We start from the raw sequence: 472542 nt of genomic DNA, 5'->3' as shown, positions 1-472542 counted from the left end.
TTACAAACTGACCAGTCAACCACATACCTCATTTGGAACCAGAAGTACGCAATCAGGCAGCAGAGTCCAAAAAAGAGCAAATACTGAACAGTACTGTGTTAAACATAAATTACTTTTTTTTTATTAAGTAGGTTTAAGAAAAAGATTTGACAAGGTAAGGAAACAGTTTCTGTGCTTGTTTCATTTAAATTAAGATGGTTAAAAGCCGCATTTTTCTTCTGCATAGTAAAGTTTCAAAGTTATATTAAGTCAATGTTCAGTTATAAATTTTTGAAAGAACCATAACATTTTGTTTAGAGTTACAGACACTGCAGAGTTACGAACAACCTCCGTTCCCGAGGTGTTTGTAACTCTTGGGTTTTGCTGTACGTACCTTAGATAGACATGAGTATACTAGAAATCACAGAAATAATTCCCATCTACTGTGTTGCAGGAGTTGCTTCATACCTACTTGTGTAGGACCATTTTACTGGAAATGTACTATTACATCAGGTGAGTGATTGGGTGACATCCACAGTTGAGCCCTGCAATTAAATCTAGTTTATTCTAAGTTCATGGATGTTTTATAACTATCTCACTGAAGCTGAAGTGTATTGAAGTGCCAGCATGTAGAGAGCAGCAGGTAAAAGGAGAACTTACACTTCTGCCTTGCTCTCAGGGTTGGTTTTAATTAGTTCTTCAGTTCATATTGCAGGTTTTGCACAGAAACACATAAAAAAGAGTAAATAGTGCTTTCTCCTTCAACAAGGTGTATGTGTCCTCCTCCTTCCTGTGTGCCATGATATCAATTTTTGCCTTTTTTTAGCTGTTTCATAAAGATATATTGTTTGTCTTCTTCAAAGACATTGTCCCCTCCCGTTAGCTGTTCTATTCTTTTACAGATAATTCAGTAGATATTGTTTTGAAGTATTTTCCAGCTCTTGTCTATCAGAGAGCTACGCAGCAGCCTGAGATGCTGTAGGCGATCCAGAAGTGTTCCCTGTTGTTACTGATAAACTAGTACTATTTTTCTCTTTAAAAAAGTTAAGGGCCATAAGCATTGAAACGTGAGGTTTTTGGGGGATTTCAAGGAGCATTTCCTGCATATTTCTCCACAGCCCCTGGAAGCCCTGTACCACTGGATATGGTAATGGACAAAGGATGAGTGTGGGATTTGGGTAGGCAATGCACAGGGTATTCACCCTTAGCATTCAGCCCAGATCTGCCATAGTGCCCTGTATGATTGATAAATTGTTCTTTACATATACATACCCTTTGACAATTATTTTGGATTTATGTAGAACTCGAGTTACTTTTGTAAATAGCTAGACAGCTTATGTGGTCTGAAGTACAAATGCTAAATTTCTCACTTGTATTGGTCGGATTATTAGAGAGCATATTGCAGAACCATTTGTCTTCTGTTTTGTACATAGCTAAATTTCTACGTTTAGTCTAGATAGCCCAAGAGGCCTTCTTTTGTTCATAAAAATGTCAGGGCATTGTGAGCACACGAAAGCCATCCTGCTGAAGATTGAAAGTATTGTATTTAGTAGATTACAGCTAGATATTTAGTTCAAACTATTTTAAATGACTAATTTAGACCATTTTCATGGTAAATTAGACTGAGAATGTGTTGGGTACCCAGCAGTCACCCTTTGTGGCTTTCTAGAGAAGAGTTGGTCTTTAGTTACTTGAAAAACCTCTGACTGGAGCTTTACCTAGAATTCATTATGGCCAAATGTGTTTGGTGGGGTGGTGAAGAAGGCATCTTTATATTCTCCAAAGGCTATTTGATAAGCAATACTATACACTTTGGAGTGTGTTCCATGTAAAGGATTAGCAGTAATGTAATGTATTTTTACTGTAAAATAGAACTGTTCACACTATTCTTGTTAACAGTTTGCAGTGAATAATTTAATTATTTTAACTGTCTGATTCAGATGCCACTCTTGCTATACAGTCTATTAGGGCTATAGCCTGAGCTGTGTTAAAAATGAATTTTTATTTCAGTTTGCTGTGAGGTCAACCATATACTTCTTAGAGGACTCACAAATACATTTACCTTTGGTTTAGCACCCAGCAGTGAAAAAGCCAAAAAAAGCCTGTTCACTGACTGCTCATAAATTGCTGTGGCATTAAATGCCAAACAGAATTCAGTATCTTCCAGTCCCATCTGAAACGACTGTCAATTTTACTGAAAGTCCTCATCCTTATGCCTTTGTTCAGACATTTGAGAGATTCATATCATTTCCATGGTATCACGGATGTTTAACTTGACCCAGAGGCCAAATGTCTACTACTGTAGTTGACATCATGTAAACAAGGTTATAAAGTCATATTTTGACATGCTTCTAGATTTTGCAGGAACAATGTAACTTTTTTAAAGCATGCAGTGGAACTAATGGGGTTAATAGCCATTTTGTCCATTGTAAAGTAACCAGAAAAATTCTACTGGCCTCTCGATGTCAGTTTAATTAGTACTCAACTAACTGATCATGTAGATAACTGTACAGCAGCTCAGCATATTACCTTTCAAATACATAAATCTAAATACTGTAATATTTTCCAATATGAGCACATGCAGCCAACAAACTATCCAAAAATTATGAAATTGATTGCTCCATTCATAATATGTAGCATGCATATTAATTGTTTAAAACCATGTTGATGAATCATGGGGGGGCGTCTCCGGTTACTTTTCATCACTTTCGTTGTCTTTTAAATAGTATTGGAAAAAGAAAAGAAGTGACGAATAATACTGAATTCCAGCATGCATCTACAAAAAAAATTAAATCAGAACTCTAGTCAGAAACTATTTTAAATTTCTCTTTATGCCTAAATGGAGCAGGGATTACCGAGTGGGTTATATTTCTGTGATGGCAATTTAGTGTGTGTTAATGATACAGTATCTGTCTTACCTCTGACTTCTATTGTGAACAGAAAGAGATATCCTCAGCATAACTCTGTTTTGTGCTTTAATGGTTATTAATTATTAAGGAAGATGTCTGGCAACAAAAAATAGTTCAAATGTAATTCAACTTCAGGTTTTTCCTTTGGGTTTTGAATACAATCTGAAGATCCATCCATATATGTTAAGTACTGTAGGACTGACTGATATATTAATTTGATACATTTTAATGTTAATTTCTTTCAAATTACTATTTGTGCTCCACGATAAAATTACATTCCCTAAAATTGCACCAAATAATCATTTTTGAAAATTGGGTTCAAGATGATCAGAAATTGACCCTGCAAACTGTGTTACGAGATTTGTCAAATAATTGAGTCTTAATAGTGGGACAAGCAATTAGATTATAAATAAGGACTTGTACTAAATGGGCTGTGTGTTCATTCTGATGGGAGAGAGAGGTGATAAAGGAGCATATCAGCAAAAAATGTCAAATGTAGTGTTGAGGAATACCGCCTAAATATAACGGGCTAAATTCCACCCTCACTTACGTGCCAGCTTCACTGAAGCTGCATCTGTTCAACTGAGGGCAATCTTCCACCCAGTCTCACTACTTTTATGCTGGTTCAAATATTCTGTGTTGCATCCTCTGCTTGAGAATTAAAAATAAAATCAGATCAAAACCGACACAGACGATAACAGTGAAAACAAACACAGGATCCTGACCTGTTCTGTCGGATGTTCACATAAGGTTGAGATGTATTGTGAACTTCTCTCACATGCATAATATGAAGTGCACTGGTCATGACTTTCCTCCTGATCTTTAGTTTCACAGTGGATAAGTAGCCATTGTGAGAAACAGATTATAGCTACCACAAACCAAATGCTGTTTCATGAACAAAACCTAACAAATCAGAATCCCAGTATAATCAGTTTCATAATGGATCATGAGGACAATTGTCCCGATGTTGCTGATTTTAGAACATACATTTCAAAATCCCAACTGTTTAATAATATAAACTAAACTAAAAAATTACTAGCTAAGTGGGTATTTGACCTAGATATTCCAAGGTAGGGAAGTCAGAGCAAACAGTGGAAGTTCCTTTTTTTTTCTTAGAGGTACGCTGATCAAGGAAGTCGGGGTGCCAAACCTTTCTCATAACTTTTCCCAGACTTTGTTACCCAGATTTTCCTGCTTCCCTGAGACCTTTTTTCCTTTGCTTCAGTGATCACTAACTTTTTATGGAGCAGCAGCGGAAGAAACCAGAAAGAGGCTCTTCGTCTCCTGCTCCAACCCACTTGGCCTGTTTACACTGAGTGCCCTCAACAGGCAATGGAAGTACTACTGGGTTGAAAGGTGATCACACTGCATGTCCCTGCCCAGCTGTGCAGAAAGGCCAGGAACTGACCCTGGCCAGACAAGAGATTCCCCTCGACTGATTTGAAGCTGAAACAGTTAAGAGATTTCCATTCTTTCTTTGGCCCCCTCCCTCACCTCAGTTGGACAAGGCTATGCAACCTTACTACTTTCTCCTGGGGTAGGCATTTTCTCTTCCTGCCGATTCAAAAAACAATTTAACCAGTGCTCTATTCCTTCCACTTAATGAGTCCTCTTCCTCAATCCTTTATTTGTTTTGGTTTGTTCCTTCCTTTGCAGGAGAGAAGACCATCTTCCTTGCAGCCTTCCTCCTGCTCTGCCCTTGCCTGTGGACACTTTGGAAGGAGAAGAGGACTCTGACTCTGAGCCTTCTACTCTGGTTGTCCTTCCCCCTGCCATCTGTGATATGGTTAGTAGAGAACATCAGGGGTGTGTCCCATCTCATTCTCTAAGATGAATTCCTGACATGGCGCTGTTTGCTAGAAATGTCTACCAACTAGATGCTGCCTTCCAAGAGTTGTGACTTGCCAACTCCAAAGTGGGCTCAGTAGTGGCCTCCCATTCAAAACCATCTGACCTAGATTCCAGTACTATTCAGAAAGACATGCTCAGCCCCATGGTGGAAGGTGCTATAAGAAGGATCTTTGACCAAGGAAACTTTCCAATAACTGCAGAAGACTACAGGCTCTATTTATTCATAGCAGCCATATCTCCAGCTCTTTGGGTTCAGCCTTGGAGGGGAGGCATGTCTTCAAAATGTAGACACCTGCTTCTTCCATTCATAGGCCCAAGACTGTTTGAAGATATTCTTAGCTCCATTCTCAAAGTTATGAAGGAAAATACATCTCTTCCTATTTCAGAAGCCCTCGTGAGCAAAAGCAAGCCTGCTCCTTCCTTTGTCGTCTTTCCTAAATAACAATTAATAGCAAAACAAACTTGTCTCAAGTGGGAAAGGAAAAACATGCAGCAGATCTAGCAATATAGCTAACAAGCTGTTACGACCCAACTGGTCTTTAAAATGTAGGACAAAGACACGAACAGGGATACCATACAAAATAATAGGAGATGGCCTTTGTTTCGTTAGCACATCAAATTATCTAGGTATTTATAATGCACCCAGTAAATGCACTTAATGACACAACATTTCTCACATGAACCAATGATGGTATACATGCAAATATTAGCTTTGTATGGGATGAAGGTTAATTTGGGTGTAAGATGTTAATTAACAAGTTGCATGTGTATACTAAAACTATGGTTAAAACCATATAACCAGGCAGGATAAGTAACAAGAGAGTGGTTAGAGCAGGGAGACTGGCCTCAGGGTCTTCCATGTAGGTTTCCTAGCCACTGGACTACAGTGTCTCTCTCTCTCTCTGTCCCCCTCTTCTTTCCCCAATAACAGTTTCACTGTGGATAAATACTTGAAAAGTCACAAGCACTAGTGCTTGATTCTCACGATCATTTTCCATAATAGAATGAATATTCCTGAATTCAAATTTTTTTTCACTGACATTTGCTTTCAGCGTAAAGTGCCTTTAAACAACCATCATCCGACACACTTGCATGACGAATATGTGACTAGGTGAGGCAGCTTTGTAAATGACACCAGAAGATGGCACCATAAACCCGCAATGGTATTTCACTCTTTGTAAACATTACTCCAAAAGGATTTTGCTTTGCTTTTTAAAAGCAACAAGAGTGTTACTTTGCCACACAGTAAAACTCAGGGGATTTTACATAATCATTGAAAATGTCTGAAATAGTTTAGAAAGAAAGGAGGCAGCCTGCTTACGTACCTCCTAGGTCAGTGGTTCTCAACCGGGGTACATGTAGCCTGGGATAATGCAGATGTCTTCCAGGGGTTACATCAACTTATCTAGACATTTGCCTAGTTTTACAACAGGCTACATAAAAAGCACTAGCAACATCAGCGCACACTAGAATTTCATACAATGACGTTTATACTGCTCTATATAATATACACTGAAATATAAGTACAATATTTATATTCTAGTTGATTTATTTTACAATTATATATCAGGCTCCTGAAAGAGGTATAGTAGTCTGGAAATGTTGAGAGCCACTGTTCTAGATCTTCTCTAAAAGAAAATTGTATTGGGGTGCTTAAGAAATTACTTAAATTTGTACTTTTTAAATGTTTTATTCTAAAATGATTAGTAGTAGTAGTAAAATTAAACTAACTCAGTTGTGTTTAATAAGCACAATCACATGTGCAGATGCAACATAACCAAACCTCACTTCAGCAAAACTCATATGGCCATGCTTAATTTTAAACACATGGCTAATCCCATTGAATTCAATATGGCTTATGCATATAGTTAGAGGTTTATTCAAACTTGAAATTAAGCACATGCTTGCATATTTTTTTTCTGAATCAGGGCCAAAAGTAGCTTTTCTTAACTTGCTGCTTAGTAGAATTGGTCAAAATTTTTCTCACTGAACATTTTTCTTTTGGAAAATTCTGTTTTGTTGAAATCTAAACTTTGACTTTTTGCAGATTTCAATGACATTTTGTTCTTTTAAAAAATTGACGTGAAGCATTTTGGAACAGGAATTTTTTATTTTGAAACTAGTTTTTCCATTTTATACTATAAATATACTATAATATAGTAAAGTCAAAATTTGAATTAAATATTTCAATTTTATTGAAGTGGGATGTTTCAGTGGACCCAAACTGTTATTTGAACCTTTTATTTTATTTTATTTTTTGTGTGCAAATTTTGTTTTTCAGAAAATTTTTTTGGTTGTACTCCAATTTGGAGCAAAAACAAGTGTAAAATTCATTGGGATGTCCTGCCAAACAAGTTATGGTTCTTTCACAGCTCTGTGCTTTCCATGGGATTACAGTTTTAAACATAACTAAAGTATTTTGTATTAGCCAAATCAAAACGCCTTGTGATTCGGATATAGAGATAAATTCTAACCTATCACGCTTCTTTCAGAAACAAAAAAGTAAACAACACAGCAACATCTTATGTGGTGAGGCAGAAATTTTTCCTGTGAGCAGGTTATTTCACAACTACTTACTGTTGTGTTAACTCACATGTTACTCTGAAAGAACTTGCCATAGACAGAGGCAAGATACTAGATTAAAAGGGCCACCGTTTTGATCCAGTATAGTAAGTTTGGAGTTCAAGACTCAGGTTGGTTTTTTGTTGTTAACTTGAAGGACCTGTAATTGTATGTGCTCTGCCCTGGGGGATGGAGCACCTTGTGTCATTGTGTGTGTAATGCTAATGTTAGACTGTATGTGCCTCAGGGCAAGGTCTTTTTTCTTTGTTAAGTGCTACATATGCTTATGGTGTTCTGTAAATAATAAACACATCCAACAATGTTCTCAGGCTTCAGAAAGAGCAGCATGCAGCCCTCCTCCATGGAAAGGCAGGAGTCTGGAAGGGAGGCTGGGGAGTAAGTGGTTTGTCACTAAAAAGCAGTATTGCTCCCTGGGCTGGCATTACATTAACATAACTACTCCCTAGTTTAAACGGATATAATCCAGGAAATTAGGAGTAACGGCTAACATTGTGTCATTAACTCACTCTACTGTGCACAACTATTGCAGATCATCGGTATGGCAGCTCTCCCATTTCTTGGGAGCTCTGTTAGTGATCAGCTATAGTGTGCAGGAACAATGGAGTGAGTTAGGGACAGAGCTTCTGCCTTAACTCTGAAGGAAGCATACAAAATGGGTAGGAATTTTCAAAATGCATGTTCTTTATCCAACTTCTAGCCCATAAAGATGTCATAAGAGAATGTTTATTAATGTGAATTAATAATTTAAACATACAAAAACTGTTGACCCATCAGACTTCACCCCCTCTAATAATTGGGTTTATTGCATATTTCTCTCTTGAAATCAGCCATTGTTCTGCTTTCAAACATCATCCTTAGAAAAGCTGAGCATCCTCCAGTCCCAGTGAAATAAGAGAAAGTTGAGGGTGTGGCTCATCTCACAGCATTGGGTCTTGGAAAAATAATTTAACATGATTCTGTGCTAATCATGGCTCTGATCCTGCAAACACACAGAGGGACACTTAACTTTACTACAATTGAAGTCAATGGTATAACTCACAGTAGTAAAGCTAACCTAAGAGTTTACAGAATCAGGGCTTATGTTATCATGTTGTCTGGTTTCTAGGTAAAATAAAAGATTTTTAAAAATTAAGTGGTTCTTAATTCACCAAACTCCTGCTGGCTACAGTGAGATGAGAAACACTTTACCAGCATTATACATTTCTGATTAATTTAGTGAACAAGCACATGAAATTTGTATTTGTTAGTATTTTATCCTCTGATTACATTTGCATTTGATAGTAACTGTTGAAAAATAGTATTAGAACAATAAAGTGCAAACTATACACTTGAAATCATATATTGTACTATTCATATATTGCTTTGGTGTGAATATCCATGCAAATAATATTTTTTCCAGTGCCAGTTAACTATGTAGAAGTATTCTCAATAGATAGATAAATGCCTCTACAATATTAACCTTTGCTGAGATAAACTGTAGTAAATCATTGGCACTTGGGGAAGATACCCCAACACAAACAATTACCTGTTTTAGCATAAATCTATTTTATGGTTAGTAACTGTTTAAACGCAAAAATAAAAAGTAAATGAAATTACAAAGTATAAAAATGGCACTGATTTCTTATTTTACTAAATGTAGAAATACCTGAAATGATCCAACTGATCTTGGCCAAATGTCTGTCTTTGCCCTAGGAGCAGTGTTATTTTAAAAAGCCTATTATTTACCAACATGTTTTAAAGCACCACTCATCTGCTCAATGTACACAAGCTCCTAGACTGGGGAATTGTCAGGCATGCTCTGGTGAAATGGGAACGAGTGGTGCATATTTCAAGGAAAAGCTGAATTCCAATTCTTCTCCCCCCTTTCACGTGCTTGTTACATTCTCAGATAAAGTACTTTGGGCTTGAAATGCTCCATGCTTGGCCCCAAAATGAATCTCTGGAAGCATGTACCAGAGCCATATATATTATTGTGACATTACATAGGGTACAATCCGGACAGATGAACAGCTGTGACCCTTCAATTCTCCAACCTGAGGTGCCTTTTACATTGCTTTGCTGTGACAGCAACCACTCTGGGTCTGCCCACACTGCCTTCAGCATGTAAATCATCCCAGCTGAGTGCTATGTCCAGCCACTCATGAATTACACTGTGGGCAACACCAGCAAACTCCCAGTCCCAGACTTTCCCCCAGAAATGTGTCTTGTACTGCCTAGTCCCCACCCTGGACAACACAAGGTCCTATAAAGTCCATTATTTCACTAATAGAAAATGATATGCACAAATCTTGTTATCCCAAATGAAGTTTCCCAAACACTTCAAAGTTTATTAACTACAGGTAGATTTTAAGTGATTACAAGTAATGAAGAATAAAAGTAAAAACACGAACTAATATCTAACTTAACAAGCTAAGTGAACTTTTAAAGCAAAAGGGTCTTTCTCACCACATGTTCTAGCAGTCCTACTGGCTGCTTCTTTCAGCCAGGATCCCTCCCCAGTGCAGTGAGGCTTCCTTTGTCCTTCAGCTGTTGTTGATGCTGTAAGTAAAAATGAAGGGGTAGGTAATTAAGGAGTTTGCCCCTCTTCTTATAGCAATTCTCTTCTTTGAGACTCAGCTCCAGCTGAGACAAAATCTGTGGGATGGGAACTTGCAGCTGTTTTCTTTGCGAAGATATAAATTTCTCACTCAAACTCTTTTCCCTGCCAAAGAATGGCCACTTAAGCCGGTGATAGTCCATTTGATTTTGTTGACATGTGGCTGAAGTGCTAGCTTGCCTTTTGTCTCTGAGGAATGTATTTGTGCCTGCTTTTCTAAATTTGGTGTATGTTTCAGCAATCTCATACAGTAGAATTTTATAACCTCACATACAATGTTGCCACACGTATTTTACCAGGGCAATACTCAGCAAATTATGCATTTTCTAATGATACCTCACAAGGCATACTTTGTACAACATTTATCATAATCTTGAAACAAGCTAAACATCAGGATACAGTCTGTCACAGTAATACAGCAAATGGCATTATGCGTTTTTTGGTGAGGAAATTTGCAGGAGCCTGGGGGGGGCTGCCATACCCCAAAGGCAGAGACGTCTCTCTCTATGTATCACTGCAGAAACATATTACTCGAGTGGGGACCAGAAGGAATGAATTCAGGGGCCACCTCTGCCTCTCAGTCATGCCCTGAGCCATGGAGTGGCCTAAGCATGCTAGTGGAAGCAAGATGCTGTTGCTTGGTTCCTCAGTCAAGCTAAGTACAGTCTAGCTGTATTGTAACTCCCAGGATGCCAAGGTGCTTCTTGGAGCTACACTATAGGAGCACTGAGAAAAGGCCATAATGTCAGAAAAGAAATAAAAATAAAGGGTTATCAGCTAGAGTGAAAGCCATACTCTATATGGGAATGGAGACTATGGAATGAGTGCAGGCCTACCCTTTACATGTGCACATTATCCAGTCTTCTGCTAAATAGTTAATGCAGAAGCCCAAACTCATGATGCTTGCCCACAGAAAGCATTCTTGCTAAGATACACTGCCCTGAATTGCAGGGTCCAGGCTGTTTCAACTAAACCTCTCTCTGAAATACACTAAAGAGAAACAAATTAGCCTCACAACATCTCATATGAAATGCTTTGGGGAACAGCTAGCAGCACCTCTCTGTGAGAATGGAAAGGAACATTGTTCATATTTATTTTCATCTGGCCACCAAAGGGACTGTGGGCTTTTTTTCAGGGCTTGGATAAACGTGTTGTACTTTAATTTTAGTCACCATAACATACTAAGACAAGGGGGGGCAGGGGGAATTAATGTAAAACCAAGCTGACCTAACATAGACCAGTTCTGGAACATATTCAGGGCTAGCCCTCTATGCCTGCAGGCAGCCTCATTAAACCACATGGGTCAGGGATCTCCCTCCATGGAACAAATTGCAGGATTAGGACCCATAGCCCCCAATTCTGAACTAATACATACAGTGGAACCTGAATGTTATTAACACCTTGGGAATGGAGACTGTTCATAATTGAAATGTTTGTAATTCTGAAGAAAACATTATGGTGGTTCTTTGAAAAGTTTACAACTGAACATTGACTTAATACAGCTTTGAAACTTTACTATGCAGAAGAAAAATGCTGTTTTTTTAACCACCTTAATTTAAATGAAACAAGCACAGAAACAGTTTCCTTATCTTGTCATTTTTTTTAACTTTCCCTTTATTTTTTTTAGTAGTTTACCTTGAACACAATGCTGTACAGTATTTGCTTTCTTAGCTTTGTTGTTGCCTGATTGCGTGTCAGTTTGCATGGGCAGTGGGTCAACCGCTGGTTGGGGGAGGCTAGCCTCCAGTCAGCCCTGCCCTCACCCATGGATCTGACCCCTTCCCCATTAGAACCCTCCCGCCCTCCCCAGACTGCCGAGCAGGTGGGTAATGCGTGGCCTCCACTGAGCGCAGGGCGGGCAGGCAGGCAGGCAGCGCATAGCTCCCCTGGACTCAGTATTTAGACTGGGTGGGTGGTGCGGGCCCCCCCAGCACTCCCATCCCCCTCAAGCATGGGGGGGGCAGCCCCAGTGCCTCCAGCCCCCGCCCCAGTACCAGGTGGTATGCCCCCCCCTACACAGCTGGGGGCTCTTCAGCACTGGACAGCCCCAGCCATCTCAAGTCCTGGCTACCCAGCCCCAGCCCCAGATCGCTTCCCTGAAGAGGAGCAGCCTGCTTGAGCTGGGGCCAAAGGTGAAGGGCAAGCAGTAGAGGGCTTCAGGCAGGAGCATGGCCAGGGCCATGCTGGGCTCTTTGGGGAAGCACAGACTTGCCCCAGCCTATGTGATGCACTGCTCATGGCAGTTTGTAACTCTGGTGTTTGTAATGCTGAGATTTTACTATATGCTTAATTTCACTCATAGGTGCAATTCCACTGATGTCAGTGTCTGACTATGTGCTTTGCTAGGGCAGGGCCTGCAGCAGCGAGAGCTTGGGCCCGTGCTCGCTGCACCTGGAGCAGCCAAGGCGCTCTGCTGGCAAGCATCACATCAGCATCAGCCTAAAGCTCTTCAAGGAGGAGAAAGATGTCCATAGTAGCCACGGACAATAAAAGAAAGTTTAAAACAAATTGAGAGTGACCTATTACCAACCATGGCCCAGCTTGCAGAACAATCTTTTGCTCTGACTCTGTAAGCTGGTCCAAGCATGTGGCCTCAGCAGGCTGCCCCAGTGAACTTCTTTATCAACGTGGCTGCGGTGATTTGCCTGCAGAGAACCGCAGCTGCTCTGCCTTCCTGCTGATGGCTTAGGCCAATTGATTCTGCAAACAATTAAGCATGTGCCCTGATAGTCCCACTGAAGCTAGTAGGACAGATGACAAGCATGTTAGTGTGAGATGATCTGTTTGGGTAAATCCCTGCCCCCATATAGAGCCAAACTGCATGGAGCTGTGTGGGGCCATGAGGGCTACCAATGTGGAGCTCGCTGCAGGATCTGAGCCTTAGTGAGAAGTGACAGAACAGGGACTGGGCTGCTCCCTTCTTATGGAACAGTGAGATGGGACAGCTCACTCTCTCTCTAATACCAAGATTAGTCCTTTATTCTCCTTATTGAACATAACTATCAGCAACCCCTTATATACCCCACAAAAAGAGAGAGAACAGGTCGCACCCATGCTGTAAGACAGGACTCTGTCTAATGCTCCTAAGTGTGTTTGCAGTTCAACAGAGACTATAGCAGGGTCTGTGTTCTAGAGCAATGTCAAGCACTATATTGGTTCTGCAGGGGTAAATGTTTGGCCTGCCTCCACTTACCTAATTTTTTTTTCCTAGTAGGAACATGGGAGAAAATAAAATTGTTGAGACTGTTAGGGTTACCAGATGTCCCTACTTTATAGGGACAGTCCCGATTTTTTAGTCTTTTTCTTATATAGGCTCCTATTACCCCCCACCCCCTGTCCTGATTTTTCACATTTGCTGTCTGGTCACCCTAGACTATGTTGAAGTAAGATTTAGCCAGGGCTCTGGCTGTTCTGTGACAATACTATACAAAGGGAAGGGAAGCTTTATAGTACAAAAGTTTTCAGAAGAGTGTGTGTCTTACTATGGGGTGGGAACTACAACCATCCTAATGAGAAACTAAAAACTGTTCTAGTTTGCTCAAAAATATTCCTTAGTAATGAAGAAACTGGAAATATAAATTAGAACAGTTTTCATAGGACATCACCCACTCGTCATGAATTGTAAATATGCAGTCTGAGGCTAGTGAAAAGCTTGAAGTATATGGGGAGGCATGTTAAATTAGTTGATAATCTGTAGGAACAACTCACACTATACAGTAATAGTCTACCACACACTGAACATTGCGAACTGCCTTTGATGTAGTTGCTTTTTTCCAGAAGTGTACGGGAGCCCACACTAAATTGCCTGCTGAGTTGATGTCAGCCCACCATAATGAAGTTACCACCATCTAAAGAGAGAAATGAAGACGAATCTCCTAAGAAATGTAAAAGAACTGTCCCCTCGACACCCCCCCTCCCATCTCCCTGTTTGCGTGAGTGTGACTCAGCCTCACACTAATGCAATCTGGCAGGAATTCTGATTGAAGGAACCTGACAGCAGAGGTTGAGAGTCCATGCACAGGTTTAGGTAACAGCGCCTACTTACCAGCTGACAAGAATGATTCTTGCTCACAGCATTCAGCAGCCATGATGAGCTTCTTTTGTGGGGGATTGAGTATGAGAAATTTGCTGAGCTTGTGCTTACAGTAAAGCTTGTTTGCTTTTCTAAGACTGAAGATGGCAGGGCCTGAAATGCCAGCCTTTGTAACCATACACATTCCCTGTCAAGTTGAGCTTCATTTACCTCTTCTGACTGCCTAAGGGTGCTTCCCTGTCAGTACTGTTTAAACCGCAAATGACCAGGCTTATCAATATTCTCTCAGTTACTTACAGGCATCCAACATTAGCACAGATACTTCATTTAAGCCTCCCACCCGCCTTCCTCTTCCTTGGGGCCTAATTTTGCCCTCGTAAAAGCATGTGCAGTTCTTATTGAAATCCAGGAGAATTGTGTGCACTTATGTGAGGGAGGAATTGACTTCTAGGTTTTAGGCCTCTTTTGGTCAGTACTTCACCTTGTTATTTTATGTGACAAATTTAATATACTGATGATGGATACCTAGGCAAGGCTAGGTGCACGTGAATATGTTAATGAATGCTATGTGATGAAGAGAGTGTTTGGTGTTTTCTAGTTTATTGTGGTTTACACTCTCTCTCTCTCTCTCTCTCTCTCTCTCACACACACACACACACACACACACACACACACACACACACACACACACACACTTTCTCAAGACATCAGCATGATAAACATTCTGATATTGAATCTCTGCTGAGTTTTTTTTGGAACACGCGTGCATATATTTTGCTTTTGGTTAGTGTCAATATGCCATTTTACTGACAGTAGTTCTAATACAGTTATTGTGGGCAACCACAGCTAAATATTGTATGGCTTAGTCCTGTATAGGATATACAGTGGCAAACTATTGGAGTGGCACAGAGAGAATTCCTTCCTATCCAACCTCTTTGAATGTTTCCCAACTCATATCTTTGTCCTCTTGTATGCTATCCCTTACACTTGAAATTCTGCTACAAAATCTTCATGTTATGTATAAAGGACTTCTAATATACGGGACTCTCAACCTATGTTCTTATCTCTGATTAATTTGTAAGATCCTTAGGCTCAACCAAGACTTCTATGTTTGTACAGTAGTTGGCATATTTATGGTACTCAACAAATAACTACCGTAGATTGGTTAAACTGCCTATTTATCTCCTTGGGCGGGCGGTGTGTGTGTGTGTGTGTGTGTTAGAGGTCTTATTAATGTTTATACAGTGCTTTAGAGAAAGGTAAGTGCTATAATAACTGCTACATCATACTTACTGGCCTGTAGTTTTGGTTTAGTAGTAGATTGTTTATGAATAGGTAGCAAGGAAGGGCATCTACCAGAAAACAAACCAACACATAAAATATAATGAAACTAAAGCACCTTTGACTCGGCCATGCCCTAAGAAGATATGGATTGTAGCAATGAAAACTAATGGATAGCAACTTCCGTGAAGGCCACTTGCAATAATGCTTGTGAGACAAACTGATACTCTGTACAGGTTATATTTAGCCAGAGATACCAATGTTTGACACTTGGTGAAGCTTGCTTCCTGCGGTGGACTGAAAAAGTCTGTAGTGGTGATGATGGCTTTCCATCATTATGGAATAATGACAGTTGTTCCACAGTTAAAGATAAAGTTGCAACAGATGTTCTGTTATAAGTCTTATTTTTGCATATCTCTTCTTAAAAAAAAAAAAAAAAAAAAAAGAGAGAGAGAGACACACACACACAACAGGCTCAAAACTGGTAAGTTAGATCTGAGCCTAAGGTAGAATTGTTCCAAGTGTCAAGTGATTGGCTCAAGCACTGCCTGAGTTATGACACCCTAAAACCAATCCAGTCAGGACAGTCCCAACAACTTAGCACATTACTGCCCTTTTGGAGCATGACAGCTGTAGTCATATATTTGTTAGATCCATGATTAATCCTGCACAATAAGCAGGGTATTGTATCTTTCATATTAAGTTATTAATTGGATCACAATAAAACAAACAGTGATCTGTGTCTAAACACACAATAGTTTCCACATACAGAAAATAGCATCTTTATTACAACATGCTATTGACAGGGGCCTACAGCTTTCAAACCTTTGTGGCTTCCCCTATCTCTTGTGAATTTCACACTCAGATCATTTCAGATGTAGTTGTTTTACTCTGCAATTCATTACTATCTCAAAAAGTAAAAAAAAAAAAAGTAAAAAAGATTTTTGAGCACTTTGTTAAACAAGGAGAGCCCTTCCCATGCTAGGTGTCAGCAAATGAGGGATGACCCTAATCAACCAACCAAATTGAAATAGGTTAGCTGATGGATAGACAACAATGCAGGAGAAGTTTTATTTTCCATGTACCACTTTGCCCCTCCTTCATCACATCAGAGGAGCCTCAATCAAGATAAACTGCTAAGAAACAAAACTACTTATCTTTTCATGCAAATGTATCTAATGACAACACCCTTCCTACTGTCCCTGCCTATGAATTTATTGTTTCTAAGCAGAACTTTTTTCTAAGCTTCCCAGGAATTGATAACAGCCCATTTAAAAACTTTTATTGTACTACAACTGCATAATGAGGAGTTTCCTGTTAGCATTTGGAATAGGCTGCAATTATAGCCTGCTTCATGGCCTCTCAAGCTGTAGAAGGTTGCAACCCATGGGCTAGCTATATGCCTAAAACAGAGATTCCCAAACCATTTTTTATTGTAACATGGAATCACGGTTCAGGCCAACTGCCACTGTGTTTTTCCTCAGTGATTCATTAAAGGCATCTGCAATCAGCCTTCTGGCCTCCTAGCCATTGCCTTTCTTGGGTGGAGACTTACATCTCTCTCGCTCCTGACCTGGATATGTCCAGACTGAAATGTTCCCTGCCTTCAGCATATTATTCCCAGCAAAAGACAATTCACCTAAACACACTTGCTTCTCCCCTCAGAGACAGCACACAGTGTCATTTTCCACAATTATAAGTTACCACACAACTCTTCCTATGCAGGCTTATTTATTATGGTAAAAGTATTAGAGAAAACACATTAAAAGAAGCTACAAGCATGCTAAAAATAAGCTTGCAAGAGATCTCCCCCCAGCATCTGCACCATGCACTCTGGCAGGTGAGCTCCCAAAAGAGGTCTTGTTTATGTTCACAAGTTTATAACAGCCTCAGCTCAGAACTAGCACCTAGTCTTATGGGACCGCAGTAGGCCATGTTCTTCCAACCCTTCCCTAAGGACTGGGGCCCTCCATGGACCAGAGGTCATGTTCATTTGCTGGAATACGAAGAAGCCCTGAGTCATCTTAAACCCAGGCTATTTATTCAAACATTTTCTGCAGGCTGCCTCTCTGAACTGTCCTCAAGTCACAGGTGATCAGCAGAAAAAAGGTTCCCCATCAGGGAAAAGCTTCAAAGGCTGAGTCAGTAGGTGGGGGTTACAACCCCCGCCCCAGTACCTCCTAAGAATTCCACTTCACACATATTGTCTGAAAAGCTCAGTCATGTCTGCTATATTATTTATCATAGTCTTTTGAAATTCACATTATCTTCCAGAGATGATATTAATCCTTCTTCATCCTAAAGAAGTTCCATAAATCCCACAGTAGTTAGGGTGACCTGATTTTTGGGTCTTTTTCTTATATAGGCTCCTACTACCCCCAACCCCCATCCTGATTTTTCACATTTGCTGTTTGGTCACCCTAAAAGTAGTACACAAACATTTCCATTTTGCAATACAATGGACCCTGAAGTTACTAAGTGTAATTCAATATGGTTTTACTTAATTCCATAAGGTTTGCACACGATATTGCAGGATATTGTCATATCTGTCACAAATGTTATGGAAATGGTTGAGAACCAGTGGTCTACTTACACCCATTCATTAGGTACTAAAAGAACCAACCCACCAATAGAACATACAATAATCCAATCTATTGTCACATGGACCTGACCCCCTTGAAATCAATGACAAATTTCCCATTGATTTCAACAGGGCCTGAATTTCAATCAGACTACTACAGAACATGTTACTTCATTTCACATTTTCAGAAAAGCATGGGATACTGACTATAAAGTAAAAAATCCTGTGACATATCTCCCAATCAGGTGTACAGAAGCTCTTTATCATGATTTAATACTATGGCATATTGATTCTATTATATTTTCCATATGCAAAGAGCAGGGGCGACGCTAGACATTTCGCAGCCCCAAGAAGGGCGGCATGCCCTGGGGGGCGCTCTGCTGGTCGCTAGTCCCGCGGCTTCGGTGGACCTCCAGCAGGCGTGCCTGTGGAGTGTCCACTGGACCCTCTGCAGGCAAGCTGCTGAAGGTAGCCTGCCTGCTGCCCCCGCAGCGACCGGCAAAGCGCTCCCTGCGGCTTGCCACCCCATGCACGCGCTTGGTGTGCTGGGGCCTCAAGCAACCCGGGCAAAGAGCAAACACATACTTCCAGTCAGAATGACCTTTATTTTATACTGAGAGTCCAACAAAGCAAGAAGGAACAAAGGTAAAGTCTGCAAAAGAGAGCACAGAGTGTGTGTATGTCTCATATGCAGCAGGAAAGGAAATGTGCATTTAAAAGGCCACGTTACAGAACATATCAGAACATTAACAAGCCACATATACCAAAGGGTCTATTCCCCTTTTCTCTCTAGCTCTCCTTTTTAATTAAGCATAACTGGGGTTTCTGGATTTACGGTTAAACTGATAAAACCCCATACTGGAAACAAAAGTAATAATAATAATAAAAAAGCTAAACAAACACCCAAACTGACATGTTTTGGAGTGTTGAAAATCTTTAGAGGGTGGGGAGGGAGGAGGAGTTATGAAAAATAACTCTCTGAGAGAGCATTCCCTGTTGAGCAGGTGTAATGTTCATGTAATTAACTAAAACGACCAAGATTGGAAATTCAAGACCCTGATTGGAAACAGAACTGCCAAAACCGGGAAAAATATGTTTGTCAGTGTTAAACACTTTTGAGTTGTGTGTGATTTGTGAAACTTTGAAACATTTCACCCTGACCTAAGGAAAAACAGATTTCCTCTCAGCTGGAGAACTGTAATCGGCTTTCAAAGTAGCGCCCATCACCCGTCAATCCTCACCCCTCAGTAGTCAGACACCCAAAGAAAGTGGGGTACGGCCCTTTCCTTCCCCCTTTACCGTCCAGCCCCCCACCTGTGTGCCGCTCGGAGGACTACGGCTCCCAGCAGGCTTTGCTGGCTCCTCTCCCCTCGAGCCCGAGCTTTGCGAGGGGTTGATGTAATGCGGTGAAGTCACAAAGGCTCTGGGGGCGGCGAAGTGTGGTGGGGCTCGCAAGAGGCTGCCGGAGCTGAAGGGGCAAAGGAGCGGCCGCTTTGTCTGGTTGCTGCCCGCAGGGAGCCCCGCAGTCCCCGCGCGGGCTGCGAGCCCCAGCCCGGCGCTCTGCACAAGCGGTTCGGCCGCGGCCGATTGCTGTTTTTGCAGGAGAAGCGGGACAACGCAGGATCGCTGCTTTCCCGAAGCCCCCGCCCCATGACCTGCTGAGGGTGGGCCGGGCGTTTGCGGTCCCTGCCTCGCTGACGGCTGGATGCATTAGGCACGCGGGTTGCAGCTCGCCCTTCAGCATCCCTCCCACCGCTCCGAGATGGCCGACCCCGCCGAATGCAGCATCAAAGTCATGTGCCGGTTCCGGCCCCTCAACGAGGCGGAGATCCTCCGGGGGGACAAATTCATCCCCAAGTTCAAAGGCGAGGAGACGGTGGTGATCGGGGTAAGTCTCGTCGGGAGGTTCCCGCTGCCCCGCTCCCAGCCTCCGTGGGGCTGAGCATCCTGGGGCCGCGGTTCTGCAGCCCTGGCAAAAAGCACCATCCCCCACCCGCGCCCTGGGCACCCGGCGCCCTCCCTGCCGCGGCCCATTGTTCCTGCTCCGGGGTGGGCAGGGGTTATCCCAGCGCGCTGGTGGAGCGGGCGGGGGTCTGTGCCGCAGAATTGCAGGGGACCCCGCTTCCTCCAGCAGGGGGCAGGGCTGGGGCACGCCCCCAGGGGTTCTCTCAGTTCCCCGGACCCCTTTGACTTGGGGTTTACTGCCCCCTCTCCCCCGCGGGCACGCGGCCCCTGTTGGGATGAGAAGGGTCTGGGGGATGCAGGCGCCGGGGCAGGAGGGGAAGTTCCTCGGAGTGGGGCGGGTGGCACTAGCCCGCTCTGCACACCGCGGCTTTTCCCCCGGGGACCAGTTACCGCCTGCGCGACTCCAGGCCGGGCGGCAGAGGGCAGCCCTTGCGCCCCGTTCCCCCCGTTTGTACCTGCGGTGGGGGGGTGACGGACTGAATGGAGCCGGCCTCCTTTCCCACCTGGGCTGCAGCCTCCCAGCCCCCAGCATTGATGAAGCTGATGTCATTCTGTTCACTGGGCATGCTCGCGCTCTCCCTCGCTCGTGGGGAACCTCAAATGATTGGCAGGTGACCACAATTTCAGGGGAGAATTGCAGAGCTCAGTGTGAGTCCTTTCTCCCTGCTCCCCCCCCCCCCCGGGCTTGCCTTGCCTTGCCTTGCCTTGCCTTGCCCCTGCATCTCACCAGCGGCGCTGTGTAAAGCCTGCCAGGCTGCGGTCGGTGCAGGTGGAAGGAGAGAGGTGTATGGGCTGCGTGCGCTCTGCTTATTGCTGGGTTCCCTTCAGCCCCTTTGCTGTCACACAGCTAGAGAGAGCTAGTGGCGGCAGCCGCTGGAGGCCGCCTTTTTTCCCGGGAAAGTTTCCTCGCTTGAATGGATCGAGGAGCCTTCCGCTTCTCTTGCTTTACACGAGGCGCAGTGCTTGGAGTTCTTACGGGTTTCTGAGCCCCCCGGGCACCCGGCCCGTGGTTACTTCTTGCTCGCCCTGTTTTGTGGAACACAGGGTCGGTGCTCCCTGAATGTGCTAGCTTCAATGGTAGTTCTCTCCCACGTTTTGCATTGTGTTTGCATTAGAGCCATGTGAGATCAAAGAGAGAAGCAGGAGGCAGAGATTAAATCCTAATCTGTTTGTTCGAAGCAGGAATCAAAGTATAGTTTTGTAGCGTGTAGTTGCTGAGTGTAGTTTGTATGTAAATCAATCATTACATTTTATTATGCATTCTTTATAGAGGCACCTTGATAAATGGTTACAGATTCTAGTAGAACAAATAGTTGATTCTAATTGTCTGGGAGCACAGTGTAGTAAAATCTCATTCCCTGGGCAAGTTAGTGATATGGTTGAAATGTTCGTCCTTATATAAGTAGAGCTGCACATGGTGTTTCTTTCTACCACAAAGTCTAAAATATGTATTTAAGCATCAGTTCACTACTCCAGGTCCTAGTGACAACAGATTTCTGGACAGGCCAATATTCTTGTTCCACCAACATATCACTCTGGGAAGTAACCTTCATAACAGCAAAGGGCTCTGGAATCATTGACTAGAGCATATTTAACATGATCCCTAAAAAGCAGTCTATGTGGTTATTTTGGTCCCTGTATGGTCTGGGACTAGGGTGACCATATTTCTGTATGCTGAATATGGGATGCCTAGTAAAATTACTCATATTCAAGCAAGTTCAATGAAAATCAATCAGAACTATGCAGTACAAATGTTCAAATTAACATCAACTTGACTGAACTGTTAAAAATAAATACTGAACAATTGGATTCTTTTTATTTACTTCTTAAGGCTTTAGGGTTCACAGGGGGAGAGATCACACACACACACACACACACACACACACACACACACACACACACACACACACACACTCTCTCTCTCTCTCTCTCTCTCTCTCTCTCTCTCTCTCTCTCTCTCTCAAACAGAGGCAGTGACCCACCAACCTGACTTTCCTTTTCTGGGGCTCTCTGCCCTCTGTGCTTGGCTGGGTCCCCAGGATGGACCTGCCTCTCCTGGTACCTGGTGCTGCATCTTCCTGAGGCAGCACATGGGGGCAGCATGCAGGGTCTTATGCCCCCCTGCCCCGATTTCTGCCAGGGTTCACACCAGAAAGTGGCCAGCAGCAGCCTTTCGGCACTGCATGGGAGGGCAGGGGGCTGTGCTGATGGACCAGCAGGAGGAGTGGCTAGTCCTGCATGCTGCAGTTTTGTCCTGCCACCAGCCTTGCACACCCACTCCCATCACTGGTCATTGCCCCACCCCCTCGCCCCCTCACTGCTCGTGGGCGGGCGGTTGGCAAGCAGGGATCTGGTCAGCAGCAAGAACCACGAGTACAGATTTGGGGAGGAAACAGAAAATACAGGACAATTTGCCCGTTTTTAAGAAAGTCAGGACACCTGCAGGAGGGCTTAAATATGGGACTGTCCTTTTAAAAACAAGACATCTGGTCACCCTATGTGGGACTCAACTCTCCTATCATGGCAGTTAAGATAGTCTGGGGAGTGCTTGCTGTGAGTTCTTGGAGTTGAAGTTTTCCAATTGACCGTTTGGCGGTCTGCCAACATGTGGCTTTGGTGATTTTCAGTGCATGATGTAGATCATTTCTGCTTGAGCTAGTATGTGGTTAATTGTCTGACTTGCTGGATTTTGTTTTCACTTGGTGCTTTGTTTTGTATTTTGACCTGCAGTGATCACAGCCATATTTATGTTACTCGTTATAAGGTTTATTTTTATAACCAAATACTTATTTAAGTATTTGAGATCAATAAATAAATAATAAACCACATAAATGGCTAGTTGGTTATTAACAAGGTTCTTATTTCAATTGCTTACAGCTATTGTCAGAATTTATTGGCAGGACAAGCACTTTTTCATTAGAGAGCTGCTAAATGACTCATGAAAGACTAAAATGTTTTGAGATAAATGTTATAGAGAAGTCTATTTCTCTTCTCTTTTTAACTACTCAGGGCATTGCATCAAAACAGGATATTTGCTTTCTGAGCAGATAAACTCTCATTCCTCACCTTGAGTTGTAATCTCCACAGCAATTAATCTGATGTCAAAAACAGAGGATTGTGACTTCAGACCATGAATGTTTAGAATGAAGGAGAAATAACTAGCAGGAAGAGATGAAACCGTATGAAAGAGATCTTTTCCATGCAAATGTTAGTGAGCTTAAAAACCACACAAAGCATATTAATTAGGTGAAACCATGTGCAAATTGTAATTCTGGTTATAGTGCCTCTCTGGTTATAATGTAGTTCTTTGGAAAACATTGATTCTACTGAAGAAAGTGCTCAAACATCACTATAAAGCATTAGCTGCTCTCTCCAAAGACAAAAAGGAAAAACAGATATTTTCTAGTTCTTATGCATTGGAGGTCATAGTGTTTAATTTATGACATGTAAAAGTGTATTTTGACCCTTGTGTGTAACTTGTGGTTTGGCAGAATAAACCTTCACACCTTTAGTTATCATCCTGAAAAGCTTGTCTCAACCAGAAGAGCTTCTTCGTTTCTCTTTCTCTGACATAGGCAGGGTTTGGGAAGAAGACCTAGTGACATCCAATGAGACTTAGGACTTGTCTACACTACAGACTCGATCGACAGGCAGCTGTCGATCCAGCAGGAGTTGATTTATAGTGTCTAGTATAGACGCGATAAATCGACCACCAGTTGCTCTAGCATCGAATCCAGTACTCTGCCTCAATGAGAAGTGCATCTCCCGTCAACACAACACAGTGATCTAAGTATGTAAGTTATTCATGTAGCTGAAGTTGCATAATTTAGATTGATTTCTTCCCCCCGCCCCCCCCCCCATAGTGTACACCAGCCCTTGCTTAATTGTAAGTCTGTCACATTAAACAGAGAAAAAAACTGTGTCTCCTGAGTTGGGTTCACTGCCATGATACCTGTGAGAAATCAGCTGGTTTATACTGGCTTGAGCGGGTTAATGTTTTCTGTATCTTTTTACAGTTTTTGAATTATAAACATACATACAAATATTTTCACACTTGAGGCCTTGACCTTAACTGGAACCTATGGGAACTACTGCAATATACTATTATTGATCTTCATTATTTATTATTATTGTATTATTGATCTTCATTATTTAGTCTGTCAGATTGAATGTTCAGATCCCTAACTAGTAATACTTACCCACAGAAAAATCATGTTTCTGCTAGAAAATATTCCCAGCATGGTCTTCATTTTAGAAGAGCGCTCTCTTTCTTTAACATTCATGAAGTTATTAAGATGGAACTGCAAAGCTAAATTAAACGAATCAACCACAATTTCAAATGGTCTTTTGTTGCTTCTGAATAAAGGCCATGAAGTGGGTTTTTTGTTAGACCAGCATCTTTTTCTTTTTTTCAGCAATATCAGGACTGATTTTTCTATGAGAAGACAAAATTCCACTATTTTCAGTCATCACAAAAGACAAGACTGAAACTTGAATAACTGAAAGGAGAGAAGATGTCTAATCCAACTCTTCTGAACCCTTAAAGAGAGATTTTCTTTTTCTTAACTCAAGCTCCTGACAAACAATTGGGAAAAAATGCTTTCTTTGTGAAATAGTCAACATCATGCACCTCCTGTTGTTCTCTCCTGTGATAGTTTTATTGGCTTCAGAAGATTCTCCAGCAACTTCAGGAAGGGAAGACTTGTAATTACTGCAGTTTCTTTTTTAAAGGCAAATGATTCCTCCTCCTCAACTTCTTTTGAAACATCTTTGAATCTATTTCTATATATCATGAATAAAGCTGTGCATTTGTCATACCCATGACTCTCTGACTTTCAGGATTTGCTTATCTAAAACAATCAAAATCATGGCCCCATTGAAGTCAATGGCAAAATTCCCCTTGACTTTAATAGGAGTGGGATTATATCCATGGTCTTTGTCACCTGAACCAGCCTCCTCCATGAATCTTCTCAGATTTGGCTGTATAAGTCTGCCATTTAGTATGGATAAACTAATTGTAACTAAATGGCTTTAATCAATTTTTAATTGCAAATTGGAGGCTAATTAACTTTTCTCAATTTTCTGTGGCCAATAATATAATGAAAATGTTAGTGTGCCATGACTTATTTTTAAATTCAGATTATGACTCCTGCTTTTTTACTGTGACGTAACCCTTTTTTTTGCCATGATGGCCAGCTGACCTTGATCATAGTAGGGCACTAAGAGGCAAAAGCAATAAATAAATTGCGTTCTTTTGCAGTTCACTTTTAACTAAGCTACTGGATTCCTTATCGAGCTTCACAACAGATATTTCAGTAGACTGCTGCTTAGTTTGTTGTCTTTGTTCCTCTGTACCCTCAAGTTAGCTATTTGGTTTTGCCTGATGTATCTGCAAATGTATTTTCCTTGGCACTTTTTTTCTTGCATTTTGTGAGTGTTAAATGGTGTGCTGAGCTCAGCCAGTGAAGTATTTTGCTGGCTTGGGGACCTGAAAACACTTAACAGCTGCAACTACTGTACTCACATGCCTAAGGGTATGTCTACATCTACAATTTTGCAGCGCTGGTTGTTACAGCTGTATTAGTACAGCTGTATAGGGCCAGTGCTGCAGAGTGGCCACACTTACAGCAACCAGCACTGCAAGTGGTGTTAGATGTGGCCACACTGCAGCGCTGTTGGGCGGCTTCAAGGGGGGTCCGGGGAACGCGAGAGCAAACCGGGGAAGGAGACCAGCTTCGCCGCGGTTTGCTCTCGCGTTCCCCGAACCCTCCTGCAAACTGCAGGGAAGGAGACCTGCTTGCACGGGGGTTCAGGGAACGCGAGAGCAAACCGGGGAAGGAGACCAGCTTTGCCGCGGTTTGCTCTCGCGTTCCCCGAACCCCCCTGCAAACCGCAGGGAAGGAGACCTGCTTGCTCAGGGATTCGGGGAACGCGAGAGCAAACCGCAGGGAAGGAGACCTGCTTGCACGGGGGTTCGGGGAACGCGAGAGCAAACCGGGGAAGGAGACTAGCTTCGCCGCGGTTTGCTCTCGCGTTCCCCGAACCCCCCTGCAAACCGCAGGGAAGGAGACCTGCTTGCACGGGGGTTCGGGGAACGCGAGAGCAAACCGCAGGGAAGGAGACCTGCTTGCTTGGGGGTTCGGGGAACGCGAGAGCAAACCGGAGAAGGAGACCTGCTTGCTCGGGGGTTCGGGGAACGCGAGAGCAAACCGGGGAAGGAGACCTGCTTGATTACCAGAGGCTTCCTCAGGTATGCTGGGATACCTGCTTATTCCACGGAGGTCAAGAAAAGCGCTGGTAAGTGTCTACACTTGATTACCAGCGCTGGATCACCAGCGCTGGATCCTCTACACCCGAGACAAAACGGGAGTACGGCCAGCGCTGCAAACAGGGAGTTGCAGCGCTGGTGATGCCCTGCAGATGTGTACACCTCCTAAGTTGCAGCGCTGTAACCCCCTCACCAGCGCTGCAACTTTGTGATGTAGACAAGCCCTAAGTGTTCACAGGATTGGGGACTGGGAGGGATACACAGGGAAACTCTGTGAGGAAATAAGCTGCCTGTGATGTAAGATGACTTTTTTCTCAGCTAAGTTTGTGAGCCCGCAATATATTTCCCCCCCCCCCAAAATTAAAAAAAATAAAGAGTAAGGAATTGAACTGAACTGAGAAGAATCCAGGAACAAGTTCTTTCTTTGTTCTTCAGGTGGATCTGTAGGGCCTACTCATTTTGAAGCTTGCTGTTAGTGAAAGGCAGAAACTGATGTATTTAGTCTTAGTTGTGATATTTAGCAATGTGGATTTCCTGAACTAATTTCTCGCTATTGTAATGTTAGTGTTTTCTGTTTCCAGGAAGGAGACAGAAATTAACTGATTTCACATTCCTTTTTTGAGATGAAACTTAGGTCTGAACTAGTGCAAAATATTGGCCTGTACCTCTGCATATTGAATCTGCTGAGTTTTGCACATTTGTTATTGTGCAGGCAACATAGGGTTAGGGAGGGAGAGGAATGTTTGTTTTTAGTTGTTGCTCAACAGGATTCATTCCAGCTGAGTATGTGGGGCACTGATGGGCTTTGAAGCAAGTCCTTGCCAGTTGTGCTTGGCTAGAAGGATGATGGCTATGATGTGCGACCTCAAAGTGTGTGTGAGTGTGAGAGAGAAAAACTAGTAAGGAAAAATGGAACAAGCCTAAAGGTCCTTGTGCTAGCATAGTTTGTTCCCCCAGAGGGAAATCCTACTATCTATTGTTTCAGCCTTGAACTGCTCTAAAGATTCCTTATTGTGTTTAGTGACTACATTTTTGTGAAGAGACATTGAATAATTTTTTCTTTTGTTAATCAGACCCTACAGAACATGTAGGAATATAGAGAGCAAAAGGTCAAATGGTGTTTCACAGCATAATACATACAGTACTTGTCAGATGCAAATAATGATAGCCCATTACTCTAGGGAAACAATGTCTATTTTTACCTAGTTTTCTAATGTGTTTACTACTGAGAATTATGACTATGTACTACTGACAATATATTTTCTCCTTAAATTAGCAGGTCAGACTATTCTCTTTCTCTTATGCAGGAATGATAGTGAAGTTAATGAAAGTTGCACTAGTAAGAAGAGAATTAGATCCATAAATTCTTTCTGTTTAAAGATCTTTGCAGACTATTTATCTGGATCATTCATGCCTAATTAGCTTATTTAGAAAAAACTCCTAAAACAAATGGATGGTAGAGCAGTGACAATGTGGCTTAAAAATCCTCATTGGTTCTTGAAAGTCATTTCCATGATTTGGTAGTTCTCTTTGATGCTGCATGGCACGTTGCTCTTTTAATGAAATCCACATCAGTATGTCCACCTCTCAATGCACAAAGGTAGACTATTACATCTTGATGTGAGACACCCTAGAAATACCAGAAATTATACTCTCATAGATTGATGTGGAGTGGGAATGTCTGTATTGCTAGTGAAGTTGATTTTATTTTAAATTAGCAAAATCTAACCTGCCAATTTGTTCAGTTAAATGTGTTAATTTTTTTTGGAGAAAATATATTTAGACATGTGGTGTTGGGATTTTTTTCATTCCTTTTATACAACACACACAAAACAGACTTGATGTACAGTCATTCATTTGGTGTGTGATATTTTGTTACAATTTTTCTAGTGGGAAAACTTAAGCTGGAAACCTTTAATGTGTTATACCTGCAGCAAAGTCTCCTGTGGCACCTTGTAGACTAACAGAAGTTTTGGAGCATGAGTTTTCGTGGGTGAATACCCACTTCATCGGATGCGTGTTATAACTGTGCATCTTCAGTCCATTTCCCTGCCCCCTCCTAACTTCTTTATTTCCATGAAGTTTAAGGATTGTTTCCATAAAAGAGCTCATCTGAGATACCTGTCATGAAATACAAGCAGCTTGCAGAGATAAACATATCATATCTTTGAAGTCTATGATCTCCAAAGGCACCATGGAATGATACAAATGTGTGGTGGGTTCTTCTCTTCTAGAAAACATGACTAATCCTCCCACACCATCAGGTTTCCTTCAATATGACATAAGTTGATAAATTGCAAAGCATGTGGTTCACCCGACGCCTTTCATCTCTCTACTTTATGTATAAGATGTGTCATGCTGTGCTAACTTTCCTGTAATGTTGGGCTGTGTTGTTTCCATGCCTGATTATTTCTAGAGATGGAACAGCAGAGTGCTGGCAAATCTGTCACTTTATTTCTGTGGCGATTTCCCTCCTACTCCAACCCATGAATTAGCTCCAGGTGAATGGGACACATCTTGCATAAATACCACATTTTCTTTCAGTTTATAAGGCTTCCCTATCTGCTGCAGAACAAACATGTTTCACTAACTTAAGGACTGTAGTTGTAGCCATCCAGGGAGTAATTGTTGGAACTGCTAAAAAGAGTAGATTGCTCTAGGTACTGTTATGCTTAATAATTAATTGAAGGGGAAGCTGTTTAGGAGGTGGAGTTCTTACTGCAGTGGAATAATTAGTGTAGTAGAGTTTCTTGTTCTAACAGAGAAGTTAATTGTCTAGTACATGAGGGCTGGATCTGCAGCTACCTTCTTTATTAAGAAATTAATTTTTGCAGCTTCCCTATTTGAAAAACAGCCAGCCGCCTAATGAATTTAAAAATCTAATATATTGCATTCTTGATTGTAATTTAGGGCAATGAGAGATTTAACATTAAATATATATTTGTACAGATAAGGCTTCCTGCAGACATTTCTGTATTCTCAAATTTAAATTTGCTTTCCTTCAAACCACCTCATCTCTGATCCTGACAGATTTCACAAGCTGGGCTGGGTTAGTACATCCTTAGGACACTTCTAAGGACTAGTCTACACTGGCAACACAGCAGTGCTTTAACGTGCCTTGTGTGGTGGTGGCACAGCGCTGGGGGAGAGCTCTCCCAGCACTCTTAAAAAAAAAAAACAAAAAACCCACCTCAACGAGGGGCATAGCTCCCAGTGCTGGGGCACTGTTTTCACTGGTGCTTTACAGTGCTGCAACTTGCTCCACTCAGAGGGGTGTTTTTTCACACCCCTGAGGGAGAAAGTTGCAGTGCTGTTAATTGCCAATGTAGACAAGGAACATATTGTTCTTGTCTGTTTCTGTGAAATTTCCCTTGTGTGCAGCAGCACTGGGAGTTCTGATGTAGACTGATTATTGGTAATATCTTAAACCACTGTGTATGAGCAAGGCTAGATGATGTGATGGTACAAATGCTGGTGGCTGGACTTAATTAACAGTGATTGCACCACCACAGAAGCTCAATGGTGGGAGGTTTCCTGAAGCTGTAGCCTTAGGTGCTGCAGGAAGAGCTGTTGCTGAGTTAGCCATTGGTACCCTGCGAACTGGTATAGGACAAGTTCTCTAACACAGTTTTGAAGCAGAAGTGTTTGCCTTTTAGATGCAAAACCAGCATCATGAACCATGGTGGCTATTAAAGATTCCATGGGACTCTGAGAAAGTATAGGTGGATTGCCAGATTTCAGTGTGGGTAACTAAGTTCTCCTTGCTTGTGGAGAGTCATTTGGAAAGAGTATTCTTTATGTCTTATCCTAAGGTGATGTGCTGCTAATTGAAATTTAATGTTTCAACCCATGTTTGCATTTCAGTGGTGGATGAAGTGATCCTGTGGGTGTTTTGTCGAGGGGAAAAATGAAATGAAAACCGGCTTCCATTTACACTCATTTCAAGCATGTGTTCCTTATAATAATGCTCATTGTTTTCACTGAAACAAGTTCCTTTCTGCCCTCCTCGTGTTCGAATACAGTCTTTTCCAAGCCCCTGTTCCACTTTTATTTTATTTTATAATTCCAATGTCCTATAAACACCAGTATGTGTGTCAACAATGTGGAATTATAGCTAAAGGTTTGAAATTTTGAAGTTCAGATTCTTGGTTTTTACATGATACCTGATTTATAAAATTCTAAAAAAAATTGTAGAAAGAGTTGCAGTAACATATCTCTTGTGACCGGTCAATCATGTTCTGCTAGCTGTTGTATGGTCTCTTTCTCTTGGAGAAACACATTGGGGTGAATTTTTTAATAAATAGAAGCATATGATTTGGCATGACTTTTCCCTGTGATAGTTTTTTGTCTAATTATATGTTTTCTTATGGACAGTCTTACAGTCTGGGAAAAGAGATGATGGTGGATTTTTAATTCATGTTCCAAGTGAAGAACTTCACAAGGTAGACAGAAGACAAGTGTCTCTCAGGGTCATCCTGGGAGTAAGGGAGGAGTTAAATTTATAATTTATAGGGGGAGAAGGGAGAAGAGATGGGTGAGGGCTCCTTTTTAAAAGTGGACACATCTAAGATCTTGAAATCAAGATCTCAGCATTGATGTTTAGATTCCTTGACTTCAGGGAATAGTTCTGTCTATGGTCCAATTTCTAATGTGGGTTGCTTCCCTTTGTCTTGAAGATATGATCATGAGTTAGCTTGAAACTAGGCAATAGAGCTAGCCCGACAGGAATTGGGAAAACCTTTATTGAAATATTTTAGAGGAAGTGGGATTGAGGAATCTTTGAAAGTTAATCTAACATTGTGGTTCTCAACCAACGTTGTGCATACCCCTGGGGGCACTCAGAGGTCTTCCAGGGGGCACTTCGTCATTTAGATATTTACTTGTGCTTTTTATGTAGACTGTTGTACTGACTTTGCCTAGTTTTACAAAGTAAAATTCCATGCAGTGTTTTGTTTACACTGCTCTGTATACTATACCCTGAAATGTAAGTACAATATTTATATTCCAATGGATTTATTTTAGAATTATATGGTAAAAATGAGAAAGTAAGCACAGTAACTTTTCAGTAACATTGTGCTGTGACACTCTTGTATTTTTATGTCTGATTTTGTAAGCAAGTAGGTTTTAAGCGAGGTGAAACTTGGGGGTACGCAAGACAAATCAGACTTCTCAAAGGGGTACAGTACTTTGGAAAGGTTGAGAGCCACTGATCTAACAAACAAAGTGGGATACGACGCGAGCTTGCATTAATGTTTTGTTGGGATTTTGTGGTTCGCAAATGAGTCAGATGCTGGGCAGAATCAAGGGTCTTCAATTCAATTCAATTCAATTCAATTCAATTCAATTCAATTCAATAAGGCTTTATTCAATGTGTACAAAGGGAGAGCCCCTGGTACAAAAATCAGACAGAGTCTCTCCAGCAAGGAGCCCCTCCCATTGTTATTTTATAGCAGATGGCACTTATATAACAACTTACATAACACAAACCTCTAACCAATAATATTTAACCTTTTCATATATGGATTTGTTCATCACATGCTTATACTTCTCCACTCCACATGTTGAGCTCACCCCCCTCCCCTTGGCCTTTTCTAGAATGTTCCTAGGGTGGTGAGCCACAGCATGATTCTTTCTGCATAAGTACCTTGTAAATCACATTTTATTTAAAATGAACACAGTTTATTAAGCACTTTGAAGATAAAAACCACTATATAGGCACTGAATAATGCCGGTCCCTGAGATTGAGTTATGGTTAATAAGTGTGGGTATGTTCATAATTTTTTATTGTCTGTCCAATAGCAAGAGCATCTTAATTGAAACAGTAGAAATTGAAAATATGGTAGCATCTTCTGCCTTGTCAGTAATGTTAAATGCTATCACTTCTGTTTTCCTTGAGTGTGTCATTTCAGAAGATATCTGGGATGTATGGTATCTCAAAGAATAACCATGCATTATGGAGAAAACTAATCAACCTCTTTAGCTGGGCATTAAGAGTATTTGAAACAGATCCTGGGACAAGCTGAACCTTTTGACTTATTGTAGGACAAGTCAAAAACTCTGGACCAGAGGAGCGCAATTTTGGTGACACTTAGTTTCCAGCTTTGTCATATGGGTGAATGCTGAACATGAGCAGATGTGGTGCTAAGGTGCCTGAGTCCATGGCAGAGAGCTAAATTCCCATGTTGCAGCCTGTTCATAATGGGAGCTGTGCAAGGTGCTGAAACACTAACCTTCGGTAAATCTTGGTTCCTCGTTATCATTGACTTCTATCAACCACAAGCCCATTAACCCTTTTCTAATGAAGGCGGTCTGGACACGTTTGTCTGAATCATACCAAAGCAAACAGCTCTGCAGCTACAATATGATCTGCCTACCCAATGACAGGCTTAAACACCCCCCGCCCTCCTGCTCTTGGTGCAAAGAGGAGGAAATCTAACTGATGTGAAGGCAGGAAGCTGGGTATTTAGTCTTTGGCAGAGATGGGAATAAAACTCAAGATGTCCTATCTCACCTTTCCTGTGACTCACCTATCAAGTGAAGATTAACTTTTGTAAAACACTTTGATGCCCTCTAGAGGGTGTCCCTATAGAAGTGAAAATAAGTCCCCCAATTGACATTTAGTTTCAGATGTCTTGACTTGATGTCACAAGACGTGTTAAAATGTGTCAAATACTTCAATGTATTGTGCCTTAGTAATGTTTCCCTTATTTAATAATATATTTACACATTCTTTAGTCACAAAATTGTCTGCATTAAGAACAAGAATTGTCTGTTAGCTTCATTGTGGTTTTGTGACCGTGTTTCTTAGCTGTTGTAGCTATTCCAGCAAATACGAGGCTTCAGTGGATTTTTCCAAGGAGGCTTTTCCATTATATATTATGTTGTGTGTTTACATGCAGCAAAGTTCAGTGTTAATAGCAATGGTAGATGTAAAGATTTAGAGGAATGCTAATTGCTTGCAATGTGTTCAGCAGCTGGGCTTGCCTATATCTTTCTAGTTTGGCAGACTTATTGTGGTGTTAGTACATCTTGGGGAGGCAGTTGATGGTAGTGCTCAAATTGACTTCAGGAGACTCCTGTTCACTCTGGTACAGTCATAATCATAAGAGGAGCTTTCAAAGAATACTGCTCAATCCATTTGGATTTTTTTGTATGGTCAGAGGAGACTTTGTATGAGGTTCTCCACTCCCTCTGAGGTAAACTGGGGAGAAGTGGCTGTTTTGGTTAAGAAGGTGATGTGACGCTCTTATACTGGAAAAATGCAGAGTTGCTTCACACCTTGCTTAACAGAGCACTGTCAGGCTGTCAGAGCACTGATTGGCTGTAGCAAAAGATAAAATGAAAGAGGAAACGAGAGCTGCTGACCGTGCACCTTCCAAATGAGAACATGCTTATTTTTTCCCTATAATTTTTTTCAAGACCTAATATTTCAGTTTTGAGTGTGAGGAATATTGGAATTTCATAATATCTTGTAAAAATGCACTGTTGATTACCATTAAACTCCCCCCGACCCACACTGGTCACCCTCTGTCCTTACCACCACCTGCCAACAGCTGCCATCAAAGTGAGTCACTTAAAGATTTCCTATTTCTTCCTATGTTGACTTGTGTAGTACCTCATGCGTTTCTAGCCATTCATGAACTTTCTCAGCTGTGTAAGTTGCATTGCAATCAGCCTGCTAAAACAACTGATTATATTTAGATATCTACAGCCCGAAAGAGGGAGCCACTTCAGTGTATAAAGTGTCATTTGTAAGTAGATGTCTCATCTTTGTCTATTTTCTTGTTTAAAAGATTTAGACTTAATGTGCATAAGTGAAGTTATGTAGTGGTGGTGGTAATACCTTTTTAAATGGCCAAAAGCATAACTTCCTGATGAGTGCAGAAGGGGAAATACTTTTACTGAAGAAAAAGATGAATTGCATGATCAAGTCTCTGTTTTGGAGCGAGGTGTGTGCATAATTGAAGTTCCATCCATTTAGCCTCCAGGGATTGGAACATTTTGATTGATTTATCATTTCCTTTAGTTTGCTAGCTCTTGGTGTCTGGATTTATTTTTTTTTGTTCAAAGTATGAATGTACAGAATGCAGGCAACTTTCAGTTGCAGCTTTTCTTATTAAGAGCATATTTTGTGTCCATTTTGTTAAATCTCTTAGCTGAGCCTGTAACGCTATATCTACGGAACCTATTTATACCATGCAGCTTCTTACAGACCCTTCCTTTTCCTTCCTTCTTTTTTATCTTGCTTTAGCCTTTCAAAACCCAGAGGTCACATCTAGATGAGACCTTGATTCCACAGTGGTGTTAGTCATGCCATTCTGATCACTTGAAGAAATTGTGAATGTAGAGCTGAATATAGATGCAGAGTAGATTACTGCAATCTGAAGCAGCAAAGTTCAGAGCATGTCTTTCAGCAGTCTCTCTGCAGGATACCAAAAGGATATTGAGTGCAAGTCATCTGAAATAGTAACCTATGTGTGCAATATACAGTAAACCCTGCTTGAGCTGACTGCTTGTATGGAAGCAGAAAAATGAGATGGGGAGAAGGGCAGGAAGGTGGGCAATTAATGAATGACTGGGGGGCAACCAAGGCTTTCCTTAGCTCCAAAGAAAAATCCATGTTGGAATATTAGTGGTTTCCCCATGGGAATATTTTACAATATACTGAACAAGGGACTCTATCTCCCTTCAAATTATAAGGTTTTTAAGAGAAAGCTGTGTATTTAAAAAAAAACAACAAACCCATAAAATACCCCAAACTCTTCCCTTTAAGAATTCTTAAAGAGCTGTTGCTCAGAAGCACACGTCTTTCCCGTTGGGTCTGTCTTCTGGAGAAATCAAAGTCTCTTTGAAATAGCTGTCTGAAATATTGTGGCCCTTTCCTTCTCTTTAAACCTGTCTTCCTGTAATGGAAATCTGCTGACTTCATCTAAAACCACAGTGGTGGAGGCAGCCATGGGCCCTGGCTTTGGAGGAATGTGCATATTACCTTCAAGTGGACGTTGACTTTAGAAGGCTGATTGTGGTCCTCCTTGTAATTCCAAGAAAACCACCTAGTTGGGGTTCAGGATTATTTAAAACCAGAACACTTTTTGCAAATACAGGATTTAACTGTGTGAGTGCTTCTTTAGTAAGAGACATAAAATATCAGAGAAGAGTCTAATCTTCTGCGAAGTGTCTATAGTATTTCTCTGTGCCCCTCTGTCTGCTGAATGAAATCCTATTGCACTGCAAAATTTGAAACACCAGTAAACTTTGCTGTTCATACAAGAGACTATCTTCAACTGCACAGTTAAAATTTTGGTTATTTTAAAACTAGGTACACTGCTGTCGGTGAAACTGGTGGAGGAGAAGAAGATGGCAAGAGAAAATAATTTTCATTATTATCAATCTTTGAACTGGTCCAAGCTAATTTTGAGAAGGAAATGGAGGTTCCAGCATTTGTAAAATGACTTCTTTTGCATTTGTTACCAAAATGCACCTTCGCCTTTGTTTATCTCTTACGAACCTATGTGGTCCCCTCTCTCATAGTATCTGAATTAAGGATGTAAAATTTCTGGAAATGTGAAGGCATGGAAAAATGTATTTTTTCCATGGACATTTTGGGAAAAAATTGAAATTTGCAGTAGTTACTTGCTTCTCCAAACTAAACTTTATTTACTTATTCAAGAGTGAGAAATGTATTCTGTATAATTTACTTGTCAGATTGTGACAGGGTGCTGAGAGCTAGTGGATGAGCCAGCTCTCTGATCAATCAGCTCCCCTGGAGAAGGCTGACTGAGGATATGCAAGCTAATTAGCTGATCAGTTTGGGAGAGCTGATGAGCCAATTCGCCCAGCAGCTGAGGGGTATAAGAGACACAGGAAGGGAGAAGGGGGGTAACCAGGGCGAGGTCAGCCCATTGTGTGAAGAGGCCTCAAGAAAGGGAGACCACTGTTCCTCCTTGGCCCTGCAGGAGAGGGCAAAAGGCAGAGAGGCATTGTTTATAATATTGGTGTACAGGACTGTGTTAGTGTTGATAGTGATGCAACTCAGTGGAGAGAATCTGAGAAGTTCCTGGGGCATCTGAAGTTGAGGATGAAGTGTTCTCATCCCACGCACGGAAAAAGGACTGTTTGGTATATTTATTATACAAATAAGTATAAATTCTTTAGTTTTGATTTTATGGAATAGTGACATCTAGCATTAGGGGTGGGGCTGCAGCTGCAAACCAAGGTACTTAGGTGTATTTTTGCTGTTGGCAAATAAGAAAAGAATGTTGAAAATAAAAAACAGTATTGTTGTAAACAAAAGGGAAGGTTATCCTTAAGGTTCAAATGGTGTGTAAATCACATTTATGTTATCATGCACATACAGATAAAATTCAAATTTTTAGAGAGAGCTCAGGAAATGAACGCCCAGTAATGTAGTTAGCAGAGCTCAGTATTAAAGACTAATGATACATTTGTGTATATATCCTAACTGTATAGTAACAACACCACCAGAGTCTTTAATAGTGCATCATCATTGATACAGTAAGTGTCAGCATACATGAAACTAGCTATACTTAAGGTGACCAGATGTCCCATTTTTAAAGGGACAGTTCTGTATTTAAGCTCTCCTGCAGGTGTCCCAACATTATCTTAAAAACGGGCATATTGTCCCATATTTTGTGTCACTCCCTCCCACCAGTACTGGCAGGTCCTGCTGCTGGCCAGATCCCTGCTTGCCAGCTGCTCCCTTGCCAGCGGTGAGTGGGGGGGTCAAGTGGCCAACGATGGGGTGGGTGTGCCAGGCTGGTGGTGGGGTGGGGCAAAACTGCAGCGCGCAGGCTGGCTGATCCTTATGCTGGTCCGTCAGCACAGCCCCCCACTGTGTGCTGGCTCTTGGCTAGCAGGATCCTGCCCTCCATCCTATTTCCAGGCGGCACTGGCTGTGTGCTGTGAGCTGCCGTGGCTGCTGAGTGCAGGCAGGCACCAGGTGGTGGCCGGTTACTTGTCCCTTCTGCTGCCCACCCATTGGCCCTTTACATGCTCCCCCTCTTGCTGTTCTCTCCCTGCTTTGCCCCTTTGGTCCCCTTCCTGCCCTGATGCTCCTCCATATCCGCCCCCACTCCCCCAAGCAGGGCATGTCCTACTCCCAGCGCCGTGGGGAGAACCAGCCCCTGGTTGCAGTGCTCAGCTCACCAACAGCCTGGCTGGCAGGCTCCTTTCTTGCCCCACTGCCTCTGGTGGGCTAGCGCCCTGGAAAAAAGGGGGGGAAGAGATGAGTTCTGCAAAGACATGGGCCAGGTCATTCCCCCCTCACCCCCAGGTCCCTATAGCTGGAAGCAGCTCCCTTCCCTCCCACAGAGTGCCAAAAAGCTACTGCTGGCCACATTCTGGTGTGAACTGTGGCAGAAATCGGGGGCAGGGGGGCGCATGTGACTCTGTGTCTCCCCCCCCCCACATGTTGCCTCAGGAACATGCAGTGCCAAGTACCAGGAGAGTACATAAAGCATAGAGTGAATTTGTTGGGAGGGCCCAGAGCCTAGTGAGTTAAGTGTTGTCTGGAATCAAAAAGCCAATCTTTGGTCTAGCACTTAATATATTTATGATCTCTCTTGCAAGTTTTACAATGCTTAGAGCAAAGGTGACTTTTCTGAATGTGCATTTGGGACTAACTTAGCTACAGTGCACAGTGAATGTGCGTATCTTGTCAGGTACTCATAGAATAAGACAGGGCTCTGAAGGATTCATTGTTTAGGTTTGGCCAGTGCTCCTTTTTAATTAAATAATTCGGTGAACTTTCTGTTCTCCTTCACCCCCTATAGCTCAGATCTTCCTGCTGTTGCTTCCAAAACACTTCTAAGATCTAACTTGTTTGTTTCTAACCATGCAGCATTCACGCTTGCCATGCTCTTGACTCTACAGCTGGCACCTCCTCTCCAGTGTTCTCAATACTGACTTCATAACCTTTCAGTTGGTTAGAAAATGCAACTGCTAAAATGATCCAGCCTGTTGATCTAACTTTATTACTCCTTCGTTGAAGCAATCCCCTGGCTACCCCTTTTCATTGCATTAAAACTTAATTGTTTATCCCATCGGTAGTGCATAATGACTCTCAACAACAGTCTACAAGTCAGAGTTAAGATGGTTGTGCTGAAATATGCATTTCTTTATACTTGATGAGGATTTACGTTTATGTGGACAGTGCAGAATTTATGTTGTCTTAAGTGCTGCTTAGTTCTTCTAAATATTGTCACATAGCAACTGTAACTGTGGAGTGTGTGTATTTTTTTTTTAATTGTTTGAAATAAAAATGGCTCCTACCTTTTCAGCCTATTACTCTCATGGAGCCTAAAGCACCTTTCAAATGTTAAATTAAGCCTCTCCTCTCCCATGTGAAATGGTATCCTCCATTAACAGACAGAGAAAAGAGGGCATAGGGTGACTTTCCTCAGGATACTCTGCAAACTGACATCAGAACTGGGAATGGGACTTAGGAGTGGAATAAACTGGCTGCCAATTCTCTGCTCTAAGCATTAGACTAGAATGCTTCACTGCTTTCCATTACTTTTTCTCATATGGTATAATCTTGTTAAGAGTGAGTTGTTCTAGGCAGTGATGAGCTGTCAAAATATTAACAGGTTCCCTTCTCCTCATCTCATGAGGGGGTCGTGCCCCATCCAACCCCCCATGTTCCTTGACACCCCCCCAGGACCCTTGACCCATCCCCCTCCTTCCCTGTCCCCTGACTGCCCCCTGCTGCCCCATCCAACCCCTCCTCTCATTCCTGATCCCCCCCCCCCGGGACCCTGCCTCATCCAACCACCCCTTCTCTCTGTCCCTACTGCCCCCCACCACCTCATCCAACCCCTGCTCCTTCCTGACTGCCCCCCTGGGACACTTACCCGCATTCAATCCCCCTGTTCCCTGCCCTCTGACCGCCCCGACCCCTATCCACCCCCCACACAACCCACTGAACACCCGCTTCCTGCCCCATTACCACACTGCCTGGGGCCAGGGACCGGTTCCATTCTGCCAGGACCGCGACCGGCGCCGTGGGGCCCGACTAGCCGGGCCGGAGCCGCTCGGCCGGCACCGGTGCTGTGGGGCCTGAGCTGGGCAGAGTCGGAATCACTGATCTGGGACCAGCCCAAGCCAGGGGTACTTGGGCGGGGCCAGGGGGAGCCGCTTAGGTGGAGCTGGACTGGGCCGCGCGCGCCGTCCCCGTCCCCCCCCCGGCACGGCTTGCCTGCTGCTTAGTTCAGGCTTCCCGCGAACATTTGATTCGCGGGAAGCAGGGGAGGGGGAGGAGAAGGAGGGTGGAACGTTCAGGGGACAGGATGAGGTAAGCTGGGGCTGGAGGTCGGGTGGACAGCTGCCCGAGTCTTTGTTAAATTTAAAAGCTCTTTTAGAACGGTTCTAAAAAGGCTTCTAAATTTAATGATCGATTCCTGCGAACTGGTGCGAACCGGCTGGAGCTCACCACTGGTTCTAGGTCTGTCCTGTAAGTGATAACACTAATTGATACCCAGTTAATATAAAATCAGATTTATCACCATCTTGCTGAGGCAGGCCGTACATTGCCCAAATAGCTCTGTGACTTTTTGCATTTGTCACAGTGGTGGAACATGCATGTTATGTCTGAACTGTCCCTGTCCTTTAATCAAAACATTTTAAATTTGGTGTAAAAACTGACAGTGCTGCACATTCAGAAATGGCTAACTTGTTTGCTGCAGTAACAAATGCTGTATTCAATAGACTTCTCATCTGTTAATCACTCTGCCAGAATGGGCTTCCTGACAGGGAAGCTTTCCCCTTGTGCTGTGTGGTGTTCCTGATGACTTGCTGTTAATCCCGGGGGAATTCTATGCCAAAAAATAAAAAATTCTACATACAATAATTTAAACTCTGCAAATTTCTGCATATTTTATTTTGTCAAAATAGCACAAAATAATCACGCCAGTTTCAATTATTTTGGGAATTTATTTTGAAATACCTGTCAGCAAGTATGTCTGTAATAATATAGACAACAAAAAAGATTCGGGAAATGTATTTTGAAGAATAGGTTCTTTATTAGGCATATTAATACAGAATACAAAACTACAATACAGAAATGTATTTCCCACACCCCTGAGAAGCAGGGCAGTACAAAGGCTTGGTGGGGGTAAGGGTAACAGAGAAGCTGAGGGAGAGGGAAATAATTGCTGGGAAGGAGCCTGGGAGTGAACCTGGAGGGTTGTTGGGTGTGTGTCGGGGGGGGAGGTGAGGGGAGGGAAGTATGGAACATTTTTTTTTTGAGGGGAGGGATTGTAAGGGAGTTGGGGAACCTCCCCCATGCAGACTCTGGCAGACCCCTAGCCTCGCTCATTCAGTCTGGAACATTTGTCCCTGTCCTCATGTGTCCCTGCACCCCTCCTACCATTCAGCCCCTGGCTTAATGCTGTCACCCCACTATCTTCTGTGCCCTGTCCCAGCCTGTTCCTCCACTACCCCGTCTGAACTCCAGTCTGTGTGACGTGCCCCCCCAGCAGCCCAATGTGCCCTGCTTTGTCTGTCCCCCCATACTCCGTGTCTTCTCATCTGTCTCCACAGGCAGGGTGCTGTGAGGAATTCAGCTCTCCTCCTCCATCTCTGCAGCTGGCTGCTCTGGCCTGTGAGCCAGCTGGCCTCTGTTCTGGTGCCACAGCAGCCTCTGGTGGGCAAAAGGGGTAATTGCAGCAGATCTCTGGCAGAATCTGTTTTCTGAGGCGAAAAAAATAATCTGCGGGCAACATGAATTCTGTGTGTCTGCAGTGGAGCAGAATTCCCCCAGAAGGAGTACGATGTGCGAGACTTTTGGAAAGGCTTATTGAAGTGGATGTTTTTTAACTGCAGCCTGAACCACTGATTTGCCTGCTACCTTTATTGTATCAATAGAATTGGTGAATGTCACACCACACAGAATGGTATTTCTGCTTTTTAACCCATCTCTCTGTTACTCTTGTAATGGCTGCATGAGGCATTTACCTTGGATCTTGGATGAAATGCAGAAATTTTGTGTCCTTTGGTGTGTTCTCTACATGCTGTTCTGTCTTGAGGCACCTCATAACCTGTTTAGCTTTAACAATACTTCTGCAATTGAATGGTTTTTATGATTAAGACATTGGACAGGGACTCCGGAGATCTGGGTTTAATTCCTGGCTCTGCCACAGGCTTGTGTGACCTTGAGCAAGTCACTTAATCTCTGTGTGTCTCAATCCCCTTTCTCTCAACCTTGTTGATTTAGATTGTAAGCTCCTCTGGATAGGAACTGTCTTTAGCTATATAATTGTGGTTCTGATGATATGTGGAGGCCTCAACCATCCTAATGCTTCTAATAATAAATTCATTGGCCAAATGATTAGTGTGTTTTTTTTTTTAAATAAACATGCTGTCCAGTTTTGTGTAAGTCAACAGTGTGTATTTTACCTACTGGACAGTGAAGATAGGATCTTGCATTCTGGCAATTAGGATAGGAAATACTGGAAATAAAAAAAAGCTGTGTCAGATGGCTTGTATCTTAATAAAAAGAGCAGCTACTTGTGGCTCTTCAGTGCAAAGATCTTAGTGACTGCTTTTTCCAGGGAATGCCTGCCGGACAGAATGATTTGGAGAAGGATTTATGTAGAATGCCTTGATGGTACAAACAGGATTGATGAGCTTGATGCTAGTAGAGCACAGATGCTAAATTATATGACAATCCTGATCCTTCATGCTCTGGGAAGAAGTTTAACGTGTAAGAGACCTGACATCACAACCACCTGCACTCTGGGCGGTCTAGCTGTTCTGAGTAGCTGTATTGTGAAATCCAGATCTTCAGTGAATATCCTGTGTTTGCTGTGTTCTTGGTTTGGTTGCTTCTACTTCCCTAAGGAGCTACGTATTAAAGCCAGTTGACCCATCTTCTCGTGGGTTTATTAAGGGAGTACATATTTAGGTATTTTTTTCTCCCTGTTACTAAGATTTGGGATACCAGCATTTCCTCATCTGAGAATTTGACATCTTCGGCTAGAAAACCTGGCCGACTGGCCACTTCTTGCACATTTGTCCCAAGTTGTTTACTGTTAATTTTGTGTCATCCTTTCCTCTTCCTCTATCTGGCAGATTCCTTCTGTTAGGTGGAGAAATGCAAGAAGGCCTGGATTACCCATGATGCTATGTTAATAGTCCTTGTTTTGATGACTGGGATTATAAGGAGGTTGCTCTTGTTGCGTCATGTGGACATGGTCCTTTTTTCCACTGCTTTTTTTCAGTGAGAGTGAGAAATTAAGCCTGTGTTCCTTCATCTGAGTCTGAAACTAGTGTTCCAGAGGCTGTGTTCCCATTGTCTAACCGAATCCCACTACCTTTGTGCCCCTAAGACTCCAGGTGCTATTAATTAATTTTTGTATAATAAGAAGCTGCAGAGGAAAAGACTGTAATGGCAAGACGTTGGCCTGGTCCACACTATAGCGTTAAATCGATTTAAACAGCATTAAATCGATTTAACGCTGTACCCGTCCACACTACAAGGCACTTTAAATCGATTTTAAGGGCTCTTAAAATCGATTTCTATACTCCTCCCCAACGAGAGGAGTAACCCTAAAATCGATATTATTATATCGATTTAGGGTTAGTATGGACGGAAATCGAAGTTATTGGTCTCATTCTTTTACTGAGCTACTCAGAGTGCACCGCTCCGGAAATAGATGGTAGCCTAGGACCATGGACATGCACCACTGAATTAATGTGCCCTAGTGTGGACACGTAAAATCGATTTTATAAAACCAGTTTTATAAAACCGGTTTTAATTTCGATTTTATGCTGTAGTGTAGACGTGGCCTATATACAGTTTGAAGGATAAGTCAGGAAATTCTACTCAGTGTGTCCAGTTTTAGCAGGGAAAAAAGAGGCGAGATATATCCAGTAACTTCATGTCAGCCTTATTGCTACACAGCGAGAGAAGAGAACCTAAATATGAACATATTGTCTATGTAAGCCTTATTGCATTTTGAGTGGGTAACCGATTCACAGGAATTGTAGGCCAAAAGATCCATTTCCTACTTTATTTAAAAAGCGCAAGTCCAAGAAAGAAAATTCTAAAAGAAAACAACTCCCCAACATTTTAAATAAAATTCCGATCAATATAGGAAAATATTAGACTGTATATTTTATTTCTAATTGGCCCCATGCCATAAATATTTATCAATCTGGCAGTGAAGTCATGTTGTTTTTCAATTATTCATACTGTTTATGTAATAATTGTTTGGGTTACAGTAGTGCATAGTGGCTCCAGCTGAAATTAGGGTCCCATTGTACAAGGCCCAGGAGAATATATCCCTTCCTGCCTGGATAAATATGTTGATAGGTGGGTTGGCATAGGCACCTCTGTACCAACTGCTAAGCCAGGCAGAGTCAGTGCAAATTTTGGATAAAGTCACACAACTCTGGATTTCCTGGCTTTTGAGTTGCTGATTTCTCAACTTTAATGTTGCATTAATGCTAGTGTGTGTATGTTTGGCTTTCTGGGTGGTGGTGGTGGTGGTGGGGCAGGTTCTTCAAAAAAAACATAATATTTTATAATCTATCCCCTGTTTCAGAAAACTGAAAAAATGTTGTTCTGTTTCAGGCATGCTAGTTGTCTTCATCATGTGCTCCAAAATTAGGAGAAGGTGGTACTTCAAAATTCTTGCAAGCATGAACTTTGTTTCTGCCCACCTCTAGGTTGATACTTTCAAATGAAGACTGACCCTATTTTCCTTGAAATAAGGTTGGTTATACTGAGTCATTCTAAGGACTCAACCATTATATCAGGCTCCACCTCCAATGTTCCCTTTAATTTTTCCCATCAATGTGTGGAATGAATTTTGCTATGTGCACCAATATGGGTGTAATGTGTGGTGGGGCTGGGGCTGAGGGGTTCGAAATGTGGGAGAGGGCTCAGGGCTGGGGAAGAGGTTTTGGAGTGAGGGCTCTGACTGGGAGTGCAGGCTCCGGGGTGGGGCTGGGATGAGGGGTTTGGGGCACAGGCTCTGGAGTGGGGCTGGGGAGAAAGGATGGCCCTGCCCGAAGCAGCACCTGAGTCGGGGGAGAGCACCTCTCCCCGTAGCAGCAGTCCAGGGCTGGAGCCGGGGGAGAGGCACCTTTTTCCCCACAACAGCAGCTCCGGGGTTGGAGGAGTTAGGTGCGCGGCCCTTGGTGGCACCTTAGCGGGAACTTAGTCCACCCCTCCCTAAAGTATGAAATTTAAAAATAATAAATGTTGGGATCTTTTTATTTGCCATCTAGTTTTTGAACTTTTAGGATTCAGATTTTCAAGCTTTTTTTCCTGGAACTGCAAGGGCGAGAAACCTTATATATAGAATCTGAGATTCTAATGTAATCACCTGATTCCAGATGTTGGAGCTTTAAAGACAACACCAAATATTGTGAGACTTGTGTTTAAAATCATGAGTGTTGGCAGTGCTGATGACTCACCCTTAAAATCAACGTGATCTGCTTTCTTTCTCAAATTAGTGAGAGAAGATCCTTAGGGAAAATATTTCTTGAGACTGAACAGCAGAAGCTTATGGATTTCAAAATCATGAATAGAAGGATCTTGACTGCCTTTTACAGGGCAGGAGCCCCACTTATCAGTATTGTCTTGTTAGAATCAAAGTTTCCAGTGACAAACTCAGTTAATGACCACTTTGTGCCTCTCGGTTGGGCTGCTGTTCCCTTGCTTGGATTAGAACATTGATTTGTTTAAAAAGGATAGTCATGGATGGAGTGTGAAATGTTAGGAGGAGAGTGAAGCACACAACAGTCTAGCTGAGAACAGAATTGAAAGAAATGTAGGGTAGCCAGATGTCCTGATTTTTATAGAGACAGTCTTGACATTTAGGTCTTTGTCTCGTATAGCATCTATTACCCCCCTACCCGCTGTCCTGATTTTTCACTCTTGCTGTCTGGCCACCCTAAGGAAATGACAAATGAAATCGAAGTGTTGCACAGTGACAAGAATTTAGCGAACGTGAAGAGAGAACATGATGTCCAACAGCATGTGGAACGCTACACCAAAGAGATGGAAAATACAGCTTTAACAAATAGGTCCTGTGTATTTCTTATTTGTCTCTTGCTCTTATACAGCGAGCTTCTAGGTACAAGTTACATTAATCAAGCTTATACCATGCTGTAATAATATTGTACACAAAGCAGAAATCAGATTGCTGCGTAGTCAATGAAGGGGAATCTTCAGAAGTACCACTACAAAGAGAAATGGCTTGCATGCAATAAATAATCAAAATGTTTACACATGTTTAAGTGTAATAGGATCTCTCTCTAGTTGCAGTCTTCACTCCATCTCGAAAGAGGATTCTGCCATGAACAGCCAGTCTTTGCATTACTTACAGAAACAGGGCAGTACCTGCTTTGATGACACTTGGAATTTGGAAAGTTTTTTGGACAATAGGATTTTAGCCCCTGGTGTAGTTGCATCGGGGTAAGCCCCTACATAAACAATTTACACCATATGTAAATAGACTGAAACTAGGTAAGCTGCATGCTAGAAGTGTGTGCTTGTGCAGCTGTGCTGATGGCTAAAATTCCAGGGTAGACAAGGCTGAAGCTACCATCAGAGTGCTTGCTTGCTTTTATGTCCATGTATTTTTGCATGTAGTTCCCCAAAGAATAGCATTATGGAGAGATGGAAGGAGGTATGCAACCAGTTGTGCTGTAATTTGCCATCATTAATTCTATTACAATTTTTTTAAAATGTTTTTAAAATTGTGTTACATGTGAAGCCGCTGAGGTAGGCTGGTAATACTTAACATTTAGAGCATAATATAAATGCTCAGAGTGTTGTAAAAACATTACATAATTGAGCCTTTCAACCCTTCTCTAAGACTGGAAATTACTTTGTGTGCCAGATGACTTGGTATGTTCAAGTGATTTGCTTATGGCCTCACAGTGAGTCAGTCAGTGATGCAGCAGGGACTAGAATTTAGACGTTCCTGGGCCCTAGTAACATACTCGTTCCACTACTAAATCACAGGCTCTGTTGTCACGCTCTTTCTGCTACCTTGGAACACTAGTTGGTTTTGACTTCTAAGAATCTACAGTTTTTCTCATGTGATGGAAAAAAAAACCCTAAATGTTCCAATGTTGTTTCTAGTAATAAAATTTACTATATGTAGTCGCATGTTAACAGTAATGAGATTATTACTGTTATGGTAGTCTGGATGTTAAACACTTAGAGTTTGTGGAAATATCTGTGTCTCAGTTACTTTGACTTGGCTATATCTTCAGGTTAGCATTGCAGAGGAAATCAGTGAGTGTGGATAACAAGCAATGAATCTCGTGCAGAAATATATGGGCCTTTACTTTTTTATTTTTTATTTTTTTGAATATGGAAGTTTTATATGGAGTTGTGTTGGCTCAACTCCACTGCCAACAGAACAGGTATTGTACAGCACAGGCAGTGGGAGTGCAAGCTTCCATATGTTTTGCTGCCAACGTATGTCTGCCCTGACGGACCACCTCAAGCAGTAAGCAGCTAATTTAGCTCTCCATTCCCATTCAGGCCTTGGTTTTGCTGAGAGTGCCAAGAAGGATACTGTTTATGTGGACCAAGACTGCCATCTCATTTCATCATGACCCCTGCTGACCTGGCTTGGATTTGAATTTGTGACGTAGAATGCTCTGCGTACCATTACTAATCCTCTGAGCCATCTAGTCTCCCATAAATCTGTAAGTGATACCTTGACCCAAGATGGGGTTACAATGAAGGGGGTCACATACTACGGTACTGATGCTGCAGTTCTCTTCCATATGCAGAGTTGATAATCAACAGCTCGTTTTATCGTTTGTGCTTCCCTAAAAACATGTTTAATTTTTCTCAGATAGTGTTTGCCTATCTCTTATGGTTATATGAATGCTTTTGTAATAAAAGCTCACATTAAATAGAGACTTTGCTCCATCTGTGGTTCATCTGAATATGACCATTTTCCATTGATCTTTTGAGAGGGCATTGTGTGTTGTCTGTTGCTATTGTTATGATTTGGCTGAGAATATCTTATTAATAAATTCATTTCCATGTTGTTGTGAATAGTATAAAATAATCTTTAAATTTCTAGTTTTCTTTAAATGGGACTTAGAAACAATATTTGATGCTTTTCTAGTGGTTCTGCAGTGGAGTTCTTTTGTGTTTTTATAAAAAATGGAATATTAAAAGCAATGTAATTCTGTTGCCACTTCAAGTGCAAGGGGAGAATAAAGATGGCTAATTAGAGAAGCACGTGTATTAGAGTGTTAGTTTCAGGCCTCTAGGGTAGGGTATTACAGACAGTAACTTCTCTTCCCCTTGTCCTTCTGTAAAGCTAGGTTTTGATAGTGTCTCCAAGTTATTAACTTTACACATACAAAAACAGACATGGGAGATGAATTGGAACCCTGTCTTTTAATTTTTACAACCCAATGATTCAGGAAAGCAGCCATGTTATCCTTGGCTTTTGTCCTCAAACCCAGTAAGACTTGAGTAAAGGAATGTTGGAAAAATCACGATCCCATCTTTCATTCAACTTGGCAGTGCTTTAGTTGGATGCTTACAAGGGGCCTGTCATCTTGCTGGTCCTGGAATGTCACCATTGGAAGACGGAAAGCATTGAATGTGTTGGAAAAGAAAGCCAACATGTTAATTGTGGCTTGGAATAATGTGTCTAGTGTCCTTACATGACTTTTGTTTACCTAAGGACTTCAGAATGTGGTCTGAGAGAGCATGGCTTGACTTAAGAGCAGTTGGAAAGCAGCATTTTAAATGTTTAGCTCAGACTGACTCTAACTGTGTTTTGTGGAAGTAAAAATGCATTGGTTTGTGACTGTGTGCTGAATGGGACTGCAAATATATTCCATGTCAATAAGGGCATTTTAACCTAAAATAAATACTGACCTTCCCCCCATAATGCAGTAACACAAACTAGTGGAAAACTGTGAGAACAAGTATTGGGTTGGACAGAATGTCTTGCTCTCTCCTTTAGTACTATTTCAACTGCATCTGTAGGTAAAGGAGTAAATCCAGATTCACTGATGTGTGTTGAAATTGTCTGTTTATGCTAGTGGTTCATTTGGTACATACTGTGTGATATAGCGGCACAATATAATAGGAGAGATTTACACCTATTTTAGATGGGTGCAAACTAACATCTCAGACTCGTGTGTGAAGAACGGGTTTCTCCTTGCAATCTCATTTTGGCAAAAATGTACCCTTTTTAATCTGCCTTTATCTACATCTCGATTCGTAATGCAGCAGCCTTTCTGTGAGTTGGGAATAAATGCCTAATTTGTGTATCTGAAATATTTTTTTTTATTCTGCCTTAATTTGTATAATTTAAAGGGAAAAGAAGGAGGAAGGCTGGGGGAAGCCCTTTAACCTTATGAAAACAACTTTTAAGTTGGAAATTCACGATTCTAATTCCGCAGCACATGGTAAAGGACCCAAATAGTGAGGTTGTGAATGTGCATTTTAAATCAGGGTTATACAGGCTCTAAATGAAATCCTTTTTCCAGTTCATTATTAACATAGTTTCTTCTCTGCATGGCTTCTTCTCTGCGAAGACTAAAAATGAAGCTTAAATTATACTGTGGAAAGATAATGCTGCTGTTCAAATGCCTATTGTTTGCTGTGAATTAATCAAGTGCTATTTATGAGAGAGAGAGAGAAACTGATTGTGAGGTGTTACATACACTGAAAAGTAATTAAGGCCCCCATCTGCAAGCTGCTTTGTGTGATACGAGGGTCCCCTTGCATGGTGCAGCTTGCTACATCTGAGCCAAAATTAAGATGTAGAGAAATATTATAAACTATCTCAGAGATGATAAATGGGGGGGAGGAGAGTTCATTTATCTGATTTACAGGTATTTCTTGGTGCTCATCACTTGTAGTATCTAAGCATCTTACAAAATGAATTTATCCTTGCAGTAGCCCTGTGAAGTGGGAAGTATTATGTCCCTCTTACAGCAGGAGAAATTAACGTGCAAATAATAAGTTACATGACTTGCCCAACATCACAAGTTTGGGGAAGAGCTGTGACTAGAATCCAGACCTTTTGACTTCATTCCAGTAACTTCCCTCCCAGCCCATCTAATTCTTTGTCCATTATTGCCCTTAATATAGGCAGTAGAATTCCTGATCATATCTGATAGCGAGAAGTCATCCTACTCTACTGTAGAAAGGTGGTGTTTGTTACCATTCTTTTGGATTAATCCATTTGAGGCTTTACTTTGATAATTTTTAATGATAAACTTGCCCTTCTACCAAAATGCAAATGCAAGAACCAGCCATCTTAGTAAGTATTTTTAAAAACTGGAAAATCCACCAGAGTTTAGATTTATCTTCTCAATCACTGACATGAAGTAGGATTTTTTTTTGTATTTATACCAGATTAATTTTATTGAATCTTATTCTGAATAACCCATGCACCAAAATTGGTTCTAAATATATTTGTTCTCAGGAGAACAATTTAAATTTATCCTAGAGCAGTGTTTCCCAAATTTGGGATGCCACTTGTTTAGAGAAATCCTCTGGCGGGCTGAGACAGTTTGTTTACCTGCCCCGTATGCAAGTTCAGCCGATCGCGGCTCCCACTGGCCATGGTTTGCCGCTCCAGGCCAATGGGAGCTGCTGGAAGTGGTGTGGGCTGAGGGATGTACTGGCTGCTGCTTCCAGCAGCTCCCATTGGTCTGGATCAGTGAACTGCAGTCAGTGGGAGCCGCGATCGGCCAAACCTGTGGACGGGTGGGTAAACAAACCTGCCCGGCCCGCCAGGAGCTTTCCCTACACAAGCGGCGTCCCAAGTTTGGGAAACACTGTCCTAGAGATATGAAGTCACTTGCTGTAAAAAGACATGAGCCTGTTTCATATAGACTAGTTTATTTTGAGCTAGGTAAGCCATCCTAATTCTATCTTTTTTGAACATGAGGCCATGTTGTCATTTGGTAAATTTTGGATCTTGATATATTTTTGCTAAAATGACCAGCAGCATTCAGGGCTCAACACCTAGAAAATGGTTGCTGTGGCTTTCTTTGTTATGGACTCTAATACAAACAAAATGGAAGGTGGAAAAAGAGGAATGGGTATCATAGTTAAAGCTCAGGAGTAGGACTTAGTACATCTGGATTCTTTTTTCGCTCTCACAGACTTGATATATGACCTCTTTGCTTCAGATTTCCAGGTGTAAAATGGAGATAATTCCTATTTGTGCTTTGTTTATTAACTAGTAACTCTGGTAATTTACAATTGATTATACTCCATTTTTAGACTAGTTTTCATGGAAATCTATTATATTTACATCACAGCTTCAGATCAGCCTGATAAACAAGGTAATTATATATATTTTTAAAAGGCTATTTGCAAGTTAAAGTGTGTGATCTGTGGTGTTTTTGACAGTACAGACGCATGTTTGATTAAAGATATAAACTCTGTGGCAAAACCTCTTCTTTTCAAACAAGAAACGTGTAAAATGTTCCTTAGTAAAACTGATCTTATTTAAAGTACAAATCCTGGATCCAGATACCCAGAAAAAAAGTCAAAGGTAAGGCCTATTTGTAATTTAAACTTGGTATGTGTAACTGTTACAATTAGTAAAGATGTTCAGAACTCACCGTATCACAATGAGGGCAGATAAGTGACACTTAAAGCACCAAACACATCTATCTCGGGAATCCTACAAAATGTAGTTAGTTCCTTTCCTCAGGCTTCCCTGGAATTTCCCCTTCCTTCCCCACTACCTTTCTGTTTCCTCCATAATAGGATGGGCACTGTGGCATCCCCAGAATACCAGACATTCCAGTACTTCTGGGAATGGCCTGATTACACCCTGCTGGAGTGATGTGTGAGGTGGGTCACACTGGCTGGGGGTGGCACGCTCTGAAAAAATGGGATCCTCCATGCACGCCTCAACTGCATGTGAAAATACCAGACAACCATAGCCAGTTCTAAATTGCTACTGGACAGGGGTCAGTACTTCAGAAAACCAAGACTGTATGGCTTAAAACTGGTTGATTGGCTTCCCCAGTGGCCTAATGGATAAGGCAGTGGCTTTCTAAGTCAAAGATTGTGGGTTCAAGTCCCATCTGGGATGAAAAACTACTTTCTTGAGGGGGAGGGATAGTTCAGTGGTTTGAACATTGGCCTGCTAAACTCAGGGTTGTGAGTTCAATCCTTGAGGGGGGCCATTTGGGGATTGGTCCTGCTTTGAGCAGGGGGTTGGACTAGATCATCTCCTGAGGTCCCTTCCAACCCTAATAATCTATGATTCTATGAAAGCAGCCTCAGAGGCCCATCTCAAAGGGTACTAAAGCCTGGGCTCCAGTTTGAGCTCAAATGTGTACATTGCAATTAAAGTAGCAGAGGGGTAGCCGTGTTAGTCTGGATCTGTAAAAGCAGCAAAGAATCCTGTGGCACCTTATAGACTAACAGGCGTTTTGGAGCATGAGCTTTCGTGGGTGAATACCCACTTCCTCAGATGCATGTACTGGAAATTTCCAGGGGCAGGTATATAAATGCTAGCAAGCAAGCTAGAGATAACGAGATCAGTTCAATCAGGGAGGATGAGGCCCTGTTCTAGCAGTTGAGGTGTGAAAACCAAGAGAGGAGAAACTGGTTCTGTAGTTGGCAAGCCATTCACAGTCTTTGTTCAATCCTGAGCTGATGGTGTCAAATTTGCAGATGAACTGAAGCTCAGCAGTTTCTCTTTGAAGTCTGGTCCTGAAGTTTTTTTTGCTGCAGGATGGCCACCTTAAGGTCTGCTATAGTGTGGCCAGGGAGGTTGAAGTGCTCTCTTACAGGTTTTTGTATATTGCCATTCCTAATGTCTGATTTGTGTCCATTTATCCTTTTCCGAAAAGACTTGTCCAGTTTGGCCGATGTACATAGCAGAGGGGCATTGCTGGCATATGATGGTGTATATTACATTGGTGGATGTGCAGGTGAATGAACCAGTGATGGTGTGGCTGATCTGGTTAGGTCCTGTGATGGTGTCGTTGGTGTAGATATGTGGGCAGAGTTGGCATCGAGGTTTGTTGCATGGATTGGTTCCTGAGCTAGAGTTGTTATGGTGCGGTGTGCAGTTACTGGTGAGAATATGTTTCAGGTTGGCAGGTTGTCTGTGGGCAAGGACTGGCCTGCCACCCGAGGCCTGTGAAAGTGTGGGATCATTGTCCAGGATGGGTTGTAGATCCTTGATGATGCGTTGGAGGGGTTTTAGCTGGGGGCTGTATGTGATAGCCAGTGGAGTCCTGTTGGTTTCTTTCTTGGGTTTATCTTGCAGTAGGAGGCTTCTGGGTACACGTCTGGCTCTGTTGATCTGTTTCCTTATTTCCTCGTGCGGGTATTGTAGTTTTGAGAATGCTTGTTGGAGATTTTGTAGGTGTTGGTCTCTGTCTGAGGGGTTAGAGCAGATGCGGTTGTACCTCAGTGCTTGGCTGTAGACAATGGATTGTGTGATGTGTCCGGGATGGAAGCTGGAGGCATGGAGGTAGGCATAGCGGTCGGTAGGTTTTCGATATAGGGTGGTGTTAATGTGACCATCGCTTATTTGCACTGTGGTGTCAGGAAAGTGGACCTCCCGTGTAGATTGGTCCAGGCTGAGGTTGATGGTGGGGTGGAAGCTGTTGAAATCGTGGTGGAATTTTTCCAGAGTCTCCTTCCCATGGGTCCAGATGATGAAGATGTCATCAATGTAGCGTAGGTAGAGAAGGGGCGTGAGTGGACGAGAGCTGAGGAAGCGTTGTTCCAGGTCGGCCATAAAGATATTGGCATATTGTGGGGCCATGCGGGTGCCCATAGCAGTGCCACTGATCTGGAGATATATATTGTCATCAAATTTGAAATAGTTGTGTGTAAGTATAAAGGCACAGAGCTCAGCAGCCAGCTGTGCTGTGGCATCATCAGGGATTGTGTTCCTGACAGCTTGTATTCCATCTGTGTGTGGGATGTTTGTGTAGAGAGCCTCTACCTCCATGGTGGCTAGGATGGTGTTTTCTGGGAGGTGACCAATGCATTGTAGTTTCCTCAGGAAATCAGTGGTGTCACGGAGATAGCTGGGAGTGCTGGTGGCATAGGGTCTGAGTAGAGAGTCCATATATCCAGACAGTCCTTCAGTGAGAGTGCCAATGCCCGAGATGGTGGGGCGTCCAGGATTTCCGGGATTGTGGATCTTGGGTAGTAGATAGAATAACCCTGGTCGGGGCTCTAGGGGTATGTTGATTTCTTCTGGAACAACGCTTCCTCAGCTCTCGTCCACTCACGCCCCTTCTCTACCTACGCTACATTGATGACATCTTCATCATCTGGACCCATGGGAAGGAGACTCTTGAAAAATTCCACCACGATTTCAACAGCTTCCACCCCACCATCAACCTCAGCCGGGACCAATCTACACGGGAGGTCCACTTTCTTGACACCACGGTGCAAATAAGTGATGGTCACATTAACACAACCCTATACCGAAAACCTACCGACCGCTATGCCTACCTCCATGCCTCCAGCTTCCATCCAGGACACATCACACGATCCATTGTCTACAGCCAAGCACTGAGGTACAACCGCATCTGCTCTAACCCCTCAGACAGAGACCAACACCTACAAAATCTCCACCAAACATTCTCAAAACTACAATACCCGCACGAGGAAATAAGGAAACAGATCAACAGAGCCAGACGTGTACCCAGAAGCCTCCTACTGCAAGACAAACCCAAGAAAGAAACCAACAGGACTCCACTGGCTATCACATACAGCCCCCAGCTAAAACCCCTCCAATGCATCATCAAGAATCTACAACCCATCCTGGACAATGATCCCACACTTTCACAGGCCTCGGGTGGCAGGCCAGTCCTTGCCCACAGACAACCTGCCAACCTGGAACATATTCTCACCAGTAACTGCACACCGCACCATAATAACTCTAGCTCAGGAACCAATCCATGCAACAAACCTCGATGCCAACTCTGCCCACATATCTACACCAGCGACACCATCACAGGACCTAACCAGATCAGCCACACCATCACTGGTTCATTCACCTGCACATCCACCAATGTAATATACGCCATCATATGCCAGCAATGCCCCTCTGCTATGTACATCGGCCAAACTGGACAGTCTCTTCGGAAAAGGATAAATGGACACAAATCAGACGTTAGGAATGGCAATATACAAAAACCTGTAGGAGAGCACTTCAACCTCCCTGGTCACACTAAAGCAGATCTTAAGGTGGCCATCCTGCAGCAAAAAAACTTCAGGACCAGACTTCAAAGAGAAACTGCTGAGCTTCAGTTCATCTGCAAATTTGACACCATCAGCTCAGGATTGAACAAAGACTGTGAATGGCTTGCCAACTACAGAACCAGTTTCTCCTCTCTTGGTTTTCACACCTCAACTGCTAGAACAGGGCCTCATCCTTCCTGATTGAACTGACCTCGTTATCTCTAGCTTGCTTGCTAGCATTTATATACCTGCCCCTGGAAATTTCCACTACATGCATCTGAGGAAGTGGGTATTCACCCACGAAAGCTCATGCTCCAAAACGTCTGTTAGTCTATAAGGTGCCACAGGATTCTTTGCTGCTATTGCAATTAAACAGCCCCTTAGCCTGAGCCCTGGAAGCCCAACTCAGCAGGCATAGGTCTTTTGCGGGTGTCTAACTGAATGGTGAAGACTGCATGGTCTGTTCACTTAGTGCATTTAGTGGTTGCTGCTGTAACCAGAGGCTTTTGGAAAGGTTAGGCACTTAAAGAATTTATTTTTATCAGTTAGCTATTTAAGTTGGCTTCATTGTACTATGAAGACTTTTTATATTCATGCCCTAATGTTCTAAGGCATTTTCAAAGAGAACAGTTTCCAGGTCTGTTACCTTAACATGAATTCAGGGAAAACTAAAACTGAGGAGTGACTTCTAGAACTTCTATTTCTAGATTGCAAATTATTCCACCGTATCAACAATTTCATGGTGTAAATTTCTGTACTCTTTGAACATGTTACAAAAGGTTAAAGAGTCTTTCTGCAGAGAATGAAAGTTACAAATTGCACTGCAGCTGTGTGCTAGATTCCAGCAACCCCAGCGAAATACTCAAGTCTGCTGTGTGGTCTGTCAGGCTATTTCCTGACTTGAATTTCTCTGCCATGCCTGTTCGTATGTAATTGCTTGGTCTCATTTATTTTTCAGTTGAGGATTAGGATTATTATCAGGATTTAATAGTTCATGGGAAATGCTGTTGGCGTACATTGACTGTGGTATTCCAGAGAGATTATGAGCTAAGTAATTAATTTAGTTATCTGTAAAACCTTTTCTTACACCTGCCTTTAAATCTTATTTATTGTTAGATGTATTTAACATGTTCTAATCATTTTTTAAATAAAGAGCAGTTATGTTCAGAAAATGCCCTGGCTAAAAAAGGCACATCCTTACTCAGTACAACTGCTGGCCTCTTCCTTTTTGTTTAATCAGATCTGTTTGCTTTCGTAACACATACATTTTAAACCTGCTTTTCAATTCTGGTGGCACTCTGAAGCTAATAGAGCTATGGGAGAGTGAGATGGGTTCTGTTTGTTCTTGTGCATCAGCAGGAATTGTAAACTAATATTCAATTGTAGAATCTGTATTATTGGTGAAAAAGAACGCATTTAGACTTTCAGATCCCAGACTGACTAGGAGGGAAGGGTGTTAGCCCTTTCTCCTTGTGAATGGAACAAATTTGATATAGCAGTCATGATGCAATCAACGTGGCCCCTACATTTAAAATTTTGAGATGGCATCAGATGTAATAGTTTGACACTAATATAGGCTAGGAAGATGACATGAAATCATTCTTCTCTTCTTGGCAATAATACCAGTACTAGACATGGGGTGGCTGAATTAAAGATTGAGTGCCTCTGTAACGGGGTTCACTCTGCTCCCCTGGGCCCCCCTGTTCAATGAGTCACGGACACTTCAGTCTGGTGCAACATCCGTGCTCTTTATTCTCAAAAGGTTTCCCGCCACCAGTTCCCAACTATATACAGTTTTCAGAGCTACTTTGCCTACAACAGGCCTGGCCAGCAACAGAGCAGGAGGCTCCCTCTTCCTTCTGTGCTTGACCTTTCTCTCTCCCTTTTCCCCCCTTCTCTGCCTTCCTCCCAGCCTTTATAGCCAGGATAATAAGGCTGGCAAGTGTGGCCAGTTACTGGGCAGGCACAGGGCTATTCACTCAGCCCCAATCCATTCCCCTTGATTGGGGCTGGAGTGGCAGGAGCTGATATCATTAAGGGCTTCTCAACCAGCATCTTGCCACAGCCTCCGATAATACATTGCTTTCCACTGTCTATAAAACTTATGTTCTTATGTTCCCTTTCAGGCATGCAACAAGTATTCTTTTCTTATTAGTGTTGTATGTGAAAGGTGTCATTTTTAAAGTATGCATATTTGAATGCTCTGAGATATTATATGTATAATGAAGTCGTATGATCATCTGTTAGTACTTTCAATATCTTGGTGAATGTACTTTGCTTGATATGTTAAACCCAGTTATACATTATTAATTTTAGCATCAACAACAAAAATCTCTGACCTGAATGATCAATGATGCAGAATAATGACCAAGTTTTCTTAATAGTCATAGTGCACGCAATCTACCTGGTAAAGATGACTATGTGGTCTAAAACAGCTCTGCAGTATTCCCCTCTGAGAGGATCAAAAAGATTTGGTGCCATTAAATGATAGACTGACCGTAATTATCAGAGTCACATCTCTGAATGTCCCTCAAAGTCATTGTATGGACTAGTGGGGGTAGGGGCGTAGGAGGGTAGTGGCCCATTTAAGAGTCCGCTCTCCCTTGGTAGTTGTGAGTGGGAGGTCATTGGGGGGGGGGCCCATCACCTGAGTGGGACGGTGTGAGGGCTGTCAAAGCTCAAGTAAGCCATTGGCTTCTGCAAATGTGGGGGAGGGTATATTAAATCCTGTGCTTCCAGAGTCTAGCCTGAGTCCCCTCACATGTCCAATTAGTAGCTCAACTCTCAGAAGCTCTTTCCCAGCCTAATGGCAGTGACTTCCTGCAGGAATGAAGTCACAAGTGAGAGAGAGGATTCTGAAGTATAAAGCAGGCTGTGGTCTACATTGGTAACTGCCAGTTCTTCAAATCACTAGGCATACAAGGTGGATGAAATTTGAGAGTTGGTGTTTAGAGCCAGCCATCCATTCAGGGGCAGTTAGATCTCTGGAACCTTGGTTCTTGACCAGTTTTTACTTATTGCAAAGCAACTGACATCGTGAACATTCAGGTGTACATTATGGAGGAGTTTACTTAACTTTATTTGAAGGCATGGGTTTGTTCTCTGAGTTGTTGACACTACACTGTGCATTGTCCTGGCTACTGCAAGGACAGCCTCTATCAGGGTTAATAAGGGATCAGCGAGGAAGGATTTAGATAGGGTGTTGGAACTTGGGGATCTGCAATTGAGGAAAGAGGTTTGAAACTCTGATGGCAACCCTCCACCTGGTGGAAGCAATTATGGAAGAACCATGACATGCACAATATGACTCACTGCTGGATAGTTCCCAGATGAATTAATTTACTAAAGATGTGGTCTAATTCAGTGGTTCTCAACCAATGGTGTATGTATCCCTGGGAGAACGCAGAGCTCTTCCAGGGGGGTACATTAACACATCTAGATATTTACCTAGTTTTACAACAGGCTACATAAAAAGCACTACCAAAGTCAGTACAAACTAAGCAAGTCATTGTCTGAAATTTTATACTGCCCCATATAATATATACTGAAATGTAATTACAATATTTATGTTCTATTTGATTTATTTTATAATTATACGGTGAAGATGAGAAAGTAAGCAATTTTTCAGTAATAGTATGCTGTGACACTTTTTTCAGTTTGTCTGATTTTTGTAAGCAAGTATTTTTAAGTGAGGTGAAACTTGGGAGTATGCAAGACAAATCAGACTCCTGAAAGGGGTACAGTAGTTTAGAAAGGTTGAGATCCACTGGCCTAACTAAACCACATCCCTTGTATCTTGTCCATCTTTCCATGTGTCCTGGACAAACCATCTCTTTCCCTGTTCTCGCTCTTTATGCTTGATTAGCTAAAATGCTGCTGTTATCCACAGTCTCTAGATTTGTACATCTGGGAGCAGAGAGCTCTCAGTGAAAGGCACTCTTCTCTGTACTTTCCCCCTTGCTTCAGTCTCGAAAACAGCAATTTGCACATGCTCCATTTTAGCTGCTAAATTCCCTGAAGATTCTGTCTGCACTAGGCATGCCCCACTCTGGAGCTGAATGGGTCTTTCTCTGCAGTTGCAGCTTTGGGCTGCTGCAGGCTGTGTCAGGTCCAAGCACTTGAACTGAGAGCAGGGAGTCTCTCTCTTCTTGCTGGAGGAAGCTGCCTGATTTGAACACATGGGTAAAAAGCCAGATGTACAGGACAGGGGTAAGGAGCACCGATTGGGACCAGAAGCCTGGGATAGGAAACAGAAACTAAGTCTGGAAGCTGGGGTAGGGGGATTGGGGAGGGAAAATGGGACCATGAGTTGGGAGTGGGGTTGGGAACTGGGATTGGGACTGCTTCTCCAGCTTTCCTTGAGTGGGCCGTGTGGGAGGGTGCTCCCACCACTCACTTCTGGCCTGCAGAAAATCATCATTGGTCTTCTGCCCGCGAGCCTCCCTGGACACAGCCAATACGACACCTGAGCTGCCTGCGCAACATCCAGCCAGTCTGCCTCTGAGCTTAATCCAGAGAACATCTGTATGTGCTCATGCTTCATAATATCCACTTCCTCGCCCTTGTGTCCTGCCCCAACACCAAGCGACCAGATCTCTTACCACCTTAGAAGGACAAGGAACCCCAGTGGACCAGTCTGTTCTCCACTCAGGTTCTATGGCTCTCTGGGGATACTAGTTGGCGGCTTCTCTAAGGAGCCATGAACATGGATGTGGACCTGGTGCAATTCACAAAGTCCCCTGACACTCGTCCCTTGTGCTGCATCTATTTAGTGTGCAGTCCTTGTTCTATCTCCTCTAAAACCTTCTACTGAGGTCTATGTACACCCTATTTATGACCTTACAAAATTTCAGGACTGCCTCATCAATTTCTTCCTGGCACTGACTAAGATGGACCTCCATGCAGGAGGAGGAAGCTGCACATGGGGTGCTCTGCGGATGCGGGGCCTATTTCTGACCCCTTGTCTGCGCATATTCTCGCAGAATTCCTCTGGGTAGTGTCTGACACCTTGGACACCTTTGAGTAGTGGTGGGAACTGTTTGGGACTTTCTGCTTGATGTCTCCTTCTAGTTCCTTTATTTTTCAACCATTGACCTCATTCCTGTTCCTGTTTTCTCCTTTGTCCCCCATAATCAGTTGGAACCTGGACTTAGTGGTCCCTCTGCCTTAGATGAGGGGGAGGGCCTTTAGTTATGGATGGGCATAGACCTGCCTGCACAAGTACTTCAAATAGGACAGACTTTCCATCTTCAGGAAGATCTGAGAGGTCCTGCTGTATTAATTTAGATGGAATAAATGGGCCAAAAGTCCTTGCATAACTCCGTCACTGTTCAACAGTATAAAGAAGGTTTGGTGTACAGAGACCTCAGCCCGTTTAATGCCATGGCAAAGACACCATTAAAAATCCTTCTAACTTTTTATTAAAGATACAGAAAAGGAGGGAAACCAGTTACAGCATTTGAAATGTAAAATATTAAGTAAGGCTTTCATTTTAACAACATCCCTTGTTCCTTTCCCTTTAGCTGGAGAGACTTTTTAGATGGAAACTCCCCCTTGTTTGACAGCCTTTTAGAGGGTATCAAGAATGGTAATAACTGTCCTTTTGGGGAGAGAAGGTTTGAGGTGGGCTGGAGCAGTTGTTGCTGTTAGTCTGATCACAGTTCATCCCAAGTTAGTGGTTGAGATTCATCTGGAGTTGGCAGAGGGTGGCAATATTATCTGGGTGCCCCTCTCTGCCCTGGTCTGGTCAAGTTATCTCTTAGGATTAGGATAAAGAAGGTTCCCGGTTCCAGAAGATGGTGAAGGTAGCAGCCATGATGATGAGGCTTGCTTCAGTAGCCTACATCTGTTCTTTTCTCTCTTCCTGAAAAAATTTTTAAGGATGCAAAAAGGGGATGGTGATTGGAATAGCTCATCCTCTCATTATTTATTGTCAACAAATTAGGCCTAATGTTCAATACACCAATTTTGGTTCATTATTTTCCAGTCCCCCATCTGTTTATATTAGCATAATTTCAACACTATCCTTGAATTTGCTCAAGGCCTATGATGTTTGGACTAATTTAGTTTCTCTGTGTTGTTCTCTTGTACCTGCTTATATCATTCTTTATTGAAAATGTCTTGACCTATTTTCCATGGTAAATACCTAAGCCGGTGCAAGGTATAGCCGAATTGTCACAATAATCTTGTGCAAAAAATATATGATCATGTAATTGAAAACTCTGTTGTCATGCATATACTTAAGGGGTCTGAATTAAGGTTGTAGACTACCTTAATTCTTGTATTTCCTAACTTTTGAGTGCTTGGTATTGGAGTCTTAATGTTCCTTTAACATAGGTTTTGTGTGTGTGTGTTGATGTTACAAGTTAAAATGAGCTCACAGTAGTCCATTTTATAAAACATTTGCTACTTATACCTTTTTTTCACATGTGGAAAAAAAACAAAGCAAAGATGTGAAGAGTTTGGAATGTTTAAAAGTATTATATAAAGGCAGGTGTGAACAACCTTAAGATTAAACCTGAAAAACTAACAGGTGTGGGAGGAGCTTATGGTAGGGGATCAATGATAGCCTAAAGAAGGGGTGTGGGGGGGATAGAGGAGTTGGAGAACCCTGTTTACACTACCTTAAATGTAATTATAACTTTTCTTAGAGAGTTCTGTCCATTGAATTGGATATATTGGGACACATTCTTTAATAGCTCCAGAATTTGGCTACCAGTAACAGTGTTTGTTAGAGATTACTTTATACCCAAGCCCTGGATCTAAAGAGCTCCCTGCTGTAGGAGTTTGAATGCTTGCCCAAACTTGTGCCTTAGGTCCATCTCTAATTTTAGTGTGTGATTTCAGGGATGCCTCATAAGGTCAGAAGTTAATGGTTCTAGACAGCTGTGATGAATCTTGCAGTTTAATTTTCCTTAGTTATTTATTATTGCTATTAGTATATCATTTTTGAAGCTCGCCTTTCTAAAGTGCAAGTGATCATCTGGGTTGAAAATTAATGTGGTGAGACTGCTAGAAGTGATATAAAATAAATTAGCTGGCATTTTTTTCAAAAGAACTGTATGAGGTAATTTAACCTACATGGCACTTCTTGAGCTGTTTGCTCACACTCTCTTACTTTTTAGTTTGATCAATAAAACAATTTAATGCTTGTAACTTGCAGATAGTGCTTGTGAAATATACCCTTTCAGCTGTGTACAACAAGATTGTGATGGATCGTCTACCTGAGTTCCTGAAGATCTCTGGCATTTTTCTTGTTGAGTGCTCATGAAAGAGCTGGATTGATTGCCCTGGAGACTGAAGTTCTCTGTGTACATGATAACAGAATGGTGCAAGGTCTGCCGTATTGCTTGGCTAATGGACCTCAACCCTAACCTGGGGCAAATGTCTCTGTGGGTGAGAGGGTAGTTCAGGCTCCATGTACATTCAGTCCTTCCTTGGGCTTTCTGCTCATGGCTCGTGTTACATGGGGAAATTAACTAGGATAGCTATTGTGGATTAAATTGAAGTGGGAAAAGATGCTCTTTTTTCTACTCAGGGAGTTATTCCAGAATAGCTATAGCACTTTAAACTCATACCTACCCTATTACAGAATAACTTCCCAGTGTAGACAAGCCCTTAAGATATCAAAAAAGGGGATCATGCATGTGCATGAGAGAGATGGAAACCTATTAACTAGGAAGTGGATGAAGGCAACTAAATTCATTTCACATAGGCTACTTGAAATCTGTTCTTTGAGAATATACCACACATGCTTTATTGCAACAGGACAATAAATAATTTTATGTGCCTCCAACTATTTAAAAGATGGCTGGTAATACATGTTCTTATCTACAGTATTTCATATTTCAAGGATGAACTTTTTCTAATATGTTTTATATTTATCTTGCTTGTATGTGTTTTACTGTAGTTTAAGAAGTGAATGTTCAGAGTTACGGAAGTGTCAGGTACATGGTTAGCTTAAAATAAATCAGTGCAACAAGAAAATAGTGAGTCAAGCACGAATATTTGAACAGCTGGCTACAGATGGCAGATGTGGTTGTATGATTGACAAGAGTGTGACCCATTATGTCAGATTTAGCCATTGATCAGTTACTTGGAAATCCCTAAAAGCAGCAAAGAATCGTGTGGCACCTTACAGACTAACAGACGTTTTGGAGCATGAGCTTTCGTGGGTGAATACCAACTTCGTCAGGTGCATGAAGTGGAAATTTCCAGGGGCAGGTATACATATGCAAGCAAGCTAGAGATAACAAGGTTAGTTCAATCAGGGAGGATGAGGCCCTGTTCTAGCAGCTGAGGTGTGAAAACCAAGGGAGGAGAAACAGGTTTTGTAGTTGGCAAGCCATTCACAGTCTTTGTTTAATCCTGAGCTGATGGTGTCAAATTTGCAGATGAACTGACGCTCAGCAGTTTCTCTTTGAAGTCTGGTCCTGAAGTATTTCTGCTGTAGGATGGCCGCCTTAAGATCTGCTGTAATGTGGCCAGGGAGCTTGAAGTGTTCTCCTACAGGCTTTTGTATATTGACATTCCTAATATCTGATTTGTGTCCATTTATCCTTTTCCGTAGAGACTGTCCAGTTTGGCCGATGTACATAGCAGAGGGGCATTGCTGGCATATGATGGTGTTATTTATGGTATTGTTATGCCCATAGTCCACGTCATCCAGACCAACACGGCTACCCCTCTGATACTTGGAAATCCCTGTAACGTGGTTTCAGAACAAGTATTGTATTTTGGATTGGAATTAGAGAGAAGAATTGGGTTCTGTTCTTAATGGCATTTAACTGAAGAAATCTTATTTTAAATGAAGATAGCTCAGCATTTACTTGTTTTTACTGATCTGTAAGGATGCTATCTAAGCTTCTGTCTTAAAAATTATTTACCTTTTAATGTCTTCCACATCGAAGGTTTATTTCAGGATAGCTGGCATGTATTTCTCTGTAACCAATCCCATGTTGCTGCCAGAAGGAAGAAAAGCAGATTCCACTTCGTTAATGCATGTGTATAATTTTTCCACTTACTTATTAATATCTTTTCAGTGCACTATTTGCCATGGTATTTAGAATCCATGGCTAACTTCGTTTCTGTGGCAAGATCATCCTCTGCAACCTGATAAAATCCCAATGATAAAATCCCCAAAGCCAAATGTTTTTGCTCCATTTCATAAACATGTGCTTCACATTGTAATCTTATTTGTTTCCAGCGCACAAAAAAATTCATATTGTTCCAGATGAAAATCTTTGTAATTCTTTGAGTAAAAGACCAGTCTACTAGTCTGCTAATTGGTTAGGCCTTCCACTCCTTGGCTTCTTTTCTTTCGTTACTGCTGTACTTCAGCTTATTTGCATTTTCAGCACTTAGCTGAAGTCCAGCTATTTTCTTTCCAAATAATCAAAATGTGCTAACAATATTCAAGATTGATATGGGGTTGGTTAGACAGCAGTGCAGGGCTTTTAAAACTGATGATAATTTGAATTAATTTGGTCTGTCTTCAGTGATCTTTACCCCTACGGTTAGAATGATAGAAAGTTGTGAGGAACTTTGACATAGATTCCTTTTCAATCATAGATTTGGGTTAGAAATATGGATCTTCTATCTTAAATTCTGGAAGAGAAGGGGAAGAGCTCAGGATTACATTAGTCACATTTAAGCCCATTGTTTCCTACCACTTTCTTTAACTTTATCCAATTCAATGAGTTAAATACATAGGAAATTTGAGGGCAACATGTACCACTCCATATTTGCGAATGACCGGGAACAGACTTTCAGACAACACCAGATGTGTCGTTCATCCATTGTTTCTTCCCTGAAATACATCATTTCTGTTGCATTGAACATCTTCCCTAATTTAAACAGCCATGCCTTTTATCTGGGTACCTATTAAGTGGGTTTTGCCTTCTTACTGCTTTGGCTATAGGTTTTTATCATTTTCTAAAACATTACTTTGTGTTTTATTATTTCAGCAGGCAAAACCGTATGTCTTTGATAGAGTGTTACCACCAAACACGACCCAGGAACAAGTTTATAATGCCTGTGCCAAGCAGATTGTTAAAGGTAAGTGTCACAATTGTTCTCTATTACAGCAAATGTAAACGTTAATTATTTTTTCTGGATTTAACTATAAAAGCTGTATTGTCTCATTTTATATTGGAGTTCATCCTCTGGTAGGAATCAGCTTTTAAATGAGTTTCAAAAACAATTTCTGCTAACATGGGTTAAATACTTTTGTTTAGTGAGTGTGGAATCCATTTTAAAACACGGTCAGAAACTATTTCCTCCACTAGATAAAACAATAGGAAAGCACCTCTTCTAGAAAATGGCTTTCTAAGACTGGTTTAACATGTTTTTGTCTGCTGTATTGTGACTAAGGAAACTGTGTTTTAAACCCATGTTAGCAGGAATTTTTTTTGGGAAAAAAAAATTCCCACAAAACAGTAGTAGATACTGCTTTCTAAAAACTTTCCTAAATGTGGGTAGGCCCATAGGACAGGGCCTGGTCACCTATCCAACTGAAGATGATAGAATGGCTTCAAGAAAGATGAGAAACTTCAGTTTTGCTAAAAGGATGAAGATCAGCTGCAGCTGAGGTACTTTACTAGAACAATTTATGGCTTCAAAGATGTTTCTTGTCTAAGAAGAGAACACAAAGGGCTTGATTCTGCTGCTGCTTTGTGCACAGATAGCACCCATTAAAGGAAGCTAAACACACAAAAAAGTACGTCTACACTGTAGCTGGGAGCGTGCCACCCAGCCCAGGTAGACAGACAGACATGCATTAGTTCTGCTCAATCTAGTATGCTAAAAATAGCAATGTGGACTTTGAAGTATGGGCAGTGGCATGGGCTAGCCACCAAACTATGAACTTGCTTGACCCCTGTAGTCTGAGCTTGGTTGGCTAGCTTATTAGCACACTAGCTCATTAGCACACTAGCTCAAGTAGAGCTTGCATGCGTCTGTCTGTCTGGCCTGGGAGTTGTGCTCCAAGTGCAGTGTAGACGTACCTTAGTGACAGATTGCACACCAATATCTGAAAAAAAAATTACTAGAAGTCATTTCAGTCTTATGCTTTAACGTAAGAACCCTGAACTTATTCAACACCCTCTAAGGATGTGATCCAGAAGTGCTGAGCCATAGCAGGTGGCCATGTAGTTGTTCAGTACCTCTCAGGGTCAGCACAGATCTGTTTCATAATGGCAAATAAGACACCAAGGCCGATGGTTGGTTGCACTTTTTGGATGCTGAAATCACTTGACAGCCTTGCTTACGGCTTTTTAATGCTCCTTTAGGGTGTTATAAACTGTCCAGAGGTGCATTGATTTGTTGTTTAATGCAGTGTTACTCTCATTGTGAGGCATGCTCCCTGGGGGTGTGATGGGCTGGCTGGGGAAGTATGGACCCACCTCTCAGTTATTCTCCAGAGTCTCCCTCCCCCCACCCCCCAAAAATGAAAGCAGTGTCTTCAGCTGTTATGGTTGCAAAGGAAATCTTCAAAACACGAAGTGAGTGTAACAAATGGATATCTATCTACCTGAGTTCATAGAGAGCCTGAAACAACAGCTCTGAGGTCTGAACTGCCTCATTCTTTTTAATGGGGTTAGCTCTGATGCCAATGATGTTGTTTTAAATGTCAACATTTAACTATTTCACAGCTCAAAGTATTAAAAAAAAATAGTATACTGTTATGAAGTTCTACACCCAATGTTTTCCAAAGGAGGGAGCACAATTATACGGACTGTGTAAATTAGGAAGTGTCTGCCTTTAATAACACAATAGGAGTTGGGTTGGGGGAGTAAGGGGAACGATTGATTTCATTTTCCTGAGCTGGAGCTCAGCTTTCAAAAGCTTTTGGAAAACACTGATTGAATGCATTGCACTGAAAATATTTACTGATGTTATCTTGCTGGCATCCTGGGTGCCAGACTCATTGTTTTTATGTTTCAGTACCTTTCCAATAGTTCTCTTGTATCCTTAATCAAAATATACTCTTACAGGACCCAGTGGTTTCATTGTGATTAATATAATTGTAGAGAATGCCAGTGGCTTAATGACTGACCACTGGTTTCTAAAATGATGGTTATAATAATTGAATTGACAGTAGAATTTTCTAAATGAGGACTTTTAGCAAAAGAGCAGAAAAACAGCAGTCCTTTTTCATAAACAGCAGTAGCTAAGCCAAATTATTTTCATATCCCTGTGTATATGGACCATATGAAACCATACACTTTTGTACAGAAACAATCTATGTAGTATAATAATCTAGATTTTAGAGGCATTTGTTAATCTCTCCAGTTCGGTGATTCTTGTGAAATCCATTTTTTTGAAGGATTATAATAGGCCGTGGTGGCTCATTTATTTGTTCTTTTTTCTTTTGCTCTATTTTCCGCCCTCCTGTTCATTCCCACTCTGATCTTGTCTTTTATCATCAGGCTTCAGCTTTTTTCCTATACAGAGAGATGATTAGGTCTGAGGTCTTTGTCTTTCATGCACTGTCCTATTGGAAGAATACTGCTGACTGAAAGGAATTAAACACCATGGTTACTAGATGTTGTTAAATTACATGGTCAGTATGTAATGGCCAACACTAGCTATTCAGTGGGCTTTGCTTTTTAGTTGTAGCAATTTTTACTGTGTATGTGCAGCCTTGAAGGAAGAGACAATGAATTGTTTTAACGATTTCTTTGTGGTAATTGCTTTTTGGGTAGTTCTCATTGAATAGCCCATTGACTGTCTCTTTCAGTTATTTGTGTACTTTTTTGAATATTTAATTATAGAATTGTAGATGGAAGAGAAATACTGGATTTATACTGCCTACCTCTAGGATAACTGATTCAACAATATTTTAAAAACTGTATATTGTTTTAGATTATATTTAATGTTTAAAAGTCTTGCCTTAGGATCTTGTATCAGATATAAATATCAGTAATCTGTTTAAACAGAATGAGCAGAACAAGCTCCCCCAACCCCTTTTTTTCTCTTTTTTAAAATGAAAAAGGGCTTAGGAGTTCTGGAGGAAGGCATTTATTCTCCACAGAAAATAAGAATACTTGAAGTTATTTTTCTAAATTTAAAAATGAATGCAAGAAACCTTTCATTATACAGAGTCTACAAACAGGTTTAAGGACACACGTGGTCCTATTTTCAAGTTTAAGTGTTTCTTTTTACAGGCCATTCTTTAACACCACTTAAAAAAAAAAAAAGAAACTGTGGAAAAGAACAGACAGACTCTGTGAGAGGGTATAAATATAAGAGGGCTAAGTAGCAAGGACAGGAATGATAACAATGAAGAAAAATGAATGGAATGGGCCAGAGAATGTGGCCCTATATGACATGATCCTCAGTGGTCAGCATGTACTAATATTTACTACACTGTTATAGCTGAATGGCTAAGCTCACCGTGTCAATAGAGGGAAGCAGGGAGGGAAGGCATGTGGGTGCAGGGAGGGATAGCTCGGTGGTTTGAGCATTGGCCTGTTAAACCCAGGGTTGTGAGTTCAATCCTTGAGGGGGCCATTTAGGAAACTGGGGTAAAAATCTGTCTGGGGATTGGTCCTGCTTTGAGCAGGGGGTTGGATTAGATGACCTCCTGAGGTCCCTTCCAACCCTAATATTCTGTGATTTTATGATCATGAATTAAGGATTAGCTTCATTTGGATTTTAGAGTTTGAAGAAAAGAATAACACTTAAAATGTGTTTATAGAGAAAAGTTGGGTCAGGAATTAATGATGACTCAGAAGAGGGTCACTCGTGTGTGTGTGTGTGTGTGTGTGTGTGTGTGTGTGTGTGTAAATGTGTACAGACCACTTCTCACTCCATAACCCTTTGCAGGAGCTGCAGTCAACAAAGGCAATATAACTGACAAAGGCCAAAGCAAAAATCTCTCTCATGAAGGAAGAGGACATTTTATGTGGAAAGCTTTCCATTGTGGAACCTTCTTTGATTATATATTGCAGCAGAACCTTAAATGTTCTAGGTTCTGTCTCAGAGCAGAGGAAGACAGTTCATGTAACAAAGAGATTACAAGCCAAAAGGGCAGAAAACAGATTGAGAGAAAGGGAGAGAAAACAGAAAGTGATAAGGACCAAGTGTATATATGCGTGTGCACACATCCATCCAAATATGGTGTGAGAGAACCTGAACCTAGAACTGTCAGGGCTGTAGTGGTCAGGACCAACCCCTTGAAGCAAATGCCGTATTTCATTTTGGAGCCAGTGAAGGTTGCGTATCAGTTGTGTAATATGCCATTATGACAGCTGGGCACAATCCAGACTAATGAATAGCTGTGTCACCCCTGACCTGTAATCTGGGGTGCCCCTTATAATGCTTTGCTGCTGTAGCCTCCAACCTAGACGGCTCACAAACAGCCTCCAGCACATAGTCACTCCCAGATATGTTTGTGTGCTGCAGCCAGCCACGTCTTGGCTCTTACCAGCCTTGGCTATGCTGTAAGGTGACCCCAACATACCCCCAGATCCAGCTGTTCCCCAGAAATGTATGTTCTGTGCCGCCCAGCTCTCTCCTGGACATTACCAATATATTTAGTCCATTATACCTTTAAGGGAATACTATGCTATTTTATTATTTTAAATAGAGTACCTAGACACTCCAACTTAAACCCAATAGATTCGATAAAACAGTAAAACAAGTTGATTAACTATAACAAGACAGATTTTTAGTATAAGTAATGAGGCACAGAAGTCAGAAGTGGTTACAATAAAAATAAAATATCTTTTTAGTGATGAACTTGACAAAATGTATTAGATTCAAGCAAAGTTTCCCACCATATGCTCCAGCAGATTACTGACCAAACTATCAGGTCAGGACCCCTCCTCCAGAGTCCAATGGCTGTTTCCTTTTGTCTTCACAGTATAGAGAATAAGGTGGGAAGGGAGAGAGAGAGAGGGATCTCTTGGGCCATCTGCCCCCTCATTTTATAGTAGTTTTCCCCCTCCGTTTCAGAAGCATTTCCACCTGGGAGCCAAGGGCAGAGGCAGTCTGGTGAAGAAGGGAAACTCCATGCAGTATTTTTGCTAAGATGTACATTTTTTGTCCCTACTCCCTTCCTTGCCAAAAAATGGCCATTTAGCATGTCATGGTCCATCAGCCTTGTTGACACCTGGCTGAGGCGTCAGCTTGCCCTTTGTCTCTGAGGAACTGACTTAGCCGTCCCCAGACTTGTCTTGGAAACGTGCTTATGTTCATAACTTTACATATAATGTTGTTTGTATTTTGGCATGATATTGTTGTTCAGCAAATTGAATGTTTAAATATCTCACAAGCCGTACCTTGTGTGACCCTCCTCTCCTCCACCCTCTTCCCACGAGACCTCCTCCGCTCGCTGCATTTCTCCTCCACCCCCCTCCCCAGCAAGGCCCTCCTCCTTGCAATATCTTTCCTCTCCTCGTTATGAGCCCCCCCTCCACCTTGGGAGAGAGAGGGGAGTAGAGGAAGGAACGTTGCGAGCAGTGGCTGCAGGGGCAGAGTGGGGGAGGGGAGGGGCCCAGGGGAAGCTTCACCAGCCACCCTTGCCTCTTCACCATGGCACCCCCCCCCCACCTCGACTATGGCGCCCTGGGCTGTCGCCCACCCCTAAGGTCAACTCCAGTTCTCCCTCCCGCTTTCACTACCACCACAGCTATTTCCCAGATTCTCCTTGCTTTAGGCATTCCTCCCTATCCAGCCACCCACGACAACCCTCCTAGGCTGCCCCAAGCATTGTCCGTTGCCTATACTAACATATAGAAATTCAAATGTTGCGTTTCTAGGGCAAGCCATTTTAAAGTTTTGATTATCCACAAAAGTTAAGAAAATGTTAAATGAGAGAATCCCCCCTCTAACCATCATACCTTCTAAACACCTTGTCTGATGTGCCTCAAGCTTTCTAGAAAAGTGACATTAAAATCTCACCCATGAAATTACAAGTGAATTTGTTTAGTTTTGGTGTAGGCCAGTATAATGGTGGTCAGAATCAGGGCCTATAAGTAATGGAAGACTAGCTGCAACCAGACTTCTGGGAATGCTGTTGTCGCTATAATATTCAGGCTAATACTGTTATAAACATTTCTGTCTGCCTGAGCTCACACTTCATTTAACTGCAAATCAATGAGATGCTTTTTCCAAAAGGGAATTCTGAATGAATATTGTGAAATAATAAAGAAACTCAGACCTGTTTAGAAGCCCTTCGGTAAATGTAATGGGCTGGGCTGAATTCATGGACTAGTTTGTTTATACCAGAGTAGACTTCTTTTAATACGCTTTTTCCATTTGTGAATTTATTACAGGCCTTCTCTTGCTAGGGAAGGGGAAAACCTACATTATATTTGTGTGATATTTTTATATATGGAAAGAGGAGATAAAGAGCTGAGTGCAATGTATTTTAATCTCTTTGGTGCACAGATACTCTGGTGCTCTGTATTATCATCTGATTATTTGATTTCAGGACCTGAAAAATCTACTCAGTACTACTAGCCTGAGTTCTTAAAAATCCATGAGTGTTACAAAGACCTTGAAGATCCCGCTTACATTGCAAATAAACAATTATGTACTGTTGTGTGCTGTATTGAACTATAACATTGTACCAGCAAATCTAATAAATAAAATAAACCACAAATCCTCCAGCTCTCAGGCTGCCCCCTTCCCACTACTCCCTGGAAAATTAATGAAGCTGTAAATAATGCCAGTGCCATGGCTATGGGAAATGGTAGGTATCAAACGTATATCTGAGTTTTTCATTTTCTCTCCAGTACTTGATAAATTTAGGGGGTACAAATGACTATCTAATTATTTAAATCTTGTTGTAAAGAAATCCCACTTTTTTCATTAACATAGTGACTCGGTGGATCTGTGTGCTTTTCTGTTTCTTTCCACAAATGTCTTCATTATTGAATTTTGATCAGTGTAAATAGTGATTTGCTAAACACTCTTCTGAAAAATGCAATATTTAAGACAACAATGTGGATTTTGATTATTTTCTTCTTTCCTGCAGATGTTCTTGAAGGCTACAATGGAACAATTTTTGCTTATGGACAGACATCTTCAGGAAAAACACATACTATGGAGGTAAAATAGCAGTATTTGATTGTAATTGAGTAGGAATTTGGGAATTAAATGGAATTGGTTGCTTCAGACAATCTGGATGCCTAGAAAAATGAATTGTACTTATGTGGCATACAAATGGCATGTAAGAAGACATACATATGTCTTGTTTATAATGCTTACAGAGATTTCCTCAGTGTAGAATTTTCTCAAGGGTTTTTATTGATAAATAGCTGACATAAGGAACAAGTGCAAACTGCAGCTTCTCCAGATTGATCGTGCCAGGTTAGATGTATGTATTTTTAGAGGTTTGGAATGGGATTTGTTAATCACAAAACAAAAGCAGTAATAAGGGTTTGTATACTCATCTTGAATGCAGCATTGTGAAAATTCATCCTTCAATTTTTGTTTTTCTCATTTGCAATCCTCTTATGGGAATTCTACTCACGCATGCTGCAGCATAAAAAGCTGAGCATTTGAATCATTGCTCTTGAAGAGAGGAATGCAAGGCCAAAGGCTGAAGTCCTGAGTGTATCCGTGTTTCCAGCATAGCGAAGTATAATGTGGTCTGCAGCCTCACGGCATCGTACCCTTAACAAGGGGAAGGTACCCTACAAGCAGAGGCAGTTAGATGATATTTTGATCTCTTGATCTAATCCTCTGAATCTCTGCAAACATTTAATTGTGTGATGGGTTTACTTACACGAGATGCAGTCTGAGTGTTGGGCTGAGATCTATCTCACAGCAAGAGCCTCTCAAAGTCAGTATATAAGAGGCTGGATAACTTTTTCCCAGCATATTTTCAGTTCAAGCTACAAACCGTAAATAGAGGGCTGTGAAAGAAGCAGCTCCAACCAGGAAAGAAGTCTTACTCAAACTTGTTTAGCAGCATCAAGCAGATTTGCTGAATGATTAATACAAGTGACCTAATTAACCGAAAAGTATAGGGAGAAAGCCAGTAATATTTTCTTCAGCTTTTTAATTTTTTTGTTTTGTTTTCAGGTGCTTGTAGAATTGCTGTTTGTTTGCCACAACTGTTCCTTTACAGAGGGATGTAATAACTGATAGTTCATGTCTAATTAAGTCTGCCCTTGCTTCCTTCTGTAAATTGAGGGCTGGAGTGGGAGGAAAGAGGAAACATCAGCTCAATCCACACAGATGGTGGATTATTCAGTCATCCCACCAGCTCAGAATGTAATTGAATCAAAATGTCTGCAGGGCTTGAGCTGGTGCTTTCACGTACTATGAGGAAAGATTTCTTCAAGTCAATTTATATTCAGAATTACAGACTCTGATAAGGAAAACTGCCTGCTGTGGAAAAAGGGCTATTTTCTTTTTTTTTAATTAAAAAAAAATTAATAAAGCCACCTGTCACATTTAGAGAGGAATCATGTCTGTTTTCAGCTTTAATCCCTCTTTTTAACTCAACATTCTCTTGTAATGCCATTACAGTACTTTAAAGGGGGAAATACATAAGCTGATCTAAAATAGAAGAAATATTAAATCCTTAAGGTGAGGCTTTTATGGTGGATTTTCTGTAATATATGTGAAGTACATTTCAGTGTTGCACTTAAGAGGACAAAGGAGTACAAAGGAGCTCTGATAAACCCATGTCTTGCATTTATAACTTGTATAGGGAAGCCTGAGAGAGCCACCTTGAACTAGATAAGACTCGTATCAGTCTGCATATGTAGGGAGGTACCTTTTCTTTTGTCCACTAATCTCACATAAGTTTATATTCAATTGATTCATATGGGCTTTGAGCCAAAGCTCGACTCTTCAGAAGCAAGTCTGCCATAGGTCCTCGTTCTTGTGTCAACTGCCTGAAGTAAGAGCACTGTCTCAGATTTACAGTTCACTAGCTGCTGCTTGTCTCCCATGTTAAAATGTGGGAAATAATGTTCTTATTAAAATGAAGGGTTTTAATGAGCAAAGCATTGCTGTTTTGGTGTGTTCACTGGCAGCATGGCAGCAGTAGAACTTTCCTCTAAACCATTCTTGAGGTTACAACCAGAACAAAGAGAGTTTTGTAGCTTTAACTTCTGTGTGACTTAGGCCACTTTGGTTTCTCTTGCCTTCCAACATTGATATGAACATTTTTTTTTTATTCTAATACAGTGGAACCTGCTTCAGTGAACTCTGATTTTAGTGAAACTCGATTTATAGTGAAATAGAATAAAATTTCCTCCTCTTAAAGTGCATCACAATGTGCAAATGTTAATAAATCCAACTATGCTGATCCTCCAGAAAAAAGTATTTCTGTGCGGCAGGAGGGAAAATGTTGTTGTCTTTGTGGGCATGATATTACTTCCATTGAAGAAAGTTCCTATTGACCTCAATAGAAACAGGGCCTGGCCTTAGGAGAGGATTACAAAGTGTATTCTGGGTGTTCAATTTGCATGCACACTTCATTTATTTTTTTTCACATAGACCCTTTGTTTTCATGGACTGGCCTATGTACATAAGGAGAGGGTGGAGCATGAGAGCTTGTCATAAACAGATAACTAAGGGTTAATGTCTCTTTCACCTATAAAAGGGTTAACAAAAACAGTGACCTGAAACACCTGACCAGAGGACCAATCAGGAAACAAGACTTTTTCAAATCTCGTGGAGGGAAGCCTTTGTTTGTGGGTTTGGGGTTTGGCTTTGTTCTCTCTGGGTCCTGGATGGGACTAGAGGTGCAACTAGGTTTCTGCCAATCTCCCTGCTACAGTCTCTTATCTGTTCAGAATTGTGAGTAAGAAAAGGCAGTCATAGTCTTTTTTAAGTTTTTTTTTTTCCATTTACATATGTGTACTTGCTGGAAGTAGCTTAAATTGTGTTTCTGCTGGAGAAAGTTTCTTTCTATTGTCTAACAAAAAAACCCTGTTACTTAATGGCCCTTGCCTGAGGCCATATCTATGCACAGCCAGACCGAAGCAAGAAGAAAAAAATTCTCTGGTTGTAGGTTTGAAAAAAAAACCCCTTTCCCTCTGCTTGTAACCAGCTAGCAGAGAAGCAAATTAATAATCTTACTGGCTTTTGGATTCTTATCTTTCCAACATGCTGCACACCATGTCAAGTATAATTCCCAAATCTGGACCTTAGCGTCCAAAATATGGGTACTACCATGAATTCCCCTAAGCTTAATTACCAGCTTAGATCTGTAGCGCTGCCACCAATCAGGAATTTTTTTAGGGCCTGATACCCTCTGGTCCCCCTAAAACCTTCCCTGGGGACCCCAAGACCGAGATTCCGTGAGTCTCACTACAGAGGGGAATAAACCATTCCCTTCCCCCTCTCCTCTTCCTCCCAGCTCCTTCCCGCCCTGGGAACACTAGCAGATTGCCTGAATCAACTTTTTGAATCACCACACCGAGAGGAGTGTTACCTTCCCCCTCACCCAGAGGCAATACAAGCTGCGTGAATATAACACAAAGAGAAAATCTATCCTTCTCTTCTCCCCACCAATTCCCTTGAACCTTAACTAGGAGAAAAAAATTTAAACAGGTCTTAAAAGCAAAACTTTAATAAGAAAGAAAGAAAAAGTAAAAGGTTTATCTCTGCACTTTAGATGGTAAACAGTTACAGGGTCTTTCAACTTATAAACAATAGAAAGAAACTTTCTCCAGCAGAAACACAATTTAAGCTACTTCCAGCAAGTACACATATGTAAATGAAAAAAAAACAACTTAAAAGACTATGACCGCCTTTTCTTACTCACAATTCTGAATAGATAAGAGACTGTAGCAGGGAGATTGGCAGAAACCTGGTTGCACTTCTAGTCCTGTCCAGGACCCAGAGAGAACAAAGCCAAACCCCAAACCCACAAATAAAGGCTTCTCTCCACGAGATTTGAAAAAGTCTTGTTTCCTGATTGGTCCTCTGGTCAGGTGTTTCAGGTCACTGTTTGTTAACCCTTTTATAGGTGAAAGAGACATTAACCCTTAGCTATGTGTTTATGACAGAGCTCATTAAGGAAAGGAGAACTTTTATTTTATGTTTTTACATTGTCATTTATTTGGGGTGTATGTAAGATATTCTCTTCCCATTAGAGAAAGCACACTCCAAGCAGTGCTATAGGGCAGGTGTGTTAGCTGGTTGCAGACTGATCCAAAGGGCAGGAGTTAATGGCATTAAAGTTCTACTGCAGTGCCAGTTCAGTAATAGCATGTCTTAATGGCACGGACATAGGCAATGAGGCATGAGCCCTTTGGTGGCAAGGTAAAGCATGGATCATCTCCACTCCCTCCCCCCAACCTCCAAAATAATCAGGGATTCAGAAAATATTTTTAATTTAATATATCACCTCTGTTTTCCTTCTCACTGACTGCAGTGAACCACTGTACTGAGCGATGCAGGGTTCATTCTTAGAGGAGCTGAATGGGTTACCATACATATAGGCTTGTCAGAATTTGATTTTTTTCCCCATCAGATAATGCCAACATCTATTTTGAGCATTTCTACTTGCATTGATTAAAATTTTCAGTTGTGTGAAATTATGGGGTTTAAGGTTTTTTTTTTTAATTTATATTGATTTAAACGTTCCAAGTTGCGGGAAATTGAGGAGATGAGACAGATATTGAGATTCAAAAAGTGTAAACTTTATGATCATTAAATCACAAATTGTCAATATATACAGAGTAAATATAATTAAATCAAACACCAAGTTGTCAGGCAGCATTTTTCTTAGCTTGCCTATCTGTAAATTTTAATTGTCGATAGAAATACTTTTACAGTGGTTTATATTTGTATGGTGAAATTGTTTACTAACATTTACCAGTAAAAATCTAATTCTTCCAAGCCAAACTATATAGTGGTTAACATTAACTTTGTATAAATACCAAAACATATACACATTTTAACATTAATTGAATATTCATGGTCTAAATATAGCTGAGTTCTGCTTTTGTAGGAAGGGACATGTAGCAGTATAATTGATTCTATTTTTCCCTGGGATCTGTAATTCAAGGGTGGAAAACTAGTGGATATTTTGAACAAAACCCTTGAGATAGACAACTATATATAGAACGTACCAGTTTTCATGTTTGATTTGTCATACTGGCTTAATGTTTATAAGATGACTTTCACTCCACCTGCACCAGTGTATTTAAATGCAGCAAGTTGTGTCTACAGGGACTGTATCTGAAAACAGTAATAGCTGACTGATTGGTAGGACAGTTGTATATGACAGATCACTAAGATCCAGAAATTTTTACATTATATAAGAAGCTATATAACTAGTCTGTAAATTCACAGTCTTTTCTTCCTAACTTGCTCTGATTTTTGTACGTGTTAGTTTTACAGTTGGAAATGGGTTTTACTCATAGAAATGACTACTGACTATATTTTTAAAATGATTTCTCATGATTCATAGCAACATGGATATCTACCGAATTTTTAAAAGTAGTAGTATGATACTGAAATCAACATCTTCTCTGATGTTTACAATTTTTATTTGTGATGTTAACACTTTTATGGGAGTTTGTTTTTGCAGGCCATATCTTTCTTGAGTCCATATGTTTCAATAATATTTCATAATCACCAGAAAAAATCCTTTCTATTGTATCATCAGGCCCTTTCTTTAACTATGTGTGAATGTACATGACTGCACAAAGTGTGAGATCTTTTTCTGCTGTGTTCATAGAAAGATTTTGTTTCAAGCTCTCATCATAATTCACTTTTAAGGTTGACTCATCTGTATAAAAGAAAGCAACTGAGAGATGTCATGCAGTTAGGGAAACTGTTTTTACTTAATATTTGGAGCTGCTTGATAGGGCATAGGAAGCTGGCTGTGTCCACTAAGAGAATGATCCTGTTTGCAAGACTGTGCATCTTGGCATCTAGCCCGACAAAATCAAGCCACAGTGTAACCAAAATACCCTCCATCCCAGATCTCCTTTTTAGCTGCCTGCACGAGTAAAGTGGTAGAATAGAGTCTGATGAATGCAGCTTCAGGAGGTTTTTCTTTTCTGCAGGTTTCCATACATCTCAATTTAACCAGGACAACCGTTCCATATTTTCTGAGTGGGTTTTGTTTGTGTGTTTTCTCCGAGTTAAATCGGAGTTGGATGGTGTGATTGGCAGTAGGAGAGCATTCTGCACAGAATGCCAGCAACTGACAAAACTAGTGGGCACTTTGTAAAGTGAAGAGTGCTAACACATTGAGTCACTCTGCCACCTTTTAATGTGTGTTTTACATAAGGCAAATCCCTAGAGAGCAGGGGACGTGTTCAGAGGTGCCCACTATGTGAAGATTTGTTTGAGGAAGACCTTCTCTATTCTGACACACAAACAACCCTTTCCAAGTTACAGTTTGCCATTGTGTCTTTAGGGGAAGCTGCACGACCATCAGCTAATGGGAATAATTCCAAGAATTGCACATGACATCTTTGATCACATCTATTCCATGGATGAAAACCTGGAGTTTCACATAAAGGTAAATGCAAAATGACATGTTATGTAATGGGTCAGATGGAAGACAATGAGCTGGATGGTAAAACTCAATCTTGTTACAAAATGTAACCTTTCACTGCAGGATTTTTCATTTTCCTTAGGTGATTCAAAAACCCATTAATATAAAATAGGTTTTTGTACAGGAAACCGATATAGTTGTGTCTGCTGTAGTTCAGCTACGGAAAATATCCTTGCTGAGATTTTTTCTTTTTGTATTTATACTATTACAGAGATCTGAAAGAATGTACTGTTTTTCTATATTGCTTCCCTAACTTAAATACATGGAGTTTCAGATCAGCCTTTGTTATTGGTTATTAATAATTTGATATGCATGGCACTTTAGTGGGAGACTATAGAGCAGGGGTGGGCAAACTACAGGCGGCGTTCGGCCCATCAGACCTTTTAATCTGGCCCTTGAGCTTCTGCCGGGGAGCAGGGTTGGGGGCTTGCCCCACTCTGCGCGTGCCGTGGCTCCACGCAGCTCCTAGAATGAGTGGCATGTCCCCCATAAACATAGAAGCAGCCAGGGGTCTCTGCACGCTGCCCCCGCCCAAACGTCGGCTCTGCAGCTCCCATTAACCGAGAACCACGGCCTAAATTTGTGATCCAAGTTACCCAGTAATGTCAGTAATTACTTGTAAAAAAAGTATTAAACATATTGATGGTGTCAATTAGAGTGCCAGCCTGAAAAATGAGGAGAATGGGGCTTGAGCAACCTAAAGCTTGCTCCCATCTCTGCCACTGATTGGAGCAAGTAATTTAATCTTTGTGTGCTTCCATTTCCCTTTTTCTAAAATGGGGATTCTTTGAGGTTCTCTGATTATAGGTGTTATACAATAACAAATTATCAGTATTTATTTATTTCTACATGGGATAAGTAAATGGTTTGAGGCATGAAGCTTCACGGTCTTTGAAAAGCATGGAACCATAGTCATCTCTCCTTACTCAGGCAAAACTCCCCTGACTGCTAACTGCAGAAGGGAGTGCTGTAACATGGCCCACAGTGACTAATGTGTATGTGTGTATATAAACAGGTATCTTCTTGTTACTCCCAGACACTTAAAGCCATGCCACTAAATTTCAGTTTTAAAACCTGTTTGTTATAACAATCTCTTGTTGAAATGTGTCTAGAAGTCAATTTAGTTTAAATACTGGGGCAGTTAGTTGGGTTAGAGTCACTTGCATGCCACAGTGATAGCATAGTATGAAATATGGGTAGAATCGCTGTAGCTTTGGGTGCAACTGCATTAACAAAATGTAGACCTGTGGTTAATCATTGGTGATTCTCCATCAGTGATAGCAATGATGAACATGCTAGCATGGAGTGGGCTAGGTGCTTAAAGCATTTGTGACTTATGGGTTTGAATATTGCTAGTGTTGGCAAAGCCTTAGAGCAAGTGGGTTGGACAGAATTTCGAATGGCCCAGAATGGAATCTTCCAATGGCTGTTAATATCAGAAATGTGTTTTAAAATGTATGCAGTAAGCTGGTTTCATTAAATAATAAGAATTATTCCATTAAAATCTTTTACCCAATAACGCAACTGCGCTGACTGTTCTGCCTGAATAGCTAATATTTTGAAAGAGATTTAATTTTAAAAATTAATGAGATCTGCAATAAAAAGACCCTAACAGAATGGATTTGTAGTGTATTATCCAGTCAAACAGAGTAAATAAGGAGGCACGTTCTGAACACTTTGCATTTGGTTTAATGGCTTATCAACCATAGAACATGGAGTTTAATGTGCAGCTGCTGACAAAATAAACAGGAAATACTGAATTGGGCTTTTTGACAAATTGTTTCAAACAAAAAAACTTCAGCCAGCTCAGTTGTTTATGATGAAATCTGTTTGTTTGTTTTTCTTCAGTTTTTCACCTCTTGACTTGAATGTGTAAGTCTGACAATGTTGGTGTCCAGGAGGAGACTGTAACTGAGACCTGTGAGCTTTGTTCATGTCTTCTCCTGTAATGAATGATGGCATATCTTCTAGACTTCTTTCTTGCCAATCATTGCCTTATTAAATCTCATCTACCTAGTAGTGACATCTGTTTACCCATTTTAGCCGTTGGCGTGAAATCTAGGAAAAGAAAGGTTTTGTTCCATTACAAATGTAATGGAACTGACCTACAATAGATATCATTACATGTCAAAATAAGTTGACAATATAAAGTTATCCCTTAATTGCCTATAGCACCTATACTGTAGCACTGCTACAGTAAATGATTAAGAAACTTTTGTCACACTAAAACAAATTGGCAACAGAGTTATGAGTGTAGCTTGTATTTTCCTTAAAATAAAATTATGCAGGTAAAACGCAGCCTAACTGTACAAATACTCATTCACTGGACAAAACTTAATCCAGATACTAGTAGCCACAACTCCATTAACTTAAATGGGGTTTTGCTTGTTTATGCCAATGCCGAGTTAGCCCTTTGTTTTGAGGTTTTTGTACATTGTCTCTCCCAATTTTTATTTTTATTTTTAAACAAAGCATTGTTTCTCTTTAGCTCACTCCTCCTTTTGGTACTGATTCAGAAAGTGCTTACGCAAGTGCTTAACTTTAAGAATGGTCTTAACTTGGATTAACTAGTTTAATACAGATGTTGTACTAAACCTGCTAAGTGTCTTCTTGTAAGGTACATCAGTATAGCTTTTACAAATGTCAAAGTGGTACCTTTGCGACAAATGCTAAGGTTATATTTGAGCTTGTTAATTTTCTGCTATCTCAATTTCCATTTTCAATTCTGCCTGTCTCAAGAGACTTTGTGAAAGAAAAGAACGAAGGTAGATATATTCACCTTATTTTGTTGATGGACCAGTGTGAAATTACCCTTCACTGGGTAGTGCTGGATATCTTTTTAGTTGAGTCATTTGCCTCCTCTTATTTTCATAGATATGACAGTGCAAGTAAAGAAGAACACTTTTGAGTCAGTGCTATAAATCTAAAACAAATGCTTGTTTTGCACTAGGTTTCTTACTTTGAAATTTACATGGACAAAATAAGGGACTTACTTGATGGTAAGTAACAGCATGCTTTTTTGTTCCCCATTGGCTGAGTTGTGGGGAGTTTGGGGAATACATTTCTTTCCTGTTTTTTATTGATTCAGTGCCATCATATTGAAAAGCTTGAATTAAATTTACAGCTGAAAGACTGAATTTCTAAATTTTATTTAAACTGGTTTAGGTTATCTGATTATCTGGCTCTTATTTTATGCTATTAGAAGAGGCATTTGAATTGTTGAGACACTGTGCGCCACACCTTTTCTGTGTAAATAAGGATGCTTCAGTGGTGTACAAAATCCAAGTGCCAGAGGTGCATTTGTGTCCAGCATAGCTTGCTTATAAGCTACAGACTTCTGAGATTTTGTACTTTCTTGCCAACCGGACTACTTCTGAGTCCTGAAAACTAACATTATTTTCATGTATGCTGTACATGAAAACTTCATGACTTACAGCCAGTTTGCAACTGAAATGCAGACTTTATACAGTATGTCTCAGAAGTTAGGTTAGATTTACATAGTTAAATTTTACCCCAAAGTATGAGACTAGACCAAGCTTTAATCAGTGTTTTACTATGTTTCTGTTGGTTAGAAGAGCTTGAAAACATTAAAAAAAAAAAAAAAAGAAGATTGTTTCAACTGTAGTTCCAGCCTGAACATATTCAATTAGTCTGGAGATGAGGGGTGGTTGTGAACTGTAATCTTAACACAAGAGCAGTGAAGTTGATTGGAACTCTATTACGCCTTTGAAATATTTGCTTTGTTCAGGAAATCCAAGTTGGTTTCATGTTTCTACAATACATGTTTATATTGACTGGAGCATGCAACAAAAGCTCTCAGCCATAAAAATCATTTTAGATAAAAAGCCCACTCCTGAAATTAAGGGTAACTTTTTAAAAGTAAGGAACAGGAAAAAAATACCCTCATTCTGAATTTGAGTTTTTAATGAGTTATAGTGTGTTCAAATTATACTTTTGTCATTCCTCCAATCGACAGAATTTGTAAGAGAAATACTTCTAAGACATGTAATCTTTCTTCTAGTGTCAAAGACGAACCTTGCAGTACATGAAGATAAAAACAGAGTTCCATATGTAAAGGTATAAGGAAGACTTTCAGATGTTTGATTTGGTTCATTTTCCCCTTTTCCCCACCCCATGGGTCCTTACACCAGCTTCTACTTTTATGTGGGGATTTCCATTTGCACCTTCCTTAACATGCAGTTTGTGTGTGTGGGGAAAAAAAATGAGGAGTCTGGTGGCGCCTTAAAGACTAACCGATTTATTTGGGCATAAGCTTTCGTGGGTAAAAAACTGACTTCTTCAGATCCAGAAGTGGTTTTTCTACCCACGAAAGCTTATGCCCAAATAAATCGGTTAGTCTTCAAGGTGCCACTAGACTCCTCATTGTTTTTGTGGATGCAGACTAACACAGCTATCCCTATGACACTGTACATGTGGAGGCAATAGAATTTACAGAATAAAAACCCTGAACATGTAGGCAAATGTGAGGAAAATAATCTAGAAGAATTTAGAGGTTCTAATAGAAGTTATTTGATACTTCAGCATTTTCTGATTGTATAAAATCCTCTTATTTGGAGTGTTTGATTTGATTGATCCTTTAGTACAATCTGAGAGTAGAATCTTCTCAAATTACCCCTCCATGAACCCTACTGAAGTCAATTTGAGGGCAGATTTTGGCCATATCTCTCTCAAATGTTCATATTGGATATTTATTTTCGCGTGAGAGAGATGAACATTTTACATTACTATGAAAAGATGCAAAGACACATTTTCTGTATTTCTAAATACTGAATGTACGTGTTTCTAGGGCTGCACAGAGAGGTTTGTCTCTAGTCCTGAAGAAGTTATGGATGTCATTGATGAAGGGAAAGCAAACCGCCATGTAGCTGTTACAAGTAAGTGATCCCAAAGAAGTTTATAAAGAAACAACAGTGCTTAGTACCTATATTTTGTGTCTTGCTTAGATTAGGAAATAACACCCCAATCCCTCAAAGCAGGTGGATAATTCTGTTTGAAGTAAATGGGATTACTCGAGTCCTTACAATTAAGCATGTGTTTAAATACTTTACTTACTAACTCACTCTCAGGTACCAGTGTGCTAGAACAGTTGGTGAATGTTGACTTTTTAATGATGACCTGTGATGTGAGAAGATCTTTTAACTTTGGCCCAATAAATGCCTCTTGGAGACCTTTAAAAACCAAGTGCAAATAGACATTTAGGGCTGGTCCAGCTCCGACTATAACAATTTGAAAACTCCTATTGACTTCAATGGAAGCTGAATTGGTACCTCAGTTTAACATGGATTACATACACTGCAATTTCTTGACATAGGCATTGTGAGATTCCTTACATTTTTAGCAGCGATGTATACTATTGTGTAAGTGTGCCAGGAAAGGTATAACTTTTTAAAGAATGGCTTGTGATACTGTTTTCAAAATAACATGGAGACTATTTCTTAGATTATCTTAAAACATAAAAATATTTTAAAATACTATTTTGCAATATTTATTTTAGCAGACAAAAGTTATAGAATGAAAAGTTATGAAATATTGTCAAGCTAGTGGGTTTTTTTAAATCACTGTTAATTGCTGTTTTGTATTGTGGGTGACTGTTGTGTAGACAGTCTGTTAGTGTTGACTTTAGTTATGATGTGTGTTTCATTAAGAAAATGAGCAGAGGATGGATGCACTAACTACATATAGCTCACTATAGTTTGTTTATTCTGTCAGTCATTATTGAATAAAATGTGACAAATTATACCTGAAAAATAATTTCCAAGCTTATATTGGGGAAAATAAGTAATTTCCCTTTTGAGCAAGGGATTTCTATTAAATTGTAATTTAAATCAGTCCAAATTTATAATGCCGGATTTCATAACTTGAGCTCTAAAATGTTTTAGCTTGTCCACAGTTTACTGCTGTTCAATAAACCTCTGATATCTTGAAAATGTGAATGTAGGCATCTGGTGGGTTCCACGCTGAGGTTTTATTTTGTGAATTCTAGATTTTGTTCCATATTCCCTCTGTGCCCCGTGCTCATTTTGTTATTCGTTCTAGCTGTATGATTTATCCCTGCCTCAGTTTACTCATCTGTAAAGTAGAGGGAATACTTTCCTACCTAGATGACGATGAGATTCTTAACATTCACAGAGTGCTTTGGGATACTAAGTGAATGGGGCTTCTGATTTGGGGCTTCTTTGCAGTCATACATTTCATTTGCTACATACCAGATTTTTGAGACCTGAATATAACAAATAAGATTTTAAAAAGTGGAATTGTTTCCTATTCTGTCCTAAAATTCAAAATTCTGGAGGAATCAGTTGGTCACAACAACATATAAAGACAGCAGAATGTTGTTTAAACAGACCTTCAAAATAATTCTGCTCTGTCTTTTGCTTTGTTTCCTTATCACACTGAAGCAGTGGCCTGGACTGAGTTCCAGTAGCTGCAGAGTGAATAAATCTTTTACAACATGTATTTATTATTTTGTATTTTTACTGCATCCTTTACCAGTTCTGTAACTATTGTCATGGTGCATTATACCTTGCTGGGTATGGTGATGAAAAAGACAGATATCATTGACCCAGTCCCCAGACTATAGCACTACTGCCTTTGATGCAACTAGTGAGTTTGGCACAGACAAATCTCATTACTCAAGTATATTTGGAAACTTTTCCCCTAAAAAAGCAAATGACTACCTCCTAGCCAATTCTGGGAGTTCTTTCTGAATCCTTGTTGTTCTTCAGTTTGCTATTACTCAGTGGATAATACCATTCTCCCCTACACTCTCACCTCCTTCCATTTCTAAAGTACTGTGCTCTTCTGGTTTTCCTTTTCCTTTCTTACCACACCTAAAAAACTTCTATAGAACAGATTCTCTTTCTTCCTTTCCTTTTTTTAACTTGGTTCTCTGAGAGTAGTCTATGCTCCTATGCTTCTACTACTTTCTTTAGACTAGACACCCAAATCTACTCTTAACTTCATGTCCAGCCCCACACCAAGGTGTAGAAGTCCAGACAGGAATCAACCAGAGAACAAACTAGTGCCTGGGTTGAAGGTAGGGAGAGGAAGAGGAAAACTCTGGGAATGTTGTAGAGAAAGTGAGGGGAGAAGGAGAGTGGAACTGAAGTGAACACAAGGATTGCAAGCTTGGGAGAGCAAAAAGATGGTAGTGAGGTCAGTGGTGATAGAGAAGGGTGGGTGGAGGGAAAGGAGGTGGTTACTTGTCTGACATCTTGGATATCTCACTACTACCTCCAACACAATGTGGTTAGATCCAAGCTTATGTTGTATGGAAACTTGCACTGCGCCTGACCATGCTGTACCTATTGTGTGGATAATTGAGAATGCCAGGCCTAAGGGCTCTCACTCTGACACAAAAGCAACAAAAATCACTTTAAATTTCCCATACAAATCCTCATGTGCATTTCTGATGAGCACCATGGCAACAATTACATCCAGACCCATTCCAACTCAAATGCTTTATGACTTGCATCATAATTCTCGAAAACACTTGCACTCCACACCTTAACAAACTTCCTTCCCATTCCAATATTCCGTAGTCATTCTCTTGTTACAGTACTATTTTTTTAATAATATATTTTCTAGCCTGTGTGTGCACGTGCAGGGCAATTGTCATGTTCCGGGGATGCAATCCAGACCAGCAAGAGGCTGTGTCACCATCTGCCCCACAACTGTGGGTGCCTCACAATGCTTTGCTATTGTAGCTTCCAACTAGGCCTGGTCACAAACAACCTAACAACATGCAGGCCAAACCCTGAATGTCTGTGTACATCTACACCCCTCGTCCAGCAACTCCAACCCCAGAAGCTTGTCAGTCAGACTCTGTCTTCTGCCAGCCTGGATTACTACTTGCAGGGTGATCCCAAAACACTCTGAGTCCCAGATTTTTCCAAAAACATGTTCTGCACTGTCAAGCCCTTTCCTGGACAGGTTAGATATTAAAATGCTGTTGCCCTTGCTAAAGGGTCAGTATTCAACAGTTTGCTACTCTGTTTGGTAACTGGGTTAGTTTAGATTAAAAATAAGACGCATTTATTTAACTACAAAGAGAAGCTCTGAGTACAAGTATAAGGTATTAAAGTTAGAAATGGTTATAAAAAATAAAGATACAACGCCTCCTGCTACCTGAAACTTAACAAACTAGACTTGGTTTAAGGTAAAATCTTTACTACATGTTCTCAGTAATCAAATTCTCATGTCAGTATCAGTCAGTCCCAAAATCCAAGGGCTAGTTCCTTTGTCATCTTATGTGAGAAGAGAGCGAGAGCTTGGGATGTTTTTGACCCTCACTTTTATAGCCCAGTCACCCTTTGAAATTCATTTTCCTGAGGATTACTCCTAGATAAAATTCATTCCAGCTGTGAAAAAAGAAATATGAAGTCTCTTGAAGAAAGAAGTTCCGTGTTTGCTAAAATGCAGGTAGATCTGTTCCTGCCCCCTTTCATTGCCAAAGAATGGCCACTTGACTGGTGATTTCCAATCCGCTTTGACGACACCTGACTAGAGGCATCATCTTGTCGTTTGTTTACTCCCTCCTCAGACTTGTCTGGTAAACAAACTGAAATTATGACTTCAGTGTATGTTCATAACTCTTAGTATGCATCTCATACATAGATTACACAAGAAGACTGATCATCAGTGTGGTGGTAGTTTTTAAATGATATCTGACAAGGCATATTTTGCATAGAGATTATTACAATAATGTGTAGGGTGTGAATACAGGGGTGCTTTTGATCACAGGAATATCATCTGTAATCTGCTTTGTACTCCTAAATCTCTTGGGTTTTCATTGACTTTTTATTTTAATGAAAACAAATTAGGATTCTCAATTTAGGCCCAAAGTGTATGCTGTTTAAGAAAAATTATTTGAGGGTCCTTCCAAAGAAATGCTTCACATTTTCCACCCCATCCCCCCCAGGATCATGTCATTTGTCATGAATCTAGCTAATTTTTTAGTCACGTGGGTGGAAAATAAAAGCTCATTCTAGACAGCATAAATGTTCATCACTACTCTTGAGGGGCAACTGCTTTCAGAAGGGTTCAAGAAGTTGTCTGAAATTTATGCTTCTGAATAGATTGTGTGGAGCGTCTGTGCTTATTGACTGGTCACAGGCCAACTATGATAAAATGAAATAAGAACATATATTGGCAGATTTTTAAAATCTCTACAAATAGGAGTGTTAAACAAAACTATTAAAAGTATTTTATTTCTTTATAGATATGAATGAACACAGTTCTAGAAGCCACAGTATCTTCCTGATTAATATTAAACAAGAGAATATAGAAACTGAAAAGAAACTCAGTGGAAAGCTTTATCTGGTGGACTTGGCTGGAAGTGAGAAGGTAATGAGTACGTTTTTGTCAGTAATTTTTACTGGCTTAGAAGTATTATTGTATTCCTAAATTGAGTGTGTTTTGGTGCAATTTAAATCTATGGATGTAGCTTATGCAATTTCTGGAACCAAACGTAGCATATCTTTATTATTTATTTATTAATTAAATAAAAGTCTAGTATGTAGAAAAGAATATTGGCTCACACTTAATCTGTGACATGTTTGGAGTTCAAGATGGGGGAAAGCAACAGGTCAGTAGTACTAACTAGAACGAAATGCAAAACACAGCATCTGTAGTTGGTTGTTAATTTGTAATGGAGTAAATTGCAATAACATAATTTTCATATACATTGACACATTCTGTATCGGAGCATGTATCTTCACGTTTGCTGTAATGGAAGACTGGTTTTGTTCACTAGCATCTAGTGAAAGCTGTTATGAGCAGGAGTATAGACTTTCCACCATTTTTTTGGTGTGTGTTTGGGGGGGGGGTAGTTTTAATTCAGACATATCCCATTTCCAGTGCTTCAGTGTTTTAGCATATTAGGGTGTTGAGACATTAGTGTTTAATACAGTTGGTATAGCTGAAGGCTACATGTATGTTATTGAGACTCCCTGTATAACACTAATGGCATAAGCTATTTTTGCTTTCATTTGGATACAGAAAAAATGTTAAGCAGAATGAAATTTGTGTCTCTTTACTCAGAAGAGTGAGCCCAAACAGAATTACAATGGAACAAATCTCCATTTTGTTGCCCAGAATTGATCTAACCATCAAAGAAAATGTTCTTAACATGCAGTCAAACAGAATGTCTGGCTGTAAATAAATAGTAATAAAAAATTCCTTGGTTATGTTATACCAATTATATTAGACCAGTAAAAAAAACCAGCAGGATCTTTTTAAAGGGGACAAGACAAAGATGCCACATTTATTATGATAACAATTTATGACTAATAACTAATATCTTAATTCTTATACACACACATTATACCTATTACCTATACACACACACACACACACACATTCACATTATACCTAAACCTATACACACACACACACACACATTCACACACACATCCATCAGATGTTCTGCAGCTGCTGCATAGTTACCAGTCCTGAAGATAGCTTAAGTTCATAGCTTGATTTTGCAGCTTGGGTTCGTAGCTTGTGGCAGCTAACTGGCCAGGAAAGCTGGGCACAAGGACAAGCTGGATCTCTGTTGGGCAGGCACTGATGTCCTTCCATGTCGGCAGCAGAATGTTACCCAGAGTCTCTCATCTCACCCTTCTTTTTTATAGGCTTTTAGTTTGGATTCAAAGTCTGTAGGTCTTGCTGTGTCACGCTGCCTCTGGGTTTAGATTGATCACCCATCAATCGCAGGCATGACTTTCAGCCTTGAATCTGGCTTTGATCTTCCTTCTGTTGTTCTGTTGTCCTTTTCTTTTTAGGGTGGATGCTTCTTACTTTGTTTAGGGCTGTTGTCTAGGTCTTCAGCCGTTGGTATTTGAACTTTATCTCATCAAGACAGGCTGGGGCTGGAGGTTGATTCTGGCATCCATACATACCTCATTCACACATCTAAACTAAACTAATAAGATTACAGCAGGGTTTGCAAAAATGAAGGTTGGAGGAAGCTTTTACAAAATGGAGTGAGTGTTTTAAAATGGGGTTTGAATTACAATATGGAACAGAAGTTACAGTGTAGGCAAGTGTAGTGAATGGTGAACAGAAGTTACATTAATAAAGTGAACAATTAAAAACAATTTCATTTATCAGTTCTACAATTAGATCGATTACTTCAGATCTAATTTAGGACTCTGTTGCATTTCCCCATGCTCTCCACCCACACACTTCGCACTAAGTGTTTGAGAAATAATCAAACTTAAATAGTATAGATGGCTCTTCCATAATGGTGATAGACTTTATTTTTCTCTCTTCAGAGACAAATGCATAAAATAAAATGTTGTGTTGCAGTATATTGCGTGGTTGGTAAAATAGCCTTCTTCATATATTGGTTGATAATTCAATTGGAGATTGCCTTTACATTGTGGCAGCAAAAAGCACTTTCACTTAAAATGAATTCATGCATACTTTTTTTTATGTCCATTAGAAAATTCAGAATATTGTTATAGCAGTTTGGAAAATGTGTTCCCAGTTAGCTTCCCTTCATCCTTAAATTCACAGATTTGAGACTTGTTAAATTGGTTTGGGAGCATTCAGAAGAAAACCTGAAATTATGCAGCCTCTCAGTAGGCTAGCCTGTTCATGGATGGGCAATTTTTTCACTTGTCCATGAGGTCGCATCCATTTCCCGGGCTGGATGCAGAAGTAATATCAGGCATATATTGTACCTTCAGCAGTACAATTAAAAGAAATATATGGCCTGATCCTACACTTCTTAAAATTTCCATTGAACTGGTCAAGTAAGGACCCACCCATAGACTGTGTTCCTATTTTGAGGGAAGAGAACCAAGAGAAAGATGGAAAATGCCATTAAATAGACTTTCTCTAAGATGCTTTAAAAGTATTAGATACATTTTTAAATAACTTCTTTAGTTTGAGGATAATGTTTTTTCTCTTCCAAGGGTTCTGTAACTTTTTTCCATTGTCTCTTCCTGTATCGTAATGTTGTTTGCACAAGCTCTCATTGACAGTGTAGTCTGACTTATTTCTGTTATCTGGTAGGTCAGCAAAACTGGAGCAGAGGGCTCTGTTCTTGATGAAGCTAAAAATATCAATAAGTCTTTGTCTGCTCTGGGCAACGTGATCTCAGCCTTGGCAGAGGGAACTGTAAGTGATCCTTTTTACTTTTTGTGCTACTAAATAATAATAATAATAATAATAAGATATGTTTGTCAGTCAGCTTTCTTTACCATGGATACATAAAATAAGCTGACATCTCCACTTAGAAATGAGAAAGGGAAATATTAGCTTTGAACTGTAAACTAATGTAAGACTGTCTTTTCCTATTTAATCTAGAAAGTATAATGAAAACTAACTCCTAATGACTACCAGTTGAGCTGTTAGGAGGCACAACACATTTTAGTAGAATTAAAACAAGTATACCTGTGTCACATGTTGCAACTCAGTAAAGTCTAAATCGTTGGCACATCATGCTCTTTCTAATGTGCCTATTAAAAATATTGTTTGAAAAGTAATTTGTCTGTCTTTCAATTAGAAAACCCATGAGACAGCAAAATGACCCGAATTCTTCAAGACTCCCTAGGTGGGAACTGCAGAACTACCATTGTTATCTGCTGTTCTCCCTCCATTTTCAATGAAGCAGAAACCAAGTCTACCCTAATGTTTGGACAAAGGTGAGTCCCAGCATTGGCCTGGACATTGTTTCTTTTGTTTGCTCTGGCAGCATTTTCTGAACCAGTTGAACTGCAGAGTGTTTAGAAGAGAACTGTGTTAGGCGGACATCCGTTTTTAATGGAGGCTGCAGTTTCTGTACAAACTACAGTTAAAATGTTTTAGTTTGTCCTGAAGGATGCTACAGAAATACAAATGGTTTGGTTGTTCCTTGGATTATAAGAAAAAATAAATGTTACGATGGCAGGAAACTACACTGGTCAAGAGTTCAAAGCCAATTCTTGTTCTTGGAAGGACTAAACACAGTAGCATTGCTTCAAAATGTTGTGGAAATGGCAACAGCGCTGTGTTTTTCATCCCCAAGCTAACTAAGTAGCCAACTTCTGGTTTCGCTTCATCTGGGAAGCTTTCACTTGAGGCTACTTTTGAAGCTTCTAAGGTTTAGTTTTCCCTTGAGTGACACGTTGATGTACGTGGTGGGACTGCAAAGGAAGCATTTTCTGATGCCTCTTAGGAGGAGTATAATGTGGATTTGTGTGTAATGTCTATTTCAGTAGGTTTATGCATAAATAGGATCTTGCCACTTTTAAAGATCTCTGGAGAGGAAGGCAAGGATGAAAATGGTCAGAATGAAAATTTTGTGTCACACTGGTCCACAGGAAACAGTTCTGTGAAGTCCATGCTGGGAGTTTGTATTTAAAAAAAAAAAAAAAGCCAGAGTCATTGAATAATTTAGTGTTTTTATTATAATCTATGGAGTCTTTGATACACTACACAAAACAAGTAATTTCCGAAAGTATGACTGATATACAAAACAATATGTGCTAATAATTGCTCTTTGCAATATAATTTACTTAACTATTTGTATTATATATTGGGTTATGTTTCCTGAGGTGCACAATTTGCAACAAAACCCACCCTTCTGAAGGAGCATTTTATATGGGATGGTAGAAGAATGTGGAAATTTTTACCTAGCAAAGCTTTATTCATTATGGCCCCATTCCAGCTTCTATTAAAGTTAATAGGAGTTTTACCATTGACTTCAGTGGCAGAAGGATGGGATCTGTGTTTCTTAATCGGTGCCTGATGGTGATGCCTTCTTTGCATATAGACAGAAAGGGGCATAAAGACTGCAATATATCGGGAGGGGAGCAGGTGAGGGGGCAAAGGAGAAGGTGAGAAGGCTCAACTGCATGCACCCCTCTATGCATTTGGAGCTTTGCTGTGTGGGGCAGTTAGTGGGTGGAGCCAGAGGTGACAATGAGTGGAGCCGTTCTGCAGCACTCTCCCCTTATGGACATTCTGATGCTACTCCAGTATTAACTTGCCCTTGGCATCTGCTAGGACCCAGCCAGGGCAGATAGGACCCAGACATGGCAAAACAGAAACAAGCTATGGAAAGCGTGACTGACTTATGTGAGTTCTGCTGCCACTGGAGAAGGGTCTTTGTCCCCTTCCTGCTCTGTGGCACCATAAACTGCTCACTTTGAATAGGTGCATGTGGAAGAACTCCCCAGGGAAAATTTTATGGGGGCTTTCGTTCTGGGCTTTTGGTGGGAATGGAACATCTGGCCCATTGTAGTTATGACAAAATTATAATTCAAAAATCACTATAAAATGGAGCAATAGTCAGTTCTATGCTTAGACTGAGGGATTATTATTAAAGATTTTCTTGTTCATTAATTTTGTTTTCATTTAAATATGTATCATCATGCAAAAATAAATTACATTTCTTGGAGACATTTTGCTCCTTATTGATAATGTGATAACTGAGTAGTGAAACTGAGTAAATGCAAATATTAGGATGCAATAATAGCAATGTTTTTATAATTATTATGTAATAGATCAGTAGTTGTGGCTTATTGGCTTGCATACTGCCCGCTGTTAGAGGCTGGAAGCAGGGGGTTACTGATAAACAGTATGATGGGGTCACATTGCTGTCATCTTTATATCCGTAATTTTTTCGCTTTCACCAGAATGAACTGAATTCAATGGTTGACCTCCTCATAACATAACAAAATAAATAGTCCCTATTGTGCCAGCCCCATCTGTCTGAATAAATTGCTTGTCCCTGGTCCTTTTTGGATAGAGCCTCAATCCGGTGAAGCAGTTAAATAGGTACTTAACTTGAAGCCTGTGAGTAAATGCTTCAATGGATTGGGGCCTAGATGAGTTTAACACTGAACTGCCTGTTTGTACAGATAAAGGTCAGAACACACCAAGTTGGACACCAAAGAATTTTGCAGTTCAGTTTAGATGAATATAGATTAACATATTTTTAAAGCTGTAAGAACATGAAAGCTACTTTCCCTTCATAAGCGTGTATTAATCCCCTCTAACATTACTGGAAATGATTTTCACATTCATTTCCAGTAATGTTAGAGGGGATTAATTACATTGTGTGTAGATAGTGCCATATATGTATCAAAACCTCATTTTATACAGCCGTAGTGAAGTGCATTGAACATCGATAGTCCAGTTTCTGTTTTTGGATTTTCATCTCTCGGGGGGTATGTCTACATCTACAATTTTGCAGCGCTGGTTGTTACAGCTGTATTAGTACAGCTGTATAGGGCCAGCGCTGCGAGTGGCCACACTTACAGCAACCAGCGCTGCAAGTGGTGTTAGATGTGGCCACACTGCAGCGCTGTTGGGCGGCTTCAAGGGGGATTCGGGGAACGCGAGAGCAAACAGGGGAAGGAGACCTGCTTCCCCGCAGTTTGCTCTCGCGTTCCCCGAACCCCGAGCAAGCAGGTCTCCTTCCCCGCGGTTTGCTCTCGCGTTCCCCGAACCCCCCTGAAAACCGCGGGGAAGGAGACCTGCTTGCTCGGGGGTTCGGGGAACGCGAGAGCAAACCGGGGAAGGAGACCTGCTTGCACGGGGGTTCGGGGAACGCGAGAGCAAACCGCGGGGAAGCAGGTCTCCTTCCCCGGTTTGCTCTCGCGTTCCCCGAACCCCCGAGCAAGCAGGTCTCCTTCCCCGCGGTTTGCAGGGGGGTTCGGGGAACGCGAGAGCAAACCGGGGAAGGAGACCTGCTTGCACGGGGGTTCGGGGAACGCGAGAGCAAACCGGGGAAGGAGACCTGCTTGCACGGGGGTTCGGGGAACGCGAGAGCAAACCGGGGAAGGAGACCTGCTTCCCCGCGGTTTGCTCTCGTGTTCCCCGAACCCCCCTGCAAACCACGGGGAAGGAGACCCGCTTGGGGGGGGATTCGGAGAACACCGGAGCAAACTGCGGGGAAGGAGACCTGCTTGATTACCAGAGAGGCTTCCTCAGGTATGCTGGGATACCTGCTTATTCCACGGAGGTCAAGAAAAGCGCTGGTAAGTGTCTACACTTGATTACCAGTGCTGGATCACCAGCGCTGGATCCTCTACACCCGAGACAAAACGGGAGTACGGCCAGCGCTGCAAACAGGGAGTTGCAGCGCTGGTGATGCCCTGCAGATGTGTACACCTCCTAAATTGCAGCGCTGTAACCCCCTCACCAGCGCTGCAACTTTGTGATGTAGACAAGCCCTGGGATTCAAAAATGAACCTTCTGTTCAGAAGGCAAATCCATTTTTAGAAACTGTCTGACTCAGAACAGTTTGGCTAAGGAGAGCCTTGATTGCTGCTGCATGAATGATAGACGCAGTGCTGTGAGTTTGTTTCACTTACTATGTCATCTGTAAAACTAGAAATAACAAAGTTCCATGCTAAAAATGCTAAGTATTTTTCTAGGAGAGAAAAGCAATTTTATCTCAAGATATATTTTATTTTTTTATCATGTATAATGTTTCTTATTGTTGGGAGACTAACAGGATACTCCATTGTTTATAATCAGTGGTGATGTAGCTGTGTTGATCCCAGGATTTTTTTCATCTCACCCCAATGACTGGAGAGAGAGCTGTCCCATCAACATAATAAAACCACCCCCTGTCATGGTATGACCCCCACTCTGAAACTTAGCGTCCAAAAGATGGGGTACCAGCATGAATTCCTCTAAGCTTATTTACCATCTTAGATCTGATAGGCTGCCACCAACCAGGACTTGCAGTGCCTGGTACATTCTGGTCCCCCCACAACCTTCCCAGGGGACCCCAAGACCCAGACCCTCTGGATCTCACAACAAAGGAAAATAAACCATTTCCCCCTCCTTTCTTCCTCCCAGATACTCCCCTCCCTGGGTTACACTGGGAGATCCTGTGATTCACCTCCTTGAATCCTAAAACAGAGAGGGAATGTCACCTTCCCCCCTCCTCTTTTCCCCTCACCAAGAGGCAATACAGATTCAAGCTCTGTGAATCTAAAACAAAGAGGAAATTCACCTCCCCCCCTCCCCCCCCCGGAGGGGGAGAGAGAGAGAGAGAGAGAGAGAGAATGTGACTAGCACAGAGAGAAATCAGGTTTTTCCTCCCCCCTTCTCTCCTTTCTCCCACCAGTTCCCCTGGTGAGTATAGACCCCCTCCTCTTGGGTCTCACACAAGATAACCAAAAAATCAAGCAGGTTCTTAAAAGAAAAAGCTTTTAATTAAAGAAAGAAAAAAGTAAAAATTGTCTCTGTAAAATCAAGTTGGGAAATGTTACAGGGTCTGTTAGCTTTGCTTAGACCAGGGGGATCTTCCCTCCCAGCCTAAGTATATAAGTACAAGAAACAGAGATAAAATCTTTCCAGCAAAATACACATTTGCAAATAGAGAAAACAATCAAAAGACTAAAACTGCCTTTCTAATTTTGTACTTACTAAATGTGAACAGAAGATTGGAGAGCCTGTATGTACGTCTGGTCACTCTCAGAACCCAGAGAGAACAACAGACAAATAAACAACACAACACAAAGACTTCCCTCCACCGAGATTTGAAAGTACTTTTTCTCCTGATTGGTCCTCTGGTCAGGTGTTCCAAGTTCACTGTTTGTTAACCCTTTACAGGTAAAAGAGACATTAACCCTTAACTATCTGTTTATGACATGCCCCAACTAGCGGCGGTAGCTAGGTCAGCGAGAGAAGCTCTCCTGCCAATATATTGCTGTGCACACTACCACTTATGTGGGAAAACTTTTATGTCGCTCAGGGGTGTGGTTTTTTCACACCCTTGAGCGACATAAAAGTTTTGCCCATATAAGTGGTAGTGTAGACATGGCCCTTCTCTGTCCTGATACACTATGACAGATAACTGCCCCCACCTCAATCATGCATAAGTGAATTAAAACAGGAGCTATAGTGCCCCTGATGCAGAGCAGTTCACTGTGAACAATAACATACAAATGTGATGTTTGCTGCTGTATTGTGTTAAGATCAACTGAACAGAAGGAGCTTTACCCTGCATGTGGCGCTATTCTCTAAGGCTTTTCTAGAAAGGAAATTAATATTAATATTTACAGTGAACATTTTCTATCCCTATCCTTCAGCCGCCAAGGAAACCGGAAAGAGAACACTTTTTTTGGTTGTGCATCTTTTTCCTCCAGTAGGGCTATTTGCAGATTAGGCTATGGATAAGATTTAAATATTAAGGGAAAATTGCTGAATGGATTATGGATTATCATAATTTTCACGTTTCCTTCTTGAGTGTCCTCCAGGCCTTGGTTAGATCCTTGATGAAACCGCATTTTCCCACCTTTAAAACATTTTACATTAAGTGATTACATTTTCCAGGATTAACGGTCATCTACTTAGATCCATCTTACAATACTGAGTAGGGTACAAAAGCCAGCAGAGCACTTGTGTTGCCGGCAGATAACTGCCTGAGGCCAAGCAACAGCGGGGGGGTCCGTCGCCTGGTGTGCCACGCCAATAAACACACCAGGGTGGAGAAGCAAACCAAGTTTATTTGAGATCTCAAAGCGGTGCAGGGAGATTGACTCAGATCAAGCACACCTAAAACAAGCAGTCTGTTCCTTTATATCCATGAGAACTTTTCTCACTGACTAGCAATCCCCCGTTTCCCCTCCCTCCTCCTCCTTCCTCCCCCTGTAGCAATTCCGTAAGCGCAGGTGCATTAAGTAATCTTGGCCGCAGCAGCTCGTTAGTAAGTTTTCCTTCTGCAAGTTATCTTGTCCTTCTGCTAAAGGTGCACAAGCCTCATTATTTCTGCTTTAGACCAGTTAGAACTGTTGCAACTGATAACGGCTGTTACACCTGGCCTTTTAGGTCGATTAAAGTTCAAACATGGAGGGACTCTTGTCTGCTGAGGCCTAAAACCAGGAAGGCTCCATACTCTTGTGGCCTTCCACCCTCCCGAGTTATATAGGGTTATGCTTAGTGACACCAACACTTGAATCTTCCTGGACATTCTATAACAGATTTAAAGGTAGCCATACTTGGAAAAAAAAACTTCAGAAACAGACTTCAAAAAGAAACTGCAGAACTAAAATTAATTAGCAAATTTAACACCATTAATTTGGGCTTGAATAGGGACTGGGAGTGCCTGGCTCACTACAAAAGCAGCTTTCCCTCTCCTGTAATTGACACCTCCTCAATTATTGGGAGTGGACTACATCCACCCTGATCAAACTGGCCCTGTCAACACTGGTTCTCCACTTGTGAGGTAACTCCCTTCTCTTCATGTGTCAGTATAATAAGGCCTGCATCTGTAATTTTTCACTCCATGCATCTGAAGAAGTGGTTTTTAACTCATGAAAGCTTATGCCCAAATAAATCTGTTAGTCTTTAAGGTGCCACCGGACTCCTTGTTGTTTTTATTGACAGTATGACACTAGTAATGGGTGAAGAACAATCCATGGGAATGGAAATTTGAAACAGGCTTGAAAGAATAACAGGACAGTGCTCAGAGACAGCCCTGGAGTATTCATAGGGATACCATAGTAAAAAGGGCAGAGGGTAGTTCTCTGTGCTAAAGATGCAAGTAATAAAACTACTGCATTCAACGTGCAGCAAAAACTGCAGTGAGAATGATAGATTATGTAGTGGTTGGGATATGGAGGAGCAGTGGGAGAGATGGAGGTTGCTGACATAATGTTTTCAGGGTTTTTTGTTATCAACCATGTTTTTAGAATCACTTAATGGAGCCATGAAGAAAGTTTTTGTTAAAAGAATTACAATGATTAGCCTTTTCAGCTAGTAATTATCCTGTGTCTCTGCGCTAGTCATTGGACATAATCTATTTAGAAAAGTAGTTTGATTATCAGCTTTTCTGAATGTGTGCTTTACACGCTGCATCTTTTGATTGTTAAATTGCTTGTCCTAGGTGTACTTAATATTCCTTTGCTTGAAGTTTCTTTAACCTGATAATGTTGCCTTCACCCTGGTTGGCTCTATAGTTGAGCAATCCAAGGGCAGTCAACACTGTAGCTTTCCTAACTAGAGCCTGATATTTGTGTGGCGAATAGTAAATTCACTGAAAACTGCTTTTTTTTCATGTCACTGAAACTATTTGCTAATTTGAGTTGAATTTAATAAATAGCTTCAGCTAAAAAAAAAAGCGGGATTTTTTTTTTCAATGTAAACTGCTTGTTTGGACAGTTTTGAAATGAAATGTTTTGACTTTTCATTTCAAAATGGCATTTTGTTTCCAAGTTTAGATTTAAAAAAAAAAAGGGTTTAAAAAAAAAAACAAAAAAACTCCACAACCACCTGAAAATGATCCAAAATAAAACAAAAACTAACTTTTGTATATGGTTGAAGAAAATATTTGTTTGAACCAAAACAATTTCCCCCCCTTCTGGTGAGGAAAAAACTAATAATTCAATTTTAGGTTCAAATCAATTTTTTTTCACTTTGGCCCCCAAACTGAAAAGTCAGTTATTTGCTCAGTTCTATTCCTAACTCATTTTTATTTTAGAAAACATCTATTTAAAAGCAGATGCCCTGCTAATTGTCCTGCATGTTCTGGGTGGTGGGTTGTGTGGGGATATTTTGTGCAAAACTGCAGTCACTGCTGGAATAAAATAACTGCAACTGTGTCAACTTCATTCATTCTTACTGTTGATATGTGTATTAGGGTTTTGCTTATTTCCTACCTTAGCAGTATAATAAGGCGTATGGTTTTGTTTATAATTGTGGATGCTTTTCTAAGGCACACAAAGGCCTTTAGATATTGAGCACCAACAATTTAAACATTATTAGTATTAATGGCCTGTATCCCTCTTGGAGCACGTCAGGCAAGATCTCTCAAGTTCAGCAGTTTTGGCCCTGGTCAGTATCTGGACGGGAGACACCCTGGGAAAGGCCAGCGTTCTTCATGTAGTTGTGCTGTGATTTTAGTAAGTTCCGAGACAGTGCCATATGATGGCTTTAGGGAGCAGCATGCCATTGAAGGAGCCATCTTTAGAAGGGAAGTAAAGTTATCCATTTTTACTAGCTGTGGTCACTAAAGATTTTTTTTTCTCTTTTTGAGAGAACAGGGTTAGCCATGACATCCCAACACATCACAGTTTGGGTAATTATGTTCTGCCTACTTAACCCCTCCCCTGCAAATTCAGTTGGATTTAATATTTTTGTGCTAAAGTGGTATACAGTGTTACTTTATATTGTCCAAGGTGAATTACAAAATTTACATGAAAATCTGTTCCTAACTCTACTTGCTGAATCCTTCTTCTAACCAAGGAGAGAGAATTCTTCACAGACTTGAGTTTTAATTAACTTGAAGAAAATTAAGGCAAAACTTTCTGATGCTGAATACCTCCTGCAGCATGGTTTTTGTGGGTTTTTTGTTTGCTTTTAATTTAAAGAGTTTTTTTAACTTCTGTACCTCAGAGTGGATCTGCTTTTTGAGACTTGATCCCTTTACTAATCAGTTGCTGCATTTGCTATGTGAACATTTTTTATATTTAAGCTCCAAGGTGTTTAAGAGAAGAGTGACCTGTGGCACTGTACTTTATTTCCTAAGGTGCAGGCATTCCGTGTTTTGGTTCTGTTTTTTAAAATCTGAATCCTTGCTATGTTACACTGAGAAATATTGTGATGAAAACAATTAAATGATCACTTATATTTTCATGCCTTCCTTATTACTGTACAGAGCCAAGACTATTAAGAACACAGTTTCTGTGAATCTAGAGCTGACTGCAGAAGAGTGGAAGAAAAAATATGAAAAGGAAAAAGACAAAAACAAGAGTTTGAAGAATGTTATCCAGCATCTGGAGATGGAACTGAATAGGTGGAGAAATGGTAAGAAACGATGAAACAAAATATGTATTTATTTTTCATTCTAGATGTTTAAAACTTTCTTTGAATTGCAAAACAGTCATACAAGTTTTCAACACAGAAAAATACAAAATTTCCAAATGATGATGAACTGGTAATACACTTCCATGATAAATGATTATTCAGTCTACTAGGTCCATATATATTACAGAACCAGAAAAAATGGAATATTACCTCTATTTGACCATAACTAGCAGGTTTTTTGCTCAGAGGAATACCAGCACTGCAATAGGAAGTAATAAATCAGGATTGAATTGGAGTGACAGTTGTATAAGGAAGTTTGCACAGCATCTGTCTACATTGTACTAGTGTCAGAACTGTGCTAAAGACTCACTTTCATGAGTACCTAATTTCACCATGGTGTCTTTGGAGAAACTTGAAAGCCTTTGAGTTTGGGGATGGATGTTCATAGCAGCTTAATTGACGTATTGCTGTATCTTCTGCCTTTGTTTAATTGATGTTGCTTACCACTTTGAATCACTGTGCTAAAGCAGAATAATTCCTTTCAAGATCACCACTCTGCAAAGTTGGCCATTTTAATCGCTCCTTAGACTCTTTAGATCATTTTTGCCCTTAGGGGATATGTCTACATTGCAATTAAAACCCCTGGCTATCCCAGACTAGTGGACTAAGGGGCTGTGTAATTGCATTGTAGATATTCTGACTCAGACAGGAGTCAAGGTGAGAAGGTCACAGAGCTCAGTCTGCAGCTCGAGCCCATATTTCTGTATCTCAATTACATGAGTCCGGCCAGCTGGCCTGTGCCATCTGTGGGTGTCTAACTGTAATGTAGACATACCCTTTGTGACCGCAGGTGCCTTCATTGCCTTTATGGGGAACAGCAGCCTTAGCTGCCTCTGTGCTTATCTCAGGGCTTGTCTACATCACAAAGTTGCAGCGCTGGTGAGGGGGTTACAGCGCTGCAACTTAGGAGGTGTACACATCTGGAGGGCATCACCAGCGCTGCAACTCCCTGTTTGCAGCGCTGGCCGTACTCCCGTTTTGTCTCGGGTGTAGAGGATCCAGCGCTGGTAATCCAGCGCTGGTAATCAAGTGTAGACACTTACCAGCGCTTTTCTTGACCTCCGTGGAATAAGCAGGTATCCCAGCATACCTGAGGAAGCCTCTGGTAATCAAGCTGGTCTCCTTCCCCGGTTTGCTCTCGCATTCCCCGAACCCCGAGCAAGCAGGTCTCCTTCCCCGCGGTTTGCAGGGGGGTTCGGGGAACGCGAGAGCAAACCGCGGCGAAGCTGGTCTCCTTCCCTGGTTTGCTCTCGCGTTCCCCGAACAAGCAGGTCTCCTTCCCTGCGGTTTGCAGAGTGGTTCGGGGAACGCGAGAGCAAACCGCGGCGAAGCTGGTCTCCTTCCCCGGTTTGCTCTCGCGTTCCCCGAACCCCGAGCAAGCAGGTCTCCTTCCTGCGGTTTGCAGGTGGTTCGGGGAACGCGAGAGCAAACAGCGGCGAAGCTGGTCTCCTTCCCCGGTTTGCTCTCGCGTTCCCCGAACCCCGAGCAAGCAGGTCTCCTTCCCTGCGGTTTGCAGGGTGGTTCGGGGAACGCGAGAGCAAACCGCGGCGAAGCTGGTCTCCTTCCCTGGTTTGCTCTCGCGTTCCCCGAACCCGAGCAAGCAGGTCTCCTTCCCTGCGGTTTGCAGAGTGGTTCGGGGAACGCGAGAGCAAAACCGCGGCAAAGCTGGTCTCCTTCCCCGGTTTGCTCTCGCGTTCCCCGAACCTCCGTGCAAGCAGGTCTCCTTCCCTGCGGTTTGCAGGGGGGTTCGGGGAACGCGAGAGCAAACCGCGGCGAAGCTGGTCTCCTTCCTCGGTTTGCTCTCGCGTTCCCCGAACCCCCCTTGAAGCCGCCCAACAGCGCTGCAGTATGGCCACATCTAACACCACTTGCAGCGCTGGTTGCTGTAAGTGTGGCCACTCTGCAGCGCTGGCCCTATACAGCTGTACTAATACAGCTGTAACAACCAGCGCTGCAAAATTTTAGATGTAGACATACCCTCAGTATCAGAGGTGGTCACAATCTCTTCTAAGGGTTTGAGAGAGGACAGAGATGATATTCTTCAAAAGCTAGCTTGTCACTTTCCCAAACCAATCCAATTCAGAGTAGATAAAACAGAGGTCCCAAACTCTTCCATAGCAAGGGCCATATTTTACAGAGAAAGTCTCATGAACAATCTGCTTCCTCCTCTTCCTAAGTATGTAGACTGCTTCCCTCAGATTTATGATCGCATAATGTCTGTTGCAACTACATCATTGCTTATGAGGAAAAGTAGTATTAAGGAAGTATATATTTTTAGTGTCTCTTAATGCTGTTTAGCAGTTGAGAAAATTAGGAACAGTCCATGAACAACAATTTAGGAGTCTGTATAAGCAATATAAATTATTGCAATATGGATTTTTTTTTTTAAAGTTTCAGGTCTCTTATTGCACACTTTAGGAACATATGTAACAGAGAACTAAAACTTAAAATATGAAAAACCAAAACAACCCCAAGCCTAAATAATCAATATTGCTTTACGTTTATGTTTATCACACTTAACAAACATCTAATTAATGGCACCTTCCACCTCACAGCAACTGGAACTGTTGATCTGACCATCAGGCTGTAACCACTTGCAGCCAAGCCTAGGAATGCCTGCCATTGTCTGGGTCATCCTAGTCTTGCCTCCACTGGTTTAGCTCATTTCCTGGTATGGTACAAATCTCCTGACTCTTTAACACTCAGGTGAAATGTTCATGCTGCTGGAAATCCATAGGTGGAAGGAAGATCCTAGTTTTCAACAAAGCTTAAAAAAAATCCTATATACAGATACTAGTAATATTGGAATTGGACATGTTGGTCATCCCTCTCATGCTCATACTTGTCTGTAATAACTTTAGGACAAGAGCATTTTCTGCATTTGGTCAAATATTGGTATCGATTTTTTTTTTTTTTTTGGGTGAAGCAAGATCTGAAAACAGTCTTTTGTTTAATTTTAACCTGCAAATTTGGTGTGTTCTAATGGCTTGGCTCAAAAGAAATGAAGGAATTTGTGATTAAATGATTTTGTCTATATTAAGCGCCAAATTGAATTCATTTACTGCAAATGAACACAATTTCAGGTAACTTTTCTAGAGCATAAATGGTCATCTGATAGCTGCAATTACACAGTTGCTTGTCTAACTGCATAATGAATGGAAAATTATACTGTCTTTTATTTAGTACTATGGCCTTCAATTAGGTACATCTGGAGTAACTGGGCTGTTGTAGTCATGAAATCGTATAGCATTTACTTGGTAAATATGTGTGAAATTTATGAACAAAAAATGTAACGTTAAGATTTTTTTTCCTGTAGGAGCTCTTCTGTAATGTGGTTTTCACTGTGGTTTGTTACAAAATAATTAAACTAGCAAAATAACAGTACGTACAACTATTATAAGGCATCTAGCTCCAAATTTCGTTTTTCAGTTAAACCAGTGTAAATCTGGAGTAACTGCCTGAAGTTAGTGAGCTGCTTTAGATTTACACTGGTGCAGCTGAATGCAGAAGTTGGCCTCTGGAACTGCTATCACTAATTGCACAGAGCTCTGTTCTCTTCCAGCGTATTGACCACTTCTGGAAGTAAAAAGCTGCACAGCAGATTTTGGAGCGAGACCCATTATTTCAGCTGGCAAGACTGCAAGCAGTTTACAATATCTTTTCATAAGTACTAAAATTCACATGGGGTCACAGGAAGGCACAGTAGAGTAGATACAAACATTTATAAAGAATCTTATTAATTTCTCATCTTTATTTTTATTTTTTTAATTACTATTTTCCAGCATAGAATTCTACTTTCTGGTGCCTCTAGTATAGCTGGCTATCTCCTAGGTGTAAGTTTGGCATTAGAATGAGCATCTGTTAGACTGTATTAGAGACTGTCAATCTGATTGTCTGCCCTCCTGTGACTTTCAGATGGAATTTCTGTGGAGATCAGTAAATGTGCTGTTCTGAGTAGCACAAAGAGTGGAATTGCTATTCCATTCTCTGCATAGGGTTCAGTTCATGTAGTGGGAGAGAGGGTAATTTGGTAGATAGTTTCTGTGATTGAAATTTCAACATGGATTTTATCTACTCCAACATTCTGACAAATAGTGAAATTTTGACAAATAGCTAACTGTGACTATCTTTACTTAATACTTGACTGCAGTTTTTTTCTTATTAAAAATAAACTGTAATTATGGGAAAAACCACTTGAATGGGGTCATTACAAAAACATTTTTTTATTTCAGACAAATCCCTGTGTATTTCTGCAGCTAGTAATCGAAAGGTTAATTGTATGCAACACACAAAAAACGCTGGTAATCTGAAGTAAATGCACACCAGTAATTTGGCATGGATAGATATGAAAACCTTTGAATTTGTGGTCAGAAGATAGATCAATTACACTCATTCTGAGCATCAAATGTAAAATCTTCATTGGGAGGAGGCAACTGCTTTTGATTTTGATGAAAGCAGGAGAAATCAAACCTTTCCATTTATATAAATGTTCTCTTTCCCTAGGTGTTCTTTGTGGTTGTCTTCCTTATTACAGTCAACTGACTGTAATGATAGCTTTCTTGGGCCATCTCTGGAGACTCAGGCCACTTCCGTGCAGGGAATATTTCTCCATTAATGCAGTGAAATTGCCATGGAGACAGTTTGTCTGGTGTGTTGGGTCTTGTGTAGTGCTGGGAATTTATCCTCTCCTAATATGCTTGTATATTTGTTAAATGTAACATTCTAAATCTCCTTTCCATCCTAGAAGGACCAGTAGCATTTTAGAAAAGGGAACAAAGATGCGTGACTGCATGCAGAGTAACCAGCTCTTAAAGCAAACGTGATTTTGTTTTTTTGTTTTTTTGTTTTTTTTCATGTATGCACTTTCTCAACTCCAATTCTGTCTCACTGGCCTGGCCTACAAGCAGATTAACTGCAATCAGAAATATATTATTGGCTGGCTGGCTGACCTTCTGAATAGCATTGTTTGGTGGAAGGCTCCGTAAAAAGTGACTTTCTCTCCAAATGAAGCTGTAGTAGAAACAAAGATGTGTGCGTAAATCCCAAGGACAGTCAGTCAGTGCCAATTAAGTGTGCACATACCCAGGGACAGAATCTGACTTGTGTGTTCCAGTAAGAAGGATAATGTCATATAATTTTAAGATCCAAATTTTGGTGGTGGTGGTTTTTTCCACACAAAGCAACATGAATGAAAAAGTTTTTCTTTTTAATTTTCTTTTTTGGCTTTTAAAACGTTTGAACTTTTTTTGTAGATGTTATTTATACACTTTGGGAACCCAAACATAACAGCACTGTTCTAGTTCCCAAGGGCAGAAAGTATCTGCTTTCATTGTTTAATATGAGCGAAATGCAAAAGCTAAATCAATAGCATAAATGGTGCAAAATAAATTAGATTTAACATTTTCAGTATTAATTGTATAAAGTGATCTCAGCAATGTAGACAAGGAATATTTTTAATGTAGGATTTCTATGTTGCTTGATTTTGTGTTGTATGTCTAATAATTTTGTAATTTTTTTAAAGCTTGAGAATTTTATTTTCTCACTAACTTTGTCTGATTACATCTGGGAAACATTGATCATTACACTCTCAGGCCCTATTCTTTCTCCAAGGGTTGAATTACCATGTCTCCTTTTGTTTTGTTACATTTGCATTATTTACTTGTTTACCTAGCAGTGTTATGGATAGTGTCTGCAGAGTTGACAGGGACTGCTAGTTTTTTGATCTATGGAACAACAGTTTGGTAGGTTCTGCCTTAAACTGTAGATATTCTCTAGATTTAAAAAAAATCTTCGTGCAGATAGTGGAATTTAACCCTCCCAAACCCCATACAATACACACAGTATTTACCAACTAGAGGAGTGTTCCCACCAGATTATAATGAACATCAATTCAATTTTTGGCATTAACTACTTTCCTGTTCCTGCAGTGAATTGCACAGACTAGTAATTGGAATGCACATATGTTTTTGTAAAGAAAATATTCTTCAGAGAAAATTCTTCTGAAGAAAAAAGTTTAAGAACATCATATCTAGGTTTATTCTGCAACTGCATACCGATCTAAATTATTGCATGTTTGATGCCCAGAGTTACAATTTCCTGGTTCAATCTCTGTGACTGTATTGGAAGTTTGCTGTTTTCATGCAGCTGTTTGATCCTTGTATTCTAGGGTGACCAGATGTCCTGATTTTATAGGGACAGTCCTGATTTTTGGGTCTCTTTCTCATATAGGCTCCCATTACCCCCCACTCCCATCCCGATTTTTCACATTTGCTATCTGGTCACCCTGTTGTATTCCTATAGCAATACATAGGGGTGAGAAGGAGAGGACAACAGGAAAATGAGGAAAATAATACTTAAGCCTAATACGCTTTAAAATTAGTCTAATTTTTTCCTCCCTCTTACTTACCATAACTCCTCCTCCTAATTGCCAATGGGGGTGTGTGGCCATCCCATCCCTGAATCTGGCTGAATAGCTGTTTTTATGGTCTCTTCCTTCACGCTCCTCTGACTTGCACTAGGGACCAGTGTGACAGCTGAGTTCCTGGCCTCTTGTCTAACTCTTATTTTCAGAAGTGCCTCTATTTCTCATGGATCTATTGACATGCTTCCTGTAACTGTTTCCTCTCTGCCACTGCAGGAGAAGCAGTGCCAGAGGATGAGCAGATCAGTGCTAAGGAGCAGAAAAATCTGGAGCCATGTGACAACACACCCATCATTGACAACATTGCACCTGTTGTTGCCAGCATCTCAACTGAGGAGAAGCAGAAATACGATGAAGAGATTACCAGTCTCTACAGACAGCTGGATGATAAGGTCTGGAAATTGTTTCTCTGAGTCTGCTCTGTGTACGTAAACTGCTTCCCAACAGTCAATGGGTACATGTCCCTAGCTGTTTCGTTATCAGTGCTGTATCCTTCCCAAACTTCAAGATGTAGTCCCTTCTATTTACTGTGTAGAATAGTCCTAGCCTCCATCTTCACAGCTTGCGAGTGACGCACATGGCTGCCTACCATCATAGTGGTGAGAGGCACCTATGAGGCTGCTTCTCCCAACAGGTGAGGGGGCTGTTGGCTTATTCCAGTTTTTTATATAGTTTTAAGAAACGTTTTCTATGCTGTATACTTTTATTTAAACTAGTGTCTGTGTGTATTCTTGGCTTGTAAGCATATCTTAAATGCCTTCAATTTTCTTTCTCAAAGTTGCTCATTTTCAGTCTATCTGTAGTGTGGAACTGTTTGAACTCCTTTAGGGATTTCTCTGTGTTGTGTATAGGAACTTTATGTTCTCAATGCTGTTACTCTTGAGTGCCTCTGTTTATGGTAAATACTGGTCCTATGGATTTTTTTTTCCCCTTATGCAGACCCACTGTGACTATAACTGCACAGCACAGTAAATGGACTTTGGTGAATCATCCTAAAAACAGTAGGCTCGTCTGATATCTACAGCTTGATATTTAATACACACCAGCTGATATGAAAATAGAACAAGGGAGAGCCTTCCAGTCCCGTTTGATTTCTTTTTTTTTTTTTAACATCTAGTGAATTTTGGCACAAGAGCCATATAATTGAAACTCACTAAACCTCTACCAATCCACCATTTTACATAATTACTTGGTGAGGCGGTCACAGATTTTCTATGAGCCCCATGAATTTTCTTTCTGGCTGGGTAGAAAGCAATCCAGGATTCAAAGTCCCACCACCAGATCTTCTGTATCCATCTATTTTACTCCACACTGTCTTCATGTATGTCTCCATACAGCTCTCATTGAAGTCTAGGCAAAGACTGAGATTAATTTGTAAGGTTCTGACCCATTTCCTCCTGAATCCCTCACCTTTTCCAGGAGATCCAGAACCCACATCAGTTATCTACCACCTCATCTCAACATTATTTAGGAGAAGGTAGGGAAGAGAGCATGAGATACAAATATTAGATTTTAAATTAACAAGTAAAATCTAAGAACATCCTTTAGGTCTTCTAATGAATGCATCTTGTCTGATCTATGTCAATCTCCTAGAATGCAGGTACCTTGGGACAGGAGTTTTTTGTTTGTCTTGTGCAGGTCCAATACATTATCAGTACTTCTCAAATATATGAGAGAGCAATTTATTGGGCACCTATCATTCTGAATAGTTGGGCTTGGGTGACAAAAGAAAATACTTCTGTTCGGGAGATTTTAACTATAAGCATATATGTTAGGAGTGCCAAAAGATATGAACATTTTGGCAAAAACTGAGGATTGCTTAAAAATATTCATGAACCAAAACTTCATTTTAACTCATGTATTTTATTCATCAGGATTGTCCAACACAAATGGAAAATCATGCATTAAAAAGCTGCATTGGCTCTGTGTCTGCTGATAGCTAAAAGCTGTTGGACTCAGGAGAGCACAGGGACTGCACTTGTCTCTGAGTCCTGAATGCAGTGGGAGAGTGCGCTAGGGCTACTTGAACATGTGCTTTCCATTGTGCTCTTGGACAAGGACCATGCACAGTCTGATCTCAGAAATATCAAACAGTGTTTTAATCTTTGATTTGATTTTCAAAATACTATCTGAGCCACTTGGTGAAATTGCAAATATTCCACATAGCTTATCAAGAGGTGTAAATTCTAGTCATAAAGTACTTAACTATTTACTCTCCCCCTGTCCTCTCTAAGCCCACACAGGCTATATTATTCTTCAAAGGACTTACTATAGATGTTCTAGTCACTTGCACTTTTTTTGCGATTTATTTCTCCAGGAAATATAGGAATGCACAATTCAATCCATTATTACACTATTATAGGGAATAATGAAGGGTGGTAATTTTCCCTAGTATAAAAACAAGGTGTTACCATTTATAACTCACAAGAACCCACATTTTATGTTTACAGGAAATCTGAAAGACCATCTTAAGTGTTGGGAGTGAAGTGTCCTATATACTAGTTAGCTAGCCTTGCCATCAGAAATCAATCTATTGTTTAGGATGGCTGCCAGGAAAATTCAGAATTCTGATTTACTCTGATGGGGCAAAAAAGCAGCCACTTAGATGCTGCGTTGCTTTAGAGATAGACATCCCTTTTAACAAGAGTGGATGAGAGTGACTTTGTCAGCTGCCAGGATTGACCTGTCTATCTGAATCCATGCTTTTAGAGAATATATTCAGTGGAGTCAGACATCTCTGTTCTACTTCTGCATTCAACAACAATTTCTAACCCTGAGGATACTGTCTTAACTAAAAACCTGAAATGTCACTAGACTAGAACACCTAGAGTTGCAGTAGACAACAAAGATGGATAATGTTTTCTTCAAGGTCTTTGATAGGGAAGGAAAGATATAAATGTAACAAAGTGTACACATCCCATGTTTTACGATGTATTTTTTTTAATGAAGTTCAGGGCTGGCCCTAGTTCTTGTTTAATAAACCTATATCTAATCTATTTCTTTTCAGAATAGAGCAGCAGGCATTTTTATAAAATAATATTTATATTATCACAGCTAATTTAAACTCTTGAAAGTCAAACATGACAGTAAAGCTGCTGACTGATCTTTCCCTATAAAAGCACCTCCATTTTAGGGGCACCATGACTGTCAAGATTTTGGAACTCTTTCAGTGTAAGCAGGGAGAGATGAGATATAAATATGTGTCTGGAAAATCCTTTAACTGAAGTCTGCAATCTTAGCACTGAAGATCTTGTTGTGTTATACAATTACAAATTGAGGGTTACCAGTTTGTTTGTTTGATGCAGTTACTGCCTTTCCAGTGTCTTAGTCATGATCTGAGGCAAGCCTGCTTAGTTACATGTTATAATTTTTATTGAGACTTCTATTCACTAATGTATTTTTTTAACCATGCTGTTCTTTATCATTCTTTTTCTTTTGCCCATGCCTATTTATACTCATTTCATTTCCATCTTGGGGCATTGCTGTTGTCTAGGTCCTGCAAAAGAAAAGAAAAAAAGGTTCAAATCTAAATTACAGAAATAAATCTTTTTATTAAATTGCAGGATGATGAAATCAACCAGCAGAGCCAGTTGGCTGAGAAACTAAAACAACAAATGTTGGATCAAGATGAGGTAAAAAATCCAAAGAACCTTTGTTACAAAAGTTTTGTTTCACAAAGAGCTTTTGTTTTTTAACATTACTGTATTAGCTATGCTGCTAGATGTCATAACTGGCTAAAAATCTGTTGGATAAGACAATGGCGAGTCCTTGTGGCACCTTAGAGACTAACAAATGTATTTGGGCATAAGCTTTCGTGGGCTAGAACCCACTTCATCAGATGCATGGAGTGGAAAATACAGGAGCAGGTATAAATACATGAAAAGATGTGAGTTGCCTTATGAAGTGTGAGGTCAGTTGCCTTTTATCTGACAGATGGAAGGATTTAAACTTTAAATTTGTTAGTCTGGTCACCTTGAGATTTTCAAGTCTAAATGAGCACACATTCAAGTACACCGTATTGCTGGGCCATAATATAGAGTAGGGGTGGGCAAACTACGGCCCATAGGCTGGATCCAGTCTGCTGATCCGTTTTAAGCTGGCTTGTGAGCCACACCGCGTGGCTCAGCCCCACTTCGGTCAGGGCGCAAGGTTGGGGGCTGCACCACCGGCTCTTGGAAGCCACAGCATGGCCCTTCTCTGGCTCCTGTGTGCTCCAATGGCCCCCTCCGGCACTCCAATGGGAGCTGCAGGGGAGGTGCCTGCAGATGAGGCAGCATGCAGAGCCACCTGGCCACAGCTCTGCCTAGGAGCCGGAGAAGGGATATGGCACTGCTTTCAGGAGCCACTTGAGGTAAGTGCTGCTCAGAGCCTGCACTCCTGAGCCTCTCCCCATGCCCCAACCCTCTGCCCCAGCCCTGATTCCCCTCCCACCCTCCGAACCCCTCAGTCCCAGCCCAGACCAGCCTCCTACACTCCAAACTCCTCATCCTCAGCTCCACCCCAGAGCCTGCACCCCAGCCTCAATTTTGTGAGCATTCATGGCCCACTATACAATTTCTGTTTCCTGATGTGGCCCTCGGGCCAAAAAGGTTGCCCCTTTCCCCATCCCCCTGATATAGAGGATGGTAACTCTGGGGTTTTGAAAGTGAGAAATGCTGGTAAAACATTTTTCAGTATGTTTGTCTTGTAAAATGCAAGCCAAGGTGGACATTAGCCAATTACCTGATTTCCTTGGGAATGCTGACGCTTTAAAAATTACTACTATTGGTGAATTAGTAATGCCTAGGATTGGGAATTACTGATGGGCAGGCTGTATAGTTTAGCGGAGTGTATGTGGGAAATGGAACCAGTTTTTCTTGAGTTTTCATCCTGGCACTGCCACTGATGTGCTCTGAGACCTTAAGTGAATCAGTTAATATCTCTTTATATCAGTGTCTGTGTCAGAAAAAGGAATGTGTGTGTTTAAATGGGGATGAGCCTTACCTACGTCAGAGAGATAGTAAGAGGATACAGTAGTAATTGTGTGAAGATGTAAAATACTGTATAAATGCTAAATCACTATTGCTGAGCTTTCAAAATGTAGTTGTGGTTTTTTTTGGAAAATTTGGAGGAGGTGAAATGTATCATAGCGAGTTAAATTCTCTATTTTTTGCTGTGCTTTCTTTTGCAGTTTGACACACTTTTTAAAAAATATTTTAAGCTTTTCTTGGGTCAATTTCTGCTGTTAAAGCAGTATAAATACAGAGTAACTCTGATACACCAGTGCAGCAAGTGAACTGAGATCAGTTAAACAGAGCCAAATTTGCTCCTTCACCCACCTCTTTTCTTTTTTGAGGGTTCTTCCTGCTTATTCCCCATATTTCTCACATCAGTATACAGACATCTAAGATACTGATTTGATTTCCCCAATGTTCTCTCTTTTCTTGCCCTTATTCCTCCTAAAATGGCCCATGCTTCACTTAGAGTCTGACCCTTGTTTTTGACTTACATGTGGGCTTTTGTCTCCCGCTCCCATCAAATCTAGTTTAAAACCCTCCTCACTAGGTTAGCCATAATGTAAAAAAAGAATTATCAGAAATCTAGATGAACACAGTGTGTCTCACCAATCCATCAGAATTCTTTGAGGGGGTCAACAAACATATGGACTAGGGTGATTCAGTGGATTTAATGTACTTGGACTTTCAGAAAGCCTTTGACAAGGTCCCTCCCTAAAGGCTCTTAAGGAAACTAGGCAGTCATAGGATAGGAGAGAAGGTCCTCTTGTGCAGGGGTGGCTCCAGGCACCAGCGCAACAAGCGTGTGCCTGAGGCGGCAAGCTGCGGGGGGCTGCCTTCCGTGACGTTTCTGCAGAAGGTTCGCCGGTCCTGTGGTTTCGGTGGTAAATGGGCGATGGGTACGCTGAAGGTGTGGGACAGGCGGACCTCCTGCAGAACCGCCGCCGAATCCGCATGTCCGGGCAGACCTCCTGCAGAAACACTGCCGAAGGCTGCCTGACTGCTGTGCTTGGGGCGTCAAAAAACATAGAGCCACCCCTGCTGTCATGGATCAGTAACTGGTTAAAATATAGGAAACAAAGGGTAGGAATAAATGGTCAGTTTTCAGAAGTGAGAGAGGTCCCTGAAGGATCTGTACTGGGACCAGTGCTTTTCAACATATTACATAAGAAAATAAGAACGGCCATACTGGATCTGACCAATGGTCCATCTCTCCCAGTATCCTGTCTTCCCACAGTAGCCAGGGAGAGGTTCTTCAGAGGGAATGAATAGAACAGATAATCATCAAATGATCTGGAAAAAGGGGTACATGGTGTGATAGAAATTACTCGAGATAGTTAATCCCAAAGCTGACTGTGAAGAATTACAAAGGAATCTCACAAAACTGGGTGACTGGGTAACAAAATGGCAGATGGAAAACATAATTTCAACTACCACTCTCAAGAAAGAGATCTTGGAGACATTGTAGAGCATTCTCTGAAAACATCTGCTCAATCTGTAGTGACAGTCAGAAAAGCTGACCATGTTAGGAACCATTAGGAAAGGGGTAGCTGATTAGACAGAAAATATCATAATGCCTCTGTGTGAAGCCATGGTAGGCTTGAATACTGCATGTGGTTCTGGTCATCCCATCTCAAAAATAATGTATTAGAGTTGGAAAAGGTTCAGATGGGGGCAACAAAAATGATTAGGGTATGGAACAGCATCCGTACAAGGAGAAATTAGAAAGACTGGGACTGTTCAGCTTTGAACAGCTGTGTCAACCTGTGGAACTTGTTGCCAGGGGATGTTGTATGTCCAAAAAAGAATAAGATAAGTTTGTGGAGGATAGCTCCATCAATGGTTATTAATGAAGGTGTTCTGGGATGTAACCCCATACTCTGCCAGAAGCTGGGACTGGATGACAGGGAATGATCACTGGATAAACTGTCCCTGTTCTGTTCATTCACTCTGAAGCATCTGGCACTGACCACTGTCAGGAAACTGGGATAGGTGGCCCATTCGTCTGACCCGGTATGGCTATTCTTATGAGTGTCATGATTAGTGTTGCATTTCACATATTGCCGGCATTAATACTTCAAATTACATTCTACAACTTGCTGATGTATATTCTTAACTTTATAGGGTTTTAAGCCATCTACTTCTGTTTAATAAAAGAATTAGTCCTTTGTGGATCTAATGTCAGTAAGTCTAATTTAGTGTCCAAATCTCACTCATTTTCACTAGTTCCCCATTTGTATAGTTTCTGTACTCCTGGGTTCTGGCATCTTTTCCTACCTTTAGTTCTTAGGCTATTTGTATCACTCTCCTTTTGGATGTTTGTTTACTGGGGAGTCTGTTGTATTCTAGCTCGTCTCCTGCCTCCCTCTGGATCCTTATTTAATATTAGTTTGTTTTCAGTGGCCTCTAATCCCTGCCATGGTGACCATTTTCTTTCTTTTCTGCATTCATTCCTGCTTCACCAACTTTATTATCAAAAGTCCTGAGGCTAGTGTTGTACCACTGGCTTAGAAGCTTTACTGGCTCTTCTAATGGGGATCTCAGTCTGTCACCTCTGGAGGCCAGTGCAATATTTGTGTTAGTTTGACTCTCTAAAAGAGGAAATAAAGGTTTTTGAGGCTTTGACTTCATGTCTGTAAACTTGACAAGCTTCTCACAGCTCTCATTGAAATGATCCACCTGCTGTCTACTGCTGCTTGTGATTAGTTCATTGATATATGATGCAGCGTGGCTGTTCTCCTTAATTAGCCAGAGCACTTATTTCTGGCTGATTAAACTAGTAGATTCAATGCTATTATAAACCATGTTACAGATAGGACACATGCTGTTATTATACCCTTAGAATTCCTTTACCATGGGATAACTATTTCTTTCTCAGGTGAAAGTACATACACTTGAGCTACATACTGCTATATGGTATTCTCAGATGAAGTTCTGAATCTTTGCAGGAAGGCCGTGCCTAAACTTTACTAGAACATGAGGGATAGAACTCATGTACTAAATTTAAGCTTAATTGCTAGATAAATTGTTCTGGTCTGCTTTCTTTGTATGTTTTGTTCATAAATTGACTTTTCACAGTGTTCCAGCCATCCTAAGATTTTAGTCACTCTTCCTTTGGATGGATGGCCAATAACTTGTTCACTCCTATATATTCTGATTCGTTTTCTTTGGCCTCTGTAGTCAGTACGCTGCTTCTAATAGCCCCCCAGTGAAGCTTACATCTCAAAGTTGTGAAACATGGGGAATAGAACTCCAGAAACACAGATCTGTACCCCTTAAGATAGAGAACTCCTTGCACCTATCTGTCAGTATTAAGGGTTATCTCTTCTTTGTGAATCAGTTGGTAGAGAATGAGATAACTAAGCTCTTGAAGTCTTGATTTCCCCCCCACCCCCTTCCCCTGTGATCAAGTAAAAGGTAGTATTCCCACTTACACATTAGGTAGTGTATTGCACCAATAGATTTGTGGTATTGTGAAACCACAGTGGTAAGCACATCAAAATAATTTTAAATAAATCATAAGGAGTAGTCCATGTCAGTTTAGTGGAGAAATACTTTTAAAGTGTTTGATTATTATTGTTTAAATCATCTTCTATCCCTGGGTCCTGATAAATTAACTAACGCTTCACTTTGAGGATACAGTATTACCATCTGGATGCATTTCCCTACTGGTGAATCATCTCTTCCACACTTTTGGAGCAGGGGCATGTGTCCTGAAACTAACTGGCTTACTTTCTATTATCCAGCTTTCCTCTGAGACAACTCCTAGATGCTGAATATATAGAAAGAAAAGGTGAAGAGATACTGTCTCAGTTCTGGTTTTGTATCTAGAGCTGAACTTCCTCAAGGCTTGGGGGTGAAGAGGTAGTGCACAGTGGTAGTTCAGGCTGACAACCACATGCTTACCTAACTTTTTATTACCCCTATAAAGTGTGGCAGTAGAAAGAAGAGCTTACCACACCATCTTTCAGAGCTCCATGTTTTTTCTTCATTGTTTTAATGGTCCACTGCCATGGCATGTTCATTATCCTTCTGGCTAAACTGAACAGGATTTAATTCCTCAGCCCCCACCACGACTACTAATTTGGCACTAAGGGGTGTGAGTAGCTTAGGAGAACTACATCTACAGCACTTCAAGCTCCATCCAACCCAAAAAGTGAGACCCTTAAAAACAAAAGCATCTCCTGAATAAATGTCCAGGATGTTGCCATTAGGATGACCCCGATCAATAACCCCTTCTTTTAATTGATGCATTAAATTTGTAGTCTTTATTTGGTGCTGCTTTTTGCCTTATTTTATTGTTTTAAAAAACTATTTTTCAACTTGGTGACTTTCCAAAAGTGTATTATTAGCAATAAATATTTTGAGATACTTTTCAGTTTTCTCTTTTATTTTAACACTGTTCTCCTACAGGTAACTTTACTTGAGAGGTTTTCCAGTTCAGAGTGTGTGCAATCTGAATTTTGAAGAATTTTCCATGGTTTAATTTTTTTTATTAAGATGGAATAGGAGATGAGAGTAGAATGTGAAATTGACCTCTGCATAATCTTCACCATCCTATAAACTTACCTACGTCCTTTCTTATTTGAGAATGAAATGGATTAGATGGGTATAACAGGAAGGTTGGAGACAGCCATCAGTCTGTGCTAAACCTGTGTTCTTTTTATTAATCAACAGTTTGTGCATAAAAATGCTTATTTTAAGTTGATCTCTGCAAATAATTTTTTAATTTTTTCAAAGAAGTCTGTCTATAGTTTCTTTTAACTTGAGTTAAAATGATTATCACAGTTTTTCCTGTTAAAATATTCCTTATAACAAAATGCCACAAGACACCCCAAGCTATTTTAGACAGCTTATTATGTGGTTCACTTCAAAGTTGTGACACTTTGGCTTGAAGTCTTTTTCATTTTGGTTCTTAGCTTGAACAGCATTGAATTCAGAGTAGAAAAAGCATTTGAAGCTATGAAATTGCTCAAAATAAGTTTTTGTTTCTGTCTGAAGCTTGTGGCATAATAGGATTTGATTTAAGCTTTCTTTTCCATGAGGTCCAGAGGTTTTTTGCTTAGTTTCTTCAAAGATGTATTTGCACATTCCACCTGCTGCTTATATTGTTTCTGATAGAGTGGCAAGGTCTCTTGTCTCCTGTAGTCAATGTTGTAAATCTTTTGAGCTAGTTCTTGGGGGAACAGCGACCTATTTGGGATCTCTGCCATCTATTTCCAGCTTTTGGCTTCCACTAGAAGAGATTATGAGAAGATCCAGGAGGAACTGACTCGTCTGCAGATTGAAAATGAAGCTGCAAAAGATGAGGTGAAAGAGGTTCTTCAGGCCCTGGAGGAATTAGCTGTCAATTATGACCAGAAATCACAAGAAGTGGAGGACAAGACCCGAGCCAATGAACAGCTGGCTGATGAACTGTCACAGAAAACAGTAGGAGCATTGCTGATTATTCCGCTATCTGATGACTGCTTTTTGCATGAAGTTTATCATTGTCAAAAAGACTGATTTTTAGGGAGATGTAAAAGTTTTGGGGAATCCCAGATACCTACTAGTCTGCACCAATTTATAAATCGTTTATTAATATTCTAGTCAAGTGTTTTACCTATCTTGAAGAATAAAATTGTAGTAGACTCTGATACTACTGTGTGGTAATTGTTGGCAGATACTTGCATACAACACTCAAAATATAATGGTAATTTGTAGGAGCAAAGCACAGTAATAATGTTCTTTCTAATGAGTAGACTTTCTTCTCAGCAGCTGTTAGCTTTATCCTCTCTTTGTTCTTCCAATATTCTGGTATGTAGATCTACTTTGTCACTACAGTGTCTCAGCCTCACTCACTAAGGGTATATCTAAACTTCACGCTGGCAGTGTAAATTCCAGCTCAAGGAGACATACCCACACTAGCTCTGATTGAGGTACCTGCTCTCTAAGAATATAGTCAGTGTTGGGAGTGGTGGGATGGGCTAGCTGCCCGAGTACAATCCTATCCAAGATGCTAGGCATGTACTCAGGGCAGCTAACCCCTCCTACCACTCATATTGCTACAGCTACACTCTATTTTTAGGGCTCTAGCTTGATTGGAGCTAGGATGGGTATGTTGCTTCAAGCTGAAATTTATCCAGTTAGAAGTGTAGGTCTACCCTAAAACTGCCAGGTTGGTGAAAATCTCCCTCCTTCACCCCTATCCCTGGGTCCTGCATCTTGACAAGCCCCACCAGAATGTAACATAAATATTTCTTTTCCCTGACTTCTCCGGCTGCAGTAGAGAAAACTTAGCATTGAGGATGAAGTAAGAGTGCCAATATTTACAAGAACATTTTGTATTCACTCATTTCTTATTCTCTTCTCTGATGATACACACCTTAGCTTCTTGGATGTGATCAAACTATATCACCTACTATATCCAAGTCTACAGGAGCTTCAAATCTAGATTTGGTTTAAATACCCAAAGGATTAGGCAGGATAGACTCTGGAGCATGTGTGAGTCATGCCTATTTGGGTCATTGTCAGGTTCTGATTTCCATTATTTTGTAACTGATACCAACAATATTGATTTCATGTTGGTAATGTTTTTAACATTATATTAGCAATATTCATTTTCCTGTGCTATTTGCTAAAAGGCATACTGACTGTCTGCTGAGGACACTGGTGATAAGGACAGGTAGTTAGATAGAAGGCATTACTGTACAAACATTAGAAAGGTGCAGATGTTGGTGTGTTTAATATGTAACTTGGATGTCAGACTCTGAGTGAATTCTGCAAAAAGATGAATAAAATAAATAATCCTGTATCCTGAAAGCCATAATTGACCAGTCTGTACCCATGGAGTGGCACTGAAACAAGGGAAAATGAAATGTGGGGTCACAATTATACCTCTATCAAAGGGGAGACATAAAGACAATCTTTTAAATGTAGAAATAGGAAAACTGACCTGTATGGGTTTGTTCTGTTCAGAGTATGAACTGTCAGTTTTCTGAACTATAGTTGCTGTTCTATATAAAGGGAATCATTGGACAGGTTTGTAATCTCATCTCTTAAATCTTTTCCAGACAACTTTAACGGCCACCCAACGAGAGCTGGGTCAGTTGCAGGAACTCAGTAATCATCAGAAAAAGAGAGCTACAGAGATCCTGAACTTACTGCTTAAAGATCTGGGAGAGATTGGAGGAATCATTGGTACCAATGATGTTAAAACGGTAAACCGGATCTTATATTGCTTTTTTCAAAAGACTATAAAGATGTAGTTCTGAGGATGGGTGGTATGGGTATTTATAGCCCCAACCTTTCACCTCTGTAGTCTGCTATTTAAATCCTCCTTGGATCACAGATTAAAATCATTTGTTTTGGTCTTAGTGGATGTTTTTCTAGGCCATAAAACCACCATGCAGCTTACGCAATCTATTGTGATGGCTGCGCTCTGTTCTTGAGAAGTCAAGGATTTGTATTAGCACCCGTTCAGCAGATCAGGACGGAGTCATGTGAGGAGAAATGTTTGTGGCTTATCATTTAAACACTGGCTGAATTTAGAAATTTCACAAATTTTCAGAGAAATCAAAGTATTGGTGACAAACTCAAGTATGTCAGTATCCAGCATTGGTGAATTTTTCTGATTACTCCGTAAATGTCAGCATTGCTATAGCATACGCCTGACTATAGCCAATGTAGGAGAAGAAACTTATTGATGGTTTCTTCTTCTGTGGAATAACAAAGTGGAAAATAAACGAATGCTATTGACAAAGTACAACCCTGGGAGTGGAAGTGTTTCTGGAGATACCTGAAATCTTGTGGCACTCACTGCTTTACAATTTGCATGCTGACTGAGAGAGCTGGCCAAGTTCTTCAAGGTTCTCACTTCTCCCACTGTAGATAAAGGAAATTTCAACAACTGGAAATGGTATTTTAATGGCCGCTGGCTAAAACTGTGCATCTAGTAACTAAACAGACTATTCAATGTAGGTGATATACAAATTCTCTTTACGCTGTTGACCATGTCACTTTTTTCTTTTGAAACTAAATGTTATGTCTAGTTGCTAGACCATTCCGGCAAGTTTGCATGAGACAAATCTATTTCCAGGTAGTATTTCATGTTGTCTATTTAGTGTACTAACTTTCTCCTTTTTGCTTCACTTGGAATATTGGAGCTGGCATCTTACTTTTTAAACTCTTTCCCCATACTTCAAGGATAAAAACAAATATGTGTCATTGGATACCTTGTCCATGACATACCCGTTGGACCTGATCCTGAGAGGAGTTGTGCACCTGCCTCTCTCTCACTGAAGTCAATGGGATTTGCAAGTGTTCAGTTCCTCTCTAATTACAACAACATGATCTTTGTCTGTCTGGCAATGTGTTTCTTGTGATATGTCCTGCATCATTATTTCCTGGAGTATGAACTGTTCATTTAAGAGTTGCTAGAAGGCCTATTTGGGTACGGGAGGGAAAGGAAATCCATGCTTGCTGAGGAATTCCTTGCTCAATGGCTAAGAGAAAATTGGGCTCCTGGAATTCTGCTGTTATCATGGGATTCCACAGGTTCTGAATGTTCCTTCGTGTATTAGTGGATATTAAAGTATTTAATAATTCTGGAAATTTAGCAGCTGCAATCTCAAAATAAGCAAAATAAACTGTCATGCCATTTCAGTTTTTGACTGATACAAATAGCCAGTAAATCTAGGGTTGATATAAGATTACAAGCAGCTCTGTCCAAATTAATGTGATCTGATCTAGAAGTTCTTTTTAACCATTTTTTTCCTAGTAGCACAAGAGTGAATCTGGCATAAGATGTTACAGCGACCCCTGGTGGCCACGTAATTGTATGTGAAATTATGTTAAAGGGTACAGTATTTGAAAATAGATGCTTACTATCTAGTGGAGGCCTTGTTCTAATTAAGAAGCCAGGGCTTTACAGGATAGTTTTCAGTGTAAACAAGTAATAATGGAGGGTGCTTTATAATGTCACTTTAAAAAGGGAGGTTCATGGCCTCTCCAGCAGCATCGGAAAGCTCTTCTGCAACGTGTCACTGCAATTAGGGCAAGGGTTCTAAATTATTCCAACTTTTAATGTTGAATCATTGGATCAGTGGTTATAACCTGAGCAGGAAGAATTAACTTCTGGCCTTTGTCTGACTTTTTTATCCAGGAAGTTTCTGAGAGGTTGAGTGATACAACGTCTTGGAATGTAAATGGGAAAAAATCCAAGCTGGTATACCCAGGACTTGTGAATTGTGCTGTGTATTACTGAGATCTCCTAGCTCTAGACAGCTGGTTCACTAGTAGAAAGTTTTCTGCATTGGCTATTTTCTTTTATAAGCCTGCATTAAGCAATGCAACTCTTTCTGTTTTTAGTTAGCAGATGTGAACGGGGTAATCGAGGAGGAGTTCACCATGGCACGGCTGTATATCAGTAAGATGAAATCTGAGGTGAAATCTCTGGTGAACCGCAGCAAGCAGCTGGAGAGTGCCCAGATAGACTCCAACAGGAAGATGAATGCCAGTGAGAGGGAACTTGCAGCCTGCCAGCTCCTCATCTCACAAGTATGCCTCTTTCCTCCTCCTCCTCCTTCTCCCTTTGGCAGAAGTCTCACTGATTTACCCTCTTCTTCCTTGAAATATCCTGCCTCCACCCCCAGCCTTCTTAAATATGCTACTTCTCAATGATGAGATCACGCCTGCTTGGCTGTAGATTTCTATCTCCCTCATACTGTAAAGTACAGCTTATCCCATACATGCTGAAGAAACAACTTTATTTCTGCAACTCTATACCTTTAACACTCTGCCTTTAACTTAAAAAATGACATGCAAATTAACAAAATTAATATCCAGTTCATTTGTAAAACATTCTGGGAGAGGCATTAGCAGATATACAGTATAGTATATGAAATGATACTGTTAAAACTATGGAGAATGGTACCATATAATTCTGAGCAGCAGGGTTTCCTGGTGGCTGTTGTGTGACCAGAAAAAGAGCTTGGAGGATTCCCCTCTGGGTCAGACTTTTTGTGATACTAAAGGGAAAAAAGGAAAAGAAATGTGCTACTGCCAATATGATGGGGTTTTGTTGATTCCACATGGTCATCACATCTCTGATTGTGGGGAGTCCACTACATGTAATTTGCTGGCACTTAGTGTGAAAAAACTGGAGTTTATCATTAAAATATAAGTATGAACAGGCCCAGTTTTGCAGTTTCTGTGACTCTCCAAGCCATTGAACTTGCTATAGATCTTGGTATGGAAAGGCAGAAGTTGTAGCATGCTTCTAAATGTTCTAGGAAGACACTAGACCAATTTGTGGCTGGATAGATCATTTGTTCAGAAATGTGAAATGAACCATGCATGGGAATGATCTTATCCCAGGGCTTTTTTTAATCAATAAAATTGTATACTGGAGTCTGGTAATACTTAACAGTTACATAGCACTTGTTCAACATGTTCAAAACACTTAACAAATGTTACCTAAGTATTCCACTCCACACCCCTGTAAAGGTAGAGAATCTGAGGCAAAAAGGTTAAGTGACTTGCCAGAGACCATTGAATGAGGCAGAATCAGAAGTGGGAGTGGAACTCACTACTGTGCTGAGATTGATGGTCCACACCTCTCTTCTGGTGTTTGAGTGCTTTTAGTGCTGTGTGGAAACCAACCAGATTAATGTTTTCAACCATGAGACCTTTTTTTCTTGTCATTCTGGGAGCCCTGTGAATAAGACCATGATGAGGCTCCCTCTGTATTTAAGCCTAGGAGGAAACTTTGCAACAGTTAATAGAGGTTTGGATTTTTTAATTGAGCCCTTAAAATTGAGTGTATCTGCCATGTGCTGCTCTAATTCCACACTTCGGGGAATGAGCTTTCCAAATGCTTCTTGTCAAACTTAGAAATCTAGCAGACTGTCACTATGATAGATGTGGAATTTGACATGTACTTTTAATTGAGAACTCAGTCCTGAGAGGTACTGAACTCTTTCAACTTCCATTAAGGTTAGGAGGTACTTGGCACCTTTGAAGCTTTTGCCCTTAATGCGGAAATATAATATGAACTGAAAAATCTAGACCTTTTCTCCATGCTGAGGCAGGTCTTCTTAAAATGAAATGATCTCATCAGTAGAACTGTAATAGCTCCCACACAGGCCCCTCTTAACTCAGAAATTAGGAATATAATTTATTTCAAAATAAAATATATTTTGTTCTTTTTACATTTGAAATGTGTCAGCTGCTATTTTTATTAATTAAAGTGACCTTTCTTGTTAAAAAATAGGAGCAAATGATCAGTGATGCTATTGACCAACACAACTGGCTTCCTGATAGTACAGTTCGAGATGCCCAGGAAGCTACTCAATTATGTATTCCATCCTAATGTTCAGTGAATTTGACTTTAAAATATTGCTGCTGGTTGATAACAAGCTGGTCCTGCATTCCATATAGCATTGTGGAAATACCTGTCATGCTGCATAGTGTTAACCGCAGGCCACAAAGAGTTAAGATTGCGTTGGTGTTACATCTATGGTAGATCCTGTACAGCACGTCCTCCTAGTAGGTAGCTCTGGATGCAGAGAGCTTTCACACATCCCTAATCTTTATAGGAAGAGAGTACCTGCATTTCTAAATTACAAGCTTTACCATTTATATCTACTTACTGTTCACTTTTTTTAAAGCATGAAGCAAAGATTAAGTCCCTTACAGACTACATGCAAAATATGGAACAGAAGAGAAGGCACCTAGAAGAGTCACAAGACTCGCTTAATGAAGAACTGGCCAAGTTGCGTGCTCAAGGTACTGTACTTAAAACAGGGTAATTAATTGTGGGGGGGCCTCTAGTCCATAGACTTTTTACCTCTGCAGGCTAGAAAATTGAGTATTGTCCAGTTGGCACATTGACAACTCTTCTGAGGATCTTGTATTTTGTTGAGGCTTTCCTTGCAAATAATGGTTTCCCCTGCCCACGTGTCATTCATTCCTCCCGTTACTAGAAGGATGACATGGCTGAGCCAGATTGGATAGTCGGGATTTTAATTCACTTGCCTAATCCCAGGCATTGCTCAGGGTCTCTCTGGAGCAAAAGCAAACTCTGAAGAGGCTGCATGGATGTAGCTAATGGGAAACCTGAATGTGCAAACTTGACAACAAATGATTTCCCCCATCCTCCTAATAAATTGTCCTGCACGCTTAGTATCCAGTCATAGAACAGTACAGCTGAGTCAATATCACACAGTTCAGGGACTTGCAGTACACACTGTGCTTGTTATGAAATTCAAAGTTAAGCCACAGCAGCCTAGTTCATGCAGTTGAAGCAGCATCAGGCCCTTCTGGTATTGTAATATTCTTCGAGTCCCATCTAACTGGAATAATTCCCCTAGTTGCTGACCCGTACGAGCCCTGTGAGTTGCCTGCTCTACAACTGGGGAGACTGCTCCCTGTTTGATCCTGGCTGAAATGCTCCTTTCCTAGCTGCTACCTTACATCCTGAAAATACATGGACTTCATTTTATGGATTGCAAATCAGGTTTTTGTGACAACATATGAAAAATTTATTGAAAGAGCAATTCTCTCTAGTGTCCTTAAGCCTCTGTAGCACACACTGCCACAGTGGGTCCTGATTTCCACCGTACATCTGCCAACCAGGACATCACCCCATATTCCTTGTTGAGGGTCCCTTCAGTTCCAGGAGCAGCAGGGTGTGTCAGAGAATTCATTATTTAACGATCTGGCAAGTCGTGTTTTGGCTCCACCTGCAGGCTTCCCCATCTAGTCCTAGGGGTAGGTGTGGCATCAGATGCTTTGGATCCTCTGAAAAGGTAGAAGAAAAGGATGGAAGTCAGCAGGGCCGAAGGACAGTGGGAAGGGTCACAAGTAGACACGAGGATGTTGGGAATGGAGAGGAGTTGTAGGTATATGAGGGGTATGACCCGGTGACAAGTGGAGAAGGTGATGGATGGGTTATCCACGTGTCACTTCAGATAGAACCCTGCATGGCCATATGTGAGTCTTTCTCAACAAATGACTCTTAGTGTGCCCATTTATTTTGTTACCATTACAAATGTATCGGAGATGGGTAATATGCGATATTCTTGAAGTGAGAGCTGAAGTTCTGTCTGCTTCTGGAAAGAAAAAGATGGTTGTAGTGATTTTTTTTTTAATGGTTTCAGATTCAGTGTGTTGAGTAAGTCTTTGGTTAATTCTTAACTTTTTTTTTTTTTTTTAAACTCTTAACAGAAAAAATGCATGAAGTCAGCTTCCAGGATAAAGAGAAGGAGCATCTGACCCTGCTTCAGGATGCAGAGGAAATGAAGGTAGCATAGCAGGCCACAATTATAGATTTTCTCACCAAGAACACTTGTCAAACCAACAATTAGGTCTGAATTCTGCTTTCAAATGCACATGTAATGCCCAATAATTTTTAATAAACTTTTATAATCTACCAGAGCCATAAACGTCCACTGGGAAACCTACATGCCACGTAGGAGTGACTCCCAATTTGAAAGGGAAGAGCTTGAAAATGTTGATAAAATAAAGCTGTCGGGGGAAAAAGGCACATTGTAGCCAAAATATTGGAGCCGCATGGTTTGGAAGTTGAGCTAACTTGGAAAGATGAAAAGATTCAGTTGAAAGATTTGTACAAATTTAATCAAAAAGATTTTAGTAAAACCACTTCTTCATTTGAACCCAGGAGAGAAATTCAGTGTCTAAGATAGCACTCGTAATTGGAAATGGTTTCCTTACCTACACACACAAAAATGAGCCTGATTCACCGTTGCATTACTTCAGTTTTATACCAGTAGAAATCTAGTGAAGTAAATTAGTTAAGTGGTGAATCAGACCTTGTGGATCAATGTGATTTTTATACTGGAATTTAATAAGGAAAGGCCAGATCATATTTAAACAATTGCCCAATCATCTGGAAAGAACTCCTCCTAAATATGACCTAATGAATTATAAAGCAAAAACACATTTTCTGATATTTATCCTTCCTGTTTACAAGGAGAATGCAAGGAGGAGATATTAAGCAACAATGTAGAGAACTGCTATGTTTTTTTTAATGAGGATTACAGTTTGTGTGGAGGGGGAGGAATTCTGTATTTAACAGGGATAGTAACTGGACTTCAAAAATTTGACCTCGGATTCAAAAACCTAAATTAATGATTAAATAGCCATGCAGAATTATTCCATGTCACGTGTGAGGGAAAAAAAGTCTTATGTAACATTTAAGTAAAAAAGAGAGAGAATAAAAATGTAGCTTTCCCAAGTACTTGAAATATCTCTAGCTCTAGGAGTTCGGCAGTAGTGTCACGGGTAAGCTGCTTCCCCCTCCAAAATTCCCCCTTTAGGTGTTCTTGATTTGCACAACTAAAGCAGTAAAAAAATTTTTCCTGGTAAACAGATGGGTACAATGGTATAGAAGATGGCAGGAGCAGCTGTAATTCTTGGGGGATGCATAGTAACACACACCTGCCATCTTCCTGTACATGTTCCTTGCAAAGCCACAGAAATAGAAATCAGGGCTTTCCCACATAAGACATATACGTAGTCATGAATCTAGCACTTGGTGCAATAGATGGTACCGCACTTTCTGTATAAATCAGTATATTGAGTAAGGTTCTGATGTGATTTGGTTTTTAAATCTAAAACTAAATGTTTGACTCAGCTCGTATGTACGGAAAAGAAAGGATTAGGCATTAGCAAAAGCAGATAACTATTGAAATACACCGTTTCTGTTTTTCAAACTGCAGAAAGCGCTGGAGCAGCAGATGGAGAGTCACAGGGAAGCCCACCAGAAACAGCTGTCTAGGCTACGAGATGAGATTGAAGAGAAGCAGAAAATCATTGATGAAATCAGAGAGTATGCTTGCTTATTGTTTCCCTGTCATTTAGCTCTTTTCTAGACTGTTCTAATGACATTGTAGGTTGTTCTTCCATCCATACCTATGTATCTCAGAGCTCTACTAACCCTAGCTGGCCTTAGAAACCAGAATGTACAGCTACTCTATATAACTATTCTGTACTGATTTGAAGATAAAGGGACAGAAAAGTATAGAATATTATGGATTAAACTGTCCTTTTCCTTATTGTGTATCTACTTCAATAAAAAAAATTGTGGAGGGGAGGAAGAAAGACAGAATAATGTTATGCCTAAAGGCTTATAGATAATAGAAATAGTAGATGAGAATAAATTAGAAAAATAAAGACTCTGAACACCTGTCATGGTGACTGGTCCTGCTGCAGCCTTTCTGGTTCTTCAGACAACTAGCCAGTAAACTCCAGCTGCTTCCTGTTCCAGCACTATGGGTGTTTTTAATTGGCATCACCAGTTTCAGTATATATCAGTTAACGAGGTACCCCAAAAACGTACTGAAGCCAAGTCTGTACTTCTAGTGCATGATTCTGCACTGGAATTCTTTCTCAATAGAATTATGATGTAAAGTACAATATGGGGCACTGTGCTCCTTACTGCTATACCGTGGGCTCTGTAAACAGTTAATTAAATCTATCTCATCCCAATGTAATGCTTATTTTCCACCGCATTTATAAAATGGATAAGGCATGATAACTGAAAAATGAGAAATGTGAAAACAGAATAGTTTTGGAAGTACAGGTTGTGCCCTTGAGATATAAAAAGAGTATGTAGGGGAAGGGGACAAGAGATGTTTGTGTGTTTTGTTTCCCAAAAATATTTTAATGAAGGCTATTATTCCAGTTAATGATCCTTCATGGTTAGTATAAATACTAGAATCTCTCGGTGGAACTGCAGGTTCATTCCCTGTGGGTAACTCTGTTCTGAAGGTGAAGGTTTCTTGAAATGTTTTACCTACAATAGTCTATATCAAGCTGGATAGGTTTCTCCCCTTCTCATTGCAGTATGAACCAGAAGCTGCAATTGGAACAAGAAAAATTGAGCTCTGATTATGATAAATTGAAAATAGAGGATCAGGAAAGAGAAATGAAACTGGAAAAGCTAATGTAAGTTTGCAGTCTCCTTCTCTGATCTCTTTAAGCTTTGTTTCTTGTATATTGTCATACTTATGGACTAGCTGCACCTCTGATCCCTTTCTGATCTCTTTGAGTGCACCTGCTCAGGTGATAGGCCTTATCTGTCTTGGGGTGAAATCACGCAATTCTTCCATTCTGAGATTGTTACCCTTTGTATACCAGCCACTTAGAGGGGAAGGATGGTATAGTGGTTAGGACACCAACCTAGGACTTGAGGGGGGCATGAGTTCAGATCCCTGTTCTGCCAACAGACTTCTTGTGTGACCTTGGACAAGTCACTTTGCCTGTGTTGCCTCATTTGCCCATCTGTAAAATGTGAATAATAGCACTTGCCTACTTGCCAGGGGCGTTGTGAAGATAAATACACTAAAGATTGAAGTGTTTGGATATTATGGGAATGGAGAAGGCCATATAGGTACCACAAAAGATAGAATATTGCTCAGCAGATCCAGTTGATTTTCAGGCACCTGTTTCCTTCTTACAGGGACAAGTGACATAGTGACCAACAGCCTTCTTAAAACAAAGCATTTTTATTTAACAACTGGATCAAAGCATTAGAGAAAAGTGGATTTTAAATAAACAGCATGTAAATATGTCTATCTTACCTAAAGTATTACCATCCCATAATGGCAACCAAGGCAGGCCTAGCTTCTTCAGACACTGGCACAGTCTGTGTGTGTCTGTCTGGTTCCCCCTTTATATCCTCGAGAGTCCTTTTTAACCCTACAAGGATTCTTTGTTTTCCAGGAGGCTACTTCAAGGCTTGGCCAGCTTTGAACCGTCCTGGTCAGATCAGTTCTGTAGGTTGTCCAGGACTATGCCAGAGTCACCAGAGATAATGTTTATGGTGTTGTCCCTTGACAACTCTTAAGTGGAAGCTGACCATCTTGAGCAATGTCTTCCTGCCTGCCTGACTCATCCCAGATTGTCTCCTAGTGAGAAGCATTTACACCAAAATACTCATACAGAAGACACCATCCCAATAACCAGGCTAACCTACAAATTACAGGGCACACCACATTGGTTATGTCTTGCTTTTCTGTTGTTTTAGTATATGCCAAAATAAGCTTTTCAGAGCTCTAGTTTTGTTACCGTGTGCAAGGAGATAAACTGAAAATGTCTTGCTCGTTGCAAGATTGCAGATTGGCTTATTGTACTGTAAAAACAAACAATCCACCACTAACAAAACCGCCTAGTTGCTTATTTGGGCTTTTTCTCAGACTTTTCTGAAAATATAGAAGATTAAATTTTCAAATACAGTTACAAGAGATACATGTCAAAATGGAGATGGTGGCCCAGTCATTACTGCTGAAAAGCCTGCACATATGTGTGCAGTTGGGTAATTGCACGTGCAGTTTACTCAGATGTGCGAGTGTGTGCACACCTGTTCCATCCAAATCTGAAAACTTTGACTGATGCTATTCTGTTTCATGTTGTTTTATTTTCATGATTTCAGTATGTTGTTTGACTTACATAATGGTCTGTCTTTTTAGACTGCTTAATGATAAAAGGGAACAAGCAAGAGAAGATCTTAAAGGGCTGGAGGAAACTGTGGTATGTTATAACTAAAACATCAGCTTTTTTGCAAGGGTTTAGGGTTTTTCCAGTGATTTGTTGCCAGCCTTTTTGTGTGTGCTTGTTGCCTACAATGTTTTTGCAAGAAAATGACCAGCTTAGATCAGAAATAAGTTTAAAAAAGTAGTATATTTGCATACTGTCCTTCTGTCTTGAACTTGATTTGAATACATTTAGGATCTGACCCAACCCACTTTTTCCCATATCTAGGTTACATCTTATTTCTAAATTTCCTAAAGCTATTTTACTGATCGGTTTATTTATCATCCTACATATAGTCATCTCAATGGCTCATTCTACAAGTTTTTCAATATTTGATATTTATGATTTATTGTCATAACCAGTGTATTAAATTAATACATTTAAATTGTGTTTCTCAGAGATATTAGTACTTTATCACTGCGCAATCAGTATAATCCTGTATAAAATACATTATGCTCTGCAATCAGTACTGAAAGAACACTTCTTTTGAAGAACTAGTTCTGTCTTCAGATCTATGTTATGAAATCTTCTTGTGAAAAATTTTGACTTTGTGCAATATACAAGATTTTTGGAAGAGGTAAAAAGGTTAGTTGAAACAACAGTGGTTTTCTTCTTGATTACAATACGAGTGGATTAATTGTCCCAGTCTACTTGGCACTGGTGAGGCGGTAGGTGGAGGACTGTGTCAAGTTTTGGGTGCCATACTTTAAGAAGATATGGACAAATTGTAGAGAGTCACAAGGAGAGCTGCAAAAATAATAAAAGGATTTAGAAAAGCTGATGTATGTGAAACGTTAAAAAATCTGGGTATGTTTAGTCTTAAGAACAGAAGACTGATGGTGACCTGATAAGTCTTCAGATATGTTAAGGACTGTTATAAAGGGGAAAATGATCAATTGTGCTCCATGTCCTCTCAAAATAGGATAAGAAGTAATGTGCTTAATCTGCAACAAGGAAAATTTAGGTGTTGTATTAGGAAAAACTTTCTAACTATAAGGATAGTTAAGCTCTTGAATAGGCTTCCAAGGGAGGTTGTGGAATCCATATCACTGGAGGTTTTTAAGAACAGATTGGACAAACATCTATCAGGGATGGTCTAGGTATATTTGGCCCTGCCTCAATACATGGGGCTCCTGAGGTCCCTTCCTGCCCTACATTTGTATTAGCCTATGAAGGAGGAGTAGATTGTATGGTAGGTTAACATGCTAGCTTTTTCCTTCTGAAAACTGACTCTGAAGGGAAAATAAATCTGGTGTTGTTTCTCATAATCCCAGGTGGACATTGGTGTGTGCCCCAAAACTACCACACAATAGGCAGTTTTTTCTCCTCAACTTTGGAATATCAGAGGTAGTTCAGGAAAGATGTGTGTATTCAGAGCTGTATGGTGAAACTTGTTCAGCCCTTGCCAACAATTTGGCTCTAGCCAGTTTTGTTTTTCCTTTACCTTCTTGAGCAAAACATTCAAACGTTATCTTTTAAAGTTTTTACAGAACTTCGTTTTTTAGTAATTCTTCCAGTTACTGTATAAGTTGTTAACTGTATGCAAAATATTATATTTTAAATTCAAGAAGCATAATTGCTTACATATTTTGTTAGTTTATTTTTTTGTCAGATTATTTTATTTTGAAGCTGAACTTTAGGCACCCAGATTTCATATATCAAATATATGTATTTGATTTAAACATTTCCTGATTTTAGAAAAAGTCTTTAACTACCCTCCTGATTTCAGATGAGTTCTTTTGCAGCTCATTCTGCCCATGAATTGTAAGAATAACCTGTGATGATATTGTCCTATTCAATGAGTAAGTGATATAATTGGAGCTCAGTTTTAAGCAATAGGACATGGATATTTTGCACCGATTATATCAGATGGTGTTTTTGTTTTAAATCAAGCAACTTCTTAAACTGTTGTGCGCTCATGCACTCTTTTGTCCATTCCCATGGCATCTCAGAGGGTATTGCTGCAGCTATATTAAAATATTAGCAATGATCAAAATTTCAGTAGTTAATTACTGCAGCAGGAGGAAAAATCAAGTAAAACAAATTACATGCAACATGTGCCATTTTAGTCCAAGACTGTGGCTTTCTCATGTGCACAAAGAAGTAAGGGAGTGTAAACCCCTGCAAGCATGGTGTGCATCCTAGGTCACTGTGTGGTGGGGAGAGCTGTCTCCCTGGGGTTGCTATTTTCCTGTCCTATGCAGGTAGGTCTCCAGCAGGGCTGAAGAATGGGCATAGCCTTGACTTGGCCCCGCCGCTGAGCACCAGCACAGTTGAGCCAGTGTGGTGAGGGAAGTAATCAGTAGCGGATGGGTTAGTTTCAGGATGGAACTGGGGAAGGAATTGGGACTCATGCTGTCCCTTGCTTTGGATAAGAGCTGTGGGATAAGAATAAACTCTGTCTAGTTCTAAATTACATTTCCCCTTCTGAGAGTAGTAATGTGCATCTGTATGTTTGTATTAGAACAGTGTATGGTATGTGTTATGAATACAACAGTTTATGTGGATAATTCTACATCACATTTTTCAGCTGATTTTGTGTCTGTGGATAATTGGAAGTAAGCACTTCTATCCGTCCTTTTGCAGTAGCATCTCCTTTTCTGGGTTCAGAATCACTTTCTAGTTTTTCCCAGTAAGTGATCAAGATAAGAAGTGGCAGTCCAAAAGCTTATAGTCTTACTGCTCCTGATTTATTGAGTGGCCAATTCAAATTTCTGTGTGAGAAGATGAAAATAAGATAGAAAAGCGAAGGTTGTGCTTTAAGGCAACTCCTAACGGGGTGGGATAGCTCAGTGGTTTGAGCATTGGCCTGCTAAACCCAGGGTTGTGAGCTCAATCCTTGAGGGGACCATTTAGGGATGGGGAAAAAATCAGTACTTGGTCCTGCTAGTGAAGGCAAGGGACTGGACTCAATGACCTTTCAAGGTGCCTTCCAGTTCTATGAGATAGGCATATCTCCATATATAATTATCAACTTGGGGCATATCCTTCATGCCAGTGCAACACATAAAAAGTAGAGAATGGGTTGGAATTCACTGTTTTTCCAAATGGTTTTTCACACTTCCTTCCTGTAACCGGATTCTCTGCCCCTCACAGAATGGGCAAAGGATTAAGACTTTTTGTGCCACGCCTCTCGCATTTCTCTTTGAATAAAGTGGCTCTTATGCTGAAGTTTAGCAAAATTAAGTAATGTTGAAAGATTAGCAATGAACCTGTGGTATTCATAAGGTATCTATCACCTTGGTATCTAAGTGCCTGTATAATGTCATCATCTTTCAGTGCATCGGGTTGGTCAGCAAAATTGTCATAGCATGAATTCAAGGCTCAATGATTTAAGTGTCATTTAATAGCTGGGGACATGTTTCCACAGCCAGCTTTTGAGACTTGTCTTTCTGGCTGGTTTATTTTTTTCTTCAGTGTGTTAGATGTGTTCAGAGAGAACTTCACTGCAGACATGTAACCAAAAACAATAAACTATGGGGATGTGACTAAGCGAGACAGAAGATGTACAAACAAGTATTTGGGTTTTTTGCTAATTATAATTGCTTGCTTTTAGTCACATGAACTAAGCCTTAACTCATTGTGATGGTTCCCCCTCCCCCTTTTTACAATCAGTTCAATTTTGGCTGATGTGAAATGATTATGGACAGTAAAGTGAGCTGTGATAGAGGTACTGTGAAACCATCAGATTCCCACACACCGATTACATCCCAAATTCATGCCCTTCTGTCAACTAATGCAATTCATTAATTTAAAGTTACTTAAACAGTAATGATATATGTATGTTTTCAGGCATATCTGCATATATACTTATAGTATAATGTACCCTACATGCTCTTATATAAAGAGAAATTTTACAACAGTATCTGCAAAATTTTACTGACTTTTTTTTTTAAATTCTATTCCAGGCAAGAGAACTTCAGACCCTCCACAACCTACGAAAACTCTTTGTTCAAGACCTCACCACTCGAGTCAAAAAAGTAAATTCAAATGTTACTTGGATTTTATTTTAACACAATCTACCTCCTTCCCCCAGTAAAAATCTTGCCAGGCTATTATATTGCATAGTGTATATAATTCCTGATGTAAATCCAGCAGATTTGTAATTTATTTATCAATGTTCTTATACCATGCCCAATTATCTTGGTTTCTGAGAGCTTGCTGTTCCCCTGCTGGTTGTACTCTGGGGGAATGAGATTTGGAGTGCTTTCAGTGCTGTCTAGGAAAGTTGAATTCTGCTTCAGCTCCTGTATTTGAGGCTTTTCCCTCTAACTAGTTTTTCAGTGCAGTGGGCTGATCTCACTTATCAGTTCAGTTACTGACTCAAAGTTAGTGAACCAGAACTTACCAAACTCATACCTAAAACTTGTGCTGACCTGAGCCATAATTGTGGGCTGTGGTTCTTCTCAAAACTCCTCATCCTTTCCTCAGGCAAAATAAATTTGAGAAATTCATTGTGCACCTCTGACATATGATTTTTAGCAGAATTTAAGAGTTTTTTTATCACAGAGAAACTGAATTTTTTGTCAACATGAAAGCTAGTCAAAAGGTTGCACGGCACTCCCCTTTCCAGATCCTTAAGGTTTTTTTGTGAAGGTTTTTATTTAATTTCCATATTGAGGGAATGTAGCTGCTGAGAACACAAAATGAACAGACAAAGCAATGTCTGTTTTGACCTTTTTGTTGAGAAGTAGTCTCCCTTTGGGGAGCTTACAAGACTCCCCAAAACCCTAGCTTTTCCCTCTCTCTGGCTTCAGAGTCTTCGCTCTAATTCTATAATTTGCTCTCTGTGCAGAGTGTCGAACTGGACAGCGATGATGCAGGAGGAAGTGCTGCTCAGAAGCAGAAAATTTCCTTTCTTGAGAACAACCTGGAGCAGCTTACAAAGGTTCACAAACAGGTGGGACTAATACTCCTGGCTTCGATTTTAGCAGTCACTCTTAAAATAGAAAGTGGACTAGTCTAGTAGTTGGTTTTCTTCAGGGAAGACCAGGGTTAAAAATTAACTGAAATTCTAGCCATAGGAGAATCCTGTTAACGTGTTACTATTTTATATTATTCCAAATCACATTTTTAATTGACCTTTTTGATAGATGATTTTAAAATTAATTGAGACTAATTATCTATATAATTACTCCCAGGATAGTTTATTGAAGGTAATTTGCCTCCGATATTGTTAGATTGATTGAAAATGTTTAAATTGCAAAAAAAAAAATGTTTAAATTGCCAAAATACCCATGATATTCAGTTAAAATTCATTGCCTCAGGAGTAAATCGGAGTCTGAGTTGGTCTCCTGCACTCACAATGTTTGTGTAATGAATGCGTGTGTCATGAACAAGTGATGCTTGGCATAAATATACATTTGTGTACATTTATGCCAGTCTAATGTGCTTTGGTAAATGTTTGGGCAAGACTTTGTCAGTGTGTCTGTACAACATTTAAAAAAACCCAAACTGATACTTAACTTCAGTGCCCTTTTACATAGGAACTAGAGATGAATAAAGCTCCTTGTTTGTATGCATACACAAACACACACATCCCTCATTGGACCTGTCCCTTTGTTTCCCCCTGCTCTCCTCTGTTGCTGGCTCTGTGACTGTTCTTTCCCGTCTCTAAACGGTTTGCGGGTATGACATCTTGCTAACAGTGGTTCATGGCTTGAGGGAGAAATTGGGAACTGACAGCAGGGTGAAGTGGAGTGTAGCATGGAAGAGAAGAGGTAGGGTTCTCTGTTCAGATTAAGGACTGGTTCCTCCCAAGCGTCCTGATGCTGGCCCAGCTCCTGGCAGCCAGAAACCCATTCTCCCTCTGTGATGAGGAATGCCCACTCACTTCCAGTAGTTCATCTGAAACAGTAGAAAACTAGCTGTTCCCCCAATATGTTAAATATCTGTGGGTAGTCAGTGTTCTGAGGGTTAATGAATTCATTATTGCTTGATCATTTTTCCCCTTTTGTGAGGTTTCAGCAGCAGCAGACTGATTGATTCAACAAGCTGTAAATCCTTACTGAAGTAGACTAGGCTCTGTTTCACATGCATTTAACCACTAATGATGGTACAGTTCAAGAAGGGAGTGCTGAAGGCAGTCTAATACATGAAGCAGTCTTGTTAGTAGCATGAAGTTTAAGCATATGGAACACAAAGAGCATCTCTAGTTTGATCTTGTATGAATCTGGACAACAAGCTATGGATTTATTTATCTTTGAAATTAAATTTAGGCGGATTTATTTCCTAAAGAGAGTGTTGAGGTTTACAAATTAAATACAGTGGTCGCTGAAAGAGGTTTGACTCTTGCTTTCCTTGTATATCCAAAATTTCATTATTGGACTTCTCTTAAAACAGCATTGTGTAGCTCGAAAGCTTGTCTGTCTCTCTCATCCACCAACAGAAGTAGGTCCAATAAAATATATTACTTCACCATCTTCTCTCACTAGTATCCTGGGACCAACACATCTATTAAAACAAAACGTACAAAACTTTCAGGTTTTCAGTGGAAGAACAAGGGAATACCAGCTCCTAAATCATTATAGTTGAAAAACCTCCTCTTTCCTGTGTACTTTACAATGAATTTTACAGAACCCTATTTGTTTTGCCCCAGTACATTTCTGTAAGGATGACAGTGAAATCTTCTATCTCCGCAGGACATGATGGCTTATCCACTAGACCACATGGCTTTGCAAAAGGAGTAATACCATTTCTTCTTCTTCTACTACAGTTGGTACGTGATAATGCAGATCTTCGTTGTGAGCTTCCTAAGCTGGAAAAACGACTTCGAGCTACAGCAGAGAGAGTTAAGACTCTGGAGAGTGCACTGAAGGAAGCCAAGGAGAACGCCATGCGGGACCGCAAACGCTACCAGCAGGAGGTAGATCGCATTAAAGAGGCTGTAAGAGCCAAGAACATGGCAAGGAGAGCACACTCTGCTCAGATTGGTAAGGACATAAAGCAAACAAGGTATTGGGTTGTTCACAAACTTTGTGTACATTTTAAGAGTGCTGTGATAGTAGAAGGCATCCAGGGCAAACTATTGATTCCCAGCTGTGTTTTGCCAGTGCACCCTTCCTTACAGGAAGGACACTTCCATGGGCGGCAGGTAATGAAGTCTGGGGAAGGCTAAGCCTCTCCAAACCTCCGCTGATGCTGGGGCCAGGGCATGGCGGGGCTCAGAGTTCCTCCAGGTGGCCCAGGCTAGGGGCTCCTTCGGACTGCTCTGGGTGGCCAGGACCCTGGGCTCCTCTGGACTGCTGTGGGCACCAGAGGGTTGGCCAGGGGGCTCGGGTTGCTCTGGGCGCCAGCTGGGAGGTTTGGGGATGGGTGGAGTGGGAGTGGAGCTTCTGGCAGAGTGGGGCGGGGTCTCAGACTGAAGGGCTGAGGCAAGGGTATAGTCTCCCCGAACAGGGTGTGCACACCACATCCATGGCCACTTCAGGGCCCTCACTTTTGTAGAACATAACCCACCTGAAGGATAAAGGTCCTCAGATATTTGTTTACTGATTTAGATAGCTTAATGTGTCTTGTGTACTTCTAATGACCTTTCTTAAGTTGGATTGTCTCTTCCATTCCCCTTGTTGCTCTTCCACCCTCTTCTGTCCCCTTTCTCATTCTCTCACTTCTGTGCACACTTTATTTTAAAATGCAATTGCTGTCCAGCTTAGGGATGTCTGGTGCTACCAGGGCACTGGACAGACTGCACACATAGCCATGTAGTGTTTAAAGTGGAATTCATTGTGGAACTGTGTTCAAATCGTGTGGTGAAGCACACTGGAAAACCTGAGATGGGCAGCAGGGAGCACATATACTTAACTACTTTCATTCTGCTTCCTCCAGAAAGTCCCCCAAAGATGCCTTCTCATCTCCGCCGTAGTAGTGGGAGGAAAGTGGGCATATGCAAGTACCTGGCTGGCCAACCCAAGCAGTGGTCACCATGTACAGTCTTCCCCACTCAGTTTCACTGAGAAGTCCTGTTTCCAGAAGCAGAATGTATGAGGTGGTTGTATAGAGGGATGATCGCTGGCAGAAAGCAGGTGCAAGTGATCACCTTTGCAGCATGTGTCTGTGGGCAGGGTGAGGGAAGTTGTCACTTTCCCCACAGTCAGAATGTGACCCAAACTATTCTAGATGTCAGGAAATGCCTAGAACAGTTACTTTTATAACAGTAGAATGATGTGCTAGAGCAGAAAGTGAGGTGCAATTGCTGCTATGAGTGCTAAATTTTGTTTTGATTTTCACGCTACAGCCAAGCCTATCCGTCCTGGCCATTACCCAGCATCTTCTCCAACAGCTGTTCATGCTATCCGAGGAGGAGGAGGAATGTCAAACTCCAGTTACTACCAGAACATGAAATAAACAGTGAGTGAGTGACTTTTAAATCTGTTGCTGTTCAACATTCACTCTTTTTATATCCCATTCTTGTTCTTAGAAAACTCGTGAAGGCTTTTTTATGGAATCTGTTTTTCTGGTGGTTTAGTTATGAAGAACAATAATAACCATTGTAGTGAGAAGGAATGCACTGTCAGAACACTTTGCAAGCTGCTGGTTTAGATTATCTGTCCTTTTTCATTATATCCAGACCTGAAGAAGAGCTCTGTGTAGCTCAAAAGCTTGTCTCTCTCTCCAAGAGAATTTGGTCCAATAAAATATATTACCTTCCCTACCTTGTCTCTCTGGGAACAACACAGCTACAACAGTGTGCAAGCATCCTTCTCATTGTGGATGTTTTTTATGTAAACTGAACTGTTATTACAAATATAGGCTAAAATATGGAATGTACAAAAGTAAAACCTATGTTATATGGAGAAGATTCTCCATGTACAATGGCTTCCCTTGCAAACTTTCCATTTTTTGCTTTGGATAACATAATGTGCCCTCATTGTTTGCAGTATTCCCTATATTTAGGGTAGAGAATACCCAGGGTATCCAGGGGTAATGTTATGTAGCTGAAGAGTTTAAGAGCAACTGTTTTGTGTGTGCGTGAACGCATGGAGAAATGGGCTGTTCAGTGATTCTGGATGCTTGGGTGATGAAGATGTCTGTTGGACCTCATTCAGAATGTGAACTTTCAGAAGCAAATCTCATGCCATAAAGGTGAGAGACCACTTGAGAGATGGAGCCATCTGGTAGGTCATTCCAGTAGCAATAGAGGCCTAGCTTAAAACATGTACAGTGAATGCTGCTTATGGAAAGTGGCATGGCAAAGGGGAACAAAAAGCAGCAATTTGGAAACTTTGTAGGATTTACAAAAACTAGTGTCGTATAAAAATGCTGATGAAAAGTGTTCTGTTCCTGATGCAAAATGGAGGAAAGTGAAATTAGGCAATTGTTCTTTAATTAGCTTTGGCTTTATCCTGTACTGAATTAAGGTGACTGTAATTCCAGACAGCAGGCAAGCTGGGCAAGTTCCAGAGAGAACCATCCTTTGTTTTAATCCTCTGCAGCTGTTACACAGCAATGTTCAATTTCTTGCACTACATTCTACCAAACTCAATAACGTGAACAGCTAGAGCACTGGTAGTTGTAGGAAATAGAAGGGAGAACAATATGTCAGTGGGCTGATGCCTCAGCCACACTGCCATTTAGCTGGAGGAAGGGAATTGGAGTTGGCCAACATGTTGAAGGTAGCTGTGTTTTTACTAGGAAAGTTTAAAGGGGAGTTGAGTTGTTTATATTAGAACTGGGTGGGAAAGAATTTTCTAGTCCTGCAAAAATGTTGGAGATTTTAAAAAATGTTCCCATGTCAAATTGGGATGCAAAGTCAAAATTGCAAATTTTCACAAACCAAAAATCCAAAATATAATAGGTTTGAGTCAATCAAAACATTTTGTTTTGATAATTTTTTAATGTTTTATATTTATTTTGACCATTTTTTTACTGTAATTACCATGTTTTGAACCAGGAAACCAGAATTTTTGTTTTGAAAATGTCAAACTGAAACATTTTTATAACTTCAAAATCTTTGTTGAAAATTTTTCATCAAAACCTACCCCTTCCATTGAAAAAAGTCGTTTTGATGAATTGGCATTTTCTGATGGAGAAAATGTTGTTTAGAAAAAAAAATTCTGCCCAGTTCTAGTTCATGTATTATGATTTTCATTGATATTTGATGGTGGTGAAGATCTTACTGCATTGTAAACAAAGGTGTGAGTGGCAAAGCTGGCTTTGAGGAAAGCTTTTTTTCCCCCTAGGGTCATACAATACAAGCAACGTTCAGGATATACAATAGAGGCAATTACACTACATCAAGCATCACTACAGTTTTAATACACTATCTGCAGAATCAGAACATCTTTCATGTGTTGTTCCCTCCTTCCCTGTCTCATTGTGATTTGTGTGTGTGTTTGTGTGTGTTTTGAAGGCATCACTGTTTATCTGCACAGATTTATTTATAGAACATGCTCATTTTGATTAAGAAACTAGAACAATACAAAATCAACATGACACATGTCCAGTGGATTAAAATCTGGCTAACTGACAGGTCTCCATGTTATAGTAAATGAGAAATTATCATTGAGTGTTTTTAGATGCAGTGTCCAATCTCAGAGATTGGTTGTCCTTATGCTACCTAATATAAAATCATTGCTGATGAAGTTTGCAGATGACCCAAATACTGGGGAAGTGGTGAATAATGAAAAGGACAGGTCACTGATACAGAGCAATCTGGAGTGCTTGGAAAATTGGGTGCAAGCAAACGTTTTGTGTTTTTAGTAAGGTCAAATATAAAATCATGCATCTAAGAACAAAGTGTGTAGGCTGTACTTACAGAATGGAGGACTCTCTCATGGGAAGCACTGACTGAAAAAGAGTTTGGGGTCATGGTGGATAATCAGCTAACATGAGCTCACAATGTGATGCTGTGGCCAAAAGGGCTGCTAATAATTATATTAATAATATCCAGCTCTTGTATAGCATTTTTCATTAGTAGATCTCAAAGTGCTTCACAAAAGGAAGTCAGTTTCATTATCCCCAGTTTACGGAAGGAGAAACTGACACAAGGAGATGAAGTAACTTGCCCAAGGTGTCAGCAGCCAGAGGCAGAGCCAGGAACAGAACCCAAGTCCTGGTCCAGTGCTCTTCCACTGACAGACACTGCCTGCTCCCCAGTGCAATCCTTGGGTGTACAAACAGGGAAACACTGAGCAGGCACAGGAAGGTTATGTTACCTCTGCATTTGTCATTATTGGTGATGGCTATTGGATCACAGTGCCCATTTCTAGCATCCACAATTCAAGAAAGATGTTGAAAAATTGGAGAGGGCTCAAAGAAGAGCCATAAGAATTATTAAAGGCTTGGAAAACCTGCCTTTATAGTAGATTCAAAGACTCAGGTCTGTTTTAGCTTAAACTTGATCAGTGTCTTACGAATCCCTGTATGGGCCTTTTCCTTCTAGCGGACAAAATATACTAAGATTCCATGGCTGGAAGTTGAAGCTGGATAATTCAGACTGGAAATGTGGCACAGATTTTTATCAGTGAGGATAATTAACTATTGGAACAACTAATTAAGGGCCGTCTCCATCACTGGAAATATTTAAATCAAGACTGGATGTATTTCTAAAAGATCTGCTCTAGTTTGACTTTAGCTATTGGATGTGAAGCAGGTATTAATACAGGGAAGTTCTATGGCTTGTGTTATGCAGGAGATCAGAGTAGGTGATCACAGTGGTCCCCTTCTGACCATAAAATGGATGCATCTATGAAGCCTAATCCTTTAATCAGTTTGCTGGCTTTAAATGTTTCCTTTCATCTCTGTTTTCTCAGCTTTGCCTAAGCATCGCCTCCATGTACAGCTTTGATATGTTCCTGTGGCGTTTTCCTCATCTAGGAATTTTTCTCTGTATATTTAGATTGTGGCTAAATATCCCAACTCTGATATAGTTTATAGTTTGTTCATACATTCTTTACTGATTTACATTAGCTCCTTGAATGTGAAGCTACTTAAAAATATTTGCCAGCAGTGAGAACCATGAATGTTCTTCGTATTTGTGCACCAGGTGGGGCCAGTTTGACACTCCTGAAAATGTTTTTTTAAAGGAATTGCTTATGAAGGAAGGAAATGTGGTTGGTTGGAGCCCACCTACACTCCCTTTTTGTGTCCATGGCTGCTTCACAAATTTGTTTCCTGTAAAGGCTGGAAATTCCTAGCCATCTGATTATCCTGCTTTCTCAGCAGATTCATCATCTCTAGTAAATGTGGCCAGGATTACCACTGGAACAGTGTGCTAATGTCACATGGGTAACTCCATGCTGATGTTCATGTTAATCCTAGTTTTTTGTAAAGATATTGTTGGCTTTTTATATTTCTACATTTCCTGGCAGATTTCAATTGAAAAACTATTAGTTAACAGTTTAAATTAGTCACGAGGATTTCAAATGAGCAAAGTGGCTGCTATTGGGAGGACTAGCAATGTATCTTCTCTCGTGCATTATTTACTTTGTTACTCTTTGTCTCCTAAAAGTGCCTTATTTCTTCAATATTTTAAAATTCTAATTATTATTTTAGACAGTTAGTAGCTTCACTTAGCTGTACAGTTCCATCGCACTGACTAAAATGACTTGGACTCTAGCCAGGTGCCTGTCAGTTGTGAAAGAGACTGGGGGATGGTTACGTTCTTTCCACTGATTTTGACTTCCCCCCCCCTCCCTTAAGGATGGCTTATTCTGCTATTTGTGACTTTTCCCTGGTTTCTTTTTTGAAAGTTTGCTGTTTGCTTTAGGCACTAAGCATTCTTGGATACTGTGTGTTTTTTGCTGAGAATGTCTCTTGTCATACATGCATGCAAACCATCTGTCTAATCACATTCACACTATTTAATATCCTGTGTGGGTTGTTTTTGCTGCTTGTGTTTGCCTTGAGCCCTGTTGCTACAAGCAGCATATTTTTGCTATAGATGAATTGGGCAAGCCTTTGCTGGGGTTTTTCGTGTATTAGCTCATTCTTAATTGAAGTTTGCTTTTGGTCTTGCCAGCAACATAACCTAAGAACTTCATTGTATTGTCATCTACACATAATTACAAAGGAAAGTGTACAGTAAGAGGCCTATAAAAGTTTTACAGCAAGAACTATACTGGGAAAATAAACTGTATCAGTATATACCGAGTGTGCTTTTCAAAAATCATCTGCACAAAAGTACAATAATAAATGACAGCATCAAATTGCTACAAAGCAGGTGCAGGAAACCCTCAAGCAGAACTGCAGAAGTGGTCATCTTCTCAGAGACGCCCTGTTCGCTGCTTCCATGTTCTAGGAGCAGACTGTTACTGAACACCCTGTATCAGCAGACCTTGGAACTAAATCTGGCTAAAACTGGAAATTTCCTGCAAACCAAATTTGATTCTGAATTTTTTTAATTTCGGGCACACTGACACGTGATGTTTCTGAAACGAACATGTCCCCTGGATCAGCAGCTGTGCATGAGATTGAGGTAATTCTTGAAAGTTTGTCTAACCTGAGATGTCTTCACAAAACATTTTGGGTTCATCAAATCAGCATTTTTGACAAAACTGTCATATATACTTTATATTAATTTTTTTTTCAAGTTTTTAATCCCACTAGAACAGAAAACTAACACGGCTATAAACTGGATTCTGTTTTGGTACTTGCATCATCCATAGAATTTTTATTCAATTTCCAGTTGCAGAATCAAATTCACTCTGTTACATCTATGCAACCCTATTAAAAATGGTGCATGTGTAATATAAGGTAGTTTTTGATACGGGGAATATTCTTACTGATCACTATGCTGGGCCATAAAGACATTACTTGAATTTCAGATCCTAGAATATGGGGTTAACGATTGGTCAACTGAGTAACTTTGATCTGAAAGTCACTGATACAATAAATAGGAACTTCATGTTACTATTTTTAGAGTTGCTACTTCAGAATATAACTATATGCTTTACATTTTTCTTTTAACTCAATTATGTTGCCAAATCTAGAGGGCAACTTCATTCTCCAGTCCATTAATATTCCCGGTCAATTTACTGACTGTTTACTCTCTGAGATGACGTTGGCCGGAGTAAGGGCCAGTACTCGTAACCAGGCTGAGCAAGTGATTCCTGGCTAGTCGGTAGTCCAAATTCTTTGAGATCTTTGGATGAAAGCCACTGCATAACTGTCAGTATATTTTAAAATGCAGTGTCTTGCACAGATACTCACCGATATTTTCACAGCAGCTGATAAGTCATCACCATAGCACCCCATCATTTGAATTGTTTAGAACTCCTGAATAAAGTGCCCTGCTGAACTTCCTTTATAATCTTTTAACAGCAATGAAACAGGAAGTGATTCCTACATGAACTGTTTATGTCAAGTAGCATAGCCTACCCTATCTCCAGAATGGAAATTTTATGACATGAGAGGAAGTTATCTTAATAGCCCATTGATCATTTCACTAGAGATAATAGTCATTTATTGCTGTGGTCTGGTCATTGATTGTAACTATTAATCACAACATGGCAAAGCGTTTGTCAGTAAGTCAGTGCTATTTTTGCCATTTCTACTAGCTCCAGTGGTGCACAGATTAGGATAAGCAGTTGTAAATATAAAAAGCTAGATCTGGACAAAGAAATCAAGTCACTCAATCAAGACTTTAATGCCCCATCATGGTCCCATTCGCCTAGAGCTGTACACATCTAGTAAAAAGATGTCTTTAGCTCAGGAACTTAGCATATGACACAGACAGCAGGTGGAGGAAAGAAAGGATGGGAATGAGGAGAAAAAGGAACAGGGAAATAATGGCAATAAGTAGCCGCGCATAGCAGATCAGCTGCTTAACCATGTCAGGTGTTTCATAAGCATCATGTCAGAGGTGTTAGGCCCTGTCCACATCAGAAACATTGCAAAATGTGCAAACCTCAAATGTAATGTGCTGCACTGATATAAAGTGTGTTTTTTTGCTGGTGTGGCTGCTCCATTAATTACTAGATAACTCTTACCAGTGTCATCTTCTCTTCACATAATGCACTGTTCTGCATTAGAAGCTGGCCCAGAGTATACATCAGTGTAGTTTACTCTGTTGCCAGTGTCTAATGGAGACAGAATATCAAGGAATTGTAAATTTCTACTTTGGTTCCACAATAGTTAGCCAGTTCTGAACCAATTCTTATCATTACAACGCAGAGTAGATATACTAAAGCTGTTCAACATTTTTTGAATTTCAAAGAAATGTTTTGAATTTACAATTTTGACTTTTGTGTGGGGAAGATTTTCATTTTATTTATAAAAATCTCTTCCTCCTCGTGCGCACACACAGTCTCCTCCTGACTAACTGCAAATCACACCCAAATACCAGAATTTGGTTGAGCATTTTCGTTTCTGTGATGCTCAGCCAGGGAATGTAAAGATACATGGCCAAGTTAAAAACTACATTTAAAAGAAAGTCAACTTTTGTGTTACTAAATGCAACATAAACTTTTTAAACTGCAAACTTCAAATGGCTCATTTATTTTCACCATTCATCTGGTGAAGAGGAGAAGGGATGGTGCAGGGGCTGAGAAGGAGGTTGTTGAATTTTGCTCGGTTTGGACATTGCAAACAGAGTAGTCAGTTTTCACTTTCTGCTTTTCATGCTGTCATACAAATGTCTAGGTTGCAAACACTGCAGGGAATGCTCAAACCTAAATGAGCTGTGTTCATGTATTTTTTTGAAGTTTTATAAAAATAATTTGTATTAATAAAAACAACAAGGATTCCGGTGGCAACTTAAAGACTAACAGATTTATTTGGGCATAAGCTTTCATGAGTTAAAAAACCACTTCTTCAGATGCAAGTGAGGTTTTTTACCCACGAAAGCTTATGCCCAAATAAAACTGTTAGTCCTTAAGGTGCCACCGGACTCCTCATTGTTTTTGTGGATACAGACTAACACGGCTACCCTCCGATACTTGTATTAATAGCAGTCTTTTTTAAAAAAGTGAATAAATAAAACACAAAGTCAGGGCCTGACTGATCCTTGAAGTGTGACTGTAGTAATTCACATTGTTGACTTTGAGCTGGGTGCTGAAGAAGAGAAAAAAATGCAGCAGTTCTTGTTCTGGGGGCATGCCCAGAGCAGTGTGGCACTATGGCCATTATGGCTGCTCAGTGGCTTTTGGGGGGCTGTGACATCCAGGCATAGTTTAAAGCATTCCTGATTGTGCTCCAATTATAGCTGGGGCTGGACCTGCCTCCACAGTCCCAGGAATCGGGAGCAGAAAAGTGACACCGAGCAGAGCTCTGGTGCAGCTGAGGATCTGAACCTTGGAGGGTCAAGTGTGGAAAGCCAGAGCCTTTCACAACTCTCTCTCTCTCTCTCACAAACCACCTTTGTTAGAGAGAAGCTTAATGAACACAAAAGCATTCCCCAAGACTTCGTTTGCTACCAGCACTCCAGCAACACTACTCTGAAATGCTGACCTGCAACCTGGAAATCATTATCCAGATAATGATATACAAATAAGCAAGCTGGTGTGCTTGGAGCCCATTATCTGTGTGGAAATACCAAACAGACTAGCCAATGATAGGTAGGAAGCCTACAAATGTGTTCAGTTCTTCCTTGATGATGTATGAATGTCTTCATGTTTCAGTCTTCAAGGAGACTTATTCCCTGCTCCTCCCACTCTTATTTGATATTTGCTGAAATTTGCATGACACTTTTTTTAGTAAGAGGTGGGGAAATTCAAATGGAAATACTTTGACAATAGAAGTAATGCCACTCTGTGGTCTACTGAAATTTATTAAAGCAATATGTATTGGGATCTGTATAAATGAAATACTGTGTAAACATAGGTCGGTCATGTATATCTGTGTATGTTCCCAGCACCTCCCCATCCTTATGCAAGCTAGAACATTATTTAATCAACCAATAAAAAGTATATATTAAAAACTGCTTTGGTTAGTTGGCAAGAATTTACAAGCAGAGTGAGTAGAAGCTGACATACTGTCCCTGCATTTGTTTCAAAGCAAACTTAAAGAACAGAATTCAGTGTTTTGGTATTGAAAACACAAGTAACAAAAAATGTTGGCGCCGTTGACTTTTTAATTGTGTTTTGAATAACGGTATTTATTCTTTTTTTTTATTTACAATAACAAACTTACAAGAAAAAGTGAATAAGCAAGACTTTGATCATCTTCTAATCTCCAATTATTGTTATAACCAGGCATGCAGAAAAGTATTAAATATATTAATTATATATAATGGGAAGCCTGTGACATGATTTAAAATCAAATATTTTTCTTGGAAGCCAATTCTTCCAAGTTGCTGTTTGTGAAATTATTTTAATGTACTTTAAGTAGCTTTCCCTTGTACTTGGCTGTTTTATATACCTTGAACTTTGTTTCCTAAAATTATTTGTTTCCATTATTTGTGGTGGATAAGAACAATGTAGGTTGTACAAGCAGCCGAATATCTCTATGTTAAGACATACGTTGAACCTTTGGATGTGATTTTGTTTGTTTTTCTTTGTCCACATCCTGCTGTGGTTACAAACTCAAATACAGATATGTTCCTTACTAAATAATATTTAGACAAATGGGCTTGATAGTAAAGATATTTAGCTACCTAAAACCACCTTTAAATATATCCCATTCTGAAATTGTACATCTCTATTGATATATCCATATACCTAGCAATAGAGGGAAAGCCCTATTAAAAGGTTGAGAGTGAAAAAAGGAAAAAAACAATTAAGTACTCCATGACTGTAAATAGTCCAGTGGGACATATTTACATAAGGACACATTTTAGATGGAAAAGAATGATTTTCACCACGGTTATTAATGTCTTTATGTATTGTGCCAATTTGTACTAGGGGCTTTAAAAATAGATAAGAAAAATTCCCTGCCCTCATAGCTTACTGTCTAAGGCCCCATCCTGCAAATGCTTAAATGCATGTTTAACTTTAAGCAGATGAGTAATCCCATTTATGATATCTGGACTACTCCCATGCTGAAAGTTCCTTATGTGAGTACAGGATTGGGCCCAATAAATGTTCCCTTGCTGACCTAAATGTTCACTAACTTTTTTTTTCTCTCTCCTCCTCTTTTGACAGGTCAGGCTCCACGTAGCATGTTAAAAGACAGGCATTAATTCACTGATATTTTTTTTCTTCTTCAACCTGCTCTGCGTCCTGTTCATCATGTACTTTCTACAGCCATCTGCAGTGCACTCTTTTCAAATAATTTGAGCTTCATAGAATCTCCATGTGTACAGAAGTGTGTTCAGCTCAGCTCTTCTTTGGAAACATACAATATCTGTAACATATCCATCTAAGTAACAATAGAAGGTCTGCCATTAAAAATATTTCCATTGACTTCATATTACCCCTTGGCGCTGATTAAGTTGGGGCTTCTCTGCTGGCATTGATGCTGTTTGAAATACTCTGTGGCATCAGTAAATCCTGACTTCTGGCATCAAAGAGTTAATCATTCATCAACCAAGTGCCATCAAAGGCAGTTGATTGTGTTCTGTCATGACTGATTTACTGTATAATATACATATTTTTAGGGGATGAAAATGTGCTGCTATATTATTAAAATAATTTAAACACATTTTCTGAAGTAAATGTCCCCAAAGAAGCATTTTTAATATCCTGGTAAAATCTTTGGACCTGTATAAAAATATTCTTTACTATCATACCTATTAATGATCATACGATGGAATGGAGAGAAATCTGTTAGTATAGCATTACATTTTGAAGTTCAGTGGTCACAAAACTATCTCAACATCTGATCTGCTTGTAATTCTGCCTATGATGAGATGAATATTCCCTGAATTTGATAGCCATGAGTTTATAAGCATTGTTCATCATGAAATTCTGAAAGTTTTCAAAATGCTGCAGAAATCTTGTTTGGGAAAAAAAGTGAGATGCTTCCCGCTCCCATCATGTTTCTGGCAAGCCCTGATATGCTCATACTGGAATTCAGAAATGGGAGCTAATAGTCTCTTGGGTACCTAGAGAAAATTCTATTGAGTGCTCCTAAGAGAGCATGGGGGTACATACTTCAATTGTGCTGTGCAAAAAGAATTTATGAAGATGGCACATGTTAATACAGCATTGTGCAAGGGCAAAGAATGTAAATAATACATTTGTACTGAAACTTGATAATATGCAAGTCTGCCTCTGGATAGCTTTAGCTCATTCAACCAATAATGAGACTACTTGCCTTTTTTGGATTCTCTTTTAGTGCCAGATACGAAGTTTCCATCTTCACAGCAGGGAGGACTGGAATCACCATGGAAAAGCTAGGTTAGCAGGCCAAAGTCAAAGCTGTTACATTGGATACCTACTGCTTTTGTTTTACATGTGCATATCAAACTATGTCTTAAAGCTGTATATATTTCAAGAGGACTAAAGCAAAAGTATACTCCTTTAGTCTTGGTTGCTGCTGTTTGTTTTTTTTAACGTTAGGGTTAGTTTTGGGGTTCTGAATGTGTTGTGTGTGTTGGTAGACATATATTTAAAAATATTTAACCTGCTATAGAGAATATCTAAAGATTCTGAATTGACTTCAGACATTTTTTTCCTACAGAAATTATTTAGAAAGCTTTCAATTATAGCACAGTAAGTTGGATTTAATTTATTTTTTGTAAATGTTGCACTATTCTGGGGAGCATTTTGTTAAAAGTATTTAAAGACTGCAAATTTGCATTTAATTTATTTGTATTTTCCTAGGTTTCATTTCTTTTATTTTTCTTTAAATATGTGCACAGGCACCATCAGGAAAATGAACTGTGAACTTGTCATATGCGATTTCCAGTAATGGGACTATTTCAAAGTTACCCTGTTCTATCTTGATAGCTGTGTATAGCTAAAATTTGTATATTTAACAAAGTATCAACACTTTTTTCGTCTTTTGTTTCTAAAACCATTATCTGAGTGGGATGCCAACTATGAATTATTATCAAACATTCTGTATTTTTTCTTCATACACTGAAGTCATATAACCGGACTACTGTAGAATATGTTTTTCCTGTGTCATTGATTTGAAATCTGTCACACAGCTATATTTAAAAATTGCTTCTAGCTTAAAACAAAGCCCAGGTTCCACATTAGAACAAAAAGCAAAATCATCCTATTATGCATAACAGTTTAGATAGATAGTTATCTTCAGTTTCATTGATAAGTTAGCTCTGATGTCTCTTAGATAATCATGCTAGTGCTGATCAGCCAGTCAGTCCATCTAGCTTGATCACTAAAGCACCTCAGAGTTAACTTTTAGATAACTTTGTCACTGAAATGCTGAAGAGTATATTATACTGTAATCCTCAAAGTGGAGGACTGAAAATTTATATAATTTGAACTCATGAATGTGTTGCTATAATTTATGCTGCTGCTAGTACTTCCATTCTTAAGACTATTTTAGGTAAGGGTTTAATTTCATTCAACATTTTTGTACTACTTTTTACAGTATCTTATATATTTTATACACAAATGGAAACCACACCTCTGCTACTACAGTTCAAAAGTCTGTATTTTGCTATTTCATTAATGCTGTTGTGCTTCCTTGGTATTGGCCGCCCCAAGCACCTGCTTCTTTAGCTGGTGCCTGGAGCCAGCCCTGCTTTTTCTTTCCTTTTTGAATGTCATGTTTCATATTTATTCTAAATGTTTGCTTGCAAGGAAACTGATTTAAATAATTTAGATTAAATTTCATATGTAAAACTGTACACAGAACAAGTTTTACTAAGATAATGGAGATGCTTTCATGGATTGACTTGCAATATGAAACTAAAGTGCACATTTTTCATTTTGCTACTAATTAACAGCATGTTCTGCTCAGTTGTTTTTTTACTAATGAGTTCTATTATCTTGTGTTTTATCCTCAAATTCATCTTTTATTTATTGAAATGTGTTTTTGGTTTTGCTGAAAGTAAGGATCCTGGCTGATATGTGCAACCAAGTGTGTATGTCACCAAACAAGGGTGAGAATAGATTATCCTGAATGTATTGGAAACTTTTAAAAATAGATTCTTAACTATGTTAATGTCTGTCTACAACAGACTTCTGAGTGACTTTTTTAAACTTAAATTTATGAAGAACCAGGATTAACATACCTTGCAGTTCTCAGGTAAATTTGTAACTGTAGAATATGTGAAATAGTGCAATCCTGATCAATTCACTAAATATGAACAAATCTCTAACTAAACCAAATCAGTCTTTGGATTCCATATATCTGAAAGGAATAAGTATTGAGGATTGTGGCTTCATACAATAGCGTGAATGTAATTTTCCTTGGGGGGACAGCAAGGATGGGACAATAACTTTTTATAATATAAAGTAGATACCCATGACAAGAAAGGGAATCATTAAATCATACTAGCAGGATAATCTTAATTGACCTTTGCTATGATATTTTTGCTTTAAGGACTTTGTGTGTTTTTCAGTTCATAAATATCTGCTAAACAAACACAGAAACAACACTTCAGAGTCTGTCTTAAACAACTTTGTCCGTCAATTTGAAATACTTGTCATTTCAGGAGGACTATGGGGACTGAGGCGTTCTGTAGAATTATACGTGTCTAGTTTGTAAAGTGTGTAATGTGTACTGCAGATGTGTATTTTCTGGGCTCTGTGTATCTGTACAGTAGCGTTCATTTTAGGAAAAATTAAACTGTGGACACATTTTGGTGGTAACAAGGGGAATAAATTGCTACTACAGCAAATGATGCTGTAATGTATTAAACTCTTAACAGCAGATCTGAACCCCTCTCCCCTTTCCATGGGTAAATCTTTTAATCTTGGTTCTAAAATACTATCTATTAAAGATGTATGGACACTAGCAGACTGCATGATGTATCATTTAAAAACTGTTGAAGTGGAAAAAAACTTGAATTAAACTTTCTTGTATGCTGTGTTTGTGGCATGTATTAACAATGTCTATGGTGTCAACATGTCTTTTTGGCTTTTTTCACCAAGAAATCTCAGCTCCTGGCATTATGGAAGTTAATTATTTTTGTGGCAAGCTGTATAAATGTACTGGAGCACTTGAAAAAGTCTGCATTTTAATCCTCCCCTAAAGGTGTGAAGTAGTCAGGGTTTTTCCATGTGCTCTAGGGGAGCGTGTGCAGGAGTGGGATTCTATCCCCCTTTTACAACTGCTTCTTCCTTTCCAGCTCCCCACCCAAATCTTCCATCCTCCCATGCTTTGCTGGCTGGCATATGTGAGGGAGAGATGGCAGGGCATAATCCTGCTCTCATTCTATCCCCTTTAGGGAGCTTAATCATAGTGACACTGTCTGCTTTCTGTGTTCCAATTATAGCAAGCCTCTGCACATACAGTGCAATGGGGGAAGGCTCTTGCATCCTCACTACTTCCCTTTCTGAGCTATCTAATGTTTGGTATTGTTAAATTTGTGTTTAAATGATGCACTAAAACCCTTATTTGAGAATTAAACTGCGAGGGAGTTTAGGCTTGATATAAAAGTTGATTATTTCTCTGGATACCCATAGGCACCAAAAAAAAAAAAAAAAAATCATAATAATCCATGTCAAGAGTCTCAGAGCCTAGATCAACTGATGTGTTCAAAGGGCTCACACAAACAAGCTAAAAATAGCAGTGTAGACAGTTGTGCTCAGAGATTCACTGCCGCAGGTCTTTTTTTCTCCTGTATAAACGTACCCTCTGTTGAAAACGTGCATGAGCTGACATTCATCATCACTTGCATCTTCACCATATGTTCCATTCCGTTGCTTCACTTGGGATCCATACCAACATTTAAACACTCAAAATAGCATTCATGGGCAGGAGGCTCTTCTGTCAGCAATAGGCAGCTCCTTGTTCATGATGGATGCTCAGTGTCAGATGAAAGCCTTTACTTCACAGTAGGCATGGCAAATTTCAGCTGCTGGCCTTGTGATTGCTGACTACTATGCCACTGAGCAGCTGAAGTGTATGTACATAATCCTGTTCTTGGATAGACTATTTTCCAGTCTGTTTTTCTGCTGATCACTGTTGTGGGAATGGAGGCTATTCTGCCATTAAATCTGGGAGTTAACCATTATTTTGATACTTAAATTTAAACACTTTTTCTTATTAGTTTTCAGTGTATGGTGAATAATTTCTATGTGCTGGCTCAGAAACCATATATACAGAACAAACAGCTTCAACTTCAGCAGCATGAGGAAGTTTCTCCATTTTAGGGAGTTAGAGAGAGTACATCAGGAAACTCAGTCCTGGCATTTTTTCCCCAGCCTTGCAACCAAAGGCAGATACTAGGAGGGGAAGAATATATTTTCATGAGGTACAAAAAAAACCCAAACATCTCCCCCCAAAAAACCACAGATAAATTTGTGCCTGTTCAATAACAGAGCAAAAGGCTTGCAGGAATATCCCAACAGTTTTCTGTTCAGAGAGTTGGATGGTCAGTTAATTACCTTCTCTCTCCACTTCCTTTTAAAACAGTTTGCCAAACTACAGTAAGGAGCAAAAGATAAGATTTTTTATCTCTGGAAGAGATTAGTTCAACTGTTAAAATATTAATTCCATGTAAAACTACCAATTTAGATGAGAATGTATTCTTGACAAGATGCTGGGAATGCTGTACAATTTCTCTTCTAACCATGCCAGACTCGGGTGCTTACATTGAAGGCCAATATCATTTTTAAATGGGAACTGCAAAATATTTGACTTATCAGTCTTGCAAAGAGCAGTTCTTCAGTCCCGAAACAGAAACATTAGTAGACAATTGAGTCCTTAATGTCAAAAAAGTGTTGTCTGTAAAGTTCAATGATGAAAGTTTGGTGATCGACCGGGACATTGGTGGGTTAAATGTGCGCTCCCAATGCCCAAGCTGGATCTCTTATGGCTTCACTCACCTGGGCTGTCAAGACAGCTTCTTTCACGAGCACTATATTTACTTTAAAATACTGGCTCCAATTTATGTTTATTCTTTCTTTCCCTCCTAAAATCAGTGCAGATTCCCACCTAACTGAACAAATATTAAAGTTCAAGTAGCTTGGTATACAACACATTTATGTTGTAAGTCACTTTTGTAATGTGCCACGCATCTAGTTTGAGACTAATTTCCCCATTTAATTAAAAAAAACCAATTATTCTACTATATATTTACTTCACTAACCTATCTTATGCGTTAGCGGAAAAAAAAGTTTAATTTTTTGTTGCAAGACTCCATTCTTTTTTCACTCTAATTCTGTGACTGAAAGCGGATCAGGCTAATAAAATGAATTGTCTTTCTATATATTTTCTCAACTACAGTTTGTAGAATTAATTGGAAATGTGTCTTAAGCCTTCATCCAGCACATTTTTCTGCCTTGTCAGAAGCTTTCCCCCCCCACTCACCAGGATTCCAAGTAGACACACTTGGGAAAGTTTATGGGATTAGGAACTTTAAACTGGGGAGGAGGTAATTAAGTGTGTTCACGCCACTGTTTTGTTTTTAGGTGGGTTTGGCAGGGGTGTCCAGCTCAAATTAAATTAACAATACATGGTCAGTAAAGCAAGATAACTCACCAAATAAGTGCAAGATTTACATTCAGATTTAGGAGTAATGAAGTAATTACTAGCTGATGTGCAGCCCTGAAATTGTGATGCAGATTAAAGTTCATGCATAGCCCAATTCAACCCCTACTGTTTGATTCACAGTGATAGGTGAGTTGGTTTTGGTTTTAGTTACAAGAAGCCAAATGCCAGGAATACTCTGATTTTTTTATTTAAAATAAAAAAGTCTAGCCTATGTGGTTGTGAAGATAATCTTAAAGATGTGAACTAAGTGCATAGGTGCTGGGACTATGGGCACTGGTGGTGATGCTGACCCCCCTGGCTTGATGTGGTTTCCATTATATACATGGTTTACAGTTTGGTTCAGTGGCTCTCAGCATCCCTGACTTAAGTGTCAAGCAATGGTGTGGTTTTTTGCCTGAATCTTTGGACAGCCTAAAATATAATTCAGAGCAGTGTAAATTGTCCTTCTCTATTGCAACGGGCTGTTGATTCTGAAGCCTAAGAATGACACAAATCAGTTAACAGTACTTTAATCAGCAATGAAAGAGTTATGATGGATACTCACCCTAGAGTGTACCCTAACAGTCTGTTGCAGAAAGTAGTTGTATCCTTGCCTCAGCTTCCCCTAATGGTCTTTCAGTTAGTCCAGTGAGGCTTTTAGGGGTCTAGTTTTTTTAACAAAAGGCCACAACCTGGTACAAGAAGCCTTCACAGAAGGATCATAACTGAGGCTACACAATTTTTTCAGAGGTTGTGGAAGTCATGGAATTCTAGACATCCAGCAACCTCTGTGAATTAATCCCAGTCAGCCAGGACTTTCAGGGTCCTCCAACTGCGGGGGTGGTGGGGGATGACACAGGACACCACAGCTCCTTGTGATCGTGGGTGCTGGGGATTCCTGGAGTTCCCAGTGCTGTGGGCGGTGGGGGGACCTTCCACAGCTCCTGTTGGACATGGGCGGTGGGGGGCTCCCCTGGAGCTCCAAGCCCCCACAGGCAGTGGGGATCCCCAGAGCTCAGAGTGGCCCCCAGGCTGCCCAACCTTTACAGGCAGTGTGGAGACCATGGCCACAGACTTCCCTCCATTTTTGTTTATTGACCGTTACCTGTCAGTGACTTTTGCTAAAAATCCATCACAAAATCGTACCCTAACATTGACTCCACTTCCTAGTTATGACTAAGGCTTTCTGTCCCACTTGCTTTCCTCTGTCTCCTCCATCCAGGCGCTTTACCTTTTCGGAGTTGGGCTTCTTGTCACCACCTAGGGAAGCATCCCCCCCACAGAACTCAGGGCCCCGGAAGAGGCCAAACCACTGCAACTCTCTCTGGCATCGCATGTAGTTCCACCATAATCTGGACTACTACTGCTGTCTGGGTCCATGTGTTCCTTGGGCCTTGGCACATTCCTAGCTCTTCCCCCTTCAGAACCTCTTCCCTCTAGACCAGTGGCTCTCAATAGGGGCTGTGCAGTCTGCTGGGGGTTTGTGAACCTTTTGAGGGGGGCCATGGGGCCCTGCAGCTAAAACCCAGAGCCCAAGCACCTCCCCTAGGGCTGAAGCCCTGATTCCCCAGTGCCCTCCATGGGACAGAGTTGGGGAGCATGAGGGTGTTGCCCATCCCCAAACTGCAGTGCAAGAGCGGGCAGTCCTGTCGCAGGCAGCTCTAGACTCCCCACCTCCTAGCCAGTCGGAGGCGGGCAGCTGGAGCCAGGTAGTACAGGACAGCTACTGCTCTGGCTGGTCCCATGGAGCAGGCAATGGCACTGTTCCCTTGTCTCCTGCTGTGGCAGGGAGTTGAAGCAGCTGCTCAGTTCCCAGCCTCCTTTGCTCACACAGCCTGTAAGAGCTGTTGGGCTGGGGACCAACTCCATGGCTGGCAGAGGCAGGGCTGGCGCTACCATTTAGGCAGCCTAGGCAATCGCTTAAGGCACCAGAATAAATGGTGGGCGCTGTTTTGCCGAGGGGACAGCAGGCGGCTCCGGTGCGCTGCCGCAGTGGTGCCTGCGAGGGTCCGGTGCTCCGCGTCTCCGGAGCTGCCAGAGTCGTGCCTGCAGACAGTCGGCTGCTGCGGGACCAGCGCGCGGGGCGGCGAAATTGCCGTCCGCCTAGGGCGCTCAAACCCCTAGCGCCGGTCCTGGGCGGAGGCCTGGGGGAACAGAGAGCACAGCTTCAGGGGGAGACAACCCCAACCCTGCACGCTGGGTTCAGCCCGCTGCAGGGGCAGGGCTGGCTCCAGCTTTCTTGCTGCCCCAAGCAGTGAAAAGAAAAAGCTAAAGCTGCGAGCTACAGCACTTGGGCGGCTGCTCTACTGTGCGGCTTCATTCTTAGTGGGGAATTCGGTGGCCGGTCCTTCCCTCCCACGACCTGGACATGCCGCCCCCTTCCATTGGCCGCCCCAAGCACCAGCCCTGGGTGGGTGCTAGCTCTGGGGACAGACCTTGTCCCTGCCACCACCCCAGGGTTTCAGGGGAGCTCCCTGAGATGGGAGGAGAAGGCCACGCGCCACGGCTCAACCAGCGCAGCACTGAGCCGCAGCCGCGGGGACTTCGCACCCGCGGCTCACCCGGAGCCCGCCCCGCCCCGGGAGGGAGCAAACCCCGCCCCGGCCCGGCCGAGCAGCCGCCCAGGTGAGGCGCGTGCGAGGGCGCGGCTGCAGCGGGCTGGGGTCTGGAGCTGTCGGGCTGCGCGGCTGCTGCTGGCGCCGGACTCTGGCCCCGAGCCGCGGACGGGCCGCACGCGCTGGAGCTGGCTGGGAAGGGGCTTGGCAGCAGCGGCAATAGGCGCTTGGGAAGCCGGGAGGCAGCAGCTAACGGGTGAGTGCTCGGGGCGGGGAGCTCCCGGGCTGCAGGCTTTGCCCAGCTCGCAGCCCGCTCGGGTGGCGCCTGGGTGGCACGGCTGGCGGCGGCGGGGAGGTGTGGTTTAAGCGGCGGCGGGGCTTGGGACCGGTTTCCGAGCGAGCAGGGTCCGGGTCCGGATCCGGATCCGTCCCTGCTGCCCCCGTCATCGCCTCTCCTCCCAGTGCGACCCGCTCCATGCAGAGCCCGGGGAAGGAGCCTGAGCTTTCGGCTGTCACTGGCGCGGGGTTTCCAGCCGAGGCTCTCGGCCGGCTTAGCAACAACGGCGAGACTGCCCCGGGCTTGGGGTTTGAGAGCACAGCGCAGCCAATCGCTGCCGTGAAATAGCGTCACACCCAAGCTAGTCAGTCGTCACTTTACTTGTGTTTCACATGGGCTTTGTGACAGGCGCAAGCTGGCTGGCCGGGGAAGGGTTCGGTAAAGCAGAGCGGAGCTTCTTACTCATACTTTGTGCTGAGTCCTGCAGCACCTCTCAGCCTAAGGATTGCGAAATGCTGTATAAAGTTGAATTAAACCCACAGCCCTTCTTCGCCTAATTCAGGTGGAATGTGTAAGTATTGTAAAAATACTGTAAGATGGGTAAACTGAGGTACAAGTGCAGTGATTTGTCCATGGTCAGAATGAATTATTGTCAGATCAGGAAATAGAAGCACCCAGGGCTTTGCTTTTAACAATTAGATCACACTGCCTTTCCATTGACAATGTAACAAAGTAATTCCCAGAAGATGACTGTGTCAAACAGTGCAGTTATGTAGTATTCTTTTGCTTCTGGGCTTGTTGAAATCACTGGCCTGTGGACCTCATGCGTCTCAGTGCATTCAAGGCATGAGAGCATCCAGTATAACTGTACACTCCATTACTAACAGATCTATCCATTTGTCTGCCATGTACAGTTTCCCGTTCTTTTTATAGCCACTGTAGTAGCATATAATAAATGGGAAGACAGACAGCACTTAATTCAAAGAGAGATCAGATCTAAATTTTATGGATTAATGGGACGGAAACTTATTTAACTTTCAAGAAACAAGAGTGAGAGTGAAAATCTGAAGGGCATCAGGTGTTCACTATTAAATACTTTAAATCCAAGTATAAATCAGGTGTCCTATTTTATGAGACAAGTGCTTTCCCTGGTCATAGTAGTGTTAGCAGATTAACTGATTTATTGGGATTCATAGTAAATGCATTAGATTTTAAAATAAAGGAAAGCAAAACAAAAACACCCCAAAATGTAAACTTGTGATTAAAATCATGCCAGTAGGTAAGGAAGCCCTTGAATGTGTAGGAAAACAGATGTTCAGACCAGAAAACAGAGAATGCAAATTAGATGGAGGATGGCCCAACTCTAGCTAGGCACCGTATCCAAATAATCAAGCCACTTTGTGCAAACAGCACAAGGTCATCTGTTTGCGATGTAGTTCTGGTAATGACATCCAAGTGTAACTGTAGATGTTCATTTTATAGTCTGGATGAAGGGAGTTGTCCATTTGGCCCTGGTGAAGAGGCCAGTGCTTCATGTTGGTATCTGTTTGCTCTTTCATTTTATCAGCACAATTAGCTTAGCGACCCGTTCTGTCACAGAGCCATTCCTCTCTCCTCCTCCTCCTCCTTTGATCACTTTAAGTGGGTTAGATTTCCGACACAACAATGACTGTGTTTGTTTTGCAGCCAGTTCCATCCCTTTAATGACAATCCTTCCCAAAGCACGACAGTGATAGGGCACACAGGTTGTATCCCCAGGCTTTATAAGACCTGTGTCTCCCACACTTGACATCTGGCATCTATCCCAGCAATGTAACTGTATGGAGTCCATGTAAATTTCCCTGTGGTTCAGTTTATTATGGGATGGATCCAGCATGTTGATCCCTGGAGCACATCTTGATGATTTCCCACCCCCTACTGGTACCAGATGGTGCAATGCTTTGTTCCCTCTCATTCCCTCTGCTGATGATGCAGCAGAGAGGAGAGGAAGGAGAGAGTCCATGAGTTGGGATGAGTGTTGCTACAGGGGATTATCTAGTGCAGCCTCTACAAGCTGCTTCAGGGGATGGTGCGAAGGAACTGCAGGAGATGAGACTTCTCCTGCACCATTGGGACTTTGCAGGAGAGAGATGTGTCACCTCCTATTAGTGGCAGTGCAGTCCTCTCCACCCAGTGGATTTATCCTCCTAGGACTTTGCCCTTACCCATCTGCAGATGTGAGCTAAGGGACATGGAATGCTCCCTTTCACACAAGTGGAAGCTGGCATTGTGTCAGTTATGTGGCTACTATGGAAAGTATATTGGCAGAGTACCTGTCTCGCAGTCCTGGTCTCAACCAGTGAATTGAGAGAGAGAGAGAGAGAGAGAGACTGAAAATGCTAATGCAAACTTAGGTTAAACCTATCAGGAAACCCCTCCATTTGACTGTAGGACCTTTCAGCTTGAAGAGGCTATGTGGTCAGCAATACCAATAGGTTGCTGGACTTTCTGCAGCTTCACATATTCTGTGAAAATTATTTAATGAGCATATTTGCATATCCACTGTAAACTTTGATTTAGTCATCTCTGCCTACCCCCAAGCAGTGTGGGGAGGTGGAGCTTAGCAGCTGCATCTGGAATGGGTGGGAGGGCATTTGGGGGCTCTTTGGGGAGGATGCTGGATAGCCCAGTACTATTACTGGGCCCCCCCCTCAACTTCTGTCCCACCATTGCCTCCGTTACAGCTGTCCCCACTCAGATCCAATTGGGGGAACAGTAAGAGGGAAGGTGGAGCAGCTGTGGCCCCCGGTGGCAGGGAGGAGGTACTGCAGATTAATCCTTGCTATATGTGTGTGGCAGAGCTGCCAAATCCATGAGTTGAAGGACAACTGGGCAGCCCTGTTTCCCCGTGCAAGTCAGTGGAAGAGCACATCTCTTAGGCATGTGATACCTCTGCCCAAAATGTGATGAATTTTGTGTGTTGTGAGGTCATGTAATAATTAGTAATGCCAATTAATCATAGGTTTCAGAGTGGTAGCCGTGTTAGTCTGTATTGGCAAAAGCAATGAGGAGTATTTGTGGGCACCTTAGAGACTAGCACATTATTTGGGCATAAGCTTTCGTGGGCTAGAACCCACTTCATCAGATGAATGAAGTGAAAAGTACAGGAGCAGGTATAAATACATGAAAGGATGGGGGTTGCTTTACCAAGTGTGAGGTCAGTCTAACGAGATACAGTTAACTCGTGCGATTAACTCAGAATTAGTTGTGATTAAAAAAATCGCAATTAATCGCACTTGCAACAATAGAATACAATTGAAATGTATTAAATATTTGTGGATGTTTTTCTGTACAACATTTTCAATATTGATTTCAATTACGACACAGAATACAAAGTACGCGGTGCTCCCTTTATATTATTATTTTTTATTACAAATATATGCACTGTAAAAATGATAAACAAAAGAAATAGTATTTTTCAGTTCACCTCATGCAAATAGTGAAGTGCAATCTATTTATCGCGAAAGTGTAACTTACAAATGCAGAGGTTTTTTTTTCTGGTTACATAACTGCACTGAAAAACAAAACAGTGTAAAACTTCAGAACCTACAAGTCCTCTCAGTCCTATTTTTTATTTTGCCAGTCGGTAAGACAAACAAGTTTGTTTATATTGACGGGAGATACTACTGCCTGCTTCTTATTTACAATGTCACCTGAAAGTGAGAACAGGTGTTTGCATGGCACTCTTGTAATTGGCATTGCAAAGTATTTACATACCAGATGTGCTGAACGTTCATGTGCTCCTTCCATGCTTCGGCCACCATTCCAGAGAACATGCTTCCGTATTGATGATGCTAGTTTAAAAAAAAAAAAAAAGCATCAATTAAATTTGTGACTGTATTCCTTGAGGGGAGAATTGTACGTCTCCTGCTCTGTTTTACCCACATTCTGCATATATTTCATGTAATAGCAGTCTCGGATAATGACCCAGCACATGTTCATTTTAAGACCACTTTCACAGCAGATTTGCAGAACACAAAGAAGGTACCGATGTGAAATTTCTAAAAATAGCTACAGCACTCCACTCAATGTTTAAGAATCTGAAGTGTGGTCCAAAATCTGAGCGGGATGAAGTGTGGAGCATGCTTTTAGATGTCTTAAAAGAGCAACACTCTGATGCAGAAACTACAGAACCCAAGCCACCAAAAAAGAAAATGAACCTTCGATGGTAGCATCTGACTCAGATAATGAAAATGAACATGCATCAGTCCACACTGCTTTGGATCATTATCAAGCAGAACCTATCATCAGCATGGATGCATGTCCTCTGGAATGGTGGTTAACTTATGGAGGGACATATGAATCCTTAGCGCCTCTGGCATGTAAATATCTTGCAACGCCAGCTACAACAGTGCCATGCGAATGCCTGTTATCACTTTCTGGTGACATTGTAAACAAGAAGAAGGCAACATTATCTCCTGCAAATTGTAAGCAACCTTGTTTGTCCGAGTGATTGGCTGACCAAGAAGTAGGACTAAAGTGGACTTGTAGGTACTAAAGTTTTACAGTTTTATTTTTTATTGCAGTTTTTGTACATAATTCTACATTTGTAAGTTCACCTTTCATGATGAAGAGATTGCACTACAGTACTTATATGAAGTAAATTACAAATATTTTTTTTGTTTTATATAGTGCAAATATTTGTAATAAAAATAAATATAAAGTGAGCACTGTACACTTTGTATTCTGTGTTGTAACTGAAATTTATATATTTGAAAATGTAGTAAACATCCACAAATATTTAAAATAAATGGTAATCTATTGTTGTTTAACAGCGTGATTAATCACAATTAATTTTTTTAATCGTGCGATTGATCGCTTGACAGCCCTGGTAATAATTCATTTCTGGTTTGTCACCTTCCCTTCCTACTTTCATCACTTTGCTCTGCGACAATCCAGAAATGAAGGATAATGCTGTCCTCTGAGCGACTCTAGAGCAGGGTACGTTACCTGGCACAGCAGATTGGAATTGATACGCATCATGCAATTCTCATTAGCTTAATTCTGCTGCTTTATTTGAGGCAGAAGCTATCCTTTCTTTTTCTTTCACTCTGTGCTTGCACTGTGCCTGGAATAATGGGGCCTTGATTTCTGACTGGGACTGCTTGAGACCGCTGTAGTATAAATAAAAATAAACTTTGCCCCCCCAATTCTGTATGGAACAGCACAACGCTGATCCTCCTCTGGTGGTGTTTTGCAGGAAAAGGCAAATGCCATATGAGGAAAAGAGGGAGAGGTTAGAGACAGATAATTGTAAGGGACTTTATTTTTGTTTTATATTTGTATAGCATCTAGGCCCATAGAGTTACAAGTCTCTAAGTCTGGGGTCATAAGTAAGTGGACTGTGGGCCAAATCCAGACTGTCAGATGCTTTGAATGGACCCCAAAATCTTTTAATTTACTTATTATCATTGCTGTTATGATGTTTATTATTTTTTCTGGAATCTGGACCTTGACTATACCTTGACCAAGAACTTTGGGCCTTGACAAAAATAAATGACGGCCCCTGCTTTAGGTAATGCAAATAATTAATAATAAGAAATAAAGTTAAGGAGGAGAGGGAACATGACCAACTACATATCAGGGAAATAAAGGTCACGTGAAAAATCTATCTTGTGGGTTTATCCTGGGACCCATCACTAGGTCTATTTAGATAAATTTGGAGCCCCACTACATAATGTTTGCCGGGGCCCCACTCCCTCTCATTTCACTTCATTTACACAGATATTACATATGTTTTTGGGGACCCTAAAGCTTGGGGCCCTGATGCAATTTTCACTTGTTCTCCCCTCTCATCAGCCCTGCCCATCACCATAATATCCGAGCACCTTCAACAGTGGAGGCCCTAGATCACTTAATGGAGTCTCTGACACTTTTCACTTTTTGGCGTAAAATCTCTGCTTATAGTAGAGGTTTATTTGGGGAGTAGGGTGTTTTCTGATTTAGACTATTCATTTCCCTTTTTGTTATTGTTGCCACTGTTAGAGATTTAGGGATAGAAGGGAGATGACATTGTGCTTGTCATTCTGATGGTGGACTGGCCTTTACAAATCAAGGCCCCTTTGCTATACAGTTCTTGTTTTCAAGAGACAGTTGATGTTTTAGTCATACTTCTTAGCTTCTTATTGGAGATTGGTGCCTAATGTCCTTCAGCCTAATAAGGAAAATCTCTTAAAACACAAGATGGGTGGTCTCACTCTAAGAGAAAGGGAGACACCTGGTAGGATGAGGAGCTAGTCTGACTGTTTAGTGGACACCTGACCATCACCCATCAATCCACAAGTTTCTGGGAGCACTGAAGGGACAACAGATACAAATAAAATTACTTCCCTGATCCATTTTACCCTTCAGAAGGTTTTTGGGAAAATCCTCTCTTCCAACATAGAGAAATAAGGTTTCATTTCTGCTACATGGAAAATGAGAAATTAAAATAAGACGGTTTATTAAACCTCGCTTGTGGAATGTTGTGTATCCTTATGCCACACTCATGCCCTGTAACTGGGATTCTGTTGATTCAAAGAACACTTATAGTTACGTTGTTACATGTATGTAAAGTGAGTCAAAGTTTAATGACCTCTAGGCTTAGGATTAGGTGTATGTTTGACAATTCGGAGCAGGTGGAATTGTGTGTATGACTGCTGAGGTGACAGCGTTTGTAATCTTCCAACTCAGCAGAGCCAAATTATCATTAACACTTAGAGATCAAAACCATTGGCACTAAAAGGTACAGTTCTGAAGGTAAACATTTTCATGGGTAAAACTTCCAATAATAACTTTACTCAGAGATTGAGTCCTTGTCTTGTGTTGTGTGCAGTAGGCGTGATTCCATTTTATTCTACTATTACTTGTTAAATGAGCCATTCAATCTACATAATAGGGAAAAATCTTCTGGACTTTGTATTTGCTTACTGGAGATTGCTGATCACAGTGCTCTTTATTCTAAGCCCAGAATGCCTGAATGAAACCAAAGTAGAGTTCAGTTCTACCCCATCTGTGCTCTTTTCTTGCTCGATCTGCAAAGTGTACTTCAGAATCAGGAGACAAGACATATGTTAAAATCCAAAGCGTTGCTGTTTTTGTTGTCCTTAAAATATTATGGCAGCATATGTTGAGAGGCTTTCTACTTCTTGAGTTACTGTTGATGCCAGTTTGTTGACTTACTTAGGAATATTTATTTGCTAGAGGGTGGGGTGTCCCACTCAGGGCCCACACCTGCAGTCCTCACAATAAGTATAACCATGTTCCTTGTAGTCCTTTACATTTTTGCAGTAAGGACTGCAGGATTTACACTTCAATGTGTGGAAATATATTCTTCTAACATAGGAAGCAGATGTAAAGGGGGAGAGGAGGGGAATCTCAGTCTGCCCGATTGCTTTAGCAATAAATTAACTAAAGAAGTAAAACTTTAATTTGCCAGGACATACCCTATAGCTATATACATTCCAAATAGCTGTGAACATTTGTAGTTGAAATGCCTTTTAAAAAATCAAGTTACTCTTTTCTCTTGAGTAATCATACATTGAACAGCATAATGGGCATTGTTCTGCTTCGGAATGGAAATGCTGATACTAAAGCTGTGCCTGAGATTTGGAACAGAGCTAGGTTCAGGTTTCAATTCTCCAAAGTTTGTGGGCTTTCTGATGAAGTTGGGTTGAGCTACAGCCTTTGGAAGGAATGAGGTGGAATATTTTGGTTTTGTATATTTTTTGCTTAAAACCAGGTCAAATTGATAGTTTCATCTGAGTTTCACTTTGCAGTTTGGGTTTGAACCCAAAACTCTCGGTATGGTTGTGGGTGGTGGGTGGCCTGGTCTACACTATAGAGTTAGGTCAACAGGGACGTTCTCAGGATTTAATGGGCCCTACGCAGTATTATTAAACTGGTGCACCTATGCCTGACTTGCTCTTAGCAACACAAACGTAAGCTTACAGTATTGGAAAACTTGCCACATGCACTTTATTAAAAACAGTTTAAACAAATTAAGCACACTATAGTGCTGATGGACTCGCATTGAAGAAGTAGCGCTATAGAAAAAATTCTAATTTATTGATAGAATGATGCAAATAATAAATTTTTAAAAATGTGTTAATATTTTATTGGAAATTACTATGAAGAGGTATTGGAACATGGATTTGTTTTTAATTAAAAGCAACCTTTCTGGCTTTTTTTTGACTGCAAAATCAGTAATAATGTCATCGTATGACAAACACGAAGTGATGTCTTGTTTGACTGCAAGAATGGCAAGATCAGTCAATGAGCTTTAGTTTTGAGAAACTCCATTCTCCTGATGCTACTGTTATAGGAATTATCAGTAGAATACGAATGGCAATGTACACATTAGGATGTGTTTCAGTGTGGTAGCCGTGTTAGTCTGTATCCGCAAAAAGAACAGGAGTACTTGTGGCACCTTAGAGACTAACACATTTATTTGGGCATAAGTTTTCTTGGGCTAACGGAAAATATAGTAGGAAGATATATCCATACACGGAAATATATACATACATATACATAGGATAAATGTTATCAAGTTTGCTGGTATGAATAAACTGTACATTGTCCATCACTGACTTTGTACAGTTCAAGTCCATTTAAATCAAAACTATCACCATGTTTCAGGAGGCTCTCTAGGTTCTTGCACTTTGTAATTAGCCGCTCTTGTTTTCCTATTTCGTTAAATTTAGTTATGTTATACAAAAATCCAAACTGTTCATGGTGTGCTCGTAAAGTATTAAACCTTTCATTAACAGCAGGTATTGCTTTATCCATCACAACATTAGAAAATTCAACCTCTAATTTCTTTTCTGGATCTTCTATGGGTTCATCTGCTCCTTCATGTTCTGCTTGCCGCTTTTTTCCTGAAACTCTTGTCACATTTGGACATGGAAATTTTGGTTCTACACCCAGTGTCTCTGAAAATTCTCTTACCGTAATCTGTGCTTCTTTGAATCCAGTTTCTCTGTATTTCACTAAAAAGTCTAGTGTAGTAAGGTAAATGTTGACTCAAGCTGCATTGTTGGACTCTGCATTATTTTGCTTACACTTGGCCGGGAATGGTGAATTGAAGCCACTGGGAGCTGCACACGGCCATACCTGCGGATGCTCAGGTAAACAAACATCTCGCGGCCTCCCAGGGGCTTACCCTGAACAAGCCACAAACCAAGTTTGGGAACTACTTCCCTACCATGACCACTCTGGTCACCGTTTTGAACTCTGCTGCCTGGTGGCCAGATTTACATGCATGTGCCCTTCCCCTTTTAAAGCCCCGCAAATTTTTGAAAGTCCATTTCCTGTTTGCTTGGCATGGAGAGCTCACCTAGCAATTGCCCAGCTGACCTTTCTGGCCCCATGCTGCAGAAGGACATGAGGGACATGCAGAATTGCCACCTGACAGTCAAGGAGCTGTGGCAGGTGTACAGAAGGCACGGGAGGCTAACAGTTGTTCTGGTGTGGAGCCGCCCACCTACTGCTTTTATAAAGAGCTGTGTGCCATCCCTGGCAAAGACACTATCATTACCACAGTCCTGTGGATACTGCGGGAGCTGGAGTCACAACAAGGAGGTGGAGTATGAGGGACCGGTGACTGGGGGATCCAGTGGTGCAGAGAACCAGGATCTGTTCTTGACTATAGAGCAGTCGAATCAGTCCTTACAGTCCAGCATGGGCGGGACTGATACAGGGGAAGGAACCTCTGGTAAATATGGAGTTTACTTTGATATTGCAGGGACACATTTGTTCATTTACTCTTTTTTAATCATTTTTAAATAGGAAGAGGTAATGAAATAACTAAGTGAGGTAGGGTTGCTATCTGCTTCTCATTCCCCTGCATAATTAGGCAGAGGCAGTCCTACAGAACAGTTTATGTGCACTGGGATGTCTTGTGAATCCTCCACAGAAATCTCAAAAGGTTCCTGAAGGTAGTCTTCAATTCTCTGACGAAGGTTTCTGGGGAGGGCTGCCTTATTTTTTTCTGCTGTGGTAGGACATTTCCCAACACCACTAACCAATTACTTCAGCAGGCACCATTGCAACATACAAGCTAGCAGCCTATGGACCTGGTCTGTAGCCAGACGCATGCAGGAGCTGTTCCCTTTCAGTCTCCATTACCCTCAGAAGTGTGATATCAGCTAAAATTACCACCCACCACCTGTAGAAAATGGTGCTAGTGTTCAGTTCAGTAGCCCTATCCGTATATACTAGTGCCCGTGAGCTATCCTCCTCCATAGTCCCAACTTGTACAGGGCTGCCTGGGGAGGAGACGGGGGCAAGTGGGGCAATTTGCCCTGGGCCCTGCGAGCCCTGGCCCAGCGGCTGTCCGGGTCTTCAGCTAGCATTTAGGCAGCAGGAGGCCCTACAGTGCTGCTGAAGACACAAAGTGACTGAAGGGCCCCCCACCACCAAAATGCCTTGCGAGCCCTGGCCCGGTGGTGGTCCAGGTCTTCGGTGGCATTTCGGCAGCGGGGGGGCCTTCAGTGCTGCCAAAGACATGGAGCGACTGAAGGGCCCCCCAATGCCAGCGAAGACCCAGACGGCCACCGGGTGAGTACAAGCGCTGCAGCTCCCCTGCTTTGCCCCAGGCCCCCTGAATCCTCTGGGCTGCCCTGAACTTGCCCACTCCTCCCCCCCGAGCTGTCCCATGGTTGCCACTGTGCTCCATGAATCCCAAGGAGAAGTGAGAATATAGTGCTTGGAACTTGTGTGGACCAAAGGAAGTCAGTTCAGTATGCCAAGTTTCCATTCATCTTGTGAATACGCTCTCAGTAGTAGCTCTGTGCATTGTATCTTTTGCAGCTGGAAATGTGGCCTTGAGGCACTCTCCATTCACATCGGCAGAGCAGCTCTGCCAGATAAGGAGAAGGAAGAGGACATGAGATGACATGGTCCAAGAGATCCTGCAAGCTGAGCACAGGCTTGGAGGCTCACTGTCATGGACAGAACAGACAGGGATAGAGCAAAGAGGAGAAAAGCACAGAAGAGGGACATGCAGCAGGACATGCTAGCACTTCTCAAAATGCAAACAGCCATGCTGGAGACACTTCTTGACCTTCAATTTCAACAGACCTGTGCTCAGCTCCCTCTGCAGCCCACAGAGAACTGCATTTTGGGACCTCCCTACCTCTTTCCCCCCCATTCCCATTCCATGTGGTGTCCGGGGCTGCTGCACTACACCTACCACTCCACCCAGGAGGACAGTAGACAATCACAACGGCACATACATTGACTCGTGAGAGACATGGTTGGTGTATGTGTTTGTGAAATGAAAATGACTGTTCTTTCCCTTTCAAAGGTATTTTTCCTTGTATTTTATAAAGTCTCATTCAGTTATAAATATGTCTATTTGCCTGGATTTGGAATAAATAGCTAGTTATGAAAACTGAATTAATCTTTACTAGTTCACAACATATGCTGGCTGGGTCTCGGATCATTCAGAGATAATAGCAGTAGGTACATGTGTGATGTTACTCATTAAGGTTAATACCAGGGTGCACAAAAACAATGCCTGGCAGAGCACACTATAGAAACACACGTTACTGTGGCTCACTATTAAGATGGTCTTTTAACGACAACCTGAGTCCCTGTAGCTCCCTATTGAGCTCTTTTTATAGCTCTGGTATCTGGCTGCTCAAAATCAGCGGACAACGATTCCTCTTCCGCCCCGGCAGAAACTTTTCCCCCCTTCGCTTCACAGATATTATGAAGTGTACAGCAGTCAGCTATAACCATTAAGATTTTTTTTCACTAAGATCTAATCTCTTGAGTAGACTGCCCCAGTGGCCTTTCAAATGGCCAAAGACACATTCAGCTGTCATTCTGCACTGGCTCAGCTTGTAGCTAAGGTGCTCCTTGCTGCTGTTGAAGTGGCCAGTGTACAGCCACAGAAATAAGGGGTAGGCTGGTTCTCGATGGATCACTATTGGCATCTCAACATCCGCAACGGTAATCTGTCGGTCTGGAAAGAAGGTCCCTGCTTGCAGCTTTCTGAACAGGCCTGTGTTCTTAAAGATGAGTGCATCATGCACCTTCCCTGACCATCCTGCGCTGATGTTGGTAAAACATCCCTGGTGATCCACCATCACTTGCAATAAAAAAGTAGCCCTTTCTGTTGATATACTCTGTGGCAAGCTGGTCTGGTGCCAAATTGCTGCAAAACCATCCACTACGTTCTGCACATTGCCCAGAGTCACAGTCCTGTGCAGCAGGATGCAGTTAATGGCCTGGCATACTTGCATCACAGCAAGCCCCACAGTGGATTTCCTAACTCCAAATTGATTCCCAATTGATCGAGAGCAATCTGGCATTGCAAGCTCCCACACAGTCCTCACCACTCGCTTCTCCACTGTCAGAGCAGCTCTCATTTTGATGTTGCTATGCCGGAAGGCTGGGGCAAGTTCCACACGCACTTCCAGGAATGTGGCCTTGCGCATCCAAAAGTTCTGCAGCCATCATCCCATACCTGCATAACAATGGAATCCCACCAGTCAGTGCTTGTTTCTCTGGCCCAGAACTGGTGCTCCACTGTCTGCAGCTGCTCCATGAATGTCAGCAAGAACCTTGAATTGTTTCTTTCTAGGTCCAACAGCAAGGCAGCCTCTAAGGAATTGTCTTGTTCTGCTGCCCAGCTCCTCTGGCGGCTCTGCAGATCCTGCAGGATCAGGCACATTGTGCTTGCAACACTCATCACAATAGTGCAGAGCTGTGTAAGATCCATGCGTCTCACACCGATGGCAGATGTGCTGGTTTGCAGGGCTTTTGAAAAGAGGCACGAAACATTATGGGATGCAGATGAAATTCTGGGATGGAGAAATCTGCATCGTGGGATGTTGAAACCATGTTCCCAGTCACCCCTGTGCAACTTGTTTGCCCTCCTGAGGCATTGCAAACCCCTCCTAAAACACTGTGTGCTAGACGGTGGGACACTGCACAGTGGGATGGCTATTCTCTGTGCACTGCTCTCTGCATCGATGCAAGCCCTGGAGTGAGGACATGCACTGCTGACCCAAGGAGCACAGTGGACATGCAAAAGTGATTTAATTACTGCAGTGGCTGTATGTTGAACTTAGGTCGAATTAATTTTATAGTGTAGACTTGCCATTGTTGGTGTGTGTCTGTAGTGAAACAACTGTTTGTTCAAACTTCTGTGCACTGAATCCACTGTGCTTTACACAGCAATAGTGAGAACTCTGTGAGCAGTGTAGTGATGAGATTAGATCATGGGACTTGTAGTCAGGAGACCTGGGTTCTAGTTGTGACTCTAACTAGCTAGATCTGGACATGCCACTTACTTTCTCTGGGCTTGTCTACATCAGAAAGTTGCAGCGCTGGTGAGGGAGTTACAGCGCTGCAACTTTGAAGGTGTCCACATCTGCAGGGCATCACCAGCGCTGCAACTCCCTGTTTGCAGCGCTGGCCGTACTCCCGTTTTGTCTCGGGTGTAGAGGATCCAGCGCTGGTGATCCAGCGCTGGTAATCCAATGTAAACACTTACCAGCGCTTTTCTTGACCTCCGTGGAAGGAGGAAGCCTCTGGTAATCAAGCTGGTCTCCTTCCCCAGCTTGCTCTCGCGTTCCCGGAACCCCGAGCAAGCAGGTCTCCTTCCCTGCGGTTTGCAGGGGGGTTCGGGAACGCGAGAGCAAACCGGGAAAGGAGACCAGCTTCGCCGCGGTTTGCTCTCCCGTTCCCGGAACCCCCCCTTGAAGCCGCCCAACAGCGCTGCAGTGTGGCCACATCTAACACCACTTGCAGCGCTGGTTGCTGTAAGTGTGGCCACTCTGCAGCGCTGGCCCTATACAGCTGTACTAATACAGCTGTAACTACCAGCGCTGCAAAATTTTAGATGTAGACATGGCCTCTGTGTTTTCCTTCTGTTAAGTGGGAATAATAATGCTTACCTATCTACTTCACAGGGAGAAACATGTTTGGGCTGCTTCCCTCTGAAGTGGCTGTCGACCATGCAGCTGCTTTTAACAGCAAAGGGGCCAAGCAAGGGAGTCTTTGAACTTTGCCCATTAGCAAAATTCCTTTCTCTGTGCCACCTCCTTGGACGTTGGGACCTGGTGGTCTAACTTCAGTTTTTCTGGAGGAAGGACGACGAGTAATGATCCTCCTACCTGCTAGGGTGGCTTCTTGTTCCCCAGTCCCCAGGCACTGAGTGTAGCTGAGCAGACTTCCCTCTCCCAGTCCCATCTGGCTTTGTTTTTACAGGCCATCAGGCAGAGACTGTAGGAAGAAGTTCTCTGTCCTTCCTTGCTATGGTTACTGTTGTCATTTCCCAGGCAGCTATTTTACACATTATTTGGGCGTTTCCCCCTCTTGAGTGGGAGTCATAGGTTTGGCAGTGAACTGCACCTACCCTGGTGTCGGTATCCCTACTTTTGACTGGAGACACTGCCGTCACCATGCTCTGTACTGCCTCTGGTTTTCTTTTCAGGGTAGGCAGAGATCTTAATTCTCTGGAGGATGGGGGTCTCATTCCCCCCCCCCACAGGTATTTGTTTGCATACTCCATGGAGGTAACCTGATTCCTCTTGGATACTAGCTTCCTCCTTGTCAGCTACTCCATATGAAGTTGGCTGACACAGTCACTTTTATGTCTGGAGCTGCCTGAGGGGGTCCGATTGACCCCTTTTTCTTTTAAAGCCATAATATCATTCCCCAAAAGGAAAGATTGTGGGATATCTGACAACATGTCTGTACTAGCACCCTGACCATTCCTAGGTCTGGATAGACGTCTGTGCTGTAGGCTGAGCGAAGGCTTTTACACCAGAAACTTTAAACCAGATTTCACACCCTGGGAGCATTTGATGGGGTTTTATGACTTGGGGCTTAACTATACTCTTAGCAGCCCCAGTATCACTCCATCCAATGAATGTCTCCCCATTAACTACCACCTTCCCCACACACTGATGAACAGATGTAGCTGTACCTGGGAGGGTATAGCATGACGTGGGCAGTGATTTGAAGTGTGAATGCCTCACCATGAACATTATATGCCATTGGCAGACTGGCTGTGTGACTCCCTCCCACCAGAGCTTCAATCACACAACTAACTCTGGGGGGCTAGGGTGCAGCTGGCCTTTCGAGCACTGCACTGGGCCTCAGTGGGTAGATTGGGCAATCCCTGGCCAAGTGATGCCTCCATCCACATATGGAACACTGTTTTTGCCCAGCCATCCCAGGGCTTCTCAGAGATAGTTTTCATCCCCTTGGGTGTCCCTCTTGTCTTGGGCCTATCCTCTGATCCCATTCCATCTATGATAGGTTTGCTATCAAATCTGGCTCAGCTATCTGCATGTTGGTTGGCCCATTTCCAGTTATGGTTACATCTCTGGGTAGTATTCAGAACTGGATACTACTTGAGGACATTGTGATGTGACTGGGTATCCCAACACCATTGTGTCTGCAGTGGAGATGACCCATAAAAATCTGACCTCTGCTAAGCAGTTATTTGATTGAAAATGAAGCTTCTTTTTTTTTAATGGATCCAAATATTGAAAGAATCAAAGTATTGAAAAAAAGTGATTTGATTTGAGAATGTACCAGGTCAAGTTTTTCCCTCATTTATGTTTACATTGGTGAAAGCTGTGCACATGTATCATGGGCAGAATTTGGCCCCCTATGCAAATTAAATCAGTTACAGCACAAACAGTTCAGGCTAGTGCAGTGGTCCCCAACGTGGTGCCCGCGGCCACCATGGTGCCCGCCGGGGCATTTATGTGTGCCCTCCTAGTGTCCAGCAGGGGAGAGAAGCCGCAGCCCCATGCTTACTGGGGACAGAGAATTCCGAGGCTGCGGGCGCCCGTGTTCTTGGTCCCTGGCAGACACGGGGCTGCAGCTTCTCTCTGGCTTCTTCGGAGCTGCAGACTGCGGGCGCTGGTGTTCTCTGTTCCTGGCAGGTGCGAGGCCGCAGCTTAAGCTGGAGAGAAGCTGTGGCCCCGAGCGTGCTGGGGACAGAGTACTCCAGGACTGCAGGCTGCGGGCACCAGTGTTCTCTGTCCTCCCGGCTTCTCTCCAGCTTCTCTGTGCATTCCCCAGAACTGGCGCCAAAAAAAAACAAAACCAAAACGCTCTGACTCTGCAGAATGGACGGAATGCCACCCCGTAGCATGTGCTGCCCCAGGCACGTGCTTGCTCCACTCGTGCCTGGAGCCGGCCCTGTATGTGAGTAATTGTTGGCGCCCGCCACACTCTTCTGAAAACATGAATGTGCTACTGGCCACAAAAAGGTTGGGGACCACTGGTCTAGTGAGGTGTTTTGTTTTTTGTTTTGTTTTTAAGCTAAATGAACCCATTGCCTATGGATCAGGAATTTCAAAGCAGGTGAAAATGTATATGGGCTAACCTGATATAGCTTAAACACATCAGTGCAGCATGTTCATATTATGGCAATAGGTACTTCAGAAGAGCTGATTGTTATCTTTCCTAATGATAGGAGGAGGATGTGGCTGAGGCACAATACAAGGAGTCAGGAGGTCTGGGATTTTTTGCTCATGTCTAAATTTTTGTCTGTCAAGAATACCTCTGTGTGTGAGAGCTTTCAGACAAATTAGCTGATGGATTTTCTAGGAATATTTTTCTTACAGCCTAATAAAATTGTACTCCAGCTGCTGATGTTTCTCCCATCAAAAGTAAAGGCTAGTTAGGAAAACAAATTTGGCCATTGCTCCTTCCAAGCAGATTCCCCACAGCTCGTAGCTTCATGACTAGTGTTGTCACAGTAGCATAGTACTCTGGGTTGGAATCTGCTTTCTTCCCAAAAGACCCATGGACCCTGTCTGGCTTAGGTAATGTAACATCTCACTCATACATGTCATTGCCATTATTTGTACCCAGTTCTCAGCTCCTCATGGTTGCAAGACTGCATGGTATTGTCTTTTGCCTAATGTTTATTACACAAAAGTGACGGGGGAGGGAAAATTATCAACTGGAATCTAAGTTACCCAGGAAAGTTTCAAACTACTCCAAAATCTGACTTCGGGCTGGTCTACACTACGGGGGAAAATCGATCTTAGATACGCAACTTCAGCTACATGAATAATGTAGCTGAAGTCGAAGTATCTAAGATCGAATTACTCACCGTCCTCACGGCACGGGATCGATGTCCGCGGCTCCCCTTGTCGATTCCGCAACTCTGTTCGGGTTGGTGGAGTTACGGAATTGATATAAGCACGTTTGGGGATCGATATATCGCGGCTAGATGAGACGCAATATATCGATCCCCGAGCAATCGATTGCTACCTGCCAATACGGCGGGTAGTGAAGACATACCCTTAGTCTACACAAGAAGTCCTTTGTCTGCTTTCTACAAACCTATGCCTATGAATTGGATGTAAACAAACTGAGTTTATTTTTTTTAAATGTTTTCTCAAAAGGTAGAATTTGTGTTAAACATCAAAATAATTAAAAACACAAACATTCAAAAGCTCACATTCATTTCAGTTTAAAAAAAATAATCAACAGCAAGCTGGCATGTTGGTCCAGATCCTCCAATCCACCTGAACTGTACTTAGCTGGCTTACTGTCCCTGGTCCTGGGACTGTCTGGAGTCCATTCCAATTATTAGCATCTAGGTGCTTTGGTAACTGATTGGGTGAATGATGGATTATATTTTGCAGCCCCACGCCTGAAGATCTAACCTTCCTTTACAGTACCTTGCTGGTAAACGTCAATTTGATATTCCTCTTGTGGAATGCAAATACAAACTAATGTTCATTTCCTGCACCTGTTCCAATACAGGATGATTTCATTTAATTGCCTAAAAAACTATCAAAATTGTTCTCTTAAAAAAACAAAAGATGAGCAACAAAGTATTCCAGACAAATGAGGTGAGATGGATATTGTGTAACATGTCTAGCCTGATTAGACACTGGGCTTCATCTCAGGTCTTGAGCTGCATGCAGAGCCACTAGGATGTACCTTGTATCGAAACACCATATGACTGTAAATTTCAGGGGATCTCACCTACCTGTACAAAACTTAAAGGCCACCAGGATGCTAATGACTTAAAAAAAAAAGGCGTAAAGATTATTATTGTACAGTGCTTGGTCTCAGGTGATGACAATAAAACTCAAAATTGGAAAGGGAAATGCCATTACAGTTTGTTTACATGCAGTCTGTGAGCCCTTACATTCCTTTGCAATTCTTCAACTACCTCTTTCCCTAGGGAAATTTTACCAAGAGCATTTTTTTTAACCAGTTCGGATCCCAGCCTGTCATCCTATTGACAACTCCACTTTATTGCCCTTTCTGACAGATGATACCTGGTATTCAAGCATGTACTTGTTAACAGCTCTTTGAATAGTGAACATCTAATAGCACATCACTGAGGTTAAGGTAATAAGTGCCTGTCAGTTGGCAGATACATTCTGATAACCTCACTTCTCTAAGTCTAAGGGGTGGTTGTTCACTTGGACGTCAGATTGTCATTCATTCTTTTTGGCTTAATACCAAAGCATTGTGCCTGTTCCTGTCCCATACAATCCTTTTCTGTCCTCAAATAGTGATCATTCCTCATATATAGCAAAACTATTTTAGTATACAAATAAAGCAGGAGAATTTACTACTTCAGATTTATTTACTGGCTAAGAAAAATGTGATCTACATCTCCATGTTTCCCATGGTTACAGTTAGTTTTTTTGGGTCATAGGATTATTTAATTAATGACAGGCTTTGGGGACAGGGCTTGAAAGATTTACACACCTAGTATCCTGGGACTTAAGCTCACTAGCCAGGGGGAAATGCCTGTTACCACTTTTCTCAGGGTCATGCCCCCTGCAATTTAAAGGCACACAAAAAAGAAAAAAATGGGGCTCCTGTCTTTTATTTTTCTTTGTTTTTCAGCAATGGGGAGTATTAGAGGATCTCTAATGTTACAGAAGATGTAAAGAAATACAGCTATTCAAGGATATCTTAGGGCATGTCTGCACAACAATGTTAAATTGATGTAAGGCAGCTTATGATGACTTAACTATATAAATGTATATACTACAGGGTTCCTCCCACTGCTGTAACTCGCCTGCTACGCCGACCTAATAAATCCACTCTGATGAAAGGCGATCCTAGGTGGTCGTCTAGGGCGTCAGTATTTGGGAGGCGGTATTTTGTGTGCTCCCCACAGGGAACGCGGGAGCTTCCGGTTCCACTCCCGTCGCTCTACCGAAGAAGGACCTTCTGCCACGTGCCACGGAAAACAGCGGCAGGCAATTGAGCAGCTCAATGACTGCCTCTGTCTCCTGCAGCATTTCGGCGGAGGGTCCTTCTTCGGCGGTGCAATGGGAGCAGAACTGGAAGCTCCCGCGCACCCCATGGGGAGCGCATAAAATACTGCCTCCCGAATTCTGCCTAGGGTGCCAGAAACGCTGGCGCCGCTCCTGAGTATAACATTTAGTACTTAAACCCATGTCTCTTTTTCGTGGCCCTTATGACTTAATCCCTCAAGTGGCATTAATACAGCAGGTTAATATGAGAGTCTCGTAAACTGGGGATGAGAGAACCGGGTATAAGACTGAAAACCAGAACTATCCTAGGTTCTAGTCCTGGCTTTCTGACTTGCTGTGACCTTGGCCAAATGACTTGACCTAGTCTGTTTCCCTATATGTAAAATCATCACCATTCATCTACTTTGTCCAATGCCAACATTGGATAAGGGTGACTTCTGACTGTTTCTTGGTTTAGGTAAGTACCTAGATTACCAGCAATCTTAGACATAAGCCCATTTTACAAATGGGGAACTGAGGCACAGAGAGGCTAGTTGACTTGCCTTTGGTCATACAGGAAGTCTGTGGCAGAATAGGGACTTGAACCCAAATGTCCTATCTCTTAGTCTAGTGCCCCACCACTACTGGATCATTCTTCCTCTCCCAGTTGTAAAATGGTGCTAATTATATTTACTTACCTGAAGGTATTGTGAAAATTAATTAGTTAATATTTGTACATCGCTTTTTGAGCTGCAAAGTGCACTCAATTAATTGTTTGATAAATTGGGCCTATGTTTTGTTTGGTGAATGTACTTAACATGAAACAATGGAACACAAGAAAATTCAAGTCTGTTACTTTGTAGAGTTGGCATGGACGTCTCCTGAGCTAACGGCAATCCCTCATTAACTGTGCAAAGCTTTACTGAAGATGAGTCTTTCTGAGTCAATATTTGTTTTTTCTCAGTAATGCTTTTGTGCAGCATTCTGGAGGTGCCATTCATGGCATGACACAGTTGCTATTCTAAATGCCATATTTCTGGGGTTTATCTATAGCTCAGTCATACAAAATTTGCTGAGTACTGAAGTTTATCTTTCAAGATTCGGCTTAGGAATGATGCATATAATTTTCCCCTATAAATCTATATGATTTTATTTGCACCAAGGAACCTTTAAATATATTGTATAAAGTTTAGCAGTTTAAAACTGGGTTACGCTCAGAAAACTGATGGTAAAAGTGACTCATTCAGAGGATTGTCTCTACATATTCACTATCATGTCTGCTTATTTTCCTGAATAAAGTAGGTTTTTACTGCATTTTGCACATTGGCACTTAATAGCCAATACAGTTAAAGGTGAATGATCTAGATTCTATTTTAAGTCTTGCATGAAAAGAATTGATGCACTGCATTTTACAGGGCTACTTGTATCAATATCTATTAATTTCAGTGGAATTTGGGTGTGTGCAGGACCTCTCAGAATTGAGGCCCTAAATTACTAGGCTGTGATTCTGATACTTAAAAAAAGTCTAACTTTAGTCATATGAACAGTCCTATTGAAGACTAGTGCAATGATGGATGAGAGAGAGAGAGAGTACAGCATAGGTTTGGTTTATACTACAGAGTTAAATCGAGGTAAGGTAACTTAAGTCAACCTAATTTTGTCATACTACAGTCTTGTTCCCACCAATGTAAGTGCCCTACTACAACCACATAATTAGTCTGCCTCCACGAGAGGTGTAGGGCTTTTGTCGGGGTAGTTAGGCTGACGCCATGTCTACGTAGGCGCTGCGGATTTCTTACATTGGCTGTTGGCTCTCATTCTTGTCAATTTCATGTCTCCAGGCTGGAGCTGTGAAATTGACAAGTAAGCTGGGCAGTCACTCTGGGTTGGAGATGGGGCTTCAATTAGAGCCCAGTTGTCCCCCGGGCTCCCTGATACCCAGCTCAGTCGAGAGCAGGGGGCAGGCCTGCTCCGGGTGGGGAGTGAGGAGCTGAGGGGGCAGGCGGCCTGCTCCCGGTGGGGAGCTGAGAGCCCAGAGGATAGCGGGGAGCCGAGAGGCCAGGGCAGAGCTGGGGTCCTGGCAAGGAGCTGTGTGCGGAGCTGAGAACCTGGACTGCCCCTCGTAAGTTGATGGAAGTGCTCCTGGTGAGAACGAGCACCACAGACAGAAGGAAAGTAGTGTAGACATGACCTAATGTAAGTCAGCTTAAGTTTGTAGTGTAGATATGCCCTTAGCCTTCAGTTTGTAGGGCAGACAGGAAAATAAACCCATATCTATAAACTGAGCAAATTTGATAGGAGTCATTTGGAATAAACAAAAATGTGTACTTACTCAGTTTTCAGCGTATAATAGCACTTGAAGATGTCTTAGGACAAATGTTAAAGCAAATCTGCCTAGCTGGTGAGCTAAAGTCTTTTTGAAAGAGTCAAAGAGCAAAGGCAGGATCAATATTTTTTTTACACAAAAAAGCTTTGTTCAGAGTTTTATTTCATCTCAGGTAACAGTTGAACTGAAGGATCTTCCTAGATTACTACTTGGACTATTTCTCCACCTCCTACCTCTAATTCTATAGTTTCATCCTGATCAAAGCCCTCCGTCTCCTTAGTTTTAGGATACCATGTACAGATGAAGTGTCATGGGAATGTTTGCACATGAATTTTGTCTCCACCTAACTTCCCCAGCTTGGTGGGCAATCATGATACAGTAACTCACAGACTCTATCATAGCACGTTGAGAACTGGATTGATGGACTCAATAGTAAAAGAGATCAGCCTTTTGCAAAGTAGAACACATCCTTCCAGACAGGTGTGGCAGCTTTTGAGGCTTTGGAAGTTAATTGGACAGGGAGATTATTTTTACAAAGGCATTATCTTTAATGGAAAAGAGCAATGGAAGGTGTAATGAGCTTTAGTTTCTGTTTTTCTTTCAGGAGCAAGATACTGGGGATATTTGTTAATGTTGTGACATTGAGCAATTAAACATGCACAAGTGGGAAAGGCCCATGAGATATGAATTCTGTTTCCATATTTATATTAAACAGAAGAGTATTATGAATAAGTTGACTAGACTTCATGCTGTGCTAGTCAAGTCATCTGTTGGGAATGGTGGAGTAAATTATGGTAAAAGAGATCAGCTTTCTGCAAAGTAGAACACATCCTTCCAAATAGGTTTGGCTTAGATCTGACAAACTATGTACCACAGATGGTTGCCATTAACAAGTTGGCACTTGCTAGCATAGCAGTTAGACTACCACGTTCCACCCCTCTCCCCTGCCCCAACACACACGGTACTTAGCATATGACAGACTTGTGAGAACTGTTAAGGAATATTGGCTGTTTAATTCCATCCACTATATGTGGGTAATACATTCAGATAACGTAACAGTGGGACCAGATGGTGCATGGAATTGGTAATGGGTCTTTAACATTTAGGTGAATCTAATCCAAAATCAGTAGTTGTTGAACATTCAAATCATGATAATGTCTAAAGGCTTAGTCAGGGCCCTGTTATGTTCGACACTGTACAAATGTACAGCTGTATGGCCTTACCTGTTGCACATTGTTCAAACTCAGCTCTGAAGACTGAATTATTAATTTCCTCATGGGCTTTTCTTTGGAGCACCCCACAACAGTATCTGAGTGCTTCACAAGCATTAATTTATCTTCACCACACCCCTGATAGGTATTAGCCCCATTTTACAGATGGGGAGAAGAGGCACAGATATATTAAGGTCCAATTTCCACTAATTTTGGTGACCAATCTGAGATGACTAGAACCGGATTTTTCAAAGCACTTAGCATTATATAGCACTTCCCCTTCTTCTCCTGCACTCCATCTCCTTGCCAGCTCTTTCTTCCTTCCTCATGTCTCCATTTCCCCCCACATACTGGTTCCTAATCCTAGTTTCCTTGTTCAGACATTCCCAGTCTCCTCTCTAGCTCCTTGTCTTATCTCTGTGTCCTCCCCTCCCTACATAACTATTACCGACTCCTAGTCCCAGCCTTCCCACCCCATCAGTCTTAGCCTGCCCTTCTCACTGAGGCACCCAGCCTCCTTGCTCATTCAGTCCCAATCTCCCTCTTCCAATTTCCAGTTTCTCTCCACTGTCCTCCAGTCTGTCACTAGACTCTTTGTCCCAGTTTCTCTAGTTTTCGTCCCCTCTTTTCATTTGATTCAGACAGTCTCCATGTTGCCTGGATGTCAACAGTGGGGTCATTGAGAGCACAGGAGAAATGCGATGCCTGTTGTCAGTTGCAGTGCCAGGCCCCACACTGGCCTGGAGCAGCTGGAGGCAGCCATTAAGGGAAAGCCTTTCTGAGCCCCAGTAGCCCAAGGCTGGAAGATGTGCAGTCTGGTTAACGCAAGGAGCAGCAGGAGGCTCAAGCCTGCTTTGTAAGGATAGAATCTTCAGACATTTTAGCTGCTCCCATTTAAGAAGTCTCTACTGAGCATGTGTGATCTGCAATCTTTCAAAGGCTTATTACTTGGACAAATTTGGGAGGATTTTCATGGGGATGGCAAATGGCACATCCCTGACACAAAGGCCATTCCATGCGAAATATCAAGTCTCTGCTCCAAAACATGGAGGCGCGACAGCTGTTCAAAGCAAAGGTCTCAATTTTTTTTTAACATGGTGTTACATGCCTGGATGCTCTGCAAGGACGAGGCCCACACACAGGTGAGTTAATTGGCTTTAATGAAGGTTAAGTGACAAACTCACAACGGGGACTCCATGCGTTGCTGCCACTGACTTGGGGAGTCCAACGCCCGGAAAGCTCGGCCAGGTGCGAAGTCCACTGCGCAATCCTTGGCCCACAGCAATTATAGCATTATGCTAATAGCATGCAAAGCAGCACATACATATGCAATAGGGGACTTTCCAACAGCAATGGCCACCTCCCCTGGCCTCTGGCCAGGGGCTTTCTGCAGTTCCCCAAAACACCGGGGCTTCCCACACAGGGCAGTTCTAACCGGTTATAAGCAGCAGCTGCTAGCATACTGTGTCCGCTAATAACCTCTCCTTGAGAAAGCGCAGGCCCTGTCTAGACCATAACAATGTCTTCCGAGGTCCCCTACACATGGGCAAAATAACTTATTTTTCTTTAGCTTCACTTTAGAAAATGACTGGAATGTTTTGGCTGAAATAAAAAACAAACACACACAAAACAGCTGAGGCATGCAAAATTTCAGCCAAATGGTTAAATTTTCACAAAGTTATAAACAACTGAAAATGTAATCTTATAATAGGAGCCGTCAGGCAACCTTAATAAGTGTGGCTATTATTACCTACAGTGACAGTCCTTGTGCAAAAGAGATTAGAAAACTGTTGCTGTCAGAAAACTGTCCGGTGGTCTGAGTCCAGTTCTTAGATGTACACATCCCAACAGGCACTGTTGTTGGCAGTTCATGCAGAAAAACGTAGTGAGCATGAAAGTGGAACTGCTCTCACCCTAGTTGTGTTGCCTTCAAATCAGAGATGAAGCATGTTGCCTTGGGGGGCTATCCATTTGTTTTGTTTTTTGCTAGGCTCAGGCCTCTTGTTGTTTTACATTGGATAGGCAGGGGAGTGGAAGCTGGGAAAGCTGAGATGTATTCCAACTTTGCCACTGACTGGCTGTGTGGCCTTAGGCAAATAATTTAACTTCTCTGTGGCTCGCTTTGTTCATAATTAAAATGAGACTAATAATATTTACCCACCTCCCTCACAGGAGCGCTGTGAGGATTAAACAATCTACTTTGATCATAACAATGTCTGTCGTGGCACTGCATGCAGAATTGGAAAGCATTGTGCCCATACAAAGAGGGGGATGCTGCCTCCCAGCTTCCCTCTCAGCCCCTAGCTTAAAGAGAAAAGATGTACTTGAAACAAAAGTGCAAAAACTTACTATATTAAGAACTTAGAAAGAATTCAGAAGCCATGGGCAGTGTATAACAACTTTATTGAACTACTGAGGTATGGACAATGCTACATGTTATGCACCAGTAGGTACATAATAAATTTACAAACTTTTAGTCTATACAATCATAGAAATGTAGGGCTGGAAGCACCCCAAGAGGTCATCTTGTCCAGCTCTTATGTTGAGGCAGATCCAAGTAAACCTAGAGCATATCTATTAGGTGTTTATCCAACCTGTTCTTAGAAACCTCCCGTAATACGGATTCCAGAACCTCCCTCGGAAGCCTATTCCAGAACATGACTACCCTTATGTTTAGAAAGTTTTTCCTAATATCTAACCTAAATCTCCCTTGCTGCAGATTAATCTGATTATTTCTTGTCCTGCCTTTGGGTGGACATGGAGAACAAATCAATCGTCATCCTCTTTATATCAGTCCTTAATGTATTTGAAGACTGTTACAAGGTTCCTCCTCAGTCTTCTCTATTCAAGATTAAACATGCCCAGTTTTTTTAAGCTTCCCTCACAGATCAGATTTTTCTAAATCTTGTATTAAGTTTGTTGCTCTTGTTTGGACTCTCTCCCATTTGTCCATATCTTTCCTAAAGTATGGAGCCACAGTACTCCAGCTGGGGCTGCCCTAGTGCCAGGTAGACCTGAACAATTTTATGTCCCATATATTACACATGACACTTCTGCTAATATACCACAGAATATTAGCCTTTTTTGCAGCTGCATCACATTGTTGGCTTATATTCAATTTGTGATTTACTATAACCTCCATTTCCTTTTCAGCAGTACTACTCCCTACCCGGTTATTCCCTATTTTGTAGTTATGCATTTTATTTTTCTTTTCTAAGTGCAATACTGTGCACTTGTATTTTTATTTAATTTCATCTATTCTCTAATTCGTCAAAGTTGCTTTGAATTCTAATCCTGTCCTCCAAAGTGCTGTCATCCACAAATGTTATAAGTATAAACTCCACTCCATTATGCAGGCCACTAATGAAAATGTTCAGACATTTACATACTTTCTATTATCTAGTCAGCATCTGCATAACACTCCCAGAAGAGAGAAGAGCAGTCTAGTAGGAGTAACAGCTGACCTCGCTTGAGACCTGTATAGGAGGATATGGATATGACTGTTTCTTTCTTTTTCCTGGTTACTCTGCATATTTGGGTGATAGAGGATCCTCTCCTTCCTGAACTGTCAATTCCCAATGAGGAACTCATATCCCAAATAGCAAAGAAATATTTACTGTAGATATGGATAACCGTTGAGCAGCCATTATCTTTAGTGCTAGACACAGAACAGGTGAGAGAGAGAGAAGAAGAGAAGACCCTGGAGCAGCTTTTCCAAAAGTTTGTCTAGACAAACGTGAAATAAAAGGAAAGGAAGGAAGAAAAGTCCCTGGCAGAACAGGGGCAGCTGTTGCGTGGTAATTGGAGGAAGGCTGTTGGTGGGAAAGTAGTTTCATGGAGTGGAGCTATGGAGCTACCAAAGTTCATGTCAAGTATAAAATGACTGAGGGTAGTTGTTCAAACACCAGCTATGCCTCTCTCTCTGTTTTATTCATCTGCATTTATGTGAGGAGCAAGAAACTGATATAGCCTGAGAGCTGTGGTGTTGATTGCCAAAATTCCCTCTCAAACCTTCTCACTTATTTTCTACTTCCAGGAAATCCTTTTCAACTCTGAAAAGAGACAGTAAAACAGAGATTAGGATTAGAGCACAATTTGCCTGCAGGTAAATGCCATTCATGTTTCATAATAACCTGCCTGAAAGAACCTGTGCAGTTTAAACACCTCTGTTCTATTAAAAGCTTGTGGCTGACAGGTGGTTTTGCTTTCACAAGTTAGTATCCCATCCCATCTCCACCCAGGAGACTCGATCTGTATAGCTGTGCAATTACCACACGAAACATATTTAACCTAATTATTGTTTTGCTGGAATATAAAGCTATCCTGGCAAATGCTGGATGCTTTAGAGCAGAACACATAATTAAGGGCCTAATCCTGTAAACTCTGGCTCAAGTGCAGACCAGTTGAAATCTGGCTCATTAAAGGTTTGGCAGGACTGGGCCATAAGATTTTTATTTTCCCGAAGTAAGTGGATGTGATTTAATACAGGTAGGTTAGCAGAAGTTTGAGTGATGAGCTTTGGCATTTAAAAAAAAATCAAAATCAAAATCAGCCAATACAAGTGCTTGTTGTTCTGTTAAGCATAGATAATGTATTCATCATATTAAGACACAAATACAGACAGTCTTTGCTTCAGTGACCTTCCTATCTAAAAGTTATGGTGGAGGATAATTTAATGAAACTTGCTAATGGAAGTCCTGTATTGTTAAAGGTTCGTTGTGTAGCATCTTCAGTCCCAACATACGGGGTACCTCTGTCTGTGTCCTGCATCATCCAGCAATTCCAGTTGTGATACTTTCCTGAGCAAGGAATAATAGTCAAGCTAAATTGTGCAGTGCTCTGAAAGAGAGAGGCATTTAAGACCAGCATCTTCTATGCATGTTTTAAGTGGTTCCATTATGAGGATCACAGAGCAAAGGACTTTATAAGAAGTGATTTTTATTTTGGTAATCCTTTGATATGACAAATAACGTAACTCTTTTATTCTACGGGATCTTCTAGCTATAAACATAGGGGGTATTGGAATAGATGCGTTTTATTCCTAGTAGCATTTGTTTAACAACTTTTGTGTTTCATATTACCTCCATACATCTAGTGCAATTTCCAAGTGAATCCCACATTTCAGAAGATTTTGAGATTTAAAAAGATTTCAAGACTAAAAAGAATTTGAATTACATATACATTTTGTCTGTTATACCAAATACCAAGAATAAGAATGTTTTCAAAGCCTTTCCTTAAAGAAAATAAGAGGGTTTAGAACAACAGAGCATTGGAAGTTAAACTGCATAATATTGAAGGAAAGCCCCTAACAATTTCCCTGTGAAGGAATCTGGTTAGGTGGTTAATGATCACAAATGAACCAGGCTTTCTACTTCATTAGTTATAGGAAATAAGGGATTCAGTGTGTGTAACAGATGCATAACTGCTTGAGAGAAATTAGGTGTAGGGTTGAGAAGGAAATTTGAACTGGCTATGTGCAGAGATGCTATATAACACTTTGTACTCTCGAAGCTCTGAAGTGTAGGCTTGAGCCCTAATTTATATTCATTCAAGTATGCTGTTAATTGAACATAAATCTGAACCTTTTTAGAAACTATTAGTCATTCAAAAATGAAGGGCAATTGTCACTATGTTAGTTTGGAAGATTGCAGAGTGAATTGTTAAAATAAAGTGAACTTTGCGCACTTTTGTACGCTCTAGGATAAACTGAATTTCAACATTCAGGTTCACAATAGCTTCCCTGCTACCCCTCCTCAAGCACTAGAAACAGCTTGCAGAACAGACATAAGGGCACTGGCCCTTTAGTTGGAGCCATTTTGTGAGCTCAGAGGGCCAGCCCCTACCTCTGTGTGTTGCTGTGGCACCTCTTGACCAACCCCAGAATTTTCTTGTTGGAGAGAGGTGTTGCCATTGATCAATTTAGGGGGTCTCTAAAGGCAGCTAAGATTGGCTGATGGGACACCACCCTTAAAAGGCAGTTTAGAAGCAGGCCTCTTCCTGTTCCATCTCTGCTATCACAAATATCCTCCTTCCTGCAGAGCTCACTGGTTTTGAGCCATTTTAAAGTGTTGCTTCCTGTTTTTTATCATGCTTTGGGTGATTGTGGGGATTTTGGTTATCAGATTGTGTGGATTCTTTTGGACTTTGAAGCAATTGTGCAGGTTATGTTAAATGGTCACAAAATACCCAAGATATGAGCATGGGTGTTGTGGTTTAATGTACTGATATGTTTTTCATAGGATTGCAACAGAAACAATTTGTCAGTGTGATGGCTGCCATCTTGGTCAACACACTGGGAATTCAACTCGGGATCTCCAGAGCCAAAAAACCCTCATGAACTACTACCACTTGAGCTAAAGATCATTGACTAGGGCTGTAACAGATTCATGTCCTCTGCAGATCAGGCACAGGAGAGACTTATAACACACATTTGCCTTTTGGTTACGTTAGCAGCAAGGATCAGTCCCCTATTAGTGGGGTTAGAATCCTTAAGGTGTGCTGGTTGGTTCCCTGCCCATTGGAGGTTGGGAAATAGGGTAAATGTCCTTTTCTGCATTAGCCTTTCTTCTGTGCTGATGTAAATTAGATTGGCATGAACACCTTAACCCTTGTTAGGTCAGGCAGGTCCCCATGCAGTAGCTTGCATGAGGCCCACAGGCTTGGGATTCAATGGGTCTGTCAGGACATTGGCGTTAGGTCTTGAACAATTAGTGTGGTTTGGTTTTAAGTACTGAAATGGGGGGCAAGTGGATGGTGGCCTGAGGTCTTTAGATATTAGTTTAGTTGTCATTTTAAGTTATGGATCAAGTTGTCGTCTTAGTCAAAAAGTATCCATCCTCATTGATGCCTGCCATTTGTAATTACTTGTTTGCCCTCAATGCTCTGAAATCTGACTCCCAAGGGATATGTAGTGGTGTTGCTAGAGACAATTGCAGAGGACAACAGCCAGTTTAGGATTTACACGTCCAAACTGGGTGAAGAGAATCAGCTGGTGAAATCTATACTGATGTTAACCAGGTGGAAAATGTTCTAAGCCTAATATTTTCAGACTGAATCGCATGCATGCAAGCTTTGCATGTATGCTAAATCTGCATTTACACATGCTAGGTGGGTTCTGTAGAATTGACTCCTTTTTTTTGGTGCAAATGCTGTTTGTTCAAATGCAAGTTCTGTAAACACAAGATTTGTGGGTGCCACCTAGTCACCAGGATCTGAAATTCTGACCTTTTTTGTCAACTCATGTGTCTGCCCAGAGATAGTCATAGGTAAATGCCAGAGTAGATGTCCCACCTTTTACTGTCCAGCATTGACTCTAGTAACATTCCAGTGATTTGACAAATAAGGGGTTGTTTGGCAGGGAAAGTATTGTTTGCAGCAATCCAAACAAAGCCAGATGCAGCAGGCACAGTGGGGTAGCTCAGAAAGAATAAATAGAGGAAGAAGGGAAACTTCTAGTTGGCACACTCAATTTACACTGGCTTCAAAGCCAGAAGTGATTTTATTGATCAACCAGTCTTGCAAGGGCAAGCTTTGAAATAGTAGGGTTGCTGTATTATTTGTACTGAGTTCTCTTACCTTTCATCAGTGCTGAGCTAGGGAGCAAGAGACTGGTATTAAAGTCCCTTTTATGCTTTGCATAATGTGTGTTAGTCTCGATACATAGCACATTTAAATTAAAACTGAGAAACTCATAGTTTTCCATCCGGGTTTGTGTCATTTTTGAGTTGGGCAGAAACAAGTCACTTACATGTTGACATCTTTACAGCAGCTCCGGGGGGAAAAGAAGGCCAGAGGTCTCCATAAAATCTAAACTTCATGTTGCCCTGGACAACTAATTACCTGGCAAGGAATGAGTCCAAGAACTGTCCAACCAGTATAAAGCAGCCAAAACTTCATGTGATAGCACCTGCACCAGTGTAAATAGCCTGTCAATTCTTATCCACTCTCCATTTTACTTTGCATTGGGGAGGCCCACCTGGGAAAAACAAAGCAAATAGAAGTAACCTCTATGGAATGACAGCCATAAAGGAGCCATTGGCTGGAAAACGTGAGTAAACCTTCAGAAAAGGAAGCAAGTCATTTTTTAAAATCCTTCCCAGTTCTGTTTTTCATTTAAGAATAAAGCAGCTTAATAAAATGACTAATACATTTTTGAGTGCTATATATATAATAATAATAATGGATTGATCGGTCCTGCTGCACTTTTATTTGCCTGTAGCTGTTATGTTTGAATTCCAAACTATTGCAATGTTACCCTCCCTTCCGGAGATTTTCATTTTTAGCTCCATTACTGAAATTAATCCTTCACGCCTCTCCCCCGCAAGTCAATAATAAAACTCCCATTGATTTGAAAGGGGCGAGGATTTCAGCTGTAGACTTCAAAATCACATAAGAAGAAAACAGCAACTCTGCGAAATCCTTAGACCAGTAGGAAACACTTGCGTGCCTACAGTGTGGGCCAGATTTTTGAATGGAGCTCAGCATGTTGGGTGCAGCTGTCTTTTGACAACCTGCCTAAAAGTGTCACAATGGGAGCAGTCAGGAGCTAAGCACTTTTGAAAATATGAGCTCTTCTTATGTACCTAAGTAGGAGGACTCTCTTGAGAAATCTGGCCAACTGGGGGTGCTGAACACCTGAAAATTTGGTCACCTCTAGGGAATTCATTCATACTTAAGAGAACCTCTGTGTGGTCCACATAAGCGTTAATTTGGAAGCGGCAACGTATTTCAGAATTACACTAGAAACATTGTTTGTGCCTTTTGGCTAGGGTGACCTGATTTTTCAAAGCAAAAGAGCTAGGACAGTATTTCACAGGGGCTTGGGGTCTGGGTGAGTGCATGGTGGAGAGTCAGTAATTGAGAGGTACAGACTAGGGAGGGTTTTGACAGCTTGGAGGGAGAGGCTGGAATCCCTGCCTTCCTCTTGCCTCCTTGTGCAGCTACACACTGTGGCTAGGAATAGCTCTGAAGCAGTCTTAAAAAACTTGACTGGGGGGAGAGGGGCTATGTTTAATGTAAAGATGACCAGAGGGCTTGAATTGCCCTGAATCTGAGAGAGTCATTGCTGGTTAACCTGATTACTGGTGAGAAGAATGGCTGGCTGGCTACACATGACCAGCCTGGCAAGTGGTGGCATCTGAATTTCATATCCACTTACTCAGCTTGCTGTCAATTTTGTTGACTTGGCTGGTGGTTCCTGCAGGCTGCCATAGTCTACAGGGGGTTACAATGCCTGACACACAATTTTTTTTGTGAGGCTCTGAAAACCAGGACACTGACAGTTTTTATTGACATTTTGGAGTAAAACTTGGGAAACTGAGTCACAAGTCCATCCAATTTAGGCTTAATCAATTTTTGCCTTTATTTATACAATTGCAGAGAGAATTATTGCCACTTATAATGTCTGGACATACATTTATGTCAGACAAATAATAACAGACTAGACAGAATTGGTAAATGGGCCCAAAGTTACCACCTTCTGGGAAATCATTGCCTTTTCTGACCCCTGGTCTTGTCTTTCCTTCAGTTTCTGGTCTGGTGTTTCTCAAGTTCGGTCTCTTAGAAATTTCTATATTATAGATTACTTAACCTTTATCCAGCTGGCTTTTAACACACCAGCCCTTTGGGTTTGTGGTAACTTGTACATTGTGCATATACAAATTTCAGTTACCCAACTACTGCATTTTTTTTCTGCTGGTTTTGTAATTTCAGTGCCATATTATTTTTTGTCACCCTGCCTTGGGTCTTCCTAAAAAAAGGTTTTTTTTTGTTGTTGCAGGTTTTAATATTTTTATCTAAAAACTTCCAGCTCTGTTACCTTTGTTCTGTCAGCAATAACCACATTTTAAGCAGCTCAGCAATGTATATCAAAGAATAGGCAAAAACACACACTTGCCAGCAATGCATTGGCCTAAGTGTCTCCTTATCTGTACTCATTCACTATAATAATTACACATCATTAAAATATAACAAAGCATTTAATTTCACCATTTAGCAATCCTTCATTTTTATTTTTCAATGTTATAAGTCAGTTTATGTTAGCCTCTTAATATATTTGAGGAGGGGAGTTTGGAGAGCACACCACGATTCTGTAACGAAGATAAAAAATGTTGACATTTAACATGGGTTTTTCATTCAAAGTCCAGTTTTGTGTGTGAATTATTATCAAGAAACTTAATTAGAAATTTTCCTGCAAATGCATTTTGAGAGGGGTCTCAATTTTAGGGCCTTGATAAAGTTGCTTTTAATGGTACCCCAACAGATACATTTTCCTATTTCAGAATGTGATTTGTGCTGAGAGTTCTTAAGATTTAATGCTTCTAACTTGTTCCTTCTGAGTCTATTGATAACCATGCTTGAGAGTTCTAATGATGGAATTTGGTGGAAGCTCAGAGGCATTTGTCTCTTAGGACAGGGCTACACTTGCAGATGTAGAGCACTTTGAGTTAAACTGGCCTTCATAGAGCGCAGTAGGGAAAGCGCTGCAATCTGTCCACACTGACAGCTTCAAGCGCATTGGCATGGCCACATTTGCTGCACTTGCAGTGGCACTGGGAGTGGTGCATTATGGGCAGCTATCCCAGCATGCAAGTGACTGCAACGTGCTTTTCAAATGGGGGGTGGGGTGGGGTGTGACAGGGAGTGTGTTGTGTGTATGTGGGGAGAGAGAGAGTGGGTTTTTGGGGGGCTGAGAGCATCTCGGCGTGCTGTCTTGTAAGTTCAGACAGCAGCAGACACCCCCTTCCCCCCGCCTCTCTCTCTCACTCACAGCATTCCACACTAATGGTTCCTTTGTCTCGGGGCAGATAAGCAATCGGCTGTCAGAAATGGAGCTATCAAAGGGCATATCTGCATTCCTGCAGTGAGTTCAAAACAAAGACAAGAGTGACCACGTGACTTAAGGGGATTATGGGATGTTTGTGGTTAACCACTTCTAGATGATGTCATGAGCCTTCTTTTACTGGGATGTTAAAATGCAATGGAGCAATAATAAAATTCACAATTAGATTTAATTTCTCTGTTGGTTTTTTTTTTTGCAGTGAATTTAATCAGCATATTAAATGGTTGTAATCTGTTGTGGTTGAACAATAATAGGAAGAGATACTTAATGGTTTGCTTGTAGTAATCTTACAGTATATGCCTGTGTTGTCCTGCTACTTCTCTGTTTCAGAGGCTTCTCCTGTAGGTGGAGTGTTAGTAATTTTCTAATATAGTAAATCACATATCTGGCCATATGCAAGATATGACATGAAGCCTCGCAGAAATCCTTTTAAACAAATATGACTGAAAATGGCCAGAGCCTGTGGGTTTTCTTGGCTACAGCTGTGCCTAATGAATCCTGACTTTTTGTTTCTTTGCTATCATGGATGAAGTTTACGGAAAGTACTTAAGTACAACAGTGACCTCGATCTTTGCACGGCAGTTAGTGGTTACAATTGAAGATATTTGCTATTGGCTTATTATTTAAGTGATGGTTGAAGTAGAGCTTTTGGGTTATTCTGGTTAGGTCCCCTTGTTTGTTACTAGTCACATTTATGGTACAGAAATTGTAGTACATGTATTTTCAACCATAAGGGCAAACGTACTACCCAGAATTCAGCCAAAGTAGTCTGATCAGGTAGACAGATGCCTGCGTTACGTTCCCTCAGACTATGCCATGCCTACAGAGGTTAATTCAGCTCAATGGCTGCAGTAGCCTCCTTCAGCTTTTACTCAGTCCACACATGTGGGGAGAATGAGACTATCAGTGCAGTAGTGGGTCCTCCATCTTCATCACTCCCCTTGCCAATCTGTGTCCTGGCCCCTCCTCCCCTGCACCTTCCATGCAGAGTTCTTTCCCTGAGCTGGGCTCTGTGCAGGAGTTACACATCCCTTATTTGCCACCACATTGCCACTTTCTCTCATACAGTGACGTGCACTGATTCCACTGCCAGCTAATGGCACTTGCATTGGGACTAATGGCAATTACCCCCTCATTTCTGTTTTAAAGGTATCAGCCGGAATCTGGATTGTTTAATGACATTAAGGGACTGATCCTGCAATGGTTTTGAGCATCCAAAACTATTGACTTCACTTGGAGAAGAGAGTGCTCATCATCTTGCAGTATTGGGTCCTCAGTACAGCCCTTTGGCTCCTGGGTGGTCCACTGGCACAGCTGCATTCTCCAATCAAGTTGAGGTGGAGTTTTTTTTGTTGTTGTTGTTTTTGTTTTTTGGCGGGGGGAAGGGGCATGTGGCGGCATTGCCCCTTCCCCCAAAACTGTATCTTTCCTTTCCACCCCCTTCCTGACTCTGGCCCTTCAGCAAAGCTCTAGGGCACATGTCCCCATCCCCTTGCCCTTCCTGACAGAGCCTGCATAGGGAAAGCATATGGGTCTGCACTCAAGGGCTGGAGTAAACAGGAGGCTGAAAAATTGAAGGTGAGATCAGGTTGAGCCTCACCAACATATGTCCCCGCCTGGAAAAACTATGCAAAGAGAAGCAGGAACATCCATCCCATTAAGAAGACTCCGGGGCTGTAAGTTATTTTGTTTTTATTTACAATATTTGATACTTTTCTAATTAGTAAAGAGTAGGGTTGAGTCTTTACTTAAACAGCACAGACATTCATATTTTACACTATAAAAAATTGAAAACACAATATAGTGTTCATAGTTGGACAAATATTTTGTTTTAAAATCAACAAATAGTGTGGGTCTTTTTAAACAAGTTTGTTAGCCCTGTGTTGCTTAATCTGTTTTATACAAAATTGTGTTTTTCCTGTTTGAACACCGCATTTTGCTCTCAACATTTTTTTAAAGTGTAGTTTTACTAAAACTGTTTGGTTTCAAAGATCTTGAAGCATTTCTTTGAGTGCATATTGCTAGGGATTTCTATCATTACAATTGTTTACATTAAAATGAAAAGGAAACATGCATTGGTCATTTACAGTGATGTCTACATGTAGGTAATAATTCAGATTAATAGTTTTCCTCAAAAAGTGTTAATAGTGGGCTGCAGTGCCTATTGCAGTTGCACAGGTGGGCCTCGGGGAAGAGAGTCTGGGAACTCCTGCCCTAACATACCATATTTTGTGCCAGAATTGACATGCCAAGGAAGATTTCCAAGTGGGGTTTTGGCATGTATTAAGCAGCAGCAGTAGTGACTATAAAGGTGTGAAACTTATCCGAGGGCTAGGAAAAAACATAAACTGAACAATAAAATTACCGGTAAAGTTTCATGTTTACTTTACTCATTTTACTACTGCAGGAAAAAAGTGTAATATACTCACAATGTAAACAGATGTGTTTTACATGTAAATATAGTTTGTGTCCTTTGAAGAGGTAGCTAAGAGACATGGGAGTCCTCTGAGAGGCTCAGGTAATAGCTATAATGCTTGTCAAGTGGTCATTCTCATCTAGCAAAATCCTCTTAGTATAGTTGAACATACATTCACCAGTAAAGCTTGTTTTTTTCTGTACCACGGATGTAGTTGTTAAACAGCTGCTTCCAAACCCACTTTGGGACGGAGTTCAATCATTAATCTCAATACAATAGTATTGGCTTCTAACAGTATCTGGTTTAAGTTGGATGAAATTTATTACATTAAACCCTTCGTAGTCATTTAGGGATTTTTCCAGCCACAAAGAGTACCACATATTTTTTTGACAATCTGCTATAGCTGTGGTGTAATTACAATTCTGCTCTGGACACAGATAAGTTTTGCCATCCTTTTTGTCCCATGGAAGAAAAAATATTCAGGGGTTTTATGTACCTCCATCCTAGCTACTCTGCAAATTTCAAGACTGATGGCAGTTTTGGTGGTGATGTACATATATTTATATCTCCCCTGAAATCTGAGGTTGATGTGATCAGCTTTACAATAAGATGGTTCAAATAAAGAACTTCATTATAACTCTTTCACAACCTGGATGCCTTTGCCATGAAAAGGTTAATAATGACTTAGTAGCACGTTGTGCATGGATGCACTTTCACATCCTGAATGTTGACGAATCACCCAAATATCTTTCTCTGCTGGACATATTAACCTGTCATTGTAATGATCAGTGATTCAGAAAACTTCCTGAATTTTTAACCCAGAAGAGGCTTTGGCTGCATATGCGTTTCCTGTAGTATAATGGCCAATAATATACCCGACATGCAAGGGCAGTTCCTGGAGGCCGCAGCTATAATTGTATACTAAACACTTAATAAAAAGCACATATATCTTTTTCTTCACCTCAGAAATATGTGCCACAACACCTATTAATGTGTTTTTTCTACATTTTGATCTTGCCAGTGTGTAACAACTCAAGAAAAATTAAAGCTTAAGATCACATTTCAGAGCGTGACTTGGGGTCTTGAATAATTACTACCATGTCAAAACTACAAATTATTGTTACTTCCATGATCTTTACAGCATTACTCACATGCTTCTGGCTGGTTTCTCTCTCTGTGTATGTATGTGCTTAAGTAGATATATGTATATATCATCCAAAACATTTTGGGTCTGATTCAAGCTGATGATAAACATAGATGCCCCTCAGAAAATCAAGTTCAATCTTGTAATACACTTCAGTTTTTTCTGAGGCCCATATTTTAGCTTAAATTTGTAGAGGAATTCCATGTATTTGGAGTGATGTTCATAAAGTACAGGCAATATACGGGCCTAAGGAAATCTATCCAAACTTTAATTTGGATTGAATTAAACTGCTGGCACAATTAATTTCTGTTGCCGTCTCTCTTGGCCAGAGAATAGCTGGACATAACAATAGCTGGACATCATGAATAGTATTTATAATTCTCTGTATTGGATTTGGTTCAAGATTGTCTCATGTAGTGCTACAGAAGCTTCAATTGTTTTTAATGTATGTATTTCAGTAAAACCATCTGTTGTGCAATTCCAAAGATACTTTGTGCAAAGAAAATGATGTTGTCCCATCAGAGTATGATCTTGAAAATAATTTTAAGATCTAACTGAGCTGTAGTGTCTTTGCTAGGACAGAATAATTTGGTTTTGGTTTAATGATGCTCTAATTGTTCAGAAATGTAAGAATGTGCAATAGAAAAGTCCCAAAGTTCATGCTTTCCATGTGCGTGCATGCACAGCTGTCCTAGGTGCATGCAATGCTAAGTGTTTCCTGACAGGTGGCTGACAAGTACAGCTGGATCCCTTTGCAGCCTTAGTACTATTTGTAGTCAAGTATTGTCAAATGCCTGCATGACCTAGCAGGAGTAGATGATGAAGCACTATAATGGCTCCATATTGTTCTTCTCTAGCAGAACTCCCTGAATAGTGGTGAGTAATTGGTTCTCCCCTTCTGGGGTCCCAGAGGGATCATATGATCACTGCTTCTTTTCAATATCTACATGAAACCATTGGGAGAGAGAGTGAGATGCCATGGACTTGGCTGCCAGTATTGGGTCAATGATGCTCAACTCTGTATCTCATTCTCAGCTGATGCAACCACTGCTACTGCTAAAATGTCAGAATGCCTACAAGATATTGGCTCTTGGGTGAGGAGTAGCTGTCTCAAGCTGAATCCAGGCAAAATTGAAGTTATGGCTCAGATCACTGTGAGCATATCAGGCTTGTGCTCAAGTCTTTCCCCTGGCTCCCAGACCTCCTCCCAAAGCCAGTTTAAGACTTTGGTCCTAATTTTTAAAGCAGTTAATGGATCAAGCCTCAGCTGCAACCAAGACTAAATTTTGATTTATGGACCACCATGATGGTTGTTCTTCTTTAGACAATGCATATTTCAAAGCCCAGGCACAGAGTACATGAGAGCTGGGGTCAAAGCATCCTCTGTTGAGGACATCCAGCTATGGAGCAATCTTCCACAGGAGACCAAGAAATCAAGAGTCTGATTATCTTTAGGAAATATTGGAAAGCCGCCTTCTTTGAGAAGAAATTTCTACCGTTAAGTGATGCTCACAATTAAAATACTCCTTTTATTTCCAACCCCCTGCTAAGTATCTCACAAAAAACAAAACCTTACCTGCAAGCAAAGCTTTGACCCTATAAAGGGAGGAGGGTCAGAGACTCCATGAAATCCCCTAGTAACTCTGCTATTGTTGCTGATTTTATGTAGAAGACTATGGTGACGGGTAGCAGTATAAAACCCTAATATAGAGTACAATCAATTTCAGTTGACTTCCATTGGAGTTAAGGATGCACAGTTTCTCACAGGGTTTCTACCCTTTAAAACACATGGGCTGTGGAAAATATTAGGTTTTTCAGAAAGCAGTTGTGTTTATCATTAAAAAATCGCATAGTATCTTCAACAAGTGAGCTCCACTGGTCTTTTTTCCAAGTATGGTTTTCAGGGATGTTACAGGAGAAACATGGAGTTTGAAAGACAACTATTAAAGATATTTCACCCTTCAGTATATACTGGAGTGCAATATTACTGTCTGAATGAAGATTTGGCACTTTTCTGTAGCTTGTGAGGTTTCTGAATAATGCCTTATGCGTTTACTCTGGCAGGGACGGCTCCAGGCACTAGCACGCCAAGCGCATGCTTGGGGTGGCAAGCCACGGGGGGCCCTCTGCCGGTCACTGCGAGGGCGGCAGGCAGATTGCCTTTGGCGACATGCCTGCGGAGGGTCCGCTGGTCCCACGGCTTCGACAGACCTCTCACAGGTGTGCTGCTGAATCCACGGGACCGGGGACCTCCCGCAGGCAAGCCGTCGAAGGCAACCTGCCTGACGTGCTTGGGGTGGCAAAATACCTAGAGCCACCTCTGCACTCTGGACATGGGGCAGTCAGTGTCATTGTAATCTTATTTTTAGTGTGAAAATAAGGTACCAATAAGACAATTGGCATTTTTCTTCCTGGTCTGTTTCAACTTTAATATCTTGGGCTTATTCTAGAAAAATAAATTTGTGTGGTAGCCTTAAAAGATGGTATCAAGACAATGGAAGAGCACAAGAAACCATTGCTGAAAGAGAGGTCAATGGTGATACATGCTATTATATTTTGTGCTTGAAAAGCAAGAAAAATGGAACCCAAAATAAACAGTGTAACTTTTTAAAGAAATAGTCACAGACCGCAGAATGATGAGGTACCAGCAGTAAAAGTGATGTATTCCCTGCACCTTCCCACACACCACATATTTGAGAGGAGAAATTGCTTTGTAGATGCAGAAGACCTAAAAAGTCAGCCTTGTTCTAACATGGGACTGGCAGCAGGCCTCAAAGAAAGCTTTTGGGAACAACGAAAATTTTAAAAGCTCAAATTTATCACCACACAGAGGTTCATACAGGGCTGCTTAGAGAGTTGATCTGTAATGACAGACACAAGCAGAGAGACTGGTTGTACACTGTAGACCAGAAATCCAAAACCCTTTTACAGTCCTGGCTTCTATTTTTTCCAGTCTTAATTTATAGATATTTCCTGAACATTAGCAGTTGCCATATTAGCATGGACAAGGTCTATCTATTCCAATATCCTGTCTCCAACAGCGGTCAGTACCAAGTGCTTCAGAGGAGTTTTCTGACTTTTTGGGATAATACTTCTAATGGTGCTGTACTGTCTAATGAGAAATTCTACATAATATTACCCTGAATCAGCAGGAATCATAGTTCTTATAGCTTTCACTAGGATTTGTATCAGGCTTTTGAGAGCCTACAATATCCTGTTTCACACTAAGACCTGGATTCAGTGTGTCAGTGGCCACAGAGGGAAGCTGGCACAAAGCCCGTGGGACCTGGAAGGTAGGGTTCTGCATTGCTGACCTAAGTCTAGTCTGGGCTCTGAGGAGAGGGTGCACAGCTTCATGGCCCTAATTCAGCACAGCGTGTATGCATGTGGTTATGTTCCACTGCAGGAAATGGAATGTAATCACATGCTTAAATGTTTTGCTAAATTGGAGCTATGTAATTTAAATACAGAGGGACAGATGTTTCTCTTATTTACTTCAGTGTGTAGGTGGGGTCACTACTGAAGTCAGTCTAGGTACTCTGGGGTGTGTAATTGACAGCTGAACCTGAAGGAGACTTCAACCTTGACATCTGTGTGATGTCTAGTTTAACACTGAAACATGGTGAGATACAACAGAACAGCGTTGGAAGTTTAAACGTTATATTTTTGTTATAGTTGAGTTGGCATACTATCCCTACCAACCCTCTGGGGTAGGTAAGCTTTTTTCAGAAGAGTAGAGACAGAGCCACAGACCCGGTGAAGTGATTTGTGAGCAGTAGAGCTGGGAATAGAGTCCAGGAATTCTGGCTCCCAGTGACGTGCTCTAATCATGGGGCTGCACTGCCTTCCCTATCTTTGTAAAAACAACAACCCCAAAGTAAAGGGGCTGCCTGTATCTTTTTAAATATTATGGTACGTTTCAAGGAAGCTGCACAACTCTTGTGATGTAATATGATTAAATCTGTTGCAAGAATTATGGTCTGGAGCAATTTATTGTTTTTTACATTATGAAGTCTCTATGACTGAAGTACTTTATGAATGCCTGAATTTAATTTGATGAATAAGAGTTGTTGTGTGCTTGAGCATCATATTATATCTATCTCTGACATTAGGGCAGTATTTCCCTGACACCATTTGCTTCAAGCTCTTGGGGGAAAGTCTTTCTTTTGTAATGTTCTTTTAATCATGACATATTTTTTTGCTTCTGGACTTTACACATTAACTTTGAACTTCAGAAGGATGTGAGAAGCATAGACTTCTATTACATGGTTTGGCTCTCAGCCCACAGAAACTAGCAACAGCCACCTTCATTTCATTAAAAACAAAATTTGAAGAATTTCAGGGTCATAACCATCAATCTGTCAGCACAGTTTTCTCAAGGAGGCATGCAACGCTCAAAAAATAAAATATAAGGAAGGAAAATTGCTGAATGAGGTAGGTCATTTTAGGAGATTTTTGATGAAAGCATTGAAGCTTTCTGTTTAAGTTCCTTTAATGTAGTCAACAAAGCTTGAGATATGCAAACTGTTTTGAAAAGGCTGAGCAGTACTGTATATTACTGGTTCTTGTTTTAACTTTGGTAATACACATTTTATAGAAAAGCTGTTGGTACTCTGCCCGGGAGGATATTGTCTTCCTACTTGAAGAACTGCCACTCAGGAGATTTGATTTTTATTATATGCTCCTAATCCCTTTGAAATACAACCCTTCAATTAGCCCCAGGATAATTTAAAATAGAAGGCTGGTTTCATACTTGTCTATCACACCAAATAGCCTAACTTTTAGCAAATTAACTGTAACTTCTCTTAGAAAATACCCATAGCGTTATGTCTAGCTCAATGCATAGTATGGTTAGAAAATCAGAGTGGTTTGAATGTCTCAAGAATGGGATAGACAATAGTACTGAAAATTAAAACTGTTCAAAAAAATGTTGACAAAAACAAAGTTTTAATGGAAATCAAATGTTGTGAACATTTTCACGCTCCCCATACACCCCTTATTTTTTTATCCCCTCCACTGAAAATGTTACAGTTCTTTTATATAAATTGATGGCTCACTCTTACCTGGAATATTAAGTGCAGAGACCTGACCCCTTCTCAAAATTAGATATAGATAATATTGAAAATGTCCAGAGATGGGTGACAAAAATTATTAGAGCCACGTAGAGACTTCTGTATGAGGAGAGATTGAGAAGACCGAGATACTTTATGAGAGGAGAGATGAGGAGAACACAAAATATGGAATGGTAGAGAAGAGGTAAATCAGATGCTCCTGTTTACCTTTTCTCATAAAACGAAAATAGGGGAAGAGAATAAAACTGAAAGACAATATATTTAAAGATGATCAAAGGAAATTTTTTACACCATAAGTCTGAAAAACTGCTTGCCACCACATATCATAAGACCTTATGTAAATAATTGGATGATCCACACTTACAATGAATCCACAATTATTTCTTATAGGACAGAGTTATCAAGGATGTGAGCCCTTATGCCTCAGATCCCTTCTGGCCTAGGAATCACTGAATCTATAATCAAATCACTAACTGATATGGGCTAGATCAAGAAACTCCCTTTATGGGTAAGGTATTCCACTATGGGGTTTCTTGCATCTTCCTCTGAAGCATTTAGGATTAACCACGGTTGGAGACAAGAGACCAGACTAGGTACACCACTAGCCTATGTTTATAAGGCACCTGTGATAGCAGTAATGTGTCATGTATGCACAGACTGTTTATGGAGATGATTTTGAATTCTTATTCCCTGTGTAAACATTTCTTCAGGACTATTTATATCCCTTGGAAAAGAATCCATGGCATTTTCTGTGTTCAGTTTCCACTGCATGTTCCTAACATGCATTTTCTTCTGGGAGGAAATCTAAATACCTTTTCTGTTGCTGCCCTTTGTAGCTTGATTTCTGTAACTGAATAATGTTCTGCACAGTCTGTGTGCTGCTGGCTGCTAAACTGTCCTGTTGATGAGAGATGCCTCTTGTTACCAAGTTTTCCATGACCTTTACAGGCCTCATACAGGGACAACTTTGCAAGTATTTTGTATGCTTGCCATATTATTTGCATATCCATTCTTCCTCAATGCTCCAAGCCTAAAATTTCTATTATTGTGGATTTGGGGGAGTAAAAGGGGTGACTATAATATTTTTATGATGTATCTTTTTTTTTTTAAATAAGGTGAAAAATTGATTTGTTTGAAAGGCCTCCCTGTCGGGGGCTAGTTTAAAACATGATATTAAATTACTTATTTACTAGAGATTAACATCTGGAGCTGTGCAGTCCATTTGCAATCAAACTCATTTTATTACAAAAAGTCTAGTCAGTTTCACAGAAAGCTGTGCCAAGGATGAACAGGTCATGGGGACTCAGAGGAAAGGATGAGCTTGTAGTTTTGCACGACACTGGAACTTAGGAGATCTAGTTCTATTTGTAGCTCTGGCAGGCAATTCTAGTGTGACTTCATATGGGATAAATGACGACTTATTTAAGGACTTGCTTAAAATGGGGCTGTGCAGATAATGCACATTTGTCATTTTAAAAAAATCCATTGTCTCATTTAATGCATGTTTTGCCCCGTTTTTTTCCCCTGCTGGGACTTATTGTGCTGTGATTCTGTGTGTCAAGTTGAAGATTGCTACTAACATTGGACAGTAGAAAGAGTTGTAGCATCTGCTGCTGATAGCGCTATTAACTTGTAATGCTCAAAGTCGAAGGAAGGCTACATTCTAGTCACACTGCTATCAGCTAATTCTTGTAGTGCCACCAAATTGTATTGGTAGAACTATGGCTAGCCACTAATGATGCATGTAACTAATGGTGTGAACTGTTGCTAGAGCTTGCGAGAATACATTCACTGTTTCTTTAAATCTACATCAGGCGGTCAGGTAGGGAAAGTTTTAGGTAGTAGCTGGACAGTGAAGAAGAGAGGGGAAGAGTAGCTTCTTGGGCTAATGCTGTTTCCTTATTCTAACATTGTTCAGTGTTTAGAAGTGGCTCTTTCTGTACTACTTTGCCAGTGTCACATGCCAGTGCTGATCACAGATCAATGCTTAGCTTCCTTTCCCTGATTTCAGAGAACTGAATGCCGATCAAACTAATTCTCTCTTCTGCTTGCCATTAGATCAGGAGAATGGAGCCCTCTGGCCATCTCTCTTCCCTCATCATGGCGCTACGAAATACCTAACATTTGTTTGAGGAAGCAATACTAAGGAAAACCCATGCTTGGAGATGGCTTGGAAGACATAGGAAGAGCTAAAATTAAAGTCAGGAAGAAAGTGTGGTGACTGGCCCTGGAAAGGGGAAGAAAAGGAGGGGGGCTTTCCAATTACAAAAGGGTAACAGAAGGAGTAGGGGAGAGGAGAAGTTATGTGCAGGGCTGGTGATGCTCATGTATAATGTGCAATTGTAAAAGATATTGGCTGCATAGTAAGTAGTTCCTGTCTGTTCTGTGAAATGAAATTTACCTTGAAAACAGTAAGTTACTTCTTCATGTCTGTCTTTTGTTCTTCATCCCAAGGTCACACATGAGTGCTGCAGAAGATCTGTTGTGTGAAAACAGCTCTAATGCCAGCCACCTGCTGTAAAGCCCGCTCCATGTTTGTAAATGATCACTTTCACCTTGTGAAGTGCATCTTTTATTTAATGAATAATTCATCTTTTATTGAAATACACAGTTGAATCCCTAATAGATGTTCTGGGGTATGAATAGTTGGACTGTTTGCTGAGTGAAAAGACAGATTTATCCTGAAACCTACTTACAGTATTTAGCCCTCAAAATTAACTGGCTCACTGAATCCTTCCTGTGTCCACTATTAGGTCTTTCTTGTTCTGGAAGTTGATTTTGTATCTATATTAATTTCTTAATATTTTGTAGATGTTCATGCTTCTATCGTTCCTGTATAATTTCTTATTACTTTTGCCAGATAATCTGATACAAGATTAACATAGCATTTGAATTATTATTCTCTTCTCTCAAACTGAAGGCTGTTGCAGAAGGCAAAATGCAGAAATTTTTCCCTTGGGGTTACTTGAGCTGCAAAAACATTCTTAAATTTCTTAACACAACTCACTGAAAAGTTAGTTATTACAAAGCTGTTTGCTGCTGTTGTATGTAATTGATCCAGTCCTTCATTTTACCAATATACAGAAATTGAGAGCCCACTTATTTTGCAATGTGAATGATTTTTGTATCACATCTAAAAAAGTGACATTCTGTCTGTGGACATTAGAGATCCTATTTAAGCTTTGCATAAAATTTGCGGTTTGCCTGTGTATCCTTGAACAAAATGTCCCTTTCTTGAATTCTAATTACTTGTTTCTCATTTCCTAAAATTATTTGAAAATGTGCAAGGAAGGGGGTGTTTTGTTTTTAAATCAAGGGCCAGTAAGATGGTGTGCTCCACCTGAAAGTGATGTTCTGTAACTTATAAACAGATTATGGGGGTCAGGTAGGGGGACAGGGTAGGTATATTTGAGACTGCTTAAAAGCAAGGCATGTGATCTACAGGTGTTGAATATACACTAATTGTAGTTGGCCTTACCCCCATTAAATTAGTCCCCCTACCTTCTTTAGCTTGTTGAGAAAATTGCAAATGCACTGCTTCATGGTTCCTTGGCAGTTAGGAGTTTAGCAGGATACTGATACCTAGTGGATTTCAAGACAGACTCCCATTGTTTATAATTAAAATCTGCCAAGAACTTATCAGATGCTGTGTGTATTGAAGCTCTTTCTTTTAGGGTAAGCTCTAGTAACGTTGAGGAACTGATCTTAATTATTGATTTTCATTTAATAGTAATCACTCTGAAGGAGAAAAGCTTATTTTGTTTACAACTCTCTCCACCTGGTTTTGATCCAGAACAAAAGAATAGTTAAGGTGTATTTGTGATACTTGTTAAATGGGCTGTGGCTACTTGTAGTGTTAGTGCACTGGCAGTGGATTTTCTCAGGAATGGACCTGTCAAGTTCTTTTGTTTAGTTTGTGGTGTGTTTTCACCTATGTGGTGTTCAGATTTTATTTTTCAGTGAGATCTTCTTTCCTTTAAAGCAATAAATCATAAGATAATGCATGAGGACTTGACATAACCAAAATGTTCGTGTGTATAGTTGGGAACTATATAAACTGATTTTTTTTTTAAATTGGTATTACTTAGAAGTCCCAGTCATGGAACACCATCTCGTTGTACTAGGCACTGTACAAATACAGATCAAACTGTGATGGTCCTATTTGCCAATATCCATAGATAGTGGTTAAAGCATAGGAGTTGTAATAAGATGATGTGAAATCTAATCCTGGTTCTGCAACTTCCTGCGTAGCTGTGGGCGCCCAGGTCTGCGCTGGTGGGGATTTGTGTTGCAAGTAATGACTCAAACTGCTATGTGTGTGACCAAGGAAACTCTTGTACTTTCCCCTCTGGTTCTGTATATTGTAGGGGTCGGCAACCGTTCAGAAGTGGTATGCCGAGTCTTCATTTATTCACTCTAATTTAAGGTTTCATGTGCCGGTAATATATTTTAACGTTTTTAGAAGGTCTCTCTCTGTAAGTCTATAATATATAACTAAACTATTTTGTATGTAAAGTAAACAAGGTTTTAAAAATGTTTAAGAAGCTTCATGTTAAATTAAACTAAAATGCAGATCTTATCAGTTTAGTGCAGTGGTTCTTAACCTGGGGGGCACGAGATGCCCTTTCTGGGGGTGTGAGACATGCGAGATTTATTTGGAAGGTAAATCATCAGAAACACAAATTAAGCACAGGCACATAAGTACAACTACTTTGTTTCACCAAACCTATGTATTTATTACCATTATACTTTTTTTTAAATGATTACTGTAATATACAAACAAAGTTTTCAAGTTTTTAAGCTAGCTGTAGTGTAATTTTTGATAAGGGGTGCAAGAACATATTTTGAGAACTCAGAGGGCGGAGTGGGGTTGGGTGTAGTGTATTAAATTGCTCCCCATAGGAATGTGCTACTTACGGTATACTACTTATGGCTGTCAGTCCTGGTGCTCTGAGCGGCATGGTAAGAGGTTGGGGATCGGGGTGGTTGGATAGGTGTGGGAGTCCTGGGGGTCCTGTCAGGGGTCGGGGTGTGGATAGGGGTTCGGGCAGTAAGGGGACAGGGAGCAGGGGGGCTAGGATGGGGAGGATCCTGGGGGAGTGGATAGTGGTGGGAGGTCCTGGGAGGGGGCAGTCAGGAGCCAAGGAGCAGGGGCGGGTGGATGGGTGGGGGGTTCTGAGGAGAGCAGTCAGGGCTGGTGGGTTCCAGAAAGGGGTGGTTAGGGGACAAGGAGCGGGGGGTGGGAGAGTTGGATGGGCCAGGGGTTATGAGGAGGGCAGTCGGGGCAGGAAGTGGGGGTGGGCTGTTTGGGGAGGCACAGCCTTCCCTACTCGGGTGTAGTGTATTAAATTTCTCCCCGTAGGAATGTGCTACTTACGGTGTACTACTTACGGCTTCCAGTCATGGTGCTCCGCAAGTAGCACATTCCTTTGGGGAGAAATTTAATACACTACACTGGCAGATGGAACCCCAGACTGGCGGCAGACTGAGTGGTTCAGCCCGCCATCGGTCTGGGGTTCCGTCCACCGGCTCCTGCCAGCCGGGGTCCTGGCTGCTGGCCCCGTTCAGCCTGCTGCCAGCCTGGGGTTCCGTTCACCCAGGCCTGCAGTGGGCTGAGTGGGGGCGGCAACCGGGACCCCAGCTGGCAGCAGCATGCCAGTAAAAATCTGCTCGCATGCCACCTTTTGGCATGTGTGCCGCAGCTTGCCGACCCCTGGTATACTGCGTACAAGTTTAATTCTCCTTTTCAGGCCTGCACTTTAATGTAGGACCTACTGGTATTAGTCTTCGGTAATGGAGCCATTACATTGTTACTTTAAAGAGGCACCATCAACTTGAAGATCACGCTTCTCCCTAAAAACGTGTACTTCCTGTAGTTTACTCATAATTTCCAAGATGGCTGAACTGTATAGAAATTAGTGAAGAAAAATCGTTTTTTTGTTTTATTTTAATTTGACAGCACCAGGTTTAAAGTCAGTCATTTTCTTCCTTGTTGAGAAGCCCCTCCAACACTTCAAAGGGGAAGAGGGAAAACCGTACAACTTTTTGAAAGTTTTTAATTTAATTTTATTTTATTTTATTATAAGTGTAAAGGAAGCTCTATCAAAAACTGGCTTAAAAAAACTGCAAACCAGAAAAACCATAGTCAGTTTCAAATGATTGCAGTTGTGTCCTTTGAGAGGTGTCAGGCTAACTTTTGGGACTCGCTGGTGTATTTTGCTGTAAGATGTTAAAAATGGCTTTTCCACAAAGGACACAATGGAAGTATGGTGAAACCACACCAGCTTTCTCCCTGTTTATCAAAGTGTTTGCACTGCAGCTCCCATTCAGGGAAATTAATGGGCACTTCGCAAAGAAAATTAAACTATATCACTTTTAAACAATAGGCTTTGCTGTAGACTTGTTAGCTGTTGCCATCTCTTGTTTCTTGGAAGGGGCCCCCAAAATTGCTTTGCCCTGAATCCTCTGGGTGGCCTTGGTGGTAGCAGCAGCTGGGAGCCCCAGACCCTTTAAATCACCCCCAGAGCTACCAGCTGCAGAGGCAGCTGGGAGGCCCAGGGGTGATTTAAAGGGCCTGGGCCTCTAGCTGCCAGTGCTGCAGCGCAGCCCTGGGCATGTTAAATCACTATCGGAGGGGGTTCCCAGCTGCGACTGCCGCTACTCCAGGGCCCTGGCCTGTGGTGGAGCTTTAAAGGGACTGGGGCTCCACTGCAGTAGTGGCAGCCAGGAGCCCCTAGCCCTTTAAATCACCGCCAGAGCCCTGCCACCACTTCCCCAGGGCTCTGGTAGCAGGGCTCCGGGGATGATTTAAAGGGTCCAGGGCTTCGGTAGCCGCTGCCGCCCCGAGCTCTTTACATTGTCCCCAGAGCCCTGGAGAGGTGGCAGTGGGGATCTAGCTGCTATTTTAAGGGCCAGGGCGGTAATGGCTGCTGGAGCCCCGGTCCCTTTAAATAGCCACCAGAGCCCTGCTGCCACTACCCCAGGGCTCCGGGGATGATTTAAAGGGCCCGGGGCAGTAGCTGTGGCAGGCGCCCTGGGCCCTTTAAATTGCCGCCTGAGCCCTGCCGCTGCTTCCCTAGGGCTCTGGCAGCAGGGTGCTGGCGTCAATTTAAAGGGCCCGGGGCTCCAGCCACTGCTGGGAGCCCTAGGCCCTTTAAATTGCTGCCAGGGGAAGCCAATCTGCCCCAGTACGGTGCACCAGCTCTTGCTGGTACACTGTACTGGGACGTACCAGCTTACTTAGACCTCTGGGGGAGATTGATGGGATCAGGGGCCAGATTTGCACAGATACTGCATATTTGCAATCAAGTTATGTATTTAACCTGAAGGAAAACTGGCAGCCAAGTACTTTGCCAGTGTAAGTTTTATTAAATACCTTATATAAGAATATAACGTTGTATAAAAGGCTATCTCCATTGTTCTTACGCTCTGTGCCTGTCATGTGGATTAGCAGTTTAGATTACTACTGTAGGTGTACAAATGTTATAATCTTAACTGCTAAGAAACAATCTAGGCACATCTAAGTCAAAAACACTTGCTGAATATATTAAGTATATCCTACCAACCCTTTGATACCAATGAAATGGATGATAGCAGCATGACAGGTGTGGCAAGGAGACTAGCAGTGAAAAGGTTGATTACAACAGTCGACTAATCAGGTTTAGGTTAGGTTCATCCAGGAAGGTTTAGGTTAGGTTCATCCAGCCTTGTATGAGCATCATCACATTCTACTACAAATAGTCTTCTCTTTTATGCAGATGATAGCTGATTTGCTCCCTGTGGCTTTGCTTTCATAGTTACTGCTTGCTTTGGCTTTTCAAACTGCAGTTTGTTTCCTGCCTCTTCCTTTATACATTAGATGTTTGATTAAACACTGATAAGAATGTTCTATAACGCAGTTTTTAGGGTGGGGGTTGTTTCTAATGGCTTTATCGTTATTCAGTTTAAAAATGGGGCATAAGCAGAGTTCAATTGTTTCCTCCTCCATTTGGACCCTCTAGAGTAAAGAGAGGTCCTGATATACTCCAGAGGGAATCTGATCCAGTCCTCCTTAACTAGAAGGATGGTCTCTGGTATCTAGAAGCCTTGGCAATCTGTTATGTTCCCACTGTTTTTTTCAGTTTCCCTTGGTGAGAGACATTAGGCCAGTTTAAATAGCTTCTGGAGCTCCTGGATTTTTGCAAGTCCTTCAAGTTACTTGAGCAGTTAACTTTGTTCATAATTTCATCAATTCATGAGTGAGCCTTGCTACCCATCTATTCTGAAAGCCATCTGTCATGGAGACTTGGCACTCACCCTTACCCTCTCAACTAGTAGGCCTTTTACGTGCTTTCCACAGCCCATTATTTCAATATGTTTTTTCTGATTTTCTTTCCATGTGAAACAAATCCACTTCTCAGATGATATGGAACATAAGAAACTTCATCTTATGATTTAAAAAAAAATAGAGAAAAGGGGATTAGGCTGGAATGACGTCTTAACTTCTGGATGTTCCTTATAACAAAGTTCTCATATAAATATAACTGTATTCTGCAGTTTTCTTTTTGGGTTCATGGAAACTATTCATTGAAAATCCTTTTAGAAAATATAGGGTTAAGTTCTATCCGTACTGAAGTCAATGGGAGTTTTGCCATTGATTTCAATAGTCAGGATTTCAACCATGCTGAAAAATGGACAAAAAAACCCAACCAAACAAAAAAAAAAAAAACCCAACCCTCTCCTGAACTTTGGACATTTGTCTTTTTGATCTAGCATTATTTATAGAGTTGGTCCAAACATTTTCAAATGGAAAAAAAAAAGCTTTTTTTTTTAATCTGAAAAATGGCCTTTTTTCAAAAATTTCCATAAAACATTTTAAATTAAACTGGAAATATTAACTCTTACTTTTTGTTTTATTACTTTCTTCTTCCTCCCTCCCCCACTTTTCCTCTTTCTTCTCTCCCCATTTCAATGGCAAAGGAGGGGAAAAGGAGAAAAAATGCAAAGAGATAGGGAGAATGAAAATGGAAAGTTTTTTGTTAAAAATTCACTAAAAGTTTGGACTAAATGAAAACAAATTCTTGAAACCCAAACAACAAAAATGGCTTGTGATTCCTTCCCTCACCCACTACCCCAAATTCTGTCCTCCTGCACCATTTTTTTAAAACGCTTTAATTATTTTGATTGAGCTGTGTTCAAAATGTAACTTCTTGATGTCCATATAATGAAACCTGTCTGTCTTCTGAGTGGTATATCAATAGCAATGCATTTTCCTAGTATCTGGATGATTGCCACTGTGGGTTAACAAAGCCCAGATTTTCTCATGGAATGCAAGCACTGATATCTTTGCCGTTTCTATTAGGGCTATTAGCACTAGAATGAAGGCATCTCATTTTGTGTCAGGTGTGCACAAAGAGTGTTGCTGTTAGAGAATGAAGTAAGAAACAGTGACTTTGTGCTGCTCAGCTGTACACGTTTTCAGAGGGAGACCAGGAGATATAATCTGACATCTCATTAAGCTGACCCCATTTCTACCTCTTCTTATAATAATGTTACAGGAGTACCTAGAAATTTTATGCAAACATTAGAAGTGTTGGTTCAAGAGAACTTCAGGTTAAGTGGTGACAGGTGCTGTAGCATGTATTAGCAAGTAGCTGTTTTTGTCTTAAACTGGGTAAGTAGAAATTATAAGAGTTTGTGAAGGGGAAAGTGATTTTAGTTTAAGTGTAAACATTTACCACGGTACAATGATGGAACAGGAGCCTCAGTGCTCGTGTTGAGATATTCGGGGGATGGGTCCATTAAAAATAACTTGGACAGATAGACGGGTCAGGCTTAATTACTGATCTATCACTTAATTATGCATGTTTGATTTTCTTTTTAAGGGATTTGTAGTCAACAACCCTTCAGGGGCTGTGAGAGAGAGAGATGAAAGACAGCTAGACTAACTTCTGAGATTTAGTGAGGACTCATTTTCAGTTTTGGCGGTAACTGAGTGAGAAAAGGCTGCAGAGTCAAATTTCTGGGCCTCATTCAGAGGTTCGCAGGTCCCTGGTGTGGTGAGCATTACTAGGATGGAACTAGACATATAAACAACATTGGAAATTGTTATCTGCTGGCCTGCAAGTTAATCATTCTGACCTGGGAATGAGTCAAGGGTTGCTAACTTTCGACTAGCACAAAACCAAACACCTCTGCCTGCCCCTTCCCAGAGGCCGAGGCCATGCCCATGCCCCGCCTCTTCTAAGGCCCTGCCCCTGCTCGCTTCATCCCCCCTGACTCCATTGCTTGCCCTCCCCCACCCTCACTCACTCTCACCGGTCTGGGGCTCTGGTTGGGGATATGGGCTCTGGGGTGAGTCTGAGGATGAGGGGTTTGGGGTGCCGGAGGGGGTTTATGGCAGGGGCAGAGTGTTGGGGGTGTGGGCTCTGGAAGGGAGTTTGGGTGCAGGAGGGGACTCCGGGCTGGGGGAAAGGGTTGGAGTGTGGGAGGACGTGCGTGGTACTGGCAGCACTTACCGTGGCTCCTAGAAAGCGGCCACCAGGTCCCTGCAGCCCCTAGGTACATGGGCGGCCAGGGAGGTTCTGCAGCGCTGCTTGCTGTCTTCACACCTGCAGGCACTGCCCCGAAGCTCCCATTGTTTGCAGCTCCTGGCCAATGGGAGCTGCAGACCTAGCACTTGGGTAAGAGCAGTGCGTGAAGCCTCCCTGTGCCGAGGGACCGCAAGGATCTGGTGGCCACTTCTGGGAGCCGCGTCGGGCCAAGGCAGATAGGAAGCCTGCCTTAGCTCTGGGCCCCTACTCCATTGCCAACTTTTAATGGCTGACTGGAGCCTCCAGGATCTGTTTTCAACTGGGCGTTCTGATTGAAAACTGGATACCTGGCAACCCTAGGAATGACTCTGGGTTCCACAGTAAGAGCAGAATAAGGCTTAATCTTGCAGCTCTTATTCATGTAGTTTTGACTTTGGCTTGGGAGTCAGTGGGATCACTTTTGTGCATCAGGTCTTCAGTACTGGGCCCTCAGAGAGGAACTCAACTCTGTCTGAGGAAACTCAGCACTGTGAGCCTGATCCATCTCCCATTGACTTCAATAGGAGGTTTTCCGTTGACTTTTATAGGAGCAGACCCCATCTGTTTGTGGTGTTTATATCATATAGGTGTCTGAGCACAAGCAAGTACATACCTGCTATGAGTGAAATGATTTATTGCCGAAGTACATAAGCCATAGAAACCTGTTACTCAAGCACCAACATCAAGAGCAGGATCAGGTGGTCATGGAGGATGGTAAGAAGCCTCAGATGCTTCTTTGATTTTTTCTGTACTTGGATTCTGAGTTCCATGACTTTCATTTTCTTTGGTGGGTTTATTTAGTGGAGGATAAGCTGCAGGGAAGGGAGATTGCAGGGAAAGGATGTGCAGGGGACAAGGAAAGGAAGAATAGGGTAAGAGTGATGTTGAGGTGAAATAACTAAAGGAGAAGGAGTGGGATGGTTAAAGGAAACAGCCAATCAGCACAGGCCAGAAAAAGTCCAGTGAAAACTGTAGAAAGGTCTCAAAAGGGCCAAAGGTCCCTGATTCGGCTGCTTCTGCCCTTAACAGAATGGAGTCTCAGGATAGCTCCTCTTTGCAGCTTTCTCCCAAGTCCACATTGGTGGATGCAGGGGACACTAGCTAGGTCCTAGCGCTCCCAGAATGTGTGTGCAGTTTCCCAGATAGTATATTTCCCAGTTTTATGTAAGGGCAACCTGAGGCAGAGCAGTTAAATGACTTGTCCAAGGTAACGGAGGAAAAGGGTGTGAGAGCTGGGAATTTTAAGCTTTTTGCCTCTTTGATTCTGTTTTTTTCTTTTTGCTAGATCTTAAAAACAAGGCCCAATGAATATATATTAAAATATAGGTTTTAAAAGTGCAATTTTTAAAATATGCCCTACGACATGTGAAAAAATATTTGTGCTGGAGTCTGTTTGGAGAAGAAAAGAGATGGGACTGTCAGTAACATAATAGAAAACTATGATACAGTTGCACAACACATACAGCACTGTGTATTAGTTTCCTAGCAGCTGTGACATTTATCAAGATAGCTAAACCCTTGAAACTCCTGTTCAGCATTTTTAGAAGCAAAGTACTGTACTTTAAGTAGACAACTCTGCCAACAGTCATAATTCCGTAAATAGGGATATTGTGAAATGTAAGCAATCAGAGACACTGTTAGTTTTATATTGTCTGCCAAACCTAAAACTGAGATTGATAAACCATAGAACTTCTTGCACTCCATGTCTAACAATAAGCCTTAGGCAATTTTCAATATGAAAGAAATATAGGAAATATGAGTCCTAGAGCAAATAGAAATATAAAGAAAGTGCAATAAAAAACAACTCACATGTGACATTTAGTGTCATAAATGTTCAGTAGAACTTAGACACTATTGGGTATGGTTTTAGAGGAATTAGATTAGAACAGTGTTTCTCAAACTGGGGCCACTGCTTGTGTAGGGAAAGCCCCTGGTGGGCTGGGCCAGTTTGTTTACCTGTCCCATCCACAGGTCCGGCCGATTGCGGCTCCCGCTGGCAATTTGGTGCTCCAGGCCAACGGGGCTGCGGGAAGCAGCGCCAGCCAAGAGATGTACTGCTCGCCGCTTCCTGCAGCCCCTATTGGCCTGGAGCAGCGAACCGTGGCCATTGGGAGCCGCGATCAGCGGGACGTGCGGGCGGGGCAGGTAAACAAACTGGCCTGGCCCGCCAGGGGCTTTCCCTACACAAGCGGTGGCCCCAGTTTGAGAAACACTGGATTAGAATTAGCTATGCAGTATCTCGGTGACATGAAATAAGAGGAATATAGCCATGATCTGTACAATATTTTGATGATTTAATATAAAAGATGTATTTTGTTTTGCTTTAAAGTGTGCAGTATACTGGAAAATGGAGTGATCTCTTTACTCACAGCAAAGTCAGCACAGTTAATGAGAGCAGTACCTGTACCTTACTGGAGTTGTTGGTCCACCATCATATGCAGCCATCTCTTGGGTGAAAGAGTGATGTATGTTTTCTGGTTCTGTGGCATGATTACATGAGGTATCTCCATCTGTCCCACAGCCCAACCAGTATTTATTGGCAATTTTTTTGGCAGTGTCACAGCAGAAGTGGGCCCTGAGAAGGGATTTTAAGGAGAGGCTGGTGGCTTTCCAGATTAATTGTAGGAGGAGGTTTTATAGTGCAGTTAAATGGTCTCTTTGGAAATCTGTGTGCTTCATTTGTTCTGGGATGCACAGTCTCTGCTTGTCTGGTCATGTGTCGTCTGTGTAGTGAAGTCCAGTGAGCTGACTTCACTGATCCTTCAGAAGGGCTTTGTACATATTGTAGTGCATATGTTGGGACATTTGGACTCCATGGTTCTGTGGCTATGTAATTTGAGCTGGTCTGAAGAATTTTCTTCCAGCAGCAGCAGCTTTGAGTATAAAAGTCTGATTGGAAACCTCCTATATAGTCTCCCTTCCCTCTAGCCGTAATGAACTCGGGGGTGGAGGGGTGGGGTGGAAAAGGAAGCTGACAGTGGGTTGCTCCGTGTGGTCCCCTTGACCCATCTCTCCTGCACTAATGGCAATCCCAGGAAGAGAAAGTTTATGCTAATTTCTTCCCCACTTTTTCTGTGACCATCAGCTGCATGCACCTATTTCCCATTAATATCAGACCCCTGCAGTGGAGCTGTTACTCTCTCTATGCATCACTTAGAATGTTTTCCCTATTACAGTTCTAGGCTGATGGATGAATGTTTCTGAAACTGCAAACAGTTGCTGACTAACTCAGAAGTGTAAATTCAATTTATCTCTGCCCAGGTTTGACAAATTCCCCTTTGCCTGGTGTTTATAAAATACTTATTTTCACAGAGGAAAATCTGCAGTGATTCACATTCCTCTGCTGTTTGCACAAAGATAAACCAGGAACCCAGGTGATACTGAAAAGTTGCTATTTGCAGACCTTGGAGTACCCGAAGGTGATTTACTTTTAATAACAGAGGTGTGTTCCACATGTATTCACAAGGAAATTCCTTCTGGGAAGAACCAAGGAGGATTGGTACGGTTGTGTCAACAAATCAGGAGGTTGCGTATAAGCTCCAGGGAGCTACCACCTTTAGCAAAACAAAAAGAACTCCCCAAACATGCCCACCCACACATATAATGGTGAGGCACAGAGAGTGCAGAGAAGGAGTTGAGTAGCAACAGAATGCACAGAAGGCCTGAGGTCAGATTAGCAAATGGAAGGGTGAGACTCAAGAATTAGTTTCAGATCTCTGTGAGCTATGCTAGTCATGTCTCAGTGCTGCCTAGTCATCCCTCTTCCTCTGCTGAGGTTGCCAGAGGGACATAGGGGTGGTCAGCAGAATATTCATGGAGACCATATATGATGGCAGTGGGTATATCAAGTCTATTCTGACGCCGAGCAAAACAACTCATGGTTCTGTGTGTTTGGGGAATGAACACTTATTTAGAAATATCACCTCTCCTTCTCAACATGAATAACCGCTTAAACTCCACATGCAAGAAGCCTCTTCTAAGGGCTTCCTGTTCAAGGCTGCTTTTGAACCCTGCAGCCATGCCTGGCATAATTAAACTGTCTGGGATTTTTATTGCTGTTTTTTCACTGTTTCAGTGAGCTCTTCTGAATGGAGGTCAGCTCTGTGGCACATGTACCATGACAATTCTATTGCTGGAGTGCTTCCAGCATGCATTTGTGGCAAGGAGATCTGTGATAGGTTGAAAACCTTGTCAAATGTGGGGAGGGGAAGTGATGATATGAACAGTGCTGCTGCATACTTCCCTGCCCTTTTACTGGTGCCACCAAGTAAAGCAAGGAAAGATGTGCCCACAAAACCTCAGACTGGGAGAGAGGAGTGGAGATTGCTAGGATCATCACACCCCCAGATGTGGGTATGTATTGAAACGTGGATGTGCTCTACATTTGGACTAGGCTACCCTGGGCTCACTGAGACTGTCAGGTCCTGCCCTCAAAGACAAGTGTTGTAGCTAAGGCAGGCTAGGAGAGACCCTAAACAAATGAGTGTGAGGCACAGAAGCCATTCACTGGGGTTTTAAAGCAGTTGCCTCAGCTTGAAAAGAGGAAGGAGAGCAAGATAGAAAACTATCTCGGTACAGCTTTATAACAATGTTAGAATAATTAGTTTTGGAGAGTGAAGGGTTGGCAAAGACCGTTTCTGGGGGAGCAAGGATTTTGCTACACACACTTTATAGCAATGAGTCTCAAACTTTTTTACTAGTGACCCCTTTCACACAGCAAGCCTCTGAATGCAGTCCCCCTAACAAATTAAACACACTTTTAAATATATTTAACACCATTATAAATGCTGAAGGCAAAGCAGGGTTTGGGGTGGAAGTTGACAGCTTGTGACCTCCCATGTCCCCCCATGTAATTATGTCACGACTCCCTGAGGGGTCCCGACCCCTGAGGACCCCTGCTTTATAGAATGGGGAGAAATTATATCCGTGACAATTTATTTGCCTTATTGAAGCTGGATACACCTGTTGTGAGCAGCTGCAAATCCGTGACAACTCTCTTCAGATCAAGAGACTTCAATGACTTTTTGTCAATAGCCATGACAGCCAAATCTCTTAACCAATCATTTGCCATGTGGTTCTTCATGTAGCCTTTCACCCGTCGAAGGAATAAGAACGTTATTTCATGTGCAGCACTTGATGGAGGAATACTCACACCAATCACACACAATTTATGCAGTTGGTGGAAGACAAGTTTATATTTCTCCAAAAATATTAGCAACTGCAGCAAATTGTCAGTCTTGGACTTCAGCTCTTTTGCATAGCATTTAATCACTTTTGGCAAGACTTTTACCTTGGCCTCCACAGTGTCTGTATTGCATCCATAGTGTTCTGAGAATGGTTTTAATTTGAGAAAGTCAAGAAAGTTCTCATACTCTGGGTTAGGCACTTGACACCAACAAGAACAATTTTTTTTTCAGAAAATCTTCTTTGAAATTCTCCAGTTATTGATCAAGCACTGGCAAAAAGATGGATTTCCTGAAGTCTCCTTTGTCTAAAAGGGACTGTTTGTCACTTGACACTTCAGTCAAAATGTATTCCTGAATGTTTTAGCTAGCTTTACTAGTGACGGCATGCTCCCCAAACTTCAGGCAGCTGCAGATCGTTTTCTGTAGCTATGGTAATGGCTTCACTCCATATTTCCTCAAAAGCCTCTTACGAATCCCTTATGTTCAGAAGCACACTGATTAGGGCATTCACAGATAAGCATGCCTGAGACAAGCAAGTTTGCAAGTAATCAGATATAACTTTAACCAGTCAAAAGAATTTTTGTAAACTTGCAAAAGGAGGACAATAAAGTCAAAGTCTAATACTGAACTAAATGTCTCAAGATAGTATAGTGAGTGTCACAAGAATGGATGAAATTTTTTTTCACAGCATTACAAGCAGAAACTTGTTGTGCCTTCTTGAATTCTAAGACTTTATTTTTGGGTTGTACTTTCTTTTGAATGGCTATGAATTTAGTGTGTATAGTGTGTAGATCCAGAGAGAAAAGGTTACAATTTCCCCAGAATAGGGAAAAAAATCAGTGTTTGTTTGTTTCCTTTGCATACATCAACAATAACTAAATTGAGGCTGTTATGGAAACAGTGAATGTACAATGCTTAAAGTACTTCTTCCTGTAAGTGAGTTAGCATGCATTAAGATTTCCACTCATGACATTGGCACCGTCATAAGTCTGGGAAATCCAGTTTTGTATATCAGTACTACACTGTGACAATGTGCTCTTCGCATACTGAAACGGACACTTTATATCAAGTGACTTGGCAGGCTGGCAGGGACGGCTCTAGCTTTTTTGCCACCCCAAGCATGGCAGTCAGGCAGCCTTCAGTGGCTTGCCTGCGGGAGGTCCGCTGGTGCTGCAGCTTTGGCGTACTCGCTGCCGAATCCACAGGACCGGTGGACTTCCCGCAGGCAAGCCACCAAAGGCTGCCTGACTGCCACCCTCGCAGGGACCGGCAGGGCACCCCCCGTGGCTTGCCGCCCCGGGTGCACACTTGGAGCACTGGTGCCTGGAGCCACCGCTGCAGGCTGGAAACCAAGAAATCTTTCATATACAGTGTTGTGCAAATAATGCCTCAGCACAAGTGACAGTTCTGCTTTGCTATTGTCTTTAGTTACATCACCCATGCATTACATTATGCACGCAAGTACCATTTCTGACATCATGTGAATGATTTCATTTTGTATTGATGAATGGTATATTTTGCATTGTGTAGGCCACTTACAATGACTTGGTAAGAAAGAAAATAAAATTTGGCGATTAGTGTCAGGAGCTTCAGAAAATTGCCCTTGCATTGATGCTTTCACTCTCATCTTTTCCTCTTTGAGCAATCCCCCAGACTGCAATGAGTTGCAGGACATCTGTCATAACTTCAATATACATGTGGTTATCTTGAACTAAAGCAAAATATGCATCAGTAATTTGCTACTGAACTGAACTGAAAGACCATCACTTTTCGACTAAATATCTTTGAAGTCTGTTGCACTTAATAGCTATCATGATTGACTATTTTCATGCTGTCAGAATCCTGCATCTGTAACATTTTGTCCAGTTGCTGAAGCCATTACAAGTCAACAAAGATTTTTGTACAGCAGTAGATGTTGAAAAAAAAATCTGCATGGGAATCAGTAGGCTGCATTCATTATTTCTCTATATTCAACCCATGGATACAAACCAAACCATTCTCTTTCGAAACCTCTCCATTCATTTTTGTACTTTGTTTTGAGTATAAGACCTTATCTGTGGTTGTTTTAGGCCATCAGATACAGTTTGCACAATATCACTTGATCCTGGTGAAATCTTATTCCCTGGGCTTACCTTATTACCAGGTGGGTTCTCTTCCACTTTCTGTTCATGGTACCATACTGCTCAGTTGTTTCCTTCCACCTCTTCTTCATCTGATGAAGAATCTGATATTGAATGTTCTGGTTTTGATTCTTTTAAAATACCATCTTCTTTTGTCAGTACCCTAAGGTACAGAGTTCACAGGTAATACTGCTAGAACACTCACCCATTGATTTTTTTCCTAAATGAGGCCTATTTCTGGAGTTGAGGATAAATTGTGTTGAATTTTGATGTACTTGCTTTACTCTGATGCATTTTGTTTGATGAAAACTTCTGAAATTGTCCATGATCACTTGCTTGACATTTTTTGAAGTTTTTTTTTTAGCTACCTGTGTTCAGAAACGGGGAGATGGCTCAAAGGCAGAGGCCCAGGCCAGGACCTCTTGTAGGTTAGCTGTTTTGGACTAGTCCAGGACAGGCCTCCCTGTTTCCTCTTCCTGTCCGAGTCCATACATCAGGAAAGAGAGAGAGAGTGTGTGTGTGGGAGGGAGGGAGGGAGGTGCTGTGCCAGCCCACAGCCCAAGCCTACAGTGGGATATCACCTGGAAAAGGAAAGGATCCATGCACTGTACCCTTCTGCACATGGACTCACCTGGCCCAGGATCTGGCCTGGCTGGGATGAGTGAGTGAGAGAGAGAGAGAGTGTGTGTGGTGTGAGACTCACTCCATTGCAGACATATAGCCTTCAGAGAGATTCCCCAAGCAAGCAGGGACACAGGATGGTCATTGGTTTGAATCTCACATCAACTGGTGTGTCCCGTAGACTGCGCATTTCAGCAGCAATCTCCTTGCTCTCTGAGGTGAAGAACTAGCTGCTTGTATTTCACTAATCACTTCCACAGTTACATCTCATACACTACAGTGTGGGAAGAGAATGCCTTGGTTGCTATTCTACTTCTCTGGTCAGGTGGGGTAGTGGAAGGGCTAGTGGGAAATATTTTGGAGGGATCCCTGCTACCTCTGGCTACTCCTTGGCATCATCTCTGGGCTGCCCTATGATTGTAAATGCAAAACTTTCAATTCTTAGTAGTTGGAGACCAAGCGCTGGATGTGAATGAGTCCTGTAGATCAGTGCTTCTCAAAGCCAGTATGCTGCTTGTTCAGGGAAAGCCCCTCGCAGTCCAGGCTGGTTTGTTTACCTGCCACATCTGCAGGTTCCGCCAATCACGGCTCCCACTGGCCATGGTTCACCATCCCAGGCCAATGGGGGCTGCAGAAGGTGGCGTGGGCTGAGGGATGTGCTGGCTGCCCTTCTCGCAGCCTCCATTGGCTTGCAGCGGCGAACCGCGGCCAGTGGGAGCCATGGTCGGCCAAACCGCAGACGCAGCAGGTAAACAAACTGGCCTGGACCGCCAGGGGCTTCCCCTGAACGAGCAGTGGACCAGCTTTGGGAAGCACTGCTGTAGATCACCAATTAGACATCTACATCTCACATCTGTTGTTTTTTTTAGGAGACAACAGAGTTTTATTTTTGTAAGTTTTAAAATGTGCATTGCTTCTCCCTCCCTCCCTCCCCCCTTCCGCGGAATGTAAAGCCAAGTCTCTGTCAGGAAGGATGCTGTGCAGGCTTCGATTCAGACCTCTGCCAGTGCAATGTTACCAATCACAAGCAATCAAAAATCACACGGTTGGCCCCAGAAAATCACGCGACTGGCTTAAAAATCACAAGAAGTTGAAAATAAATGTTGTGTTCTTTGTATTCACCTTCTGGTCTTTGACCCCCTTTACGGGTTACATTTTCAAGCTTATAGGCACTACCAGGAGGGCTAGAAACTTTAAACAAAATAAAAAATAAAAATACCCACCTTACCCTAAGATTGAGTACTTACATGAATCCAGGAACTGGGGATTTAAGGAAAAAACCTAAATATTGCAAGACTCATGATAAAACAGGAAGATTTGGCAATACTGCAATGGACTTCAGCCCTGGCCTGTAAAAGTCCCACTTCCTTCCTTACCTTTCAAGAGTAGAAACAGTTTGGTTAAACTGTACTGGGTTTTGTGATATGGATCAATGTTTACTGTGAATAAGGGGGACTCCACTAACCGTAGTTCACTTGTGACTTAGTGTTGGATTTCAACTCTGTATGTATCCATTTTAAGTACTTATGTAGTCCCTATCACCATAGTATCTGAGCACCTCACAATCTTAGGATATGTCTACACTCTAAGATGGAGATGTGATTGCCAGTGCAAGGTAAGGTGACCAGACAGCAAGTGTAAAAAATCGGGGTGGAGGTAAATAGGTGCCTATTTAAGAAAAAGCCCCCCAAATTGGGACTTTCCCTATAAAATTGGGATATCTGGTCATCCTAGTGCAAGGAAACATGTCTGTGCTAGTTCCCGATTAAGTTAGTGTGCTAAAAGAGTATAGCAGTAGTGGCGTGAGGGGCTGGCCACCCTGAGTTTGTATCTATCGACTGACAGGTAAGTATTTAGGGTAGCTAGCCCTTCCTGCCACTCGTACTGCTGTGGCTACACTCTATTTTTTGCTCACTACCTCAGTTAGACTAATGTGGGTATGTCCCATCCAGCTGCTATTCACACCGCCAACATTCCCTTAAGCAAATGCCCTAACTACTGGACCATCCTTTATTTCTACATCTTCAGGTAAATGGCCAGTGATTTATCTTAGGTCACTTAGCCATGGAGTTTATAGTTTGTCTCTGTTCTTTAACTTCCGAGTATGTTATACAAAGAGTAGTACAACAGTTAATGCTCTGGAGTGAGATTAAAGTGTTCTTCTTTCATTCCAGCACCTTTATCACATTAATTTTCCTGTCACTAGTTATTGTTCAGATTGCTTCAAGTAAGCTGTTCTCAGTGAAGGTTAGCAGGTCCTTAACTTTACCTTATCTCTTGTTATCATAGGTGGACTGACCTGCTTTACTTGCAAGTAAATATCTTCATTCTCCAGCTGAGCAGCTTTACAACTTCATTCTCTAATGCGTGGGTTTAAGCTGTAATAAAACAGCATCGTGTTCCTGAGCTGGGCCTGCTTAATTAGGGTACATTAACTTCTGACCCTCTTCTGGGATAACAGTAGCAACCATCAGTGGACTGAGAAGCTTATCTTCCCATGGCTCTTATAATGTTTACATTCTATCTGGAGAATGAGGAGCAGAATTCCTTGGTCTCTTGCATTCAGTCAAAAGTCCTTTGTTGCATTCATTCTGAAGTTGCTTTGTCAGAATATAAGGATACTGAGTTTGCAATATTGATACAAGTTAACTTGTATATGGAAAATTATCCTTGGACAGAGCAAAATCTGTCTACATATATAGGCCATAATTACAGACACAGTATAGATATATTGATAGTTTAAAAGGTTCTTTTACCTCCCACTGAAGACACTTTTCCCCAGTAAAAATGCTACAGTATCTACTTTGCTTTTGTGATAGTATTGATTGGTGTGACTCAGCTGGCTGCCCCATTTTCATGGGGCCCTTTTTGAGCTGGGTGCTCTTGATTTAGGAATTTGCTTCCCTGATAGATCCAGAGTGTTCTAACCCTTAGGACAGATAATTGGGTGCAATTTATATAGTAAATCTGATACATTAAACAAACCCTAAACAAGCGTGAATGGTGGCAGTGATGCAACTGGCAGCAACCAGATATTTTTCCTAGTACAAGCAATAGAGGCGTATATGAGGAAATTATGCTATATTCCAGGGGTTCTCAAACTTCATTGTACCGTGTCCCCCTTCTGACAGCAAAAATTACTACATGACCCCAGGAGTGGGGACTGAAGTCTGAGCCCCCCGAGTCCTGCCATTGCAGCGGGAGGGGAGGCAAGCAGAAGCTGAGCCCCGCTGCCCTGGGCAGGGGGACTAAAGCTGAAACCTAAGGGCTTTAGCCTCTGGTGGGGGCGGGGGAGGGTGGGGCTTATAACCTAAGCTGAAGCCAAAACCTGAGGCCCCACTGCCCAGGGTGGTGGGGCTTGGGCTTTGGCCCCAGGCCCCAGCAAGTCTAATACCAGCCCTGACAACTCCATTAAAATGGGGTTAGGACCCACTTTAGGATCCCAACCCACAGTTTGAGAACCACTGCTGTATTGTATTACCATATGCTATGTGTTTGTTGAATAGCTATGGATGGGGGATGGAGGGGTGGGGTGTTGCCACAGATTTGTTGTGACAAGTTTTGCTAGTTGCATACTCGAGAGCAAATTTAGAATACAGGCAAAGGGGTTTCGGTCTTTAAGTGCTGCAAATAAACAGTGGACATCAAAGGTCAGACAGGCACACTGTCTGTGATAGAATTACAAGATTGACTGACCCTGGTGGTCCTTTCTAAGCCTTAAATCTATGAAACATCAAAGAGTCAGCCAAAGTCAGTATATAAAGCATAGGAAGTGACACACACAGTAACAGAGCACTTAAGTGCTTAAGTGTTAGCTGCTCTTCTGTAGCCTTTTGTGTGTGTCAGCAGGGTTTCAGTGTGGCAGGGGCTTGTAGGATTGAATTGTTTAAGCATTGATGGTGGGAATGTTTTCAGATTATTTTTCTAGGCTTTAACATTGTTTTGCACTTAATATTACAGCACATTGCATCATCTAGACATTTTTGGGTTAGAGCTTGGGATTCCCTCATGTCCATCTCATTGTTGCCTCATCCCCTCAAAGAGACTGTTGCAGTACAGAAAGCTGCCCGGGATTACCCTCATAGCTCATCAGAGGTGGAATATTGGCTGGGCAGGCCTGATGGAGATAAACGGTTCTCTCCTCTCCCACTGCTCCACCTAGGAACGTGGTATGCTGCCACTGTACTATTCTTAGCCCATGTGGGTTTGAGGTGCAAGGGATCTGCACTAAGATGCTTTGTGTGCTGGCACATTTAGATGCCAGTAGGTTGCTACCCAGCTCAGTTTGCTGTTTTTGATATAATCTTACCAACTTTGTCAAAGCTGTATTGTAATTGCCAAACAACCAGATACCCTGAACTCTTACTGTGTATTCACCTGCATCCTAACTGCTAGTTTCAGTATGACATAGTAACAGATCATGTTGTATTACAGCTGTACCATAACACTGATTAATTAAGAAAGTTGATTCATTCTCTCTCTCTCAGTGGAAAGGAAGATATGCTCTTTCACCAGACCCAATGTATGACACTACCCAGTTGACCAGGTGTATTTTGTGAGGTTTTCTCTTCCAAGCAGTGGTAACTGCTGAAGGCAGGACACCAGGTAGGATTCCTTATTTCTAGCACATCCTATATTCCATGTATGCTAAACTACTTTTTGAAAGCATTGTCATATGGCTGAGATGCTTCTGGTTATGTGAGATTCATTTGTACCAGTGACACAAGCTATCAAAGCATGAAGCTATGCAGGATAATTTAGGAAATTATGGATTAGATACTCAAAAACCCAGTCATTTTGAACAGTTTAACAAAACATGCTGCTGTGAAGGGGTTCTGTCTTCGGATTCTGCACTGATGACCTTCAGGTAGAAAATTGTTCAGATGCTCAGGGTTTGAGATTGGTGGTGGAGATCTGAAGTAGGAAATATTAAGGGGATTGTAGGTGTCCCTCTTTCCTTCTCACCGCCGCATGGTCTGGTTTGGAACTTCCAGTGTCCTCATCTCTGATGCATCTTTAAATACAGAGTTGTAAATAGTTTTTAGAATGTTAGTCTTACCATAGTTTTAAAAATTGTATTGTAGTTTATAATAGTTTTTAGTGATTAGTATAGATAGATCATGTCTTTCCGCTCCCTTCCCCCAACCCGCACACAGGTACAATAAAACCTCAGAGTTACGAACATCCTGGGAATGGAGGTTGTATAGACTCTCAAATGTTTGTAATTCTGAACAAAATGTTATGGTTGTTCTTTCAGAAGTTTTATAACTGAATAGTGACTTAATACAGCTTTGAAACTTTATTATGCAGAAGAAAAATGCTGTTTTCCCTTTATTTATTCGTTTGTAGTTTGTTTTATTATTATTATTATTTTGGTCTCTGCTGCTGCCTGCTGCATACTTCTGGTTCCAAATGAGGGGTGTGATTGACTGGTCAGTTAGTGATTCTGGTGTTTGTAACTCTGAGGTTCTACTGTGCTGGACTATGCCCAGGACCCAGGGCATTCAACTCCATTCCTCCTGCCTGGACTCCTTTTCAGTCAGTGATGAACACCAAAGCTGCCTCTACTGCTTGGAGGATGTTCATATCTCATCCAGGTGTAGTATCTGCCAGTCTTTCCCTAGCTGACCCGAGAAGGCCGGGCACTCTGCCTCTGGGAGCACATCATGGAAGTTGCTATGAAGTCTCACTCTGACCCAGGTTGGGGGACCTCCCCGCACATTGGCATGGAATTACGAGGAATGCACCTCCTGGTACTAACTCCAAATCTGGCACCAGCAGGACCACCACTGTGGACCCCCTGGTGGGACGTAGTTGGGAACTAAGGAAGCATACTCATAAAATTGGGAATAAGTCTTCCTCAAAAGCAAACAAAGTGGATGCTCCTTCCACGAGTTTGAGCCACGGAGGGACCATTGACATTGTAGCACCCATACATGCTCTCATGAAGGCCATCCTGGTCAACTCCATCCTCCGCTCCAATCTCCACAAAGCCACTGGTATCCCATGTCATGGGGACCACCTCAACATCCTCTGGATCCTAACTACTGGCCATATTGGGGACCTTGGTTCCAGTACCCTCTCTCAGAACTAGCCTGATCTGTGAAGGAACGTTCACCTTCCTCCCCATTGAGGGCCTCTTCTAGCAGATGCTCAGATCCATTGATGGAGGAGGAACCCCTTAGCCCAGCTCTGACAGTGCCACCGGAACCGGTGAGGTTTCCCACCTGTTCCCTGATGAGGCATCCCCTTCACCTCTGGATGACTTTAGGCAGTTCCAGAGCTACTGTACAGTGTCACTGGGGAACTCCAAATTTCCCTAAAGGAAATCCAAGATACCGAGCATTAACTCCAGGATATCCTCGGGACCAACTGGAGTTGCACTGCCTTAGTGAATGCCATTCTTGAGCCTGCCAGGACAGTATGGCACACCCCAGCCACATGCACAGCTATCCCCAAAGGGGCAGAAAGATGCTACTACATTCTGGCTGAGTTTCTCTTCTCGCACCCCCTCCTTCCCAAACTCTCTGGTTGTCCAAGCAGCCACTGAATGAGCCAGACAACAGCATCCTCGTGCCACTCCAGCTGACAAGAGGGCAATCATTTGGACCTTTTGGGAAGTAAGGTCTTTTTCTCACCCAGTCCACAGTTCAAGATTTTGAGCTATCAGGCCTTACTAGCCAAATAAGTCCAGCTGAATTACAGCAAATTTGAGGAATTTGCTGATCAACTCCCACAACAGGACTGGATTCATTTTCAGACACCCACCGAGTAAGGGAAGCTAGTAGCCAGAACAGCACTTTAAACAGCACAGAAGCAGCAGATACCTCTTCCAGGGCTGTGACAATGGCAATAGTTATACGTAGAGAGTCTTGGCTCCACTTTTCCAGTTTCCCTCAGGACAATGCAAAATGCTATCAAGGACCTCCCCTTTGATGAATCCCATCTTTTTAATCAAAAGACAGATGATTCCCTACATACCCTCAAGGACTCTTGAGCCACCATTTGTTTGCTGGGCATCTACACTCCTGCCCCAAAGCATAAGTTCCACCGCCTGCCACCCACACACTACAGGCACCCCCAATTCTAGTCTCAAAGACCTTATGATCTACCAAGAAAGCAACGGAAGACCCAGAGATCCAACTTCCCGGGACTTCCTTCACAGGCTTCCACTTCACAGTTTCAACCTCTGACCAAGAGATATTTCTGAAACAATCTCAAGAGCCACCAACTAACTTGACTGCCACCTCACAACCACACTATCCCCATTTGGGGGTCATTTAGCACTCTTTACTCAAGTTTGGAGTGCAATAACGATGGACAAATGAATGCTGAATGTCATCCATCATTGTTATATGATCAAATTCATCATACTACCTCCTCCAAAACTCCCCTTCTCAGGGACCACTCTCATGACAGCATTCTCGCCTCCAAGAGGTGAATTCCTTACTACAATGGGAAGCGGTAGAACACAATTCCCTGGAATATTGGAACTTACTTCCTGATACCCAAGAAGAAAAGCAGATGGAGACCAATCCTGGACCTCGATCATTTCAGTTGCTTCATCCACAAACCCAAGCTTCATATTGTCATACTGGCAGCTATTATCTCATCCCTAGAAAAAAAGCATTTGGTTTACAGCTCTCAATATGCAGGACCCTTATTTTTACATTGATATTCACCTCGGCCACACATGTCCTGAGATTCATAGTCAGCACCCACCATTTCCAGTACAAGGTGCTCCCCTTAAGAATAGCCATAGTTCCCAGAGTCTTCTCCATCGTAGTGTAACCCTTCTGCCCCTCTGAATTGGCAGTAACAAGGGATGGGTTCAGTATCCAGGGGTTCCTTTTCAATAACACCATGCATAACCAGCTCGAGCCCCCACCCAGTGACCTGGGACACTTACATACCACACCCCCCTGGATGCCTCTAGGAGGCAATACTTCCCCTCTCACAAGCACGGAGTCTGAGTGTAGCAAAATCTTTTTAATAAAGGAAGGAAACAATGCAGCATCCCACTGGAGAAACACCACAAACAGGATTATAACATAAACCATAAACAAACAAACAAAAACCCCACCCCCAGGTACGTTTGGCAATGTCCTTTTCCCCTTAGGATCTTAAGTCCAATCACCCCAAAGTCCAACAACCCAAAAGTCTCTGGTCAGTGCCAACCCAGAATTCGAGAGTTTATCTGCAGAGTTTTACCCCCCCCCCAGCCTGGGTGGAAAGCGGGGGGAAGTCCACACAGGGTGTTAAGGGGCACCTTACATGGGCCAGGGCCAACTGCTCCGCCTCTCCGTGGAGTTGTGCTGCAGCCTTCATCACGACCAGCTCCACCACACCAGCTGTGCCGCTCCTCCAGCTGTCCCTGCAAACCACTTCACTCCACTCACTGTTCCATGGACTGCTCCAGCACACTGCAAACTGCTCTGCCAGCCGCTTAACAATAGGTCTTCAGGCTCCCCCACTAGTTAACACAGCACTCCATGATCTCAATTCAGCTTTTTCAGTGATTTCAGCTCTGAGTAGGGGAGCCCTGGTGCTTGTGCACCATTGGCCCAACATGAATTCAGCTCAGCAGTCTGTAGATAGACTCCTAATAGAATTAAAAATTAGCTCTACTCTTTAACATTGGAGAGAAGAGGATGTGCAATTGGTGTTCCAGGCCCTCAAAAGGGGCCCATACCATCAAGTACACACACCAATCCCCAACCTCTCTCAATTAATGGGGTTTTGGAACCCATGTCCTATGTTTAGCAAGTACCACCCAACTGAGGTTGAGTCATTTCTGTCACAAAGCAGTCCCATCCCAAGCTGCTGTGTGGTTATGCTAAGTGGGGGGCTGCATGCCAATGCAAATTCTTAAAATTCTTTCCACACTCTCTACAATTCACCACCAGATGTCAGAGTAGCGCACGTCCTGACTCTGCTTACAGTAGTGGCTTATATCAGATGTTACAAGGTCCTAGTGTTTCCATATCTCTATGGCTGGCTTCTAGTTGCATGATCAGGCACAAAACTTGAGTTTCAACCTCCATGCTACTTGCCATTCTTTCATCCCTGGGAGTCAGCATCAGTGTTGAGAATCGATCCTAGACGCTACATAATCTCTGGACTTTATAGGGGCCATCATCAATTCAGTCACAGCATGGGCCTACCTACTAATGGACAGGTTCCACACATGAGAGAAATCATAACTTACATCATCAACAATCCTTATGTACCAGCCAGGACTTGCCTATACTTCCTTGGCCACTTGACTTCATGTACATATGTGACTGCCTTCATTCAACTGCATCTTTGCTGCCTCCAGATGTGGCTCAACACAGTTCACTTACCAAAATGTTATGCCATGGACATCATGCTGACAGTCTCCACCAGGATACTGTCATCCTTGCAGTGGTGAATAGACCCATGTCACGTATAGAGATATGACAGATTTATGTTCCCACTCTGCCGGGGGCTTCAGGTGATCAGGCTGAGGCTGCAGGATCTTTAGGGGAGGAGATGAAGGAGCACACCAAGTGACTAAGTTTAAAGCTTAATTAACGAAATAACAGCAGTGAGTGCTGGTTGCACCCCACGTCATTCAGAGGGAGGAAGAAAGCATTAATGCCTGAGCCTTAACCCACTTTCATACTTACGCATGCACAACCCAAGGCTGGCCAAGCCTGGGTGTAACATAAGAAGAAGAGGGGGAAGAGTAGATGAGATTTCTGCCCTGTGCACAGGTCGTCTAGGGTCCGTTGTAAATCTCCAGTTTGCTTTAGCTCTCGGGAGGGTTTTAAGCCCTGGGTTCTTCCAGGGAGTATTTTCGTCCAGGGACCTTCGCCCCCCTGTGCTCTCGGTACCAGTCCGAACCAGTCTTCTGTGGCTCCCTTAGTTTCCCCAAAACACACCAGTTTCAGGGTTGTGAGTCTTTTGTTTTTCAGCTCACTGGCCTTCACAATCTTACTGGTTTTGCAGCCCCTTCAGTTCTTTCTGGCTCAGTTCTCCCTTTCTCATGGCTGGCTGGGGTTTGAGATACAGGCTACTGGCTGTTTGGCAGCAGAGAGCTTGTTTGTGTGCACTGGCCTTGGGCTGCAATTTTGTTCCTTATCTTTGGGCCTAGCTGGATCATCGAATTAATCTGTTCCTTTCTCCCTTCGGCCTCTTGTAACCTACAAAGGACTCTTCCATTCCACGCTTACACCTTTAACCCTTCCCACGATACTTCCCAATGCATATAAAGGCGTTTTCAATATACAACGCTGGTGCCTACCCAGGGGACCCCATGGGGGGACATTTTATTGTGACAGAGTTTCCCATTTCTCCCTCCTTCCCGGACAAGATGATCCCTCATTGGCTGGGAATGTACATGGATGATTACATAATACAGGAAAAGTGGTTTCTACAAGAATCAAGGATGAACATAGATATCCAGGACCTTCAAGAGGTTAGGAAAGCATCTCAATCCTTTCTCCCTATCATCTGTTCTCATCACATTCTGATAATGTCGGACAACACCACCACTGTCTTCTACATCGAAAAAATGGAGGCACAAGATCAACTGCTCTATGCGCAGAAGCAGTCAGCTAGAATTGGTGTATCACTCACCAGAACCTCTTGTCCCCAACTTATCTTCTGGGGACACAGAATGTGCTCACAGACTCGCTCAGCAGAAATTTTTTAATCAACCATGAGTGGGAACTCCATGATTAAATAGTTTACGACAGCTTTACCTGATACAGAATTGAGACCAGAGACCTCTTTGTCTCCCATATAAACAGCAAGTGCACCACATACTGCTCCAGGAGAGCTCTTGGCCACCACTCTGGGTGATGCTCTCCTACTCTTCAGGTTAGACCAAATCAACTATGCCTTCCTTCCTCTACTGCTCCTGCCTCAGGTGCTCCTCAAGATCTGACAAGACAGAGCGATGGTCATTCTGATCACAATCTGCTTTGTATGTCAATCTGCTTTGTAAGCCTCCCCTAACCTATGCTGTGGCCCACCCATGCTACACCCTCTCTATAAGCCAGTGTGGGCTCAACCCTGGCCTTGGTACTATTTCCATCCAAGCAACTGCTGCATGGTTTTTCCGCTTTTCTCTCCGTCTAACTTGCAGCTATGCTCTGCTTCACTTGCAATTGATAGGACACTATTCTAAAAACTTGGACCCTCTCTCATTGATCCATCTTGTGGTGTACCTCGATCTTGCTGCTTCCTTTTCTTTGCATAGACTATGATGTCAGTTATTAATAATCAGCTGTCCAATGGCTGTATTTACTCTACCTAAACACAATTTTATTACAGAAATTGTATTAGAATGTAAATGCATTGTAAAAGTGCTTTGCCTGATAATTATGTCATGACATTGTACATGTCCTTCTGTTTATATGTTAACTTAGTTTATGGAATGGATCAACCCTATACCATGGCATTCAATGCAGCAGAGTGTTTGGTTTAGGTTAGGATAGGCATGTTTCAGGTTTTAGGGGTGGTGCTGATGTTTTTTCTGTTGCATTTGAATCGCAGAAATCCATTATTGACAGATAAGTGGAAAGCAGAGAATTCTAGCAGGAAGGTTCTCTTCTTTCAAAAGGCTGCTGAGCTTCTTTTCTCCTGTAATAAACTTAATTGCTTCCTATGCATTTGCATGGTGATAAAGAAGTCAGTTACCTGCCACTTGCTGTGTAAATTAATGCCACCGAATTTGTCAATTTATGCTTAAAAATAAGATATTTACTAATTCAGTGCATTTTTTCACACTCTGAGGTAAGTCCTAGATCTGTTGCCTATGATTTTTATTGTCTAATTATTTTATTGATTCAGTTCATATTGGATTTTATATTTGAAGAGGGTTTTCCCCCTGGCTCTTTTGTTAAGCTATATTTTTTCAGGACAGTAATAATTAAGAATCTGTCAGTATATCATTTCTGTACCCCTCCCTGTTTCCAAGAATGTATACTGTAGCTCAGCTATAAAAATTTGGCCTAGGTTTACACTTTGGTTAGAAGATTTGAACTTGGGAATGCTTTGTGAAAATTTTACTACATATTTACACACAGCTACAAAGTCCTGCAGAAGATAGTAATTTTCTGTTGTCATTTTTTAGAACATCCACTTTAAAATAATAGGTAATAGCAAACTATGATTCCACTTTTGCTTACATGAGCAATCTCACTGATGGTGGCAGGATTGTCCATATGAGGAAGAACTGATTCCATGATTTAACATTCATTTTCACATTCTGCATGGTATAGTGCAGCTCATTCAATATGTACAGTTATCCTCTGCAGGGCCGGTGCAAGGATGTTTGGTGCCCTAGGCGAAACTTCCACCTTGTGCCCCTTCGCCCCCCCGCCCCAGCTCACCCCTGCTCTGCGCACGAGCACTCCAAGCACGCCGTTGCTGCTTCACTTCTCTCACCTCCCAGGCTTGCAACGCCAATCAGTTTAGGCACCGCAAGCCTGGGAGGCAGGAGAAGTGAAGCAGTTCATCCCTGCCCTGCCTCCTCCCCAAGAACACTGTGGCTGCTTCACTTCTCCCGCCTCCCAGGCTTGCAGCGCCATTCAGCTTAGGCGCCGCAAGCCTGGGAGGCAGGAGAAGTGAAGCAGCTCATCCCTGCCCTGCCTCCTACCCAAGAACACCGTGGCTGCCTCACTTCTCCCGCCTCCCAGGCTTGCAGCGCCAATCAGCTTAGGCACCGCAAGCCTGGGAGGCGGGAGAAGTGAAGCAGCCACTTTGTGCTCAGGGAGGAGGCGGGGTAGGGGTGAGCTGGGGCTGAGAGTTCCCCTGCGTGCCGCCCCGTCCCCTTACTTGCTGCAGGTGTCCCTCCCTGCGCTCCCCTGCCCCAGCTCCCTCCCCCTAAATGCCAGCGGCGACCGCACTCGCTAGCAAATAAAATGGCACCCCCCCAAATCCTAGATCCCTAGGCGACCAACTAGATTGCCTAAATGGTTGCACCGGCCCTGATCCTCTGTTTGGAGAGCCCACTTCCAGGTTATAATACATTTTTTCTTCAGAAGCCTAATAGGTAATGCATATGCTACAACATAGAAATTGGGATATCATTAGCAGAAATAAGATAAAGCAGCAGCTGAGTAGAAGTGGAGGCCAAATAGTCACTTAAAATTTTTAATATTTTTTTCAGATTGTAGGGCCAATAGCTAGCAAGTCCATGACATTGAGCAAATGTGCATACCAGAACTTCTTTGCAAAGAAAGAAGAGAAGAATTTCAAAACTGCTACCCTGCAGCACAGTCTGAATCATTATCTCCTCCTGGGAACAGCCAACAGTAGAACAATGGTGACATCTTGGATACTTGAAAATGGCTGTTCTTATTTTCACATAAACAGTATGATAGAAAAACTTGCAAAAATAATTTATTATTTAACCCAATGGAAAATAAATTGAAGATGTCTTGTAATACACAAACATTTACATGAAAAAAATAGTCCTGGAAGATGTATAGCAGAATTGCCAATACCAAGGGCTCAAAAATTGAGTCAGGTCCACAAAACCATGAGATGCACTTAAAATTAATGAGATTTAAAAACTGTGTGGTTCCTTTTTATTTGCCTTCTGATTTCTGAGCCTTTCCGATTTATGTTTTTTCAACTTTTCTTCATGACCATGCTGAGGAGAAGGAGCTAGAAACGTGAAAAGAAATGCCAAATCTCTTAAGACTCGCAATACGATTGAGAGCTGGTAACAACAGTTATCCAAATACATTTATAGGCATCCCTGGCATGACATTGTAGGGTGTACATGTAAATGTGATGGCCCTTCCACTAAGCTTGAAGACCTCTACAGGAAAGGTGTAAGGAGATCTGCTTCTCTCTGGAAAAATTCCCCAAAGCAGAAGATGAATACTCCTAACATTAATTGCTTTTGAATGCAGATTGAGGACTTTGTCATGATTTTTATTTATTTTGAATGTGATGGTTAAAGCAACATGGATCATGGGTGATTGGTTCTGGAAATGACTTGTAGAATCATCTAGTCTGTTCCCCCCAATAAGCCCCTTTGCTACAGTGCAGGATTGTCCTCTACGCTATTTCTGCAAATGTTTTATCTAATCTGCTCATGTGGAGCTTTTGTATATAAGCATATATGTCTCTTCCTCTAGTCAGGTGAGCAGATCTATTCATTCTCATTCTATTAAACCCTATATGTCCCTTTCACTGATCTGAGGCTGGAATATAGATTTTAAACATAAGATACTTATCATGGTGTAAAAATCCATTGGGCAATACCCTGGATTTTGGTGCGACCAGTCTGCTTTCCAGCAAGTAGCTAATGTGTGAATTTGAATTGGTGACCTAGAGGTGAAAGGATCTATGTCTCATTGCCAATCCCTCAAGCTACACAGTTATCTTTTTTTTTAATGCTTTAAAATTATCCAAGAATCTTATGCAGTATTAAATTCCTACAGATCAGGTCCGTAAGTTTATTTTTTTTAATGAAAATTGGCTTTAATACCTTGGAATACTAATTTAAAGACCATTTGAGGAAATCTATCTTCCATAGTCTTATTTTCTTAGATATAAATTAATCTGAATGTAATCTTTAATCAATGAAATAGTCTTACTCCTTTGTTTCCTGGCAGTCCCTCTCTTTGCATGTACTGTATAATTCTTTGTGAACAATGAAGAGAATATGTGTAGTCTGTTTTTTGGAGGTTGTAAAACTCTCTTGATATGGGAGTATCACCAAAGACACCATGTACAAGGAATAGCTCTTGCATTCAGAGATCCCAGTATATTGCTTACCAATGTTTTTCTTTTGCCTTTATGTCCGACTTATTCTACTGATAATTCGATAGTAGCATATCTTCCTAAAATACATCCAAGGTCATTCAAAGAATTTGTGCAAGGTTTTGGGTATCGTTATGAAAAGCAAACGGTAGCTTTGATTGTGAATAGTTTGAATGAGAGCTTCCGCACACAAAAGGAATAGGATTTCCTTCCCCCCCCCCCAGTGAATTACCTCCTGTTTAGAGTGGAATAGCAGTAAGTTAAGTTTTCATCTGTGCTCATGTACAGAGGTAGCATTTTGAAATAGTGTCTTATAGATTTTGGACCTGGTGTACATGCTGATAATGAAGAGAGGAGCTATGCTAAATATTCTTGAGCACCATCTACTGACACCTTATTTATTAACTATTTACATATATACAAATGTAGAGCAGTCTCTTAACAGCTGTCATCCTAGGTGATTTGAACTCAGGAATTCCAGGCTGTACTCAGTGAACTAGCCCTGTGGAACAAAAGAAAAGCGAGGATAGTGGGGAAACCCTGGTGTAATTTAGCTGCAGTACAATGGGTTGGTAAAATGGTTGGGAAATGTTAAAAGCTAACGCTCATGGAGTGTGTCTGCCTTTTACTTTTAGAAAGTGGGTTTTTAGGAATCTTAACGTTTTGTGAGTACTTGACTCACTTAGTCTTAGGGTATGGCTACACTTGCACTTCAAAGCGGTGCCACGGCAGCGCTTTGAAGTTTTGAATGTGGTCACAGTGCCAGCGCTGGGAGAGAGCTCTCCCAGCGCTGCACGTACTCCACATCCTCTACGGGTGTAGCTTGCAGCGCTGGGAGCCGTGCTCAGAGCGCTGCAGCACTGTTTACACTGAGGCTTTATAGCGCTGTATCTTGCAGTGCCCGGGGGGGTGTTTTTTTCACACCCCTGAGCGCAAAAGTTGCAGCGCTGTAAAGCGCCAGTGTAGCCATGGCCTCTGAGGATTTGACAAACATTTACTGATAAATAAAATATGTAAGTGCAGATCTTTAGAGAACCTTTGTTTGACAGAAACATTAATACACATTAAATAATCTTCAGTGAATTGAGGTGAAACTGCTGTTTGCAAGAATAAAAGCCAACAATTAAGAGAAATGGAAAGACTTACTGCCTGTTTTGCAGTAACTGAACAGAACTATCTAAGGAAAGTTGAAGCAAGTGGAAAGACTTGATTAAAAAACAAATCATTGTTATATCTTTTATGACTTAGTTTGAATTCAAGCTAACCTATAACTCACTGTATTCTCTTGTATACCTAGTGCTCTTATGCCTTATGTAAAAGGATGCCTGGTACTGTCAGTAGTTCTATTTACCTTTTACTAAAAAATAGAAATTAAAACTAGTGGAGGTATTGCATTCTCTTTACTTTCTAAGTATAAGAAATGCCAGATTTTTGCTAAACTTCACTAGTTGTTCTTTCCCTTTGCTTCAGGAAGCCATATAGTAGCAGACTCTGTTACACACCATTACACTTGCAAAACCAACTTGATTAATGAAGTTGCTGGTGGTAGGCAATAATTAATTAGAAGTATTCAGAGCAGTCGGCTTTTTGTTTTCTGCAGTTTAAACAGCTCATTTTCCAAGAGACTTTTTAGTTCTCCAATGTGATAACAAGGATTATCTCAGCTGCTTTTTAATGGTAATTTGGGCTGAAGGCAGGTGTTATGGAAGGTGAAACCTCACTAGAACCAAAAGCCCCGCCCTTGAAAAGCATGTCTGGTTTGGGTTTCATTATTAACTAGAAACAAGGCCCAGGATAGTCTGGAGATAATAATTTCTTTGCTTAACTTTCAAAGCTGGGCCGATATATGGTTTTGCCCTGAAATTAGAGATATGGCTGAACAGTAAAATTTGGCTCTAGGATCATCTCTAAACCCCACCTACCCCCAGATTTGATGTGTGTATGTGGATCTGATATTCCAGTTCAGACCACCTGTAGTTGAAACCATGCAAACCCCATGATTTCATCTCAGAAGCAGGTACAATTATTGGTTTTCAGCTCAGTGTTTAAATCCCAAACTTAAGTTAAAATCAGAGGCTGTGAATACGTATAAACAGGGATAAAGAAAAGGTTCTTGAAAACTGAAACTGCCAAATTTTCATAATTCTAACTTGAATAAGGCTTCATATTACTGTTACTGTACCTTGGCATGCACACTAAAAATCTAACCATTATCAGCAGGGTTTGTAGAGGCTGCATTTGTTCACAGAGCATTTGTTTGCGAGAGAAGTGCTACTGCTCTTCAATTGCTGGCATTCCCAGTTCACTCAAGAATTCCAAGTTTAAGCAGAGTCAATGAATTTTTCTGTCTTACTATTGAGGAGGCATTTCCCATAGTGCATACACTTTGTAGGAAGGAAAGATTGATTTTTTTGTATAATGGAAAAAGTTCCTAGCAGTGGAACCTCTAGTGAATTTATAGCATCATAATTAGCATGATGGTCTGTTCTTGACAATGCCAAACCCAGTTTTTGCAGGCCACTTAGCAATGTAATTTGTACAACTCCTTCTGTACCTATGTCTAGGCCTCTCAACCTCTGCATGCCAACGGAGTGAAACAACTGCTAATGCGTGTAGTAGTGGGTCATTATTCTAGGAATGCAACAGGGGAGATGGGCCTCTGTCCATGAGGTAGAGAGGGGCATTGGCTCAGTCTCTCCTGATACATGTGCAATGGTTGAGCAGAGCAGGCTGCGTTCTTATTTACTTCTCCATAGCACTCCTCCCAACCAAGGACATGCTGCAGCCAGCCCTGCTGGTGAGAAATCCTCTCTGCCTGGTTGGGGCCACTTTGTAAAAAGATAAACAGAGCTTCTGGGCAGGGAGAGAGGTGTACATAGCACTGAAAAAAGCAATCCATTTGGTGGATCTCTGTTTGAACAGGGAATGCCAGTTGTGCTCAGTACAGTGTCTTTTGCACACAGATTAGGAAAAAAGCCCCCAAAATCGCTTTGATTTGTGATCAAAACAGGATTTGAACTCCGTTCTCCACAGAAGAGAGCGCACTAGCCTACTGCATCCTTCCATGATGCTGTGTACTAAAACAAGGATGGGACTGTTCCTAATATCTGGAGAATGGAAGGGTCCCAAGTGTGGTGATTTGTATTCTTCAGATACAGATAGGGGTATGGAAAGGAACTTGAGACTGAGATAAAGTGACTTGCTGCAGTTCACATGTGAGTTACTGGCAAAGCTGGAGTTGGAAATCAGGTGCTCCTGACTCCCAGGCCTATGCAGGCTGCAATGCCTTTCACATCAGACTGAAAGAAAAGAGAATCATTGGTGAAAACAATATTTATAAAATAAATGTTGATTGAAGTGTTATTGTAGCCATATTGATCCCAGGATAATAGAAACACAAAGTGGGTGAGGGTAAGAGCAGCTCTGGGTAAACTCAAAAATTTCTCTCTCACCAACAGAATTTGGTCCAATAAAAGCTATTTCTTCACTTACCATGTGTCTCTAATAAAATAAATATCAGCTTGGCTTTGACAATGAGCACCTTGAAGTGCCCTGTTCTGATTCTTTCTGAACCCTGGGAATGTGCGTTTGGATGATTCACTCTAGCAATGAGCCTGGCAACCCAGAGATGATGGACGCTAGGTCTCACTTTCAGCTGGCATGTGCAATGATTAATTAAGGTTCTTGTATTCTCTAGAATAAACTACAACTCCAGCTCAGTAGTCTGGAGACAGGTTATTCATGGTGAGGTTGGAGCATAAGAAATTGTACAAAACCTACCGCTTAGCAGCAGATTGTCCCAGTGGAATTTTGTGAGTAGAAGTTGTGTGCTTACACCTGTGTAGAAGATTTGACCCTTTGAGTGGAAAGAAGCAGAGCAGTATTTGTTTTTTCTAGTAGCAGTTATGGCATACATGTTTGGACACTTCTGAATAGGAGATATTTATGTTCACACACCATTCAGCAATATTGGCAATTCATTTTGCTATTACATTGCCAAAAGTAATATATTATACTGGAAAGATAAATTGAGCCAAACAATGCTTCACTAAAATAGTTGTGAACTGGCAAGCCTGAAAACCGAGCAGCGTGATCTGTCATTTGTTACGTTCCACTTTCTGGGTTGTACTGTTGGATGGTGTAAAACAAAAGTTGTGTTATACAGAGGTCAGACTAGGTGATCTAACGGTTCCTTCTGGGCAGGAAATCTGTGAAACTAGGCCCAGAGATACAGCAATTAACTCTTCATTCTTTCTGAGTTTGTTACAGTTTATGTTCACAGCATACACAGAGAAAAATTAGAATTACCTTTGTTGAAAAGTTGCAACATAGTCTACTTTATTTCTGAGAATTCAGAATTAAACCATGCAAGAACCCCAAAACAGAAAACGGGCTGCTCCTTAGGGTAGACTCACTCACAACTTGCCCTGTCTATTGTAAGTTGGCTTTCAGAAGAACTGATTGCTGATCACACAGAGCGGAGCCCGCCTCCTTGCTTGCAAGCAAAAACCCCAACCCCACTCTGAAAGTGGTAGCTTGCAAGTCCAACACAGTCCTCAATACACCACAGTTAGCATATAAGGAATTAAAACTGACTTTACATCTGTCCACTAATACTCATGGGCAACCTTTAGCACTTCTCAAACTTTATAAAAACAAACAAATACTGCTTCTCCTTTCCCCATCACTTTCATTTATTGTGACGTGGAGGGGATCTGTACCTTGTTTGCAAGCCACTAATTAAAAAGCAAATGCTGTCATGTATACTGCCACGTATGTCAAGCACTGGTAACTCTCATCAACTCCAGCCTGTCATCTCACCCTTGGATAGCAAGTAGTGAGAGTAAAAGGGTTCAAGTGGAAAGAGTCCCCGGTGGATACCGTAAACAGAAAACTTCATAGTGGAAACTGAATTACATTTATTTCTCTCCATAGCTTTTTATAGGCTGCCTACTACTACTACATCTTTAAGAAATTTTTATTGGAGCGTCCATCATTCCAGACTGATCTATTTATGTAAAGTGCTTCTGAGAGAAAAATCGTAGAGCAATGCATGATAGGAATGCATCAGGTGGCTCAGGCTTATCTGAGAAGAAGAGGATCTGCAGGCTGTCCAGTGAAGACTTCTCAAGGGCATAGACATTTAGGAGGTTATTGTCAGGGAAAGGGGAATTTCTGAGATAGCAGAGAGGAGAGATGGGGCAGTTTCTAAAGCTCACGATGGATGTGGGTGGGGGGAGAGAGAGTATCTTTTAGTTAACTGCCAGAACCTGTGTCTATATGAGAAATCTGGAAGAGTTCAGACTTGTACAATAAGGTCTGCATTATCTGGTAGTTATAATGGGTTGTACTGTATATAATTTTCTGTTTGAAATTAATTGTGCTACATGACTTCACTGCAGCATTAATGTGACATGTTATACTAAGTTATAATGATACAAAACCATCTAGGGTCCAAAACTTTAAGTGAAGAGGTTTTATATAAATTAGCTAGTTGCTACTTTTAGAAAACCTCTCAGAAAACACAAACACCGTAGGTGAAATCCTAGGTTGATTGAGTTTAATGGGAGTGTCTTCAATGATTTTAATAGAGCCAGGATTTTTTCACTCCTGGCCTCCAACATATTTCTGATTAAAATCAATTCACTTGATAAACATAAGAACATGTGAGCTCCATTCACTTCAGTTTTACAGAAATACATTTTTGTGATTATTTCATAAAAGCTGGCTTTGCTAGCTCCTTCAGTGTGCCCAGGCAGCCTCAGCCTACAGTGCATTGGTGATTGAATTGTAGGCCTGGAAGGGACCTCAAGAGGTCATCTAGTCTAGTCACATGCATTCATGGCAGGACTAAATATTATCTAGACCATCTCTGACAGGTGTCTGTCCAATCTGCTCTTAAAAATCTCCAACAAAGGAGATTCCATAACCTCCTTAGGCAATTTATTCCAGTCATTAACCACAGTTAGAAGTTTTTGCTTATGTCCAACCTAAACTGAGCTTGCTGCAATTTAAGTCCATTGCCTTTTGTCCTATCCTCAGAGATTAAGGAAAATAATTTTCTCCCTTCTCCTTATAACTACCTTTTATGTTCTTGAAACCTGTTATCATGTGTCCTCTCTGTCTTCTCTTCTCCAGACTAAACAAACCCAGTGTTTTCAGTCTTCCCACATATGTTTTCTAGACCTTTAATTATTTGGTTTCTCTTCTTTGTACTTTCTCCAATTTGTCCATATCTTTCCTGAAATGTGGTGCTCAGAACTGTACACAATACTCCAGCTAAGGCTTAATCAACATGGAGTAGAGTGGAAGAATTATTTCTTATGTCTTGCTTACAACACTCCTGCTAATACAGCCCAGAATGACGTTTCTCCCCCTCCCCCCATTTTTTTTTGGCAACAGTTTTATATTGTACATTGGCCAAACTGTACAGTTTCTATGCAAAAGAATAAATGGACACAAATCAGACGTCAAGAATTATAACATTGAAAAACCAGTCGGAGAACACTTCAACCTCCCTGGTCACTCAATTACAGACCTAAAAGTTGCAATTCTCCAATTAAAAAAACTTCAAAAACAGACTCCAACGAGAAACTGCAGAATTGGAATTAATTTGCAAACTGGACACCATTAAATTAGGCTTGAATAAAGACTGGGAGTGGATGAGTCATTACACAAAGTAAAAACTATTTCCCCATGCTAATTTTTCCCCTACTGTTACTCACACCTTCTTGTCAACTGTTGGAAATGGGCCATCCTGATTATCACTACAAAAGTTTTTTTTCTCCTGCTGATAATAGCCCACCTTAATTGATTAGTCTCGTTATAATTGATATGGCAACACTCATTTTTCATGTTCTCTGTGTATATACATCTTCTTACTGTATTTTCCACTGCATGCATCCGATGAAGTTGGTTTTAGCCCATGAAAGTTTATGCCCAAATAAATGTGTTAGTCTCTAAGGTGCCACAAATACTCCTTGTTCTTTTTAGTGTTCTAATTTTGACTCATATTTAGCTCATGATCCTTGCTCCCCACCTCGCCCCCAGCTTAACACTATGAGCTCAAACGCTACCTTGTAGATGGTGGACATCTTGCTCCTGAGGGTTAGAATAGCAATGTGCACATCATAGTACTGTGCTAGCAAGTCTCCTACAGCAGAAGACTTACCTGAAAGCATCTTTGCACACACACACGCTTTCCGTGCTAGCATCAGGGCAAGATTTAGCTTTTGAGGGACTTTCTAAAAACTCTGCCTGGTTTTACTTTCTCCTGTTCATGTGTTTGGATTAATTCGTTGGCAAACAGAAACAGCTCTGGAGATAAATGTGGATAGACCACATCTGCCAAAACATGATGCTCTTACTCTAACACTGAGTGCAATTAACCAAACCAAGAGTATATCAGGTCTCAGTGTACGGACTATATTTGTACATGTAATCATTCTGTAGCTGCTGCTCACAGATTTTCAGATTTTTTTCTAGAACACAATCCTGTTAAATGCTTACTCAGGTTAGGCTGGGTTTTTCAGTCATTTCACTTTCAGACCCTATCTTTTAGAATACCTTTAACATTGAATTAGCATTGTTGCTATTGTAACGACATTGGGGTTCATTAAATAACAAACCAGTTAATGAGAGAGGAATAAAACTTGAATAAAACAAACTGGAGAGCGTCTCTGATGAGCTGCTGCACACAGCCATGCTATGTTCCCAATCCATGCCTTCAGGGCACATCCCTCAATTCTTATGTTCATAATACTGTCTCTTAGGAGGGAGCATCTCTAAATTATCTTCTACAAAGGTATCTCTCCACCTATCACAAATGACCTTTTAAAAATCTTGATGAATTCCAGCCATGCCACGTTCCATATAACAAAACTCTGTAGTTGAACTGTTGATAATTCCTGTTGTTGTTCAGTGCTTCATTTGTGAGCCTGGGGCAGAAGGGGAGAAGCTCGTGAGAAGCAACAAACAAAACAGTCCAGCTAAGGATGGTTGATGAAACCTGTGATGCTGTATGGAATATGGGTGACCATGTATAATATTATGGATACCAATATTACAAAATTGCAATGAATTTTACAAGATATGTCATCTAAGGTATCAGTGGAAAAGTTATGATTTGCTAAGTATGATCATCTTGTTTATATGTATGTGTCATCTTTGTATTGTGGGTTATATATATGTGTGATATATTTGTATCTCAAACTTGTGCTGTGTTTCTGGGTGACAACCCAGACAGATTGGCATCAGCACTATCCAGTCTGCTTGATGGCCCATCAAAGGCAATCAGCTGTACAATGAACCCATTGAGAGAATCCAGGGGCCATCAACAGGACATATAAGGACATGCATGTGGACAGGGGACTCCAAGAGCTTTTTCATGCCCATGTTCTGTGAGTTTGTGTTTGGGACAAAGCAGGTACAACCACACGGCAAAGAATTTAAAAGGGCAGCTGCGTATTCTCCATTTTGTCTTCATTCCTGCTTCACACCTCTGGAATAACTTCTGTACAAACTGAAGCTTTGGACAAAGGACTGACAGACCCATCCAGGTTTTGGATGTGTTCCAGAGGGACTTTACAAGCCAGCAAACTCACCAATGCCTTGAAGAACTTGATATATAGATTCTGAAATCATATGTATATATCTGATTGCTTTGACCATTTAACAACTCTCTTCTTGTTCATTTCTTTTATAATAATCCTTTAGTTTTAGATGGATTGCAATGTGGTATTTTGGGTAACATCCAAAGATGATCTTGCGTGGTTGCTTTGTGCTGGAGCCAGGGACTGATTAGTTCTATCTGGAGTGTTATATCTTGTGTTCTCTGTTAGAAATAACATAACCACAGGGCCGGCGCTTCCATTTAGGCGACCTAGGCTGTTGCCTAGGGCACCAGGATTTGGGGGCTGGCATTTTGCCACCCTTGGCGGCAATTCTGCAGCGGGGGTCCTTCTGCGCTCTGGGTCTTTGGCAGCAATTCTGCGGCGGGTCCTTCACTCGCTCCGGGACCCGCCGCCGATGTGCCCAGAAGACCGGGAGTGCGGAAGGACTTCCACCTAGGGCGCCAAAAACCCTGGCGCTGCTCCTGCATAACCAGTGTGCTGCTACAATTGATCTTTGGAAAAAGAGGTGTTAAGAGACCAAAGTTGCTGTTAATGAGCTAATAGGGCAGGAGTCAGGGGAAAAAACAGAGAATTGTAGGGCTAGGAATGTGGCTGTTCAAGTTTGCAGCATGAAACATATGAAAACAGCACACATACACATTGTAAAAGTGGAGCTATTATTGTATAACACTGTTTTTAGTTTGGAACCTCTAGTGCTTTCATGGAAAACTTCTGGCAAGAAAAAGCTCCCTCTTTCAAAGTTTGAGTTTCCCTTATTGAAAGCAGAAGTTGGCATCACTGATTAGAGTTTACATTAACATGTACGCTGCTCTGAACTGGTTTTGATTTGGAAGACGTTAGCTGTAAGGGGGAAGGAATAGAAAATGTCAGGTAAAGAAAACCCAAATTTTGGGGGTATGTGTGACCATAATCAATTTTCTGCTGGTGGGAATGAAGACAAAGGGTCAAGAAATGAGATCAATGAGCAGGTGTAGATAAGTGGAGGCTGATACCAAGGGGTTTGCCCTACGTGTCAGTTACACTGGGTTACCAGCGTGAGAGAAACATTCTCTTCAGCTCTGAAATCAAGGTAGCAAATTATTGAAATCTTGGTTGAGAGCTGTAACTGAGAGTAAAGCTTGTGAGAAATATCTTCTAACCAGCTTAATCACAGTTATGCTAATTCGGCTTAAAATTTATTTTTAGCTGGTTATACAGTTGTACAAAAATTTATTTTGCATTGATGCGGCTGAAGATTTGTTGCTATAATCCTTTTCATAAAAGCTTAAGATAACATTTTGACTCATGATAAACAAAAATACCTTCTGCAAGCTCTCAGTTTTTATTACCTAGAATGACTTACTTTACAAGATGCTCCCATCATGTTTCTCATCATGTCTGACAGCATCACCACCATTTATTACATCAACAAACAAGGGGACGTGAGGTCAATTGTACTCTGTGTGGAAGTGGTTTATCTGTAGGATTGGTGCATTGCCCACAAGATCCTATTGTCGGCAGCATGTCTTCCAGGGCCTCAGAATGTGATTGCAGATTCTCTCAGCAGGAAATTCATGGCCGACCATGAATGGGAGCTTCATGACACTACAATCAATGACATTTTCAGCCAATGTGGGACTCTTTGCCTCCCATGCCAACAGCAAGTGCACAATCTACTGCCCCATGGGGAGAGGTACCTGTGTCCATTCGCACGGTGATGCCTTTGTCCTTCACTGGTTGGACCAGATCAATTACGCCTTTCCCCATCTCCTGCTCCTGCCACGAGACCTCCACAAGATCAGGCGGGAGAAGGCCATAGTCATTCTGGTAGCCGCATTCTGTCCATTCCAGTTCTGGTTTCCTCAGCTTCTTTGCATGTTGGCTTGTCCCCTGTGTCCCGTGCCAGCTTTCCTGAAACTCCTTACGCAACATGGCGGCAGGATCAGGCATCCCGATCTATACACACTTCACCTCAGAGCTTGGTTTTTGGATGGACATTTTCACAAGATGGGAATGTTTCTGGGAGTACAAGGCATCCTTTCAAGCAGCAGGAAAGAGTCCACAAAGCATTCCTGTTGGGCCAAGGGGAAGTGCTTCACTTCCTGGGCCCAATAGAGGGCTTTGTCCCTGAAAACATGGTCATTCCCCTTTGTTTAGACTACCTCCTCTCCTTGAAGATGTTGGGACTCACTCTGAACTCCATCAAGGTCCACACAGCAGCTATTAGTGCCTTCCATCCCCCAACCCTCCCCATGGAAGGCCACTCCATATTTACGCATCTATTGACTGCCAGATTTTGAAAGGATCTCCTCAGAACCTTCCCACCCATCCAACCTATTGCTCTTGAATGGGGCCGCAATCTTGTTTTCTCAAAGTTAATGAAATTGCCCTTCGAGTCACTGGCTTTCTGCTCCCTGTCCCTCCTTTTCATGACAGTCACCTTCCTAGTAGCTCTTACTTCTATGAGAAGGGTAACTGCGGGCCATGATGGCGGACTCCTCCTTTAACCGTATTCCATAAGGGCAAAGTCTCCCTGAATCTGCACCCCAAGTTTCTATCAAAGATTGCATCCCAGTTTCATCTCCACTGACCCATACACTCACTTGCTTTCTTTCTGAAGCCTCATGTCTCAGTGGAGGAGTAGTGCCTTCACTCTCTCAATATCCACAGGACCTTGGCCTTTGACCTGCAGAGGATAAGACCAATCATGAAATTCCCTAGACTGTTTGTTGCTATAGTTGAAAGGATTAAGGGAAAGGCAATCTCCACACAGCGGATTTCAGAGTGGATTTCTTGATGCATTACACTTTGCTATCAGTTGTCAGGACTGCCTCCACTAATTGGGTGAGAGCCCATTAGACAAGAACACAAGCATCGACTATGGCCACCCTGCATAATATACTGCCTCCAGACATGTAGGGCAACCATGTGGAGTTCGGTACATACCTTCACTACACATTATGTCTTGGTGCAAGACTCTGTGATGGATGCCTCATTCAGCATGGCTGTCCTCCAATCCACCATTCCATCCTCTTCCTTGTACCCTTCTCCAAAATAGGTATTGCTTGTTAATTAGTCACAGTGGAATACAGTAGGGACCATCACTTGAAGAAGAAGAAGAAGAAGAAGAAGAAGAAGAAGAAGAAGAGGAGGAAGTTACTTACCTGTAACTGGAGGTTCTTCGAGATGTGTGGTCCCTGTCTGTATTACATTTCCCGCCCTCCTTCCCCTTTGCTGCAGATCTGTTTAATTTGCGGTGAAAAAGGAAGTGGAGGCGCAGCCTGGTCTGCCTCACCCTTTATCACCACAGTCAAAACCATGAGGCAAAACAAGATTGCATGTGCAGACCAACAGACACTACTACTTCCAAATTCTCTGGCTCCAGATGCATGGTTCACATGCAGAAACCTACAGTGAAACACAGATAGGGACCACATATCTCCAGTTACAGATAAGTAAACTCCTCTTCCTGACTGGTATAAGCTCCAAGTGTTGGAAGATGCATATTTAAAGTCATTACATTGTTCTACATCAGGTCTGCACAACTCGTAAAGTGGCAAGGGCCATATTACTCCAAAGAAAACAGCTGAGGGCTGAATCCCTGCGGGCCTGCCGAACCCCTCCCTCCCCCAGCGCCGCCACCCCCCCCCCCCCCGAAAAACAAGACCCCTCCCAGCACCGCCTGCCCCACGGAAACAAACCCTCCTTCCCCAGCGCTGCCCCACCTAAACAGCAGTATTGAACCTTGTGTCATAAACAGATAGCTAAGGGTTAATGTCTCTTACACCTGGAAAGAAGTAACCTGAAACACCTGACCAGAGGACCAATCAGGAAACCAGACTTTTTCAAATCTGGGTGGAGGGAAGTTTGTGTCTGAGTTCTTTGTCTTGTATCTGTCCCTCTCGGCTATGGGAAGGATTTTTCTATTTCCTGCTTTCTAATCTTCTGTTTCCAAGTTGTGAGTACAGAGATCATAAAACAATAGGGGTTATTGTTTTTTTTCTTTTGTTTTACCTGGTGTAGTTGCTGGAGCGCTTTGAATTGTATTCTTTTTGAATAAGGTTGTTTATTCATATTTCTTTTAAACAATTGACCCTGTATTTGTCACCTTAATACAGAGAGACCCTTTTTATGTACTTTTTCTTTCTTTTTATATAAAGCTTTCTTTTTAAGACCTGTTGGAGTTTTTCTTTAGTGGGGAACTCCAGGGAATTGAGTCTGTGCTCACCAGGGAATTGGTGGGAGGAAGAAGTCAGGGGGAAATCTGGGTGTGTTAGATTTACTAGCCTGACTTTGCATTCCCTCTGGGTGAGGGGGGAAGAGAGATTAGCTCTTGGTAATTCTGTTTTCCAGGACTGGGAACGGGGAGGGTGGAGTCCCTCTGTTTAGATTCACGGAGCTTGCTTCTGTGTATCTCTCCAGGAACCTAGGGAGGGAACACCTGGAAGGGAGAAGGGGGGGGAAATGGTTTATTCCCCTTTGTTATAAGACTCAAGGAATTTGGGTCTTGGGGTCCCCAGGGAAGGTTGTTGGGGGGACCAGAGTGCCCCAAAACACTCTAATTTTTTGGGTGGTGGCAGCTTTACCAGGTCCAAGCTGGTAACTAAGCGTGGAGGTTTTCATGCTAACCCCCATATTTTGGATGCTAAGGTCCAAATCTGGGAATAGGTTATGATACCTTGGTAATACGTTATAGCGGGCCCCTAAGGTAGTATAATTAAGGTGAAAGAAAAATGTCTTTTTGCTAGAAATAGAATAAGATCTTCCCCCAATTTTGTAATCAATTGCCCTGTTGAAAAAACGAGGTGTGAATGAGGAAGGTGGGAAGGCAGCACCTCCAGACAGCTGCAACCTTTGGAGAGGGGATGGGAGCCAGACCACATCAGTAGAACAGCTCAGCCACCGATTCGCAGCTCGCCTCCTCAGCCCCCCTTCCCTGCCGCTGGCTTACTTGCCCCCCCCGCCACTGCCTGCCCGCTCGCCTGCTCAACCACCCTTCCCTGCCACCAGCTCACCTGTTCCCCAGCCGCTGCTCATCCACTCGCCTATTCACCCCCTGTGGGCCACATAGTGAGCCCACCTACTCACCCCTCGCAGGCCACATGAGGTCCCCGGGCCTCATGTTGTGCAGGCCTGTTCTACGTAATAGCTATTATAGGTCCAGGATTGAATTGCCTGCCTATCCCTGCCCTTCGGCAGGTGTAATTCTTTGTCAAAATTCAACATTTGCAGAGCGGAGGAGGAAATGTTTTTGTGGCAGGTTCTATTTTTTAAAGAGGGAGGGAAGGAAGGAGGAAGGGAAATGGTGATTCAAAGGTGATCAGAGCTTTGCAATTTAAGAATAATTTTCATGGACACAGCTCAATGGGCAGAGAGCAGGTTAGGCAGTGAAAGGCACATGATAAATCATCACGTTAAATGGATATCACTTTTTCTCCTGAGTAAGGTTGCCAGTTTTGGTTGGACATATTCCTGGAGGTTTCATCACATGACATAATCTTCATTAAAGATTAATCTTTAATTCCTGGAAACTCCAGGACAATCCTGGAGGTTTGGCAATCCTACTCATGGGGTATGGGTGTATGCAAATGTAGGCCTCAATCCGGCAAATGCTTTAGTGGGAATACTCCCATTTTGAATATTTTTCACATCCATAGGTGTTTGCAAGAGTGGGATCATAGTGTGTGCATTGGATTGCCAGTATTCCAGTGCCCACATATGAATATCACTCTTTGTCACAGGCAGCAGGTGGCCAGAGCTAGAGCAGGGCCAGCCCTCACCCCCCAAATATAGCTGTCCACATGCCTGTCCACCTCAGCTCGTGAAAGGTGTCATGGGGAGAGGGCCCTGCCTGCCTGCTGGATTCCTGGTATGTGGAACTATATTCCCGAGTCCCAGCAGGGGATTCTAGCTGCTGAGCAGTGCTTCTCAAGAAAGTTCATTGTTGAGAGAGAGTCCTAGGGGCAGGGCCGGTGCAAGGATGTTTTATGCCCTAGACGAAACTTCCACCTTGCACCCTCCTTCCCCCCCGGCGCCACGGCCCTGAGGTGCCCACCCCGCAGCAGCCGCCCCCTCCACCCTGAGGCCCCCCCCAAGCAGCTCCCCACCCCCCCACCCTGAGGCACACCCCCTTGCCCCAGCTCACCCCTGCCCCGCCTCCTCCCTGAGCATGGCGTGGCCGCTTCACTTCTCCCACCTTACAGACTTGCAGCGCCAATCAGCTTAGGCATGCCCCCCCTTGCTGCAGGCAGCCCTCCCCACGCTTCCCTGCCCCAGCTCCTTCTGCCTAAATGCCAGCGACGACCGAAGATCTGGCCACCACAGTCACTGTCGAAGAAAATGGCGCCCCCCAAATCCTAGTGTGCTAGGCGACTGCCTAGGTTGCCTAAATGGTTGCACCAGCCCTGCTTAGGGGAATGGTGGGGCAGGGGGAGGGGAGAATGGGAGTCCTGGGCAGGAAAGGGAGACGAGTTTTGGGTGAAGGAGGGAGATCCTGAGGCCCTGTGTTTGGAGTGTGGTGGGAAAAAGTCCCTGCCTGTGCACAGATGAGAACCCGCCCTTTTGTATTTGTATTCCCTAAAATTTTCCATTTGCCACAGGCTATGTGATTTAAGCAATGGGAACTGACATAGGATAGGGAAATCTTGAACTTGTAGAACTCCGGCACAAGTGTAATTGTGCTTCTATTGCTATCAGGTGTATTTGATAAAGTTCACAGATTTTATAGATCTTTCTTTATAGAAAGGCAAATGTTTCCCAATTTGCCAATACAGATTAAAGGAAATGTATATGAGGAAGATAAACCTCACTACTGCTGTGCATTGAAATGATTCAGTCTTTCACAGAGCAAGCATAAAACAATAGGCTTGCCAGCTCAGCTGTCAGAAGTATATTTAGAGTCAAGATTAATTAAAATTGTCCTGACTAGGTAAAAGCAACTAATCTGTGGTATTTGAAGAGCATAGCATGAGCTATTTAATGGAAGAATGGAAGAATAATTGTTTGCATTTGGAGCAAAAAAACAACTGAGTTGGTGCAGTGCCACCAAAATGTTCAAAGCATCATGCAGGGATTCAGGGCCTAGTTAAGTGTTTAGCCCTTATGGGTTTGATGCAAACATTCACAATCAATCTGAGTTTAAACATATGTCATGCTGCCTGTCTATGGGGTACAGGGATTGAGGTGGAGGCATAAAGGCAACTTTCTGTCACCCCTGTCCTGCTGCCTGTTGGGGGCCAGTTTGCCCTAGCACAAGTTAGAGCAGCCTCAGGGGAGACATAATTTTAGGGGTGCACCAGTGGTCATCCATGTCCTTACCCCTTATATGTACCTGGATATGTGGAGCAGAGAGAGTGAAGGGGATGCTGTATGTGAATGACCTCTACTGCTGCAGAATCCCACCCTGCCCATTTAGGGCATCTTAGTTCCATTTGTACAACCAGAGTGACCCATATGGTATGTTGTGTGAGTGGGGACTGGCCTCTGTATTTGTAAAAATAGGCATAATGGAAAAGAGCTGGCTATTTAAATAGATCATAATTAGAATTAATTAATCTCCCTTCCTAGATGTTCTAAATGCACAGACTGGCACTCTCTTTTGAGAGCTAGGGGAGAGAACCAAGTTTTAGCCCCAGTGTATCTTGACCATTTAATTTGATCATTTAAACAGATAACCTTTTTCTAATGTGGCTGTTTTTAGGGGAAGTGTATCTTTATAGGCAATGTGTTTTAATGGGAATTTACTTTGAAGACCTTTAATACATCTGCACTTTTTCATTTATCCTGGGGCAGTGGTATGGCTCTATTAATGAATGATGGCATGGCAGTGTTTGACTTCTTCTCTTGTGCAGTGCATTGAAACCTGAGCAGAAAACTTCAAGTTTACTGTACGCTGAGAATGTTTTTAGCTTCATCAATGAAGCAAAGATGGAACTCATCACTTTTCTCAATGGGTCTCTGAGGAAAGAAACTGAAAAACTTCCATCTCTTGACACGGATTATATGTTGATCTAGTAGCAAGAATTGAGAAGTGAGCCACATGATTTATAACGTATAGGGTGGGAAGAGAACATAAGTGATGTTTCTACCATGGGACCTTCTTCAGGCATTGATTTAAAATAAAAGCAAATTATACAGAACACACAGAGAACTTTTTGGGGACTGTTGCTCTCTCAACAAATATTGGTTCAAACCATTCATTCTAGGAAGGATTAAATGAGAATGAAATAAGCCAGATGACATGCTGAGACAATGGTAAATTGGTCTAGGGTCACCATCCTGTTTTTTTCCCCATTGTTGGTTCTGATTTATCTGGGATAATCCCAGGCTCTGCAAATCTATCTTGCAAAATATTAAAGGGTGCTTAAGTAGATTTCAGCACCAATGGAACATCACTGCATCATGACATCAACTTACAACATTGTGATGCAATGTTACATTGATTTATGCCTTGCCAGCAGGAAAGTATCACTCATGACACAAACACTTGTCCCATCTGCTAAATGTTGGGGTTCTTAGGAATTGGCTTGTTTTGACCTTGTTTTGAAATGGGATTAGCTTGATTTTTGGTTTATTGTGAAAGTCTGGGTGCTTATTTACCACGTGAAGGTTGGCAACTGTGATTAGCATGGCACTCACTAGTAAATAGTAGGGTAATATAGTTCAAATCTGTTATGGCATATATGTTATCAGCCTATATGCATATGTTCTATTCTTTTATTTCCAGTAATATTAAAGGCCCAATATCTAAACAAATACTTTGCCTCAGTCTTTAATGAGGAGCTTAGGGATAATGATAGGATGACAAATGGGAATGAGGATATGGAGGTAGATATTTCCACATCTGAGATAGAAGCCAAACTCCAGTGGCTTAATGGGACAAAATCAGAGGGCCCAGATAATCTTCATCCAAGAATATTAAAGGAATTGGCACATGAAATTGCATGCCCATTAGCAAGAATTTAAACTCAGGGGTTTTACCGTACGACTGGAGAATTGCTAACATAGTTCCTATTTTTAAGAAAGGGGAAAAAAGGTGATCTGAGTAACTATAGGCCTGTTAGTTTGACATCTGTAGTATGTAAGGTCGTGGAAAAAATTTTGAAGGAGAAAATAGTTAAGGACATTGAGGTCAATGGTAATTGGGACAAAATACAACATGGTTTTACAAAAGGTAGATCATGCCAAACCAACCTGATCTCCTTCTTTGAGAAGATAACAGATTAGATGATCATAATGGTCCCTTCTGACCTTAAAGTCTATGAGTCTGAGCTGACTCTTTCCCAGTGTACCGAATAATGATCACAAAGCCACCCTTTTGGTTCTTTCAGATGCTTTTCTTGACCTGTTTGTGAACAATTTGGGCTCCAGTACAAGGAAGACTGTGGGCATCTGCAGGAAACAGTACTGGAAATACACTGTAAGTGTGGTGCAAAAACAGTTTCTCAAACATCTGTTAAAATATCCTAAAAATAAACATAAATTAAAAAGAAATCTATGTTCACAAAAGTTAGTAAGGCCTAGTGCACAAAACAAAACATTCTGCCACTGATTGGTTGCAGGCCAACAGTCTGTTTGAAGTAGTTCTTCCCTGAAGCACAGGAGCAGGAAGAAAGTCTCAGGCCCCTCTCCCTTTCCCCTCAATGTGCCACATATGGAGTTCATGCAGCTTCTGGCCTGGAAGTGACTTGATGGCACTTTGACTCCCACCGCCCCATGGACTGGGGTTGACTGGAGGATTCACGAATCAGCTCTCCTTGGCCATCCCTGCTCTGACTTCAAAGTTCTGCCACACACTTGTGTGCAGTGGGCCCATAAGGGCTGCCCAACATCCATCCCAACCCTACCCTTCTCCATGCAGAATGTCACCATTCCACTAATCTGAAGTCCTTCACATCCATGCAGAGGGGCACAGGATTTGCTCCATAATGCATACCTAAGTGCCTGCACACATATTTCCCCTGCACTAACACACACAGGGGAGAGGACTTTGCCTGTGCTGCATGCAGGGGTTAGAATTTACTAGAACTGGCTAAAAAAAAAAAGAAAAGGAGTATGAATTGTTTGTGAAAATGTCTGCAAAAAAGACTCGGTGGCTCAGGTTTTGTATCACAGTGTAGACATACCCTTATAAGCCGTTTCTAAGACTGATATTGCCTGAGGGAACTCATTATGTAGCTGAATAACATAGCATAATAAAATTACTACAGTACTGATTGTAGAAATGTAGCTGTCCTGTACAAAATGCTAACCAGTAGAAGGCAGCAGCTGCTCAGCTTTGAATGGCTTGTAATGGTTAGTGATGTATGCTTACAGGCACTAGCAGTCCAGATCCAAGCACTGAATTGTCAAGGTTTCAAATCAAGTTTACAGGAAGTCCAGTGCTCCACATTCTCAGTTCTTTATGGTTCCTCTGTCCTAATGTTTGTTTCTTCTTTTCTAGGCACAAGTATTTTAGATTTCTCTGTTTAGTAATAGTCAGCATGCTATTATTCTGTCACATGTTGGCTGTAGCTTCTCTTCAGATCTTCATCCTCTCAGGGAATTGGGCTCTAGCCAAGAACATCAACTTCTATAATGTGAGACCTCCACTAGACCGTAAGTAGCAAGTTGCGGCTTTCTTGTGTTTGGGAACATAGGTTAATGTTTCAGCTATCAGCTTTTCCATTGTTATCCCTTGTTTATAGGCTGACTCTTAAACATAAAGTGGCTGTCTCTTAGACATTTGGGATCTCCTCTAGAGTTTAAAACAAAACATTCATTTTGGTGCCTCCTATGGTTACTCAGTGTCATTCCTAACATTTGAGATATAGTCTGAATGAAGTTGAACAGAGAGGGAGAGAACTGTTTTCTTTGATTTGTACTTTGATAATAAACCGTTTCAAATTTTGGATGCTTTTATTGCACTTTTATGTCTCAAAATGACTTTATTTTGTAAATGTAAATGTTTGCAATGGACTAGCTGTTTCTATTTGTTGTTCTGCTTTTTTGGTGTGTCGGGTAGGGAGGTAGGTGTCTTGAACACTTTTAAAGTTATCACTAAATGAAAGTATGAAAGTTAGTAGGAAGTTAAAACCACTGTAGCAGCTGGGAAATCAGCTGTTAGTAATAGCATCACATGTCTGCTTCTTACCTTGCACTCAGATTACTACCCCTGCACGCCCAACTGGATAAGAGTCTCTGTGATGTAAAAGATTAAAGTGGAAAAGTCGTGATGGTTAGCAGGTGGGGGGTTTGATGCCAAGTTGCTTTAAAACTTCTGTATGTGTGTATATAAAATGTTATAAAAACAGAATTTGAAATCAAACTCACTAATCCCTAATTGACAACTTCTTGCTCAGAGTTGGGGTCAATGACTTGGAGCTGGTTTCAAAGCAGTATCTGCCACATCTAGGGAAGCAAAAGCTGATTAAATGCAGATTGTGTGACAGTGTACATGTGTGTATACAGAGAGAAGATATGTGTTTCTTCTGTGTTATAATTCTGTATGTGTAATGTGCATGATACACTCTCCATTTAAACAGCATTTTGATTGTGAGAGAGAATGAAAAGGCCAGGAAATGTTTTAAAGTTAAGACATGATGATATTAGTACAAGAAGTAAAAGCTTCCATGGTAAGGTATGAAATAGTTCTTATTTACCCAATAGATTGACATTAACTGTATATGCTATTCTTATACACATGTGTATAAATGTGTGAATGTGTGTGTGTGTGTATATATATGCTAATGTTTATATATACGTATTTTTGTCTAATATATGTAAAAGCAAGCACTTTTTGTTTGACATTTTAATTTTTGATATTTGCAAACTTAACATACTTATTATATTTTTAAAGCCACTCCATTTCCAAACAGCTTTAAGTGTTTCACCTGTGCAAATGCAATTGACAATTACAACTGTAACAGATGGGCTGAAGATAAATGGTGTCCTGAAAGTAAGTGTGCCTGTCTTAGGGAGATTCTTTAAGGTATTTAATTTTATTTTTCCTCTGATTCAACCATCTCTCAGACAGGTAGTTATATAGGATTAAAATACCATCACACTGATGCCCTGGGGATATATTTAGTAGTAATGAGTCTTATGATTTCTTTTGAGATAGATATTCCAGCCATTTGAATATGCTCAGCAATACTACAAATCATGTTGAAGGCTTTGTATATTAGACTTGCAGTAGAAGCTCAGAGTTATGAACACCTGAGGAATGGAAGTTGTTCATAACTCTGACATGTTTGTAACTCTGAACAAAACGTTGCGGTTGTTCTTTCAAAACTTTTACAACTGAACATTGACTTAATACAGCTTTCAAACTTTACTATGCAGAAGAAGAATGCTGCTTTCCCTTTATTTTTTTCATAGTTTATGTTTAACACAGTACTGTATTTACATTTGTTTTAGCTTTTTGACTCTGTTGCTGCCTGATTGCATACTTCTGGTTCCCAGTGAGGTGTATGGTTGACCAGTCACTTCGTAACTCTGGTGTTTACAACTCTGAGGTTCTAGGGTAGTATGTATTTGAATGAGTACTGTGTAAAGTGTCTCCTTTTTAGACTAAAGAAGCTGCTCACTAGAGCAGCAGTTTTCAAACTGTGGGTCACGACCCAGAAGTGGGTCATGGAATGGAAAGGATTGGGTCGTGGCAGCTCTGGTCAGCACAGCCAACCAGGCCGTTAAAAGTCCCGTCGGTGGGGTGCCCAGGTGAGGCAGTCTAGTCCCTACCTGTTCCAACACTGCACTGCGCACTGGAAGCGGCTATCAGCAGATCAAGCTCTTAGGTGGGGGGCCATGGAGCTCCACACACTGCCTCCACCCTGAGCACCAGCTCCACACTCCCATTGGCTGGGATCAGCCAACGGAAGTTGGAGGGGGCAGTGCCTGTGGGTGAGAGCCATGCAGAGCTGCTTTTGTGCTTTTGCCTAGGAGCCGGGCCTGCTGCTAGCTGCTTCCGGGGTGCACCGCGGTCTGCAGTGCCAGGACAGGCAGAAAGTCTGTCTCTGCACCCTGGCTGCACCACTAACCAGGAACCACTGGAGGTAAGCCCCGGCCCCAACCCCATGCCCCAGTCCACTGGCCCAAAGCCTACATCCCCAGTCCAGAGCCCTGACACCCCTCCCACAGCCCAACCGCGTGCCCCAGCCCATACCCCAAATCCCTCATCCCCTGGCCCCACTCCAGAACCTACATCCCCAATCCAGAACCCTAACCCCCTCCCACAACCCTGCCCCAGCCCAGAGCCCCCTCCCATACCCTGAACCTCTCATTCCTGACCCTACCCCCCAGCCTTCACTCCCACACCGCATCCTCTGCCCCCACCCTGAGCCCCTCCCACACCCCAAACCCCTCATCCCCAGTTCCGTTGGGTTGCGGACATTAACAATTTTCTGCAACTCAGTTGCCAGAAAAAAGTTTGAAAACCACTGCACTGGAGTACGTATAACTAGAAATTCGCTAATGTAATTCGATCATTTTGATGGGTTGGCTAGCTTGTGCTTAGAAGAATTTTTGAGTACTGTAGTCTTAAAGCATAGTCACATTTTTGGGTGGATAAAAGCCTTCTAGTGATGTGTGTGCACTGAGTGGAGAATATAGGATTTGAGATTAAGTATATAACTGAATTCAGCCCTGTATACATTCTAGATTCAAAATGAATGATCAAAGTGCAGCCCTAGCTGAGACTTCCATTTAATTACTCAAAATAGCTAGTCCAAAACTGACTGTGAAAAGTTACAAACTGATCTCGCTAAACTGGACGGCTGGGTAACATAGTGGCAGATGAATTTCAATGTTAATAAGTGCTAAGTAATACAGAATAGAAAAAACAATCCAACTATACATAGGTGCTGAAACTAGGGGTGCTGCCACATCTCCTGGCTTGAAGTGGTTTCCATCATATGCAGGGTTTACAGTTTGGTTCAATGGCTCTCAGCACCCCCACTACACAAATTGTTCCAGCACCTCTGCAACTATACAGATAAAGTGAAGGGGGGCTAAATTAGTTGTTGCCACTCAAGAAAGAGATCTTGGAGTCGTCATGGATAGTTCTCTGAAAATATTCACTCAATGTGCAGCGGCAGTCAAAACTGAATGTTAGGAACCATTTGGAAAGGGAGAGATATGAAGACAGAAAATATCACAATGCCAATATATAAATCCACAATATGCCGAAACCTTGAATACTGCATACGGTTCTGGTTGTCGCTTCTCAAAAAAGCTGTATTAGAATTGGAAAAGGTACAGAGCAGACCAACAAAAATGATTAGTGGTATGGAACATCTTCCATACAAAGAGAGATTAAAAAGACTGGAACTGCTCAGCTTGTAAAAGAAATAACTAAGAGGGGATAAGAGAGATGTTTACAAAATCATGAATGGTGTGGAGAAAGTGAATAGCAAAGTGTTATTTATCCCTTCACTTAATACAAGAACAAGGGGTTGCCCTATTAAATTAATAGGCAGCAGGTTTGAAACAAACATGAGGAAGTACTTCACACAATCCACAGTCAACCTGTAGAACTCGTTGCCAGGGGATGTTGCAAAGGGCAAAAGTATAACTGTTCAAAAAAATATTAGGTGAGTTTGTGGAGGATAGGCCAATCATTGGCTATTAGCCAAAATGGTGGGGGCCAGACCCACATGCCCTGGGTATCCCTAAATGTCTGACTGCCAGAAGCTGTCTGGTGATGGGATGGATCACTTGAAAATTGTCTGTTTTGTTCATTCCCTCTGAAGTATCTGGCACTGGCCACTATCGGAAGACAAGATACTGGGCTAGATGGAGTATTAGTCTTGACCCAGTTTGGCCATTCCTATGTTATCCTCCCTCTTTGTAGTTTTATGCCAGATTAATCTAATATGAATCATAAATCTCTATAAACACACTTTTTGGATTCCTGTTTTCCAATCTTTTTGTCCTGTTTTCCTTGTGCTTGTGAAGAAACAAATAGTTTTATTAGATTGTCTTTATACTTCTAGTGTAATGTTGGTCTTGTTTGCATTTCCTCTGAACTTAGCAATTAACTTATCCAACACTGATACATGGCGGGAAAACAGTTTGCACTGTCAAATGATATTCCCCACTCCAAAGCCAGCTATTGCCTTAGTACTATCTCCAAGAGTCAGCCGTTCAGGGGTAAAGACCCGCAGTCTTAATTCAGTCCCGCAGTCAAAGCTAAATGTGCTACCAAATCTACTATCAGTCCGAATGTCTTTTGCAAAGTTAACATACGAGCTGAAACAATTACTTCTAATATTGAGTGCAGATTTGTTATTTAGGGATGACTTTATAAAAAGACAGCATAAACCTTGCATTAGGCCTTTTATATACCTAAGCTATAGGCATGCATCATTGCTGCATGTGGTTTCAGATGTGTTGTATGTGAACTCTCAAAATGGAAAGTGTCATGTTTCTGCACTATCAATGGATGCACTAACATTTGGCAGTAAAACCTGAAGATCACATTTGGAAGAGAGAATAGCAGGGACATCTGACACTAGGGAAGGTAATGTACCCCGAAGAGAGGGAAAAGGAGGAAAAATGTTGGAAGAGGAGTTGGGTGCTAGGAGCGAGGTGGTGTGGAAGAATGAAATGAAAAAGGTAAAGAAGTTTAAATGGAGCGGAAAGAGAATGAGAAGGGAGTGCAAGAGGGAAAGGAAGAACCAGGAGAGCAGCTGCTAAAACTAGCCATCTGGAGATGAAGTGTTAGATACATAGTACAAATCTCAATGGCCTTCATAAGTTGCAGTTTAGGGGCCAAATGGCCCATTTAATTTAAGGTCTAACTAATACATCATGACTGTTAAAGGATAATTTTTTTGGAATATAATGCCATCTTAGTGCTCTAAACCCCACACAATCTCTAACTTTTCTCAGTGAAAGCACTTTACTGTAATTTGTCATTTAGTGAAAACTTTTGAAGTATGTGAAAGAGATCACACTGAATGAAAATGAACCTGATTTTGATTTTTTTCTTAGATACAGAGTACTGCTTGACAGTTCATCATTTCACAAGCCATGGAAGGAGTACATCTGTGACCAAAAAATGTGCTACCAGGGATGAATGCCATTTTGTTGGCTGTCACCCCCACAGAGAGACAGGCCATACAGTAAGCATCAGTTTTTGTAATGGAAAATGTTTGTTTTAAGGCATTCTAAATGAGAGCCATGTTCAGCACTTGTTACTCAAATAACTACTGCTGGAGTGAATAACACCTGCCAAATGAGACTATCTAATGTTTGTTAGGGCTGGGTCATGAGCAGCCGGAACTTGTAGTCAGAGCCAGGGTTCACAATCAGGAGCCAAGGGTCAGCTGGGTCAAGATACTGGGAGATCAGAGGCATAATACAAACTGGAGATCAGAACCACAAGTCAGATGCCATGAGCCAAGCCAGGTCAGGGCACTGGGAAGTCAAGTCAAGGGAGCAGGAACAGAAGGCACAAGGTACACAGTTCAGAGCATAGTGGATCCCAGTCATTTGAACAGCTTCCTGTTGCTGGTTTAAGTGGGTTGGCTACCCTGGCATGTCAAGGGTGGAGCCTCAAACTGAGGCTGGGCGTCCTGGGTCAGCAGTTGTCAGCAGGCTGCCAAGTGGAAGGCTGAAGAGTGGCTTCTCCTGTAAACCCTGTAGATCTGGGTTTGAGGCCCCTGGATCATGAAAATGTTTTAGTAATGGAAGTCAAAGTTCTAGAAGAGGAGCCAGATTAGCACCTCTTCCTATTTTTCTATGAAGAAGTTAAGCTGTAGTCAGGGCCGGCGCTTCCATTTAGGTGACCTAGGCGGTTGCCTAGGGCACCAGGATTTGGGAGGGCGGCAGACTGCTCTGGTGGACCTCCTGCAGGCGTGCCTGTGGACGGTCCACTGGTCTCGCGGCTCTGGTGGAGCATCCGCAGGCAGGTCCACCGGAGCCACGGGACCAGCGGGCCGTCTGCAGGGACACCTGCGGGAGGTCCACCGGAGCTGCGGGACTGGCAAGCGGCCCTGTGCCTAGGGTACCAAAATCCCTCACGCCGCTCCTGGTAGTTGAGCGGGAGGGTCAAATTCTTGAGTCAAATTTAGCTCAATAATGGCATTTGTTATGATGATTATAACATCAAGCTACCTTGTAGAGGATCAGAGTTCCAATTCAAACTTGGCCATTCCTTTTCTAGGTGGCAATTGGCTGGCTTAATCATAAAAGAAGTAGTTTCCCTTTGGAGAGGATGCACCTCTTGTAGCTCTATAATGACCTTTCTGGCTCGAGGCAGCCATGTTCAGCTTTATTCAGTCAGAAGGATAATTTCCCCAGTGTAAGTCATGGAAACAAATCAACACTGGATTTAGGCTTGGAACTTGCTATATTTCTTTGGGCAGCAGTGTCAAAAAAGCACTGCTATGTTAAGGAACTGGTGTAAGCTAGAGGGACCCATGTCTTACAAACCACAAGGGACTGAAACAAAAGCTATATGCCATTGTCACATTTTGTGAAATCCAGACTAGTGAGGGGCTGTGTCACTGCCTGCCCCACAACCTTGGGAGCCTCTCAGTGCTTTGAAGGGCCACTCACAAATGGCCTAACAGCATGCAGGTCACACTCGGAGTGTCTGTGTACAGCTACCTGTGTACAGGTAAAATGGTTAGAATGTTTTATATCCTGACCTATTATAATAATAATAATAATAATAATAATAATAATATTATTTACAATGTCACCTGAAAGTGAGAACAGGCGTTCGCATGGCACTTTTGTAGCCGACATTGCAAGGTATTTATATGCCAGATATGCCATACATTCGTATGCCTCTTTAGGCTTTGTCCACCATTCTAGAGGAAATACATCAATGCTGATGATGCTTGTTAAAAAAAATGTGTTAATTACATTTGTGACTGAACTCTTTGGGGGAGAATTGTATGTCTCCTGCTCTGTTTTGCCTGAATTCTGCCGTAAAATTTGTGTTATAGCAGTCTCAGATAATGACCCAACGCATGTTATTTGTTTTAAGAACACTTTCACTACAGATTTGACAAAACGCAAAGAAGGTACCAGTGTGAGATTTCTAAAGATAGCTACAGCACTTGACCCAAGGTTTAAGAATCTCAAGTGCCTTCCAAAATCTGCTAGGGACTAGGTGTGGAGCATGCTTTCAGAAGTAAGTCTTAAAAGAGCAACACTCTGATGCGGAAACTACAGAACCCAAACTACCAAAAAAGAAAATGAACCTTCTGCTGGTGGCATCTGACTCAAATGATGAAAATGAACATGCATTGGTCTGTACTGCTTTGGATCATTATCGAGCAGAACCCGTCATCAGCATGGATGCATGTCCTATGGAATGGTGGTTGAAGCATGAAGGGGGCATATGAATCTTTAGGGCATTTGACATGTAAGTATCTTGTGACGCTGGCTACAACAGTGCCATGTGAATGCCTGTTCTCACTTTCAGGTCACATTGTAAACAAGAAGCAGGCAGCATTTTTTCCTGCAAATGTAAACAAACTTGTTTATCTGAGCTACTGGCTGAACAAAAAGTAGGACTGAGTTTTACATTGTTTTATTTTTGAATGCAGGTGTTTTTTACATAATTCTATGTTTGTAAATTCAACTTTCATGATAAAGAGATTTGCACTAGAGTACTTGCAATGGGGGAATTGAAAAATACTATTTTGTTTGTTTTTTACAGTAAAAATATTTGTAAACAAAATAAATATAAACTGAGCACTGTACACTTTGTATTCTGGTTGTAAATGAAATCAAGATGTTTGAAAATGTAGAAAACATCCAAAAATATTTAAATAAATTGTATTCTATTATTAACAGCATAATTAATCACGATTAATTAAAATTATTTTTTTTAATTGTTTGACAGCCCTAGTAATAACCCTTGCAATTGAAAGCATATACAATATAAACTTCTGCTGCAGTCACTCCTGTCTACCAATCTCCTTTTTATTAACAGGAATGTGTTTCTTGCTGTGAAGGGATGATCTGCAATGTAGAAATACCAACCAATCACACAAATGCAGTATTTTCAGTAATGCATGCTCAGAGGAAATCAGATGGCAGCAGGAGGACAATTAGCATTCTGGTGCTTGCATCAGTCATAACAATTATGTTGTTATGATGCAGCTTTCCATGTGCCAAATGTGATTCAGAGGGATAAACTTTATGGGCTCTAACATGAAGCTATAAGAAGAATGTTTCAGTTTGAATAAAGTCACCGTTCCCCTTCAGATTATAGAAGATGGTAGGAAAACATGGACGTGGACATCATGAAGTTTGTTGATCATTTATTGAAAATTCTTTTAAAGAGTCTGAAGTATTTAAAAGAAAAAACTGGTGACCAGACGTTATAGTAGACTTTAACCAGTTATCTGAATTCTTCATTTGGTGGTGGAAGCGTGTATACACTTTGCACATTACTTGAACAAGGAAACTGATTGTCTGTAGGCAGTCAATTGATCAGGTGAGCTAAAGGAGTACTTCTAGATGCAAAAGCTATGCCAAGTTTATCTGAAGAGAAACCACTTTTTTCATAACTTTGAGTATTGACTTGTGTTGAGTCTCTTATCTGCCTTATTGATGAGAAAATGTTACGTTTAAGTTCATCTTTAACATGGTGTTCATGGAGATCTGTACATTTTCCAACAAGGTGTCTAAGAAATAGACAAAAGTACTTTTTTTAAAGTTCAGTTTTGGTCAGAACTTTCATGTCTTATGGAAAAACTGAAAAATATTTTTAAGGGTTTTTTTGTCTCTCCTACTACAACTTTGTGATGACACCTCAGATTATAAAATAATGAATTCACAAAAAAAAAAAATTTCTAACAAAAGATGCCCACTGCTTAGGCTCCTATCAGTCTCTGTTTAGGCATGTAACTAAAAGCAGTCTGATTTTTCAAGAGTGCTGAATACCTGTATCCCATTGTCTTTGATAGGATTTGTGGGTGATCAGTTCTTCCAGATACCTCACCACTTTTATTTAGGAGCCTAACGTTAGGCACACAGCTTTGAAAAGTATGGCCTAGGTTTCTAAATATAATGTTGCCATTCTTACCTTTGTTTTCATAGCTGTATTAGATTTTTTTTAAAAGCCTGGTTTATTGCATATTTTGACTAATGTCGCGCAACTGACCAGTTGGAAAAATTAGAAATGGTAGAATTTAGATTGCTGTTGCACATTACAAAAAAATCTGTTTTCCTTTGTAGGCCTTGCAATGAACAATGTGTGTGTCGTATTTTATGTGTATTCTTATCCTTCTAGTTCAAGGGCTGGATACTTCAGATTCACTGTCTCTTTCACATGAAGAAGTCAATCCTGAAGACTGATAGAAATTGATTTCACTTATTTTCAGTCAGTATTCAGTCTGATTTGCAACATACGCCAATGTTGACTATTTTTTTAAATATTTTTGGCTCAGATTCTCTGTCCTTGAAAACTCCCTGATCCTGTGAACCAGCATATGTCAGCCCGGTCCTGAGCACAACCTCAAGGCTCCCAGCAGTCTCTGGGACCTGTGCTGATGGTTATGGGTGGAGGGAAGTTTCAGCCATGCCTCCTTTTTTGCCCAATCCTGCACTCAAAACCTTCACTTACTGGATCCACTATCCCCTTTGCACTGCAGCATGATCATGAATCTGACCCATAGAGTTTGAACAGAGCACTGTATTGCATTTTTTGTTTCAGAATTTTTTTGGGTACTTTGTTTGTGAATTCACAGATGTAACCACTAACAAGTTAGACTCTTTTGATTTCTCATCATCTTAGTTTTTCAACAAAGCTTTCTGTTTAGTCAGAATTCGTTGAAAAATTGAGGGGGAAAAAGTTGTGAAATTTTTGTCCAAATATTTTTGTGGGATTTTTAATTGAAATTTTCAGTGCAACATAAAGATTTCATCAAAAATGGAATCTCTGAAAATTTTGACCATCTGTAGTTTCAGCCTCTGTGTGTCAAATCTTTTGTATTTCTCTCTAACTTGTTTAAGTACACTTAGTTATTTTAATTTTAAGTGGCAATTGGAAAACCTCCGTCGCTGATGTTTTCAAAATTGATGATGATCTACGCCAACAAATATCCAAGAAGATCTTAGAATGGTGACCCTTTTTCTCCTATTTTTCCTGTATGCAAATATGTGATATGTCTAACATCTATCTCTATGATCTGATGAAGAGGCACTTACGAGAAATAATTTAATTGTAAAAAGTTACAGATGGAAAAGATCATTCACTCCCTTCACTTGCCAATGCAGGGTTCTTTCCTGCCATCTAAATCTAAATATTCCAAGCAATAGATTTTTGACATCATCTTATGGAAGACTGACTATTCCGAAGTCCAATAGATGAAGCTATAAGGAAGAATTTCCTAGTATTATGCAAAATGTTTCTTTCTTTAAAGGTAATGTCTTTAATGCTTCTTTAGTTGTTATATCAGTGTAGCAGGTAATGATAGCTGTAGCTGAGATCACAGAACACTTTCTATTATTAGTTTCTGGTTTTAGGTTTCTGAAACATTCTCTTTTGGGCTGACATTTTCCGGACTTGATTCTCCGCCTGAAGGTGAATTCTTCAATAAAATTAAAGCAAAATCTTTTCAATGGTCTTCTGAACTATGAAAGCATGTAAGAATACACTTTCTTGACTTCTTCCTCTTAACCTGCACACTCCCACTCCTGGCCAGCCCTTCAGGCTCTAGGTGCTCCCTCAAATTCTATTCCTTGGAATGATTTGTGCAGTTGAAAATGACAATACAAGGCTTAACAAGGCTTGTGGCCTTAGATGAATTTACTGTAAATAGTTTAAGAAGATCTAAAACTTTACATTTGTTTATTCTGCAAATAAGATTCCAAACTACACAACTTGGGAGCAGAAGTACTGGCCAGAAGGTTGGCCATGCTTATGCTACTTTAAGATTTTCTTGAAGTGATAAGATTATCTCCTGTGCATGCGCAGGTGAGGAATGCAATTGACAATAATAAGAGGCAGTAGTTCCTCATTGGAAGTCTGGTGCTTGTTAAATCTGCACATGTGCAGGCTGCTAATGACATTGATAGGCTAGCTGGCCTTGGTTAATTGGTGCCTGCTAGTTACAAAACTGTTTTTTTCCTTTTAAGAAACCCTAGAAAATAAATGCAAAAAACAGTCAATTCAACATGAAGGTTGCACCATTAAGCACTCGGATCAGGACAGGAAAGTTAACATTGACTGTGCATCATTGCCTCTGCCTTTTTGCACATACATATAGTAACTCCTTGCTTAATGCTGTAGTTATGTTCCTGAAAAATGCGACCTTAAGTGAAACAATATTTAGCGAATCCAATTTCCCTATAAGAATTAATGTGAATGGGGGAATTAGGTTCCAGGGAAATTTTTTTCACCAGACAAAAAACTATATGTTTTATAGATATACATGGAGTATATGTTCTAAACAAACAATGTAATACTGTTCACAGCTATGATGATTGTGAAGCTTGGTTGAGGTGGTGACGTTAGAAGGTGGAAGAAGGAGGGATATTTCCCAGGGAATGCTTTGCTGTTAAATGATGAACTAGCACTCAGCTGAGCCCTCAAGGGTTAACACATTGTTGTTAATGTAGCGTCTCCTCAAGGCAGCACAAACAGGAGGGAGGGGAGACAGCATAGCAGACAGAGACAGACACACACCTTGTGTGTGGGAGAGAGAAAGATGCACACTGCCCCTTTAAGTAAGCTGACCCACTCTTCAGCGCATTGTCTTTTTAAGTGGATCAGGAAGTTGAGACAGCAGCTACTGCCCCAAGCTCTCTCTCTCTCTCTCCCTCGGTGTCCTCATCCTGCTCTATATGGAGAAGGGGGAAGGGGACACCCTGATATTAGCCCCCCCCTTCTCCTCCTGCACAGCAAGCAGGAGTCTCTGGGAGCAGCTCCAAAGCATAGGGCAGGAGCAGCACATGCAGTGGGGGGGGAGGGACAGCTGAACTGTCGATTGATAGCCTGCTGGGCAGCTGCTGCACAGGGAACTTAGAGGAGCGGGGAGCTGATAGGGGGGCAGCCGGTCCACCTTGGTTCCAAGTCCCCACCAGCTAGCTCCAACGGGCTGCTCTTCCTGCAAGCAGTGGTACAAAGCAGGCGGCTGCCAAACAAGGTTAGAAGGGAGCATTGCACAACTTGAAACGAGCATGTTCCCTAATTGATCAGCAACATAACAACGAAATGACGTTAACTGGCATGACTTTAAGTGAGGAGTTACTGTAAAACCTCTATATTTGTGATTGCATTTTATCTTGGACATACTTGTGAATCTAAGTTCATAGAAAAAGATTGTGTTCTAGTGTATTAGAGAAATAGGATGTGATTACATAATTTAAGACTACATCACAATGGGATACAGAGGTTTCATATTAAACCTTAACTTTCACATTTTTTTACTTCATAAGGCTTGCATGTGCAATCATGTTATATTAATGTAGCATTTTCGTATTTAAGAAATAGGTTAAAATATGGGCTACATTCTGCCCTCAGTTATCAATATACAAATCCTATTAATTTCAGTGGGAGCATCTGGGGGCACCATTTGACTCTAGGAGTATGATTTTTCAGTAGCTAGACACTGCATGTACTTACACACACATGAATTTTCTCTTACCAAACAGGCATTAAATGTGGTTGTATTGTCATCAGTGATGGGCTAAATGTCTTTGGATGCAGCAAGCAATCATTAAAATCAATGGGAGCCATATTCAAGTGTATCCCAGGACAGTACAATCCCTTTGTATTATGCTTTGAAATAAAATAAATATATGGTGTGAAATCCAGTCCATGGAGTTATACTAAGGTTGAACTTGGCCCTTGACTGCTATGAAGATGAAGATATCACGACCACAAGCTTATAACAAATAGGACCCCAAAATGGTATTGCTCTTGTCTTTGAAGTAATTTTTACAGTTAAGTGGTAAACAGCTTTGTTTAAATATTGCATTTTTACATTGTACTAGGGACGATCTAGAGTCGATTGTTTTTCCAAAGTCTGAATGTATGTGTAACAAAACTTCTTCACTATTCAATGTTTGTGTCTGTATCAGTGTTTCTTATCTCTGTGTTCCTGTTTTAAGCCTCCTTTGAAAAACTGGCACTTTTGATTAAAGGTATTAAAATATTAGTTGGTGGAGAATATTTATATATTGAAATAGCCAAGAAAAAAAAACTGACTTTTGCTACTTAAAAAATTAAATAGTGTGGGCCACAGACTGTCACTCTTCTTAGCACTTTGACTCCAGGAGGAGCCATTCCAGTCCATTGTTTCCAATGGACTTATATATTACTCAGTTTGGCAAGTAAGAGTGGAAGATTTTGGTATTTATGGCTCTAGAATTTGAGGTCAGACTGTGATGCTTATACTCTTCTTGTTTATTACTGTTACCCTTTCTTCCAATGCCAGTGCCCAGCTTCCGACACTACTGCTGATTGGTAGCAGAGTTCTTGGATTTGAAGGTCAGCATCTCGGTAATATATGGAGATATACCTATCTTATAGAGCTGGAAGGGACCCCGAAAGGTCATCGAGTCCAGCCCCCTGCCTTCACTAGCAGGACCAAGTACTGATTTGGCCCCAGATCCCTAAGTGGTCCCCTCAAGGATTGAACTCTCAACCCTGGTTTTAACAGGCCAATGCTCAAACCACTGAGCTATCTCTCCCCCACAGCGGAGGAAAAGAAAAACCAAGGAGCATGCAATTAGTGATCACCTGTGAAAAGTTTGACTTTCCTAGCATCACGTAGGAAATCTGTGGCTGAGGCAGGGATAGAATCCAATTTAGCATTCAACTGTCTTAACCACAAGACTATTTTTTCTTTTTCTGCAGTCCCCTATCTCAGTTGCATAGCTTCCAGCTTCTGTAACTAATGAAACGGGGTCCTATGGACGGCAGCCTCCTTCACAAGACAACCCTGTGCATTGAGTGAGACAGGGATCCTGTGGAAAGAACAGTATGTTGTCATGTATTTAAAGACTGTGCTCTTAATGAGGAGTCTGAATAAGGGCTGCTTATTTCTGGCATTTCCTAACTTTTGAGTGCTTGATTTTGCAATCTTAATATTCTTTTAATTCAATTATTATTAACAATATAACTCGCTATGGAAAAAAAATATGTTCCATCATATGGAACCATATTGACTCCTCAGTTGGTGGCCAACAAAGTTGCAATTACAGCTGGTCAAACTTTTGTGACCGAAATTTTATCAGAAAATGCTGATTCAATGAAATCTAAACGTTCTATGCGGACATGTCTATTCCATCAACACTTTTAACAGAATATAGACAGGCTGATCAGCCTGTTTGTCTGGCGTCCTTCCATTCCTGCTGGCTCCCTGGCAGTCAACATGCTAGACTGCCTAGCACCCCAGCATCCTGTCTGATGGATTGCCTGGCTCCACATCTGGCTGCCGGCCCGCCCAGGTACCTGAGATACTTGAGGGCCTGGCTTCTGAGGATGCCTGGCTTGCAAGTTCCCTGTGCTGGTAAGCTTCTTAAGATGTCCAGTTGCCTGCATAGCCGGCTGCCTGGCCAGTTTGCAGGGAGCTGGCAGCGTGCCTACCAGGTGGAGAGCCAGGCTGTGCCAGCCTGTTTCCCAGGCAGGCAGCTGGTGCTTGGCAAGCCCAGGCAGCTGATGAGCAGGGCAGTCACACCCACATGCCGGGGGACAGCTGGAGAACCAGCAAGCCCAGGCAGCAGGAACATTTTTGTCCCATGAAAAATTTTGAGGTTTTGAATTTTTGTCCCAATTCAGGCCAATTTCTCCACCCCTCCCCACAAAATAAAAAACAACAACAAAAAAACCTCACTGTATTTTTAGTGGAATGGAGATTTTGTTTCCTGGCCAGCTCTAGCTGGGCCTTTAGATCCACATCACTGACCCCTACCAAACAGTGCTGCCTGTAATGGAAAGAAAAGCTGTATGTGTTTAGATTTGTGGGGAGTATCTCCATTCGTTCTTGGCTTGCTCATCTGGGCTGAGCAGTTCCTCCAGTATTTTGAGCACCCTTAGCTCACACGAACTGGCAGTGGTGGAGCTGAAGAGGTAGGGAATTGACCTTTCTGCTCCCAGCAGCCATTAGGTGCCTTTTCAAGCATATTATGTAACTGACAAAAGGAGGTTTATTACACCAATTTTCACACGCTCTGGTGTTGTGACCTGGGGGCACCAACCACACACAACAATGTTTTCTGGCCCAACGCTCCAACCCTAATCCCAGCCTGTTGCAAAGGGCAGGGCTTGGTGGCGGTGAAAACAGAGCAACCTGCCCTGCACATTGTGACATGGCATTGCATGGCCCTGCGACCTGTGGGCTATGTTGCAATGTCACTCCAATTTGGTTCAACTGCCCCTCCACTATGATGGAGAGGCAACCAGGCAAAACTTTGAATGGTTCTGCAACCCCATGCACAAGGTCTCAAGGCCCAGCCCCGCAGAACAAGCGTCACTGCTGCTGGGAGAGTGGGGGGCAGGTTTGCTCTCCCCCACCCCCTCCAGAGCTTCCCCTTTGCATCAGGCTAGGATTAGGATTGTGGTGCTGGGGCAGAGGGTGCCACCATGGGTGGTCAGTGCCCTTTCATCAGGAGGAGGAGGAGGATTGCACCTAGGGCTTAAATTCTTATAGAGTACTTCTCAGAGTGCCATGTGTCCCCCTTATTCCCCCCCCCCCCGCCGCAGTGTGCTATAAAAACTCCTCCACAGGGTTTGAAAATATTTACTGGAGCTCTGCTCCGGACAGCTACAGCTGAATTTAAGCCCTGATTGCATCCATTGAATACAGAGACTACATCTACCACTGTTTAGCAATTCTTTGTTAGTTTTAGTGGTCATAACACACAGGCATGAGAACATGAAATTAGCAAGCTGATAGGTATAACTGAAGGTAGCACCACCAGTGACCCATTGCCCCTCCTGGTTTCAAAACCTGGCTCTGCAACTGGACCGAGATGATGTTGTTTCGGGGAGTGGGGTTGCTTTTCTAAGTGGAAAAAAGAATAAGACCATGGCCCTGTCCCTCCATGTATCATCATAGATGTTTTATGGGGTGTGCTTGCTATACTGCCTCAGCACCAATAGAAACGTAGGGTGAAATCCTAGTCCCAGTGAATTCAGTGGGGGTTTGCCATCTCAGACTGTGGTCATCATTCCTTGTAAGTGGGGTTGGGCCTGGTGAGTATGTGGGTGGAGGATGGAAAGGGGAATCAACATACTTATTTTATATATATACGCGTGCTGAACTGCTGAAATTCCATTACAGTTTGGCATGGTTGCTTTAAAATTCAGTGTCAGTGGAAAGTATTCTGTTAGAAAGCTCCAGTTATCAAAAGTAGGAAAACTCTCTGAAGATGTTCAGTGTTTTGAATGACGGAATATATTTGTGCAAGGATAAAACCTACAGTAATGCAGGAAGAGGTTTAAAGGTCACATCACAGTGTTCCTTTGTTTTTCTTTGCTTTGGCCTTTGACTGCTTACTAGTTTTCAAATCACCTTCCCGTTATGTTGTGCCACTATAAACAGAAGAAAGAGTGATGTGATGCTGTTTTGAAGTGACAATCCTATGTAGAGTTGAACGTATTTACTTTGGGATGATGTGCAAATTAGGAGGTGGGGAGAGAACCGCACATTTCAGTGATATGAACACAAAACGAATCTAATGTTTGGTTAGTACAGCGTAGCCGTTGTACTGAAACTTCCATTTGAACTAAACAGAAGTTCTGCCTAGAGGAGACTAGATGTCTCCTAGTTTGGCTTTTGTAAACACATTTGTTTCTCCTCTTTTAGTTTCCATTGTACAGGCTGGGTTGGCTGACCTTTCCCACTGTGTTCCTACAGAAGCGTTACATTTGACTACGTCATACCAATGTTTGTGTTTGACATGATTTTTCTTCCTCTACTTCTCATCCCTATTGAACTTTCCTTTATTATTGTTTGTTTGTATTGTGGTGGCACTCAGAGGCCCTGTTCAGGATGGCTGCCCCACCAAGTGCTGTTTGTACACAGAATAAAAGACAGTCCCTGGGCCAAAGAGCTAACAGTCTAGTTTGTGACAAGGTGCTAAAATGGGATGTAAAGTCAGAAGGAATTGGGGAAGGACGATGAAGGGAATAATTACAACTTACATTTACTCAGTTTAACTATAATCAAGTCAATTAGCTAAGTTTAGAAAGGTATTTTTCTTTATAATATCCTGTGGCTGAAAGGTCCATAGGTTTATTATACCTTGGGTTTAGGAAAATATTTCCTTGTATCTGTTTTAAATATGTTTCTCTTCTCATTCATTCCATCTTGTTCGTGTATGGTAGTTGGTAGGTAGGAGTTGCTGATTGGCATTTCTGTGACATTGATTTTGGATTCCAGGGAGGAAAAGAACTACTCACAGAATAAACAAGAGAGAGTGTATACATACAGTGTATACATACAGATACACATATAGGAACATTGTAACCACCAGCTATACCACAGGCAACATATATATCAAAAAATAAACAAACATCCCTCTGTTCCAGGCTTGAATTAATATTGTGTCTATCACAGAAATACCTGAGAGCCTCACAGACATTATTAATGAATTTAGTCTCCTGAGTATGGTAGGGAAATAGTATCCTTCCTTTACAGGGGAATCGGTATACAAGAGACTTCTTGTCTCCTAGGGATGCATCCAGTGCTTTAAGCACAAGACCATTCTTCCTCGCGATCTCCAATTCTTGATTCATGTTCTAGCTTCCAAGAATTGTGTTAGCATTTTGAAATCACTTAGCTTCTCTTTCTTTCTCCTTAAACATTATCACTGCTGTCTACATTGTCAGCTGGACACACACAAGCGAATATGGCTTATATTATGGCTATTTTTCTTGTAGTGAGGTACCTCTTTAATCTATGTTTAATGATGCTTATATGCTTCTTTCCCTTGCTGAATACAGGTAGAACTCAGAACACTACTGAATCTATCATCAGATATAGTTTGGAATTCCGTTCATGCTTTGACAGACAAGACTGTGTCCCAAAACCAACTCTATGCAAGGTTCTTATGCTATTCTTTCTTCTATGTTGTTTAACTTCAAAAAGAATATGCTGCTAAAGAACAGTAGGACACACAAAAGGAAACATGGGACGTGTATTTTGGAAAGCAATGTTTAAGTGATCAATGTACGTTTTGAATACACTAGGTGAAATCGTTGCTTGATTGAAGTCAATCAGGAATTTTGCCATTGACTTCAGTTGGGCAATGATTTCACCCAATATATATGGTGGTTACAGGCACAATTCCTTATTTTAAAACAAAATATGAGAGTAGTACAAATGGCAGGCAAAAATCTGTTAGCTTAACGTGCATTAAGCCACTATTGTGATAATACAAATGAATTACTGTGATGAGGTTATTCTAGGTAGATCCTACTAATTTAAATAAGGCTGGCTAAAGTGATTTGTATATGGAGAATCACATGAAGAATACTGAGTTGTTTTTCCTAGCACTTGAAAATTTATTTGTGTGCATAAACAATATTTGAGTTGACAGCCAAAGTGGCAAGGCACATTGACCTGAGGCAATAAATATCCAAAGCATTACCTTCTTATTGTGATTGTTAAATGAACTATGCAGTACAGAATTGATGGAAGAACTGATGTTAGCTGGGAGAAATAATCAAAAGAAATAGCATGTTACTGTAACCATCTGAAAGAACAGTAATAATACTTAGCTCCTATATAGCACTTTTCATCAGTAGCTCACAAAGTGCTTTACAGTGGAGGAGAGCATCATTATCCCCATTTTACAGTGGAGAAACTGAGGCACAAGGAGATGAAGTGCCTTACCCAAGGTCTCCCTGCAGGCCGGTGGCAGAGCCAGGAAGAGAACCCACATCTCACATTAATCATCACCCCTTTATGTATAACTTAGAAATTTTGGTGCCACCAAGCACATTGTGTATCACCCTCGGACAAAAACATGATGAAGATGGGTCTTTACATGCAATGAGAGTTGCAAGAATCACACTTAAGAGGAGACATAATTGTCAATATATTTTAGTTAAGGGATATGGGATATTTCCCATGGCACAAAGACTGTTGGGTACTCAGCTCACACTGAAAGCCAGTGGTAGTCAGGTGCTTAACCCACATGTGCCTTTGAAAATCTGTTCCTTAATCTGTATCTTCCTCCAAAGGTTCTCCATGTATTGTCTTTTATTCATTTTTATTCTCCCTCCAAATCATCTAAAGACAAAGTGCAACCAAATAAATGCAACCAGTATCCAATTTTCTGAAATTTGAAACATGATTCTAAGGGCCAGCTTGTGGTAGCATCAGTCATATAGTATTAGGTAGTACCTCACCCCACATATAGTTCCAATGAAGTGATTGAGGCTATGGGTTGACTAAGATGTTACCCAATGTTACACCATCTGCCCTAAATTCACATTGCTGGTCACAGGAAACTTGGGAATCTGAAGTCATCCTCTTTACCTGATTCCTCAGTGCTATTCAGTATCTTAGCCAGTGTTATGACCATGAGTTACTGAAATATTTAAGGTTATTGAACTCAGCTTACTTTACAGAAAACACAGTGATAACATGATGATGCTTGGTAAAAGGAGCTTCGGCTGTGGGGCCATTCTTAATCATTCAGTTATTTTATGAAAGGAGATGAATGAAGGGACATGAGAAAGAGAAACAAAAAAGCTTCCAATCAGGACTATTTTCTGCATATCATAGGTCAAGTCTGACAGTGTCACTTTAAGAAATAGCCTTGTGTGTCTGGCATAAAGGGCTTAGAATATTATGGCAATAGGGACCATAGAAAATACTAAGATAAACAGGCATTGTGAAAGTGTGCAAAACCTGGTCATCTGAAAGAAAGAAAATCAAGTAATTTAAAATCAGCAAAGTGAAAGCAGAGCCTGATAGGAACTCTGACCAGAGGTACATCCAGTTACCCTTGCAGGTTAATTTGAAGCTCCTCTTCATCACCTCTTGCTTGTAGTTTCCATGACAATGCACAGAGAGGCCTCTTCCAGGTAACAGTCAATGTCATTAATTATTGTTTCTGACTTGCTCGATTACCATTGTGACACCAAGGAGGTCTTTCTAAAAAGTAGATTCTCTGAGTGATCAGTCCTCTGGAGATTGAACTCAATTAATTTAACGAGCAGTTTAATTTCCATAGAGCCTGGAGAAAGTGGGGGCATATTGTTGCCACCTCTCCATTTCCTCACATGTATTTGAACACCACTGCTTTTGGAATTTCACTTATACATTAAGAGAAACCCTGAAGTCCTCTCCCCAACCCTTTCTTTTTCAGTGTGGTGTACACAGAGGAGAATCTAGAATAAGAGTGGTTTTGTTTTTCATTTTACTTTACAGTAACAGCTGCTGCTCAAAACCAGCGGGTACCTCTGCTAGTCTAAGCCAGTTTAGGGAGATAGAATGGCTAATGTAAACAGCCTGGACATTTGAAAGACATTGAAAAACACAATAGAAAGGAATAGACTATCCTTTACAAGGATTATGGGTTTGCAAATGTTTTCATTAAAGCTTGATCTGCAGCTGGGAGGTGCTGTACAGATCAGTACAGATCACTGAGCAGGTAGGTTCACTGAATGGAAAATTATGAGCTCTTGAATGAAGTGTTAATGGATATTTGAAACCAAAAATACACAAGATTTATTTTAGAAAAAGTCCTCTTCCCGTTTCAAAGTTTATATTCAGATGTTGCGTAGACTGTTTCTACGCTCCCTCTATCATCTCCGTCTCTGAGGTTATCACAGATTAGAAGGCGAAAAAACCGCACTTGTGATGACATGTTTTCTGAGCTGATGCAGTCCTCCCGCACTGATAAGGCATTCAGTGGCAGAGGCCAGGAAAGAATTAAGTGAGTGTGAAGAGCGAAGATAGGATGCGATGCTGAGGCTAATGGGGGAGCAAATGGACGTGATGAAGCATCTGTTGGGGGAGCAAACAGACATGATGAAGCATTAGTTGGAGGTGCAGGAAAGTCAACAAGAGCACAGACCACTGCTGCATTCACTGTATAACCACCTACCCTCCTTTCCATGTTCCATAGCCTCCTCACCCAGACGCCCAAGAACTAGGGTGGGGGGGGGAGGCTCCAGGCACCCAGCCACTCCACTCCAGAGGATGGCCCAAGAAACAGAAGGCTGTCATTCAAGCAGTTTGATTTTTAGTGTGGCTACAACAAGCAATGTGGCCTTGTCCTTCCCTCCTCCCCCACCCCACCCCACCCCACCCAGGATACCTTGTCCGTTATCTCATTTTTTTTAATTAATAAAGAATGCATGGTTTCAAAACAATAGTTACTTTATTTCGAAGGGGGGAGGGTGGTTGGCTTACAGGGAATTAAAATCAACAAAGGGAGCGGGTTTGCATCAAGAAGAAATACACACAACTGTTGCACCGAATCCTGGCCAGTCATTAAACTGGTTTTCAAAGCCTTTCTGATGTGCATTACACCTTGCTGTGCTCTTCTAATCACCCTGATGTCTGGCTGCTCAAAATTGGACACCAGTTGCCTCAACTTCTCATCTTGCCATAAAAATCTCACCCTTACTCTCTCAGATATTGTGGAGCACACAGCAAGCTGCAATAACAGTGGGAATGTTGGTTGCGCTGAGGTCTGACCAACAGCGCCAGCAGGCTTTTAAATGTCCAAAGGCACATTCTACCACCATTCTGCACTTGCTCAGCCTATAGTTGAACTGCTCCTTACTACTGTCCAAGCTGCATGAATGGATCCCCCTAGCTTGTCACTGGGGAGCAGGAGAGCAGAGTTGCAGTGCAAGTGATGGAGCCGTACACCATGCCCTGGAGGTTGCTAGGCACCGGGCAGGGAAGACAGTCTCAGAACCCCCGGCCAAGCTATCTATCCGATGAGGACGGTTAGCAGTCCTACTGCACTGTCTGATGCCAGCAGCACCCAGGAGGACCAGTACGGATCCCCCGAGTTCGTTGCTGGGGAGCAGGAGAGCAGAGTTGCAGCAGAAGTGGTAGATGATGATGGTTAACAGTCCTATTGCACTGTCTGCTGCAAAGGCAAGGAGCTGCTGCTGTTTAGCGATGCCAGCTGCTGCAGGTGCTTCTGTGTCGAATGCTTGGAGGTCCGGGTAGGGCAAGGTACCTCGGCCAAGGCAAAAGAGCAAAAGTCCTGGAGCTGTTACGTGTGTCAACCACAGAAGTGCTATGGGGTGTTACAGCGCCAGCCAGAGTGGAACATACGGCTGTAAGACTTCTTCACCAGCGACAAAGGACAGGAATATGATGCACCTAAAATCTAAAGGCTCACACATTTCCCAGAGTCACTACCCTTGATAACAGAACGTCAATGATTGCATTGGCTACTTGGATCACAGCAACCCCCCAGTAGACTTGCCCATAACAGCAGCGGTGACGGTGAGATGAGTGGGCTCCATGCTTGCCATGGTGTGGCATCTGCATGGGTAACCCAGGAAAAAAGGCGCAAAACAAAGTCTGCTGTTGCTTTCATGGAGGGAGGGGCAACTGACGACATGTACCCAAAACCACCTGCAGCCATGTTTTTGCCCCATCAGGCATTGGGAGCTTGACTCAGAATTCCAATGGGCAGTGGAGGCTGCGGGAACTGTGGGATAGCTACTCACAGTGCACCGCTCCATAAATCGATGCTAGCCACAGTAGTGAGGACACACTTTGCCGACTTAATGTGCTTAGTGTGAACATATGCAATCAATTTCTAAAAATCGACTTGCATAAAATCAACCTAATTTTGTAGTGTAGACATACCCTTAGATAATTTGAGAGTCATACAGTGTAATGAGCATGTGATTTAGGCCCTCTCTGTTCTTCATGAAAATTAAATATCCCATTGCGCTTTTCATGAGAGCAAGGGTTTATCTCAAAACCAATGGTCAAATGCTGCTTTCCTCTCACTGCCACCAGGAGTTGGTTCCATGGTTGCCGTAAGAATACACTGTCTGATCTTGAGTACCCACAAGCTGTTGAAGTCAGTGGAATTGCACATGCTCAACCCCTCTCAAGAGCAGGCTTAGAGTATGTAAATCCACCATCCACCAGGAAGAAAGTTGCTGTATGTAAAATTATCATTTCTTACAAGCTGCCCTAGAGTGGCTTAATCATTCCTGCATGTGAGGCTTGGTAACTGAAAAAAATCGAACCTAGTGTTGGATAGAGCCTGCAGACCCTTCCTCATGTGAGTAGACCTTCCTGAAGTTAGCAGTTTCAATAGTTAGAGTTCAGAGTAAGGGTTTGCGGGGCTGAGCCCAAAGTCTATGATTCTGTTTTTGCAATTCATTTACATGTTTTATCCTTCTAACTCATTTAACCCTTTCCTGGCAATCTGCCTTCTCAGTGTGGAAAGAACCAGGTATTTTCAGCATTTTGAAGAGAGATTGTTCTGACGACAATGGAATAATTTATGAGCATTAACTACCTCGAAACGACTCTGCATTTACATCTGAAAGAGAGCCGGGGGGGGGGGAGGGAGAGAGAGAGAGAGAGTGCTAAGATGAATGTACTACTATATTTTAATTCCTTAGCTGCCTATTTTTCCCTCAGGTTGCTCACATACTGTAATGCCTGTTAGCCTCATTGGAAATTATACCCATGTACCCAAGGAAGCATATGTTTCCCTGCAGTGGTATTTTTAGGAAAAAATATTTATGAAAGTGGGTTGCCATAAGGATGTTCTATTGTAGTTTGGGGCTCTTTTGTCATTAGCATCACACCCTTATTACTTTTTTTCATTAAAATATTTTATTCAGAATATTTTTACATAAATAATGTAAACTAAATAAATAATGAAGAGCACAGAATGTGGTCTCTTTATCTCCTCTTTCTTATTCGTCTGTAAAATTGCACTATTATATAGTTTGTGAATGCACATGTTAAAAAGAAAGGACAGCACACTGTGAAAGCTCTATGTACGGATTTTGGACAATATGTAGACAATTCATTTTATGAATATCTCTGTTTTATACAGAGATGGGCCAAAGCAAAGCCAGAGATCCAGAGTCCCCATATTTTGTTAAAAATCCAGAAGTGAAATTAGCCACTGTTCTTTTTCTCTTTAATAGTCTGGTGCAAAACAGTCGAGCCAAATATCTTTTGTGTGTTTGAAATCTAATTCAGATATTGAACCTTGCATCCACTTGTAATGTTCTTTATTCAGAAGTGAAATCACTAGCACTAGTCAAACATTTTTTAATTTTGTGTATTCACTGTACCTGATGATATTTTCTGATGAGGGGAGATCATAGCCATTATAGGATCCTTCATTATTAAGCTCAGCACTGAAAACACTCTGGAAGAGTTATTGAAACTCTGCACAGTTATCATCTTCCTGGGTGCCAGCAGACTTACAATAAACAAGAAACTTGCCTTTTGCTGTCTCGTATTTGATCCAGACAGTACTTAATTTGTAATGAAAGAGGTACCAGGGTTCAAGCAATTTTTTTACTTTCATAATTGACACAGCAAGCCCAGAGGTGCCATGGCTCAGCCTCAGCATGCCTGGCACAAATTAAGCACTGGATCCAGAAAGTGCAAAGTAAAGATCTTGTCCACTTAGCAGAACCAGAATTCAGTCCTGGGCACTGGAAGCAGACAGTTTGCCACAATAATTAATTATGGCTTGTGCTGAATATAATACAGTAATTTGGTTCAAGGTGGCAGTTGTCATGCTCAGCTGATCTGTTCATATTGGCACTAACTCAAGTTCATAAAACTACATAGAAAACATATTTTACTAATGAGCTTTTTCCACTGGGACATCATTCTCTATTGTCTGAAAAATTGTCCAGAAAACTAGTCAACAAGAGACTGCAATTGCACTTACATTTTCCTCCTTCCCTGTCAGGGCTGGCGCCAGCTTTTTTGCTGCCCCAAGCAGTGAAGGAAAAAAAAAAAGATAAAGTTGTGATCGGCAGCACTTTGGAGGCAGCTCTACTGCAGCGCTTCATTCTTCAGTGGCAATTCAGTGGCGGGTCCTTCCCTCTGAGAGGGACCGAGGGACCTGCCACCGAATTGCTGCCAAAGACCCAGACTTGCCACTCCTTTTCGTTGGCCACCCCAAGCACCTACTTCCTGCGCTGGTGCCCGGAGCTGGCACTGCTCCCTGTTCTTGCTACAGCTCATGACTGGTCCATTCTATGTGTGAACTTTAGAAAATAAAAATTTTCTTGCTTTAATGCAACATGTGAAACCTGATATCTCTGAATTGCAGAAGACAGGAGTAATTACTGCAATGCCTGCTTATGTTCTGAATTTCCTTTCATTTTGCTAAAATTAACTGAGATTTGTATAGGGACAGACGGTAGTGGGATGAATACAAACCGTCTTTTGCTAAAGCAAATGTATATGCACAAACTACTTTAAAATATTTTTAAATTAAATGTGAAACTAGAAGTAGACAAGTCACACCATGTTCCCCAAAGGTGGAATTCTCCCCATCATGATGGCCAGCAGGAGGTCGATGCAGTGCTAAATTCACATCCTCAAAATAGGGTTTAAATGGAGCTTACTTGGTGAATTAGGCCTTTTGTGACCTCTCAGTGAATGGATGATTTTTACCTCATGTGTTCTGAAATTGAGACACAGATGGTAAAAGAACTGTTTCTGGATTGTTGAGATGATGTGCATGCTAATACAGAAAACCCTGTTACTGAAGATCATCATTTGGTTCAAGAGAGCAGCTATAAGGCTTAGTTAATCTGTCCATATTGACAGTAGCTCAAGTTTGTAAAAATACGTTTCATGGAAAATCTATTTTACTAATGAGAATTGGCCGTTGGGACATCATACTCTGTTGTTGATGATCGGCTTTCCTTTAATCTTTAATCTTAAACGAATAAAGCATCTCAGGAGATACAACCATTATTAATACAATAACCCATATCTTGCTAAATATTTAGCATTCTGGAATAATTTCTGGGTCTAAATAAGTGATCCCTTAGAACAGCATTAGCACAAAGGAAAAAGTGATGGGATAAACATGGCATTGAACTGGGGCACCAGGTCCTCCTGTTTTAGATCAGAGTTCACAGCTCAAACCAATCTCTGCTCAGCTTTAACTATCATGGTGCTAACATCCCACTATAATAAGCAGAATCAAGACGCCTAGCAAATTCACATCAAGATTTCATTTCAGGAGCGTTTAGGTGATGGGGTTGCTTCTAAGAACTACAGACTTATTTGTTTAAAAAAAAATGTGTATGCTATATTTACAGATGTTAAGGAACCTTCTCCTTTTGCTCTATGTCTGCCTCCTGGGGAATTTCTCATTAGGTTGTTTAGCCAAAGATTCTGATGAACTAATACGCACCAGCAATAATCATACTATGGGAAGTCTATTGATTTCTTTTCCTTTTTATTAATCCCTCACAGACAGTTGTTTAATGCTGTAATTTGTGCACTTAAAGGGGAATTTTAGTGGCTCAGTGTCAATTTAATAATCTCAGTCATTCACTGAATAGTAATTTCATGTCAGCTTCACCATAGCTTCCTTGAAGCTGCAGCATTTGGAAATATAATCAGATCTTTCTATGCTTGTGCTCACCAGATAATTCTCAGAAACACACACACATGCAATTTTTTTTCCTCCAGGCCTCCACACAGCTTTAAGGGCTTGTTTATTTTGGCATCTGATTCAACGCCAAATCCTGCTAGACTTACACAATTAGTCTGTAAGGTGAGCAGGATGTGGCCGTAGATCTTGGCACTAGAGATGTAGATATTAATCTTCATGAAACAAATAAGCAATCAGTGACCTCACTTTCCAGAACCCATCATGTCATTTGCTGATTTATATGTCTGAGTATGGACAGGATTAAGAAGCTTTCACATGGTGTGGATCTAATTCATATATTTACGGATAGTTTTTAAGCTGTCAAATCTCTGCTTTAAAAATTTAGTTACTGACTGTTGTATTTAGGATATGCTGTGTTTTGTTTCCTCTGTCCAATACATCAGGTTATCTGGGTTAATACATATCTCATTAGGGCAATGAGAAGGGCTACAGTGATGTCTTATTCCTCCTAGGGGGAGGTTCATGTCTTAACCATGTTTGCCACAATAATATATTAGCTTCAAAACATTGCTCCAACAGGGTCAATAACTATAGATCAACCTGTTCCCTATAGGAGGTGGGAATTTTTATAAATTTGGATTCAGTAGCACTGATGTAGTCATGAATTTATGCATTGAGTGCTTGCAGGTTGGGAGGAAATAATGTCTCTGAGAGTGTCTGTCCCCCTCCCTATCAGCAGAGCCCATTTTCTTAATGCCAAGGGAAAAAGAAGCATGCCATGTAGTTTACTTCCTTCACATAAATCTGGATGGAAAATACTGTGGCTTTTAAAACTGCAGCTCTCAGTGAGAGGCCTGGTCTGAATTCCAAGTCTTGGTTTGTCATGTTCCCTCTGGACGTTCTTTGCCCTTAGAGCCGTAGAAAGGGAGTCCTTTGCAGCATTCCAGAGGGAACTTTTCAGTCAATTAAAGAGCAGTAGGAGAGGCTCCAAAGGGAGTTCTGTCTAGTCCTTCATGAGGGATGATAAGATGACTAGAGCTGGTTGAACATTTTTTTTGGCAGAACATTTTTCCATTGGAAAGTGCAGTTTCATCAAAATCGAAATGTCAGTTTAGGAGACATCGAAATGTCAATTTTGGTGAGATTTTCTACTGGAAAACTTAAAAACAATTTGTTTCATCTTTCTTGTATTTTGATAATGTTGAAATGTTTCACATCAGCTTTATTACTTTATTTAATTTTATTTTGACTTTTATGTTTAACATTAATGTTAAATTTATGTATTATATTTTACATTTATGTTACATGTTTTGATGTTATCTAAATGAACCAATTCTTCAAAATCTAAATCCTTTTGGAATTTGTATTTCATGGAAAATGTCAAAATTTTGACTTTTCATCCTAATTTGGGACATTTTTTACCCAAAAATATTGTAATTTCTTGCTGGATGGAAATTGCACTTTTTGATCAGCTGTAATAGTGACCATTGCATGAGGTCTCATGGCTAGGGAAGAAACGGGGAGCTCCTCAGAGACACAGCATCCATTCAGAAATGACTACTCTCCCAGGATACAAAATCTTGATAATTTCTCAGTCACGTTATTATCGAGGTAGCTGGTGAGATTTTGGCATAGGGAGGTGTGAAAGGTGAAGTGCAATTGATAATAAAAGGCATCATGCTGAAAAGTTCCTAAACTTTACTAGGTTTATGTGAACTTAGTAAAAAGTATAACCAGTCTGTATCACTGCCAATGGATTGGATATTCAGCTACCCATTGGCCATATTCTGCAAGACAAAACAGAGTGAATGGGGCTCAGTTTTTCTTTTGACAGCTTTACTTTGGCAGAGAACATTGTAGAAGATAGTAAATTGCTTCTTGATCCAATTTTAAAAAACCAGATACTTTACACCAGCAATTAGTTTCTCATTATTGTAGTCCTACTTAACATCTAGATTTCAGAGATTTCTATATACAGCGTCCTATATTTTAGAACCAGGGAGATAACAAGGTATCCATTACGGTTGAATAATTTTTTAAGTTAGACTAGAGTTCATATATTTGTCTGGGATGCAAGATCTCAGCGTTTTAGATGAATCAGGAATATCTGGTCTTGTTAAAACCTAACCACATTTTTTGTAAATGTTAATGAAGCATACTTATAACTGTTTACTTTATTGTACAAGATGCAAGCCATATTTCTTTTAAAATTATTTCCACAGTCCAATAGAACTGCAAATGCTCCTCTACGATGTTACTAATATTTTCACTTTCATTGATTAGTGAGGCGGTGTTTGGATTTCACACTCTTTTGGGGGGATGTTTATTTACAAACAGACATTTTTCATTTGAAATCTTTTAAAACATTTCTCTTGGGTGATACACTGTATAAATGCTTCTTTTTATAAAATTTTATTTTGGGACCAAATTTAAATTGGTAATATTGTTTTAAGTCCATGAAAACCTTTAGTCCACAAAATGATCAATAATAAGAATGATTTTAAACAACAGGTCTTAAAAATAATTGCTCTTTAAACATGCCGGTAGCATCTGTATGTGAACTGCATGGATTGCAAATTATATTTACCTGAAATTTAGAATAAGGTTTTATTATTAGTTTCTTTTAAATTATTCTAAGTGATCTTAAACAGAGCTACCTTGTAATATAATGTCTATCCTAAATGGTTTTTGAGCACAAATGCAGTCCCTCCCTTATTTCATGGCAGTCATTAAATTATTACAAGATCTGTGGTATATTTTCCATTAAGGTTTCATAGGATGTAGAATGCAGCTTTCTTCTATCTTTTTTTCCTTCTTGTAAAAAAGACACAGAAGATCTTTCAGCGCTGCCTATCTGTAGGAGGTCTGGATCCAGGCCTTACTAAGGCCATCAATTTTTGTCTTTCACAGAACAAGAGCCAGTTTTCTGTCTTCACTATCTGACAAGATTACGATGTCTTCCTCAAGGGGGTGGGGTGTGGGGAAGGAGAGGGAGAGAGGAGAGAATCACATCCTCAAACACAAACTGTAAACTGTCATTAATTACAGCATAAAGCTTCTTATTGGGGGAATGATATGAAAGAGATGTCAAACGGTCAGCAGAACCCTAAACTCTGCAAAATGATATTCCTCATGAATTTGTTGCTGGGCAAAGGTGCTGTTGTGAGAGCCTTGGAGATTGAAGTCTCTGTTTTATCCACATAAGAGGCTTACCACCAGCAGAAACAGTGCAGACTTCTCCCATGCTGTTCAACAATGTGCCTTCACCTCTGCAAGAGAACATGACCACTTTGATGGGAGAGAGTGGTTCAGTTCTGGGCCTATTTATTCCTTATCCAACCTGAGTAAAGTTAGTGCCCCAAGCCATGGTACTTTTTGTGATAAGGACCAATCCACTAGGAACTGGACTAAGGCTACCAATCCATTTTCCACAGGTTGTTTGTTTTTTTTTAAATTGGAGATATACCTGTCTCCTAGAACTGGAAGGTCATTGAGTCCAGTCCTCTGCCTTCACTAGCAGGACCAAGAACTGATTTTTGCCCCAGATCCCTAAGTGGCCCCCTCAAGAATTGAACTCACAACCCTGGGTTTAGTAGGCCAATGCTCAAACCACTGAGCTATTGCTGCTCCCAAACAATCAGCCCTCTGATTGTAAATGATATTCCAGAAAAGATACTTGCTCTTAATTTTCATTCTTAGATTGTTAAGCTTTTTAGGGTAAGAACCATCTTTTTTGTTCAGTGTTTGCACAGTGCCTGGAACAATGGGGTCCCAGTCCATGACTGGGTCTCCTAAATGCTACCACAGTACAAATAATTCAATTGACCTTTTATTATGTTAATATCAAATGAACATAGACCAAATCTAAAATATTTTAAACCTAAAGTTAAACCACAGTGTGTGTGTGTTGCCGCAGTTCATTTGATCTTATATAAAACCAAAACTCACACTGAGATTTTTTTTTTTTAACGAATCAGTGTAATAGTTTCAATTATTTTTATAAAACCGGGCAGGGCTGCTTGAATATTTCATCATTGGGATTGGTAGTTGTGAAAGAGGGGGGAAAAGAAGCTAAGTGAATAAATTCTGCTTCTTCATTTCTTCTCCTTGGCCAAACCTTGTTTTTAACATGCTTTTAAGTTTTTCCTATTGTCATTGCCAGGCTAGCAGAGTTAGCTCTTCTGAAAACTGTGCTCTTCCCAACAGAAGAATCTGAGCCTAATTCACCCCTGAAATAACAGCACTGGAGCCAAAGGAGTTACTCTAAAGATGCACTTGGCCCAGTGTTTCCAAAATGTCCATTCAGCTCAGTATGAGTACAGCAGAGGTAGGAGGCCATTACAATCTGGTGTTACTACAGTGCATTATTATTATTATTATTCACTTATATGGTGGTAGAGTTTAGAAGCCTCAGCTCAGTTGGCCCCCCTTTGTGTTAGACTCTCTTCAGACACAGTATGTGACAGTCCCTGCCCCAAAGACCTTGAAGGCTAAAAAACTAGGGGAATCAGAATGGACAGAAAATAGTGATTTATCTTCTTAAAATTTGAGATGTTAATATCAGAGGGGTCCAGGGATGCTCCTGAAAGGCATTAAAAGTTTGTCTCTTCAATAGTTTTTTTTATTGGGGTGCATGGCTCCTTTGTATTTTCATCATTTCATAAGTTCTTTCACCCCTCATGGTTGTTAGTCTTCTGTTACTTGAAGTCTTTACTTCTCACTCCCTATGTGCAAGTATCACATCCCTCAGGGATGCTCATTAGAGAAAACATTTTCTTTAGCTGATGCCTCTTTTCAAGCAGTCAAAGTACGTGCAAATGAAATAAATCAGATAGGTTCCAAGGGATGATAATGTATCAACCTTCAAAAGACAGAGAAGATCAACCAGGAAGTTGTAAACCCATTAAATTGTCTTTTATATAACGTGCAGGAAATGAACAGTAAAATTAGAAGGACAATGATACTGTAACAGGAGAGGTAACCAGTTACCATCAATAAACAGAAGATGCTGCTGTGATGTGATATGACTTTTCCTTGCAGTGCTGGCATAGATTGGAGCTTTTGTCTCTGGATGACAGTGATTAAGATGCACCAGTGAATGTTACATTTGAGGCACCTGGAGAAAAGATAGTCCCCTCTACTAGAAGAGAAATGACTCTCAGAAATTAGGAAGTACTTCCACAAGCTGTTTTCAGGCCCTTCTCTGCCTACCCTGGAGCACTAGCCCCAAGCCACTGCTGCCTTCCATTGCAGGCTAGGGAGCAGTGCCCAAAATTAATTTCCAGATTCATCCAGAGTTGTCTTTTTAAAAATGCATTTTGATATCAATATTAAAGAATACATGTCATATTTAATTATTATTATTATTAGCATTAGCATTCATGAAGCACCCGTCACTGTAATATCTGGGTACTATTTAACATTTAGGCTTAATAGCAAACCACATTCCCTAAATGTGGGAATGTGCACTCTGTGATCCCCTATAGCCACAAATGGTTTAATTTTAGAAGTGGAAAAACCTAAACTGCCTAAAAGTACTTATTAATCAAAAAGGTTTATAAAATGCCAGAGGAATACAAATGTATTCTTTCATAAAACTCCTTGGAACCTCCTTCAAGGTTTTGCTTGTTTCTAAGTGGTGGTGTGCTAGATAATTTGTCACATTTAATAACAATCCATTAAAAAATATTTTCTTCTCTCTGCTTTGCCAGTTAGTCTCACTTGAACTTCGACAATGTGGCTTTGTCTACAGTCAGCTTCCACCATGATGGAAGACATATAAGAACAGAGGCAGATAGATTAGATAGAAACTGCTATTTAAGAGCCTGATCCGATTCCTGCTGAAGACCATGGAGAGCCTTCAACTGACTTCATTGGACAGCTGACTGATCCCCTAAATGAAATGTAACTTTTTAAGCACACATGCATAATTTTGCATGTTAAAATTAATTACTGTCAGCTTTCTCCAAAATGTGAAATAATGTCCTTGGATGAAAATCATCTGTCCCTCATATTTTTGTGCAATAGCAAACAATAGCAGTCGCCTTGTGGAGTTATAAATTAGTGCAAGAAACTAGATATACAAGTCTTACTTTTGAAAATCTTGCTTGTGAAAATCTTGGATTCTGTACGTCTTACAAAGAGTGGAGTTAAAACTGTTTTCAGCTTCCAGCTAGAAAGTGTTTCATAACTACTCAAGTCAGAAAACTGAAGCCAGTCAACAGATATGTAAAGCTTCCATAAGTGCCTATCCTGCTAGAATGTCAGCGTTTGTACACGCTAGATTACCACTCCTAAGTGAAAGTAATGACACCTTTTGTCTTGATTTTCCTTCCACGTTTCAGACATTTAGAGAAAGAAATGTCATTGTCAAGTGTACACTGAGCAAGAGGAATGGTCTGGGAAAGCAGTAGCATGCCTGCGAATTTCTCGTCTTGTTTGTTCTTTTACAAGACAGAAATTGCAATGACAGTCTTTCATGCTATATACCCATGTGAATTTCTATACAACAATATTTATCACCCAGCTTGATTGAAACCTTTAAGAGTAGCATTTGAAAAAACAAATCCTTTCTTCATATTATTTTAAGGTGAAGGTGAATCTGTCAATTGTTTTTGTTGTCAGCATGGAGAACACCAAAGGGGTTTTAATAGCAAATCAAAGCTGTTGTGTGGGTCTGAGGCAATGGTTTTCAAACTTTTTTTTCTGGCAGCTCAGTTGAAGAAAATTGTTGATGCCTGCAACCCAAAGGAGCTGGGGATGAGGGATTTGGGGTATAGGAGGGGCTCAGGGCTGAGGCAGAGGGTTGGGGTCTGAGGGTGAGAGCTGTGGGGTGGGACTGGGAATGAGGGGTTCAGGGTATAGGAGGGGGCTTTGGTCTGTGGCACAGTGGGGGTGCTAAGGCAGGCACTGCAGACTGGCACTGCAGACTGTGCTGTGCCCCAGAAGCGGCCAGCAGCAGGTCTGGCTCCTAGGCAGAAGCAGCTCCGCGCGGCTCTCACCTGCAGACACCACCCTTTCCCCAGCTTCCATTGGCCAGATGCTTGGGGCCAGTGCTCAGGGCAGGGGCAGCGTATGGAGACCCGTGGCCCCCCTGCCTAGGAGCTGGACCTGCTGCTGGCTGCTTCTGTGGTGTAGCCTGGTGTCAGAACAGGTAGGAACTAGCCTGCCTTAGCTGGGCAGCACCACCAACGGGACTTTTAACGGCCTAGTCGGCAGTGCTGACAAGAGCCGCCATGACCCAGTGTCTTACAATCTGCAGGCCAGCACTGGGTCACCACCTGCAGTTTGAAAACCACTGGTCTAATGTACGTCTGTAACAAATTTCTGCAGGTAGTAGTCTGAGCCTTTGAGGTGTTTGATTTCTGTTTTGTTACATAGCCCTAGAAGTGAGCTCTATCTCCCACTAAGAAGCTTCTCCATCCATCAGACATTCTCCTCTATCATTGTCGACTTAGAAAAACCCTTTGATTAATTTGGCTTTGTGACAAATTTGTCTTTTAACGAATAATGCAATAAAAATCAAATACAATTCCTGTCCTGGCCATAAAAAATCTGCACCTTTGTGGGATTTAATTGGATGATATTTGATTTGCTATTTATTTCCTCCTTTGTTTATGGGTTTTTTTCTAGAGCTAGATTTTTCTGTTATTGCAGCCATTCCAAAGTATTTCATTCACACACAGAAGATATGCTGAAAAATCATGGAATTGGTCTTGATATACACATATTCTCACTTTGTTTTAAATTCCATCATATATCATCTTGATAGTTTATTAAAAATGAGAAGGCTCTAAATCACTTTTCAGCTCCCTTCAGCCTGGGCTTGCCAGCAGTTAAATTGGCCCTCAGGGTAACGTAGACTAGCACAAAGCCAGTCCAGGATTTGCCAGAGAGCTGTGTGCTCTGGTCCTGGCCCTTCCTGCCCTTGCATGTTCCCCACTCACTCACTCACACTCATGCCCGTCACCCCAATCGGGGTATGGGCCGCCAACCACAGATCTCCAGAGTCCTCTATTCTGGGCCATTCGCTCTAGCTGGTTCCAGGTATAGCCCGTTTTTTTGCTATCAGCCTGAAGGTCGCGTCGCCAGATGTTTCTTGGACGGCCTCTTTTCCACTTGCCTTGGGGATTGTCAGGTTGTTGCTCCTCATCTCTGCTGCAACCTGCGCCATCTTTCCTGACTCGTACGTGGTCCTCACATTCCATGTGCCTATGGTACTCCTCCTGATTGCAAGAAGGTAATCGGCTTAGTGGTTTCCTCATGGCTTTTACCACCCAGCATCATGCATCTTCGAGTTGAAGACCCTTCTTTTTCCAGGGTAAAAGTTTCTGTTGTCTCTATTGTTGGCGTTTCTGTAGCAGGTTGATTTTTTACGGGATGGAGTTGCTAGCCCTACGCCCAACCCTCCTCCTTTATCCTGACTTGGGACAGGCAGATGGCCCCAAAGGACCTCTCTGGTGGAGTTATGTTCCCCACACATATATCTTAATTATTTGTTGGCAACTTCTGCATAATATAACAATGCTTAATATTTAATCCCTATTTAGCACTTTGGTATGCACCACTCAAGCCTCTTGGCATTAACCAAGTGCATCCCCATTAAGTGGAATTTTTGCTAATACCGGCAATAAGGTATTTTCGCTAATCTTGCTAAAAGTCAGGATACCTGGTTTCCATTCTTGATTCTTCCAGTGGCTCTCTGTATCTCAGTTTCCCTCTCTGAAAATAGGCTAATATTTTATCTACTTTGTAAAGAACTCTGAGATCTCGGGAGGGGTGACGGGGGGAAGGAAAGGAGAAATGCTATTAAGTGCTATGTCATTTATTATTATGAAAACTCTTGAGTTCATCTACATGATCATTGTCAAATTCACCTGTGATATTATTTAATCAGTGTCTTTACCTGCAACAATATCACCATGTGTTTTGATTCATTTCAGTATCAAATTAAGCAGGTTTAAGACTGGATGGTACTTGCAAAAAGCCTCCAGGAGCAATAGTGCTGATGAGTGTCTAGGTCCAGGGCTGTCTGAGTAACTGAATATTTGCATCAGGTGCAGGTCTGAAAAAATGGGAAAAAAATATTAATTTCTGGTTGACCCAAAGCAAAAACGTTTCAAAATTTTCAACAAAACAAAATAAAAAAAATTCATGTGGACTTCAAGAATTATTAGATTAAAAAAAATTAGGAGAAATTCCAAAATGAAACCTTTTTCCAAAACAAAAGTTAAAATGTTTCATTTTAGAAATGCCAAAATGAGGCATTTTGACATTTCTTTCTTTCTTTCTAACAAAAAAAGTCCCAAATTCATGAATTGCTTTGCTAGACCTGAATCTGCATTTTTTTTGAAGGGGGGAGGTTGCATGAAAATTTCCCCCAGCTCTACTAGGTAACACTTTCTCACTCAAGTCAGTACCGAACTAATGTCCCAATGTGGTGTGACAGGGGGCTCTGATGCTAGATGAAGTCTTCTGGCTGAATTACAAAACAAGGTTCTGAATGCTCAAGCTCAGAACCCCACAGCACTCCATAAAAATAGAGGTGTAAACACTGGTGTTCTAGCCAAATTCTAACTCAGATAATTGTAGGCTGCCTACCTCTATTTCCCTTGCAGTTGTAATTGGATAATGGCTACTTCCTTACTCCCTGTCCTAAAATATTGTGTAAAACAACAGTTTTGCTCTGTCTTCAGGTTGGAGTATTTCAGTAGTCAGCCTTGGAGACTCCTGCCTATCCCATACTTACCTTCTAAGGCGTAATCAGTTAAGATTTGTAAAGTGCTTCAAGATCTTCAGGTGACAGATGCTCTAGAAGTGACATTGTGCAACTTTTGTTTTGGTAAGCTGAAGAATCACTAATTTCTGTGGTCTGAGAGGCTGTTTTAAAAATCTATATTCAGTTGCTTGAAAATTCTGTAATATGCGTCACATTCCTTTTCAAGCAAATATTTTCACTGGCTTCCTTTAAGATTTTGGATAAAATCTGACAACACTGCTATGCTTATTTTGCTGTGTTGAAAGAGATTACTATTAACTTACTCTTTCTTTAGAAACTGAGAGGTGCTATCGTTTCTCTGCTTAAGAAGCTGTCATTTAATACATTCATCATTTCTATCTTTCTCATGTTCCTGTCTTAGATGGTTCCCAATTAATACCCTGGAGGAGGAAATTCCTGCTTATCATAGTCTTGTTATCTTTACATGCCCCTCTCATATCATATTGCATTTAATGCTGTCAAGTATATCCTGGGTATTTAGAAGGCATTTTAGTTTAAAATACTAAAAGACAAGAGCTCAGATGAAAATGAAATTAGTTAGAAAAAATTTTGGTGGATGTAAGCAAATGGCAAGCAGAGGCTGTTGAGAAGACTCCAGAACATAAGTTTTTATCTTAAAAGCCAAAGCTGAATTAAACTAGCAACAATAATTTGTTGTGCCAAACATCTTCCTTTAGATGCTTAGGGTGAGGATTTAGAGTTATGATTATTAATAGTTTTCTAATCTTTGGTTGATCAAGATTATTTTTACTGCATCTTGAATAGGGGATGAATTTACAGATATATGGTCAACTGAAGTGTACTGGTAAAAAAAAAATCAACATTAATGCTTCCCCCCCCTGTATTTATTGATTCCTACTGGTGGGGGTCTATATGAGGAAACCAAGCAGGAGAATCTTGAATTTTAACAAATGTTTGGTGAGGTAGTTAGTGTGTGTGTAGGATCATAGAGTAGTCAACAAATATCCAAGAGAATGTGACACAAAATCCTGATTATGGTGGTGGAAGAGTTTTATTGGTATGACCATCTTTTTAATAAGAACATCTTAGATTTAATTGACAAGATAACAGGCTAAGGTGGAACGGGGGCAGACAGAATAAATGTGGAGATTTCAATGGAGTATGTGGTTGTGTGTCAGAGGACAATGAGAAGGCAGTGAGGAATTGCAGTGGTTACTGACTGGGTGGCCAATAGCAGGAAGGGTTGAATAGCCTGGTCATCTTGGAAGCAGGAAGGTTGGGTGTTCAGAAAAGGGAAACCGAAATGTGGGATAGAAAAGTCAAATAGTAGTAATAGTGTGGGGAAGCAAGGCTCATGGGAATCAAATCTTGGATGGAGGAGGATAGAATACTTATGCTCTGGGTGGGTTGACCAGACAATTCGTGGTGCTGCAACAGCTGTGGAGCAGAGCTCAGTAGTTTCACATCACAGTTACAGAGAACAGTTTGAAATGAAACTTTAAATTCAGTTGAGCTGAAGCAGGATATAAAACTTGTGTTAAAATGTGAATGGATCCAAGTTGCAATGATGATTAAACTGAAGTTGTCTTGTAACTCAGATGAACTGAAACTGCAGGTGTCACAGCGGTACTGAATGACATGGATAAGGAGAATGATTAAGTTTTCCATACAAGCACATTGGTGTTGTACATCTTAGGTTTACAAACACCTGATAAATGACTTATAAATGGTTCTACGTGTTAAACATGCCTGTATGTTAACTATGAATGATTTGTATTGCAAACACAGAATAACTGGGAGAATTCCACATACAGTACAACTTAAACCATTTAATGCTGAATCATATATTTCTGTCTGTCATGAGTGTGTGCAAAGCAGTCATTCTGCCTGTGATCTAGTGAAGCTACTTTGGAATTCACTGTCCTAAGGCAAGTAATCTCTGAGCTTCCTTAACTAACCTCCAACCCCTCCTGCCATTCTGTGCTATAAATGTTTCTTGTATGAATCCAGCAAAGTCGACACATTTAGGGTATGGCTACACTTACAGCTGTACAGCGCTGGGAGTTACAGCTGTCTTCCTACAGCTGTGTAGGGAAAGCGCTGCAGTGTGGCCACACTGACAGCTACCAGCGCATTGTCATGGCCACAATTGCAGCGCTGTTGGGAGTGGTGCATTGTGGGCAGCTATCCCAGCATTCAAGTGGCTGCAACATGCTTTTCAAAAGAGGGGGTCGGGGGGAACGTGGGGGAGAGAGAGAGAGAGAGTGGATTTTTGGATCTGTCAGCTCCCTGCCTTGCAAGTTCTAAGGACTGAAACATGCACATCACCAAGCTGCAATCAATTTAAAAGTTTCGAGCTCTTCCCCCACCCCTCTCTTATTCACTAAATGCAAATTATGCACTCCTAAATAGCCTTCAGACCACATAAGCAGCTGCTCAACACAGACTCCCCCCTCTCCCCCTCTGCCATGTGACTTCTCTCTTCAAGCAAACAGCTGTGAACCTTCCAAAGCAATTCCCCTGCCTGCCTTCGCTCGCTCCAGCAAACAGGAGCTGTGTTTGTTTTTTAGATAAGCAGCTCGGGGGAGCTCGGAGTTCAGCCATTCTTCCGGTTTGTTGTGAGCAGGCATTCTGGGATACCTCCTAATACCCTGGTGGCCAATAACAGCGCTTTTGGTGGCCACACTTGATGAGCAGCGCTGCATCACCAGCGCTGCAATCGTTACACCCCAAGCAGACCAGATGTACAGCCAGCGCTGCAGCCAGGGAGTTGCAGCGCTGGATGTGCCTTGCAGGTGTGGACAGTTACTAAGTTGCAGCGCTGTAAACCCACCACCAGCGCTGCAACTCTCCAGTGTAGCCAAGCCCTTAGAGAGGGTAAAGACAGCTGAATTACAGGTTATCTAAAATGAGTTGAAAGGGTAGGCCTCTGAAAGAAACCAACAGTTAATCATAGAGATAGAGCAACAATCTGATAGCTTTAAAGTGTAAGTATCAATAACCAGTGTCATATATTTGACAGATAAAATTATAATTAACTCTTTCAGGTCTTAGTATTAGTAAGAACTGAAAGCATTGTGAGCCATTTGGGCTAAAGCAACTGATTACCAAAACAGAATCAAAACAAAGCTTTGAAAGTTTTAAACTGCTTTCTATAGATTAATGAACCCTATGCTTTCCTGGGCATTTGGAAGAGAATTTAATGTATTATATAATATACAAAAGAATAGGCTTGTGATTAGGCACTGGACTGGGACCCAGGGGATCTCTGTTCAATTCCTGGCTCTGTCACAGACTTCCAGTGTGATCTTGGACAAGCACTTTGGCTACATCTATTCTATGACCTAGGGGTGTGATTTCCAGTGCTCGTACATGTACTTGCGCTAGCTGTCATCTGAGCTGGCAGGCTAAAAATAATAGTGCAGCAGCAGCATGGCCTTGATGCCCCAAGTACAAACTCACCTGCAGTCCATGGGAACATAAACTGGATGCCTAGTTACCATGGCTACACTACTATTTTGAGCATGCTAGCTCAATGAGAGGTAGCACAAGTATGTGTACAAGAGTTGGAATCACACCCCTCGCTTGTAGCACTGACTCTCGTTGCTTCTCAGGTCTATCTGCACTGGAGTTGGAGGGGTAATTTCCACTTCTAGGAGCCTTAGCCCCACTATCTCTGATTGAGCCAGTGCGCTAAAAATAGTGTAGTTGTGGTGGTGCGTGCAGCGGGATGGGATAGCTCCCTGTGCATGTACCGTGGGTTTCAGATGGGAGCTGAACACTGGTAATGACAAACTGATACACTTGACTTGCAGTTGACACACTCAGCCATAAAAGTGGGGTTTAATTACTAATTTTTGAAAAACCAGCACAACTTCTGATAATGAAATAACCATCCAACACATATTCACACAAAGTAAAATATAGTTAGGGGAATTTTCCTGCACAACTCCCATTAACATTATTTTCAAGGATGGGTTTAGAGTGTCCCAGTGGTTCTCTTTCCTTCACTCTGTGTCTGACGAGGAAATCCAGGTATTTTTAGCCCAAGGCCTCTTTAAAATTGATGCCCAGCTGAATGACTTTCAACCAATGGGGGAAGAAACTCACTTCCAGCTTTTCGGGCAGTTCAGAGTGTCCCCCAACCTCTTTGTCAAGCATGCAAGCACCATATGTGGTAGCTGGGCCGGTGTTAGAGAGGGGGCAGAGCTGTCTTTAAATGCAAAGTTTTCTGGGAGGTGCCAATTAGATGGAAGGTAAAAGGGGCCAATGCTTCCCTCAAGTTCCACTGGTGGGGAAGAGCAGGAGTGAGCATAAATGGGGCAGGCAGGTTGAGGAAAAGTTGCTCCTATGCCTCTTCCTTCTATATTTCTAGAGCTCCATGGAAGCACAGACCCATGTTACCGCAGACAAACAGAGCACCACAGAGAGTGCCAACTCCATGTGCGTGGGAACATGTCTCCTGCAGAAGTCACACTACCAAGGCCAAAAAGCAGTACAGAAGCTGGGCACTAGTTAGGAAATGCCAAGGGCATGAGAAGTCACTTGTAATAAACCCAGACTGAGTGTTTGGTATGTGGAGTGCAATGCAACTTCCATTTAAGTCAATGAAGTTTTGCCAATACCTTTCAAATTCTGGCCCGAAGTGGCTAAGTGACTTCTGAAAATGGGATGCAGAGTCCTTAGTCACTAAGGCCAGATTCTCAAAGGTATTAAGGCCCCTACCCCCACTGAACTCCATGCAAGTTAGGCTCCTAAATACCTTTGAGGATCTGGGCCTTAGGCATGTGAAAATTTTACCAATGGTGGATACACTCACAGTTGTATACGTCACTACTGAACCCCAGTGCTTTCATTTAAGAAGCTCCCAGTAACAAGGATACAACATTATGAGTAACATTGTGGAGCACTCACTCATTGTTGTGAGCACTTACTCATGGGAATTATCCTACTGATGTCAATGGATCAACGAGCATGAACAAATGCTCATCAACCTAAGAACTCCACAGTTTGTCCCTAAGCAAAATGCAGATTAATTAGGCTCTGTACTCCTCCCACTACTATGCTGGCTGTTTAGCTAGAATAGAATACACTACATAGAGCTCTGTCTTATTATAATCAAAAGGCACAGTGAAACTTACTAGTAAGGATCACTCAATGGACAGCTGTTTGTCTGGCGATTGCAACAGGAGGCCAAATGTTGCTGTGCAATTAACATGAGGGGACTGCGATTTTACTGGCCATCAAGTCAGGTGACTGCAGGTGACCATTAGCACAGGGTTTCACAAGCACTTTTGTTTCATGTTTTGTGAAGTAACTAAACTTGAAATGCTGTTTCCTCTGGAACTTTTAAGTGCACAGCAATTACATGAAATTTACTTGACTCTTTCATGTATCCTTTGAAATTTAAGTGAAGAAGAATGTAGCATTAGATGATAAGATTGATAGAATCCTCGATACACTATAGCAGCTCAATAGCTCTGTGTTTCCTCTGGTTTTCTTCAATATTCTCATTGTTACTTTAAATTTGATAAATGTAGGGAAAGAAACAAAAAAGAAATCCAGCCTTCCATTTGCATTATCTGAAAGAAAGATATTGTTTTACATCTTGACAGCTAAACCAAAGCTATAATTTTGATTCATGGATAAAAGCTGAAGAATGCTACATTTAACTGCAAATAATATTTATTTGATATATGACTGTATTTTAAAAAATAAAATAATATTTGTGTGGCAGTGGTAGTACCTCAGTAATTTATTACCAGAAATAAATGAAATCCTAGTCTTGAGCATTGGTATGTAACAATGGTCTTATTCATACTGGTCTTTAAGGACTGAAAATGAGTGAGTAAATACATTGTCCTTTGCTGTTAGAGAAAAATCAGGATTATTCTTCTCTTCTGTATATAGAAAGAGATACTGCAAAAATAAAGTGGCTGGAGTATTATTTTGCAACTACAGAAATAAAACATCTACCACTGGGTGTGAACCAAAACTGTGAATGTTGGGGGTGCCCAAAATCTGGTTCCAGAGCTGAATTTTGCAAATAGTACATATGGGTTGAACCAAATTATTGTCTGTCTGATCCATCAAACTGATTTTTCAGGCAAATCTATTGTATTTATAAGTGGCCTATTGCTGTCCTATCTGAGGGCTTGATCCTATGCTTCTTGAAGTCAATGGTAAAGTTGCTGTTGACTTTAATGGTACAGGATTAGGGCCTAAATTCCAATATACCACAACATTCAAACATCCCCAACTTCAGGGATCTTTGAAATCCAGACCCAAATTTGAATTTGGTATGTGCTCCTGTCTATTTACCAAAAATCAACAGAGAAGGACAATATGATCAATCCAAATCACTCTAATCAGAACACAAGAACTCTGAATTTTGAGGAGAGGAAAAATCTGGTGGTTGTGACAATACGCAGATGAGGTAGCCAAGATACTTCCCACTACAAATTCAACCAAAGGCCTCAAGAATAACTCAAATAGTGGCTCTGAATTCAATTATTATTCAACTTTGGGGAATTAGAGATCTGATTTTGGATCTGAACTTCAGATGAAATTTTCAAATGCACCTGAGTGAGATTGGAGCCTAAATCCCAATGAAAGCCATGGGATATAGGTTCCTAAGTCACTTCAAGCACTTTTATAGACTCTAGGACTGGAAGGGACCTCGAGAGGTCATCGAGTCCAGTCCCCTGCCATCATGGCAGGACCAAATACTGTCTAGACCATCCCTGATAGACATTTATCTAACCTACTCTTAAATATCTCCAGCGATGGAGATTCCACAACTTCCCTAGGCAACCTATTCCAGTGTTTAACTACCCTGACAGTTAGGAACTTTTTCCTAATGTCCAACCTAAATCTCCCTTGCTGCAGTTTAAGTCCATTGCTTCTTGTTCTACCATTGGAGGCCAAGGTGAACAAGTTTTCTCCCTCCTCCTGATGACACCCTTTTAGATACCTGAAAACTGCTATCAGGTCCCCTCTCAGTCTTCTCTTTTCCAAACTAAACAAACCCAATTCCTTCAGCCTTCCTTCATAGGTCATGTTCTCAAGACCTTTAATCATTCTTGTTGCTCTTCTCTGGACCCTCTCCAATTTCTCCACATCTTTCTTGAAATGCGGTGCCCAGAACTGGACACAATACTCCAGTTGAGGCCTAACCAGCGCAGAGTAAAGCGGAAGAATGACTTCTCGTGTCTTGTTTACAACACACCTGTTAATGCATCCCAGAATCATGTTTGCTTTTTTTGCAACAGTATCACACTGTTGACTCATATTAAGCTTGTGGTCCACTATGACCCCTAGATCTCTTTCTGCCATACTCCTTCCTAGACAGTCTCTTCCCATTCTGTATGTGTGAAACTGATTGTTCCTTCCTAAGTGGAGCACTTTGCATTTATCTTTATTGAACTTCATCCTGTTTACCTCAGACCATTTCTCCAATTTGTCCAGATCATTTTGAATTTTGACCCTGTCCTCCAAAGCAGTTGCAATCCCTCCCAGTTTGGTATCGTCCGCAAACTTAATAAGCGTACTTTCTATGCCAACATCTAAATCGTTGATGAAGATATTGAACAGAACCGGTCCCAAAACAGACCCCTGCGGAACCCCACTTGTTATACCTTTCCAGCAGGATTGGGAGCCATTAACAACTACTCTCTGAGTACGGTTATCCAGCCAGTTATGCACCCACCTTATAGTAGCCCCATCTAAATTGTACTTTCCTAGCTTATCTATAAGAATATCATGCGAAACTGTATCAAATGCCTTACTAAAGTCTAGGTATATCACATCCACCGCTTCTCCCTTATCCACAAGGCTCGTTATTCTATCAAAGAACGCTATCAGATTAGTTTGACACGATTTGTTCTTTACAAATCCATGCTGGCTATTCCCTATCACCTTACCACCTTCCAAGTGGATGAGTCCCCACAGTGTTTTGCCATTGTTCAGTTTGGAATTGTCCTGTATTATGCTGTACCTATTGGGTTCCGGGAACTGTATTATGCCCTAACAGGGTGCTTACCCTGCTCCTGCCCTGAAGGGCTTAAAACAGCCCTGGGAGAGGGCTGTGGCAAGGGAAAAGCTGGGCTGATCGGGGAAGTGGCTGCAGCTGGGCCATACCTCAATCAGGCCACAGCTGGCCCTATAAAAGGCCAGTGAGCCAGGAGCTGGAAGAGTCTCTCTCTCGCTAGCTGTAGAGGGAGACGGACCTGGCTGCAGGGACCTGAGCAGAGTATCTGAGTGGAGCAGGGCTGGGGAAAGGCTGGGGAGCTCCAGCCTGGAAAGCCCCGGCTGTGGCCTAGCAGAAGGCCAATGGGTACTGAGGGTTGCAGAGGGCAGCCCAGGGGTAGGCAAAGGCAGCAGGTCTGAACCCCCTTGCCTATGATGATGGCTTTTACACTGCAGTCTGCCCCAGGGAGCAGGGGCTAGATGATGACTGGCAGTAGCCCACAACTGAGGCAAGGTGGGGATTAGAGGGTTGGGGGTTTCTCAGAGAGGGGTGACCCATAGACACAAGTGGGGTGTTGCCAGGAGGTAGCCTCAGGGTAAAGGGGCACCGGGGTCTGGAAGGGACACGGGGCCAGCTACAAACGGGACACCAGCCTGCAGAGGAGGGCTCCCAGGCTGGAAAAGAGCTAATTCCCTGAGACAATCAGCAGGAGGCACTGCAGGTGTGAGTCCTGCACCTCGTTACACATGCTCATTATGCCCTTATACTGTAATCTCCTTTTGGGGGGGGGGTCAGGCGGGGGGGCTACAGCCCTATTACTTTTTCAGTACAGTGTGTACTGGCCCAGAATAAATAAATATCCCAGTCTAGTGATAGTTTTGATATTTCTCCAGTAAGACCCGTAGTTTCCATCTCATTTGTGTTGCTAAAATACAGCCATACTAATGTGCCAATATAGGCATCACTCCCTGATGACAATATTCTGCTTCTGCTAAAACTAGTACTTTGTGCTTTGATAGACAGTGAGATAGATAAAATACAGAAAGCATAAATCAATTGAGGGGCTGAAACGCTTTAAAAAATGTGGGATGCATCCGACGAAGTGGGTATTCACCTACGAAAGCTCATGCTCCAATACGTCTGTTAGTCTATAAGTTGCCACAGGACTCTTGCTGCTTTTACAGATCCAGACTAACACGGCTACCCCTCTGATACTTATATAGTATAGTATTTTATGATGATATTCATCACCAGTGTGTCATAGACTTTCATAAAACATCTCACTTGATGATAAACTTTAATTATGCAATAATATTGTATACAGTCAATTGATTCAAATGGTTATCACTTGGGGTTCAGAACCCCTGTCTCTATAGCCCAGACAAAATTTCTCTTTCTGGCTGGAAGTTCTCTCCTTCTCCACTTGTTAGCTTGATGGCTTTGTTCACCTAATATGTAAATGGACCTTCATTGTCTCTGCCTGATGATTGGGCTGGTGAGAGATGCAGATAGAGACACAAGGTGGGTGAGGTAATATATTTTTGTTGGGCCAACTTCTGTTGGTGAGAGAGAGAAGCTTTCAAGTTTACACAGAGCTCTTCCTCAGGTCTGAGAAACATACTGGGAGTGTCACTGTTAAATACAAAGTTAACACACATTTCAGGGGACCATTCAAGGTGAAGTGGGCCGTTAATACCCCTCCTGGTTGTGGGGGGTGAGGGGAAAGACAGCTGGGGTGTGGTTGTTAGTGGGTTATAATACCCTTCTTTCCCCTGCCCCCAATTGGAGGGGTACTAACTTCACCTTGAATGGTCCCTTGAAGTGTGTGTTAACTGTTTAACTACAGCAAGCTTCTCCCCAATAACTTCCTAAGCTCCAGGCTTTATCACAACAAGCCCCTTCCCTGTCAACACCTCTTGGTTCCCTCTTCCCAGCTAATCTTCTGCTAAGCTTCACCAAGCTCCTTCCTGCCCCCTGGTTCTCTACTTTCCCTTTAAATGTGCCAGCTAGCTTGGTAGCAGTACTTGGCTTTGGAGAAAAAGAGGTGATTGTTCCACTCTGGGCCTAGAAATGGGTTTTGAGCCCTATGTGCATGGCCTCTGCTGCCTGGTAAACACAGTCAATAAGCCTGGCTGTGGAGGGGGAATGCCATAATGGCAGAAACTAGGGAAGAAGAGAGTTGCAAAATATTGGTTTGGGAACTTCATCACTCCCAGAATGACAAGGTGACTTTGGGAAGAGGAAAAACCAGCACAAAACACCCCCAGACCCTGAAAAAACAAACCTCTCTGAGATTAATGCTGCATCATTTTATTTTGTTAGGGTTTTGATACATAAAAGCCTTGCAGGATTTTGGATAATAAGGGGGATTAGAAAGTAACAGTTCCCAGAGTACTGCCAATAGAAGCAAGGCTGCCTTTTACAGTTGTTTGTTTTATAGATCAGTATCTCAAACGTGAAAAACATGTTTGTTTTCTTTAACACATACTAGCACCATTTGAAACTGGTGCAGTTTTTGCAAATGCAGCAGTCTATGGAATTTAGGATGTACTGGAGAGTGAGCAAATCCACAGCAATATTTCAACAATGATGCTTTACATAATATAGCACCTTTCATCTGAGGATTTCAAAGCTCTTTACACACATATTAATTAAGTCTCACAAACCCCCAATTATACCCATTTTACAGATGGGTGAGCATAGGCATTCAAATTATTTTTGCAAGGTCACATGGTGAATAGAGATGGGCCTAAGCCAAAAACCTAGCTCCAACCATCCCAAGCGTTAGGAGATTGAGAATCTTGATTAAATCTTTGAGGTTTGGGTTCATGTTTAATAGCAAGTCAATGGCAATCAAGAATAGAGATGAGAGTCTTGATTCTCAGTCCCTGCTTTGACCATTAGAAAACTCTGCCTCATTCTATATTTATAAGTTATAAAATTTTGGCCAGACTGTCACAGACTCAATGGAACTATGCCAGTTTACACCAGCTGAGGATCTGATCCTTTGCCTTTCAAGGTATCGTTTATAATTTTTTTTCTAGTATATTAAACTCCTATTTTATTAGAAACAAAAATGTATTAGACAAGTTGCCTTATATCTTACTGTATATGAAAGCCACACTCCTCCTTGATTAACCACCTCCCACCTCACTGGACGTTACTAGCCTGGTGTTGCTATTATAGTATATTTTGTTTCTTTCCTTACTATATTGTTTAGTGTCATGTATTTAGCACAGTACTTGTGTATCTTTTGTTTGCAATTGTGGCTTTTGCTTTATATTTAAATTTTTCATTAGGAAGTGTTAGCATGAAAAAGAAGGCATGAACATTGTTGTTGTCTAGAATGTGGTTGTCATCATCTCTGTTGTGGTTGCTGATATTCCAGACCTTCTGACCTTTCAGGGTGAATATACAACTTCTGGCCTCAATCCTGCACTTTTTGTGTAACTCACATTTCCACAATGAGAGTTCATATCTCCCTCTAGCTGCTGGTCCATATACCCTATTAATGCGTCTGCTTCAGCTACCAGCTAAGGTATCTGGTTCCCAATCCAGAAAAGTACTTAAACCCATGTGTAAATTTAAGCATGTGAGTAGTGCCCTTGACTTTGATCCATTTTCTCAAGTGTGAGCATAGAAATAAGGACAGAGACCTTTATGGCATTGTGTATATGAATAGCGCATGGTATGTGGCTGAGTAGAGCTAGGGTGACCAGATGTCCTGACTTTATAGGGACAGTCCTGATATTTGAGGCTTTTTCTTATATAGAAGCCTATTACTCCCCACCCCGTCCTGATTTTTCACACTTGCTGTCTGGTCATCGTGATTTCCGGTACTCCATCCTTGTTAATCTGTGTTCTAGTTTAATGTGTCTTCGTTTCTCAATGTCATGAGCTAATTCTGAATTCAGCATTCAGGTTTCTTAAATATAGAGTTTGTATTTCATTATATTGTGCGTGGGAATAATCAGCAATTTCAAGTTTCATTCTAGAAAGATGCTGAAAATAAAATCTAACACAGCCAGCTGTCAATATATTACACTGAGAGCAGGGCCATTTCTGGTGGTGGTGAATTACCTGAAGGTTTCACAGAGTATGGAAAAGAATAGGAAATGAGCTCTAGTACTGGTTTCTCTTTTACTGAAGTAATAAATCTTTTCAAACATTTCTGAGGTGAGATGAGATTTATACCAGAGATTATTAGGTTGTAATTTCTTCCTGAGGCACTGACAATCAGAAGCATATTAATATCGAGCACTTTTAATAATGCCATTCATTCAAGGAGCAGACAGCATTTTGCATAAATTAGCAAGTTAATTACCAACATTTTGCACAGCTATGCGTAATGAACCAGATTCCCCTTCAGGTGCTTTGTGCCATTGGCTGAGGTTTCGCCCAGGTGGTGAAGAGTTGCTGTCACCCTGGCTCTGATGCCACTTCTCAGCCTATGGGCCGTGGCTGAAAGAAAGTGATGTGGCCAGTATGTTTCACATATTTGCACTCTCCAGTTGCTAGAATGGTCACATGAGACACAGGCAGCTGGGGGTCAGGCGCCTCTGACTTGTACAGAGAACGGGACCAGTCCCTAGTTGGCCCCACAGTGTGGGGTATAAAGCCACTTTTTCCACACTAGCTTAGATGGACCCCAAGATTGGGGCCATAATGTTAGACCCAGCAGTCTTAGCAGAACCAAAATTCTCACTGAAGAGCGGGGTTTGTATGTGAAAGGACTACAGGATCATGTCCTATGTGTTCTAAAAATAAACGTTTGTATTGTTGTTTATTTAATTATTGACACGTTTGATAGATGTCAATAGCACAAAAGATATTCTTCTGTCATTTAGGTGCATTACACACATTTTAAAGTACTGCTTATAAACCCAAGAATGAGTCTTAGGGTTTGCTCTTTTGTCAGGTACACTATATAAATTATTTAAAAAATCCTGGATCATTACATATTTACCAGGCAATTGGATTAGTTTCTGAATAATGAATATACATTATATATTTTATAACCTCTCAGGTCAAATTATGTTCCTGCCGTTATGATATTTATAACTAGGAAATTGATTCCTACGAAGTCAGTGGAGCTTCTCTGACTACTTGTGCTATTTATGATTAAAAGCAGGATGACACTTGCTCGTGTTTCCTGTGTGGCTTTCTATTTTATGTACTTAAAAGGGGTGCGGAGTTTAGAAGAGTATATGTTCACTATGCTGTGTAAAGTTTTGTTTCTGTTGAACTGAAGCAATGACTCATTGCAGACATTTCCCTATTGCAATAAAACTCACACTTGAGATTATCAGAGGAAAAGCATTGCTTCCATGTTTCCTTCACACACTCTTTTGCATCTTGAAAGCTAAAACTTACTGGTGATTGATTTCAGTGGCTTGATATTACTTTATTCAATCTATATGAAACCACCTCTCTTATAACAATTCAATGCCTTTAATGCAAACTTTTGTTTGGCAAACTGATTAAAATACTATGCTCTTTTACCTTTCAGAAATGGGATGGTTAAGTCCCATTGCTTTGAATTTTTCAGGCAGGTTCATAACTGAATTCCTAAATCTAAACTTAGCTTTCTAGTTGTAGTGCTCAGTTGGCTCCAGAACTGGAATGGACCTATTTTCCCGTTCTGGTTCAGATATAGCTAAAACCTCATAAGGATACAAGATGCTCAAAATGGCAAATATTTTATCAGAACAGCTTATCTTCTGAGATGTCCTGTGTCTGTGGGCCAAAATGTAGGACCACTGAACTAGCTACTCTGAGATTCTAGTCAATAGGACGTATCCTGTTTGGCTGCCTAAGCAAAATGTCAGCACCCAATAAATAATAAGATTAATAGTAATACATTAATATTTTATTATGGAGAATTATTCTGAATATGAAGTGGTGTGATGCTCCTAAGAAGGGATGTATTATTAGCAGGGCCGGTTGCAGGCACCAGGGAAAGGGGAAGCACGTCCGGCTCTTTGGCGGCAATTCAGCGGCGTGTCCCTTAGTCTTTCTTGGAGGGAAGGACCTGCCGCCGAATTGCTGCCAAAGAATGGTTTAGGGCGGCAAAAACGCTGGAGCCGGCCCTGATTATTAGGGCACAATCCAGTGCTCACTGAAGTCAATGCAAGAACCACACTGACCCAAGCACATTGGTAAACACATGAAGTCATGTGTATTTGCAAATGGATACTTACACATAGAAAAGTGAATATGGCAGATATCAACATTAACCACAAGTTTTGTCTTTCACTATTCACTCCTGACTCCTGTTCATTTTGACTATGTTCATGTCCCCTTCCTGTTCTATGTTCATGAACATTCATGTGAATGGGATTTTGTTGGTATGATTGTTTGGGAATGGCTGTTCTTCATAGGAGTACCCTGATTCACATGAGAACATGCCTGGACAAGAATATTTTCTCAGAACTATTTGTAATTTATTATTCTGCTATTTAAATATTTCCAGTCATCCAGCTGGGGATCAGAAACAGCAATACCATGTGACATAGTTGACCAATCATGCACTATGAATTGCAAATAATCACTACGACCATTTTGTGAATAACCCACAGACTGAAAATTGTTATTTTAAAGTATCTGGTGAATACTTTGAAATAATGACTAGATTTGCAGAAATTAGGAGAGGTTAGCAGATGATTCACAGGTAGAAAAAAAGGGACTAAATGCATAACAAATAGTATTCAAAATCTCACCAGCTCTATCCCCAGACCAGTCATGCCACAAAAGGATTCCAGCAGTATGAAAGAAAGATGCAGATTTGTTTATATAACTCTATGCCTACTGTATCTCTTCGATATGGACTAGTAGGCCTATTTTGTTCCAACTTACTATATTAGCATAATAACTGGCTTAAATCTGGACTATTCAGCTTTAAAATATGAATCCCGGAAGTCTATCCCATTCTCTCTTATGGAGTAAAAGTTCTCTTTAGCTAGTTTAAGACCCACTTAAAGAAGAAATCAAGAAAACAAAGATGCAATCTTGGAGTGACATCTCGTAATGAGACCTCCTGAGCCTTTCCAAAGTTTCTCATTAACTTGCACCAAATGCAGATTTTAGAATTACAAAAGGATTTTCTCCCATAGCCCATAATGATCTCTGCTTAGAGTATGCGACATTGTCTCTCTCTTTTTGGCATGTTCCCAATGCAGCTTCTTTTGGCAAGCTACAGTCAATGGGAGGAGATATTGTAGGAAGAACAAAGTACAATTTTTCCAGAGGAAATAATGAATCCTCTATGGGATTTCAAAGAAAACCTACATAATCAGCAAATAACTTTTAAGAAGTTAGGAAAACCAGAGATGTTATTTTGGAGTGTTTAATGTCTAAACTTTAAAGATAGTGAAAAGCGTTTTGAAGTGTTTTGTTCTTTGTTTTTCCTCTTATTTTATTAAATTCAAAGCCTTTCATCCCCTACACTAAATATACAGCAACATCACATCAGATCCCTGCAAAATTGTCAATGCATTACATTCACTAGCATGAACAATGATTGTATTTCCACTATAGAAGCATTTTTGTCATGCCACCATTCCATGTCTTCAGATTATTTTTTCTCCCATAAGGTACTGTAGTATAGAAAAGAGAATGTGAAAAAAAAACACCAAACACTTAATGTTAAAAACAAAAGTGACTGACTAACTTTTTTACTGAGTTTTTGGTACAATAAGTATGACCCAAAAGCAGGGCAGAGACAAAAGAAGAGGGGGGATTTTCTTTATAATTAAGTCCCATCCACCAAAGGTGACCAAAGGTATGTAGGATCTGATGAATAGGAAAGTTTACACCTGTTTTAGGACCTGAACCAACGTCCACAAAAGTCGGTGAGAGAATTTACATTGATTTCAATGGGCATTGGATCTGGCCCTAAATAATACTTCATGTCTAGATACAAACCAAACAAGGGCTCTATGGTTCCCTTCACTCTGGAGCACAGAGCAGAGCAAATGGTAGTAAGAAGGGGTGGAAGTATCTCAAAATTAGTGGTGATTGTGTGTATGTGTCAGGGAGGAGGGCTGTTTGTGATCTGTTTTCCCCCTTCCCAGGAGCCTACAAAGCCTCTTTGAGCTCAAATGGCATGGCTGGGGCTCTGTGGGATTTGGAAGGAGTTGTGTTTGAGGGAGGCAGAGGCAATTTACAGAACACACTCCTCAATCAGTGACAGCTTTCCAAACAGAAATCCCTATTCTAGTTTAGTGATGCTCTTTAGAGATGAGGAGAGCCCACAGATTTGGTAGGGGGAGAAGGGAAAAGGGATGGGACCAATGGCAGCATGGCTCTCTCTGGAGAAAGGGAACTCATGTTTCTGAGACTGGTGCCTTATTTCCCTGAAGATCTAGAGCTTTGTGGGATTGCAGGCTGCATCCCTTGTCTAGTTCATCTGCACTGCCTGATACCCCTCTCTAAGGAAGGGAGGCTGTTACTTAAAAGCCATGTCAATTTCAGACTATTACTCAGTTTTGTTTTATCTGCGGGAGAGGGAAGGGAGAGGGAGGCATTAGACTCAAGACCATGTTGCAGACTTTAAACTGCCAGGGAATTTCCTCAAAAATCTTTTAAGAAACCAAAGTGTCATCTATAAACACAGCAGGCAACATAATGAGGTATGGGCATCATTAACCTCCGTTACTTTGGTGTAAAGATTAGAGATCAGCAAAATAATGGCTACCAATTACCTAACTCTATCCAAATATATTGTGATGGTCAAATACTTGCTGTCAGTGGCAATTACCTGTTTCTGTCCCTCTCTCAGGGAAAAAAATAGCATATTTTAAGGGATGAGGCTACTTGTGCAAATACCAGATTGTCATATGACATGACAGAACCTGGATGTTTTCAGTTGCAGATAATATTTATCTATCTGGTGGTAATCAATGGAATGCTCAGCAACAATGCCCAGTGCATTTTTTAAGGTGGAGGGAGGAAAAAAATTGTCTGGCTTTTTTGTTAGTTTTTAATACTAGCCTAAATTGGTTTTTATTCTTGATATTTAGATCCCTATTTCTGTTTACTTGGGGCCTGCAAGAACAGTCAGAATAGCAGAGCCACTGGAGACCACACGTGTGTAGTGTGTGAGTGAGAGAGTGAGCAAGAGCATGAGCCTAGTTGACTGGTATAGAAGTTTTAGCTCCATGTGAAAGGAATGGCTTTGTTATATTCACAAAGGGCAAAGCCTAGTGTGTTATGCAAGTCATCTCCAACCATAGAAACTTTTATTCCATATCTCACCACCCTACATTTTGTTTATGCCACATAATTTGCAGAAAAAATAGTTCTAACATGTTAGCTAGAGAATTTTCCATTTTTATTGGTAGTGTTCTTTGTGCCCTTCCACCTGTACAATCAGAATGTTGCTGTTCCCAGGACACTTATCATATGGCAGTTGTATTAATGCTGATGTCCTCGCTCAATTCCAACAAATGACATTTTGCTTTCTAAATCCACCCCCCACCCCCGTAGTTTCAGCTGTTGTGAAGTTTCTGTACACTGTCAAACTGCTGAAGTGTCCCATAGGTAGCTGCATGTGTGTGGTAGATGAAATGATCCCTCTATATTCTATATCCACACGCAGGGGTGTTGGGAGGCTTAATTAGTTACAGTTTGTAAAGTGCTTTGGCAGTCTCTGATCAAAGGCACAACAGAAGTGCAACGTATTGTTATTACTTTGTCTGCAAACTAATTTTAATGTCGTAACACCACAACGCTAGACTTAAAGAGCAAATATGGGAGGAAGGCTTCTATCACCAGGCTTAAAGCTGTCAAAAAGCCCCAACAACAACAAAAAACCAATCCCATTAGGAACTCTCTGATCATTACAAGTGAATACAGCTCTGTGTGCTTGCATTTGCACACAGGTTCTAGAGAAAGTTCTGTACTCTTGTAGCTCTATCAGGTGCATTTCCAGTTTTCCACCAGACTGTAATGAAATGACACAATGCCTCCAACTAGACCTCTCATTAATTGTCCTATTAGTTTTCACTCTAGTAAACAAACTAATGGTGCTACTAGCAGTTAATAATAGGCAATCAGGGTTTCTTTCATGGCTGTCACTTTTCCCTCTGCTTTATGCAAGGAACCAGTATGTGGAAAAAAATGTTAAAAAACCCTCTTTTTATCCCACTAAATCTGCTTTTAAATCTTTTACTTCATGGTTAGAATGCTTTTATGGCTGTCATTGATCCAGAAATGAACTTTCTGTGAAGCATATTTCATCCTTAAGAAAGGTTCTTTGGCCTGTTTTCTTCCTTTTAAGGCTGATATATGCCTGCAGCATGTTCTTATTGAAATGGAGGTGTCTAGTGGCAAAACCTGACAGCTGAGTAAAATGCTTTGTAAGTAGTTTGCTAACATATTGCCTCTCAGTGTGTGTAGAGGACACATTAAATCAACTCTTGTCAGTACAGAAAGTTCCACCCTGTAAAACAAGCAGCATATTATTAAAAGATGCCATATGCAAATGTCTTAAATAGATATGGGATGACTAACCTCAACAAAGGAAAGTGGAAGCATAGCTATGAATGTATGTAGTCCAGTGGTTAAAGCATTTTGTTCTAGTCCTGGCTCCATTATGTTATCTTGGCTCTGCCACTTAGTGTCTGTGTGCCTCAGTTTACGCCCTTTGTAATATTGTGATAATACTGACCTCTATAACAGTGGTTCTCATGAGGTGTAACTAATAAATGCTTTTGAAATGCTCATTATATGATTGCTATAAGTGCACACCATTACTATTATTCTATTAATAATATTTATATTATGAGCATCTTAGAATCCACCAAGAGGAGTCCAGTACAGACCCAGGGAGGGAGAAGGTTGTAAAAGAAGGTGGCAGCTGGAATCAGAGGTGAGGGTGAGAGCTGGATACTGAGGACCTCTCTGACTGTTCCCTGCTTTACCAGGCTCTGAGTTAGCACTTTTTGGAGAGAACTTGGATGAGAAAGGGAAGAAAAAAAAAGGTGTGTTTTTAATGGAAAAGAGAGAAGTGGTCCCATTCTCCTCCCACCCATATTGTCCATACTGGTCCTGTTAAATTTAAGTTGGAAAGGTTTTGGCTTAAAAACTTCCCCATTTTCGATTCATAAAATTATCACTTGGTTTTTCTTTTAAAAATCTTTGAAATAAGATGTCTAGATTGGAACTTTGGCATTGCCAAAATAGCCTCCACTGCAGATGGTGTATTCATATGTACATGCACTTAACACACCTACCCACAAGCCCTAATTTCAATTTTTAAAAGTGGCCTAAGTGACTTAGGGCAGGTCCACCCTTAAAACACTGCATCAGCACAGCTGCACTAAAGCTGTAGTGCTTTAATGAAGATGCTCTATGCTGATGGGAGAGAGCTTTCCTGTTGGTATATTAATCCACCTCTGTGGGGTACGTGCAGACTACCCACCCTATCAGTGGGTAGCGATCAATTTATCGGGGATCAATATATTGCGTCTCAACTAGACGCGATATATCGATCCCCGAACGCGCTCCTCATCGACTCCGGAACTCCACCGGAGTGAGCGGTGGTAGCGGAGTCGACGGGGGAGCCGTGGACATCGATCTCGCGCTGTGAGAACCAGAGGTAAATTGATGTAAGATACTTCAACTTCAGCTATGCTATTCACATAGCTGAAGTTGCGTATCTTAGATCGACACCCACCCCCCAGTGTAGACCAGCCCTGTGAGAGGTGGTAGCTATGTCAGCGGGAGAAGCTCTTCTGCCAGCATAGCTTTGTCTATACCAGAGGCGGGGTGGGTAGGTCAGTATAATTACATCACTCAGGGTAATTCTGTAGTATAGACCAGGGCTTACTCTCCTAAACAGTTTACTTTTTCAAAAATGAATTTTTTGGGAATTTGCTTTTCCATAGGAAATTTCAATATTTCAACATTTTGTTCTGAATTAGAAAGAAAACTTTTTTGAAACTTTGGGATTTCCCTTGCAACAAAAATTTGAGTTTTGAGCAGTTTTATCCCCTAGTTCAAAGATCCCACATCCAAGGCCTCAGCTTCAGTGAGGGCTAGAGCCTCTTGATAGCTGTGGAGTGGCAGCAGCACTTAGCCTGCTTTGAAAATGTCAGCTGGTGGAAATTTAGGGATCATAGGGAGTTAGGCAAAATGGGGAATTAGATGGCACCTGAGCTGTGGCTTTGAAAATGTCGGTGACACCTACATGGTGGATTTAGGTACCTATCTACCTGTTTAGGCACCTAAAACCCTTTACAAATCTGTCAATTGGTGTCTAACCTGCTTTGGCACTTTTGAAAATCCCACAAGTCTCCTAGTTGTATTTTTAGGTGCCTAAATACTTTTGTAAATCTGGCTGTAAAGACGTAGAGTGCTTTTGAAAATTTTACCCCTTATCTCTAACATCTCAGCATGGCTCGAAGCAAGGGAGAAATGAGTCTCTCAGACTGACATATTTGCCTTTCTTTTTTCCATGTAATTTAGTTCAGATAAATTTCCCCTGGTCTCCCAGTATGCTTCTCAGGGCAGAGACTTTTTTATTTTTTTGTCTCAGGCAGCACCAAGAACACTATTTCCCCATAATGTGTAATAAATAATAAGGAATTTATATGAACATAATATTTCATTTTTGGATTGCTTTAGATTTCCCCTATTGTTTCTTACAGGATGCTTTTGGAACTGTCACATCAAGAAAATATTTAACATAACACAGAGCAAATGTAATAAATTTAAAACTAGTAATAATAAAAACCAGGCTAAAAGTACAGCAGATCCCTCAGAAGTACTGCCAATTTCCTCTATTTCCAGTATCCAGAGGGAAAAAATGGCAGAGGAAATGCACCCCATTTGAGAGCTGGGGCCCTCCCAATCATCTTACCATACAGCTGCCTCCATCTTTTCTTCAGACTCCTTACTTTGTTCCAACTGACACTCTACCGCTTATCCTTGGAATAGTCTCCCCTGCAGCACCGTATCTGTTCTCTTTCAAATCCTGCCTTAAAACTCCTTCTTCCTAGAATCCCACCCGTAATTTCTCCTCACTGTATCTTCCCTGAGTTGGTGTTCTGTATCCTGCCTTTATCTGATCTATCTTAGGCCATCTCTGTGAAAAGAGATCCAAAAATGTGTCCTTACCCCTGTGTGGAGACCCATTGAAGCTGATGGGATGCTGCCTAGTATAAGGGTCCTAGCTGGAGATCCCTTTGCAGGATTGGGGCCTTAGAATAAAAGCATTTAGATCAGAGAAGGGGTCTGATTTTGAATTCTCACCAACATGTAAATCAGAAAACTGTATGTCATCAATGGACTAATGTGTAAACCTGGTGAGAGACGAGTATGACTCAATGTGTCTTACTCTGTTCATAAAACACTGTGAGCTGATACTGTGCTATATCTATGGTTTTTAAGAATAATAATTCGTATCATTCTTTGACTAAATAACACGTTCTATTGTAAGCTGTTATCTCTGCCATTGAGGAGACACCAGAGTTTTATCACTGGATACTCAGTAGATCTTCAGCACCTTACAATGAAGTGCTGTTGCTCGACAGTGCTGCTATTATCCACTCCCAGCTAGGATTGGAAAAAATCACTGTCTTGCCAGAATCATGGAGAAGTACCATCCGGAGTGCTCTTTTAGTTTTCTGGCCCAGAATATCTGTGACTGTGTTAATTAATTGTTGCCAAATGTTATTAGTTATGTTAATAAATCCATTTAAAGTCAGTGCAAGTTTGGGGTGTGCAAGGAATATGAGAGTAGATTCTATCCTTATAATATGACTATAAAGTATGACTAACACTATCATACCCTAGAATTCGTCTCCAAACAATTTACCTGGAATCTTTTATTGAAATCTTAAGATGGAGTCCCAACTAAACCTGCATAAAATGTTGACCTGTAACACTTTCAATCCTTTTTCTCTGTAAGATTGATCAGAAAATTTAATAACCTTTCCAACTGATATTCTTAAATTCCCTCCCGCTATGCTTACTCACATTTTTTAAAAAAGATTGGTAAGAAAAGATTTCTTAATTTAGCACATATGGATGGATTCAGACACTTTAATTCACTCGGATTTGTAAGAGACATAGCATGTGATGGTTGAAGGACATTTACCGCTATATTCAGAATTGTCCCTTTGTCAAAGGATTTCAAGTTCTTGGCCTCTGCACTTTTAAAACACCTTCAAACAATGGGAAGTGTAGAAATATGTAACCTACTATTTAAAGTATGTTACATGTACTTCTCTCTCTGATCTACAGAGGATGAATTTACTACAGCTTTCACCTAAAGAACTCAAGGTGAAATCCTGCCACCCTCCTGAAGTCAATGGTAGTTTTGCCATTGACTTCAATGAGGTGAGGATTTCACTCCCATTCCTTTAGCTCAAGTCAGAGAAGTTCATTCTCTTATCTCTGGAGTTCCTGAGGTTCAATCCTTGGTGATAGGTCCGATGATGGTCATTACACAAACACCTTAAATCTGCCCTCACATCTGCCCCCACATCTGCTTTGCTACAAATCGTGACTCAACTGTACAATCAGAATTTTGAGGCCCGTCCTTAACTCTGCCAAACCTGAGGTCCAAATACTCCCCAAAAGATAGTGTATTTCAAAATCTGGATGGGAATGTTGAGGCTCTGGCACATGTCAAATTGTAAGGGGATGTACTTTATAAGAGCTATATTGACACTCTTTATGTAGAGTTTATCTCCTTTGTCTGACTGGCAATGAATTTATGGGATCTGGGGGAAATTACTAATATAATCTTTGAATATAACCTGATTTTGCAATAATCTAGTCACTTTTGCAGATCCCCAAAAAGCTGGTCAGACTCTCAGGCTGCAGCATAAATGCCACTGACTCACAGTTGATTAACATTTGCAGAAAACTTGGAAGGAGCAGATAGTTTCACTTAATTAGACAACCAAATTATAGTGGATGTTGGAAGGTAGAGAACTGTTTAAAAAAAAACATATTGTATACTCTAGCTACTATGTCTGTGAACTGGGTACAGTGGAAAGATTAGTCTTTGGAGTAAAATGTGCTTTTACTACATTTTATTCAACATTTCAATGTGTGGTAGACACAGCAAACCTCAACATGACATAAAGGAAAAGAATCCCATTGACAGCTGGTATTCTTGGGTTATTCTGAAAATGAGATGCAGCTGTGTTAAGAGCCAAGAGATATACACAACTAACAATCTGTTAGTTGTGTATACCCAGCCAAAGAAATGGCTTTTTCAGATGCACTTACATACCCCACAACTAGAAAGTGAATATTCATGAGCAAGAAGGAAGTAAGGATGGGGTCATTAGCAAATGAGATGAACAAAATTCTTTGAAGTTGAGCATTGAAATAATGGGCAGTGCTGGAAAGGACTTTGAATGGTAGCATGTATTGCACAGAGCCAAATAGAAAATGTCTGTGATATTAAGATCTTCAGATGAAGTTTGTATTTTTATATAGAGATCAGTGGGGAACTATTTTTTGGATCATAAAACACAGATTCAAACTTTTAGTTCTTTTACTGTGTGATATTTTAGAATTATTAGCAACCCAATCTTCAGCTGCTGTTTGTTCCCTACATCCACCCATCAGTGCTCCTGCACCCACAGGGCAGAATTTAGCCCCATGGGACTTTTGGTTAGATATTTCCTTTCCTTCTCATGGGAGTAGCTTCTAATCTTTTTTTCACTTCTCTAGTGACATCTAAATGAGACTTTTTCAAAATTTCAGTTGTCTTATGCACATACGAATAGCCACTGTTCTCAACCCTTCACTTACACGAGCTTTAAAACATAATAACAATGATAAGTAATTAATAAGCAAATGTGATTCAAAGAACTTTTTAAGACAAAAGGATTATTAAATATTGTCTGTGCTTTTACCTTCCTTATTTGACTTCACCATCTGTTGTAGTTATCTGTTATTATGGTTAGTAATTTCCCTTCAATTTCCCTTTATCATTATAAAACTTTAACTCTGAGGGAGACAGAAGGCATATACAACATTTGTCTGGAATATTCAACTTAACAGCCTTAAATAGTTATTGAATCAATAATACATTTGTTGTTATAATCTATCATTTATTTGTTAGGCCCCAAAATTATGGCTGGCACATAACAATTACTGTTTTACAATTTTATAATTATTTCAACTATAATATAGAATCCTGCCAGATTAAATTTGGAACAGTCGTATACTGTATCACAGAAACCCACATATACTGAAGGCTCCCCTGCTAAGTTTACCAGAAAGAAACAAACCAACAGCAGTGATGTGTAAATTGATCCCCATGAAATTTCTTTCAGTCATACATTTCTACTGCAGTACATCTCTTAACATGCCTAAAGCTTTCCTAGCCTTTGCGTGGCTAGTGGCTTTTATGATTTCAGTGGAATTCCATCCCTGAAGATGTCCACTGGATGTCCTTCAGTTAGCTGTACTCAAGATCTATTCAAGCACTCAGGTGTCTTCATTAACTCTTCCTAAGAGGTTATTTTTCTTTTTAACCATTTGTTCTTGGTGGCAAGCAGGGCTGCTATCTCTGAGTTACTCAGATGGGATTATTTTAATTATTGCTTTATTCTGTACTGTGACCTAAATGGTTTTGCAATGGGCATTCAATGAAATATGGAAATCAAATTAACAGTGTCATAGGGTGAAATCCTGGTCCCATGGAAGTCAATAGGAGTTTTACTACTAAATTCAGTGGGGCCAAGATTTCCCCCATAGCTCTTAGTGATGGAAAGGAACCATTTGATCAGTAAATCTATTCCCTCTGCAAGGCAGGATACAGTACCATAATGGGGAAAAAATCATTAGGGGCTATTTCAAAACTCTTTTATTTTTTAACAATTAGAATACATTGAAATGTAAGAAGCTATAAATATTTTTGGACAGATGATGACATGGATAAAAGGGTTTCAGTTCAATTTAAAAAACCAGGACAATAGTCAGTAGAAATGTACATTAGTATCACTTACTAAGAACCAATATTGTGTACTGCTTACTACATATTTTTTTGCAAACTAGAAACTTAGATTGTTTATTCATTTATATTATCAAAACACCTAGGAATCCAATCAAAGAGCAGGGCTCTTCTGTGCTAGCTGCTGAACAGACAAGTAACAAACAAGTAACTTAAAAAGTTTCAGGTCTGACCCAGTAATTTCTACGCATGTGAGTAAACTCGGTGGTTGCATCAACGGGACTATTCAAGTGAAGGCCAAAAGTATAGAATCAGATAAGTTCAATGACTATTAGCCAAGATGGTCAGAGCCTCAGTCCCATGCTCCAGGTGTCTATAAACCTCCAACTGCTAGATGTTCGGACTGGACAATGGGATGGATTACTCAAAATTGTCCCATTCTGTTCATTCCCTCTGAAGTATTTCGCATTGACCAGTGTCAGAAGACAGGCTACTGAGGAAGATGGACCATTAGTTTGACCCAGTATGGCCATTTTTATGTTTGTGTAAATAAGATTTATTCAGATGAATGGGGGTAGCAGGTTTTGTAAGTTAGAGAACTAAAATATCTTTGATTATCTCATACAAATATTTAAGGTAACTTATATTCCACTGATTATAATTCGGCTTGGAAGTATTTGCTTTTTATCAGTAAATGTTGGTAAACGTCAATTGCACTGTACACACACAAACTGATGAAAAAATATTTCCATTGGTTGAAATTTACACATAGGCACTATAAGAAAAATCCTCTTGAGAACTTATTAGCATTTGATTTAAGGGTATTTACTTTGAATATTTTGACATGTGATGCTGACAAATTCTGTTTTAACAGTTACAAAGCTTTAACTTTTTGAATTTCAACATCTACTGTTTTAAAATAATTGTTTGTTCGCCCATTGTCTGACCATCCCCAATTTCCCACAATTGTGAAAATTTAAACTAATTAAAAATGCTTAAAACTCATAATTTTGTGCAACCGTGAAACTTAGATAGATAAAAATAAAAAAGCTTAAAAATAAACATTAATTAAAAAAAATAAAAATTGAATTCTACCAAGCCAAATTATATTTGCAAGATCATTCAAAAAAAGAAACAGACAGGCTGATTATGATAACTCTAACATTGGTGTGTATCAGCAATAGCTCTATTGAAATCAATGGACCTTGGCAAATGTAAAACCAGTGTAAGTACAGAATCAGAGCCAGATTTTATAATTTCCTACATCAGAAAGAAAATTCCTGTGCTTATTAACTTTAACTATGAGCCAATGCAGATTTAATACTAATGCTTTTTTGATTAATTGTTTTGTATTCTGTTGAAAATACTTTCTGCATGACTACGTAACGTAATAAAATAAATTCTGTGTCATTAAATTCTGCAGAGATGAACAAAGCACAGAACTGTGTTTTCTAGTCATAGGTATTTAATATTTTATCTTGTAACATTCGCAAGGCCAGGACGGTGCTTGCTAGCGCAGAACCATTTAACTCTGATGCAGTGTAGTGTGTATATTATAAAAATGCTCCCCAAGGTGTACTTACGGAGTCATGCTTAGGTCTGTTGGGGAGTGGTCTCATGCAGGACTCCTTACTTAGGCAAAATTCCAACTAAAGTCTCCAAATGTCTCCAGTATGGCAGGATAGCATGGGTTATAAAATAGGTACTCTGCTGGTGAGAGAGTAGTTGAGAATCATTTGGGTATTGACCCTGTTAGCTGTGACATCAGAGCTTTCATTAGATAAAACCAGGGGGATGAGACAAACACTTAGCAATCAATATTTACAATATACCTTTTAGTTATTCTAGTTACAGCTACAGAATTAGTTATAATAGTATATGGTAAAGTGTAGGGGTGAATGGGAGAAGTGGCATTGTAGCCATGTTGATTCAAGCGCAGTGGCTGGAAATTCGAACATAAATGTGCAGAGACCCATTAGCTCCTGCTGTAGCCCATTCACTAGTGAAATTGCCTGAAAGGCTGTATTTTAGGCCTCCACCCCTAATTACTTCCCCAGAAAACAAGATGTTTATGTAAGCTTTCAGCTTGTGACTTGCACACATCAAGAATTAAAGCCATTAAATATCAAAACTATGCAGAGGAATATAACATGTTAAGTGTTAAAACTCAGAAAGAGTTGGTTTGTGGCTAAGATTCATTTTGCAATCCAAAATCTGTTTAGTGAACTAACTTAGTTTTTCATTTAGATTCCCCTTAGATATTCAAAATATTTTTATGCACATGACACTAAAGGTAAAAGGGGAATTTCATGTACAGAAAAAGAGGAGGATATGCAAGATGGATCTGCAGTGTGGATCAAAGAGAAGAATTTTTCCCGAAAGGATGATTTCTCAAGTTACAATAGAAAGTTTAGAAAACAAAATCCTTATTTTTAAGAAATGAATAATGAGTTTCAAAGAAAATAATTTCAGCAGTTGTTAGATCATATGGCCACAAATTGGAATTCCCATTCTGCAGAAAATTCCAAAACTACCCCTTCCACGCCCTGAAATTTCTAAATTTCTGGCAGAATGGAAATTCTTCAAGTTAGTTTAGAAAAAGTCAAAACATCATTTTGTTATGATCTTTTCTAAATGATGCTGAGGCTCCTTGAGCTGCCCAAAGCCCCAGCAGCCAAACAGGAAAGGAGCTGGGCTGCTCAGGGAGATTAGGAGACAGTGCTCCTGTGCTGCAGAGAAGCCCTAGGAGACCCAGCTTTGGGGCAGTGGATGAGCTTTCAGCCTGGAAACCCTGTGAGCCTTCCAGGGCCGTCCTTAGGATTTATGGTGCCCTAGGCGGAATTATTAAACTGGTGCCCCTGTGCCTGACTTGCTGAGCAACACAAACATAAGCTTACAGTATTGGAAAACTTGCCACATGCATGTTATTAAAACCAGTTTAACTTAATTAAGCACACTGTAATGCTGATGAACTAGCACTAAAGGAGTAGCCCTAGAGAAAAAATTCTGATTTGACAGAATGATGCAAAAAATATAATTTTTTAAATTTGTCACCATTTTATTGGAAATTTATATGAAGAGGTATTGAAACAAGGATTTGTTTTTAATTAAAAACAATCTTTCTGGCTTTTTTGGCTGCAAAATCAGTAATAATGTCATCGTATGACAAAGACAAAGTGATGTCTTGTTTGATTACAAGAATAGCAAGACCAGTCAAGCGTTTCTGACTCATTGTAGAGCGGAGATAGTTTTTAATGAGCGTTAGTTTTGAGAAACTCTTTTTTCCTGATGCTACTGTTACAGAAATTGTCAGTAGAATATGAGTGGTAATGTACACATTATGATATATATATATGTATCAACAAGTTTGCTGGTATGAATAAACTGTACAATGTCCATCATCGATTTTGCATGACAGTGTACTCAATTCTTCATACAGTTCAAGCCCATTTAAATCAGAACTATCACTGTGCTTCAGGAGAATCTCTAGGTTCTTGCACTTTGCCATTAGTTGCTCTTGTTTTCCTATTTCATTGAATTTAGTCCTGCTCAGCCTGCTGCCAGCTGAGTGAATGGAACCCCAGGCCGACAGTGGGTTGAGTGGCTCAGCCAGGGTTTCAGCCACTGGCCTGCTTAGACTGCTGCCAGCCTGGGGTTCCTTGAGGGTCCCCAGACCAGCAGCGGGTGCTGAGTGGGGCCGGCGGCTGGGACCTCAGCTGGCAGTGGGGCAGCAGCTAGAACCCCAGAACATCAAAAATCAGCTGGCATGCCACCTTTGGCACGTGTGCCGTAGGTTGCTGATCCCTGCTCTGTACCAGTGGTTCCCAAACTGAGGTTTGCAAACCTCTGGGGGTTTGCAAATGTTACAGGGGGTTCGCAAGAAAAATTTCATTAATGGCAGCCAGAGGACCCTGGGCATTGGAGACAGCAGGTGGGACCCGGTTGCAGGGTAGACACCCTGAGCCCCAGGGAGAGCGGGACTGGACAGTTTGGGCTGGCAGCCTGAGTTCTGGCGGTCAGTGCGGGAGCCGACAGCCCAAACCCCAGCGCTCCATGCGGGCCTGGTAGCCCAAGCCCCAGGGAGACTGGGGCCAGGCAGTTGGGGCTGGCAGCCCAAGTCCTGGTGGTCAGCAAGGGAGCCCGCAGGCTGAACCCCAGTGCTCTGTGCGGGTCTGGCAGCCTGAGTAACAGGAAGAGTGAGGCTGGCAGCCTGAGCCCTACCCTCATCAGCGGGGGAGCCGGGAGCCCAAACCCCAGCCTGAGCCCCAGGAAGAGCGGGGCGTGCAGTTGGGGCATCCATCACACTGAGGAAATTTTAAACTTAAATCCCTGAAAATATTCATTTTTAGGAGGGGGTTCATGACATTTCACAATTTAGTGAAAGGGGTTCGCGGGCTTTTAAATTTTGGGAACTACTGCTCTATACACTAGTAAGGAGATGAGCATATTACAGTTGTTGGAGGGCTCTGTTTAGCAGTAACAGGGCGATCGGAAAGTCAGTCAACATTTTTTGTTTCTCTGATGAAAACTGGTCCACTCCCTTCCCCATACCAAACTTGTCACAAATAATTGTCAATAACTTAATTTTCTGGCTAAGATATTGATTTTTAAAAAAAAAAAAGAAATTAAATACAGGATTGTTAGCAAGCATTTTTGGCAAACAAATTTGTTAAATGACAGTCTAAATGGCAACACAGCACTGCTTTCATACTTGGCTCACCCCCCAGCCTGCTGGTCCAACAGCTGCAGTAGAGGAGGAGATAGGTGGAAGACTGCAGACCACAAAATCCACCTCTTGTGGTGCAGAGTGGCAACAGCAGCAGCAAACCCTCAGGTCCGATCACACGCCAATGGGCACCACCGCCAGCCCAATGGACCATGGTGAAGTTAGCACAGCATCTGATCTCAGGGACGGGGCACTCATGGAGCCACAGCAGCTCATCCTGCCCTGTGCAGCTCCGCCTGAGGGAGAGATGTGCTCCCCAGCTAGCGACCAGATCCAGATATCCTGATTTTATAGGGCCAGTCCTGATGTTTGGGGCTTTGTCTTATATAGGCACCAGGAGCCTATATAAGAAAAAGGCCCCAAAATTGGGACTGTCCCTATAAAAGTGGGACATCTGCTCACCCTACCCCAATCCCCTGTCCTGATTTTTTGCACATGCTATCTGGCTATCCCCAGCCCAGTCCTGTGCAACCATTCCAATCCTGGCTGCCTGCCAAGGAAGTGAGTTACCTTCACTTTCATTCCTCAGTAGGCAGCCAGGGAGGGGAGTGGGGAGAGAGGGGTGCTCCGTGGGGGGAAGGAGAAAGGTGGGGTGCTCCGTGGGGCAAGGGGGAGAAGAACAGATGTTATGGAGGACAACAAACGATACTGCCCGAGCCGCGGAGCCTGCCTCACCTCATGCCGGGGGAAGGAGTCACACTCGCAGGTGAGTTCCTTCCCCCACCCCTTCCCAGAGACCCCAGCAGCCAATCCCCTCCCTCAGACTGTGCTGCATTCATCTCTCTAGGACCCAACAGCCCTGCTCTTACATGCTCCACCGCTTCCCGTCTGTCCGGGCCCCCAGCAGAGCAGTGCCCCCAGACCTAGTGGTGCCCTAGGCGGCTGCCTATTCTGCCTACGGCTAAGGACGGCCCTGGAGCCTTCTCCCTGGTGCAGTCTGCCAGAGCTGGGGACCATGAGAGGAAGGGGCATGAGAGGAAGAATTTGGTAGCACCTCGAATTTGGCAGCACCCTATTTATAGCCCCGATTTCCCCAAGATCCCTCTAGGAATATTTATTAAGGCCATTCCCTTACCTCTTCTAGTTCAGCCAATAATCTCTGCCTCTGAGATACGATAATGAGCTGAGTTCACAGGGATGGGCAAACTATGACCCACTGGCTGGATCGGGCCCCTCAGGGCTTTGGATCCGGCCCACGGGATTGCCACCCGTGGTGCTGTGGGCCCTGCGCCACTCTCCGAAGTGGCTGGCACCACGTCCCTGCGACCCCGGGTGAAGGGGGCAGAGGGCTCTGCATGCACTGTCCTTGCCTCCAGGCACTGCCCTCACAGCTCCCATTGGCTGGGAATGGGGAACCGTAGCCAGTGGGAGCTTCGGGGGAGGTATCTGGAGGCTTGGCAAAGACAGCACACGCAGAGCCCTCCGTGCCCCTCTGCCAGGGGCTGCAGTGCTTCCTGGAGCAGTGTGGGGACAGGGACAGGGTGGGCAGGCATGCAGGGATCCTGCCCTGGCCCCAGTGTGTGCTGCTGCCACCCCAAAAGTGCTTTAGGTAAGCGGTGCTGAGCCAGAGCTCAAACCCCTCCTGCACCCCGACCCCTAACTCCCTGCCCTAAGCCCCCTGCCTGCACCTTGCACCCCTCCTGCAACACCCTGCCCTGAGCCCCCTCCTGCACCCCAACTGCCTGCACTTTGTACCCCTCCTGCATCCCAACTCCCTGCCCTGAGCCCCCTCACACACCCCACACCCCAACCCCTTGCCCTGAGCCTCCTGCCACACCCGCACCCTTCCACCCCACATATATCACATTGGTAGATGTGCAGATGAACGAACCCCTGATGGTGTGGCTGATGTGGTTAGGTCCTATGATGGTGTCCCTTGAATAGATATATGAACAGAGTTGGCATCGGGGTTTGTTGCAGGGTTTGGTTCCTGGGTTGGTGTGATTGTTGTGTGATGTGTAGTTGCTGGTGAATATTTGCTTCAGATTTGGGGGCTCTCTGTACGCGAGGACTGGCCTGTCCCCCAAGGTCTGAAAGTGAGGGATCATCCTTGATCATGTGCTGGAGAGGTTTTAGTTGGGGGCTATAGGTGATGGCTAGTAGCTTTCTGTTACTTTCTTTGTTGGGCCTGTCTTGTAGTAGGTGACTTCTGAGTACTCTTCTGGCTCTGTCAATCTATTCCTTCACTTCACCAGGTGAGTATTGTAGTTTTAAGAACGTTTGATAGAGATCCTGTAGGTGTTTGTCTCTGAGGGATTGGAGCAAATGCGATTGTATCTTAGAGCTTGGCTGTAGACAATGGATCATAGGAGCTAACCACATCAGCCACACCATTAGGGGCTCGTTCACTTGCACATATATCAATGTGATATATGCCATCATGTGTCAGCAATGCCCCTCTGTCATGTATATTGGCCAAACCATACAGTCTCTACGCAAAAGAATAAATGGATACAAATCTGACATCAGGAATCACAACATTCAAAACAATAGGAGAACACTTCAATTTCCCTGGTCACTCAATAACAGACCGAAAAGTGACAATTCTTCAACAAAAAACTTCAAAAACAGACTCCAACATGAAGCTGCAGAACTGGAATTAATTTGCAAATGGGACACCATCAGATTAGGCCTCAATAAAGACTGGGAGTGTTTGGGTCATTAGAAAACCTAAACCTAATTTCCCAATACTAATTTCTCCCTACTGTTACTCACACCTTCTTGTCAACTGTCTGAAATGGGCCACTCTCATTACCACTTCAAAAGTGATCTTTCCTCCCATGGTATCCTGCTGTCAATTGAATTGTCTCGTTAGACTAACCTTACACTTGGTAAGGCAATTCACATCTTTTCATGTATTTATATCTGCTCCTGTATTTTCCACTCCATGCATCTGATGAAGTGGGTTCTAGCCCACGAAAGCTTATGCCCAAATATATTTGTTAGTCTCTAAGGTGCCACAAGGACTCCTCATTGCTTTTACAAAATAAATGCATTTAGATAAAATTCTATGCTCAGTTAAGAAAGAGTCTAATCCCTGTGTTGATTTACAAAGAACACACAGTATAAAAGCCTGCAGCAGATGTTTGTTACTGGAAAGAAAACAAAACATACTTTTGTGAAAGCACTCCCTGCTGGATTGGAGAAATGAATTTACTCTGTTTTAACCCTGAGCTTCTCCATGCTAAAATTGACAAATTAGAGCCCAAAGAGCACAGAGTTAGGAGAGAGACCCTTGTAAATGAGGAACTGGATGAACTCAGGGGCCATAATATTCCATGAGATGTATTAATCTGTCAGCTCTCCTAAATTTGAAGGCCATGCTTCATAAATAACACATTGTGCATAGTAAAGCAGAAAATATGGAGTGCATATAAAATAATTATTTTGTATATTGAGTAAAATGGTCAGAGCAGCTTATCTTTCAAAGACTTGTTTTCAAGGGCAAGGGTCAGTTAAAATGAAGCAACTTTAGAGAAGAAAAACACCTTGTTTATATTTTTCAAAATTAACACAGTAATATTTTGAGGAACAAATGTATATATGAAAACAAAACCCTATCCACTCTTAGGTATGAATACAAAGCTGCATCCTAGAATTAACTGTGCCTTGTATTTTGTCAGCAAAAGAACACAGAGCAATTTTTATCTCAGCTAAAATATTTCACATATGTAAAAAGGCAAATTATATAACAAGCATAGGATGTGAAGTCTGTTTCAACTGCTTTGTTAAAAGTAAAAGCAGCAAAGAGTCCTGTGGCACCTTATAGACTAACAGACGTTTTGGAGCATGAGCTTTCCTGGGTGAATACCCACTTCGTCAGACGCATGCTCCAAAACGTCCGTTAGTCTATAAGGTACCACAGGATTCTTTGCTGCTTTTACAGATCCAGACTAACAGGGATACCCGTCTGATACTTTGTTAAAAGTGTTAGTGAAACACTGGAGCAAGAAGGAATTAGGATTAATTTTGGTACAAACCCAGATAAGGGACCTGTAAATGTGAGGACTCCGGAGAAAGTTAGTCTTAATTATCTTATTTAACTCAGTCATTAAAAAGCTGGCATAGTTATCCCTTCTTTATATGGCTCAACTGTTTTTCTTTTCTCTAATTTACCTTGGTACACGTGATTATTTTTTTTAATCTGGTATAATTTCCCTTTTGATTTTTTGCAGTTAGAATAGTTGTAAAAGATAATTGAGAATAACATTGATGGGTGGTGGTGGTGAGAAATAATTATTTTAATAGAGGTACCACCCCAACACGATTTAAATCACAATATTTCTGAAACACTCTCAGACTCTAGCCACCAGACTGCAGCGTATTTGATTAGCACCGCGAGGATTGAAATGGGTCCCAGAAGACTTCCACTATTATAAATGTTTCCTGGAAGGGCTATAAAGTTAACGGGAAAATATGGGTCCTTTAGTTCATACCAAGATCACAGGAAAACCAGCTTTAATTGAGAGGGGGAAGTGAGAAGAAAAGGGAAACGGTGAACAAGATTCTCTCTTTCCCCGCCTCCTCTCCCCAATTTTGGCTCCATAATTCTGCAAACGTTCTCGGTAGCGGTGGTTTCGTTTCAGAGAAATCCCCGGTCAGTCTTTCCCCGGCTTGCAATCTTCAGTAGCTTCCCTTGGCAAGGAAAACCCTTCCCCTCTCTACTGCTGGGGCATGCACTGTACTCCGCGTATGACCGGTTCTCTAGGTCCGCAGCCGGGAGACCTTTGTGTGGGTCACTGTGGTTCAGTTGTCAGAGCAGTAGCCCAGGCTCCCCCTCCCCGGAGGTGCCGGCCGCGCTCTCCGCTCATTGCGGTAGGGGGCAGACCGTGCGGAGCGTGTGCACACGGCGCTGCTTGTTCCCTCTGAATGTAGCCCGGGTCCTGGCTCCGGCTGCGAACACCGCAGTGCTCTGGGAGCGAGCTGGGCTCTGTCAAGCTACCGCTGCCCTGGGCTCGCCTCACTTCTCTCCGGTAAGGGTGAAGACACCGGGGGGAGCGGGGTGAAGGTGGCAGGGGGAATGGAGCGGGCGGGAGAGGATAGCGCAGAAGCTGATGAAACTGGAGGTGTGAGAGGAGACAATGGGTGAAAAGACTCAGGTGCAGCAGGCACGGTAGGGCAGCGGGTGGAAGGGCGCACAGCTGGGCTGGCTGGGCGTGGGGGGCAGGTGGGGACTGGGACACTGGTCCCAGGGGATCAGAGAGGACTGTGGTTCCTGGGGGCATCGGGGCACAGCGGGGGGGGGACGGGGGAGTCTGCCAACCTGTCACGGTGGGTTTGCTTGGCAGGAGCAGGCTGAGGGTTCCGGACACTTGTTCCAGGCTGGGGTGGGAAGGATCTGGTTCAGGGCACTTGACAGGTTTTTGGCAGTGAGGGGCTTGATGACACTTTTTGTTGCCCTGGTAGGCGTGGGAGGATTTTTGGCGGCTTGAGGGGAAAGTTCAGAGCTCCTCTCTCCTGGGATGTGAAAGCGCTTGGGCAGCTGGGGTCGTTTGTCACTGGGATAAGGAGGTTCTGGAAAGGTATTTTCAGCTGCGAATTAGGGTTGCCTCCTATTGCGGTGGCTGCCTGGGAGGGTTTTGGTACTCGGTGTTCAGGGATGATTGTCAGAGAGGCGGGAGGACAGGGTGTTGCTGGTTGGATTTTCCTTGTCTGTGTGGGAAGGGAAAACTCAGGACCCACCAGAGTCGCGGAAAGTAGGTTCCCCAAACCAGGAACACAGCCAGCTCCTGGAGCTGAGTCGGATAGCTCTGGCAACAGGTAGGTCCCTCCAAAACGACTGATTCCCAGCAGGACTGTCTCTCCAAGCCCCTCCTGCCCGCATAGGCAAATGACAAGCTGCTAAGCTGGCCGAGCGACTATATTTCACAGCTGATCGGGCAGCCACGCTAATTGACTAGCCAATTAAAAAGCACACTTGCAACCTAGCTTGGTCCCCGGCCTTCTGATTGGCTGAAGGTGCTGAGAGGTTGGGGCCCTGGCAGGCCGAGCGTTCCATAGCAGGACTGTTGCATTGCGCAGTCTGTGTGGCTGCGTTGTGCATTCGTGGGATGGGGCGGCTGGCTGGAGGGTGGACTTGGTGCATTGCTCTGGTGAGTAAAGCGTCTTCCCAGTATTTACCCGAGCACAAAGGAAAGGAAGTTCAACTCGAGAGGATGGTGCACATGTAGTCTGAGAGGGCCCCGGAGGCATGCTGCGTCCCAGATAGTTTCCAAAGCAGCAACAAATAAAATGCTTGGGTAATTTTTTATCACTTTCAAGTTCATCTCAGGAGCTGTATTTTCCCTGTTGTCTGCTTTTCACACCACACATCAGTAGTTCATTGTCGTTTAATAGTCCAAGGGGTTGGGAAGCTTAACGGGTTGGAAATACACAATTTTTCTCCTCTTGGGACCTTCAGTGGCTCTTATAATTGATAAAATACAAATTAGTTTAGTTTATGAACTTCAGAGCCAAAAAAATAAGTTAATTCCGGCCGACTAGGGATTTCGCTGCAACGATGTCAGTTTTTTTTTAAGGGGGTGTGTGTGAGGGAGTTGGTATTTTTGCTTCTAACAGAAAACATAGTGCAGCCAAATGTGTTGTTACTGGTCAACTACGGAAACTATGCTTCAATGTGAATTTACAAAGATCAGAGTAAGAATCCTTCCTAGCTTTAATTCATGTTGCTGTGCGAATTGAACAAAACCCAGTGAAACCATCTGAATTGATTATCACTTTGTGCTTTGTAAATAGATATTATAGTGAGCATTTGGTAGAGAAAGCTATAATGATGGAAAAATAGTTTCAATTGTAACCTGTTTTCATATATGCAACTCTCTGGAAAGCTTATCCTTTGGACTCAAATTGTTCATATTAGTCTCTAGTCAAAGATTTTTTTTTGATTGTTAGTTTATATCTGAATAAAGCTTTTCAACCCTTGAATTCCCTCCCGGAAATGAAAACATACACATAGATATGAAATAACTGACAAAAAGTTTAGGTTATATAAAATCCACACATTTCTTCACCTTCTTAAAGAAATAACCATCACCTTTTTTTCCATACAGCCAACTCAAAAATACCTAAACTTTGAAATTTTGAACATAATTGTTCCTCAATGAAGAGTATTGCCACAATATATTTGAAAAAAATGGGTTGGCTATTCATAAAGTCTGAATGATTGAAAACTAACTATTGTACATATGGAATATAACATTTCACTTAGTCTGAAGGTGAAATCCTGGCTCTGTTGATGTCTATAGAAGTTTTACGATTGGCTTCAGTAGATTCAGGATTTCTCCCTCATGAGTGTTTACACTTCAGAAGAGAGGCAGTGTGTGTGTGTTCTTTCAGAAATCTGCATTTGTCAATGTATGTCATAGAGATATAAACTTATACTCCTTTAAAGGCTTGAGAATTAGGTGCCTAGGTGCTTTTGAAAATCCTCTACATGCCTAGTCGCATCTTTAGGTTCCCCAAAGTCTTTATATATCTGTCCCTTTGAGGACCTATGTTACCTTAAGGTAGCAAAGAGGCATCTTTTCTTCTTTCTAAAAAATAAACACATGGAAATTAAATGCAGAAAAGATCATTAATCCAATATTATGATTGCACAGTTAAAAAAATTGGAAATGAGTACACTCAAGGAACCTTAATTGTTTGTTTCCTGACTTTCCCAGATATATATATTGTACATTGCACTAATTAGAGAAGTTATTTATATTTAATATATTCCAGGTATGCTTTCTAATGAATGTTTATGTAAATACAATTTTTAAAAATCTCCATTATATTTATTTAGTACTATATAATTAAACAGTTTTCTCATTGAAATAATAATTTACTCCATATCCCTGTTACACTAGAAATATGTAATTACATATCTTTTAAAATACATTTAAATTACTATATAGTACTAATGAATTCTTGTAGAATTTGTGTCAAGACCTATTTAGAAATGTCTTAGAAGGTAATTAGACTGATGGGGCCCTATTTAATAAAGAATACTATGATTTCGGAAACTTGTATTAGGTTATGGAATCCCTTCAGAGTATGGTAATATGGGTGAATTCTTGCAGCCTTGTTGGTAGTGTTTACTTTATTGAACATGTGAGCTTCAGCCCATAATGGTCTCTCTGCTCTATTATGATCTGTACAGTCATTGTGGATACAGTTTAGTGAATGTATTACAGTGATTTTTTTTGGTTTTAATGGTGTGTTGTGCCATGACTTATTTAGAAACTCATTCATCCAATACATTAGATAGACTATGAATCAGATTCTTGCAGGTGCATACTTGTGAAGCAGTGAAAGATCTCTAAAAATATTGGCAATGCTTTCCCTTTAATTTAATGAACATTAACTTGTTTATAAAATAAGACATCTTAACACCTGATTTTGCTTCCATTTAAATCAATGGCAGTTTTGCCACTGCCTTTAAAGAGAGCAAGAATTAGCTCTTAGTGATTTGGGACCTGATGTACAAAATTAAACATACGCAATTATGCTGAAAAAATGCATGACTAATTTGTCTATGCATTTACTGCAATTGAGTGTGCAGATTCAACTGACCATTTATTATTGAATTCATATACACAATTATATTGTGCATGTATATTAGGCAGGTAACTGCATATGTAATTGTGTGTCTAATTATGAAAATCAAGACCTTTACATTTTATTTTCAAAAATAGCAAAAGGAATTAGTCTGCTATATGGATTTATGGCCTTCAGACTCTCATATTGAAATGGAGACCTTTCTGCAATTACAGCACTGCTGAAAAAATATTCTGAACCTATATTTTTGATGGCTTTTTTTACTTAAAAATATCCAAATGATGTTTAGTGCTTGAATATGTATAAATTTAAATTCCTTTCTGAGATGAGATTTTGTATTCTAAACTGCATACAGTTCAAATTTTATATTTTGACTGGTAAATTATACTTTCTCTGAAGCAAAAATAGTTTAGAACAGAAAATTGACAGTCTCAATTATAATAATGTAAATATTGCTACTGTAATGAATGACCTATAGAACAAAGTAAATTAAACAGCTTGCCTTTATAATTAATTAACAAAATACTCTAATGCATTAATTTTACTTCTTTTCATGTTTTTCCTAGATAGCAAATTCTTAATAAAGTATATTGACAATTCTGCACGCCTTACACATGCAAGTAGTCTGTCAGTGGGACTACTTGTAAGAATATCAGTTTTCAGGAATAGGACCTATATGCCAACATCACTACATATATGTTTGTCAACGTCACAATATCTTAGGCCCCAATCTTGCAAAGAGATTATGTGAGCAAATTTTTATGCACACATGGAGCTCTTTGCATGATCAAGGTCTTAATTTTGATTTTTATTCTCTATAGAGCAAACCCCAGTGGGCAGGGTTGGTTCCAATATATACACACATACTTACAAAATCATGATCATACAACTCCGTATCACATTCTTCTGTTGAAATTATTGGCAAATTTTAATATGTACATCATGAGGATCTCATCAGTTATTACTGCAGTTTCTTCACAACTGTATTTCATTCTTAAAATGTTATTGCTATAGAAATTACATTTGGCACCTAGATTCTACTGGTTGGATTCCATTAGAAATAAATATGGATGGGCACATATATATAATAAGGCCTGCTTCACCACTATGTTACACGGATGTAAAACTGGAGTAACTCCACTGATTTTAGGCCTCTAAAATTCATTGATTTTTCATCATTTCTAGTATAGAAATTTAATGTTATTTATCCTTGTCCAAGACCTAAAAAGCAGGTTTAAAACAGAACAACTGAAATATACATGCAGGTATTCCTGCCCATCAATCAGTACACAGCACTCATTAGCATTTTAAAAAACACAGGGGAGTGAGCTGATTAGAAATCACTTATCCGTGTAATATTTCTTGTCAGTAGTGTTTGTAAGTTATGTGTAAGTCCGTGAAATATCTTGTTAATAAGTACCTAACAATCTGACTCTGCTACTGTGGATTGAAAGAAGTATTGCTCAAGTGTGTTTCTTATGTCTGTGGGTTAATATTTATTTATTAATAAATAGAGGAGCAGCATATCTTATTTTGTCTTAGATAAAATTGAGTATTCAAACATCCTGAAACAGTTTCTACACAGACTTGTCATTCAGTCAAACCCTATGTGGGGTTTTTTGAGGCAGAAATCAGGGCAGAATTTGGCCCCTTTATTTCTGATGGTTTTTTTTAACCTATATTTACATAGACTGCATGAGGGGAGCTCTTCCCTTTTGCTCTGTTAAAGTAGAGGACATGTTCTTATGTGAAATGTGTGAAACTTTGGTTATCAATTAAGCTGATCAGTCAGTATTATTAACTAATGTTCACATGATGGCTCTTGACTCTGATATTCTGCTCCTTCTATGTGTTCAGTATTCTACATTGATGTCAAAGAACATTCCATGCAGTCAGGGAGAGTAGAAAGTTGGAGCCCTCAATCTGAGAGCAGAATTTTGCCATAAAAATAGATATCTTTCCATTTTATTTTCAGGCAATAGTACAAGTGAGTTGGAATGGGCAAGAACATCAACAACAAAATGAAAATTGGTTTGATCAAACAGTGAATTAAGAATAAGTTTAATGCACGAAAAATAATCACCACACTTTGTAAATTATAATCCCATTCTATTACTGTGAAAGGCTGTACAAGGGCAGAACCACCAGTGAGCTGACCCCTGGCTCTTGTTCGTCAGCTTTAAATCATAATTACCACCAACACATTGTATTTGGTTAGTGCAATGCACCATATATAAATAACAAAAATTCCTTAAACATGATACTGTCAGGTTGTTTTGCTCATATGGATAGACAGTGGGATGATTTATGTGAGTAAAGTGATATGAGAGCAGGATCTGGCCTTCAGTGAACTGCTTCGAGAAGATCCAAAGAATGAATTACCATACCTTATATTTTGGTAAGATATAATGCATTTTTAGGATTCTGTAAGATATATTTAATTAACATGAAATCCACCTCCTCGTTGACCAACACTTTGGTGAATCTTAGGTGTGGTGGACATCAGTTAAGACTATTATTTTATACAATGGCCATCTGTAATAGTGACTTGTTTACAAAGTGGAAAGCCAAGAAGACAGTGCATAGGCTGTACTAGTAATTTATAAATCATTATATTGTGCATAGATTTCCATGTTAGACAATATTGTCCTATACTGTAATCAAAGTAGAGTAGCAGCACTATAGCATATTAACACAAAATATTTCTTACTTGTTTTGTTGGTGTTTTTGTCTCCATTGTTCATCGCTTTTCTTTTAGTTTGAATGACCTTTTCCTATATGACTTTTTGGAGAATTCATGTTTTCACATTAATACAACTTACTGGTTTTTCCTTTTAGAGTAGTAGTAGAGCTGATATGAACTCTTCCTTAGCATTTTCTCTATCTCATTTACTATGGTCTATGTAATGTTTGGTGTGCTTCTCAAATGGGTGGAAAGAACTTGATTCTTAAGATTAAATACACCCTATTTTCATCATAGGAGATGTTATTTTTAGATGTCCCAGGTAAGTAACCTTATTCATTTTATTTGTGTTTATTTTGTTGTATCTAATACATTTTTTCATATTATTAACATGGAAGTGCTGAGGTTTTCATCTGTATGCAGCAGATATACAAATCGGTAAATGGTGTTATTTCATTATGGACAACATAGCACCACGAGCCTTTTAAATACTTTGCCGTATCTACATGTTGGAGGAACATATAGTGAACTGTTTTTTTGTTCAGTAGTTGTACAGTGCTTAGCACAATGACTAGGGCTCCTAGCTGCTACAGTTATACAGATAACTAATAATAACAATAGCCCTCTCTTGTACTGAAGTCACCATTTCCCTTGAAGAATTTTGCAGTAAGCACAGGTTCCTTATAATTAGTGTTGCAATTTCTGTTTTGAAGCTATACAAGGTTAACATCCTGCTTCACTGTGAGTGTCTGAATTCACTGAAATAGCATTTTTTGGTATTAATATTTATTTCTATTGCAATACAGCTCACATGCCTCAGTCAGCTTCCTCACCTGAAGATTTTAAAATCTGCTGAATTGGAACACTTGGAATATTAAGCAGTAGCCTTGAATTGATCTAAGGTATGGATATAAACTTTCTAGCTTTCTGCTCCATCAGCAGCATTTCAAAATAAACAAAAGTCAATTCCCATTAAATTAAATGATCTCATTAAATTAAATGGGAGTTTGCACTGAAGAAATTGGGAGGGATATAGGTCAATTATAAATAAATGTCATATTTTCACTTTTTTCCTCTTTCATATGCATCCAAGCCTCACAGAAACCATTCTGCATTATATTTAAATTCCAGGGATCAAATTCTGCCCTTTGCTATACCCTCCTCAACCTGCTGTCTTGAATAGATTTAGATGAAGTGCAAGTCTTGTCAGAATTTGGTGACAGGCATTTAATTAGTCTGTCTACTGCTTCTCTTTTATTATTATTCGTATGCTAGCTAACAGTAGTACAAAGGAAAAATGTCATAAAGAACAGTTGTACTGCATGCATTTTACCGATTGGCTGCCATGAATGTTGAATGATGCCCTCCCACTGTAAACGTGTTAGATTGGGAAAATGCTGGCAGCATAAAGGGTAAGTATTTCCAAAGCAGACAATTTATAAGATGACACGGGTTTTGTTCTGACAATGGCATTTGTGAACTAAGATGTGTAATTAATTACTGTGCTGAAGAAGAGAACTGGTTAACAAACTGAAAGTTTCAAATCTGGAAACCTTCTCTACTGCACTGAAGTGAAAAATAAGATTCTTGAAATCTAAGGTTCATGAATTTTCCTGGCTTTTTGCATTCAAAGGAGAGCAAGGCTGGATTCCCGTGATCTTTATTTTTTACTAGGTTTGGTTATTGGTGCTTGCAGTACTGGAAGGACAGTTTAACATTTTTCCTTTTCTAGTTAAACTAAACTTGCACACTCCAGTCTTCTTGTTTAGCCTGTGAATTGGAACTTGTAAAATAAGCCCTTTGATCATGTTAAAATATTTATGACTTTTTTTTTTGAATACTACCGTACTGATAACTTTTTAATGCTCGTTCTCTTCCAGCATTACATATTCCTCATTTACTGCTTTAAAGCGGTTCATTGGAAATTGTTGCACTAACATACCACAATTTGAGTGTCTTATTTTCCAATAATAAAGAGTTCATACTGTAATTTTGGGTCAAACTCTGTGTGGTTTGTGTCTTGTACAGGGGAGGCTAAATTGAAGTCCGTGAGGCTCAGTAAATACAGATCCAGTTACAACGTTAGGGCCTTTATTTGGAAAATAGTATATCTTTGCACTTGGTTTCTGGAACTTTGGATAATGGCATCCAGAAAGCTTTCAGTCACCTGAAAATGATCTTGTGTGGGGGAAAAAATGAAATACTTTTTGTATAAATCCAAGTTTTGACACTTTGCACTGAAAATTTGTGAATACTGAGTAGTTCTAAGTCATCCAATTAAGTTTTTTTTCTTTAAAATATCAGTTTTACTGCCTCAATTAAAAGAATTAATTTCAATTTAAACTGAGTTATTGGAAGTATTACAAGTAGAATTGCACCCTTTTGCTATTTTATTTTAGATCAGATATTTGTGTTTTCTTTGTTTTGGCAAATTTTTAATATAAGAATGTGTACAATTTGCATCCTAAAATAGCACTCACATGAACAGAGGTGACCAGCTTGGGTCTTTAAAACTTCTGAAATCTTTGTACTTTTAATTTTACAGTATGTCAGCACTTTTGGTAAACCTCCTGACTCCATTGAAGTTAATGCCAAAACTCCTATTGACTTCAGTGGATCTGGTATTTCACCCTATAATCCCAAACAATTTGGACCTGTACATGTGGTGTACTGCTTTGGAGTGTCTCTAAGTGTAGCAAACAGAAACAAATACACACTCTTGTGGCCAATTTGTGATACAACATAATTATATATTTTACACATGAGGCAATTATGAATGAAACAATGCAACTATATGACACATGCTGATTTGAAAAGGATATCATTTGATAATATGTGGTGGGCTATCAGTTTGTTTGTTTTACTACATGAGAGTGGTTTATTTAGACTGGATTTGTTATCGTTAACTGTCTTGTATGAGATGGTATTTTAAAATTTGTTAAAATGCTTAGAGCTTCTGATAGCTCTATAAATCTAAATAACAAGTAAAAATAAAATAATTGTATGTTTCTGTTTTTCTTAAACAGTACAAATGAGGAGGGGAAGGTGATTTTGACATAAGAATGAATGGAATTTCAGGTCTAGCTCTTATTAAAATCTACACATCTCTATACTGCTATGTTTGGTTATATATTCTAATTTAAAACTGATATGTGGTGAATGTTTAAATACATTTGCTGTCAAAAGAGATGTTTAACAGACTTCATGATCTGTGGAGGTTCCATAAGGTAGCAAAAATATGCTTTATATTGCCTGTTTTGATTCGTTTCTTAATTTTATGGTGAGTTCTGAGGTAGTTATGATATGAGGGGAAAGTTTCAAAAGCATTAATAAATGTTTGTGGTCTTAAATATTTAGTAAAGAGAAGATATTTTCCTTTGATGTTTTTTGTTAACATAGCCTTCAAAATTAAACAGTGGCCAGTGAACCAAAGAATTAATGTAAAAAGTAGCTTGCCCATTTAAAGTCTTTATTTATTGTCAGCTTGTATAACTAATTTCATAGAAATATCGCTATCTGTTTTTATTATCTGTTTAGTACAATAAGTGTTCTTAGTGCTTTCCAGACAACTAAAAGACTTGGGCCAAATTCAGTGCTGGAATAAGCTGGTGCCAGTCTATTGAATTTAGAGTGGCATGGTAAGCTTACACCACTGGTGAATTTGGCTATGCTCACCATCCCAAGGAGTTTACAGTTATCAGTAGGAATATTCATGGTTGTAAACAAGGTATTATGTGTTTGCAGGACTAGTGGTCTAAAAGTTAAATCAAGGGCACCACAGAATTGACATTGGACAATGTAGGGTGAGGAGAAGCAAAGCGGGGCAGCAGCGTGCTATGGAGAACTTAGTTTTCCAGTGCAGGCTAGGTTGTAAATGTTATTTAAATCCCATATTTCATGCTGGTTACTGTTGAATGGCTTTATATGTAAACTAAATAACATTATTTGGTGGATAATCATTGCAGTGCTTCATAGGAAAAGTACACAAGGGATTTGAATGGGAAGAGGGTGGATGTTTTGAAAAAGAGAAAACTACAGTGTGTTTTTGAGGAAGGCTATGCTTTTGTGTCAGCTTCATTTTAATTATATTGGGCTCTGTTCAATGATAAGTAAGAATTTGTTTGTTTGTTTTTTCCATTCTTTTTTCAATTGACTGGCCTTTACAGCTTTTAAAAGACTTTAAAAGTAGCTTTGTTAATATTAGAAAAGTCACAATGTAATTATGGCAGCTTACCTTGCCATTAAATTCTTTTTAATTACATGTTTAGCCTGCCTATGCCAAATTTCTTAATCCTTTCAAATATACTGTAGTGCATGTTTGTTTATACTGTTTTTAAGATGTAAACTTTAGATTTTCTTACTCCTGATTGGGTCTTTCCCTAAAAATAAGAAGTTTGAAATGTAATCCTTAGCCTGCTAATGTCTATTGTAGAATGGCCATCAGTAATTATAGATGTTGAACTTCTTCTCAGGGCTAGTCTACACTATAGTGCTACGTTGGCGCAGCTGCACCACTGTAGCACATCCAGTGAAGACACACTATGCTGATGGGAGAGTGACTCTCACCGACATAGCGTGGTGTGGACACTGCTTTGAGTCGATGTAACATCTGTCGCTCAGTGAGGTGGCGTTTTCACACCTCTGAGTGATCTAAGTTACATTGACTTAAGCGGTAGTGCAGACGTGATTGTACAGGAATCTGTTTTTCTATACGATTGTTGTGAAGAAAAGTTGTGAAGAAAAGCTTGAAAATGTCCATCCCAAAGGACAACACCCTGAAGGAAAATGAAAAGAATGCAAAATTTTGTACTATTTAAAACCTCATGATTTTGTAGGGCCTGACGTATGGATTCTGAATGCATGTGGGTTGCAATACTGCTGGTCTTTTCAATGTTGATAATTTGTTTACTTGCTCTTTGTTGTGAGGTTTTATTTGGTGAAGTTTATTATTTATCACAGAGCCCTTTGTTAGCATGTACTTTATAGAAAAATACAGTGAAGCCTATTTCAAAGACCACCTGCCTTGAGACCGCCCCAAGTGTACTGCAGCATTTTACCAAGCTAATTTAACTATTAAGTGACCATATTTCTGATGTCACAAGAGACAACCCAGGATTGGTCATCCATATAGAAGTATCCTATTTAGTAGATGGGGGAAGTCAATTATTTTTTATCAAGGTCCAGACTCCAGAGGAACATTTTTCAAACCACAATAGCAATAATGATAATAATAAGTAAATAAAAAGATTTCATGATCTGGAGTTGACCCGCTTGTCAACTACCCCTGTAGTAGACCATCTGAAACTCTTTGGATGTGGGTATCCATAAGACTCACGCTGTATTTGCATTCAATTTGTGCCCGGGGACTCTGCAGTTTGCATAGCATTGTGCATGGCTTTACAGCTTTTATGCTGAAAAACCAGGCAACAGTTAAACACAATGTGTCCATTTAGATATTTTTCATTAGTCTGAGACTGACTTAAGTCTAAATGTGACATTACAAATCTTGAACTTCCTGAGGAACAAGAAGAGACCTAATATATTTTCTATTCTTATCCCATATGGCTATATGTGATATGCCACAGTCTGTCCTTGTTCTAATGAGAATTTTATTCAATCATAGAATATCAAAGTTGAAAGGGACCTGAAGAGGTTATTTTGTCTAAACCCCTGCTCAGAGAGATTTTTGCCCCAGATATCTAAATAGCCCCCTGAAGGATTGAACTCACAACTCTGGGTTTAGCAGGCCAATGCTCAAACCACTGAGCTATCCCTCCCCTCTCCTGTAAGAGACCAATATGGCTCAGTAATAACTTAGGTTCAGGTTCTAATACTTTTATTTACTATAAGTAACATCTTACTCCTATTTACTTCAGGGGAATTATTCATCACTATTTTTATTTTATTGAACTGGCTAGAAAATGCAAAATTTTGTGAGGGGATAAAGTCCCTTCAAAAATTTTTGACTGAAAACTTTGTTGTTTTTTTTCTACTGAAAAAAGGGGGAACAGGTTGGAAAATATATTTTTACTTTTCCTGGTTGTAAAACAGTAAGTGTTTTTCAGACACTTCTTTTCCACTGGGGGAAAAAAGGGGAGAAGGAGGGAAAAAAGGGAAAGAATGGAAAATGATTTTTTAGGTCCAAAAACTGAAGAAAAAAAAAAGTTTAAGTTGAAATGAAACAAAAATGTCCATCTTATTTTGAAATGTCAGTTCAAAATGAAATCTTTATTTCAAATTTTCTGGAAAACAGAACATTTTTGTTGAAATCAACGTTTTCCCACAGAAAAATTTGATTTCAATTAAATTATATTTTTTTATGGGAAAGGTTTTTTATTTTTTCTGTCAAAATGTTTTGATCAATTCTATTTTATTATTAATTATTATGTACTAGTAGTTATTATATTAATAATATATTAATGTTGAATATTTCAATCTATAAAGTTTAACCATATTTTATAAACATATAAAAGAGGTCAGATCCTGTGTTCTTCATTTAACCAAGATATTTGTTGGCTCCCATGGCAGAGTTTTGAGAAAGAACTGCAGATTCAGGCCCTAGTTTGCAATGTGAGTACTGAATAATGATTTAATATAAAGTTCAGCATTTTAAACGTTCAGTGTCTGTATCAAATCTTGATCCATTTGTATTCATAATTGACATTGTTATTTGAGCACTTAATTCTTGCCTGCTTAGAATGGTGGAGATTTTTTTGGCTTTTGTAGTTCCAAGACATAATTTTCTAAGGTTTATTGCAGACCTCCTGGTTCTAAGTGACAATAAAATCACCACCCACATTCTTTTTCACTGCTGCTTGCTGTGGTGATCATATTTCCTTGGAGCTGTTTCTTTGAACACTTGCTGATTTATGCTGCCATAAATATGTGTATGGACGGTGAAAGTGTGATTGTTTTAGCAAAAATACAACCTTCCAATGTGTTAGTATTTAAACCAGGGACCATGTGGTATGTACAAAAGTCTCACTTCAAAAGTCTCACTTCAAAAGTCGCACTTCTAAAGTTTGAAAGGTTTTGCCAGTTGGAGAGATACTAGCTATTCATGGAATGGGGAATTTCTGGAATTGGTTAAAAACAAAACAAAACAAAACAAAAGGCTGTTTTAAGTGTGACCCGTCTATATGCTTTAATATGGTAAAAAAGATAACGATATGGCCATGTGCAATTCAAAAAAAGTGATTAAAAGAACTAAGATTGACAGAATAGATGAATAAAACTGTGAGATTCCATCAGGCTTCCTCTCTGGCATGTTTACATCAGTGGCCATTAAAAGCAAGTCTGTAATGATATACCTGCCATTCTTCATTACCATGGTGTGCCACCGGGTGATACAGTAATTCAGGCATCATTTTATTTATGGCTTCTGATTTACAGCACTTCTCTAGTACAGCAATACGTAGTCGTCCTGCACTTCTGAAGCTGTGTTTATTGTAAACCATTTGTGACAGGATCAACAGCCGTATTTAGACTTCACGTTTTTTAATGGTGAGGCTGCTGGTAGCTGGGACCACAGCCTATCATGCAGCCCAATATCCATATTGTTTTCTTGTATTCCCTTGTTGGTCTGTCTGTCTATCTATCTATCTGCTGGCTCTTGTCTTACATTTATACTGTAAGCTCTTTGGAGGGGGAACTATCTTTTTGTTCTGCACTTAGCACAATGGGGTTCTGGGCCACGACTGGGGCTCCTAGTGCTATAGTAGTATAAATAACAGTTATACTAGTGTTATTTTAAGAACAAACAAATAATTTCATTAGTGGTTCAGAATTAGGAAGAGCTTACGGTAAAACTGACAAGGACCTTTGGATAGTTATTGGCTAGATAATTGGGCAGAGGATTGTGCTGGGCTTGTATCACTTGACCTCTGCGATTGAGATCCATGTGGCAGAGTGATGGGGAAGGAGAACAGAAATGGAGTGATCTTACAGTGCTGGAACTGATATGCTCTTTTACTGAAGTGAGTACTTTCTTATTACAATAAGAGAGGGGGAAGATTAAGAGGTTAACCCTTTAGTGATACCACTTGTGGTTCAAGACAGGGTATGTGACTGGAAAGCCTCACTCTTGGTGTTTAGAAGTTTAAATGAAAGAAGAGGTAAGCAACGCAAGTTCTTTCCCCCACCATGAGGAATTTGGTATTGGAGGGCAACAAAAATGATTAGGGGGGCTGGGGCACATGACTTACGAGGAGAGGCTGAGGGAACTGGGCTTATTTAGTCTGAAAAAGAGAAGAGTGAGGGGGGATTTGATAGCAGCCTTCAACTACCTGAAGAAGGGTTCCAAGGAGGATGGAGCTCGGCTGTTCTCAGTGGTGGCAGATGACAGAACAAGGAGCAATGGTTTCAAGCTGCAGTGGGGAAGGTCTAGGTTGGATATTAGCAAAAACTATTTCACTAGGAGGGTGGTAAAGTGCTGGAATGGGTTACCTAGGGAGGTGGTGGAATCTCCATCCTTAGAGGTTTTTAAGGCCCAGCTTGACAAAGCCCTGTCTGGGATGATTTAGTTGGTGTTGATCCTGCTTTGAGCAGGACGTTGGACTAGATGACCTCCTGAGGTCTCGTCCAATCTTAATCTTCTATGATTAATTATTTTTACCATTTCTAATAATGCAGTATGTGTATATATATTTTCTAGCTAGTTTTGAAAATGTCTTTTACTGGATTAGTTGGGATTGTGTGGAATAAGCAGGAATAGGGCTTGATCAGAACTGCAGTGACTGGCAAATGCCCAGAGCTTTGTAAATTAATGAGCTCAAGATGATTACTAGTTTTTGGTAGTTGGTACTTTATGCACCAAATTGCTTTAATTACAGGGGATATAGTGGTATTTGCTATTGTCTTTTATTCATACACTATGAAACATATGAATATAAGGCTTTAAGAGCTGCACCTGGCAGTCAAAAGAAACCTTAATTATCAAGAGTCTCTAAGGGCAGTCCAGTCACCAACTTCAATGAATGGGAATTTTACCATTGATTTAAATGCCAGTTGGATCAATGCTATAATTTTTTCTATTAATAATGTGCGTCTTCCATTGTGAATATCCTAATTCTGGTGCTGACTATAGCTTGACTTGTATTTAGCAAGTTTTCATCTGTGATATGTTTTGATCTGCTAAGTTATTAGAAGTTCTGTATTCATGTGAAAGCATTTTAGACGTACCTGTGCTTTTATCTTTAATGAAAAATAAGTATCTATCTAGAGTTGGCATAGCAGATTGTACAAACATATTTGTACATGTATGTACTGTAGGGTAGATGTTTAGAATAATGGTACCACACAAGTGATGAGAAATAGCACCACTCTGTGTGTCCAGCAAATCTTGTCAAATCACAAAATCATAATGCTTTTCAAAGAAGCTTTTACTCTCCAAGAAAAGATACATTTTACCCCAAAATTATCTGTAAAGCGATCAAAATAACCTGAGCATTTAAAAAAAGTTGACGCTCAAAAATTCTTATTAATAGAGCCCTGCGTAGATAGATAAGTTGTATCTGCATCTGATCTGCCATCTGCAAAAATGGTCTGCGGATATAAGCAGATATCCACAGATTTGCAGGGCTCCACTTATTAATTTCCCCTGGTTTCCCACATTCTGAAAGAACTCCACTAGCTCCATATTCATTCCATTTGGTGGTTCTTGTTTTTAGTACCCTCCATGGACTGTCTCCAACCTACCACATGGATCCTTCTTTTACTCAATCTCTCCTCCCTTCCCTGCTCCCTCTGCTCAGCTATCACTAGCTTCCACACAGTTTTGCCACAGTTGGTAGGAGCATTCATCTCTGGCTCCTTCCATCAGGACCAGTCTGTCTGTAGCTCTATACGTCATTGACATCCCATTAAATTTTTAGGTAATTATTGAAACCATGTCTTGTCACCCTTTTAATTTCTCTCCTTTCTTTTTGATTGTCTCTTTGTAACTGTCATTAGCATTATAAAACATTTTGGGACACAGCTTGTCTGAAAGATGCTATACAAAATGAAGCTGCATCTTATTATTATTATAATATAATGACATTTTGCCCGGTGAGGGGCAGGGTAAGGAATAAGAATACTGTTACAGCAATTCTGATTACAGAAACCTTCTTGCTTCTTTTGACATACAAAAATTTGTTGAGGATATTTCTGAAAAATGAGGATAAATAATACCTAGCTCTGATATATCGCTTTTCATCAGTAGAGCTCAAATGTCTTTACAAAGAAGGTCAATATCATCACCCTTGTTTTACAGATGGGGAAACTGAGGCACAGTGGTGCAATGACTTGCCCAAAGTCACCAGGGCCAGTAGTAGAAACTGGAATAATACCTGGATCTCGTGAGTCCCAAGTCCACGCTATCCATCAGGTCACACTGTCTCCCAACTATAATATAATTTGTTTCTGCTAAGATCAGGCATACCATTTAGATAGGTCTCAGTCCAGCTAAGAACTTAATCATATGCTTAACTTTAACACTTGTACATTGTCTCACTGTGGTTAAGCATATGCTTAAATGTTTGTTGGATCAGGGAATTATTGTGTCATTTCTTTATCAGGAGGAAGGTTGGTCTCTTGGGTAAGGCCCAGAGCTCGGAGACAGAAAATCTGAGACTTATTCCCACCTGTGAATTACAATTGTTGATTTTTTTTTTGTGTGTGTGTGGCCTGTAGCAAGTTCAGCATTGCTGTCTGTATATCGTAATTTGACAAGGGAATTTGAGAGTACTTTGCATATCACAGGGTTGAGCCCTGGAGCTCAGAAAACGTCAGGGCAGACTGATCGTAGGGTTAGACAATAACCTAAATGATTTCTCCTCATGTAAAAAGGGTAACACTAACATTCTGCTAGCTTTTGTTTTTCATTGGGGTTGTAGTTTCAAAGGCTATATAATGTGCTCTGAATTTGGAAAATGATCCATTAGTCAAAAAAACCTGTAAAACAAATTCCAGTGAGTGGAATCTCATTATTCTGAGGTCTTTTTGTGTCTGTCTTTATCCAGTATAATATGGTAATGATATGCAGGGTCCTGCATTCGATTTGTGTGCTGTGCAAGTACAGTCTGAAAGTTACTAGTGTGATAAGATAGTAATTTTATCTTGAATTAGACACTTGTAAATTTCTTTTGACCTCGAGAGCCTGCTTTTAAAAAAACTGCTCTTTTGTTTCCAATTTGGAGCAGAAAGCTCATTATGCCTTCATTTAATATTACAGCTCCAACTGGCAGAGTATCAGAATTTTAACTTCAGTTGATATGACATCATCTATCTGGCATAGTAACGTGACTTGAGACTTTATAGAAACCACACCTTCCAAATAATTCATTTAAAATTAAATATAAGTATCTGTTTAATTGTAGGGAACATTAACATTGATTTAACATTATTAGTATTGGATCATGAGTCTTAATACAAAATGTTTAATAGGTCACATTTTTCCTTTGGTCTTTTCAATTTATAGACCAAGGGTAACATGTTCAAACTGGCTTGGCCAGTTTAACCAGTGGGCAATGCTCCGTCATGTATCATGAGACTTATTACAAAATCTAAATCTGAAGTTTAGACATTTCCCTGGATAGTGTTTGTGTTTGTTTGTTTTTGGGTTTTTTTTAAATAAATAAATGACAGGCTGAGAGGCAGAAAAATGTTGCACTGGTAGGTCAGAAAACATGCAGACTTAGGCCTGGTCTACACTACGCGTTTAAACCGATTTTAGCAGCGTTAAGCCAATTTAACGCTGCACCTGTCCACACAACGAGTCCCTTTATATTGATATAAAGGGCTCTTTAAACCGGTTTCTGTACTCCTCCCCGATGAGAGGAGTAGCACTGAAATCGGTATTACCATATTGGATTAGGGTTAGTGTGGCTGCAAATCGATGGTATTGGCCTCTGGGTGGTATCCCACAGTGTACCATTGTGACCGCTCTGGAAAGCAATCTGAACTCGGATGCAGTGGCCAGGTAGACAGGAAAAGCCCTGCGAACTTTTGAATTTCATTTCCTGTTTGCCCAGCGTGGAGCTCTGATCAGCACGGGTGGCGATGCAGTCCCAAATCCAAAAAGAGATCCAGCTTGGACCGTACGGGAGATACTGGATCTGATCGCTGTATGGGGAGACAAATCTGTTCTGTCACAGCTCCGTTACAAAAGACGAAATGAGAAAGCATTTGAAAAAATCTCCAGGCTATGATAGACAGAGGCCACAGCAGACAAGCGTAATGGAAAGCCAAAGAATGAGATAGCTACCCACAGTGCAACGCTCCAGAAATCGATGCTAGCCTCGGTACATGGACACACACTGCCGAATTAATGTGCTTAGTGTGGCTCCGTGCACTCGACTTTATACAATCTGTTTTACAAAACCGGTTTATGTAAAATTGGAATAATCCTGTAGTGTAGACGTACCTTCGCCTGAGTTACAGCTGCAGCTCTTCTATCATAAAGTTGCCCCTTTTTGTTCCAAGAACATAAAGAAATGGGGTTAGAGACCCCTGACAGAGATTTCTCAAATAAAGGCTTTTCTTGAATGGTAATGGGAATGTAAAGTTTTGATTTTTTGCAGCGGGTTAATCTGGATAGAAACCCGCAGTTCAGAGGAGGTCGGACTTGTACTGCTTCTCTGATTCTTGCCTTTTATTACCCGAAGAAAATAAAGGACAGCTCAGATTGGTATACCAGTGGTGCATAGGGGTGTTAAATCTTCCCCCATTTAAGATGATGCATCCAAAACTCGGGCTAGATTCTGCACACTGGGACCTTTCCTGCCCTTTTAATATTCTGTCTAATTTCTCACACATCTGTTTTTATCCTGAGCAACCATTTGCAATTCTTATTCTTTTTATTTGTTTTCACTTCTTTGAAGCAAAAGACATTAAAGAGAATGTCTGGTAAATGCCTATTCTAGATGAACCAGTTTAGGTGCATGTTTTTTCCATCCTCTTTCTTGTAAACAGCGCAATAGGAGGAAAAGCAGGCATGTGATTGATCACTTAAACAGCTGCACTGAAACTTGCCCTCTAATTAATTCCTGATATTTTTAACACTGCTGCATAACTTCGTGAGGAGTTCAAAGAGTTAAGGTTCCTCTCACTCTCAAGCATTGTAACTACATATTTTAACCTACCATATCTTTGCAGCTATATTTTTCTTCAGGTTAAATTGAAGGGAACTCCAGATTCAGACATGTTGTGTGCACTCTGTGGATGAAATTACCCCTGTGTAGAGGGACAGAAGAAGGTCCTATGCGCTTCTTAAGCTGTACTTAAAATGTGGTTCTTCTCTGAAAAGTGGCTGGAGAAGGTGGCCTTTTTTACTCAACACATCTTCCCTCTATGGATAGTTTGATTTTTGATTGATTATATTGATTTTTAGTTACTTCCATCTCCCTTTCAGTTAGCACTGCACAGCCAACACAACGCTGACAGAATGAGCTAAATTCTGTTCAGGCTAATGCATCATCAACAGAGCAGAATCCTAAAACTGACTTTATAAATGTGACAGTGGAACTCTGATTTTTGTGGGCCGGTCATGCTCCCATTGAAATCAATAGCAAATCTGTCATTGACTTAAGTGAAAAATAGTGCCAGACCCTAGAGATTTTTTATCATACTTCATGCTCTGTTTATCTTTTTTTCTCAATATAAGGCTGTTTTTTTCAGTCATTATTGTTGTATTTTAATTGATTGTGTAGCTAGCAAACGTGTGACCCAAACTTATAAAGCGTGTTCATGTGACTTACGCACAAATAGTTGACTAGTAACAGTGGGACTCCTTGTGTGAGTACAGCTCACCAGCATGAGTCAAGCTTGGGCTCTAGAACATATAATTATCTTGATGACTGAAGGACATTTTAACTTCCTATGGAAGCCCAGTGGGGGCTTTGCTCTTTAGTGGGAGCAAGTTTAAAGGTGAAATCATGGCTCTATTGAAGTCATTGGAAAAGCTCCCATTGACTTCAGTGGGCACAGAATTTCACCATAGGCCATTATCTAGAATTAAGGCTTGAAACCAGAGCATTTTTGACCAGAAGGTAATAAGTTGAAATTTTGAAGTGACTAAGGGCAAGATAGCGTCGAAAGAATCAATTCAGGAATTGCATGTAAATTGAGAGGAGTCTAAACACTAGCTAAGCTCCATAAATTTGAATGTACATGGAAAGCTACCATAAATATTGGAGTAAGAATTTAGTGTGCAAATCTGTTGGACACTAGGTATTCTGAAACTCCAGCATCCCTTATAAGGAGAATCCCATTGTGATGCACTTCATTACTCAATCTTTTAGGAAGAAAAGCTGCATGCTCTGCAGTGGAGGGACACAATTAGGGCCTTCCATGTACTTTATCTGTAGCCTGTAAAGCACCAGAATGTAAAGTAGAACAAGAGAAGTGGAATCTTCAAGCAGTATCTTCTCATGGGTCATTCTGGAAGTTTTTTTGTGCTTTAGAGATAAATAAGACGTTATAAACAAGATATGGGACCAAACCCTGCAAAGACTGCCTTTGTGAAATCATCTGCAAATGTTTTTCCTGTTCCTATTAATGAGCATTGATTAATGTTTCATGGTTGCTGTATTTTCGTTAGATAGCATACTTAATTTTGTTAACACTGTGTATCAAATGCATATTCAAGAAGGCAGTATGTCAGTTACTATCCATATTCAGGGGTTCTCTAGTCACATGACAATGTATTTTTTTGCAAAGTGGTTCATGGACTCATAGGTTTGTAAAGCTAGAAGAGACCATATGTTCATGTAGTCTGACCTCCTGCATAGCACCAGAGACTCCTGCATCAAACCCATAACTTCTGGCTGAGCAAAAGTATATCTTTTAGAAAGACATCCAATCTTGATGTAAAGACTAGGACAATGGGAGCATGTACAAAGGTAGGTGTACGCCTACACCTTTTAAGTACATCTTGTTGGCCCTGGGTAATAAGTAGCACTGATGCTAGCTTTATTTGTGATTCAGTATTGTAAATTGAACCAACCAATGGAGAAAGGTGGGAATGAAAAGAATCAGAATTGTAGGATTGGAAGGGACCTCGAGAGGTCATCTAGTCCAGTTCCCTGCACTCGTGGCAGGACTAAGTATTATTTAGACCCTCCCTGAGAGGTGTTTATCTAACCTGCTCTGAAAAATCTCCAATTTGTCCACATCTTTCCTGAAATGTGGCACCCAGACCTAGACACAATACTGTAGTTGAGGTCTAATTAGTGCGGAGTAGAGCAGAAGAATTATTTCTTGTCTTGCTTACAACATTCCTGTTAATTCATCCCAGAATGATGTTTGCTTTTTTTGCAACCGTGTTACACTGTTGACTCATATTTAGCCAGTGATCCACTGATTGTTCCTTCCTAAATGGAGTACTTTGCATTTGTCCTTATTGAATTTCATCCTGTTTACTTCGGACCATTTATCCAGTTTGTCCAGATTATTTTGAATTTTAATCCTATACTCCAAACCACTTGCAACCTCTCCTAGCTTGGTATTGTCCATAAACTTTATAACTGTACTCTCTATGCCATTATCTAAATCACTGATGAAGATATTGAACAGAATCAGACCCAGAACTGATCTCTGGGGAACCCCACTTGATATGCCTTTCCTGTTTGCCTGTGAACCATTGATAACTACTGTCTGTGAATGTTTTTCCACTCATTTATGCACCCACCGTATAGTGGCTCCATCTAAGCTGTATTTCCCTATTTTGTTTGACAAGGTCATGTGAGACAGTATCAAAAGCCTTACTAAAGTCAAGATATACTACATCTACCACTTCCTCCCATCCACAAGGCTTGTTATCCTGTCAAAGAAAGCTATTTTGTTTGACATGATTTGTTCTTGACAAATCCATGCTAACTGTTACTTATCACCTTATTATCTTCTAGGTGTTTGCAAATTGATTGCTTAATTATTTTCTCCATTATCTTTCCAGTTACTGAAGCTCACATTGATGAGGTAGGTTCCCTAAATAAAAAAAAAAAGAAAAATTACAGTATTAAATAATATAATATAACATTAAAAAGAAAAACCTCATAGATTATGTGGAAAACCTAGATAATAAAGGGAGAGTTTCTGCCCTCACACTAATTTAAATTTGGAGTAACTCCAGAGAAGACAGTGAAGTTGGAATTACAGCAGCATAAGCAAGGGCAGATTCTGTTCCCATGGTAATAAAAGGAACCCGACAATATTCTCAGTTAAGTAATACAACGAAATCTATTTGAAAAGCCTATTGGAATGCTCTTAGGAGAGCAATCCATATTCAAGCCAACTGAAAAAAGAATGACAATAACAAAATTTTCACTGTACTTTAACCATGGTTTATACTTGGGATCAATGCTGATATCTGCACTGCAGAGCATGAACATCACTGAACAAACACAGCACTGGGATTCAAATACAGGACATAATTCTTTTACGCTGTGTGCTGGGAATGACTTCAGTACTCAACAGTCTGGGATGTGGCACTGAGCCACACAGAGTGGAGTCACTTTCAGCCTATTTCAGAATATTGTGTCTTTCTTTAAATGGTAAATAATGATATAAAATTTATTTATTGCGTTACGTTTCCCATGCCAATATTGCCCCCAAACTAGTCTCTTCTATTCCTCTCTGTCATTTGGTGCTGCTTTCATCTGCTTTATGGTGGGACTGTTTTGCCTTCCCTGCTAAAGGTTCTTCTTAAGGTTTCTCTTGGACTCCCCCTTTCCTCACACCAGTTATATGAATGTATAAAATATTGCAGGTCAAATCCTAGGAGATACTGAGCACTCAGGATTCTGACTGACTAATGGTGGTAGTTGCAAGTGCTTCCGCTTCTTATTTCCCCAATTCTAATATAGAATTAAATGTTCAGCAGTGTTTTATATTTGAATGCTCTTTTCAGTGCATGTGGGAAATGATGCCTACTTTGGATCCAAGGGTTAGACAAGAAGTATGCAGATGATTTCTCAAGGGTCAAGCACAGAGCTCATTGGGCTGTTGGCAACAATTAGATTTTATGCAAGCTTACTACCCATTTCTGAGGGCAAGACCTAGTGATTTGAAAAAGTTTTGTGGTCTTTACTGCTTCTACTAGTATGTGACAGGATGTACACATCCCACACTGGACAGGGAAGGGTTAATTCCACATGGTGGGCTGAGGAAGCCATGCCCCCTTGCCCCTTCTGGGCACGCTCCAACCAGAATACCAGTATAAAAGGGAGCAGCTCAGCTCAGCTAAGGCTGATTGCTGAGGAGGGAGGACACAAGTTCTCGGCTGCTGCCCAGGAGCTGCTGAAGCCCCCGATTGCAGAAGCCAGACCCACCAAGATGCAGGCTTATATCTGGCTACCTGAGGATGCTCAATGGGGAGGGGAGCCGCAGACAATTGCACAGGCCGAGGAACCAGGAGACCACGGAGATAACTGGGCCTCCACATCGGGAGACAGAGTAGGAAGTAGTCCAGGGGGACTATGCATTGATCCAGTTGTAGAACTGAGTGATATGTCAGTGTGTTTCAGTAGGATCTCTGCTGACTCAGTGACACGTTTACTCGCTGCTAACAGGGCCCTCGGCTGGGACGTGGTGGAGTAGGGAGGGCCTGGGTCCTCCTACCGCAGCCCCCATTCCCTCCTCTGTGATGGCCTATCGCCCCTACGGCCATTAAACTGCACCTATTTTGTCTCTGGCCAGTAGGCCACATGGCCCTGCAAGAGAGGACATCTATATTGGCTCTGACAGTTAAGCCATGTAGCCCTGCAAGAAAGGGCAACCATACTGATTCTGGCCACTAGGCCACATAGCCCTGCGCGGGATGGCAGCCATATTGACTCAGACCACTAGGCAAGACTGCCCTGAGGCCAAGGGTGGGCAGGTGGACTTAGCCACAGGGCTGTGATGCCCTTGTCCCGCCCCAAGATGGGGTTGGGATGTACTCACACCGTGACACAATACTTAATTATTTTCTTCTTCAAAGCACTTTGTAGGCATTAAATAGGGAATCATTAAGATCCTCATTTTGCAGATGAGGAGCTAATGACTTGCACAAAGGCACTTATGAATCAGTGCTAGAATCAGGACTAGAATGCAGGAGTTCCTGGCTCTTAGTGTCCAGACTGCACCTCTCTCTGCATATCAATTAGCTGTGCTGTGCACTGGGTCTCTAGCCTAGCTAATAGTTTTATGCATGTCAGGGTCAGAACGCAGAGCCTGACTTACACCAGTGTAAAACTGGAGTCTAACAGATAAATCAGACCCAAATTCTTAAGTTGGGGCTCAGCAGAGCACCCTGGCCTCTTTATAAACGTTTGGCAGAGATCCTAAACTACCTGCACAGGAAAAGTCATTGCGTTTTATTGGCTTACTTAATTCTACTTAATAAAGTGCATTATATCAAAATTGAATTATCTCTGCCAATCTTAGCACAGAAATGCTGTACAGTTGCTGACTTCAAGCTGTATGATTATTTCTCAGTTATGGAAATCCCTGAACTCCGATTGAATGAAGGTGCCTGATTTGCATAATAGCATTATGATTATTTATCTAACTACAAATAACTCTGCTCTGACTCCTGCCCTTACAACTGCCAAACTCCAAGACATTCTGCAAACAATGAGTAACTTAAAAAAAATTATTATGCATATATTTGAAGTTCTCCGTCCTTCTCCTTCCTCAGCTTTCAGTGCTTGTGGGTGGGAGTCAAGTACTTCCCCTGATCCCTTCAGCTTTTATGTAATCGAATAAAAAATGACTCTGTTGGCAATTGTTGTGTGTCTATGCTTGTGTATTTAGCCAGGGAAGGAAGGAGAGATAGGACAAGTGGAAAGAAGAGGAAGAGGAGCTTTAAAAATTCTTCTTATAAATAAGGCACATAGCTGGCATGATGTGCTTTGCTGAATGAATGAAGATGGATTCCGTGCCCAGAAGAGCTTCCAATCTAAGGTCCTTATTTAGAGTAGTGAAGACTGCAGAACCTGGCCCTTGTTAAAGTGAGAACAGTGGGTAAAGATAAAGCCTGGAGGGAACCAGGGAAAGGTAGAAAAAGAATGCAGACATCATGCTCATGCTGTCACTTTGTACCTAAATCTAATAAGTTTTAGTGTTAATAGTTTAGTGTCAGCTCTTTGTTCCAAATATTTCTCATTTTCCATAGCCCCATATTGTGCTGTAAGTTTCTAAGCAGAATTCCTCATTGAGGTAACTAAAACCTGGTAGCACAATATGGCTCATCCTCTGGAACTAGTTTATTCAGCTATTAATGTAGCATTGCATTTTCTTTGGCTCAGAATTTCTGAACAGAATGTTACTTGTGACAGTTCTGGGCCATTCTTTCAATTGATTGTTTGAATGGTATTCCTGAATTCTGGATACACTGAGTGTTTGACTTTTTTTATTACGTTTACTTCAGTGGAAGATCTCTCTCTGGGGAGTTTGCAGAAATAGACCCCTGCATTATATTGTAAATTCCTTGAAATGTTTCCCCGAGTATGGCGTTCACATCTTGATACAAATGATCTATTTCTTATACTTTCTAGTATACAGTGTTGCCAAATAATTGTTTTTGTTATCTATTTTTGGTTTGCTCCATAATGTACTGTGTGTTTTGAGATATGAGAGGTTATAGTGTTTTACTCTGTGCTAATGAAAGAGGAATCAAACATTCCTTCCAGCATTTTGGTTCAGTTAGTACCAAAGATGAAGTAATAATTAAATGTGTAGTTTGTTTTGTAGTAAATAAACGGTAATAGAATTTCAGTTTTGTGAAATTAAATTAATCTTTTTATAAATAGGAATGTGTAGGTTTGCTAAAGGCTGGTCTGACTTCTATTCAACTCCCCAAATAAAAGTTTTTGAAATACTGTATTTTTGTTAATGTTAAAATAATAATTTTTTTTTCAGTTCAGTAATCATGTCTTTATTATATTTAATATTCTTGGAGACACATTCATTCTCACGAAGCTCGCAGTAGCCCTTAGCCTGTTTTAACTGTCTCCCTCTTCTTGGGTATTATGTAATTGTGCGTAAGGTCATCTTAAATTAAATTAAATTATTTTTCTCTTTCATTAGCTAGACTGAGATCCAGAACAGTACTTTGGAAATCCTTTAAAAATTTCTCTTATTAAAATATGGTCTGAAGCATCTTTCTGAGGTTGTTAGGATTTCTGATTTCTTTTAGTTCAATAGGTAGTATAGAAATTGTACTAAATTTTAAGAAATTTAGAATTTTTTTTCTAGGCTGATAAATACTCTTTATTTTAGGTCAGGGATTCTGCGATGGGGCATACACACGCAACATTGGATCAGAAGGGGTTAAAGGCCAGTACTGGGCCCAGGTAGCCATGCCTCTCCAACCCTGCACCTAACCCACCAAGGGCATCATTACATTTGGTGGAGGATGTGGGCACATATAGTTTCCCAAGCCAGATAGTAGACCAAGGGGGAAAAAAAATAAAAGAAAAGATAAAAATAGGAATGGACACTGAGAAATTGCTAAAATGGGTTCTCGAGAATCAACAGCAACAGGCCACCCAGTAGCAGCAACAGCAGAGCCAACTGCTCTAGCAGATCACTGCCCAACAGCAGCAGCAGCTGATTAAGGAGATGACAGCCTAGCAGCAAGAACAACAGCAGTGACTCGTCCAGCAGATTATGATGATCCTAGAACCACCTGTAGTGACCTTGAGCCTAACCATGGGAAGGAGGAGTGCCAATTCAAAGCCACCTGTCCTGGTAAAGTTGACCAAAACGGGGCCTGTGGACGACCCTGGTGTTCCTTGTCACATCTGAGAGGGTGGCTGTCACGGCCTGATGGCTCAAGGAGAGCTGGGCCACCCGATTGGCCCCTACTTGATCAGACTGGCTTGGATGACATATTGGGTGCTCGATACAACAATTCACAAAGACTATGTGCATGTCACAGTGGCCATCATAGACGCCTTCAGCAGCTCACTAGAAACCTACTGACAACTGTTCCACCTTTAGAAATTTCCCTTGGGCATGCGGCCACAGGTAGTCACCCAGAGCTTGAAGGAGCATTGCTGGTGGTGGCTCCAGCTAGAGAAATACCAGGGTTCAGGTGACAGAAAAGGTCATCATAGAACAATTCACCTAAATCCTTCCAGGGGGAGGGTGGAATTGAAGTGGGTGGCGAGACATCAACTGGAAACTTTGGCAGAGACAATGTCTTTGGCAGTGAACTACTTGATTTCCCTTGCGCTGGAGGCTGAAACATCAAAAGACAATCCTGTCAGCTTCTGTTCCTATGGAGCGCTGATATCTGAACCCTGCCAAGGCTAACTATGGAAGCTTGCACTCCCAAACGGAGTGGAGGGGGGCACAAAGGCTAAAAGAAGAGCCTGGAAGTCCACCCACCACTGTCCAGGAGGACTTCACCGGGCCTGGCCAAATGACTTTATCCAAAGGGATCCTTGGGAAGTTTCAAAGGGAGAATCTACACAAGGCACAATACATCCAGGAGCAGGCCTCTGACGATGGAGCCTGACTTTGTGAATTCCAGCCCAGAGACTAAGTGTTACATCTGCTACCAACATCAGAATCTAAATTACTGGTCCACTGGCAAGGCCCCTTTGAGATGGTGAAATGGGTAGGAGAGATTGATTATGTGATCCGGCAAGCTAGGAAAAGGAAGTCTACCTAGGTGTACTGTGTCAACCTGTTGAGGACCTGGAAGGGACAAGAGGGCTTCCTTGTCACTCCTTTCCCTCTGGATCCAGAACTTGGGCCTCACACCTTGGTGACACAAGACTCCACACCAGTACCTCTAGGCAAGGGTGTGCAGCACAACCGAGAGCTGGTCAAATAATTCCTGAAGATATTTTTGGTGGTACCTGGGTGGACCCACCGAATGTTCCATCACATAGACACTGAACACAGGAGAAAGATACATGAGAACCTATGGCTGCTACCCAGGAAGATGTGGGAGATGGTTTGCCAGGAACTCCAGGCCATGATAGAAGTAAGAGTCGTCAAAGAATCACATAGTGAGTGGAGGAGCCTCACTGTACTTGCATCCAAACAGGATGGGTTGATGCAGTTCTGTATCAACTTCTGGAAGATGAATGCCACTTCAAAATTTGATGCACACCCCATGTTCAGGGTAGATGAGCAACTGGAAAGGCTGGGGGCTGCTGAATATATATTCACCCTCATCTTGATAAAGGGATATTGGGCGATCCCCTTGACACCTGAATCTAATGAAAAAATCAGTTTCTCCATGCCATGGGTGCTATAGCAGTTTAAAACCGGGCTCTTCATGGGGCTGCTGCCACTTTCCAGCAGCTGATGGACAGAGTGCTAGGGCCTCACGGGGCATACCTGGCCACATACATTGATGAGATTGTCATCTACCAAGAGAGCTGGGTAGAGCATATGAAGCATGTGGCAGTGGTTGTACGGGCTTTTAAGGAGGCAGGTTTGATGGACAATCCAACCAAGTGTTGACTGGCCACCCATGAAGTCACCTAACTAGAGTATACCAGTGGTGGTTGGGGATGGGCAGCTATGAGCCTCAGTGGACGAAGTCCAAAGCCTGGTGGGCTACCCCACAAAGAAACAAATATGAGAATTTTAGGGATTAGAGAAATACTATTGAAGGTTCATCCCAAATGTCACTCTTTGCTACCATCACTGCCCCTTTGATGGACTTGGACCAGAAGCTGTGACAGAACACTCTAAGACCAGTTGATCTGGGAACTGGTACTATTCCACCCAGACTTCTCAAAGCCTTTTATTCATTACTGTCTTAGGAATTTGGAGGAGAAGAACACTCTGCTCTCTGTCTCAGGAGGAAGTTGTTCACACAGGAGGTAGCCTACTCAGTCACTGAGAAGGAGGCCCTAGTGGTGAAATGGGCCATTGATGCCTGTGCTATTGTTTGTGGGGGCAGCCCTTTGTCCTGGTAATTGACCATGAACCACTCTACTGGCTGAACTCAATGAAGGACAACCCCCCACTCATTATGCAGATGTACCATTAGAAAGCTATATGGCTATGGCAACAGGTATCCCTGCACAGGGAAGCTAGACAGTTTGGTTACCTTTCCTTTTTCTTTTTATCTTATCTGGGATTGAACGCAGGGCATGAGAAGCAATTATTATGCCTGGTTCCTAATCGTGTAAAATTATATAGTTATATCAGGAGTCACCGGATGGCACTGTCACATAGTCATACCCATTTTTCTTAGGGTGTGTCTACACTGCAGTCATGGAGTGTGATTGCAACTCATGCAGGCACATCTGAGTTAGGTGGCTCAGGTACCAGAGAAGTGAAGCTGCAGCATGCGAGTAATTACCCAGGGTTCTGGGCGCAGTTCTGCCGAAACCCATGCTGCTGCAGTGCCTGAGTTAGCGAGAATAAAGCTAGCTTGGGTATGTCTACATGAGCTACAATCACACACAAATGCAGAATAGATGTACCCCTCGTGTGAGCAGTGTACAGTCACTGAAGAAATGCTGTGTTATTAGTTTTGTGATGGAGTTTCTCATGAGGAAGCTGTTCCAAACAGCAGGATTTTACTCTCTCCCTTAATCTCCATAATAAGAGTCAATTCTTGGGGCAGGGTTGCTTTCTGGGAACTGGGCAGAAGGGATTGTGTGCATGCCATTTGTGGCCAACTCTGATCAAGGGCTGGTGGATGTAATGTAAATAAAATAAGTTACACTGAGGGCTTGTCTGCACCAAGTGTTTGATCCGTAGTAACTCAAGTTAGTTTGGTGTGAAAATGCCTGTGTACACACAAGACAGTTAATTAGAGCACAGTAACTCCACATTCACTATGAACTCTGGAGTCCCTTGCAAAGTGTATTATGTTTGATGCTAATTGAGCTAGTGGTGAGTATTCGTGTGCTGCCACACATTATTTTGGCGGTCCTCCAAACGTTATCCTACACTACTTTGTGGTTGTCTGTTACTGACCTGTTTGTTTACCTGAGAACCTTACCCTGCTTTGGGGTCAGGTTGACCGGATGTTCCCTCCCCCATTTAAAAACTGCTCCTGGATTCAAATATATTGGCGTTGCCGCGATATTGCTCCAGAAGCCCTACAGCATGCCTCGAGCAGCCAGTTAGAGCCGTACTAAGACCCTGGACCTCATTGCCATCTGGGGAGTGAAGAATTGATCTGAATCCAAATCAGTCCTGAAGCTTGAAGCAAGTCAGTTTTATGGGTTTTTTTCTCCCATTAATTCACTCTGCTGTAACTCAGCTATCCTCCATGCAATCTGAATTCAGAACAGTCAAAAGATTCTGGTGTGGGAGGAGTTATAACAAGGATGAATTTGATGCTGTGTTTTTAATTATGCTTGGTGTACTAAACAATAAGCAGCCTGTACATAATGCACTTAATGCTTATTCATTGCCCATACATTATAAATAATATAATTCCCCAAATCACTTTTCAATATCTAGCAACAGCATATCTAGCAGCTTGGACTGTGGAGTGCACTGATTAAAATACAGTTGAGCATCAAAACTCCCGTTGGTGGCTGGAGACAGGTCCTGAGGATTTCTCATTCAATTTGTCATCATGGATTCTGGCCAGTATACAGAAGCATAAGACACCAAGTGACATGAAAAGAGATATCTGGGGCACTACATCCTCTGCTTCTGGGTTCTGCTTCCATCTGCCTCGGTCTCCAAGCAGTCAAAAAGAGATTTCTTTGGGGCATACTGCTCTTTGCAATATGCAAGCTCATAGCTGGACCCAGTCTGTAAAGTGTATATTTTTACCTTCTCAAAGGAAGCTTTCCATTTCCAAGAGCTTATTCTGCAGTATATATTAGTAATGAATGTATCAGCTATGAACATCACAGTAAAGTGATCAGGTGATGACTATTGCAGAGAGGTTTTGTGCAATAAGGGTAGTCTGGTTTTAGTAGGAAGATATGCATGTGTAGCTGTTCTGCTTTACTAGATAGTATGTACTCATATAGGTGCCATGTGAAATACAGCAGTGATCTAGCTTAAAGGAATGTCAGCTGAAGCAAAAGATGGTTAGTTGGGAGGAGGTTTTTTTCCATAATTTTCCATTACAGTGTGTCGGAGAAAAACAGAGTTCTCACTCTCAGGTTGAGTGCAGCAAGTTAGATACTTTATTCTCTAGCAATTGCATGGAAGGAGAGAGTGCGCTAGGACACAGAGTTTCCCCCACCTAGGTAGATCTCCCTACAGGTAAACAATTACACCAAGTATTTATACTTTATTTATACAATAATAAGCAACAGCTGCATTTTGTTTATACATGGGTCATCCTGATATCTTATTTTTCTCACCTCTATTTAGACTATAGTCTACATTCCATTCTTATCTAACACAAGGTCTCAACAACTTCTCATATAGTTCTTTCCCACTCGCCTCACAGAATCCTTTCTTCTACAAATCTTGCATTGTTGGGATTACAGCTGACCTGACTCTCTTGCTCACAGAGGGAACTGTTTGCATTGAAATCCCCTTCAAATCCCTGTCAGTTATTTCTCTATTATTATTTTAAAATTTTTTCCCCATGGCCCCAGGACTCTATTAGTGAAAATGAATTATTCCTGGGGCATATCTATACCGCATCTGGGAGCGAACATCCTACAAGTTTGTGCTGGCAGGCCTCATGCTAGTGCTCTAAAAATAGCTGTGTAGATGCTGTGGCTCAGGCTGGAGCTTGAGTTCACAAGCCCACTCCCCCCATCCCAGGCTTTACAGCCTGAGCTGCAACATCCACACATCTGTTTTTAGTGTGCTAGCACAAGTCTGTGGACCTGGGCTGGAAGGCTGACTTCTCCCACGCAGTATAGACATATTCTTGACTTGCTCTTTCAGGAAAGGAAGGTGCCAAGTCATCAGATAGGAAATTGAGCTATGTGAGGAAATTGTTCAGCAAAAATTGAAATTCTGGATAAGACAGGATTTTTTTTCCCCCCAGAAAAGTTGTTGAAATTGTAAGTACACTAACTGGTGAAGTTTACTTGTTCCATTAATGGGACACCTGAAACACTACTAACTAGTCAGTTATCATTTGGGCTGTCTTAGATAATTTAAATGTTAAGAATATAGCTCTTTTAATGTTTTGATATTTTAATTTAATGAAAGACTTTAAAATCTGATGGTGAGATAGCATTAGGACAATACATTCTGTACAAAGCTCTATTAGAAATGTATTTGGATTTGAACTTTCAAGGGCATATAACAGATATACTATATTAAATTAGATGAAGACTCCACCCTTTGGAAGATAATATGATTAATTATGGAAAATATTAAAAACAGGTTTCTTCCCAGGGTCTGTTTTCTTTGCTTTTCAAAGCATTAAGAGGGTTAATGATTAAGCATTTTAAGGGAAAGCCCTAAGTTTTTACTTTTAGCTGTGAAGAATGGAGTTCTTATCCCAGCTCTGAGGCTGATAGGTGGGTACCCTAATCCCAGGGCTCTGGGCTGTTCAGCTGTGGGTTTCAGTCTCTCCTGTTGAAGCTGTTCTACTGTGGATGAATAAGTCAATGTGCATTGGGCCAAAGAAAAGTGAGAATGATGCTGTAGTCCAGTGGTTAGGTTTCTCACCTCTCAGGTGAGTGTCCTATGTTCAGATTCCTTCTCTGCATCAGGCAAGGGGGAACTGGACCGGCATCTCCCACATCCTGCGTGAGTGCCTTAACTACTGGGCTAAAGGTTAACCCCCCTCCCACGCCCTCCATTTTGTATGGAGCTCAATGTTTGCTGCTGCCATTCTTGAAAGAAAGGCTTAGTTGCCTGATTCTGGGAGAGGGTTCCTGGTTTAGGCACCGAATTCTGCTTGAGATCTAAACTTCACAAGAGGGGTGGGGCTTCGGACACACCCCTGTCTTTGGCATCTGCTATTCGCTAGCTTAGGCTACTCCTTGCCTAGCATGCAGGCTTTTGTGAGTCCCATTCTTTGGTGACAATCTTTCCCTAAATGCCCAGCTCAGAGTTGGGGACTCAACAGGTGGGCTAAATGCCTAAAAGTTATGCGTTGCAGTTGTGAGTGTTGCAATGCCTAAGTCCATTTGTGGATTTGGGCCTGACTCCTTATGTGGATGCGGACAAGTCTTGTGATCTCTCTTTTCCAAAGTGTTCCTATCTGCAGAATGGGGATAAGTTACTTACTCCACAAGGCTGTTGTGAGGTTCAGTATGTTTGTAAATATTTATGTAATGCCTACATTTTTAACTGAAGTTAATAAATTACATTTGCACTTGTATGAATACATAGCTGCCTGCATCAACGTGTCTTATCCTGAATTACACTAGTATTTCAGTGTCTTTTTGGAAACCACCACATGCAGGTGCGTTTGATGTTCTGTCCCCAAAACGGAATGTCCCATCATTTAGCATCCTGACTGTATTTGTTAAGTGGTGCATAACAGGAAATTTATTCATGAGTTGAAAAATATAAATTCACACGAACTTGAAATGAACTAAAGTGAAACAGAATTTCCGTAGACTGATTTGTATGTTGCTCAAGAGTCAGGACAACGCCTGATGTTTCATTAACTACTACATACATATGTTAAACTGTCATGGAAAAACACACGACAGTGTTACATGTATTGGAAAAGCATGTGGATTCATTGGTATCTTTACTGTCACAAACAAGTATTGTGGCAATAGAATTAGGTCATTAAAAGTCAATGGCAAACACAGATTGCTTTCAGTTGGAGTAGGGTGAAGTCTACACTGAATTTATATAACCAGCACCAGCTGGAATCACAGGCCCATATTTTCAGGGGATTATATCTTAGCTTTTTCAGAAAGTTGCTTTGAGCTGAAATGTATCCGGAAAGGTACTTTAATTACTCTTTATCTAGCATCTCAGCTGTACATGGTGCTGTACCAGTGGCACCTGCAGCCGTATGCATGTTACTCACAATGTGTACCTTTGGCAGTTGTAAGGAGGACCATTTCTGCCTGCCCCACTGCCTACTCAGACCTAATCCTGCCAGTCTTCCATCATGACAAGACATGGGGACCAAAACTGAGTGTGTGGGATTGCGCCCTGGTGCACAGGGATCACAGAGCCAAACCTGAAGGGCTTCCAGTCTAAAGGCACAAACAGTACTATAGAGACAGTATGAAGACAGCCCGATGTATGATCATGATAGCCAGAACACTTTTTATTAAATAGCTTTGTTACACTTCTGGGCAGACATCCTAGGCTATTTTGTACGTAATGGATAACTCCAGTTGAAACCTTGTCCTTTTGAAGTCACACAGTGTTTTTCAGAAGTTAGTTTCATTACTGTTTGTCAGATTTTTTTTTGAGATTTCTTTTGTACACCTGTAACACACAAATAACTTGCTTGTTTTGTGGATTAGTGTCATGCAACATTTTAGTTTTCTTTTCAGCTCAAGTAGATATTGCATGAGCTACACAAGAAACACTTTTTTTATAGACTCTAGGTGTTTCCTGTAGGTCTCTAACTAAGAGCTGAATAATCAGTCTGACTCTTCATAGGCCTGATTTTTTTACTCTGATCTGTGAGAGCAGACCCCTGCACCCATGGGGCGCTCCAGTGACTTTAATGAGTCTCTGTGTGGGTTTAAGGATCTGCCCGCATTGATCAGATTACAAAATTGGGGTCTGTTGGTTTGTGACAAAAAGCAGAACCACAGCAAAAAGTGTTATGACTGTAGTAGCAAGGATACTATTAAATGTTTACCGACACTGAGCAACTCTAGTTTGTCTATTCATGGACCAGCTTTTCAAAGTCTGTACCTAAGGAGACGTTCCTGCAGATTTTTAAACTGCTTTGATCATTTATCTAACACCTATTTTAAAAAAGACTCCAAGAGCCCTACACAGCCCATGATCCACCTAAAGAATCCCCCTGCCCACCAAGGAGAGTTCTACATGTGAAAGAGAAGCCGTTATAGACATATGCATGTATATAGGGGAGAACCCTACCCTCACTTCTGCAACTGTAGAGGGCCCTAAATGCAATGGAGCTGATGTGATTTTTGCTTCCTCTTGGTAGTAAAAATCACAGGATTGCCGGCACCCATGCAGGGTTTTCCTGTCCTCTATATCATGTGGAGCCTGACTGTCTGAGAGCTGGGTGTAGATTGAGGTCATGACAACTGCAATGGCATTTGAGAAGGGGCCAAGGACGGAGTGGAAGACCGGACTGGTATAACCACTGTTACAAATAACAACGTAGAGTAAGGAATCTGACGCCAGTTCCCCCAAACTCATGAACTTCCAAGTTTAGATTGAACGCTGAAGGGTATTATCAGTGTACGATGTCAGTAAACACCTAAGTAAATTCACAGGAACTTGAGACATTTTTCTGTACTACATTTCAATCCTAATATAACTAAGCGCTAGAATATAAAAATAATACAGTGATGCATAGCCCAGTGACAGAAGTATGTGTATTTAAGCTTTCTTCTTCCATGTTTTTCTTAAGCAATACTAGCATTCAAGGAATCAAAATTTGATTATTATTATTATTTTTTTTTAATGTTGACACAATATCTAGGGCCTAGGATAGATGCTTTTGTACAAATCTAAAAAAATAAAATAAAATTAGGGATTGTTGAAATCATTCTGAAGATATAAGAAGCTCATGTTTTAGGGCTTAGGTTAAAAATATCCTTTATAATACATCCTATTAAAGTAATGATTACATAGTGCGAGAGAAGAGTTTATTGTACATTTTTTCAAAGATGTAGGCTTTTAGCTCAATGGACGGCTTTGTAATTGGCAGCAAGGAGACTTGATGGTCCACATTTAGGAGAGTAATTTGTACGCTAATTGTGTTTGACTGTTTAATTACACTTGCTTACTGTAATTGAGGCCGGATGGTGACCCCTTTACAATAGTTGCTATAGGGCCTGTTGATGAATAAGTGTGATAGTGTCATAAAGCTTCACACAACTCTCAAGAGGTTGGAATATTTTTAACTATTCCCAAAACTAAGAGAGGAGAAGAAATCTATAAAGAGAAAGGAGAAAGAAGGTTTGATTTGAGGGGAAGAGAAACAGAACAAATATAGGTGACTATTAAAGCCTTTACTGGCCAGTGCTAGTTGGAGGGAGAGAGAAAAAAATGGAGGATCAGCAGAAAACATGACAAAAACAAAGAAAGAAGTAAAGAAAATCCAGGAGGACAGAGGCAGAAGGAAAGGAAAGAAAATGTAGGACTTTCAAATGGTTCAAAGGAGAGAATCCTACAAAGTAACAGGATAGAAAAGATATCTGTTAGCAGGTGGCAGAGGAGAGACCATGGTAGCAGAAACACAAAGAGATAAAAATGAAAGGGCAGGAGGATGAGAGTAATAGAGATGTGCCCCAGTTTTTAACATATGTTCACAGCAATTTAGCAGCCAGCTGCACACAATTCTGGTGGAGTACCATGAAGTTGCACAACACTGTGTGAGGTTGTAAGGTATGTCAATACAGTATGCACCTCTATGCTGTCTGGAGACACAACATGCTTGTTTGTACTGTGCATCTTTTTACTCCATTCATAATTAAATAAAAAAACCCTTTCCAAATACATCAGTGACAAGAAAACCCCAGCACTGTGAGTCAGCCCCTTGTGACAGCTGTTACAAAGCTTTAATGAGTTCTCACATCAAGTGGATTAAAGTACAGTTTGTAATGAGGAATGGTCTCGGAAGGGTGGAAATATGTGAAGTATTGTCAGGGGCAGGGAGGAATCCTTAACATTACCTCAGTGACATAGACTGTGGTGAACAGACACGATCTGACTGCACGATTAGTAATTTGTATTACAGCAGCCTCTAGAAGCCTCATCCAAGATCAGGGCACCGCTGCTCTAGGTGCTGTACAAATACAGAGACAGTCCCCTGCCCCACAGAATTTTAAATCTAACTAATCAAGACAGACAAAGAGTGGGAAGAAAAAGAGAAGCAGAGAGAGAGGAAGGTCGCACAGCAGGTCAGTCAGAGAGAGCAGATAGAATCCAGGTTACTTTGAGGCCCAGGCCCAGGCCCTACTAAATTAGTCCAAACAAAAAGACCTGCTAATATAACTCAAGGACTGTGTTAATGTCATGCCTGGTGTGAGAGTGAAAATCAGTGAATCAATATTGGTGTGTTGAAAATGAGGCCTAATTGGTGGACAAAATAACAGGGGAATGGGCCAAGTCACCCTCACTCTCTTTTGGAGTTCTTAAAAAGAAAAAAAAAAAAAGAAACGGGGCAATATGGAAAGAGATTACTGATACCTTCCCGGGGCGGCTTTATGGTTTTTGCCACCCCAAGCACGGCAGTCAGGTGGTCTTCGGCGGCTTGCCTGTGGGCAGTCCTCTGGTCACGCAGTTTGGCGGCATTTCTGCGGGTGATCTGCCGGTCCCACGCCTTCAGCGTACCCGCTACTGAATTGCCGATGAAGCCACAGGATTGGCGGACCTCCTGCAGGCATGCCGCCGAAGGCTGCCCGAATGCCGCCCTCACGGCGACTGGCACGCTGTCCCCCATGGCTTGCCGCCCCAGGCACATGCTTGTTGCGCTGGTGCCTGGAGCCACCCCTGTTCCTTCCCCACCTTATTTCTTTTCTTTCCTATTCCTCTCCTTTTGCCGTCTGTCTAATAAGAGTCAGGCTCAGATGGCCAAGACTGTTTTGCAACACTGCTGTAAACCTGTGACCGGAAAAACAGCTAAATCCAGTGCTCTGAACTGCTAATACTCATACAAGTTTGCCAGATTTCAAAGTGGCTAATAAGACTATGTGCTTGGCCTGGGTTTTCAGCAGTAAGTCAACCTTGGAGATAAAAGCTGCATTTTCTGTCTTTGTTGTTCTTTTCTCAACCCTTTTTGTGTTTGGCTTGATTTGTCTTCTGGGAAGTGGGAACAACTACAACAACAACAGCACTTATAACAGCTCCAGCCAATGTCAACTAACTGTCTTTCCTGCCAAAGAGAATAGTTATTACCATCTAAGAGACTATCATATGGAGTGTTTCTTTCTGAAATCTCCCTGCAGCCTAAGGGGAAGGAAACAAAGGATGTTGTTAAAACAAAAACCTTACTTAATACTTTACATTTCAAGGGCTTTAATTGTTTTCCTTTTTTTTTCTGTGCCTTTAATAAAAGGTTAAGGAGATTTTTAATGATGTTTGCCATGGTATTAGCAGGCTGAGATCTCTGTATACCAAACTCGAACTTTGTTTAACACTGTTTGTTGTTGGGCAGTAACAAGGTCTTGTTAATATCTTTGACACTTTGGTCTCATTTATTCCATCTAAATTAATACAACACTCCCCAAGGTCACTGTTACTAGTGTTTGCATATATCTTCTCTAAATTCACCAATGTTGATTGATAAGGTCTCTCTGTTGTCAGACTGTTATGCTGGATGGAAAATCTTCATTTTATTGTCTTGGGGTAGTGCTAATAAGAAATTTAGATTTATTTTCTTTAGACACCGGAAGGATAAAAATTTGTGAGCATTTTAGCAATAGGAAATTCCTACTGAGCGTTTCTGTTTGGATTAGAAGAGAGGCTGGAGGAAATTGAAAGAATATATGGTATAGGCAAACACAAACCTGTTTAATTCTAATTTGTTCCCGCTATTGGGAAAACAATTAAAACTGTGACATAATCCATTTTCTACCAGCAGTAATTCATTCATAATATATACCGCTATTTGAACAGTTTAATAATTTCCAGCAAAGACCAGCTAGTGTGTATATATAGCTGAGAATTAGAGTCAGGGACAGGACAGACTGAATGGGCAGAGCCGCTGCAATAACCCCCTTCCCCAAGAGGCTTGCAGTTTCTGAAAATTACATGTTTAATTATTGGCACTGGCTGTACAAGAAAACGTCTATAACACTATTTCTTTTAGTACATCTACATTCTATTGTCTCCGGAGCTGGTGACAGTGAGGACAACATGTTGCCACCTTAATCAGATCTGACAGAGCAGCTGGATTGCAGCTTGGTGAATTTCAATAGCTCTGTGTCAGGGCAAAAGGGTGGGAGAAGTGGGGGGATATTCCTGCTGTGTAACTCGAGTGAAGATGTGCTTCTGTATGAAAGGTGCTGTGTAAGGCTGGAAGGATTATGAGTTAGCTGGGATTTCTGTGTCAGTGTCCTAAGCCATTTTATAAATGGAACAGACCATATGATCTAAATACCATAGAACTGTTTCCCCTAACTACTGACCTGAAGAAGAGCTAGGTGTAAGCTCGAAAGCTTGTCTTTCTCACCAGCAGAAGTTAGTCCAATAAAAGATATTACCTCACCCCCTTTTCTCTCCTCTAACTACAATCAGATATCAAAATCAGGCTGGTCAGTGCCATTTTCTGTTACATCAGTTTAGATGCACAAATTTGATTACCCACAAGAGCCACTGACACTCGTCAAGGAAGGGAGTTAATTTAAAAGTAAAACTATAGTACTGTATTCCAAAGAGTACGATTGTTTTGTTTTAATAGTCTAACCAGTAGTGGCCTCTATGTTAACAATAGGAGGCATTTGGAAAATGTTTCTCTTTTGCATGAAATTATGATTGTTGTTGACAAACTGTAAATCTGAAAAGTTTTTGGCCAAAAAACCTGAAAATTTTGCATGAAACCTTTTTTTTTGGGGGGTGGGGATGGGGCTGGGGGGGATGTCAGTGAAGAGTTAGTTTTCCCTGGAAACCAGCAGATACTTTTTTTCTCACTCAAAAATTGTTTAGTCAAAAATCCAATTTTCTATGAAAAATAATTTTGATGTTAAATTTTCAACCACGGCTATTAAGAATGCATAATATACAGTATGGTTCATACATTTTCTACATATGCATATCTATATCTTCTATATCTACATTGTACATAAATGATAGCGGGTAGAACAGAGAGTTGAATAGTGTTTGTTGAATATATTTGATGAATGCCACTGGTTTGTGTTGAATAATTTATTCAAAACACTTTTGCAGTATTTCACCAACTCTGTAGCTGATCAGATACAATTCAGCATGATACTTATGAAATTTGTTGAAAAATATTTTCAGCAAATAAATTTTTCTGCTATTCAACCATATCTAACATATATGTGCATTTATTGTAACTGTATATGACAGGTAGAGCATTTTAAAAACTACTTAGGAATAGTTAACAGGTTTACAAATCCTTGCCCTGTAAATAGGGTTGCCAGTTTTGACCTGAATACCCTGTTGAAAAGGAACCCTGGTGGCTCTGGTCAGCATTGCTGACCGGGCCATTAAAAGTTCAGTTGGCGTGGGGCTGGCTCACGCCTACCTGTCTCTTCTCAGGCCAGGTCCAGACTAGAGCTTTAAATCGATTTAAACAGCTTTAAATCGATTTAAAGCTGTAACCGTCCACACTACAGAGTACAGAAAATCGATTTTAAGGGGCCCTAAAATCGATTTCTGTACTCCAGCTAAACGACAGGAGTAACCCTAAAATCGATTTTGTAAAATCGATTTTATGCTAGTGTGGACGGAAACCGAAGTTAATGGCCTCCGGGACGTATCCCACAGTTCACCAGTGGCCGCTCTGCACAGGGAAAGAAACTCTACTGCTGGCCAGGTACACAGGAAAAGCCCCGGGAACTTTTAAATTTCAGTTCCTGTTTGCCCAGCGTGGAGCTCTCAGCAGCAGAGATAACAATGCAATCTCCTGAGAATAGGAAAAGAGCACCAGCATGGAACACACAGGAGTTATTGGATCTGATAGCTGTATGGGGAGAAGAATCAGTGCTTTCAGAACTGCGCTCCAGTAGGCGAAATGAGAAAACCTTTGAAAAGATTTCTAATGCCATGCGGCAGAGAGGACATAGCAGAGACTCGCTGCAGTGCAGAGTTAAAGTGAAGGAGCTCAGACAAGCGTACCAGAAGACCAAAGCAGCAAAGGGCAGGTCAGGATCTGGCCCCAAAACATGCCGCTTCTACGAGGAGCTGAACGCAATATTAGGGAACTGTGCAACGACAACGCCCCCCTTGTCTGTGGATTCAGAGGTGGGGGTAGTGATCTCTGCCACTGCAGAAGACTTCGAAGATGTTGATGAGGAACAGGAGGACGACGAGACAGGAGAGATCACCGAGCATTCCATTCCCCCTAACAGCCAGGATCTTTTCCTAACCCTGACAGAAGTACCCTGCCAGCTCTCTCAAGCCAGTAGCCCAGAAAATGAAGCTGTTGAACTGTCCTCTGGTGAGTACAAGTTTTTTAATTAAAAGCATAGCAGGAAAGCAAGCGTTTTTTACTGAGTGATTTGCCATGAGTGCTTGCATGCAGTAGCTGGAATTAGAGTTACTGGAACAGTCTGTTTACATGTCTGGGGATGGAGCGAAAATCCTCCAGGGACAGCTCTATGAAGCACTCCTGGAGGTACCCCAAAAGCCTTTGCAGAAGGTTTCTGGGCAGGGCTGCCTTGTTCCGTCCGCCATGAAACGAAACTTTACCACGCCATGCCTGGATCACGTAAACAGGTATCATTGCATGACACAGCCTAGCAGCAAATGGACCTGGGGACTGCTGGCATTCAAGAAGCATAATTTCTTTTTCTCTGTCTGTTATCCTTAGGAGACTGATATCGTTCATGGTCACCTGTCAGAGATTAATGTAGTTTAGTAAGGGAACAGAGATGACCATCCATTTGTTTATGCTGTATTGCCCCAGTAAATGCAAAACCTTAACATGTAGCCCTGTGGGGGATGGTAGGTAGAATGCTAAACAGTCCTACTGGGCGGTGTCTCCAAGCACTTTGGGCAGCATGAATCATCGCTAGTAATTGCCATGGCAGAGGGGGAAGGGGTGAGGTCGATGGCATTAAAGCAACCTCCCAGCACAGCAGAGATGCAGATTGTGAGTGGTGGGACATTCACTGTTGCCCTCTGCTGAACTTTTTCCATGGCTTAAGAAAAGAATCCAGTGTTTTTCCTTAAAGCACTTTGCCCCCAAAGCGTGAATGATACCTGGTTATAGCAGGGGGTGCAGGGAATTAAAAGCCATGGAATGGTTCACTACCAAATTACTTACCATTTTCTCCAGACACGGTTTCTGTACTCTCTTGACCTGCGTCTGAGCTGATATCTCAGTCCACAGCCGCAAGCAATAACTATTAAAAGAATCCTAAGGCGACCATGTAGTCCAGTTACATGTGAAAGGTACGGTGAATAGTGCAGTTCACTGAGAAAGAATGTAACCATTGTTCTGTGAAATGTGTCTCTTATGATTCTTCTATCACTCTTCCCACCCCACCCCCCACACAGCTGCACATTTCTCCAGCCTCCCTTCTCCTGTCCGACGAGGAGGTCAGATAAGAAGGCTAAGGAAAAAGAGGACGCGTGAGGATATGTTCACAGAAATAATGGCAGTAACCCGTACTGAGAGAGCTAATCAGGGCGACTGGAAACATTTGGTCGCAAAGTACAGGGAGGCTGCCAGTCAACGTGAAGACAGGAGGGACCAACGTGAAGACAGGAGGGATGCTAAAAATGATTTGTGGCGGCAGGAAGATCAGCGTTGGCGGGAAGCAACGCTGGAGCTTCTTCGTGATCAGACTGACATCCTCCGCAGTATGCTGGAAGAGCTGCGGGGTCACAGAGTGCCACTGCAGCCCATGTATAACCTCCCTCAGTATTCACCCTGTCCCACACCTTCCAGAACCAGGCGTGTAAGAACGCGTGGGGGAAGGCTTTCTGCCCCTGCCCACTCCACCCCCCTGGGCAGTCCGACCGGAAGGCTGTCATTAGATTGAAATGCCATTTAGGTCATGTTTCTTCTCTCCTGTACTCCTCCCAAACCTCTCCCTTGGTATTTTTTCTTTTTTTTTTAATCTCAGGACATGGTATTCAAAGGCAGTGTGAGGGTGGGTTGTTAATGATAGTAAGCAAGCAGTTCTGGAAGGCTGCAGGGAAGCTAGCTTGCAGCATCAGGAGACAACACATGGGTGGGTGGGTAAGAAAGGGGAAATAAGCACAGCAGTCACACCTTACCATGGACCATGATAAATCCTGTTCTCAGGGCTTCTCTGATGCGCCTTTTTCTTACCTTCCTCCCTCCCTCCCTCCCTTTCCCAGATAACCCAGAGGTATGAAATTTCATTCACAGGCTTGTAAAGTCAAGCATGAGGGTTGGTTGCTGAAAGGGACTGATTTTTAATAAAAAAACACAATTTTTTAAACATATCAGAGTAACTTTATTTATTTTCAATAAGCAAGCAGTTAAGGAAGGTTGCATGGAAGCTCGCTTGCAGCAGCAGGAGTCAAGACATGGGGAGGTGGGTAATAAAAGGGACATAAACATAGCAGTCACACCTGGTGCATGATGCCACTTCAGGGCTCCCTTAACTGCCTTTGTCTTCCCTTCTTCCCTCCCTCCCTCCCTTACCCTAACCCTTCATTATTCTCCCCCCCCCAAAAACCCTACTTATGTAATTCTATTCCAAGGCTTGTAAATGCAAGAGGGAGGGTGTGTTGCTTACAGGGACTGTCTTTTAATAAAAAATTCAATGTTTTCTACATACAGCAACTTTACTTTCCGTAAGCAAGCAGTTCTTGAAGGGTGCAGGGAAGCTATCTTGCATCAGCAGGACTGAATACATGGGGAGGGTGGTAATAAATGGAAAAGAAACTCAGCATTCAAACTGTACCCTGGCCCATGAGGAAGCTACTTTTCAGGGCTTCTCTGATGCGCACAGCATCCTGGTGTGATCTTCTAATTGCCCTGGTGTCTGGCTGCGCATAATCAGCAGCCAGGTGGTTTGCCTCAGCCTCCCACCCCGCTATAAAGGTCTCCCCCTTACTCTCACAGAGATTGTGGAGCACACAGCAAGCAGCAATAACATAGGGGATATTGGTTTGGCTGACATCTGAGCGAGTAAGTAGCGTTCTCCAGCGCCCCTTCAGACGGCCAAATGCACATTCTACAACCATTCTGCACTTGCTTAGCCTGTAATTAAACAACTCCTGACCCCTGTCCAGGCTGCCTGTGTATGGCTTCATCAGCCAGGGCATCAAGGGGTAGGCTGGGTCCCCCAGGATAACGATAGGCATTTCAACATTTCCAACTGTTATTCTCTGGTCCGGGAAGTAAGTCCCTTGCTGCAGCCGTTTAAACAGAGTAGTGCTTCTGAAGACACGAGCATCATGAACCCTTCCTGGCCATCCCACGTGGATGTTGGTGAAACGTCCCTTGTGATCCACCAGGGCTTGCAGCACCATCGAAAAGTACCCCTTGCGGTTTATGTACTGGGTGCCCTGGTGCTCTGGTGCCAAGATAGGGATATGGGTTCCATCTATGGCCCCCCCCCCACAGTTAGGGAATCCCATTGCAGAAAAGCCATCCACTATGACCTGCACGTTTCCCAGAGTCACAACCTTTCGTAGCAGCAGCTTAATGATTGCCTTGGCTACTTCCAGCACAGCAGCCCCCACAGTGGATTTGCCCACTCCAAATTGATTACCGACTGACCGGTAGCTGTCTGGCGTTGCAAGCTTCCAGATGGCTATTGCAACTCACTTCTCCACTGTGAGTGCTGGTCTCATCCTGGTATTATGGCGTTTCAGGACAGGGGAAAGCAAGTCACAAAGTTCAAGGAAAGTGCTCTTACGCATGCGAAAGTTCCGCAGCCACTGCGAATCGTCCCACAGTTGCAGGACTATGCGGTCCCACCAGTCAGTGCTTGTTTCCCGTGCCCAAAATCGGCGAGGAACGGGTAGAACCTCCCCCATAACCGTCAGGAGCTCCAAAGCGCAGGGGCCTGCAGTGTCGGAAAACTCGCTCTCCAAGTCCTCATCACTGTTGTCCCCGCACTGAAGCATTCTCTCTTGCATTTCTGTCTCATGGTGCAGCATAGATAGCACGAGAATGCGTGAACTGTTCACAGCATCTGCGATCAAAGAAAAGAGCTGACCAGGATCCATGCTTGATGCAAAATGGCGTTTTCTAAACGCAGCCAGTAAAAAACGCGCGAGGTGACTGTCTGCCGCTTTCAGGAAGGGAGGGGGTGAGGCTGTACCCAGAACCACCCACGACGGGAGTTTTGGCCCCATCATGCACTGGGGCAGTAACCCATAATTCCAATGGGCAGGAACCCCTGCAGGAACTGTGGGATAGGTACCCAGAGTGCAACGCTCCGGGTTAAGATGGACGCCAGGGAACATGGACGCTCAAGATCGATGTAAGTAGCCGTAGTGTGGACGCACAAAATCGATTTTATAAACCCTGCTTTATAAAATCGATTTTGAAACCACCGATTTTAACCTGTAGTGTGGACGTGGGCTCAGCTCCCAGAAGCAGCTGGCATGTCCCTCCGGCTCGGGGTGGCCACAGGGACTCTGTGCACCCCCTGCCACAAGCGCTGGCTCCGCAGTTCCCATTGGCTGGGAACTGTGGCCAATGGGAGCTGCAGGGGTGATGCCTGCAGATGGGGGTAGTGCACAGAGCCCCCGGCCACCTACGAGCTAGGGGAACATGATGCCATTTCCTGGGAGCTGCCTGAGGTCAGCGCCGCCAGGAGCCTGCATCCCATACCCCCTCCTGTATCCCAATCTATTGCTGAAGCCCTGAACTCCCTCTCGCATCCTGAACCCTCATTTCTGGCCGCACCTCCAGACAGAGCCCTCACCTCCTCCCAGAACCCCAACCCATCCCTGAGCCCCCTCCTGCACCCCAAACGCCTCACCTCAGAGCCCGCATCTGTAACCCTCACCCCCTGTAAATAGGAAGAGCATGTTTATCTGTGCATGTGTGCGTGCACACACTCCCTACATTGTTACAGTGGGTACTGAATTACTATGCATTATACTTTAATTATTTTATTAAATCAGCTGAGAGTAGCAAGAGTGTTGTTAATCTACCCATTGTAAATAGGCGTAATTAAACAAAGCACCCAATATTTTGATTTACAGGCATTTACTACTTCAGAGAACATCCTGATCCAAAATACTGGTCATATTGTGCTTCTTCCCCGCTCCCCGTTCTGTTTGACAATTCCTGCATTTGACTACTATGGAATAGAGAGTTTTCTTTTAAGTCCTCTATTGTAACAAAATCCCTCTCAAATACAAGAAATTGATACAGCAGATATTTGCATTTTTCATTTCAACACATCCATTCTTGCTTCTCATCTATAGATTAAAAGGAATGTTCACAGATAAAAATAATGAATTACAAATAGCACAATTGGCTTGGTTTCCAGAACTGGTGTACCCTACACATTCATTTGAAATTTATCACAGTCTTGACAGTCACTGAGTTTATAATACTGTCCATCACTGTGTTACTAGCAGTTAACTGGAGGTCTAAGTATTGGTCTAAAATAAGCAGTTGGTTCTAGAAAATCTGGAACATACCTCTTATGGGGAAGATTGGCATGTTAAACCTGGAGACTTTGATTAGTACCCAAAAACTGCAGATCCTTTTGGATTATGCTGAAAAAGACCAGCAAGACCTCAGATGCCTGTTTTAGGCTGGTTAAAAATTCCTTCTCTACATCATATTTTTTTTCTTTTTACATACCAGGGACATCTCCCATACTTCTGTTCTTTTACATTGGTTTAACTGCAAAGAAAGCGTTGCTTATGCATGCCTTTTGTTGTGTAGCAGGTACTAAATGTTGTATGTAAACGGTTTTGGATCATGCATAGCCCTTTTCTTTTTTGAAGTTTTGGTTTTTGTTCTGTAAAACCAGTTGCTGCTGATACATGTGACTCAACTATATTTCATTGTATCACAATAATTTCTTAAAATGTGGCTTCATATTTGTAAGAGTCTCTTTTCTTGTATTTGTGCAGGTGTTTCTATATTTCTTATAACTTAAATACATCTTTAAAAAATGAAGAAAATGATCCATTTCTCTAGGAATATGTGTATAGACAAGTCTGCAGATGCAAAAAAATAATTGGAGATGTGTAGGGGATGGTGGAGTGAGTTCAAGAAGCCTAAATAAATGGCTAGCTGATGTACTGGGGTGTGTACGTAAGTGCACTTGTGTAAAAAAAAACAAAACCAAAAAAACCCCCAAACAAAACAGATATTCCCCATATGTGATATAGCTATTCTGGATTGATGGCAATCACTCCGTAGTTAAGGTTGCAATTGAGTGTCCATTATCATTTTGTTTGTACTTGGTATTTGTATGGCTTGCCTGCCTGGGTGTTGGCTTTGGAGTGTGTTGGGGAGTACACTAGCACAGCTCTGCCTTAGGGTACTTTCTCTGTTTCCTTTCCTCTCCCCTGCCATACTTTGCATGGTCAGGCTATTTGTCTTTTCTCACTCAGCTTGTGTTTTTGTGCAATTACAAGTTCTCTTTTCTTTGATTTCCTTTGTCTCAGACCAGTACACCAAAGCCATCAGGTAGTCAGTTACGCCCTGATTCAGCTTGGTACGTAAGCATGTGAGTAACTTTAAGCACGTGAATAGTCCCAAAGTTATGCATGTGCTTAAGTACCTTACTGAATCAGGGCTTTAGTTTGCAGGGCTAGGAGCTGTGCTATTTCAGACCACACCACGTGTAACTCTTTCTCTTCTCTTTCATATAATTGGGAGGGGGCTCATTTTATTTCCTTTCTGCTTCAAATTGTGACTTTTTTTTCCTGGATCATACACATTTGTGGACTAAAATAAATGGAAATTGGCATTTCCTTCTTCTCAGGGTTACAGCAACAAAGCATAATGCACCACATAGGCCTGTTATCTGCTTTCCTCACTGTTGTTATGGATTTCATGCCATTTTAATAAAAAGACCGTTTCCAAATCTGAGCAAATCAGAGCGTCAGACCCTCTGATATTCATCTAAATGCTGATCCTGTGCACACCCTTGGTGACTATCACAGTGAGTCTGAGAGAAACAGAGTTAGAAATGTAAGTTAGCTTACACAGTCACCTCTGGAACATCCTAACTGCAAACAAGGATGTTTGATTAATATGAAATAATAATCTTTATCGAAATGTGTAAATTGCTTGGGGGATATAACTGTATACAGTATGAGGTGTATAAGGGTACCTTTTTGAGAAATACATATTTTAAAGGGTTTTCATATAGGAATTTGTATCAATTTTTCATTCTCCTTTTAGAGAAAACAGTCTGTGTGAAGCATCTGAACAGTTTATTTAAATAGTAAGTTGGAGGTGCTTCCTGTCAATTAGTTTATTACAGTATCTGGGTTGCTCATAAACTCTGGGACTGATGGCTGAGGACTTGTTAGCACAGAATATGGTTATTGTTAAGTTAAAAGTGGTTATATTGCAATGTGCTGCTCTTGGCCCTCTCACCCTAAACTCTGATTTGCTATTCTAGGCCATAGACCGGTCCATCTGTATTATGCCCACAGCAAACATGGCTGCCTCAGTTTCTGCCTCCTCCTCACCCAACCAGTCCTATCTTCTTAATATTTCCCCTCCTCTGCTTTGCTTTTTGAGGAAGATTCTCTTTTCTTCGTTAAGAGAAATTACCACACAGTCATTGTACAACCCAGATTCCCACCCTTCCTCTTCAAGCCAATCAGATTGCAGAGAATTGTGAAACTACCCATGCGCTCTTGACTTTATTTAAGAGATTCTCCTCTTCCTTCTTCACATTTTATTTTGAGTCTCTATGTAAGGGAAATATATCAAGCAAAGTGAAACTAAAACAGAGGTTCCTTTGTCCCTTTGAATGTTAAAGTACAAGTTTTCCCTCTTCACTAGCATTAGGTTTATAATGAATGGTAATAAACATTGTATAGATACAGATTTTGAATTTTCCTGGAGTGTAGAGTACTGAGCAGGGAGACAACTCACAGCAAAATGTTTACATTTGAAGCATGGATTTAAATATGCCAAAGTACTACTGCATTTGGACAACCTTCTAAATAGCAGAAACAAGTGCTCATGGGTCCTATGGAAATTACTTTCCTTCCTTTAGGGACCCCCAGAAAGGAGAACTATGTTGTATTGTGTGCTTTTAAAATGTAATGTGCAATACAGATATACTTATTACTATAGAACGGAAGTATGGCCTCAGAATGCTCCAGAGAAGAATATTAAATCAACTTCATAGTATCTGAACATCACTTAAACCTGTGGTAACCAAGTTTAGGAGTTGGAAAAAACCTGAATCTAATATTGCTTCAGTTTGCTCCATGCATTCTCTGATGTGCTCTACAGGAAAAATGAGGCAGTGGAGAAGGCATCTCAGTACTGAAATGAGGCTTCAGGGACCTTAGTTTAGACCAGCCATTGATCCTTATCACTTCGCTCTTAACACATGCACTGCATTTACTGATAATATGCCATTAGCTCAAAATACCATATAATTTCATTATGCTGTGAAATGCACAGCAGTCTGAATAAACAAACAGCTTCACCCATCCTGTTTCCTCCATAAAAAGGTAGCCAGGGGAGACAGGGCAGTGGAAAACTCAGTCGAGTTAAAAAGTGAGACAAATCTCTTCCACTGTCCATTTCATGCAGAACTTTTGACATGAAAATAAACCTGGTGAACCTCTCACTCACCCTAGCATAAATCTTGAGTAAAACTAGGGTGTGATGAAAACCAGGCCTTGTTTGTCCACTGTTCTGTCAGAGATACTGCTTATCATATGGCATAATGTTCAAAGACACTATTCAACTAAAACTGTTTTGTCATTCAAATGAAAGGAAAGGTATTTGAATTGTGTTTAGTAGAATGCCATGACAATTCACTATAAACGTGATGTGTGTAACTTAGATCTAAAACCAAAATCCTGACACTTGTGGATGCATGTGAATAGACGATCCATGGCTCTTTTCACTAGGGTGGTAGTGATAAAATCTGATGTCCTAAAACAAAAAACTCTCAGTTGGTTAACATTCTGTCCACCTAAATTCCCTCTGTGTTGTGCCAGGATGCTATAATTGAGTGACCACAAGCCAGAGACTCTGAGCTCTAGAATTGCCTTTACCACTGACTTGCTTTGTGACAGTAAATCCAAACTCTGTCTCGCATTTGGCTTCAAATCCAAAGCCTGAGCCTTAGCCCAAACTCAATCCAGATTCTCTTTTGAATGCCGCCTTCAGCCTCTCTGATTAGCATTGCTGTAGTTTGTGTTAAACTGTTATGTAGTGTCTCTTATGGGCTCCATACTCCCCTTCCTTCTGCACTGTGGAGGGGAGCAAAAGAGAAAAGGTCTGCCCAGATGAGAACGAAAGAGTGGAAGGGTACTGAGTAGAGACCCCACCATCTGCTCCCCCTTAAAAGCTCACAGAATACTTCCACATGGACACCACTCAACTGGGATCTGTGGTGAGGCATGTAGGAGTGTGGGGGAGCGAGGGGTGCAGCTGGGGAGCAGCCAGTCTACATAGCATGTTCCCCTGAGTATCCAGCATATTTAGATCGACAGTTCCTCCATAACTTCTCCCCACTCTAGAGGCATGGCTGAGGAAGGTGCAGGCCTGGGCGAGGGATCTAATGGTATCATAGCTTTAACTTTGCTCTCTGGATCTCTCTGGCAGTACAGCTATGTGGAGCATCCTGCTCTCCTAGCAGATGCCGTAAGATCCAGGGGTTTAAGCCCTGCATTTTCTACAGTGCCAGTATATCTGAGATTTCCAGGCCAGGCCTTCTGCACCTCTCTGAGGCCTCAAACATCCCTCGCTTGAGGGGAGCATTCCTCAGAAATGGTGTATTCTGTCTTGCAAAATTCTCTGAATCACTGAGAGGCCATTTTTGTGACAAAGATGCTTAGTTCTTAATAGGACTCTATAGGGAGAGAAGAAGCAATGACTTGTGCCTGTGTTTTTGGTGAGAGGGTAGGATTTGGGGAAGAGCTGTGTTGTACATGATGGTATATTACTGGTGACTACAACAACTTAACTTTACTCTGAGCCCTAAAGCCCTTCTGGTTCCCAAGAACAGGTGTATGAAGAGAAACTGCTCCAATGTGCTTTAGACCACACACTGCTGACAAGAATTTTGTATTGAATTTCCTCACTGGGTTTCTTATTGTCTGAGTCTGGCGCTTTTCCTGTGGTCTCTAAGATAGAACTAGTTAGATCTCATTATAACTCAGATATGATAAAAATCACACTGGGATTTTTCGGGGGACTGCTTCTAATGAGATGATAGTACGCCTGTTTAAAAAATAAAGGTCACATGGAATTTTACTAAGCAGTCTAACCTCACCTTGTTGTTGTGTTACAGAGACTTTGACAGCTGTCCTGCTGCTCACTCAGGGGCAAAACTTTCTCCCATCTCTTCTTTGGAGCTTGCTGACCCCACTAGAATCTATGCAGTTGAAATTCTCACATCCTGGCTCAAAACTTTGTGAAGTGCAAAAACGTTGTGCAGTCCACTGCAGTCAGGATTCAACTCCACAGCTGCATCTAGCAGAGCACAGCTCTGAGGAGGTCCCTGTGCCTTAGCTGAGAGAAGGGCTTCAAGGGCTGGGATGGATGGAAGGAGGGGGCAGAAGTGGTAGATCCACAACTACAGGGGAGGAGGAGGGCTACTGCAGCTCTAGCCTTAGGGTGTAAGTAGAATTCTTTCTTGGCTCCTGCACAATTCCCTAGTGTCACGCTTGGTTACTTGGGCCATGTGCTTAGATGAGGATTGGCCCTTGGATGGACTATTGAGACAGTAGCTGTAATAGTCTCACTTTTCTTTCTGTTTCTTCTTTGTATTATAGGTGCATTTTTCTTCCAATTATAAAGAGGACTGGCTCCCAAGAAACCCGTATGAGTGAGGCCCCACTCTGCAATGGAATCCTGGCCTACCCTGGCCTGGGTTCTGCTACTTAGCCTGATCGCTGACTGTCTGAAAGCAGTTCAACCTAGAGACTTTACAGTGAAAGATATTATCTACCTTCATCCTTCAAGTAAGATTCATTTCACGTGCTTAAAATAGGATGCCAGTGGGCCAAGGTGTAGAGAAAAAACCCTGAATTCAGACAGCAGAAACATTGGGTGGTTTAAGGAGTATGTAGCTTTTTCTAAAGTTAGCCTCTGCACTACAGAAAGTTAGTTATTCAAATAGAATGGAAGTATGGTTTATATGTGTGTACGCACAAGATACTTTCTGTCAGAAGAATATTTCTTGGTCAGTTTACATGACAACAAACAATTACAAGCCAAACTACCTGTGCTATTGAAATGATATAATAAAGCTGACCAGACAGGGATCTTCAGGGATCTTCTAGGTCACTGAGCTCAATGTATTTTTAGGGCTTGATCCATCTGGGGTTCAGATGAAAGCTCTGCGATAGCAGCACTGAACAACTGGCAGGATGGATGAACCTGGTATTTTGTTACTGACAGTCTAATGAAGTGAAGTAAGCTACCAGGATTGGCATTACAGACTAATGGGATGGCAAAAACACTTTGGCTAGTACATGTCATGAGGCGCTGAGCAGTTGGCCTCGGGATACTGTTCTCCAGTAAACTTAGGACACATTTTTCTAGCAGCACCTGATCATTCTGGCTGTCTCTGCTCTGTTTCGCCAAGTGCAGCTCTTTAGCACACTCAAATAACTCACCACTCTTGGTAGTGAAAACGGCTGCTAACACATCATTGGCATTCACTGCTCATGTTGTGGTCCCACTCTCGCTGGCCCTGACACACCCATTTTATCCCCTGCTCACCATGTCTCCATTCAGTATGGCAGTGGAGGTTTGCTTACACTGCTGAACATCTCTCTGTATTATAATGAGTACTATGTGGAAGCCTCTCTACCTAGGTGTGGAATAAATGCGACTGCCAGGTGCTAGTTCTTGGTTCTCTAGATTTATTTCAGCAGTACTCAACAGGCTGCCAGGTCTGGGCCATAATTACCCAGGATTTGGCAAAGGAGATTAATGAGGAAGCTTGCTTATAATGTGAAGCGGTCCACAAAGCTTACTGAGTCTCTCATTCCCCACTCTAGCATTGCACCTATGTTTCAGTTCTACAGGTTATTAGGACAATTATTTCTTTTTACTAATGTGTGTAAATGGCAGACAGCTGAGGTAAGCGTAATTCACTTTTATAGACAACTTTTGTCCTTTGTGATAGACTCGTGGAAATAAAAACACAACTTACAGTGTTCAGGAAAGGTGCTACGTTGACAGCCCTGGAGACTGAAGTCAACTGTTGATCATAGAACAGGTGCAACCCAGGCAACGGCAGTAGATGCCTGTTAATGTGGCCCTCCTATAGACCTCAACTTTGTGAAGGCTCTGTCTTTCATCAAGACCTGGGCTAAAACCTTTTAAGTCAATGGAAAGAGTCAGTGGCTTTGGATTAGGCCCTCAGTCTTTGAGTTCTCTACTAAGAGCTCTCTGCCAACCATAGTGCCGGCTGTGATGGATTTTATTTATTTTTGGTGGCATGGACACCTGTCGACCAGGAAATGGTTTAAGATCACTAATTTATTTCACAGGGGCCAGGGAACAGCTGTCAGATGGCAATGACTCTGTTACCATTGACCAAGCCCCACTGAAAGCATTCAGCTAGAGCTGAAAGGCTGTTATCTCTGCAGTCTCCTCAGCCACTAAGTTCTTAATTTTCTGAGCCCCCGGCGTTTTTGGTTGATTAAATGGAGTGAAGCTCATAGAGCTTGAGATTTTGTGAACTTCTTTCATGGGTTGTGGCACCCTTCTGCCCACATAATTTAATCAATTTCCCCCAAGGATGAGTCATTGAGAATAATAAATCAGATCCTTGAGTGGTGTCAATGGGCATAGACTCAGTGAAGTCAATGGAGCTATGCCAATTTACATCAGCTAAAGGTCTGTTCCAATATCTGTCTAGCTAAAGGGAAGCCTATGTATTAGGAGCTAGAGGTGACTGAAAATCCCAAACATTTTCAGTTTTCTTTTAATCAAAAGTTGAATTTTGAACAAAAACTATTATTGACAATTTTAAAAAAAATTCAACCAGCCCTGTTTAGGGGCAGAAGGGAGCTAGACTGGCACTAGAGGTGCCCAATTTAAGACTCAGTTGTGCAGATCTTACTTATTGTGGTGAGCAATTATTTAATCATTGCGATTATTCATTTAAGTGCTAACTGACATGTGCGAAGGCTGCCCATCCAAGTCCTTAAGTCATTTCATTTAGATACCAATATGAGATGCTGCATGTATTTTTTTCATTAGCTTCTCAGTCTTGTATTTTTTTTCATTCTGCCTGCTCTGTGTTACTTTTTCACTTGCCCGACTTTCTCCCTCTCTGCACCTTCCCCCCCACTCTCTGCTAAATGGAATCTGATGATGATCAACTTTGAGAGTCAAACTTTTGAACCCACATGTTCTAGTGGGTTTGAAATTAGGCAAAAAGTGTTTGCACACCCCTAAAATGAACATCTTTGTTGGAGAAATGTAGCCTTTTTTTTTTTTTTAGTGTATGCTGAACAAAGACTAAATCTCCTCAGTAGTCTTCCAAAGAAAGCTGGTACAAAGTGAACCATTGCTGACCAAGGGAGTTAATGGATGGATAATGTTACAGGCAGTTACGGGGCACTGGGAGGTTGTGTTTTTTCTTTAGAATCGCCCTTTCCTGAGGGACTGAGGCCTTATGTCCCGAAACACAGTCTACTGAGCTTATTAACTTCTGTGATCAAGAGCCAAATGAGATTCACTCACAGCTGTGGCAACAACTGTTTGAAACTTTATTTTACTCCAGTAGCGTTTTGAAGATAAAGAAAATACCATGCATCTCAGGAACTTCCACAGTCTCTCCTTTTTGTTCACCTTTTTTGTTCTGTTTTATCAGATATAGTATTAGTTAATGGTCTACTACAAGAAGCAATGTTCACACACATGCATCTCGCCACACATGTCTCTGTTGTCAAGAAGCTATTTCCAGAGATCCATGCCAGCCTTTTGAATCTCCAGAGGAGCCATTTCCTTTTTACTATTTAAAATAAAACCTCCAATCCCTGGACACTTTTGTTATAAGATGAATATGTTTTGGGATGCTGGCCTGAAGACAGCCATAAAGAAGAGTTTGGAGGACTTTTTTACTCTCATTTGAGTTGTTTGCCAAAATTGAATTAAAAATCATTTGATAGGCAGATTTGTGTTTTGCCTATAGAGGAGAAAATCTATATTTCGTGACAGTCTCTGCTAATACAAATTGGCTTATCTTTTAATTTCAGAAGATTATATCTGGTCAGGTGCAATGTAATGCTTTGTGTCCAACAAAATCAAAGTTTAACATAGCACTTACCTAGACCTTTGCAAATCAGTTAGATACCGATTGTCTTAAACCTGCTTCTTAAACACTCTACTTTACATATGCATAGCTCAGCCTTACAGAACTGTCATGAACATTTTTCAGTCCATGCACAAAATCTATTCAGCTGCTCTTCCAGTGATTATGGAGTTAAGGAAGAAGTGAATAATGTTTTATTCACCCACTAAAAAGAGCTACTTGCCCTCTGGAGCAGGCAAGTAGAATTTTGCAAGGTTGGCATAACTGGTGAAATTCACGCATGTTGCAAAGGGTCTAGTGCAAGGTTTTCTTAAACCATATAAGCTCTTTGGGCTCTGGGACAGACCAACCATTCAGAGATGCATACCAGCTCCATATAGGCTGGTATTCAAAGGACATTTGAGATCCAGGGACTGGCCACAAGTTGTTGATTCCAGGGCCCCAAACACTTCTATATAGGGTATGCAATGGTTACTACACTAGTCTTCGGACTGGAACAGTGGCTGTAGAAGTGTTGTACTGAATCTTGCGTTGGTTGCTTGAAATGAGATGGAGTGAAATTAATTTCTACTATCCACCTTTTATTGTCTCCTACTATGCCTTGGCTTTGTGCCAATTGTAAATTTCACCTATTGTTCGCTTCTTAGTTTCTGGGCATTGTACTGAGAGATGGCAACATCTGGAAAAATCCATTTACTTGGATTAATTTAGGATCTATTGCAGAAATCTTGCCAAGAGAGCACTTTAAAACTTTTTCACATTTGGCTAAATAACTTGTACTCAAGCAGATTATTGATAGCTGGAGGTTCAGCAAATTGGTATTTTTTTTCGTTTGGGAGATCAATCAGCATTCAAAAGTGTGAGTGTATTTCCTCTGTGAGGCAGATTTCAGAAGTATTTAGTCCATCTGACATTTCATTAACAGTGATGGACTAACAGTATTGAATACTGCTGTGAAATAATGAACAAGTGCAGTTATGGGACTCAATCCCATACCTCTTATTCAGATGAAACTCCCCTTGGGGTCAGCTGTGGGCAGTTTTCCTGAGTAATGACTGTTTTACTAGGCCCTTGTACTTATATATAAATGCTCTTCCTGGATTAGAGAATTTTAAAATCCAGGACAATTTATGATGGGGTTCAGGTGCACATATGAAGCAGCAAATACATTTTAAAAAAGAGTATTACCATAGTGTCTTTAAAAAGCATGGTACAGACTGGCTAAATGATCATCAGTTTAAATGAATTTTGTTTACATTTTTCAGCCACACCATATCCTGGTGGATTTAAATGTTTCACCTGTGAAAAGGCAGCAGACAATTATGAATGCAACCGATGGGCTCCAGATATCTATTGTCCAAAAGGTAAATTAGCTCCATGCTATCTGTTTAGATTAAATTTATGTTAAGAAAATGCCTCAGTATTCCTATTTAAGTGATAACATGCATAGGTATCCAATACCCGCCATTACTGGAGGCTTTTAAGAACAGGTTGGACAAACACCTGTCAGGGATGATCTAGGTATACTTAATCCTGCCTCAGCACAGGGCGATGGACTAGCTGACCTCTCAAGGTCCCTTCCAGCCCTACATTTCAAAGATCCTATGATTTTCATTATTCTCCGAGAATATTTGAATTCAGGTGATGGTTATTCACACCTGTAAGCCTCAGTTACTGTGAGTAAGATTGGTGGATGATACAAATGATCCATCCAACCCACACACTTGCCTTTGCAGTAGATATGTTTAGAGCTTTAATCTATCCCCACATTCTCCCATAGCTGAAACAGAAATTAAGTTTCAGTGGGACTTAGGCTCCCATGTATGTAAGTCACTTTTGGAAATGGGACTCTGATGAGATGTTCACCCCACGCCAGCCCTGAAGGGTTATGGTGGTGCAGATGGGGCTGATTAATCTTATAGGCCATACCTGGTGGAGAGTCTGGCATGGCTGAAAATGAGTATTGGCTGATAAAGCCCAGCTGGCAAAGAAGCTGGCTAAGGTATAAAACCAGGAAGTTCCTAGCAGAAAGGGGCAGCGGTGTGGCAGCTGTCAGACGCTATCTGGGCTTGTGGGGAGGGGAGGAGGAAACCAAGGCTTTGTCTACACTACGGACCTTACAGTAGCACAGCTGTACCATGGCAGCGGCACCTCTGTAAGGTCTCCCGTGTAGCTGCTCTATGCTGGCAGAAGCGTTTTCTCTTGCTGGCATAATTAAACCATCACCAACATAGCACTGTCCACATGGGTGCTTTTGTCGGTGAATCTTATGTCGGGGAGGGGGATGTTTGCATCAACCCCCCTGGACCAACAATAGTTTTGCTGACAAAAGGGCCAGTGTTGACAAAGCCCTAGGGAGTGAGAGAAGCCCTGGAATCCTTGCCTTGAGGGAAGGGTTGAGCTAGAAAGGTGAAGAAGAGAGCTTGTGGGAGGTGGGATAGTAAGCACCCAGGGAAAGAGCAGCAAGATTAGCGATTTATGCAGACCGTGGCTGGAACCTGAAGTAGTGAGTGGGGCTGGGTGCCAGGGGAAGTGGCACAAGACCTGGCCTTGGACCAGAAGACTCTCTGGAATGACATAAAATGTAACAGAATCCTATTTGGAGAGCATGGAAAATATTTATTAATTTGCAAATTAGGTTTCTGTGTTCTGCTGCATTCCTTTAGGACACCAGGGAGCAACACTAAAAAACCCACAAAAACACTGAGAGGAAAAGTTTGGGTTCATACAAGGAAAAAGAACCAATCTTGAGTTGTTGGGAGAGGCAGGGCCGGCCCTACCATTTAGGCAGCCTAGGCAATTGCCTAGGGTGCCAGGATTATTGAGGGGGCAGCATTTTGCCGGGGGGGGGGCAGCAGGCGGCTCCAGTTGACCTGCCACAAGCATGCCTGCGGAGGGTCCGTTGGTCCGCGGCTCCGGTGGAGCTGCCGCAGTCATGCCTGTGGATGATCGACTGCTCCCATGGCTCCGGTGGACCTCCCGCAGGCATGCCTGAGGCAGCTCCACCGGAGCCACGGGATCAGCGCAGGGGGCGGCGAAATGGCCGTGCGCCTAGGGCACGAGAAACCCTGGCACCAGTCCTGGGGAGAGGAGGGGGTTATCATCCACCAGATTGTATATAATGCATTGTGCAAAATTCTACTCATAATGGCAAAACGCCCATAGAAAAATCAACTAACATAAATTTGATTCAAACTAAAGCAGTTCAGATCTGGAGACCAGTTTTGGTCAGGTAGTAGAAATAATTTCCTACTTAGAGATAGTTGTGAGAATCTTTGAATCAAAGGTAGATTCTGCCTTTTGGAAAACTATTTATTTTTAAAAAACTTGCCTCATTTCTAATTGTTCCAGTTGACCTAACACTGAGCACAGCACAGAATCCCAGATCTGAATCCCTCTGAAATTTTGAAGTGTTTGAAATCCTGATAGGGATCCAAATTCTGTGGGTGCCCTTCTCTGCTTTTTACCTTCTCTTCATTTTCTCTTCCATGCTCTGAATGTCTTTCCTAATTCTCACAATTAATTACTTCCTGCTTTCTTGTTTCATTTCTTGACCACTCTGACATCCTTTATATAACGTCACCTTCATGCTCCATTTGTCTCTCATTGTTGCCCTTCCTCATTTTGTCTTGTGTTTCTGTGTGTTGGGAGAAATCCTTCTAGCTTGGTGGGACCATGTAGTCCCATAGTTAGCCTGCCTAGAATGGGGAGCAGAGAGTGGGCTGTGAAGAGATACAAGGGGACTGTGTACTACCTGTGTACTATAAATAGTGCTTCATGGTTAAGGCTTCGTTTTAGTCACAGGTATTTATAGTAAAAGTCATGAACAGGTCATGGGCAGTAAACAAAAATTCATGGCCTGTTACCAGTCCATGACTTGTACTATATACCCCTCACTAAAACTTGGGGACAAGAGGGGTGGCTTGGAGGGGCAGCCTTGGGGAGGCTGGGGGAGGAGGGGCTCCGCAGCCTGGGGGAGTGCAGGGGTGCTCAGGTGAGGAGTGGCGGGGCTGGGGCAGGTTCCCTGCCCGGTTCCTGGGAAGCGGCGACCTCCAGCTCCTTGCTCCACGTGCTGCCTGCATTCCGTTCTGCCCCAAGCCCCGGTTCTGCTGCTCCCATTGGCTGGGAACTGTGGCCAATAGGAACTGTGGGGGCGGTGCCTGCTGGCGGAGGCAGCATGTGGAGCTAGAAGTGGAGGGAGGGGACTTCCTGTAGCCCTTCTGGAGAGCCTCCTGCAAGTAAGCACCACCTCACAGCCCAATCCCCAGCCCTGAGTGATCCCCCCTCCCCGCTGCAACTCCTGCTCCTGGGGGCAGGCCCAAGACTGCTCGAGCAGCAGTCGATGCGACTGGCCCTTGGGCAGCCTGAGCTGCTCAGGTGGCTCCCGGGCCAGCTGCACAGGCCTCTGTAGAAGTCACTGAGGTCACGGAAAATCATGGAATCTGTGACCTCTGTGACAAACACGGAGCCTTATTCATGGTGTCTCTCTCCCCAGTGCTATTGAGAGGCAGACAGGCATGCCAGTTGATCAACACTACACAGATCCACTGGCCAAGCATATCCTTCCCATAGATAGGAGAAGCCCAAGAGTATAAATTATCATAATCCAGCCACTGCAGAACAGGTGTGTGAGTATCCTCCACTTTGCTGCTGGATACATACACTGGTGTATGCCTTCCTCTAAAAGCTCTACAAGTCTCCTTGACTAAGTCCATTTTCTTGAGCCATTCATAGGGGGATCCAAATTTGGCCCTATCAGAGTTACTATTGGAGCAGCAAGGAGAAGTTTACAATAGTCGAGAAATATTGCTGACTGACCCTTTGCAACTGAATCTACAGAACTCAAGATGTAAGCAGCTGATGTTTTTGGAAAGCAGCCTTCATCTAGCCAGTTCTTTTCAATAGGAACTTAATATATATTTAATCATGTCCTTTAGCTTTCTCATCCAGCATCTCTCTGAATTGTGTATATAGATTTGGTGAAAGTCTGTTAGTCTAAGGTGCCACAGGACTCTTTGCTTCTTTTACAGATCCAGACTAACACGGCTACCCCTCTGATACTAGATTTGGTGGTGATTGGCCCATTGCAAATGCCTTCCGTAGGCAGTGCTTTTCATGCATCTCGGAAACCAAAAGACAATAGTCCCAATAGCAAAGACCAGGCATCCTGTGTCTCTAGACTAAACTAAAGAGCTGCAGGAAATCCTTTTGAATTTAATTTGTTTTCTTGAGAGTTTAAAATAATGTAACTTCAATAACAATGAAAGATCAGAACAGCTTGTGTCAAATCATGGCAACAGTAGCAGTTCCCACCCTGTTTTGGCGAGAATACACATTATTAGTGTATAGTGATAGTGACTAAAAATAGTCTGCAGACTAGTCTCTAAGACACAAAAGAGTGACTGCAAGGCTTGCTTTTAATACAAATCTTTCCCAGCTTCAAAGAATCACTGATTTAAACATTAAAGGGAAGCCAATAGCTAGGCAATGCCAATTGCTTTATTTTTGGAAATCATGTTTCCGGTGACTCTCTTTATTTCGTTAATCAGGCTTATGCAGACCAGCTTTTGATGGTATGTCTGTGAACTACTCTTGCCACTCTATCTTGTATTAAAGCTTGTTTGTTTTACCTGCTTGTAAAAATGCTTGGTTTCTCTTACATCTCACCACAGCAGGATCACGACATTTTTACAAAATATGGGCTTTTGGAGCCCAGAATCGACCACGTGGAAATTCGAATCCATCTTTTTATCTTTAGAACAAAGAACCCCAAATCTCCTTAGAATGGAGTTATCAGATAGCATTTTGCTCACATAGCATGGAGCATTTAGTCCTAAAACTATCCAGGTACATTGGGAACAGTGTACTTTGTAGCTGGACTTTAGCCTGAACCAAGCTCAGATTCACGGTATGCCCTGCTTTATTTATCTACAGAGGCTGAGAAAACGTCCTTGTGTGCCACCTCCCTATAGTGGCATTCTTTAGAAGGAATGGAAAATAATAACCTAGACAGCATGGTGTTGCTTTGGTGTTGGGCAGCAGTGCATGCAACACACTCTGTCTTACAGCTCTGGCTCTTTAAAGTGTTCCTGTCCTGCAGGTGATTTCCATGCATTCTTGTAAGAAGCGGCTCTCCTTTTCTGCAGACTAAGTAGAATTTTAAAGGGCCAGGGCTGGAGTTGCTCTTTCTTTGGAAGAAGGGAAAGAGTAATATTCATGAGCTGTTGCTTGCAGAAATGACAAGTGTTTGCACTGGCACTTTTTATCTATGATCTTGGATTTTGGATTTTGGAACAGATGCAAAGGAAAGTCTAAGAGATGGACCAAAGCAGAACAATTCACAGCTGACCAATAAAAAACAAGTGTAGCTTGTCTTGTCTTGTTTTGTTTCTTTGGTTTTTTTTTTGAATGAAGCATTTATTCTGCTATCTATCACTTAATACTGATTTTAAACTGATATAAATCTGTTGGTCCTGATTCTCTTCTCACACTATTATAATTCAGGAATAATTCCACTGGAGTCAATCAAGTTACACTGGTGAAACTGAATGAATCAGCGCTATTGGCTTACATGAGTCAGAATCAGGCTGAAAACTTTATCAGTTCATATTGTAAGGAAAGTCAGATGTGATCTGTATTTGTTCCTTCTGGATGCAAAATCACTGTCTGTGTTTGTTTGTTTTTTATCTTCAACTTTCCAAGAAAATACTTTTCAAAATAAACTAATTTATCAGTTTTTTTTAAACAAACTGAAAGAAGAAAAAATAATTTAATGTCACAGTTCTAGTAAACGGGCCTCAAAATTTACCTTATAACTGAAAACTGACCCCCCAGGCTAATTGTGAAGACCTGATGTTATTTACTCATTCCATAGGTTGGTGATTTTATCTTGGGGGTGAGGGGGAGCCTAGAGGAGTAAAGTTGTATCACTCCTTGCTCTGCAGTTATCTGAACCTTTTCTGGACTGTTTGTGTTAAGTGTTCTTGAAAGATAAGAACATTCTCCGTATTGCATTTTTTTTAAATAACAGAAAATTTGTTTTAGTTAAATAGATATTTTAAAAAATTAAAACAACGAGGAGTCCGATGGCTCCTTAAAGACTAACAGATTTATTTGGGCATAAGCTTTTGTAGGTAAACATACAACTTCTTCAGATGCCCAAATAAATCTGTTAAGTCTTTAAGGTGCCACCAGACTCCTTATTTTTGCATATACAGACTAACACGGCTACCCGCTGATACTTAAAAAATTAAGTCACTTTCACTGGAGCGTAAATGCAGACGTTACCATGGAAAGCACACTTCTGCATAACTAACATTTAGTGCAGTGTATTATTAAAACATGAATGAACCCTGGAGTGAACATGAGTGACTGACAGCATTTGCTAGAATGCAGAAGAGTGCAGGCTCATGCCTTGCCATTGTACATTAACCTGCCCTCTCTTCTGGGTAGGCCCATCTCAAGCACAATGTGTTAGTTATCCAGTTCTGTTATGACCCTGCACTTGGAGTATTCCTGATATTCAGTTCCTGAATGGCTACTGAGCAGAGTCTGACAACTGAGACAAACTGTTAAGCGGATAGGTGCCATCTGAAGCAGCATCAAAGTTATGACTGTCAGCTCCTGTATACATATTATATCTAAAAAACCTATGTTAAAAGCAGGGCCGGCCTTAGGATTTATGGTGCCCTAGGCGAGATTATTAAACTGGTGCCCCTGTGCCTGATCTGCTCTTAGCAACACAAACATAAGCTTACAGTACTGGAAAACTTGCCACATTCATGTTATTAAAACCAGTTTAACTTAATTAAGCACACTGTAATGCTGATGGACTAGCACTAAAGAAGCAGCACTATAGAAAAAATTCTGATGACAGAATGATGCAAAATTTTTTTTAATTTATCAAAATTTTATTGGAAATTTATATGAAGAGGTATTGAAACAAAGATTTGTTTTTAATTAAAAGCAATCTTTCTGGCTTTTTTGGCTGCAAAATCAGTAATAATGTCATCGTATGACAAAGACAAAGTTGTGTCTTGTTCGACTGCAAGAACAGCAAGACCAGTTAAGCGTTCCTGACTCATTGTAGAGCGGAGATAGTTTTTAATGAGCTTTAGTTTTGAGAAACTCCATTCTCCTGACGCTACTGTTAAAGGAATTGTCAGTAGAATACGAGTGGCAATGTACACATTAGGATATATGTCAACAAGTTTGCGGGTATGAATAAACTGTACAATGTCCATCACCGATTTTGCATGTGGCAACATTGATGACAATGTACTCAATTCTTCGTACAGTTCAAGTCCATTTAAATCAAAACTATCACTGTGCTTCAGGAGGCTCTCTAGGTTCTTGCACTTTGTCATTAGTTGCTCTTGTTTTCCTATTTCATTGAATTTAGTTATGTCATACAAAAATCCAAACTGTTTATGGTATACTTGCAAGGTATTAAACCTTTCATCAACAGCAGATACTGCTTTATCCATCACAACATTAAAAAATTCAACCTCAAATTTCTTTTCTGGATCGTCTATGGGCATGATCTGCTGTACAGATTCTTCACAAAGAAGTGTCCCTGGCCTTTTTAACTCATATTAACTATGTATTTACTTTATGAAAGTTGGAGAAAACATTGTGAAAACATAAAACATTGGCTGCCCAACTTCTGGGCTTGCAAAAGTTATACTGAGTCACAGGGAAAAAAAAAAGCAGGAGAATCTTAGTACAACATATGGTCACTCTATACCAGGGGTCGAGTCGGCAACCTTTCAGAAGTGGTGGGTCGAGTCGGCAACCTTTCAGAAGTGGTGTGCCAAGTTCACTGTAATTTAAGGTTTCTCGTGCCGGTAATACATTTTAATGTTTGTAGAAGGTTTCTCTCTATGTCTATATTATATAAATAAACTATTGTTATTATCTGAGGTCTTGGCCACCAGTCCTGCTCAGGCCACTGCCAGCTGAGTAAATGAAACCCCAAACCGGCAGCGGGCTGGTGGCTGGAACCCTAGACAAGGATCCCAGGCCCTGCTCAGCCCGCTGCTGGTCTGGGGTTCTGACCACCAACTCCTGCCAGCCAGGATCCCGGCCGCCAATCCCCCCTCAGCCCGCTACCAGCCTGGGATTCTGCTCACCCAGGCTGACAGGAGGCAGAGTGGGGCTGGTGGCTGAGCTCCTGACTGGCAAGGGGCCGGCAGCCGGAACCCTGGAGTAGCAGTAGGCTGAGTGCTGCTGGCACCCCAGACTGGCAGCAGACTGAGCCACTCAACCCCCCATCGGCCCTGCTCAGCCCGCCACCAGGCCACTCAGCCCGCCACCAGCCCACTCAGCCTGCTGCCGGCTGAGTGAATGGAACCCCAGGCTGACAGCAGGTTGAGTGGTTCAGCTGGCCTGCTCAGCCCACTGCCAGCCTGGGGTTCCTTGGGGGTCCCCAGGCCACCAGCAGGTGCTGAGTGGGGTCGATGGCTGGTATCCCAGCTGGCAATAGGGCAGCAGCTGGAACCCCAGAGCAGTGATGGGCTGAGCCGCTCAGCCTGCTGCTGCATACCATCAAAAATCAGCTCACCTGCCACCTTTGACATGTGTGCCGTAGGTTGCCGACCCCTGCTTTATACACTAGTAAGGAGATGAGCATATTACAGTTGTTGGAGGGCTCTTATCAGGAGTAACAGGCTATAGGAAAGTCAGTCAACATTTTTTGTTTCTCTGATGAAAACTGGCCCACTCCCTGCCTCAAACCAAACCCGTCACTAATATTTATCAACAACTTAATTTTCTGTTTTTGGCTAAGATATTGATTTTTTTAAAAAAATAATATTGAAATTGGATTCAGGATTGTTAGCAAGAATTTTTGGCAAACAAAGTTGTTAAATGACAATCTAAATGGTAACACAGTACTGCTTTCATGCTTGGCTCACCCCCCAGCCCGCTGGTCCAACAGCTGCAGTAGAGGAGGAGATAGGTGGAAAACTGCAGGACCCCAAAATCCACCTCTTGGGGTGCAGTGTGGCAACAGCAGCAGCAAACCCTCAGGTCCAATCACACGCCAATGGGCACCACCACCAGCCTTATGGACCATGGTGAAGTTAGCACAACATCTGATCTCAGGGACAGGGCACCCATGGAGCCACAGCAGCTCATCCTGCCCTATGCAGCTCCCACCGGATGAGATGGATAGCTGGCAGCTGCCAGCCCGGGGGAGAGGCGCTCCCCAGCTAGGGTGGCCAGATCCAGATGTCCTGATTTTATAGGGCCAGTCCCGATATTTGGGGCTTTGTCTTATATAGGCACCAATTACCCCCACCTAGAGTGACCAGACAGAAAGTGTGTAAAATCAGGACAGGGATGGGGGCGGAGTTGGGGGGGGGGGGTAAAAGGAGCCTATATAAGAAAAAGACCCCAAAATTGGGACTGTCCCTATAAAATAGGGATATCTGCTCACCCTACCCCAATCCCGATTTGTCACACATCTGGCTAACCCCATCCAAACCCTGTGTGACATTCCAATTCTGGCTGCCTGCCCAGGAAGTGAGTTACTTTCACTTTCATTCCTCAGCAAGCAGCCAGCCTCCCCTCCCCCCACCTACCCCCAGCACCTCACCCAACCCAGCCCTGGGAGGGGAGGGAGGAGAGAGAGAGGGGTGCCCCTGAGGAGGAGGGAGAAAGGAGGGGGTGCTCCGTGGGGCAGGGGGGAGAAGAATGGATGTTATGGGAGACAACAAAGGATACTGGTTCCAGAGCCACAGCCTCACCTGACCTCAGCCGGGGGAAAAGAGTCACACTCACAGGTGAGCTCCTTTCCCAGCCCCCACCCCCTCCCCTTCCCAGAGACCCCAGCAGCCAATCCCGTCCCTCAGACTGTGCTGCATTCGGCTCTCTCTAGGACCCAGCAGCCCTGCTTCTACACTGTCTGGGCTGCCTGCAGAGTGGTGCCCCCAGGCAGTGTGAGGCCCTATGCCGTTGCCTATTCTGCCTATGCCTAAGGACGGCCCTGGTTAAAAGCATAGTAGAATTGAAAGTCAAGCCCTCTCTGCTCCTATCCAACCTCCTAAGGCGCTTGCTTCCCTTCCCTTCTTCTAGTAACAGACCCAAGCCTGAGCTCCTGCTCCCATCCAACACCACCTCTCCAGTGCCCCACCTTCTGTCCCCTTCACTTCTATGCTTGTTCAGCTCCCATGCACTCTGGCTCTCGTCCCACTCCCCCCACCACATTCCAGCCTCTGCCCCTTCTTCTCCTAGCCCATCCCCACTTAGGTCCTGTCCCCCTCTCCCAAGCCAGCTTCCCTGTGTCCAACACCACAGCATCTCTCAGAGCTGGGAGGAGCAATTGGAAGGAAATGCTTGCTCAATACTTGAGGCTCCAGGGTACTCAGCCACTCTGTGGGGATAGACATGTGCAGTCCAGTTGCTCATAGGAGCTGTGAGGGATTTGAGCATGCTCAATGGAGATGGAGTCTTTGGAGAACGTGCTACCAAGTGTCTGCTGAGCATGAGCAAACTGAGATTTTCCAGAGGCTATAACTTGTTCAAATGTAGGTGAATTTTCATGGTGATGGCAAACGGCACAGCGTGGAGGTGCCAGAGCTTGATGACAGAATGGTTGAAAGAATTTCTCTTAACATGGACAAAACAGATTTTTCCCTAATCTTAATTATCTGAAATGGCCGAACCATTTTTGTTGCAACTTATAAAAAAAAATCTTTCTGAGACAGACATCCAGCCTGGGAAATTTTATCCTGAACTGTTTAAGTAGCCAAAATTATAAGTAACTAAAAACAGGGTCTTATAATGGAAAGTGTTGGGCAACCTTAACTATAAGTGGCACTACGAGCTCTGCCTTTAATAACTGAAGCTGTATTTAAAGAGACATTTTCAAATGATAAATCATATATAATTTGTGCAAAAAAAGAATAAAAAACTTAAAATTTGGGTTAAATTTAACCTGATATGAGATGATCTTATAATTAAGGCAAGTATCTGGGAAACCGGAGAACTGTGTTCTGTTCTTGATTGTGTCACAGTTCCTGCATGGCCTTGGACACCTGAGTGCCCAAGAGATGATGCACAGATAAAGGACATTGACTCCATTATGTATTCTTCAATTCTGTGGTTTAACTTTATGTAGCGGGCAGGCCCATCAGCCCATTTTCTTACCTATGACCCCATACACTTCAGCATACCAAAACTCTCACCTCCCCAAGTATTAATTGTAATGTAGATTTATCTATTTCACTTTTACACTCATCTTTGCTCTGGGCTGCCTCTTGGCCTCTATATAAACCCAAGATATGCCTTCATCTTATCAGCTGTGATCACTGCACTTAGCCTGCTCTGGGAAAACAGGCAATGTATAACAAAAGGCTAGGATGCAGAAAGAACAATATTTTACTTCAGTCCCTTGAGAGTGTTTTTATATGCATGTATTCTGAATCCAGGGAAAACAGACTTTTATTTGGAATGATAAGAGCATCTTCACTGATGCATGTAGAGGGAAGCTGGTAAATACAAACGTTGCAATGATTCTGTAAGAGCTCAATCCTGCAAGGTACTGAGCACATCTTGTGAAGTGCCAAGTGTTCTCAGTTGTCACCCAGGCACTCTGGGCCAGATACTCAAAGGTATCTAGGTACCTAACTGGCATTGATTTTAATAGATGTTAGATGCCTATATACCTTGGAGGATCTGGCCCTCACTGACACTTAAACATAGTTTGTTGCTCACTAAGGAGTCAATTCTGCAGGCTGCACGCCCCTGAATTCCAACGGACTTCAACAGGATTTCAGGGTGATCCTCGACTTGCAGAAGATGCTCATGACCTAAGAAGTATTTATGAAAGAGAGGAAGGATAGGTCTCACATGACACACAAATGCACATTTCTCACTGGTTATTGCCTAGAATATTTTCCAACAAAAGATATAAAATACTGTCCCTTATCACACTTTTTCAGCCCAAAGTAAGTCTGTGAATCATAATGAAACGCCCCTTAAACAGAGCCATTGGGTGCATTATATTGTGGTGTCTTCTAGAAACATGGAATTGTAAATGGGCTGATATGTATAAAGGCTGAACTTCACTCCTGTGCAGTGGGGCAGCACAGGCTCTATGCCACAGATAAGGTTTATGTGAGACTTAAGTGGTACATGTATAGGCCTTGTTCTGTCGCTTTACTGGGAATGGATTTTACGCTAGAGGCCCAATACTGTGACGTGCTGAGTCCCAGATCCTTAAAGGTATTAAATGGCATCTAATTCCCATTGATTTCAAAAAGATGTAGGTGTCTAAATATCTTTGAGGATCTAGGCCTGAGTGCTTTCAAGTCCCATCACCTTCAGTGGGAGTAGAGAGCACTCAGCATCTGATAAAATTAGGCTCTGACCTAGAATATATATTAAGTCTTGTGTTTGTAGTGACTGTAGATTTAAGCAAAGGCAGTCTGTTAGATCATCCTCAGAGATCTGAAATGCTCAATTCTGTTTGTCATGATATCACCACTGAAGTTCAGAGCTGGCCAAACTTACGACAAACATCTGGTATTTTTATTGCCCATGTTAACTAATAACACGTTAGTTCAATAATCCTTCTCTTTGTAGTTGATGAATGCCTAAAAAGTGAAGAGTTTGTGAGACTCTCTTCTAGTTAAAGATAACAGCTGCACAAGAACATTCACTCTAATTTAATTACACATTTTTTCCCCATGAAAGCAGGCAGGATGTTCATCACTACCTACCAAGCAGGACATAAAAATGTTTCTTATGATTATATCATCTTACAGAAATAGGAAATCAGAGTCCAGTGTCTTTCTGTTTCCTTCGTAGATGAAGACAATTATGATTTTGATTATTTTTTTTTATCACTCACACAATGGTTTACATTTTCAGAGCATTCCCAGTGGGAAAAGTGGAGGGCGTCATTGGCTTCATTACAGCTTGGGAAACATAGAGCTAGTTAATCCTCATAAGTGACCTGCAAGGTAGGGAAGTGCATTAATCATCATTTTATAGGTGCAGAAACTGAAGTATAGAGATGCTAAGTGACTTGCCCAAGAATACACAGCTAGCCAGTGGCAGAGCCTGGATTAGAAGACTGGTATTCCTGACCACCTATTCAGTCCTCTGTCCAGACTATGGGAAGGATGGCTCACATTTTCAGGGATCTCAGTCATGAGGAAGGAAAGCATGTACATGAAGTTAGTGGAAGAGAATCTTTAAACCCACATAAATTTATGTTAAGGGGCATGAAAGGTCAGCTTTAGGGACAAAATGTTTATGGCGAATTCCTGCAATTGGTGTGAATTTAAGACTTTTTTTTTTAGCTAGCAGGGATGGTCATGAGCTATTGATTTTTAGACCTAGATCCATATTGGGATGTTCAGAGTTTGGAGGTCTCTTTAGTTCACCCATGATATTTGGCTCTATATCTATATATGAGTAGATGACCTCCTGAGGTCTCGTCCAACCCTAATCTTCTGTGATTCAATGATATGGATCAAAACTTTAAAAATTTCAGAGATGTTTGAGATCTGAGGCGCTGTACAAGAGCTTACAGCACTAGTGTGTACGTATTTGTGGTTTGCTCTAGGATACGAATTTGGTATATTTCTTCCATTTTTTTGTCTTTGCCATGACTTTCTTTACTTAGTGATTGCATCCATATTTCCAGAATGTGAGCACAGCAGCTCTGTGAAGTACGAATTACAAATAGAATTTGTCCAGAACCAAAAATGCTTTTCTTTCTCTTTCTAGGGACAAGATACTGTTACACTCAACACACATTGGAAGCCAGTGGAGAAAGTATATCTGTCACTAAGCGCTGTGTGCCACTGGAGGACTGTTTGTCTACTGGATGCATAGATTCAAAACACGAAGGCCGCAAGGTTAGGAGCAAAAACTATTTGCTTTGGTACAAACTGCAGAAATCTTCTGCTCTTAGCCAGAAGTCTGATACGTACAACAGGTGGAATAATATTACCAAAATTGTAATGTCTCTATTTTTGATCAGTCCTTTGCTACATTCATGTTGCTTTGTTTTGTAGAAAAAAGGGAAGTGATCCTTTTAAGCGTGAGGTAAAGAGGATTATGGGCTAACTCCTTCTCCCACTGATGTTAGTGATTTAAGTGAATTTGGTCCTTGTTAAATAATGGGAGCGTATAATTTGCATGAACTCTGCAGATCTAGGTAAAATCTGTAAACATTGCCCTTACAAATACAGGAACAAATCCTGAAGTCCTTACTCAAGTTTTTCCCAGTCACAAAACTCCCTTTTCTCAGGCAAAGGAAACTTTGCCTGAATAACAATTGATAATAACTGATGATGGATTTGGGCCAGTATGTATGTACACAGATTGAAAGGTGCAAAACATAAACACAGGAAAGAGTAACATCATCCCACCCTCTTCGAGGAATTAAAATAATGGGTCTAAAAGATGAAAGACAGGGACATGGCTAGACATTTTTGATGGTATATTAAAGATCCACTGGTACTGCAGGAAAGAGAACCATTCTAATGAATTTGAAAACAATTTTGCTTATACTATTATACTTTCTGCTTTTCTCAGCCCAGTTCTTTTTAATGAGTGGGGACATTGTCCTGTGAAGTGTTTTTGTAGCCCCACCAATGTAGGGCATAGTAAGTAAGGGCACCCGCCAGTCAATAGACATGAGGTGACTTATTTATCCTACGCTGGATAAAATACTCAGAGTAGACATTCCATACCTGCGCCGGATCTTCTAATTTTATCAGGAATGGGTTATTTTAAAAAGCTGTTTTATTGAAAAATAAGTCAAGATTTCAAACTCCAGACATATTTCAAAAGTAGGTTTCAGTAGGATATTCCTATGAGTAACCAACCAGGCTCTGTTCCCTGTGGTATTCTAGCAATTTAGGGCCATGGCATTCCCTCCTTCCTGGGCCACATGAAGCTTTGTGAAGTTCTCCTACACATTATCACTTGATGGTGAGGGACAAAAGAAGCAGGGGCAAACCAGTGGCTCCCCCACTATTTGCAGGGGCCTGTGTCATCTGTGTGGAGGCCATGTTCCTCTTGACCTGTTCCTGGCCTCCCACCTCTCTTTTGCGCCATGTCACCACAGTTTCTGCAGGAACCATGCTGACATGGGCTGGTGACCAAGAAACCACCCCTCCAGCCCCCAAAGAGGGGGGAAAATGAGAATGTTAATGTTGACTGGATAAGTTTTCCCAAATGACATTAAATATTGATACATCAAGCAGTAGCCCCGGGAAGGAATTCTCTGCTCCCTGTACGAGGAGAAGTAACTTACTGTAGCCTTGAAAAGAGTGCAACTTACTTTTATGTGGTGCCTGGCCAGCCCAGTGGTTGATGCCTGAAAGTGAGGTGAAGCCACTCCGTCCGCCTCCCCCAAACCAAAATCACTTGCTCTTGGTGGCATGCAACTCCTCTGTCCCCTGAGTCAAGACCCAAGTTCCTGACTAGTCCTACATGTCCCTGCATAGTCATATGGGGCCACAGCACAATCTTGCCTGAAATGTTCATTTGCAGTGATGTCTGCTATATGTGGCTATGTGTCAGTCACTGGCACCAACTTTATGCTCCATTTTTTTAACAAGGGATACTGGACAGGAATCAACACCCCCTGAAATGTTGTAGTGTTTCCACTAGGACACACTTGTCATGAGGGTCTTGGAGGATAGTTAAAAATCCCATATATTCATTTCTACCTATTGTCCTATGCTAGCATTCAGTAATTCTAGGACATGAGTGAGTGATATACCTTAAAATGTATCCTTTCCCATCTACACTTCCAGCATTCAGGCCAGTTCAGATGCGTGCTGTCCAACATGCTTCGTAAATCTTTCTGAATGTTCTCAAATGTGACCAGTTGGTAAAATTTAAAATCTTTCATCACTAACTATTGTGGAACTGAACTTATTTCTCTCGGCCATTGAACTCTTAATAACTGAAGTGAATTGCCTGGGTAATTAAACTCCAAGACAGACTACGGCTCTGATCCTCCAAGACAAAACCACAAGATAAACTTTATAAATGGGATTGGGCGCAGTCCCACTGAAGCTGAATTTATTTTACACACCTTATACTACGTCTTCTTTACGCTGCCAGAATGATGTAAAGGGGTCTTAATGTAACTGAGAATTCAGGCCTTTGAATAGTATTTATTCACAAAAGACTGTATCCATAGAACATGTATCTTGGTGTATTTAATTAGCCTAGATATCAGGTGATGGGCACCTAGAAAGGCCTAGATAAATATATGATTAATTTCTGAAAGTTATGCTACATATCTCATGGATTCAGCTGTAAGCATACATCCAAAATGGGTATTATTTTTTAAATGACTTGCTCTGAAAAAAAGTATATTTATTTTAAACTGAATGCTACAGCCCTCCCTATGGCAGACATCACTTGTCCAGGCCATGCATCTGTCCTGGAAAATTCTCCTGACCACCTGATCCAGTGCCAGACCCCCAAATTACTATTCTGAACACTGTAATACTATCCCAAACAAATTCAGTGTCTACAGGCCTCTCTGGAATAAGGAGGGGTGACTGTAACCATACTCTTCTTATTTGTATTGCAGTGGTCCCTAGGAAGCCCCACAGAGATTAGGACACCATTGTGCCAGGCAGTGTACAATTATAGAATAAGAGACAGTCCCCACACCTAAGAGCTTACCATGGAAATAGACAGACAGACAAAGAGTTGGGGCAGGGATATAACATTTAAGCAGAATGACCAATGTGATAGTTTGCAAACATCATGATAAATCCACTCATTAGTCTGAAGTACTGAGGTATCTTCCAAAGTGGAATAACTCTGGTTACTGAACAGTTTTATTTCTTTCAGATCTGCACTTCCTGCTGTGAAGGAAATATCTGCAACTTGCCATTACCCAGAAATGCAACTGATGCAATATTTGCAACGACATCCCCTATAAATCAGACAAAAAGACTTTCCCAACATATATCAATAATAACATCATGTCTCCTGTTGGTATTTACTTCATAGCGATGTCATAAGGTGCCATTTGTCTAGTTGGAAAAGCTTAACTGGATGAAAACCTTAGTATCAATATATGACCTTATCTTAATATATGTTCACAATCTTAGTATTTCAACAACATTCCCAAAATTTTAATTTCTTTTTGTTTTTTTTTTATTAATTTTGGTTAGTACTGCACCTAAATGTTCCTGAAGTGTATTCTCCTCAAGGGGAGAATAATCCAATTGTTTTCACTTAATATTTTAAGTAGAAACACATTTGAAATATTTTCAAAGCTAGTGGGTCACCCATATACATGGGTCCATAGAATATTCTTGAAATTTGTCTACTCTCTGTGAAGTGGTAATATTTGTTAAAAATATATTATGCAGCTATAGAATCATATAATTTGATTATTTGAAGCTCTCTCATGAAGGAGTATTTATTTACTGATTCCAACAATAATTTGATTATCATATCAATCTTTGGCACCTTCCTGATTGTTTGGAAACCTCACAGTAGCTAACCTCAGCTCTATATGCCTGCCCTGTCTTTTTTTTTTTTTTTTTTTTTTTTTTTTTGCACATTACAAACTTCCATGGATCTGCTGCTTCTCTCTCAGTGATGTAAATTGGGGTAACTCCATTGAGCTCAATGGAGTTACACCGGCATAAAAGTAACATTAGAGGAGAAGTGGGTCCAATGGGAGATTGGGAACAAGCTCCAGCTGTTCACAGATGTCTTCTCTAAAGTAATCCATCAACAGTGAAAATGTTTTTTTTCTTCACATCTGGCTGTTAAAATGTTTGGGTGTGATGCTGAGCATGGTGGTGTTACCTGTTGTAAATACTCACTCATTCTGTAAAGAATGACATCACACCTCCATTTTGTAAGTCAAGCCTGAGATATTTTAAAGACCTTAGTTTTTTAAGCTTTATTGATCGAAGCATGGGCTAAAATACAAGCAGCCAGTTTTAGTCTGAGAGGAAAATGTATATTAAACGCTATTTGAAGGCCTCCTGTGGAATATGATGGTGCATGACAAGGCAGCACAGCAAATAGTGCTTCACAATTTTATTTATTTTTACAGCTAGGTGCCCAGTCCTCCAAGATGCTTAACATTGGCTCTAATTTAACAAAGCACTTAAGCACATGCTTATCTTTAAGCACATAAAAAGTCCCCTTGAACTCAGTGTGTTTTGGAACAACCACATAGACATATTCTGGCTTGAGTCCATGCATGCAAATCCCCTGGATTAAGAGTTAGAATAAGATATAGCTTACCTAAAATCAACTTTTATGACAATATTTTTAACTACCATTGTAGGCCGTTTTTTCTTTTATAACTTGGAACTCATAGACTCATAGACTCATAGGTCAGAAGGGACCAATCTGATCATCTAGTCTGACCTCTAAATTACTACTAAATTAAGGACTGATCCAGCAATGTTCCCACTCTCCAAATTCCTGTTGACTTCAATGAGAATTATACATACTGAACAACCACAGGACTATGTCTGAGGTTTTACATTTAAAAGTATATATCAGAATGTGTAGAAATGCTATTTGAATAGCCACATGGCAAGAAACACATTGTAGTGCATGATTATACTCTGACAAAGAAAGATTAAGAAAACGTCATTTATTTCTAATGTTCACTCCTGGCATATAGAGTGAAACTTTTACTAGTCTTGGCTATATTTTTGGCACCAGCTGTTGTGTGTATGTCACTTGTAAATCATTTTATACAATATTTATTTTTGTATGGTATGATTAGATTTTAATGTATTGTTTTAAAAAAAAATCTTAAGAACAGTTTACCCTAATAGGACAGTTGTATTAAGACTGGGTAAAACTGTAATATATACTATGATAATTTATAATATTTTGCACCAGTGTTGAAAAAAGATTAACTTGCTTTACAAGGTCAGTAGTAAATTAAAGTTTCCCTCACTGGTTTAACTTAAAACTAAACGAAAGAGTAGGTGGAACTTTGATAGATTGTACAACGTGTAACTATACATGTTAGTGTTTTTGAGCTATTTTTGGTTAGCAAGAATCAACTGATAACTTGCACTTTATCAAATTACAATACAGGTTTGTTCTCTGAGGCTTATGTGGTGAAATGTATTATAAAGAGGGAGGAAATATTGCTGGAATCCAAGTGCTCTGTAAAAAATCTTCGATAAGAAAGTGCCGCCTGAAGGGCATAAAAATTGTCCACAAACACTAATCTGGTAGTGTTTCTTCAAAATATCAATAATCTCTAGACACTGTTAATGCCAGTAAGCAATGCTCTTGTCTTAGCTGTAAAGGCTAATGGCTTCTTTTGAGCTACACATCTGTACTATTTAGGATTGTGTGAAAGATTTTGTTATGGGAAAATTGCAAAACCTCACAATTCATCTGAACCCTCCCACCCCATTTCACACTCATTTTTGAGGGGTTGGAGAACTTTCACTTGTGTGAAAATTCAGATATTTTTACACATTTCAGTGTGAAAATTGAGCTTTACCCTCCCCTTTTTTAAAAAAAAAGTTGAATTTTACTTACAAGTAAAACTGAGTGAAAGCTGGCCCATTTTCATTCACAAATGGTCATGTTCTTGGTCAAAAGCCATTGAATGTTGGCGTTTTCATCCAGTTGCATCATTTTTATGGCATTTTAGTAAAATATGTGGATCTCTAATTTGAGTGACTAGCTCAACCATCCGTGTTATTAATTACAATGGTGGTTGCAATCTGCTAGTTTTATGCAAGGGGGAGGCCTGCCCTTTGGACTCCTGGCAAGTTAATGCTGTGGCCCTCAGTTTCACAAAGTTTGGCCCCATCTTGAGTAGACTTTCTTAGGTTATTAAAGCCCAATCCTGTGAGCTGCTCTGCACCCTCAACTCCCATTGGCATTAGGGCTGCATAGGGCAGCCACTGAGATTGCAAGAGTAGTCTCTCTGTATGTAAGCTGTATCTCTATATTTAATACTTTTCCTGTAGAATTTACATTTTCAATTCTTGGTTAACTGGGTGATATTTTTAGGTTGCTGCTGAAGCCTCACCAAACATAACCAATATTTTGATGAGCTAGATGAGTAGAACCATCTTGACTATGCTGCAGTAGTGGCTATCCTTTTTACTAGAGAGGGTTTATATTTTATTAATAGTAATAGCATTGAAGAAAAGGTTTTGCACCTACCGTTTGTGTAGTTAAATGACATATGGCTAAATTCTGTGTGTGTCTGTGCAGATGCACTCATAAGCAAGAAAGCCCTGGAAGCCACTATGCAGACCTCATATCAAGGGAGTGCTAGACTGAGACATGGTTTTTGAACCCAGTAATGCTCTCCAGCCATAGAGGGTACAAAGCTGTGTCAGGGCACATACTCACCTTTCCAAAGCAACAGGTACAGCCACTGCTAACCTTTTTTTCCAGCACCAACCCAAGCTATTCTGATGGTTTCATCGTTGCATTGATGGAATGATTCAGGCTACTTCTACTTTGCAGCTCCATCTCCTCTAACCTTATCCCCATCAGTGCATTGCAGGTGTGCAAGGGCTCAGTCTTGTCCGTAAAAAGAGACGTTGGAACTGTCAAATGAAATTGCTACCAGTTCTATTATATACAGATATGTGGGGTTTGGTCAACAAATAAGTCAAAGTTACTGGGAATGTACAGTGTGGGAGATAGCTGTATTTATAATAGTTTAAAAAAATACATTTTCTGAAAACAATGTTTACAGAGACTCTGTGCATAATTCTCCTTTTTGCCTCAAACTCTTAACCAGTCTGTGGATGTAGTATGATATTTTAATAGCATATAAATGTTGAGATGCTACATATTTATTTTTAGGCTCTGAACAACATATCTTCTTCTTAAATATCTGATTTTTAAATGTTGTAAATATTGTACATTGTATAAATAAATGAGGTTTTAAATATAAAAGTTGACCTATTTGTCTGATAATCTCTATGTATTTTAAATTGTTTTGATAATTCCAGCTCTTCCACTAGGTTTTCTAGCCCTCCTCCTCCTCTTAGAAAATAATTGCATACTTTCTTTTGTCCTTCGTTAGCTTCTTTTAGGTCCCATTAGCAAAGGAAGAACCTTTGAAGACAAGAAGTACATTCATTGCTCCCACAGAAAGAAGTGCCTATGGGTCTGATCCATTTCTCACTAAACCTAATGTGAATCTTTTCATTGATTTCAAGTGGGAGCTGGGTTGGATCCTATATATTTATCCTCTGGCACTCACTAAGAGAAGTCCATGGTAGTTCCATGCACAGAGTACCAGCAGGATTGGGATGTAAATGTTCCAATATATGCTTATATTCTAAGTTCAGTAATCTTCCTTCTCGTGAAAATAGTAGAAGGATGTAGACTGTCAGTTGTTCCTCCCAGGTGATTTTGTTACTTGCAGGTTTAGGAGGAACTACAATCATCCCAGGTTTCCAACAATCCCATATTAAGCAGTGAGTAGCTTGTGTTCTTACTGCTGTTGACATTAATTAAAATTCAGCATATAATAAAAAGTGAATATAAGGTGGTTTAAAATAGGCTTGGAAGGATTCGATTTTTAACAGTAAATGTCAACACACATAAACCAATGAAAAAAATATTTCCATCGATGATAACAGAAATTTGCAGATACCACAGTAAGAAAAATACTGCTTGAGAACTTATTAGAGTTTTTTTTTAAGGATATTTACTTGGTATATTTTGACATGCAATGGTGACAAGTTATATTTTAGTGTTTATAAAGTTTTAACTTTTTGAATCTCAACATCTCCTGTCATCAAATAATTGTTATCAGATCCTTCAACACCTGAACCCCCATCAATTTCCCACAACTGTGAAAATTTAAATTGGTAAAAATGGGGGAAAATGCTTAAAAATAAACATTGATCTTATCCATTGAAATTATAAAGAAAATTGAATTCTGCCAAGCCTAAAATTAGTCTAATTTGTAATTGTGTAGCTATTTCCTGCTTTCTTGATACATTGTAATTTTCTAAACAAAGGGCTTAATTCTTCTCTCTCCCCAATTTAACACCAGTATACCTTTCTGTTGCTTTCATGTAGTTACTCCCGATTTATATCATTATGAGCTCTGATTCAATTGCAAAAACTTCAGACAACTAAAGAACTAATTCAGACTTAAACTTCATGTGAAGCTGATACACAGTTTACATCTCTTTGCTCAGAAGATATTGTACTGTGCTTTCTCATAAAGGTTTCAATTTACAGAAGTAATTTTAGCTGGTTTTCCTAGATTCATTTTTGTACCATAAAAGAAACATTTTGTTGTTAACTGGAAATACAAGATTTTCCAATGGACTTTTGTTAAGGCTGTGCTGGGGCCAGGCAGCCGGTAACTCTGTATACTATCTTGATAGCATCCTGAAATTGCTTTCAGAAAGGACGACTCTCATATGGACATGAAATATAAACAAAATCCCCCAGACACTTATGAGGGTTCTTAGCAGCAGCAGTATTCCTTAGATGTCCCACGGAGATCTATAGGCTTCTTAAAAAAATAAATTACCTAATCTATGTAGCTGAAAGCAATCCAAGACAGAAAAAAAATAAAGGTTGTTAATGAAACAGTTTTTTATAGATCTCTTTTACCCATTTTAACATGTTGTCTCCAGTCCGTAATAACTATTTAGGGCTTGGAGAGAGAAATGCTAAGACTACCCAAAGCTCACTATCAACCCCAAACAAATAAATGTCCTGTTTGTAATACAGTGAGTCTGCTTAAACATGAAATCCCTGAAGAAAGAGGGTGGTGAGAGTCAACAGAGAATCACTGTTATATAATGGAGAGTTTCCAGAAATCGCCTCCAGTGAGTGATCTTATGAAAAATACCAAGCTTTTTATATGTTTCCTATAAATGGGTTTTAATGGGGGGTAGGGGGAGGTTCCCCTTCTTTTCAGATATAGTTTACAACAATAATAGGACTCTAGCAGTTCAAGGTTGCTGTTGGCATGGTTTCCAAATGCTATGTGTGTCTCTGTGCTTCTCCGTGCATTCATTATCCCTACTGGACTGAAGGGCAGTCAGTGAACTTGTCAGAAATGGGAAAGAAGCTTGCATAAGTCTGTTGTAGAAAGTTATAATAAAGGTCATTACAGATCACTGATCACTTTCGTGGTGGGGAAGGCTGATCTGAGGGTCTTCTGGCAGCAGAAGGTGATGCTGGGGCAAAAGAAAAAAAGACTAAACAAACTTTACAGAGGAAGGATATTACAAATGCTCGGAGAGCAAAAATGAAAATAGATCCCATTGTAAAGTGTAATTAATGCTAAACGCTTAAAGCATCAGGAAGAGTGTTCACATTGATAGTATTCTCTCTGTGGAGTAGACTTGGAAGTTCATTAACAATTTATAAAGCAATTTTACAGGACTATTCATTAGGTCGCTGTTTGCTTGGGAGAAAGAATAATTGCATTGGTCAAGGATTTAGCAGCGATTTACAATGAAGACACAAAACAGGCCTTTGGATGTTTGCAATGTCATGGGCCATATCAGGAAAGAATAAGATTCACTATCGACAGTGAAATATTTACCTACAAGGAACACTGTGCTCAGCAGTCACATACGGGCTTTTCCCCTGCAGAGTTTCAAAATGTACCAGTTAGAAGAACAGCAGAGATGATGCAATTTATACCAGTGCTCAGCTCTTTAATTATTATGTATTTGTATGCTAGTAGTGCCTACAATGTGCTAGGCATTGTCCCAATGCAAGGGAAAACACATTCCAACCCCTGAAGTAACCCCCCCACCAGTCTCTCTCCAATTATTGCCCCAAGCATCCCACACGTTCCTACTCTGTATATCAGTCCCTGCCTTCTGCATTTCCTCACTCCCACCTTAATCATAAAATATGTACTGCTCTGAGCCCTCAGAGCTTCTGTACGCATTCCTGTTTATAATCATGCCTCATGGTCAAAGAAAGACTCATTCATATTTCAACGGGTGCATCCAGCAACACTCAAGGACAGATTAATTGCACTAAACTACAGCCCATCCCAGGCTTACAGAATGTATTTTAGCCCACCTCCTAAAGCGGCAATACTCTACTGCAGGAGAGTGTCTCTGAGCAGATGTAAACATTCACAAATGTTTTACTTCTGGATCTGCAAGATGTTTAAATTCACTGACAGCCAGACCTGTCAAGCTATATCAGTTATGATCTAGCTCATGTTGTTTGTCTTTAAAATCACCATCACCACCTTTGACCTTAATCTAAAGGCCATGGGTTTCTTTCTTAAGGATAGCAAGTGGCCCGTGAGGGCTCGCCTAACACCGTGCACCCTATTAACTACAGTACCAGGATTACCAAATCCACAATGGATTGTCTCAGGAGCGTCCCACCTAGCATAGTAGGCTGTGGATCACATGCTTAGGTACCTGTTTCTCCCCATTCATTGTTCAGGGAGCCTAATTCAGGTTTTCTAGAGTGCAATGCTGTTCCTATGATTTTCAAAGTACCTAAGTCCCTTGGTGGCTCTGGGTCTGAGTCCTTTTGTAACCTTTTTCAGATTTTTCTGGGCCTTGGTTTTATCTTCTCATCTTAGGAAATCCTTGTCGCAAATAAGAAAATTCACAGAACTCTAATCAGCCGGCTGCACAGTCTCTGCTCCAGGGAGAGAGGGGGGAAAACAGTGAAAGCTCCTAGCAGTGTTGTGAATCCCACCTACCAGACAACAATATGTTGCTTACAAACCTCGCACGTGGATGCAGACCTGGGAATCATGTTATACTCAGCTGACACATTGGTGGGGGCATAGCCTGCTGGTGCCAGACATTCAGGTGCAGCGATAGAAGAGACCAAGGAGCCTGCAAACTTTTGCCTCAGCATGTTTTTGTTATTGCCCTACATACTTGCTGTTGGACGGCTCGGGGGGAGAGGACTCTGATCAGTAAATGGAGTCAGTGGTAACTTTCATTGGCAATTTTTTGGGATGAGGAGGGCTTGGTTTGATTCAGGCTATTTGGCCTTGACAGGTGAGATCACCAACAGAGCAAGCTGAAGAACTTCTATTTTGTACAAGCTGACTACATGATCTATTGCATTTAAACATGTGACACAGTGGATTGCTTCCTGTCACAGAGTGTAACAGTGGGCAAAGACTTCATAAGCTACAGCTAACTTTGGGGCCAGATGCTCCATTGATCCCTGCCTGTGTAAAGGCCCACTAGAGATATGTCTGTGCAGCTGCAAGGTAAGAGTCTCATGGTGTGTACACAGACTCGTGCTAGCTCTGCTCAAGGTAGTGCGCTAAAAGTAGCAGTGTAGATGGGGTGGCTCGGGCTAGCTGCCTGAGCTTGCCTCCTAAAAGGCGAACTGGGAGAGGGAGTTGGGCAGGCTTGGACTTAGGGAGTCCCAGCTGCTACCCATTTTAGGGTTTCTCCCCTGTCTAGTACTCAGTACTCGGTATTGGATGGGACAACCCTTTTGAAGAGTGCACCATGCAGCCCGCCCATTCCCCACCAGTGTGACTGCACACACAAAAATCATGCTGGGGGGGGGCGGAGTAAGGGGGAGGCTCAGTGCTGTCTTAAAGATGGTGCCCACTGGCATAGGTGCGGGAACTAGGGGTGCTGGAGGTGCTGCTGCCACAGCCCCTGGCGTGAAGTGGTTTCCATTATATACATGGTTTATAGTTTGGTTCAATGACCCTCAGCACGCCCACTATACAAATTGTTCCAGCACTCTTATCCATTGCATGCATCTGCGGTCATACTAGCAAGGGTGGGGATCACACTAGCAGGGGGCAGGCCCCTGCCAATCCTGGATATGCTAGAATGTCTGGTATTCCAGGAAGGCATGAATGGCCACCCTATGTTATGTCCACACTGCTATTTTTAGTGCGCCAGCTCTTTAAACCACTTTTGCCCCTCGATACACTCAGGCTTTGTGCCTAGCCCCAATCGTCTGGCAAAGAGGCTGTGGGGCAACATGAGCTCGGTTAGCAACTACAGGAAGAAACAAACCAACTGTCACGGAGTTACCGGGCAATGCTTTGGAACTGCTCCCCACCAAGCCAGTCAGGACTTTGGGGAGCCTTCTCTCCCTTGGAGCAGACTTGTTTAGGGCAAGAAGCTCACACGTCTTTACCTTCTGGGTCTTTCCTTGGAGAATTTAGCATCCTCTGCCCTTCCGTGCGCTTCCCACAGCGAGCCTGCCCTAGCGGGGTCCTGGGAAAGCCACCGGGTCTAAAACAGAGCTTGTAGGTACAGAGAACCGGACCTCTCGGCCGGGTTCATTCTGGGGGTCAGTGAGCCAGACCCTCACGTCTGCCCTTAGCCAGCTCCAGACTAACAACCTCTTCCAGCCCCTTCTCTCTGCTCAGCCCCTTTCCCGGGCCAGCAGGTCACCTGATCTCTTTGTCTCCAACACCTTCAGCTAGCACCTTTGCAGAGGAGGGGCCCAGGCCATCAGCTGCTAAGAGACAGAGTGTCAGGCATTTAGGTGCACTGGCCCCTTGCTCTGCCAGATACTTAAGAACTGCCTAGGGTACTCTGAGGCACCAACACAGTATTTAGAGAAAACATTAAGAACTTTCCCAGTTCGTCACACCAACCTTAAATTAAAGCTCAGAATCACTGAACCTAAATACATAAGGCCTGCTTTTGATCTTACTCCGTAGTGTGATGGATGTAATGCCTGTCAGCCCCCTCCTGACTCAACCTTCCTTTCCTGCTGGCTAAGCAGTGACTGTGTTTTCCGTCAGTCCCCTCCCCACTGTACTCCCCTTCCTCTGGCCAGATAAGAGAGGAGACTAGCGAGAGGGCCTGAACCAGGAAGTGGCTGGCTCTGTTTGGGAGGGAGTGGGAGTCTCATGGCAGCAGGGAGCTGGGGAGAAGAAGCCCCAGGAACTGAGGGTGGAGCTACACTTAAAAATGCTACAGTTGTAGCACTCTGTGTGTGTTAGACACTTACTACAGCAACGGGGTGTGTGTGGGGTGTCTTGTTGCTATAGTTAATTGCTATGCGGTAGCTAGGTGGATGGAAGAATTTGTCCATCGCACTAGCTATACCAGGCGGTAGGTTGGCCTACCACATAACTTTACGCACCGCTGAGAAACGTAGCTATGTTGAGGTAAAATTTCAGCGTAGTCCAGCCCTTAGTCTGTGGACAGAGCTGCAGGTGGGACAGGCTCTTACTGACAGATATCACAGATGGGTGCAGTTCTGTGTGGGACTTATAGGAGCAGCAGCGCCTGGACAGGAAACTAGTCCAAAGGAGCCTCAATAAATGACACTAACTGAGCCTGACCTGGGAACTCATAAATACTTATTTGCTTGAATAGAGACTAGACTGGAGAGGGCACCCAAGGCCACTAGCCTGAAGAGCCTTGACTTGTGATTGTGCTGCACCAGGGCTCCACAACAAGAACTGCTATTGTGCCCTTTGAACTGTAATTGTTTGGATATTTGCAACCTTTCCCTTTTCCTGCTAGCCCTAGCAAAATCCTTCCCCTTAGCCATGTGTCTGAGTGGTTATTGGACCCCACAAGGGCTAGCACCTACAAGACCTCGCTGCTGAAGTAGCTACAATGTTTTCCTCCAAGACACGTGACACTGAGCATGCTATTGGCATCCTAGAGGCTTGGGGTACAATGTAATCCCAATAATTACGGTATTTACACTGACGCAAGGAACACTATTTCTCAGCAAGTCAGTTGGGTTTCATAAATGTAATCAGAAGCGGACTTCTAAGTGTGAGGCAGGACAGTGTGTTACAGAATTTCTTGAGAAATGTATTTTATTATGGTTTTTAATGCAAGCTCAAGAACAACTGCTATGGGAAACCCTGAAAAGGCGGTAGCAGGTGGAGGGGGTAGAAAAGAAGCATTTCATGTAGCAAAGAGTAACATCCTTGATGTCCTCATTTCAGAGGGGTTGTGCCAGGAACACTTGCTCATGTGGGTAGTTTTTGCTAGTACTGTTTGAAAAAATAGTAGAAACTACTTTTTATGAAACATTTGGAAAGAAAATGAACAGGCGTGGCCTAAATGGTTGGCGTGACCTAAAGGAGCTTGAACAGCCATGGTTCAGAGCATGGGTGGATGCCCTTGATGTATAGGCACTATATAGGGAAGCTGTAAGGCTACCTCCAGAGGCCTCTGTGCAATCCCTATTTGGGGTGGGGATGGGCTGGAAGTGTGCACTGACAGTAATGCCAAGCTGAGGTGATTCCCAGAAGTTTTAGGCCCCATAGGTGAGCCCACAGAGTCTGCTATAAACTAGAAAGGACCCAAGGTCTTCTCCAGCCCCCAAAATAGCCCAGGATTGGCCAAGTCCAAAGATGGTGGAAAGCCATCATCGATTCCCTCTCCCCTGGACTGTGAGTTCAGTGTTGTGCCTCAGAGCTACAGCATAGAAGCTCACCTGGCATCATGTTATTCTGAGCACATCACTCCTGCCCATGTTGAATACTTCCAGTAGGCTGACTCCTCATCTTTTACTACATGAAATTCAACTTCTTACCCTCACAGCCAGGACTCTTCATCAGTTTGCCCTGCCTCACTGATCTGCTCTTGTCTTTTATCATGTCACCTCGCCTCCTTCACACCAGCAATGATGCCAGCCTTGATGGTCCAATTGATTTCCCACAAATGACTCTCTGCTGTCCTCCATACGTAGAATATTCTCTTTGAATTAACCTGTAAACATACTTACTCTCCCCCTTCAGAGCCAAAGTTTAGCCCGGTTGATTTTCTTAACAGAAAGTCACAGCATTCACACTAGCAATGCTAATAATAGTGGTTTTCAACCTTTTTCATTTTTGGACCCCTAAAAATTTTCCAGTGGAGGTGTGTACCCCTTTGGAAATATTAGACATAGTCTGTGAACCCCCAGGGGTCTGCGGATCATAAATTGAAACCCATTATTCTATGGTAATGACAACCTTTCACGGACCCCTTAGACATAGTCTGCAGACCCCTCGGGGTCCACCAACCACAGGTTGAAAACCACTGGCTAATAAGATACATTAAAGTGTCCATATATCACTAAAATCCCATCGAGTTTTAAACATGCAGCATTCTATGTCTTCAGATAGAATTTCTACTCTATAAATCTGGGGTTAGACATCTAACAGATGACACTATTGTATATGCCAGCTTTGCTTTGCTCCTTATAGAGTCATAGAATTTAAGGCCAAAAGGGATCATTAGATCATTTAGTCTGACCTCCTGTATACGACAGACCATTACATTTCAAACAGTTATGCTATATTAAGCCAAATAACTTGTGTTTGGTTAAAGCTTATCTTCTATGTAGTCATCCAACTTTGATTTGAAGACAACACTTCCCTTGTCCCTTCCCTTTACCAATGGGTAATCAGCCTCTTGGTTAAAAAATGTGCATTTATTTCTAATTTGAATTTGTCTAGACTCAGCTTCCAGGCATTGGTAGTTGTTATGCCTTTTGATGCTAGATTACAGAACCCTGCACTTGTACACTGTATTTAAATCACCACTCAATCTTCCTTTGCACAAGATCGACTTAGAGCTCAATACATCTCCCACTGTAAATCATTTTTTTCAGCTCTCAAATCATTTTTATGGCTCTTCTCAGGACCCTCTCCAAGTTTTCCACCTCCCTTTAAAAATGTGGCCACCACAATCGTGCACAGAATTCCAGTATCAGTCTCACTGGTGCAGTAGACAGAGGTAAACTCACCTCTCTTTTACTAGTTTTTATTCCCCTGTTTATACATCCAAGGAGAACATTAGCCCTTTTTTTGCTACATCTTGCACTGGGAGTTCATGTTCAGTTGCTTGTCCCTTATGACTCTCTGAATCCTTTTCATTCATTTCTTTCCAGGATACAAGCCCCCATTCTGTGGGTATGGCCTGCATTTCTTTTTCCCTGGACGCACATATAAGTATGCATCTGTCTGTATTAAAACAAACTTTGTTTGGCTGGGCCCAGTATACCAAGCAATTCAGATTGTTTTGTATGCCTTCCCTGTCATCATCATTTACCACTCTGCCTGCCATCTTTGTATCAGCCACAAAGTATATCAGCAGTGATTTTACATTTACTTCCAGATTCCAGACGAAAATGTTAAATAGCATTTGGCCTTGTACCAATCGCTGCAGAGCCCCACTAGGAACACACCCATTCAATGACAATTCTCCATTGACAAGTACTTTTTGAAATCAGTTCTGAATCCATTTGCGCTCAGGTCTGAATCCATTTAACATGTGCTTTATTGGTATTGTATAGTGCTAATATTTTAATCAGAATATCTTGGGGTATTAAATAAAATGTCTTACAGGTTATGTCTATGCTATGAAATTAGGTTGATATTATAGAAATCAATTTTTAGAAATCGATTTTATACAGTTGATTGCGTTATGTCCACACTAAGCACATTAAGTTGGCAGAGTGTGTCCTCACTACCGTGGCTAGCATCGACTTGCAGAGCGGTGCATTGTGGGTTGCTATCCCACAGTTCCCGCAGTCTCCACAGCCCATTGCAATTCTGTGTTAAGCTCCTAATGCCTGATGGGGCAAAAAAGTTGTCGCGGGTGGTTTTCGGTACATGTCATCAGTTGCCCCTCCCTCTGTGAAAGCAACGTCAGATAATGGTTTAGCGCCATTTCTCCATGCAGACGCCATACCACGGCAAGCATGGAGGCCGCTCAGCTCTGCTTACCATCACTGCTGCTGTTGTGTCCTGGGTGCTGCTGTTGGCAGATGGTGCAGTAGGACTGCTAACCGTCATCCACTGCTTCTGCTGCAACTCTGCTCTCCTGCAGACGCCATGCCACAGCAAGCATGGAGCCCGCTCAGCTCACCGTCACTGCTTCTGTTGTGAGCATTGTAAACACCTCATGCATTATCCTTGAATATATGCAGAATCAGTCTAAAAGACGTTAGCATGAGGATGATTGTGAGGAGGACATAGACACAGACGCTCCTGACAGCTCAGGCTGTGGCATCTTGGCTGCACTGGGGGCTGGTTGATACAGTGGAACGCCGATTCTGGGCCAGGCAAACAAGCACAGATTGGTGGGACCGCATAGTGTTGCAGGTATGGGATGATTCACAGTAGCTGTGAAACTTTTGCATGTGTAAGGACACTTTCCTGGAACTCTGTGAGCTGCTTTCCCTCACCGTGAAGCACAGGAATACCAAGATGAGAGCTGCCTTGACAGTTGAGAAGTGAGTGGTGATAGCCCTGTGGAAGCTTGTAATGCCTGACTGCTACTGGTCAGTCGGGAATCTATTTGGAGTGGGCAAGTCTACTGTGGGGGCTGCTGTGATCCAAGCAGCCAATGTAATCACTGATATTCTGTTATCAAGGGTAGTGACTCTGGGAAATATGCAGGTCATAGTGGATGGCTTTGCTGCAATGGGGTTCCCTAAATGTGGTGGGCTGATAGACGGAACGCATATCCCCATCTTGGCACCGGACCACCCTGCCAACCAGTACATAAACACAAGGGATATTTCTCACTGGTGCTGCAAGCACTGGTGCATCACAAGGGACATTTCACCAACATCAATGTGGGATGGCCAGGAAAGGTGCATGATGCTCACATTTTTAGGAACTTCGGGCTGTTTGAGCAGCTGCAAGAAGGGACTTACTTCTCAGACCAGAAAATTACCGTTGAGGATGTTGAAATGCCAATAGTTACCCTTGGGGACCTAGCCTACCCCTTGCTCCCATGGCTCATGAAGCCTTACACAGGCAGCCTGGACAGTAGTAAGGAGCAGTTCAACTATAGGATGAGCAAGTGCAGAATAGTGGTAGAATGCGTCTTTGGATGTTTTAAAGCTCGTTGGTGCTGTTTGCTGACTAGGTCAGACCTCAGCGCAACCAACATTCCCATTGTTATTGCTGCTTGCTATGTGCTCCATAATATCTGTGAGAATAAGGTGGGAGACGTTTATGGCAGGGTGGGAGGTTGAGGCAAATTGCCTGGCATCCAATTATGAGTAGCCAGACACTAGGGCAATTAGAAGAGCACAGCTAGGCATACTGCGCATCAGAGAGGCTTTGAAAACCAGTTTCATGATTGGCCAGGCTTCAGTGTGACACTTCTCTGTGTTTCTCCTTGATACAAACCTACCCTCTTGGTTGATTTTAATTCCCTGTAAGCTAACCATCCTCCCTCCTTTGAAATAAAGTAGCTATTGTTTTGAAATCATGCATTCTTTCTTTAATAATTTTTAAAAAATTAGATAATGGACAAGGTAGCCCAGCTGGGGTGGGGGAGGAGGGAAGGACAAGGCCACATAGTTTATTGTAGCCACACTACAAATCAAACTGCTTGAATGACAGTCTTCTGTTGCTTGGGCCATCCTCTGGAGTGGAGTGGCTGGGTCCCTGGGACCTCCCCCTCCCCACCCCCCGAGTTCTTGGGCATCTAGGTGAGGAGGCTATGGAACATGGGGAGGAGGGATGGTGGTTATACAGTGGATGCATCAAGGGTCTGTACTCTTGTTGGCTTTCCTGAAGTTCCAACACACGCTTCATCATGTTTGTTTGCTCCCTCATTAGCCCTAGCATTGTGTACTGCCTCTGCTCTTCGTGCTCACTCAATTCTTTCCTGACCTCTGGCACTGAATGCCTCCATGCATTGAGCTGTACCCTATCAGTGCGGGAGGACTGCATCAGCTCAGAAAACATGTCATCATGAGTGCATTTTTTTCACCTTCTAATCTGCGCTAACCGTAGAGATGGAGCTGATAGGCGAATCATAAAAACAGTTGCACCTGGGGGAGATTAAAAAGGGAGAATAAAATTGGGTTGACTTCTTACGCCTTCGTAATATGTGGGAATGTTTTCAAACTGCAGCTCCTCTCTTTCCCAGAGCAAGCAATGGGTTGGGTTTCACATTTAAAAGGCAGGGTTGCAGTATTCGGGAAGATGTGCAGCACACACCTACCCCCACCTCACTGTGTGGCTATTCTCTGGGATGATCCCTTCCCCACTCCCGTCACCGCACGGCTATTCTCTGGGATGAGCCCTTTTAGCCAAGCGCAAACAGCCCAGCATGAACGGGGTCCTTTCACTGTTCCCTTACAAAAATTCCCCTATTTCAACCAGGTGACCATGAACACTATTGCTTTTAAACCCTGTACTGTAGTTACAAATGCGCACTCACCAGAGGTGCCTTCTTCGGCTTCAGAGTCGAGGATCCCACCTTGGGAGGCTATTGGCTCCAGGGTGATGAAAAGTTCCTGGCTGCCGGGGAGAACGGATTCACCGCTTGGTTGCTGTGCATTCTCCTCCTCCTCATCCGCAAAATCCTCCTCCATCTTCCATGAGACTCCCTCCTTGCAAGTGTCCTGGGATAGTGGTAGGGTCTCCACCTAGAATGCCATGCAACTGTTCATAGAAGCGGCATGTGTGGGGCTCTGACTTGGAGCGACTCTTTGCCTCCTTTGTCTTTTGGTAGACTTGCCTGAGCTCCTTAACTTTCACATCAGGGACTGCTGTGTGTCCCTGGTGTAGCCTCTGTCCAACATGCCCTGTGTGATTTTGGCAACTATATTTGCATTTCTTCTTTTGGATCAGAGTTCTGCCTGCATAGTTTCTTCTCCCCATACAGCAATCCGATCCAGTGTCTCCCTTTTGGTCTATGCTGGAGCTCATTTGCGATTCTGGGACTGCATGGTCACCTGTGCTGCTGAGTGCTGCTGAGCTTGCCATGTTGACCAAACAGGAAATTAAATTCAAAAGTTCCCAGGGCTTTTCCTGTATACCTGGCTAGTGCATCAGAGTTGAAAGTGCTGTCCAGAGCGGTCACAATGGAGCATACTGGGATAGCTCGCAGAGACCAATACCATAGATTTGTGTCCACACTATCCCAAATTTGACCCACCAAAGTTGATTTTAGCGCTACTTCCCTCGCCAGGGAGAAGTACAGAAGTCGATTTTTAAATTGACCTAATGCGGCTAAATTCGCCCTAACCCCATAGTGTAGACCAGGGCTAAGTATATTATATCTATACAGGCATCCTTAGCAACCAAACTTGTAATTTCATCAAAGAATGAAATCCAGTTGGTTTGACAAGATCTATTGTCCACTAAATCACGTTCACTGGTATTAGTTATATCACTAGCCTTTAATTATTTAGTAAATTAATCCCATATCAATTTTTCCATTATTTTGTTGGGATTGATGTCGGGCTAATCAGTGTATAGTTCCCTCAATCATCCTTTTTGAATACTAGTATTACAACAGCACTCCTCCAGCTGGTGTAGATCTCTAGGGGTACATCAAATTTACCTTGGCCTCAAGACTTAACCCTCCCACCCCACAGAAATACAACAGTCAGCCTAAATAAAACTGGTGAAGATAGCTTGAATAAACTGGCTTATTTAACTCTGCTCTTTTGCAAACTTTGCATAACTCACAGAAAGTAGAAATGAATCAGATTTTAATTAGGATAAAGTTATTTGCATTATAAAAGGGATAGTGCAGAATGTAAATGAGGCTGTATTTAAACAGAGCTAAAGTTCAAACTGTGAAAACTTATTAGAAATTATTTTGTTGCTATATGCAAATAACAGAGTATTAAAAACAAAAACTTACCCCCAGGGGACTATGATTTGGACAGCTCATAATGATGTGAGCCAAACCATTTTTCTTGTGTGATTTTTTTTTTATTCAGAGCTGCTTGGTGCCCTCCCACGCAAAACAGTGCGGTAGGTGGCTAGAGATGCCAAAATATACAAAGGACAATCACGTTGTGGCACGTCCACAGCTGAGAAGAAAGTGGGGTTACATGTAGACTAGAAGAACCAGTGAATATTCCACAAACCAATGCCTCCCTTTAGTGCAGCTCCTGAGAGTACATGTGTGGATGTCACAATTTCATGTGAATGCAGAGGTATAGCTGTGGATCATCACTGCATGGATGTCCCGCTCTGAACCTTTGTCATGTCTGTTCTGTGTGTGGTTCCCTGATGCTTCTTTCCTCTCTCCAGAGAATGCTTAGTAGGCCAGTCACATTGCATGGCAAGTTATAGCTGCCATGAGAAGCAGTAACTTTAGATGCCCCTTGCCTGTGTTCTGCAACATCACAGTTCTTTGTGGATGACCCCTCTCACCTTGTTTCTGACCCATGCATAGGATGTAGCACACTTTGTACATGTTGTGAGCCTGCTGCTTCTGGGGGATTTGAGGCTTATAGTACGCTACCACTAGACATTTCCTCGCCCCCTCACACTCAGTACGGGGGACTGAATTAGTTTGTAACACATTTCTTCATACAGCACAACAGAGGGAAGCCTGTCATCCCACAATTCACTGGTGCTATTATCATTATAAAAATCATTAATTGGAACAGTGAGATACAATAATTCTACCATCAATGTCTTGACTGAGTCCTTTCCCATATTCTATTAATAGTTTCTTAAACCCCTAAGTGGTAGTACAGAATTCGCTGGTGAATGAGTTAGATTAAGATTATGAATTTTAAAAAGAGATTTGTGTATTACAACATCATCCAAAAGCTTCTGTTCAGTCTCAGCTAGGGCTGCAAAGTTTTTAGCACTCACACTTGGAGCTATACTGATTTACATTAGCAGAGAATTTGGCCCTCTGGGTTTTGTTCAGGTCCTCTGGACTGGGTGGGAAATTTTATCGCTAAATCATGCATTTCTAGGAGTTTGCCTTTAAACAAAATCCTTCCACTTGTGAGGGGGGACATTGTCTGTCATTGAATCCTTGTAGTTGCTTAAAATGAATGCTGCTATAATCCACATAAAGTGCCCCATATTGTTCAAGCAGACAGAAAAGCAGAAAATAGTGCAGTGCACTCCTCTCTACCAAAAATCTCAGCTTTCACAACTGTTAAAGTTCTATTTCTTGTGTCTAGAAAAGAAATCCTACCCACAGACCACGTGGGGTTGGTATTTGCTACTTTATCTAATTCATTAAAGTCAATTATAGCAATCAGTTGGAGATCGGGAGTGGTGCAAAATATTCCATCAATTTTTTCTAAAGAAAATTGGGGTTTTGACTAACTACATATTTTTTGCAAAAAGTGTCTGTTGTGAGATTTAACTGACTGTTTGCAAAGTGATTTGAGAAGGGTGGAATGGACTACAGAGGTATAACATGTTGTTAAGAGCATCAGGCCAAATTCCTGAGCAACAGGTCACTTTTCTAATTTCTAGCCTGATATTTATGCCTGCATCAAACCATGTTACAGCCTGCTAAAGTTAAAACTAAGGGAGGTAGCCCCATGATAAGTCTTTTATTATTCCCACCCCAAATGGCTATGAAATTCTAGGTCAATTAGTACAATGATCAAGTATTATCTCCTTTCAGTGTCATTTTCTGTTTCCTATAAAGATTCTGCTTTGCATCATGTTCCACAGAAACTCCACTTTCCACATAACATGTTCATTGTTAATGCATTGTTGTAGCGTGAACACCTACCAGCCTTTCGTGTTCACACACAGTGTTATTCACATCCTAAATATAGACTTTCATTTCAAGCATTACTTTACTTAGAACAAACAGAATGTCACTGAGTGACATTAAAAAGAACTGGGAAATAAAATATACAATACTTGGAGAACGTTCATGTGAACAATAGAATAGCAAAGGACCTTGCTCCTACCTTAGGCTCCAATTCAGCGCATGCCTAACTTTAAACTCATTGGCTTCAACGTGACTAGTCACACATACTAAAGTTAGGGAGTGAATATGGACCTCATTGTTCTGGGGCCTTATTAAAAGTTCATGGCTTTCTGAAAGCATGCCTCAAATCAGTCCTGTTCTCTCAAAGGTAATGTTGCCCTTCTTGCATAGGCCTACATAATAAATTGTCTCTCCGTAGCTTTGTACAAATTTCCTTATTATAAAATGAAACAATAGGGCATTATTTTTTTTAAATACTTTCTCCAGAGTTAAACTCAGTAGCACATATTACTTTTCCTAAAGCTTTTCCTGCCTGTTGGGCTCTGCAGGTTTAGAATGAGAGATTATCTTCTTGATGAAGCGTGACATCCGATCGCATGAAATTTCAGTCTCATAATCCTGTTAGTTTTTCATAGTAAGAATCCACAGTGATTCCACAGTCATGCACCTCATGAAATGATATTTTAATTCTTACTGAAAAGAACAAAGAATTGCAATTGATGCAGTGGAGCACCTTTGTTTTAAGGGAACCGCAGCAGTTTGTTGAAGCTAATGGACATCACCAACTTGCAACTGTTTTTGTACACTGCCTTATGTTCCATGCAGTTTGCAGTAACTATGAGCATGTCAGAGGTATGTGGGTCAGACTGTTGCTTTCTTCTATGGGTTGCCACACCTTCTCCTTCAATGGAAGGTTACAGAACAAACTGTGCAAGAAAAACCTTGTAGGGTGAATGGCACCATCAGGACAGTCCTTGCCCCCTCAGTGGTTATCAAGAAGTAGAGGAAGGACCTGACCCATTAATAACAGAACTTTGGTAACACTAGTGCTAGCTGAGAATTTTTCTGTGAAGATTTTTCTGGGGAAATGCTGATTTGTCAAAATTTAAACTGTTTGTGGGAAAGGGGCATTTCAATGATTTTCACCTTTCCAATATTTTTGAAAGGGGGTTGGAAGTGTGTAAATGTCTCACTTCAACATTTTCTAAATAAAACTTCCATTTTTTTTGTTCAAAATGACTTTTTGTTAATAACTGTAAGTTAATGTATAAAAAAGTAAATAAAAATAGATCAAAATCAATACAAACATGTTGAAAGTCTCAAAAATCAATGTTTTAAATGACCCAATCCGATTTTTTTCAGATTTTTTTGGTTCATGCAACTTTTTGAGATTTTTGCCTTTTTGTCCTGATTTGAGATAGGAACTATTTTTGAAATCTCAAAAATTCTCACAGGATGGGAAAACAGTTTCCTGCCTAGCTTTAGTCAACCCGTATTTTGCGCCTTTTAATATACAGAAGTAGATTTGCTTCTTTCAATTTAGCTATTGACTTTCCAGCAAGCGATTTGTTTGTTATTCCTGCCTCATGGAGTTTTCCAGCCCTTGGCCTCAAAGCTGGTATTTGCTGGTAGCAGAGTGGAAGGGGAAAGGCCATCCAGCCTCAAAGGTCCTGAATGTCCACACAGAAGAGAACTCACAGTAGTGTGAAGTCAAACACCTTCACATAAATAAGCTTGCATCTTCTCATTGCTGCTCTGAGCCCCCACCCTTTCCACTGACAGCACCACTTCCTCTGAACAGTCTGCCATTTGATGACTCCTGATAGAGAGCAATCCACGCTACATTATGTATGTGCACATGGAGAACTGCAAAGGCTTTGTGTGGGAAGGCAGGCAGATGTATCACTGGGGCCCAGAAGAGCAGCTGGACTTCAAATTCATCAGGGGATGGAGGGGTGGGAAGCGAGATGGAAAGGGAGAGCAAGGAGTCAATGGTAAATGGAAGGGAGACAACTTGGTTACTAGCTCCTGGGGAAGGGTGCGAAGAAGTCTCTAGATGCAGGGATGGGGAAGGATAAGGAGACAGGAGGCTTTTTCTGGTGAAGTGGCATAGTTTTCTGAAAAGCTGGGAATCATCACTTAGAAGATGCCTAACAAAAAGTTTCCTGTGCAAAGTAGCCACCTAGGAGGTTATTTAGTGCTAGCTGCTGGTTACTATTAAACTCTAAGATGAACATGTAAAAAGAACCTAATAATGTGGATAGGCAAAAAAGGGCAGAAAAATCTTAGATAGGCAAGCAAGCCTAATCTGAAAATGACTATTTCTGCTGAACACAGACTGTGCTATTCACAGCCCTGTTGTGTCTGGCAGCCAGGCTACATGAGCTTTCAACTCATCGTTTTTACTGAGCAGTCTTCAATTTCTGTCAAAATCAGCCTGTGATAATTGTGGTTTTGTTACAAAATGGCAAAGGCAATATGAGCTTTGTGGCTGAAGAACATAAATAAATTTGGCTTCCTAATCTTATCCTGCCACAGGCATAGTACATACTTTAACAAGATCATCTGGAACGGCACTGACCTTGGAGGACTGCAGAGATTAAAACCCAGGCCTCGGTGGGCCATCTAAGATGCTTAATCGGGTTCCCATGAAATATGAGTTGGGGGTCACTAGATGAGCATTTCAAAAAGAAGGTGCTTGTTTTGTGTGAAGAGGTAACTAAAACTGGAAATGAATCAAGCCAATTTAATCAGCATTTTTCTCATTAAGCTATAGGTATTTTGGTCCATTTTAAAGAATCTATCAATATAAAATAGCTATTAATCGTGCAGCTGCTGCAGCACATACTATAGCAGGTGTGGCTAGCAAATGCACACCTCCTCTGCTGCCAGACACAACCGGTAGATCCTGAAATTCCTTCTGTTTCAAAAGACTATCTATTTCAAGTAACCACAGAATCGTTGCCGAGAGGGTATGAGTGGGAGCAAAGATTAAATGAAAAGGGAATATAATGAGTATCAATTTTAAACTAGACTCACCATGTAGCTACAGTACAGTAGGTTTCAATTTAAATACTATGGTGATAAGCATCTCACAAAACCGCAAATAGATTACTTTTTTGGCCTACCTTATTATTCATAATCATATGCAATACACAATAACTATTTTGGTAACTCAGCAGATGTGCATTTGCTTGCCACACCTGCTGTAGAATGTTCTGCAGGAGTCAGCAGGCTAATCCCTGAACTAACCTGAGAAATCACTGTCGTTTTTTCCTACTTGATTCTTTTAAATATTATCCACAATTTCAGATGGTCTTGGAGTGTTGAGCAAAAAACTTTGTGACCTTTGTGTAACACTACTCAAAAGTCATTAAAATGCATTAAAAATCTCAAAAATTAGCCCATTTCCACACAATTTTTAGCATAATCTGGCACATTTTCTTGTGAAAATGGGCCCATTATTGAGTGCTGGTAGCTTCTGGCTCATGAAAATGCAAAAATGCCATGTTCATATGTTTCTGATGAGAAAATAGCAAATTTGTTGCAACTGGAAATAATGTGAAATGTTTTTCCTTTTAGGGGTCGGGTGAGGTGAGGGAAAGTGATACTGGGTATGCTTGTGAAAGCTTTGTGTAAAATTCCCTGAAACAAAAGTTGTGAATGTCTCAGGGCTGCTCGGAGGAACCATTACGGATATAAATAACAAGGTTGAGTTAATGACTCAGGAGCTGAGGTTGGTCTCGTTTGAATTATAATGCTCCCTGGCTGTAAATGGTCTGTTGCAATTCTCCATTACACCTTCTGTAAGAATGGCAGAGAGGCTGAAACTGTCTTACAACAGACTCTGCTAGCTTGTCAGAAAGGATGGAAGCACTTTGGGGCAGGGACTGTCTTTTTGCTCTGTGTTTGTCTAGCACCTAGCACAATGAGGCCCTGTTCCATGAGCAGGGCTCATAAACTCTACCACGCTATTGCTAAATAATAATAAAGGAGACTTCCTTTTGAGTGGCCTGGCAGAAGAACTGCCATTAAGGGTATGTCTACACAGAGAGCAATAACCTATGCTTGGCCTGGGTCAGCTGGCTCAGACTCTGGGGCTGAAAAATACCTGTGTAGATGTTCAGGCTTGGGCTGGGACCCTGTGAGGATGGAGGTTACCACAGCTTGGGCTCCATAAACATCTACACAGTGATTTTTAGCCCCATAAACCTGAGTTGAGGTCAGCTGCACCCATGCACCCATGCCACAAGTCTTTCATCCCTGTGTAGACATACCCTAACTCATAATAGATGCTAGTTTCAGTCAGGACCCAATTCTGCAAAGTGCCAGAAAAAAATCTTTTGAGAAAACTTGTTCTGGTAAATTGCAGACACCAAGCATGGAGATTACTGGTGGTCAGTCTGGCTCTGCTGTGATGGTCAAACCAGGGTGGGCAAAGGGAGAACTAAAACTCTGCTTTCCACACTGACCTGTGCTGGAGGGAGAAAAGTGGCTCCATACAGGCTGCTTGCCCCCTCACATTGCAAACCTCAATATGGGTAGTCTGCAGAGAGGAGTAAGGAGCACCTTATACCACCTTATGCTTCTATATAGGCATGTCAATTGAGGCATGAGCTGGCCTAAGGGAGCATAAAGGGTCTGTCTAGTTTACCCAGCCTTACACATCGCCTCTGAATTTTGCTCTTTATATTAATTCCTACAGCAAGGATTCTTCTCTAAATTGACAATCAAACAACCATCCTTATTTGGAAGCCTGGCACTCTTGGCTACAGCTAGCTCAGCCACAGAACACTAATTCCTTTTCTTACTTGCACTCACATAGAATGAAAATGTTTCCAAAGATAGTGAATGTCTTAGTCTCTTGCACAGTACGGAGAAATGTGCCATCAAGGTCACTTTGACCACACCCTATAGACAAGTAGAGGCCAAACCTATCTTTCCTCACAAGCCTAATTTTACAATTTAAAAAAGAGCCACAAAACCCTAACTACAGTGGGTGTGGATGAGTCTATGTAATATTTACATTAATTAGAACGCATCACAAAATATACTAAAAATAATTTTAAAATTTCCAATATTCTTTTCTGTCAACATTTTGAAATGTTCTAATACTCTTTCTCTCTCTTACTCACTCACACACACTTTCTTCTTCTATGGCTTTCTCCAGTTCAGCTTCCTCTTACTTCTCTGCAGTGGTGCCAATTAGGGTGTGCCCCCACCCCCGCCAAGGTTTATATACTTTCTCAAAGTTCCATAGGCTGTGGAGCCAGGGGGGGGCACGGCCTGACACTTGTAAACAAAGGACTCCTACTAATCAGTACAGCTAGAGTGGTCCATAGCATTGCACCGGGCATTTGGTCACTACGCCATTGAACTTTGACCTGGCCGCTCCTCCGTACAGACGGATGGCTGGGCCAAATGGTGTTGTGAGTCTGTTCCCATACGGTAGAGTTCAGGGAGTTTGCTAAGAACTTAACTCCTGGTGGCACTAGCTCATGGGCTGTGTGAGCAGGAGAGCGGTAGACCCAGGATTCTTGCAGGAGGAGGAAGCAGAGCAGGGGACATATGGGCACTTGAACAGAGTGAACCTGCTGGCAGGGCAGGGACTGGAATTTGCCCCTCCTCTAAAGAAATATCTGAAAGGGCACCATTGTACTCTGCTTGTCTCATTTTACTACCCAGTGCCCTTTTCGTTCAGTTTAAGTTGCACATTTTCTTCCTCTTTTTATATGCAGAGTTGCTGTTGCCGTGTTGGTCTCTGTGGAGTAGCCAGGGCCAGTGCAACCATTTAGGCAGACGAGGCGGTTGCCTAGGGCGCCGAGATTCGAGGGCGCCAAAAAGCGCCCTCAAATTTTTTTTTTAAATGGTTGAGCAGCTGCTGCTGCTGGGACAGAGAGGGAGTCTGAGCTGCCGCAGTCGTGCCTGCGGACGGTCGGCTGCTCACGCGGCTCCGGTGGACCGCCCGCAGCCACCACTTATCACTGTTTGGAATGTTCAGTGTCCCCCTGAGAAATGCTAACAAGCTTATTCAGCGAAGTTTTGATGTACTTGATGCATGCTATTAGATCGTCAATTAGGCATCAACGAGATAATTTAAGAGTAAATGTCTTTTTGTTTGAAGTACCACTGAACACTAATCTGTCCATTGCCCTCTCCCTCCTGTGTTACTGCTTGAAGCAGAATCCTGGGTAACAGTAATGGGGATGCTGGTAAAACCTTTTAAAATATTTCCCCTTTATAATGCCACATTTTTAATACAATTTTAAAATTAGATCCCATAATTTCAAGGCATCGATTTCCCCGTTTGGACAATTAAATTGCAATTGTCGGCATGAACATCATTATAAAGCTGGGTTTTGAAAATCTAATTTAACTTCAAAAATTAATTACCAAAAGATGGGCACGTGAAGTAAGGTAAAAGTAATTAACCGAGGGTCTAGCATTCACTCCCAACATCGCAAAAGAGCTGAGGGATTTCCAAAGAACTCCGACAGTGTATCATTCAAACGTGAGAACATAGTTACTACAGATAAAAAATAATAAGTTACCTGGGTTGTAAATAGATCTTTGTGGAAGGGAAAGCAGGAAACTTGTCTTTTTGATTACAGAATTATTTTGCTTCTGGATCCACTAAAATCATAATCGACTTTTTGGGGGGAGGGGATGTGGGGGAAAAACTCTTTTCTCTACTCGGTTTGTTTATAGGCAGCTGAAAAGAAAAATTAACCGGCTTTGCACAGAACTGAAACCTAAAGGTCTCTCTTCCCTCCTTCTCTACTCTGACCCCTCTGGGCTATTCCAAGTTAATTGTCATCTAATTGCCCAGCAAAGAAAGAGATAGTGGCAGCAATTAGGCATAGCCCCCACCAGTTCAGGAGTCATTAACACAGTACAAAGATATGCTGCATGCTTTACACGCACCCAGGCCTAATGAGGGACTAGGGGCAAGAGGAGCAGGGCTGAGCCCCTAGGGAGTGAGCCGCAGAGAGCCAGTGCCCAGTAGGCTGAGAGGGCAAGGGGCTGCAGGGGCGTCCCCACTGCTATTTAAAATGCAGATCCCGCAGTGGTACCTCTCCATGGGACAGAGCCGGTTCCTCACAGAAGCTTCTGTCCAACAGCTCTTCCTTCTGCAGCTGCTCTTTGTGCTCCAGCTCCATCCATGGCAGCTGAACCCCCTGTCCTGACTGCAGCCAACCCCTCATCCCCTGCCCTGCCTCCAGTCAGCCCCATTCCCCTTCCCCTGCCTCCAGCCAGCCCCTCACTCCCTGCCCTACCCACAGCCACCCCTGCAGCACTCCCTGCCCTGCCCACAGCCAGCCTCACACCCCCTGCCCTGTCTTTAGCCAGCCCCACACCCCTGTATCCAGCCAGCCCCGCACCCCCTTCCGTGCCTCAACCAGCCCCACACCCCCTGCCCTGCCCGCAGCCAGCCCCTGCTGCACCCCCTGCCCTGCCTGCAGCCAGCCCCACACCTCCTGCCCTGCCCACAGGCAGCCCCACATCTCCTTTCTCCAGCCACCCCACATCCCCTGCCCTGCCCACAGCCAGCCCCTCACTCCCTGCCCTGCATGCAGCCAGCCCCTGATGCACTCCTTTCCCTGTCCATAGCCAGCCCCACACCACCTGTCTCCATTCAGCCCCTGCTGCAGCCCCTGCCCTGCCTGCAGCCAGCCCCACACCCCCTGCCCTGCGTGCAGCCAGTCCAGCACCTCTTGTCTCCAGCCAACCCCACACCCCATCTCCAACCAGCTTCACATCCCCTGCCCTGCCCAGAGCCAGCCAGCCCCACACCCTGTCAGGTTATTCAATTATTTTCATTAAATATGTAGGCTAAATAATGAAATTAATAACTTTTCAAGCTGAATATGTATTAATTCTAATGAACAATTCCACATTATGCAGTATTCATTTTTGAAAGTTTATAATAAGCAATGCTCTGTGGGGAGGGGTTGGGGCAGAGGGCATGGATGGACGATGCCAGGGCCTGTAACCTGAGCTAGGTAAGGGAGGGGAAAGGTCAACACCTTTGCCCGGGAAGGGGAACAAAGAAAGGGAGTGGCAGGAGGAAAGCAGTTTTGAGTTTGGGCTTGGGGCTATGTGGGTGGAATTCAGGGTATCCTAGCTAGGATCCAAGCACCCTGAAAGCCCAAAAGGACTCGGTGGAGGGGTCCTGACTGTGCCTGCAAGCTCTGCTGTAACCGGTGTTCCTGTTGTCCAATAAACCTTCTGTTTTACTGGCTGGCTGAGAGTCACTGTAAGTCCCAGGAAGAGGGGTGCAGGGCCGGACTCCCCCACACTCCGTGACAGGGCACAAGGTGGAAGTTTTGCCTAGGGCGCAAAATATCCTTGCACCGGCCCTGGGAGTAGCTAGGAGTGGAAATTTGGGTGGGCCGCGACTTTTGAATGGACAGGTAAAGACAGACTGTGCTAGCTCAGCGTCTCCACCAATGCCACACTCTCTTCCACCTGCTGAACTGGGCAAGTGCATGGGGCGGCTCAGGAAATGACAAGGCAGAGCTACTGGCATGTAGCTTTTTGAAGGGTGGGCGCCTCACTTTGTCCCGATGCTCCAGGCTGCTGCGGCAGCACTCCACCCCTTCTCAGCTTTGGGTGGGCCTGTAAGGTAAGTGGGTGGGTTGCAGCCTGCTCAGGCCCACCTGTGGCTACACCCGTTTGGTCCCAGGATGTTAGAGAGACAAAGTGAGTGAGGTGACATTTTTTATTGGACTCACTTTTTTTGGTGAGAGAGTGAAGTGTTCAAGCTTAAACAGAGCTCTTCTGTCTGGTCTGGGAAACATGCTCAGAGTGCCACAGCTAAAATATAAGGTGGAACAAATTGTTTAGCATGAGTAGTTAAAACATATTTCAAGGGACCAGTCAAGATGAAGGGGCCTGTTAACCACCCTCCAGTCACAGGGAGGAAAGGAAGAGAGTGGGGGGCAAAAGGAAGTTTTGGGTGTGTGGTGGAGTGTTATAGATTGTTGTGATAAGCCGTAGATAGATCCAGTGTCTCTATTCAGTCCATGATTTTTAGTATCTAGCAAAATTATGAATTTAAATTCTTAGGCTTATCTTTTGAAGGTGTTGTGCAGATTTCCTTAAGGGCTGGTCTACACTACAGGGGTGTGGGGGGGAGTATTGATCTAAGATACGCAACTTCAGCTACGTGAATAGCATAGCTGAAGTTGAAGTATCTTAGATCGATTTACCTTGGGTCCTCACGGCGCGGGATCGACGCCCGTGGCTCCCCGTGTCAACTCCGCTACTGCCGCTCACTCCGGTGGAGTTCCGGAGTTGACGGGAGCATGTTCGGGGATTGATATATTGCGTCTAGATGAGACGGGATTTATCGATCCCTGAAAAATTGATTGTTACCCACCGATACAACGGGTAGTCTGGACGTACCCTTAGAGACTGAGGTCTGAGAGTTCTGATACAGAGTGATTGTTTTGTGAAAAGTGTTTACCGTAGATGATATGCCACACATCTACACAAGGATAGAAGACCCGCAGCATGGCCACGGCTGGCCCGGGTCAGCTAACTTGGGCTTGCGGGTCTTGGGCTGCAGGGCTAAAAGTCACTATGTAGCTGGTTGGGCTCAGGCTGGATTTGACAAGATAAGGAAACTGTTTCTGTGCTTGTTTTATTTAAATTAAAAGGGCTAAAAGCAGCATTTTTCTTCTGCATAGTAAAGTTTCAAAGCTGTATTAACTGTGACACTTTGACTGCTCTTTTACGGCATGTAGCTAACAGTGCTGTATGTTACCATCCAGTCATGCTTCAACAAGCCTCACAGCCTACTATTTTTATCATTCTGACTCAAGAAATAAATCACAGCCTCTGCGGAATACAAAGACAGATGGCTGGACATTTAAAGGCAAGCTCATTGACTGAATAGACATACAATGTAGGCATTAACTTTTTCATAGAGTCAAGGTTTGTGAAAAATCTCTGTTCTTTACAGCTAGTTGAACAATACAAAACACGAGTCACCAGTGCTTTTTGTGAATAAATATATTGAGTTCACTCTGCTGTGATTATGGTGCTATGAAAAAGACAATATAGAAGGTTGAGCGCTAGGACTATAAAGCCTGCATCTGCAATGAAAGCTCTCCTCGAAAGATCAGTGTGAAAGTTGGGCAAACCGCATAAGCCATAGCAGGAAGTACTAAAGTGCAGCAGTATAAAGCTTACTCAGAATCCAGCTACTCCAGTACCTGGCCTTGCCAATCAGCTCCTAAGTGACAGACCCAAAATTAAACTTGGGATAAAGCCGAGCGAAGGAAAAAGTAGGCATAATAACAGGAAAATGTTCTTAAACTGTGGAATATTTTCCCAAGGGAAATGGTGGAAGCTTCCTTCATCAGCAAAATCATTTAAAACTAAAGTGGATAAGGCACTTGTTGAAGTTATAAAGGAACAATTGTATAGTGCCATGAACATTGAACTGGATGTGATCTATTAGGTCTTTTCCATGTCTAATATCTGTGATTCTTTGGGGACGAGGGGAAGAGAAATCAACCTTTTATTGACATAATCAGTGCTTATTGCATTGTAAAATCACAGACAAGGGAGTGCTTAGGAAGAGTCCAAACTCACTGGGTTTCAGAGCCCAGGTTCCTGCCCAACTGGAAACATCTACACTGCTATTTTTAACTCTGAGCCCCGCACGCCTGAGTCAGTTGTCAGGGCTCTGAGACAAATGCGAGTTTTTCTAATTTTCATCTGAATACCTTGAACATGTAATTAATGCCATAGCCTTAAGGAACTCACCAAAGAAAAGGTGATTCTTGAAGTGCCACTGCTAGAGAATGTGTCAGTTATGATTATTTTTAGGACTGTTTAACTATGGTAAATTTCTGCCTCAGCTAGTGATAACATTGGTGCCATTAGATGACATGTTACGAGCAAATTAAAAATGGATGTGGACTAAACAGTGTGAATGTGCATTTAAGGAAGCAAAGAAACTGTTATCAGCTTTGCTATTACTGCAATGGCTTGTGCTGCTTCACCATAAGCTTCAGTGCTTTCCTACATTTTTCCTAATGGCATGGAGAAACCATTTGCCTTTGTAGCATGAAAACTCACTACACCTGAGAAGAACTATGCACAAACAGAGTGAGAAACTCTCAGCATTAGCTTTGGAAGTTCCATACCTAGCTCAGCTATATGGTAGACATTTTACCTCGCTGATGGGTCATCGCCCATTCATTTCAATTTTTGAACTGAAATATGGAATTCCATCATTAGCTGCTGCTCATATAAAATGATGGACATTTCTACATTAAGCTCATTCCTATACTATTCAATTCCATAAAGTGATTTAGCATTGACAATGCTGATGGGCTGTTGTGCCTGCCATGCCCCAGCTCTCGTCAACCCAAAGAAACTTTGGACTAAGTGTTCTGTCTCCTTTCGATAGCTAGGTTACCCATCACTAGCACAGACATCAATAAAGAAACCTCTAAGGAATATGTGCATTCCCTTGTGAAGGGAATGGCACTACAGATACAGTGTTGGATCATAAGAATCCCTATTTACACAATTTGTGTATTATGCCTTAAAAGCTAACAAGTCTATTTTGAGTCATCCACAGAAATTGGACAATTTCTTCCTTGTCTACAGGAACATACCACGTGCCACTACCCAGGAGTCACTTGCAACTCTTTTCTTGAAGCAGTCTTTGCATATCTCTTGGGACTTACTACATCCTGAGTTGCCTCAAGTGTAGCCAAATCCCAAGCTATGCAAATTGATGGACAATGTGAGACTCATCATCATTCTTGTCAAGTCAGGGACTTAGTAAGGACTCACAACTACAGTTGTGGAGTCAAGTAGGTACCTGGAAAACTTGTAAAATGCATTGGACCTGTTTCATTTGTGTTACAACTATCTGACAGTATTTTATGGAAACTGAATATGGACCATTACTGGATTTCAAGGATGTTCCAGTAGGACTTTCTGTTCTTTTAATCAAACTTCCTCCCATCAAACTCCTAATTTTAAAGACTTGGATCTGGTACTAAAGTTTCTCGCAACATTTGATTCCATACTAGACCCAGTTGATGCTTGCCACTGATTGTTCCTGTTATTCAGGATGTTGCTGCTTTGCCATCACCATGTTATCCCAAGAGAGTGCAAAAACTAGTTGTGCACCTGAATTTATAAATTGTTTAGTTCATGAATTGCTATTCCAGGGCAGAATAATCCCTTGTAATTTAAGCATCCATAGTAGCCCACTTACAATTTTTGTTGGGTTATATAGTGTTTTATGTTAGCTATATAAATGATAAGGCATACATATAGAGAGAGAGGGAGGGAGGGAGGGAGAGAGAGAGAGAGGGGAAGCTTTTTAAAGTAGGGAGGAGGAATGTGATGCCCTCGCCCTTTAAATGTTTGAGTATTCCCCCTCCCTCAGTGAAATGCCTTACATGTTGCTTTCAGTTTTGCTAGCTGAACAATAAAGCAAGCACAGAGGACAGCTGTGTTTTTATCAGCTCCCTCTGAGTCTGTATCTCCTTTTCTGCTGAATCCAAGTATAACAATACCTCCTTTTGCATGGAGCCTAAGGCCTTCTGCAAAGGAGGAAGGTCCCAGAGCCCAGGCTCCAGCCTGAGCCCAAAGGTCTCTACACAGCAATTATACAGAACTGCAGCCTGAGCCCCACAAACCTGAGTCAATGACAGCCACGAGTGTTTAACAGTATGAAAGGCCTCAGTTAGGTCAGGGTTCCATTGTGCTGCAGGCTGTACAGCCATATAATCAATGACAGTCCCTGCCCAATATTGCTTAGTTTAATTTTACAATCTTGGAATGAATTCAAAGACCAAACATCCTACTCTGTGCTCACACAGATTTTGAACCACCAAAACTTTCATGTTTATCTGAGGGACAAAACCCATGTGTGTAACAGCCCTATCATGGTCCATCTGTACTGCTGGGAAAAGGGAGTGGGGAAAACATATGCACTAGAATATTGTAATTGTCCAATTGTTGAAAATTTCTCCCAATAAAAACTCTCCATAAACTAGAGTACAAAAGTGGTATCCTGACTTTAGACTTATATCAATATAATTTGAATGTGAAACATATCTTATGGGATACCATATTATTTGCATGACAATATGAATTAAAAATATATGTTCATGTAAGTTAAAACATAAGCTTTTTACTATAAATTGCAGCAATTAGTTTAGATTGACTAAAAACCTTTAGATAAGACAAGTTCACAGTCCTAGTTTTACACAAGTTACAAGGAGAGTAGCTAATTTTAGAGAGGCTGCTTCTGAAGCCTTAGCTGCTTTGGGTCAGCTACTTGGAGTAGTCTAAAATTACAAGCTTACTTTCTTGCAGTTTTATTACCTACAATATCTGCTGTTGAATGACACCTCAATTACCAGTAAAGGGCAACAGGCCTGAAATCAAGATGGCAGACACAGAAAGGGCCTCTTTCCCTGTAGATGTATCTTTGACCTTTCAGATATTTTAAGGGCTTTTTTTACTCAGGTGTTGGGTGTGGAGAGAGAATAGAATTCTTTAGCATTTACGTTCCTATGAATGAGGGCTGTTTGGGTTATTTTTCCTGCTTTCTTCAAGCATATGTATAGAAACACTAATTTGATTTACAACCTTCAGGATCCTGTGTAAAAGCTGAGTGTGAAAGTAGGTCTTAATTAAAAAAAAAAGCTTTAAAGACTGAGCCATGTGAAGCAGTTGGTGCAATTAATCTGATATTACATTTCAAAGCTTTACTACATTAATGAGTATTTTTATTCACTCCCTCTACATGACATGTGAGTGAAACGACTTAGTTATGCTATACTACAGAAAGATTAAATTAAGTGAATAGATTTATTTGCTATCTTACAAGTTTTATGTCTGGTTAAATGAGGCTGTTACACCAGGGTAAAGACTGGGTAACTACAGCAAAGCCCCTAGAATTAGTATAAAGGAGTGCAGGATCTGGCCTGAACTCTTTTTTGGCATATCAATTATTAAAATACTGGCCGTTTATCTAACCTACTGTAGATGCTCACCTAAGTCCATTGCTAGTCAGAGGACTGAGTGAACAAGTAAATCTTGCACTGTATCCTGTAGCTAGCTCATCAAGCTCTGGCAGCTCCAGTTTCAATGGAGACACTGTGGACTGATACTGATGTAACTGAGAACAGCCTACAGTGCTGAGATAGCCCCTTTCTGCACCAACTTTGAAATGTCCACAACACCAGGAACTGAAAACAATACCAACAACTATGAATCATAGTAATGATATATAAATGCCAAATGCTATTCACAGGTTTTAAAAAGGATACATGACTACAAGATTAACTAAGATATGGGACATCTTTATGATTTTGAATTAGATATCAACAAAAAGATTATTCTCCCTACGGTGCCTGTGCAGCCACCTCACTACACGGCAGCATTAGTGAAGGTTGTAATAGCTGGTAGCCAAATTCCACCCTTAAACACACACACATCACTCCCAGCTCAATGTGAGCAGCGTCAATGTGTGCAATAACAGAAAATGGTACTTATTCTTATTATATATAACTATTGACCAAGCCATCTTTAGGTTGGACTATGAATCCTGCCATAATTAATACTGGATATTTCTCACGTTATAACTCACTCCTGGCCCCACTCAGGATGGGCTCCAGTATTTCTGTTCACTTATAACTCCCTTTGGTTTTCCTTCCACATTAGGCAACTATTGTATACATTCCTTCCACAATGCTTTGGCAAGACCTGGGCACTGAGCACTGTTGACGTTTCCAGTTCAGTGCTCATAAATGGAAGATTCAAAAAAGGCAACATTATTACCTTCTACTTACGATATCAGGGAATCTGATTTGAACTAGAGGAGATGAGAAAATAGTACCAAGGTGCATCCATGTTAAAGTTAAAATCAATTCAATGGTGCCAAAATCTTGAGCTATTTTTGTCCCAAAATGTCACAAGAAATCATGTTTGCACATTGTTTTGAGCTCACGAGGCCTGTTCTTGTGAGATTCTGGCTGCATTGATTGTGAACCAGAAAATAGGACTGTACTGCAGTGAAATCTGGCCCAACACCAAAAGCATCAGAACAATTTTGTATCTATAGACTCTTATATCCTAGAGATTTCATGTATAATTTGAACCAGTAAACAATGTAATTGCTAAAGGAACTGAAGTATCTTATTCAGTCCTGTAGCTATAGTGTGTTAAAAATGTGTTTACAGTTCCTACACGTTTTGAAAATACTAAACCATATCCTTTGCTTTAAATACAAAGATTTATTTTCCCATCAAGATAAATAGTTTATCATGTCATGTAACAATGTATATTTTTCCTCTCGTTTGGTAATTGTACACACATAGGCGAACCTAGAATCTTACCAAGTATTGAATGGATATTAAGCATACTTGATATCCTGAAGAATGTATCTTTATTTTCACTTTTCTTAATTGTGATTGTGTATTCTAATACAGTAGCCTAGGGAGAGCGACCCCTTCTGTTTTTTCTAAAACAGAAGTAGTATATATTCACATACACATTTTAAACACCACCTCACCACTGATTTACTACAAACAAGAGGGACACTTCTAAGATCATGCTCCTTTATTGGGCCTTATTTCTACTGGGAAGCAACACCGGGTTGTAACACATTAACTAATAAGATGATGAACATGTGTTAGCACCTAGTGCAGCCAGGGACTTGTATTTAAAATGTCAGCTGGCCATGGTCTAGCCAACTGACAATTTTTAAAATATATCATCTAAAATGCTAATTAATCTGTTATAACACAATGAAAGGTGGTCAGTGAGGTAATATCTTTTAGTAGACCAACCTCTGTTGGTGGAAAAGACAAGCTTTCGAACTCCACAGAGCTCTTCTCTGTGAAGTTCCAGTAAAAGATCTTACCTCACCCACCTTGTTTTCTCTCATATCCTGGAACCAAAACAGCTACAACGCTGCAAACAAAGGACATTATAAAACTGTGCTGACAAGTCTTTAGTATGGACTGTGTGCACCCCACACTGAAGTGAAGAAGAGAGGTCTAGGAGCAGGGGAAAGATACCGTTTTTTCTTTCCCATTTCCTATCACCAAATTTGAAGGCAACAGTGGGACAGCTGCCATGCATCCACCATGCTTCAAACAGCAGCTGGAGGAGTGAGGTGTTCAACATTGGTTTTGTGATAACCCACTTGCCCAGCTCCCCAGGAATGCTTCCACCAGACCCTCTTCCCACTTCTTTCACCTCTGACAGGGAAGGTTTGTTCTCCTGGGTCTACCTACACAGCCTGACAGGGCTCTGATCTCATTTAGACACTACCACAATATTGGTAAGATTCATGAGAGGGGGGGGAATAGGTGCATCCTTCTGTCCCCTGCCTCATCCAGATTTTCTTTGGGTAGTTATTGTTTGAAGTAGCAGCAATCTCTTTGCTTTGCAAGATGTTACTTCTACTATGGTACCATGTCAGCAGTCATACTTATACACACTCTAGTTGCTAAGACATGAGCCTTGGAAGTATAGGGATGTCACCACTGAACTCGGGGGCAGGTCTTGCAGACTCCTGCAGCCAGTGCCTTTTATGAGAATAATAGCATAAATGTTCAAACGATTTGCAAAACAATTTAAACATAAATTATTTGGCTCTACAGAGAGAGACACAAAACTGACAACCAGCTAATCAACAACTTTCTATTCCACTTTGACCTAACTGGGCAGGTAGAGGTTTTCCCCAAACCTCTTCTCAATTACAATGAGACAGGTGATAGCCAAACTAAGAATGGCCATACTGGGTCAGACCAACAGTCCATCTAGCCCATATCCTGCCTTTCAACACTAGCCAGTGTAGGATGCTTCAGAAGGAATGAAAGTAAGGCAATTTACTGAGGGATTCATCCCATCATTCAGTCCCAGCTTTTGGCAGTCAGACGCTTAGGGACATCCAGAGTATGGGGTTGCATTCCTGACAATCTTGGTTAATAGGTTTCTGGAGGATAGATCCATCTTGGCTATCTATTTTTTTTTGAACCCAATTATAGTTTTGAGCTTCACAACATCCCCTGGCAATGAGTTTCACATGTTGACTGCCCATTGTTTTTAAGAAGTACTTTGTTTGTTTTAAACCTATTGCCTATTAATTTCATTGGGTGACCCCCGGGTTAGTTATGTGAAGGGTTAACAGGTCTTTATTCACTTTCTCCACACCATTCATGCTTTGATAGACCTCTATCATATCCCACCTAAGTCATCTCTTTTCAAAGATGAACTGTCTCAGTCTTTTTAATCTCACCTCATTTGGAAGCTTTTCCATACCCTTAATCATTTTTGTTACTCTTGTCTGTCTCTTTTTCAATTCTAATTTTTATATATATGTATATGTATTATATATGTATTGGGGCAGATATTTTCAGATAACTATCCACAACTCCTACAAGATCTTTCTTGAGTGGTAACACCTAATTTGGACCCCATCATTTTGTATGTGTAGTTGGAATTATAGTTTCCAATGTGCATTTATCAACATTAAATGTCGTCTGTCGCCCAGATCTGTGAGATCACTGTCAATATATACCAATGTGCAAGAGGGACAATATCCATTCCCCTGAATATCTTCTTGTGGGCAGTCACCTAATTCAACATTTCATTGTTTAATATCAGCTATAAATCCCATTTTCAGAATTTATCATGAAAATACTGTCAGTGTGATAATAGCCAGCACAATTTGATGCACGTCATCCATATAAGGCTACAGTGGCAGTTAGTTCAAGTTCCCTAAGATTAATAGATCATGCCAACCTTGGTCTTTAGCTATTTAGAAAACAGTAGAAAATAAAGACTTGTTATTTTATTCCTAAAATGTATTGTACAAGAATTAACCTTGCTCTTTTATTTTAAAATGTATGAACCCCATTAACAGCAATTTTGATATTAAAACAAAAACAAAAAACAAAAGCAAAAACTGATGTCAAGTAATTTAGCTAAAATTAGTTTTCTAGTTAATCGTTGCAAATTGCTTTTCCTCATCTTTGACAGGAATGGATGGTTTGCAACGTAGGTCTAACTGTGTAAATTAAGAGGTGAGCTATGACTTCATTTGTCTTTATTTAGAATAATTCTTGTGCTGTATAGTTTTAGACAAGCGGTGGGCAAATTACGGCCCACAGGCCACATCCAGCTCACCAGCTGATTTAATCTGCTTCTCGAGCTCCCGCTGGGGAGCAGGGTCTGGGACTTGCCCCGATCCTGCACTCCAGCCAGAAAGTGGGGGGAGTGGCTGCTCCGTGAGGCTCGTGGAAGGCTCGGCATTTCCCCCCTCTGGTTCCTATGCTTAGGGGCAGCCAGACTCTGCATGCTGGCCCCGCCCCAAGCACTACCCCTGCAGCTCCCATTGGCCAGGAACTGCGGCCAATGGGAGCTGCAGGGGCGGTGCCTGTGGATGGGGCAGCATGCAGACACGCCTGGCTATGCCTCCGCGAAGGAGCCGGAAGGGGGAGGACATGCTATTGCTTTCAGGAGCTGCTTGAGGTAAGCGGTGCCCAGAGCCTGCACCCCTGAGCCACTCCTGCGCCCCAGCCCTGATCCCCCTCCTACTCCCTAACTCTAGACCACAGCCCGGAGCACCCTCCTGCACCCCCAAACCTCTCATCTCCAGCCTCAACCCTGAACCTGTATCCCAGCCAGAGAGCTGATTGGAGAGTTTTTGGTCAAGGTCTGAATCACTTTTCTGTGTTTTATAATCCGAAAACGCATTCTAAGAAAAGTACAGTAAGATGTGGTTAATTATTAAAATTCAGATTAGGTTAGTCTGACTCTTCAAGGAGACAGCGGTCTACTGCCACAAACGAAAAAGAAAAAATAATTTATTTTTGTAATAAGATATTTGTGAAAATATATTGCTGTAGAGATCCTTATTGGAGAAGACAATTTATAGTCTTAATGAGAGACCAAGCATTCTTTTAGAAAATTAATATTAAATGTGTGCCTACCAAGATTTTTTTAAATTTCTGTGCAATAATTCAGTTGGTTTTGTAAACAGCAGTGCTTACTAATCTCGCAAACATTTCTGGATTTTACTTACGGGGATAAGGCCCAAAAACTCAAAGCACCTCTATATGGCATTGTTTCGGATACGGGAGAGAATGCCTAGACAGCAAATTAAGACCCTCAGAACAGAGTAGGTTCATCTGCACAGCCTGGCAACCCTATGAGCTCAGAGTGATCTTGCTAACAAGGATAGCTACAGGCATTTTAATTAACAAGCAGAAGGGGGCTGAATTATGCTTGGTGTTATACTTTCAATCAACTCAGGACAAGGGTAACTGGCAGCTTAAAAATCATATGGCATATCTGCATACCTACCAACTAAAATGTTGTCAATTAATATTGTAAATCATGTGGTGAATATGTATTGCACGCAGACTAAAACAAATAACAGTTATTTTATTATTTATAAGTGAGCATACTCTAAAACTTGGCATTTTCTGACAGTGTTTATAGACAAATTATCAAGTAAAAATACAAGTTTATATTTGACCTGTGTAAGACAGCTGCTATTTTCCACTTAATTTCTTCATGATAGGGCTTTCAGGTTCAGCACTTGTGAAAATACTTCCTACAACCACATGGGTACCCCAGAGATTATGACGAATAACTTTGCAGCAGCCAAGGTCATCAACACAGAATCCTAAATGGCGGTAGCGTTCATCTGTTTCAAACAGTGTGTTGTTCGTGTATGGCCCAAAAAACTGGGGAAAAAAAGACAATTTTCATATTTTAAAGATATTTTGGATGAATCAGTTCAGCATAGTGACAATTTTACAAAATAGAGGTTTAAGACTTAAAATATTACAGATCTACTTGAGTTTAAACAAAATGCAAACCTAGCAATATCTGTAAAGTGATTTCACTGTGAATAAGCTACTTAGGGGTTTTTTTTGGGGGGGGGGAGGGGGTTGATTTTTAAAAGAGAAACACATAATTAATTCCTAGCCCCAAAAGATTTTGACACAGGTTGTTTAAACACATAATTAAAACACTTTGTAAGCTTTGTTTTGGCATAAGTACAGTGGTTGCCCTTAATAATATGTTCGGTTTTGAAATATTTTACTATTTCTTGAAGCATTCCTTAAGATAAAGAATATCTCTAAAATAATAACATTAAAAAACAAAACAGTGGAACTTTTAAAAGGAGCCCACTGTATTAAAGTTATTTCTGAAGAGTAGTTAAAGCACATGCAAACAAGCACATCTTTTTTAGAGTTAACTGTCTAATTTGCTTTACTTTCTAAAATAAAAGGCACAGGCACCCACTCTCACAGAACAGCTTGCAGGACCAGGAATTGAATTCTTAAATCTCTGTATACTTAACAAATTTAACATATTATTAAGCATGCAGACTATTTTTCTCCCACTTTGTTAGAAGTAAATGCAGCTACTGAAACAGCAAATATCCAGAGTTTTTAAAGGGTAAAACTACAAAATCCTGGAAAAGAAAAAGGGGGGAATTCTAAATGGAATAGTTGATCCATCTTAACTACAATGATTCTAAAAGACACCATCATTCATAAAATTATTGAGGTATACGCCAATAATTCTTTTAGATTTTTCTTTGCATTTTGGAAATAAAGTGAATGACAATTGCTACAGATTTATACATTTCAAAAGTATTTCCTCTTTAAAAAGATTTTTACATAACAATTTCAGAAAACGTTATTCATAGTAAAAGTTGTAATTAAAAACAACACTTAAGAGTGATTTGCATCTTCAAAGTGCTTACATATATTAATTATTCCATACAACAACATTTCTTCCAGGTGGCTATTCACATTTTATATATAAGGAAACTGGGACACAGAGATTAAGTGCCTTGTGTAAAGTGACGCAGCGGGTGTTGGGACTGGGATTAGAATGTAGAAGTTCCTGTCCCCAATCCTGTACTCTATATTATCATTACTGAAATAAGAATATTTTACATCTAGTATATTTCATACTAACCAAAATAAGGAAAAAACTTGAGGCATGCATAGAGACATCTATTAAAATAGGATTTAAGATGCCCAAGTCTTTTTACTTAAACTGCATATATGCAAATAGCACTTTCACATGATCAGATTTTAAACTGAGGTATTTGTGATACATTATGAAGTTCCCCAGCACAGGAACTGATTTTGAAATCTTCACTGTAAGTAGATGCATGAGAAAATGCTACCCATTGTGATTAAGATTTGCAGAATAGAGCCCAGAAGCAGAGTCCCCACCTCTACCAGACTTTTAGTACAGGATAGTAGCAAGCCATAAAATTTCTCAATAAATGCATGAAAGTGTGAGAAACCTGTAAGTTTGAACAAAAACAGAGAAAGCTATTCTTTTTCCTTAAACTAAATTTAAAAGGTGGATGGAACTAGGGCATTCAGCATCATCTGCAGCAGCCCCTTGACCAGCTTTAAAGAAAGCCCAGCTAAACCTATTATTTTTCCTTCCGACCACAGTGATCAGACTTTATTCGGTTTAAATAAATAAATAAATAATCTTTATACACTAAAAATGCTTAGCTCAGCAGCTACAATGGTCTAATGTGGTAGAGTTTAGAATATTGTTTCTCTCATGCAGCAGTGCATACCTGCACCAGGCTTTGATTAAAATTTGCTTTGTAGTCTAGAATAGCATAGACCAGGGATGGTTAACTGGCTCCAAACTATGGGCATGCCAGGGTGCACCTCTGCCAACGGGGAGGCAGTAACCAAAGCTAGGTGCTGGAACCCCTTCCTTGCTGGTAAGACAGAGGGCTGGCCAGGTCAAACTTGATTGGCAGATCTCTCTTCAAATTCCTTCTCATCAGAAAACCAGGGTCTCCCATGTGCCAGGGGAGCACTCTAAGCACTGATGGGGGGAAGGGAGGGCGGAGGGGCTGGCCAGAATTTGATTGATTGTGATCTGAGAGCCAATCAGGCACTGATGAAGCAGTAACAAGCTAGGTGGTGTGGGGCAGAGTTTGTGCCTTCATTGATGAGGAGTAGAGTGGTATGAGCCAGCAGCTTTGCTAAAAGACTACACCACTCAGCAACCTGGCTCAATCTTTTTTTTGTTTTTTAAATAAAAATAAATAAAATTCTGTATCACTAGGCAAAAGGTTTTAGTGGTCCTCTACAACCCTGAAGTTGCTCATTCCCGAGATAGAAAAAGGGCTAGACTTGTATATTATGTGCTTCAAGAGGATTACTTATGTTTCAATGAAAGAAGAGCTTAGTAAACTCCACTTAACTAAACTGCACTTAAACAGGCATGACAATTTTAATGACACATATTCCAGGTGCCACTTTTAACCTGATAATAAATGCCAATGGCTGTTTAATAGGGATAATATTAGCATATATTCCACATAATGGGGACATAATTGACTAGTGCCAGGAGACTATTTTGTTATTGTTACCCAGTTGGTAAACAGCTGTGAAATTCTGGTCTGGGTGTTAGATGTGTACTTTTTTGTATTAAAGTATGCTGTAAATAAGTATGAAGAGATGCAATGTAGTCAATTTAAATTCCGTATAGTATTCAATTTGTCTTAACTTTTTGAAAAAAGTTGGCAGCCTTAGTAAGAATCGCTATTTGAAGTATTAGCCATCTACCAGTATACTTTATACCTTAAACTAGAGTATTCTACTGTATTGCTACCGCAAAAGGGATTTAAATGCTGTAGTGCCAAGGTGTCCAAGAACTCAAATGCTATCAAACATTCCAGAGAAGAAATATGCACTGATGTACTCCCACCCCATTCTACAGTGACCGTATACTCCTAAGGAGAAGCTAGTTCATTTTCTATACTCCAATACTTAGCTTCTTTGCTACAAAACCATTCTTCAGAGTAGCAATTGCAATGATGCTTCATGTAGTGTGGATAAAAAGTAATTGGCAAGTGGGCCAAAACCATGATGTTACTTTAAGACACCAAGAGAGCTATCAGATGGTAAAAAGTTTTTGGTCAACACCTAAAAGAGCTGGATTTGAACCAGTAACCGACAGGTAAAAGGATCCACATACTATTATATCAGTCTCCATTCTCCACCCATTCTTTTCAGCAGAGTAACTTACCGCCAGTCCTGATGATGGATCAATAAAGTCAGCCCAATAGCCTTCAGACAAAAGTGCATAGCAAATTTCCTTGGCACCATTAATGAACTAAAAAAAAGGGGGGGAGGGAGAAATAATTACATTAAAAAGAAGTGCTCCTTTTATATGTAAATACTGAATGAATTTAAGTTAAACCTAGTGCGGAGCCTCTCTAATCTGCATCAATAAATGCCAAATTTAACATCCTTTTAAAGAAAAAGGCCAACAACAGTACTAAAAGGATTAAAATTAACAACATATGTTAGGCTACTACAATCACATGAGATTTAAAAGAAATTCTTTGTGCCACTCAGTAGAGGATTAACAGTTTGTTCAAAGATCATCTAATTGCTTTGATTGCTCATGCAGTTTGCAGAATCATACCTGCTAAACCTCTGTAAAAGTCAAACATTGCTTCCGTTATTTCTCTACTTCATGAGTCATTTACAGATCAAAACCAAATTTCCTAGTTTGCTGCAACAAGTCATTAAATACACAACTTTAAATATTTCCAAAAAGTTTTGTTAGAAGAACAGGACAGCAATGCATGGTTGCTCTGAATTACAGAAGTTTAACTGCAAGTCCTTTTAAACATAAGTCTGGACATCAAATTTTCTAGTTAAAAATGTATGTAAAAATATAGTTTTACAAGTATTTGATACTTTTGACTACTGAAACCAACTGTCATGTTGTAGTTAACCATTGGCAAGATTAGTGGGGAATTCAGCTCTTCCGAACATTTCTGGCCATGCAAAGAAAGTTGTACTGTGTGTGTTTTCCAAATAAATGGGAGGAAACTGGTTAAGAACTTTTGAGGTTTTACAGCAATATTTCTCAGAAACAAGCAAGCCACACAAGGATGAGAACGTGTCAGGCTAACATCTCACAGAAACATACAAAAAGAAAGAAGTTTATATTTTAGGAACAACTTTTAGTACAGCTGGGTGACGTGATATGGCCAAGGTTTGTTTAATGTCTCTGATGTCATCTTGTATTCATTTGTCTAATAGATTTTATTTTAAAAGAAACAAACCATAAACAAATACCATCAAAGTTGTGACACACACACCAGATTAGATACCATGTGAACACAACTGGTAAAACTATGCTGTTTTGCCTTGATACTGCAACAAAAGGAACAAAAGATATGATAGCATGAGGTCCTAGCCTAATATGTAAGTATAATCCATAGGTATATTACTGAGTAGCGGGAGACCAGACTCCGTAATATTACTTAAAATTTAGACTGTGTACTTATTTCCTTATTTTTTATTAAAAATCAAAAGCTGTCTGTATAAATGTAGAAGTTGAATTTTTTTTTCAGTGTTTATGCTCCAGACACAGCCCTACGTCTCAAAATTTTCAAAAAGAGTAATTCAGAATTTGATTAGTCAGTCAGTCAACGTCCCTTCCAGTGATCCAAAATATCAAGAGCTCTACCTTACTCTTGATCTAGTCTCCCATTTCTCTAGTTAAAGGTTCAGTGGATCTGAAGACTCATTTAAACTTTAAAGTAAGTCACAGACATATTAGTAAGCAATCTAAAGACAGCACTTAATGCATAAATTGTTGGTAAATCAGATATTTTGATCAAGTGTTGCAACTGTCTCAGAGCAGTCACTTAAAGTGATGTGTTAATTTAAACTTGAGTCTTGCTACTGTAAACACCCAGATATGTCTGTAAATAACCCCCATTACTTTAGCAAAAGCCTCTCACATTAAATTAGTTCTTTTGAAGTTATTTCTAACCAACTACAAAGCAAACAAATAGGCCATTTTATTGTGAATTTGCTGTTAGTAACCTTTAGGCCAGGAGGTTACATCTACACCCTTACAATGGTTATATTAGAGTTGACAAGGAGGTGCACAATGAAGAAAGAAGACAATTAACATATAATTAGACCAGATTACAACGCTAAAGACTAACAGACCATAAATAATTTAAAGACAAGGACACATTAAAATGAAGGGAATTTTACTTTGTATGCAGTCTTCATGCTGATACTTCAGACTGCTTATTCCTTTTCCTGTAGTAACCCTTACATTCCCTCTACTCATAATTTATAAATGCAGTTTATTTCAAGGACAGTGAATAGAACTGTTTTCATCTTAATTTCTACAGATGCTGACTCCCATCCATAATTAGATGGATTGGTAGACAAAATCATCATACAGGAAGTGAATCTATCAGTTAAAGCGATTTAAAAAACATAATCAAACATTTTAAAGGGATATATTTTAAGGTAATTCAGTTACGAAAATTAGCGTCAGCAGTAAACACTGACATCTGCTGGAATATACAACAAATTCACAAAGTTGCTTTTTCTAGAAAGAGACTTCTAGTGGCAATTCAACTAGATTCACTTGTATTAAGCTAATGTGGAAGATTAATTTGTAAATGTTAATGACATTCAGGTTAAAAGCATTAACTGAATACATTATTAGAATATTTAAAAAACCCAATCACTGCTTTGTAGATTTTAAAACAGGTCAATTTAGCAAATGCTATGAAAGGATGTGAATTAAATCATGCAAAGCAACAAAACAGCATGAAATGCATTGCTCTTGAACTACAGTGATAAGGAATGATGACTGTTATTCCATGTAGAATATTGACCAATTATAAAACCAAGTATCTTGGGTAATATATGAAGAGGCTTTAACACACTGCCACATAAGATGACTCCTTAACTCATCTCACCACCAAATAAAATTAATATTTAGCATTTTCATCTAAAGATATCAAAAAGAGTTTTGTAAAACTGGTGAAGTTCATTATCCCCATTTTACCAATAGAAAAAAAATTACACTTGGCTACCTCAAGGGATTGGTCTACGAAAATTAGAGACTAAGTCAGTTCCAGAACTAATAACAGGTTAAAATAAACAAAATAGGGCCCATCTACAATAGATATGGCCACATAGAAGAATATGCTGACACCAAATACAAATACTTACGTTTTCTAATAACAATTCTCTCTCATCTTCCACTTCTTCACTCCATACAGTCATATCATTTTTAGTTTTCTGGGTTATGGTTAGTACTGTTAGATTATTGGCAGTCACCTCTGGAAACATTGATTCAAAGTCTAGAAAAATGGAATCAGCATGTTAGGAGTGTAATGGGTTGGTTTTGTATATTTTATGCTTTTTCTACTTCAGACAGAGTACCTCAAACGTCAGGAGCTTTTCATTCAGTATGCTACATTTCACTTAAACTATTGTAATAATAAAACTTCATCAATCTGTACATTTTAAAATTTGCATGCAAATAAGTACCTTACTGCTCAACAAAGACTTAGTAGCTGAGTTAGGTACCCAGGTATTATGCTAATGAAATGATATTCTTTTAAAACATACTATAGTACGTAATTATAATTAAACTACAGGTATTAATTATCATTGCATGGTGTGTTTACACTGTAGGCCAAGAGCTAGATTGAGAGATGGACCCAGGCGTGGTGACACAATGTCCTAACATCTAACTTTTAGAGACGTACAAAATTACTGGGATTCATAAAGCCTGGGTTAGGTGCTCAGACTCCCTCTGTAATGATGGGGAGAGACAGGTACCTAAGAAATGGATTCACAAAAGGCAGCACGCTCACTGAAGAACTGAATAAGCTAGCTAAGGGGAGATGCTGAGGAAAGGAGTGTATGCTAAACCCTATCCCTCTCACATAATTAGGCATTGGCAAAACAGCTTACTTTAAGCACACTTGGGCTTACCTTTTCCAAAATTAGTGGGTTTTTTTGCTCACCCTGTGGGTTTTTCTGCTTTACTCCAAGAGCTGCTTTTTCTGTTTTCATTTTTTGGGGGGGAGGGGGGATGACCTGTCTCTCCACTCAGCATCAGGACACCACAAGCCCCACCCCCGCAACTTGTAATGCACATTGGAAAAAATAACCTCAACTATACATACAATATGATGGGGGCTAATTTAGCTACAACGAGTCAGGAAAAAGATCTTGGCATCATCGTGGATAGTTCGCTGAAGATGTCCACGCAGTGTGCAGAGGCAGTTACAAAAGCAAACAGGATGTTAGGAATCATTAAAAAGGGGACAGAGAATAAGACTGAGAATATATTATTGCCCTTATATAAATCCATGGTACGCCCACATCTCGAATACTGTGTACAGATGTGGTCTCCTCACCTCAAAAAAGATATTCTAGCACTAGAAAAGGTTCAGAAAAGGGCAACTAAAATGATTAGGGGTTTGGAGAGGGTCCCAAAAGAGGAAAGATTAAAGAAGCTAGGCCTCTTCAGCTTGGAAAAGAGGAGACTAAGGGGGGATATGATAGAGGTATATAAAATCATGAGTGATGTAGAGAAAGTGGATAAGGAGAAGTTATTTACTTACTCCTATAATACAAGAACTAGGGGATACCAAATGAAATTAATAGGTAGCAGGTTTAAAACAAATAAAAGGAAGTTCTTCTTCACACAGCACACAGTCAACTTGTGGAACTCCTTACCTGAGGAGGCTGTGAAGGCTGGGACTATAATAATGTTTAAAAGGGAACTGGATAATTCATGGGAACTGGATAATTCATAAGTCCATAAATGGCTATTAGCCAGGAAGGGTAAAGAATGGTGTCCCTAGCCTCTGTTCATCAGAGGATAGAGATGGATGGCAGGAGAGAGATCACTTGATCATTGCCTATTAGCTTCACTCCCTCAGGGGCACCTGGCATTGGCCGCTATAGGTAGACAGATATTGGGCTAGATGGACCTTTGGTCTGACCCGGTATGGCCGTTCTTATGTTCTTAACTTTTGGGATCTTTGGACTGCTTTTGAAGACCATTTCATGCCTGTGGTCTTGAAATTTTTGGCCTGTGCATGACATGCCTAAGTTCATAGGAAGGTGCCTCTTTCTAGTTGTGAGTCACAGCTAGGAGCCTTTTCCTAGAGTCTAATGCATGGAGGAGGAGGAGAAGTCATTGGGCCAGAAACAGTGGGAATAAATCTATAACCGATGGCTGGGCACTCATCTAGGAGGTAGGAGACCAAGGATCCAGTTCTCCACCTCCAGTGCCTCTATTTATCCATAGTGGAACAGCTTCAACAGGAGAGACTAAGGGAGACACACATCACAATATCCCATAGCCTCGTGGTTAGGGCATTCACCTGAGTGGCAGATCCCTCTTCAAATCCCTTCTCATCAGAAAACCAGGGTTTCCCACATTCCAGGCGAGAACTCTAAGCACTGATCTAAAAGTTGAGGGAGGTGTGTTCCCTACCATGTATGTGGAGTTAGGCGGCCTCTGAGCATGCCTACTGGGCTGAGCTCTGCAGGTGAGACAGGTGCTCCTCTAACTTTCCCCAGTTTGTGGACTGCACTGGGGCTTTGGCTGCCTACAGCGAGGTAGAAGAAACAGGCACCTAGGAAATTTTTCCTGCAAAAACACAGGCACCTAAGTTTCTTTGTTTACCTAGCCCCAAGAGTCTTGCAGTCATGCAATACCCCAAGTCCATCCAGAACTATTTCTGTTGCACGGGGAGGACTAGAAAGAGGAGAAGCCAGATAAGAGGATTCAGTAGCTCCAGGGCAACTCTGCTCATGTGAACACAGGGCAGAGGAGTGGTTCCGATATGGCAAGCATGCCTACACAATCCATTGGATCACAAGCCTATATAAGTGTGCACACAGCAGCTATGGAGGTAGTTTTGGTCAGACTAGGAGTGTACCATACCTTAATAAAACTTCAGCTGACCTTTTAATTTTACTACCAAGTCAATAATTTTTAAATTACTTTACAAATATTGCTGTTAATAGTACAACAATTTTGTATGGATTTTCATACAGAGTTAAGGATTTCATTATGTAAAATGTAAATCTTTGTAATCAGCCAGTAATTTGGGTTATTTTTATTGCATTTTTAATAATGTGAAGCTATAGGAACAATAATTCATATCCTCCACAACCTTGGTCTAATGGTGAGAAATGCTATACATATTTTACTTCATAAAAACTTAAAAAATTAAACTGCTCAAAAATTTGAAAGATGTACCTTTTCGTAACAGTTCTGGGCAAGTTTGTATTGCACATTCTATCTTAGCATTTTCAAAGTATGTTTCAGCATTATTTATTTGCTGTTTAGGAGGGACATCAGTGCCCTGAAGAAAATCAAGGAAATGCAAAGGGGTAACTTTCAGGTTCATATAATATGTGACATGATTAACAATTAAAATAGTATTTCCAGCTGGAGTTGTGTAATCTCCAGATCCTGCAGATGTCTATTCACAGAAGTAGTTCCACTGAGCAAAGGCTGCTCACAAAGTTTGCAACAAGTCCCTAAACCTCATCATCACTCCATTTTATAGGTGGAGAAACTGAGGCTTTTTTGAACATCATGGTCAGTCTGTCAGAACTAGGTCTCCTGACTTCCAAGCCTATGATTTATCAAGATCAGCTTTCTCCTAAAATCTAATCCTATAACCACTGAAGTCAATTGTAATTACTTGTGTAAAGGAAGCTGCAATATGAGGCCTGTGTATCATTACAAAATCTGTACGTGTACATAAAAAGTTTTGAACTTTTATCACCGCATTTACCTACACCATTTTCATATATTAGATGGGTCTAAATGTACCTTATATTTAATTATACTTACATTACACCTACAGCAGTCAAATAAATGGCTAAAACAAAATGGCTTTATAAATCTTTAAAGTAACACTTTTAGCATTGTCATGCATTCATAATGTGTGCTGCAATTAAAAAAACTAAACAGATGTAGATATACCACTACAGGAGTCAAAACAAAAATTTACATAAAATTATGCACTGCTCCTAAGCTTGATATTTTGCAAGCAAATTTAAGTACCCAACTGTTGTAGCCTCACAGCTAAAACTATCCACTATTACTACCATATAAGCTCTTTAATAACTAAAGCTACTAATATAGGGCTCCAGTTGCTACAATTTGAGTTCTATAGCTGCCTTTCATGTGGAAGTTCTGCAAGTTAGTTATAGGAGTAAACTGCAGTTCTTAAGAGGACAGTGAAAACAGCCATCTGTTATGGGAGACTGAAATGTTACATTAGGCTTTCCACATCTGTTCTACACTTCAACACGGATTTCTTGGCTCTTTAATCCACATATAATTTGAAGGTTATTTTATTATTAATATGGGATTCCAGTGAGCTAATGCAGCAATTCCCTTTGACAGTCTAATAATGTTGAACTAGTAAATACAGTTTTTCTCTAAGAGGACTGTATGTACAGGATGTTTGTAGAGCATCTTGAGCAGCAGTGAATGCAGAGGCACATTGTCAGTCTATAAAACTATTCCTCTTAAAAAGACTCAACATTTAGGTTAGCATTTTGCTATAACATGTTAATCATCAAACAGGTTTCTAGTGTATTCCTCTCTGTGTGGAAAATAATCTAGTGGATCTGTTGATCTTGCCAAAGAATTCACAAAAAGTCACTAACTGTGGTTTGGGTGCACGTGTTTTCATACTCAGATAACACTGCCGTTTTCTGACTGCTTCTCTCATGGCTCTTCCTCTCTTGTTTGCCCCACATCCAACCAGTCCTTCCACTTACAAGGCTTACAAATTTACAGGACACCTAACAGCCAGAGGACTAAACTTAGTTGCCAAAAACCAATTCCCTCTCCATAATTGCTGGGGAAGGAAGCGAGCTAGTATTCTTACCAAGGTGCTGTCTATTTACCCTATTCAGAGACTATCTTTTGTATCAACCTCTGGCACACAGGAGTCCAATAAATTTGAAATCCACCCCAGTACACTCTGGCTGCTGGAAGGTAATTGGGCCTCCGCTACTTAAACATCTCTCCTGGCTGCTCTGATGGGGCAGCTGGGTATCTCTTCTAGTCTAACCTCTTGCTGCTTTCTAGTTGCTATTGGGTGGGATGAGGTGGAGGGGTCTCTGCTACTCTACCCTACCCTTGCCTCCGTTTCCTGTTCCCAAGAGAAAAGCTTCAGTGTCTGCCTTTACTAACACTCAGAACTTTCCCAAACAGCAGCAGCCTGAAATTGACCTGATTCTTGTGTACAGCCTCCTAAATAGCAGCAGTGGAAACTGACAGTGCTCTTATCAGTGTTTTCTCTACAACAGCTTGGCAAAGCTATAAGCAGCAGTAGAGGCGCTGGAGCTTTCAGTCTACAGATTTAGTTGCAGCCAGACAAAACCTGCATCAATTACACTTGGTTCACTTTTTTTTTTTTTTTAAACTAAAGCTTTGATTCCACAGAAGTTCAAGGCATTGAGCCAGAAAGCTCACTATGGGAACTGGATTGTTCAAACTCCGGTTATATGTACACAAGAAATATTGTATAGCATTTTTACATAAAAATAGTTTATCATAATTTTTTTAACTGATTTCCTATGTTTGAGGATGTCACAAAGTTCATGTGGGCTGTGGAAAGCCAATATACTAGCTCAGTGATACTCAGACGAGGCTTGGGAGAGGCAAGTGCTTCTATCGCATCACCTGCAGCTCTTTGCAGCAATGATATTAAAACAGTGTGATTTAATTATTTAACCTAAGCTATTAACCAACTCATTTTGGGTAATGTTGATCGCTAATTTGGCTCCAAAACCAGCGAGGTCTCAGTTCACTGATGGCATTATACATGAGCTAAAATTTTTTTAATATACAAGGCCAGCAAATATAATAGTCAAACTGCCTACTGTTAATAAGGCATCTCTGAAGGGAGTAACTTCAACTACAATCAAGTTTAGTTAGTACACTTCTTATGTTGGCTTTCATGAACTTATTTATTTATTTTAACATAAAAGAACCACAAGCACAACTAAGGGAGACTTTGTCCTAATGAATTAGACCCATTCAATCCAAAGGAAATCATTAAAAGTTAACAATTAACACTGATCTTTTTTTTGTAAAAACAGATCAATAAGACTAAGTCAACAATTTGTTTTAAAGTTAAATTAACCTAATCTTGTTTTCATATAGCTCATACAAATAAGCAGCTATTTAAAATGCTATTTCATTAGACATTTTGCAAAAAATATTCACATGACTCAGTGTCAGGGGTTTTAAAAGAGAGTTGATGATTTTCTTTGGAAACAAATGTTCTATATGATCCCTCCCCACATCTCTGTTCATTTTCATCTCACATCACTTTCAGAGCACTACCAAAATTCTATTTTTGGGAGATTACTCACTGGCATATAAGAAAATCAAAACACTACTACAATTTTCAGCTTCATGTATTAAATTACTGTTCTTACCTGAAACTCATTTATGTATTGTGCCATCACAAATTCATGTCTCTCACTTGATAAGGGCTCCACTAATATATCAGGCAAACTTTTATGAACGTGTGTTTTCTTCTGAGAAACTGTACCATTTAGGTGACAATCAAAACCTATATTACCCGGGAGCTGGAATCTCTGGTCCTGAGGACCAAATGGTCCCATTACTTCATCTGGCCACACAGTTCTTGGACCTGTCAAAAATTGAGTGCTTACATTATTCTTCACATTGAAAAAAACAGTTATTTTTAATTCCTAAATAAAAACATTTGAGTGCAATCACGTAAAACAGAAAAAAAAAAAGAGTAAATCACAAAGATTAAGTGAAAAAACTAAATATTTCACCATATTAGAAAAATGTAATTTTCTATTTATTTGAGACAGATAATTTTTAAGATGTTGAACTCTGATAGGCAGTAAATGTAACAAAATTCGTTTATTTTTCCTTACATATATCAGGAGGCGCAGCAGCAACATGAGGCTCATCTGAGCCGGAAGATCCTGCGGTGGAAAAAGCCTTGGGATTTACAACCCTTCTGACCAAGGAGTAAAATCCTGGTAGATAGGTCACCAGTCTTGCTCTGTTACAGAGCACCTAAAGAGGACGAAAGAAGAAATGAGTGTCATCTGTTGCAAGGAAAAGTGATCAATGAACTTATATTTAACTTTTTAGAAGACAAAACTACATGTATCTCCATAGAAAAACTTTAGTTATGAAGAGTCATTAATTGTATTTTTTAACTGTAAGAATATTTTACACTTCATTAGTACTGTAAGTTTCCTATTCAATTTTTATAAAAGGAAACTGCACAATGCAAACAAAAATGCACACTGAAATACCTCCACACTTGAGCTACAGTTAGAAACGGGTTAAAAGTCAGGGCTATCATTGTGACAAGACATGAATGTAAATATGTTTATGTATAGGGTCATGATACACTAGGTATCATTTCCCCTGCTGTTGTTACATTTGGAGGGGAAAAAAAACAAAATCCTAAAAATACAAAACAATCAGGAAAGTTGATCTTAGGATCCATTGAAATATTTTAGGTAAGTAAATACGGATATCTAATCTCAGTGCTTTGCCCTACAGACTTGCACTGTTTTTAGTCCACCCCCTCATGCAAAGGTATTACAGGATACTTAAAATAATAATAAAATGTAAAAGAATACCAACACGCACACAGTGTGCGCACACAAATTTATTTTAAAGCCAAATTATCAGAATGGGCAGGAGTAACAATTCAGTCACTATACCATCTACCTGCAATATTTCAACTTGAGGGACACAGTCAAGCCAGGAAAGCCTAAAATTAGTACTGATAACATTATTTTGCTCTGCAGACACAAAACATTTTCAGCTACAAAAAAACAGCAATATGGGTTTACAATCAGAAGGCCACATAGCTCTTGTGTATTCTGCAGAGGCAGAATTTGCCACAGAACTGTGTTTCCAAGTCTAAGCATTCAAATACAAAAACAAGACAACACCTACTTCTACGATAGCAAAGAAAAACCTTAAAAAACAAACTGAGCATAAATGGATGCAATGTTGTCTTCCTGAGTCTGCAAACAGCCTGAAACAATAGCACTCGGAAGTGTGACCAACTCCAATTCATCTCAATGTTGTTAACTCTGAATCCTAATGATGATAAATTTAAATGTCAACATTGTTCACTATTTTACTGTTGATTGGTTTAGCAAAAATATCCAGCTAATGTGCTTAAGCCCACAAATTTAATCTTCTCCCCAAATTTCAAGAACTCCAACTACTAAGTATCTATCTGCTATAACTTCAAGCTTCCAACAACTTCTAGTTTCTCGACTTCAACAATCCAATTATGCACTCGAAAAACAAATCTGTAGCCAATTCAAATGTTTAGGGACAGTAAAATAAATTGAATTAATACCAAAATAATAAACCATTATATTTAATTAAATAAACTCCTTCATTTTTAATATACTTAGAGCTACCACAAGATTTCCAACCTGCTGAACTGCAGTGCCCTAAAAACTCAATCTTGCTGCTTAATTTAGGTTCACCTTGTGAGACAGTTATTTGGGCCTTTGTTCTACTTTCCTAGAACTGGGGGGAAATTTTTTAGAAGATTTTCAGGGCAGGACTAAATCTTAAGGGTCCAGTGCTACTCACATGTATGCACACACTTAACTTTAAGCATTTGAGTAGTCCTATTGACTTTAATGGAACTGCTCAGATGCGCAAAGTCAGACACGTGCATGTATGCACTATTGGGACTTAATCCTGTCAACCTGAACACAAAGCCTGTACATAGTAAAGGCTAGTGTACATTATACATAAACATCATTTTTTATTAATTATCTAAAATACATATTAAACTGACAATATCTGACCAAATCCAAACATTTCTTGTATGCAGTTTTGTTGTAGCTGTGGTGGTCTAATATCTTTTATTGGACCAACTCAAGGTGGCCAACCTGAGCCTGAGAAAGAGCCAGAATTTACCAATGTACATTGCCAAAGAGCCATAGTAACACATCAGCAGCTCCATCCCCCCACTCCCAGCACATCCCACCCACTGGTGCCCTTGCCGATCAGCACCTTCCCCTCCCTCCCCGCACCTCCTGATGAGCTGTTTCATGACATGCAGGAGGCTGGGAGGGGGAGAAGTGAGGGCATGGCAGGCTCAGGGGAGGGGACAGAAAGGGGTGGAGTGGGGGCAGGGCTGGTGGCAGAGCCAGGGGTTCACCAGTGAGCACCCCCCGGGCACATTGGGAAGTTGGGACCTGTAGCTCCAGCCCTGGAGTTGGTCCCTATACAAGGAGCAGCATATTAACTTCTGAAGAGTTGCATGTGGCTCTGGAGCCACAGGCTGGCCACTCCTCGACCAACTTCTGTTGGTGAGAGAAACAAGCTTTTGAGGTCTTCAGAGCTCTTCTTCAGGTCAGAAGCTTAAAAGCTTGTTTCTCTCACCAACAGAAGTTGGTCCAGTAAAAGACATTACCTCAACCACTTTGTCTTTCTAAAGGCAAACACTACAATCTTGCAGATATTTATACATGTACATTTAAGCACTTGATTCCTGCAAATGCTGGTGCATGTCTAGACTTTAAATTGGAATTTTGGGCCCCAAATTCCATTAAATTCAAATGCCACATTACAGCATAGTGCAATCTGATTCTACCTCAATGCTTTACTTGAAATGGGGCACTGCTGCAAATGGGGCACCATCCAGGAATATCAAAATAATAAAACTTAGCACTTAAGGCCCAATTCTACAGACACACACCCACAAAGAATGTCACTGATGTAAATGAGATTACCCATGTTCATATTTCCATGATTAGGGCCTTATAGCATGTGTTATCCTTAGATCTCAAAGTGCTTATAATCAGTACACAATTACTTGAAATCTGCTTTATGTAATGGCTTTCACAGCCTTGTATTTCACACTATTCTATCAAATAATTTTTGTTTAATATCAGCACAATCAGAACTCAATTTTTTAAATTACAATTTGTGCTGCCAGAACATCCTTTGAAATATCAAAATTTGCTATTTAATGTGAAAGGTTTATACAAGATAAATGATTTAGATTGCTGGACAATTTAAAAAAAAACAATTTTCTTTTTTAAACTCTTATCATAAATATTAAAATATACTCAAGAAACAGAACAGACGTATATTTTTAGTTTATTGCACACACAGTATAACCACTTAATCTTTACACTTATGGTTTACATTATCACCAGAAAACTTGTGTAAAAGGATACCCTATATCAAGGGTTCTCAAACTTCATTGTGACATGACTCCTTCAGACAACAAAAAATACCACACGACCACAGGAAGGGGCACTGAAGCACGTGCATAAGTGTTTGTAGGACTGGGGACAAATATATGAATTTATAAATCAGACTCAAAAAATTCAGCCAGTCAAATCTTTCCATCAGTCAACAATCCAACACTGTTTTTACGTAAAAAAAAAAAAATTGCATAAAACAGAATCTTTATGAACAACCTAACCTTATGTAGGAGAATTACACAGAATTTCACTGATGCCATGAAAAAATAAAAGAAAAAACAAGAAAATAAAAGAATCTGGTGCCCCATAAAATATTAACACTTTTTTTTTGTAGTTTGCATGTTGTCTTATCTTAGAGACACAAGGTGGGTGAAGTAATATCTTTTATTGGATAAACTTCTGCTGGTGAGAGAGAAAGATTTTGAGCCTACACAGAGCTCTTCTTCAGTGCTAATCTTCAGATATGAGGGGCATGTGCAGTCTTTCATGGCACCCAACTGAAGTCACAATACAAACGAAAAAGAAGTTTCCTGCTTAATTGTGTTTAGCTTAATGACACCGCTAACATTATAAGCTACTGGTAGTAGAGCTCAATGACAACATTACTCACATTGGCCATTTCTGAGGGTTGTTCCTCTATTTAAACAAAATTCTTCCTGAAACAGAAGACAGAAATATCACACACCAGTGACTGGTTATATAGTGTCAGATACTATGGTCAGGAGAATGGTATACAAACCTATCTAGAACATGCAACTGCTTCCGCGCTGCTCAGGAGCCTGACTGCACTGCAGCTCTCCGAACTGTCCCGCACAATTTCCCGAACTCCGCCGACAGCCGCACTGACAGCCCGCAGGGAGCCCGGGGCCATCAAACCAACACGAAACGGGCCAGACTGCAGGCAGCCCCCACCCTTCCGGACAGCAGCACCCGCGGAAAAGGCAGGTCCCTACCTACAACGTCGCCCCTTAACCCAACCGGAAGCTGCTCAAAGGGGAGTTTTGGACGTTTACACTCCTGCGTCCGGCGCTGGGAGACGCCAGAGGGGGAAGCGATTTACTGCAGCCTCATCCCAGTACCCGCCTGCCCCCGCCTCCCAGCGCAGCGATGGGCCAGCAGCCCCCGGAGCCCGAGTGCAGACGGGACTTGCCTCGGCACAACGGCCCCTCAGGCCCAGTTCACACCCGGCGAAGGGCCCTTCGCGGTGCAGCCAGCCCGACCCACGGCCGCACTCGTGTGCAGCCCCGCGGAGGGGCAGGCGCTGCGCTGGGGTCGGCGGCCAGGCGCCTACCTCTCTCGCCGCTCCGCCTGCAAAATGGCGCCGCGGCCAACGAATCGACTCCGGGAGCGCATCGATGAGGAGAGCGCCGAGCTCATCCATGGCGCGCAGCGGGCTGCGCGAATCGGCGCGCTCGCGGCCCAGCCTGCAGTCGGACTCGCGAGAGCCTCCGTCAGTCTCCGCGCAGCAGGCGGAGCAAATCGACGCACGCTGCATCGAGGAGGACGGGGAGATCGCGGAGTCTGTTCATGAGGCGGCGGCAGAAAGGGGCTCGCTGGGGCTGGCGCGCGCGCGGCCTGTCCTGGGCAGAGGTTGCAGGGCCCAGCCGGGGGCGCGGGGAGATGCGAAGAGACGGGCCCGAGCAGAGGGGCCCAAGCGCCGGGCGCTGTCGGTTTGTCAGCCCTGCCCCGGCCGGGCCAGCACCGCTCTCCCGTCCCGCAGGGGGCAGGACCCCGGCTCCTGCTCGCAGCCCCGAGCTGGGGCGCCCCGGCACAGCTCGAGGCAGAGCACTGGGTCCTGGAGTTGCACTGGTGCCAGGATTCACTGGCGAGACAAGGGGGCCCCGTCACGTCTGCTGTTGGACCAACTTCTGTAGAGGAGAGAGACAAGCTTTCCCACCACACAGCATTTTCCTTCAAGGGCCCATCAAAGCTATTACCTCACCCAGCGTGTCGCCGGCATGGCTCCTACAACCCTTCAAAGAACTTCACTTGGGTTTTGTCTAAGCTACAAAGTTTTCTCGGCAAAGGGCATGCCGCTTTCATTGAAATGACTCTTGCATGGCCACACTAGCTCCTTGTATCAGCAGCGTGCGGCCACACTAGCAGCTCTTGTGTGGACACAGAGAGCAGTGCACTGTGGTACCTATCCCACTGTGCAACTGGCTGCAGGATGCTTCGGGATGGGTTTGCAGTGCCTCATGGGGCAGGTAGCATCACATGATACAGGTTTCTCAAGCCCTTCAGGGAGCACCCTAGTAGAGTGTTGGCCCCTTTTTCAATTTAAGAGTGTGGGGGGAGGGACAGAAGAGTGGTGTGTCTGGGGAAGGGGAGACAACAGGCTGACCAAGCTATCCAGGGGAAGGGGGACACCCCCACCCCACATCAGCCCCTGGCTTGGCTCCACACAGCAGTGTCTCTTGAAGCAGCCCGCTCTGCGTGCCTACGATTCTGTGATTCCAAGTCCTCCCATAGCCTACTCAGCTGCTTGGAGCAGCATCTTGAGCAGCTCTTTGAGCTCTCCATGCTGAGGAATGTCAAAAAGCAACACTGCAGTCTCTCCCCCACCCCCAGTAGCAGTCTGCCTGGTGCTCTGTTCGTAGTGCAGGGCAGAACCAGAGGTCAGCAACATGTCCGTGGTAAAAATTTTGAGATTTGTGCTAATTTTTCAAGAAATGCTGAATGACATAACCTCTCCCCCCCTGTCCCCCCAGTGTCTGTCACTAAATAGGGTATTTTTGCCAAGTCTGTCACACAACATTGTGATGCTGACCCCTGGGCAGAACAAGAGAATTCCATGCTAATGATTTGCTCTTTGTGGAGCAGCACACTCAGCTGTCAGATACTTCCCAGAGCTTTGAAAGGAGTGGGGTGCATGCCTGCAGGGCAGCAGAAATCGAAACAATGAGCAGAGCAGTTAAGGTGGGCATTATGGGATACTGGCGGAAGCCAGTTCTGTCAACAAAACAAACAGCAGTGTCTATGCTGATGCTTTGTCCCTTTAACTTTGCTGCAAAAGGCTTTATGCCGCTTGTTGAGGTGGTTTTATTTTGTTGGCAAAAGGCAGCTTTTGCCGACAAAACTTTGTAATGTAGACAAGATCTTAGACTCAGGTAGATTGATTTAAAACAATATACTATAGAAATAGAATGGGAGAGAAAAACTAGTGTGTATTTGGAATGGAGTCCGAGGGGCAGCCAAGAAGAATATCTCAGCCATTTTGATTTCCCACTATAGTATAGGCAGGTAGTGGCCAAGATCCTTGATCAGTGTCACTGCCAGGATTAGAAATGTAAAGGGAGGATTTCCCAGCTCTTGCTCATTCCTTTGTGCCATACCACTGGTTTTATGGCATTACTCTTGGAAGATCTGGAAAGATTAAGGAATGGGTTGCTTATAACATTGCAAAACTATTGTTGTACAAAACATTAAAATTAAGATATAATTTCCAAATCAATCTTCTATCTAATAAATTTATTGAGGTAAATGTTTCATGAATGTTCAGTATTTTTGCTGTATCTAATTACACTTTAAATGGGACAGAAGCAGGTCAGATAGGAACAGATATGAAAATCAAACAAAATTATACATTTTCACAGTATAAACAAAGAAGAAACCTCTTGGACCCTATATGTCACAGTATATTTCTAAACACGGGATTATGATACATTTATCCTGCAATGAGGTTCATGAGGTCTGTCCTTTGCGATTCTGATTGCAGGATTAGGGCCTTGTTTCATACGTTCATAGCAAAGGAATTGAAACACAAGAGTCATAGGGAGGAAGCAGTCAGGGAAATGAAGTTATGTGGTTACTTAGTAAATGTATACATACAATTTTAAATAGGCTTTAATAAACCAGCTGCTTCCATAACAAAACCAGGGTGAAATCCTTGATCCATTGTGTCATAAACAGATAGCTAAGGGTTAATGTCTCTTTCACCTGGAAAGGAGTAACCTGAAACACCTGACCAGAGGACCAGTCAGGAAACAAGACTTTTTCAAATCTGAGTGGAGGGAAGTTTTGGGTGTGAGTTCTTTGTTCTTTGTCTTGGGTCTGACCCTCTCGGCTCTGAGAGTGATCTTTCTGTCTCCTGGCTTTTTAATCTTCTGTTTCCAAGTTGTAAGTAAAAGATAATAAGACGATAAGGTTTATATTGTTTTCTTTTTGTATTTACATGTGTGTAGTTGCTGGAGTGTTTTAAATTATATTATTTTTAAATAAGGCTGCTTATTCATATTTTTTTTAAGCAATTGACCCTGTATTTGTCACCTTAATACAGAGAGACTATTTTTATGTATTTTTTTCTTTCTTTTTATATAAAGCTTTCTTTTTAAGACCTGTTGGAGTTTTTCTTTAGTGGGAATTCCAGGGAATTGCAACCACGGATACATCTGAGCATGGTATAGGAGCAGTTCTCATGCAGAAAGCAACGGATCACAACTTCCATCCTGTCGTGTTTCTCAGCAAGAAACTGTCTGAGAGGGAAAGTCACTGGTCAGTCAGTGAAAAAAAATGCTAACACCCATATTTTGGACGCTAAGGTCCAGATCTGGGAAAAATGTTATGTACGCCCTGGAAAAGCTACACCCATATGTTTGGGAACGGGAGTTTCAGCTACAAACTAACCATGCTGCGCTAAAGTGGCTTCATGCTGCCAAGGGGAACAAAAAGAAACTTCTTCGTTGAAGTTTAGCTCTCCAAGATTTTCATTTTTAAAATTCAGCATATCTCAGGAGCTTCTAACAAAGTAGCTGATGCACTCTCCCGTGAGAGTTTCCCATAATCCAATAGTTAAAAAGTGTTCTTAAAATGTAAAAATCTGTTAGTTATATACTTAGTGGTATATGTAAAGGAGCATGTGTTGTATTAATCTGTTTATTTTAAAGTTCTAGGAGGAAATCACCGCCAGTGAGGTTCCCCACTGTCTGCAATTTGGGGGGTGTGTCATAAACAGATAGCTAAGGGTTAATGTCTCTTTCACCTGGAAAGGAGTAACCTGAAACACCTGACCAGAGGACCAATCAGGAAACAAGACTTTTTCAAATCTGGGTGGAGGGAAGTTTTGGGTGTGAGTTCTTTGTTCTTTGTCTTGGGTCTGACCCTTTCGGCTCTGAGAGTGATCTTTCTGTCTCCTGGCTTTCTAATCTTCTGTTTCCAAGTTGTAAGTACAAGATAGTAAGACGATAAGGTTTATATTGTTTTCTTTTTGTATTTACATGTGTTTAGTTGCTGGAGTGTTTTAAATTGTATTCTTTTTAAATAAGGCTGTTTATTATTTCTTTTAAGCAATTGACCCTGTATTTGTCACCTTAATACAGAGAGACCATTTTTATGTGTTGTTTTCTTTCTTTTTATATAAAGCTTTCTTTTAAAGACCTGTTGGAGTTTTTCTTTAGTGGGAATTCCAGGGAATTGAGTCTGCAGCTTACCAGGGAATTGGTGGGAGGAAGAAGTCAGGGGGAAAATATCTCTGTGTTAGATTTACTAAGCCTGACTTTGCATACCCTCTGGCTGAAGGGGGAAGTACTTGTATTTCCAGGACTGGAAACTGGGAGGGTGAAGTCCCTCTGTTTAGATTCACGGAGATTGCTCTGTGTATCTCTCCAGGAACCCAGGAAGGGAACACCTGGAGGGGGAAGGGAAATGGTTTATTCCCCTTTGTTGTGAGACTCAAGAAATTTGGGTCTTGGGGTCCCCAGGGAAGGTTGTTGGGGGGACCAGAGTGCCCCAAAACACTCTAATTTTTTGGGTGGTGGCAGCTTTACCAGGTCCAAGCCGGTAACTAAGTTTGAAGGTTTTCATGCTAACACCCATATTTTGGACACTAAGGTCCAAATCTGGGAAAAATGTTATGACACATTGAAGTCAGTAGCAAAACTCTCATTGACTTCAGGGAGGTCTGGATTTCATCCTAAAATTCCAATGCAGACAAAAGGTAAATGCTCTCCCACTAATCAAGCAAAACCAACCAATCCAAACAACATTTTCTAAGGTAACATCTAACTCTGATCTTCCAGTATATCTTGTCTATCTTTGTCTCTTAGACTGTAAACACTATGGGGGCAGATATGATTTTTTTCTTGCACAGTGCCAAATATGTCAGCACTTAAATAAAAAATAGCAAGAAGAAAACAGTGAGTATTTGAATACACTAACATCAATGAAATGGAGAAAAAACACCTGCTGTCTTCCACATCCTAGTATATCAAAGAGATGTGTGTGAAATCTTACCTGCGTGCTTTAGGGATATGCACTGTGGCCCTATCCAGCACAGCAATTAAACTTAAAATTAAGCACTTTAAGGGCTTTACAGGATCAGGGCCTAAGAGAGGAAAGAGAATAGCAAAAACAAAGTGATATCTGAATAGGCAATGGGGCGAGAGAGATAAAGAGAGGTCAGTGAAAGTTCTGCAGCCCAATCAATATTCACAGGACTTTCTCATGTCTGCAGGTGTTCACTGAGATGCCTATCCACAGTTTGATAGTGTCTTTGTATCTGTATGCAGAGGCACCTTTGGTGTCAAAGAGCTACATTTTGCCCTCCTCTCCCATTCTGTATATACCTGGGTATCAAGATGCTCACAGTCCAGTCCTCCACCTCCAAAATGCATTTGTTCTGAATGACCACACTTTTCTCTACACTAAATGGCCCAATAACAATGATGTAGTTGAAGCCAGGCAATCACTACATTCTTGAATGAATTCACACAAGAAAGTGATAAAAGACAAAAACACCATATCACGTGGGTGAACACTTTTCACAAAGTGATCACTCTAAATCTGACCCATCAGTCCTCATCTTCAAAGGAAACCTGCACAACACTTTCAAAGATGAGCCTGGGATCTTAAATTCATAATTTTGTTAGACACTAAAAATCATGTTCTTAATAAAGGCACTGGATTTACAGCTTATTACAACAACGTGTGCAGCTTATTACAACCCCTTTTTGTCCAGGGGTGTTGATGGGCCACTTCACCTTGAATGGTCCCATAGAATATGTGGTAACTACTTATGCTAAATTATCTGTTTGAGCTTGTATTTAGCTGTGACACTCTGGGTACGTCTACACTACGGAATTATTCCGATTTTACATAAACCGGTTTTATAAAACATTGTATAAAGTCGAGGGCACACGGCCACACTAAGCACATTAATTCGGCAGTGTGCGTCCATGGTCCAAGGCTAGCGTGGATTTCCAGAGCGTTGCACTGTGGGTAGCTATTCCATAGCTATTCCATAGTTCCCACAGTCTCCCCCGCCTCTTAGAATTCTGGGTTGAGAGCCCAGTGGCTGATGGGGCAAAAATCATTGTCGCGGGGTGTTCTGGGTAAATGTCATCAGTCATTTCTTCCTCCGGGAAAGCAATGGCAGACAATCATTTCGCGCCCTTTTTCCCTGGATTGTCCTCGCAGATGCCATAGCATGGCAACCACGGAGCCCGTTCAGCTTTTTTTTTTTTTTACAGTCACTGTATGTGTACTGGATGCTGCGGACAGAGGTGATACTCCAGCGCTACACAGCAGCATTCATTTGCTTTTGCATGATAGCAGAGATGGTTACCAGTTGTTCTGTACTGTCTGCACCCAGGGTAATTTGGCAATAAGATGAAGGTTATCTGTCCTTCTGTGCTATCTGCTGCTATCATGGGTGCCCCTGGCTGAGGTTGGCCGGGGGTGCAAAAGCAAAACTGGGAATCCCTCCTTTATGGTTTCTAAAAATAGAGTCAGTCCTGCCTAGAATTTAGGGCAACTGTACTAGAGAATCAGTGTATCAGAGAGTACAGCTGCTCTGTGTCAGATCCCACAGAAATGATGAGCTACATGCCATTCACGGGAGGTGCCCCTGCAACAACCCCACTCGTTGCTTCCCTCCTCCCCCAACCTTCCTGGGCTACCGTGGCAGTGTCCCCCCCATTTGTGTCATGACGTTATAAAGAATGCAGGAATAAGAAACAGTGACTTGTTAGTGAGATAAAATGAGGAGGAGGCAGCCTCCCCATGCTATGACAGTCCAGGCAGGACATTAAGCGGTGCAGGGGAGAGAGGAGCCCAGCATCCTGCTGCTATGACAGTCCAGGCAGTACAAAATCTTTTCTTTACACCAGGAAGGGAGGGAGCTGATGGAGCTCAGCCCCCCATGGCTATGATGAAGACAGTTACCAGCCATTCTGTACTATCTATTGGGAATGACCAGGAATCATTCCTATTTTTACCCAGGCGCCCCTGAGGCCAGCCAGGGGTATTCAGCAGTTATCAAGCACATACCATCTGCCACCAAGGAGGGAAGAGGAGCAGATACTGCTCTTCACTGCTGCAGCATCGTGTCTACCAGCAGCATTCAGTAGACAGAGGGTGACACTGAAAAAAGTCAAGCAACGATTTCTTTTCCTTTTCTTTCATGTGGGGGGGGAGGGAGTAAACTGACGAGCTATTCCCTGAACCACGCTGGACAATGTGTTTGACCCTAGAGGCATTGGGAGCTCTGCCAAGAATGCAAATACTTTTCGGAGACTGCTGTGGACTGTGGGATAGCTGGAGTCCTCAGTATCTGCTCCCTCCCTCTATGAGCGTCCGTTTGAGTCTCTGGCTTCCCATTACGCTTGTCACACAGCACTGTGTACCCTGTAGATTTTTTTTTCAAATGCTTTGGCATTTCGTCTTCTGTAATGGAGCTCTGATAGAACAGATTTGTTTCCCCATACAGCGATCAGATTCAGTATCTCCCGTACGATCCATGCTTGAGCTCTTTTTGGATTTGGGACTGCATTGCCACCTGTGCTGATCAGAGCTCCACGCTGGGCAAACAGGAAATGAAAATCAAAATTTCACGGGGCTTTTCCTGTTTACCTGGCCAGTGCATCCGAGCTGAGATTGCTGTCCAGAGTGGTCACAGTGGTGCACTGTGGGATACCGCCCGGAGGCCAATACCGTCGATTTGCGGCCACACTAATCTAATCCGATATGGTAATACCGATTTTAGCGCTACTCCTCTCTTTGGGGAGGAGTACAGAAACCGATATAAAGAGCCCTTTATATCGATATAAAGGGCCTCGTAGTGTGGAAGGGTACAGCGTTAAATCGGTTTAAAGCTATGTGGCAAATTCAGGACACTTAGCTACCAGGAGAGGGGTAGTAATTAGTCCCAGAAGGCTTAACCATGGAGGAATAAGGTTTAGCTGGAACAGGGATTACCAGGGAGCTAATTAGTTTCAACTGACCCCAATGACTGGAGACCTTTTTAAACCCTCCCTGGCAGGGAAGCAGCGGGGAGGAGAGAAGTAGAGTAGCTGCCAGCGAGTAGGAGCAGTGAACTCTGAAACTTTTCTTGCAAGGCAGGTTGCACTCTCCCCAGAAGGAGAGGAAACCAGAACAAGGGCCTGACTGAGAAGGGATCAACCAGACCCTGCGCGACTGTGAAGGACTTTTTGCTTTGCCCAAGCCTGTGTCTCCAAGGCTAAGAAGGACTGAGCTAGCAGAGGAGAGGCAGGTACTTTGCCACACATGGTGTCAGGGTGGGATGTACTAGTGAGTGAGGCTCGGTGGCAAGCCATCACAGGGCAAGGTTAAAAACAAAAAAAAACAAAAGAGAGAAATTTTTTGTTTTTTTTTTGGGAAAATGGAGGATGTACTGAAGGCGTTGATGCAGGCCACTGCGGCTCAACAAGAGGCTACCCGAGTACAGGTGGCGGCCCAGCGAGAGTCCGTACGGGTACAACAGGAGACCAACCAGCTGCTGATGAGCCAGGCGGCCCAAGATCGAGCCACCCTGACCGAGGTAGTGAACCAGTTGAAGGCCCTGACCATGATGACGCATGAGGCCCAGGGGACCCAGCCGCTATGGGCAAGCAACTACTTACAGAAGATGACAACAGATGACAATATAGAGGCGTATCTCCTCGCGTTCGAGAGGACGGCACTGTGGGAGGCCTGGCCCCAAGACCAGTGGGCAGGTCTGCTGGCTCCATTCCTCTGTGGGGAGGCCCAGAAAGCCTACTTCGACATGACCGCAGAAGCAGCTATGGATTACCCTCGGCTGAAGGCAGAAATCCTGGCGAGGGCAGGCGTGATGCCAGCCATAAGGGCCCAGCGCTTCCACGAGTGGAAGTACCGGGAGGACAAACCACCGAGGTCCCAGCTATTTGATTTGATACACCTTGTGCGGAAGTGGCTCCACCCCGAGGCCCGTGGGCCGGAGAAGGTAGTAGAAACCCTGGTATTGGACAGGTACATGAGAGGGTTGCTGCCGGACATACGGGGGTGGGTCGGCCAAAATGATCCCTCCTTTATGACGATCTAGTTGCTCTCGTGGAGAGGCACTTAGCAGCCCAAGAACTTTCTCAGACCACCGGGGGAGGAAGGCGCCAGTATCACAGACCAGCCTCTGTGCCGAGGCCCCGGTTTGCCCTAGCTCCAGGCCGGAAAATGGAGGGGAGGCAGGAGGCGGAAGAGCCGCTGGCAGTCCCGGAGAGACTGGAGGACTGGGGAAGAAAGGCTCAGGGGATAAATCCCAGCAGCCCAAAAAATAGGGGGCTGCCCTGAGGGGGGTACTACTGTTATGCCTGTGGTGAATTAGGGCATATTACTGCTCAATGCCCTAATCTAGGAGAGCCCATGCAGTGTGAACTGGGAGATATAGGGGGACCATGCGAGCTAATAAGTCTAGTCGGGGTTGCGATGGTCCCCCGTAGGTACACTAGGCCCATTAAGCTGAATGGTATAGAGACCACAGCATTAATAGACTCGGGAAGTGCAGTCACACTGGTCTCAGGGAAGCTGGTCAGGCCGGGCCAACTATCCCAGGCCAAGCGCTCAGGAATATCCTGTGTACATGGGGATATCAGCTATTACCCGACCGTCCCCGTATGCACAGAAGTTCTTGGGAACCCCGCTGAGTTGACAGTGGGAATCGTTCCGAAACTCCCTTACCCTGTCCTTATTGGACGAGACTTCCTGGGGTTTGATGGCCTACTCCCCGGGGACGAGGGAAAAGGAAAGAAGGACCCTGGGACCCAAAACGTGGCCCAGATCAGGGACCCTCTCCCTGCCTTCCACGAGTTTAGCCAGGATGTGTTCTTCCCACCGGGGAAGTCCAGGAAGACTCAGAGGGAACGGAGGGCCGATAAAACGAGGGGGACGAGGATCCTGACCCAGTACCTGACGCCTACACTTGCAGGGGAAAGAGGGGACTCAGCTGACAGCGGGACGAGGTCGGCCAACTAGAACCCAGTTGTTGGACCGGGTTCCCCAGGCGCTGTCCCTGAGGGTGAGACAGAGGTAGACCCCCCCGAAATAGGGCCAATAGGGACTGCACACAGGACTTTTGGTCAGGATCAGGCCAATGATCCCATATACCACAACATTTTTAAGGAAGTAGTCGAGATAAATGGGGTCCCAGTGGAGGGGAGAACTAAGGGCCCAGGGCCGTATTATATGACTAAAAAATATCTGCTGTATAGAGTAGTCCGCGTCCAAGAACAAGTCATCGAACAACTCTTTGTCCCCCGGAAGCATCAAAAAGCGGTAATGGATCTGGCCCACAGTCATCTATTTGGGGCCCACCTAGGGATGGATAAGACCCTCAATTGGATTCTACAGAGGTTTTTTTGGCCTGGTATTTATACGGCCGTCGGCGATATTGTTCCTCCTGTCCAGAGTGCCAAATACATGGGCCCCGACCATACTTAAGGGCCCCTCTGGTACCTCTGCCAATTATTGAGGTTCCATTCGAGTGAATAGCTATGGACATAGTGGGGCCATTGGAGAAGTCGGCCCGGGGCCATCAATACATCCTGGTAGTACTAGATTATGCCACCCCATACCCCAAGGCCATCCCCCTACGGAGTGCCATGTCCAAGACCATAGCCAAAGTGTTAGTCCAGATATTTTGCAGAGTAGGGATACCTAAGGAGATCCTGATGGACTAAAGGACCCCCTTTGTTTCTAAACTGATGACGGACTTGTGTACCATGCTCCACATACGGACCCTCAGAACGTCGGTCTACCATCCCCAGACCGATGGCCTCGTTGAACGTTTTAATAGGACGTTTAAGAGCCTGTTATGGAAGGTGATTAGCCACGATGGAAAAGACTGGGATGCCCTGCTACCTTATGTACTGTTTGCCGTACGGGAAATTCCTCAGGCTTCCACTGGATTCTCCCCCTTCGAGCTGTTATATGGTTGACACCCCAGGGGCATACTGGACCTGGCTAAAGAAGACTGGGGAGAACAGCCGAACCCGGGGAGAAACATTGTGGAACATGTGCTGCAAATGAAAGACTGAATAGCCCGAATCACCCCCCTTGTGCGCAAACACATGGAGGAGGCCCAAGGGACGCAACGGACGTACTATAATCGTCAAGCACGGTCCCAGAAGTTCCAGGTGGGAGACCGGGTGATGGTGCTCATACCCACAGTGGAGAGCAAGCTCCTGGCCAGATGGCAGGGGCCCTATGAGGTAATCGAAACTGTAGGAGAAGTTGACTATAAGGTCCGGCAGCCAGGTCGCCGGAAGCTGGAGCAGATCTACCATATAAATCTACTGAAACCTTGGCAGGATAGAGAAGCTCTGGTAGCTGCGCTGGGGGCACCATCCCCTAAAGGCGATCAGCCCAACCTGGTAGGAATATCCCTGGAGCTGACCCCGGAACAACGATCCGAAGTGGTCAGCCTGATCAAACGCAACCAGGATGTGTTCTCGGAAAAGCCAGGCAGGACTACTGAGGTTCACCATCACATCTTCACAGAACCTGGAGTGAAGGTGCACGTCAAGCCATACTGGATCCCGGAGGCCAAGAGAGAAGAGATTACGAAAGAGGTCAGGAAGATGCTGGCCTTAGGAATAATTGAAGAGTCTCATAGTCAATGGTCCAGTCCCGTGGTTTTAGTGCCTAAGCCAGACGGCAGTATGAGGTTCTGCAATGACTTCTGCAAGCTAAACGAGGTGTCCCGATTTGACGCCTACCCTTTACCCAGGATAGATGAGCTGATTGACAGACTGGGAAAAGCCCGTTTCATGTCTACCCTTGATCTTACTAAGGGCTATTGGCAGATCCCCCTGGCTAAAGCCAACAAGGAAAAGACGGCCTTTGCAACCCCAGAAGGACAATATCAGTACACTGTTCTTCCCTTTGGGTTGTATGGGACCCCCGCTACCTTCCAGCAGCTGATGGACAAACTGTTACGGTCCCATGGGGAGTACACTGCTGCCTATCTTGATGATGTCATCATATATAGCCCCGACTGGGAGACGCACCTAAGAAAGGTAGAGGCAGTCCTGGATACCCTGAGAAAGGCCAGACTGACTGCAAATCCCTCCAAATGTTCAATCGGGTTAGCTGAGGCCAAATACCTTGGATATATAGTGGGGAGGGGCATGGGGAGGCTCCAACTCAACAAGCTAGACGCCATACAGAAGTGGCCCCGACCACTCCAGAAAAAACAAGTCCGAGCATTCCTAGGACTCGTGGGGTACTATAGACGTTTCATTCCCCACTTCGCCACCAGGGCATGCCCATTAATGGACCTGACCAGGGCTCGGGGTCCAGACATAGTAAAATGGTCTGCTGTGGCCGAAGCCGCTTTTGCAGATCTGCGAATGGCCCTCTGCACAGACCCTGTACTAATAGCCCCAGACTGGAGCGAGGAGTTTATCCTACAAACAGATGCCTCTGAAGTAGGGCTAGGGGCCGTGCTTTCACAAATGGTCGGAGATGACGAACACCCCCGTCCTCTTCCTCAGTAGAAAGCTCCTGCCTAGGGAATGGAAGTACGCCATAGTGGAAAAGGAATGCTTGGCAGTAAAATGGGCCGTTGAAAGCCTCTGCTACTATCTACTGGGACGGAGGTTTACCCTGGTCACGGACCATGCCCCGTTGCAGTGGATGCACCAAAACAAGGACAAAAATGCGAGAGTAACGAGATGGTTCCTATCGCTTCAACCCTTCCACTTCACAGTGCGACACAGGTCAGGAACCCAACATGGCAATGCGGATGGCCTGTCGAGGGTGCACTGCTTTCCGATCCAAGTAGCCCAACCCCATAGTGTTGAGCGGGGGGCGGGGGTATGTGGCAAACTCAGGACACTTAGCTACCAGGAGAGGGGTAGTAATTAGTCCCAGAAGGCTTAACCATGGAGGAATAAGGTTTAGCTGGAATAGAGATTAGCAGGGAGCTAATTAGTTTCAGCTGGCCCCAATGGCTGGAGACCTTTTTAAACCCTCCCTGGCAGGGAAGCAGGGGGGAGGAGAGAAGTAGAGTAGCTGCCAGCGAGTAGGGGCAGCTGAACTCTGAAACTTTTCTTGCAAGGCAGATTGCACTCTCCCCAGAAAGAGAGGAAACCAGAACAAGGGCCTGACTGAGAAGGGATCAGCCAGACCCTGCGCGACTGTGAAGGGCTTTTTGCTTTGCCCAAGCCTGTGTCTCCAAGGCTAAGAAGGACTGAGCTAGCAGAAGAGAGGCAGGTACTTTGCCACAGCTGCTAAAATCGGTTTAAACGCGTAGTGTAGACCAGGCCTCTGAGTACCTTTCCCAGACCTGAAGAAGAGCTCTGTATAGCTCTCAAAAGCTTGTCTCTCATAAACATAAATTGGTCCAATAAAAGATTATCTCACCCATCTTGTCTCTCCAATATCCTGGTAGTGATACGCTTACAACACAGCAAACGGGCTTTCCTCTGCAAGGTGATCTTAACCTGCTGAAAGAGCCTGGAAACTAGTTAAGTGCAGTCCCTGCTATCTATTCAAAAAGACAGTTGTTTATGGTCATTATTTTATTGGTACTGGCACATCTAAGATGCTCAACATGATATTTGTAGGGCTAGGCTCAGGATTTGGACACGAGTATAGAGATAAATGTATCTTTTATTGTAGTGTGGTGCAGTACTGTTTATGTCCACCAGGTAGCAGTAGCTGTTAACAGAATGTCTGTGTGCAGTGCAGAAGAAAACTTAAGCTATGGTTATTTTAGGCTTTGGGAATAGAATGAAGAAAAATGAATAAAAGTGTGTATTATTACTGAACAAAACAAAGGGGGAGATGTTCAAAGGAACAAAGGGCATTTAGATACCTACTGCCATTTTTGTCTTTGGAAATCTCCATTAGAAGTGCTGCATGTTTTCCCAAAGCACACTCTGCAAAATAATAATAAAAAGACATTGTCTATTTTCTTGTGTTAACAAAACCTACCAATCCTCCTTTTTGGGGGAACTGGTGTCAGATCTGTTTGGGAGGCATGAGTTTTTTCATAAACAACCACATTGGGCTAAATGATATAATTCCATTGGCTCAGTTTTAAAATTATGTTTATTCATTTACTTGCTAATTCATAATATTCATCACAGTTTGTTTCCCAGTGAGTGCAGACTGCTGAGGCTACTGTGTACATGCACATACATCAACACACTCCCTGTCTGAACATGAATCTCTATTGTGTTCTGGGCCCATTATGCTGCTCTAGCATGTCAAGGGAGCTGGAAGTCCAGCAGATCATCTGGCCCCCAGGAAATTCTGCCATCATAGGAGGAATCCCCAGATGGTGTAGAGAGGGTGTAATGCAGGGTTTCTCAAAGAGGGGTCACTGCTTGTGTAGGGAAAGCCCCTGGCAGGCCCGGCTGGTGTGTTTACTTGCCCCATCCTCAGGTCCAGCCAATCGTGGCTCTCACTGGCTGCGGATCGCTGCTCCGGGCCAATGGGAGCTGCTGGAAGCGGCGGCCAGCACATCCCTCGGCCCATGCCACTTCCAGCAGCCCCCATTGGCCCGGAGCAGTGATCCACGGCCAGTGGAAGCTGCGATCAGCTGGACCTGCGGATAGGACAGGTAAACACACCGGCCTGGCCCACCAGGGGCTTTCCCTACACAAGCAGCGACCCCTGTTTGAGAAACCCTGGTGTAATGGCTCTATATTGCTCTCTACACAACCCATTGATGTAGTGGGTGAAGGTGCTCAAGCTTGTACACAGAGAGCCCAGCTGGCCCAAGAAAGGGGGAAATGCAAAGATGGCTTACAGCCACTTTTCTCACTCCACCCCCCGCATCCCTGCACTGAGCATAGCTTGGCTAGAACAGAGGATTAGAATCTTTACACTTGTAGCTTCCAAAAAGTTCCGGCAGGTTCATGCCTTTCTCTGTATTCAGTGACAATTATACTATTCTTTGTTTCAAACAACACTGAGGTAAAGCATGCTAAAAAAACTTTAGGGGACACCAGCAGGGTCTGCATGCCAATGCTCAACACGTTAGTGTGCTTTAGAAATCACAACTCCATTACTCCACTATGTAGATGAGCCCTTGGTCACTCAAGTTAATAAATTTAGGGTCATTTTGGGATAGTCTCCACTACCACGTTACATCAGCACAGCTGCACCAATGTGGCTGTGCAGCTGTAACACGTCTGGTGAAGACACTTCTGTACTGATGGGAGAGCACTCTCACACTCGTGAGCGATGTAAATTACATCGACTTAAGCGGTAGTGTAGACAAGCCCTGTGATTCCTCCCTTCTCTCAAGTCCTGTTGCTTTTCCTTCTGGATCTCCAAAATTTGTCCCTTCATCTCTGTGCCCATTTTTGAATCTCTGGTCCATTCCCTTGTTATTTTTGACTTGGACTGTGATAAATGTCTCCTCTCTGGCTTGAAGTTATGCAACTAATCATTTAGGTTTGCCCTTGCTTGCTGCTGTGATATCAGCCCACCTCTCAAATCCCTCTACGGGGCTTCTTCTTGTCTCTTTCCACTTCAAGTTCAAACACTCCATCTTCATCCTCAAACCTCTGCAGTGTGCCCATCTCTGCCAGCATCTTGGCTCTTGCTAAGTCTACTACAGACTGTCTCATGTAATATATTCTTCCAAGTGCTTTCACCACAAAACCATCTCCACCAAACTCACAGTTCTGAACTCTTTTTCATTCTGTCCCCACATATGAAATAGCCTCCCTCTTCCAGTGTGTTACTCAGCCTCAATATCTGTGTTCAAGTTCCTCCCAAAGCCTTCCCTCTTTGTGCCACGTAACAGAGATAACCATTCACCCTAGCTCTCCTGCCTTCCCTCAGAATCCTATAGTTTAGCTTGCTTTACAATAGAAATATAATGTTAGAATTTGATGGCTGGGGATGGGGAAACCCTTGGAACTAGCAACTCCTGTCAAAGATAAAGACCCAATGCTTTACTTTTACGTAGCATTCTTTTCCCCAGCTTTTATCGGTATTTTGTCTAATTTAGATTGCACGATCTTTGGGGCAGGGATATGCCTGGTATATCTGAAAAACACCATGCAAACTAATGGCACTATTTAAACACTGAAATAATAATACAAAGGGAAAGAAGTTTTGTCAAGGTTCTTTCCCCACTCTGGACTTTAGGATACAGATGTGGGGACCTGCATGGACACTTCTAAGCTTAATTACCAGCTTAGATCTGGTATCGCTGCCACCACCCCCAAGCACTACTTTTCTTCCCTGGGTAGTCTTGAGAGACTTCACCAATTTCCTGGTGAACACAGATCCAAACCCCTTGGATCTTAAAACAAGGAAAAAATCAATGAGGTATTAAGAAAAAGGCTTTTAATTAAAGAAAAGAAAGGTAAAAGAAAACCCTCTGGGAGAGATTAGCATACCAGCTACTCTCACAGACAACAGATTCAAAACACAGAGGATGTTCCCCTGGGCAAAAATCTTAATACACACAAGAATACCCAAATTTGATAATTCCCTTAATGGTACCAAGACAAGTTACAAAGAATATAAACATAAACCTATTTATCCATTTCTAAAACTTACTACTCTAAAAAGAGGCTGGTTCCTTGATCTTTTTCACTCTGGCTGAAACTGAAACTCTAAACAAAGGAAAACTTCCCTCCTTCCTTTTGAAACATCTTGTTCCCCCATTGGTTCCTCTAGTCAGGTGTCAACTAGGCTAGGTGAACTTCTTAACCCTTTGCAGGTAAAAAAAGGCATTAACCCTTAACTATCTGTTTATGACAGGCTTAATGCCACAAAACCTCTGTACTTTGAGGCTCGAGGGTATGTCATTCTAGTGCTGTAATGTGGATGCAGCATACACTGACAGAAGGATTTTTTTTTATTAGGGTATGTCTACACTACGAAATTACTCTGATTTTACAGAAGTCGATTTTTGGGAACAGATTGTATAAAGTCAAGTGCATGTGTCCACACTAAGCACATTAATTCGACAGTGTGTGTTCATAATACCGTGGCAAGCATCGACATTCTGAGTGGTGCACTGTGGTAGCTATCCCACAGTTGCTGTAGTCCCCGCTGCGCAATGGAATTCTGGGTTGAGCTACCATTGCCTGATGGGGCCAAAAATTTGTCGTGGGTGGTTATGGGTAAATGTTGTCAGTAAACCCTCACCCCGTGAAAGCAATGGCAGACAATTATTTTCCTCCCTTTTCTCTGGATTGCCCAAGCAGAAGCCATAGCACGGCAAGCATGGACCCCATTCAGCTCACCACAGCAATTACGAGCACTGTAAACATCTCATGCATTATCGTGCAGTTTATGCAGAAAAAGAAGCTGAAAAACCAGGTGAGGAGGCGACGGCAGCGAGGTGACAAGAATGATGAGGGCATGGACACAGACTTCTCTCAAAGCGCAGGCCCCGGCAATGTGGACATCATGGTGTTATTGAGGCAGGTTCATGCCATGGAACGCTGATTCTGGGCCTGGGAAACAAGCAGAGACTGGTGGGACCGCATAGTGTTGCAGGTCTGGGATGATTCCCAGTGGTTCCAAAACTTTCGCATGCATAAGGGCACTTTCATGGAACGTTGTAACTTGCTTTCCCCTGCCCTGAACTGCAAGAATACCAAGATGAGAGCAGCCCTCATAGTTCACAAGCGAGTGGCGATAGCCCTCTGGAAGCTTGCAATGCCAGACGGCTACCGGTCAGTCGGGAATCAATTTGGAGTGGGCAAACCTACTGTGGGGGTTGCTGTCATGCAAGAAGCCAGCGCAATCACTGAGCTGCTGCTATCAAAGGTAGTGACTCTGGGAAATGTGCAGGTCATAGTAGATGGCGTTGCTGCAATGGGATTCCCTAACTGTGTGTGTGTGGGGGGGCGACAGATGGAACCCATATTCTTATCTTGGGACCAGACCACCAAGGCAGCCAGTACATAAACCACAAGGGGTACTTTCAATGGTGCTACAAGCACTGGTGGATCACAAGGGATGTTTACTAGCATCAACATGGGATGGCCGGGAAAGGTTCATGATGCTTGCGTCTTCAGGAACTCTGGTCTGTTTAAATGGCTGCAGGGAGGGATTTATTTCCCAGACCAGAAAATAACAGTTGGGGATGTTGAAATGCCTGTAGTTATCCTTGGGGATGCCATGGCTCATGAAGCCGTACACAGGCACCCTGGACAGTGTAAGGAGCTGTTCAATTAAAGGCTGAGCAAGTGCAGAATGGTGGTACAGAGTGCATTTGGATGTTTGAAGGGTCGCTGGCACAGTTTATTGACTCGCTCAGACCTCAGTGAAACCAATATCTCATTGTTATTGCTGCTTCCTGTTTGCTCCATAATCTCTGTGAGAGTAAGGGGGAGACATTTATGGCAGGGTGGGAGGTTGAGGCAAATCGCCTGACCGCTGATTACGCGCAGCCAGACACCAGGGTGATTAAAGGAGCACATCAGGAAGCGCTGCGCATCAGAGAAGCTTTGAAAACCAGTTTCATGACTGGCCAGGGAACTGTGTGACAATTCTATTTGTTTCTCCTTGATGCAAACCTGCTCCCTTGGTTGACTCTAATTCCCTGTAAGCCAACTGCCCTCCCCTCTTTGATCACAGCTTGGAAATAAAGTCACCATGATTTAAAAACCATGTAGTCTTTATTAATTGATTATAAAAATAGGGAGATAACTCACAAGGTAGCCCAGGTCACTGGGTGGGGTGTGGGAGGAAGGGAGGAGGAAGGAAAATGCCACTTCAATACTTGTTGAATGACAGCCTCTGTCCACTGAGGTGGAGTGGTTGGGGCCCGGAACCCCTGCCTGTGTTCTTGGGCATCTGGGTGAGGAGACGACTATGGAACTTGGGGAGGAGGGACGGTGGTTAAACAGGGGCTACAGCGGCAGTCTCTCCAACTGATGTTCCTGAACCTCCACCAGATGCCAGATCATGTCCGTTTGTTCCTGCAGTAGCCCCAGCATTGCATCTTGCCTCCTCTGATCTTCCTGCAGCCACCTCTCCTCACGTTCACTGTCCGCTTTCCTGTCCTGTGCTATTGTGTCCCTCTACACTTTCTGCTGAGCTCTTTCAGTGTGGGACGCCTGCATGAGCTCAGAGAACATTTCATCGCGCTTGTGGTTTTTTTGCGGCCTTATCTGAGATAACCCTTGGGACGGAGGAGGGAGGCTTGAAACATTTGCAACTGCCGGAGGAGAAAAAGGGAGAGAAGTATTTAAAAAGATACATTTTACAGAACAATGGGTGTACTCTTTCACGGTGAACAACACTATTCACATTACATAGCACGTGATTTTGGTACAAGGTCATTTTTTGCATCTTATACTGAGTGCTTGCGGCTTTGGTGTTAGAGATCAAACACGCCGGGCAACAGAATTTGGCTTGCAGGCGGCCATGGTAAGCCATAGTCTTTCAGCTTCTGCAACCTTCATAACAGCAGCCCCTCCTTTCTCATACCAAGCAAAGCCCGTTGAGTTGTCCATTTAGGGCTGCAGTTTTCATGTTAATGTGCAGCAGCAGAAACCAAACTAACCCCTCCCATCCTTTTCTCTGGGATGACTTCTTTAACCCTCTCCACCACCACACCGTGTGGCTGGTATCAGGGAAGATCCCTGCTAGTCAAATGCGAACAGCTGAGCATGAAGCCCGCCCCCCCATCCTTTTCTCTGCGATGATCGCTTTAACTCTTCCTCAACCATGTGGCTTGTATCAGGGAAGATTCCTGCTAGCCAAACGCAAACAGCTTAGTGCCAATGCTCTCCCCCCTCCTGGCTTTGCTAACTGTGGGGAGGATTTCTTTTCAGACACAGGCAAACAGCCCAATGGGAACGGCCACCAATGATTGTCCCCTTAATTAAATTCCCGTATTTCAACCAGGTTACCATGAACTATATCACTCTCCTGAGGATAACACAGAGAGATAAAGAACGGATGTTGCTTGAATGCCAGCAAACACCGGGACCATACGATGCCAGGCTTTGTCATGCAATGATACCAGATTACTTGCTACTAGCATGGCACGGTAAAGTGTCCTACCATGGAGGACGAAATAAGGCTGCTTTCCCCAGAAACCTTCTGAAAAGGCTTTTAGAGTACCTCCAGGAGAACTTCATGGAGATGTCCCTGGAGGATTTCTGCTCCATCCCCAGACACGTTAGCAGACTTTTCCAGTAGCTGTACTGGCCACGAATGCATCCCAAGTCCTCAGGGAAAATTAATCATTAAAAAACTCTTGTTTTTAAACCAAGTTTTATATTTACAAAGGTACACTCACCAGAGGTCCCTTCTATGGCTTCATGGTCCGGGATACTGCCTTGGGAGGGTTGGGAAGGTATTTTAGTCAGAGTGAGAAAAAGATCCTGGCTGTTGGGGAGAATGGTGTGCTGTGTGCTTTCCTCAACCTTGTCCTCCTTCTCCTTATCTTCCCCGTCCGCAAAGTCCTCAGGCATGGCAACTGAGAGTACCCCATCATCAGAGTCCATGAACAGGGGTGGGGTACTGGTGGCGGCCCCTTCTAGAATTGCCTATCAGTGTAGAAGCAGCATGTCTGTGGCTCTTTCCCTGAGCGTCTGTTTGATTCTTTGGCTTTCTGGTACACTTTTCTCTGCTCCTTAAGTTTCACGTGGCACTGTGTTGAGTCCCTGTTGTGGCCTCTGTCCATCATGGCCTTGGAGATTTTTTCAAATGTTTTGGCATTCCGTCTTTTGGAACAGAGTTCTGATAGCATGGAATTGTCTCTCCATACAGCGATCAGATCCAGTACATCAGATCCGTATGGTCCATGCGGGAGCTCTTTTTCGATTCTGGGA

At 41.7% G+C, this 472542-nt stretch overlaps 4 protein-coding genes across 16 annotated transcripts; 3 read left to right on the top strand and 1 right to left on the bottom strand.

The window, feature by feature from the left end:
• Positions 1-19141: 19141 nt before the first annotated feature.
• Positions 19142-150337, top strand: KIF5C (kinesin family member 5C). Its single transcript, XM_030580769.1, is given in 27 exon segments — positions 19142-19701; positions 64216-64306; positions 71235-71308; positions 77598-77702; positions 80689-80737; positions 81760-81815; positions 82546-82633; positions 86980-87104; positions 89781-89885; positions 90274-90280; positions 90283-90412; positions 99367-99515; positions 106213-106388; positions 109560-109628; positions 116214-116420; positions 118043-118189; positions 120339-120527; positions 122639-122756; positions 124197-124273; positions 125711-125820; positions 126837-126938; positions 128462-128522; positions 132434-132505; positions 133321-133425; positions 135241-135457; positions 136762-136878; positions 146546-150337. Coding segments are annotated over 26 exon segments (2865 nt in total). The 5' UTR covers positions 19142-19575; the 3' UTR covers positions 136872-136878; positions 146546-150337.
• Positions 150338-155673: 5336 nt separating this feature from the next.
• On the top strand, positions 155674-263948 carry LYPD6B (LY6/PLAUR domain containing 6B). Of its 9 annotated transcripts, none has more exons than XR_004002682.1 (8): positions 155674-155768; positions 156198-156360; positions 249194-249282; positions 250306-250460; positions 251701-251799; positions 255834-255964; positions 258793-261452; positions 263463-263948. XR_004002682.1 is itself a non-coding variant. In XM_030580853.1 (7 exons), exons 4-7 carry the CDS (start codon positions 250346-250348, stop codon positions 258955-258957), a joined length of 510 nt encoding a protein of 169 aa, XP_030436713.1. In that variant the 5' UTR covers positions 155674-155768; positions 220992-221109; positions 249194-249282; positions 250306-250345; the 3' UTR covers positions 258958-262331. The 9 variants fall into 9 exon arrangements, 7 of the variants coding, with proteins under 7 accessions (XP_030436713.1, XP_030436719.1, XP_030436712.1 ...); XR_004002683.1 differs by lacking the exon at positions 263463-263948 and having other exon boundaries at positions 258793-259299; positions 261333-262331; XM_030580853.1 differs by lacking the exons at positions 156198-156360; positions 263463-263948 and adding an exon at positions 220992-221109 and having other exon boundaries at positions 258793-262331.
• A 57335-nt stretch (positions 263949-321283) lies between these two features.
• Positions 321284-396332, top strand: LYPD6 (LY6/PLAUR domain containing 6). 4 transcript variants are annotated; one of them, XM_030580787.1, is made up of 6 exons: positions 321284-321322; positions 328753-328848; positions 373511-373699; positions 378276-378374; positions 391750-391880; positions 394849-396332. In XM_030580787.1, the coding sequence occupies exons 3-6, from the start codon at positions 373582-373584 to the stop codon at positions 395008-395010; spliced, it is 510 nt and encodes a 169-aa protein (XP_030436647.1). In that variant the 5' UTR covers positions 321284-321322; positions 328753-328848; positions 373511-373581; the 3' UTR covers positions 395011-396332. The 4 variants fall into 4 exon arrangements, with proteins under 4 accessions (XP_030436647.1, XP_030436646.1, XP_030436648.1 ...); XM_030580786.1 differs by lacking the exon at positions 321284-321322 and adding an exon at positions 321617-321698; XM_030580785.1 differs by lacking the exon at positions 321284-321322 and adding an exon at positions 322726-322817.
• Positions 396333-433232: 36900 nt separating this feature from the next.
• MMADHC (metabolism of cobalamin associated D) lies at positions 433233-451812 on the bottom strand. 2 transcript variants are annotated; one of them, XM_030579963.1, is made up of 8 exons: positions 451680-451812; positions 451140-451185; positions 447197-447341; positions 446723-446940; positions 443511-443616; positions 440453-440583; positions 437478-437564; positions 433233-434134 (listed from the first exon to the last, which is right to left on the bottom strand). In XM_030579963.1, exons 2-8 carry the CDS (start codon positions 451146-451148, stop codon positions 433940-433942), a joined length of 891 nt encoding a protein of 296 aa, XP_030435823.1. In that variant the 5' UTR covers positions 451149-451185; positions 451680-451812; the 3' UTR covers positions 433233-433939. The 2 variants fall into 2 exon arrangements, with proteins under 2 accessions (XP_030435823.1, XP_030435822.1); XM_030579962.1 differs by lacking the exon at positions 451680-451812 and adding an exon at positions 451269-451648.
• Between the last annotated feature and the right edge of the window lie 20730 nt (positions 451813-472542).

Source organism: Gopherus evgoodei, chromosome 11 (assembly GCF_007399415.2).
Source record: "Gopherus evgoodei ecotype Sinaloan lineage chromosome 11, rGopEvg1_v1.p, whole genome shotgun sequence".
In the NCBI taxonomy this organism is placed as follows: domain Eukaryota; kingdom Metazoa; phylum Chordata; order Testudines; family Testudinidae; genus Gopherus; species Gopherus evgoodei.
This window is presented reverse-complemented; position numbering and strand designations above follow the sequence as displayed.

What these genes read in the sequence shown, in the direction of transcription:
- MMADHC (XM_030579963.1), bottom strand. An exon ending in CCCAGAACTGTTACGAAAAG is followed by an intron (nt 440,584 to 443,510) that starts GTACATCTTTCA and finishes CCATTTTTCTAG; the next exon opens with ACTTTGAATCAATGTTTCCA. An exon ending in GAGAATTGTTATTAGAAAAC is followed by an intron (nt 437,565 to 440,452) that starts GTAAGTATTTGT and finishes CCTTTTTTTTAG; the next exon opens with TTCATTAATGGTGCCAAGGA.
- LYPD6B (XM_030580857.1), top strand. Translation starts at nt 250,346, where the DNA reads ATGCTATTATTCTGTCACATGTTGGCTGTAGCTTCTCTTCAGATCTTC. An exon ending in TGTGAGACCTCCACTAGACC is followed by an intron (nt 250,461 to 251,700) that starts GTAAGTAGCAAG and finishes ATATTTTTAAAG; the next exon opens with CCACTCCATTTCCAAACAGC. An exon ending in AGATAAATGGTGTCCTGAAA is followed by an intron (nt 251,800 to 255,833) that starts GTAAGTGTGCCT and finishes TTTTTTTCTTAG; the next exon opens with ATACAGAGTACTGCTTGACA.
- LYPD6 (XM_030580787.1), top strand. Translation starts at nt 373,582, where the DNA reads ATGGAATCCTGGCCTACCCTGGCCTGGGTTCTGCTACTTAGCCTGATC. An exon ending in TATCTACCTTCATCCTTCAA is followed by an intron (nt 373,700 to 378,275) that starts GTAAGATTCATT and finishes TACATTTTTCAG; the next exon opens with CCACACCATATCCTGGTGGA. An exon ending in AGATATCTATTGTCCAAAAG is followed by an intron (nt 378,375 to 391,749) that starts GTAAATTAGCTC and finishes TTCTCTTTCTAG; the next exon opens with GGACAAGATACTGTTACACT.